The sequence below is a fragment of the Chamaea fasciata genome, unplaced genomic scaffold, assembly GCF_029207755.1.
Source record: "Chamaea fasciata isolate MVZ Bird 193981 ecotype frontalis unplaced genomic scaffold, bChaFas1.0.hap1 SCAF_1, whole genome shotgun sequence".
Taxonomy (NCBI): domain Eukaryota; kingdom Metazoa; phylum Chordata; class Aves; order Passeriformes; family Sylviidae; genus Chamaea; species Chamaea fasciata.
In genome coordinates, this window is record NW_027094086.1 from 67,060,378 (window position 1) to 67,637,093 (window position 576,716).

A 576,716-nucleotide genomic window follows, 5' to 3' on the forward strand; every position below is an offset into this window, starting at 1 on the left:
AACCCAGGCCTAGCGGTTTCTTTCGCCCAGCAGGCTGAGAATGACAGGATCGTTATGGCTGGAAGCGATCTCTGGAGATCATCCAGTCCAACCGCCCTGCAGAGGCAGGGCCAGATAGAGCAGGTTACACAGAATGTGTCCAGGTGGGTTTGGAATGTCTCCAGAAAGGGAGACTATAATCTCCTTGGGCAGCCTATTTCAGTGCTCTGTCACCCTTCGCATAAAGCAGTTCTTCCTGAGATTGGGGTGGAACTTCTTGTGTTTTGGTTTGTGGCCATTGCTCCACGTTCTGTCACTAGGTGCCACCAAAGAGTTTTGACACCATGCTATTGGTACTGCTTTTGAGATATTTGTATGTGTTGATGAGATCCCCTCTCAGTTTTCTCTTGTCCAGACTAAACATCCCCAGCTCCCTCAGTCTCACCTCCTTAGAGAGACACTCCAGACCCCAAATCATCTTTGTGGCCTTCACTGGGCGCCCTCTCCAGCTCCTCCTCTTCCTTGTGCTGAGGAGCCCAGAATTGGACACAGCACTGCAGAGGTGACCTCACTAGGGCCGAGTCGAGGGGCAGGATCACCTCCCTTGACCTGATGGCCACATTCTTCCCAATGCACCGCAGGACACCATTGGCCCTTTGGTGTCAACCTGTCACCCACCAAGACTGCCAGGTCCTTCCCAGCGGAACTGCTCTCCAGTGCTGATACTTGGGGTTGGTCCTCTCCAGACCCTTACTGTGACACTGGGTGTATGGTATTGCATATTTGCAGGTGGACACATACGCCACAAAAATGTCTGGCCTCATTTCTAAAAGCTGTCTCTTTTTGGTTTTGATTTCTGGCATTAACAGTATCATGTGACAGAATTCCACTGTTCACTGATAAGATTATGTGCAAAAATGCTTCCTCTTTGCTGTTTCAAACTATTCCCTTAAAGCTTTATTACATTCTTGCTACTTCTGCTAATTTGGAAATAGTGAATAAAAATTATCATCTGCTTACCTTTATATTCTCCCTAGATTTTCTATTGTATCATCTTCAGTCATTTTTCAAGGATCCTCCAAACAGGGAAAGTACTCTGTGCTACTTAACATGAGTAGCATTCCTAATCTTGGTGTGAGCATTTCTAGCCTTCCCTGCTGTCCTTCTGAAAAAACACTTGACATCATTTCTTACTTTAAACATTACCAACTGGCTGACAATTTCAGAGAGCTATCTGCCTTAACTCCTACAAGTCTATTCTGAAACCTGTTTCTGTAGCTAATAATTTTGACTGCAGTTGTCAGTATTTTAAATTTTTCTATAAAATTACATGTGTATTAATCAGAAAAATATGCATATGCCTTACTCTTAGGACATCCTGACAATGGCTAGCTATCCATCCTTAAAATGGAGCATTCCTATAATCTTTTACACATCCAGTTTGTCCTCATCAAAGAGCAGAATGCTAGTTATGAACAAAAAAAAATTTAATATTTAAAAGATCACAGAATTCTTGAGTACCTCCACTGAGGGAGACTCCACACCCTCTCTGAGCACCCTGTTCTAGTGCTTGGTCACCTGCACAGTAAAGAAGTTCTTCCTCATATCCAGGTGGAACTTCCTGGGCATCAGTTTCTGCCAGTTCACTCTTATCCTGTAGTTTGGCACCACTGAGCAGCGCCTGAATCTACCCTCTTGGCTCCTTTGGATACTTAGAGATATTGATGAGGTCCCCTCTCAGTCGTCTCTTCTTGAGGCTGAACAGACCAAGTTCTCTCACCTTCCCTCATAACAGTGATGTTCCAGTCCTTTAATCATCTTTGTTGTTCTCTTCTGGACCTGCTCCAAGAGCTCCATGTCTCTCTTGTACTGAGGAGCCCAGGACTGGAGACAGCACTCCAAATGTGGCCTCACCAGGATTGAGTAGAGGGGCAGTAGAGGAGCACCTCAACCTGAAGGCAATGCTCTTCCTCATGCACCCCAGGACACCATTGGCCTCTTGGCTACAAGAGCACTGCTGGCTCATGGTCATCTTGCTGTCCACCAGGGCCCCCAGGTCTTTCTCCACAGAGCTGTTTTCCAGCAGATCAGCCCCCAGCCTATGCTGGTGCCTGGGCTCATTCCTCTCCAGGTGCAGGACTTTGCATTTGCCTTTGTTGACTTTCAGGAAGGTTCTTTCTGCCCATCTCTCCACCCTGTCGAGGTCCCTCTGAAGTGCTGCACAACCCTCTGGGGTACTGGCCACTCGTCCCAGCTTTCATTTTTTAAAACTTCATAAAGGTTTATCTGTGTTTCATATCTGACATTCAGAGAAGGTGTCCCAGTGGATTGTTTTGGGGCAATTTTCCTAATATTTGTTCTCAGTGAAATCTTCCCTTTAAATGTATAACTTCGGTGAATGTGAGGTGGGAGTGTTAGGAGGTTTTAATGTGATTTCTATTTACAAAATCATCCGTAGCATGAGTGATTTGGGGGGAACTAGGAAGAATTTTGCAAAAATGCTTTTGACAGAAAAATTTAAATAAGTTGCACAGATCCCTACTGAGTTTTTTATTCACTGCCTTTTGATCGCCATGAATGAAAGAATCTGTAACATACTGCTATTTTTGCTATGTACAGCAGAGGACACTCTGACATTAAAAGAACTGACCAGTGAAGTAAAATTAAGACAGAGCTAGCAAACATGGATGAACCCATTAGAAAAATTAAATATGAATGGTAATGAATAATAATAATGGTAACCAACACCCAAATAACATTTCTTGTAGTCATATATGTTCTGATGTTAGCAGGAGAAACTTTTGAGCAACTATGGAAAAAGAACTCTTTCTCTCACATCCAAGACTAGAAAATATGCAGCAACAAACAGTAAAATTTACATGGTAAATCCAATTAAAAAAGAAAGAAAAGAAGGAAATTGGTAGAGAATTTTAGTAATGTTTGTAAAAATGTTTATTACTCCTTCCTCTGCATCCTCCATCCCAGATTATTAGAACATTTTACAAAAAAAAAAGAATAAATCATCTGAGATTGGTAATTTTTTTTGTAAATAAATATATTTGAATACCAAGAGATTTATTTTCTGTGTTATGTACTGTATAATAAACTACATTGCAAAACAGAGATTTCACTTTTCCCATAATTTTTTATTAACACATTTTAGATTTGTAGTAATAAATGTTTACATCAGTAATCTAATTTAAAAGTTATGCTTTATCCAGTCAGTGAATAGAAGTTTGCCAGGAGACTTCCTCAAAGCAAAGTGACTCTCAGAGAGGAAGCGGGCACAATGGAGGATTCATTTGTTGCAGAGCTTGGAAAACCTCAGCTTTCATTCAGATACAAGTCATATATTATTCACCTGCCTTTAAAATTTCACCCACACCCACAGGGGTGGAGCTCTCAACAGATGGTGAATTTTCTTCCACCCATTCCTGTGTTCAAGCCGTTATAGCATCTTCCCCCCTAAGAACAAAGTTCTGTACTGCTTCCTTTCTGTCTGGGTAGTCCACTGTGTTCTCCCGCTCTGGGAGAAAGGGGCCACACGCAAGTGTAAGACAATAACTGTGAATAAATTACTTGTTTGACGTTTTTGTAGAACATGGTACTGGGACACTCTAGGTAGCTCAAAGATGTTAATTAGAGTCACCAAGGGGCTGTACAGCACTCTTACTTTATGTGCAGGTTGCAGGTTTTTTTGTTTCTTAGCCTTAGTAATATTATATGCTTCACTGGAATTTTCTAGGAACACTTATTTTTCACTATTTTGTAAAGCAGTAAAACAATCTGTGTATATACTGGTTTCCCAAACATTACTCATCAGCTATGTGGGATTTGAGTTAAAACCAGTTCTTGCAACACAATAGATCTGATCTTTCTCTCTATGAGTCTGGCCTTTTCTCATTTTAAACTTTGTTTTGTATCTCTTTCTCAAATAGTCTCACCCAGAAGATGCAATAATGTTAAAGGAAAAATGACATTTCTCTAGTCCTGTTTCCTGTCTAAGAATTTATATTAGTCAGCACACCAATCACTACCTGGATCTCAAAAATACAACACTGGCAGAGCAGTTATTTTTTAATCTTAAAAGTGTCTGGTCCGTCAGATGTAACCGTTTGTGAAGTTTCATACTTAAAAACATTTTTCCATTTTTCACGATTTGTTTATGCATCTCACAGCCCAATTCTGCATAAATGATCCTACTTCCTTACCCCAATAAGAACATGAAAAATGAAGATTTGCAGCAACAAGACCCTGAAGTATAGCTTCTTGACTGAGTGATGATAATTCATCTGGGTAATTTATTCAAAAACACTAAGCCCCATTTTTTTTCCTGAATAGCAAGAGGACATATCCCTGACAGAATTTATAAATAAATAAATAAATCCATTTATTAAAAAAATCCAGAAAACATAAACCAAAAAAAGAAAAACACGAAAAACATCCCAAAACCAAACAAAAACAAACAAACAAAAACAAAACAAAAACAAACAAAAAAAACCCCAACGAAAAACCAACAGAACCACCCAAAATGAAACATTGAGAAGTCCTGCAGGAGAACAAAAGAAAGACCTCTGAAGTAACTTAAAGGAGCTGCCTGCTGGAGCCAAAAAACTCACAGTGATTAATTGTGCTTTTACATGAGTTCCTGCCACTAAGCACTTCACCTTTTAATGTAATTCATTAAAGACGGAAATTATTTGCTACTTAGGAGATTAACAAAAACCACTCTCTGAGATATGTATATATGATCCAGCAAAGCATTCCCATATATTGTGGGGAAAAGTAGATTGAACAATCTAAAAAAATATGTCCAGCATTTCTGTGATTCCTTTGACCCTCTGTGGAAATGTAAAAATATTTGTGGAAAGCTTCCCTTTTTCCCTAAGTCAGGCATTCAGCCAGACAGTTATGTACATCCGGCTTCTTCATTATTACACTGTTAAGTGAAGTCAAACTATGTAAACATCCACTGTGATTAATATATGGATGCAATCAAGTCCCAGGTTTTTGTAGTAGAGAGTGCTGTAACCAAGCAGGAAAGCACTCCAGGGTATGTATTAACTCAGGTGTGCAGAAAGGCACAAAACATTAGACTGAGTAATTTCAAACATCTGAAAAATATATTACTGGATCATTAATATGTGCCCTAGATTGCATATAGCTCTTAGTCACAGCATAAAAGTTTAAAAAAAAAAAAAAATCTTGACAATAAACAATGTTATCTTTCAAGGAAAATGCTACAATATATTTACATACTGTGTGAAGAAACAATTTGATATTTAAAAATGCAAATTTAAATTTGACTTTAAATCATAGGATTTAATCATGGTCTGATTAACCTTTGTGGTCCTATAGAGGACCTGATGTTCCAGAAGTCATTAAACTGTAGGAAGCAGATGCTGTTTTTTTGTTACTATGTATTCAACTCATGGTAGTGGAGGTGGTTGCTACCAGCATACTGAGCTGAACTACCACAAGGACAGCCAGAGGGCTGAGGAAAGCACTTATTCACCTTTATTCCACACTCATTCAACCACATCTGGAATAGTGCATTCAGTTTTGGCCTCCCCTAGTATTGGAAAAATATTTATAAGCTTTAGTAAGTTCAGCTGAAGGCCACCAAGATGGTCAGATGGTTGGAACAAAGAACCCAGATGAGGAGACAGTGCCAATTGGGCTAGTTTTAACCTAGAAAAGTGTAGGCTTTCATACAACCTAATGTCAGCTTTCATACAACCTAATGGCAGCTTTCCAGTACCTACAAGGAGGTAAACTGAGAAAATTGAGTGATTCATGGACATGCATGGTGAGAGGCTGACAAACAATGGTGAGAAACTGAAATGGATGTTTCAACTAGATAGAAGGAGAAAGTTCTTTCACCACAAGGTCTTTCACCACAAGGATAATCAGACAATAGAAAAGGTTGCCTAGAAAAGTTTTGTATCCATGACTATTTTCAAGACTAGACTGGATAAAATTCTTATCACTGTGGTCTGATCATGTGGTACGTGCTTTGAGCAGGGGGATGGTGGAGTAATGCGCCAGATTATGTCTGTCTACTACACTATTCACATTTGTGACACATTTGTTTTGTACTTGTACAAGTTCACGTTCAAGCCTGATGGGCTTCCATCAGTTGGATCCACATAGCGCAATAGGCTGTGCGGCTGCACAACATTACTGTCCTATCATGCAGAGCCTAACCACAGGTTAACTTGAATGTCAGTGTGACCCTTCAGTACAGAGGGTGCTTGTTGTCTTCTGGAAAGTGCTTACCCTCAAACTCCTATTGCTTAGTAAGCAGGCAGAGTAGGATGGGTCTGCCATTAGGATTATTACTACACAGCCTTCAGATGTATCTTTTACACGCTAGCCATCACTTATGTTGTCAAAAAAAATCAATTACTTAAGTAGACATAGTTTTCTCAAATGCACAGGGATCCATATATAAAAGCCATGTATTTTTTTCGTGCATACTTGCTCTTTTCTCTTCCTTAAACTGAAAAGACACCTGAGCATTGCCAGACTGCTGGTGGCTGTTCCTAATGGAGGTTTATTTTTTCACCCTAAAACTGTATTTTTGAGCCTAGTTTTTGAGGAAAGAACAATAAATGAAGTGAGTTTATGTAGAAAGAAAGACAGTGCAGGCAGGAGGAGCTCTTAGTTCACTCTTGCAACACCTTCAGGAAAATGATTCAAGCACAGTAATTCTTCCCGTCATTGTTAATGACATGGTACTTTGTGCCATTGTCTTGTGATATCTGACTCAAAACCAAGTCAGAGCTGGTGACGGATAAGCAGCTGTGTGCAAGGGTCAGCTGTAAATGCAATGGGAAGTCCATGTTTCTTCAGATATCTGCAGTTTATAAAGTGGTGACCAGACACACTGTCATTGTCTGGTAGTGGTCCAAGGCTACCATATGCTTTTTTTGCTAGGTGACTCTCCTAACCTGTCACATCTGGCACTGCTGCCTACTTAGAGTAAAAACCCCTCATTTCTATGAAAGTGGGATTCTTATTTTTCTTGGCAAATGGGGAGCAGGGGACAGGAAAGTTTGGAAGGTGGACAAGGATGTTGTAGCTGAGAGTACTGTAGCATTGCTGGGAAAATGTGGCTGCCCACAGTCACTGTCTGATGTTTCCCCTCTTCCAGCTGTCACATACCCACAACTGTGAGCTGTGTCACATACCTACAACTTCATGTTTCCAGAATGCATAATTTTCAAATGAACATATTTGCAAGATGTTTTCTGTTCTCCCAGAAAGGAGAATCTGATCTTTTCCTGTGCAGTCCTCCAACACTCAGAGTGGCCATTTGCTTTGGCTTTATTTTAACTTGAACTGGGCACAGTATGAGGGAAAGGAGGCTCATGGCCTTCCCAGTACTCCAGTGTCCTCAGAGTACTGTAAGCAGGTCAGGTCTCACCAGACCTGTCTCAACTGTGTCTCTGCTGCCTGTGAGCATAAAACTTACATCTGAGTAAACTCCTTTCACAAGTTCAAAGTTCCCACCTGAGGTGCCAGATGGTATCACCCCAGAGCTTTTCTGAGTGCACATCAGTATTTACAGTGTGGACAATCAGGGAATCAGTCCTCAGTGAAAAGCCAATGATGTAGCCAGACTGCACAGACACAGACATGGCAAAATGTCTGATATGTTATAGCATCACTGTCTTTCACTGAGAGTCCACACCTGCAAGCTCTGTGTCCCTTATTGAAGCACAGATTTAATGCAAATATTTTTATTGTCAAAGTCTATTTGTTTGGGGTTATGCCATGCAGAGCTTAGGAATTGCCATGCCCTAAAGTGTTGTAAGTGCAATCAAATGCATTTTTCCAAGTTGCAGTGTTAATGTAGCTCCTGGTATTTTTCTTGGAAACTAGGTGTCACTAGTGGTTTAGAAATAGCAGATAGAGTTTCATTCCTATGTGCTTATTTTTCCTGCGACTCATTTGTAACCTCTCAGCTTCTCCCTGTGCACCTCCAAAAGAGCATGGGGCTGCATTCTCTGTAACTGAAGACTGAAATTAGATCATTCTGTAGCCTTCTTTTTATGAAGCCAGAGAAAAACATGTCCCTTTTCTCTGTATCTCATCTTAATCCTCCTGGTGTATCTTTGTGAAACTCAACAGAGTTTTTTCCTTTTCTCTTGCTACTGTGGGACCCAGAGCCAGACAGTTCTCCAGGCATGATCTCACAAGTGCCAAGCAGAGGGCTCTTGCCTTGGCCTGGCCATGGTGCATTAATACTGCCGAGTATGGGATGCTCTTCCATCCTTACTGTTCATGCCTGTTCCATTGTCTGCCCCTAGAACTCAAAAAGTTCTGTCCTGCAGTGCTTCTCCTCAGCCAGTGCTCCACAGCCCCAGCAGCCCGCAGCACCTGCATTGCAGAGCACCAGGACTCTGCACTTTTTTCTCTAGAGATTCTTGATATTTCTGGCATCCAAATGGCTGCACTACCCACCAGTGCATGGAGTGCTTTCCCCCACCTCGCCATTCAGCCACCAGTGTCGTGTTAACTGTAGACTTGCTGGGGGTATGTGCTGTCTCCTTGCCCAGATCATTCACAGACATTAACCATATTGATCCTGGTATTGATCTCAACTACCTCCAGTGAGGCACAGCCAGTGAGTGAACATCAGTTGAATTTTTTACCACTGATTACAAAATTCCATTTTTTACCACCCAGTAGCCAGCTCCTCTAATCTTATATCTCACTGACTCCCTAGAAAGATACTGTGGGATGCTGTATGCTAGGTCTTCATGTTCCTGGATGCATTTTCCAGGAGTATTTGCTCCCTAAACTTCCTGGAGACTGAGATTAGGCTACTAGCAGGTACCCCATGGTTTCCCCATTCTTACCAATCTTGAAGGGATACTAATCCCTATCCTCTCATGGTAATCACAGCCAAGATTGTCATTGAATATCACATGTTAAACCACTACTATCTGTGTGTGAGGAATCCAGCAGAGGCACCTCCAGTGCTTGATTCATCCAGAAGCTGTATTAAAGCATTGCATTTAAATTCCATAAATTTCCTGAATTCTTGCATCCTACTGTGTTGACCTTACAGTGGATACCCAAAAATAACAGTACTCTACAGTGCTGAAAAGAAAAAGTATGATATAATACATTCTTATTTTCAAGATGGGTTATCAAAGATTGCATGAAAATCAGAGTGGAAGAAATCCAAGACCTGCATAGTCCTTTTAAGTAAAGAACTTTTAATGTAAGCATTATGCACCAGAATTCCTTCACTAAGTTTCATGGTATAGGTAGAAATTAATTTTTTTAAATATTCCACAAAGAAAATGCACAAATTCAGTAAGGTGTTTATAACAATGCTATGGTCTGGAGAATTCTTCTGTATGATCACGGGATGGGTGCACATGCATGATTCACACTGTAAAGATACATACAAGCTGTTTTTCTTTGCAGAAAGGAACTCCACTGCTATGAAATACCTGAAGTAAAATTCTGTACTTCACAAAAACTTCTGCTATCACCTGGCCATAGCAATACACTGTGGCTCAGGCAGAAAAAGGCAGAGGGATGTCCCCCAAGGGAAACTTTTTATCAGTGATGTAAATTTAGCAATTTAGCAGAAAGTATATATAAATAATGTAGAAGCAATTCCTCATTGTATAGTTCTTGGATACTGCCTGGTGTGTTCAATCAGACCTAGTTAGTTGTGATCAAAATCATTGTTGTTTCATGAATAAATGAATGAAACAACTCAACTGTGACCTAGGAATCACTCAAAGCATTTTAAGAAAGAAGTATGATCAGTTGTATGTTTGAGTACAGTCCTCATGGCACCAGTAGATGAGATTTCCTGCAAATAAATACATATCCTAATAACATGAAACAACACTTTAGAGTGATACTGTTTGCAAAACACAAAAATTAATGACATAAACCAAATAATTTCTTCATGTTGATACAGATATTGTTTAGCTTGTACTCAACAGACTGTCTTTTCAGCATGTCTTCCCACCTTGTATATTCCAAAAAGCTCAGGAAAGTCATCTGGGCATCATGAATATGAAAAGGAGTCAGAAGAACTTGGCAGGACAGGGAGGTATTGGTTGCCAGAACTGCCTTTAGTGCTGCTTTTATAAGGAAGGAGCTGGAGTTCTTTCAGTTCCATTGGTCTCGTAAGGTACCAGGGCTATGCCAGCAGACTTCATATGATATCATCAAGAAATTTTGCTCAGCCCAAGCAGTCACTGATTGCTTCCAATTAGTATATGATTTGTATTGAAAATTGCCCAAAATCTCACCCTCCCAATGACTGCAAATTTGTGTTTTGTTTGGTTTTAGTCTGAAGTTTGCTGTGTGCACAGCTTACCACACACCATAGAGAGCTGTCCTGAGTTAACCTCTGCTATACCTGTATGGCAGGAACCTCATTTCACTGGAGGCATTCCTCCCAAGGTTCGGTGCACGGATGCCAAATTGCCAATGTTTATTTTGATGTGTCTGTCTTTGCTTCAGCCGTCATAGCATTTACTCCTTGCCATTCTCCACCTGTCTTTACGTCTCAAGACTTAAAAAGGGCCAGCTAAAAATTCCTTGGGGTCATTTCCATTCAGGATGAAAAATAGCAGAAAATCAATCCTGCCCTCTCGTTCTCAAATTTTGACCTTATAGAGCAGAAAGTTCGCCAGCCAAAGACCTATTTGCTGCTTGGACTGGGAATCACTCAAGTACTGAAACATGACTTGAAGATCTATTTTCACCCTAACACACAGGAATCAGATAACAGTCAAAAAAGGTTGGAAATTTTACAGATCTCTGTGATATTCAGATGCATAGCCCAATGGTTTCAGTCTTAGTATGCTTTGAGGGTTGGTAAAAAATGGAAAAGGGAATTTGGCCACAAATAGCTTGTGTCAGGATGTGGAACACTCACACTGTAAGTGAAAACTTAATCCATTCCCAGCATGGCAAGGCCACACTGTGGTCTCTAGTCCTTTTTCCTCCCTTCTTTTAACTTGGAAACTCATGGTCTGAGTTTCTTGTCTAAAGCAAAGGTGTTTCTCATCTTTCTTACGCTGGTACCAGTATACCATCAGTGACCTCAGCAGAATGCCATCAGTGTAAAGCAGTCCTACAGCTGTGCTTGGAGTGCAAATCTCCAGTTTGCATGGCTGAGGCCTCTTTCATTGATATCAGTGTGCAGCCACTGGTCAGCTTAAATGCATATCCTTGCCCACTGGATTTAAGGTAAAATGCAATTCAACCAGTGTGCTGGAGCTTTCCCTACACTCAAGGTTATTATTCTGGATGTGAATAGACACGTGGTGCTGTGAACACTGCAGCACAATGAACTGCACATTCAGGTACTCTGGGTCCTGCTTTGGCTTTTGCTAATGGCAGTACTTGCCAAGGGAGTAGGACACATATTTTCAAATAGGCCCTTATTGATTTAAGTGGCTGTATTTTCTATTTTGCTATTGCACTGTGCGTAATCTAAGAGACTTTCCAGAGGTTCAAATTACATACAACTAACGTCCACTGATTTTTTACATTTACCGTTGGTCTTGATGGTAAACAAATATCAGTTTAAAATATAGCCTTAATATTACAGTATATATATATTGTCATAGTAAGATTGCTAGCAATGTATTTCTTCCAGTCTGCTGTACAAAGGTCCACTTAGCTTCATATTATCTGTATGGACTGTAAAAATTTCCTGATAGAGTACAAGAAACCAGAAGAAACAAGTCAACATGCCACAAACTGTATCAGTGCCCCAGAACAGGTTTTAAATGTCAACTTTGAAATTAAAAGTGACATAAAGGTAGCTGCTAGTGAAAGAATTTCTGGGGGAAAAGTATAATGCGAAACAAATGAAAAATGTTCACAGAACTTGATCATCTTAAAAATTAAAAGAAAGAGAGCAAAATGCAAACCAGTCAAAACAAGATTATTATTTTGCAATTGTTTTCCCAGCTGATAAGAATAAAATCTGCTTGCTTATTAGGCTTTCCACAGTCTCCAGAATATATCTTCCTGCTTCTACTCTTATTTTTTTAACACTTTTTTTGCTCTCTCTCTCTCTCTCTCTCTCTCTCTCTTTGTATAGTAAATGATAAATCTGATGATACATCTCAGCTAAATGCTTTGTGTGCTAACAAGTGTTACCCAGATAGAACCTCTGACTGCAAATACCATGTATCATTTGATAAGTTAGATGTAGCCACTGGATTTTATTTTCATTAAGGAGTGCTGGGTGGAAAGTTGATGGCTATAGCAGGACTGGTTGGTATTTAACTTTGTTCTGCAAATATTGTTTTGTAAGTAGTAATTTTAGTTTACAATTAGCCTCCAAGAGCTAAGCTAGTGAAAAGTAAAAGTTTCATTTGAAAACTCAAAGGTAAAAGCCTAATTTGAAAGCTGCATGATAAGACTGTCAGTTTATTCTTCCAAAAGGAACCACCCAGATACCATAAAACTGCAGTTAGATAGCCATGTTATCTAAGATCATGACCAGTAAATAGCAAAGTCCCTTTTCTGCCATGAATACCACGTGTCTGCAGACTTGGTGGCAAGTGACTGCTGAAAAGAACAGCAAAAATGTGATTTTTTTTTTTTTTAAGGTTTATGTTTTGGGCTAAGTGCAAATATAAAGCTAAACCTTTTATATTATTTCCACCAACCATGTGGCAACAAAGCAGACCTTCCTTGTCCCTAGCAGTGCAGCGGGGTTGTTGTGGTTCAGGATCAGAGGAGCAGGTTTACTGGCTGGGCATCGGGAGGGCACCTCAGGTCCTGCCCTGACACTTCCAGCCTTACCCTTCACACTTGTCTTAGGAGACAGCTTCACCCTTGCCAGAGGCAGATTCTCCCTGGCAGGAAGATTGACTCCTTAGACAGAACTGTGTGAAAGTTCACTTTTCTTTCCCTTCTCTTCCCAAGTGATTCACAAGGTGCAGTTGCCTACAGCGTGGTATTTGTTCTTTGTTACAGAGAGAGCCTTCGACTCCACCACTTCTCCAACCATTTTGTTCAAGACTATTTATTTCTTTCCCCAGCACAAACTTCACTGCATAGTTCACTCTGGTCTGGATAAAAGGTTTACCAGGAATTTTAATACAAAATGATTTTCAGAAGAAGAGCCATGTGCTGCATGCCAAGAGAACAATTAAGGAATCACTGTTAGACTGTAGCCGAGTTCAATGCCGTGAACACAGAGTGCGTTTGCTTTTGCATGTCTGCAGAACATCATTAATCATGGTGTTTCTGGCTCCCATAGCCCTGTTCTTGTCGTGTTACTCCTCTGCCTCTTCTGAGCAATCTGTTTACTAATGAGAGCTTCAGTGTGAGAGGTTTAAAAGCTGAGAGGCTGAGATCAGGACCCTGACAAGTTACAGGCTTTTATCATCTTTGGGCATTCTTTTCTGACAGTGTCTGTCCCTCCTCTCTTCTATCAACAACTGACTGAGTTATGATTTGGGCACCTCTCTTCCAACTGAAGTTAGGAATGGTCCTCTAGGGTTTCCCCCTGACATCAGTTCTAAAAAAAGAACCAACCCACCCCTGTTTCCTTGGTTGTGGTAGCTCTTACCCAGCTGGAATTTTTTAGGAAAACAAAACAAAACAAAACAAAACAAAACAAAGAAATTGCCAAAAAGACACTCTTAAAAAATTTAAATCAAAGCAAAACTAAGAAAGTGGGGAATAAAAAGGAAAAAAAAATCAGGAAGCAGAAATATTTTTCTCTTTACATTCACTAGCAAAAATTAACAAAAAGAAGAAAGGAAAAAAGCAGTTCCCAAAAGGCAATTTTAAGAAATGTTTTCTATTAGATGTTAGAAACCAGTTATCTCCATAAATGCATGATAAAAAATAGCAGTATCTAGTGTGAAACAATTTTAGGAACAACTACAATCTAGTCACAAATAGAAAATGTATTTTCTTTGTTAAAAGACTATGTGCTAATACCATTTCATTAACAAAATATTTCTTCTTTGAAGTCATATCATTGTGTTCAATGGGTTTTCTCCTTGATTTTTTTAAATTCCTTTCTAAATCAATTTTTATTTTGATGCTTACAATTATCCTGTAACAATGAATTCAAGAGTTTAATTCTACTCTGTTAAAACTTACTTCCTTTTTGAGTTGCTGATAAGTTAATCCCTCCTATTTTTTGTATTACAATGAAACGTAAGTAAAGACTTCCTATTCATTCTCTCTCTTTCTCCCGCGACTCACTGAATTCTGTTATCACCACTCTGTCATCACTTTTCAAGGCTGGCAAATCCTGGCATAAATGCATCTGGTACAGCAGTTTTTGTCATAAAAACTAAAACTAAAACCTAAAACTAAACTAAAAACTAAAACTAAACCTAAAACTAAACTAAAAACTAAAACTAAACCACTCTAACATAAATAATTCACATTGCACAAACCACCTGGAAGACTAATTCCCGCTCGTGTACACTTGAGACCTCAAGTAATTTTAAATGTCATTCCCTTAAAAACTGCAGTTATTTAACCCTTCAGAATATGACTTCTTCTGTTAAAAAAGTTACCTATGCCAACCTACATCAAGACCTGTACTTCATTTCTGAATAATAGCATCATTTTAGATGCTCACACTTGCTCCTCTATTGCTTCTTGTAGTACTCAGGATTGGTGTGATGTACACTCCAAGACATATCTGTCAGCTTGAATCCTGAAGAATAGATTGTACACTACTGCTGTTTCAGACTTGTCAATGTGAGACATATATTCTGTCCTTTACCCTAAGTCTTTACACACCTAAATGGATCAAAGTGTGACACAAAGACCTTTTGCAGAAGTGCCTTCTTATTCTTGGGAAACAATTTCTGCATTAGCTCTCAGCCAAAAATCTATAATTGGGTAATGATGTTGAGTAATCATTCTTGTAAGTATTCTTAGCTGCTTTTTTTGTCTAGAAAATCAGCAAGGAGAAATGTCAAGTGGAAAAAAACCACAAAATTTTAACATACTTTAAAAATCGTAGCTGTTTTAAATCACTGTGTTTTGACTGTGAGAGTTAATCTTTTCTCTCTCAATCACAAAATATTACTCCTTGTGGTGGTGTAGTCAAAATACTCTGTAATTTGCTCATGTGCAATCTTCCTACATTTCAGTGAGACTACATGGAAGTGAAAAAGAACCACCTTTCAAGGAGGAAAATTTCTATTATATGCTCTAATTTCAGGGAATACATCCCATCTTTGTCAAAGGCAGACATGTGAATAGGGGAGTTACAGAATGTGTTTTGCTGAACCACATCATTCACATACGAATTTGGTTTTACACTCATAGAAGACTGAGTGCCAGATCCTGCTAAGGTTGCTTGTGTGAATTGTCTTATTTATTTCATGCTTTACTGTACCAAGAAACCTGGATTTAGCCCACCGTATTTTTAGTATACTAAGGAATACTCACTTCTCCACTTCCTATTTGTTTTATTTCAATGTAAGAAACCACAACCAGAAAGGAATTAGTTTCCATGGTGTGAAAGAGCAGAGAGTTTTTAGAGCTATGTCTTGCAGCTAGTGTTTCTTTGATGGCAGGAAGAAAAGAAAATTCTGCACTATCTGATTCTCCCAGCACACTTAGCATTGCCTTCAGGTAGGGTCTCCCCAGGTGATAACTATGCTTCCCTGTGTTATGACCCACCCCTGCAGTGGGGTAACTGCGATTCTTTCCTGTTAATCCCTTGGGACAGAGTAGAGTGAAGCTACGCAGGATGACTCGTGGTTTTTTATACCTGTATAGGTATATATTTATAAATTTATATTTATATATTTATATATCCATAATTATATCTCTATGTTGATATATCTTTATATTTATATATGTATATATTTATATATAATTATAATTATATTTACATGTGGCTGACTCATTTTAGAAGAATTTGGTTGCAATGGAAAGGAGGTATGTAACACTTTTGGGTATTATCTATAGAAATACAACTATTTACAGTATAAGCATATCACTTAAGAAAATATATAAGGAAAAGCCAGAAAGAAAAAGAAAGGATAAGAGTAGATAGTGGAAAGAAAAGATAACACCACACATGGATCCAGTGGCAAGGCTTGACTTCTGCTATTTCCACATCTGATTGTTGAATTAATGGTCACAGAATGATCTGTAGGGGAGCCAGGGGAAAGCCCGTGAAACACAAAGTTCAGTGGGTTAATAAATGCTCAGGTTCAAGTGGATACATTCAGGGACCTCACCTGGAGGGGGCATTTAACACTGTCTTACGGAACACTGTGGATCATGCCCAGTCCTCTGGTGGAAGGGCCTAGAAATGAGTCTGGAGTCACTTAGGGAGCCTTTGATGGTTTGTGACACCCTCCAAGACATGACAACTCTCTCATGCCAGCATAATTGAGCCAGTCATGCTCCATCAGAAGGGATGAGCACCTTCAGATCTATGAGTGAATGTCCCTGTGCCTCCCCCAGGAGGAAGTTTTATGCCTGAGCCTTACCAGGATGGAGGACATTGGCATGCTAAAGAGCATTGTTCCACTTCAAAGGATCCATCTTTCCCTTTCTCTGGCTCAAACCCCAACTTTTTGGTAAACAAAAGTCAGTTTGTCGTGGTCAGCCTCTGGTGGAGGGTGCACATCCCCTTTGCACCTGGGCTGTTCTTATGGTGATCAGAGATTTTTCTACCACCCACCCAAAAACTCTCTGCCTCCTCTTCGGTTTGAGGGTGCAAACCTGCCTCAGGAAAACACTCTCTGCTTTTGCAAATGGCGAATTGTTTGAGTCATTAACCTTCAATATTTCAGTCTCTGACACCTTTTCGTATGCCAACCAGAATTGTCTAATGGGTTAGAGTCGGGATGGGGCCAGTGACACAGCTCCACTCTGTCAGAGTCAGGATTCTGACACATGCTGCTCCCAACAGCTGGAATTCACCACTGGTATTGTGGGTTGTTAGCTATTATGCTGAGCTAGGTAAATGGGATGAATCATTGTGTTCCCAAAACCTGCTCTGGCACAAGCTGTCTTGTCACAAAATGTTGTTAAATGGACACTCAGAGAGTTTGAAGCTGTCTGCCAGGTTCACTGGCTTTGACTGATTTCAAAACACCACATCAATTAGCATTTACAAAGCAATTTGCAGAAGGCATTACTCAAAATAAACAGGAATTTGTCAAAGTCACTGATCCATGTAATGTTTTTTATATAGTATACCATTTAAAAAATAAACATGCTTTCAGCTTATCTGTCTTCAAATAGCTCCAAAGAATTACAATTATTTTTGGATGGTTGGCCTATAAAGCAGGATAGGGTATTTTAAACAACTGTTCTCTTTAAAAGACTCACATTATTTTCATGCCTTGGCATGACTTCTCACATAGTGACAGAGCCAGGTATTTCCAGTGTGAAGGTCTAACCGATGATCTGACAGAATATTATCATGTCTTATTGGAGTCACACATGGCTTGCTGTTATAGCTCTGTATAAACAGGAATTCAAATCCTGCTATTGTTATAAATAGGTTTATTATTTACAAGACAGAAAGAAGATTTCAGACAAAGTTATTTGCACCAAAAGCCAGACTCAGCTTGTTTTGATTTCTAGTCTCTTTTGTTCACATTTTTCCATGGAATTTTTTTTTTTATTATACACTGTAATAATTTTTTTCCTGTGGATTGCTAACAGAAATAATGATAGATTACTGCTAATGTATTATTATAATTTATTTATATGGGGTTTGAGTTTGTCCTATTTGTTTCATCTTTATGGAATGCTACTACCTGGTGACCCTTCTGAAATGGCAGAAGTCCAAAATCATTTTGGCAATGAAAATGCAATACTAGAGGCATTCCTGCCATTGCATATACTTGTAGCTTTCTGAAATTAAGCTTGATAATCCTGGTGTTCATTCATCTAGAAAAGCCTGGGTGTAACATCTGTAGCCTACACACATATTCTTTGGATTTTAATGACAAAGTTAATAGGACTTTTCATGCTTCGTCCATTTCTCTGACTGTGGACAAATTCACAGTCATGCCCATTTATATTTTTCATGACTTTAATATAATAAAGCTCTCTGATTCCAAGTGGATCTTGTAGTGAAATCCTTTCTTCTCTCAAGCACATAATAAAACTTCCACTGATTCCTGTAATTTTCATGGACTTCACCTGTGTTTGTTTTATTAGGCTTGAACTGTGCAATTCAGATCTGCTTCTGAATTTCAAACACTGCAAAATTTGAAAAAATGTAAATCCCAGATTTAACAATTGCCCATCTTGCATGAACCTGTACTCATTAAAAACAACAACAACTACAAAACCCAACAAAAACAAACAAACAAACAAAGAAACACCAAGACATTTTGGGACTGAATACAAACAGTACTAATTTTTAATTTGTGGTTTTTTTGGGCAGGGTTTTTTTATTTTATAGGGACTATCCAGCTAACTGCTGTACCTCTGTGATTTAAAGTAAGAGTGTTTTAACACATCACCCAAATTCTAAAATCCTGATACAAATGATACTGCACCAGTTCACTGACGGTTGCCCCACCATCTTATTAACTTCTGGACACATAATGAGGTATAAATCATAGTATGACTCATACAAGTTCTCTAACCATTAAACACTGCTACAGTGGTTGACATGAGTTTTGTCCAGAATTGAACATTTATTCCTGACCTGGTTCAAGTAATGGAAAAATAATTTTGTGAAACGTATTGTCATTCTGAAGTTTCTTTGATTTTGAAGGCTTAAAAGTAGAGATTTTTTTTTTCCACCTACATGTTTGTGACCTTTCAGAAGAAACTATTCAAATTGTTGTGGTTTTTTTTTTTCCAGTTCCTACTTTTTTCCTTTGAGTGTAAAAAAAGAACAAGGTTCAAGGTTTATTTTGGGTTGCTTTTTTTTCCCCTGACTACTTTTCTTCTTTGCTATTCTACAACTCTTCAAAATTGCTCCAATTCTCAAGCAGTTATCCGATCTGCACTCAAATATTTTTTCAAAGGTATGGAACTGCTGAAAAATTCCTGGCACAAAGAAGAGCATCCAAAAATAAAGAAATAAAGGGAAGATAGTAGATAAAAATTTCTTGTATGAGCAAAAAGAGGGAATAAAACAAGAGGAAAAGAAGAGAAATTAAAACCAAGTTTAGTTCTCTGAAAATTAGGGGAAAATGTAAAAAAAATGAAACAAATTTTTGATGAAAATAAGATTTTGTAAAGAAAGGTTTGATAGCCTTGTTCTTGGTTCTGCTCGTGATGACTCAGTCTCACTAGAGAGAGCTACCAGAACCCAAACCAAAGCTGTACATCAGCTAACTGTCTTAACTAATTTACATAACCTAAAATAAATTGTAAGGGTTTAATTTTCGGGTAAGGTATTTTCCACTGTAATAAGGCAAAATTTGACACCTACTGAAAGGTAAAACATCCAGAAATGGTTGTCCTGCTAGGAATCAGAAGATTTTTAACCACACCATCTCTCCAGGATTCCTTGTTGTTTGGAAGAGAGCCAGATGCTCCTCTAGGCACACATTATTCTGATTTGATTCCTACACACAGAGGATCTGTTTCAATATTTAGTGATTGTACTGGGAATCAGGAAAACTAACATCACTTTTGAGTACAAGTTGACCTCTCTGTATGTTGGATTCACTCATTGTAAGACAAATTCAATAGGACTTACCTGTGGTTACACCCTTTACTGTGCTAAAACAAATCTATAAAATTCAAAATTACATTCTTATTGTTTTGCTGGCATTATATATATGTCATTAATTATAACAACAATTTGAATGAACAAGGAATTCTTGTTCAAATACTTTATGCATTCTTATCAGGTTGCATTAGAAGGATTAGGTAATGCAATAGTTACATTAGTCATTCCTCACACCTTTCTGTACAACCTCTTTCCAGGTGTGCCTTGTTATTACTTTTTCCAGATACACCTGGAATGTAATGAGGAATTGCAGCTTCTCATTCCTGCTTCAGAACATTATCTTGGAGGTGAGATGGAGATTGTTTATTATTTAGACAATGGTAGTAGAGAGGAATGATTTATGGCAGTCACTCAGCAGCAGTGAAGTTAGTACAGAGTAATGCACAGGTTGTCATACCCACCGAGCAAACCTATTAACTGTGTAGGATAATTGCATAATACTCCACTCACTGAATTACTTCACATTACAGTCATGATAGAAGGTGTCCCAGATGTCTGTGTTTTAAAAATTATGCTCTGAGATTTAAGAGGATTTATATTTTTATGCAAGAATAAGAGGAAGAAACAGATTATTGTAGTGACCTAAAGTATTAATTTTTGCAAGATAATCAGGCATGTGCATAGCATAAGTATAAATAGCTCTGTCAGAATCTTTGGGACTCAGGGAATCATTGCAGAATTGCTCTTACTCTGGAAAAGTGGATGCATCTTGTTGCTGTGTCATCAGAACTCAGAAAGGTGGAGGGATGAAACAAATAATATCAAAGTATAAGCCTGCTGTGCCAGTACTTGTTACTTGGGAGGAAGTATTATCAATTAATAAATAATCAGTACTACTTAGTTACCAGCAAGTAAGCTGTTTGCAAGCACACACAGATCCAAATAAGATGATTTATTGTCTCAGATGTGCTTGAGAATGTAATATGAGGTGTTAATTTGTTTTGTAGTAATGTCAGCTGTGCAATACATACATGAATGCTGTGTGACAGAATATTGATGTGTCATGCAGTTTCAGAGCCCATAAAAGAAGGAACAGAATTGGAAATTACAAATATTTTTGTTTAAGTTCGTTTATGCATGTCCTTCATAAGTAGGCTCCTCTGAATTTTATTTAAATCAGAGGTAAACTCTTTCCCCAAGATTTTAAGCAAGAATGTACAGGAATCATCTTGCTTCCCAAAAATTAGCAGCAAAATTTTCTCTTAATTGTCGTTTAAACAAGAGCACGTCCAAAAACGGCTGTTCCTGAAGTGTCTGACCAGAGAGTTCAGCTGTTTTTTAAGAGACGGGCTTGTGACACAGTATTCAGATTCTTTTCAGCCTCCCACAGAAGCTGGCACTGCATGTGAAACTGCTGTTGCAAAGCCACAATACCAGCGAAAAAGGGTGTTAAAAGGGCTTTCAAACAATCAAGGGGAGGAGCAAAAGGTAAAATCAGATATTAGTCCCAGAGAAATAAAACACAATACTATCTGGATTCTACATCTGCCCAGCATATGTAATTTCTGGCAATGAGTAACTACTGTTGGAGAAGTAAATAAAGAAGGATGACAAAAGAATCAAGCTCGACCCCACGACTGTAAAGATCAGACAGGGCCAAGTTAATAATGAAATAACACTGTTGGTCAAAGACTGTTACAGCTTTTCTGACTCCTGTTTTTTTAGAAAAAGACTTAGTCCTGCACATGCTGCAGACAGGAAAATGGTGATGTACCAATAGCAAAATTGTATTTTGGTCTAGATATGCCAAAACTACATAGGTAACAATCTCTTTCAGTGTGCTCATCAGGTTGACATTAAGTTGTTCTTTTCATTCTGCAAAAGAAAAACATGCTGTCTAGACCAAAAGGTGTATGGAAGCCAGAGAATGCCAAAAAAGTGTTTGTATTTAGCATGGAAATGCAGTTCTTTGTCCTGGGTAGATCATAAAACATTCAGTTTAAAAAGAATTGGAGTAGAGAAATGCTGTCCTCATGATTTATCTTTTTATAAAGTTCTTCTAAGGATCAGCTCAAAGATAGATATTCTCCAACAATATTTTGAGGCTCAGAAGGAGCTCTATAGGGTACTACAGAACAGTCCCATCATATTTTTCTAATGACAAAGGGTAATTTTGGCCATTCAGTACAAAGTCTTGTGGTGGGAGAATGAAGAATTGCTTCATGCCAGTGAAACAGTCTGTGTTATTGGGCCCAGTCCTGAGAGTGTACAAAGAGTGCAGCAGTGTTTTCCAAGTGTCCCAAGTGAAGTCAAATAACCAGAGTGAAGATGGCTTTTTCTTTTTTATGGGAATAAACTGCAGAAAGTAGCTTCAGCCTGCACTTTCTGCTCTATGTCACAGGACAAATGGCTTTATAATTGCAGGGGAACACACCTACCTTGGAAACTGGTATTCATACCAAGAGAAATAGCACCTGAAGTGTCTGCATTTCAGTTGATAGAAAGTTTTATGTGCTTAGGACAGACATCTTAAATATCTGGGGGCTTCAAGTGGGAGAAAGCAGTAATATGAAATTTTCCAAGCAATCTGTCCTGCTACCAAGTTGTCTGCCATATCTCATATATGGGTCTTCCTGGATTTCTATGGCTTCATAGTAACCATGAATCATTACGGCTGTTTCTGACCCCAGTAGGAGATGATGCAATGTCTGGCTCTTTTGTAAATTATCAGCATTATTTTTGCCTCTCCAGAAGACATGTTCTCATATGATATTTAAAGGAGTCCAGCAGGTCAAAAGTCTATACAATGACCATATCTAGGGACCAGAGCTGGATATAGATGAGATTTTACTTGAGACAAGTCCCTTGTTGTGATCAGCATCATCCATGAGATGTTGTATTTCATTAGCCCTAGAAGAAGCCAGAAGGCAATGATGGTCGCATTTGAAATAAAAATAGAGGTTGAGTTGTAATCTTTTCAACAGTGGACCTGCTCTGTTCCTTCTGCTTCACTGCTCTGAATCTGCACCTGTGTGGGTATAGTCAGTGCCTTGGTGTGACTCTTGGCTCCAGCTCATCTTCTCTCAACAGAGTAGGTCTGCAATGACAACCAGCCTCAGCAAAGAGTCCAAATTGCCAGGAAAGCCCATAGGGATGGGACAGCTTCGAGATCAAGCCAGAAGGTCAAGCCAGTGGGTAAGGATCAGAGCCAAAATCAGGGAAGTAAAAGGGTGGGCACTGTTGAACCCACAGTGTAGCTCAAGAGCCTGAACCATTTCACAGGTACCAGGTGAAGGAGGGGCAGGCCCCCACTGCAACTCCTCACTGGTTTAAGTCTGAACGTCTCTGTTATCAAAATTTGCCCTGAGCCCACGTTGCCAAACCCCCAGGAGGAAGGAGATGTGGTCAGGTCCATTATAGTAAAACTACTGAGAGTTTAAAAGTAACAGTTGTTGAAAAGAAAGATTAAAAAAAGAGGATGCTAACTTTTTTAAAATAACACATTTTTACTTACTTTCATTTAATTTCAGGCTGTCTTTCTGAATCTTGGGAATGCCTTGTAGACATCTGTTACAAGATTGAAGAGGATGGGCTGTATTCTTCCTATTCAATCTCACCCTAAAAAGCATTCTCATAGTAAAGGTTTTTTAAGACCCATGCCCTGGGGGTCTGAGCATTTCACTGCCAAGTGTCTGATTGCTTTTCAACTCTACACACAAGCTGCTACAAACTTTTCTTGTTATGTATCAAAGAGGCTGAGTTCTCAAATAGACTGAGTAATGAAGAGATTAATAGAAGTCTCGAAAATCTAGCGATGAAGTTCACTTACACTTGCAGTTGTTCTTCCCTTCCAGGGTCTTCTATGAGGCTCTACCCATGTTATATTCCCTACCAGACCGCTGAAGGTCAGCCAGTGAATTTGGGTGAAGCATCCAACAGTTTCATCTTCAGAATTGAGACACACAGTGCACAAAAAGGATGCCAGATAATCATCTACACTCTTCGCCTGTTTCTAGGATGTCATGGAGAATATTCTTTGATGCCTAAATGACATAACAAGAGGTGACAGTAATGTTATTAGTCCTTTTTCATCTCACCAAGCAGGGAAATCTGAAAAAAAAATCGAGCTTCGGATGGGTTTGTTATCAAATTCCCTAGCAGCCCTTTGGTTTTGAAATATGTTTTTCCCTTTATACACTCTCTTTTTCAAGACCAACAGATACGGATCACAAAAAGTCTGATGTCCTAAGCATGTAACAGCTTTCAGAAACTCGGATTTATACTTTGACATATGAAATATGTAGAATGTGTTTGTAGCCAACATTTAGTCCACGGCATCCTAGAAACCCTTTTTCTTTGTCTCACTGTACTCCTGCCTATCAGTCTGTGCTTGTTGGGTCTTTCTGAATGCCAACACCCCAGACACCTGAGAGTACAGCCAGCATAGAACATGCTTGGAAATTTGCCGCCTGTCCAACTGAGAAAAGTCTCATTAAGTGCTTGGAAATTAGGAAGGCAGATAATGCGATAGGTTTGGGTTTTTCTAAAGTCTTTTGATTTTAAACTAATCTAATGGAGTGTTTAAGTGATCTGGAGAGAAAAAGATGTTAACTATGAATTTGGGGCTAAACAGCAGGATACAGCACTTTCTATTCTAAACAAAATGAATTCTAAAGCAAAGCAAAAAACTGTTAAGCAGGTCAAAAATGCAGAACAAAGTTTGAAAATTATGCTTTAATTCCAACCCTTGTATTTATGCATTTAAGTAAAGCTATGCATTACGTGCTTTAAAATGATTTATCACATAATAAGCCCTACAGTTTACGGCAACCTGGAATTGTTTACAGAATCTCAAAAACAGCAGTTCTGTGGGCAACAGCTGTGCTCAGCTGTGAGCAAAAGCTCTTCAGTCAGAAAAAGTGACATTTTGAGAAATCTCTCCATTTACACCCCAAAGCCTGCAAAAGAAGGTGTTAAGTTAGGACAGTCTGATGGAAGATAAAATTTATAAGCTTTCCTTAAAAAAGAAAAAGTTTTCCCTTGAGAAATTGAGGAGTGGGGAAGGAAGAAGGTGTTAAGTGTGTGGAAATGTTTATGAAACAGCATATTCATTTCATTTCATTCTCTCTGTTGGAATTTCTTTCAGTCTTCATTGTACAGAGCAGCAGGAGAATAGAAGCAAGTCCAAGCTCAAAAGAAGTCAATCAACTCATCATCTATGATCCTTTCGTAGTGAACAGACAAAAGTGGAACGTCTTCCAGAGAAAGACAGCAGAGGAGAAGCTCCTTTTATGCCCTCTGGGAACCTCTCTTTCCTCATCAACTGTAGACACCCAGGAAGTCCCTAGACTACTAATTTTGGCATCTAACATCCCTGAAGCAGGGAGGTGTGATTATAGCCAAGAATGATTTATCTCTTGGAGACTGGGGAACATTAATGGGACTGGGTTTGTTTGTGGTGCCCCAGGTGGCCTCTTCCTTGCTGTGTTTCTAAGAACGGGTTTTTTGTCCTCTGGAAGGCAGCAATAAAATTTTCTCTTTTTTGAACTGATTAGTTGACACAGTCTGGGTGGGTGCCAGAGGATGAACCCTGCTGTCTGGCACCAGTAAGTGGCTCCAGTGAGAAGTCTCTCCCCATTTCCCTCCTACACCAGAGAACATGAAGGAGCTTTACCCTGCTGAACTAAGCTGTTATCCTAACTCTTATCTACAAGACCTCAAACACCAAGAAAGCAGGAGCTTGAGGTGTTTTACAGTTTCACTTTGCAGTTGGAATTTGGGAATCACTTTTCACCTCATTCCACCGAGGGCTTCTGATGAGTTTGGACATTTCCATTGTCCATGTAGTCTTCTTACAAGTTTGTAGGGGAGAGAAAAACACTTTTCATTTTGGAGAGTCTCTTTCCAATTTATTGTGGAAAAGGGGAAATGATGGGAAAGGCTCAGCAGAACATTTTCAGTATTTGTGGTTTCCTTAAAAAGCCTCGCAGCAAACTTACAGGGAGGCTGGGGAATCCAGTGCTTTCTCCCTAATATCTCCTGAACAATTTCCTAAGGCCACCGTGCAGGAGTTTTCCGTGCCGCAGTCCCTCTCTGGGAAACTCTCAAACCCTTAAAGGCTGTTTTAGCAGGTTGAACTCTAGCATGTGTTCTGTGCTGTGCTGATCACCTTCCAAGCACTGAGGTACTGTAACAATGCCAGTCAGCTGTCAGGCTTTGGGGTTTACGATGATTAGGGCCAACAGTTCTTTATGGAATTCGACCACAGAAAGCTGTGAAAGAACAGGCACAGGTGCTAAAAATATCTTGTGTGTTCAATATTTTCATGGCATTTTTTTCATTTTTGGGGAGAGCTTGGATATGCTGAAATGCTGGCGGCTCTGCCATCCTGGCAAACAAGCTAATACGGACATGAGACTAAAGGTAAATCATTCCTGACTTTTATGTCTGCCCCCTTCTTAGTTTGTAAACTTGCTTCTTGGGAGTATTTTTCCTCCAGATAAAAGCCTCATCTGAGATTCAGACGTATTTAGGTTTGAATTCCAGACACTGACTTGGAAAATTTTGCATTGCACATGGAAAAAGTGATACCTGATTCTAATGGCTCACTGTAGCTCTATCATTCTCTCATCTAGTGGCAATGTTTTCTTAGCATTCTGTGCTTAACAAAGTTCTCTTTAATGAGGTCCTGCAAATGATTTGCAAGCCCTGTGAGAAGTCTGAAGTTGAATGCTAATGTGCTGCACTATGAGAACCTACTTTTGTCCTTACACAGAGGGGAGTGCCCCTGTGAGTATGAAGACATCTCTTCCTATACTCCTGAGTATTCCCAGGTGCAGCTGCCTTTAATCCAGACTGCACCTTGTACAAGGGTAACCTTACCACCCCTGTGCCCTTTATTGCTCATCTACCCCTCTCCTGCTTCTTGCCAGTTGTTTTCCAGTCTGGTTTTGATCAAGCTTGCAGTCAGACAGCCAACTTCAGTGTGGACTAAGGATATTGGAAACCAGTGCATTTCCAGAAAATCAGTTAGCAAACTCAGTTTTGTTGCCCTGTGTAACTTTTTTTTATGTTACTCCAACAAGTTAAATGAATAGGATTGTAAAATATTCCTAAAAATTGCTTAAATATATAAGGAATGGAGGTCATTTAAAATGGCATCTGGAGTGCAGGAGAAATCATTAAATGAACCCAAGCCTAAATTTTCAAATACTAAGGCCACTTCTTCTGCAGTGCAATTTTTGGCAAATCAAATTTTCCACTGACAAATGCAAACAAATATTGTCACGATTTTACTCTTCGAGTGCTGTTTTAAAGGAGCAAACAAGTTCTGCCAATATCTTTCTCACACTGTTATGGAGATTTGGAGCAACACATTCAGTTTGGAGTATTATGCTTCTTCTTTCCACTGACTATTTCAATAGATCAAAGGGGAAATCTCTCCACAGTGCTTGGTTTGGTCCTGTTCAAAAGGAAAAATCTGTAAACTTTATTTGCAGTTTGTCACCTCGATCAATCTCTTCTGACAGAAAACAATAGCTGTTGGCTGAGGTGCCTAATGCTGAGTCCAAATAAGATTAGGGAAGGTAATATTAGCTTGCATATCCCAGAACTGTTCATGGTTTGTGGTAACCATTGAATAACCAGCATCAAATCAGTGTTTTCCTGCTAATAATTTACAAATGAGCTCCCACAAAAAGCCTGTTTCATTGAGCCTGTGGTAAGCCATGGGTTTCAGGAGACAGCATTACTGATGAGAGGAGCTAGACAAACCCACCTGTGCCTGAGTTAATACATCAGCTGAATGGGAATAATAATGCTTATTTATTTTACAAGTCTTTTGCAAATTTAAGTAGTAGATGTCCCTAAAAGGTTTACAAGAACTGTGCAGTCTATGTATTGTAACACATCTGAAAATTTTCTTGAGTTTCATGATGAATTTTCTTCCTGTCAGCAGTAATTTTGCTATAGATATTCTGAAAAGTTGTATGTGGTAAATCCAACTGTATATGTACTTTCAGCATCTATTTGAGTTTGTTGTAATTTGTTTAGGGAACCAAGTGCAACTTCAAACTGAGCAAAAACATACAATTATTCTCACTTTGGAGAGAATGTCTGCTTCTTTACTGTCCTAGCTTCAGAATGTCAGACGATAGCTGTGGCTCACCTGTTTACAATGAAGTTCCTTCAAGGTTTTATTTCCTATTTCTGGCTCTGTCTGATCTTTTCAATATGGCCTGAACATTTCTTTGAACTTCAGTTCTTCACTGTGTTTCATTTCTAAGCTGATGGTACTGAGTCATTTCTTTTCATGGATTTGAACAATGTTCCAGTTCAAAACAATTGGAATTTTTTTCTCACACCTACTAAATATTGCTCACTTACAGATCAACTCCTAGCCACGCGTTATTAATCTGAGCATGCACTAAAACCCACTAAAATGTGGCAATTATTCTTCTTTTCACCATCCTCATGTAGGCTTTTATCTGATGTTTGCAGGCAGCCAAGAGTGTCTGCAGCACATTTAGAAAACCTTTAAAAAACTGCACTTTGATCCTTGCTCCCATTGTTGTTCATGTGTATACCTAATTCACTTTGCTCTTGAAATGTCTTCATAAGGCCATGGCATACGATACAAGAGTATTCTAAAGCAGAACCTGTAGCTCAAGCTAGATGGAGGGACTCTTCACAAATTGCACAGGCTTGGGAGTTTCAGGTGAAGAAAATAATGAAACATCAATTAAAAGGCAGTTAGGCAGCAGCAAGCTTAAGTCCTTCCTTTGATGAGCTGTTCTTTTCTATTTTGGACTCTGTAATGAACTCTGGTCTCTTGAAGGCTGGAAGCCACACTTCAGAAAAATAGAGGAGAGTCCCCCTGTTTTTTCAGAGACAAGTTGTTAATTCAGCAGTTGGGCACCTGTGATGCTTTATGTCAGAAGCCTGAGCACAGACAGCACCTACTGAGGATTTTTAGAATTTGCATTTTAGACTTAAGTGTCTTAGCCAATCTTAATACATCTGAGTCCTTTGATGACCCGAACCTAAAAGGTATGTTTTGAAATTTCCTAAATCTTTGACGCTCTTAATGGTTGGTTATGTTTACCTTGGGGTAACACAAGACTTTTGCAGTTCTGGGTAGGATTGGGATGTACAAACAAATGTGGAGTTGGAGTAGGGGTGTGAACCAAAGGCCTTTCTGATCTGAGTAGTCACATATGACTACACAGCCTAGTGTTCATGAATACTAATATGTTAGTATATATGACCTCAAAAATTTGTTCCCACAAACGTAAGTGCTACTAGAACTCCATCACTTTTATGTTTCCAAAGAAGCTAATGTGAAAGGAGTGTGAGATTGACCCATGCACCATTTAAAATTTTATAGGGTTATTTACATTATAAATGTGCAGTATTTGTTGAACTGTTACCATAAATGTAGCTTTTAAAGTATCTGAGACCATGGTCTAGTTATTTATTGTTCTAGGAAATTACTTTCATGAGAGCTGCACAGTAACTAGAGACTTTTGATTCTAAGTCTAGACTAAAGCTCAGCAAATAGTCCACAGAGAGTGGCTTTCTGACATATTGGCTAATGTGGAGCAACAGCTTCAGTGACAAAAGAGGTTACCTCAGATGAGAAAGTTGGTTGTCATCACTATGAGATTTTTTCTTAGAGGCCATTCATGTACTGTCATGCCAAGTAAATTTCTCTGAGGAACTGCAACCAGTTTTCCCAATTTGTTGACCACTGCATGCAGAATAATTTGAAATGGTGCTTCTATTTCACTTTTCAGTGCTCTGAAATTTACAAAGTCAAAAAGATGCCACTGGTCCACAAACAGAAAACATTGATTGTTTCTCTAGTCTTTGAATAAAAGAGCAAAGCAGAACCCAGCATAGACGACAGAGCCTGCAACTGGTGGTACAACTTCCTTGTGCAATAAGACTCTGCTGTGGTGGGACCCATCTCTGAAGGCAGGCAATGTAACAACAGCTGTATCAGGGCAGATCAGAAATCCTTCTTTTCCAGTACCCCGGCCCTGGCATTGGCATCAAGGGCATGCCTAGAGAAAGGAACACAAGGATGAGACAACCGTGCAACAGGCCCTGCCTCTTCTGGTTTACAGCTGGCTGCCTCTTCCTTTTTATTCTATACCTTTCAAGGGATCTTCTGACACTAATTTTTTCACTTACATTTTCAAACTCATAGACCCTTTGGCAACCAGGATTTGGATTTTGAAGTCAGGGCTCTCCCAGGTTCTGTGCCTGTTGTGAAGCAGGAACATGGTATCTGCTTAGAGCGGTACCTTTCAGTGCTCTTTGATTTCCAGGTCATTATGCATTTGTTGAATAGCAAAAACAATCCTACTACTGACTGACTTATTGTTTTTAGTTACAGTTTCTGGCTTCATTACCAACAGTCTGAGGGCTGCCAGAAGCGTGCTAACCCCTGGTTTTACTCTCTAAAATCCCTATGAACACTCTTAGGAAAATACTGTTTATCTACCATACAATTTTCTCAAAGAGACCTCTTATTACACCACCAGACCTTTGCATTGGAACTATTCACGTTTCCAAAAGACATTCCAGTTATGTAATAATGTACTAATTACCATTAGCATTATGTAAGAATATTAGTTAGACTTCTTCTGTCTTAAATTGAGTTCGATTTTTTGAAGCAAAGTTGATTAAGAATACACATGAATTATGCAATCTTTAAGCATGACAAATTAAAAAATTAATTCGATGAATTTAAGAAACCTGTATTTTATTTGTGATCTGTAACACCAAAAAATTTCTATATCCCTAAATTTTATGTGGAAAGTATTTTGATATACGAATAAAAAGTGTTACATAAAGACTGAATACTGTTCTGCTACTTAGTTGGCAAAGGCACATTATATAAGTGTCTCAAAATACAGAAACATAAAAATTTCTATGGCAGGCTGAATCATACCATGAAACTAAATTCTTGAGAAGGCCCCTACCAAATACTTCGGACAGAAATAAATTTCAAATGCAGTAGGCAGAAAAGCCTGATCAATGCTCCACTGAAGTGCAGGGTAATAAAGAGTATTTTCATTCTGTCTGGTTATAATACTGTAGCCATACTGTTTCTGGAAGACTCGGTACTATCTTATGGCAGTAACTTTCAGATGTTAATCATGCATTGGGAAGAAGATGTGGTTTTTGTAAAGGTTGCTTTCCCATTCAGTGCCTTCCTTTACCTTCTCACCATGACAAAACAGAGATCTGGGGACCTCCCATGCACAGAAAGCATTCTTTATTTTCTGAATGGTTTGTAAGAATTACCTGCTGGAGCTCTTTTATCTTCATACTTTTTTTGCAAAGAGAAGCCAAAAGAAATATTCTGAATAGTAGTAATAAGTTTTCTTGTTTTCTGTAGCTGAAACCTTGTGTGGTTAAGATGTTAAACTGCCCAGATGGTGGCTGGGGCAAAGGGACCTAAACTTCATGTTGTTTACAGAACAATTCTAAGAGCTGTACCAGAAAGGGTAACTTTTTGATTTTAAATAATATGTATACTTTCCTGATATCAGTGACTGTTTAATAATTGGCTATCCATGACTTGGAAAGAGGAAAGTTATAATTCTTGAGGGGGCTAGTGTTGAGGGCAACTGTGCCCTGGTAGGTGAAAGACAGAAAGTAAAATGGAATTAAAGAAAAAATGTACCAAACAAGTGACTCAAAATCACGTCACTCATTGGAAAGTCCTCTTAATTTCAACAGGCACATACACAAGCCAGCTAAAATCTTCAGTGGAGGTCAATCAGCACATCCTTCCATTAATGTGAATGACCTAAGGATGATTTAATCTACCCGAGGATTTGGCCCTGAGCATTTAGCCACAGGTTAGAGCTGGTTTTGTCAGTTTTTCAGCCTAATTTTCCTGCCTGGACACTTGGAATGACTCTCCTCTGAGCACACAGTGTTTTCTGTGTCATCATTTCAAACTAGCCAGCAAGTTCTGTATGGCACCAAAACTAGTGCTGGAATGAGGTGCAAGCCAGAGATCCCAGCTAAGACAAGAAAACACTTCTGAACTCACGCACTCATTGTCCAGAGTGTGTGCTAAAGAAGAAGCTCAGAACACCTGCCAAAAATCATAAGATACTTGCACAGCTAGGAAGAAAAAAAAAAGGCAAAAGAAAAAAAATCTCTACACCAAAGACTCTTAAAATTACTCTGAAAACATTAAATAAATTCACATCATCTGCAGGTTGGATTTTTCTTTTCTTCCTCTAAAGCAGCTATTTAAAACATACCGATTCTTTACAAATTGCCTCTTCCATTGTGATGTCTCTCATTTTGGGGGCCAAGGAGCTTGAAAGAGAGCATCAAATCAGGCAAGGACAGGTGACTCAGGACAGAGTGGTTTGCTTCCAAAGTGAAAGCTCAAGGGTATTTCATGACTGTAAATTCTTTTCCTCTGACATACAGGCCTGGTGAGAATTTACAGGAGAATAAAACTGCCCTAATCTTGGACTACATTTTCTCATTTCAAAAACTGTCATTTCAAGTCTATTTATTTCAAAGTAGCTAGAGGATTGCTGTAGCAGTGCTTTCTTGGAGAAGCAGCAGGTACTGCAGCATCAGGTGGTGAAAGGCTGGGAGCAACCTAGGTTGTGTCTTCCCTCCCTCCATGTGCTGAGTGAGTTGCACAAGAACAACCTGGATAAAATGGGTTCACACATTGTATTTTTTTGTCTTTACAGGTCTGGGGCCTGTGCTACCCTCATTGCTTTATGGCCCTACAAGAGGTGAGGTTTGGGTGGGATGAGAGAGGCAACAAGAACTTTGATCGCTCACCACGAGCTTCAAACCCTCATCAGGTAGTTATGATCCATCAGCATTCCATCAGGAGGAACTTTATTGAGTAACAAAGCAAGCATTTCTCTACAGAGGATCCCAGGCACTGTGTCACTACAAATTGCAATGTCCGTCTGGAATTCTGATAGATTTAAATGTGCTATCCCTTTTGACTAACCTCTTTAGTTCAGTCCGTCCCAGCAGTGCCATTACTGCATGGCAGGGACAGGGGAGAAGCTCTAATTATTACCTGTTGGTGTGGGCACTCTTTTAGGTAGGAGAACTGAGAAGGGAATAATCAAGAACAATTTGCAACTCCCCAAGTAATGTAAAAGTTTACAGCCAGTAAGTAGGTGCCAGACTTGTAACTCTGGTGAACTTGTGCAGTTTACCTGTGAATGGGAATCCAATCACACCACAGCATCATCGCACACAGACAGGCAAAAGACCAAGGTGCACAAAGCTTTGTCCAGTGTAAGAAGGATGCAAACCCATGCCATGCGCAGATATACACGACATTTTGCATTGTACTGTGTTTGTGTACCTTTGAAAGCTCTCACACAAATGAAGAACTAGTTAATAAACTTCTTTTTTTTTCCAGGTTAAATACATGCAGTTCATAGTTATATAAGATATAGACTTTGAAATCTAAATCTATGGGCAACATTGGAAAAGAGTACTCTTAGGAAGGGCTGTTTGGAAGGGAGCTGTTTACAGGAGCACAGGTCCTGGGGAACAGCCATAGTGTTTTGGGCCCAAGTTTGGTGCCAGCTGAGTTGTGCTCACCTTGCTCTGGACTTGTCCCTCCATGGTGGGTGGGGTACAAGGCTGAGAAGTGGGGAAATTATGCAGAAGGGAGCAGATGAGGAGTGAATGGAAGAAGGATGGCAGAAGAAAAAGCAGCAGTATATGCAGAAATAGTGGGACAGAAAGAAGAAATCTACTGAGCAGAACTTTTGTAGCAAAGGAGACAAAATAACAGATGGGACAGAGATGAGAAGTAAATATGCTGCAGAGCTCAGCAAATAGAGCATATGATGATAATGTGGGCAGGTGGCATATAATCACATCCTATTGCAGACATGGATCCTTTTATCCATCTCCACAACACTGGAGTGCCTGCTGTGGCACTGTTTGCCACGTCTGCATTTCCATATGCCACATGCCTCCAGGTTGCCAGGAGCCTGCTGCCTATTTGTCCCGACTGAGCACCCCAACCACTTGTGTAACTACCATTAAGTGAATTCAGGCTCACTGACAGGCCATCCTGAACTGAATGGGAAGGACTGGAGTTGGGTAATGAGAACCACAAAGCATCAGGCATTTTGAAATTTATGAGACAATGAAAGTAGCATTTACTGCCATTTATTTTCAGCTATAGAAAATTTAGATAATCTACTCCTGACCTAGAGAAGACTAAGAATAGAATATAGTTGTTTTGGACCAAGAGTAGAGCTTCCTGTGGAATAGGGCTTTTACAGCATGTATTTACTTTGTAGGGAAAAAAAAAAAAAAGTTTTATTTTCTTGGTAACCTCCTTTTTCAGCTACTCATATACTAGATACCCTCATAACGAAAATGCATGTTTTTTATGAGCCACTGCCATTCTGCCTTTGAAAAGGTTCCAGGTTCATTAACTCCTCTGCTGGATTGTCTGAAAGACGACTCTTGGGGGGACCAGCCGGCATGTTAGATAGAGAGTACTGTGTACTTTTGTCTTCTTGCTCTGTCTCCCATCCTTGGTTTCTGATTAAGAGTTATCCTCTCTCCCGCTTTCTCTGGAGATAACTGTTCATTCTCTAAACTCTTGAGCCTGGCAAGCTTTATCTGCTACAATATCTTACATGCTTACCACACAGATTTTCCCAGGCTCTCTTTGCTCTAGTCAAAATATTTGCAAGAAAGCTGAATAGACATCCCTTCTGTCTCCCTTTTACCTTACATGACCTAAATTAGTGCTTAGTTACACTCTTCTTAGTGGTATAATGTGGTGAAGGCAATTTATTTGCCGTTTTCTAGCATGTTTGCTTTTTATTAGTGAAACTAAGAGATACTAAAAGACCTCAAATTGGAGACATATAATTTTACCAGGGAAAAGACCAAGAATCCTTTGAATCACATATGTACATGTGAGCTGTTGCATATGGATGTACTTAAGTTTTAAGAGGGCTAGACATTTTTTTACAGTTAAATGTTACTATAGCAACAGCAGTACTTATTCTGGTTCCATTTGACATTCAGACTTTAATAGCTGACAGCATTTTGGATAGGTTATTTGGTTTTTTTCCCTCCATTTTTCCTTGTTAATAGCAATGAAAATTAAGTGGGACAGATACTGTTCATGTTTAGAGAGGTGCCAGCTTGTTCTCAGCAAAAAAATTGCCTAATGTGATCAGTAGCAAAACTTGGCCTGTCAAAAATACATTGGGAAAATCTTCAGAGAAGATGAGCCCTTACCTTGAAAGCTTTCTGAAATGAGCAGCATCAGAGAGCTCAAAAGAAAAAGTTATTTAGTTTTTCCAGAAAGCAGGTTTCTCTCAGTAAAAGTAAAGCTTATACTCAGTCTCTCTTCCTTGTGGAATAGAAAGTAGTTTACAAATATTTGATTGAAAATACTCTTTGGTATCATGATTAGATGTTATCACATTCATTGCTTTGTGGATTAGAACTCATGGATGTTCAGAAGTCCAACTAAGAAAATTGGGAAACACCAGACAATACTTGGCAGAACTTGCTGATTAACCCAGGGAATAATAATTTCCTCCAGAAATGATGTTGATGAAAACAATTTGGCCATGATGATTGTAAGAAGCTGGTCTTCCATACTGAGAGGGCTTGGCATTCACCTAGAGCAAGGAACGGGCTATAGAGAAATTCTGTAACTTTTACCTGTGCGTATTTTCACTGTTTGTATATCACACAGATATATGCAGCTATATAACCATTCTGCTTTACCAAACAAAAAATCTCTAATAATAGCCTAGCAAAGAGAATCTGTAGATATATCAAAACAATATCTGTGTATACAATGCAACATAATTTCAAGGCCTTTTATTGATGGTACAGTAACTCTGTTCATGTTTCTGGGAGAGCTTTTAGAGTACATAACACAATATAGGAAACAGGTGGGACAGTAATTTAATATTCCTAATGACATACTTTAATATCAGAAGAGGCCACTGGGAGTCTTCAAAGAAGCCTCAGAACAAGAACCATTTACTGAGATGATGTGTAGTGTCTACCAGATTTTGCATCAAAGCATGTTTTAAAGACTGCTATAAGAGAGGAGAAAACACCACTTTTATTGGGAAATCTATCTTTACAAAGGGAAAAGGTCCATCATCATCGCATTATCTAGGCAGCAGCAAGGAAGGGTTCCAAGATCTGGGATAAGTTTAGAGAATGGTAGGTAAAAACATTTAGGCACGTAATTCACATTAACACCAATGTGTCTCTCAAGTGGTGCAGTCACCAACCAACTTATTAGAAAGTGATCTCCTCAATTCTAAAGTTATACTGAAAATCTTAAGGAAAAAAAGGTAAATTATTAAACTGATGGGTGAGGAGCTGGGTGTTAATTTCCTGTTTAAAAACAGCAGGAGTTTTAAGTTTGACACCCTGCTGTAGTAGCAATGCCATTGTAATAATGATGACTTAGGAATCTAAGTGATTTGTAGGGCAAAATAATGTATTTCTAGGCTATAAAGCATTGCTTGTAGCTTAAAAAACATAAGGACTTTCAGCCTTTCATGTGTGGCTGAATGGGACAAAAGCTACTGCTTAAGTCAAGGACGTGATCTTTTTGGCAAACTGGCAACCTTGTTTGCCTTCAAAAGACGGTGCTATTGCTGTCTTTCATGGCAGTGCATCTCCTTTTCACCAGATGGTTTGTTTTAGCTGCTGTTTATACTCCCATATCCATTCCTGCACTGAAGAAGGCCATGGCAAGGCCTTATTAAAGATTGGTGGTTTTATGAAAGAAATACACTGGATTTTTCACTTGGAAAAGAGTCTCCTTCATGTACAGTTGTACTGTGAGCAACTACCCAAATGAACGGTGTGGTGGGGTTTCTTTTTTATTGCCCTTCATTTCCTTCTGATTCAGATATTTTCCATTTGCTTACTCAAAGCTCTAACCAACCCTCTAACCATCAACCATGAAATATAGCTTCCCAGTCAACATCCCCCATTTAAAGAGGAAATAGGTCTCTCACAAACCCAGTAACAGGAGAACTATTCAGTGCCAGTTACCATCCTTTTCTCCTGACAAGCAGGCATTTTGCTTGTTTTGTCACACAGCCTGACCTCAAGCTGAGAGCTAAAACAACCTCACGATGGCCATCAAGATGATGCAGGCACAGAGCTGCACAAGCCCAGTGAAAAAGATGACATTCAAGCATCTCTATTCATCATCAACAATAAAAATTCTGTGAGCTGTTACTAACCAGTTGTTGGTGTTTCTGCTGCTGACAGGCAAAATTGTGTATATTCTAGCTCAGCATACCAAGCCTGTGTTGCTTTCTCCAAATTAAGAGGCCTTTAAGGGAATTGAATAACTTAAGATGGATAATACTTATTAAAATGTCTGTCAAGCACCATTGGTGAGTATATCTGCTCTGAGGAAGAGTGACAGGGCTGTGGGATGCTGAAGACCAGCCTGGCTGCAGCATCAGTGGGGCAAAAGTTGTGGCCATGGGGGCTGACCTGACCCTGGGCAGGATGGAGGGAGCCCTAGGGAAAAGGGGCAGTAGAGCCTGGAATGCCCTCTGGGAGCAGACAGTCTGGTCCCTATGAAGCTGCAGAGATTTCAGAATCCAGCCTGATGCACAGTTCAGCAGCACATTTGGGAAATTTCGGATTCAGACTGAAGATAAAGAGAAAATAAATTTAAAAAAAAAAAAATTCTGAGGCCAAGGTTCCTTTTCAACATGATAGCCTTTCTTGCCAGACAGGATATTCTAATGATGTTCTTCTGCTGAACACTATGAAACATCAAACAAGTTGCTTTACAATAACATGGGTGGATCTAACTGTCTCCATATGCACATTTTTACAGCATCATTGTTCAATTAATACTTTATATGGTAAAAAAAGAGTAACAAAAATATTTCATCTGGAAGTATGATCAAAGATTTGCTTCTCTCTGCTGAATATTGTGAGAGTATATAATATGGGACATAAGTCAACTTCTTTTTCCAAAAATGTCTTTTAGTGTAATATTTTGTGAGTCTTATGGCTTTTATTGCAAAGACTATATGAAATGCCTGGGGAGGAGAAAAATATATATATATGTATGTCTCAAATCATTCTAAAATGTCTCACAGGTGGAGGGGTGTGGGGAATAGAAAGTCATATTGCAGAATTGTTCTCAACTTTAGCAATGAAATAAGCATGATGTAATATTGAATAGTTGTAGGGCTACTGCAGTAAAAAAAATATTTTAATGGACAAACTCCTGGAATTCCTGACTTTCAGCTGCTGAAGCCATACCTTCTAGTAAAGAGAGGGAACATCTTATCATCACAGGAATGATAAGCCTGTATATTAGAAACATGAAATATTAATGCAAATTTTCATCTATTTCTATTTCAATGAATCAATATAGATCAGAATTACAGCAGAAAAAAAAACTCTCCATGTGACATTTCTTACTCTATGCCACATTTCATATGTACTCAGGGTGAAGTTATGGCTTCCTATGATAAAGGTTATGGCTACCTGTAATTCTCAGTGATACTGTAGCAGAGACAGCATCACCTCTGTGGTCTCCCTCCAAGCACAACAAAGAAATGTAGATTACAGGCAGCCCTGGGATTCCTGATTTCTTCATTCAAAGCTTGGCTCTATCACCAATGTGATGTGTTACAGGGAGCAAATTCACTTCGTACTTTCTAACTGTGAGTTGAAAAATAGATATTTTTCTGTACCATTATGGCAGGATATGCCACCACCAAAAAAAAAAAAAAAACCCAACAAAACAAAACAAAACAAAACAAAACAAACAACCATCAAGAAAACAAAGAGCAGAGAAACAGACAGAAAAAGTGTAACAGAATTTTCATCTGAACACAAAGGTTTTCTGTATCTTTACATGGCTGCAAACACAGATAACCTGCAGCCTTCCTGTCAACTGCAATGCTGAAGCAGATCTCTTGACATAGTGCAGGTTTGAGGGTCCTCTCCTGTGCTGATGTAGGACACAAATTTTATAGAGCCTGGAAGGTCAGAGTAGCACATTGGACCTGGCCTACCACCAACTTGCAAGTTCATCCCTTTCAGATGAGAAAGAAGAATTGCTAAAGATACTCAGTGGATTCAGGGAATGCAGGGATCTCCTATATTTTGAATCTGTTTCCTCCAGGGAGAAACAAAACCACATTTGAAATAAAGGAAAGTCAACAACTTTCCAGTTCCATTTTTGCTTCCTCTGGAAGTCCACAGAGAGAGAAATATGGTAGGCTCAAAAATGCTAAAAACAGCAATGCAAAATAAAGCTGATTGCTCCAGAAATATTATTATGGTGAAAATGAGTGAGGCAGATTAATGCTAAATGTAAAAGAACCAAACAACCTAACAACTATAAATGTCACTTGCTTCCTCATGTTAAGGTATAAGCATCTTTTAATATACATATGCACATTCTATATAAGTAATCCCTATCCCTCTGGGTGTCTGTCCCTAGGGAAAATTTATGTTTCATGGAATTTTTGTTCTGTTCTCTGCGGTTTTATAATTTTCAGTTTTGCAGTTTTGGGGGTTTCATTTATTTTGTATAAGTCACAGCTCTGAATTCCTTGTAACAAGAAGTGTTTTCTCAATATGTTATCAAAGATGCAATGGGAAAAGTTTTATGTTTTAACCATAGGCAAAGTGCCAGAATTTTGTCTGCTCTGAACAAAAAGTAAGGATCTAAACAGACCTGATGAAACATTTATTTTCTCCTCCTAGCAAGAGTATGAGTTCAACTGTATATCATTTAAGGCAATAAAGTTGAGGTACCCCAGAGAACACCCATTTAATGACAGATGCCATGTTCAGTACAAAGACTAGACCATGTGATTACAAAATCTGTTTACTACGTTCTTTTGAATCCCAGTTTTAGGCTTTGCTAACACTCAAACAAGATCAGGGTGTCTAGGAAAGGTCATCTGATAAAAAAGGTCACCTGCAGAAAAACTCCCACATCATAAGTGTAACAGTGCTCTTTCATTTCCCTCCTCAACCTAAAGCCAGCTTGAAGCTGTAGCAGAGAAAAAAAAATATTTTTTAAAAAAAACCTGAATAATTCATTTAGTATGTTAAACATTTTCTAATGCAGCACTTCTCTTGAATACTTTAGTCAAAAATTTATCATCCCCATGTGAATGACCTTGGGATGGGCAACTTACAATATGTGAGATATACAATCCTCAACACATTTCAAGATGAAGCCTATCTATCTCTTTCCTTGGCCCAAGCTTTCTGGCATCCAAATCTGTATTGCACCTGAGTAGGCATTTTCCTCCTGCAGACATCTGTCTGCATCTCTGTTGCCATGAAGCTGTTTGTGTAAATCATGTAAAGGAATGTCCTGCGTTTGATCTGCTCTTCAGCTGAGCATTCTCCTCCATGTAAAGGACTGAGAGGCCATGGGGAGGAGACTGCCAGGAAGGGTGAAACAGCTACAATATACTGTTGGCATCCTAAACTGCAGGTTAAAGCAGCCCCTTCAAAACATACCCAGGGAAGAGAGGCAGGGAGATGAAACTGAAAGCCCTACCACTGGCCTCATGCAAGCCTTTCTTCTCCTTCAGTACAGTCAGGGTTTACATACTGAACTTCAAAAGTTTGAAGACTTTTAAAATTATTAAAACGTCACTAACTCAGCTAAGGATGGAGACTTTTTCTTTATGTCATGCTAGTCTTTTCATTTCCAGGAAGGGATAATGCAAGGATAATTTAAGCTTTGCTATTTAAAAGACTTATTTTTTTAATCATGATTGAAAAAAAAATCAAGTCTGTGATAGAGACTGATGAATGTCACACCTGGTAAACAATTACTTTGGACATCTATGTCTAATGGCAGAGCTCACTTGAGCTCCTGAGACAGTCCGAATGAATGGAAATACACGGGTTATCTGTCAGGTTTTGGTGGTAGCTGCTGCTGGTTTTCACCCCTTTTTCACACAGATGAAGATTATAAAGTATTTTAAAATACACTATATAATGACAAAAGAAAACATATTTTTCAAAAGAAAATATGATCTTAAAGAAGATTGCATACTGATGCAAGAATGACAATTTCAACAAAACAGAAGTAGGATGGTTCACATCATGGCATATTTTTATTAAAGATAATGCAATGGAGTGGTGGGGAGCATCTGGGGAATCTTCTATATGGGGACAGAAGTGACCGGGGCCACTTGAGGAGCATGAGTCTTTATTGATGCTAATTTAATTGCTTATGAGACTCAACAAATACTCTCTCTTCATGTTATTCTTAACACATAAAAATCAGGATTTGCAGATGGATTTTTTAGCACTTTTAAAATGAGACACTTTACCTGCCAAGAGTAGAATGGCCCATGATGGCCTTTACCAAATGCAGGAAAGAAGTGGAGCAGTCCTATGGTCCAAAATTTGATCAACTCTGAAATGAGTTGTCTTCTGGATGAACACTTCTTGAAAATATTTCCTTTGTTATGTTTTGCTGTGCAACTGACTTTCCAAATGGGACTTGTCACAGCAACAAAAATACGTGGCTATGAACTCAAAATGTTGTCATTCTAGCTCTGCTGTTGGCAAGATGGCAGAGGAGACATTGTCTACAAACAGCTGAGTCCTCAAGCAGGCTAATGTGCTGAAAAACTTCCCTTCAGTAGAGTGAAAATATTTATCTGCTGTGCAATCTTATTTAATGCTAAGTTAAATACGAGTCTCCAAGCCCAAGCTGAAAGTCAGGAGGACCTTTCTTCTTTTTAGTCTAGTAGCCTATTAAGGTTGTTCCTAGTTCTGACCTGTATCCCCTATTTACTTTAGACAAAAGTAAAATAAAAAGAAAAATGTGGTCCATCTCAGAAAATAGTTTTGATGTTACATCCACTTGGCATTAAACATCTCATGCCATTTTTCTTCAAACCTCTTCAGCTACAGCCTCTACTACAGAACTGAAGGCTTATTTATCTATATCACTCATATATATCGACATCTCTTAATTCTCAATAATCTTTCACCAGAGAGGTAAAAGGGAATTTAAACCACTGGGAAAAAAACAAACAAACAAAACCTAGAACATTTGATGTGTAACAATGGAGTCTGATTCATATGAGAAATGAGAAAAAATGGAGGTGATACATCAGTCATTCAGCCATAGGTGTATCAAAAGAAATAGGGAAAAAATTGACTGCCATTTGGCCTTCTGTGGAAATGATCATCATTCTTCATCATGCAGTTCATACTTTAGGATGAAGGAGCTTACAACACCCTCCTGACTGAAGTACTGTCTAGAAGTTAATCAAAATGGACTGTGATTTTTGTGTGTGCATTTTTTAGTCTTTCTATTAATTCATTGTTTCTTCTGATGTCTACTTGCCTTAATTTCTTAAGGTAGCATTCAAAAGAACCAAGTTTTAAAACAACTGAATCTGAAGTTCTTTTGGCCTTGTCATCACATTGCTGCACACGGGAAGATTCAACACAAGAATCTGGCACAGTGTCAACAAAGTATTTGCAGCAGTTCCCTATCTCTGGAGGTCTGGCACATACAGAAGCATATGTACATTTTATTTCCTACTTCATAAGACAAACTCTGCCCATTTTTTTAACATATCCTAACAAAAACTACAAGAGACCTACAGATCATCTGTATATTAGGATATGAATCTGTTTAAAGAGATGTTTACATTCAGAGCCAGTACATGCCAGACTGTATGTGAAACAGAATTTACATAAGTCTTCACCTCATCAAGTGTAGCATATGGCTGATATACAGCACAAAATAGCAGGTCTTATTTTGTGAAGTATAACTTTCCAGAGCTTCCACCAACGTGGTTTCTTGTGTGTTGTTCCTTGATGGCATGGCCCAAGAGAAAATAATTGGGGTTTCTTAGTCTAAGGAGAGTAGTCTTCAAATATTTAGAGGTATGCACTGTCTACAGTAAATAAAAATATAAAAGTGTCTGGTAGTTATTGCACAACTTCACTTCCAAGGATTAAAAACTTTTATAAAGACTTGTTTGGGAGGCTGCAACATCTCTGGGAGATGTGACAACAGGCTAGACACGGTTCTGCCATGGTTTAGGAAAGATTGGTCATGCTGTGGGGTAGAGAGCTAGACAGGAAGAGCTAGACTAGTAGAGAGCTAGTTCTGGAAGTTTTTTTCCTATTTTGTAAGACTTTGTCTCATTTTTTTAAAAAAACTAATCCATTTCCTATATGGCAACATAAAAATATCTGAGTTACTTCTGCTGTGTCCTGATTTACTTCATGCCATGAGCCTGGAAAACAGGGTACACACACACACACACACACACACACACACAAAATATTGAGAAGAAACTTGACAAATTTGTTTTGTTAATCAACTGCTCATCTGGTGTCTTATTTCTACAAAACAGTTCTTCAGATGCAATTCAAACCACACCTCCATCTCTTTTTTCCCCATTTAACATTTAAACTATCCATTCAATGGAACTACTGCTGCTCTCCTATCTCTGGTAAAAGAATCAATGAGGCAAGAAGTTACCAAGTGCTCATGTCTCCTATACCAAAGTTTTCTAGAAAACAGAACTCTTGTCTGTCTTCAACGTCAGGATAAAGCACACAGGAGTTTCAAATAGGGGAGAGATCTTTTGAGAGTATTCTTCAGATTTTCATCCATTTTAAAGGGTGCAAATGACAAGTGTGCCAAGGTGTTCTTGAGCATCCTTCACCCAATGTTTTTTCCTCAGAGCTCTGAAGACATGATATGCAAGTGCTGAGCAACATTCCAGAAACAGCACGCTGCAGTGTATTTATTTCCTTCGCATGGGCTTATTACGAGTTTTGCACGTGACTTGTCATCCACTGTTTCCCTTCATGGCAAGCAACCAAAGGAAATGCAGTCCGTTAATAAGAAACAATCCATTTTGCAAATGGACCTCAGAGTAGCTTTAAGAGGCAGCAGGACTGCAAGTGCTAATGCTGTGAGAATGCCCAGGAAACATGCCCACTACATGGTTTTGGGTGCTAAGTACTTAAAAAAAAAAAAAAAAAAAACAAAAAGAAGACACGTTAGCTGTTGTTGGGTATGAGCCCTAATAAGGTTGTTTCTGCCATTTGTTGCTAGACAGAACCTAAAGCTATTCAGTGAGATTATCTGAATAAAATTGTCTTTAGAAAGCAGCTGTTCACCAGATGTTCCGCAACCCATACAGTAAAATTACAGGTAGATATGTTCCTTTCTTTTTAAGCCAGAAAAACATATTGATAGGTTTGAAATATGACTTTAACTATCCTCTTAGTATTGCCTTCTATAGAGAAACAGAAAAAATAATATTTACAGCATAATATCCATTAGCAGCCGCATAAAACAGTGTATGCATGCTAATTACTTTAAATACGTTATGAAGACTCCTTTCATAATGTCCTGGCAACTGTCAATATGGAACTGATTAATCCATGAAAACTCTCCTATGATTCCAGAAATCATTCCTGCAACATTCATTCTGCAACTATCAATAGGGGAAGACCAATGTCATCTACCTAGAATTCTGTAAGGCTTTCAGCAGTGTCCCAAACAACATCCTTACCTCCAGATGGGAGAGACATGGGTTCAAAGGGCCAACTATTGGATGGATAAGGAATTAACTGAATGGACAAAGCCAGAGATTTGTGGTTAATGGCTCTATGTTCAGGCTGATTCTGGTGACAAGTGTTGTCCCTCAGGGCTCTGTCTTGCCATCAGTGTTCAATATTTTTATCAACAACACAAGGCAGAGGGATCATGTGCACCCTCAGCAAGGATGCTGGGTGGGGCAGTTAGCACAACACAAGGATGGAATGCCATCCAGAGGGACCTGAGTGAACATGAGAAGTGGGCCCACAGGAACCTCATGAGATTCAACAAGACCAAGGGCAAGGCGCTGCACCTGGGTCAGGGTAATCCCAGGCATGAGCACAGACTGGGGGAAGAGCTCTTTGACAGTCCTTCTCTGTGAAGAAGGACTTGAGTGTTCAGGTGGATGAAGAGCTGGACATGACCCAGCCATGGTGCAAAGGCAGCCCAGAAAGCCAAACTGGGCTCCACCCAAAGCACCGTGGCCAGCAGGGTGAGGGAGAGGATTCTGCCCCTCTGCTCTGCCCTACCTGGAGTGCTGCATCCAGCTCTGGGGTCCCAGCACAGGAAAGACAGGGAACTGTTGGAGCAGGTGCAGAGGAGGGACACCAAGAAGTTCAGAGGGCTGGAGCCCCTCTCCTGTGAAGACAGCTCCCCAGAGAGAGATGTGGAAGAGAATGCTTTAGGGAATTTTCATAGCACCTTCCAGTACTCAAGGGGGCATATGCAAAAGAAGGAGAGTGACTTTTTGCACAGGCAAATAGCAACAGGATAAGGGAGGATGGCTTTAAACTGAAGAAATTCTTCACTGGGAAGAGGGTAAGACACTGGAAAAGTTTGCCCAGAGAAGTTGTGGTTGTCCCCTTCCTTGGAGTGTTCAAGGCCAGGCTGGACTGAGCTTTGAACAACCAGGTTTATTGGGACATGTCCCTGCCCATGGCAGAAAGGTTGAAACTCGGTGATTTATAAGGTCCCTTCCTATCCAAGCCTTTCTATGTTTCTATGATTTTAAGACTCTCTCAGTTCTGCAAAAACATCCTTGATATATATATTTTTACCACACAGTACAACCTATTTTTGATCAAATCCTAACAGAAAAAATACTGAAGTTACCTGATCACTGTTATATGCACTTGTTCAAAGTAAATTTTTTTTCAGTAATTACAAAAAAAACCAAACCAGAGCAATGATGCATCATATAAAATTGAGAAGGATTTTGTAGAAGATGAAAGTCTGATAGTAGTCAAAGAGAGAGAGAAATTTTCAGAAACAAAAACTGTTCACCAGACTAAGCCAAGAATACCTAAGTTTGACAATTTGTGTGTCATGGTGTGTTAGGAAAATGTATTTGTTTGCTGCAATTCTATTTTCCCTCTTATTTTAATTTATCTTTCTAAAGATTTTTGTTGTCAGTCTGATATTTCAAAGTACATCTGTAATAAGAAGAAAGATCCATAGCATCTAACAAGTCACAGAAAATGTTGAGCAGATACAAGAAATTGAAACTGAGAAATCTGCAGAGAACTAAGTCAACTGGACAGAAGTATCTTCTATGAATGAATGAAGTTGTCAGTGGGTTCAAGAGAAAGAGAAAGGTCCAAAGGATGGTGATGAGCTCAGATTTTTCAGGGACACACTAGGGACATTTCTGCACCAATTTCCAGAAACCATTCAGAGAAAGATACCGTCCTTGTGGTGGGATGATGAACAAAACGTGACCCCATTCAGTATGTCTTATAACAAGTTTCTACTGCATCTATGTTTTAAAAGTAAGGATATGGGGACTGACAACAGCAGGCAAAATTGGCCTGGCTGAAGTTTCTTGTTCACAATTTTACAAGGCAACCATGAAAACCACATACCTGATGAAACATATCTCTGCCACCAAGACGAACCTGCAGGTGGACCTAAGGGGAAAAATACATTGCAGTAGGAAATCTTAATGTAGGAATTCAAGAGGAGCTCTGAAAAACTTTGGTCTATGCAGACTTTAAAAATCTTTTGCTTCTAGGAATTCTTGGCTACCTACCTAGCATATCCTGGCATAGGCTGAAAGGGGTGACTACAGAGCCTGTTTCTCCATACTGCAGGTGTATGGATGGCAATCCTTGAGCACCATAGTCAGAATCTGTGAATGGTGTGTGTGTGTGGGTGTGTGTGATCAGCTTTTCCTAGATCTCTGCAAGACCCAGGCACTGAGTAAAATGGAAGATGTCATATTCTGGAGAGATATTTGAAGAATATGTTGATGATATGAGACATCATAAAAAAAAAAAAAAAACAAAAAAAACAAAAAACCCAAACCAAAACTATAGCAAGGCTCCGTTTCATGTAAGAAGGCTTTAGAATGAAACAAAAATATGGAAAGGCAAAATTTTGCTTCAGGTGGGGGCCTAATAAAAGAGTTAGAGGACAGGACATGATATCAGCTGTGCAGGAAAATGGGTTTATGGTTTTCCTTGGGACATCTTAAAATGCAGCAGACTAACCTTCATCTTAATAACAAGCATGATGCAATGTCTGTCTTACAGAATGTTTTTAAGGTTGGATCTGGTCATGGTAGAAATAGGAAAGAGTCCTGGCAGTAAAAATCCTATAATATTTATCTCTCTGGAACGATACTGCAGGATGATAACACTGATGTATGTGTGTGTACATCAGTGTCTACACACCTACTTTAGCACCCGCTCTAAACAAAAGTCTGTTCTCTACTCCAAATTCTGGAGCTGTTTGATTAACAGACCACCTGACTACACCCTCCTTCCAGCTGTAGGGAGTGATAAGGTTTTTCCTGAATCTCCTGTTCTTCAGGCTAAATAACACCAGCTCCCTCAATGGCTTCTCATAGGTGTTGTGTTCTAGACTCCTCAGCAGCCTCATTGCCCTTCTCTGAGAAGTTCCGGCATCTCAACATCCTTCCAAAACTGGAGGACCCAGAACTGGACACAGCACTCAAGGTGTGGCTTCACCAGTGCCAAGTACAGGGGGCAAATCATTGCCCTGATCCTGCTGGCCACACTGTTCTTGATACAGGCCAGGATGCCATTGGCCTTCTTGGCCACATGGGCACACTGCTGGCTCGTGTTCAGTGTGCCATAAATTAGTTCCCCCAGCTCCCTCTCTGCTGGGGAGATTTCTAGCTAGTCTGTCCCTAGCCTGTAGTGCTGGGGGGGGGGAGGGTGTACCCAAAGCGTACTGACACTTGGTCTTGTTATTAACTTCATTATGAACATTATTAACTTCATGTTACTGGTTTTGGCCCATCATTCCTGCCTGTCCAGGTCCCTCTGCAGAGCCCTTCCACCCTCCAGCAGATTGACACTACCCACTATTTGGTGTCATCTTCAAATTTCCAAATGGTGGACTCGGTCCCCTCATCCAGATCATCAATAAAAAGTATTAAACAGCACTGAGTCCAACACAGATCCCTGGAGGACACCAACAGGGACCAGCTGGATGCAGCACTCTTCACCACCACTCTCTGGGCCTGACCATACAGCCAGTTCTTAACCCAGCAAAGGTCCCACCTGTCCAAGAGTGGGCTCCCACCTTTTCCAGGAGAGTGCTGTGGGAGATGGTGTCAAAGGCTTTGCTGAAGTCCAGGTAGGCACATCCCCAGCCTGTCCCTCATCCACCAGGTGGGTCACCTGCTCATAAAAGAAGTTCAGGTTGGTCAGGCAGGGCCTACCTTAATCCATGCTGGCTGGGTCTACAGGAATGAGTGCACTGTAATGCAGGGAAGATCACAGATGAGAAAATTGAGACAAGTCTAGAATATGAACATGGTGTAGATCAGGGATCAGCAGCTGGGCTTTCTCCTGGCAACTGGGCAAAAGAAGCATCCAGATTTTGAGCCTGAGCAAAGCTTGTCAAAGAAGCATATGCAGCCTGTAGTTTTACCTTCAGGACCCCTCAGACATCCTCAGGAGCATGATAAGGCCTCCCCCACAGCTTGTAATGAGGTGAACACCAACGCACATGTGTAGGGGAGATTATCAGAGTCAAGGATTAATGCAAGGAGCATTAATGCAACAGAAGCCCAAAATGTCATTATACTATATATAACTGACAGCAAAAGCCTATTTAAATACTTGTGTTACTTGGGTAACTTTTGGTGGCAACTAGAGCACCCTGACAGAGGAGTTACCTTACAAAGAGAAGAACCTGCTAAAATATTTGAACTTCCAAATTTTTATCTTGTATGAAGAAATGGATTGTCTTTTATGTGGGGTTTAGCAGGAGGTCGAGGTGACAGCTTCCAGGCTGCACAGCTAAAAATGAATTGCAACAACAGAGCTTTTTCCAAACTTAAACTTGTTATGCCATTAAATGTTGATGCAAACATACACAAGAGACAAGACAGCTCAGAAACATGGTCTTCAGGGGCTAAGTTTCCTAATACTTCATAAACATGAGTTTTCAGCTGGTGTATGTGAACTATTTCGAGTTTGTATATCTATGCAATCATGAAAGAGAGGTAAAAAATTTCCCAGGAAACAATTTCTTCAGTGACAGAAGGAGTGTATCCACAAATCACCACATGGCAGTCACATCATTGTTCTGCTCTTCCAGAAACTCCTTCCATTTGCTGCTGCATTTCAGATAATATCCCCAGCAAATTCATTACATGCCAAAAATTGTTAAAGGTGGGGATTAAAAATTATATAATATTTGCTTATACGTCATTGCAATTTAGAGACCTGCGTAATGCTCCCTTAGCTATGACAGAATAAAAAGAAATCCCACAAATTGTTTTTAAACCAGCAGCAAGTGCATGTGCATTTACTTTAAACATTTCATGCCAGGTTTATGTTGACCTTACCATCTGCTTCTTTCTACATATGGGGCCTTGTGGGTCTTGAAATCAGCATGATTTCTCTTTCCAATAGCCAGCACCTCTCTGGAAAAAGGGACTCCTTTTGTTTTTGTCAGTTCTTGGGCTGCTGCCCTTCTAGACAAAACCAGTCCAATAGTCTCAGCAGGAAATCACAGCCAGGGCTGTCGGAGCCAGTTGGTCTCCTATTATCCTATTCCTGTGGAATGGCTTATCTTGAGTCATTGTTTCTTTGCAGCCTCTTTTTAGACTTAATCAATGTACTCATGCAGTGACTACCCTCTAATAAGGTCATCAGAGTTTTTATACATTTTTATGGCCCCCTCAACATTCTTCACAATAGTTAACTTGAGAGATTTCTGTCATTGTAGAGATGGGCCTTCAGCCCATAGAATCTTGGCTGAACTAAAAAAATATCTTTTAGAAAGACACCCAAAGCTTAAATAATTTTTGGAAAATATGATCAAATCCTCCATAAAAACAAATGTGTAATGAGGCAAAGAAATACAACCAGAAGAAGATGAAAGACTAGGCAACCTTTCTTTTTTTTGTCAAGAGATGGGAATGTGATATTTGAGACAATAAATAATATTAGGAAACAATTTCAACAACAAAGTAATAAAAAGGATCAGGAAGAATACCCTGGAGATCATTTTCACTGAATCTGGTTTCAACATCAATTCTTGAGTGCACTAATATTACTCACTCCTGTCCTAAAATTGCCCCTTCCAAATAAGACACAGTTCTGTGTAGCCCCATTAATCCCCCACATCCCCTCTGCTGATTAAGTGGCTTAAAGAAGTTTATTTAGTCTCTCTAGCTTTCAAGATGAAAGGCTATTTCCTTAAATACTCAAGGTTCAAGCTTCATTGTACATACTAGACTGGAATATCCTTGGCCAAGGAGCCCCTCAGAATTCATCATCAGAGCACAGTGCACTGGGAAGTGCTAAGATGAGAAGAGACAGGATGACACTACTTACAGTGACACTCTTTAGTTCAAGTCACAGTGTGTTGTTCTTGCAAGGTTTCCAAGATAACAAAGAGAAAAAGAGAGTGAGGAAGGCAAAACAGCAACCTTCTGCTTCACTTATCACTTTCATTCAGAGTAAAAGAATGAATGAGAATCCACCCTCAGCCATGGCTAAATGTACTAAGGGGGAGAGCTACTTAACTTGTCAATATTTCAGTAAAATTAAGGCAATATTCATGCAACAGCCAAAGAATATCTCAAAGTTCAGTCATAGATTGGAAACACTACTTATTCTGCACAGACATTTCTCCTGTCTTGAGCCTTCTGGAGCATCTATCTCTTCAGATGCCTAACCTATCTAAAATTGCTAGATCTCCACATCATGAGAAGAAAATTTCCAAAAGGCTTTTTAATCCCTCTTTGCAGTTTAAAATTAATGGGATTATCAATAGGAATACTAATGAGAAGTTGTATTGAAGTTACTATAAAGAACATGTGATAAAAATAAAAGCATTTTGGCTGAAATGTGAAAAATTGAAAGTTAAACTCCAGGATTTGCATCAGGTAGGTGTAGAGCTCCAACAGGAGGCCTTTAGTCTGTCTGGAGTTTCCAGAGCAGAGGAATGAGAATCTCTTTCCCTAGTACATGTCCATTTCTGCATGGACAAACCTGGGCCATACCCAGCAGGTTGGGTCCAACAAGGAGATCTCTCATTCAGTGCACAGGAGCAAAAGTTTCACCTTGGTGATGAGTGGTCTCCTCTGCAGAGGCATTTTCAAGTGAAGGGAAGAGCATGAAGCTTTCCCTGGTTGCGTGAACACATGCAGCTCTGGTACACATAGAAATAGAAACTTGCTTTTAGCATGATTTCAACCATGCCTTCTGTCACCGAGTAAGGACCAATAAAGGACCAGCTCTTCTATAAGGACAAATTGATACTCCATGCATCTTTTAAGCTAATTCATCTTCTCCCCAAGGCATTAGGGTAACAAAATACATGAATATAACTGGCAGGCTTGCAAATTTACTGAACTTAAAAAAGGGTATTTACAGTATGATACACAGTATGTATGTGGAGCCATATTCAGGAAAAGTGCACTGTGATTACTAACATTTTCACAATTTAAGTTTTGTGCAATAAATCTTATAGAGGACAAGTATGGGAATTTATTGAAGAACACTGCCATGTTCATTATTTACAGCTGCAATTTTTTTGAATGTTCACTGTAACTGAATCCCTGTTTGCCTCTATAACACTCTAGCACTTTCTAATTTTTGTTTCTAATTTTTGAAGGTTTCAATGGCAGATAAAAATATATGAAATCACTGTGATCATTACCAACTTGTATATGTAGGGAGAACACTCTATTTAAGAGTATTTTTTGGTATTTAAGTCTAAAAAATGTGGAAGAGTAATAAAGGGAAATGGAAAATTTAGAGAAAAAACTGTGAAAGAAAACTTGAAGAGGTCTGTGAGAGCTTTTGATTAGATAACTGAGTTTCCTGATTATCCAGTGAGGAAAGAAGATAACTTGGGCTAAAAGCTCATAATTTTTTTAGTGGTAAAGTGAAATCTGTAATGTGACAAATGTCAAATGAAAAATAAGATGATGGTAGAAAGAGAAATCATGTCTGGCAGAGCAATGAGTACTAAGAAAAAAAATGAATATACTGGTAATTAATTCTTGTAATAGGGAGGCTGTTCATGTAGGAATGTTGATGGAGAAAAGACAGAACTATGACACTAGTATTTCTGTTCTGCATTTGAAAAGAAACAGAAAAAGATAATTGTTAAGAGAAAAGTAAGCCTCTAACCACTTCGCTAAGCAGTATTCAGTGAGAGAGAAACTAGGAAAAATCATTAGTCCTGATTATCCTGAATGCTAAAGTTCTGAATTTTTTTTTGCAGGGGTATCTTTAGTCCTGGGGAATAAACATTTTATAATATTTTGAATACCAGCAGGAATCCAAATTGTGCAGGAGTCAGAGAGGGTAAGGGGGTTCCCAATGGACTACAGAAAGCTTCTGTTAATCTTCCAGAAACTAAATGGGAAAATTAATATGGTATTGCCCCAACTGGAGCTATTCAAGGACAGTGATATAATTAATGTGCGCTGCAAGAATTAAGTTCATTCATAGGAAATAAGTTCATTTAAACAAGACCCACATGGTTGATGCCATAAAAACAAGGGTGCTTTTATGTATGCAGATCATCTGCTGGCATATGTTAGAGGCTGAGGAGGTGGAAAGAACAATAGTCACTTTCACTAAGTGATAATTACCTGTTCTGAGCTTTTTGTGCTCTAAAGGCACTTCCTTCAGACATGTTTTCTGCTTTTCTCAGATTTTTGAGAGCTGCTCACATAAAAGCACAGCAAAATTGAGTTCCCTTCTTGTCCTGGCCAGGATATGATCTGCAGCATAGACAGAGAGAGCATCACACACTCAGTGACAGATACTTTTCAGCTTCATAAAGCCTCATCTAAGTGCTCTTGCACATCTCTCGCAGGTGCTGCTCCGGGTGATGCCTGGATGACTTGAAATGTCCTGCCACCTGTGTGAGGGGTGTCATCAGTTCTGCATTTCAGAAGCCTCCTTGATGAGAAGCTAATGAATTGTGCAGTGTACAGTATACTGCAGTGTGAAATCCCCCATGCAAAGTCCCTGGGGAAGTTTTCAGGACCACCCTCTAAAATTACTGGGTTTGGTCAGGCTGGGTTGGGTTCGGTTCTTTGTTTCGTTTTTTGGTTTCCTTTTTCCATTTCTGCTCAACAGTATGAACATCTGGGCAAACTGTCATTGGCACAATGTACTAAGATGTAGCTGGACTATAAATAAATACTAAACCCCTTGTTTACACACACAATGAAATCATGGGAGTTTCAACTACTCCACCTGACAGGTCAGCATGAATCAGTCCATCATAATGTAAAAGACACACATTTTAGATGGTGGTGATATTTTGTAGCATCTTGCAACAACTTTAAAACTTCAGAGGTGACACAGAGAGAATACTGTCATTATTTAAAAAAAAAAAAAAATCTCTCCAAGAACTTGTGGTCTATGTCAATGCCAATTACACTCTGGGCATAACTATATGCACAAGATTTATCACAGCCAGAAACTTCAGCCAAAAGTTCTTTCCAAAACTGTGGATAATGCAATTTCTGCCAAGTGTAAGTAAAGACTTCGAAAACACAAACTGCTACAAGGCAGTTATCCTGCAACCACAGCCCTCATAGTTAAGAGGCCTGCGTTTGTTGGTTGCAACATTTAAAATGTTGACAGGGCTGCTCTTAAGGCTCATGTATTTTTCAAGAAGTTATTTTCTATCATGTGCTACAAAGTCAAAACATCTCAGAAAAAGAATCTGTAGTTGAAAATCCACTTAGGAATAACACAGGCTTTACTGACAGCTGAAGTTTTTCTGACTTTGGTGCACTCAAGATTGCATTCACATTTTATAATGGGAGCAAGGAAAGATTGCCTCTACTCCCTGTGGCTGTGGCTAATTGCTGTTTCAGCCTGTAGCCGTACTGAATGCAAGCATTCTTCGGTCTGGTTCAACATCAAACTCTTGGTAAGCAACCCTGACTAAGTATTATAGAAACAATTCTGTATCTAATGGTACTACAGTCTATTCTGAAATGTATTTACAGCTCCAAGTTGCAAAGATGTCTAATGCTCAAAGTAGAAGAAGGAAGGAAGTCTCTTCTCCAGTTTGTGCTGTGAGGTCAAACTTACACTTGTAGCTCATAGAAGTAAGACAATATTATGATATCAGAACAAAGAAGTATTCAAATTCAAATTCTGTTCCTTATCTGCCAAGTCCACTGAGATGAGTAGATATAATTGCCTACAAAATTTAATCCATCACCTATTCAAAAATCATACATCCATTTACACAGTCCAAAAGCATCACATCAGAGCATTTTGTTTTAAACTCCCTTTTACTGAGTTTTTGAACTCTTACCATGAGTATTGATATCAGCAGTAGCACCTTATAATCTTTTCCAAGTACAAGTTTTTTCTATAATTCTACATATTGTCTTGATCTTTTCTACTGAATTTCAACAGCCTCACTCTAGTAAGGCTCACAGACTTACAAATTTGACTTTTATTATTCCAGCTTCAGTTTTCTAGGTCTCAAACGCCCAGTGAAGATATTACAGTAAGCAAACTGTAGATAATAAGTAATTACTCCTTTACACAAGCAAATTCTATTCTTTATGTCAAGATTGGCTTAGCTTTCCCATCTATTACCTCGGTATCTTAAAAAAGGTTGTTTGCTATTTTTTTGTTTGTTTTTTTCAAGAGGTTCACCAAGATTAATCAATATTAAAAACACTGCTGGTTTTATTTTCCTCGTCAAGAAATTCCAACTCCATTCTAGTTGCTTTGATTTTGCAGACTGGATTCTATTATGTGTCACTGTATGTGTGTCATTGTGTCCTGTCCACCACAAGAAATTTTACCTCCTTCCCTTTAACATTCTTAGTTTTCTTATAACTTTCACATTGAATTTCCCCATTTCAAAGTCTCTACATTTGTCATGTCAGTAATCAGAATAAAGTCAGAAAATTTTTGGCATGAACTAGAGGATGAGCTTATTTTTCTTCTTCCTCTTGCTGCCAGTAGCTTCTCTGCTAGATATGAAGATGACATTAGAAAATGAGTATTTCACCCTACGGTTACTTGCTTCTGGACCCCAGGAAGAAAACACCGAAAAGGAGCACAGTGATACTGGTTTGGAAATGGGGTGGGGTCAGGGTTCTGCTCTGAGGAGCCTCTTCTTACTCCTGGGTCAGCACTCTGTTGTCACAGACCACACAGGCAAATAGACAGATGACCTGCAATGAATTCCTGGAACCTAGTGCCAAACAAAAAACCAAACAAAAAACCCCAAACAAACAAACAAACAAACAAACTGACAAACGGTAACATATGACAGTGAGTAACTGGAACCTTTAAGCTGATGAAAGAGAAAGCCAACCATTTCCTACCTGATTTAGAAATATTTCTCAAGGACATTGTCTTTGTACTCTGACTTTCTGAGAAAACTACCCCTAAATACTGCAGAGATGGCAATGTTGTCAGAAACAGAATACCTTCAGTAAAGGTTTTTTAAGAGTTTCCTGCAAATTGTGGTCCTTATATGCAGAAAACATATATATTTTCTACAATCAAGCCTGCTTTCTCTCCACAATTACACCCTTTTCACTGCCAAGGAGAAAATTAGGCTGCTAACATTCTGACTGGGGAGACCACAAAGCTTTTTGACTGTCATCTTCTTATTTCCTCTGATCAGATTTGGCAGCTGGGGGATGAATTGCATTAAACTTTGCCTGTATCTGCTGAACAAAAGGTTTTACTAAGACAGAACAACTTCATCAGAGTATATAAAGAGAGACTGACATAGACAACAACCCCAGGTTTGACTGAAGGTTCTGTTAGTGATATTCCTGGCTACAGGGGGAGTGATAAACAGCACATTTCATTGAGCATCCAGAACCACTAGCATAATCCCACTCTAACCTCTGCTTGCTTAGGGGAGCTAAATTTGCTACATTTGCTAAATCGTCCTAGCTGTGTATTCAAATACTTCTTATCAAAATCTGGTCCAATTTAAAATGCACTGCAGCCATCTCCACAATATTCAGCCCTCACCTGAGCTGAGAGGGATCTCTGTGCCCTCTTGCTGGGTCCAGAACACTCTTTGGGACTTTGTCTGCAGCCTCCAACTTGTTCTCATCAATTCCAATAGAACTGTAACCTTTTTTTAGCCATACTAAGGGTAAAAAATGTTACCTGAAGGAGCCTTAAGGGTACTTGATGTAAGGAAAAGAGAAGAGCATCTGTTACTGAGGAGAATTTCTGGCTTTTCCTCTGTCCACTGCTGTGTCAATATAGATAATGACAACAGGAGTCACAGGCCACAAAGTTGATGATGCTCAGCAGCCTCTCAGAGCCTGAGGAATACAAACTCCTGACACAGACAGAGGTGCAACAGCAGCAGAACCATGGATTATCCCATATACTCCAGTCAGGATTTCATAATAATCCAACAGGAGGTGATGCCCTCACTGCCACAGATAGAATTTGTGACTGTCTAAAGGCAGGAAGGCCCAGAACAGCTCCTTTTTGTGAGTTCATTTATGTTACACTGACATTTTTGCTCACTTTAAAAAAGAAGTCTTGGACATTGTCAAATTCTTAAAACAGACTAGATAGTCTGCTTAAGGCAAATCCACCTAACAGTCAGGGTGATGCCCCCTTTCTTATCTTCTCTCTTTGTACATGCATACTGTCTTTCCTTCCTTATAGTGACAGAGGTCATAATCAATCTCCTTCTTCTTTTAGTGTAGTGTAATACAAAAGTTCTCTAAAAGTAAGCCTTTCTTCCTTTCACATTCAGCTAAATGTCCTCTTCCCAACCTTCCAACTCACTGCTGCATTTGGGCTTCATTTAGTCCAACGCTTGAAGAGTTGCTGCTAAAATTATCTTTCCACTTTTCTGTGTTGGGTTTGCCTATATATCAAAATAAGAATCTTGTCCTTGTCATTAAGGCCTTCCTTTGTTTATTTTTTACCCTATATTGCTGATTTCCTTTCTGTTACCCAAATTACCTTCTTTCCCAGTGTCCTGTCTGAAGTGGGGAGTGCTCTTTGACGGACTCTGAACTTTCATATGTGCCTTAGTGTTCCCCTTTACTGGGACTGTGATGTTTAAACACATAGGAATTTGTGATTGTAGAAGAGAACACTAAGAATGTGTAAGAAATAGGTGATGATCATTCCTCAGGAAATCTATATCCCAGTGTATTAGATCTTTGGCCTCATCACTGTTTGGAGAGTCATGCTCTGAAAGATATACAAAGAGCAGTAAACCCTGCTACTTTCTAATAGTGTCAATCCCTTTACAAAAAATACTCTCCAAAGTTAAACCACTCATACAACCATCTCATTTCCTTCCCACCTTGAAAAAATATGTTCTGAATTCAAAATAAGAAGTTACCAGATTATAGAATCCACTTGCATCATGAAAAATCCACTTGTGGTGTGACATAAGCATAAACTATATAATGCTGTATTTGAAAATATGGATATTTATCTGTTACATACCATAAGCCATGGTCCACTTTCAGACTAACTAATATGAAGTAATCACAACTTTATGAATACCCTGATTACCTCTAGAAAGATTTATAGGATATTTTCAAATAATAAGCTATTAGCTCATCATTATGTGTGCCAACTTAGTTATTCCTATCATAGAAAAGTAACAAAACCTAAAGATGGTGGAAGTTAGCTTTGCATGGAGGATGTAGATTTGGAGAAGTAACTACTTACATTAAGCAAAATTGGTTGGCAGGAAACTTCTTAGAGTTAAGACCAGCCTTAAACTTAAACTTGTTAGTTTCTATTAACCTACCAGTGTCTTTCTGTAAAGAAATCATAAAAATTTTGTAACAGTAATAGAGTTTCTACAGAAATTTTATTTTCCTATGAGGAAATTTAATGGTTGTTACATTCCATAGTTAAAAAAAAATAAAATTGCAACTAACTTCTTCAGGTTGTTTTGTTTTCAGACTTCACAGTGTTTTGGCTTCTAAAAAGATGTAGAATTTTCAGACTATATAATTTTGGATGCTAACTGTGTTTTGTCCCGCATGCTTGTAATCTGAACACATTTGAGATAATTTCTCTGGAAACAAGGATTCACTCTTGGTTTTCAGGCTACAGTGTGCTGTCCATTCTTGAAAGAGAATTCCCCAGTGTAACTGGTGAGGTTAAAATGATTTAGGGTCTTTTTTGCCAGAGAAGAAATTCCATTTTCCATCTAGTTTAACATTCTAATAATTATCTTTGGGGGCTTGATTCAGGCCTGCTGAAGTCCATCAGGCTCTTTCCTCTGCTCACGGAGCCAATATCATCAAGTTTTCATTTGGCTTTGGTCACTACTGCCTGATTTTCAATATACTTTATCATTATACTCACAGCTAGTCTTATTTAGATCAGAACTGTTGATACTGGGATTATTTAGATTTTTTTTATTAACCTGCACAGCCATTGCTCCCCATAATTAATGCAGTAAATCTGGGAGGTGTTCCAGACAGACCTATGTGAAGGTAGTCTAGTCCATGTTCAAATAGGTATCTTGCCATTTTACAAGAAGAGTTTCTTTCTTTCTTGACTGTGCTATGAGGTCAATAATTTTCCATAAGTTTATGTGAGGAAAAAGTTTGTTGAAACAATATCCAGGGCCTCTTTTTAACAATAATTTTCCTTTGCTGTATCTTGCCAAGATTATTTAAGCCTCCCAGTGCATATTTATAGGAAACCTGGACAATGATGGAAGGAGGATTCATTTCTTTGAGATCTCATTCAAGAGTCTCAGTATTTCATTGCTTTATTAAAAAGGAGAATTTTTACCCTGCTGTAGCTTTCAGATTTCTGGGAGAAATGAGTTTTCACAGGTTACTCCAAGGTCCGTAGTACACATATTAACATCCAACAGGCAGTCATGGTGCATGCCTTTAAAGTGGTGGATATACTCCAGAGGTGGATTTACTCCAGACCCTCTGTCACCTGTTGGTCCCACACCTGAGCTCTGCCAGGCTCTGGCAGAGCTTTGTGCTCCCTGTACCAGGGATAAGATTTCAAACCACTGCTGTAAAGCAAATGCAGAAGACAGGCTCTCTTCCAAGAGAGGCTTGGCTAATGCTGCCTTCAGATAGAAGGAGTAGAATGTTTACTGGAGGCTATGACATGGCTTTGACTCACCTTTGCCTTCAAGTTTGTCCAGCTTTAAGTGCCATGGATTTCACCGACAGTTAATTTCCTTTGTTGCTTGTTAACTGCTAAAGTACAGAATACAGAAAGGAAAAGACATACAAAAGTCAAGACTAGTCATTTTGTCTGTTTTCTAGGCAGAAAGATCTGAACACTCATCAAGAGAGGGCTAAAAACTTACTTGCAAAATTTTGGCAAATACTTAAAGCATTTCTGCTCATTTTAACACCAGTAACAGAGCAAGATATGCCCAGGGACGTGTCCTGGGACACTGAAAGAGTCTCACCCTCCCCAGTGCTGGCACACATCTTCTGTACAGTGACATGCTCCGTCATATTTTGCAGCTACATAATAAATTACAGGCTCTGGAATTGGCTCAAGTGAGAGGACAAGCTTGGTGGAGCAGTGGGAGAGAGGTTGGTGTCAGAGAGAACTGGACTCTGAATCTCAGAAACTGAGAATCAGTATTTTTGAGCAGAATACCTCCTCAGATGGGTGAGTCCAGCTCCTACTCAAAATTCACTCAGGAAAAGCTGTGGAGAGGCCCTCACTGGCATGACACTTCACGTAGGCTGTGCTCCCTTTGGGATTTCCCAGCAGAGGTCCATCTCACCAGGGAGATGCCAATACAGGCATCATTCTTCATTTCCTGCAAAGCAACTCACAAGAGGTGAAGCTTTGAGAACAGCCCTCTCCCTTTTCCAAACTGCATTCCCATCAGAAAACTTGGAGAAGTTATGATAGGAAAAAACTGTTTTTGTTTTTTTTTCTTCAGTTGTGTGTTCTCAAACTGTTCTGAAAGGTTTATAAACCAGGGCATGCACCTTTGCAATGGATAATCTGCATACTTACTCGTTCCCTGACTACAGGCCAGAGACTTCTCTGTGACAACATATGAGTTCTGACTGGGCACCAGGTCTGAAAAATATATGTACGCATTGTCACTGCACATCTGGAATTTAGAACTGCTAATGGATATGCTGTGATAGAAAAGAAAAGTGTCTGGCCAATAAACTTGGTTTATATATTTATTTTAAAAAGCATTACCACATTTCTGGCTGGTAGCCTTTCATCCTCTAGACTTTACACCAGTACATCTGGAATGCTAAGCAGCTCTTTCAGGGATGCAGCCATATCCCAAAAAGCACCTTTTAAATTTGAAATAACTTTAGAAACTAATTAAAAAGGAGGAAGGCCTACATACCTAGCCTTGTATATCAGCTCCTACAATCTCAGAAACCACAGGTGAAAATTCTCTCCCAGACTCTCTGTCAACCTACTTTATTTTCCAGGGTGCCGCTATGAACATGTGCAGCTGTCTTTGAATAATATATTTTGACCTCATTACATGTGCAACTCACAAGAGCAATTGTGAGCAGCTTTCTCCCAGAACTAGCAGTGGAAGCCTAAGCATTTTGAGTTCCTACATGTCACTTTGACCCCATTGTTACCATAGTCACTGAACCCATGAGCAGAGCTCAGCTCACCTTCTGTAGGGGCAGGGATGCCATGTTTGGCAACTCAATCTCTCTCAAGTGCTGGGAAATAGCAGTAAAAGAAAGCATCAGAGATAAGCAAAGAGAGAAAACGGACAGACCACTGCCTCTTCAGGCATGCTCAGTAGGCAGCCACCAGAAAAATACATTCCACCATGATGCCTGAAATGTATTTCAGCCAAGTTAAAGGTTCTGGCAGAGACAGTGTTTCACATCTTGATGCAGAGATAATGTGAAAAGCTTCTCCACATAGAGCTTGTCTTTCATTTTATTGATGTTTGCTTCTGTAAATCTCATACCTTTATGCTGTGCGCTCTGTGCACATAGTATTTTTTAGGCAGGAACCAACTCCAAGCTGATGGCAGTGCCATGTACGTTTAAGTGAGGATTTGTAGGGCTGGAGTACCAAAAACTTGGAGGACCAGATACACATTTTCACTTTCTTCACTCAAGATTGAGAATTAGGCTCAAACTGTGGAACTAGGTGTAAAAGATCAGCTTCTCATGATCAGGCCACCCAGATGGCTTAATGGCAGCTGTTTTGATGTCCACATGATGGCATTGCAGGTACGTGGAGGATATGAGGAAAAACATTTCACGATCTCCCTTCCCATCCATTTTCCACCCAAGCTCCCCTGATTGGCTTCATCAACAAAACCAGAACCAGCCCAGTCAGTGCTTTATAAAGCTTTATTGCAAGATGTGTTTACACAGTGCTGTAGAGGTGAGCTTTTTAACTACTTATATCAAGAAATTTTGGACACTGGTCTGCGGTCAGTTTTCCATATTGACCCTGCATGGCACAGAAAAAAACCAAAACAAATAGGGTGTGATTGGATCTTTCCAGACAGTAAAGTGGGAAGAGTGGGGGGAGAAGAGGCAGATTAAAATAAAATCCCCCCTATTTTGTACTAAACGTGACACAGCTTCTGAAGGATCAGTACAAATGGAAGGTGAGCTTTGTGTGTAATAAATTCTTAAAAGAGTAATTCAAGTTCTTTATGAAATAAAACAGAAACAAAAATGTATTTTCATGGACAATTAAATTTAAAATAGGATGAATTCACCTAAAATGAGAAAACAACAAACAAAACCAAAAATCCAACCAAAAGGACCTGTAGATAATATCTCTGACCATGCATGGCTTGTTTTTTAAATTACAATTCACAGAATAACACTGCTGGAGAGCCTATTTTACACTATGCTACACAGAACATAGATAAACATGAGTAGGGACATTTACACAATTTTACAGTATTTCTTCTCCTTCGTCTAAGAAACACGTCCTCTTCTACTTTACATTTTTTTACAATTTTCAGCTCACAAAAAAGGACACTATATGCGCAAAGACAGTCTTTAAAAAGGAGAAATGCATCCAATGCTACAAATGAACCTTTTCTTTCACAGAAGTATCTGTATTAGATAGTGATTAAACAAAATATATCTTTATCTGACACTCAATGTGAAATGGACTAATTTTCTTCTTTTTTTTAGCATAAGCATCAAACTGTACATCTCTGAAACTGCTTGCTATGTAGCTATTAAACTGCTTGCCAAAAACTTCTTGGGGTCACATCTGAAATGCCAATTGAACCAGTTGCTGCCTCAGTTGAAGCAAAGGAAGGTGGGCCTTACATGCTTTTCAAATGTTTGTGAATGGTTTTCAATGGTTGCCTATAACCACTTTCTCATTCAAAAACACTTCAGTTTATTTTCTTTCAGAGCCTGTAAGTACCTGGCAGTTTTTCCTCCAGAGGAACATCAACAGCTGCATCCCTTCCAGCTTAAACAAGTGTTTCTTGTGTCCTGTTGCTGGAAGCACAGAGCCACCATCCAACTGCGTCCCAGGGTCAGGCTGGCACCAGCACACACTGAGCCCACCTTGAAGGTAACGGGAGGATTGGAACATGTGCAGTGAAACTACAGGAGTGAAAAGGGGAGAGGAATATCCTCCTGCTTCTGCCTAACACCGTGTCCCCATGTATCCTTTGGAGAGAGGCAGGCAGTGCGTGCACCTGTCCATGAGCTGCAGTGAAAGGATGAAGGATGTGAAACTGGTGGGCTGGCACCTTGCTCCCAGCTCATCTCTGTGAAATCAAAGCACTGCAATAACCACAGCTGCACAGTGAAGCTGAACACAGACGACTGCTATCAGACACGCAGCCTCCAAAAGCATTTTGGACAGCCACTTGCTCTGGTCTCCAGGGAGGTTGCTGCAGGGCAGATGGCTGAAAAAAGGAACCCTTTCTGCACCTAAACTGGCATCGTGCCCCTCGGGGTTGCAGTGGTTGTTGAAGTCCTCAAATGTAACTTCTCAATAGCTTTTAGTGTTGGCCAGGGTACACTTAGAGCACAGCACACCAGGGATTTAAAGTGCTGTCCTGCAGCACCTTACAGGAGGCCCTTCCTGTTCACTCACATCAAGACTGACTCAAAATTTCTGTTATTTTGGGACAATAACTCATATCTTGATATTCACGTGTGATTATTTATTACGCTAAAGCCAAAGTCTCGTCTATCTACATAACTAATGCCTTATTTTGCTGACAGAATCAATCACTGCAGAGATTCACTAAAAAAGGGTGTCAAAAGAGAAAAAGAAATGTATTTTTAAAACCATGTTTGAAGCTGCTTCCAGTATTTAAGGGAGAAAGAAAGACTCTCATTAAACCACCATTTTTTTGTGTTGATTTTGGATTATGGAAAAGGAGCTATCAAACAGAAAGGTCATACATAGAAGCCAAGGGGCTATAAAAACATCTGGAATCCATGAGCCTGGTGCCTGGTCTGACTGAAAGGTGAAGAGTGATAAATTTAACTTTTGTGAGGGATCTTTTACTCTCAAGTGTGGCATGCAAGCATTCCCTGGGGGTTTCTTCACTGCAGCCACGCAACTGCTACTGCGCATTATCTCCACTTGGGAGTGAGATTATAGAAAGTATTTGCATGCAGTCTGCTTTTAAACATCAAGTGAGATGAAAGAAAATTAGGATAGCTTCCCTTTGGAGGTTATTTCATGTGCTGAAGTTTACCTCAGCATCCAGATCAGGAAGGCATTATGGTGTCAGTCAAACAGACACAGGGCTCTGGGCACTGCATTTGCAGCTGACTGTATCTATCAAAGGAAAGGGAACAGAGGTAGATATTATGGCTGAAAAGTGTTTAAGAACAGCCTTCATGGATATCTGAGTGAGAAATGGGAACATGTGTTACTACACTGTGTATCCAAGACTTTTATATTTGTCAGAAACCAATCCATATCTCACACAAAACTTGTCTTAAAACAAGTGTTACATCCTTATGGTGGGCTTTTCCAATGATGGAAGGGCAGGCAGCAGCTCAAAACCTGAAGGGTACCACCTCACTAGACAGAGAGAGGCATACAGATATAATAAATTCCTCCACTTCATCTGGAATCCACTAGTTAGATGAATGGGAAAAAACGTTATCCCCACAGTCAGGACATGCTGGCAGACTCTGGAGGAAATAGTACCACCTTACAGATTAGTCAGTCATTTTTATCAGGAACCAAAATGGAAATCTCTCATGTAGTCACTGTGCTACACTGTGTCTGATGATCTTGTTGCAATAAATGCTGAGGACAGTGGATTTTATCTGATTTTATGCTAGTGCATAAACAAGACCAAGTTATTTTTCAGAAAAGTTGCTATCAGTTTTACAGATAGAGAGTACAAACAGAAAAAAAAATGCCATGGAAGAACAGAAAAGGAAGAATCTGCTTCACATGTAAGACACTTACATCCAGAGAATCTGAAAGAAACCACCTTTTTTTCCACTGAACTTATTCCAACCTATATTATTCCCCATACTTAATCTTCTCCTTGATAAGGAACATATAAATTTTTGCACAATTTTTGCTCAATTTGGAAAATGCATTTGCCCAACTATTAGTAATTCTTCAGCTGTGCTATGTTTCAGAGAAAGACGCTCTACTATGCTTAAATGAAACACAAATTTGTTCCCTGTTAGAAAGTGGCCATAAACAGCCAAGTGATCACCAATTTTGCACATTCAGAATATTTTAATTAAAATTAAATTTAATTAAAATTTAATTAAAATATTAATTTAAAGATTTTTGTGATTTTCTCCCTCCAATTAAATATAGGATCCCTGACAGCATAAATGTACTTTGTTGCATTTTTGCTTTTTTTATCACTTAGCAAGTAGCACAGTTCAACATGACCATTACATTCAGGGTGTCTTCCCCTTGTTTCAGACTTTGAACACCTCCACGAACCCCCATTACCTTCAGTTCTTTGTTCTAAGCATCCTTAAGCAAGATCTTTAAAGTCCGCAGCAGTGAGCAGCACATAAAGATCCACTTTAAAATCCAGATGCTTGTAGGTCTTGCCTATTTTACAGTGAAATTAGTTAAATGCCACTTCTGTGTCCTAACCACTTCTTCCTTTCCATAGCCTTCAAATACACAACATACTGCATTGATTACCCAACTACTGCCTTCTGTCTACTTGTAAAATTGACTTTTTAACAAATGGAGGGGAAAACCACATCAAACTCACTGGTGTTCTTAAGAACCACTGCTCATTAGTGACTTTTTGTTCCATGGGAGATCCAAGGCATCGGCAGATAAAGAATGAAATGTTACAATCAAGAGGGTGGACAGCACAGGTAGGATGTTCAGCCACAGGTCTCACTGCAGTGTTGTCAGCTACCTGTCTCTGTCATCACTTGGACACTGCGCTCAATGCAATGTGATGGATGACCATGGTTTCAAAGGTTTCTTGTGTTTGGTTCAACTCTCTTGAACAATCTTCAGTGATTATCCTGTCCTTAAAGAGAGCAGAGTAGAATAACTGGACGTACTTGACCTGGCCTGGGTGTCAGAAGCAACATAGCTATGGCATTGGGACTCCAGCACAGACTATTACTTAACTCTATTTTCCAAGTGTGTTTTGCAGCCAAAATCGAACCCTGTTACCATGACTAAACTGCTGCAGTTCCTCAGTTAACCAGCTTGAAGAAAGACTCAGCTGTTACTGCTGTGTAGACATACCCTTAATCTTAGAGGCTAAGGCAATGGAAAGAGACAATCTTGTGCATCCTTGAGGACCTATTGGCCATATACAGACTTTGGCTTAAGAAGTTCCCTTTTATGTTAATGTTGTTTACAGTTCTCTTCAAAATACTTCAGCACCATCTGGGGTGACCGTTCAATTCATCTTCACACTGTATATGTCCTCCACTTAAAGGCAGATGAGTTGACTAAAGGTTCTTCAAACATGCTGAGGGCAGTTATAAAAGTCAGTTATAAAACTGTGAGATAAGGGCAAATATATTGGAGTTGTTTACTGTAGTACCCACTCCACTTGTATCAAGGATAATCACAAAAAACCAGTAAAGAACAGCAAAAACACAGCAGGCTTTTTAGCAGGGCTATTTCATATTCAGATTCATTAAACTGAAATAAAATTATCACCACCACATTATTTTGCAGCAGAGAAAAGCAGCATGAAGGGCACAGGCAAGTGAACAAAACTTCTTGATCTTAGCATCCAAATGCATTTATCGAGTGTGTAAAATTGTTGATGTAGATCTCTCTGAAACTGTACAAATGCAGAGTACAACCACAGCTCAACCAGAGGGAGGAATTGTGCTCTTTCCTCTGTGTGCATGCTGTATGAGTGTGCATTCATGCACATGAATTCATGTTCCTAAACTCTCCACTTGTATTGCAGGCCATGGCCTGCCCCACAGGGTGAATCACACTGAGCAACACTGAGTTCCTGCAAAAAAGACATTCTTTTCCTCCTGTCCAGGTGGAACAGTAAGGCCCCACAGTGAAAATCAGGGTCCAGCTGGCTTCAGCAAAAGCATGATTTCACACCATGACTGCATATGTACAGATACATGCACACATGTCCACACATTCATTCTGTACATATACAAAGGTACACATATATTTTTACATTCTTTGGTGGCAAAATAATAAAAAACCCAACAAACCACAGGGTTGCACAGACTGTGCATCTTTGCTTAATGAATCTGCTTGAGGAGAATTTGGGTTGCTGTAACAGGAGTTATTTTGCCTCTTTAAGGACTGTTCCTTGCATTGACAAAACACCATACATTTACAATGACTAAAACAGGGCACAAGGAAAGCCAACGTAAACACAGCTCATGTAATGACAGAAAACTCAGAGAGCCCCCTCCTACCCACATCAAGACACCATGAGAAGAAGAAGCCATGTGCTTTCACTTCAGAACACTCAAATGCTTCCTCGGTTACCATCTGGATGTCCTGCTGAGCTGTGGCAGACCCTTCTTCTGCCCTGGATGTGGGGTTTTGCTTTTTGTTGCTTATTAAAATTGAACTAACAGAGGATAGGACGTTGGGAGCAGCAGAGGAGGCTGGCAGTTCAATGCCACACTGAAGGGTTGTCAGCCTGTGTGCTTCAGATGAACGGCTCTTTTTGTTGGCACCTCTGGGATGTCAAACCTGCATCTCAGAAGTGCTGATGAGGCCCAGTGCTTTGGCTTCTTCTGGTGTTAGCCCACTCTTTAGTGTCCTTCTCACTGCACAGTCATGAATTCCAAAAGCAGATAAAACCAAAAAAAACCCAAACAAAACAAAACAAAAAAAGAAAAAAGAAAATGCAAACAATTAGAATCAGTAATTACACAAGACTTTCAGCTGCAAAAACCTCTGTGAACATGCAAGCTCAATCAAATCAAAAGTTGCTGTCTATTTAGGGCCTAAAGTTCAGAAACACTGAGTAATGCCCTATGGCAAATTCCTGGGAGCATCAACAGCAACTCCAAACAGGCAAAAACACATTTGTCATTTTTACATTTAGTCAACAAAAAGTTTTATGGAAAAATACCCCAGCTTTTTAAGACTTTTTTTCCCCTCTGAAATTGTATCAGTTGATTTTCAGTCCATAGAAAGTATCATCTGCTTTATTATTTTATAATGTCATAACAATTTTTTAAAAGAGTTTTGGGATCTTTATAGGGATCTATTGAATTTATCATTATTAAATCCTTTGAGACTCTTTAAATATGTAAAACCCTCTCCCTCAAAGTTAAAAGACTACAAACATGACTATAGTTGATGAAAATCATTAAAACTACTGTTTTCATACATGCTCCCCTTTCTTTTGTAATGTTCCCCCATCGTAATGCCATTTGTGACACCTTTGCTATTGGTAGTCTGCAGCATTTTAGCTGAGCTTAAATGATAAATTCAAGCCAAAATCTTGTTTCTTAGTTTTCCACAGAGTGTTCTGAATACTAGCCCTGACAAGAGTTTTAAAATTTGTGATTGCCTTTTTTATTCAGAAACGAGTGAGTGTGTGACTGCACACACTGAGCACCAGTGTCCTCCTAGTTTTACTGGTGCTATGACTTTCAGGTGGATGGGCTTTAATTCAAGACACAAGTGGGGTGTTCACACTTTAATGTTCCTCAAGTACAAAGTGCACACCGAGAAGTTCAAGTTGCATGCAAAGCATAATCAGTGACTTAATACTGAACAGAATATATTTGGAGCCTTGAAACAGTGAACTCTAGAGGAAACTAATCTTAGAGAAACCAATTGCAAAGAGTTGTCAAGGAGTTTTTGCATAATTTAGCACAATTAGGATCTCTCATTTACTGAGATATTCAGTCCATGTAACTGAAACTGGGTGGTCACACTCAAGGGTTGAGCAGGAGAAGGGATTGGCATAGAAAACAAGGGGATAAGATAAAGGAAGAATATGGTGTATCTGAACATTTGATACCATGCAGGTTGAATGAATGGGATCTATGTTTGATTATCAAACCACTTTCATCAGTTACTGAGGTTAATCAAATGAGCTGGGAATGTCACATTTCTAGTTCTTCCATTATCAAACCCTTACATGAAAATTTTTTCAAAGCTCACTCCTTTCTCCTAGATTATTAAACACCACCAGGGGTCTGCATAAAAACCTTTTAGTATACCCAGTTTTTCCTACAATACTGATCAGCAACATCTTCCAAGTTTACCAATACTTAGCTTAAGGCACTTCAAGGTTAAATTAAACTAACAAAGCTAAGCTTAAGAAAGACCAAAAAATATAACCAGAAGAGAAATAAACTTCAGAAAATGCTCTTGTCTCCTTGGTGAAGAATACCCAACAGGACTTCTGAGTCAGTTCTCATCACTGGCACTCTTTCTGGCTCCTCAGATTTGACATCCAAAATGTCCACGGTGACAAGTGTTAATTTCTAGACATATGCTGTGGAATATCTTAGGATCTTATGGTCTCAGTGAATCACCCAGTGTTTATTTCTGTATCAAAATGAACTGTATCAGGAGTGGAAGAAAAAATCCAAGAAAGCTGCAGTAGAAACATTCCTGTCATACTAAAGCCAAAGATTTCCCTGTGTATTTCACCTGCTTAGCTGCCTGCACTGCCTCTCCCCTGAATGCTTTTTTCTTTACCCTCTCTAGTATCAACATCCCAAACACGGACCATAGCTTGTTTGGCCACCAGACAGTAGTATCATGCCAAAAATACAGGGGACCAAACTTTCCCAGGGTGACTGTCTAGATGATGTTACATCTTCCCACTGATGCAAAAGTGAACTGGAAAACCAAATGTGGAATGAATTTCCACGTTTTAGATACTTCTGCAGAAGTGTTAAACCAAATGCATTCAGGACTGCTCTCACACATACCTCTGACTCTCTCAGACCACACTCACTCATATTTTCAAACTGAGCACAGTAACTACCGTAAAACAAAGCTATTTTTTCTTGTCAGACAGGAAGAGAACAAATTGTTATTCCTGTTTGTAAACATCTCACAGGAACTGATGTACTTTGCTAACACTGGTTTGGTATTGGACTAAGCTAAATTCTGCTCTTATTTATGATAAGATAAATCTAGAACAACCTTCTTTGGGTTAGTACAATTGCTACTGCACAAATAATTGAGCTGAGACTCTAACAACTGAAAGGAAAATGAGTGCCTCTGTAACTTCTACCAAGCAGAACACAGTTGTTTAAATTCCTCCACAAGCCTGAGTAAGAGAATTACTAGTTTACCAGGAAAAGCCAGATGGATCTACAATAACATATAGGTTTCTTTGAAGAAAACTACAGGAGTTTATATTCAGAAACTATAATTGGGAGTTAAAATACCATGGTAGAAACGATATTCATGGAAAAGCAAGTAGTTTTTTTTATGTCAACCAAGGTAAGCCTCTGAATCTCCAGATGCCTACCTGTCAAACATACTAAAGTATTAGATTGACATCCTTTTGCATTAACCCTTTGATGGCCGAAGAAAAGAAACCCTGTATGTAGCAGGTGGTAAAGACGAGTCCCCTGTTCTGGGTTTGCTGTATGATTCACACAAGAAGTCTGGAGACCAACCCCAGAAGTTTTTTTGTGCCACTGAAAAACAAGTAGGAATGACAATACTCAATGAATTGCTGGGATATATGCAGCTGTAATTAAACAACACATCCCTCAGTTCTAGCTTAGCTCTCCTTTAATACAGAGAATGATAACTTGGGTTTAAAATATTACAGTGACTTAAGGTATTAAGCCCGGCAGGAAAAAAGAAAAAAGAAAAAAAAGAGGGAAGAAAAGAGCTCCAAACAATGCAGAACTTTGGTGGTCATAATGAGATTGTCAAGAAAATAATGAAAAAGCAAAGATGTGAAGAATATTTTCAGTGATAGAATGATTCCCATGAAAACTGATGGCTGCTGACTTGTATAAACTAAGCATGTGGGGCCAAATACTGAAATATACTGTGGCTACTGGCAAGATAACAGCTGACAGAACCATGGTCCAGACTCAAATGAGGGAATTTTTAACCCTCTAATGCAACAGGCCAGTCTGATACAAATGAAGCCACGTAGTGTTTGAAGTATTATGTACTTAGGGAGACGAAAGTAGTTTAAAAAAGGGTCTCTTTATATAAAACTTGCATCTAATATGCACAAATTACAGTACCTTTCCTCATCTGAAGATACAGTGGATGGGTGCAGCATGCATAGTAACACAAGTCCCAGTCCCACTATTCTCTGCACTGACATGTTGAATATGGAGGCTAGTGGGTGATGAAACCAGGAGAAAGCTGAGTTATCTGCAGGAGCAAAAACTATTGTGGGAGGTGGGTGAACCTTGACTTGACATTCTGTTACACAGATGTCCTCACTCATTTGCCTATTTCCTCATAAAGCTTGGTAGGGTTCCTCTACCTTAGGTCATGAACATGTTCCATCATCAAAACTAAATGCAGCAAGATATTTTCCTTCCATGTTTTATAGACAATGCAAAATTACATTTCTCAACCTAGGTCTTCATTTTCCCTGCTTCACTGAACTTTGTCATGTCTCTAACTGGACTAGACATAATATCTTGGCTTGTAAAACTCTTGGCCTGCCGCAGATCACATTAAACTGAGTTATGGAATGTATTTTGGAGGCAGTGACAATAAAAATAAGACTTTCAAATGACCTTTTAGGCTCTTCAAGCAATTTTTAAAACATTTGCTATAGAAACATAACATAGAGTGAAAATAACTTTTACTCTTGTCACAAGCAAAGCCTGCTGAGATCCCATAACCAAGAAACTAAATGTTGTTTCTCTGGGGTTAGAGGGTTTAATATTCTTTGTTAATCATGAAATCTAGAATTCTATTTGATATCCTGGCAGAATGCAGTGTGCTTATGATGAACTCAATGAATTTGACTCTGCCTTTTGGGTCAAAATCTACAGAGATACATGGCCCTTGCACTGCGCTGGAAAAAATTTTTTAAAAAGTAATTCCTGAAGCACAGCTTTGTCAGAGAATATAATTATCTAGGGTTTGGTTGTTTTTTTAAAGAGCAAATAGCACTTCTAATTTCCTCTCTCCCTACCTTTTTTCTTTTTTTTAAGCTTCAACGAACAGTTAAGATCAGTCTGGCTGGCGCCATTTATTCTTGCATTTGCAATGCCTTTTGGCATGTGTGTCTACATTTGAGTGAATCACTTGTAAGGCAGAATAGATGTGACCATTCTCCTGCTCAGGCAGACACAGAATGAGCGCCATTCCCCCTACAAAGATGTGGCAGCCACAGAACTTTCTCTTGGTCCTGGCTGCAAAGGTAAAGCAGCTGCAAGTTGCTGATTTGAACAAAGAAAATTCCATGTGGCTGTAAATCACACAGTGAAAACAAGAGGAAGGGCAGATTGTAAGAGACAATACAGGCCAGGTCCATCATCTCATTTCATTTAATGTATCTTAGGCTTTTTTTCTCTTATCTATCCACATCCAGCTTGCAGACTTAGTCTATGTGCTTGTATATTTACATTAAACATATTGTCTTGGATTTTATTACAGTGAGTCCAGCATGGGCAATTTGCAATTCATAAGTTCAGTCCAGACAGCCTTGCTCATATTTTCTTGTTTTAATCCTTGTCATATTTTTAAGCCACTGCCTATATAAGGTATGTTTAATTATGCATATATCATTGCTTAATATGGGTAGGCCTAAATGCTTAATAGAAATATTATAACATTATGTATAGGTGTAGTGATTTTCTTACAGAGATTTGTAGGTGAATTTTTGGAGTATATCACGCACTTCTCTGAAGAAGAACAGACAACTAAAATGTGGTCTTTGTCTGGGTCAGCCACATAGAAAGCTCTCAGAACCAACACATTATTATGTATTATTATTCTGCAGCTTTGCTTTGTGTCCTGTCAACACTTCATAGATGGCACAAGTCTCTCCTAACAAGAAATTTAGTAGGTCACAACCACCTCTGGGTGTAACTTATGGTGGCTGTGAGATAAAGAGGAGTCTAGCAGTGGGAAAGGACAAACTGGCACTTAACAAGGAAAGCTAGATTTGTTTTCCATCTCCAGGTGGTTTATGTTAAAGGAAATAAAAATTAACATCGCTTTAGAGAACCTGGCCTGCATGAAAAGCATACGTGTTTTTGAAGTAATATTTAACATGTAGTTGCAACTATTAAAGTTACCAACTTTATGTATTTCACAGATCATCATTTACACAGTCCCAAAAGTAGAGCAGAAAAGAAGATTTAACTCCTTCCTTAAAAGACTTCTATGACAAAATCTCCTTAAATTTACATGAATTCCACTATGAAGAGTTACTATTAAAAGCAATCCTGCTGCCACCTCTTTCATAATTTCTCCCACTTAACTTCACCAGTCAGAAGTGATTCCACTAATAACAGGGAAAAGCATAAAAGATGTAAAGCTCACCAGCAACCGAGGCTGCATGACTTGAGTATATAGTGAGGCATGACACTGTTTTCAAGACCAGACTATGTATGAACAATGCACAGGTTGGAAAAAGGATATGGGATACAAAAAGTAAATCATCTAATGTAAGTGTTTAAGGCCTGCAGCCTTTACCTTTCATTTGGAATTTTAAAATGACCCACCAAGGGGGTTTATGAGGCTCTGAACACAGAGATGTCTCTTAGATAGTGACTTGGCAGAGAAGTGTGACCAAGCTTGAGCACCTGGGCTCTGCAGAATGCGAATTAATTATTCCCATTAGGAATCCATGTTGAGGAATAAAACAGTAAAAGGCATCCTCTCTGTGAGCCCATCAGATGAAAAAAAAAAACAGTGATTAAAACAATCTTTTAAATTCACTAATCAGATGGTGTAATTCTGCCTAGAGAAAGCCATATACATACATGTATAAAATTTCTTGGCCTTAGTTATGGGGCAAGATAAGCGTAAAATAGCTTTTTGTGAAACATTTTTGTTCATCTTCTAAGAGAGACCTCTCTAAACACTTCTGACACTCGTGTTCAAGCAAATCCCTGCCTTCCCAGCTCCTCCTGCTAATCTCCTTGGTGGCAGCAGAGGGCTCCCTCTGGCAGCTGCGACAGCGCCATGCTCTGGAAAGCCGCACAAGAGATTGTGTTTGTTTGCTGCACTTCTGAAGAAAGGCAGCGTGAAACGCCGCCCTGGACCTCTCTGCCTTCTATCGTTCCCAGAGCTGCTTTCCAGAAGAATTCAGTGATTTTGTCAGCCAGAAACTCACTGCCGCCGAGTTCTTAGTAGGATGCTGAAAGACACGATCTTTCAGGGAGGAGGGATGATGCAAATAAGGAACAAATTACTGACTGGAAAAAAAATTTGCTAGTTACTTTAATACCAAGAGAAAGCAAACAAAATACATATTCTATCAACTCTGGATTAATGGTGTGCAACTCATCTATTCCTATTTTTTTAATACTTAAAACTTAGGTATCCTACTTTTTGGAATGAATCCTGTGACAAGAATTCAAAAGCTTTTACCTTTAAAACACATCAGTTAAAACGAGATCAGAGGGCAACATCGATGAATTCACTGATGCAGTGAATGGCAAACTAGCAAAAGTGAAAACAACAATTTGTATCTCCTGTAAGATGCAAACAAATTGAGTAAAATTATTTCTTCTTCCTACAGAACCACAGTTGAAAAAGTAGCAAAACTGTGTACCATAATGTTATTTATATAGAAAATATCAATGCCATTATGCCATGATCTGGGGAGAGGAATGGCTTTTTTTTCTACATTTAATACTGATAGCACTTGCTCTTTATCAGCTGCTCATCTCCTGCCAGTTTCCCCTGCATTACCTTCAGCTTGCTCTCTCCTGAAATTAAGGAAGTGCCACTTGTCTAAGAAGGGATGGCCAGAGAGATTCCAGCACTTGTAAGTCTGGAAGACTTGTCTGGAAGGCCATGGGAAGTTGCATTTGGTTCTCCCAGTGTTGGAGATACAGCACAAGGATGGTCTGCCTATGCTGTCAGATCCTGGGGGGACACTGGCTTCACCTGGACAGGCACTTAGTCCCCTGAGGTGACAGCTACTCTAAAACCACCTGGGACCACCCATTATCATAGCAGCAGTTTTCTCCTTGCTCCTACACCACGCCCTCTGGGCTTGGGTTGTAATGTACATGAACATGTGAATGTCTGTGTAGTGTTCATAACTCTCTTCTCCCTCTGAAGTGAAATAAACAGGGATAAAAGAGATGTAGCTTTTGTAAACATTGTGTATTTAATTCTGACTGCCCACATCAATGAAATTCAAGGGACTTCTTGCCCCTTTTTCAGTCAGTTGCTGCATTGCAACAATGCTCAGTTGTAAGCAAACACTACAATCCACAAAATCTTTAATAGTGGTACAGGAATCCAACATAAAGTTAAAGAAAGTACATATTGGTGCAGGCTAGTATAATTTGTTATGTGACCTCTATTAAAAAAAAAAAAAAGAAAAAAAAAGTTGTTTCAATCAGAAAGTTTGAGGCTACGAGCCCCAAAATAAATAATTTCTATTGGAATAATGCTCATTTTAGAAATGACTCACAGATTCCTCTAAAATAGTGAGTGGAAAATGAATGCAAGCCTCTTTCACAAGCAATTTTTAAACTAGATATTTAAACCAACTACCAGCCTTTAAAAAACCATTTTGTTTTGAAGGCTACATGATGCAGAATTGTACAGGATGATTGCAAGTTCCCTCTACAGTGCTAGGACCAGGCAAATACTCCTGAACAAACCCTGAGGTATGAGAGGTATGGTCTGAAACTCATGGAGACTGCCAACAAAATATATAGGTACTTCACATTCGAACATGCAAAAAAGTAGAATGTCTACCCCTATCTGTCAAAATCAGATATCTTCAAAGAAAGCTATTAAAAAACCGTATAATACAAATTGTAAAGCAGAAACCGAAAACTTGTAAATAAATGTTAGAACTTAGAAACTTAGAAATGGCATTGCCATCAATTACAATGGACAAAACTGAAAACGTGGAACCAGCTATTCAGCCTCAAGATTTAAATAAATTTATTTCTATCAAAACTCATGGTAAGTCCTATGGGTAATCCAACTGATGGCAAATGGTTATGCAACAGGCAGGTATGGTGGTACTTAGTCAAAGTTTGGACTTGATGAACTTGGAGGCCTTTTCCAACCTGAATGATTGTATGCTTCTGTGATTCTACTTCTCCTGTTTGTTCTCCTACAGCTGTTGATGTTGGCCTCTGGCATAGATGAGATAGGAGACTACAGAGACCACAACCGGATCAGATATATCAATCTTTAGAACTTATTGTGGTCAACTGTATTCATTAAGTCATTAACTGTTATTAATAATTTAAATTCATTGGTTTTGTTTTTATTTATGGTAGGTCATGGAGTTTTATTCTCCTACTTTTGCGAAGATCTTGCCATCCTAAGGATGGAAGAATGTATTACTTAAAAGACATCCAAGACGCAGGCTATCTTGGCATCTAATGGAGATAACCTTCCAGCTGCCAGAGCTCTAAGTGCTTTATCTCTCACATTCTGTTTTCATGCAATAATTACATTTTTTAAAAACGATGTATTGACCTTTTGAAGGCTCAGTACTTTGTGTAGGGACAAACAGATCTTGATACTGAATGCCATCTGTCATAGATTTAGTTTTTCTAAACGCAAAAAGTGGTTCCTAAATATGCATCACTAACTAGATTACTCTGCCCTGTACTCTAACTCCTGATAGGATCCGGCTACTCAAATCCTAAATAATTAATTGCAAATTCAAAGTAAAGTTGTTTGCCTTTAAAGCATTTTATACAGTCTTTCTTCTTGCAAGGTTTTCATTTTTTTCAAAGTATAATTTCCATTAACTCCTGCTTTTATTCAGGCTATAAATATCAGAAGAGCAGTCTCCCTCCTGGTATTTTGGCACTTCTGTACATTTTCAAAGCCAGAAAAAGTAAGTGGAGACACTAAACTGAAAAATAATGAAAATAACAAAGAAAATATGAAGAAAAAGTTAAATAACGCACCCTATGAATGCTCAACAAAAAATATGCACCTTTGGATTCAAATAGTGTCCCATGTAGTATTTTGTTTGCTAACAACATGTTTATTCCAAAGCAGCATTACATGCGGTACTAAAACTTGTCTAAAGCTGGTCTCCATCCTTGGTCCTTTGGCAGAGCTCTTTCCTACATTTTAGCACCTGATGACACCAGGCTGATTCCTATTTCACTTTTACAGTATTAAATACCTGACTTAGGATGTTCTGTAGTTAAATTTAATCCACCAGCCCTGAGTTTACTTGTCTAGGATTCAGGTAAACTTGACTCAATTCCTATCTCCACCTACATGAGTGGTGCCTCAGACCCACTTCTGCAAGTCATTACACAAATTTTACTCCCTGCAAGACATTACACAAATAAATCAATAAATCCTAATGAGATGTTTCTGTCACAGGGTGTATTATTAGGTTAACACATGATTTCAAAGCTTGATAAAAGAACAAGGCATTATCATGTCTCTCTCTTTTTTAAACATCATGAATCAGTTTGATCAAGTTATCTCACTCAAAAATTAAATTGTGATTCAATCATTATGTGTTCCAAGTCGTCTTTTCTAACTAAAATCTAAAGCAGATTTTCCATTTTAACAAAATTTAAGAGCAATAGGAGTGTGCACACACAGACTCTGAGATAAAACAATGTGTGGGAGAACAAGCCTCTCACTCTACCCCGTCCCCTTGCAATGTCTCCAGCATCACCTGATAAAACCATCACTGTGCTACTCATCATCAAATACCAGTCACACCCAGACCCTACATTATAGTTCATCATTCAGAGTCAGATGAAGACCTAGATGCAAACAGTGCTGCACAGTCAAGCCAACGTTAAAGAGCTACTTCCTTAGAAATAAGTAGCCCTATTTGGCTATTTATTTCTAAGGAATTCACAAGTGGTGCTCACAATTTTTAAGCATTCGCAAGTGTTGCCCAGCGTACGTCAGAATCAGTGCAAATATCTTCCATATGCTTATTCATGTTTAATACACTGCAGTATGACTTTTCCTGAGGCTGACTCATAGGAATTGTATCATTATCCTGAGACAGATCAATCCAGTTCAATGAGACCAACACAGAGAGTACCTCAGCAAGAGTCTAATTCTGAGAAGATTGATTTTCTCTTAAGGGATCTATATTTAAATAGACAGCCAGGACAAGAAAACAAAAATCAGTAGCTATCTTCCTATTTGCTATTATGGAGTTTTGGGGAGGCTCTTTAATTAAATATACTTAAGTAAAAAGTTGTATCTAATGGATGAAACTGCTAGTCTTTTTGAAATTTGGAATACGAAGTAGAGTGATTTTTAAAACTTTCTTATCCCAACTTTCCCTTGCACTCATTATTTGTTATGGCACCATTTGTGAAGGCTTTCCTAAACTTACAGGAGAACCAGACAATCCTAATTATATTATCTTTATTTCATTGCTAAATTGGACATCTCCCTATAATGTTATAGAAAACCTTCTCATAGAAAGCTGCCCTTAGACTGCAAGAACAGAAACAGTATATTTTCAACTTAATTCTTATGCTTAATTTTAAACATTCAACCATTCAAAACATGCTGAATTGACATCTCTAATGGCTGGGGTCTATTTATTTACAAACAGGATATAAATATAAGAGAAAAAAAACCCCAAACAGCAGAAACTTCCCATGGCAACTTCCCTTGAAGCTGTCTTTGAACGATTACCTCGAGGGGGTAACAGAGCATTTCAGTTTATGTGGCTCATTCTGTCCTGTGGCTTTCTGATGAACAAATACAGCTGCAATGTTATTTTCTCAGATATAAATGCCACTCTAGTGTATTTGGTAGGCAGGTCACTGAACACCTGTCGTAAGGCAGTGACTTCCAGTTGATATCTGTGCTTCTAAATGATGAATTTTATCCTGAAAATCTTCCACTGTGTAAAGGTCTAGCACAGAATCTCTCCAGATCATCACAGGAAGTCAGTTGTTAAGCACTTGCCTTGTACCTTAGATTTCTGTAATTCACTTCAGCTCCCACTGAACAAATTCCTTCCTACTAGTCATATCTTGATTTATCAGTGACCCCTCCTATCCTCAACCAACAGATATAGACATTTCCATCTGTCTTTTGTTGGATGACTCCCTCCTTATTCCTCCTCCCATTTTATAGTTCTGATGATTACCCTGAGCTTTCAAACTCTTCTACATCATTATGCCCTAACCAAGCTCTCTCCATACCAGATAGTCACACTGCTCAACAACCACAAAAGGTAAAATGCTTCAAATGAACATGTCAAGATGTCTCATTTTCCCATTGCAACAATTTCCTGAATTTAACGTAACGTTTTCCATAAACCTAGTCTGCTTTCCCCTAGTCATAAATGACTTGAGTACATCAGGTGGGTGTTTTTTTTTTTTTTTTTTTTTTTTTTTTTTTTTTTTTTTCCCTTCTCTACTTCACTTATCACTGTCTTTTTTATGGGAAAAAATCCCTTGTCCATGAGAACCTTTTGCTGGAATCACAGCAAATGTTTATAGTGAAACTGCATATAAATCTTTTGGGTTTCTGATTTTACTAAAACCATGTATCTCAGTTCATGCTCACTAAAATCTTTGCTGAATGCTAAGTAAGCCTGACAAGATTTCCAGTTGTGCACTGAAAGCAATGAGACGTATGCAACATGATGCACAGGGAAAATAATTCCTTTCAAATGAGTTTCTCTTTGATGTCCATGAACAGATTGAATACCAAGCTCATGGAAAAAGCCAAAAGGTGGGTATGGGAGTCTGAAGATTGAAGGTGATGAATCAAACCTATCAGATAATAAGGTCTCTTTGCTCTACAGGTAATAAATATAATGGTGTCTGCTAATCTAAATCATTGAGATACGTCTACAAATCTACTTTCTTATATGTTTATATGCTTCCAACTGGAATATCTTCTGCTCATTGAACTCATATCATGCATTAGCAAGGGCTGATCTCTATTTCTTGAGGATGTCATATAATTAGCTGAGTGTATTTTAAAGATAAACTACTTCATTAATTCATCCTCCAGGTATATTGACTATCTATCAGAGTGAAGCATTTTAGTTAGGATATTCTCCTTTCACGCTTCTGCACATGTCAGCTAAAAGGGACATTAAACTACTGAACTTTATGTTTGTTTTGAAACTGTCTTTTAATCCACTTAAGAGTCTCATCCAGATCTTGAAGAACAAACAAGCACAAGAGCTGGATTCTATCATGATTAATTACAATAGAAATCAGTCCCAGCCTAAACATTTACTGATTGTTTAATCCCTGTTAATGATTTTACTGAGTATAAAAGACATTTCCAGTGAAAAATATATAGTATTTTTATTATCATTATCCTGTTTTGTTGTTTCTGCAGCAAGTGCTTCCTTGGGGAAACAAGTATGTGGCAAAAATTAGGAATAAGAGGTTTTGGTATATGTGTGTATGAAGACAGTGCTGCCAACAGAGGAACTACTTTAGCATGGGATAAACCATGGAAACAGGGATAAAGCATGGAAATAGATAAACATACAGGAGACTTACTTGATATGCACAAGCCAACCGCACAAGTCAGCACGTGCAGAACACCAGAACTGTGTGGGGAAGTGGGTAGCAGCAGGTGATGCCAGAAAGAGGTAAGGCACAGTATATGACAGAAAGTAAGACAGACAATCCAGTGTCAGCTCATTTTCTTTGTTTAGAGATTGGTTCATCTAATCAGAATGTCCACTTTGCTCTTGCCACATGCAGAAGTTCCTTTCTTAGCATGTTGGGGGAAGTGAATATGCTTTCAGCACATGCTAGTTTATAGCAAATACCAAATGTTTTTGATCACCCATTATGTTAGAACAACTCCACAAAAAAGAAAATCTGTGTCATTTTTCACTCACTGTTGTTGTCTCCTCTTTGTCCTAACTTCCCAGAAATGCTAAAAAAATGGATGGAAAGGTAGTCAAAAAGCCACATACGGTTAATGACATTAAACACTAAAATCTTATGTTCTTTTGGGTAGTTATCCTTCTCATAGTATTTGTACTAGTTTCTGCACATGAGGGGAAAACAAACAAACAAACAAACCCAGACAGTTCATCATCTCTTAAACACTGGATTTACTAAACCATGAAACCAAACTCCTCAAACTTGGGTGCCACAGCTCAGTCCCAAGGCCACACTACACCATTGAAAGACCACCTTATAAATGTGCTACCTTTTCTTCCCAGTGGAAGTTAAACTCCTCTATAACCACTTTGCAGCCAAGCAGCAGTAGACATTTTGTTTTCAGGACTGCGGAAAGATAGCATACAGCACGAGAGAGAAAGATTTTAAAAGGTGAAATATCTCAAACTACTTTCTGCTTTATGAATAAGTTCAGCTACAGACACAACTATTAATCTCTTTGCCAGTTCACAGTAGGCTACAGCATTTTATGCAGTCTCCATCTGAGGTCCTGATCTGAATTCTCTAGTTATGTGTAACGACTGTCATAAAGCACCATAAACCGTTCTTCTCATTCTGCTAAGGACATTTCAAGTTCTGTAAAGGACAGAGTCACCCACTGCATACAACACTGTTTAAACAATAGTAAGAGGGACACAAGCAAATCACCAGCACACACTCAAGCCACTCCCAATGCATGTCTGCCTACCAAAGGCCTGGTTCCTACTAATATACATAAATATTTGCATGTTCCCTTATTTTGAGCAATTTAATAGCCTTATACTCACATGACTTCCTATTTGCTCGTGACCGCTTCCTCTCTCTAGGCACCGCTCGCTGGCTTGGCACTTGGGTGGCGGACTTGACAATGCGATCCATGATCTCATCCGCGGCATCATCCGTTGCGTTGGGGGAATCGTCATTGCCAGCGTTCCACGAACCGATACGGCCTGGAAATGTCCAGCAAGTTAATTTGGGGAAAAGAAGAGAGGAAGTCTCCTCCGTCACTTTGGTTTTTGCAATTGGGTTTTCTGGGAAATAACAGCAGGCAGCTCAATCATCCCAACTTCAATGTGACCAAAGAAGAAGAATCTGCCTAATGGAGAATTTTGCTAAATAACAGCCTGTAGTTTTGCTGCACCAGCAGAGAGCCAAGAGTTCAAACACAATTATAATATACATACATTTATATACACACTTTCTATTCCTTTAAGCCTCTGTGTCTTGCTCTTGACCATACAACTGGCAAATGTCTGCTAGAGGCTGCCTATAAGCCAAGGATGGATAGTGTTGTGTGACCATGTTTCTCTCTGCTCCTATTACAAAGACACTAGATGACGTGGCACATCTTGGAGATTGATGCAAATCAGAAACACAGGTCCTTTTGTACTGAAAGAAAGACCTAAGAATTTCATCTGTATCATGACCTAGTGCAAAGGAGACAAGAAAAGGGTATAAAGTGTGGTTTGACATGTCTTGTCCCCTTCACAATGAATTCACCTTCTTATCACAGAGCTGTATGTTTCCTGGTGTGACTGGGTGTGCTCTGTTATGAGTGGAAGAGTTGTTGGCAAGCTGAAAAGCTGAAAGCAATTTTGGTTAAAACCACAAACAAACAAGTGAGCCATGTTTCTGAGTCCAAGGCTCTGGCACTCCTTACTCCACAGAGCATCGTGTAACTCATCTTTGGGTTCCTCCGTTACTGGCTAGTGTTCTGTGTGCGTTTTGTTTTCAAATTATTTGAAGGCTAGTGTGCAGTGTGAACACTTGACAGCGAGCTTTGCAAAAGAGTAGATGTGGTACAATTGCAAGTAGCTGAGAAATCACCAACAAGGCCATTTTATACCACATCCCTGATGTCCATAAACAGCTTTGACTCGGCCTTTACTTGGCTGCCTGGTCTCCTGGCTTTTTCAGGAGCAGTTCTATTACAACAGTGCTCCGGAAAAGCTCTTGTCTGGCTCACCCATCTTCTGCCTTTGTTGTTCTGGGGAACACAAGCTGACTCCCAGAATCAGGACACTCTCCTCATCAGCATTCAGTGCATTACTTTAGCTGTTCAGCTTGTTGCAGTGCAGCTTGAATTAATTAATCTTTGTACTTTAGTTAGCTGACTAGTTTCTTACACTGGGGCTGAGAAACTTCTGAATTAGCCAGGATCATGTTTTTGAGCCTAAGTAAACTACACACACACAGACTTAGTGTTGGATGCTGTGGATGTGCTATCAGTTGTATAAAAAAAAAAAGTATCAAGAAAGTGCAAGATATTCAGGTATGAAGGAGAAGAAATACCAGAGAAGAAAAAGAAGACTTGAATTTTGGTGCATCGTCTCTACTCCAAAACCACCTTCGATGTATTGCAAATATGGGACTGGTGAGGGGAAGACAAAAGCAAGTACTCATTTGCAGTTTAGCAGGGAGGTTGTTAAAAGACACATCGCCTTTTTCCTACCCACTTTCTCCCCAGTTGTTCATAAAATGCTGCAAGGTCTTTTCACTTGAATTTGAATTGCTACTTTCTACTTGCTTCTATTGAAAATAAAGAGAAAAAACACATCCTGGATTCTTCAGATAGCCCATTCTGCTTTCACGATGAGACCAAGAATTGGGGTGTTAGTGGGTAGTCACCATCATCATGCAGGGAGAATTGAAAATTTCTGCAGGCTTGGACTGCTGATGCCCCTACTCTGGCTGTGATCTATATGTTGAAACTTCAGAAAAATTCTTCTTCATCCCCATGCCCCAATTCACTTCTATCATGAAAACACCACTGGGATGTTCTCCTTCCGCCTCCACCTTTTCAGCTGCGAGTGCTACACAACGGGGACACGACCCACATTTGGGCCACTGCGTGGCTACCAGAAACAAGAAAAGTATCCAAGAGGAAATGCTGGTGCCTACCTCGGCTGGCGCGGCTCCGCGTGCGGACGCCAAATGCCATGGTGCTGTCCCCACCCGCAGAGCAGGTCTTCAGTACAGCCTTCATGTTCTCGTGCTCGGCAGCGTCCTCAGCGTACTGCAGGCCCTGGGGCTGGCTCTGGCAGGGCGGGGAGCTGCTGGAGAACTTGCCGGACTGTGGGAGGAAAAGGATTTGTTGTTTCAACTGAGAACAGCATGGACAATAGGCCAGGGGCTCGAATGCAAATTGCAAGGAAAGAAGTGTCCTCCCAGGCTTGGTTTGGAGTGCTGCTATTCCCAAAAGAGCCAAGCAACAGTCTCTCCTCTCCCAGAGCATTTACTCTGACCAGAAATAAACCCGAAACAGGGTGACAGCAGGGAGCAGACAGAGTCAGAGGAAAAATAGATGCATTAACTCGAGCTTTGTAATTTTGACCTTATGTCTGAGAGTAAAAGGTACAAAGCAAGAACTTGCTTTGTAACTTTTGATCCAGACTGGGCCTGATCTGGGGTCAGGCACAATGCCGAGAGGAACAGCATGAGACCCAAGAGAAAAAAGAAACTGCTTTTCCTTCTGTACAATTAACTTTCAGTAGCAAGGCAAAATGGGGACAGTGGTCTAGGAAGAGACACCTTTCCCTCTTGCCTCTCTGCCTTGCTGCCCAGAAAACTCTCAGACTGCTCTAAAACACAACTGTCTAACAACTAACTTTAATACACATTATCACTAACACCTAAAAAAGTCCCTGGTCCCAAAACACCCAGACAAATTATTTATGGCCAAACCACAGAAATTGCAGTCAGAAGAACAAACAAAACCTTACAAGAGGTGGAGGAGTTTGCCCTCTGCTTCCCTGTCACCATGACTGCATGAACAACAGCAGCTACACTGGCTGGGCATGCACACTGTGGGTATGCAGCAGCCCCACCAGCGACCAAAACAACCACCTAGGAATGGATGGGAGTAGCAGAAGTGGGTACTTTCTTAGAAGAAGGGTTTGCAATTCTGGCCTGCTCTCCCTTCCCAGACTCTGCCTCCAAAGGGCTTGGATGCTGGTATTTGCCACTATGCTCTTATCTACAGAAAGGTCAAAGCACATTGAAAATACAGCCCTGACTGCAGGAAATACCGACCCTGTTGACAGCAAACAGGCATGAACAGATAATAATAAACTTCGGTACTCTCACTCATATCAGCTCAACATCAGACACCACAATATGTTTTGTTTTTCCTTTTAATCTTTCTTACTCTAATTCAGCACAGATGAAAGGACAAGTGCTGCATTCTCTTCTTCCTCTGCATAATAAACAACATTAATTATTCACTTGGTGATATCAAGCCAGTCAGTTAAAGGGATGCAAACCTGCAAAACCCTTCTGTCAGAGAATAGTAAATCAAAAGAAAAGACTGGACTCTACTTTCAGAGCTTTGATTAAGTCCCCATGTCAAGACTGCAAATTGAAAATGTGTACTCTGGAAACCAATGATAAGATGATTCTATTTTAACACAGTGACTTTTTGGGGTAAGATAGCAAGTTAACTGAGTAGCAAAACAATAATCCCTACAAGGCACTGAGCTAAATCTATCAGTATGAGACCTATTTTTGATAGTCAGAAGTTTGTTTTCTTGTTAAAAGATTAACTTGCAACATTTTGATGTGAAAAGTATGCAAGTGCTGGAGTTTCACTTATGAAATTAAGACACAGAAAAATATTAGAGAAAAACTCCCATGAAAGGGCATGCTGTTTTTGCATTAAAGACTACTCTCTTATACAAAGTGGGTTGTCCAGCAAATCAATACAATCTCCAAAAAATTCCAAAGGATAAAGCCTTCACATAACCATTAGTTCCTGTTCACACAGGTTAGTTACATATTGGCATAAACAGGCAAATTAATGTTATTTTCTTTCCATGCCCTAAGCTATACAGCACAAACCACCACTGGGGGCGAAGCTCTAGAGCCAAAAGTTTTATTTCATTTCCTTAATTTTCAGATGTTGCCATAAATTGTTGCCCAAACCCCAGCCTGTTGAGAAAATGACCACTACTATGAAACAATGAGCATTAAAGCCACATTGTTTATGTTCAGCAAATTAAAGGAAGCTCTAATGCTGAACAAAAAAGGCATTGCAAAAAAGATGCTCCTCAAATCAATAAACTTTTATTATGAATATAGCTAGAACATCACCTTCAGGAGCACTTCATGATAGATACATGAACTACTCCATGGCTCACGTCTATGATCAATGAAGTGTCTCATTCTGTATTTATACAGCAAGGCAAACAGTTAGGATTTGCTTAATATCCCTATATCCTGATGCTTTTGAAAACTTTATAAAATAATACCATGTGGGGTTACACAGCTAAATGAGTACAGAATTATCCTCGTAATCCATAGCCCAAGGTAACTTATGATCCCCATAACGAAATCACTGACTTTTGAGTAATGGGGATACTTTGCAGTACATGACAGACAGTAAGGAAAAAAATGAGGAAACCTAAAATTATTAAGGCCTCATATAAGGATATCCTTATTCAAGAGGACAGGCATGCATATGGTTAAAGCTGACTGTAAAAATGCATTTTTATGATTGAGACAAAAAGGTTTGAGAAATATGTCATGGTTCATAGTTCCAGCTGAGCAGATGGAGCAGTCCATACTATCTGAGTTAGAAATTAGATGTCACAGCACACAGGAGACATGGGATGACATGCTTTTTCAGAGAACCGTACCTCAGCGTCCTCTTCTTCATCAGTCTGCCACTGGAAACAAAGGACAAGGTGGAGAAGGACAAACAGCAAGATTTAGGACAGACAGCACCATCAAACCATGACAGAGTAAGAGGTAACCATGGTACTGTTTATGCAATAGGAGGACATAAAAATAGAAGACATACAAGGAATTCAGTTCGTAGACAATCAGCTTTTTTTTTTTTTTTTTTTTTTTTTTTTTTTTTTTAGGTGATTGTATGTAGAGCAGACTGACATTGCCAGTAGGGTACGTAGAAATTTCCTGATTTTTCTTACAGAAATGGTGAACTGAAACTACCCCTAACCCATCCTACTTCTCTCCCTTGAGTCATGGGGTTGTTTGCTCCATGGAAACTGACAACACTAGGTAGGACTCCTCCTTCTTCCAGCTCGGTGCAGCACAGGGAGGTCCTGGCTGTTGTTTCTCCCAGTGCAGAGGTCAACCTCTTGGCAATTCCTTTTCTCTACACTTAAGTGTTTATTTTAATTCCTTTTTTAAGCTGGGGTTTTTCAACATCCAGTTCAACAGAGCACTCAAATCAAATGCTGGGAAGTCTTTCAATAAGTGCCTAAAGTTCTTCAGTAGCTGCCTGATACCCGATTTCCAAGATCAGGTATCAGGCAGCTACTGAAGAACTTTAAGGTAATTGAGAGATGCAATTATCCATTGTTATGCAGCGCTTTCACCCTCTGTGACAGCAGGCGTCTAAAACTATCTTGCACTACACTAAATGCACAGACTACAAAAATATTGTGGGATATGGAGCATTCTTAAATTTGGGGATTTACAGGGAATTAGCAAACTATTTAGATCTGTATTCCCAAATGCCTTGGGAATTCTTCACTGGGTTAGAAGATGCCCCACATGGAAGTTTCCCAAAGTGAAACATGGCTTCTCAAGGGTCTGGGCTTCTTGTTTCCATAATTTTCAGTTTGTTTATAAAGTGCAAACACAGTCCAGAAATTTTATGTGAGTTGTTTTTTTGTTTTTTTTTTTTTTTTTTTTTTTTTTTTTTTTTTAATTTGTGGGTTTTGTTTTGTTTTTAGAATAAGCATTCCACCAATAGTATTCCTCTCCCTAGTGTTACTAATACACATTTTTGACCTTATCTCCATCTCAGCTCTGATTTCTGTCTGGGATTGATACATTCTGTTCCAGAAACATTCATCATTAAAAATGAAAGCCTGATTTACTTTGGCCCTCAGTTTAGTTTCAGTACAATCTCCATAAGAAGACTAGCTGTGACTGCTGAGCAGCACATTAACATTACTTTTTAAGGGTATGTTTTATGCAAAGAGTGAGATGCTTATTCTAATTTGGACACAGTGGTACTGACAGAAACACAGGCACTGTGTTTTGCAGAGGAACCATGGCAAGTATGTTCCCTTTGCATTAAAATTACCTGTTTGTCTTTTTTTCCATACCCTGGGGGGCAGAGAGTCACTCTGTAAAGAAACTCTTCTGAAGAGGACCACTGTTCCCTTTTTGTCATGGGTAAGAAACAGAAAGAAGAATAGGAAGTACAAATAGTCTTGTATTCTAATTTCATCCATCTATCTATCTATCTATCTATCTATCTACCTACCTACCTACCTACCTACCTACCTACCTACCTACCTACCTACCTATCTATCTACCTATCTAATATTATGCATCATTCTGTACATCCAGCTAATAAGTAAAGGGCAGCAGGAGAGCAAATTAAGCTAAACAATACAAAAAGGCAGTCAGGGCAAGGGAAAATAGTAGAGGACACACGCTACAAAGACTGTGCTCCAAACAAAAGGTATTATAGTATTACTTTCTATCAAGCTAGATTTTTACAGGGTAAAGTCCCAGTTGCTGGCCTTCCAGCCCATTTAATCTAGGAGTGATTTGCTGTGGAATCACTTTAAGGGCAGTCCTCTGCTTGACTTTGCTCATCTCCAGTACCGGGGCATTATCATTTCTCTCCTTCCTGCTCCACATGGAGAGTACTCACTCCTAGAACCACTGCCCTACAGCCAAAGCTACTCCAGTACACAGGAGATACAGTTCACCACCCCCTTCATATTTCCATGTCTGAAGAGGCATTTGCCTCCAGCAAACACTAACAACAGGAGTAAAAGCAGCAGAGTAAATAAATCAACCTTATGTTTCACAAGGGAATGTGCTCTTACACCCTGCCTTGTATTTCCTTCTTCATTTCATCATTATAAAAACACTGAGAAATAGCAATAAATTAGGAATTTTTGAACATGTAATATTATCAAAAAGCACTGAAAGAATATTGCTATACTGAATACCACTTGCAGACAGTAGATATTAATTTGAAGAAAAAAAGCCCATTTGATTCTTCTGTCATTCAATATTGGATGTTGCAGGACAGCTTGAAATGTCCCTCCTCTTTTTCCTGACCTCATATTTTTCCTTTAGGCTAGCATGTCTGTGCAGTGGATTTGCTATTTCAAAATATTATGTCTATTATACAGCAATTTTGGAATTGAAATTCATAAGTATCGTGAAAGGCAAAGCTTTATAAATCTGGGAGACAGATGCTTATATTACCTACTATTATTAAAAATAATTTAAAAGCTCAGTCTTTTATCTATAATTGCGTTTCTTCCCTATTTTGCTTGCTTGTTATTTTTAGAGTTCCTGAAATGAGTGCTACCATTGGCTGAAGCCAGATATAGGGTTACAGAGGCTGGGCAATTTCCCCTGTGAAACTGTGGCAAAGCACTATTCTTCTCCTTACCTCTCTCCTCCAGACAACATTCACCAAGATTTAAACTGACAGTGCCCAGTCCACTTCAGCTATTAAAGAACATATAAACACAAAGAGATTTGTGGTAAAAGGCTGAAAGAAAGACTGGAAGTATTCCCCATTGTGCTTCTCAGCCCTACTCCATGTGAATAGTTGTTGAAGCTGATGCAAGTTCCCCATGCCAAGAGCCAGCAGATTCTCCATGCAACCAGCCAGCACCCCTCTGCCTTCCAAGACTGCAGGGGGGACAAGGTTTAAAAGATACAGGCCTTCTCCTTAAGAACTGGGTTGGTTCTGGCTTATTCCTTTCCTACTTTTGTTAAAATCTCTCTTCATCTGCCTAAAGGCAGTATACTGTGAGGTGATAAAAATGAGACCCTGAGGACACTTTCAAAAGGACAGGGAGGTAAATTTCAAATAACTGCACAATACTTTTAGGTCACCAAAAGCAGAAAGTAGAATTCCGTATCACTACTGCATATTATAATCACTTTCTACAAAGAATGTTTTCCAGTGCCACGACCTCAGCCTTCTTCTATCAGTGTTTTGTAACTCGTGAATCACTGTCAATGCATTACTGATCTATCTCCCCTTTCCAAGCCTTCAAATATAATACACTAAGAAAATCAAGACCAGATACAAACCACAGCCAAAACAAAACTACAATAAAATTCCACATTTTCATCATTCTTCACACATAAATGTCTTCCATCCTGCTGACTTGGAAACTTGTTTTGAGGTAGATATAACTTTGAAGTTGTCTGAGGAAGCCGTGACAAATAGTCTGATGCAACTTCAATTTAGTTTTACTATATACTGCAGTTCAAATAAAAGGTAAATGAGGCCATATTACTGGGTTATGGTCAAAGGGATTTAGCTGCATGGCCACATTAATAACTCCCTTAAAGAATATTCCTGTAAGGGCAGTCTTAAAGACTACTGGTTTTTATTCGTGCAGGCTTTTAGATTTCAAGCTAATAGGACTGTTCTGTAATTATAAATTAGTGATAAGCAAAATATGGTCCCTTTTTTAAGATCTGCAAGATATTTTTTGGTGTAACACTAACTGACAGATGGCATTTAATTCTTGCCAAATCTCAACACCATCTTGAACTTAACAAGAGATCTTCTTCCAATAATACTTTTGTTCTGGGAAAGGTCTTGATGCCTCCTTCCCTCCATTTTCAGGAAATGGCCACTGTCCCTAGTTCTGCCCCTTGCTGACTCACTGGCAAGCCTGAGACCTTTCCTGGTTTGAAAGGGTCCCATTTCTCTGCTTCCTGAACCCAGCTGCAAGTGACCAGAACTCCTTTCCCTCTCACATTTTCTGCAGGAACAGGTTTACCTATCAGTCTTGCTTAAACTAGCAAAAAGTGTCAAAGCTACATGAGGGAATGAAAATTTCGTTTTACGAAACTCTTTGGTTAATGCTGTCTTTTGGCTCCTTTAGAACACATCAGGAAAACCAAAAAGCAATTGCAGGAATTGATCTCAATTTTTCAGTAGTTTTGAAAATTCGTATGACTATATGATACCCTTTGTATAAAATCAGAGTCTCTACCTTTACTTGAGACTACACCAAAAGAAAAAAATCCTTTGATAATAATGCAGGTTCAACATTTTTTCTAGATGGGGCAGATTTCCAAAGAGGATATTGCCAGGAAAGATCTATAAATGATCGTGAATCAATGACTTAAACACAATCTCAAATCATGTCAGTCCCAATACATATCTACGTATTTATACTGACACGTTGCCTGAGCCATAAAACTGGATTCAGCTTTGGGCTTTTCATACCAAAGGCAGGGGTAGCTTCAAATGCAATGAAACACTTGCATTTAATTGTGACTCCAGATTTGGATTTTGAGACAGCTAGAAACTTTTATTAAGTACTGGCACTTATTAAAACTCTATTTGGATTGAGTTAAACTACATTGACTTAAAAAAAAAAGGTAGAAAAAATCAAGGGGATTTAAAAACCTATTATGCTAAGAAAACTCATCTTATTTTAATTTATTCTAGGAGTATGCAATCTTACAGTCAAAAAGTTTGCAGAGTGACATCTACTGTGGACATAAATTTGTCCATCCTTTCAGAATCCCAGAGTAGTCTGTTACCATAAAATTGGCTGGTCTGTGTTTTACTGTTAAGAAGGAAATTGCTGTGCATGCTCATTAAATATATGTATATGTGCATACATATATACACAGACACAAAAATAGATAAAATATCAAGATTCAAGACTATATTAGAATATTCAAAGATAGAGGAAAAAATCCATTAAAATTTGGCTGCAATCACTTAAATGGCTACAATGATTCATCATTTAAATTAAATTCTCAGTTAGGAGTCTAATTTCTATGTTTTCTTTCTTTTTTATATTCTTGGCTGATCTGATACACATGGTTCCTGATGTCTTCTAGATAGTCTGGACACTGTGCAGCACACAGAGAAGATTTTTTTGGATACTTAATTTCAGTTTGTTCTTGTCCTATGCATTTCTATGAAGCAGAAAATATACACAATCAAGGAGTTGCAAGTTTTGCCTTCTAATAGAAGAGAGTTCAGCACAATGACCTCTAAAAATAAAAATAGATTAACAACACTCCATATACTACATTCAATGAAAGAAAGATTTAAAAATCCATGCTATGGGAGATGTCATTTGCCACTTACATCTGTTATCATTTTCCCTCTGGTCTTGTTTCTTTCCCTGTGGTTAGCTCGTTTCTGTTTTTGCTGAAGAACTCGTTCCCTGGTGGTGCGGTATTCCAGAGCAAATTCACTAATAATTTTGCAGAACTTATTGATGTTGACTTCACGTATTGCGTAGGGAGGATGGCCCATAAATAACAAAAATGAGTGAAACCTGGAAAAAAATGAGTTTATAAATGTAAAGGGAAAAAAATCTTTATTGATGATCTCTTGGAAAAAAAACCCAAAACCCTATATTTCACTGAATCCATTTATTACTTTACTAGCTCCCATCATTTCCTTTGTGCTACAGAATTTTCATGGATGCTTTGCATAACATTGGTATGTTTTATAATTAAAACCATGAAAGTCTAGCCTATGATAACTTCATCCCAGTCTATTTTCCCAGGCTGATGGAGGAGATAAAATGTTTATGGAATTCCATCACTTTATATGACTAATTTGGCATGTGAATGACCAATTTCATTTCAGTTATAGAAAAAATATTTTTTAAGTTTCAATTTTATTTATTTGCATTAAACAACTTCAAAGAGGCTGTTAGGTTGTTGGGCAAAGTCTAGACAAGAAGAATGCAGATTTACAGGCTAGCAAACACAAGAAGGAAAGAATTTCTGCTTCACAAAACTGACCATAAAATTATATTATCTACCAAGTACGTTAGTTTGGGACGCTCTCAATTCACAGTTTTACTGCTTCTGTGGCACTCAGAGCTTTTGCATTATTTTCAATTTTTACTATTGTTTCTTATATTGCATGATTTAAAGCAGCACACAGAATGTGTAAAAATGTACGGGAATTCCTTTTAACTGCATTTACATCCCTAAGGACAAAAAGTCTTCCCAATCTTAGAAAGATGCAACTATATGAAAACATTTTTAGGAATTAAAATGCCGTTTCAGAGTATCAGAGGAGAAGGTTGCTATTTTTTTTACTTGCATAATGCATATGATAAAGACAACAGGAAACTAATCAATTCACTTCCCTTCCATTGCAATTGGGATTTCTGCTTACTTACGGCATAAACCCTGAGTCATCACAAAAACAAAAGAAGAGCTGAATCAACTTCTCAAGTGTATACCCACAAATTTCGGATCATTTAGAATCCAGTTCTTAATTTTGATCACAGCAATTTGGAAATTATCCAGAAGTCAGAAAATCTCTCACAAATTTCATTAAACCCAACTGCAAATCCTAAGGAGAGGAATCTTAATTCTGCCTTCAGCTATTATAAGATTGGTTTCAGCTTCTGCATATGATAAATTTGTCAATAAAACTTCATTTTTTGCTACAGTCTGTTCTTGTTTATCAGACAGTAAGCCAAATCTCCTTAAAAAAAATCCAGAGATAAACAAAAAATCTATCAACTTAGCTATGAAGCTGATAACTTTTGGGGACTAGGGGGCAAAAGACACAGTTATTGCATCTTGGGAATAAATGGTTACCTGGATGATTGCGTTTTTTAGTCAAAAATATAGAAATTTCTGGAGTGCGGATCTTTCTTCAGTGGGGGCTTTAACAAAATATGCACCACATACAACCTAGCAATGTTCCTTGCAGGAATAGGCATTAAACACTTTTAAACACATATTTATGATGTCATAACTTTGTCAAGTAATTTAATATCAAATTATATTTGATGTCACCAATATAATTCTGTACCTGTTAATTATTCTTCTATGAACAATCTTCAGGATTATGATTCTTTCTGCACAGTCTTTAAGGAACTCAGACATTTTTTGCTTTAAACTTGGCTTCATTTCATGCTTTGCTATAGACTTAAGGTGATCCCATGATGCTTTGCACCGTCTTTCCATCTGACACAAGTTTTCCTGGAGCTGTTCAAAGTCAACCTGAAAAAAAGAGAAAGGAAAAGAAAAGGTAACACTTGAAGTTAAAACACTGCAGTTGTATACTTGGATATTTGAACAATGCAGTCTGGGTGTATGAAAGGGTCAAGGTAGTGGCAACACAACACCAATTTGCATTATTAAAACAATATTCTTAAAACAATAAAAAATAGCTTTCTATTGCAGTATGTCAAGGCATGTAATGTTAGTAAGGAAAACTGAAAACAAAGAAATACCCATACACATACATTTGGTTTTATTCTTGGTGGCCTAACAGCTAAAGAAGGGACAAAAAAATACTGTGATGTGTTTTTTCCTTTGGTAATAACTTCACGTTTGCACCAAGCAACTGCATGACTCAGTTCTTTCTGAGGTAATACAAAACTTTCTCTTTTTCTTAATCCTTTTCTCTACTACTCAAAGCTTTTTATACCCTGTTTACTGCTCACTGTTGTACCCCGCCAACAATTCTCCATTTTAGGAAGTACTTGGATCTATTCCCTAGTCATGCACTGACTTGTTAATAGATGATCTAGTTCTAATCACAAAATTCATGGGCCAGAATTTTTTAAAGCTCTATTGAAAGTATGTGTTATTTAGTGATCTCAGCATTAACTTTCATTCCTTGATATACAATACGAATTTACTGGCTTGTAACGAGATCATGTAACGACTCTGAAAGCCTCTCAACACAGTTAAAATAAATGATTGCACCTTACAGTAACATTCATCAGGACAGACGCCAACACATTCCACAGAAGGTGAGGGAGAGCTTCTCCTTTATTCATCAACCAAAAAAGGTGTTCAAATCGCGATACTCTTACAGAAGACACTCAGGACGTGTTGCTAACAACTCAACAAAGTGCATCAATGACCCAGCTACAGCACACAACAGATGAGAAAAATAAAACCAACCAACATGTTCTGGAATTCTGAAGAATGGAAAAAAATGATTTTATGATACCACTTCACAGTTCAGATGAACTCAAGCTATAAAATACAGACTTAGCTCCCAGATACTAAACACATCAGAGCTTGGGATGTTACAGCCTCATATTCCAGTTAATTCCTTAATGCTAAATGAAAACCAGTATCAGGGGCAGGTTTTATTTCATTCTTCTTAGCTGTGTGCAGAATCCACTGCTGAGACCTATACTGAGAAAATCCATAAGAAATGCATTATTATTAAAAAGCTCCTGGTATTGATTTGATTTGTTTTTGCTGTGATTTATAAAGTGATGAATTTTTCCTCTTCACAAGGAAATAAAAACATCCTTTGATCCACTCTGCTATTCAGAAAAGCCCTGCAGGCGGAGCAGCTGTGGGGTATTTGCTTTCCTTATATCCATATCAATGCATATGTTGAAAAAATAAAGTCCTTTCCAGGTCAGTATTTTCACTGTTGATGATAAACACATTGCTGCTCTCCACAGATGGTGTATCTAAAACACACATGGGGAAAAATACTAGCATTCCTGTTAAGGAAAAAAAAAAAAAAAATCCAAGGTTTAGGTCTTCTTAGTAAGAATTATCCAACCTGGTTGAGGAAGCTTCTCAGGCTCTGTAGCTGAGAAATTTAAATTCATGACATTTTATGACAGAATGAGTTTTAATCTATCAAAATTTAATCTATCAAAATTTTTTTAATCTATCAAATCTCTGAGGTTCAGGCATGTAGGGGTTCAAGAAACATCTCTGGAGAACAACAAATCTGGGGGAATGTGGCGAATTCCTGGCCCCTTGAAGCCTGCCAACAGTCAGCACATTCACAAGAGTGGGAAGTTCCAGCAGGGACAGGGGTGGCAGGTTGGGCTAAGGGACACTCATGAGTTTTTTGAGGACAAACAAAAATTCAGTTCTCTGTGGAAATCCTAAGGAGACTGCAGTAAGAATGTCACCTGAACTCTCCTGGAACAAACCTCTTTGTGGTTTTGCTCTTGCTCTGTGGAGCACAGGTGTGTTTGAGCAGAAGTTGTAAACTCCTGGAAGGAGTAAAGTAGGAACTCCAGTATAGGATAATGTACCCGTGTACTCCCCAAAGTCAAACCGTACAGCGCCTGGAAGAATGTGCCAAACCTTCATGAAATCTCTGTCTGCTGTCTCTCTAGTGTTTGGTCATTTGCTTGTGGACAGAAAGGCATATCCTTGCAGAAAACATCCTCATGTGAAATATTAAAGTTTCAGTTTTTCTTGGATTCAATCAGGTACCCCACCTGATACTTTATGGAATGCTATTTCACCAGTGCCAAGTTTGTGTGTGACACAGAATCCATTACATTTCAGTCTGCTCCAGGTCTGTGGTTCTGCTTAGGGAGCTATATACAAAAATATAACAGTAAGAGTGATGAGCAATCCCAACTACAAGAGACCCCCAATCATGTGTCCATATGATAAGGAGAACAAAAACTTGTGAGGAATAACAGTGACAGTTATTCAATATATTATGCATAAAGAAAACATAGAAAGGCGTTTATAATACCATACTATCTTTTTACCAGTTCACACACAGCATTGCCAAGCGACCATGGATTGCACTTTCTGATTTATGTGCTTATTTCCAATAATTAATGATGTATAATAGTAGAGAAACATGATTCCTCTTTTTTGTTCTTTCCTTCTGGAAAGGAAAGATGCACCAATTCTTGCCTGCAGCTGGATGGTCATGCTGGGACTAAGAAGGAATTCAGGTGAGTTATGGCTCCAGGAAAGCTCAGGATAGGAGGTACTTAGACAAGAAATGCTGTGGCATTATTTTACAACTATGCTCCACTGAATAAAAGGAAGCAGTAGTCTAAAATAGTCATTACAGCTTTCTTGCTGGACAGTAGTGTGCAGATGATGTACCTGGCCCAAGGATTTGGAGGAAGGTACAAACATATATTCTTCTTCCTCCTCTGTGCATATATGTGCAAAATATAGCAGCTTGCTGGCCCTGCATAATTATCTTCTGCCAAAATTTTTAAAATTAATACATGTTCTTTTCTGCAGGAAAAAGAATGAGTGTTCTTAGGCTGTTATGCAAAATAGGAATGTCCTTTCTTTAAAACACTATGAAATGTTTATTTTAATTTGTAAACCAATTTAGAAAAAGCAACTTTCTAAATGCTTCTGGGATATATTTGATGTTCCTCTTTTCTCTGGCCAGGTTCCTCTCCATTCACAATCACACTAGCTAAAAAACATTCAGAACTACTGGTATCTGTGAAATCTCTTGCTAGGCCCGCTGTTCATTTCTGAGAAGTGTCTTAGTAGACACTGTTCTATCAGAGGAGAGTAGCCATAAACAGTATATGCAAATAGGATGTAAAGACAAGTTTATGTGACAAAAGCCCTGCAGAGTCAGCCACAGCAAACCACTGCCCTAAACTCACTACTGGGCAACTTTAGAATTAAAACTCTATTTTTCAATTTAACACATCACCATATTTTGTACAAATGACTCAGACTAAAGAATAAAACCTTCCAATCACATGCCAGAAACAGCACTCACTTTAATCACTTTTTATATCACTGTTTACTGCTTGCTACCATTGAAGCAGATGACTTTGCTATAAACTACAAAAATAAAGAAAATTCTACCAACTTTCTCATTCCACTGGGCTGAGAATGCAGTACATCATGACACAACTACTGCCCAAAGAGTTTCTGTTCTCACTGGTTTTCACCTGACTCAAAAACTGCCACCACCATCAAACAGCTCAGCATTTACTTCCCTGTTCATTCTGGTTCCCTGAACGTTGGTCCTTACAAGGCCTATTTTTTTCAAGTTCAACTCTATCCAATATCACATGCCATGTATAAAAGTTTAAAACTTTGTCATTAATGAAATACTAGACCATGCTCCAATCATTCAGATAGAACATGGATCAGGGAGCCTTTCTGATCTTGAGGTTGGGATGTTATTCCTCTGTGTGGCCACCGATACCTCATGGCAACACAGGAATTGCACACTTTATTATTTGTTGGGAGAGAGAGGAATGGCTGCTTTGAGGTAACATTGGGAATTAAATGCAGTAGCTCAAACCTAAAGTGCCTTCCACTATATATTCCCCAGGGCAGTATATACAATTCCAGTTATGCACTGCTGTGCACCGCAAACAACAACAGCCACTCTGAGATAAGAGGTCATTTTTCTTCAGCTTTCCCTTCGCTGGAATGTGCATTACAAACAGGTTCCCTCTTCCAGCTAAATCTCCTCTAGTCTTTGGGCTGAGCTCCCCCACTGCTGAAAGTACAAAGCCATCCTAAAGTCAAAGGTGCTGCACCTAAATACACTCATGTTTCCTGCCTCCTGTGCTTACATTCAGCTTTTCAACAGGGTCAAAGATTTCACAACTGGATTGAAGCAAAAAAACCCCAAACAAGGAAATGAACGGAAACTAATGAAGCACTTCTTTTCAAGATCACTGTATTGCAAGTTTTCTTCTGAAGTGAATAACTTATTCCATAGCCTCAGCATTCTTGTTAAAGATTTCTATTGTTTGATACTCCATTGTTTTTTGCTATAGCTTGTTTCATTTAGTGGTGAACATATAAAATCCAGTTATTTTCTACGGAAGACCTGCATCTCTGTATTTTTATCTTAGTCACAAAGTGCATTTAAGGGAAGATTGATGCTTTCACAATGACATGTTGCCTTAAATGCACAATAAAATGACAACTATTTTATTGTACTTCATAGAAAGATATACATAACTACACACAAGCTTTCTCTTTTCAAAGTTCAAGATAGTTTCTGCAGCAGACCACAGTCTAGTCTAAGCTGTTTATAATTTAGGGTCAGACCGTTCATTCTCACATTATTACAGGGATGCTTTCTGGCAGGGAACATGAAATCTTCATCTTTTCCTGAGTTGGTTCAGTGCCAAAGGAAATTCTGAGAACTGCTCCTTGCAAACACACTGTCATCTGAGAGCAGCAACCTTCTGTGGTGTATGTTCAAAACTCTGTCTCCTCTAATATTTCCAGCCTGGCTTCCTTCACCAAGCATCACAAGAATTATCCCAAGACCCTCGTTAGTCTGACTTGCACACTGTGGGCATGCATTTTAGGTGAGATGTATGCCAGCTCTCTAAAGCAACCAATATAAAAAGAAGGTTCTACCCAGACATTTCTAATTCTAGGGTAAGAGGTGGCACCCTGCAAAAATAATTTTGGAAATGAGAACACCTGAATCAACCCTCTAATGAAAAATTAAAGAACAGAGGTGGCAGAGGTGGCTTAGTGCGGTATGACCAGATGATTCTGCCCAATTACATACCTATCTCTAGTTACAAACACACCTCTACTGCATTTTGCTTCATTAAACAATACCCTAACTACGTGGGATCTTTTTGTAGATGCTGTATGGCAGTTCCCACAATCTGGGACAAAGGGGAGCCATACCACACAGTGACATAGGTGCCTTCAGATGGTGCTATGTCACCTGCAATAATTCCTACAGTCATTTCACCTGGAATGTTATTGAAACACCACAGTGCTGTCAGGCACATGTGCTAAACTTCATCTGCTCTCTTTGAGACATAACCTCAAAGTCTCTTTTGTCATGGAAGATCCTTCCCCCTTGCCCCAGTATGCCCTGCAGCCAAACAGGATCTGCCTTTCCCTTTTCTGCTTTCACCTCTGCTCCTGCTAGCCCATGACAGGATCTGGGGCAGCTGCTGGCATCACAAGGAATGACTGCAAGAAACCTTGCATTCCTGGACTTTTTTTCCATGGAAAATAATTTGACTTTTGGAATTTATTTTTGTTTGAAATAATGTAGGGAAAACATACTTGAATGATAACTGCGCACAAATACTTTTTGGCAAGAGAGACATGAGAAACCCCACTGAAAGAGTACAGGAGGCAGCATGATTTTCCCTATCTTTTTATTATTTTTTTTTAATCCTGTCTCTGCTTTCCAATGTATCAGGCAGAAGATATAGCATGCCAAATGTTTCTTCTATTCCAGACAGCTCCTTTCTCCTCATGCCTCCCTGCTAAGGTCCTCAGAGGGCAGGCAGCTGCAGGCTTCCTTCTCCCCTGTGTATGACTTTGACTCATCCAAAGTTCTTTCCTACCAGCTAACCTTGCCTCCTCCTGTGTTGCTAACATTTCCTATTTCTTACTTTTAAAAGCTGCCTGCTTCTCCCCTGCTTAGTAGCTGTGAGTGTCCTGTGCCCAAGTGTCTTGCTGCGGGGGTTAAATACCAGACAGAAGTTTGACATCTTGTAAGTAAAATCAGGGGAAGAAAATGACAATTATAGTTTACTCTATGGAGCTGGCCAGCTTTCCGATGCACAGGGGAAATATTTATGGGTTAGAGAGAGAAGATGAACATTTTTAATAAGGATACATCTTTATTCACTAACAGAGAAGATATTGGAGCTGAGGCAACCACTTCTTAAGGAAATTTCTAGCAACAAAACTTGAGCTTAAGTGCGGGAATCTGAGGGTCTGCTTCAGTATTAGGTGCATCAGTTCTGGTACAACTGCAGTGAAAAAAAAAGACTTAAAATATCAAGAAAATAAAAAGGGCAAGTGATTTTAATCGTGTGATACTAAATAATCATTGCTGTGCACGACTTCCTAAATGCTTTTATTTATCTAGAATTCTATTTTTCCTCTAATTTTTTCACTAGTGTCTGGGTTTTTTTGTGTTGTTTATGAATGCAGTCCTTCAGTAAAAAGCCACAAGTTTTGCAAGAACTATACCATTTTGTTTCTGCTCTTTCTAGCTCCTCTTTGGTGGGGCAGCCTGTTGTCTTTATGGTTTTGGGTTTTTTCATGAACTAGTGCTCAGGAAATTCTCATATGATGCGCATTTCAGGGGAAGGGGCATCTCTGTTTATCTACAGGACGGAAATTGTTTTGCCTTTGTGGTTTCTGAAAGATGTTTGTAGGGAAAACGGAGCTCAAAATACAGCGTAATCCACAGTGAAATATTAGTTCTCCTTTCCTGTCAACTTTCCTAAACCAAGACTTTGCCTTGTCTGTGAACATTCCCTTGAAGAGGGCAGCTTGGATGGCTTCCACATCCTAACCCTTTGATTTGTGGCAGCTATGATCAAATGGGAATAGAGCTTGTTACTGTAATCCATCAGTGGTTTAACACATGCAGGAACATCCCAAGGAGGGAGACCTTGGGTGACATGGGGAAGGTTAAGGCTGTAATTTCTCTTAATGTGATTTTATCTGGCCTTTTCAGATTTTTGTCCACTTTGGGCCGAGCCACTGGATCAGCAAACCACAGGCTGAAAGACTGTGCTCAATTTTGCATGCTCTTAGACCCAAATTTTTTTATAAGTGACAGCAGTAGGCTAAACTTTCTTCCACTTTCTACGACTGAAAAATAGAAGATCCACTTGGGAGAACACCATACATGGTGGTGAGAATTTTGGAAAACAAAGGCTCTTCTCTTTTGCGGTAATTTTCCTTTTAAGTGATTAACTTGATCCCAATCTAAGAAAAAAGGGAAATAAATTCTTAGCAAAGAGAAGAAGCAGGAAATGAGAAACCAATATACCTAAATGTTAGGAAAGTAAGAATCACTCAAATTAAAAACAAAAACATAAGAGAAAGTTAAAATCTTCCAAACATTAGAAACCAAACTCACTGAAGGCAATACACCAGAGCCTAAACATAGGCTCTACAAGAGGAAAACTGGGACAAAAGAGAAAAGATTTTCTCTTTTTCTCTAAAGAGAAAATATCTAAGGATATAAAACAAAAGCCACAAATTCCTTTATGGTATCAAAAAAAAAAAAATGCAGGAGGTCCTGGATCACTTGGGATGAAAGAAGCCGAGGAAGATAAAAATTAGAGAAGGGAAGCAAGATGACTTCTCTTCATCCACCTTCACCACAGAGGATGTTGGGGAAAAACCTACTCTGGTCCTCCTTTCCTTTTTCTGTATTGTATTTTTAATAGACATGAACTAATAGCAAGGTTTGAAACCTTACTAACAGAAACACATGTTGGAGAGAGATGATATCTTAGGAAGCAGTAAACAAGTAGAATACAGTAATTCTGACATCAATTAAAATAAAGAAATTGAGCCACTGGCTCAATGAGTGTGAATATATATGAAACTGTACTTGGTAACTTAGAGAATCAGAGGATAGCAAAAGTTTTGCCTATTCCTAGAAAAGCAGCAAAGTTGATGCAGAAGTCCAGGTTTTATTACTGTATCTGGTAACTTGGCTGAAAGGATGAGTGACAGGAAACTTAAGACATAAAAATAACCACTATATTCTGAATGTTTATAAAATAGGGAATAGATAAGAGTAAGTAAAGAAAATTAAATTTCAAAATCTTTTCAAGAGCCATGGGAGGCCACCTATGAATTGTGAGGTTAAGAAGGCAAAAGAAAAAAAGGAATATGCATTGATTCTCACTTGCTGACAAGGCTAACAGCCAGCATCTCAGGGTTTGTACTTTGTATTTCAAAATTATCTGGAAACAAGGAAGCACATCCAGAGGGTAAAATCTACAGATGGCAGGAAATTATTCAGATTAGTCCTGACTGAAGATTATTAGGGGTTTCAGAGATAAGCAGTAAATCTTCTTCAGCAGATGATGGTCGCTGCTGTAGACTGCAATGAAGTGCAGAGTGCATGGCAGCATCCAACTCCGTTGAGAGTTCTGAATGCTCTGTCAGTTCAGTCTGGATGTCCTTGGGAACTGCCCTGGGACAATGGGTGAACAAAGGGTAGCAGCAGTCAAAGAACACAGAGAAAACCTCAGAACATCCAACAAAAGGTAGCAGAAGGGACAAACACAATAAGATATGACACTGATAAGGAGAGGCTGGAATACTGTATTTACTATTGTTTAACACATTCTAGAAAAGTAAGATGGAGGAAAAGTGTGGAAATGGTCTCATAAGAAAAAGATTATAAAAGGATCATTTAATACTTAGACAAGGATCTGAGCAGCCTAGTTTAATTTGGCCTTGCACTGAAAAGGTTGATGGGTCGTATGACCTTCAGAGATACTTTCCACCCAAAATTATTCTGTTAATTAGAGAGAAAAAAAATATTTTGACTGTTCAGTATATTCAGATAGTAAATCCTGAAACTGGCAAATTGAACAGTAGAAAAAAAATAAGATTATGAATTCATTGTCGCAAGAACTCCACTAGGAGCCAAAATAAAATTTCATTTTTGCAGTTTTAAAACAAATATTGTATTATACAGATGTCCTGGGTCGTGGGGGAAAACAGAGTTGTTTGCCCTCACACTCTCCAGCTCCTGTCCCAACATCCAAATAAGGTGGCCTTTGGAAAAGGAATCCTTCCTCTATTTGATGCACATAATGAGAATTATGGCTCATGAAATAACATTTTTCTAGGAGAAATCTTTCATCCCCTTAGAAACTTCCTGTGCTCTTCTGTCAAGCAGCTGGTACTGGCCACAGTCTGAATCAAGACAATGGACTAGGTGGACACTATAATTATCTGCTGTGATTATTATCATTTCCAATGAGACATGATTCCTAATGAGAATTTTTATGTTTGCTATCTCCCATGTTTACTCCATTAATCAAGCAATGTGCTATTTTTAAAGGTTATTCATGAAATCTCACACTCTGAGAGATTCAAGAGTGAGTTTACAGTGTTCCTATTATGCCTGCTCACATCAGTAATAAATAATCTCCATCAAGCCATTGACCAGACCTATTCATTAACAGGGAATTACCATTTTTTGACAAGAGGTACTGCCACAAGTTTCCTTTATTTCTACTCATGCTCCCTAACTCCTAACCACGAACATTATTTTCAGAAGGGCAGAAAAGGAGTAGTATTAAAATATAGGAAACTTTACTTCAATGGTGGCAGAGTACTGGAACAGGCTGACCAGAGAGGCTGTGGAGTCTCTTCGACTGGAGATGCTCAAAACCCACCTGACTTTTCTTCTGCAACCTGCTCTAGGTGAACCTGCTTTAGCATGGGGTTGGACTAAGTCATATGCTGAGGTCCTGCCCAGCCCCAGCTGTTGTGAGTTAAACCAAGTATTTCAAGGACCCTTTAATTCTGGAAACAATTTTACTAGTAAAAATTAATTCATTCCATTGAATTTAAAATACAATCAGGCATTTGCCTTAAAAAAGGGAATCCCCCAAACCACAGAATAAATATATCTCAAGATACTGGCCAAATTAAGTTTTAACCTGAAAATAGTTCCTAATAGTTATATACATAAATAATGTACATAACATTAAAATGGCTGTCATAACCAATGGCTGCCTAAGAGTGCACTGACGAGGGAACCTTGTGACAGACAGAAATAAAGAAGAGGGAAGCACTGGCATCTTTGAAATTCAGTGCAAATGACACAATGAACACACATTCATAAATAGTGCTGCAACCAGAAAGGACCAAAAAAATCAAAGAATAGAACAAAATCTTAAATATCTCACTTCAAAGAGGTGTTATAAAAATGTACATATAATGTAAATACATGGCATACATGTAAATACAAAATGTATTTACCTACTAGACATACCTTGGCTGACCTAGTGATGGCCCCGATCTCCGAATAAAGATCAGTGCTGTCTGGGAACTTTTCTACCACCATAGTGCAGACGTGGTGCAGGAGGGACTGTTTGTGCACTGTGTCCTTGACTTCTGGAACCTTCTCGAGGTAGCTCAACTCAAAAGCTTTGGCCTGCAAAGGAAAAAAAATAAGTAAGAAATTAAAAATGCTTACTCCTACCTATGCAGATTAGTAGACAAAAATGATGACCAATAAGGGGCAGAGGGGAAAGAAGAAGAATCCTACAGGAGAGGAAAGTAATTGCTTTTATTCATTTTTAACTTGCTGAAGACTAGGTCTAAAATCAATCCATCTGCAGTTAAATGACCCACGACACAATTCTCACACTTTGAATGCAAAACATCAACACTACACTTAAGGGAGTTACATTGCTTAGCTCCACACTTCCTTCAGATTATGCTGAAAGAGACAACACACAACATAGAACACCCAAACACACAATACAAGCACGTTCTATTCCCTAAACCACTTTTCTGGTACAAAAGAAATTGTGGGTTGCAATTTTCACAATGATTTTGACTTCCGTTTTTTTGAAGGAAAAAGCTGCCAGGGAAATGCTGGGACAGCAGGCTTACGTTGGTTCCATTCAGGAAGTTCCCAATGGCTAGCAGAGTAGAAAGGATGAATCCCAAAGTTTTATTGTGCTCCAGTTGGTCCATTCCCTCCTTCAGGTCTAGCAGTGGTTCTGCAACTTCCTACCATAAGAACAGAAACAAGAAAGTGAAGGTTAGTTTTTAATTCTACGGTTTAGATTAATTACTGCAAAAAGTTCCTGAACTGGCGTCTTGCAGAGTGTAAACTGACCATGTGTGCTGGCTTTCTTCCATGTTCCAGCTAATAAATCACATGCAAGGACAGCAAAAAAAGTACATAAAATATTTTTCTACTGTTGCTCCTTTATGTATGCAATTGCCTTACTTTTCCTGGGGACTATCCTGTGATTCCAAACAGAACAATGCTGCTGCATTTCAGTTAAATGCATGAACACACCCAAGTCCCGACTGATAAAAAAGCTTCTTAAAAGTATTTTTTCTAATCTTTGAACAACAAATGAAAAAAGTTAGAAACCTTGCTGACTTTACAACTGTAGCTTGACCCTTCAGCTTTCTTTAAATGACGGCCACTTCTGTGTTTTAGATATGGTTTTTTGCTTGCGAGAATTTAAAGTGGAAAAAATAAAATCTGCTGTAAACATCAAGCCTTACAAATAGTCTCATTTTAATCTCTTAATTTAATGCATCTTCCATCCACACATGTTATCTGAGTATAGATACACATACTGGTAAGGCTTGAAATCATAAATTTTGTTCCATTACCTCAGGAAATGAACTACACCAGAGAGTTCAAAGGAAGAGAGCGAGGGTAATTGAGTTGACAAAATTTATTTCTATGTCTCTGTGTGAGGCCCAGAGTTATTTATTTTGTATGCACAGTAACTGTTCACATTGTTTCTATCTTCAAATGCCATTCTAAGCATCTGTGAGCAGCATTCTTTTCACAGAATCATAAAATGGTTTGTGTTGGAAAAGACCTGAAGATCATCTAGTTCCAACCCCTGTGCCATGGGCAGGGAGATTTTTTTCCCAACTTCCCAAATCGTTATACTCTTTATAAGCCAAGAAGCCAAAATCAAGTTGCTATTTTAGACTAAGAGGCAAAGTAACTGAGAACTTCATTTTCTTGGAGACATACAACGGTTCCTTCAACAACTATAGTGATATTTTACCACAAAAGATGAATGAAACACATTTCCAGTCACTACAGAACAATTTGTCTCTTGAAAAGAATATGGCAAATTCAAGACAAATTAAGAGATGAGATAGTGATCTAAGTAGTTTAAACATCAGAGGAGAGGTGCTAAATAATCCAAGACTTTATCGAAGTGAACTAAAATGAAACTGCTGCACAGTATTCTTTCAGTTTCTTTAAAGTCGATTTAGTTTATTTTGTTGAGTTATGGGATGACTCAAAGTGCTCTGAATCTGTGGTAAACAAGGGCTTCTGAACTATTTGATTTAGTTCAATTGTCAACCTGTCAAAAAACCATTCCCAAAAGACAAATTTAAAACATCCTCCAGGTGAATAAAAAAATGGCGTAAGAGGCTTCCAAACCAGGCCATACTGAGCCCTTCATTTATCTATTTAGACAAGTTATCTGAGCTTAGACTTTCTTGCATATAGTACACATTTATAATTACTCTTTATTTCTTATTTTATTGTAGGATTAAAAAACAATAGAGTGTGCAAGGTACGGAACAATCAGATAAATTTCTGATTTTTTCAAATTTGCCCACTCTTTCTTCCTATAAAACTCACTTTCTACCAAAAGAAGGCTTATTGATAAGGCAGAGCTACCTGATATCCTTGGATACCACATTTTATTCTTCAGGTAAAAATTAGGTTTGAATGAAATTTGAGGATTGGTCCAGAACTTCTGTCTGAAACACACCTCATAATGCCTGATAAATGTTTGATGCAATGTAAAAATGAACTCAACTCATTGTACTTTTCTCATTTCTACACCTGCTTATATTAATTATATTAATTTTGTGATCTTTTAAGTCGTCAGGAAAAATAATATATTTGTCTGCAGTGATTTTAGTAAAAAAAATTCAAAGTTTCTATTCCTTTATTTAAGAATTTTAAATTCCCCTTGAGATAATAAAATTTGACAATATCTGCATCATAAGTAGTTCCATATGAGGAATGAGTAGGAACACAGTGCAATTTTTTGAACTTCTTTTGTCTGTGCATTTAAACTAGGATACCAAAAGAAAGGTGAGAGAAATTACTGTTCCACTGATGACCTTTGGTAAGCATTAAAGTTAACATTTCAAAGCAGCATGCACATTATCAAGCAAATAATTTAGAATGGGCTTTTTCTTTTTTTCATTTTCTATAGAGAGCAAAGAGTATTTATTCACCCAGTTCAGCCCCTCACAGTCTGAGGATGCTCCCTACAAATGTAACCTGACTTGCTTTAGTTAATTAAATTCAAGCTAAGAAAGACAATCTCTTATTATGCCTGAAAATTTTTCATGAACATAAACTATGTATCACTTAACCCATTTCTTGAACAATTCATGTTCTTTTCTTCCAGGTTGCCAGAGATGAAGCTAAGACCTACTCAGGCAGAACTCTATTCTTGGCAGGTTAGTAGAACAGTCTCATGTATGGGAACCCTGGTCTTACCAATAACTCAGGTATTTCACGCTGTTGGTAACAGGGACCATCTAAAACTTCCAGCCCCATGGAAATAATAGAACTCGTATATTACATAAAATATATGTGTGACTTGGTAAATAATGAGTGCATTCTGAACTGCTATGAATTTTCCTTATTACAAAATAAGATTTAAAAAGAAAAGATCAAGCAAATGCTGGTCTAAAAAAAAAAAAAAAAAAAAAAGGAAAAAAAAGGAAAAAGCTGTGGAGCTAAGTGATTTTGCGAACTAAGTTTCATGAAGGGTTTGCCCTTTTGCAGACAGATCTTCTGCAAAAACACAGTCTCAAGAACAGAAGAATGCGAGCCGCTCAAGGGACTCTTATCATCATAACCACTAATGCAAATGACTTCATTTTTTAAACTGAATATCACAGTACCTTATTTGGTCTAAATAACATGTATGTTTACTGGTTACCTGGAACTTAAACTCGGACCTTAAACTTTTGATAATGGAGACACCCAGGTGCTCACTCTCCCTTGCACCCCTGATGTCTGTCCTGTTTCTTTTTCGTTTCTTTGCCCTCACCCAAGACCCAAGCTGTCTGTCCTAGCTATGCTTGTCTGCTAGGCTTATAATGTGCTCCTCATACTTTATCACAGTTATCATGTGTTACTTCCTCTACCACTTTATGGTAAGTACTATGCTTAATCCTATCTACCTTCAAACAGGGATAAAAATGTTGGTTTTGTCCTCACTACAGATGTTGCTTCTTTGAGTAATTTAAGTATTTAAGAAATTTTGTACTAGCATCCATTCTGCATGGATTTTAGCTGGCAATAAATTAACTAACTCCATGGCAAAAGGAAACTCTCAGAATTTCTTTAGCTTTTTGCTTTTTGATTGAGAGGACACTAAAGATTCTGGGTATATGCAGAGATTAACAGCTACAGCTAGCTCATCTTACATGAAAGTTACAATTTAGCCGTGTGGTAACTTCAAAGCAGAATAAATAGTGAAAAAAACCAAAAAAAGATACAAAACAAACTGGCAAAGAAGTATTCATGCCAGATACAAGTATTTTGTTAGACAGGTCAGAAATGTAAATGGCTAATACTAAGACATTCCAATTAAAAATCCTGAGTATTCGTGTGATTGCATGTCCTTACATCTAAGAAAATTAAGTAAAGGCTGAGTAATCTTTACAGTATCACCTGCAAACCAATCCACTGTTGCACAACTCATTAAATAACCACTGTTAGGTAAACACAAGACATTTTCACAAGCATGTCCCACTTTTTAGAATCCATATCACACAGTTATACCAACTTTTCAATAAACACCTATGTGCACAGATACACATACAAAACTAATATGTAGAGAAGAGAGCTGCTTTAATGGCAATGCCAGGGGTATGCACCAGAAGTGCAGTAAAAGGAAGCTCCTGTGCAGAGATTCCTGGAGGACCTTGTGAAAGGCAGCAAGTACCTGAAACCCCCTACACAGTTTCATTCTGTCTCATCTATGCACCAAAATTTCACCCTCATTTTAAAATTTTTGCCCAGGATTTATTGCTCTGGTCAGACACGCCAATTACAGTGTTCTTTAAATGAATGCCATCTCTGGAGAAGGTGGCAACAACTGTGGGAGATTGAGCTGAACTGTCTTATCTTTTGTATAGAATTTTGAGGGCTATAAACAATAAAACCTCAATGGAAAGTGTTTTCCTTAGTTCAAATGGTTTTAAGATCAATACTCTCATAATATAAGACTGAATACAGTAATCCTTACTAAATCTTTACCAAAGAAAAATTCTCATTGCTCTGAAGTTAGAATTTCCTGAATAACAACATCTGGAGAAGATGTTGCAGAGATTTAGCCCTCTTCTTTGTTTCAGTATCATTACTGACTAATTAAAGGAAGGAAGACATAATCTCTTAATTTTCTTTTATAGAACGAAGAGATTATGAAGGATCATTTTAGCAGTTTCCTGGTTGGCCACCGAAACAAAAGTGACCCATTTACCATTTCCTCAAAATGTTCATATAATTCCAAGGTCAGGGAAAGATTAAGCAAAGCCTCGGAATAGTCTCCACCCATCCCTGTGCTTTCCCTCACCTTTTCCACTATCTCGTAGTCCATCTTGAAAGCCCAGAGCTGGAGCCTGGCAGAGAGTTCGCTGATGGAGGAGAGGGTGAGAAGGAACTGCTCAGCGCTGCCCAGGGGGACATCGGGATTTGCCAGCTGTGCTTCCTGGATCTTCTGCTTTTCCTCCTCAGTTGGGATCATGGTCAGGATTTTCTGTACAGGGAGACAAAAGGCAAGCATCAGTGGTGGGGCTGAGAGGAGTGCGAGCTGGGTGACCCCACAGAAGCCACAGTAAAAGTCCTCAAGTCCTTGACTGTTAGATTAGGACAGCACAGTAGTATCCAAGAACTAATCCACTGCACAAGGAAGCAAAATGAGAAGTGCTATCTCACACACCTGCAGTTTGTTTAAAAATGTACCTGGAATAAAATGCCTTTTTATTTTTTTGAAATCTGTATTCAGATATGGCTAATCATGGGAAGAAACACTGAAGGAGATAAAAGGAAATTAGGACAGATCTCATCAACTTTCATACATTTAAGTTAGAACTTAATATCTTTCTGTAAATTACATATGGAAGTCAGGGTAGAAGGAGAACAGTTTTGTGGCCTGTGATTTACAACAGGTCAGACTAGATTTTAAGATCTCTTTTAGCCCCAATATCTACAAATCTTCAAGCACACTTGTATACAGGAATAACTTGAAGACTCCTGTCCCTTGCTGTTCCCATAATTTCTTATTTTTTGTTCAGTCTGTTTTGTTTTTCTTACAGAAAATGGAAACTATTGCAGCTTACTAGGTCACTCCTAAAGATTTCACCCTAACTGACAACTTCCCAAGGAACACACATTGAATTTAAAGCTGAATTATGCACTGCATAACATATGGCTTTTTTTTCTTTTTATCTGAAAAAGGATCTCAATATCTTCAGTTTCTGCTGTCAGTGTGGCTCAAAATATTTAAATTTTCTCTTCAATTCATGGATTTTACAGGTTTGTTTGAATGTGGCAGCTTTCCTTCTGAAAGTATTGCTCTCTAAGGTGTTGCCTCTTAATCAGTTTTTAACACAATAAATGCACTTCAAAATAAAAAAGAAAAGCAAAACAACATAAAGGCATCAGGCAAGTTGAGGCCTCTATCCTACTGATCACTGCCTCCTTAAAGCAAAGCAGATTTTTAACACAACTTATGTTTATTCATCCCAGGAATGACATGCTTTTGCTGTAGCCGTCTATAATGATAGAGGCTGTTTTGAAGGGGAGGAGAGAATAATAAAAATACAGCCAAAGAGTTATCAGACCCGGCAATCCAAACTACAGCCTTGTTCCAACCCTGGACATAGGCAATTCATCAAAGCAGCACAATTGCCCCCTTCCAGTACCGATAGCTCCCCTTGCTGTCTGCACAGCATCGGAGCTAAGTGTGGATAGAGAGCAAGGGACTTTTCCTGGTCAATCAGGCAATAAAAACAAGAGTTCAGCAGGAAAATAATGTTCAATTTGTTGAACTGGGACTTATTTAATTTCAGCCACAGCATTTGTATTGCTGTCCACTTTCTTCCACACACATTAGTAAAGAAGCATTTTTTTGGTTAATGTTGCCTCTCTCTCTTGCTCTTTGTTGTTATAAACAACAATGACAACAAAAAAAAAGCCTCCTTGCTTGGACACTCAAGATTCTACCTTAATAAATTAATATCTTAAATTTAAAAAATACAAACAAACAAACAAACAAACAAACAAAAAACCGGAGGAAAATCCCTCATTACACTCTGGTGCTTTTCCTTAGCTTGGAAAATATTCTGATGTACATGTGTTCCAACTGACAGCACTTGAGTATTGATTTTGAGATGTGCCTGCCATCCATCCACCCAGACATGCTGAAATCTGTAACTTGGATCATACCTAACATAAAACTAGATTTATAAATAGCAGCTTCATGGTCTCAGTGGTCAACCAATACTCACCTAAAAAAGTCTGTAAAAAAACCCAGACTGAGCCTGAAACTCATAAAGAAAGGTGTTTCACAGTGTCCCTTGGAGGAATCAGGCATCTTAGTACCTACTCCTCTCTTCCACAACTAGAGGAAGCCAACACGCCCTCAGCTGAGACAGCGCAGCTTGCAAATGGGATACATATTGAACATCCATACATGGAGAGTTTAGCAGTAGTAATGCGATGGATGTAAAAATGCTTCTGATGCATTTTTGAAGGCTAACATTGCAGTAGTATTCTCAATTGCTCCTTACAAATAACTATGACTTTTGGCAGCTACCCAGGGATCCCACAAGTATTTTGTGGTGGGGCAATGCCTTCACTCCAGATTTTGCACTGCTTTGGGGCATTTTAAAGAGAGCAAAGAAACAGTAAGCTTTATTTCCAAAGGGACTCTCCTCCTCCTTGAGCTTTATATAAACATCACAAGATAGATGGAGCTGACAAAAAGCATTCATGTCCAAGTTCTGCAAGGCTGCTGTGCTGCATACCATACTATGTGAAACAGAGAATGCCAAGCAAAAGAGCCTGTGCTTGTGGTGCCAGCTGCTGATGATCAGCCCTACTGCTGAAAGCCATGCCTTGGTGGGGCCAGAGCTACTGGCAGGTCTCACACCATCCAGGGTGCTAGTGCCCCCATAGAAACGACCTACACCAGCACTCTGGATCTGCTTGGGCAAATGATTCTGTTCCTGCTGGTCATCATCCTCGGTGTGCCCCTGAGCAAGTAGTGAAATGCTCCTCTTCTCTATTTCCACTCTGACTAATTTGAGCCATTTGTTCAGTGCTGGAAACTGATGAGTACACCATCTGCCACTTTATTATTATTTTAGTTTTTATTTCTATTATTTAAAAAAAATCTAACATTAAAAGCAGCATAAAATCACAGCAGGGCAGAAGGTTATTGGCACCTGATGTGACCATTAAATCACAAACAGCTCAGAGTCCAATCATTACTTCATATTGCTCTTCTTCATATTGCTCTCAGTACACAGAATCCCAGAGTAGGTTACATTGGAAGGGACCACAGTGGGACTACTGATCCAAACCCCCTGCTCAAGCAGGGCCATCCCAGAGCACATGGCACAGGATTGCAACCAGATGGTTTGTGAATATCTCCAGTGAGGGAGACTCCACAGCCTCTCTGGGCAACCTGTTCCAATGCTCAGTCACCTGCACAGTAAAGAAGTTCTTTCTCATATTCAGGTGGAACTTCCTGGGCATCAGGAAGCCTCTTGTCCCATTGCCTCTTGTCCTATTGCTGGGAACCACTGAGAAGGGCCTGGATGCATTCTGTTGACATCCTCCCTTCAGATACTAAATACATCTATTCTGTCAGTTTGCTCTTCTCCAGGCTGGACAGACCCAGCTCTCTTGGTCTTTTCTTGTAACTGAGATGGTCTCAGCAACTTCCTGGTCAATTAAAGAAGAACTGGTTATTAACAAACCCTATGCTCATATTCTCTAGTACATGTGACACATATATTACCCCTTCACGCATTCTCACACAACTGTTTGGGCCAGAGTCTTATGTTTCGAAGAAAACCACTTCACAAATAATGGAGGAAAATAGGCAATTTTTGCATGAGATAATGGACCCAAATTATTCTGCTGCCAGACTCAGCCACCTGCTTGAACTTTCAGCAAAGGGATCAAAGGGCTTATTTCCTGAACTCTGCCATCCTGAGGTATAATCTCCAAAAGTTCCTAAGAGGGAAGACTTACAAAAGGAACATACGGCTGAGGGTCATGGACCTTCAGTGTGGGATGCAAGGAAGCACCTAAGCAGTGATGGTGAATATCCTAGTGCCTCTGAGGAAATTAGGTGCTTAAGTGTTCTCTTTCATGAGATACTGGGGCTTCTCAGTGATGATAAGGTTGCAGAGGTGTCTCATCTTCTGTGTTTGTTTTCACCTGATTTTACCAGGTGAACAACAGCCTGAAAAGATTAGTAACTCAAATATCTGTTTGTTGTGTCCAGAGCTTTCTGTGGCTTGAGGTACACAAAGTTAGCTGCATGACCAAATACACGTTAGTGGGTATTTCACCAGATATTTGACAGGCCTCAGAAAACAATTCAACTCCTGAATGGCTTTCTCACATTTCAGCTTCCAAGGCAGCTGTTAACAAGGCCCATTGCTGGTTTGCATTACCTGTAGAAACTCTAGGAAAATGTAACAGCATATGAAGGTGAGAACTTCACCGTAAGGGAAGCCACCTGCACTAATTACATTACAATTCTTCCAAAAATGATCCAATTCTGAGAAGGAATTACATCTAAAATGCTGATTATCACCCTCTAAATCAGGAACTGAGACTCAGGAACTGATACCATTGCCTCAGTCAGACCATTCCTCTTCCTCAGCTCTCTACAGAAATACATGAACATGTTTTTGCTGGTCACAGAAACTGCAGATGGTGGTTTGGTTTGCTGCAAGGAGACAAAGTGTGGCATTTTTTCTTTAAATAAAGTCTGAAACAGATTAGGGCTGTGATACGCTGACTATGGGTGTCTGGCCAGCAAGGCACCACTGAGGCCATTCTCTCTTCTGTCTAGACTTGTGAAAAAAGGTGTTCTTTCCGGTCACATGTGCTAGCATCATTTGAGACATCCCATCACTCTCACAAAGCATTAGCTAAACAAATTGGAAACTGCAAATGTTGATGTTTTCAATCAGAATCAATGATCAGAATAAAAATGTAAATACTTTACTTGCTTGCAAAAATCAAATTTTGATTTTTGTTCATACATGTCACCATCTGGCTTTTTAACATCAAGCTCTCACTTCTTACTCCTTTTTACATCATCATCAATCAATACTTCCAATTATTTATCACGGGAATGCAGGGTAGCACACCAGGGTATGGGGGGTACAGCACACCTGGAGAGACGTTTTCATTTCAAAGATTTACTAAAAGCTGTACCTACTAATGCAATCAACATTGTGTAGCATCACAAAGCCATACGGTAAAGCAGAAAACAAACCATGCTAATTTCCTCACAGTATTACCCTAATTTTAGTCTGCTAAATTAACCATAGTCTTTGGTATTATTTCATTTTGGTCCGCATTTCCTTACTGAGTAGCCCTTTATGGAGGGATCCACTTGTTTCCTTCGCTACAGAAATGCACCAAGGACTGGTTGGTTGGACTTCATTCTTGCAGTTGCCTCTGATTTATAAAAATCAGGCGCCAGGATTTTAAGCTTGCCTCTTTTGCTTAACTCACAGCAAGACCTCATCCATGCTAAGGAAGCAGCTCTTTCTTCTTCAGTGAGCTCCAAGTTGTTTGAACACAATGAATGCCAAGCATTCAAAGAAAGGAAAACACAAACACTTTGGCAAACATAAGGCAGCAAATTTTTTTTTTAGCTGGATTGGCTCATGCTTGCAAACACACAATGTGCATTCCTCTGAAAATAAGTCTTAAACAGTGCCTGTTTTGCATTCTAAGTGGACTACATCTGCCATTCTAGTGTCATGGACACACTTTCTGCCTTTTTTCACATCTCAGGGTAACCTAACCACTTTAAGACTTAAAAACACACATCATACTTAAGGATAGAGGGCGTTAAAGTAACTGGAGTATTTTTTCCACTTATTTATATCTTTAAAGTCAAAAGGTGAAGTATGGATTACTAACAAGAGTTCAACATCAAAAGCAAAGCAGCATTCAGCAGGATGTAGGGCAGCAGTGGAGGGAGGCTCTATTGGACCTACTGCTCTAACTATGGACTGAGCAAATAAAGAATTGGGCTATTATGAATTTGGGCCTGCAGCCCACTGCATCCCGGCCTTGTTGCTAGCACTACTGCCAGCACTGCTTTAGTCCACTATCCTTAAAGGAATTGCTAAGGTCAGTTTTAAGGTACCATTTAATCCACTGAGATGCAAATCTAAAGCCACACACACACATGACAGTGGTGATACTCCTCAGCAAAGGACACAGCACAGAGCTCACTGCCAAGGCAAAGGATGGCTCAGGTGACTTTTTACACTGTTGGTACTCTGCTCAATTTGTATCTGACAAAAGCTGAAGACAGTCTTAAATTATAACTTCTCTGAAATTTCAGCAGTGAATGCTATGTTGTCACTGCACACATCTATTTTCCTACTCTCTCTTCTGCTTACTGGATGTGACATCTCTTCTAGAAAATTATTGTGCAGAAAGGCTTTTGAGTATCCACTGTGGTACAATTTTTATTAGGCAAAAATTGCATTTTCTTTCCATACCAGTCCTGCCTCAATCAACCCATAGATAAGCTATCAATTGCATTATATAGCAAATTGCTGTATTATCTGTGTATTTTTTAATAAATGAAGTTGATTGTTACACTATTACTGATTCAATCAAAGTGGCGACTAATTATTTCCCTATATTTAGATAGATATGAATCAGAAAACTTTCTAAAAATCTAGGGTGAAACAACAACCTCTCTTCCCACTGTGCTAACTTTAGGGCTAAAGCCAATGAACAGACAGAAAAAGGGAAGAGACACAGGAAACAAAGCTTGCCTATACTGTAGACCAAAGGGGCCGTATGGAAAACTGAGGCAAGGATCTGCTGAAAAGCATGGGACTCACAATAATTCATTTTTGTATCAACCTGTGTGCTACCTGGCCAGTACTGCATAGCTTAATCCAGCCCTATGTGTCACTATGAAGGTCTGACTCTGTAACATGTTGTAAGAAAAACATGTAATTTGGGACTGAAAAGAAAATCTGAATTCAGTGTGGGGTTTCACCTGACAAAATAAATATATATAGTTGAGGGAAAAAAGCTCCTGTCTCCATGGACATAATCCTTCCCAACCAATCAAGACTTCATTCCTCAAAGTGCAAAGTACCTGGGCTCTGCTGCACTTACCCTTTCTCTTGATTTCAAATACCTGAATGATCACATTAGGATTACTCACATCACATCAAGCTGTGAGGACAGACCTCAGAGACCCTTTCTTTAGCTCTGGGCAAGTATATTAAGAGCGTACAATTTCCTGGTTTCTTAAATTCTTCAAATTGAAATCCACCTTCATACATATTTTAAATGAAATTATGGGTTCTTGGCAGCTAATGGAAAGGTCACCCAAAGGAGGGTGTGGTGGTACAAAGCACAGCTGTGGACACCAGAACAGGTGGCTGGCAGATGGATAGCCCAGAGAAAAATGTTGGCAGTGAAAAGGGTGGGCTGTGCAAAGTACCTGAAACCAGGAGAAGGACACAGTTCTAAGGAGAGGATACACAGAAGTTAATGAAGATTTCTCCTTTGTCAGCCATTTTATGTTGGACTTTGTATGGAAACACTGCCTACCTACAGCACTGAGATCTAACTGGCTGTGAGTTGGGCTTGGCTGGAGGGGTACTTCTCTCCAATATTTTAAAGCTTAGTACTGCAGACTGCAGTGGTGGGTATTTGGGCTGGGTCATGAAAAATTACTGGTTTTAGAGTGATCTGCCACCTTCATAATATGAATAAAATATGCATATAGCAAAAAGTAATACAGCTTGGGGAAGAAGCAACATTCCAGGTCTTGCCTTCTAGCTAGAAGGATCTTTTGCCTTAAGCATTTCTTTTGCATCCAACTGTTGGCAACACCATTTTCAGTCCAGGAAACTTTTCTCATTTTCTTTTGTAGTCAGCGAGGTGGAGGTGGGAAGGGGGAAATCATGAAACACAGTGCCAAACCACTAAAAGGTGACTGTGAATTAATACATGACCTCTGATAGCCACTGGTTGAGATTTGTAGCTGTGCAGATTACTCTTGCTAGATGATACAGGCTTATTGGAAAAAAAAATTTGAAATTATTACGACCATAATGAAAAAAACAGTGGAGCCACAGGCTTCTTTTACACTTCATAGAAGAAAAATGTTTTGATAAAAAAAAAATAAACAGAGCTCATCTTGGATCTTGGTAAGAATATCTGCAAAGTCAAACATGTAGTGGTAAAAATTACATCATCTGTAATCTTTATACCAACTGCTTTTCTTCAAACAACAGTAACACAGAAATGCTATTCTGGGCAGAACTAGTCGCCGTATTTGTTTTCCATTAGATATACAATCTAGAATGGCTCCAACAGCTAGCTGGGCATGAAATTTATTAAACCCTGTACTAGTTGCATCAGCCCTAGTAACTCACTGCCTATTTTTGCTGCTCACAATATTTCAGTCAAGCTTCAGATACTACTCTGAAAAACCTGACAGGAATTAACACCATTGCTACTCAAACAAAGCAGATAATCCATGATCACTGAGCGTGCCCAGCCTCACGATGCTTCCTGCTTCTGAGCCCTGGTTTCACAAACTTGCACTGGTTTCACAAACTTCAACACTCAGACACGATATAATACACTCCCTTCTATTTCTTCCATGACCAGTCTGGCCTGTACCACATGCAACATGGGGAAAAAAAGTATTGCAAATGCAGACTTGAAGACATCAACTGTTCTTTCTTACCTCTATTCCTTCCTTGTTTAAGGCATATTCATCAAAGTTCAAAATAGCAGTCTTGATGGTGCGGGGAGGGGGCAACACAGTCAAGCCAATATTAATGGCATTGCTTCGCTTTGAGTCCAACACAATGATCTCCTGTCGCTTCCCATCTGCAGCAGTTTTCTTGGGAAAGATGAGAACAAGGTCATTATTCCTCTGATCTGTTTTATAAAGGAAAAGTCACTCCTTTCACTAATGACTTCCCCCACTAGAGAAAGCTGACACTGAATGAAAACCTAATTTATTTGCAGGCATCAAAACAAGCTGAATTCTTCTAGCACATCCTTATCCCATCAACATGAGGTGCCAGGATTCAGAGATCTGAGTGCTGCCGTGCAAAGCAGAGCTAGTCTGACACAGCCCTCAAAAAGGCAGTTTGGGACAGAAGCCAGTCTGAAAAACACCTGAAACTGCCTCTGCCAGACCAGAGCTCTGCGGTGCAGAAGGACTGGCCAGCACAGGACTAATGGTGCAGCAGCTGCGCAGCCAAGGGGCTCCAGGGCTCAGTTCCCTGTTAGATGCACCAATCTGAACCCTTTCTCACTTGTGGGGCTGGCTGGGAAACAGAATTGTTTCCACCTGCCTGCCAGCATTCTCCTGTGTTATAAATCCACCTCAGACACTGGCAAAGGAGGCATAGGTGCCCCTCTGGAGGCACTGGCATGGTTTTCTGACCTCTGGCTGCCAGGGAAAGTTATTCTACCATGCTGCTCATGATACGTCTGTCAAGTCCTTCAGAGATGCAGAAAAATTTCAACCCTCATGCTTTTTTCAAGGTTTTATTTGAGACTATTCATACCCCTGGATCTTACCTCCAGTACAAACAATAATAAAATCACAAAGAACTGGCAACAAATGCTTTAAATTCTATTCTATTGTAGACACAAGGAATTTCTTTCTCTTTCTCCCCATCCTTACAGTGGCAAAATGTGAACCAACTATGCTACGTGATTTGAAATCCACTTATATGGCATAAGGTAGTGTTGAATGCGGTCTTTGCTTTTACACCTCAGCATGTCTCTCCTTCTCTCTCTCATCATCCCATGCTAGGTCTCTCTTTGGAAACTACATATGTTGTGCCAGGTAGCTGAAAGGTGAGAGGACTCTGCCCCTCATACCCTTTCCCCCCTCTGCATGTATGTGAACACTGTAAACATGTTTTCTGTGGTTCCTCTTCCCTATCAGAGATGGACTGAAAAATGCTGTCAAAAACAGCAGTGTAGGGAGAAGTCCTGCATGCTGAAGTATCAGTCTTTCATCTCTTGTGGATTTGGGGAAAGCCCTGGAGAAGACTTACTGCTCAAGTCTTAATTTGCATTCAGGATTGTTTTTCAGACTACTGAGCTTTGTCCTTCACTTTCTTTGGGTCTGCTCCACAGCCACCAAGACACAAAGTACCCCACCGCCAGGCCTACGTGCTGGTTTTGAATTGGAAGTTAGTAAAGACGAATTCATCAAAGCACCTCCAGAAAAATGGGGAATGCAGCTGTATCATTAAAAAGATACATTTTTCTGGCATAGCTCAGAACCTTACTTGCACAGGAAGAGGTTTGCCCACTGCTTCCTGCAGCCTGCCCAGCACCTGTGTGATACCACAGTCGTTCATTATACCAGAACAACTAATGTATGATGCAACTTCAGGGGGCATATGGGACTGAAGGCAGGTGCAGTTCACAGGAATTGGAGAATACCCAACAATGATCTGAGAAAGTAAAAAGAGGGTTGTTTTTCTAAACTTAAAAAGAAGCAATTTTGCAGTAAACAGAATAAATTTTAGGAGAGAAAAGATAACATTTGTTTTCGAGGTTTTTATATCAGTTCTGTCAGAACTGATCTCTTAAAAGCTTAAAAGTATCCCCAAAGCCTTCCTGAACTTTCCCTTCTTTGAGTAGAGTCCTCTTTTTCTTGGGGAGCTACCTGAAGGATGTGAGATGCAGCTTCTCCTTTAATGCCGTGAGTTTTACTTCCCGAGCCGCTAATCACATTCTCAGGACCACAGTTAGTGGCCAAGACCACATTAAAACCAAACGGGGTTCACCAGAGACTGCTTCCTCTTGAGTTTGTATTGCCCTAGGCCTTTTTTAAACCACCACTTATTACCTTGTCCTTTGGAGCACAGAATTACACAGCTCCAAAGAATTAATGCGGAAGAGAAAAGGCCAGGGGATAGGAGTTAAATTTAGGCTTCCCACATGTGGTATGGGTAAGCAGGCCTCAAATCTGCAGCTCCGTTTTTAGGCTCCCAAGTTTGACAAGAGAGACATATTAATTTGGGGGTCCCAGGACACTCACGGCCGGGATCACTGAGATCTCCACAGTGCACGCGCTCCCTAACAATGAGTTATGAAGGACAGATGAGCTGTACAGGGCATGAGTGCATGGAGGCATTTTCCAGAGCTATAACTGCATATGGGATATAAAATGTTAGGGTGAGTAACCCTTTTCAAAAACAAGGGCTGAAGAGATTTTAAACCCATTCTTGGGACGACATCTGAGTTCCAAAGAAATCCTTTCCAAATAAATAAAGGGATGAAGAAAAGAGAAAGATTTTACTACTATGAACTTTACTACCTTATTGCTAGGAAAAGAATTACTTTTTGTCTGCAATGAAATTGCACAGGTGGAAGTGTCTGACTGTTAAAATAAGCTACAACTACTAATTTATACTATAATATTTGGTGACCTCAATCTATGCTTTATAAATTCATTACCAGAGAGTGACTTAAAATGCTTGAGGGAACAGTGAACTAATGCACTTGATTTTATATTTTAATATGTTAGTATGAAGTGTAATCCCTGAACTTCTGCATACTATATATACTATATAATTTTATGTAATTGCAAAAGTATCTATAAAATACAAACATACTAGGTAGTATAATCTGTGGAAAACAAACACTTCTGCAATGTATTAAAAATTATAGTGAATTTACACCTTTACAAGACCTAACTGGCCACATTCTCTTGCCTCTGTTGCAGACTGGGTAGTCTTCAGATGGATTATTTAAAACCTATTACCATCCCACAGAAAGTGATTTGTAGTCTGATCAGAACATATCCTTAAACATGCCCCTTTGCTTTAACCAATGTGAGAAGCAGGAAAAATTAAATGACTTTTCAAGTGGTCATATAAATAAATAAGTAATTATATTATGACCACCAATTCAGAAATATCTCCTGCCTTTCAAGTTGCAAAAGTCTGCATCAGTAGTACAGAAAAATCTACCTTAATAGTGAGAGGTCTTTTTTTTAAAATTTTATTTTTATCTTCATTAGTAAGCATTCAATACAAGAGATTTAAAACGAAATTGCTCAGCTGCCACTGACTTTTTCCAGGATACCTGTTTGTAATCTTTTCCTGAAATTCTGGTCCACATTTATGACTTGTCTTGGCATTTACTGAAATTGCAACAAATCCATTCAAAAGGAATATGTGTCTAAGCCTGTGTACACGAAAGCAGATTCCTTACTTTTTCTCTCCTACTAATTTTTATGTCTGTGGGCACATGATGGATCACTATGTCCCACAGGGTATACATGAATCAGCAAAATAATACTTTCATGCAAAACCAAGTGGATGGCAAAAAGGCTGAACATCAACATTTAATTCAGGAGTGTCTGCATGATTTCACTTCTCTTCACAGAAAAGTAAACACTTTGAAGTACTTTGCCAAAATACCTGCTTTGTTTGGTGGAGTGAGAAGGAAGGAAAAACTACACTGGTTTGGAGGGGATAGCTGATCACTCTTTCTATTGGCAAATATAATGTAGGGTGGTCTATTCTAAAAAAATAAACCATCTGCAACTAAAGGTGCTCCACTAAATAACATCAGTGTGCAAGTTTCTCAGTGTGGCATAAGATTTCCTAAAATCAAGAATCTCTTCTCCCAGTCCCCCAAACCCCGTATTATATCCTACAATTTTAAATCCACTTTATTTTATTACAGTCTATTGTGTTTAATGAAAAACTTCTCATGAGCCAGGAAGTAGCTGTTTATAGCTGTGTGTTGTGGAAATCACAGTGAAGGATTAGAAACTGGAGTAAAATTGGTTACAGCTGTATGAGAGAGCATAAGCACAAGAGAGAGCCAAGCCTCCCCTTTATACACCCTGACTTTGCTTCTCCTCTCATCCTTCTGGACTGTTCCTTTTCCATGCACCTACTTCCATCTCTTGCTATGAAATATAGAGATTTGACTTTTGATTTGTTGCTCTGCACTCTCTTTTTTCAGCTGAACCAACTGAGCTGTGAGTCAGACTTTACAATATTATAGAATAAACCTGTTTTGGATTGCAGCCATTGGACAGGAGAAACTAGACACAACGGGGAATGTGCTCTCTGGAAATAAACCAAGCAGTCTGGAAAAATCGAGACCTATCCTAATTTGAGTGCAATCTTTGCACCAAACCTCAAGTCTTTTAGGATTCGGTGGTCTGCCTAATTATTCCCACTCCCACTTGATCTAAGGACCATCTCGTCTCTGGAAGATTTGCTGGTGTTCACAAAAACCAGGCAAGAGTTTCAAAACCCTGCACAGAATTCTACTACAGTACTCCTCGGTCCCCATTGTCTTCTCTGCAATGAGACAAGGAGACTTCTGTGTTATGGGGCAGGGTAGAAAGAGAGCCAAAAATACAATGTCTCACGCAGAGAGCAGTTATTAGTCGCCAAGGGGAAAGCACCTAAATCATTCCTCAGACTTGCACTAATTTCAAAGAAACCTGCTCACTCATCTTCCAGCCAGAAGCCAAAAGCTGTGCCAAAGCATCAGGCAGGTTTGAGAAGCAAGTGTGAGGGAGGGAAAATAGCCAAGGGTAGTTTGGGAACATGCACCGATGATTGACTGGAAAAGTAAACAAGTCATAATTCCAACAACTTTAAATTTTATCAAAATTTTATGTGAGAATAAAAGATTAGGAATCAGCCAGAGTGCTCCATTACAATGCTGGCACTTAGCACAAAGCTAAATTTTGGAAATGGCAAATATGTTATCATTCCACATTCAATTCAAGGAATTAAATATTTTATGGATCTAAGAAAATGCTCTCATTCCTTCCATCTATGAACCATCTGTGGCAGATTTGTATTTACGGGGAGAGAGATGAGGAGTAGCATGCCACAATGTCACCAGCATTCCTTCCTCAGCAGAAAAGGAATTAGAGAGAGAAATTAATCTCAGCATTGGCCAGAAGAATAATCAGCTGAATGCATTTTTAAAGGTGCTACACTATACGTTTCAGATTTGCATGCATCTGTGTCACAAAAAAATTCAACTAAGAGCAATGATGGCAGATCTACATGAGCCATCTCTTTAGGTACCTGTTGCTTGCTAGATATTTGGGGGCTTGATTACAATTCCAGTGTTTCCACTTGGTCAAGAAGATCAAGAAGAACTATTAGAAAATTTTGAGTTAACAAACTGGACAAGTGACACAGAGAACCTTTACTGTGAGACCTCCTGATTCCCCAGAGTAGGAGCAAACAATAATATCTATAATACATAATAGATAAAATAACTTTCTCTACCTAAAGAGAAGTAAAATATTTAAGGTGCTGACCGTTTCTTATGTTACTATAAGGCATATAGGCATACAGAGAAAACACACAAGCAATTCATTTCTTTTAAGAGAGATGGACATTTTTTACTGTCACATTAACTGGAAAAAAACATTGTTTCCCTGATACCAATTACACTGCGTAGAAGAAATAGAGTTTATGTAGCCATGAAAAACAAATGTTTAGGCTAATAACTTTTTTAATGCTACTTCAAATTCCTCCTAAATGTAACTATAAAAAGCTTCCTTTTGTTGTTGATTCTAATGTTAAACAGCCATGTCACGAGCCTTTGTGAGTTTATTTTGTAACAATACTAAGGAAGAGGGAATCCTAGCTACAGAGGTATTCCTGTGCCAGCATCTATCCTAAAATTGCCACATTGCATAAATTAAAGATTTAAAATAGGCCTTTTCACCAGTATAAAACAAAATCCCAACATCCCTGCAGAGCTCAGCTGTAAACATGGTCCAGCTGATAATTCGATCCTTCAGAACAAAGCACATGTGTAGACTTTCTGCAGCAGATATTCTGATATTCTAACCTTTCCACATAATGATTAGGAAAATATTACCAAGTGAAGAACTGTCAAATACACAGATATGAATCACCATGCTGTGACCTTTTTATGAATACAACAGAAAGTATTTCAGACTCCAATATCTAGTTTGGCACTCAGCTGTGGACAATCTAATGTAAAATTTGTTGGTATTTGCCACCTGGAGTGATATCCCACAACTGGCAGACCTAAGCAGGGCAACTTGGCACATACACTACCCTAGGCTCATCTCTAGTGTCAGGCCATGGAATATCTTTCGTCATAGGCCAAGCTAGAAACACATCCAGTAATTTCCACTGGTTTGATATAAACAACATAAATCACCTAGATCTAACTCAGAATGAATACCAATACAATAGCAGAAAATAGCAAACTGAAAACAAGCTGTACCTTTGTGACAGGCAGTTCCTTGGATTTAGACTCAAAGAGATGCTCCAGTTTGGAAGTGTCCACCTTAATGGGTTCCAGTTTCGACCACAGGAATTCTCTGCAGCGTTTGTTGTTTTTACACTGCCACTCAAATGGCCGTACCTCATTCCAAAACAGACGGATGGTTTTCTTCTTCTTTATAAATGCTGGCTGACCCCTAGAAACCTGGGGTGACCCTAAACCCTGAGGAGTGCTGAAAAGTGGAGGAGGAGCCAATAAATTAGCAGAGGGTGGAGGTGGAGGCGGACATCCAAACAAGGGGGGAGGCGGTGGAGGAGGCAAACCCAGAAAAGAAGGTGGAGGTGGAGGAGGGGGAACAAGGGAGTCCCCAGGACCCATATCCATATCCAACACATCTACATCATCCTCCTCCCCCAAGTCTGTAAAATCCATGTCTTTGATTTTAAGTTCTCGAGGATTAGCCATGAGCTGATCCCAGATGTAATCAGATTCCTTCTTTGTCTGTGCTGGTGTTTTCTCGGGGACCTGTTCACTGATTTCATCTTCAGGCACTGCCGTCCCCTTAGCCAGCTCACCACTGTTAAATTTTTCTGCAAAGGCTTTCACACTGCCTTGGTTATCCAGATTTCCAAGCTCCATCTTTTTGACACTTTCATCTTTAGCCTGCTTTGTGGCCTGAAGAATAGAGATCCTGCTGGCTAGGCTAGTGAGTGCCTCCTCACTTTCTTCCGTCTCCTTCTCTTCCTCCTTCGCCTCCAGCTCCTTTTCCTCTTCATCTTTAGGCTTCTTGTTATGGGCATACAACATGTCCAGCATAAACCGCTTGTTGTTGAGGATGTTGCTGCACTGCTCATTCACATCAGCATCCTGAATGGTCTGTGACCACGGACCTGCAATCACACACACAGAGACGGGAAGAGTCAAGGGAAGGAAGTCAGAGCACCAAGAACACTCCTCAACCCACCAAAAAAACCATTCTGGGATGCATGTACAACTAGTCTGAAAGTGGGTAAGCAGTTACTGTGGAAATTTTGAAATAAGATACACTGCTGATACATGGCCTGATCTTGATGTGTTGGGAGTACATCTCAAAAAAGGAAGGGGAGTAGAGCATAAATATGTGGCTTGGGAGGGACTATATAACTTTCAGGATTTGAATGTTCAGGTCTCTCCTGAAATCTGTCAGGTTTCATTTTGTCTTGGCTACCTCAGCTTATTTTATACAGTGCATAAGTTCTCACAACCTTTCGCATTCCAGCATGGGACGTAAATATCATGACAATGACACAAAACAGGTTATCATTGTACTCTTCATCTGGCCAGGTACTGGAACAACCTCAGGAAAATTTTCATGTGAAAGAGATCTTCCCTGCCTGATGTCAAGGTCAACATGTAGCTGTTTACTCCTCCTCCTCCCACACTGCTGGCCTGGGAAGGGCAGCTTCCAGACCCCACAGAACCCCCCGCCTGGGTAACTGGGTCATCTTCACAACACAGACTATTGGAATTCCAAAGCAGGCTGCATACCCAGGGTACAGCTCTCAGGGCAATTCAGTGAGCGTAAGCATAAGAAAGATTTTAAAAGTTGTTTATAATATGAGGACCTTTATAAAATAATTTTGAACATGCTGCCCATCAACCACTGTTAACCTCCCTGTTATATGTCAGTGTTGAAAGACTGTTGGCCTTCCCACATCACATTCATTTAACATTTCACTGTAATGAAGCTTCACCTTTCTGACTACTGCTTTTCTCACCAATAATATGCAAAATATGATGTTTGAGACAGCACCATAAATAACAAATTATAGTGGTCAAACTGTAAAAATATATGATGTAAGCATCTCTATGACTCCATTTCCCTGAATTTAATACTGCTAACCAATGTGGATAATGTGTCTAAAAATTATGGTGCTCCTTTTTCCAGTGGGTGTCAGATAAAGTGATTAAACATGCAACAATGATAATTCTTCACACTTTCTGCATTTCCTGTGTGGAATTCCTTCTGTTCCCCATAGTCCTCACACATTTTATTAATACATTTTTCATAAACTCTGCTTCTTTTATTTCATCATTTTACTTTGATCACTAGCCTGACTTTTTTGGGGGTCCTTGTGGTTAAAGATTTTCTTTTATATCTGTAGGTTTCCCTTTTTCTTAAACTCCCATTTTATCTTGGTGTCGTCACTCATGCTCCCACCTTCTTCAATAGCTTGGAGTTTTAAGTAACATTTACAGCTTCCTCTGTCAATGGAGTTGTTTTCTTACCACAACATCTAGACCTGTGCTCTGCGAAGGTGTCCTCTTGGTGAGATCTAAATCCAGGGCCCCACAGCTCCCCGCCTCCCCTCCCTTAAAACAAAACTGCATTAAAATATAGGGCCTTGCAGCACAAAGTGTATGGACAGCAGTGATTACTGCCTCTACTCAGATCAAGCTCTAAACCATGTTTTAAAATCAGTCCAGAGGTTTAACCCCAGACAAAAAGAAAGACTTTCAGAAATGGCTACAACCTACTTTCCTGCAGGTAGCTTGACTGCTTCCATTATCTGCTCATTTTTCTTCAGACTTGATCCATGGGATTGCTTTCTTACCAGTACTTGTCCCCTGAGGCAGTCTCTTAGATTTCTCTCTAAGGTAGTTTCAATAGACAAGATCACTAGACAACTCCTTCCCACACAATAGATTTTACCCACCTGCGCCCTCGCAGAGGATTTCTCCCTAATTCCAGGCCTTTCCTTCAAAGATGTTCAAGATGGCTCCCAAGATCTATCCCACAAAGCCCACATGATCTAACCCCCTCACTTTCACCAGATGGGATCCTCCAGTGTTTAATCCCTTTTCAAAACTACTCATCAGAATTTGCTCAGACATGGTCTGTAATTTGCATTCCTCAGTTCCACCCCCAACTGTCCAAGCTGAACAAATATCATTTCTGTGAAGACTCTTTCTACTTTGGTGGCCCTGTTCTGCCCTCCTCTCCACAAGTAAAGCTTTGAAATACCATTGGAGAAACAAGACTTGTTGGAAGCCAAATTTGGCAAGATGGCTAATGAAGAAGCTTGCACCAAGGATTTTATTCCTTTGTCCTCAATGCACCTGGGCAGAACCAACAGGCCATCTCATAAATGGCAAAATGCTTGTTGGGAATGTCAGAACTGCTGGAGAAAGTGCTCTTGTTTGCTTTCCAAAACTCCTCACCTACCAGAGAGCAAACAATTCACTACATGAGTTCTCCTATACACCACTACAAAATAAATCTTTTTAAGATGCTGATTTTAGTAAGAGTACATTTCTTAGGTTTAAAAAAAAGTACATAGGGACTTTAAATTAGAGTGGTAACAGGTTAGTAACAGACAAGGAGAAAAAACTTGCAATTCTCCTTTATTTGCACTTGGACTATCTTGGACTATGCCACAGTGTAGCAACATCCTTCATCTGTGATCCCTCCCCAGCCTTTCCTACAGATATATCTATCTACATTCTTTAGGAGTACAATAGCATTCTAAGTAACTCAATCTTGATGCTAACTGAAAAGAAATTAGCTCTAAAATTTAGGATCTAATTAGTGTAATGCTTCTCAGGAAAAAAAAGTGACAGATTTAAACTTTAACAATTCAAAATGACAGTTTACATCTGTGAGGTAATTGCTGGGATTCAGAGCTATCACTCTTCTTTCAGGACAGAGCGGGACAATTTCACGCTGTGAAGCACATCTCATTTTCTTATCTATAATTTAGAAAATATAGGACTATGCATTTCATGGTTTAGACCAAAGAAAACTTGGGAATCAAATACCCTAATTACATTACATTCCTTTACCTCCCTATGAAAAAGAGAAAAGAGTAATCAACAAAGCCAAAATCTGCCTTTTATTCCCTCTTTTCCCGGGCTGAATGACAAACTGATTATCATTATCTCTCTGAGCAGAAACTTGGTAGTTAAAGTGTTTCTCATGCTGGGGACCTTTCCAGGCTGGTACCTGGTGGTGTACTTGACTAGAATCCCTTAGCACTGTGAAACTGGTCTTTTCCAGACAAGGTGTATTTCATGTGCCTCCTCCACATGAGCTAAAGATGGCCACAGCCCAGACCTGCGTATCTCTCTCTGCTGTCGGAAGCCTGACCAAGACAGAAGAACTGAAGGGAAGGAACAAACATCTCAGCCCTCACAGCCCTTCCTTTTTCACTATAATGATGATAAAAGGTATCTGGAACTTCATGACGAATCATGTCAGCACAGCCCTTTGTCTCACTGACTTATGTACAGAATCCTAAATAAATTCTCGAGGAGCTAGAGATGCAAGTCTTTGCAATGTGGTGATTCAGTAGTTAATATATTAATCTTAGGGAAAGAAAATTATCTCAAATCAAATGAAACTTTATTTCATCAAGGTCCTACTGTCCCTCAAACATAGTAACCCCAATACAGTCTGGATGTTCAAGCAGAGAGTAGACAAGACCTGGCCATGGTGAAGAAAGTCTTAGATGCAAAGGGTTTTTTAGCTAATTAACACAATATCAGAACTGCTAATTTAACATTTTTTTCCACCAGAAACCCACGATTATTGAAAAAGCTTCACTTTACCAGTTTCATTGTCACTGGTTAACTTGTCCTCTCTCTCTTCCCTCTCTAAAGTGCTGCTTGCTGAGGATATACTGGATGCAGAACAGTTGTCTTTTTCATTCACTTCCTCATTCTGCCTCTCCTTTTCACTGAGTATTGCACTTTCTTCTGGCTCTCTCTCTGGTCCTTGCTCCACCTCACTCTCTGGTCCCACCTCTGCAGCCTCTATTTCCTTGGGTGTCTCCGTTCCCTGCTTGGCCTCAGCCTCAGCCTCCTGCTCTGGTTCTGGTTCTGTCTCTGTCTCTGGTTCGGGTTCACTGGCACTCACTGGTGGAGAGAACAATGGGAGAAAGAGATTCACTTAACAGCAGAGCCATCTCAGGTTCACCCCTCTAAAAGAGAGTGACGTGAGAGTTGTACAAGTGCCTTATGGAAAGAAAATAAAATGCAAGTCCATGTTATGCTCAGGAACATTAGGAGCAACAGACTGATGGATGTTGTGCGACGACAGCATTGCATGTGAGAGCAGCCTGGCAAGCCCCCTCACTCGTTGCCTGGAGCCAGCCCACTATTTTTATACATACTTCCACAGCTGCAAGGTTGGACTTGCACAAGGATTTGAATGAACCAGCAGAAAATGGGCATCTCACCTGAGCATTGACAACTCAGTGCCTAGACAGAGCCAGGAAAGAAGAGATTTAAAAAAAAAACAAAAACAAAATCAAAAGCAAAAAGGAGGGTGATTGTGGCTTTTGGTTGAATTTTCTTTGAGTTCTGGAAGAGTTCTTTTTTCACCTGATGAGGAACACTTCAACAAAAAAAATACAAATATTAGTTTTAATAACACACTTGAAAGGCACAGTCTGGAAATGGCACTGTCACACATTTGGCTGACAAAAAACATATGTTGTTTCATGCACATTTACTTCAGAATAGCCACATCAAAACTGAGCAAAGTTTCCAACTGCTTGGCATATGATGAGCTTTTTTATCAGTTGGCACACAGCAAACACTGTTGATGGTACACTTGGTTTCTTCTTCCCTGCTTTCCCAGTAAAAATAATTTATTCACCTTTAGGGTTTTTAGCAGTAACAGCAGATTTTCACATGCAAATATTCTCTGCATGCTGCAAAGAAACTGAAGAGCATTCACATCAAGCAGCTCACAGTTCTCTGAAACCTGAAATGGCCATGCAAAGAGTGGCAAAAATGGACATGCACATTAGCTCTGCATACTTCCCAAATTCCCTCTGTCTAAATCTTGTGTTGGGTGACTGAACTATAATGACCAAGTCATACTTGTTTTGTCCCTTTGTTAATATTTTTCATTACAATACTGCAGAAGAGTCTACTGGACTTCTCATTTTCTTTGAATTACATGAAATACAATGAGAATTTCTTCAGGTACTACATGAACCTTTGAAGGAAAAAAAACCCCACACTAAAATACTGGAATGCAATCCAAATATTTCAGTCCTCTAGTGAGCAGGTGAGTAGATTTATCCTAAGTAAATATAAGCCAAAATAATGAAGACCACATTCTACTTCATTGAGAGCATCTAAAAGTCTAATACTAGATATGCATGCACCTCTGCCCATGACTCGTTTCTCTAAAAGTACCTTACCTATACTGTATGACACTGCCTAGGAGAGAATCAAAATTGCAGAGGGCTGTCAAGAACTTGGCAGACACTGCAAATCCCAATGATGTGTTTCTCACTGCAGCTCTCAGTGTGTAGGTATAGAATGAGAACATATTAAAGTCAAGCCAAGATTTGAATATGACTGAGATGGAAGCTTAGGAATTCTTCAGCAGTTCCTGGAAGTAATGTGGTACTTTAGCAAGGAAGATTCTCAGCTTGCCATAGTTCAGTGGTCCATATATACAAATATGACCAATTCATCCATGAATAATCATAACTTCATATGAATTTTAGATATTTCTCTCTAAAAAACCCCAAACAAACCAACTGTCATGCAATAACCAAAAACGTCAACTCCAACAGCTCAGATGAAGAAAGAAGCTCGTTAAAAAATGGTCAGGACTCCTAATGCTTATTGCAACTTTGTCATCATGGAGCTGCACTGAAGAGTCAATAGAAAAACATCAGAGGAGATGTAAGAAATGCTTGAGAAAATTTGAATTTTCAAGAGAATTCCAGATACTCTTCTAACATGAAATATTTCACACATACCAGAAACATGCGGCCAATTAGCAAAATCTAATACATAACAAAGAGGAAAGAGCAATATACTGACATGGGCTGCTCTTTTGAGTTCAAGGAGTAACAAAATCTAAGTACTGGAACAAACCAAGGATATTTGACAGCTGCTGTCTCTCTTTAGGGATAATATCAAACCATCCCCCTACACCTCAGATCACTCGAAAATAGTGAGCTAAGTACAGCAGCACTTCCCTTAAGAAGCAATGCAAAAATCAAATCTTCCAGGAAACACTGTCAAGAGAACAAAGCCAGCAAGCTAGACATGTGTCCATCACTTGCATTTCCATCATGTAATCCACTGCAGTGATACACATGAGAGTTTCTGAAGATGTTAAAAAACACAATTCTCAGTGAATGCTTGGTAGTGACCTCTTTGAAGCGAGCTTAAACTTTCAATCCCACATATACTGGGTCCATTGTCACACCAGACAAAACACTATTCTAAGTGGCAACCTTACAGATGTCAAGAGAAATAAATAACTGACCAGGCTCTGTCCCCTCTCTTCAGACTTCTGCCGGTGGAGAGTGTAAAGACTCAGAAAAGCAAGCCTGGTCAAATCAAAAAACATCAACAGCAAAGAAGGTGTGCCTGAGATGTAAAGAAGCATGATACCTTTATAAACTGATCCCTTCTGAAAAGCAAGCCTAAGAACTTATAATGCAGTAGAGGGATATGGACATTTCCTTTAACACTCAACTATAAATCAACTTTGAAGCAGACACAAGATGCTGTATCCTGCTGATAAGAACTCAACCCTCCAGTCCTATATGCCCTCAGAGAGAAGAAATATCCCTTTGGGCTCACATCTAATCCCCTGTCAGGCTAATTGATTAGCCAACCACATCCTCATCTATTTTCTCTGCCTTCCACTTGGAGGTGTGAGATACACATGCTGAGGGTCTCTTGCCGATGCATATAGTAAGTCTGAAATTGTCTATGTCTGTCCAAGACCTCTTGGTTCAATTTTTCAGGCATTGCCTAAAGTCTTGGCTGTTATCTCCCTTCAGCTATTCCCGCATAGGAATCCTCTTCCTCTGAATTGTGCAGGGACTCCTTATCTCTCCCCTCTCTCACTCCAATATTTTCCTCCCATTCTTTGTGTTGGTAAGAACAGGTGCAGACTGAACTGGCACTTTCTTCGTGCAGTCAGAAACAATCCTTTTCTGTCCTCCCACCCTAGTTCCTCCTCAAACTTTCTGCATCATGGTTCCTTTGGCTCTGCAACTGAGGCTGCACTGGTCTCACTGCATGCTCATGCTCTGGTGCTTCCCCATCTTATCAGTCATGCTTTGGGCAGCATTTGAACCCTGCTCAACTACCACTATGTTCAGAAGGTCTCCTACTGTTCACAGCGTGCATTTGGGTTGGCCTGGTTACTTTCTCAAGTGCTAAAAAAGCTGCTTCTTTCAGCAAAGGGTTCACCTGAAATTCCTTTGTAGATTGATTTCAGAGATATCTCACTTATTGTTGCTCCTTCTTTACTGCATACTTGCACTTAAAAAATATTCTCCAATGAAATTACTAAAGAGTAAGTAGCTGCTCTGAAAAAAAAAGTTCCTTTTTGCAGTTATAGGACTGCCTTCATTTCCTCTGAAACCATAATACAAGTTTTACAAGAGTAAGTCCTACAAGACTTGATTACTTCAGTGGAACCAATTGTTTTATATGAGAAAACACTTCACCTCAATAAGTTCAGATTTGTATATTGGGTAATGGTACTGACACATTTCACAGTGTGAGACAAAGTTCCAGAGACAGAATCTGTTTCCTTCTTAATACCAGTAGGTACTGGACGGCCAAAGGATATTTCAGCACAAAAAGAATAAAACAAATCTGGCTACAAAAATCCCTTATTGTTTTGCTAGTAGACGAATGCTCTTTTTGCCTTTGACCTCAGGTTCTGAATTCTGCAGATGAATATCACACATCTGTTAACACCATTCTTGCAGAGTCTTTAGAGCATCCTATGCACAGAACCAACAAAATGTTTTCCTTCTGCTGTTTCATTCCTGCTTGGGAAGATGGTGAACCCCATCCTAAAAGCAACTGCTTGGGGTGCAAGTAATCTGAGTTCTGTCCATGGCTCTGTTTCAGCTTTTCTTACAACTGGCTTGACCAAGTTAATGTTTCATTTTCTCTACCTATAAAGTGGGATTCATAACCTTTCCTAAAAACAGCAAAACTGAGATTTTAATTCAGTATGGAGCATAAGAAGTCAAGTAACACTATGGAGACCATGACACAGTGTCTACATTAAGCCTGTCCCCCGCTGGCAGACAGGCAATAATATGGGCACTTCCAGATGGTGCGTCCTGCCCACATGCTAATGACTTCCTACGACCTTTTCAACACTTTTGGTAGGTCTGAAAAAGCAGTCATTCCCCATGCCCAGATCCCACTGAAGTATATAGATTTTAGGCCCCTGTTCAGGTTCTATCCTGGCCATCTGCCCGCAGCTGCCCTAGGCTGGAAGGCTACCCTGCCCCATCCATAGATTCTCTCCTTGTGGTCCGTTTGCCAGGCTTCCAGGTGCTGCCCTCCAACACCTACTATACTGCCAGGAGTTTTAGTAGAGATGTCCTGTCTACTCACATGTTGATAGCTTTGCCATATTCTGGCTGTCTGAAGCTGCCCTGTACACCTGCTCTAAATGTATTCTCCAAATGGTTTGTGCTGCTCCATTTCACACTGCAATTTTTTTTAATGCTTCCAGGAGAAATATGTTAAAATAATCATCACAAGAGATACTTGCTCCCTACCCAGCTCTGAAATCCTAATGGTGGAAAAATCCAGCTTATTTTCTCTAAAAGCAATATAGAACTAAATAAAATGGGTGTTGGGATGTTTCTGACTATCAGTATTGGAGGAAAATACCTGTGGTTTCTAAGTTCAAATGATTCTACTGAGACTCTTAAGGTTCCAAACAAGAAAACTGGGGAATATAATTGGGAAAATATATAAAACCAAATAAAATAAACTTCACCTACTTAGTACGGTGAGGACAAACATATGCAGCATTCAGTGTCTGTAACATTTTTCTTAAATTGCCTTGCTTTATAGCATGCTACCAGCCATAACACTCCATAAAACCAAGCAGTGCAAGCTACAAATGCATTAATCACCAATAGCATGTAGCAGGAAATCAAATAAAATAAAAATGAGTGATGGTGATAATTTGCCCTTGACATGCATTCTAGTTCCCAATGTTAATGCAACATCATGTGGTGCAAATATAAATCCGTATGGCATGTGGTGTTTTGAAGACTGAAGGAGAGGTACATGATGCAAGTGGCAGAATGACACACAAACACCGACAAAAAGCAATGCTTTGTACACCAATAAATTATATGACACCAAACCAACTGTGCAAACAAAAGTTATACTTTCCTTTTTACTAATTGTCTGTGGTCTCTTTTAAGTCCTTTATGACTTGTGCTACAATTTTAAGAATTTTTCTTGGTATTAAAAATAATCAACACACTCCCCCTGCCTTCAATTCAAGACCTTTTCAGTTTTTCACATTCACCCTGTGCTCCACTGGAAGGTTATTATAATCTTGGCATTCATGTGTTGCATTTCTTTCAGAGAATCCACATACGCAAAATCTGTTGGCAGCAATACTGTTGGTCTAGTATTCAGTAACTCCTCATATATAAGGAATATGACACTAAAATTGAGACTCTCTGCATTCTCTAATTATTCCATTTGAAGAGCAACAGATAATGATAGTATAAATCATAACAACAATTATCAGTGTATCCTAATATTGAACAAATTAGGTGATATCCAAATAAATGTAAAAAAATAGGCAATTTAGGAAGACAGGATGGAACAATGTAGGACCGTTTACTTTGGCACCTAATAGTATTCTTGCATTCATGCATCAAAAATCATCACTATCCCAAGAGAAACTGATGAATCCAGCATTGTTCCCCCTGCCCTCCTTTTCACTTACCTTCTGAGGGCTGAGGAGTTCCACAAGGGATGGAAGGAGTCTTCAGCTCTTCCTGGGACTCTCTGGATGCTGGGCTGACACAATTGGGTACAGGTGAGGATGGAGCTGAAGGAGATCTCAGGTTCAAGGACAGCTCACTTCTGCCTCGGCTGACACTCCGACTTTTCAGCTCCTTCTCATACTCCTCTGCTGCCAACTTCTCCAAGTATTTGTATCTGAAAGTTAAATTCCAGAGGGTTTCCGTAAAGAAAAAGAAGCCTGTGGCTGATGCTTGTTTATGGATGAAACACCTGCAGAGAATGAGCTGACTGCCTGACACAAGGGGTACAGCACTGAACTGCCTGCTTGCTCAATCTGCCAGAAAGTGCACACCAAAGCAGACTATTGCCCTGAAAAATGTTAAATTGCTCTTTACCAAGCAAAAGCAAAAAATCAGCAGAGTTAAAGCTTTAGCTATAGTATTTTGTCTGCACAGTCCTCCTTTTTGGAAGCATTTGTCTGTCCTTCTTTTCACCCTCCTCCTTCATCTCCTCCTCCTCGTCTCAGCCCTCCCTCTCCCGAAACTAAAATGGGGAAAAAAAAAAAACCAAAACAAAAAACCAAAAGAAGAAAAACCCCCTCCAAACCCAGAGCCCCTTAATACTGATGCAAATTGCCAAAATCTGAGACTTGCTGTAAGGAGAGGAAAATGCAGCAAAAACACAAAAACAGATCTTCCTGAAAATAATACCAATAATAAACTGTTGGATTTACTATCTAAAGATTCTGAACCTGCTTCTATTTGCTCTGAGAGCAATGCACTGGAATTCACTTTGTTCTCTCCAGAGCCTACAATGGAAAGTTTCTTTTTTTTTATTCTGAAAAATTTCTCTGCCGGACTCAGACATCCAATAGCTTGTACCTGACGTCACATGTAGTTTATTCATCAAAGTCATTTTAAAAGAACAAAGATACATCTGTTTTGCATTTTAGGCAGGCAGAACTCACTAACTGTTTATTAAGACCAGCTACCAATCATATTCTTCATAGTATGCTTTATACATTTCGACCAAAATAACTTTTAAATATGTGCCTGTTCCAGATGTCTGCTAATTTTATCCACCATTATTTGCTAAGGAATAAATTCATGAATACAGCTGGATCGGGCGTTAGACTGTTTGCCTTATCCACAAGTGAGCTGTTAAACAGGTTAATCAAGACTACTGCTTATGTCACTGAAACACTCTGGTCATTCCCTATAACGCACTGCTGTAAACACTTCATAACAGTGAACACCTCTCCTCCCCCTTCTGCACCACTGACAGCACAAATTAGTAAGAGGGTGCACTAAAAGCAGGCAGGGTAAAGAAGGCAGCCATATGTGGTAACAAACATGCTTAGTACATATGGTAGCCACACACGCATGCACATTTGCAAATATCCATATAGAGCACAGAAATGTGTCTTTGAAGAGCAGTCCTTGTGTTTTCAGAGGCAATTTGCCTTATTGCAAACAGCAATAAGAAAGAACAAACTCATTTTCTTTCATTCCTCCAGAGGTATGCACAGGCTTTGAACAAATTCTGCAAGAAAAGGAACCCCTACAGACTCTGGATGAAAATATAACTAGCTACATACTTGCATGGTTATAAAATAGGAACTGTTTACAGTTCTAACATGAAGCCAGTTCTCGAGACTGAATCTTGCCTTTTCAATAGAGGGGAAAGCCTTTCTCCGGCATCAGCATGATGTTTTGTTACAGTTCATGAAGCCACTCTTTCTTTGAACATTGGTCACTTATGTACGGTGCCTTCCACCTCCTCACAAGCAGAGCAGATGGGATTCCAGACTCATAAAGAGCCATTCAAATTGATCACTTGGCACAAACAGGTACAGCCCGGCTGGCTGCTGCCAAGGGGGTTTTGCAGTTTGCCAACAGACCGCAACAAAGATCTGGATGGATCCTTCTATAATGCGGGGAGCCACAATGTTTTATTGTCCTCAGTTCTTTTTCAGGTGCTTTAACATTTTCTGTAGCTGTGTGCTGCACCGACAACCAGCAAAGCAGAGACTATCATCAAGAGGTGACTTTTCAAAATGTATCTATTATACTGAAACAAAAAAGGGAACCAGAACAGCAACTCCAATGGCAGCACATCAGCAGAACTAGTTATCAAATGGGAAGCTTAATAAATAGGTATAACTGAGAAATAAAAAACATCCAAGAATCAGCTATTAATGCTTCACACTTGATAAATGAAATTATTTAGGTTATTTTTTTGTTTCTGACAAATATCTTAATAATGAATGAATGCCTGCAGCAGATACACAAGGTCATATAGAAAAAATCTGAAGGAGTTGAAAGGATGAGCTATCATACCTCCACTACAGGACTGACAAATTGCCCTTGTGTATTCTGCCATATTCTTTTAAATCATGGAAACTTTCAGACATTATCTCAGCTATGCTGACTCTTCTCTACAAACAATGAGTTAAAAGTCTATGGCTATCCATTTGGTATTCCTTATGAACTAACACTGAATTTATCATCTTCAAGTAGATGAAATTATAATTCTGAGTTCTCTAGGTATCTGAGTAATGCTCCAAGGGCAACTTAAAATGTTAATGTCAAGAAAGTCATGGGGACGGAGAGCATTTGAACTGTACCTGACACCAGAGAGGGCTTGAGAGCTCTCCTTTCTCCATTTTATTCATTAATTACTACTGGAAAACACCCAACCCAGCAAAGGGAAAAGGCCTTAAATCATTGAGAAGCAAGAACTGATATGGGGGAAACATACAAATCAAATTTTAACTAGGATTTTAGGCATCTTGATAACAGGATTTTCTTAAAGTCTAAGCACTCTCCTAAAACAAGTTATCATGCAACTTGCTATAGGAAATAAAATTTCATTTGTGCAAAGGTGTTTGCAAAAAAGTAGTTATATAATGCCAATGTAATGGCACGACTGGTGCACGACTTCATTTGCAGAAGTTTTCTCCAATATTTATGCGCTGTAAAAGCAAACATGTCTTTCCTTTTTATGAGTAGGAACTGAGAGTTTGACAGTCAGTTCAAAAGAGCCCTGAGGATAACACAACATTACTAATGAATGGTGAAATAGTCTCAGATGGTGCAGCAGTGATGGTGAACGCTTCCCCAAAAATACTGCAGTTGGCATTTTTCCTTACAACTAGAAAGTTCTGGAGAACTCACTTCTAATTTGTTTCAAAACTTGCAGATGAGCGTGCTCGCTGAAAAAACGTTTTATTCAGCTCAAATCAGTGTATGATGCTTGTGTGCTCAGATGCATTTCATTTCAGAAAATGCTTTAAATTATTTGTAATTGTTTTGACTGGAAGCACAATGGAAAGCCCATCTTCCTTTTCTTAGTCTTAGAGATATTAAAATATTTTTTTACTATTAGCTACTTCAGCTTCAACAGATAAAACTTCAGTCTGCAGAAAAACTGTCTCCTGTATGATGATTTGGTGAAAAAACCCCCCCTAAAACACAACAGCAACAACAACAACAACAACAAAACCCCAAAAACAAAACCAAAAGATAAACAACTAAAAAACCCAACCAAGTAAAAGCACAGCAATACAATGATTTCTGTGATGTCTGCTCTCTTATTTTGATAATGTAATTTCAATTCTTGACAATCCAAAAGTATCTCCAGAGAGTAATCTCTAGAGAACTACAAAAGCAGAACTGAAGCACTCTGGATGATTTTTCATCTGTTTGTACAGAAACTTGCATATTTTCCAGGTAAAAACAAGCACTCCCTCCAGGATGCAATTACTAACAGAGGTAGAGATGAAGCTACTGAAAGGCAAAAGTCCTTAGCTGAGTATTCCTTGAAAAATATGCTTTCATAAGCACATACCTCCCAGCTTAGCCCAGAGTTTCTAAACTTGTTCATTGAATTAAAAAAGGGAAAATAAATCCCAAACCCTCAGTCCATTTAAATATGCTATTTAAATAAAACTAAAACAATGCCCCAATGATAAACACTGCTAATCTTTGTAATTTACTTGCTGATGTTTAAAGAGATTGGCAAAGAAAACTTGGCTCTGAAAGATAAAAAAAATGCTGAGAGTGGGTCAGAACCATTTTCATTAGCCTGTCACTGCAGTTTTGCAATGCTTGTGACCCTAATTTCCTTTATCCTCAGTTGCCTTTTCTGACCCTCCAGAAAGCTTGAGACCCACTGGGTGACAGACTTATTCGATTTATAACTCTACTAAATTTGGGCAAATTTCTGAGGCAAATGGGGTAAGCTTATTTCCCACACAAATAGATAAAAGATCATCAATCATTCTTAAGCACTCTCACTGCTCTTCATTTATTGCTGTGCTTACAGCTGGACTTCATTCTGCTGTTTAACAACTTCTTTCTTATAGAAGTCTTTTGGAATAAATTGTTCTGTGCAAGCAGAGTTAAAAATGTAAACATACGACAGCTCCACAGTAAAGAATATAGGAAGTGCCAACAACCAGAGGGAAGGATAGGGAAGGATAGGGAAGGATGGATGCATGACATACAAACCTCTCTTCTCTTGCTTGTCTCAGTTCTTCTCTTTTGTCTAAATAATCACGGCTAGAAAGAGAATTACAGTAAATTGCAGCAGAAACCAGAAGAAAAAGGTAAGAATAGAAGTATAAGTACAGTAGGAGAAACCGAGAGTGGTACACAAACTGACTGGAGACAATGAAGGCTGCTGTCAAAAAAACCTGGTTTTTTTTGCAAAAATTGCTGAAAAGTGTACACTTATGCATGCATACACCACCAAAAAGGTAGTTTGGAAGGTCATTAAAAGTAATCATAAAAACACCTGCAAAAAGTGAAAAACCTGACGCATGCAATGAAACCTGCTATCTGAAATGAGAATCAATGAACTGCATTTATCCACAGCAAGCAGGCACATGAGTGGCTATTAAACCATCCTTCATTTTCTCCATCTCAGAATGCCTCAGAAAGACAGTGACTGCAGCCCCTGGCAGGATAGACCGAGGCAGAGAACAAACCTATTTGCCTTCTTTCCAAGGAACCTTTCCTTATTAAGTTTTAGTTGCCACGGCTGGAAACAGGACAGCAGACTGGTTTACTGAGATGGACAATTCTGCATTTCAAGAAGGTGCATGCAGCATCACTGGACAGATAACAACTTTTCTCTTTCTTATTTTTCACCTCGAGCTTTAGATACAAAACTCCTTTTTTTTTCATGTCAGCTGCCACTCCCACAGCTTTTCAAATAACCCATATATTTAACTTTTGCCAAGTCAAGTTTGCTGGATGCTTGAGTACTATGATTTTGGACAGGCCTGCCACATCCACAAACATGGATGCAAATTTAACTTGGAGAACAGCAGAACCCAGCAAATTTCCACCCTGTTTCAATATCACGGCAAGATGGTTCCTTTCAATGTATTTTTAATATTTAGTTGAATCTGGTAGACAAAACGGATGAGACCTTCATCTTATCTGCTAGATTCTTTCACAGTGTAAGCTGTGAGTACCAGAAAGATTTTCAGAACTACTCCTTCTATTAATAATTCCTTTTTTTCTCTTTATTTTGTGTCATTATATGAATTACTTTTCATCTATTGTACCAATAGCTATCAATCATCCGCTTGAAAGTGGTCTTCAAAAGTCCTTTAACAGGGAACACATATTACTGTTTCAGGCCACCTCCACAGGCTTTGAATTCTGAACTGGTTATACTTTTACAGTATTTTAAAAGTATTCCAGGAAATCTTCAGCAGGAAAATTTTAACATTACTCTTTCCTGTCTGACAACTTTCACTCTTCCCTACAACTGAAAAACAGCCACTTTATTTTAGGACATATTGCTTTACATATGCAAAGGATGCAACAGTCCTTCTACTGAGAAAAATGTTCATTCTGCAAAGCATTCCCTTAGTTAGCAATAACTTATGAAGCTTTGTAGCTCCTCTCCTAATCCTCCAGCTCTCCTGTCCTGCAGCTCTTTCACAACTAGTGATGCTCTTCTTTAAACTATCCTCAATTTGTCAATAATGGTGCCAGATCCTAGTGCAATGTTCTTGAGGCAGACTTGGAAAGAATGAGATAACAAATGAGTCATGATGGTAAATCCAGTACGGCTCACGAGTTTAAAGACTGAATTGCAAGTGCTATTTTTAATCAAAAATACATCTTCAGAGACTGGGTTTCTAGCCAGACTGATGATATGATAATGAAATCCCAGGAACTCTTATGAAACTGTTCATGACTGCTTGCTGTGGCTTTGTCTTCCTCCTGCCAGACTGTTTAATCAACTGTGGGATGCTGTCTGTTTGTGAAGTCTGGTGGCTTTGGAGACCCTCTGCTCAAACAAAAGTTACAACTTTTGGGTAATCATAAAACTCAAATCCAAAAGTTGAAAACACTGGGCATTGAAAAATAATCTTAAATATGTAGCACAATCATGACATTTAGTGAATTACTTTCTGACTCTGAAATAAAGGGATGAAAGTGTGTATTTTGAATTTTTTTTTCTGACTTTAAGAAACCTCGTTTAGTGACAGAACAACTACTGTAGCCAGCCTCTACTGAAATGTGCAGATCTGTTATTCAAACAGGTCTATCTGCCAAATGCCCTGTTGTCATTTTCAGTCTGGGAGTTTCCTTTCTGAAAGATCATGTTGGCTGTCCATGGCAGCCTGCTGCAGCCTGATGATACCACTTAGAGGGAGGGTTTTTGGAAGAGGCTGGAAGACTGCAACCTTATTGTTTCTGTTTCAGGGGAACTTGGGCAGCTGTTGGCTGCCAAAGATCCTATTATGGTACTCTTCCACCTTCCCTCTGCCTCTCATTTCCCTCTAAACTAGCTATCTTCTGGAGCCAGGAGAATATCAATCAACCACTTTTAAGTTACTCCTCTTTCCAAATTCACAGAATCACAGCCTGTTTCCACTTCTTACTAAAGGGATGATTACAGTGAAAACAATCCTGCATACTAATAAACAAGCTAACATGAAACCCTGTGCCATCTTTTCCATAACTACCAATTCTAAGGCTACAAAACATTTATATTATCATTCTTTAAGTTATTACATTATGTATTCTAACTACTAAAAATAGGCTTGCTTTTCACTTCTGTCTGTGAGGAAACAAATTGTTTTCTTAGTGTACACTCTTCAGACTGAAAGCAAACGATTTCAGGTATAGATTCCGTATCTATCCTTGGCCCACTGCAGTCTTTGTTAATGTCTCTGCTGGGATGGACTGAAGAGGTTGAGGGGGCTTATCTCTTACTATACTCAGGCAGCACACCCTGGGATCCCAGATCACATAACATTTTCTCAGATGTGAAAATGCAAAGTCTTGCATTGAGCTATGACATTTGTCTGGCCAAGGTTTGAACAGTAATTTTGGTCATTACCTTCTGCCAGTTGTTGATTCCAGGAGGAAGAGACACGTGTTTAGAAATGCAGGGAAAAGTAGTTAAAAACCACTACCATACAGCAAGACATTTTTACTTCACATAACTTTAAAGGAAAAAAATGTTTCAGTGCTGCCCCTTCCTCCCTTCTTGATACCTTTGTCCCACTGTTTCACCTTCAAATCCTATGCCTCACTGAGATTATAATTTGGAATTTGGTGAGTATATTAGCTAATAAAATCGAGCCTCTGTACATAACCAGGCAGTATAATTGGCTGCCTTTAAAAAATTGCTTTTTTATTAAATATCAAAATTCATGATGTGTTTAATCTATCAATTTTTAAGACACCTAGATCAAGAAAAGTATCTAAGGAGACAAACTGTTCATCAATTCAATTATTTTGCAATTGAATGTCTCAATGATTGATCAATCTATCACACATTAAAGCAAGAGACTGAGAGCAAATTTGGGTCCTACTTGAATTTGTTTCTTTCTTCACGTTCTATCCTTTGCAACCTTTCTTCTCTCTCCTGACGCCGTCTTTCTCTTTCTGCTGCCAAGGACTCCTGGTGCTGCCGAAAAGATGATGTAAGGAGACCACCCAAAGCTGGCCTGCAGAAAAGGAAGATCAGATTTCTCAGTGTCACTTTTATTGACTATACTGGCAAAAAATGAGTAGCAATCATTCAGCAAGTAACATAATCCCAACCAACAGAATGACATGGCAATATTTATGTATGGATCTTTCAAAGCATTGGCTAAGTGTCTTCTTACTAAATTGATTATAGATTCTGTGATGGGCTGAAGAAAAACAATTAGGATAGGCTTCCTAAACACCCAAATTTCTGAAGCACAAATAAAGTATGTGTAAGAAATTCTTCAGTCTATTTCAACTGCAATATTGTCTAAATATTTTTTTAACTTTATAATACTTTTAATAGAAAAGCTGAATCCCGTTAAGGGTTTTTGAAGTTTTAAGGAAAAGAACTGTTATGCAACAATGTTAAAAATGGATGTCACAAACTCTTCAGAATCCTCTATACAGAAAAAAACAAAAATAAAGGAAGATGTCAGAAGTGCCCTAGAGAATTTAAATGCTCTTTTAAGTGTCATGCATATTTTTCCTTTATACATTAATACATTTGATTATCATGATTTCCCTGCTGCATGTGCTGTAAGAGCAGGGTGAATCTCATATTAGAACATATCAGTAAAACACAAAGGGACAGTCTTCTCAAATAATTTTTGAAAACTATCAGAAATGATGGCCTCTACAGTAGAGACTTTTCAAATATATAAAGCTACATTTACATTCACTTATAGTTTGGTGTTGACATAGACTTTTTTATTGGCTTTACTGTAAGTAGTACTTTGTCTGGGAGAATCGGTCCTCTCACAAAACCGTCCCCCAACCGGCTGGTATTGGTACCACCAACCTCTCACAGGGAAACAGAGTGAGCTCAGAGTAAACGTGTCTTTCTTTCTGTCTCTTAGACAGGAAAAAATCTGTGTCATACAGGGTAGCTTTGTACAGATGCACACTGATTGAATTAGACTGATAAAATCAAAAAGACATAACTCATGTAGAGCGGTTTCTGTGCATTGTTGTAACATGAGTTTTGCAATGAAAGGATTAATGAGAGAAATAGATACTGCCTTTTGTGTAAAAAGAAACTAAACCCTGCCTGCCTAGAGGAAAGTTCCTTAACCAGTAATGCAAACCTGAATAAATTTTCCTTATTTTTAAGAACTCAGATCCTTTCCCTTATTTATTTACTTGCCTATGGCTGCAGTGTAGGCATGTAGCGTAATGGCACCAGTTCACTAGTGAAAATAGATGCGAAAGAAGACAAAAATATTAATGTAAACCTATCTTCCCCAAGTGTCTATGTCTGTACAAGCAGGAACACCACAAAACATAGCCATTTCAGCCCCACAGGCAGCAGGGCAGCATGAATATAATGTCAATAATTTCAATAAATTGAATTTCAATATGTCATATCCCACCCGCATAAACATTACATAAGATGGTATAAAACTTGATATTCTGTAAGAGTCCCTGCTGGCACTTCTCCAAAGCTACAGTATCAATGCTGGATCACACTCAAACCCATAAAAATCTCTAATATGCTTCAGCACTAAGAAAAGGGGGGGGAAAATCCTCAAACCCTGACAGTCAAGTACGTGTGGAGAATTTTCCCTTGAGCATATTTTAAATTTATTTTAACTTTTGACCTCTTAGTGCATGTTGCAAGAGAAAGCTTTTAGCAGAAACAGTAGCACCACTGTACTAAAATTCAAAAGCTAGAACTCCATCCCATTAGTAGCATGAAAAACCATGGCTATATGGTTGGATATAACATCAGAAATTACTCTTGGAAGGGGAAAAATGAACAGTGCCTCCATGTGAAAATATATGGAAATTAACTGTGAGAGATGGCAAAAGAGGGTCCCTATGAAGCCTGTGTTTTCATCTGTTTTGTGTAGTCAGCTTGATATCCCATTCTGCCCAGTAGCCATGAAGTCTGCAAACTCCATATTTTGAGTCAAAGGAAGGTATGGCTTAAAAGAAGACTGAAGGAAAATCAAGGAGAAGGATGGAGTGATGCTGAGAGACCAAAAGAGTGATTGTAGATCTGTACATCATCTAGCAGGTTGGAAACCTTTAGCTCTGACTGAGCTCTTTGAGGCCCTACAAAAAATGCACATTCTTATGCAAGGGATTACAGGGAAATCACATGGAGATGCACAGCTTAGTCCTGCAAACAGGATTCTAAGCTAACCCTGGTAGTAAAATACCTCCACATACTAAAACATCTTTTTTGGAGGTTTGATCTAGCATAGTTTGGCTAGGATTGCTCACTGGATGAAAATTTGCAGATGTACGAAGAGCTGGATCACAATATAAGTAGAAGATCCACAGTCATTTGTCCAGAAGAAAAGGCAGTGTCCAAAGAACTGAAAATGTTAGCTTCCCATCTCTTCAAAATGAATCCAATCAACAATAATTAGTCAAAACTTGGAATTTCCATATTTCTCACTGGTTATGAGTGCATACTTCAGCTGAATTACAAGCTGCAGTACAATATGCACACACATACCTGGTTCAGTTCCTTTGTCCCAAACACAGCCATGTTGTGTACAGCAGTTTGTTGCATGAAATAGTCAAATCTAACCAAGCTGCCAGAAGGTTCTGTTCACAAAGGTCATAATTAAACTGACAGGAACATGGTCAGCTGTCCCCTTGTGTGACACTGACTTCTTAAAGCACTAATAGTCAAGGTTTTGGGTCTTCAGTCACATTTAGAAAAGGGCAGGCAAAGAAACAGTACTGCTATATAGTAGCTCAGTTAGTGCTCACTTAGTGGTTACACCCACTCAACCACACACATCTGCCCTCGGCGGGGACCACACCTCACACCAAATGCTGAGACCAGCTGCCTTATGAAGCCTCATAAACTCACAGCCTCACTGATGCTATCAAACACGGTAGCTCAACTGTTGTTTGGGTGCACCAATACTCTTTTTAATGTGAACTGCAACTGTAGATGCACAGTTTTAGTATTTAGTAAATTCTATTGGTAATTCTCCACATGTGAATAAACTAAACCTGGGGTAAGAGGGTTGCTTTCAGGGTGTATAAACCTGTAAAGAAGCCAGAGGAAAAGCAAGAATTAAGAGCTATTCCTCAGACATTCTAAACAATTTGAAAAGGGATTTGTTTATGTACAGTTTGTTGACAAAATCTGATTTTTGTTTCTGTATTATCCAGACAATAACACTTACAAGGTAAATGCTCCCTTTCAATGGATGCATACTTGAATTGCAAATGGCACTATGACTGGCCAAACCAGCTGGTGGGAAGGTTTGGGCTGAACCTTGGGTAATTTTGTTGCTTTGAAGGGTGTTTGAAGGGTATTTACTGTTTGAAGGGTGACAATGCCTTCAGGCCTCATGAATTTTTAGGTCTTATTGCCGCAGGCTGCATTTTAAAAATGGATAAGCAAGAAAAAGGCTAAAAAAACTTCTGGCATTGAATCAAAGGTGATACGAGATTTTAACAGAAGAGAGAGTGTGAATGCTCAGTGAAAGCATAATAGAGCGATCACTCACAAAGTGGGGTTATGGCTAATACACGCCAGCATTTTAGTGCCTGTGTTGTATGTTACCAGCTGGTAATATCAACCATTTGTTCAGCCCCACAAATACAATCCAGAAGGATGCTTACTCTGATTACTATTTTTAGTTTTGTAGAGAATGCAAGGCTATTAAGAATGGACTGTTAATTTAAAAAAAATTAAGAAAAGCTTTCCCATGCCTGCTGTTAAAACCAGTAAAAGCTAAACAAGTGATGTTATTACTTTCTCATTCCAGAAAGAAAATACACAACAAGAAAGCGTCTAGGTCTCTGGATTTGTGAATAGAGCTCCTCACCACAGCATCAGGACACAGGGCCAAAGAGGTCATTAGTAACTTACCTTACTGGAAGAAGAGATATGAAAAGGAAAAAATAGGGGGGGGGGGGGGGGGGGCTGGTAGGAAAAAAAAGGCAAAACATATACTCAGAGCATAGGATTTGAAGCCAAAATGTTGACTGTAGGCCAAAGCTCTTCTGAATAAAAATTGAGCTAGCCTGACCTACAGCATTTAACACAGCAGTGAAATAGTAATCATTATTATAAGCACAAATAATGTGTTCAGGCAGACACAAGATCTCTCACACTTTTTTTGCAAGTTCTTACAGTTTTCTCTAAATACTCCATCACGGACTATACATTGTGAAGGGGATTATGCCCTGAATTACTCTAATCGTGTCGCAAACTGAAGAAAATATTTCTGTCTTATTGAAAGTAAAACTGAGATTCTAAACTTCAAATGTTCTTGAGTCACGTAAGCTCTGAGATACTTTTTTGTGGCTGCCTTTCCCTCTGTTTAGCTGAATTTTTAAAATTTGCTAAATATAAATGGTTATAGATATATAATATATAAAGAATACAAAAACCAAATGTATAGTTCTAGGAGCTAAAAAAATTGAGAGGAAATCCCTTTAGATCATAAGGTTAATATTCAGGATTGTCTTTAATACAACGTGGGGCTGAGTCACTAATAACTTTAATAAGGAAGCACTAATTACCTAATTTTGCAAAGTGCTCCTGTTCCAGCAGCCATGGGAATGCTACAGGGAGGGTTCAACAGTAGGAAGCTCCTACTCAGGCATTAAGTAACTCTAAATGTCTCTTGGCTTTAACAAAATAAATCCGCTTTCCAGCTTAGAAAGACAAAAGGGGAGGCAAAGCTGCCAAGAGCCATATTGCTTTTCACAGTTAAAGAAACTCCCTGTGTGTTATGTCTCCCTACATGACATGGCAAATTCAAAAGCATGTTGATATAAGACTTTGCAAACAGACTAAACATTACTTAAGGAATCTTTACAAAACTTCTCTCAAAAATAAACAGAAAATTGAGAGCTAAAACTACTGACTAAATGCTTCCTTTAAGAAAGAAACTTGAGAATGACCAAGAAAAGAATCGATTAATGTTAGACTTTTAAGTGGTACAGGGGACTGACTAGGCAAATTAGAGCTACAGTAGGACAGAGCTGCACAGAGCCTGGGCAATGCACAAGGATTTTCTACATACACTTTCCTCTTCCAGCTGACCTGTGCAGCTTTTACACTGTGCTTCTGTCTCCCTGCAACCTGCAGCTTCTCATCCCCATGTGAGTTATTCCTTGCCTGGAAGTGACTCGCAGAGCCCAGGTATAGATCCAAGCTATGGTGGGTGTGCCCTGAGCATCAGCACTGCACATGGCATGTTCAGCCAGCAACACCCTGCAGTCTGAAACCACAACCAGTTCATGCTTCTGTTTAAACATATGCCCTATGATGAATTGCACAAAGCTGCAATCAAGAATATTGCTTACACAGTAGTTCAACAAGCAGCTAGGCCAGTGCAAGCCACTGCTGCCTCTCAGACTGTAAATCATCAAGTTATTCCTAAGGTCATTTTTCCTCTTAAAATCTCAGCAATAAAGTTGAGGCTTTTGCCCTGGGCCACTATTATCAGCTACCAAGCTATTCGTTCCTCGTTATGTTACCCAGAGTGAGAGATGTGCTTGGCACTTAACCACAAGGAAAAACTGTCACAGTCCCTAGTCTGAGACCCCCGAAGTACACACAGAAAGAATAGAAAGCCATGGAGAGTGAAGCAGTTCTTGGGAGAGCAGCAGCTTTGTAGGTTGTATAGCAGGTTTTGTTTCATAGGTTTCTGTTTTACCTTAGTACTTAACAACTGGAGTAAGGGAACTGCAGAGCACAAATTAGTAATAAATTGCTAACAAAAAGCAAACAAACAAACAAAAAAAAAACCCCAACCCCCCCCAAAAAAAAACCAAACCAAAAAGACAAGAAAACCTGCCAAGAAGCTTCATCCAGCAGTATGTCCCTGGTGTTGTCAAATACTGAGACCTTTAATTTTAATAGAAAATCTAACCGAAAAGCTGTTTGGCATTCTCAAGAAGTTTTTGTTTTGTTTTGCTTTAAAGAGAGAAATTTTAAAGAAAGCGCCAGATTTCCAGCAAATCACTATTTCAGGCACCTGGAAGGGAATAAAACTAAAAAGAAGAGTGTGTGCAGACTCTTGCTACACCTTATGCTTATGCTTCAGATATGGTGTTTAAGCATCAGAAGAGAAAAAAAAAAAAACACCTATTATCTAGGCATGCTAATCTCACTGTCTGTGATCTTTTTTAGAAATAAATGTTTGAAGGTACATTTCCTTTAAAAGACATAGAAGAACATGGAAATGAACACTCAACATTTCAAGGCCCTGCATCATGGGAGCCCAAGGTAACGTATTGCTGTAGAACACAAAGCAAGTGAGATGGAAAACATATTAAAGAATGTGAAATATATTTAATATTTCTTAAGCCTATTTTCTAACTCTCTGGAAAAGCTGGACATGCTTCAAACAGGAATAATCTGCAAACACCATAGCAGGCCTTTACCAGGCTTGGAGATTTGGAAGAACTTCTGAGGGACCAGACAGAGGTGGAGACTAAGTTCAAAGTGACTGGCCAAGAGCCTCAAGAAGTGAAGGTTTGCAAGCTGAACTTTCTGGCGTTTGATTTAAGAGATAGAGGTGAGATCATGAACTCTTGCTCCTTTGGCAAGCAGTGTCCCAAGAAGGCTTTCTGAGCTAGGCTGAGTGCACTACTGTTTGACTGTCAGGCCCAGGGGGAACCATCTGGCAAACTGCATCGGAAGAAACCCACCCTGGCAAACACACCAGCAGGATATTTTTCTGGTAGTGGAAAGAATTGAAGCTGGTGCTGAATATAGGAGCTTTTGCCTTTGAAGTTACAGTCCTTCATGATCTCCTCTAAGGATAGCCATGATCAACAGTGCAAACACTTCATCACCAAAAGGACACTATGAGGGGTTGTGAAGCTTTGCAAGCAACAAGTTTGATGTCCAGTGGCAGACTCCAGGCTGCAGTTTCAGTTTGAGTGACTGTCTTAGATTCAGAGTCTGACAAAGCAGTCTGGTTAGACAGAAATATCCTAGGTGTGAGCATAAGGCATGGAAATACAGACTAGTCTTACAACACCTTCTGTCCCCAGGCAAGGGGCCAACCTGGAGGGACAGAAAAATGCTTTTCTCCCTGATGTGTTTCAGTCATGCACTGCTCTTCCCCTTTGTTATTAAAATTTATGAGGTAATGAGAGTGACTTTTTTTTATTATTATTAACTGGGGAGAAAGAGTTAATTGGTGATTTAAGTTGTGAAGAGTGGGAGCAGCGTATTTATGGAGCAAAGCACTCTTTGGCATTAGAAAACAGGCAGACTGGGTTATACTTCTTATGCATAAGGAGCAACTCTCACAAGCAGAGAGATACAAGAGAACTGACACACTCCTTCTCTCCCAATGAAGGGATGAACAGAAAATGCCCTGCAATTTGCCCTCCTTCAGCAGGATTCCCATGGCTGCAATATGCAGTTCAGAAACATGGCTCTCCACAGGGGATCCAGAGAAATGAGAGAGAACAACAGCATTGCAAGAAGTTGCCAAAAGGCTTCAGCTGTATTTAGAAACAGTAAAGTAAGCCTTTTCTTCTGCTGTACAATCAGAAATATCTAGATGATGTGGATTTTAAAGACCAAAATCCAGCTGCTTTTGCACTGACTTATACTGCTCTTATGATTCCCTACTGATCTCAGCCAAAGAGGGTTTTAAAAGTATGAATGCCAAAATGTCAACCACACTGCTTCCATCCACCTAAGCTGTAGCTCTTGTTTACATAAGCAATATGCAGCCAAGGGTTTGAAAGGCCTGTCAGGGCAACTGAATGGAGCATGAATCATCGTGCTGGGCACTGCTTTAAATGCTGCTTCTTCCTTCCTCCTCATTCTCAAAGGTCAGATAAATGGTACCAGGTCCTGCATCTGAAGCTCTTCCCTGCATGATAAAAGACAGGAATCTTTCTGTGAAGGCTTTGCATAACTGTAGCATAAGCTGAAACCAGAAAACACACCTTAGAGCTAACCATAGATACGCATCTGCTTCTTATCAAATGTCTTCCTCTCCCCCTCACCCTCATCTTTTAACTTTTTTTGGGTGTTTGAATCCGTGTAAATTTTTACCATCAGGAGGTAGGAAATAGTGTTTACATAATCTGAGACAAACACCATTCGTAGAAGACTGCGAAAACCTTCACAATACTTTCCATTTACTAATTAGTGCCAAGCATTGCATCATGCACTATATGGTCTACTCTCCAATATGCAAATTCCATCTGTCAATCTTGACATGGACATTTCTTCAAAGCATATCTTTCAGGACAATGAAATTAAGGAAGGCTTCTGCCCTTCTTCAAAGCAGTCAGTTCTTTAGAGCTTGCAGAACTATACATATGCAGTGGCAGCACTCTCAAAAAGAGCAAGAGAATGCAAAATGGCATCTGAAACTGTAAACTTAATTATCTTTAAAGAAATAACTGCATCTATTCTGCAGACAACAGGCAGCTGTGGTGCACACGCATTTTTCATACTTTTTAGAGACTCATATACAGCATCAGGCTGTAATATCCCTCAAATATAAAAGTGCAGAAACCCTGGTGAGTTCATGAACTACCATGAACTGCAAGCTGCAAATTTAAACAGGAGTACAGAGATTTTTATCATGTAAGGTGGAAAGTGGTAAACATAACCCAAAGGAAAGACAGAGATGTGACTCTGAGCACTGTGTTCAGTCACTTATAACATGTAAGCGATCTGACAGTTGAAGGAAGAGCATTTTAGTTTCACAGAAAAAAGAAAGATGAAGTGTGTTGGCTCAAAGATGCTGCTAGAAAAACTGGCTTCAAAATAATAAAAAAAAATTTTTCTAGCAGTGATAATAATTACTGGAATGCTTTCAGGAGAAATCCTGTGCTGCCACTTGAAAACACGTGAGAGTACAAGAGTCTTTCATTTAGCTTCTGTGAGACCCATTATAGGTCACAACAGATGATTCCAGAGTTCCCCTCTGGCCTGACTCTCCATGAATCTGCAAATTTTACAGCTTCATCCTGTGGGGCCAAGGCATTTTGGCTCCAAACCAGCAAGGCACTTACGCACATGCTGAAATGAAAGCTGGCTTTCTTTGCTGGACTAGGGCCAGCGCCATCAGCCTCTTGCAGGACAAGCCCAACCATCTTTAGCCATCTCAGCGTTTGACCACTTTGGGGTTTCTTTGCCACAGTAGCAATCACAAGCTTACAAGAGCAGGGGCTTGAAAATCTTAAAACTTCCAAAGCAGCGTGATACTTTTAACTCTTGCTTATCTTGCATCAATTTTGCTGAGGCAAACGGGGGTGAATATGCTGGTGTAGAGTTTTTTATTATGGTTGCACTCAGCAATTATTTAATTGAAATCAGGAAAAACAAATCAAGGCAAGGTACTCCAGGAAGATGAGCAAATGAAAAACAATGCCTTTCTCCAAAGAGAAACTTAATGTAATTACTCACTTGAAAAAAAGGATTAAATCAATACCTCATGGCTAGAAATACATGCATGCTGGAAGAACCTAACTTGAACCATTCTGAGTAGCAGTCTGGAAAGGATGTGAGGCATTAGGAAGGTTCAAACATATATACATACACACACAAACACACATACATAGACAGAAATATGCCAAAGAGTCATTAACAAAAATAACTGGAATACAGAAAAAGAATCCTGTAAAAAAACCTTAAAGTTCAGAAAACAGGGTGGAAGATGCAGTTTTATGAATTAGAGGCCAGTTTGGAAACAAACAATCCAAACCCCATCTGGCCTAATTGCATATTTTTAAAATTATTGTATTAAATTTTTGAATTAAATTAATTAAAAAACTTTTACCTTTCCTTTTTAAAGTGAGTATGACATCCTTTGAAGCTGTCATTTACTCTCAGGTTGTAACAGATAGTTAATTTCTGGTGGTCCAAATCTCTTGCCAAGAATTTTTTTCATGTATCCATAACATTTTCCTATCTTTTTTCTTCCCCTAATACCTTACATAATCCAAAAGAGTATTTTGATTGATCAAAAATTTTTTTTTGCTGGTTTGGGGTTTTTTCCCCGTTTCAATTCTTTTCTTAAAGCAAGCTGATAACTGGTAGGTTATTAGGAGTTTGCTTTAGCTACAGCAAGAAATGGTTTGCTTTTGATGAAATACAATGAGATATATCACGTATTTTCAAGAAAGGAAAAAATTATGCCCTAGGAATTCTGAGCTAAGCATGTGTCCAGGATTTTGCAGTTGATTTAAGATGATAGAAGTAAAAATAGATCTATCTGAATTTATTTTTAAAAATGGAAAGAAAGAAAATGTGTTTTATTTCACGTTTTAATACTTAGAACAGCTTATGTGCAAAGCAACTCTGCTTTATCCATTTCAGTGGAAGAAAATAGAAGTGGGATGGAAATACACCCAGCATTTAACATCAAGTCTGACAGAGAAGCTTGAGAATGAGTGGGAAATGAACACATTTAGATTTTTTCCCATTTTTTTCCTCATGTTAGAAAAAATCTGGCTAGAAGCTATTTCCAGTACTTCTTCAGAACAGCTTAGATTTATCTCCATCATCCTGTCTGCAAAGGAACTGTGGTCAAAACACTGATTAATTTACAAACCTGTCAGATTTGGTCTCCTGAGGTGGTGACAGAGTTGTCCCATAACGAGTTGTGGGCGTTGTTGGGGCACTCACACCAGCGTAAGGTCGTGTAGAGGAGTAAGAGCTGCTTCCATAGCTATTGTATCTGAAGAAATGGGAAGAAAAGTAGGAGAAATGGAGAGACAGAATCCATCAGCAAACAGGCATGCAACAGTAAATCCTCTTGTTTATGGGGTGGCAGTGATCCCATACCCCAGAACTTTTCAAACATTCACCTTCTGAAAATGTTGCTCTATTTCCAAATACACAACCATTCATGTACTCTTAATATCAACCATGGCATGAACATACATGATGAAACAGTGAGCTATTGGTAACGAAAATAATGAGAGATTTGAATGGTCCTCCCAAGTGAAAACGCAGAACAGGAATACTTGAATTACTGCTTAGTTACTCAGAATTATTAGCTGTTTTGAGAGCTGATATCCAGCCATTAGAAAAGGGATCAAACCAACCCACAACAGCAGTATTCATATCTTCTAAATTCAAGGAAAACGGCATCACTCCTGAGACCTGATCTCAACATGGGCATCCATGACTTGCAAATGCTTGCATTTTAACTGGAAAAGCAACCACATTCTTTTCAATTAAAGCCAGCAGTACTTTCTTTCCCCTCCCCCAACATAAGTAATAGCTTATGTGCCATTTCTTACAATGTCTGTAAAAAATCATCACCATGGTTAAAAAGACATGTCTCCGGAAGCACGGCTTTAGAAATTTCTATCAGCCCTTCTCTCCATTAAAAAAACCCATAAACTCGCTTCACTTCAATGTGAGCTTGCTGATCAAAGAGAAATTGTTTCCAGGACTTCTGGAACAGCCACCTCCCCAGAGTCCCTTCTATCAATGTTTTCATCCTGGCTCCTGTACTGAATAGAAAAGGCAGTTGTGTTGCTTTGCTGTGCCTTTTAACCGTTGTACTTAAACAGCATGTCAGGAAAAGATTCTTGATTTGCAAAGATGTTAATATTTCTCTCTTTAATATTGTTCACAGACAATGCCACATGGAAAGCATATGGTGCTCTGAAGACCAGTACTCTGCAAGGCCAACTCATCCAAATGACAAAATTCATTTCAGGAAATAGAGCAACATCATTTTCCCTATTATAATTCCTAAGATATAATGTATCCTCCTTCACCATATCTTTTCTCTCTGCTTCTTCCCTCGCACACATCAGCACTCAGTAATTTCACTCAGCAATTTTATTGGAAAAGCCTGGTTGGTTTCCTTCAGCTCCATTTAGCACACTCATCTAGCCAGGCAAAATTTCATTCAAAGTTTCAAGCTTCATTCCTTAGGGTTCAAGAGCATTGTTGCGCACCAAGGCCCACGTTAAAATCAGAGTACATTTCAGCTAGGTTCTTTTACAATGGAAGGGATCGTGCTTTAGAGAACATGTAGTCTTGGACAGCAATTTCAGGTTAATGCTTTAGAGAGCACCCCCCTCCCTTGTCTGTTTTTGAGACACTATACTGAACAGCAACAGGGAAATAATTTTTGAAAAAAAAATTCTAACATGCGTGTTTCTGAGCCACAAAAGGAATTTTTTGGGAAATAATTGCCATTCGGGCCTTCTTGCCCCAGAAGAAAACTAACTAGAAACTGGAGACATTGGCCAGATGGAGGCTGTGTAACTGGACAGTGTGGAGCTTCCCTGGTAGCACACACCTAGCTTGGGTCTTCTCTCCATTTGGCTCAGCCCAGAAAATGTTCTGACTGTGCCGGTACTGAGTGAGCGATAACTCCCTTGTCCTGATAAGAACTCAGAGCTCATTTGGTATGTTTCTGACACAGAAACCTCTATTTCCATTTCAATCAACTGCAAGGAGACCTTCTTATCATCCATTACACGCTTTTCTTCACCTCTGCCCCATGAAAAAGCTGACACAGAGCAGAATCCTTTTTCAGACCAAGGGTTTTCAATTAGTCCAAAGATAACCCTCATGAAAATGGAGGGAACCCACCTTCTATGGAGTCAGACCTACAATGATTAAAAAAAAAAACAAATTCAGAGGGACTGGTCTGGACACAACATTGTATCAAATTTAGAGGAACACTGAGTTGCTGGAACAGCAGCAAGGCAGGACCAGGAGATCAGGGTAAGTCTGCATGCAAGTTTATCTTTCTAACCTTCCTCTGGTACTGGCTATTGCTTCCATTTTACCTTCTTGTCTCACATACCAGTGAGCACAATAGTCTTATCTAGCAGCATTCACCCTCAAGACATCTTCCTCTTTTATCGGCATATTACTGACTAAATTGTGTGGACTTTGCCCTCCTTTACCTCTAAATAAACCCAGAAGAATCCCCATCCCCACCTCCACCCTTGAACCGCTGTACTAACTGGAAGCAGGAAAGATGGTTAGAGGAAAAAAAAAATCACTGCAGTAATACTAGATATTGCAGTAACAGGAGGTATTTAGGAATCTACTCTCTAAAGTATAACAGCAGCAGCAATGGTACACCAATAAATGAGTGTGAGAGGTCTAGGGGAAAAATGCACCTATCAAGGAAAATGTAAATTTAGAGGAATTCCAGTGTTCAAGTCACAGGTAGAGGAAAAATAAGTGAACTAAGTCACTTGTCAACAACTACTTGGATTTACAGGCTTTTCAGAAAAATGAAAAAGGGACAAAACACACCCGCCTATTAGAAGAGAAAGATAAAAATTTAAAAGGATCAAAGGAATCAAAACATTTTTTCACATGCAGAAACTCAGAAGGACTGCTGGAGAGAGGAAGAAATAAACATGCATGCAATATAAATGTACGTTTTCAGCACCTAATTCAAAGAACACTGACAACCGTGAGAGACAGCAAAAAATCATCAAACTCTTTTCAAGGTTATTCTCTATCATTATTTTAGTGCTACTTACTGTCAATCTCTTTTACTTAAAAACAGATGAGACAAAACAATATATTTTTTTTTATTTTAGATGGGTGGGATGGGAAATTAAAGTTAAAAACTAAGAGAAATGCATGAGTAACAAGTAAATTCAACAGATGTTGTAGAGATGAAACTGTCTATTCTGAGTTCTGTGTTATCTTTATAGATCTCTTATTACAAGCATGAGCTGAAATTGCACATGAGATAGACATGCACTGTAATCAAACAACGAATTTAGGATTTGGCAGTTCAGCCTTTGAAGCCAGGACTTCACCCCTGAATTTCAAGTGCTGATCTGACCTCTCTTGGTTTTATATCAAAAGAGCCCCATTAATTTTCATGAAAACATGTCTGCAAATTACATTGTTGTAAATGAGAGCAAAATGGTGCTTCTTTCTGTGATCTCCCAAATCATGGGTTATTTATCCACTGCTCTACAGACGAGGCCAGGATATTTATTAACTACAGACCTGGAAGAAGAGTAATGATGTCAGCAAAGGCAAGGGGAAAATATCAAATCAAAATACAGGCTTACAGGGCTAAAATTAGTACAGTATGTTCTGGAAATAATACAGCACATAGAGTAACATTATTACTGCTCTAAAATTCTTGGAAAGTGTTATTAATTTATCTAAAAATTGTTGTCAGCTATATAAAATCTACCTGTTTTCCCTCATCATTTCTGCTTCCTTCTCTTTCACAGGTGCTGAAGACTCTTCAAAGTCATATGAGAAGAGATGAAAAGGAGTGTGTGGTACATAAGGTAATTTCTCCACTGATGGAGATGCCTTTGGAGTAATGGATGCTGAGGAATTTTGGGGAGAGCTCAGCAATGCCGTTGCAGGTGAAGATGGTGATGAAAGGACAGAATTATGATGAGAGACAGATGAGTCAGGCACAGAAGAGGAGTTGCTAGAAAAGCTCTTTGCTCTAGAGCAGGCGAGAGGCCTCTCAGCTGGAGAAATGGCACTGGAGACAGCTGAAGAGTCAGAACCCTGTGAAAAGCTTCCCTTCACGGCCTCATGCACATCTGGAACCTCACTGCAGGAGGAAAAATTCATTAGAAAGGGAGGAGGAGAGAAAAATGGGACAAAGGGACATAATAGATAGTAAAACTTGCAGGAGAATAAAAAACAAAGTAGAGTGAGATGAACAAAAACTTCCAAAATTTAGACAATCATCACATCTTTTAAAATAAAGATAACTCACATCTTTATATCCTAGTGGGATTCTTCTTGGGGTTGGAAATAGTGGGAAAAGAAGCAACCCATTCTAAAGGAAAAGAAGGGATTGAACCTATAGGCTTCAGACCTAATTTCTGTAAGCCTTTCACACCTATTTTCATAACAGTTTTTTTATATTTCAAGTTAGGTTGTAAACATCTTCCGAGCAGTACAAACCAGACTGAACACACTGGAAAATACTCCATGGAGCACCGATGCTTCGAGATACAGTCTGCAGGACTGCTTCTCCAAGTCCAGATATCTGACTATCATCCTCCCTAGGAGTCTGATCTTTTTAGTAAAAATGTTCATCCAACAAAGATGAAAATAAAAATGTACTTAATTAGCACTGTTCTGTCAAAATTCAAGTTTTGAATGATCTCAAAAGCAACACCTTACCAGATATTTGTCTTGGTGTGAAGGCACTAATTTATGATTTCTCTGAGTGTCAGCATTCCATGCTGGTCTTTCATAAGGACTTGCAGAGTTTGCATCAAAGGAAACAGAAAACACATCTGCTTTCCTCTACTGAAGGCAGATGTTGGTGAGTGACAGAAGGCACAAAGCAGGTGCAAAGCCATGGGATCTGCACTCAAGGGTGTCTGTTTTCACTAGTAACTCCAGCATAAACACTGTGCATGGGCTTTGGGCTGGATCACTTGGCAAGTGGCTGATTTCTTTCTCCCGAGACCACTTCTGCAATCCCCCAACTGGCATGGAAAGCACAGTCCTTATCCGAGGGCTGTGGGCTTGGCACAGCATAGGCAACAAACCCACAATTTATGTTAGATATGTTGGGATTTTATGCAGTTAATCATCTGGTGTACACCAAGTGATTGTTCTCACAACGGAAAATCTGGAAACCTTCATCTATTGCACCTGCTGTGCCTGACAGGAGACACTGAAGCCAGGCCAGTCCTACCTGACAGCATCTAACATGAACAGCCATGTTACAGATAATTTTTGTTATGCTACAGAGGCAGTGCAAGAAGGCACTTAGGAAAGTTGTGGGAACATGACCCAGTTATTCCAAAGAGAAAATTATCTTAAAAGGACCAATGACTTAAAATCACAATATGCTCTTCAGATGGCTCTTCCTCACTTTTTAAAGCAGTATTTTAGTCTACTCATGAGATTTAACAATAACTTGTGTCTTAGCTTTGACTTTTAAGAATCAGATTTGAGGAAATTATCACTTAATTTTGAATTTTCAGGCAGCCATTGGCAAGATTTGTAGACTGGAAGATAATAACAACAACAATACAGTATTTTCTTTGGAATTCACATGTTAAACAGTTTCCTTTCTTCCTTCTGTGCTGTACAGCATCTGCATGAATGTGGTTTATGTAAAAAAAAATCCAATCTAATTTGCTGAGTTGCAAAGCCAAATAATTTAACCTAAATCAAATGGCTGTCTGGAAAAAAGAATGTATTTTCTTGCTTTCAGTTTATTAGCATCAAGTGGCCAAATGCCAAACACATATATATACATCTCAGAAATAAGTGGAAAATTTTACACAAGAGTACTGATAGGTGATGATGAATATTGATTGATGATTTGCATATACCTGTATATACACATATGGGCAGGCATTTATAAAATTATATATATATATTATATATATACACACATATTTATCAGTTTTGCCTCAAAGTAGTTCTTTGCTACTAAAACATGAAAAAAACTTATGTGAAATCTTAGGCAGCATTCAAAAAATGTCAATTTAGAAACAGTAAATTGCTATGATATTCCTAATAAGGTAGTATTGTGAAGATAGGGATGAAAACCTAACAAACCAAGTAACACCCTCAGCTAAGCATTGTGGTGTTTCATCATAGCCTTAACTAAGAAGTTAAACCAAACCATGCTTAAAGTTATGCTTTTCACTAAAGCTTTTAGGATTCGTGCGCATTACATAGAGGGAGTAAGTGCAGACAGTTCATAGTGCACTGAACCTATATAATTAAACAATTTTGCATTACCACTGCCTCCCCCCAGCCCCTTCTCAAAAGCTTTTACATGCAAAAGTATTTCCTTAGGGAGTGGCTTTAACAGGTGATCAAGGAATGTGAGTGAAAAGGTGGATGCTGTTGCACGCTGTGCTGGTGAGTTCACGCCAGAGCCTGAAGAAAAGGTGGAGGGACAATGCTGAATCCTGGTACCTGGCTTTGACCTGTCTATTGGCCTCTTCCTCCCCCTCATCCTCAGTATTGGGCTCTGTGACTGGCTGTTCTTCTTCCTCCTCTTCATACTCATCCTCTCTGAAGTCAGACCAAGGAAAAAGGCATGCAGTGGGATGGAAGAAAAGAAGGTGGAAGAGAAAACAAAATGAGTCCCCAGAAAAAGAAATGCAATGAAGTTAGAAATGGAAGAAAGAGATTGATGAAGAGGAAGTTATAGCCTTCCTATATTAGACAAAAAGCCACCTAAAACTTTATGATAAGTATGTGTTTGCACAAGAGTAGCTACCAATATAAAACTACTATCCTCCCCCCTGTTTATATTTTTTACTATTATTTTAAGATTCAAAGCTGCCATTGATTTTTCTTGAGCTTTGTTTTCCATTTGCAGCTGCCCTACCTGCAGAGGCATTAATGGAAAACATTCATGACAATAGCAATGTTCAACTCATTAGTCATTAAGTTGTGTCTTTTTGGCCTAAAGGACAGTACAGGCTGTGCTGGCATGGGACAGCTGGCACTGCACATCATGCTTTCTAAATTAACCCAAATAAAACAATCCTGCTAAGTAACCAATAGCTCAACTGGAAACAGAACAGGGTGAAGCATTGAGCTAGAAATAACAGAGAGACCAAATCAGTTCAGGACTATTAGCAAATAGCAATATTTAAGTTGTCAGATGCCAGTACATGAATTATTTCAGTAGAGTCATTAGTACGGTCAAATCAGGCTCCAGTTCAGCAGTAATTCTGACAGAAGAGAAGTGTAAGTCATGCATAAGGCCTCCACAACCTACAAACCACATAATAGGAAAACTGTATTAAACATAATGAAAAAGGCTACACTGTCTGCCTCTTGTCCCTCGTATCTACAAAATTTCACCTTCCCAAAACAACAGACTCACGGAAGATGCATTTGCAGTTGATACAGTTCTCCACTTGATTTAATGATGTATATACCATTAGGTTATGCTCCATGCAAAAAGGAAAACATACAATCAGTAATGAAGTTTGTAAGGCACTCATATTCCTTGCATTTTCCTGAAAGCTTCTTTTCTTTCCTCTGATTCTGAAGGGATGCTCTGTGGATTTTTTTTTTTTTCCATTTAAAATTAGTTTTCATGTTATAAGAATAATGAATATTTACAGTGTGAGATCATGAACTCATTGAGTTCAATGAAAAGGGTCAATCCAAAATTTGTTGTATTTATATGGAGTTAGTTACAGAATAACCAGGAAAATGGCAGCGCCTGGAACTTCTCCAATATTCTGGCAAACATTTACAAAGTAAACACTTTCAACCATTCCTAAGGTGGCTTAGTGACATAACCATCTCAGTTGTTGTCTCTTCATCTCCCTGTCCTGCCCACAAATACATACCCTCCTTACACAGACACCTCTCAACTTTCACATATTTATTCATTTATTGGAAAAAAGAAAAGAAAGAGTTGAACTAGGCAGCATTCATTTAATTCCTTCTTACTAGATGAAGCTTTGCTATTTCCTGTGAAGGGCAACCTCTGTATCTGTTTGTCCTACAGCATTCAGATTTGGGAAATAACTCAGGAAGTTCTGTGGGATCATGATTCTCTGTTTAGAGCACTATGTACCCTATAATACTGGCAGCACAGCTATTGCTTATATGAACAAGAGTGTCCCCACTATTGCTGTGTTTAAAGCTCCCACCAGGATTCCACACCAGTGATGCCAACATTTCTCCTCTCCTCAATAGTCTCAAAATGCCATGCCAAAATGAGTGAAGTACTCATCTGATATGTTGGATCTCATAAATTTGAAAGAGTTCTTTGAGAATTTATTCCGCCTTATGAAGGCACGGCTAAAACAACAGGAGTTGACACAGCATGGAGAAAAGAGCTGAAAAAAAAAAAAATATTAGTGATTTCAGAGAGCTCATTCTTCTGTTAGGCCAATGACTCCTTCCTGAAAGGTCCTTGAGTCCTAGGTCAAAATCTTAGAAGAAGCTTTGATGAGAAAGCTCTTTTCATTTGCTAATATTAAGTGTAGGAGGGCAGCAACTATGTGGCAAGTAGTTGGAAAGGCCAGAGGAAGGATCTGTGTGACCTGGCAGCAGAGATGATCGGTGTGCACAGGGGCAGGCACACTCTCCAGTCTGGGGGAGCCAATGTGGTCAAGGGAAGCTTGCGCAAAAGAAATAAGTGTTCACATCGGGGAGACGCTCAACACTCTGAATGTCCCCTTTTAGCAACTAAACTCACAGTTTCAGAGTCAGAGTTTCAGTTTCAGAGTCCCCGAATATCCCCAGAAGGGGGTTCACATACAGATCAGAGGAGCGGGGTAAGCTCACAGGCAGGAATCATGTGAGCTCTTCTTTTAACCGAAGCAACAGTGGCAGTCATTTCAGTCTTGTTAGAGGACAGATATTCTGTCCAACAAAACAGGTAATAGCTGCTAACTCAGTCTTTCCTAAAGGGTGGAAAAGGAGAATTTCCATGTGAATATTTGTTAAAATGGGAAAACACTAACTAGAGTCAGATGCTCAAACACAAAGCAGACAGGTCTGTGAACTCATCTGAACTGTTCAGTTATGTGTTCATTTTTGTATGCAGTGGAGAAGGGATGATGTGGAAAACCTCATTGTTCCTCTCACATACAGATGCAAATTTGGAGTCAATGCAATAGTGGAATTAAATTAAGAAAAAGGACTCATAGGGACGTTTCCAATTAAATGAGATTGCAGAAGCCAGCATGGTTTTTAGTAGTGCAGAGGAATCTATCCCATTTACAAAAGGCAAATATTTATCCACGGGCAGGGAGGAAGGCCTTCAGCTAATGCTGAAGGATCAGATATATTCAGCTAACCTTAAGGCTGTTCCTGGGTTACTTCAGTTCCATGATAAAAGTAACAGGTTAGAAATATTTAAACAAAATCATTATAGCACTGAAAACAAATATCAATACAATCACTCTGTTTATTTTCATCTTTAAAATGGATTACTGCCGCAGGCTAAAAAACTCTAAACAAATAAACAAAATCCCACTCCTCCACAAATCTTTATAAAGTCTATCACTGATCATGGAAACTAACAAACATCTTCTAGGGCACAGGATTTGCTCAGTTGTTTCAACTAAAATTTGACACGAACCTATTTATAGCCCCTTAAAATAATATGCATATTAAAAAAGACTATGAAAGTGCAGTTTAGGGAGAGAGAACCACTAGGGCAGCAAAACAAAATCTTGACAAAAGGATTAGAATGAAAGGATTAACTTTTCTCCTTTTTACAATTAATAAATTTAAAAAGAAGAAATAAAAAGAATACCAGAAAAACTTGCCCTGCTGATATTAAATCACTATTTAAAGCTGCAAAAAGAAAAGCACTAATAAATACAGACTGATGAAAGGAAATGATAATAAAGGGACTCTTTTAGACGTTTAGCTGAAGGCAGGGGCAGAGTCCTTGAGACGCCGGCTTTGCACCTCACACACTGACCTAACCTAGTCACAGTTGAATGATTCTAAGACACCAGTCTGAAGACAATGGCACTTAGTCCACAAGAACTCAAAGCACCAAAACTTGCTCTCTGTCCCACTGTACCCTAGAGCTGAGCAATGTGTACAAGGTTTTGTGTAGTCTCTGTCTTCTTCAGGCTCTTTGCCATCCCCTTGCAGAGTTTTTGATGAAGGCAGCTTGAAAGAACGTAGTATTTCTTTCTACCATGTAGCCCAGAAACACAAGTTTCTCACTACCAGCCTCCAAAAAAATCCCAAAGGTAGACCTAAACCAAAAATCAAAGGCTATGCTGAAGGAACAAAAAATCCCCCAACAAACAACACCAACAAAACCAAACAAACCCCCACACCAACAAAATAAGCAAGAGCACAGAAACACATTCTGCTTTGCATGGTATCAAAGGAAATTTTGAAAGGTATGCTTCAAATCATTTTAATTCAGGATGAATTTAACCAGGCATGAACCAGAATACAGAACAATAGAAAAAAAAAAATCATCTTGCCATAATTGGGCTACCAAGGCTTTGGTCTGCACATACAATGCACGTAGAAGTTAACTCATGAGATCTAGTAGATGATCTTCAGGTCCCTTCCAACACAAACTGTTCTATGTTTTTATGACCAGAATTACAAGCCACATTCCATGAAATAAGACCACCATTACCCAATTCACAATATTATTTTAAATTGAATACTACAGCTGATCTCACAAATTTCCTTTCAAGGTTGTTTTCCACCCTCTCTCCTGCAAACCTCTGACCTGTTTTACCTCTTGCACAGCTGCATCCCTGAACTCCAAGTGAACAAAGAGAAACTGAAAATGTTCCATCAAGATATTTGTAAGTCACAATGGATGTAATTTTATTCTCTCTTGCCGTTGCTTGCCATTTTCTTCAATTCATGAAAGAATTTTACTTTTATAGCTTAGATGGCACAAATCATAGACAAATTTCTAAATCCTTGTAAAATAAACAAATGTTTTGGTATATTTCTGTTGCTTCTTCCTTTCTTCTATCCTAGCTGCCAAAACAGATTCAACCAGACCTTTAGGCGAAAGTTAAAAGTGATAATAATTTAAATTCAACACTTATAAGTCTGTATAAAGATATGGCAATACACTCTCCTCCATTAAAAATAAAACTAAAGAAATCACCTATTAACCCCACTACCTATCACTGCAGTTGGTGCAACTATGTGAAGATGAAAATAGATGAAACTATAGGGATAACAATATGTGTAAGCCTCAAAATTTAACCTGTATACAGGAAGACTAAAGTGACTAATTACAAAGGTCAAAAGGAAAATGATCCTGGTATTTCTGCCCCAGATAAAGAAAACAGTTCAGACAAAAAGTTGATGAAATGGCAAATGATGAGAAGTACATGCACTTACTATGCCTTCATATCTGCCCTTTACCTTTAGGTTCCTGTTACTTTTTTATCCCTAAAATAAGATCAGCAACAGCTTTTCACACCTAAATAATACCTAGGCAATGCCTCCACAGTTGTTTAACTGCTGCAGCTGGTTTATACAGTACACATCAAACCAGAGCAAGACAGCAGAGCATTGCTTAAGATACTGGCAAGGCTTTGCAAAGACTTCAAGAGTCACAACTCTCTGATCATTGAACAGCATTGATATTTTTTACATTTCTAAGAGCAGAGAGGTAAAGAAACCGAATAATGATGCAGACAGACTTTTGGAGCAATATATACTGAAATATATACAGAAAGAAGAAATGTTATTTTCAGAGTTTGGAAGTGCATTTTGGTTAACACTTGAAAGCCACTGTTACTGACTCTTCAGTAGGAAATGGCATCCTACCTAGCTGCTGTCCTTTTTCCCTCCCCACATCGCATCCTGTGTGTAAAAACCCTTTCCTGTTCTCAGAAGATCATGTTTACAAACACTGGGAACACACTGGAGAGGTGACCCCTCTAAGGCAAGTACACTCCAGTGTATAAGACACTATCATACAGATCCAGAGAAATGCATTCACACCCTAGTTTGGCATTGTATTTCTTCAGGTAGTTCACAAAAGCTAAACACACAGTGGAAAAAAATTAAGTAAAATAATAAGGCTAAGTCATGCTGTGATTTCATTTGCCATGGAGCTATAGTCTATTTAAACTTCAGTGCTTTCTTCACTCCTCCTGAAGTTCAAATAAGAAAATCTACCATTGCCTTTACAGCAAAGTGCACTGCTGTTAACTGGACTCTGCATGTGTACCAAGCATAAAACATTTCCTTTCAGTGAGACCTGCAGTCAGAAAAGAGTATCCCTACTAGAAAATGTAACACAACTACAGAGATGTTTTAATTTATATAAAAAGAGCTGATATCAACTTGAAACAAAAATAGGACCTGGACTTGAAAGTTGTAAATTTTAAATTTTTGTGTTATTATTGATTCATAATGGGTCAGTTTCTATCTATACATCAATGCAGTCCTTTTTAATGGTATGACTTCAAAAGAAAATTTTTCTTAACCTATCTTATGACTATTCCTCTTCTGCACTCCTTACGGGAGCTTCTAAGATATTACAAAGAGTAAGATTACAAATTTCACACTGTTAGGATTCTCCTTTAGAGTCTGCTTGGCTTCACACTTCAATTCCTACCTGCACAGGAGAAATTTATGTGTTCTCCCGCTGCAAACATAAAATAGTTTAGATTTTTGTAAGGTATTGTCAAAGACTAATAAAGATCTGATGCTACGAAGAGACACTGCCTAGACTACCTTACCAAGCCATTTCATTTCATAGATAAATCTTTCCAAAACCTATTCTTTTTTATATCCCATTTCCATTTTCACCCATACCAACCATACTATGAAAAGAGTTATTATCTCTCTCATAACCAATCATATGCCATTCAATGTCAAAGCACACCCAAATGCTAGGTAACTCAGCTCATATGTATATCTGTATGTCTATGTAAATGTATATGTATTAAAGAGATTCACATCTACAGATATGTGCCTGCATGTTCATCCTGCAGATGTTTTCTTTGTCTAATTTCATGCCTCAGTTGTTTTAAATATCCAAAACTAGGAACCAGAGACAAACATCAAGGACAAAAACCCCAATATGTTTTTCTGTTACAGCAATAAAAGAGAAATTAACTTCTTCTCTCATCTGGGCCTTTAGTAATCTATACCACAACCTGAGTCTTACATCAAATGATGATGTCGGGTCTCCCCACTTTGCTGTTTCATACCTGTCATACTACTCATCATATTTGACACAGACAGCACCTCTAAGAGATGTAGAACAAGCCATCCTAAATAAAATAAAATAAACCCCACCCACCATTATATCCTTGATCTATAGCCTTTAAGTATTTATACAATCAAATCTTCTCTTACAGTGTTGCGGAAAGTCACTAGAACTTGAAACATCATGACAAAACTAGATTTTTTCCGTAGTAAATGCTAGAGAAAAATAAAAGATTAGTTATGGTTTGGGATGTCTGAAAACATGGAAAATCACGATAATAAAAAAAGAAGTCTCAGATGTATCTTGGACAAACCAACCCTGCAGTCTTGGCTCTACATGAAGCAATTTGAACGATCACTTAATGGGGCCTAATAAGCAAACTAAGGTCTGTGCTGTTGGTTAGAAACTTGACAGGAATCCAAAGTTGAGCACAAAAAATGCTTAGCATCAGAAGCTCAGCTGTATTCATTGTTTTCTGGTAAAATCAAAATAGCATCATGATCTCTGCCTGCGTCTTGGCAATCCTCAAACATCAGAAACATGCATTTTCCAACAAACAGGTCCTTATGACTGCTCAACAGAGCTTTCCTTTATTTTGACCACTATTTCCCTGTATTTTTCTAGGACCATGAAGGGTGTGAAAGACCTTGAGCCAAGGGTGTGCTGTGCAATGGAACTGTGTCCAGCTAGCCTAGAAATCTGTGGGGAACATTGGAATTCCCTGTACTCTTTGCTCAGAAGAAGAGTCCTAACAGGCTTCTAGGCAGGACCCTAAAAAAAGCGAAGTTCATAGATACATAATTTCATGTTTGCTTCTCTGTTGTTTTTACCATATCAATATAGCTCTTCTGAAGGCCAGCTTTCTTCAGATTGAAAACCTGGCAGCCTCAGGTGGATCTGAATAGTTGGTCTTTCTTCTGTCTTTTTTAGCCTCATAGTCTACTAAGAGAAAGCTGGCTAAAGCCAGCTTTGGTCACTGATGCAGAATGCAGACTCCACTCTGGTAAGTTCTTAAGATGGCAGTCAGTTCTTTCACTTGTGAGGTGTCAAGCACAGGAATACTGACAAGAAAGTTCCAACCATGGCCAGGTTATGTCAAGATGAACACATTTAGTGTTATAATATTGATCTTAAGAGATTCTTCGGTGATTTTTGATATTATAAAATAAATCAAAGCTATGGATGTAAAAAGCAGAGAGTCTAATAAAGAGAGGCAAATACCTAATCCTAGCTATTCACAACTTCATAAACCTCAGTCTTTCACTGTAACTAATTCCAGTGATGAAGCCGTTCACTCAAATGCTGGTAAGAGGTGTGAGTGTAAATCTCCCAGAAGCTCCCTTGAATTGTTTGCTAAGATCTGGCTGACACAGCTGTGATGGGACACCCAGGGCGAGAGATGAGTATGGTCTCTGTGCAGTTCTGAAGAAAGGGAAATGCACAGCAAAATGTGAAACAATAATTTGAAAAACTGGGAGGAACATTTGTTTCTGATTTGTATGTACAGAACTCAGAGAAGCTGTGTAGTGCTCAAGACAGCACTGAGAACTTCTGAGCAGGCTGCCTTTTACTCTCTGAAACCCAGTCAGGATGAGACTGAAAGACAGAGAGACAGAAATTTTCCCTTTAATGCTTATTTAGCCATAAATGGCTGCATACGATAACGACATAAATCTAGTGAAAATTCCATGCCACTCCTTGCATTTTTCCCTGACTCTATCCATGGCCTTACTGGAAAAAGCTATCTTTACTTTAAAAAGAAAACAAACAAACAACACAACTCATGGAAGAATGTGTTTAAAAGTCTACTGCATAAGAAGCAGCATGCTAGACCACAGACTGAAAGCACTCAGTTTGGACCAGGGCAGAAAACCTTAAGAGGTACCTCCAGCACAGCATTTAAACATCATGTTAACAGGACTGAAGTTTCAGCCAGGCTTATTGCTGTTCTATGCCATCATGGTAAGAGAAAGAACTTTTAGCAAAGCCGACCTGCTGCTGGTCAGGACAAGCCTCTTACAGTATGCTGCAGTAGGTACAGACCTTTAAATCAACCTTCAGCCCTTCTCAGTTACTAGCTGTTATCAACTTCATAACTTATTTATTTAGTAACAGGCACATCAAGCTAGGCTTTGCTCTCCATGAAAACTATTTTAACACAAAGCAGATTTGGATCCTTATTTGTTTAGAACCACAGGCGAAAAAGCAATACATTTAGTTTGGAAAAAGGCTGCCAAGTGGATGAAAAAGGCCTGCAAGTTTTCCTTTTGGTCACCCTTAGCATTTACGGTCAACTTTTCCCAGCTCAAAACACAAAGTCTGCTCTCAATTAGCCTGGTGTAGATCAGACCAACTCCATTGACTTCAGACAACTTTTCTGGATACAGAGCATTGTGAGACAGAACAGAATTTGGCCAATATTGTCTTTTTTTTGTTGTTGTTTTACCAGCACCATGAATTTCTCTCGTTTTGGAAGACTTATCGGTTGACACAAAGCAGATGACTGTGGGCAACCTGTTTGATGTGGTAAACAAACGCAAAGCAACTGCCAAAACAGTTGATGAGATAGAAAGAAAAGAAACATGAGCATTGTGTGAAGTAGAATTATGGGAAAGAAATTCAACCTTCTACTGATTTTGATACAGAAGTCCAAAAATAACCTAGAATATTTCCCAAAATAAAATGTAGTACAGTGTAACAGTGCAACTTCAGTCTCTAACCGTGTCCATCAGAGGCAATTCCGCTGGCTCTAATCTACTGTAAAACCAGACATAAGACACATCTGCAGCCACACACAGTTAAGAACTTTCAGCGTGAACAACACAGTAAGATTATCATTAGTATTGTTACAATTCCTACTGGGAAAGAAAATGTAGTGAAGGAATAAAGACTGAAATCCATTTTGTAACTATTTTTTGGGAAATACAGCACTGCAAAAACTTACTGCCAATTTTTTTTTCTTTCTCAAGAGAGACCAGGGTTATGAACCAAAAGGTCATTAGCAGGAGACAGTTCTTTCATGGCCGAACAGAAGTAATTTTCGATTTATAGAGGTATTAAGTAATTTTTTTCCATTTGTATAGATTCCTCTCTACAACATTAACAATGGAAGCAGCAGGGTCATAATGAGCATTTCTTTTGACGAAATCAGGTGATGCCTGCATCATATTCTAACACAGGATTTAAAAATTTCAATACAAATTTCCACAAGATCTAAACTTACGATGCTCTATTCAAGTCCTTTAAACCAATAAATATCTTGCTTTGTGCTCAAATTTGAAAATTTTATTTCAGAGAACCTTTTTCCATTTAAGTCTAATTCAAATTCTATAAATGCGTAAAAACATTACAGGACTCATTCAACCTCAGTATTTTTCTGCCTAAACCTTAATGAGTAGAAGCCATAAAGCTTTTCCTTTTTCCTCTCAGTTTAGCTATCAGGTGTAGAGATACTGTTGTGCACATCTGGACTATTTCACTGAAAGTTGAGACTTACTGGAATACGATAAAGCAGGAAGGCTGTTTTTCCTCTTCCTACCACAACTACAGATTTGGACAGATAACAAATCTAAAAATGTGAAGGACAGAATCTGCTTATGTGAAAAGATTGTTTACCAGAAATATTTTACCAGAAAAACAAGAATTATAAAAGATCCAACAGTTGACTAACTGCTTTTTATGATAACTTAAACAATTTCACTGAGCATAGAACTTGCATCCTCAAATCCTGAACGTACTTTGTAGTCTATAATGTCCCATGGAAAAAAAAAAAATCTGATTTCCCAGCTACAATAATATTCTGTCTTTACCTGTTAAGAGGACTGGAAAATGGGGGTGGGGGCTGAGGCAGTATTTTTACTTAACTAATATGCAAAGCAAAGATCAGAATTGCACACATTCATAATTGAATGCCTATTTCCTTACAGAGCCAGGTGAGCAAGTCGGACATTCCAAATGGAATTGAAGAAAATTTAATTATTGTCCTACCGAAGATAACTGCAACTACAATGAAATTAAAACTGATTACTTGGATAAAGACTTCTTTATTGTATTTAAATTATGCTTTAATATATGTCACTGTCAAAGAGTGTGTGAAGCAGAACTGGACAATTTTTTTTTAAAAAAGTAGCATTATTATTGAAATTGTTATGTTGGTTTAAAAATATTTCAGAGCTTCTGAAACTAATCTGTTGTGCTTTTATTGCCTCCATTCTATTCCCACTAAAAATTAGCTCAAACACAAATTTATTAGAAGTTACTGAAAACTGCAAAATAAAGCTAGCAAGCATACACAGTAATAGTGAGAAGACATACTGGTAGAAGTTGTCCTGGATGGCTTCTATTTGTTTAATTAATTAACAGTAAGGGAATGAAGAATTTCTGCAGAGTTGAACCATCTCCTCATTTCCAGTCCAAATTCATCAGCTTAACAACAACAACAACAAAAAAATCATATAATAATAAATATCTGCTCCACATCCATGGCTACAGATTCACAGTGATATAGTTAAGTCCTGAAGAAGAGCCCAAGGTCGTGCACAAGGCAACCCATGCAGAGCAGCTGAAGCTCCCAGCTGTACTCACACTGAAGATGCTTTAAACTCATCCTCAAATGCACTGTCATCCTTGTTTTCAGCCTGTAAGACCGTGGGGCTCTCAGCTGTCAGCCCACTTAAGACCAGGCCACAGAAGGTGATGGAAAACAAGTAATAATGTGTTGTCAAATGCCAAAAGAAAAAAAAAAAAAGAAAATCAAGTGCTGCTTATGTGGCATACAACATGCAACTACTCTACTGTTTCTATTACCTGGAGTCTTACATTTTCATATTGTCAGAACCCATTAAACTTTAGTCAACCCAACCTTTGCAAGAAGGACTGCTTTACATGCAACATAGGATTTTAAGGCTCCAAGTTTTCATACCCTGCTAACCAAGAGAACTTCCCAAATGTTATAATTAATATAAGATATGCTCTTGTACACACCACGCTTCTGTTTTTCAAACTGTATCTTCAGCAGTGTCCAACTTTCGCTGTCTGCAGCTTATGTATCAGCTAGTCAGCCAGATTCCTTTTAGAGGCAACAAACAGCCAGTCTCAGAGCTTGATTCATCTTGGTCAAAATTTCAGGCACATAGAACACATTAGATAACTGAAGGCCCACCAGTGCTTGCTGCACTTCACTGACATCAAAGAGAGAAGAGCTGATCAGACATCTAACTTCAGTGAAATTACTTCCAGCCCTCCTGTGCAGCAGTCAGACACACTGAGGATCTGCAATTCCTTTTTCTCCTAAGCACACACAGCCTAAGCCAACCATCATAGGACAGGCAAAGACACCATCCTTGACTGACTCCATGGTTGCAGACTGCTGCTCAGCTAGCCATTACTGCTTCTCTTTTGCTAATTATGAAACATTAGATATATTCATTACTATGCTGTCACCTCAAAGGCAAATATTTATGCTGGAATGAAGAGGAGGAAAAAAAAATTAAGCGTAACATATAAAGGACAAATAGCTCTGAATTAACGTTACCATGCTCTTGTTACAATCTTCTATTACGTGGACATAGTGAATATAAAATCTGTCAATGGATGAAATTAAGCTGAGGTAGCTCCCGATTCTCTATCTCATGTGGTTTCTGTCCACTTACTTAGGATGTATGCTACCAAAGAACTTAGCTACATAGGTGAGTCACCTACAGATCCATTTGTTTTTTGTGCCAGTGTTTTAACTCTGAATATGCTTTTGTTTTTCTCATTTTTATTTCAATCCAAAGAGGAAGATAAAGAAAAGTCTATCACATTAATAAACAGAATAGTGATGAGAGAGTCCTCACCTCTCACTGAGCTCTTCCACGCGCTGCCCGTGGCTCAGCACGAAGCTCGACTGCCCGCAGGGGCTGGCAGGGGCTGACAAAGTGCTCTTGACGTTCTGTGCTGAGTGCCTGCGGCTGCGCCGGCGCTCCAGCCCTCTGCGCTCCCCAGCACCAAGGCTGGCTCTCCTCCGGTCCTTGCGCCCGCTGGGAGGGGGCTCAGCACCTTCATCTCCATCCTCATGCCTCAGTGTCACCTGAGAAAGAAAGGAAAAAGTCTGACGTGGTCGCTTCGGCTACCACAGGTCTTCACACCTAGGCTTAAAAATTTCCTGTTCTCAACATGATTAACTCCTATTAGCATCCCTGTTTCTACAGCTGTCCCTGAAAGTCGCTGGCTATCCATTAGAACAGCGTGGCAGCTCTAACGAAGGAATTATGTACTGATGCCTCGCATACAACACCACAGGACCTGTAACACCACATTTATGTATCTCCTAATCTGTTTGCTTTCTTTTTAATGTCAGACTGAATTTTCAGGGAAGCTGAGCAGGGTTGGACAACTAGTTCTCTTTATATCTTTCCAAAATACTTAGGTGAAGACTTGGTTTTAGTGAAGTCAACAGGGAAAAACTCCACGCATTGACTCATTCAACATTTCCTCACGTTCAGACATGACACTTGGAGTTATTAAGTGGAAGTTATTATCTAGAGCGTATTGGAAATTACAGAGGACTGAAGCATGGGTGCAACGCCAAATATCTCAAAATGCTGCACGCCCCTGATGTGCCAATGTGAAGCACCTCTAATAGAAACAAAGTGTTATCTTATGGTACATGAGGAGAGATATCCCTGGCAGAAACAACATAGTAACAAGTGGCTCTCATCTGAAATGCAGCTTAACATTTAAATAATCATTGTATGAGAAAGATCCACTCAAATAGGCAGAGGTACAGAAAGGGTGATGAGTGTCATCAGAAGAACACCCATTTTCTTGTTTCTATTAGTCTTGTTACTCTGGTAATTCTTACCAGTTTTTTAAAAAAACAAAGGGGGAAGTGGGATATCTTTGCTTGGGGTGTAAAATCTGCCTCCGTGAGGAAAAAGAGATTTTTCGGACAAAAAACAGGATTGGCAGAAAGAAGGAAGAACCTGCATAAACATGTTTAAATTTATTTTGGTCATCAAGAAAAAGCTGGCACCCAACTAAGCCAAGAGCCAATTCTGCAATTAAGTCTTTCAGTAGGTGCAGCATGCACAAAGAACCAATCCATCCTTTTGGGATTAATCACTATATTTTAAAAAGGGCTTTACAAGATGATGCATCTGGTGACAGAAAAAGAAAGAACATTATTGACCCCTCTAATTCTCTTGTTCTTCCTGAAAATTGCTGTATATAAAGCTTAACTCTGCTAGTTAGTGAAGTGGTGTGGGAGTAGAATTGATGGAGAAAATGGAGAATCAAATCTATTAAATCCTTTGCTGGACTTAGGCAGAGATGAAGTAATTTAATTCCGTCACATTAGAACACTAATTCACATTTATATTACAACTTCAGTCTAGCTCCTAGCTCCAACACTTCCCAAAGTCTGAAAAAAAGCTAATTATTAAGAAACTGGATATCCTACCCCAACATATAAATGCTTCAGAAGTAGTTATTTTATACCAAGGTGGTAAATGTGGAGTCACTCATTACTCCATTGCTGCAAACTGCATAGAATCTGGTCCAGTGTAAACTCTTAAACATGAGCTTGCTGGATATTCAGTTGCAGAACAAGTGGTATTTGTGAAGTTGAGCTCAGCTGAACCTTTTTGATGAGCTGAATACTTTTGCATGTGGGAAGAACTTCTACTTGCTTCAGCACGTGTAACTAGCAGTTGCAGAGAGGAGGCCAGTAAATGTGCTGGTTTCCCTTGGACTATGCCCCAGCTTTAATATGAAATGCCTCTGCATTAAAGACAGCTATGTGCCATAGCAGGTCACATATACAAATGTGTATAATACTTACAGCAACCAGATGGTTTTCTTTTAAAATAGGAGAGATAACCAAATTTCACCTAGGTTACATTCCCCCCTTCCTCTCAGCTTTGAAGTTTGCACAAGCTGTAAGATGCATAAAACAGGGCATGTTATGTTACCTCATAAATGTTAAATTGCTCAACTAAGTCCAAGTCTGTTCCTTTCTTGTTCAAGTGTCTCTGTGAAATAGCTTCAATGCCTAGCTCTTCCAGACAGTCCACCACATCGTAGAAAGAGTCTTGATCTGGCAATCCTGACAGCGTCTAAGAATCAAAGGAAAAACATTTAAATATGTTTGTTTTGAAAAGAATTAAACAAAGGATTTTAAAAGTGGGTGGCAAGTGGTGCTATGTATGATTTCAATAAAGTAAAACCCGTGATGTGGGATTAGAGACACCGATAGAAAATAAAAAACAAGTGGCACAGCTTTTAACAGACAACTCTCTACACTGTGTAGAAAAATGACTAATTGGCAAAACAAATCAATGTTGTTATTTTATACAAAAGAGTATGGAAAATTTTTAAAATACACAGTTGGATTCTTTCTTGCTGCATTCAAGTACAGACTTAAAGAACAGAGAATTTTAAACCATCAAACACAAGGATAAAAGCAATGAGGAAGGAAAAAAAAAAAAAAAACCAAAACATTTACCTAAAAAGAGTAAAGCTCAGTTCCTACTGACTCCTGTAAGTTTAGCTTTAAGAAAAAACCCAATGCACAGCTGTGTGATCTCAGGATAGCAGGAAATATCCTGCACCATGTGCCTATTGTCCTCCACACCTGCAGCAGCAGTCATGTTCCTTGAGCACAAATTGGTTTGTATCACAGAGATAGTGAATCCTCTCCTCTCTTTCACATTTAAAAAGTCTTATTAAAGGCACACTGACTCCTTAATTCCTACCCCAGATTCCTACTGATTTCTAGTCAGTTTGTGCTGATTTTTTACTGCTCCTTATGCATGATGCAAAAAAAACTAGTTTAACCCTACATGTGTTGAGCAGAAACTACTGAACACACTGTGCCACCTACCAGCAGGGCAACACAAGCCTCACCGCAGCAACCAGTCTATGCAGAGCTGGTGCTGCAAAATACCTGAGAGTGTAGGCTGAAAGCAACAGTTTTTCTGGATAAGCTCACCAGGGAGAGATTTACTGTGAAGTAGTTTCCTCTCCCATTCAATTAGCTAAGTAATTTATCTGTATTCCCAGCAGAGAAGGGAAAGAGCAAGGGAAAGAGATGCAAAACCCAGGCCCTCTCCAATGAGAGTTACATCTTTTCATGACTGGGATGGGATGAACTGTGCTCTGTGAGTGCTGTTTTTCTGGAGCCCATCTTTACCAAGGTGGCTCTGAGCAGGAGAGTGCAGAAAACAGCAGCCCCTCTGGGCTGCCTCCCTACACCAAGTAGCTTAACGTTCAGAAAAATGGGTCTGGATTACAGAGAAAGAAATTTACTAATTTCTCTCTCATTTACTAATGAGAGAGAAATGGGCAGCTGACAGAGCTGTAAGGCACTGAAATATGTGCATCAACTACATACATTTTAATTTTTTTCTAACTAAACACAACACAGCAACATTTTCTTCTTCAGTCATTGCAGGATTATTGACTGGTGAAATCCATCACAACAGGAATTCTTAGCACAAAGATCAATTAAGTGATAAGGTTATATGTTCAGGCTTTAATCAAGAATTTGTCATTTTCCAGGACAGCATTTAAGTCTCTGTTTAGAACTCACTGAAGGCTATGAAACTAAAACATCCTGAACAGTGCTGAAAACAGATACCACATTTATTTTGTTCCTTCCTAAACTGACACCTAACACTGAGTAAAAATCTAAGGATTTAGCAAATGAAGTTCTCACACTGAACATTCAGTGGAACTTTAACTTGGATGTGGAAATATTATAATAGAAAAATATTCCAACTATGAGGCTTTCAGTTACAAATGAAAGACATAGACAGCAACTATCACCCAAATGATTTCATGCACAGTGGAATGTGATGTTTTATCTGCAAAACAGTGGAGGAACAGTCAGACCTTCTGAGCATTTATTTCCAAAAATAACAGGAAATTATCTTAATGTTGATATGCAGATCACCCACCTTCAAGTACAGCTTTTTTAAAATCCAAGGCAAGGCAAGCTGTAGACTTGAAAAACAGCAGCATAAGGTAGTATTTACTTGCAACTGCTGCTGTCAGCAGCCTTTTACTGGTCATTATAATGTTAAATCACATAGCAGTGTAAATCCAATTTTCACTGCATGTTGTTGACCAGAACTGGGCAATAGAACTCCCAAATATAGAAATTAAATATTTTTCCTTTGCACTGTTTGTGATTACACAGATCCACTTTCAGAGCCTAAAGCATATCAAATTCAATTTCTAACTACCCCAGGAAGATTACAAAGGTTATACTGGAACTATGCATAACCAGAAGTATCTACACTGGGATCATTCTCATCTAAGAGATTCATTAATGACTAAATCCTCACAAATTAAGAGAGGGTTAATAAAATATTGGCATAACTTAATTGGTTAAGCATCAACAAAAGAGAGGGAGAGGATAAAAGGACTGGAGCAAGTCTTATGTCTGGGCAGATATGTTTTCTGCGCTGGAGCAGGAAGGAAAACAGTCTGTAAATGGATACATGGAGAAAGAAAAAAGAGTACAAGCATGCTTCCTTAAGACAAATCTTTCATGAGGACTCTGCTCGCACTGAAAACTTTGACATTTCCTTGTCTAGAAAAGCTGAAACCTTCTGAGCCTTCTTTGTATTCTCTGTGGGGGAAAAAATTACAACTGTTACATGCTGCTTGCTGTTTTCTCTATAATCATGAAACATATCCCATTAAAAACATCATAAAGCTGCCCATAAGCCAGATCATAATTATAAGTATGGATTTGTGGGATTCCTCTCTTCCTTGATCTTCATAACTGCCTTGCTCCTTTGACTGTGACATGCTTTTTCTTTTTGTATGTTTTTAAAGAATTACCTCCTCCTAAAAATATCTTTAAATGTACTGAAAAACTCAGACTAAAGGAATCAACTTCAGGATAATAAAAGCGTCAGCAGGGAAAATCTTTGAAGAAGGCAAACACCAGGTAGGTTATGACTGCGTAAATGATAAAGAGAACTATCTCAGATAGAAGGAACCAGTACACAAAACAAAGTGTAAAGACATTAATGACTAGTCACCTTGGCTTTAATAGCAGCTACAGACAAAAGCATATATAACTGGGGATGCTTTTCAGAAAGAGTACAGTGGTAAGGACTTTGAGGTGCTGGAGCATGTCCAGAGAAAGGCAATGAAGCTGGTAAAGGGTCTGGAGCACAAGCCGTATGAGGAGTGGCTGAAGGAGCTGGGATTCTTTAGCCTGGAGAAAAGGAGACTCAGGGGAGCCTTACTTCTCTCTACAACTCCTGAAAGGAGGCTGTAGCCAGGTGGCGGTCATCCTCTCTTCCTAGTTAACAAGGGACAGGATGAAAGAAAATTACCCTAAGTTGCATCAAGGGAGGTTTAGATTGGGTATTAGGAAGAATTTTTTTCACCAGAAGAGTTGTCAGGTTTTGGAATAGGCTGCCCAGGAAAGTGGTGAAGTAAGGTAAGGTGGTCTTTTAAACTTAAGAGGAACCTTACCACTGTGGAAGCAGGAGCAAGGGTGACTCTAAGCATAAGTACATTAAAATCAGTAATATCACCAGGAGAGATTAGTCTCTCTCAGGCATATTTGCTGGAAAATATCTGTCATTAAGAAATCATTTTATTTAAAAAAAAAAAAAAAAAAACACCAAACAAAAAAAAACAAACAAAAAAAAACACAGAAAAGAAAAGAAACCAACAAAAAAGCAACCCACAATTCCAATCATGTAGCCAAGAGCCCAATAAGCTGGCAGCTTGGTGTATAACCTTCATGAGCGAATTCAGCATCTTCAAGTGAATACAGTGAAGAATAATAATATTTCCTAATACTCTGCCCTATTAAGTATAACCATAAGCCACACAATTCTTTTGTTTGCCAAGAGTATGCTGGCTTTCTGTGCTCTTTAAAAAAAAATCTTTATTTTTAGTACCCCCCCCCCCCAATTTGTTTATGACTAGATGCTGATTTTTAAGGAACATACGCTAATTTCTAACTTTCAAAGGACTTTCCATTTTTTCCCTCCCAATAGCATAAGTCAATATTTCAGAAAATGTTTGACTTTACTGCAAAACTATGACTTGTAAATCCGGCCACCAGAAAATATAGGGAAATAAGAAAAAAAAAACACCTTACTTTTTTAAGCAGAAGCACTCTTACTAGCACTCAGACCTGTTAAATTCATCATATTTGTATCTCAGGAAAAAAAAACCAAAAAAACAAACAAACAAACAAACAAACAAACAAACACCAAAAAAACCAACAACAAAAAAAAAACAACCCCAAAAAATTAAACTACATGTACTACAAAAATGTGTACAACACGAGCTTTTGTGAGCATGTGATCTCTTCACCAACACTTGCTTTCCTTTGCCCCTTGTTAGTCTGCTGAGTTAGTTTGTCATGTTTTCCTTTAGCACTGCATTGTCAGGGCTGGGAAAGGAACCATGTCAGACCACAGTTCCATACAACATCCACCAAAATAACAATTCTGCTCTTGGCTTCTGCCTCTGGGTGGCTGCAGCACAAGCAACAGGAGTGTGCCGATCGATTACAGCTTGTCCTGCAATTTCTCTGTGATAGGTCTCTTCAGTCCTATACTCTCAACAGAGAAGTTCATTATACAACAGAAAACATTAATAATATCTGTACCAGTCATGGTAACAAAATTAACAAACCTTGTTAACCAAAGTCATTGCATAGACCAGTAGTTCTGTATCAACTCCATCCTTCTCCTCCAGTATCTCCATGATGTTGGACCATGGCTTGGCTCCTAGAAGAGAAGCAGAAACCATTGGTTACAGTTATCAAAATGGAAAGCTACAGCAAAAAACATTCATCCAGGAAATAGCACAAGTTGGAATATCTGGCCAGGTGATAGTTCAAGCAGAAAGATCCAGCTTTGTCTACAGTCTTTCCTGCTCCCAAGAGAGCAGAGTTAATGTAGACAGTGAAAACTACAGTCCAACCTATTACAGGGATAGAAAATATACTAGGTAGACTCTCTCCAAAGGTATCAACTTCTTTCCCTTGATGACAAAGGAAGCTTTATCAGCACAGTGAGATTGATACCAAAATGCTAAAAATCAGGTGACAGGAATTTTACCCAGCCTATCATAGATTCATATGGGCTTTGATAAATCTTCAGCAGAGACCTACATGCTGTGCTTTCAGTGTGTCTGATGCTCCTATTTCTACTGCTATTGCTGAGTTGTACTGCACTAAAGTAAGTCAGGTTAACAAAACATTGTGGCAGAGAAGCAGGTTTCTCAAATTACAGGCTATGTGTCTTGGATAAAAAGAAATGATCAATGAGGGGAAAAGATTTTTGCTGTGGTTCTTTCTCAAATTACTTTAATAGGAAACGTACCTACAGAACTTTCAGATATGATTCTCTCATTTTCCACCAAGAAAGGTCAAAATTAGTGCTCTTAGTTATTTGCTTGATTTGCATGTTGATTTGAATTTACATATTTCTCTGATACCCAAACTCTAATGGCTTAGTGAGTTATTGTGCTAAAAACATCAGGCAAGAAACACACCACCCAGACTCAGCCTCTTGTATGGAAGGTACCTTGTAAAACTGTTCTCACTTGACTTAACAGCAAGATGGTTACATTCACCAAATTTTATCTAGAAAAACTGAAATAAATAATGAAAGACTGCAATTCAGTGTTTTGTTTGGTGTTAAGTTAAAGGTGAAGAGGACTAAGCAGAGAGCTAACCTTAGAGATATACTCAATTCAACTACACAAACATAACTCTGACAGTCCTGCAGTTTCAGAGGGAAACATGGAGAGTATTCCAACAGTCCACATCCCCTGAACACTACACAGATGATGAGAGTTTGAGTATAATCAGGCAGCAAAATGCAAATGTGCCATCACAGCCACCTGTCACTGATTGATCAGTCACCCCAAGACATAAACTCTGTATTACCCTGTAACAGCCCTTGCTTATTAAAGATGATATCATATATGTACCCTGCTACACAGACATGAATTCTCTGCTCACCAAGGATCTGCATTTTTAAGGCAATGGCAGTGCACTGTGTGGAAAAACCTGTCTAAAAGTGAATGGGCAGACAGCAGTATTTCTCCTTTTTTTTCTCCCCCCTCAGACAGTCTCTGATCTTTACTACTGAGTCAGGGCTTTTATGTCTTAAGCAAAATCAAAGGAGAAGGGAGATTCACTCTTAGCTCTCCAGATGTATATATATGCAACAGTAATTAAATACTAATTCAAGTACATGTCTGTAATGAAAATAAACTAGACACCTCTGTAATGGTTTCTCTATATTGCCAGACATTTTGTGCAGTATATGTTCAAAGTGGAACAAATTCACTCAGCTTGCAAATGATATATGATCAGCAGGAATTATATTCTCACTACAAAACTGTTTTCCTGTGGTTTTCAGTGAAAAACTGCAAAATGGAAGGAAATAGGAAAGATAAACAAAATGGGGAAACTATGCAAGTCTGACTCACAATAATGCTTTTTGGAAAAACAGTGAGTTGATAACATAAAGCCATAATTATTTAATGCACTGAATTATTCAGTGACAGTCCTCTGTTATTGCAGGCAGGTTCTACTCTTATTGGAACAATCCTGGTTTGTTTTTTTCGGCAGCATCCATGGGGTTTATTTTTTCCCTGAATGTCTCAGTAATTCTTCATTATCATAAAATAATAATTTCATGGTCACCTTGCTATTTTCCTGCAAGGATGATATATAATTTTCTTCTAACAACACTGCTATTTTATTTTCGAATACAATTTTAAAAAATATTGTTGCTTGGGCACACTTACTTAGTAAGGTAGCCCTGTAACAGCTCATTTATCTTTCAAAGGCTTTCTTTATGCTTCTGATACTAAACTTCAAAAACCTAGGCTTAAATTCCAAATTCTTCATCTATTCCCTAACTACAGTCAAGAGGAGGTAGTACTGTCAATGACTTTGACAGAGCTATTCCAATTTGTACCAGGTTAAACCACTTTTAAAATGCTATTTCCCCCATTATGACCTCAATCTGAACAGCCAAGAAGTGAACGTGGAAACAGCTGTAAGGCCATCTACTATCCACCCAGGATAAGACAGTTCTGCTGCAGCGGTGGCTCTGTGAGCTTACTCCTTTGCTGTCCTTGGGTTAATATTCTTGCATATATATAATGAGAATCTATAGTTTCCAACCTATGATCCATACAGCATGGGACATGGGCAGATTCAGCTCAACTCCCCCTTTCAGACTCCCCCTTCCAGAGCCTGTGCAGTCCAGTACGCTTAAAGTGAAAAGAGACCTGTTCAGGTTGAGACCACAATGGGGAAAATTGCATTTGGAAAGAAAGGTTTCATCTTTTACATATTAGAGTAGCTCTGCCAAAGTCATTGATAGTACTACCTCATCTTGATTCTAGTTAGGGAATAGGTGAATTCCTTCCTTCACCAGATCCTGATGCAGAAAAATGATGATGTAGAAGAATGATGATATAGCAGTGATTTTTCTGGGAGCAAATAGGGATCTTTCCATAAGGTTATGAATTTTATGCAGGAATTGTGGCAAAATTGATGGGATTGATGAAACAGACTCAGTGAAGTGAAACAGCAGAGATTGGAGCTTTCTGTGTACTCCTGCCTTCTAATGGGTAAAATGAGAACTTCCTGACTGCCCTTTAGAGGCTTGCCACTGGGAAGAACTCTTTATCACAGCTATTCTAACAGGGAGGTTGTAGCATGCAACTCTGATGCAAGTAGCATCATTATGAGTAATCATACATGGTGTATAGACAAAGAACAATGAGGCTGCAACAATCAAGCCGATATTAAATTAATACAGTCTATTTCCTGAATAACATTGCCCATTGATTTAAGTCCCAGTAATTTCTCAGTTTCTTCTTTAAATCCATTTACATACTTATTTTAATGATTTTGTTCATGTCATAAACAAAACCTTGACACCACAACTACCAAACACCTGCACAGTTTTTATAAAGCATGAAATGTTTTGCACAAGGGCAGAACCCTGCATGAGAGCTGCCACCAGCTTAGAGAGTGCCTGTCTCCAGCAGCTGTAGGATGGAAAGGTAGTAAGACTCTTGGAAAGACCTCGACATCTTGTTCTCCTGACTATTTATATATGAACAAACTTTTCATTGTACCTACAATATGTGCATTAATTTAGTGGAATCTAGCTATGAATGAAATGGCAAGAAATGCAGACAACTGATAATGAGGGCCATTTGGCTTTAATTTCTGTCCTAAAATATGCTTGTGATAAAGAATCCCTAGACAGCAGAGTGCAATGCCAGCTCCACTTTCCAGAGCCTTTGCAGTCCGGTATGCTTAAACTGACAATAGACCAAATTCTTCTGGGGTTCTAAAACAAGAAAGCATGGGAGAAGGCAGGAGCTAAATGGAAGTCCAAGTAGAAGATAATTCCTACATGATGAGGGCCATGCAGTTATTCATTTATGGTCTGCTTGTATCTCAGAGTAAAGGCAGTACTTCCCGTGGATCTCGGTACTTCAGTTTGCATATGGACATATTCACACACAGAAATCACAGATGGGATCGCTTTGAAACCAGACTGAGTTAATATGGGGTTCTCTAAGTTAATCATGTGTGATACACATGTTGAAGAATTATGTCATATCTCATCACCTTGTATGTATATGAAACATGGAACTTTTATCAAAGCAGTGCTGAACTTAATTACATACCTATAAGATTTATGACAGTGGTTCAAGAAAAGGCATATTGCTTTTTTCTCTTTTTCTGTTTTGCTTCATCAGTCATTAAAGGCAGGTAATTCTCATTTATAAGCCACCAATTTAAAATTATAAATTAAAACATAACACATCCACATCTAAAAGTGAAGGGCTTTGACACGGTCTCCCACAGCATTCTTCTGGAGACACTGGCTGCTCATGGCTTGGGTGGGTGCACTGTTCACTGAGTAGAAAATTGACTGGATGGCTGGCCTAGAGAAAGGTAGGGCCTGGAGTTCAGTTCAGCTGGCAGATGATCACTCTCAGGGTTCCTCACGGCTCAATTTTGGGGCCAATCCTATTTAATATTGTTATCAATGATCTAGATGAGGGGAATGAGGACACCTTCAGTCAGTTCATAGGTGACACCAGGTTAGATGGGAGTGTTGATCTGCTGAGGGCAACAAATCTCTACACAGGGATCTGGACAGGGAGGAGCAATAGGATGAAGCCAATTTTATGAAGATCAACAAGGTCCTGGTACTTGGGTCACAACAGCCCCATGTGGCGCTGGGGGCAGAGCGGCTGGAAAGCTGCCCAGAGGAAAAGGACTGGGGAGTGCTGGTCAACAGCGGCTGAACATGAGCCAGTGTGTGCCCAGGTGGCCAAGAAGTCTAATGGCATCCTGGCCTGTATCAGGAATAGTGTGACCAGCAGCACCGGGGAAGTGATTGTCTGGTGCTGCTGGTGAGGCCTCATCCTGAAACCAGTATTTGGTTTAGGGCCCCTCACTGCAAGACGGACTTTGAGGTGCTGGAGCATGTCCAGAGAAAGGCAATGAAGCTGGTGAAGGGCTGGAGCACAAGCCTTATGAGGAGTGGCTGAAGGAGCTGGGATTCTTTAGCCTGGAGAAAAGGAGACTCAGGGGAACCTTACTTCTCTCTACAACTCCTGAAAGGAGGCTGTAGCCAGGTGGGGGTCATCCTCTTTCCCAGTTAACAAGGGACAGGATGAGAGGAAATTACCCCAAGATGCATCAAGGGAGGTTTAGATTGGGTATTAGGAAGAATTTTTTTCACCAAAAGGGTTGTCAGGTTTTGGAATAGGCTGCCCAGGGAAGTGGTGGAGTCACCATTTCCAGAGAAATTTAAAAGATGCAGATGTAGTACTGAGGGACATGGTTTAGTGATGAACTTGACAGTGCTGTGTTAATGGTTTGACTCAATGGTCATAAAAGTCTTTTCTAACCAAAATGACTCTGTGGCTATTACAATGATGACTTAAAAAGGGAACTAAATATAAATCCAAAAAAAAATCTCTTAAGGAGCTAAGTTCCACTGCTTAACGAAAATAATTTTGAAAAATAGGAAGAAGGAAAAACTGGGTGTTTGGGCTAAGGTATTTGTAAGAGTTCATGAAATAATTCACCAATGTACAGATATGAGAATTCCTGTAAAACCTCTCATAATGCTCTTAACATACGTTCATCTAACTACATGCATCGGTTTTTTTCAAGTCTTGTGTTGTTACTTAAGTTGTTTTACTATTTTGGGGCATGTAAATGAATGCCTAAGACTGTTCTACCGATAGAGGAGCAAATACTTTGCCTAGGGTCCTCATTTCTCCTTTCTCTTTAATGAGTTTATCAGCATATAGTAGACATATGGCAGTTTGAACTTATTGAGAAAACCAGTGAGTTCAGAAAGCTGATGAAATACTAGGAATGACCGAAAAAATGAGTCACAGTGCTCACAAGTACACGAATATTGTATTATGGCACTGTAAGGTTTCCTGGTTTTAATTCAAAACAGAAAGCCAATCTGCAGAATTCACTGTTTTGAACTGCCCCTTCCTGCTTCCCTGCTAAAAGAGATAATTCGGGGTTTTTTTTTCCTTTTCAACCCATTCTGATAACTGAAAGCAAAATCTGGCTCCTTTTTCCTATTTCTGGCACCACCTTTCTCCCCAGCCCCCACTATTTTCTTGTTTCACTTTTACCATATCAAGTCTCTCAGACAAGTTCAGTATGGAGGCAGTTGCTCCACAGAGGGAACCTTCCTTTCAACCTCCATGTTTGAGACCACAACAATGGTGGTCAAAACCTCAAAAACTCTCCTTGAGGCAAAGGAATGTTTTGCATCAAGAGAGAATGCCCCAGGAGCTTAGTGATGGCTTTGTGGGAAGAACAAGAAAGAACCATTTTTGTTCTATTTATTTGTAAAAAATACAATATACATATTCAAGTATTTTTCATGAGCCTGAAGGGTAACAGATTTCATAGTATAATATCTGCTCAAGGGCTTTATTTTAATGTAACAGCAGATGGTTTTGCTTTTACTATAAAGCCTGTACTATTACTGACCTCGTCTTTCTCTTCAAAGGGATTACACTGATTAGATATAATTTTCTCTTCTAAATCAGACTGCTGCTTCCCAGAAGGAAGTGGGAAAATGGTCTTGCCCAAAGGAGCCTCTGAAGTCGGAAGATACAGGGGGGATTTACTTAGCATAAGGGTGCAGGGAAAGGGCAATGACTGGTGCCCCAGAGCAACAGAGTTCCTCAGTTTTCACTCTTCACGTTCCCATTGTATTTATTCTTCAAACAACCTTAGATTATATGAATATTGAAAAAATGCTTTTAAGAAATGAAGGATATGTTGGACAAAGTAGGCATCAATGACAGCAACTCTAGCACCACTGAAAGCACCACTCAGCAGTGCTGGGATGTTGCACACCCCCCCCCCCCCCCCCCCCCAATTAAGGCTACTCACCTCTCTTTTCATCCACAGTAGATACTGCCTGGATCAAAAGTGGTGCGTTGGATTCTGTGTACTCCACAAAGACCAGCAGCAGCTTCAGTGCTGTCTTTACCACCAGGCGAAACTGGAAGAAAAGAGTGCGACTTGTCATACCCCAAGCCACAGCATTCCCAGAAGTGTGAAATGACACTGGGCAAGAGGCAAGCCCAGCAGTCCACATCTGGTAGTAACAAACAAACAGAAGAGATTAAGCTGTGACAGTACTGAAAAAATGAAAGGTAGTCAGCTGGATGAGAATTTCATTCACTGGACAGTGCTCTTCTAGGGAAGCCCCAGCAGTCAATGAATCCAAATGAAAGCTTAATACTGCCGCAAGTAACAAAAGGGTGAACGTCCCATCTCTGCATATCCCCAACATTGCTGCCCAAAGCTCGATGTAGGCAGAACCTACTGAGCTAACACATTTATTTCCTCCTTTTGGTCTCAGCCTTTAATCCTGTCAAAATGCTGTATGATGGGATGATTTTCTCCTATGCTTTCTTCTCTTCTTACAATGCTACTATTTAATCCCTAAATTATTAAATAGATTGATCTTCACTACTAAACACAACTTGGGAGGAAGTGTGTTTAATCTCCAGCTATCCCACCCTGTCACAAAATGTTTGATTGACCAGAACTGAGAATTCTGCCTGCAAGTTTTCACACTCAGGTTTTTGTAAATCCTTAGGAGTGAGTGTTCATCAAAGACTCAGCATTGGTAAAATGGATCTACTAGAATTCAACAGCCAAACTCTATCAATTTCACCACAGAGCTCCCATTTCCAGAGAACATAATTTGACTAAAGAAGGTAAGAATTTTTAGGGATAATCAAGAATGATTACTTGGCATGATCAGGTATGGGAAAAACCAACTCTTTACTTGAGGGAAAGATTTTTTAATAGGCAGTGCTCTACATGCTGAGAGGGCTTACTGGGGGAATTGATACTGGTGCAAGTTTGCTATACTCTCAATGTAAAGAATGTATTATTATACAGTTCCTGTCAATATTGACTAATTCCCATTTCCATTTTTTTTTAAAGTCCTCTCAACACAGGTCTCCTAAGAAGTAAGAAATCATTATTATTAATTTCATAGATGTACACATGGTCACAAGACAGTGCCTGTTCTATATTCCAAAAAATACTGCAAGTGCAACAGGCATAGACTCAAGCTACTGTGCTCACATAGCCATTCACAGTGATGTACTGGAGCTCACTTGAAGGTAATGAGCTCAAATGCAGCTTGCTGCTAGTAACACACAGTTCAGTGTCAACAGTGATCCCAGCTATTTCCCTAGCTTCTTGGGGTCTACCCACTCATGCAGAATTGAACTTAATGCATGCAATGACACTACTAGCAATGCAAAATATTCAGCTGTTGAATCTAGACTTTTCAGGTTTGATGTGTTGTCAAATTGTTGAATTTTAGGGCTCACAGCCAGGAAATCTCAATGACAAACATGACCAGGTCCCTTAGGACCCTTGGTTAGCCTAATTTTCAGCTGTAATGCTGCAGTGATACCTCATAGATACATGGGTTATTCAAATTAAAGGAAATTGAAACCTGATAACACAACAAATCACTTCCCATGATTGCACCGTACATCTGTGTATTTGCCTGTCAGGCCAATACCATGGTGTTGCTGGTCTGCAGTGACATTTCTCTTAGGAATCAAGTTCAATTGTTTATAAACATACTGAAAGAATTTCCAAAAAGTCTCCATTTTTTTTGAAAAGTTACTTTCTAAATAGGAGTGATACCAGATTACTGTAAACTATTCTAGCATAAACATACTTCCCAGACAACCATTTACATACTACCTTCTAATCTGATTAGGGTTTTTTTTTCCTTAGAAAGGAAAACCTAGATGTTACTTTTGATGGTTCTTGGAACCTCAAGTCTCGGCCATGTGGTGACAATGGGATGAATTTACATGTAAGTGCTGCATGGCACTTCCCATACATCTCCATTTGACAACAATCAGTGCAGGACACACCAGGCTTAAGTCTACTTTTAAAAATCTTTTTCTTCCAGAAAGAAGAACCTTTGGCAGTTCCTTTACTCAGATTATTGCCTGCTGGCCATGGAAGCTGCTGCAATAAGGAGCTGGTCCCTCTGCACCTGCCATGCTGCAAACCTTGTGAAGCCTGAGGGCAGCCCACTGCAGTTGCACCAGACCAAGGCTCAAGCTGGCTGATTTTGGGTGCCATCTGCAGGTATCAGCTGCCTGTGCTTAACAAGCTAACAGATGGTTTTGTAAGGAATAAATGCCACTAAGAAGCAGTCCCAGAGAAAAGGAGCGATTAGGAAAGCTATGTTTTGCTTGCCGTTTTGGTCCTAGAAGGACACTCTAAGTTCAGTTCGTCAATCTGCAAATTTTCAGGGCTTATCCAGCTCCTCAGAAAAGAATCAATCAGCCCTGGAAGTGGAGATGCTTTCCACTGAAGGAACATACCACGGCTGCTTTCTTCTTGCACCAGCACAAACACTAATTTTGAGAAAACCTGCATTTAAAACAATACCGTTTCCTGCTTAATAGAAAATGGCATTTGGGACTCCTGTGGGCACTTTTAAACCTGCCGGCTGCTTTGGACACTTTGGGCAAGGATAAAAGGAAAACACTGCAATTCTAGACTAAGCTGCACAGTGCCTAAACTGAGGACTTACCTAGCTACCCATGACCCACACAATCTTTGTGCTCATCCTCCAGTGCTTTTCAAAACTGCATTAACAGTGCTTCTTGACAGGGGCAGGCAATCACTGAGCAGCTGCACTGCCCCTAGGAAACTGAAGTCTTCAGACAGCCAAAGCCCCTTCGAGACATCTGATAGCCTGTCACACCCGGACACAAAAGCACTCCAGAGCCTGACATACTCACACTAAAATCAGCTCTAATTATCCACTGTGGCACCAAGCAGTCTCTGAAAGGTCTGTTCAGGGATATCTGGTGGCAAAACCCATGTGAAGCACACGGAATTTTTTTAATGTGGCCTCCCATATGATGTCCTATCTGTTAAATATTCATTTAAATGACTACCTGTAGGCTTGAAGTTCCCATTTGTGATTAACTATTCGATAGCCAAAGTGGGAGATCCTCACAGCTTCCTGTGTGAGTTCTAAAATGTTTTTTCAGGACATACCTATTCAATTATATAGATAGCTAGATAGCAAATAACTAAATCTCAAAATTGGGAGATAGCCGAACAGGAAAAAACAGCAGCAATTCACTGGCTTTCTTGCTTCCTTTTGTGAAGTCATGGGACGTTTTGCCAGCCATTACCATTTAATTTCACATGATTTCCTAGATGGCACAGGAATGGGAGCAATAGAAACAAAGTTCATATTTCATTCACGAGCAGGTGAATCACTAATAATCTGAATCATTGTTAAAACTTCATGAAAGCTTATAAGACTGTTGGATTTTTTTTCTGGTACTCATTTACTATTGAAGAGGGAACAACTGCTTTCTGAATCTGCTTCAATAGTCATGGTTTTGTTAAAACCCATGGGCCAGTCACACTTCTACTTCAAACAGGACAAGAAAGGCAACAAAAGAGGTAGACAAGCTAGCTCAAAAAAAGACCTGTTATCATCACTTTGCAAACATTGGTTGCTCTAATTAAATCCAAATTTCCATTATAAATATTGCTGCTTAGTTTAAAAAGAAGGTCCATTGAGGCAATATGCATCCTCACTGGCTTGGCAAAATAATTTTTAACAGTTCTGAGATTAAATCAGGATTCTTAAATATCCAAACACTGAAGCATCAAAACTTCCATTAAGCTAGAAAAGAAAGTTCATGTCATGTTTTTGTATCATGTGCAAGCCAATTTATAGAGAGGAAATGATGTTAGCATCTTCCGCTAAAGATAAGAACAAGCCAGCAACGTAAAAGGAAGAAGAAAAATTATAAACCTTTTCCCTCTGACTCGCTTTACCTTATACAGTGCAGTTTGGCAATCCCTTTCCCTTTTATCTCTTCATATTTAGACAATTACAGACTCAGACAGAGATACCACACAACAGGCTACAAAACTCATGTCTCATGGAAGGGCTTATCGTAGTTGTTAATCACTTGTCTGGAAAGGCTTTAACCTTTACAAGGAATGTTGTCATAAAGTTCATTGACTTAAAGACCAAAGCAATATTTGTAGAGTTCAGATGGAAACATTCAGGATTCAATCATTTTTCCTTTTAAAAAGGAAGAAAGTAAGGAAGGAAATTGAATGAAAATATTTTACTTGGGAAGATGTAGGTACTTTGGATTTGCACTACTCAAATTTAAAGGAGAAATAGGCATTGAATTTTAAAATAAAGATTTACTACAGCCAAATCCTCTGAAACCTAATCCAGGTGCAGAGTTGGACTTACGGTAGGTCAGGTACTCATCCTCTTGGTAGGATACAGCTAGGCAGAGCTACAACTAAAGAAACACCCAGTGCAACCAGTGTTCAGCCTGCCAGGGAGAGGTCCCCAGGGAAACTGGAACCCTTCTTTCTTGTAACGCGCAAAGATGCCCCCAACTTCAGATCTAGTGCTGCAGGAACAGCCCATTGGCATCCCACCAGCACCTGCAGTGCGGCTAATGTCATGTTTTGCAAGGCGATAAAATCACCTTCTGTTCACAAAAGGAGGGAAGATCTTCCTAGAATGAAAGGTTTTAGGTTTTATATTATACATTATATAATATATGCATTTTATATATATATACACACACATATACATTATGTATTTATAGCGTATCCATATAAAGCTACTATTTAGTATAACAAACAACAAATATATAAAATAAATATTAATACTCTATGTAAGTATTATAATATAGAATATCATAATATATTGTTTTGTTTTGTAATAATCAAGAAAAAGGAAATGTAAATATTGAGCTTGACAGAATCTCAGAGTAATAATTTAAGTTGGAATGGCCCTAATATGATTTTCCTTATGTTAGGTGAAAAAATCCAGTTCCCTTCCTCATATAGCATGTGCTCTACCCCATCTCTCCATCATGGTGAGCCCTGCTGGACTTGTTGCAGTAGATAAATGTCTATCTCATACTGAGGAGCCCAACACTGGACTCCTGAACTCCTGATGCAGTCTTATCAGCACCAAACAGGGAGAGGTACTTCCTTCAACTTGGTGGCTACGCTCCCACCACTCCAGCCTGGGATGCATTTGACCTTCATTCACACAAGGGAACACTATTAACTCCTGTTCCAGTTCATATTCTCTTATTCAGAATAAGTGGACAGAATCAAATGGTGTGATTACAGATGTTTCAAAATAAACACCTGGAATTTTCCCAGATTTTAAGAAGAATCAGGCTAATGGCTTTAAACTGAAAGAGAGCAGACTTATATGTTAGGAAGAAATTCTTCACTGTGAGGGTGGTGAGGCACTGAAACATGTTGCTCAGAGAGGTTGTGGGTTCTCCATTCCTGGAAGTTTTCAGGGCCAGGTTTGATGGGGATTTGAGTAAACTGGTCTAGTGGAAGTAAACCCGGTGGCAGAGGGGTTGGAACTACGTGATCTTTAAGGTTCCTTCCAGACCAACCCAAACCATTCTATTGTGTGATTCTATGACATCCCACTGTTTTAAAATTTATATTATTTTTCCTGAAATCTCTGGAACAATATCATTTCAGTATTTCATGCACTGTTCACCTGTATTTATGTAAAAGGATGTCTCCACTGCATCCAGCATCTTAGTGAACCTTTCCCACATCTGCACTGCAGAAAGCCAGCCAAGAGCTGCAGCACCGAGTGCAGAAACAGGAAGAGCCACCTCTGATGTGATGACTGGAGATCAGCTGTCTCAGAAGCATGCAGGGCTGGCTGAACATCAGAAAGAGCCTTAACACCTACAGCAAGAGCTTCAGAAATGTGTTGCAGACAAAATGGGGTCTTGGGGTGCCAAACAAGCAAGAGGAAAGACATTAGGGGGGTAAAACATTTGGAACTCTTTAATACCAGGATGTGCAAGTGCCTTACATAGAAACAACCCATATTCTTTCTAGTCTCTCTGTTCTCCAAAACTGACATTTGATGTCAGTTACTTCACTCCTAAAACAGGTGACAAGTCTATTTAGTAATTCAGTTCTTTTTATTCTTAGTTTCTGAAGGCAGGAATGATCACGAGAATGAGATCTTTGTCACCTAAGCCAAGTACTTCTAATCAGCCTTATTTTCCATCAGAACTTTGAAGCAGCATCTTTTAAAGATGGGAAATTTAGAAATTCAAATGACCTACAGAATACCAAACAAAACTTTGTAAATCAGAGTAATCTTCCCTTACCAGAGAGAAGAAAGAGTTCACATGTGCTAGGGCCCTAAAAGCTGCTTGATGGACAGCAATGAATACAGCCAATTCCTCTACTTTCTTTTCAGAGGCTTAGCATGTGCCCAAGTGTGCAAAGCTGGGAGGCAACAGTTAAATACACCATGCACAAAGTATGTGAACAATCCCCATTTTAGGTACTGAATATTGTGAACAGCTAGGCATTTTATATTGTAATTATAACTATTAAACAATCTATGTTTCTGTGGGCTGGTGTACCAATAGAACAAATAAGAATGTGTGTGATGCCATATCTATGTTTTAAGCAATGAGCTTTTTATAAATTTTATATTAAAACAATGCCAGATTGCATTTTAATATTCAGCCATTTTTGCTCAAATCTTCAGAGGGGTGCTTTAATATGGCAAATGAACTGAAGTTAAGGGCTTTGCAAGCTCAAGACTGAAGCTGTGAAAGGAGTTAGACTGAGATGAAAAACCCTATAAGCTTAGATGCAAGAAATCAAAATCATCAGTTAAACAACAGTATTTTAATTTTGAATGTTCCTTTAAGTTTTTTCTTCCACTGAATGTGTAATGCTAGGAATGGCAGAGAAATGCATGCATTTACTATTCTGAAAATGAAGTTTCTCAGAACTTTGCAAATGTACTGGGTAATGACTACATGTTCTGTGCACTGTTACATATGTGGTGTGTATCTGTCATTTATCTATGGTGAGGCTTCTGACATGAAGAGAAAGAAGGTCATTAAAAAGAAATTCATCTGGCCTACCAAAAAACACAGCAATGAGCAAATAGTGATTAGTGAATGGTCAACAGAAAAAAAAAAAAAAAAAAAGGCTCATGCCTGGAAATTACTATTGACACCATCAATCATGGTCCAGAAGAAGAAGGGGGAAATAAAAAAAAAATTGTCTGTACACCGAAGTAGGCAACTCAAACAACAAATCAAAGCATACTGAAGGTCAAAGTGGCTTTCAGATGAATACATGCAGTTCTGGTGGGAGCTTTGAAAGAATGTTTGGGGTAGAAATCAGCCCTTTGTTAAGTAATTTCTAATGAACTACTGATGTAGCTGTGTTTCTCTTGCAGCAATTGCCACATCAGACAGACATTGTTTGAATAAACCTAAGGTTGCAGTGCTTGGAACAAGACATGAGATGCTACAGGGGTTTTTTGATCATTCCTCTCTCCTTCTTTTGGAATATCAATGAGAATCTTGAAGAGGTGGGGAAGTGATTTTCTGCTTTCATGTCTAAAATGACTTTTTGTTGTTGTTTTATGACAGGATGAATGAAAGACCATTCACAGCTCTTCAGGACAACATACAAAGTGAGAGCAATCTCGTTCTGCTTTTCCCTGCTACAACCAGACCAATCCCCCCAGTGTCTCCCATGAGAACTGTTTACTGTGTAAAAATTACATGTAATTATTGAACTAGAAAGGAGGACAGGGTAGGACTCGGAGATTATAAGACATAAAAGGATTAAACTTCTTTACTCTCAGGGGACTCCAGAGCTGGTGTCCTTGCACGTTTGTCAGGGGCCCAACCACGGGCTTATAGGTGTTACACAGTTTTAAACGCCTTTCTATTTGGCTCTTTCAGATCTTGCTGAAACAAAGGGTTTGGTTTCAATTAAAGTTTTAGTTTTTTCCATTGCAAAACACAAACCAAAAATATTTCACTGGAAATTTGCCATCAGCCTGTGTCCAGACCAGGAATTATGCTTCGCTTGTAAAGATTTACACTCAGATTTAATTTTCTTTCTCTCTTCAAATTGTGCAGTTTCATTATATCATCTGTTGATTCTTTTATTAACTGTTCCCAAACACTGGTATCTTTCAGGACTCCAAGAAAATAAACACTATCAGTACCTCTAGAACCGCCTTCTCTGTCTGGAGAAAGATTGCGATTGAATTATCTTAAATAATGTAGAAAACGCTTAGCTTGAGAGAAACCACAGTAACATGAGAACCAATTTCTGGTTAAACTCACGCTTGTGTGTAATGTGCTATCAAACATGATAAGGAACAGACCTCTTTATTCTCTTTTTGTCTTCTACAAACATGTACCTTATTTATGTGTAGCCCCGAGTTTTCTAGCATTTTCCTGTTATAGATCATAGAGTAAGATTGTCTAATGCAGTCTGCTCCTTTCATTAGATAGCAGAATCTTGGTTGGGTACATACTAAACTAGCTTTATGCAAAACCAACAACAACAATATATTATGATAAATATAATGTCATTCTGGAAACGTATTGCCTGACTAGGCCAGTCCTCGGTAGTTTCTGCAAATTCATGACCCTAAAGTTAGTAAGTCACAGTCAAACACGACGGATCTTTAGGAATTAGTCATATGTCTATTAAATAAAATGTGTTTCTGACCAGCAGAATAAATGAAAAATAACCTTGTTTCTCTTGAACACTACCCTGATGATCTGTTCAGCAATGGATGCAACAGTGACACTTCATGTTTTGGTAACAGTAAGGTAAGTTGATAATAAGCAACAAGACCTGAAGCCATGCAGCATCAGAATTCCATATGAGAAATGAGTTTGCAAACTAAAATGGATCACAAGAATGGGGTTTGTGTGCCTACACAGTGAAAATATGATTAAAGGCCTTTTTTTTTTTTTTTTTTTTTTTTTTTTTTTTTTTTTTTTGGTTGTTGTTCTTGTGACCAAGGAGTTACACGCTGCGCTTTCCCACCAGCCCCCTAAATTGATGTATGATGTTAGCCTTGAACTACCCTGTCCTCAACAGATGGTCATTGGGCCAAACCTCTGGCAACCAGAAAGGTTTGAGACTGGCAGTTTCAGCAACTTCTTTTCCTTGGGCAGGGCCAAGTTAATATTTCCTTAGCTGCATTAGAAAAAAAAAAAATGGGAGAGGAAAAGATTTTTTATGAACTTAATTGCAGATAGGACTTTATCTTCACTCCCTGTTCTGAAATCCCTTTCAAATCACACTCTTTTAGCTTCTGTTCTACTGCTGAATGACATTTTGGATTGTGAAAACATCTAATGTAATACAAAGTCACCTTACTCAAGACAAGAAGCAATTAATTTTAAAGCGAGAAGGGATTCAATAACCTATTCCTGAGACAACTCATGCAAAGCACTTAAGGATCTGAAAGTCACTTACAATTAATCAAGTCATACAACAATTACATGATGCATGCTGTGATTGATCACATTTTATGTACAGAAAAGCTGAAGTACTGTACATTTAAAAGGCAAACAGAAGATGTAACATTGCATCTTATTTCTTTTTTAAGCCTCCAAGTAAATATTTGATTAACATGTGTTTACAGAAGTATTTTAAATTCCAAATGAAGTCCTTAGATTTAAGATCAAATTACTACTGTATCATTTTCTTGAATGATTAGAAACCATGTAAAAGGAAGTTCACTAGTTCCACATTAATTTTCCACAACAAACTACTTTCTTCCAAGACCCACTCCCAGTCATAGTCAGACTTCTGAATCTGGTGACCAGAAATTCCTCATGACAGCAGCAGAGAGTACTTCACAAGCTTCAGACCTGCAGTACGTTTGATATGGGAACTGTGTACAAAGCAGCTTATCAAAACTTTAATGTTTTCAGGATGTTAATTTTCCTCCTGGCCAAGGCACAGAGTTAGCTCAAGGCAAGCTCAGAGGTCACCCTGTCCCTGATTGTGCAAGCCATCACCAATAAAATGAATGAATTATGGTCAAAGCCAGGGGAAAACAGAGAAAAAACAAAACTATTAGAGTACCTTCTCGTGGAGCCTCTTAACAAAATTAAACCCACTGAAACACACGACAGCCGGAAGTAGCACTGCATTTTCACCCTTGTTTCCTTAGGCAGCTGTGCTGTCCCTCCCACTGCCTACTTCTGGACTCTTTCCTGTAACTATGGGATCTGTCTGCCCACTGCACTGTCGTACTTAACAGTAATGGAGCTATGTTCCTATTCAAGTTTGAAAAGGCAGTACAAAAGACCTCAAGTTGGCAATCTCATAAGAGAAAAGGAAGTATCCAGTCATTTTGAAAGGGCCACAGCTAGAAAATTAGTCCTCAGTCTTCCACTAGCCGTGCTGCAGGCTGCCATTTGCACAAAAGACAACAGGCACGGGACACACAGCAGGACTGAGCCACCAAAAGCATGTGGGATGACAAGGAAAAGGCAAGGAAGAAGGAAAACAAATATAACAAATTGCTTCATTAGTTCTACTGCTTATGAAACAACTTGCTAGAGCTAGTGGCCTTGGCAATGTCCTGTTTAAATAATATCAAGGTTGAGTTCAAGGACCCTAGGGGAAAAAGCTATTTGAGCTTGCAAGTACAGTGGAAAACTACTCTATTATTATTCTGTGGTTTTCTGCACGTGAAATTTGTTCTTTCAACAGTTTCATTAAAATCTACTCATATTAAATACCCAAACTATGCCTCTGTTTAAATAACTTCACCTGAAAACAAATGTAAGTTTAATGATATGGTTAGCAGTTCTTTCCTGCCACTGTACAATCTTATAGACAACATTTCAACAGCAAAAACACAAAATCATAACAACCTATGAATAAAGTGTGTGGAAATGGTTGAAGATAGTATGTCAACAAAGACTCCAAATTATTAAATATTACCTATTGCAACATCTTTCTTAAGCAATTCATTATTAATAGGTTATTCTTTTAAAGCATTCTAAAAAGCAAACTGACAGTGGTTTAAATACTGAAATGATAAAATCGTACAAAGAACAAATATCACATGTCAAACCATGGGACAAACCCACCACAAACTCTTCTTGAAAGAATATTTAATAAAGTAAAAGAGAAAGAAGATATATATATATATATGTATATTCCGCGTATTACTATAATGATAAAAGTACTATTATTTCACTGTGTGTATAGACTGAAGATTTTTCTCTAGTCTCAAACTTCTGAGTATTATCAGGCACAAAAAGTAATTCAGAAGCAAAGGCTTGACAGCAAAACCAGACACACTTATTTACCTTTGGACAACTTGCCAAATAAAGTTAGTGAATAAAGATACTTTCTGGGGGACATGTGAACATAACAGAAGTGGTCATGTTTCTCCAGCAATCATCTGTTTGTCTGTCCCAAATCTGGAAGAGGTTGCTATCCTCAAATCCAGTTCTCATCATTGGTCTAGTCCAGATGCTTTTTTTGTAAATTCGAAGAACTTCATGATGAAAACAAAAATGTAACAGACCAGGCACATTTCCAGCTTTCCATGTGATGGGTTTCTCAAGCGAGCGGTAGAATATTTCATGGAGCCATTTAGAAACCTGATTTATGGGGACACAAGTCACTGCGTATCAGTAAGGCACTGGTTAATTACACAGCCCTAGCACTGTCCCATTATTCTAACTCCCTCCTTTGCCAGAAGAGGACAGGGATGGAGATAATCTCAATTTTGATTTTCATAAATGCTAGGCAGTATGCAACTTCTGCATACAACTGGACAACTGCAAGAATATATTATATTCTTGTAGGCTTCTCTCAACTGTGCTCTTGTATTACAGTGATGACTATTTTTTAAGAGTTACAGAGCTCAGTGTTCAAGGAGATAACGTAATTCCTGTGTCTGAAGCTACCTCCTTCCCCTGACTTTTATCAACCAAACTCATCACATCCACCCCAAATTTTACAGCAAATCAAACAATCATACACACTCAAAATATGTATGGTTGGTTTTGAATCACAGAAAGGTGAAAGAGCTGGAAAAAGACTCCTCAGAGTCCTGCTTGGATAAGAGAAATGGAATTGTTTCCCTATAGCACTTCTGGTGATGTGGCAAACGCTTCCCAATACGGGAACTCTGATCACATCTCAAGTTCACTTGTGTTCCAAAGGTCTGCAGATTAGACAAAGTTAACTTCAGCTTCACTAACCTCCACATCCAGATCCCAACTGTAGTTTGACTAAAAGAAAATTCCTTTGTTACAACTCATAAAAAAGATCTAGCTTTTATAGTTTTCCTCAAAGTAAAAAGCAAACATATTATGGGTACCACTACAGTAGAAAAAGGAGGAGGAAATTCAGGTGATTCAACTAAGGATTGAGGTTGGAAGGGATCTCTCTGGAGGTCATCTTGTCCAACACTCTGCAAAACCACTTACACCCAGTTGTCCAGGATGGTGTCTAATTTATTCAATGTGGCTAAAAATTGACAGATATAAAAAACATGAATTAAAAAAATGTTGATTCTTAAATATATCTTTTAAACTATTCTTCATTTTTCAAAGCATGGCACTTCCAACTTATTTTCTGCCTCTCTCTCACACACTCATAGTAGCCCCCAAATACACAAATACTGAAAGGGACAAAAAAATCCATAACACTTATTTTCACCAGGTCACAGAGATTATCTAATTTCAGTATAACAAAGCAGTTCCACGTATGTTAAGATTCAAATGCCCATACATCTGCCCAAAATGTAGTTCTCAGTTCACATATCACGTGAAGACAAGACCTTTTATGCAATGAAATACAAGTAGTTCTTTGGACACCAGGTGTGGTCTGGGATTACAGTAAAAATCTGTCATATTGTATATTAAAGAAATCACATTTTCTCAAGCACTTAGGAGAATACTGAGTGGTTTGCTGCGGAACCTCCATAGACTCACAGGTATTGTCTCAGGTCCTCAGCAGCAATGCTCACTTTGGGTCCAGTTTCACAGCAGACAGAAAGGGATAGAAACATGTTTTCTATACAGCAGAATTGGAACATGGGTATGAAAAGTATTCAAGGCTTGGAAACTCAGGTTCGGAACTGACAGGTCCAGCAGGGCTTCTGAACTAACCCATCTGCATGCGTAGTCTTCCTGCAGCCTACTTTTCTGGAAATCTGGATGTGCAGCTTAAAGACAAGACTGGACTAGCTGCCTATCTCCCAAGTGAGGTTAAAAAAGCCTCAGAAGTGCATCCTCTGAAATCACCTGAGATGTGACCACAAGCCTAAAAACACCAACAGCAATGTAATAAGGTAACCGAAGTCAAGAATGTGTCTGTATATTCCTAGGAGACTGTAGCTACCAAGCTATAGGCAGGTTTGCAGCAGCAATGACCAGGACAAGGGATTAGATTCCAGAGTCCATGTTTCTGTTCATCTGACCCTTAGTGCACTGTTCTGGACCTAAAGACTAAGCACATTTGACCACGCCACTGCACAGTGGGATGTGCCTTTATTTGAGGCATTATTTCACACATATTTCAGTTTTGTTTCATAAGAATGAAACATATTTCAGATGCAGTATTTAAGAATTATTCAGCATCTGGGACTTGAATAGCTTTTAGCCAAGTAATTGCCAGGGTCATTCAAAGAGCTAAACCCACAGAAGCATAAGATCATAATCAGCAGTGATTTGACTTGCATCATAGATCAATTTTGAGCTGTTGCTTCAATTCTTTGGGAGCAGTACAGACAGAAAGAGGGATAGAGAGGAGACGGGGTGGGGGGGGGGGGGAGGAGGAACCCAACAGAAAAACCCCAACCCTTTCTTTTTCCTGAACTAACCACAACAGATTACTTCCACTTTCTTCTGAAGTCAAGAGTAACTGCAGACAAAATCAGTAAATACAGTGATGCCCTAATGAGGGGCAGCAGTTCACAAAGGCTGTAAAATAAACTGCTCCAGAACATGATCCTTTGTATCCAAGAAAGCTCAACTGAAATGCACTGCGGTAGCTGTGTAATGCCTGATGGGAATAGTTCCTATAGATTTAGCCAAAAGCTAATGTAACTGAGATTTGACCCTTTCAACACAGTGGAATACAAATTTTGAGGAGCTGACTTTATTCAGAGTACTAAAACCACACTGAACTCTTACTTTTGGTGTAATTTTGCTTGCTTTTAGAAAGCTTTTCATGGTAGGCTCTCACAACGAGCAACCATGTGAATGGCATGAAAGATATTACCATAGTACGCATGGAAACGTCAGAAAAAAACTTGGGTATTTCTGGTTATGTTTCCACCTCCCCGCACCCACCCCAGGTTACTACATGAGCACATTTCCTTTCATAAGAGCAAAATGTCTCCCAGTATTTGAAAGAATTATTTTAAGTTTCCACATAGGGATTTACAGTACAGTTCTTGAATACTATTCTTCTTAATAATAATGATAACAACAACAGTTTTGCCAATGCTACAGAGCAAATTAAGAGTCTTGATAGATTGCTTTAACCAGGAAAATAAGATCTCAGAACCTGGAAAGGACTGGATTTCAGTCTTGCTGCCAGAGATCTCTCTGTACTGCCTCTGGGTAGTACAGCAGATCAGTGTAAATGCGTAATGACAAACTAAAAATCTCTGCAAGCTGAAAGTCATACTCCTCCTCCCTAATTACTGAGTCTTTTTTTTTTTTTAACCCATATATCCACAACACAATTCATAGGAGAATTAATGCTGCCGTAGTTCAGTATAACCATGTACAACTCATGCTCTGAAATCATGTCTTTAATTGCAGCCCTGACTTTTTGCCTTGATCTTCTAGACAGCTTCCCACAAGTGGCTATTGCCAGAGCCTTTCATTTCTTCATGTTTAAGATGGCAGGATGAAGGCTAAAAAGCTGTGTAAGCTTTGCAATGACATGAAAAAAAATTAACCAAATAACAAAGCAGAGGCAATAGGCTGCTGCAGAATCACAAATAAATACTTCATATTTGCAGCTCAAAAGAAAGCTCCATGTTCTGGGCCCCCTAGAAAAACAAACATATAAAACAACTTTTACAAACAGAGACATCTAGCAGCTTCAGCTTAACTATTTTATGATACATTTTTCCCAGCCACGGCAGTGGGATGAGGATGTGCTTGCTGGCCTCTTCAGAATCTGTGCTCTGAAAGTATTCCTCAGCAGGCAGCTGGGTAATTTCTCCTTGGACTGATTGCAGACAAAACCATACAATTCCATGATAAGTAATGCCATCATTCTGATTAAGCTAGGTGTGTTAGAAATACATGGAGTTAAAGAGAAAAACTCCAGATTACAAAAAATACCCCAAAACTGAAAATGCATTAGACATGCAGAGAGATTAATTCGCAGTATGAAGCTAACGATATCCAAAACTAAAGGATACCAGTTGCCTGAGCGAAGGACAGCACAATCAGTTTATATCAACGACCTGTGCTAGGTATCAGATGGAATAGGTGTTTTAAAGCACGTAGTCCTACTCAACATTGTATTCCCCCAGGAGCATTTTGCTCCAGTCCTCTTCTCACACTGTTCATTCATATCCATCTGTGCCTGCTAGATGGTGCTGTGGGATGGCTTTTCTAAGGCAGAAAAGGCAAGTTGCTTTTTTCATTCCTCTCACAGATATTTTTTTTCCTTCTACATGAGAACAGTTGCAGTGTTTTCTGTATCCTGGCGGTACAGGATGTCTCCTGTCAGGTCTCTTGTCAAGCAGACGATGGCCACCACTGAGGATGCTGCTTCTCCAGAGCAGTCAGAGAAAATGAGTTATCAGCTTTCACCTGCATGTGTCCATGCAGGAAACCTGGAGCCTCAGATGAAGGCAGGAGGTATCAATATCTAGTCTAAAATTTTCATTTTCCTTTGGTTCTAAAGATACAGGACATTTAAACTAACTATTTTCATTGACAAAGAAGGATTTAAAATTAAATCAGACACACAAATCAAAAGCATCGTTTCAAAGAAAAGAGAAAGACTAAAATTTCCTGGAGGTCCAGTGAGTGAAATGTCTCCCTTTTCCCCTCTCAGACTGCAACTTACTTCTATGATGAAAGGCAACCTACTGCAAAAATCTTTGGAAGACAACCCTTTGAAACGGGTGATAAATGAGAAGGATGCTGACTTAGGCTTCATTTTTTTTCTATAACTAACCAGTAACTCAAGTGGCAGGATGCTACCAGTGCTGTAACATCCACAGTATCTATCATAAATGGTGCAGACTGGGATTGAACTATTCAGATCTGTAGGTAAAGTAAGTCTGGTCCATCTGTTCCACATAACTTCATGTCAGTTTAGCCAAAGATGACGAATAATCCTAACCCACCCTTCTGAGCAGGAGGGAAATAAAACAACTTCCAAGATGAGTAACGGTAGTACTACACCATATGATGACATCAGGAAAATCTTGTGCTCAGTTTTCAGATCCTGTCCCATAGCCCAATGCCTTGGGACACCCTTGGAGCCCTTGCTGTTTCTACACAAAAGCCACCCTAGTAAATGGCAATGTGTCTTTAACACAGCTTTCAATTTCTGTGTAGCAAATTGAAATTATTTGATGCTCTGCCATGAATGATCTTCCACTTCCAGCAGCTGAACTTGGGCATTCACATTTTATCTCCTCATCAGAAGGGGATATCAAGGAAACAAGAAGGGAAAATTTTGCAGGCCAGTGATGGAAGTTGAAGTATCTCACGATTCTAAGGAAGTTTGCCTCAAATCTCTCTATTGCATTCATAGCTATTACAGACATTCATCTGAGCAGTGCAGATCTGGAAGCAAATCTGCCTTCAGGTGGTCTATCATGTCTTTCTTTCTACAGCACAATCCTTAATGCAAAAGACTCTACAGTTCTAGTTGGGCCTGGAAGAGTGTCCCAAGAAACACCAAACATGAGAAGAGTGTATTTGTGGAAGCTAGACTGCAGGTGAGAAAGTGAAAAAGAAAAAAATTACCTGAACAGAAAACATTGCAAACCACACAGAGTAACAGTGACACAGAGGAGCAAAAATTATGAAGTAGAATTCTATCTTCTCTTTTTAATAAATATAGTAAAACATTTTACTAAATTTAATACACGTAAAATATATATTATATATTTAATATATTTTTAACATATTTCATATCTTCAGGAAAACACAGTGAATTACAACACAGAACCCAGGGATTAACAGTTTTGAGGCAGTTCCATGCATTAACAACTATGGGAGTGTCTTGTCCCACTTTACTCATTCTTTTCTACAAGAAAGCCTGCATCATATGCAAAGCCTAACTGGGGAAGCAGAAGCATTCAAACTGTAAGTTAGAGAAGTGTTACATTTCCCTCCAAAATCATAACAGTAAGATGCTTAGACAACCACACTGACATTTAAAGTGCAGTGGAGAAAAATGGCTTCTGAGAGGTTGCTTTAATTTTATTGCTAAGCTAAAGAAAGAAGCAGTTACACACTGCTGGAAATGAAAAAGACAAAGCATACATTTACTACAGTTGTGTGTCTTCTAATAAGAAGAGGAAATTCAAAAATAAAAGGGGCCAATCTACAAAAATTCCATGCTGGCTGAGGTATTAACAGTATTTTTTATATTGAACATCACATTCTTCTTTTTTATTAATGTGGTCTTCAAAAAGGGGAAATAGTGGAGAGATAGAGGGGGGCAAACCAGGATGCATCTGAACTCCTTGTTCAATTGCTGTGATCAAAGAGGGTCAGAACATGGGAAGAGTGTACACAGCATGCCCAGATGAGGTTCATTTCAGTGTATCATGGGAGCCAGCTAGAAAACCTGCTGGTATGCTGGAAATTATTCTGAAAAGTCTTTATGTGGTATCAACTACTCTTAGAGGACTGTGGAGAGAAGAGAAGAAAAAAAAAATCAAAGAACCTTCCTTCTGATCTTGATTTTATGAAAAGTAATTGAGGTCCACACATATTACCAGACCTCCTCTTTCCTAAGGATCCTGGTCCTAAGGACAAGTCCCATAACTGGGGAGACCAACATAAAAGGTAACCATGACGAGTCCTGGGCACTAACCTGGTGAGGGACCTGAGCTAGTCGCAACTCAGGGGTTCTTTGAGGTGCCCTACATGCTGAATATAGAGCCATCATGTGTGCTTTGGTAGTTTTCATTTTTGATACAGCATATTTTTTCTGTTGTCCAGGTATATTCAGCTAGTAGTCATTGCTTTAAAGAACAATTATATCTAAATAAAAGAATTGCAAACATTTTTGAGTGAAGCCAAAAGAACAGATATGGTAACAATTAGTATCAGGTTCAACTTTCACCTACGTATCTGTCTTCACATATAATCTGTCCTTCTACTCCCTTATGTTCTTCCTCCAGGGCTCTAAAATCCAAATACCAATTTTCCAGATGAGGGACTAAGGCAAAAAGGGATGTGAAAACTGGTTCAAGAATGTGCCTGGAAGCTGGATTCAGTCTGGGTCTCCCAATGTAAAAACCCTCCCTTATCTGGGCCATTCTTCCAGGCTAAGCTACAAGCAAAACACTGGTATATTAACTGCTGTGTTGGCTGAACTGCCTCGGATCTGGTTTACATGATGCTGCAGAAAATGTTGGATACCACCTTCTTTCCTGCAGGCAGAATTCCACTACTGCACTATATATATGGGAACGAGGACAGATACTGATTTAAGAAGAAAATTACAATGACTTTAGGAGGAAAAATAAAGGCAATGAAGTATATACTAATTCAGTTTCTCTAAAAAAGAGGACACTCAGAAAAGTAACAGAAGATTAAGCAGAACAATTCTGCAGGAAAAGATGGGTCCTTTACACCTCATAGCAGTGGCTGCAGAATACACAGCAGATTCAAGTCATACTTATGGAGGAGTAAGAGATCCTTGCACAGACAAACATTTGAAGAGGGTTCATGTGGGATTTCTGCAATTTCCATGCAAACTCTCCTGGCATTTCTTCAAAATCCTGTAGAAAGGATCCACACCAATTGTGCGGTTCTCAATAATCTTTAATAAGAATTCAATAATCATCAAAATATAGGTGAGAGGAAGGAGTAACTGGGTAAAGTTCACTACAAACAGTTTGAGAAATTAAGTGATTAACAAAAACGTCCTACCCACATCCTGTGAATTAATTGAACTTTGGTTGTCATGGAACAGATATCATAGTGTATTGGGATAAATATGTAAACTGAGCCCAAAACTCTCTTAAAGTAAGGACGGAATACCTACATTCTTCAAATCTGATGGAATAAGTAAAAAATTAACCATAATGGCCTTTCTTTTACAGTCATAAAATCCCAAAATGTTAACACCTACTCAAGAATGCAAAAGGTTGACCATCTCCTTTCTCCTATAGGAGAGGAGTCATCTCAGCACCACCACTGCAACCCTCTACCCCCATATGCTGCTTTCTACTGGCAGAATAACCAAAAGCTCTGCCTGAAATTCGACACTTAATTAAGTCTCAGCAGATCTGGACCCCAGGTTTGTTTCTAACACTGGCCTCACCACCCGGTTCAGATGAGGTACTGATACTTTGTTGAAACATATCCATTCACTATGGTGCATTTTCACAGAACCACAGAATAAGTCTGAATTGCATGGGACCCACCAGGATCATGAAGTCCATCTCTTAAATGAATGACCTGTTCAAGGATGGAAACCACAACCTTGGTGCTATTAAAACTGTGCTGTAATCAACTGAGACAATCTCAGGGCATTTTCTTATGTTTCATAGTGATCTATCTCCTATACCACACATGCCACTGACATGGTCCTGTCAGTGAAGGCAAGAAAGAATGACTGAGCACAGAGGGTATTTGCCAGCATTACAGGACATTTTACAAATGTTTATTTTAATTATTAAATAGATTAAGAAAACTGTATCACTTGATCTTCATTAAAGGTCTGAGATAACAAATTTGAGTTTAATGACATTTCAATGACTGTGCACCAGAAGAGGTTTCCCTGCTCCTCCAGCTAAACTTTCTAATAGCCAACATGCCTTCTTGCCGAGCACCACAGCCACTATCAAAAAAGGTATGTTACTATTACAACTAAGAGCAAGAAGACCAGAAAATGGGCAACCCTGGAAACTGAAGCATTATGCACCAGAATTCATGAAACAGTGTTCCCAGAAAAGGTACAGACGCAACTGCTTATTTTAATTTTAAAACACTCCTGAAAATGCAGCTTATTAAATTCCTGAAATTAATATTTCTACCCTAGAAAATGATAACACAGCTGTCCCAAAAGGTTTGGCATAATGACCACAATGTGCTTTATACTGGCCAAACTGATTGCTGCATTTAGATATGCATAAAAATCACATGTGTTTACTATACCATAATCCTGAATTATAACTAGTGTCTTTTTATCTTTAGAGCAACTCCCTTTTATTTCTTCATTCTGTTTCATCTGACAACTTTCTTTTTTCTTTTTTTTTTGGTCAGGCAATTGATTTTATTCTCAAAGACATTTCCCACTGGCGGCTTCAAGCATGCTGGAAAAAGTAGGCTCCATTTTCTTTAGTCTCAGTCCTCAATATGGACAAACTTTCCAACTGCACCTTCTCTTTTCATAGCAATGCTGGACATAATGCTTGCTAGAAAACACTAGGAGCTAATAGCAGATATAGATATTAATTTAATATACATTAATTACCTATATTAATCAATCAATCCATCCATTATCCAATTAATATAGATATGAATAGCTAGGGTGTGAAGCACAGCACTTTGCTCACAAATGTGAATGGAAACAGGCCTGCAACACTTAATTACTGTAGTGAGGGAGATCAAGGCAATTCTAAAAGCTAGCCTCGACTTTAGAGTTGTTTTTCAGTTTTTACCCCACCTAATTCTAGTATAACTCTTGCTTTTTTCTCTCTTCTTGCCTTTCCTTCACAAAAAGAAATTTGTACATCTGCATAGATGCATGGTATTTTCTGGGAATAGCTGGACATATATCACTCATGTCTAACCTGACACTTTCTTAAACAGTTTTGAACAGATGAGGCTGAGTGAAAAGTTGGGTCTGAGCATTTGCCACATTGTTGGCAGTTAATCATTACATTTTCTCATTCCCCATTTCAAATGAGTTGAAATCAGATCTCTGATGTCTTGTGAGGGAACTGTGTGTTTTCTAGTATCTCATTAATCTACAAGAGTTCACTTTGAACACAGAAAAATGTGTATTCATCCCTTCAAGATACTCAAAAGTGAATGCAACAGATGGAGCTAGAGGAATAGTTAGTGCTGCAGGACTCAACAACTTTCATGTTTGATGGAAGGACTTTGAAATCTACCTACAAATGTTTGGTAAAGAGCACCAGCAGTCACAGCAGTCTGTCTGCTGAGTTGGAAAGACCAAAGCAAGTGCTTAACACAGTCTGTGCTGGCTAGTGTATCCTATTCCAAGTTTATTGCAACATCCTGATCCTTATCTTCAAAGCACTAATTAAATACAATTCAAAATAAACTCAATTCATGCAACAGTGCTGATCCAGTTTCTGAGTGAAAGAAGAAGAAAGCTCTCTGGCAGTCCGGGTGAGCATAGGCTCAAGACCTCGAGAGGTAGGAAATAGGAAAGTTCCTGTAGGTTTCTCCCTCCCACAGCCATTTTCGTAACAACAGTTCAATGGCCAAATGCACAGTAGATTAACTGTAAAAGGCAGCTGCTAAGATGAGATGAATGTTCAGAGTTTCAGTGAACACAAAGCAGTTGTACCTGTTCAACACAGCCCAAGATCTTGAGTGCAGGGCAGCCCATGGGTGAGACTGCAATAATTTTTGGCTTTGAGGGGAAATCTCAGTTTTGCCCTGAACCCTTCCAGGAAGCAAAGGAGCCAGAAAGCCTGTAAGGCTGATACCCAGCTAACATTTCTACCCAGTCTAGATCTGAAAACAGAACAAAACTAGAGGCTTGTCAGAGCTGTGACTAGAGGTAAGAGAGCAATGACGCCATCTAAATAGCCTGTGCTTAAGTCATAGGGGGCATCTCATTTGTCAGAAGCTGCAGGAAGGTTTGTTAAACCATCAGTCAGGGCAGCAGATTGGGAAGAAAACATGTAAAATCCATCATAGCAGGCCTCCAAGCTGTCTGATTTTCCTGGACTCTTAATTCTTTTAGATAGCCAGAGTTCCTAGATCACCTTCCAAACACGTTGAGAATCGCATAGGACAGCTCTACAGCACAATCTCCTGCTCATAAAAATCAGGCATATGAATAGACCACCTACACACACAATTAGTTTTCAAAATATATGGCCAGAAAATTGAATGAGTTCCAAATACTTAGTATTTCCAAAATTCTCAGCAATAGGATATACCATCCAGGCTGGCAGTGATTTCATTCAGCATGCATTGGGGTTTGGTATTAGTAATACTACTGTTTTGATTTTATTCATAACTGTTCAGCCCCTTAGAATTTGTAACCTTCTCCATTACTACAAACCAATTTTTGATACTTATTTGAAGAATCACTTTAAAATCCAGTTGCATAGGATCGGGTGAGAAATTTCTTGAAGAAAAGTTCAGTTTATGGTATTCTCAACTTTGTTTGTCTCCAGTGTAGCACAGGCATAAATGACTTGTGAAATGGAGACTGATTTAGTCAAGCTTTTCGACTGAGTATTTATATCCACATACCTTATATGATTAATTTGTAAAAAAAAAAAAAAAAAAACTTCAAAAAATTAGAGTTTTTTGTGAATAAGAATATTATTTCTCTCAACATTCTCATGAAATGACTACCAACCACGTGCATGCTTTAACCCACCTCTGGCATCATGAAGAAAAAGCAGCCCCTAATGGACATGTTTGAAACCAGGTTGATGGGGCCCTGAGAAACCTGGTCTAGTGGAAGGTGTCCCTGCACGTGGCAGGGGGAGCCTGGAACTAAATGATCTTTACAAACACTCCCAATGCAAACCAATTCTATGGTTCTATGATTCTATGACTTTCTTTTTGCAATCAACAAATTTTCCCACTAAAACTGCATTGTTCTATCTGAATGTGTTGGGTTTTGTTTTTCCTTTTGCTTTGAAATAGGTTTTTTTGCATCTTTCTGACAGAACTACATTTTTAAACATTCAGAAAGTAATTTCTTCAATACCAAAGGAAGCAAAATGTTCACACAAGGCATAGGGAACAACTTGATAGTTAAAGTTTGTAGTTAACTTTGCAATCTAGGACTCAGACAGAAGCAAAGTAGAGAAAAAAAATTAAAACAAGATGTGAGATAGGAATCTTTAATCAACCTCGTTGTATCAGCCTGGGCCCAGCATTCCACCCTGTCTTCTGAGGTTACCCAGCACCACTTTGAAAATGGATAATTTTCCACTGAAAACAATGCCACAAAGGGGCTTTAGCTCCCCTGGGGGAAATTAGAACAGCCTGGATCATCAAATGGGAAAAAATAATCATTATCAGGAGCAGTCTGAAACAGGGGGAAAGAAAAGGTGAAGCTAAACTCAGATTTTGGACCACTTTATGCCTTAGAAGTGGCTTTGAAATGGATTGGCAAAAGCTTGTGGATTTGTGATGCAAAGAAACGTTTGCCTCTCTAGACATAAACTCCTACGTTTTTTTCCAAGATGTTTGGTCCAGAAATGTATTTTTTTTCCCCGTACACTTTCTCTTACTAGGTCAGAGGAACTATCAACAGATACAGAATTTTTTATGTATGTGTATATATATAGTTTATATCTAATTTATATATATATATATATATATGAAACCTCATACATGCCTACAGATGAGAAATACATTCCAGGGACTTAAGAAGGCTTAATACATACATGTATTTAACCTGGTGTCCCTTCTTTTGGGCAAGAGAAATTTTCCAAGAGCTATCACCATTTACCTGTTGATGACCCATCAAAGAGCTCCAGTGACAGCTGCCAGCATAAAAAAAATGCCTCAAGTCCATTTACAACCTGCCTAAATATAGCTGCAATACAACACAAAAACTTAATTCCAACTGCAGGAGTAGTAATGCATAGGTGGAAGAAACACTGAGAAAGTGGTGAAACATCATCTCCCAAGCACCGTGAAGCTGAAACACGAGTGCCACAGCAGGTGGACAGTTAAGGTATTGATGCCTTAGGCTTTAGCTGTCATATTTTCAGGCATCAGTTTCTGGCGACTCTGGTGGGACACAAACCCATAACCTTTGAATTAGAAATAGAAATTGATGCCTTGGGATGGCTGACCTGAAACAGAGACTGGACAGAGCTAGGGTATAAAATAGGTATTTATTGAAAGGCCTCCAGGATCCACCTTGGGCAGGACAGGAGCCTGACCAGGGCTACACCCAGGGTGGACTAAGAATGGTCACAAAATGGCTGACCGGTCATGAGATCTGACATTTTTATAAGTTTTGGTTCATTTGCATATTGGGTTTTAATTGTCCAATTACAGCTTCAGGTTGTGAGGTCTCATCCTTCTTGTTTTCTCTCTTCAGTCCACTGTTGTTTATGCTGTTGGGCTGAAAGTTGTCCTTGGTCCTCAGCAGGAAAAGGATTTTTGTCTACCTATCTGTGAAGAGAGCTTACTAGCACTTAATATGAGGCTCATAACTACACCTAAGCAGCACAGAATCTGAAAACATGAAAGCTAAAGCTTAAAGTATCAGCATCATCCTTGACAGGTTCGTTTAAAAAAAAAAAAAAAAAAGGATAAAAATTAAGGTGCAATTCTGAAAGCACTGTTAACTAAAATTCAATTGACTTCTATTTTTTGTCTTCTAAGAACCAAACTCTCTTGCACAAATGTCCCATGCTAGCACCAAATGCTAAAAGAAAACTTGGTTGACACCGATATTTCCTATTTATATAATTTGTAGCTTATATAAAATGGTTAGAGCCTTGGCCTTCTTTTGCATGCCTGCAGCAGATCACTGCTGACCTCAGTTATGTATTAAAGTTATCTGGAAGCCAACAGCATGTAACCATACACCCATAATTGAGGACATACTTGAATGCTTTGTCAAACAGAGAACCACTGATGAATTGCTGCCCATATAACTAATGATGAAATAGTAGTAATGTACATTTACATTGGGATTATGCTGCCAATGTTTTATGCCAGGGATGTATCAGCCACTGATGATTGGAAAGCAGTCTACAGGCAGCCTGTGAAAGGCTCCTGCCACACACTGGTGTGGTCACTTATGGTTGGACACATCTTGTGAAGGACCAGAAGTGGGCTTAAGAGTCTGGGATGTGCCAATAATGCCCTTATCTCCACATAATATCACTAAAAAATGGTACTGCTACCATCACATAACTGCAGCAGAATTAGCAATAGTAAGGAATACAATGGCAACAATCTGGGGAGGCTTTCAGTAAATTGCTTATAGTCCTTCTTTCACACTAATTTAAGTTTTTATTTCCCATGTCTTTCCCCCATCCCATTACAGAAGTATTGTTGGGTGCATAAAGTGATCTTGGAGCTGGGTACCAAAATCAGAGCTGTTGCAGTGCTGAGCATGCTAGCCCCCGAGGTGCTCTGCTGAACCTGTGTGATGCAACAATCCACTGCTCAAAGTAAGCAAGGGTGACTGAGCCAGCAGCCCCTTGCAAACAGAGCAGAGCAAGCAACAGTAAAGGGGCAAAACCAGTACAGATTTTGATAAAAACAAGAAAAAAATATCTGTGGAAGAGATACAACAGCCTCCACTGGTAAGTATATTAAACCCAGTCAGAGCTTGTGAGAAGGCAAGAAACCATGTGTCACAGCTGTGGCAGCTGAATAACTATATTCCTCCTGCATCCTATTAGAGGGATTTGTCCCAAGACTTAATTGGAAGTTTCATTATTCCTTTTTTGCTCAGCAATGTTAACATATTTATCATCATCCTTGCTGTGGAAAAGGCACCAGCATAGCAGGGCTGAAAATGAGACTGTAGGTGCATTGTGAATTCCAGGGCTTCATTTTTCACAGAAAGTCAAAACCACCTTTAAGTGAATAAAGCAGCTGTCCCACCACACTGACAGTAAGCCTGCCATACCTTCGGTTAACTTCTGGCACACAGACAGGGACTTAGATCTCCTCCAAGACAGTCAAAGAATAATGAAAAAGCAACTTTGATGCTACCTGAAACCAAACTATTCAAAGCACATTGCCTGCATTCCTCAGCTGCAGGCACTGAGCCAGGACATGGAGATAATCATTCAGGCTGGCGAAGGGGGAGGGGGAAAGGAGCTTAAGGACCCAAGAGCTGAAGTACTCAGAGTAAGAAAATCTAGAAAGAATTTAATCTGCAAGGTAGCAATACAGGCATGTTTCTCTCCCATTCCACTCCCAGTATGTGCTTTAGAGAATTAAAATAGTCACGGACATGGCAGTATTTTTGTTCCTTTTTTGCTCTTTTATCTGTTCCATAGAAAATGAGGATCTATATGAAGCAAAAAGTTTCTCTCTCATCTCATACTGCTTTTCCAGCTGTGGCAGCATCCCCTGTTTCAGAAGGACAAATGGCTCAGAGAAATGCCTAGACAACAGTGGAACTTTTTACACTGCAGAAAAGTTTCTCCTTATCTTTTCCCAATCATGAAGCCTGACATTTGATAACCATAATTACCTTACTTTTACTTATCTACCAATATAAGTATGTCAACTCAAGATAAATCAGTTCTTTCAATACTCAGCATCTGTTCTTTGAATTGACAATCTGCTGCAGCAGTGAAGTTTGCACATTGTAGAAAAAAATCTAGTTAAAAAAGGACTCCTGGGACATTGAGCTCTTTCTCCTTGTTTTATGAGAGCTATCAGAGGAAAAGGGGAGAGCAGCAGCCTCTCTATGTCACTACAATACCCAACAGCAACTATCTGTAACTCAAACACTTGAAACATTCCTGGAAATTTCTTAGTAACTATAACTGTGGATTCAGCTCCACCAATATAGCAACTTCTGAGTTGTAAACAACAGTTACCATACTCTGTTCCAGCTATTGTGCCATACATATTTATCAATGTACAGGTCTGCATGGTAAGAGCAGCAGTAGCCCCTGGCAGGCCTTAATGAGCTTCCTAAAGCTTATTAAGAGAGCCAAAAAGCTGGAGAAGGGTGTACTTGAGGGTTTACCTATCCTTTGGCCCCTCAGGATGGCATTTCAAGTAGGTTCTGTATACTGCTTGCTTTTCAAATTCCAGCAAAGACAGCCTTAAAGGTAGACTGTGCACTATATAAATCACTATTCCACTGGAGAAGACCTACCCAAGCCATATATATTCCAGCTTTCAGCTTTTGTCTCAATATGTAGGGACCAACAAAGAATACCCTGTAGGCAGGTACCAGACTTTGCCTTCTAGCACTCTGCAGGCAAAAGAAGGCTTGACATTTGGAAGCATTTCTTTGCTGAGAGGGTGGACAAACACTGGAAGAGGCTAACAGGAGAGATGGGCAAAGTCCCAAACCTGCCAATGCTTCAGAAGTATTTAGACAACGACCTCCATAAAGTGAAGCTGTCAGGCATTTGGTCTAGATGATTGTTGTAGGTAGCTTCCAAGTGAACTTGTGTATTCTAGTTTAGGAAGAAGGTCACTCTGAACTGTCCTCCCCCAGTGCCCAGCACAGGTGAGCACTGTAGAATGGTGAGTAGATAGCATCCAAAAAATGTCTAGGGAACTGCAACTACAAAACCAAAGCATTTTCTCTGTGGTCAAGTGCAATGGCAGCAGACAGTAATGAGAGCATCTTTGCTTTTAAGGGAAGAGTATGTACTGACAAAAGAGTATAAAAACAGTAGGAAAGAAGTAACAGCTCAGTGTGACCTGTTTTCCACACAGAATATTATAGAATATTTTAGAGCCTAACACACAGTCTATTTATATCTTAAAAGCATAAAAGAAATAAAATGCATTAAAAGAACACCAAAACGATATAAAATGAGAATTTTTGAGAGTCTTACCTTTGAGCCAATAAGTGTATACAGCCACTGGATGGTTTCATTATGATTTATCACTCCATTCATGCCATCGACATAAAGCATTATCTGGCCCAAAGCTATAGCAAAGAAAAGAGAGAAAATATAATCAGAGCTGGTAAACACTTTTTATAATTCTAAGCATTGCTGAAAATTTTCTCTAAGCAGGGTTTACCAGAGATGTGGGGAACTCAACTAATGAAAGATATACTGGGTGAGATTGTGCTGGATGAAATCCTGGGTAACTGCACTAACATTACTGACTTAATCTGAAAATATAAGTGTGAAATTCATCCAAAGACAAGCCCAAACAGTTGTTCCTTCCTAGAAGATGCCATATTTTATGCTCTCAAAATCTGCAAACAGTACTCTACACACTACTTACTGTCACAATGGTTCCTTCAGCTACAGCGCTTTCTATATCATGAGCCAAGACTTCCACCATTTGTTTCAGCACCATATATAATGTTTGGAATTAGTATATTTGGATTGACAGGTTCAGTGAATTCCAGTGATATGAAATTAAAGCTGGGCAATTAACATCAATAAGGACATCAACTATTCCCTACTGTACAGTGCTCTCTTGAAAATAAATTTTACATTTTAGTGAGAAAATACAAAAACCAAAGCATGGTTTTAACAAAGAAGCACCATTATTAATTTATCCCAAAGCTTTTACAACAGCATTACAAAATACACTAATAAAATATTTCATAACAGTGATTGCACAGTTTACAATCCTGATGAGACTTTTGAGAGACAATTAATCTTTTCTCACTGATAAGGACGGACATTTTTTGTAAGGATTATGAAAAGTGCATTAGTACAATTCATCTATCATCTTCAAAAGTTTCCACGGTTAGATCTTCTGCTTTATAGCAGGAGATCAAAGCACAGTGGGATGAAAAAGAAATCACGGATGTAACACTTTTTAGCACAGCCTGTTGGCATAACAACTCAATTATTTAATGCACAGCCTGATGAGCCCCTAGTACACCGCTTTATGGGGGGAAAAAGGAAAAAAAAACACCCATAGGGTGAGGAAAATTATAACACTATTAATCTTCCAAACACATTCTGAATGTTTGCTAACTTTTGCACAGGTTGAGCACAGTGCAGCGTCTTTTACCTTGAGGGCAGATTTTCAAAGACATGAATACTAGGCAACGCGTAGGTACCCCTATAGCCAAATAGCTAATAGCCATTTTAACACTGTCTCCTCCTTTTTCCTTTGGTCTAGTTGGTCATTTTACAGTTAAAAACCTGAGGTACTATTTTTACATACTTATATTCTTTATCTAATCTATGACACGAAGCTAGAAGGAAAGGCACGCTCAATGAATGCCACACAGTCAATGAAGACTGAGAAAAAGCAAGCAAGAGAGCGCTGGCACAGAGACAACAAGTCTCTTAGGCAGGCATTGCCACTGGGGTGTGCCAGGCACGCTCTGCTCTTCCTCTCCAGGAAGCAATCAGTCACCACCCTCTGAAGACATGTCTCTCAGGTGAATACAATCAGGTAGTAGGGACACAAGCCCGAGTGATATGGTAAAATAAAAGATGTAAGTCAGCCAGTATAAAGAGATACGAATTACACTGCCTGAATAAATGGCTGCTTTGAAGCATTTCATTGCAGGTAGAGGAAATGCTACTATCCCAGCAGTAATCAGAGAAAGTTCTTAATTCTTGTTTTTGCTTCCTTTCAATGATAAAAAAGATTTGGCACTGGATCAGGATGAGATCCAGACATGATAAGGTCAACAAATCCATTTTTTTCCCCTTGCAAATTCTTTGGTTGGGGGTGAGGGGCTTTACTTTGAATTTGAAACAAATGTGAAACAAATTTTACTCTTGGAACATGTTTTCCAAATTAATAAAGAAATCAAAGACAGCAAAAGTTTGCTTTAAAAAACATGTACACAATACAAAACTACTCCACTGCTTATACTTAAGACTAATTAGACAGGATGCCTAAGTGAGATCTGGCATGCATTTGTTTTCAGCCTCTTAGATGTGACTCTTCGTAAGAGTAATACGTTAAGGCATATTAGTAGACCTTAGAAAGAAGCCAAAAAACATTTTAGGGATTCTTGAAAACACAAGAAAAAAAAACCCCACTCCCATTGCTGCTTGAACTAGTGGCCAGTAAGTTTCACAGGGTAAAAAACTACAAACAACACCATGAAATGACCAAGATGAAAACAGTTATGTATCCACATCCAAGTCACATCTCCAGTAGTTATCTGCCACACATGAAGCTCTCAGCTGCTGCCAAATCTTGGTGTGGACCTTCATATTGCTTTATATTTCCTGTCTTCAGGGGTCAGAAAAATGAGACAAGATGGGTATGGTTGAGAAGAAATCTGTATTCATTAAGAGGTAGAGTAAGATAAGGAGAATCTGTATACTTTGTACAAAGCTGATGCCCCACAAATTCTTAGGAAAAGAAGGCCACAAGAAGACCTAAAAAAAGGAGAATGATGCTTTTCATACCCCATCAAGTGTGTGTGCTGAGGAAGAAAAGGTATTTCCTTTACCATAACCACATCACACAGCCAAAATGGAAGACACCACCAAAAACACCAGTGTAGGAGCAGGCTGGTGACTGGAGGTCCTTGGGGCCTCCCAGGCCTCAGGTCTGGCTGAGCAAGACACAGCAGTTTGGCACTAAATGAAGACTGACAGAAGACATTTTACATTCTTTGAAGCTTTTCTATCCAACTGCTATCTCACCTCCTAACCCATGACCGTGCTCTGCTGAAAAGGCTGTGGCTGAAGCACAAGCTACATGCACCCAGCATGCCCACACATCCACCACCAACATCCAGGACCCTGCCAGGGGAGGGCAGCCTCATCTGCAAGGCAGTTCAGAAGGCCAATCGAGTCCAAAATAATTTAAATTTACAGTTGTATGTTCCTTTAACCAAACTTTTTTTTTCTTTACCAAAAAATGAGGAGGCTATTTAATCCATTTAATCCCATCCCTCAGCTAACTGGAATTCTTTTTGGAAGTATATCAACAACCTACTTGTATTAGGAAAGTTTACTATTGTGCAACAAGAGGCTGGGAGAGGCGAGTTTAAATATGAAGCAAACCTAATTTGGAATTTCTTTGTTCCCACTACCCTTGTCAAATCCTTAATCTTTTGTGAAAGTAATGTGTGACTTTACCCATAACTATTTTCAAGCTGAAAATTGCTGAATTTCTTAGGAAGGGCTTAGGGCAGAAAGGACAGACCAACCAGAAAGCTCAGAGATTTCTGTGAAATAAGGGATTTAAGAAAGCCTCTAAAAACTTGCCAGTATTGGCACTGATACTCTCCTGGTATATAAAGTTAACAGGACGAAAGAGGAAAAGCTCTAGCACAAAACATCATCACAATGAACATCACTTTAAGTCAAAGTCTGTTTTTCCCACCCAGACTGGAAAAAGTTTCAAAGCTGTTCCTTGCCCATGCACACACACTTGCTTCTCTAGTCTGCTCAGCTTCAACTTTACCAAAAGACTGACTCAGAAAAAACAAAATCACTGAATGGGCAGAAGACTGATTTTTTTACAATTTCCAATGAGTCAAACTCATCATGTCAAGAATTACGGCAGGGATGCACCTTGTGATTGCATTTGTTTCCATCAGAATAAGCAAATGTACAGCATGAAGCAGGCCAAAGACAGACCTTGTCACTGCAAGTTTCAGCTCCCAAGAAAGCTTCTGGCCCAAGTTCATCAGGCAGTTCACACCCAGCAGCTGTGGTGCACATAATATGCTGTGTACAACTACAGGTAGATGTGCTAAACAGACAGAACGGTGATGAAACTAATGGGGAAGAACCAGCTGCTAAAATTAATCTTTTCATTGCTAGCTAAAATCTTATCAGCATCAACGAGAAATCAAGGGTCTGTGTGATTGCATTCATTCTATTTGAAAACTGATTGTTAATTTGGGTACACTATCCTGGGCACCAAAAAGACATACTCCAACAGAGCAAACATCCTGATGAAGAAAAATTCCATCTATGTCTTGTGAGGGATCCCAGGAAAGAGATAATACCGTTACCTAATATACTACTACAAAGCACTAGGTGGTAATTCTGAAGAAAACAACCACACTTAAAACTTCTTTCTTGGTGTTTCCTCATTAGACAGAGGCAAGATCCCAGCTGCCAAGGACCATCTCGAGCACAAAATCTCCAACTCAGCTCAGCCCTGATATGATGGATGTCAGGAGCTGCTACTTTTGCTTGTACCACATTCCCAACGTGCTTGCATGCACACCCTCAGATCAGAGCTTATAGTCTCTATAATATCCAAGGATATTTAATTTCCCTGATGAGAAATCATTATTAAGTACAACTTCTGTACCATCCAGATACTTGAAAATCAGCAAAATCACAGCAGAGCTCCTTCTTCTAAGAGGGGACATCAGATAAAACAGATGACCTGGACTCTCCACTGCTTCTGAAAGTGATCTTACAAAGCAACACTGTGGAAAACCTCATGACTCACACTCAATCCACAGGGCTAGAACCATCTAAAATTTGTATGTTTGGGGATTGGTGTTGTTTTTTTCATCTGTTACTATTTGTATGGGTTGGTTATAGCTTCAGTGAAAAATCTGCTATTTATAAAGCTATTTCTTTACTATTGTTGAAGCTATATGTAGTGTCATCTAGAAGTTAAAAACAATCTTGCTCCTGACCACATATGCATGAATACTTTGTTTCTTATCAAAGTTTTTTTAAATTCCAACTCTTTTCTTAATTTTACATTTTTGCCCTCTGTTCATTTGTTCTATTCTAAAACACATCACGGTTGAAACAGGCTAAGGAATCAATTTTCACAACTCCCATATTAACCACAGGCTGAACTTCTATTAAACAACTATCTCAGAAAAATCACATTGCAGAACTAATGCTATGAACCAAAGCTGCAAAAACATTCTGAACAGATGTTAATGCATTACATTACTATTATACTTCAGAAGTTCTTAAGGTCAACACTACTTTAAATTTTAGTCTTATGCACTTTGGGAACTTCTGCAAGCTAGTTTCAGACCTAATTATTCAAAGTTCAAATCTTTTGCAGAGACAGTGGGTTTCCAGCACAAACTTAATCTTTATTTTTCCCTCCATCTACTTTACAGAAAATACATAGAGACACCACAAGTCCACCACCAGAGAAACATTCTACAGAGGAATTTTCTCCTCTCCACATTTCCTCCACTGCCCTTTTCCTCTTGTGTTTTTTGCCTTTAAAACAGGATACACAGCAAAGTCAAACGGGATACAGCACCCTTAATTAGCTGGCATGTTTCATCAAAAGCTGGTCCTTTACACACACCATGAAACACCTGTGGTGGTGCACAGTCCCCACCAGAGCCAAAGCAGCTCCTCTTCCAGTATTTCTTTTATGCAATTTTAAAAAATTTACTTGAGTGCAAAGAAAGAATGGATTTTCACTTGACTCTGCCAGTAGATAACTACTGCCTTTTTATATGAACTAAAACCTGGCCTACATATATGCATTATAAAAGACTTGCATGATTAGTCATAATTGTTTTAATCATTATTTTATGTCGCAGCACTCAAGCTTTAAATGCACTATGTTCTAGCATGTTTTACAAGATTAATAACACAGCAATGTAAAATAAACTGGGTACATCTTATATAGCAATAGGTAAAAACATTTCCTCATGAAGAGGAAATATGTAATTAAAATACCTTATTAAAAAGTGAGCAAATATAGCTGACAATTGGACTGCTATTTTGCAGGCAGGCAGGCAGGCAGGCAGGAAGGCAGGAAGGCAGGCAGGCAGGAAGACAGGCAGGAAGGAAGGAAGGAAGGCAGGAAGGAAGGAAGAAGATGGGAGAAGAGGAAGAAAAGACAAAACAAAAGAAGAAAATGAAAGGTTGACTAGATGGTTTTAAAAGATGCTTGTTCATCCTCAGTGCTTCATGAAGCAAAATGCATTTAGAAAAAGAGATGCCTAGTAGCCTGTAGTTAAGATGACATATATGTTGATATAGAGCTGCTTCTTAATGGAGCTAATACTGGCTGTAACACTGAATAATTTTCATCCAATATATGAAGTTATATACTTTTCTTTAGAATTAGGATGTTTTTTGAGTTTTAAAGCACTTTCTGAGGAGACTTCCTCATTGGCCCTCAGAACTTAAATTCTGAGGGAGCAGGACATAATGACGAGATTGCCAGATTTTCTTGTGAAGGTGACCTATTCTGCAGTAGCATCAAACAGGGCAGGACATTGCCCATGCAAATACTGGAGACTTATTTCCAATGGACCTACCTCATCTCCCAGCTATGGACTCTTGCACTGAGTACTGATGCTGCAGCCAGCAAGAAGTGGTTTGGTTTCAGGGCAGAAATTAGGATCTGTTTCAGGATTAGGTACCTTTTCTTATATTTAAATGTATTTTAATGTTTTTATACTGGATTGTTCATGCTAGAGGCTGCCTAGCCCAGCCTCTTGCTCAAACTAGGGAAATCCAGAGCAGGTTGTGGATGACTGTGTACATCTGGGTATTGAATATAGCTCCAGGTAGCTGCTCAGCCTCTCTGGGCAACCTGTGCCAGTGCTCAGACACCCTCACAGGATTTTTTCTTAATTTTTTAAGTTTAAATCAAATTTCCTGTATTTTAGCTAGTGGCAGGCCTTTTGTCCTTTTATTGTGCACCTCTGAAGTCTGGGTCTGTTTTTACTCTCCCAATCATATATCCAGTCCCTTTCATAACATTGAAATTGAATTAAACTGAATTTACACTGAAGATTAATATACAGTCAAGACACAAAAGCTACACATTAAGCTAGAAGTTTCAAAAAAAAGAAAAAAAAAAGAAAAAAAAAAAAAAAAGAAAAATAACTTCAATTTAGGATTAAACTAGGGAAATTTAGTGAGCCTCCCAAGAAGTGATACCTTAGCCCTTCTATTTGGGAGTTGATTGAGTAATTTAGTCTGGCAATGTGCTAGATGTGATGGATTTCAAGGCCTTCCCCTCTCCATTAATCATTATGAACATAAGCCTTCTGTCTGTGTAAACAATACTAATCCTGACTTTGAAGGTACAAAGAGGGAAACACAAACCAACCTTTGCAGAATGGAAAAGATAATTTCTGCAGCCCCCTTTCTTGAGCTCCTCAGACACCTATTTACCCTGCACAAAGAAAGGTCCTGCAGGTGCAAGCTGTCTTTTATCAATCATTATCAATTACATACAGCACATCAGTTTGGAATTCCAGCATCTGCTTTACATGCCGAAAACCTCAGCTTTGAGAATGAACTCAGCTTTTGGACTGCGAAACACTGTAGAGTCAGAAATGGGTTCGGAAGAAAATGCAAGGACTCAGTCTCAGCAAAAAACACAGGTTATTTTCATTGTTGGACTCAGTGTGTCATTGTACCTCGGGCAAAGAAAAGTATGAGGGAATACAAAGAATTTTTTTTTCTGTTATACATCAGCAGGATCTTTGCTGACTGCAAGTAGGCTCTTTTGCCAGTGACTATGAAAAAAAGAACACTGTCTTGGGGTTCCTGCCTTCTTTGGCTAGTAAAGAAGTGTGGCACAGCTGGGCTGTTTAACAAATGGACTAACACTAGAGCAGAAAAAGGACACATGGTAGGGTAAAAATGTTCACATACCAAACATTTTTAGTCATCAACAAACAGTGTTTCTTCTTAGTAAAACTGTAAACCTTTCAAAACGAAACCTGTGGTTTTGAAGTGGGCAAGTGATAAATTCTCACTTACAGCCTTTTTCCTCTGCTTCTCTTGGTGGGGTAAGCCACATTTCCTAATATTTATTTTTTTCCTAAAAACAAAGAAGATTTTTCAGGGAAGCAAAAGGGGGGAAAACAACAATTCCAAGCATTATTTTATTCCTCTTATTATGGGAATATCTTACTACATTCCTATAATTTAATAATTTATAATTTTTATATTTCCATGCAATTCTTATTAGAGGAATCTATTATTGTGTTGTATTCTTCTTATCAAAGGAAGAGAAGAATAAAAAACAAGATAAACAACTGTGCCAATTGAAATTTCAAACACTGCCCAGCTCCATCAGCACAGTCTTTGTAAAGCATAACATTGATCAATGATTTCTTGCAGTCATGAAGCAACAAGTTGATGCTACCATGAGAGCCAGTGTTCCCCTAGATAGAATTCTTTGTTTTGTAAGCTCAACTTCATTCTCAGAGATCCAGCCCTGGGCTGGTAAACATGGGTTCAGTTTGGCATCCTGGGATAACAGCATTGCAAATAGTATAGTAGCTAAAAACACTTAAACCAGTGATGGGCAGAGAGGCTTATAGAGAGTTGCAATGATTTCCAGGGACATGTACATTTACCTCTGATACTCCCACGCCAACAGCCAGTCTCCAAAATTCATGTATTGTGGCATTCACTTAATAAGCCTGGACCTCTAAAAAATTATACAAACTATATTCCTGAAGAACAGAAAAGCAGTGAAAGAAGGATGAATGAAAACCACTGAAAACAGCAATCCTACCACTGGTGTTTTACATCACTTCTCACAGATGGATTTGCAGGAAGCAAAGCATGCTGCCAAAAGTGACCCTCAGGAAGCTATCCAATTTTGAGGTAAATTCAAATACTATTTATTCTACCCATTAGCACAAGGTATGTTTGGGGAATACCAGGGAAGAGATGCACTGAGAAGAAAAATACAAGTAAACTTCTCCAGCTATTTACTTCAATATAAAGCAGTTTTCCTAATTGTCACATAGTTCCTTCACCTGGAGATGTATTCTAAAGATAGTTCCCTCTTCTTGCAGTGTGAGATATCACACGTGAAAAGCACAATAAAAGAAAGATTATTTTAAGAAGCAATACAGAACTCTCTGATGCTGAATCACTTTTGCCATTTCTTGTTGCTTATGTGACAACAGGTACATGACTTTAGACAAGTCCAAAAGTTTCTCTAAAGAGATACATTGGCTTTCATCATCTCAGCAGACAGGAATGCAACAAGTGAACACACAGCACAGATGTATTAAGATCATTCCAGGGCACTTGAGTAGTGTTTGAAATGTTAGTGTCAAAAAAAGGTAAAGAAGCTCTGCTTCTTAAAATTATGTTTTTTAATATAAACTTGAGATTTCTTCAATGCTTTTATCGTCTTGAAACTAACTGATTTAAAGAGCACTATAGAGCAGCACAGAAAGCCATATTTTTCTTAATTGTATTCCAGACCATCAAAAATCCTTGAATAAAAGTTTCCTTCCCTGCTCAAGAAGGGCTGACTCAAGGACAGAAATCAGTAGGATAATTAAGAACTCACTATGCTTTAAATACAGCAACTAAATTTAAATAGTTCCTAAGCAAAGCAGGAGAAGAAAATGTCTGTTCAAAGCAAAGACAAGACTAGAAGTAAGGTTTTCTCACAGCATCCCAGCTTCCTCAGCATACTGTGTTGGCTAAGAATGAATCAAACCAAACAGCCTGAAAATAGAAGCTGTTTGAATCAAGAAAGATCTCTGTCTTTTATCTACTGAGGGATAGATCCCAACATCCAATGATTTTATGAAAAATAATGCATCTGTCACTTTTTATTCATTGACCTGTCTTAAAACCAATAGTGAGTATACCTTTCTAATTTTCTTTATTGTAATTATACCATGACAGATGCTGAAACTAAATTCCTGATATACTTTTCAGATATTTATTGCTCTTCAGCATGCTCAGCCTGTCTCTAATGTTTCAGATAGACTCCACCCTGCAGTAATGTGCATGCCATTAAAGAATTCACTTTCATCTCTTGAATTTATGCTTGTTCGGGCAAATTAATGAAAGACTCTATTCTTTAAGTACAGGCTAAACAAAGCCAAAGTCAGCACTAGAAAGAAAACCAATACAACACTTCATTAAATGTGCTTTTTATTTCTTTTTGTTTCAAGTATGTCCGCTGCTATGTGAAATTTAGGGTTATACAGTTTCCTTTCAAATCTCACAGTAAAGAATGTGCTCAAGCCACAAGTTCATATCTCCCATTTGAAGTGGACTTCCCATGAGAAAGGTGCAGGGAAGAGACAAAATTACAAATCCCTTTAAGTACAGAGCTCACACTCTTCCAAAATATTGACTGAAAATGCTGTTTTATGTCTCTGCTCATTCATGTCAGATAATGAGCAAAGATTCCTTCCAAATTAACTGTAATTCTCTTCTAAGCCCTCTATTCTTTTTTTCCCCACTTCAGAACGGTGATAGTGAGAACTCCTTCGAATTCTGAATCCCACCTTATTACAGCAATTTTTAAAGAGAAACATAATGAAATCATCAGTCTCATGCCCAGACTTTTCTCCTCTCTGACTCAATAGGTGGACAGCTAAGCACAGTGCACACTGGTCCTGTTTATTCACCTTCTCAAAATTCATAGTTGACATTTACAAAAATTTTTTAAATTCTAGTTTCTGATTGACAGAAAGACAGATATAGAGAATCTCTCCTCTTAACTTGATTTTCTCAGCATATAAAAATATGAATAAAATGGATTCAAAAACAAAAAGAAAATATTTAGGGGCATAAGCTTCATTTGACCAAAGAATTTAAGGTCTGTCATCACTAACTAGTTGTCATCTATGTATTGGAAGGGAGATACAATCATGTAATGGCTGAATATGAAGATTAAGGTGGTGGCTTTATTCAGGTTTGACCATCTACATTTCTTATTTATCAGTAACCCTGCAAAAGAGAAATGCAGTTGAACAATCATATTTTATTAATAGAGAATATTTTTGGCTGATTTTATTCCTTTTGCTGATTGTTCTATGATTCAGTGACCACAGCATTATTGGTAACCCTCAAATGAACCAAGCATGTTTCTATGACTGTACTATAGGTCAGCACCCCCTTAGCAGGAGGTACATAAGACTATATGGCTACAGGATCCCAGATTAACAACCCTGAAGAAGATGGTGCAGAGACAATTTGGAGACAGGAGTGTTTTACAGAGAGCTCTACTCTACAAGCAATAACATCAGGCTCCACGTGGAAGCAGCTAAATTGCTTCCAGACTCAAACCAGTCCAGGAAGTATCATGGACACTTCTGCACAACACTTCTCCAGTAAGTGATGTGGACTGAACCCAAACCATCTGTGCATAACTGGCATAGAAGGCTATGCATCTATGGAATAATTAGTCCACAAACAAGACAAATCCGTCATGGGCAATTAGCTGTTTCTGGGTACTTAGAAAGAAGTTAAAAGAACATTAGGTACACAAAATTCAAGCACTTGAAACTTCAAGAAATGCCAGAGTTAGGATTGCTGCAGAAAACTTTGTTCAGCTTACTCTGTGCACAAACTTAACTATGTCAAAATCAATTTCAAGAAACATTATTTCTGAGCTTTGGAGTACCTCCTCATTCAAAGCAAGTGCTGGAAAGTCTTGTCTAGAAAGCACTCTCTCATTGTGTGGTCCTAGGAAATTTTTAGTGCAAACCTGCTGTGAAGACAGAATATTTCATTTCCTGCAGGAAAATGTTCATCAATACAGTGAGTGCTTCATGGGTCTGAATACTTTTTTCTGCATAGCACATTAACGAGGTAAAGAAACCATGTGCTTCTGCAGAGAAGTTGGGGATTCTACTAGCTCCGGATATCACATCTGAGACAGCTGATCATCTGATTTGTATTTGAGAATACCTTTTGGTATAATAGTACTTGGAGTTTAGGTTCAGCTCTGTGCAGTACGACCTCAGATTGCCCTGCCCCCCCAGAAAACAATAAACACAACTTGACAGGGACCATAATGATACTTCCTGACGAGGTGAACTGAAATTACTTTCCTAGCAAGCATAAAACATACTAACACTTTGGCAGAGGTTCACTTAAAACCTCTCTCCCCCATGTCAAGAACCTTAAAATGTGTAGCATCACCATCCCTTTTCTCTCTTTGAACTTTGAGGACTGGCAGCCTATTTTCCAGTATCTGGAAAACTTGGCTTTATAAACATTTTAATCCTTTAAAGAGTTGGACTCAATGATCCTTGTGGGTTCCTTCCAACTCAGAACATTCTGTGTGATCTGCTTTTTTGTTAGATTGGTTTGTTTAGGTTTGGAGGAAAAAATAAAAAAAAAAAGAATGTGTGTAAAAGAATCTCTCATCATGCATGTAAGTGGAATGAAACTGCAAGGTTCATCACATTGAGTTTTGCCATTTAATTCAACAGAAAAAATACTTCTCCCATTAACTTTTTACACACCCTAAAGCAACAAACAAATCTACAAGCTATCTCTGGTTTATGATAGAAGTCACATTGGCAGAAGTTGCTTCACTGTTGGAGTCCAGGGCACGGGGAAAACCCCTCAAATTGCCCTGGGGGGTCCGAGACCCTTGCTGGGACCCCAGGAGAGCACTGCCTTTGACCTTAGTCCATGGGAAAAAACTTCCAACACTTATGGATGAACTGAAAGCAACAAAAATTTAAATTAGATAGTAGTTGAGTTTGTCACAGGGTGAAAATTTGTAGTTTTGGGCTTTTAGAATGGAAGTAGATAGGAGCAAGATGGAGAAATCTGGGCGGTGTCTTAAGTTCTTTTTCTTCGACTCCATCTTCTACTGTGAAGGTGGCATAAAGACATTGGTAGAATGTAGGTGATGTAGAAAATTGCGTATCTAGAATTGGTAGTGATTATTAGCACAAAACTGTAAATATAGTACATTTTAGGAGTTAATTGGATTAGAAACCTTTAAAAGACCTTGAATACCAAGTCCTGTGCTCTTGGCAGCAGGGTCTTTCAGCGGGCTAAGCCTGATGTTAGGCAATGCACTGACCTTCGGATAAGAAATTTAATAAACACCTTTTAAGACCGAAGCTGCAAATTCCGCTCATCTTTTAAACCCTGCTACAGGACTTTGAAACGAAAAAAAAACCCCAAACCCTAATTAGAGGGATCCTGGACTCGAAATACAAGACTTCACCAGACACGATTTAAAAAGTTCAGGACATCATTGCAACAACACTTGGAGCTTGAAGAAGGAAGAGTTGTTTCAGATGGACAGTAATTCAGGTGACATACCTAGAGGTACCTGGCAGATCAGCTTTGATATCCCTGAGCTTTCATAAAACACCACCTACCATCCATCATGCAAAGCTCTGTCATCCTCCAATCTATTCTCTGGATTTGGGACACCTTCTCTCTTTATCCATGTTTCTCAACTGATAAAATGTCACAAAATGCCAAAACTTTCTCATTACCCTACTGAACTCTAAGAGAATGGTGAGCATCCTGCTGCTCTACACAATAAATTCTGGCAAGTGCAGATTATGAGATAGGAAGAGACAACAGAGGTCTGATCTGCTCTAGGCCACTGTTCATCAAGGCTGCTGCTCTGTGGCCTCCCACTTGTCCTGGATGGGCATCTTTAGCTCCAAGCATCTATTCAAAACACATCTCACCTTCTTTTGGGGCTGGTATCCTTATGTCTGGGAGAATGCTGCTAACAATTTGATCATTGTAACCATCCAGAACAACCTCTGTTTAACAAAAGATTGTTGAACAAAATCGGGTAAATTACTTGCTTGTGAAACGAAATGGATGTATGCTGTCTTCAGCCTTCCTGCTCTTCATAAAATGATGTCTACTTTCTCTAGAATTGTTACTTTTATTTCACAGTTGCAACTGGGAATTAATTTTAATTAATCTCATCCCTTCTGACTGCTCAGGCGCAAAGGGTGATTTTTCACTTTTCATACCGTACAAATAATGGAAAAGTTAAAGAAATAAATAAAACACCTGAGTTGCTTTATGGGTGTAGAATATAAAGTGGAACTAAACCATACTCATTTTGATTCACTGCTCGATCTACAGAAATTTATGTTAGCACAAAGTGTAAAAGCAACAGAAAAGCTTGAAAGACAGTAATTCACATTTTGCAGTCAAAAAGAAAAAATAAAAGTAAACAACAGTTATCAGCTAAATGAGGACAGCTGCTTGCTACTGTGTAAGAAAATTTCAGAGCTTTACAAAATCAACACTGCAGCACTATGGCTGATATAAACCTGTAAAAATTATTTCACAACCACTGCATAATACATGGCAATAAACTGTTTCACATCTTCACAATAAAGTATTCAGACTCCAAAGTAACGCTTTGTGTGAACCTTTGAGAGCTTCATTTTTGCATATCAATTTGGGAAAATGCTTCTAAGTCTGTTACATAAATAGGTTGCCTATAATGCATCCAATCCAAGTGACCTTACAAAAAGAAATAAAATATGAAGTGGTGAGAGAAAGAATCAGCATTACTGGTACAAGCACTAAAAAAAAAAATAAAATCTATTCTTTCCCGCCTCCCTTAATTTCACTTCAAGTTTAACATACAGAAAGGCTCTGAGACAGAATGCTTATCCAAACTACATAAATCTCCAGGCAAACTCCCTGTATGGTCCTGTCCCCATAAAACCTTGCAATTCTTCCTAATGGTGCTTTTCCAGAAGAAAAATCTAGTAGACAGCTATCTTTTCTCACCAAATCTTCGATCAATCTTTTCCTACCACATCTTTCCTTAAAAGAATGAATCTCCTTCCTTTCTTGCAATATGTTTATTAAATGAAATGGAAATGGAAACAAGCCCCCAAACCCAAAGTGAACCCTAGAGCAACTGGGAACCCCACACTGCTGCTGTGGCTACCTCTGAGAAAGACCCAGTTAATTCCCTTATTCCCTTCCTGAATTCCTGAGCAAGGTCAAAGGGAGGCAACACCATTTACCACCACACAACCTATTTCAGGCAGCTGGTCCAGCTAATAATGTAAACATGGTAACACCTTGGAAAGGTCAATCAGAGGAATAGCAGCATTAGCAAAGCAATTAATTTTGGGTTGACCACATGCATATTTCCCTCTCACTTTACTCTCCTCCCTTCCTTCCCTCACCTTCTAGAAGAAAACATAAGGAGGAATATTCACTCATCTGAACAGAAATTTTCAAAAGGTGAAAGATGGGATTTGCTTGAACATTGACAACACCTTCTTTTCCTGGGATGATTTCCAGCACAATATTTTACTTATCTGTTGCCAAAAGAAACACTTTCTAGTTTTCTCATTAGTCAAAGGGCTCTAAGAGCACACTTGAGGGAAATGATCCAACTTACAAAACAAGTAAAACCCTTCCCTGCACTTCCCATGCTCCATGAGAAGTGGCCACTTCATGGAATCTGCACTTGTAGAGCTACCTGTTCAACCTGAGGTGTGTTTACTATCTCCTTAACAATCTTCATTCATAAATACACATGGAAAAGCTGTAGATCCTCTTCATCTATCTATTGTTTTTCACTAAAGAAATTCAAGGAAAAGGAAAAAAATGTTCTAAACTCATAAGATTCAATGGTCTCCTTTCATTTCTCTCAGGGTTTAATTACATGACATTTCATAAAGCTGGAGAGTAAAATGTAAACCAGAGAGAGAGCAAGGCACCAGAGTCCCAGGTGGATTTCCAAGGTCACACTGAGCTTGCCTGCCTTCAGAGCCCTTGTGAGCTATAAAGCTGAAATTAGATACTGCTGCATTTACCTCCTGTCTTCTTTCACCACCTTTTCTTAAATCTAGACTGCCAACTTTAACAAGCCTTCTCTATGTATCACACACCATACACATTCCTCATCTAATTGACAGGAAGAATATGGAGCTTATAGAAGGAAGTACTCAAAGACTAGCTATGTAATATAGTCCCTGTATGTAGAGCTGCCATGGTGCTTTTTCCTGTTGTAGCTTTTGTACTGTGTGTTTCCTTGCACAACCAGTCACAAGCACTCCAGATCTGGCAAGACCAGTCAGGACCCATGTAAAGAACTGTGCCTTCCAAACAGGGTAATATTTTTTTTTCCCCTTTAGTTTTCCAAACTCACCTACATTAGCACCTACAATTGTGAGTAAGCAAATATATTTCAGAGATCTGGAAGATTAGAAAGCATTACTGCAGTGTAAATTACTTCTTCCAGATCACTTCTACAGTCCAGAAATGCTTTTTATTCTCCCTGAACTGTGCATTAACATGCTAGGGTATTTTTGTGCACATACCCTTGCTTTTAAAAATACAACATGTTTACAGATGCATATCTGCAGATAAAAATATTTAAGTGTATCTGATGTACACTGATGTACATACACTTAAAAATATCTAAGTGTATGTATTCACATATCCCTCTCTCAAAATTCTTTCAGTATTCTAAAAAAATTGGTTACTTCATAATAAATGCTTTCAAGTGTATAATTAGTTTTTAAAAGGATTGCTGTTTATTTGTACAAAAACTTTCAAATAAGTTTTCCCCAGACCTGCATAGTGGTTTCAGAATTCTATTTTTACAATAAAATGCATGCTACAAACAACAGATGACTTGCCTTGTTTAAGGTCCAATATAATGACATACATGAAAAGAAAAGGAGATGTTTCACACCACGTTCACCACCAGTTCCTACTAGAATATTCAGTGCCTGCAGTTGGAGAACCTGAGAAGCTTAAGAAAATTCCTAAATCTAACCTCCCTTCACTGAAGTAGAAATATTTTCCTCTTTTTTCTTCACACTTCCATAAAGTTTATCAAATTAAATTTGAAATCACTCACTCCTTACAACAATTCCACAGTATTTAGTGAAAGAAGAGAGCTTCTGCTGCTTTCACTTTCAGAGTTTCCATGCAAGGTATCTCTATAGCCTGAATTTTGAACAGCAAAAAGTCAATCCAATCAAAGCCATACCTAATGTGATTCTTAGAAAGTAAACAAAAGAGAGTGAACTGCCACAAGAAGTTTCTAAAACCAAATGAAGGCATATGAAAACATGTGAGCAACACCTGTAATTTCTCACTTTAAAGAGGTCTAAATGAGATAACACAAGACACCAAGTTGGTTGTTGCAGTCCACCTGACTTATCAGCACTCAGTGCTGGAAATCAGGATTTTTTGTTATGTGACCTGTCTCATACAAAGTAGGGAGCCTGGCAGAACAGACAGCAACATGAACATAGCACTAATAATACAATTTTAATTCCATGGTAATTTAGTCTGGGGTACTTTTTTATGTGCAATAAAAAGGGCTGAGGTAGAGAATCAGCTGTCATTTTTACAAGTCACTTCTTGCTTAAGGGAACCCGAAACTGCTAGACAAGGGCTTTATTTTGAGACCAAAAATTTAGTAATTCTGACAGAGAGAACACCAAGCATGCATATAATTTGGAGAAGTTGTCCACAACTCTCCAGCCAGTACAATGCTAACTGCAGTATGCTACTAAACAAAACCAGACTGAAAAAAAGGTAGGAACCAACAGACTCTGCACTGTACTAGGAATACCCACAGGACAAAACCACCTCTGATTCTTAGGAGGCAAACTCAAAGCAGTTTAAACCTGATGGGGCAAAACGGATAACCCATAGTAATTAGAACGGCAAGAAGGACACTTTGCCTACTTTTCCAGTCAGTACAGATATTGACTGTATTGCATTAGAGAGCTTCAGTCTCCTTGGATTTTGCATCTCAAAAACCTGAGTAGAACTGGATTCAAAAGAATGGGTGTCAATTTTCTTTTGCCTTGAGCAATGAGATTCTATTTGATACCATTCGTCCTGAAAAGAGTTAGATGTCGAATAAAATGGAACCCAGCTGTAATCTGTGTCTCATAACACAAATAACCTGATAACGGAAAGCAAATCTTGAACAACCTTAATCCTGCTTCACATATGAATACTTAGAAAAAGGTATATTAATTCCTGAGGATATCTACCACCATCGTCTCTGGTGCACTTTAATAAAAATATTATGCCTATAATGCATCGTCCAATTATTTTGAAAGCATTTACAAGTTCATTGGCTCGCTTTAGATGAATTCTACACTTTCTTCCTAGCAGTCATCTCTCAAAGTATCAGCTGGCTTTAGGTACCTAAGCGATTCTCTGGCTACTCTCCTGAAACATATGAATAAAAACTGAGCTTTCCTCTTCACAGTTTTCTTGAGTAGTCTGTCTCTATCAGTCACCCAGTAGCCCTAGGGAACTTACCTTCTTCATTTAGCTGAGTTAAGTGTGCAGAGTTGAAAAGCATAAATACTTCATCTCTATTCCTTTTTCCAAAGAAGAGAAGAAAAATATTAGCTAAGAAATTCTTGCCTTTTTCTACCCAGTCTCTAGTGAAACCTGTGGATTCTTCTGAGAAACAACTCCAGGAACACAGTGACAGCCCACACAACCCTAATATGAGCACCTCCCTAAGGCAGCAGACTAGTAGAGTACTCAGCCACGTGTTGCTGCCCTGTGCTGAAAAGCACAGGCTGGGTCAGACTGTGGCAACAAAGAGACAAAGCTGAAAAGGTGGTAATCATCACTGGAAACATGTTAGAGCTGTGGCAATCAACTGCTGTTCTGCTCCATCTCTTTTGCCGCAGCTGCAAAGAGTTTTCAGGTCATTCCCAGCTGTCCTTCCAATTTGTGCCACAGCAGTTTCCTCCTCCTCATCCAGCAGCAGAAAGCCCTGGTGCTTCTGCCCTCAAGCAGCACAAACCAGTTCTGATCACAATGGAGAGAAGCCTGAAGTGTTGGAAATACTGAATGGTTTGGTTTGGAAAGAACTTTAAACATAAACATAATCTTCCAATCCCACTGGCATGGGCAGGGACACCTTCCACTGAATCATGTTACTCAAAGCCCCATTTAACCTGCCCATCAACACTTCCAGGGATAGGACATCCACAATTTCTTTGGGAAGCCCGTTCCAGTGCCTCACCATTGTTATTAAAGAATGTCTTCCTGGTACCTAATCTAAATCTACCCTCTTTCAGTTTGGAGCAATTCTCCACCTTGTCATATCACTACATGTCCTCACAAAAAATCCTTCTCCGGCTCTGTTGTAGGCCCTGTAAAAGTACTGGAAGGTGTTCTAAGGTCTCCTCAGAGCCTTCTCCAGACTGAAAAACTCGAGCTCTCTCAGTCTGTCTGCATAGCAGAGGTGTTCCAGCCCTATGAGTATCTTCACAGCCCTACTTTGAACTCACTTCATCAGGTCAACATCTTTCTGGTGTTGGGGGCTCCAGAGCTGGGTGCAGCACTCCAGGTAAGGTCTCATGAGTGCAGAGCAGAGGGGAAGAATCATTTCTGTCGACCTTTTGGCCACACTCCTTTTGATGCAGACCAGGACATGTTGGCTTACTGGGCTGTGAGCGCACATTGCCAGGTCATGTTGAGTGCATTTTCCATGCATATTTGACAGAATACTGTGAACATATAATCTTCCCTACAAACTTAAAAACCCCAAAAAATTAGAAAAAGGGAATAAAATAGCACAAGGTTTTACAGATGGTCAGATTGAAACAGCTGAAGACAGAAGTGCGTTACTCAAAATCAACCCCCAAGTAAGTAACAGCAGAAAGAAACCAAAGTTGTCTTGGTCAAGTCACCAGAGCAAGAATTCCACCTGCACTCTGAAATAGTCAGTGCCATCACAGAAAGACTATTTCCCTCTCTCACTCAAGGGAGCCATTTAAATTTGTAGTGCCACAGCTGTTTATGCATGCCCATGACTAAATGGATCAAGAACCAAAAGAATTTGAGACCCAACAAATTAATAGGAAACCAGTGCATTGAACACATTCTAGACCAGTGGATCGGATGGTGTGAAATATGGAAACAGAAGGACAGGGAGGGAATGAAACTTTGTTCAGTTTTGTTCAGCTTTTTTGGAACAGCAAACTAATGCTTTCCCTATGTTCTTCCAGCTAGAGTAGAGGCAGCAGAGGCTGTCTTTTCACTGATAGACATATATAGTAGCCTGCACTGTTGCAAAGAGGTGCCAAAGGAAAGTTTAATGCCCGTTACAGTGGAAATAATGCTTTGTAAAAGCAAAGCTGTCTCTATGATTTTGATTTGCTGGATCTTATCTGCTGGCAATAATAGTGATGTAAAGAAGATGTGAATCATCAAGAAAGGAAAATTAAAACCTGAACTTTCTTTTCTTTGACTAAAAGCTCTCTGAATTTCATTTGACTGTAAAAATAAGACCCCCCCAAAAAAAAAATTTCCAAAAATACAGCACACAATGTTCTTCATTAGCAGCAAGAAGAATATAAATTTAAAATTTTTTCAACTTATTAGCTAGCACATATAAAAAGGCCTCAAACACAATGTGGTTCTCGTCTTGAACACAAGCGTTGGGGGAAAACCAGAAATGCCAAACCAAAATAATCAATTACTCTATTTAGAGAAATCATAGTCCTATGTATTGTATATAAAGTATGTAATAAGACATCTACTGGAATTTCACTATGGCATAGTAATGTGTTTGTGCTCTCACAGGATAACCCAGAAATCTGCTGTTTTAATCTAAAGACTTTTTAAAAAAACTTATAAATAAACATGAAATAACACAATTAAAAAATGAGCTCTTCAGCTAAAGCAGCACTGCATTATCCTGATTATTTTTAACAAACTTCAGAGAATTTACATTAAAAAGCTCTTGTGTTTCACGGTTTCTTTTGAAAAGAAAAATGGCCAGTAAATATCAATACAACATGCGGGAAAAATAAAGATTACTTTTTCAATATGAACATATTTATCAATATTGCTGTGCTTTTGTTTGCTTGAACATTACAAGTAAATAAATATGGAAAACATGGAAGACTCTTCTTTTTAATTATTCAAGATTCTGTACCAAATTTGTGTTTTACCAACACGTCAAGAGTTAACTCCTATTTATATCAGTACAAATATCAAAAGCACAATCAAGCCCATCAGATCTTAATCTAGTTTGAAATAAATTTTTTAAATTACTGCCGGTAAAAACCATCCTGGTTTACAACATTTAAAGGCAGAACTGTGGGACTTAGCCATGATGCACACACCTCGCGCATGTATGCTGAAGCAGGTCTCTCAAGAGCCATTTGCAATCAGAAGAAAGAATATTCCTTGCACCATCACCTTATAAGGAGCAGTAACCTGCTTAAGTTTTAACTACAAGCTCAGGTTTGTTTGCTAATGACATCACTCCAATCTCCTCCATGCTTCCTGGTCTTTTGACAGCTGAGTAAAACTTAGAAATATTATACCTCTTCCATGCAGAGATCATTCTGAAAATGCAGAGAATCCAGCACATTTTATTTCTAACAATTCAGTGTTATGTAAGCTTATCTTACAAGTTAAAGGATTGTTGTTCACCATGCTCTCCCTCAGTTATGCAGGAAAAAAACTGATGCTGAAAACACATGCTGGGAAAACCAGCAACATAGCCATAAGTAAGTATCCCAGGAGCTTACTTTCACCCTAATTCATATATGTATTTAATTCAAAGGCCAACATCATCACTGCTGTGCCCCTCCATAGGCTTCAGGAGAAATAAAATTTTAAGGCACTGCGTCAGAGCCCATGTAGTACTTACAGTGCTGAAGCTGTGCTCAAGTATGGATCATTCTCCTGGATCCACTATGATTTGGTACATGGCTTTTCACAATGCCATGCACAAAGGCCAGAGTAGTGTCCTGTGGTGACGTTATGATTGTATTGTCTGTTCTCTTTATGCTGGATATTGAATTCTACACCTTTAAGACTGGTTCCAAGAGCCAAGGGGGGAAAGAAGAAGTGTGCATTTTTTTTTCAGAAACTGCACTCACTCCACATTCTGCTCCTGGACTGTGTTGTCTGCAGCACGGACAGGCAGCAGGACAGAGATCTCCTTTGCTTTTAGTTTGTTTTTGCTAGCTGAGGCAGAGAAGTTCCCTGGACTATTTTTTGCCTTTTTATTGGAACTGTCTGAACCTGTTCTGGACTGAAAAATCCAGAAAACACCCAGAGCTCACACCTGCAGCCCACTGGGGCCCAGGACAGCATTTTCTGGAGGAGGGAGTGATAAGAGACCGGGCCAGGTGAGCTACACCCACTGCAAGGACTTTCTCAAATCTGCCATCTCTCTTCAGATTGGCAAGAGGTTTTATTGTTTGGTATTAGCAATTTTTTATGCCGGTGAACACTTTGCTTGTTGAATAAACAGGTTTTTTCCACTTTTATCCAAGGAAATCTTTTCCCAGACTAGTTGAGGGAGGGGCCACTTCAATTTGCTTTTCAGAGGGACCCCCATTAGGAGATTTCCTCCCAAATTTTCCCTAAACCAGGACAAGTAGTCATAACATTGCTTTGTTTCCCTGACAATTGCAAGTGCAGAACGGGGGAAGAATTTATAAATCAAAGAGAGAATATGTGTTGCCTTATTCACACTGACCGCATATCAAGAAATTTCAGATTCTTGAGAGTAACCATTCATTATTCTTCAAGTACTCATGCAGTACCTGAGTGCTTGATAAATTTCACATTTATCCTTACAGCTTATTAGGAATAAGGAGCTTCAACCTCTCAAGTTCACAGTACTTTTCTGGCCCAAATATATCATACATATCTATCTATCTATCTATCTATCTATCTATCTATCTATCTATCTATCTATTTTGTACCTGTTCTTGTCTGAAAAAAAGCACAAGATGCCACATGCCAGTAGTGAAATATTTTAGGATAGAAAAAAGCTCAAACCAAAGTCCCACCATTTTTTTTTTCTGCCACAGCCTTTGCAAGGGGATGCATCTAAGAACAGCCCTCTGTGGGTAACCATAGCCAAACATCTGTCTGATTGTAACCAAGCAATATATTCTGACACTCATCTGGAAGAAGTCTGTCAATACTTCCACTACAAGTTAGCTCACATGAAGTTCTAATACCAATGGGGACAGAGGTCGCTTAAGATCAGTGGTTGATCACTGTAGCCAAATGAAGTATCATATAAAGAGTGCAGGCCATGACTTCTTGAAATTAATTCAAATAGGCATTCAAAAAGGATTTTCTCAGCACTATCTGGGAAACACTCCAAGAGGGGACTCCATGAACACCTGTAGTATTTTCACAAATCTACAGGCAGGAGAAGGTTTTTTTTATCTATCAGCATTTTAAGAGCCTTGAATAGCTCTGGACCAAGCACAATTGCACGGGAGGACTAAATCTGGAATGCCTATGAGAAAAAGCTCAAGAGAATTTAGCTGTCTTACATGCACTCAATAATAGTAGATTTGGCACCAACTGTACAGGCTTAAAAGGTGTTTTCCAACAAGACTGTTAAGCCTCTGGTCTTGAGCAGGCTGTGGCTGAGCTGCCCCTGTCCATGGTGCTCAACCAACAAGGTCTGGGCCAACACAGGTCATGTGTGCAATGCTATGGGTTTAGATGGCACATCCAGCCACTCTGGTAGACAGGTTTGGAAGACGTGCACTATGGTTTTGTTGGCAAAAAACTGGCTTTGCTGGTGTAGTCTAGTGAGTAGGATTCAGGCTTACTCTTCTGAAAGACCTATTCAGGTCTTCCTTCAACTGGGGCAATGAGGCTAAAACCCCCTTGAAATAACAATCCTGCCATCTGTGAATGTCAGTCATGGAAAGCAAGCAAGCCCAGTCTCTGACAACGCACAGCCTTGGGTATCATTCAGTTCCAGTGGAACACAGTATAGAACACAGGACTTCTTTTTACCGAGTCCGGTGGGGCAGGAAGACCCCTGTCATGACCAATCTAACAGTCCCAAGTATGCAAGAACAGTTGCATAAACTCATCAGAGATCCAGGAGATCTCTGATTTTGCAGGTGGTCCAAACGTCTTTCCCAACTTGTTTTAGATCCTTCTCAACTTGTTCTTTCAGAAAAAAAATAAAAACAAAAAACAAAAACAAACAAACGAACCAACAACAACCACCAAAACAAACAAACAAACAAAACAACAACAACAACAACAACAAACCACAAAAACACCCCAATAAAACTTCTCCACCTTCCCTGTGCCTCACCTTCTCTGTGCATTCTTCTCTGTCCCTCAACCAGCTAACCTACTCTTTTATAAAACCTATCCTCATTGTACATAGCTATGACCCATTAAGGACAAGGTTGTTCCTCCTCTTCGGTAATTAGTCTCTTTGGTAATTCAGCTGAAACTCATCAGTGGTGAGGTTGCCTGCAATCCATTCTCGTACACTCAGAAAAGTTATAACCTCATGTCAGTGAAAGAGCTCATACAGAAAACATTAAAATGTGCCCAAACTCCATGCGACTATAAGGTTTTGAAATAGCTGTTGTCTCACACTTGTAACAGCCTCTACTGAACATATGCAATCAGCTGAAACCTCTGTGTACTCCATTCTTGAAGCTCAAAATATCACCATAAAGCTCCCAGCTGGCGCCCTGCAAGGAAGGCCAAGGCATTCCAAGTAAGAGCAGCAGCTTGTGAGGGTTTTTTGTTTTGTTTTGAAGAACTGTCTTCTTATTCTTATTAGATGGTGAGAAGAGGAATTCTAATATGAATGCAGAAAGAAAAAGAATACAAACCTAGAAATGTTCAAGGAAATGAAAGAGGGAGGAACTCTGACAGAATACCTGATGAGTTCCCAAAAGTTATGAAAAGAGATGAAGTGACTGGGATAAACGAGGGAAATAATTGGAAAGACTAACAGCTATTTGGCTGGAGGAAACACATAGATTAGGGCTGCTGTGAGTGATGTTGAGGAAAGAAATGTACAGAAGATAAGATACCAATGCTTGACTACATCCTTGATAGTGGCACTGAAACACTCTCCCTTAATTGTCTCAGATTAAAAAATCAGGGTTTTACTGACACAGGAGTTTGTGTCCCACCATTAAAAAGAGGAATGAGTAACTCAACAGTATTAAAAAAGAATCTGAAACAATATTTTTCAGATGAACACATTCCTCTGCCAAATTTATTACACCATCATACGAACACAGCTGTTGTGTCAGAATCCAACAGACAGTGCAGAGGTGGGAAGATGTGATGGGAAGAAAAGGCATTTAAGACAGCTTAAACTGGTGAAGAAATTAATGTAAATGAATTTATGAATGTTGTTGACTGGATTGATGATGTAAATAAACTGGTAGACTGATGGAGGTTAATGGAAGTTGATGTGAGAAGCATGAAATAGAAACAGATCAGAGAAAGAAAACGAGGACAGACTGGACAAGAGTCTGAATAGAAAAAAAAGCCTAAAAGGAACAATTAAAAAAGGAATAAACAGAAAATACCATATTGACTTTGAAAAACCAGCCCAAGGACAAGCTCCAAACCAGAACTCAGAGTTACTGAATCTTTCTGAATTCAGAGTGTGTTTTCAAGTGCCTCATTTTCTTATCTGCCACACAAAGATAATGCTGACCTTTGCGCTCTTGGATAACATCTAGTGACAAAACACAGAAAAATCCATGAGGAAAACAAACATTTTATAACAGAGTTTGCATAGCATGAAAAAAAATAGCAAAGCCCGGGGAAGGACTGCTGATAAGAGCAGCTATTTAAAAGGTGTTCAGTAAGTGCACAGGTGGGATGGTGCTCATTGGCTGAAGCAGAGCAGCTGAGGAAAAAGCTGTAGCACTGTGCCATCAAAGGTTGGATCAACTGCCACACAAAGGGGGCAGGCCTGTCTGCAAAAAAAGTTCAGACAGGTATTTTTAATTTTCTAGAGTTTTGTTTATCAACTTTTACAGTATTCTTAGTAAATTTGTCCGTAAACATCTTAGGAAAAAAAAATAAACATTTATGAGAAGCACATATGAAAAAAATATTCTTAGCAACCAATAGATATAGTTTATACACAATACAGTCAATGTTTCCATTATTGATATGTACCTAAAATACTAAAGCAAGCTTATGGTGAGCCACTACTGAATTTTGGGAATGTGGAAACCATGTTTAGAAGCTGCAGCTTCAAAAGCAGAATTTCTGCCCAGGGAGTGGATTTTGCCTGAGTGAAAAACAGTGTCTGGTCCCAAGATTGCTCCCTGCAAGCCAGGGCAGGGTACTGAGACTGAGAACACCTGGGATGTAAGCCTGTTGATAAGGTCCCTTATCACTACAGAGACTTGATGCTCATCAGGAATAAGTGCTGTGCAACCCTGCTGTACCCAAAGCCAATTTGGAGCATAAGTTTAAAAATTACAGAGGCATCTCCAAAGAACGGAATTGCAGGGGGGAGGGGAGGGGACAGAGAAGTCAAGGGGAAGTTGAGAGCCTTGTCTAGGCTGGTGATAATATATAGAAGGAGGAAAGTTAAGTAAGAGGAAACAGGATTTTGCCCAGTATTGGCAGAAGTTCTTTAAAATCCCACCTGTCATTTAAATAAACCTACCTAAAACACACAATAGACACAGCATATCCTGAGTAGCACTTCAGTAACTCAAGCCAAAGCTATAACAGAGCCATTTGATGGCACTCCTCATAGCACACAACAGTATTTTTAGTGTTTCTCCACTTCAGGGAATGCAAAACACTTATAAGGTCAGAGGACAGAAGAATATTTGTTTTCTAACTGTAAACAAATTCAAGAGGCAAAGGAAAAAAAAGGTTTATTTTACATAGCACCTACAGTAATAAACTCTCTTCACTAAATTGACTGGAAAGAAATTTCAAAGTGATAAATTATTAAAAAACACACCCTAAACAACCAAGGTACTTTATTTATCAGCTAGTGCAGGCCAGTGATCCAGTATTGCTTGGGTGCAGGAGGTAGGCATACTCCTCTCCTGGCATGACAGCACCAGCTTTAGCGCCAAGAATTTAATGGAAAAAGCTGGAAATGCCTCACTCACTGAAAACAGAAAAAAAATCCTTATTGTCAGGCAATATGGAGAGAGAGAAATCATAAATCATGTTACAAATAATAAATAATGTATCGAGCCCCATTTTTTGTAAGATGGTAGGAATGGGATAAACCTCTGCTTCTCCCAACGCAGACAGGGAGCCCTAAGTACAACTCTTCTTCCTCTGGTTTACAAAGTAAAGACACAATATCCTGTCTGCCTTTACATGGCACCTCGAATTTGCTGCCTTACCCAGTCTGCTCAGCCCATGCCTGTGCATGCACTGACAGCCTTCACACACACGTAGGGAAATGGGGGGATGCCAGCCCCCATTCTACCCTCGTCACTCCAATGCCACCACCAGCGTCTCCAGTGCTGTGTATGGAAGGAGGTGGAGAGGGCAGAGCAGGAGGGTAGGAAGTAGTGCTGGCAGAAGGTAAGCTGGTCCTTACACTCCATTACAAAGCAGCAAAAAGAGTTTCATTCTTTTCTCATTCAATTCATGTACATAGGCACCTATTTGGTATTTCTCTTTTCCTGAGGGCCACATGCTGCTCCTGCAGTGCTTCCTTGAGCTGCACAAAAGAACAGGCAAGCAGAAACCTTCCACAACAGAAACATTAATACTCTCATGTGTTCACTAAAATTATCCTTCACTGTCATTATTCTACAGTTTTTCTTAGACACATGTATGAACACAGTATTTATGATCAGTTAATAATTAATAGGATGATAATACATGCAAGTCCTATGGCTTAGCTATTAAGTTCTTCAGTCATCTAAAATTTCTTAGAATTTGATGCAGTAGTGCTCAGAGACTTTAAAGCTGGTCACTACCTAATAGTAATGAAAGAGCCCAGTTCCTGATTGCACCTATAAGAACATGATAGAAATCCTCAAGCATGCACATTTGCAAGTATTCCAGACAGAGAGAGCTAATAGGTGACTCAAAATAATGCATCTGGATATGGAAATTGACTCCGAAGACATTTGAAGAACCTAATTTTTGTCATGTCCTTACATCACACAATAATCACCTTCATGGAATAGCAGCCAGCACCTCTCAACTATCTTACACATTTGACTCCACCTCTTTCAATTCTCATTTAAAGTCTTTAATTTTCCCTGATTATGTATCAGGATGGAGCACTCTGTGTGGTGCTCTACCAACTATCATCACAAATAGCTGTGGAAGTCTCTAATCTTGAAATGACAGTAATCAAACTCTATTTCCCAATGATATTTTAACATGCTTTATGTGCATATATTGAATGTAAATAATTTATAATGAATTTACCAGCAGCTGTATACTTTGTGAAATTATTCATGTCTGTGCTGGCTTATGAATGTCTTTACTTTTCTACACATCTTCTCTACTCTCGGGCTGCAAGATTACTACAAAAAGGCAGAAACACTCTGTAATATGCTCATAACCAGCTGGAATCAGCACATTGTTTTCAAGGCTTGTTCATGAAGTTTGAGTAGTTAAAGCATAATATATCCACAATGGCTTTAAAGGCCTCTGGAAGCACTTCCCAAATACTTAGTCTTTGCTCAGTAGTTAAGGATGTGCATTTTTCATGTTCAGTTCCTCATTTTACATAGAGTCTGCATAGCCTGAGGTGTCACATTTCATGGGAATTTCACAAAGCATAATAAAAGTACTCAGAACCTGAAGATTCATTTTCATAGAGACAGAAAGCAACTCAAAGTCTCTCAGCCTCTGTCAGCTTTAAAAACAAGGGAAATCCATAATTTTATAGTGGCGTTATTATTGAATTCCATGTAGACCCTATGTCCTCCTCACGAGCAGTCCCACCATGAAAGGCCATTTCATATAATGCACAGCACAAGGAACAATTCAGTTTTTTTGTAGATGTGTAAATTACTATAGGGTGGTTAAACTTCTGAACTCAAATTTGCTTCAATGCCAATTCCCATCTCAGACTGGGAGGACTTGTACTGTATGCTCTGTGTGAGGACTATCTGGCTTTGCTTCCAGATGGATCACGCATCACAATCACATCCAGGGAGAAGGGAGGGAAGAGGAGGACAAAAGAGAGGCAGTGATTGCTCCAACAACTAAGGGAATGCCTAAGGTTGTACTCAGTAGGGAACTCAGTGAAATGCATGAATAGAACAAGCATTTTAGTCTTAAAGAGATATTTGCTGAAGTGAGAGAGGATTCACCTACTGAGACAAGGAGGTTTGGTATTTATATTATTAATCATGCAGATAGTATAATGTGCCCTTTTCTTCTGGTATACAAAGCATCATAACATCATTATTTCTAATCTAAAGGGTTCATGAATCAGGATGTCAAATCCATTTGTATTTTTTCATTTCACAGCTTTTCAAGAAGAGGCACGTCTTGCAGTTTCTGCACATGTAACAGAAAAAGGTACTGATCCATCAGGTATATAGGTCTGATTTTACTGGGACTGCTACTTTTGATCTGAACTACAGAAATGGTACCTATAATGTTCACTGATGGAAAACTGGCTGTGTAGTTCTTTTCACAAAGGGAGATGGCATGGCTGCATCCCTGCCAGGCTGTACCTCAGCTCAGCAGTTGCAGCCCAATAACAGGTCTTCTTAGCTCAGCTACACTAATCTGCTACTAACTTGCCTACACAGCTGTGGCTTGGTTTGGTGTGTTTTATTTCAGGTTTTTTTGTTTATTTGTTTTTGTAGTGGTGGTAGGAAACCTAGGTTGTATCTCCATGTGGAGCTGCTGGTTGTATCTCCATGTAGACACAAGTTCCAGGTGGAGTTGCTGACTGTTGGTATGGTTCCACAGGAACTATAGTCTGATGTCCAGGATAAAAATGAAGGATATGAATTTTGAAATGCCCACAGGACAAATGTGCAGTTCTGATAAGCTTTCTGAAAGGTCAAAAAACTGAAATTACTGGGAGACTGTGCCAGCAAATCTCTCTCAGAAGCAACACTCCCAAGTAATCAAGCTACAGGCACCCAATTTCTTTTTAAAGTTCAGGCAGTTACTACAGGTACTTTGAGATGGAGTGATAAAGTTTACATCATTTTAAAGTACTTCACATAAGAAGGCAACTTGAATATAGAGAGATATTTACAGGAACTTCACAGTTGTATATGGACACCTTCACACTGAAGGTTAAGAGGGAAGACAGAAATACAAAGGTTAGCCTAATCAAGTGCTGTCTATTCCTATTTACTTGGGGCTGTGACACTTTTCTACAGCTGGAAAACTTTAAACAGTTCTCCAGTTCACACTAAAACAGAAATTTTGCAAAGATATGGAGTATTCAGTATTAGCTCCCTTTTCACTACTAAAGTTGCATTACTACCATCTGTCATACTGCTGCAGTACCAACCAGCAGACATGTCTATTTAGGATAGAAATAGCCTCTCACAGACTTTATTTCTATTTTTTTTTTTTTTTTTTTTTTTTTTTTTTGTTATTTACACAACCCCTGCTTCCCATATAGACATTTACTGCAGAAGAATGTGCTTCTCTATGCTAAATGCTTTGTAATGCCTAATCTTTAATGCAAAAAGCCCAAAGCCACATAATTTATCTGGCTGAGGAAGGAAAGTTCAAGAGCACTGGAAACATTCATGTCCTTGCAAATAATGAGGGGTCTTTTTGATAAAAACAGCCAGCCAATTCCTGGAAGCAGATCATCCCCATTTCAGAGAGCACACTTACAAACCCCAAGCATTCCTAGTAGCAGTTGGCTCTGTGCAGAAATGCCACCAGCTTGCTGATAATTTCATGCCTGGCTTTCAGAATGAAAGGGTTATCAGCAGCAGCTTCCATTGCCTGCTTGCAAAACCTCACCCTCACCTTCGACTTCCTCTAGCTCCTTGACATCTTTGGGCACACACAGTGTCCTGGTGACAGACAGTAACCAGATGGTCTTTTACCATCCAGCATTGAGTCGTTTCAGGAATTTAATCTGATTTCCCAGAATATGCAGCACAACCCTTGGTTCCAAATTTGGCATGCAGGTGGGACTGCATGTCTCTGGCTTTATAAATAGGCATAACTGCTCGTGGCTTTGGTACATGTCAGTGCTTGAGCTGTTAGCCTGTTAGTTTGGAAAAGCTGACCCCGTCCTGGGAATTCATCTGTAGTTCTGACTTACTCTGGTGGCTCCTGGTCCAATCACCCTGTCAAACAGCTCAGCGTCTCCTAATTCCAACTGCAAAGTCACCTTCTGCTTTATAACCAAGTAGCTCTTATGGTAATTTCTTTCCATTTTTTATTGTTGTTAGCTACACTGTAGTGCATAATTAAAAGCATATCCAAAATACAGATTTAGAATCATCTCCCTGCAGCAGGGATCTGACGTTACTAAAAGGGTCACTACCCAGATACAGCTACACTCTTTCTCTTCATCCACCCCTTTGCAAAGGTTGGCTCCCATTTACCAGCCAGACAGGTGAGGAATCAAAATATTGCCCCATTCTTATGCCTCAGTGGGGGATTGGAAAGTTTCAGGCTCCTCAGTTCTCATTGCTCTATCTTTGGAAGTCACTGCTCCTTCTGGGAACTTCTCCATCACTGGCAGTTCACATCTGTGCAAATTGCAGCTATCAGGCTTGAAGGAGATTGCTTTAATGGATCCCTTATAATTTAAGCATGTAACAATGATCAAAGAGTTATGTTTCACACGTGATTTTAGCGTTTTAGACTCTCAGTTCTTTTTTGTTTACATTTTAGGACTCATACAGAACTTTTCTGGTAAAAGTCCCTCATAAAATTACTTAAAAGTCCTGAAAGGTATTGCAAAACCTGAAAAAAAACCAAAAAACAAAAACAAGAGCATTGTTATATATACTCATTTTATCTCCATGAAGATAAAAGCATGCTCATACAAATGCAATTCCAAAACAAACTACATTTACTATTTATAAGGAAAAAAATTGTAGAGCTTAATAATAAAGATGTTCTATCAGACTGAAGATGCTGTTGACTTTGTGCATGAACTTATCAGCCTTTAATCCTCTTAAATGGTATGCCACTGTCCCTCAGAGTACTTCAGATCCCTTACCCAGGAGGGATCTTATCAATATCTTCATATAAGAGGGATCTTATCATTATATTCTACAGATACAGAGTATCTGTAGAAACACACAGGACTTAGCACTTTATCAGAAGTGCAGAGGGTCTGTGACATGAAAATGGTCTACTGGTTCCACTGCAACCTAGAGTTCTGCCCAGGTTATTGAATTAAGCATAAATTATTATTTTGACTATACTGTCCTTGGAGATGCCTAAAGGATGTGCACACATGGTGCTTAGGGCCATGGTTTCATGGTGCATTTGCCAGGTTAATGGTTGAATTCGATGATACTAAGAGCTTTCTTCAACCTAAATGCTTCTAGGATTCTACTTATCTTTAATTTTAGATTACAGTAATGGCTTGGGGTTTTACGGGAGAGGGGTTAACTTAAAGCACAAGTATTACCTCAAATCATAACTTCTAGGCTCCTCCAAGCACTTGCTTTTCTTTATTTCCTCTTTAAAAAAACCCCCTACATTAAAAATTCAAAACCGCCAAACAAAATTGAAACCATCTCTCATCCAGACTTGACGCTCAAATTCTTATTCTCCATATAAGCACACAGCTCTCACTGAATCAGAGAGCTGCATCCAAAAGCCGAATTTGACTCAAGGATAGTTTAGTATGAGCACTGACTGCTGTCCTATTTTTTCCTCAGCCTTAGTTCCTTAGACCTTGCAGCAAGGTCAAGGCCTTTGCCTGCTCGAACTGAACACTTGGCTTGTGCTTTCAGACCGCAAGAACAGTATCTAGCTTTCATCTAATTATGGACACCTCTAAATACTGTTCTGAATCCATAAGCAGCCTAATAGATTCCCAAGTACACAATTACACTCGACAAACGAGGCTGGATGACCTTTTGACAACCTTCTCCTTTGATCTGAAGGACAGACAGCACAGGACCCCACCAGGCAGAACTCACATCACAGTGCCACTAAAGTCATCCCTGAACCCTCACAGCTTACTTATTCAGTATATCTTTAAAAGAATTAAGTCTTGGTCTTCACAAGCTGCTTTTTTTTCCCCTCACCTTCCCAACAGCAATGGCTAAATTATCAGAAAACATGAAGGCTACCATGGCATTTCACATGTAGCTTTCTCATTCTATACAAGAAGAGATGATCTCAAAATTATATCCAAAGAATCTTCAAAGTTATGGTAAGATTCATATTAATCCTCATCAGTTATGGATATTTTCATTACCTTTAGCCCATTTCTATCTGGTTTTGAATACTTAGGTAACATCCACCATACCACAATCCTGTAACTGGGACAGAAAATTTTTACTTCAGTGTTATCACTGAAGTTCTTCATCCTTATGGATCCTTGTGAAAAAGAGGAAGAGGCGAGAAATAACAAAAGGAAAACAAGCTTGTTTCCATGGGGAGGGAAAAGTCCCTCAAAACACGGTTTCTTTAGATGTCCATAATAATTAAAAGGAACATTGGAGAATAAATCTAGTTTTAAGAACTGTTAAATATGGAGAATCAAAAGCTGTTTTCTAAGCTATTTTTTTTTAAGTAACCCTTGAGAGAAGCCCTGGCTACTGTTGGCTTACAGTCAATAGACTACATACTGACAAAAGGAAACACTTTGGGAAAGGTACAGTCAAACAGCCTTAGTTCAGGGGACCTGAGCAGAAATAAAGTCATTCCTTAGCACTCAATAATAAACTGTCTGGATTTTTCAGCACTGTATGTAAAAAACACACTTACCTTCTCTTCACTTGCCCATTAAAGTAACTAAAATTTTCATGACTCATATTTAATAATTTTTTGGCAGCTCAGTCTGACTTGAACCAAGTCAAAACCCCCAAGCAGAAATTCACAACCAGGAAACATTAGAGTGAAACAATGCAGACTTTCGGAAAAAGGAAAATAATATCCTCAAGAAGTAACTTGTACCTGGAACCCACTGAAGCACCTACAGCCCTTAATCATACGTGTATTTCCACCCTATTTTGCCTCCAAGGTACAAAGCTATTTCTTGATGAGTGAAGGCAAACAAGTTCATATGAAACACCGGGAAATTGCTCAGTCAAGATGACAGACAGTCTCATGTAGGTGAGTCCCCAAAGTAAGGGAGGCAATGCCATGTCTAAGGCTGCCACTTACTGTTACAAGCCCTGCAAGCTGAGTTAGAACTTCCAGAGGAAAAGAGGGAATCACACTAAAGGTGCTGGAGAAATGCCAGAATTTAGGAGAAATCCCATCCATTTACGGTTTAGGTTAAATTCAATGAAAATAAGGAGAATAAATTCCACTCCAAAAGGATCTGCAGAACAAGGACACCACAGCAGGAAGGCACAAAAATCTCTAAAAAAAGACTACTTTTTATTTCTCTTGTTTCTCAAATCTCCACTATCTAACACTAAGCTTAGAGCTTAGTGGGATCACCTCCTTACTAACTGCTAACTGCGATGTACCTTCCATGTACTTTCAGTACAATTTATTCATCTATTTACCAGTACTCTGGGTTCAGTAAAATGCAGCACTGCAATAGGTACACACAACTGCCACCAAAAAAAAAAAAAAAAAAAAAAAAAAAAAAAAAAAAAAAAAAAATCAATCCCTAACCAATCACTATGCTCTTCCAAATATAATACACCAGAAACTCTCTCACATGATGTATTTAATGCTTCTTTTCAGCACCCTCCTCAACGTATTCGGATAAGATTGTTTGGCTGTACTGTACTTCTAAATCTATCTTTATCTCATTGCACATGCAGACCTATTCAGAAAGTACATGCTGGCTCCTGGAACTGCAAACCGCCTGACATAATTTTGGAGTTGTAACAAGCTTTGAAATTCCTGTAAGACAATCAAGACCAAAACTGAAATGAAGCCCACATCACACAGAAAAATTGTATTATTGTAAAGGATGCAAGGACACACGACCCAGAGAGAAACTTCAGCATCACAGAGCAGCAATGTAGGGAAAAAAAAGACCTGATTTTAGAAGCTACCAATCCCTAAAAGCATCTTCCTAAAATCATGTTTTTACCTTTATGGTACGCGTCTACATAGTTTTTGATATTATTAATGTTGTTTCGTTATATCCACTTTGAACAAGCTGTAATTACTTGTTAGTAACAATGCAACAAGATGAGTTTGCAGTTGCATTTATATGATGCCATGAACACTGACACTAAGGCTCTGTTTTATCATTCATTGAATTCATGTGTAGATTTCTAAATTCTAAAGCCACCACAAGGAAGAGACCATTAGACCTCCTAGAATGCTGGATGCGTTAGGATATGGGAAGGGAGAGATAATGGGAAGCCTCTTAAACTGAAGGCCAGACTGTCCCATACAGCACTTCTATTTTGCTTCCAGTCTGAATGTTCTGAGCGCCTTTTCTTTCCTGGAATTAGAGATGTGCACTGTAATCTACAAGAAAAGGTGAACAACAAGGAGACTATCAAGATTCCAAATATTTCAATTCATTCAGCTCAGTGATGAGTATTAATCTTCCCTTACCTTTCTTGCATAACATGAAAGAATCATGATCAAACTTAAAAGTAAATTCAAAGACACTTTACACAGCAAGTTGCTGCAGACCTGTGAGAGCTTCCAAGCAATAAAAACAACTTTTGGATGCATTCTTTTACCTCTCAGGATGTAGTTCTGATAATTCTGGTCGGCTTCTGCTCCCACTTTGATTAAGCAAGTCAGACCTTCAGCAACAACAAACTCATGAACCAAGTCCTTGTCATCCTGTCACAGGAGAAAGGAAAAGCTGAATTAAATTTTTGAAAGACAAAGAAACAGATTATATCACAATGTAAAAACAAATGCATGCCTGCAACACTCATTTTGTTTCATGTGTTGTAATTAAGTTCATATGGAAGTTGTTATACAGAGGACCAAAAGCAGAATTTTGAGTTTTAAAATCAGAACGAGATACATCAGTGCAAAGAAAGAAAAAACAAGTTTTAACCTTTCAGTCAACTACAGAAAACTAAAATCTGCAAAATATGACTTTTCATTTTTTTTTTTATTGAAGGCTTGCAGACATTCTCCACAATACTAAATCTCATCATATCACATAAACAAATATCCTTAAAAGCCCTAAAGTGTCAGGATCAACAAGAGAATACCATCTCTATTCCATAGCATAATTCCAATTTTAGTATTTTACGTGTGCACATCAGAACTTTAAAAATGGTTTTATTGCAATGTAATATCATATTTATTACCTTAACATAATTTAGAATGGGAAAGTAAAGTGCTAAAGATAAGAGCACTAGTAGACAATATGCCCACACTGTGATGGAAACAGCAAATAGAAGAGAAAATTTCACAGGAGTTTACACTAGCTAAAGTGGCTCACTGTTTTTTCACCATCAGTTCTTTCCTCAGGGCAGAAGAATGATCCCATGTCACAGGTGGAAGCGACACCAGGGAGAGGAGGGGTTTTCTGGGCTTTACATGAATAGCTACTATGCCCAGGGACTATAGAGCACCACTTCTAAAGCCTGTCTACTCTTACAGAAGGCACATGCAGACAAACAAGAAGCTACTAAGAACTGGATTAAATAGCCCTTAATGAATTAGCCATGCAAATTAGGCACAAGACCAATTAAAGATATTAATGGGAGAGATTTACTCTGCAGACAATCCCAGTTGCCAACTCCTTTCTTTTAAATAATCTTAATTTATGCTTTTATACACAACAGTGTAACAGACATAAATTCCAGTTTTCCAATAATGCAGCCCCAAGAGCCCAAGATCTATACAGTAAATTTGCTGAGAGTGATTTTTGAATTCATGGCAAACACTTAGCAAACTGCCAAGAGAAATCAAATAATCAAGCCCCTTTTAGTAAGACATTTTCTCTTACTGTAAGTTTCTTTCAGCCAGATAATTTATTATGAATTTCTTTCTGTAATCAGAGAGAATTTAAATAATTCCTCCAGTCTGACCAAATGGAATATTAATGATTGGAAGGTGATCTAGCAGTTTGTGAGAAGTTTAGAAATTATGAGCAATAAAAAAATCCATTTCATGTTTAGCTGGTCAAATTTCTTAAAAACAATTTGAAAAATATTATACAGTCATGTACAGATACACAAAAAAATCACATGATAAAAGTGATTTACCCTTTAAGTGAAGTATAAAAAGTGGAAGCATGCAATCATACCCCACCCACATCTTGGTGAAAGCATATCATAAAAGCCCAAAATACATAACATGAAAATCACCGCTGCATATGCACCCTTGAGCTAAAAATTCTTTTTATTTCTTAATCTCAATATTTTAAGAGTGCTATTTTTTTTTTCAGTAGCTATATAAAAAAGCCTTAATAGTGGTTTCTCAAAAACTAAGAAGTTTACAAACTCAAATGCCAGACCAAGGCACTACAGATACAAGCACACAATTTTATGAAGACAAATTTCCACTAGGAATTTTCACCACCAGGTGAGTGCTCCCTCCCACGTATCCCTTTGTTATATAGGGTTTTTAACTCAAAGATACCTGAATAATTTCTTCTTCTTTAACAATTTTGAATCCTGTTTCTCCTACAACTCAAGAGAGGAAACATATCCATGGAATCTCCCAGCTAAGCTTAATGTAAAATATATTAGGGGTTCAGGTAAACTAAGGCTATGTGTCATGGTAACAAGCGGTCTAATTTAAGAGAAACAATACATAAAACAAATCTAATTATTGAGTGAAATAATCACAAATTTTTCCAGATGTTAATGTTATCCTAGTTCAAAAACATTTCCTTTTTCTTTAAATGTCTTCTCTTGATACTTGAGCATACCTTTTGATTTTGCATCAAGTGTGTTTGCATCCTCCTTCTACTGAGGAAAAGAGGAATCTATTCTGGATTGACACACAGTGAAATAAAGAACATAGGAAATACAGGAAAAATAGGCACAACTGTGATCTGCAGATTCTGACTTATATTAATAGACCTACAATGCCTGTTTGGGAAAAAAAATGACATTTGGATGATAAAAAAAAAAAAGTCCATATAGCAGAGAATTTAGCAGTAATTCAGTTTCAGAGTCTTTCATGTTGAACCCAAAAAACAAAATAAAATTTTTAATAGCATTTAGCAATTAAGGGCTGCTGACATTCAGTGAAAGAGAAAAACTGAGACACTCACTGTAACTTTAGTATCCCCATAATCTTAAATAGTGAATACATATTAGTTCATCACCTAGGGGAAAATCAGAAATTAGCATTTGATTGTCAAAATAAATCAATCTAAAAATCTGGTTTCATGTTGGTGATATATATTTATTTGTTTGTTTAGTTAATTGTTTAATTATTTGTTTTTTAACATGGACCTTTCTAAAGCAAATTTTGAGATCTGTCTTCTTGAACTTTTTCAAAGCAACCAAGTCATAGAGTCACCCTAAACAGCAAAGAGATATATTACAGGATAACAGCAGAGGAAATAGAGGGGATGAGGAACTCCAACCAGACTGCTTTTGGAAAGTACTGAATAAACAAATCAAACCTGAATTAAAAGAAAAAAAAAAATTTTAAGGTTAAAAAAAAAAAACTTTTTAAGGTTAACTTCTCCTTTCCCAAATAAAAGGGAAAAAGAAGGTGTAACGAAGTAGAGTACAAACACATCATGCCTTAGACATAAATCTCAACTCAGTACATTATCTATCCCATCATGTATATACGATGAGAGGAAAGAAGAAACATCTGGAATGTGCAGTGAAAGATGAAAGGCATTCAAGCTCATACGTTCTACATTGAAAGGAGAATGTTTACATCAATTTTGGTCTAGGATAATCTTTTCAGACCCATTAACTCACTGACTTGCCAAGTTAGGTGACCTCCAGAGTAAAGGCTACTCTCTAGCAGTGGTTAAGAAGTTCAGGTTTCCAGGAAGAGAGCATTCATTGTTCAGAATATTTGGCATGAGTGTGATAATGATACCTACAAGTAAATGCCACACGTGTGTGATAACAGCTAGAAGGAGGCAGGGAAGTGTTGCCATTTGCTACGGAAATGGACTCCTCTGCTAATATTGCAAAGATTTATGAGCCCTTAATCAGCAGGCATTAAGGCACTGATGAGAAAAGCAGCAAAACAGGCAAAGCTCTCTAAGCTTACTGCTAAGCTTCTGCAACCATAAAGATTGTGCAGTGACACAAAGGCTGGCTACTTAAAGTCTTTACAAAAAGATACCATTGGCCTCATCAGATAACTATATTTTGCTCATTTATTCACTGACTTGAATTAGATCATGTCTCTTCCCTTTTTTAGGCATCTCAAAGGAAGACAAAACAAGATAACGTATGTCTGTGCAATAGATGTCTATTTTCCTCCAATGTATAATGGAAAAGACACTAAGTATACTCAAAGTGGTGACTTGAAAACTTGCTTATGAGGTTGACAGAATGCACAAACCAACTTATTCACCTCCATAACTCAGTCCAGCAGCTAAAGAGACCCCACAAACCCTGTGATCAAGCAGTCTGTACCATAGGCTCTTGTGCCACTAGCAGAAGTAGTGAGGGCCATTGTCTTCTTTCCCACACGTTTGTACCATTTGAAGTAGTTTTGTACGGTCTTACCTGAAGATGAAGACTAAAGACATTTTTCTAAGGAATGGCACTTTGCAAGAACATGTTTTATCCGATGTGCAGCTTCCACGTGCAAAGATAAATTGTTTATGTACTGTTTAAGATAAATCTTTCTGAAGCCTGCTATTTCTGTGGGCCATATGTTTGAAAGCTTTACCCAAAGCATCATTATTTTTATGCCACAAGAAAGTTGCTTCATTTCCTAATAAGAATTGAGGTTTTGGAACATAGTTTCTCGAGGGGATTTTTTTTTTTCCTAAATCTAACAAGCACTGCTGAAAGCTTCATTCCAAGTATTTGGGGAAACTGGATTATTAAGTGAATATTCACACTTGGATATGCACATCTGTATTTCTTTCTTACGTGGCTAACAGCTGTGCAGAGTACTGTCTTTCCAAAGAATCATAAACTAAAACAAGTTGCTTGTCTATAAGATTTCCATCAAGAAGAATCTCATTTTATGTTTTGAGCTTCCTCCCCTTAATAAGTTATCCCACTGTTTCTGTCTGCTTAAGCATTCCCATATTTAATTCTATCTTGTACAATTCTCTGCTGTTACTGTTACAAAGTTAAAGACTGCACACTTTATAATGTTCATTCCGTTAAAAAAGGAAAAGCATTCATTTCCCATGGTTTCCAGGTTCCCCAGCCTGTGCTTTCCACATGACACATTATTGAGAGAGCCAGCAATCACATTCCATACCGACCAAATCTTCCAAAATGCAAAAGTTGCTGTGATCCAGCCTAAAAGCGAGAGTAGTTACAGGCACACATAGCACCAGTCACAGACAGGAGAATCTCCTCCCTAAGCTTTGCCTGTGGGTTTACCAGAGGCAATTGCATTCAAACTGAACTCCAGTGGTTGATTCATTTCACTGTCTGCTAGAGGAGGAGCTTCCCCCTCTGCTCTGTCACTCTGCAACATCCCTACTAAGAGAGATTTAAACTCTGACTATCAGGTCAGCTCGGGTTTTGTCTGTAGACCAAAAATTGTAGCTTCACAAAGATATACTGCATTCACATTCAAGACTGTGATAATTCACTGAGGCAAAAGGTAAGATGAATATTGCCAATTCACTGGGCACCATGCATATGAGGAGAAATATATACCCAACTAAAAGAGGAGGAGCAGCCTCCTCTGCTGCCTGAAATCTTTTGGGATATGATGCTGGCAGCATTATCAATAGAGGATCCTACAAGGAGAAAGGGCACAGCTCATTCAGACATTACCTGTCTTGGCTCCTGAAGTAAGCATCCCTACTTTTCGAGAGAGAGAGGGTAAAATTTTGACTCTTTGCTATGCTCATATATGAAACAGTATCATGGCAGAGTGCACTGTCCCCAGGCCACATTATTATGTCAGAACAAGGTCTCCTTGAAAAGCCCTCTTCCTCAAATTCCCCTACCAAGAGTTCACACTACACAGCAAGGAAACAGAACTGAAACAGAAACCCCAAATGATTATGCTCAATGTGAAAAAATAAAATAACAAGGAAAAATACACTGATCGATAAAATGCCAGTGTATTTTAACCCTCTGAAAGACATAAAAGATGGCTGCACTCTTTAGAAGTTAAAGCACATTTTTTCAAACAGCCCCCACCCTCCCTCTTTCTTATTTTTAATCTCCTGCAAAGTCAAGATAGGATCACAAAGTTCAGCTGGTTTTAGGAGGATTAAGGTTTAGGGATTAAGCTTCATTCATTTGGGGATGTAAATTAGCGGCAGAGGGACAGCAGCTGACTGGTGAGTAAAGGGAGGAAGGAGGAGGTAGGTCAAAGAGCAAACCATGCACGACTGCAGGCTTTTGCTGGCATAAATCTCAAATGACAATTTATCTGGCACTCTACCACAAGAAAATAAAATACAGGAATATTGTCTAGTATACTTCAAAATCTTTCTCTGTTAATGAATGCATAAAGGCAGAATGATAAAATCCAGGTTTCTATTAGCAATAGCATCAATGATGAGTAGGTCCTTGTTCCACCCTTCCTATACTTAATAGTACAATGAGAATAGAAACAGATCTTTTTTTCCTAAGCATTCCTCTGGCTCTGGCAGACCTTCACATATTTAAAAAAAAAAAAAAAAAAAAAAAAATCCCAAACCAACCCCATACTTTGCTCCTAATCTGACTGCCCTGGGCAGCAGTAGCCATGTGGCAGCACAGACCAGAAAACACTTCATGACCTGAGAGCCTTCATATCAACAGGCTCCCTGTATAATTTCAAGTGCTCATATGATTCACCATCCCAGCAGCAATGGAAAATTAACACTCAATTCCTTTCAGCTGCCTGCCTCTGAAACCTCTGTGACTACATTAGAAATATACCACAACTAAGCCTCCACAATAATATTTTTAACCATTGCTACCTGCCTTCAGTATGCATCACATCTGCTGAAGTTACCAGCAAAATAATTACTCCCATTGACAAGACTAAAATGATGTAATAATAAAACTTATGTCGTGCTCTATTAAAAACAGAAATCCCAAAGCATTTACATAGTCCAGCTTTTTTACTGGCTAAGCAACAGGTTGCATTTTACAGATCAAGATTGGCTTGCAATGTTTGCCATTAGAAAAGCTCACTCTGGCTTGAAAACTGAGTAAACATAATCAGGAAGTGATTGAAGGAGCACAGATTGCCAAGATGTAATTTATAGTTACTTTCCCACACTTCAAACTATAGTTGTGTCCTTTGGACTCCAAAATTATTGACATAATTAAAATACTGGATTGCCAATCCAGAAGTGCCTGATATTATCTAATTCAATTGTCACTGTTTATTTCAGTCCATTTTAAAAGCCAAGTCATCTATTGCAAACAAATCTGGAAAGAAATCATTCCAAAAACATACACACACGCACATATACACACACATCCATACATAAACTTAAGGCCTACGAGACTCTCGAGACTGTGTTGCCATTTCAACCTCAATTATTTACGAAACCATAAAACAATTCTATGTATGGACCAGATGAGCCAGTGTTTAGGTAGGCAAGTCTTGTACTAAAGATGAAACCTCAGCTCGATTTTGTGTCAGGGCACTATTAGAAGATGAACCAAACACAGATCTGAGTCCTCTGCTGTCACAAAGAGTCCATGTCTTTCTACTCCCTGATACCTGGTAACCCCAAGAAACAACCCCAAGATAGGTGCTTGGCAGGTTCACTTGCTGTCTTTCTTCTGTCAATCTCCCAGCAGTACACCTAGAAGTACAGCTCCTTGAGAACAAGATTGCCCTGGACTGGAACGTCCCAAAACTGCTCAGCTGCTAGAAATAAAGGAGGTAGAAGCATTTTAGTAAAAGATCTGCAAGGACCAAGCAGCTGGTTTGTATCTCAATGGAAGCTCCTTCCTTTTGCTCTAGTTGTTGATTGCAAATGCCCTTCACCCAATTTACAGACCTCACCAGCTTTGCCACGCTTCCACTCCTCTTCCCTCGAGACTTTTCCCTATGCTCTTCCATGCTGTGGCTCCACTCCTCATTTTCTTCTGTTCACCAGTCTTTACACCTTCCCAACTCATTGTATGTACATCTGTGTAGAAGCATGGCCATAACATGACACAAAGACATCAGGATTTTTACACTGTTCCCTTTTTTCCTATTCTTCCATCTATTTACATGGAGCAACATTCTACAACAGCATGCATGGAAATCACCACCCTCCCCTTACTTTCAGGGAGGCAATATACTAAGCCAGCCTGTGGTGTAAAGTCTGGCTTCTGGTGATGACAACAATAAAAAATTATCCCCAGTTCTGTTGCTGGAGGGAAGGGATGCCATCCAGAGGGACCTTGACAGGATTGAGGGGTAGGTCAGTGCAAACCTCATGGAGTTCAACAAAGTGACTGAGTCATGGCAATTGCAGACACATTTACAGGTGGGGTACAGAAGCGATTGAGAGCAGCCCTGTGGAGAAAACTTGGGGGAAAAAATGTGGGGGAAACTTGGGTTGATGAAAAATTCAACATGAGCCAGCAATGTGCACTGGCAGCCCAGAAAGCCAGTTATATCCTGGGCTGCATCCAAAGCAACAGGGCCAGCAGGGCATGGGAGGGGATTCTGCCCCTCTGTTCTGTTCTGGTGAGACCCACCTGGACTGCTGTCCACAGTTCTGGTGTCCCCACCACAAGAAGAACACAGAACTGTTGGAGCAAGTCCAGAGGAGGGCCATGAAGTGGACTAGAGGACTGGAGGACCTTTCCCACAAAACCAGGCCAAGAGAGTTGAGGCTGATCAGCCTGGACAAGAGAAGGTTGCATGGAGATCTCATAGCAACTTTCCAGTATCTGAAGAGAGCTCACAGGGAAGTCAGAGAGGGATTCTTCATCAGGAACTGTAGTGATAGGACAATGAGTAATGGGTACAAACTGAAAGAGGGGAAGTTTAGATTAGACCAAGGAGAAAAATCAGCTTACAGTCTTTCATGTTTACGTTTTTCTGATAGATAACAAGTCACTAAAACACACCTATTGATACCTAACACATAGGCAAAGAAATAGAAATTTGCACAACTAAGAAAAAAACAAAGATTGCTTCAGTGGATGTAACTGACACACACACCCCCCCCACACCCCCCCCCAATTACTGTTGTCTTAAGCTAATTAAAGACAAAATTTAGAGAGGAAAGGATCCTTAGCCTGCACAACAAAGTTGCTCCCATGTTGCACTTATGTTTTTTAAGTTTGCTTTCTTCAATTAACAAGATTGGATTATTGTGATCCTGCCTCACCTTCACCACTATCTTCTTCAGAAAGTCCTCTTTCCCCTTTACTCTGAACATGGTGCTTTCCTTCTTCTGTGACTTTGGTCATTAACTTCACTACTTTTACATGACCTGCCTGATTCCCGCATCTGTTGAGGGAGGTGCAGGTAGAAAGCCATCTTACTGTGATGATACAATGTTTACTTCTAGTGCTCCCACTGAACCTAATTTTGTAGCTAGGATGGTGCCATGTTCACCTGAGAAAAATCCCAGTTATCATCAGGTTCTACTACTGAAAACGCTGGGCTGCCTTTTTAGGTTGTACAGAACACTGAGAGGAAACTGAACTGTGCTACAATTCTTAAAACAGACTGAAAGAAAGAACACAGAAAAGTAACTGTCCTCCTATTTAACATGTTACATGTTTACAATTTTGTAAGCACATTTCTGCTTTCAATATTTCATTTAATTCAGTTAATAAGGCCCAGATAATAAGATCTTTTTTCCCCATATAACTTTTTTCCCCCCTGTGAGTGCAAGAAGTAAGCAAGCAAAAATAAGACACACCTCAGTCTCACTTTAAGCTATTCAATTATTAGGCAGAAAATCTTTGTCTGCCTTCCTGCTAGAATGGCATCTAGAGGGAAATGCACAAAAAAAAAGTCCTGTTGTACCTATCTGTTTATTACAGTCTATCTCCCTATATACACTCAACCACCAGACAAAAATAGCAGTGAAACTAAAGACATTTTATGCCACTGACATGATGGAGACAGAATTTCACTTTTTGCACCTTTTGTAGACAGCAGATACATCAACACACTGCGTGTTTGTCTTCTTAGTTAATAGCAGAATTAAAAACTCCTAGAAGAGTCACCTAGAGCAGACACTACCAGGAATATTCTTCATGGCAGATAAGCAACAGATCAAACAACATTCAGGCATTGTATTACATACCTGAGGAAGCTAAAGTAGACGGGCATCATACTAAACAACATTTCCTGACCCAATTCAAACATTCACAGTGATTAGAGAATGAATACTGGTGGCTTCCCAAGTTTTAAGCTATCTTTATGGTGTAAGCAGTTCACATTTTTTACTCTCATTAAGCACAGTTTAGATCTCAGCCTGTAACATCGTCTAGACATGAAGAAGGCACTCTACTTGCTAATCAAACTGAGAAAATCATTTTGATACTTAATGTGTCATATCTATTTTATTTATAATCTCTAAACAGTAAAGCAGGATTAAATAGGTCTGTAAACTGCTACGTAGAACTCTGGTGAATTCGATTTGGGACGGAAATGAAGGTTTCACTTTTTTATGACTTAACCAAAAACCCTTCCAAGAGGCTCTTAAAGGGGAGAGGTGGCAGGCAGCCTCCTCACAAGTGATGACAGCAGCCCCTAAATCAAGTGTCACACAGCTTCAAACCCTAAGGAGTCATCAGTCATGCTTGCAGGAGAGGAAGGAGCAGCCTCCTTCCTTGAGATCAATGAGGCAAACACAGAATACTCCTGCACTCCTAAGGATGATTGATGACTCCTTAGCAGCTGAAGTGTGTGACATTTGATTTCACTCACTGATAAGATTGTGTTTTCCAAACACCTTCTAGTTAATGTTTCCAGGGCCCCCACATAGCTGTTCTTTGTGACATTTTTTTTAACACAAAGCTCAATTGTTCAATGATTAATGAATTTCTCAACAACAGATGAAAATTCTGTAAGAGAATTTTGTAACTGTGTCCCTTGGTACTCTGATCACAACACAAAACAGGAATCTAGGCTCCTTAAGAAAACTAATGGGAGATCTCAAGCACCTGTCAAATGACACTTGTAGGCAAAACAATCTTAAAAAAGAACTGTCTTTTTTCCTGAAGACTTCAAAATACACACTTGAGGTCTGCTTTTCAGAAAACCTAATGCATTCATTCATACTGATTAGAAATATTTTCCGAAACTTTAATAAGCAGATTTCCACAAGGTTATAGATTTCAACAGACTTGAAATGTGCTTTATGGCTTTCTTATTTTGCTTACAGCACCATATTCTTATCCAGTTATTTCCTATTTTGAAATGATGCAAACAGCATGATTTGAAACTATGCTTTGTAACTACAAGGTATACTTGCTTATAGGTTCTAAAGCATGACTGCTTCTTATTACATCCAGTTGTATCACAGGCCATGTTAAATAAACTTTAATATCACTTAAACCTCACAGCACTATTTGCATTTATTTTTGTGGTTTTGCTCAATTTTTTTTTGCTTTTAAGATTGATATTGAATTAAATGCTTTAAGCAGATGTATTTTTAACTCTTTTATGAAATGAGGAACGTTTTTTGAGCCTGATTTTTAAGTGACATGTTTGGCTGGATTCTGCTCAATGTCTTTGGAAGTTTTAGCACTTTGCCCAAAAATCATGAGGTTTTGATAAATACAAGAACCAGGCAATTCAGAAGACTGTCAGAAAATCCATTCAAAAGGAGAGAAACTGTACTGGTTGTCAATCATATATTACTCTGTAAGTTTGTCAAAAAGCGTACTGGTAAACAGAGGAAGAAAACTGCAGTACAATCCAGAAAAAGATGACTCTGGCTCTCTCACCCCTTCAGAATGAATGACTGGAACAGAATGGCAGTTCTGTCAAAGAAAGACACTCCACATAACCTTTATCATTTTGCCAAAACCAGCCCACCAGAAGAAATCAAAGAGAAATTCCAAGTGTGGACTTGCCAAACAAATCTTTCATCTAAATTTTGAAACAAAGACATTGCTCTTGCCAAACACTGCTAAGCTTTGTTGAGGCCTCACGTGAAAAATCAAGAGCTCCGACAATTTGGAATTCAAATTCAATGTAAAACTTGGGCTTATTCCCAATTAATGCAAATGAGAGACTGCATACTACCTTGAAGGTCTTCCAATTAAAAATGATCCCGACATAGGACTGTGCCAAATTAAGTCAGCAATGATGAAATTATAAAAAAATGGTGTTATGAGCTGTCCTGGCACTTAAATACATGATGAAGTCTCCATAACACTCTGAAAACTTGTTATTATGAAGACACTCCTTTTAAGTCAATATTTTATTTCCAAAATCTTACATTCTCAAGGAATTTAAAATACTATCTATAATGGCATAGAAAATCAAAAAATATATTTATGTTGAAAAACACATTTTAAAACTTAAAAAAACCTTTTATCATAATGAAAAATTTCCAATGTGACATACTTTCATGTCATATGCAAAAAAAAGAAAACCAAAAAAAAACAAAAGAGAGAAAGATTTTGGAAAATAATGTTTTGTTTATAATATAACCTTACTATATTTACTTGTATTTTTCTTCAGTAAAAAACTGAAGCAGCTTTTCTTTCTAAAACTATTACAAAAATTACCTTACATTCTCTCTCGTGGTTCATTATGAGATAAACTAAAATCACAATCAAAGGATGCCCTTAGCAGTGCTGTTAAGGACAGCAAAGATGGCAGGTAAACCCAGGTTAACAGGGGCTTGTTTTCCAATAGAAAGTGTACCACCTCAAATACTTGAGCATAATCTAATGAATACTCTCCAGCCCGAGGAACACTTTTCAAGTATCCCCTAAGAGAACCTGTATTTTAAGAGTATATGTAGATTTCTTTAGGGGTATGTCTGCTTGACAATTATCCACAATTCCACCAGAAAGAGCTTCCTTATGCGGTAATTCCCAAATTCCTTTCCATACCACATACATTAGAAAACAAGAAAGTTAGATTCTTCAAGGAAAATTATGTCCTGAAACAGTCAGGCAGGTTTCACTTAAAACTAAATTCATACACAGATAGGGGTTGTGTGCATCATTTTTCCCTTCTCTGTCACTACTCTTCAATACAGTCAACCCCTAAATTAACTAGGATAAATATTTAAACAACATTTTCATTAGAACAACTGATCAGCTGGAAGAGAGATATCTTACTGGTCTGTTCTCTGAAAGAACTGAGCACTTGTGCTCAGTAATACCTACTAGAGTTCAAAAAACCTGTAGGGAAGAGGACATTTATGAACACCCAAACTGGGAGAATTCATGATGGAAGGACATGGGAGGTGCAGGATGGGTGGGAAGAGAGGCTCAGCACTCATTGCTAAATATATGTGAGTGCCCAGATTATCTGTGTAACGCACAAATGCAGAGAAACACAAATATTTCCCAGAAACAGCTGAGGTACACAAAAAGCAGAAACCAGAGAAGACTCTTGGAAACCTGCCTGATTTCCTGGGAGCACACAGTCCACATGCTTGGCAAGCTCACAGGGAAACCCAACTTGCATCCTTGTGACTCTCAAGCAGTCTCTCTCTGGGAATGAGGCACAATGTTTCTTGGAGAGACAATGGTTTTCCCAATCTGCACTCATGAGATGACCAGACTGTTTTGAATTGGAACTCCTCCTTTGTCTAAAAATTTCAAAATTCAGGGACATTTTTCTGACCCAGAACACATCTTCAACTACTAAGATTTAACATTAAATGGTCTACTCTTCACCACTCACTCCTATTGTTTAGAAAATTTTAATTCTGGCATTTTCTAAATTCTAAGTGCTTAACTTTGAAACCTATAAAAAGGATTATGTGTTCAGAAAATTTGCAATCCTGCAGTCTTGTGGATTTCATAAATGTTTTTATTCTTCTTAGAACAAATGTCTATTTAAAAGAAAAGAAAGCAAAAATGTTAAATTAAGATTTTGGAATCTTTCCACCTACACCAATCGTAGCTAAAGAAAGGATTCTAGGTTGTCATCCTCCATTTGGATCCATTAGTAAAGGAGGAGAAGTGCTCCCCTTATTGTTCTCACTTATATTTACTGAAAATGGAATGTCTCAAATAAATTCTGTTTTAGAATCACATTGAGAGTATGCTCTAATTCTCACAGATTTTTTTTTTTTCCTTTTCCTGACCTCTTCTCTCCAACAAGTTTCTTTGCAGTCCTGCAGTTTCCCCAAGTCCTTCTCCTTTATCCAGTAAAACCAATCTGAAATCCAATACTTTAAATCAAGCAAATTCCTTATCAACCACCACACTTGTCTATCACATTGCCTACTTCCCCACGGGACCCAAAGTCCTCCAGATTTCAGATTTTCTCCATAATGAACATTCACATTCAAATCCATGCCTTTCCTTAAAATGATCATTCACGATCATATTCTCCTCAGCTCTATGAAGTATCTTTATGACTTATCAGTAAATATTTTCCTCTAAACTCAGTCTACATTCAAACACATTCAGATTCACAGAATAGAAAGCTATTATTTGCTCACCTGAAATATTTGTTTCAAGGAAAAAAGTGCCCGTCTCAGCTCCCGTCCATTGGAATTGTAAAGTTTTTCTGGGAAAACAAAATAAGACAACAGAAAAAACTTCAGCATAAACAAAACTGACAACACATCAAGAATGTAGTACAGCTTTTGAAACAATCATGGCACCCACTTCCCATTAGGCAAACTTCTCTTAAAAAAGTTAGCTTTTTTTAATATAGATGTAGGACTTACTCATTAAATGTGCATGTAAACCAGGATTTAGTTGTCTGTAACTTAAGATGGCATCTCCCAGGTAAATTCATAATAGCTTCAACAAGCTCAGTGAGAAAGAATTCTCTCTGCAGTTTTTGAAAATGCTTAGAAATACTGTTCTCTCTGCACTAAGGTAAATTTAGGGTTTACTGAAAGTACCAGATTAATGTCAAAAGACTCGGCTGAGACCACTCTTTGCCTTTGTTATCAAAGCTAGAGCCACTGAATCCCAACCTTGACTGCCTTCCCTCTAGACATTCTTTTCTCATGTTCTCATCTTTCTATTGTTAAATCCTTTCTCCAATAGCAATGAACGTTAATACCAGAAATAGTCGGACAGTCTGTTCTTAGCATAATTCAAAACAGTGTTTTATTCTCCTGAAAACTGATCTTGACCTTTTTCTAAATGAAGCAGAAGCCTTCTTTTCATCATCCAATACTGAAATGTATTACTTCATTTATTCCCCTACTAATGCATTCTCACAGAAATAATTTAAAGACAAAAGCCACTCTGCTATCTTTCTGAACCCTGCTACAATGTTTGAGCCTGCGGAAGAAGTCTTGGACTGTGCATCTCAAGTCTGCTATTGCAAATTTGTGACTGTGCAGGGATAGAGCTGAAGGTGAGCTCTTCAGATCTTCCTGGTCTACTATGCTTAACGTGTCTCCTAGAAAGAGACTTCATACAACACTTCTACAGTCCTAAATTTAATTTTATTACACTACTGCAATCTAAGGGCAATGACAAAGGAAAATCCAATCTTCATGGTCACCTCAGATGACACACTTTGCCTCACCCAGAAATCTTCATGAAAGCACCCTCTCTGCAATGGACAGTGGCCAACAGGTCCTGAGATCAAAGCTGGAATGCTCATGGAATGATAATATTCTTAGGAGAAAATTAAGTATCAAATCCCAACATTTTATTTCTTACTTTCCCTTGTCTATTTCTCTTTCAATTACCACTTTATATTACAAAACCAAATTAAATTTTATTTTCCTCTGTCAGGAAGTAGCAAACAAGGGACCAGCATTTAAGGATTCAATGATTTCTAACTTAGTGATCATTTTTTACTTCAATCAAGGAAGGTGGGGTTTAATTTTACAAAAAAACACATTTCTTATTCCCAACAGTCATCTTCAACCAAAGGAAAAATATGAAGTAAAATGTCAGCAGAACTAACACTTTCTTTTTTTTTTTTAACTTTGACAATTGTTTTGTTCATCCCTAATTGCCTCTGATTTCAAAGGCAGAAAGTACAGAACTGGCAAAACTATTGTTTTTATAAGTTGTCTCCTTTCTTGCACTTTTTATAGATTCCTGACAACCCATTGGAGGAACAAATTTCACTTCAAGCTATAAACTTAGAGGCACACTTTAATTAGTCTCACTTAAAAACACACTGGCATGTAGGACCACATTTCTTGGCAGGATAAAGAGTAATTTCGTCAGGAAAGCCTAAAGAATAATAAAGATCTTCTAAGACCCAGTCTGTCAACTTTACATGCCACATTACACAAAATATTCCTTTTTGAAAGTTACCTCCATCTGGCATTTGTTATTACTAATTTCCCTCTATTCATAATTCACCAGCATCATTATGAGCAGAATGTCTCCAAACAAGGCAGTGCATTATCATCTTAATTAAGAGAGGCACCATTTCTTAAAGTCCTGGCAACTTTGTACATAAATATCAATGTCCTAACAAATGCCATCTGTTGGTCTTGGTCTTAAACAGAAATCATCATCCCAGCCCGGGGTGAAGTCCTAACAAACCATTGTTATGATACCATAACACTGGCTGTTTCATTGGTGCATGAAGATTTTTGGTACATCTCAGAGGAACAATGCTGAACATTTTTTCTCCTTGGTCTTTTCACAGAGCATAACCTCATCCTTGGCAGTCAGCACAAACAATGCTCTCCCTGCTTGTCTGTAGCAAAGAGCACGGAGGTTACTGACTGCAGCTCAAAAAGGGGTTCTATGGTTAGAGCTAAGAATCAACAAATACTGCAAGCATCGAGTTTGACAACAGTTGTGGCACGTGTCACAAATGTTTGAGGTGGGTTGAAAATCTGTCTGAGGAGTGACAGTCCAGGTAAGTATTCTCATTTCTGACAACTTCTTCCAGAGATAATGTACACTCACAGGTACGTCCTCACGCAGAGCTGATCTTGTTCAATCAGCTCAAAGATACAAGCCCACAGCATCTTCACCTGTTACTCTCACACACCGGTAACACACTCTGCCTAAGCCTTGACACCCACTTCTTACAGTGCTGGCAGCCACCAGAAACATTCACTGACCATAACCCAAAGAGGAAAGTGCTGTGCCCTTGCTACATCAGAAGATGTTTTGGTTTAGAAAATCTTAGTCCAGGATGAACCTCACCCAGGGCAGGAAAGCCTGAATAAGACAAGGTACTGCATGGACCCTTGAAAATGCTTGTACTTCTATTGTGTTGGCTGTTTTTCAGATTACAGCCGGGGGACACTTGCTAAGATGCCCTCAAGGCCTTGGAGAATTCCCAATTGTTAACAGTGACTTTATCACGCCAGGGACCTCAGGCTCATCCTGAAAGCTTTAGACTGCAACTGAGGCTACGAAAATGCATCAGCAGAAACTGAAAGGCAGAAAACAGTTCTGAGCTCTTTTCCTATGGTAGGAAAACAAAATAAATAAAATAAAATAAAATAAAATAAAATAAAATAAAATAAAATAAAATAAAATAAAATAAAATAAAATAAAATAAAATAAAATAAAATAAAATAAAATAAAATAAAATAAAATAAAATAAAATAAAATAAAATAAAATAAAATAAAAAGAGAGAGAAGAAAAGACACATTTGCTTACAATGTTTTCACACTGCAGATAATTCAGAAACTAGATAGCAAATGCTTTTTAATGCTTGTTTTACATAAGCAGTACAAAGTGTTGCCCTATGAAGCAGACAGAGAAGTAACTTTCCATGTTAAAGCAGAGAGGTGACTAATTGCCATAGTACCTCCCTGGGAGAGCTGTCTGTAACTGAAACAAATGATGCCTACAGCTTTGAAACAGGAGTCAAGCCTGCTACTATCACCAAACCCAGAAAAGTCTGAGGTGCTCCAAGGACAGTCCAAAAGACTCACGTGTTCACTGCTTCGCTATAAGGTGTCAGATAAGCTTGAATATGTACACCAAGACTGCTTCATGCCAGAAAACAAATCTCTGGATTTCAACATGCAGGAATGTGTGCTGCTACACCTCTCCCTGAATCTTCCATGGTCCTTTGGTAAAATACATTTCCTGTCCTTCACAAGACCAGGTGTAGGCTGGAGACATTCTACATTCATACACTTCAAGGTAAGATAAAATAAGTCAGTGAGTTTGTAGGTTAGGGAGTTTGTGATATCTGACACATAGACTTAATCTACCTATTAATGATGGTGACTTTGACAGCCGTGTCCTGGTAAGTGATGCTATTGCAGCCACTTTTACGACTTTTCTTCAAGAAATAAAGAGCTGCATCCACAGCTGTGAAATAGTTTTAATTACATATACACAGACAACAGAAAATTCTCCTTGTGGTTCCCTCTGATATTAACTAACACTAGAGGGCACTGCTTATTTCCTTATCTTATGAAAGAAAGGCACTCCATCCCTCCATGGGCTTCCCCCGACGGACCAACACTGTTTGGGATGCAGACTTGGTATTCCATTAACCTTGAAACCCTGTTTTCAATCTGTAGACTGTAAGATATCTCACAAAATTGAAAAGTATCAGCACTGCCAATCTCAAACATTCAAAATCAGAGTCAACTCTTTTGAAACTGATAGAAAACCAGGTATTGGTATGGGCCTGCGTTTCATTTACCTTTCGGTAAGAACCAAGAGTCACATGTATTAAATTATCCTTCACACATAGCAGGGAGGTGTATATCCTCATATATATCGACAGACAGATTCCCTTAGCTCAGCACTTGTTTCTAGCGGCAGAGAATCATAGACAACCAGACTTGTGGTAGAGACAGGCACCTGCCTCTACAGGTAGCAACATGCAAGTGGCTATTTACCTGCAATAGCAGAACTTTGGTTAAGAGAAGCCTTTATGCTCTAAAAGAAAAGTATTATTTATTACTCTACATTTTTGCTTGTTTTTACTTTTGTGAAAAACAACTCAGACTAAGTGAAAAGGGATTCCTATAGGCGAATTTGGTACAAATGTAGCAGCGGAGGGAAGGCAGTTTGGTTTGAAATCAACATTTTTTCAAAAAGGAAGAGAGGTCTTAAGAGGTATTTTATCAGACAACTTGCAACTTTCAAATAGATTCCATATTTTCAAAGATAATTGTAAGAGGCTCAAATTTCATTGGGTTTTCACCTCTTTTACTGTGTGGGGAAAGGGACTCATAAAGAAAATAATAATTCGTCCTTATATTCTTAATTAAAGTACTGACTTCTGCCTTCTATCAGAAAAAATTAGTGTTTTCAATCCACAGTAGTGAAAGAAAAAGTGGAACTGGCTGAAGATTGCTTGGTTCAGTCCCACGTGTTACATCTGACCTCTGACCGACAGGGTACCTACCATCCTCCTCCCTTCCTCTTCCATCACACCCATTGAATTAGTCCCTGGGATATAGTAATTTATCCAGCATCAGCCTTTTGAGCTGTTGGCAAAAGCTTGTGAACATCTGGCTGAGCACAAATGGGAGTTGCTCTGCTTCACTTGCTGCTGCCTGAATGACCTCCATGTCTCCCGTCCATGCCTCTTTTCTTTAAACTATAATTTCAAGATGAAGGTCCTTTCCTTACAAAAACATAAAAGGGAGATTAACTCCACATTTGATTACATTAGCAGGATACCTGGTGCAGATCCACTTAAATGACATTTGAAACATTTCCTGCCATTCATTTATACCTTGCATGGGACAGAAGCAGCAATATTCTCCGGCTTCCAGTAGCCACTTGCAAATTAGCCAGTACTTAGAAACTAAAAAAATTAACTCCTCTCTCTGCAACAAGGAGTAAAATATTATTTTAAATGCTCACTAGGAAGAAATATTAGTGATAAAATTAAAAGACTTTCAAAATTTAAATGAACTGCCTACTTTTCCAGTAGCACTGATGGGGGGAAAAAAAAAAAAAAAAAAAAAAAAAACCTTGAAAGAACAAAGAAAAGTATTTATAATGGTAGGAAATTCTGGCATTCATTCCTTTCTGTGAATGCCCACGCCACACTTCTAAATTTATTATTGCACTATTCTATATTTAAACGCATGTTATTTTATCTGAATGAATGTATACAACTGTAAAACTAAAAATTCGAGTAATACAGCAAGAAGTCAGGCAAATGGGTCCACTCCTGCGAACAGGCATCAGGAACCAGCCTGGTAGACTTCACTCAAGTAGGCCCACGGGTACATGTAGTGCTGCAGATCTATAAAACAACTGTATATAAAACTAATTAGCGTAGTGTGCCAGTCTTTCACTGTGTGTCAAACAAATTAAAGCAGTTCTCTAAGAAAAGACCTGGTCCTGTGCCAAGAATAGGCTCTTTTCTTAGTTTAGCTTTTGTCCACGAAAGTTAGTCATAAATGTGTTGGCCAGACAAGAAACTCTCCTTTTCTTCCCAGACCCCCTAGAAAATGTATGAAGAAGGGATTCATTCACAGGCATATTGCCCACTATTGCATTAACACAACTGCTGTTTCTGCTGAGATTACTTCGCTTTGCATGTTACAAATTTCTTTTTTTTTCCTCTGAATCTGATCTTATTTTGTCTGGATAAATGGTTATGCATTAATTAGTGGAACGTGTCACGTGAACTCAAGCTACATATTCTCCCACTGATCCAGGGATAAATGATTAGCACTTAGTGCAGGAAAGGAGCTTTCTCACAACGAAGGACCTTAAACCAAACAAGTGACTGCGTACAAATTTCGGGAAGCTGAGCCCACATCACTGTCAGCACTGACTGCTTTGGAGGAATGTGCAGGCTGCCTCCAAGGAATGCTGCCCCAGCTCCCCGGCAGAGAAAAAACCTCCCTACTCTCCTTTTCATTCAGACACTCAGCAGCTGCTTAGCTAATTATCTGGGACAGGGGGTCCCCTCAGCGAGCAGGGTCCTTTGCCCCCACTGGGAGAGGGGGATCCTTTGTCGGGAAGGGATCCTATTACGCCTGCATATGAGAAGAGCTCAGCTTCAAGCCTGCATCCTTATTCCCTTTCTCTGTAAAGGACCTGCAGGTGGGGAGTGGGAGGAGGGAAAGACAAAATAGCCTTGGACACCCTTTCCTATCCTATACCCTAAAGCCACGCTGGCAGAGGCTCAAAGTAAAGAGTGCAAAGAGCCACCTGCAAACCCCAGGGAGCCTGTGGGTTTGGACTGACAAGGAGGGAGAAGTTCAGGGCAGGATCTCCCCTGGGAATGAAAATTACCCAATTCGGCCAGCACTTCTACACACTCATACATGGGATTTTCTGCCTCTTTGAAAGCAGAAGTCTGTTTTCCTGACACTGCAAAAAGTACCCAGCAGAAACAGCCCCTGGATTCCCACAGGGAGAATACACATGGCAAAACCCCCACTCTGGGAAGATGGGTTGGAGCTAATATTTTTTGAATATTTCTCTGAAATGCCAAATGTCTTAACTTCTATCACAAGGGAATTAACATAAAACTGTCAGCACAAGAATGATTATATGTTTAAATCCACTGAAAAAAGTATCTGCTCCTGCAGGTGTCCTCCCTCAGTTCTTGCTCCTGTGTTTCTAAGAGATACGAAATGAGACTCAATCAATTGTGGGAAATGAGTAATATATAAGAAAAGTCCAGAGGATGAAGAAGAAAGATGATGACCCTGAGGATGAGGAATCGGAGGCATGCAACAACAGGTCCTTTTCATTCTGAACACATCATTCCTGAAAGTCCTGGTGACTCCCCTGCCCTTGGTTCTAGGCACTAGTCAGTGCTAGAGATTCAGTATAAACTACAGTACCATCAAAATAGTTCCATGAGATTTAAAAGAGGGAGGTTTTATGCAGATATCTGGTAGAAGGTACTTTCCAGTCTTTAGCCTACTCCACTGTCATAGCTCAACCCCAGCTGGCAGCCAAGCCCCAGGCAGCCACTTGCTTACTCTCCCACTAGTGGGCTGAGGGAGAGAATGGAAAAGTGTAACAGTGAAAAAACCTGTGGGCGAGATAAAGACAGTTTAATAGTAAAAGAAAAAGCCACCCACACAAGAAGAGCCAAACAAAGAATTTATTCACCACTTCTGATGGGCAGGCAGGTGTTCAGCCATCTCCAGGAAAACAGAGCTCCATCATGCCTAACACTGACTTGGGAAGAAAAACACCTTCATTCCCAACGTTCCTCCCTTCCTCCTTCTTTCCCCAGCTTTATATGCGGAGCATGACACCATATGACATGGAATGTCCCTTTTTGGTATGCTGGGGTCAGCTTTTGTGCACTCCCAGTCCCCTGGCTGATGGGGTCGTAAAAGAAGCAGAAAAGGCCTTGACTCTACATGAGTGCAGCTCAGCAGTAACAAACACATCCCTGGATTACCAACAGTGTCTTCAACAGAAATCTAAAACAGTCCAAAAGTCTGTCCCAAACTAGGTACTATGAAGAAAATCAACTCTATCCCAGCCAAAACTCCTCTGGAAGCATTACAGGACTACAGTGATCTCTTCTCAATCATTTCTATCAAACTTCTGCATATTCTGATTGGTTTCAAGCAAACCATGCGTCATGGATAAACCATTAACCAGAGTTTTCCCTTTACAGTGTTCTAAATTACTATCCTTTTACTTCTGTAGAACCATACACATGGAACTAGAAAGAACATTTGTGGTGCTATCTGCACACATTATGGCAAACAAATGCCAATGATTTACACTAACTGGAGACGTTAAAATGCAGCAAGTGTTTATATAGTTAAGTGCAAAAGGAAACTTCAGTTGTCATTTACTGGATCCAGCCATTTACAGCTGTGGAAGATGGGGCTCTCTCTGTATGTTGCACTGCATTATGTTAAGATCCTAAAAACTGATGGTGTCAGAACTTCCTCTTACTGTTTCCACTTCTCGGCCCTGCTTGCTCATAAGCAAAGGAAAGGACATACAAGGTGATGTGGGCTGAGAGCAGGGTGAAGCTGCCTGACAAAAAGGGCTTGTACTTTTTCTCTTAGTTTTATACATCTCTGCTCACTACTGTTTTCCCAGTTCTCTACTGCAGAAACCTGTGGCAGTTGTCTTTGACTGCTGCAGTAGAAAAAAGGAAATAAGCAGTAAGAAAGCCCAACAACAGGAGAGCACAACAGCAGCTTCTACCTAATGTATGAAGCAAAAATCAGAGTGGGACATTAAAACTCAGTGTCAATAATGAATCACTTGACTTAACAGAAAGCAACAGCAACAATCACAAGAAATTTGAATAGTTTTGAATAGTGAATTTCCATGATTATATCCCCCAGGCTTTTAAAATCAGTTGTATCTGGAGAGATAAAGAAAATGAATGGGGTGTTCATTTCCAAAAGATCTTTTTCAGAACTGGCTTTCAGGGTCTGGCTGGGGAAAACATTGCAGGCCAGTGCCACAAAAATTTTTCCTGCCCTCTATGAGCCAAAACCTGTGACTGGAACAGAATCCACTTCCCATCTGGTTATCACCACAGCTTTTATTTCCAGTTCCAAATTACTTCTCTCATATATCCTTTCTGATTTTGTAACCTAGAAAACAGAATTCCTCTTTACAGTTACAGTTACATTTCCCAGTGAGTCTGATGCTTACTGATAACTTTGAACCCATGGGATCACTGTGTAGGTCTATGCACACAGAACAAACTGCTCAATCAGCTCAGTCTTCCTTCCTTCCTTGAAATAAAAAGCCATATTCAAAAGTTACAGCCTTTCCAACATATTTACAAAATAAAGAGCCTCTGCCCCTTCAGCCTACTTATTTCAGCTATGGAACAGGCACCATAGTGTACTTCCCTACAATGATTTATTTATATAGGTCCTCTCCACTTGAATGCAAAAGGCACTAATATGCTCTTTAGTTCTGAAGAGCAGGAAACAGTATGAAACAGTACTTTGGGTTGACAGCTTCAAAGGAGGGCACTTCTGCATGTCCCAAAAATGCTATGACTGCTCTTTTGTAAAAGTCAAAGGGTTACAAAAGGGAAAAGGCTGCGTAACAGGGTCAAATATTACGACACTGTATTAGAGGAAGTGGTGATGGAAAAGACTTGAGAGGTGATCTTGTTCATCCCCCTGCTAATGCAAAATTGTTCCCTAGAGAGTAATACAGCAGGAAAATAGTTCTTATGCTAAAATATAGGTTACATAATTCAGGAGAATGGGGCTGGTGAAAATTGCTAGAAAAGAAAATAATATAGAAAAACCTACTGCTTCTTTAGAGATTACTGCAGCAAAACTGAGGCTAAACCATAATTTTAAAAAGTATGTGGAGAGCAACCTTTAATGTTTGTTTCAGTTTACAACTCGGTCTCTGAGTTGCTGACCTGTGTGCTTGTGCTTGAACAAGCACTATTAGCCATTGCGTCCTGGAATTAGAGATATTTAATAAGAACATGCTAGTCATGATCTGAGTTTTCTGGTTTTATTCTATTTTAAACACAGTGCCTACATGTTGCTCTGTTCAATCAGTATTAGTAAATAAAGACCAACAAGAAAACTATAGCAACTCATCACCACAAAAAGACAAAAAATTTAGGCACACCCTCACTATACCTTGAATTATGGATGCCTTATCTGTGTTGACAGCTTGGCAGAAGGCAAAACGTCTGAGCGCAAAGACATCACAGCTTTGTGCCAAGAACCTGAATGAGCTCCTGAGCTTAAAGCTCGTATCAAGTTCTTCTGTTGCATAATACATGACAAAACACGTCAGATGCTATCTCCAAGACCAAGTTGTTGCAGTGATCCTAAGTCCAGCCTCAACTAGTGCATCAGAACTTAACTACTCCTTTCACTTCAGAGGATGCAGCCTCCTAATTAATGCACTGAAGCATCAATTTGTTCAAAACTTTGGAAAGGAAGGAGGAAACCATTCATCTGATAGCAAGGCAACAGACAAAACAGGAGCAGCAGTTCATGTTGAAAACCTGATAAAGCTGCTTCTCCTCAGATTGCTGCTAGCAATTAAAATGATGTGTGCATTTTTAAGTACCTGAACCTGAATTGACTACGTGCATGTGAGACTACCCAGTCTCAGAGCCATGCTTGCTGGAGGCAACTGGTTCCAACTCAGTGTTAGGGGTTTGTTTTTGACCATTTGAAGTGGCCAAGACGAAGAATCTACCACAAAATCCTCAGACAGTAGATGTGCCTGTGATTGCAACATACTTTCAATATTAGAGGTTAATATTTAATTGTACTTCAGCACCCCCCAGAAATTCTCACAATCATGAAGAAGACTTCTGGAAAGCTTCTAGAGGTGGCACCTGAATCCAGTGGGGCTTCATCTTTAGGATTTTCTATTCCAAAATTAATTTAAAAAGAGAATAAGCAAAGAATTCTAATGTAAATGCCATAGCATCTTCAGGATATTAATTTCAAATTTTCATTACGTCTAGTGATGATAATATTGATTTTTTTAAAATATTATTTAAATTCAATATTTAGACCTCCTCAGTCTGAATCTCTTGCAGTATCTTGATATAACAGCCTCTTCCTTATGTTAAGAACTTTACTTGTAGCTCATCTTTTCTACACCTCCCTGTTCTTGTGTACATCCTCTAATCAATTCACATCTTTAAATGTGTAAATCCAGACACACCAACACAACTAAGGCTTTACTGATTTTAAGTAGTAGGGGAAAGAGCATTTCAAGAGACAAGGATTTGGTTTTGCTTTAGTGTTACAGTCGCGCAACAAAGAACAATCCCTTAAGTAACAGTCTCAGTTCCTAGCAGACGTGATCTCAGTTAAAAACAATAAGCTAGTTAACCAGCTTTGTTCTAATAACTTTAACTGCCTTTCCCATGTGTCTTGACACATTTTAGAGTTTTTTGGAAGGATGCTTCTTTAGAATACTTGAAGGATATAGTTAAATTAACAGAAATTAAATTTACAGAGATGGATTTGCAACAGAGGGAGAATGAAGAAATATCAGATGTGCAGAAGGAAAAGACTGCGACACAAATACTTTTAGCAGATGTCAAAGTAATTCAGGGTCAGCAAGTTTCTCATCATTCTGAAATTGCTGGGACATATGAAAAACACACCATTTTGGCAACTGAAAATCAAACCCCACAAATAAACTAGAACAGAATCATGAAGATCTCAGGCTAAATCCATGCCAATGCATGACTCTCATCTGATGCAGATGTCAGATCAAGCATATGGCCAGTCCTCCTGCATTAGGCTAGGGAGGCTTGGAGATCCCTGTTATCTGCTGGACGACTCACTTCCCAGAATTCCTACTGCGGCTGCACCCTGTGCCTAGTTGTCTCCAGGGTCACACTGGCACACAGGGAGTGCAGGTGGCTGGCACATCAATGCTCCATCTGCTGTCCTGTGTCTTACAGCAGGAGGGACAAGAACAGGCATCCCAGGAACGTGGCACAGGCACCTTGAGCAGCTTAACACAGGAGGAAGGAAGGTGACACCCTGGGGCAGCCAACAGCCTCGAGCTTCACATGCTGCACACAGCAGCCCAGCAAGAGAGAGCTGCTGCTGTCCTGTACTCCAGAGCAATCTCTTTGTCCTTCAGTTGCTATCTTTTATTACCACTCAGACTGTTGGGAATACAAAGGCTTTTTAAGAAGTGGAGACACCTTTGTACTCCCTTAAGGACCTGTACATCAGACTACAAAGATTTAATAGCAGAAGTACTTTGGTGTTTGACATCCATATAAAAACTGTGTAAAAGTAGAGTATGTCTCCACTTTCCAAGTACCGTGATTAGGGTGAAGAGAGGTGTCCAAAGCTACATGTATTCAACTCAGGAAATTACTGATAATTCTACTGATACATCAGGTAAAAAGATCCCTTTTGGAAATTCTCCCACATTTTCATAGCTGAAAAATATCCTAGATTTTCCAGAAACAAGATGTATGATGCTTGTAGGGTCTAGAACACTATGGCTGGATCTTTGAGAGGGAATACAAAACCAATATTGGAACAATCATTTCATCCCCATTAACAAACACAAAAACTGTACACCTCTGTGCCAGATGCTTCTCTGAGTTCTGTTTGGAAATCAGTGAGTTCAGTTAAGTGCATTTGCAGCTGGAGAGAAGCTGGAAAATGAATCCACCCACTGCTCTGGCAACACATTCCCCCTTTTGAAACAAAAGCTGGCTGATGCCTCTTCAAGCAATGGTGTGCTGCCCATTGGGGCACCAGTTCTTCACCTCTCTCTCTCTCTGCAGAGACAGGTAATAGAGACCTTGGAGCATTCCTAGACTCACTTGGAATGATTTCCTGCCCAACTTTCCCCCTCAACATCTCCTCATCAACAGTTTTTACAACAAATAATTTAAATGAAAAGTCACTCAGGCTATGGGGTTCCTTTCCATATGGCCCCATCCTCTGCTGGATCAGGGCAGCTTTCAGTAAGTTTGCAAGTTTCCAGAGTAAAAACAAAGGCTATCCTCACAGTCCTCCAACCATATCACCCTACCAGACATTTACATTTTCAAACATTCCTCAAGCACAATTTCTGTTTACCATACCATGCAGAACCCGGCCTGAACTTGTTTAACACATGTTTACGTTATTTATCCAAACTCATTCATCACCGTTGTAAAACATCTGACAGACGATGGAGGTTTTCCAGTGTGTATCAGGCCTCTCGCTTAATTCAACCGCTGATTATTTCCACCTCTAAGTAATTTCACCAAAGCCACAGGAAAGCATTCAGCTACACTAAATCTTTCTCTGTTTGTTATTAACTTGGTCACTGGCTGTAAAGAGCTCTACCTCTCTCTCTACTTATCTAATTCATCAGAAGAATATCTATATAGACATGGATACAATATATATTAACACACAATGTATACACACATTAGTTATATAAATTATATGTTCTTTTATATACAATATACATATTCTACACATATAAATACAACCATTTCTTTTTAGGAGGCTCCATGTGATAAGAAAAGCTTAATTGCTACATATTGAATTGTCACTTGTACCATAAACACAGCCAGCTGCTGTGCAAAGTGCTCCCCCACTCAAAATGCACACAGTACAGCACATATTACACACATTCAGCTACTTAATGTGATTTTTTTTTTAAGTTTCCAGTTATAGGAAAAAACATAGTAGCATAAAATCCATGAATTCACAAATTCACTTACTATAGGCATACCAAGTCAATGGAGTTTTGAATGAGATCCTGAAACTGGAAAGCAAAGGCTGTTCTTTCTGTGATCACTGAGCACAAGCACTGTATTTATCACCTTTTTACTTCTTGTCTCTTGCAGAAGAAAGATCTTTTACTGTTCCTCTTTTTTTTTGCATACTTTCCATTGCCCATTAATCACATTGACACAAGTCTGTAGCTATGAAACTAGAACCAAGTTAACAGCTAAGGCCTGCATGAAGATTAAAAGGACCAAATCCTGTCTTCTATCTAGGCCTCCTAGGTTCAAAAAGTGTCATTTGTGCTGCAGGAATTGAAGATCTTTTCATTTTTCCTGACAAACCCTCAGCTGTTTGCTGCATATTTTGGCTGTCTTGTATGTTACTTTTTATTCCCTTTGGAAAATGGTATAAAAAACCATTATGAACTACATCATCATTCTTTCACTTGACAGGACAGGCTGGTTGGTGCAGACCTCAGAGTAAATAAGTAAGTCCCTGTCCTTTCTCTGTTCAGGAATCAGATGTGCCCTGGGAGTGTGAGGCCAAGGTTAAAGCTGGAAAAATCTCTGCTTCTCCTAGGTCAATGGTGTCATGCCATTGCCATTAAGAATCAGTATGTTCCAAGGGCTAGTATGGGCCTGACCCCTTTGTCTCCCTCACTTCCCACCCTATTATTTCAAAAGCCTATACAGACACACTGGGAAATAAGGATGATGATAAGGGATGAGTACAGAAGACAGCTCCAGCAAGAAAACAATAGGGTTTGCACATCTGATTATATTCTATTACATTCAGAAAACAGGAAAATGTGGCTTCTTAGAAAAAATGCAGGATATATTATTACTGTCAGCAACAGAAGGAAAACCATGAATAACCAGTTGCTCAAGGTTGCCTCAGTGATGTTCCCAGTCTGCAACCACTACTAATCTTTCATACAGAAAGCAGGCAATGAAGCTGAAGGGACAAAAGACTTAAAGAAAAAAAACCCAACAATATCCTTATTCTTTTGACTGAGGAACACTTTCTTACTGTATACTTCTTTTTTATTGCTCTTGGCAAGGCTTTTTATGCAAATAAGTGCCCTATGGCCTACTGTCATATGCTGTATGTAAGACAACCTCTCAAGTGTGTACAGAAAACTTAGCTGATGTAGAATTTGGCAACTTATTTGTTAAGTGGCACTTTAGTTCGTGAGCACATTAAATCCCTGATGCATAATCTGCTTGGGCAGCCTGCTAGTTTTAAGATGTTAGTCTAGACCTATAAAGCCCTAAATGTCTTGGGACCTACTTATCCAAACATTGAGCTTTTTTGGAGGCTTTCTGATGAAACAAAAGTTATTATCAGAAAATGTAAGTCACTAAATTGGGAACACTGCATTCAAAGTCTCTTGCAGCCAACAAACTTTCTCAAGATCCAAGACAGGGTCCCAAAGAAGTTTGCCATATTCATTATAACTGAGGACCCAGGAAGGATATGATCTTCAGCCCTAAGATTGGTGCTGTGAGAAACAGTGGGGCTGCACCATGATGAGGCAAATCAGAGGAGAACAAAACTGCAGGTCCCAAAAAGCTGAGAGCTCTCAGAGGCTTAGCTGCACTGCAGACAACCCAGAGGGCCCAATCCTGAGCACAAATGCCAAAAACCAGTCACAGACTTCAGAAAAGAAAAACTCATTTGTAGTCAAGACTTGTTCACTTCAATATCAATTTTCTGCAGAGGTATTAGGATGGTATTTCCTGAGTAGTTTCCGAGTCGTGCCACAGAATATTGGGTGTGTTTGTGAAAGCTCTGTCACTCCTCACTCCCTGCAACTTCAGGGTTTTGCATGTCTGGAACAATCTTATTTTTTTCCGGTGTTTCATTAGCAGCCCCTTTCTGAGAAATGCCAGGTGGCACCATGCCCAGAATCGCTTGCCAGCTAATCTCAGAGGATTGGGCATTATGCCATTTGAATTAAAAGAGCTCAGCTCTAACCCACTGATAACATTTAGGAATCAAACCAATAAAAATGGGAAAACAAAACGAATACAAATAACCTCTGAATGCACACAGATGATAGCTTTTAACCGAAAATGTATACAGTCGTGGAGAAAAAAAAAAAAAAAAAAAAAAAAAAAAGGCAGCAGAGGTCTTTTTCCAAAACTTAAACCAGGGGTCAAGTGAGAAAAATCAGCTATGATTTCAATGGTTTCTGAAAACAGCAACAAGAAAAAGAAGGAATTTGCACATTTAAGTACAAAGTTAATGTCATAGGGTTCCCTGCAACAGGGAGTTCAAACTTCAGGCAATCTGTGCTATGCCAATCAGCCCATGAAGTGCAGAGGAGACAGAGGAAGAAAAGAATTTGCATTTGAAGGGAACAATGAAGTTTCTCCCTCAATCCCTTCATTCTGGCATTTTGACACGTCCTTCCTAAAATAAAAGCGGCATTTAATTTATGAAGACCAATAAAATCATAAATAGCCAGTTAAAAAGTCTGCATAATCCTAAATGTTGAGCACATCAACAGTAAAACATGGGATACTCCAGCATGTGCACGTAGACAAGCAGGCAAGAACAGACTAATGATTCTGTAAGTTATAAACTCTTTTTCTATCATGAGTTTTTAAGTTTTACAGGCCAGAAATTCCCACGTACAACACACTCCACAGGAGGGGTAAGGGAAGGAAAAACACAAGGCTAATAAGGATGTGACTATTAGGAAATAAAACAATTCAAAACCATTTCCTATAACACAGTTAAAGAAAAATATGGGAGGCAACTTTGGCTTACTCTGACTGCTGTCTTTATAAAAGCATATCTGTGTTATTTACATCTTCTCTATTCTTTCAGAGACCATGAGTCAGTACAGGACAGCTATTTTTCCTTTCACTTCATCATATGCCTTGGAGGGTCAGAAAGCACTGGTCTTGTAGTATGTCATAGCTAATTAATGGAGATAACAGCTTATCAAATTAAATAAATCATATAGAGAAACTGCTTTTTTCCTGTGGCATAACAGCATCCAGGAAATTTTTATAGGAGAAACAACTGAGATGAGAGTTAGCAGGTCTTTCCCCATCTTACTGGCAAGGACAAAGCAGTTTTAACTTTGGTCGGAACAATTCCCCAACAGTTCAGATGGATGAAAGCTCGCAAAAGCCGCTTGCTTTTCTGGCTCTGTTTGCAAAGCATGGACATGAGCCATGGGCAGACACTTCAGCACCCTTCACACAGAGGCAGATATTTCAGAGGACGTGATCCTGTGTGGGATGCCTGCCCTCTCCCTGCCTTTGCCCCTCATGTGCCCTGCTGTCCGTGGGGGGCTGCAGGGACCTGCTCACCTCATGCACCCAAGGGAGGAGGGGAAGCCAAGTGTCCACTGGGGCTGTGAGAGTCAAAAAGGAGCTCACACACAGGCAACTTTGCCCCTACCCAGCACACTGCATTCACGGTCTGCCCTGAGCAGCCCTCACTACTCCAGGAGAACCCAGCTCCACAAGCCTCGCCCGGAGGTGCCCACACCGGCACTGACGGAGCAGAGACGGCATGCAGGGCTTGCTGCAAACACCCATCGCCATCCTGATATCCACAGGTTGCCCTGCAGACACAGCCTGACAGCCCATGCCAGTGGAGCACAGCAAGTAGAGGAGTCTAGAATAGAGAGCCCTGCAGAACTCCTTAGTCCTTTCTCCTAGAATGGCTTGCAGAAATGACCACATTAGAAACAAGTAAAAAAGCAGATCATTACTCAAACATTGAATTAATTTGTAATATCTTAATTTACAAAATACACATTTCTTCCAGTGAGAATCACGCCTGACTTGCCACTGATCCAGGCAGAAATTCAGAGGGAAAGGGACTAGCTTCTGAGGTGCTATCCTTAAAAATGACTGCTATTGAATCTGTTAGCTACTAATCATTCTAGGGCTTCTGGGGTGCCTTATCAATCTTCAGCAAAGCTTGCTTGTGACAAGACATGCAACAAAGCAAAACCAGAAACAAACCCTGCTCCAATGAGAGCAGAGCAGATCAAACCTTGCAATCAATGAAGGACAAGAGTAGAATTACAGATTACATTCATACAAGGTCACTTCCACACCCCAGCAGCGTGTTATACAGATCTTTTAGCTGCTGTGGGGCTGGATTAATTAACAGTACTTACACTGACAAAGATAGTCAGATTTTTAAATAATTCCATACATTCCATTGCTTTCAAGGACATTAACACACCTTACAGAAGTCCTCAAGACATCAAATGCTATGGATAGCCAGAAACTACCCAGATTTGTCCTCTGTTATATCAAGTCCATTGTCAATGCTAAGGAGTCATACAAGATGAATTTGCAAGAAACATGTGCACGCATACAAATGCATACATATAATCAAAGTATATTGTGCTATTTGCATTTTTTGGTACCTTGTTCTAGTCACGCTTTCGATCAAAATGCACTGTTGTTTTCCTCTACCAATAATATAGCTGGTAATTTATCAAATACTTGAATACTAAAAGAGACATTTCACTGAAAAATTATCTGCCCTGAAAGATGTAAAGCAATGCCCACCTCAACTGCTTTTGCTTTGGCATGCTGGCCTTCCCTGCATCATGAACTGTGACAACAGACAGATTATAGTTTACAGATTGTAAGTAAAGTACCCTGGATAAAGAAGATCTCTCACTATAAGCAATCAGAAAACCATCTCACTTTAAAATCTCTGACACTAGAAAACAGTAATGAAAAAAAATAATAAAGAAATTAAGGTTTCTGTGAGAAGCAACCAAGGATCAAAACTTCAGATTCGATTACTCCCTAAGCCCTGGATTCATAGATGAGCCTGAACATAGCAAACATACTCTTCTAAAGACTATCAAAACAAATGAGACTATATGATGCAAATAAAATCAGGCATAATTTTTCTATCATTACATCAGAATTTGCCTAAAGAAACCAACATTCCCAAAGCTGGAGCGCTCTAAACATGCTACACATGCTGTCGGAGGCAGGTTAAATCAGCTGGGAATCCTAAATGCCTAGTATCTGCCTTCAGTTTTCCCTAGCAGTTACTCCCCTAGGACTAAACTGCATTGAATCAGTACACCGCTGGGCATGTTTCCTTTTCCTTCTCTTTTTGAGATACTGTCCTATGAAAATCCTAACTAAAAGAAATCTTTTGCATGGATGGAAATTACTTTGCAGGCTACAGCCTTCAAAACATCACAGCACTACCTACCCACCAAAGACTTATACCACTAGATAAATATGTTTGCATGTCCCTTGGTCACGTTTTCCTTTTCTCTCAGACTGCTTTCTGAAGGACAAAAAAAAAAGACTGTCAACAGATTTGTGTAAGTGCTTTGGCATGGGAATGACTTCACATGGCAGCATTTCTAAACCACCCTGATGGGGTAGGACAGTGCTGGTCCAGCAGCACAAGCCGATGTCACACCAGTTTGTTCTGTCTGGAGACAAACTGTTCCCCCTCCCAACAGACCAAACCTGCAGAATCCACAGAAACAGTTTCACCTAAATCGGAAGACCTTAAGTGACAGCAAAAATGAACTTTTTTATTTTTTACCTACAAGCCCAAAAAATATCACCAAAAAGCTACAGAGATATGGTATGCACACATTTGGTTTGCGTTTTCCTCCCTTTTGATAAACTTTTTAGTTTAAGTCAAAAGTAGCTTTCATGACAAGTCCTTGGTCGAAATCCTTGAAACTTTTACTCATTTAGCTCACTTAGATGAAAGCCCAAAACACAAAAACTTTTGTTTTCATGCCATCCCCAGCAAGCGGAACCAAAGCAGAAACTTGACGGCTATTTTATGTTTGAAATATTGGCTTCAAAGCAATGGGGACAGCACGGTGTGGGTGGGCCTGACGCTACAGCTGCCCTTAAACAAAGAGCCTATATATCAAAAAAAGCTTACAAGAGACAGGATTTACCCAGAGAGAATTACATCCAACAGAAATGAAGATGAAGAAGAGGACATGCATGCACACATGTTCAGGGAAAGCAGGGGGAAAAGGGTAATGGTGCAGTTAAAAAACAAACAACATAAAGATACTGAGGAATGTTGTATCCACTTGCAGCTGTAACCATTTCCATGAAAAGTATTTTTAAAGAGCTTTCTGACTCCATTATACTACCAGTACAGTATCACAAAAATGACAAAAATTACTTGAGCTAGTAATGGGGCAAAAACACTCAAAAAGGGTCTGTATTAAAAAGAGGTATCCCATGCATCTATAAAATAACTTAGAGTAACAAGATCTATAAGGTAAGTGAATAAAAATGTTGATGAAGTGGTTAAAGCTTAGATCATTCTTTTCATTTCCGTACTCCATTGCAATGGATTCAGAGTGATTTTGCTGTTTAAGCAACAGGAAGCAGCAAACATTAAAACATCACACCCACAAAATTCTTGTCAGCATGTATTATCAAAATAATAGAAGGCCTAATTTTAAACAAAAGTGAAATACATGAAGATTACAGGGACAAACCATTGCCACAATTGTGCCTCTGTGTCTGACTTTGCCAATGGAGCTTTTGACAGGTGAATATTTTGACTGCAGCATCAGTTTAAAACATTTGACAGGCTTCCAGGCAACAGGAACTGTTAGTTCCCAGAGCCTAGATTCTCTTCTCTTACTGTTCTAACTGCTGAAGCCAGTGTGTTCACACACAGCAGCAGTGTCTTCCTATGCCTGTCCCAACAAAAAGGCTATCAGGAAGTAAATCAACATGGGCTCATTTCTGTCCCTCCCTCCTGGGACTGCATGGGACAATACAACACAGCTAGACAGAGCTGCCTCACTTCTGAAAGATCTACTTTGCAAATGAAGAGCGATGAAAATGTCACCTGCTGTTTTGGAAAGGACATCATGGTACCACAGCACACACACTGTGCTTGAAAATGGCATTTCATCAAATCTCAGAGGTAAGCTGGTTCACCTTTGGGACACAGGCATTGCAGACTTGAGATGAAAAGTGAGAACTGTAAAGACATACATCTGATGTTGACATGTTGAAATCAATACCCTGACACCTCCCTCTGGGAAAAGACAGTGTTCTGGGTTATGCTGCAACATGTCAAAAAACATGAGAAGCCTCTCCCTTGGAGCTGGAATCTTGATGATCCTCACCACATGTACCCACCACACTCAACAGCCTAACAGAGCTGTTTTTTTGGGCCAGCAATAAAGAACATCATCAGAAGGAGCAGAAGCATTAGTTTTGTGATAGATAAGAATTGTTATGGAGTTATAAGTTGTTGGTTATAGAGTTGTAATGTTTCGTTAAATTTAGTTCAAGAGTTATAATGCTGTTTGGCAGTTTTGTCCACTCTGTATCCCTTACCCCAAAATCCCACTTACCTGATTCCGTCGCCTTTCCGTCGAGTCAAGCCGTTGCTGCTCCCTGGCATCACTGCTCTCCATTTCTGCCTGCAGCTTTGCCTGCCTGCACCCTGCCTGCACCCAGCCTGTCCCATCGGCTTGTTCCCTGCTTGCTCCACTTCCTGTCAGATCCTCTTCCTCCTTCCTGCTGACAACCCACCCATCAGTCAGGCTGCTGCTGCCCCCCTTATGGGAATTAAAAGAGCCCTGCTGCATGATGGGACCATATCAACACCAAGAGCCCCTGGCCGAAACGAGCCAACTCAAAGTTTAAATCTGCCAAGGACAGCACTGGACTGACCATACACAAGGGTATTCATGCCGAGGGTATTCATAGACAAGCTTTTGTATCTCACCATAACTTACAAAGTACTTAAAGAGCAAGACACCCCTGGACTCTGTGAGCCAAGAAGAGTTCTTTGGAACCCCTGCGAGGTGAGAACTCCCACTCTGCAGCACGGGCAGCAAAGTGGATTGCACCTCCTCCTCTGCGGTGTGGACGAAAGGGAGCAGCAGCGGTGTAGGCCACCCCTCGAGACCCCTGCTTATTAATAAAGGAATTTAAAGGAGGAAACTGTGTCTCCTGCCATTTGTAACAGTTTAAAGCAAGCCAATATTGCTTCATATTGTAATTCTGTCCTCTCTCACACACACATGCACAAAATATTGCTATTCACTGGCTGTTCAACAAAATTATTTCTGTGTAAAAGCTGGGACCCTTCAACTAAGAATAACAATTTTGGTGTGGGCAGAGGGATGTCCTTGGTACCTAGAGGGAGAAGATGTCCATAGCTCCATTTACTCCCAAAAGGGCCCTTCACTTCAGGGGCCCCCACACAGATGAAAGCTGAAAGTCTCTTTGGCAAACCTCTCTTTGTTTTGTTTTTCCCCTTTGCCAACTATGATGACTCCAGAGTCATTGATAACAAAAGCAGATGTTTACAGCCACATGGGAGGCTTCCCTGTACACAGTGGCTACTGCATTACACTGCATTAATCACTCCATGACATCTAACATATGTATCACATTGATTAGTAGGCATTTTAAATTCCATTGACAGTGGTGGGATTAAATATGCACAAATATTAAAATGTAGACTCCTTCCCCATATGGTGATCATAAAAATGATTCTCTAAAACATGGGCTTTTTTCAGGATTCTCATTTACCCAACTGAAAAGTGTGTGGATGGTTATATGTCTTGCTAAGAAACAAATATGAGGCTTTCTTAGCACTTAAATGCAATTGCAGGATCTAAGATGAAGCCTTCACACTGTCTTCCTGTATTTTTAATATATTTTAGAAAGCAGAATTTTCCTTTTATTTTGCATATTTCTGGAGACAGTACAAATATCTCTGGCATTCAACACAAATGATAACCTTGGTAGATCTCTCTACTTTAGATATCTAAAAGGGCTTCTGAAAGAAGAAATAAATATCCTGAAAATGACTCACGGATATATTCAGATATAACTAGCCCTGGCTGGCAAAGCTCTACCTTTGAATTGCTTCCTGCCATCTACTTAGTTTTGTTTGTCTTCCTCTGGTTCAGTACAGATCACTGACTGAATCACTGACTGCCTTTCATCTTACACCAAATCCCTCCATTTTGACCATCACTCTTGCTTTCATCTGTGCTGAACCCAGTGATGGGGTGTCTGATCTTATATCAGCTCCATCCATAATCACTATTACAACTAAGGCCTGTTAGTGCCAGTGTAAGTGTTAGGTCATTGGAAAATTATGGGTACAACTTACAGACTAAGCATTTCCTTGAAGTTGCAAGTATGGATTTAAATTAGTAACTCACACAAACATCAGTGCATTAAACAGAATGGAATTACTCATCAGCTGAGACCAAGACATCCTCAATAAACTTGTATTAGACATCCATGCACATCAGAATTTGATTATCCTATGCTGATGGAGGCACAGATTTCATCTATCAGATGAGGATGGGTATAACACGGGAAACTTTTCTGGTGATGCAATTTACAAAGAAGACTTGGTATATTATGCTGTCTGGGAGCTGGCATTGTTACAACAAAATTTTGAGGAGATTACTTCCAAGAAAATACATTCTATAAACATCACCTATTACTGCAACCTCTGTGGTGCTGACTTCCAATTGCACATTTATTTTCTATGCCAAGCAGAAATGTGAAATCTTGTATTATTATCTGAATATAACTTCAGGGGATGCTGGGATTCAGCTGTTGTAACTAACGAAGCCCATTTTTAGCGTTCATATACTGTCATAATGGGAACAAGCTGTTTTCTTTGCAAGGCTGATTTCACACTCGGCATGGCCTACTGCAGTATATTCATGAGAAACAATAAAAGTAGATAAAATTATCAGATAAAATCCCTGATCTTTCCTACAAATACGTAAAGTGTAACAAAATCAGATTAAAAAAGGGTTTTTTTGTTTTAAATTAAACACCAGGTAACAAACTAGACAGCCTGGTCTATTTTCTGGTACTGAAGTATGCACAGCCTGCTGGGTCTCCTGTCCATCTGCCTTGGGATCCACGCTCTAATGTGAGACACAAAGAGGACAGTCCCTGCTCAGCCACCCCTAAAGATTAGGGTGTTTCGGGATCTGCATGTTGGCAGGAGGCAGCACACTGGGGATCTGGTGAGAGCAAACACCTATGTTAAGTTTCAAAATCCCCCTGGCACAGGGTAACAGGTAACATGCAGGGGCATCTCTCTACCTTCTGTCTATGTCCTTCCCAGCCCAAATGGACAAGAAAAGGCAACTTTACAAATGACTGTGTATAGGGATAACTTTTTCTTAGCCGACTTCCTCAAAAGATGTGAGTTTTTCTGAAGATGAACGGTGAACGATCTTAAGGGAAACTCAAGTCTTTTGGTAGGCTGAGTTCACTGGCACTGACTGCCTAAGACTGACAAGCAGCATCAAAGGTCTATCTCCTCCAGTGCCTCCTTCTCCTCATGTCATGCAAAGACTGTTGGGGCTACAAACTCAATGCTGTGTTTCATATCATAGTGCTGGTAGTAAATTTAATCACAGCTCCCTAGACAGCACTCCTTGTGCTGGGAAAAATGGGAGAACAGAGCATTTACATTTGGGAACATTTTTCTCCATTCTGGCACAATTTGTGCTTCGCATGACAAAACAATGCTGAATGAAACACAGCAGCTGTGGCTGTGCCAACTCTGAAGCATGCCAGTGAAGTCTGGATAAGTTTTAATTTCAGACTAAAGAGCTTCTTAAGTCTCAATGGGACCTTCCTATTAAGCATTCCAACTGATAGCTGCAAGCTAATCCCATCGAGGTAAGCCCGTGCTGCAGCTCTCAAGTGAGAGAAGTAGGAGATGCATCTGGCTGCACACTCACATTTCTCCTTACACATCAGCTACTGCCTCACTGGCTCTTATATTTATAACCACATGCATCTTCACAATCCTTTCCCCTTGACAAGAATTACAAAAAAAGTGATCTGGAAGGTGAAGAACTGAGGTATACTTGGACACCCCCAACATAATCATGGTCAGGCTATGACAGGCTATGCCTTGACTACTAAATTCCTCAGCACTTGTAATTGTGAGTGAATCCCCAAAGCAAAAAAATACCATTTGCATGCAAAGATTAGGTATTAGTATTTGCTCAGCTATTTTTTTTTTATTATTTTCTCATATTTAAAATGGGTAGAACAGTACTTTCATACTTAACAGAAATTCAGATATGGCTTTGGAGCAGGCTACTTTAAGTTGTTTTATGATAGATTTATTTGTAAGGACGAGTCAAACATAAATAGATTTCTAAATGAATGCAGGATGGCACCAAACACTTGTTACATTCAGAACAGATTAGTTTTACTTTAAAGGGAGCAGAGGCAAAGCTGACACATCACACAGAGCTACATAAAATGCTAATCTCCAGCCCAAGAAGTATGAGATTTGCTGCTATGCATCTCTTACACCTGGGTTCTCAAATAGCTGGGTAGTGAAGCCAAATGCCTTCACAAATTTTGTTGCACTTGGAACTTCACTTAGCTGCATGGCCAGCAATTTGCTCACTGTTCAGACCCTCATAAGAGAGCTGAATGGCATCTTGCGTTATTACTCAGCAGATTTTAGAGTTGAAAATAATTTTAAAATAGCAAGGAGGGTGCAGAGGGGGTTGTCAAGATGCTTTAGCTCCGATGGCTATGATCTAGGATTTCAATCTGCTTTTGAAACAGCATGATTCCCACGCAAGTCCAGCATGAGAAGTCGAGCTCTGTTGTTCAGTGGCACCGCTCCTTCCCTAGCAGCAGACGCTTGGAAACGGCAGAAGGTGCAAAACCCAACTGACTCCAAGTTCTCCAAAACATTAGAAAAACACGAATCTGAAGCTTGCAGCTGCATTTTATCAGATGTATCCATATAAATAGACCAAACCCAAAGTGGATCCAGACCTGAACTTTTCACCTTGTGTCCCTCTGTGACGAAAATGTATCTCATTTTGTTACTCAGACTAGAAATTCTTTAAAGACTTATATTATATTTCTAGCTAAGGAATGACGGTCTCACCAAAACCCTACTGTGCTATGGTGCCTAAAATAGTTAGCTCACTAATACTGTCCAGGTTTGGAGGTTACATTCTGAACAACATGTTATGACTGAATAAGGATTTTTTAATAATCTTTTCAGTTTTCTCCCATCATTTATCTTCTTGGAGCATAAGCGTTCTGAGCCTGGACTGGTTACAAATACCAGTGAAGAGAACACTGCTCTCCTGTGGGCGCTACCAGAATATCATTAAGAGAGGAAGAGATGTTCAGGAGGATATCACAAGACTTTTGTCTGGTCTTCAGTGTATCATATGCCTTGGAATGTCTCATTAACTCTTGGATAAATGTTTCCCATAACACATAATAAAATTACTGATGACTGATCAACCATGCTTCTTTATCAAGCCCTGTAATTCATCAAAACCAGACACTTTCAAAGTGATTCTGCAGTGTTTCTTTCCCCAAACTTAAACCCAAAACACCCCTCTTTCAAATCCACAAATTGCTAAATTTCAGACACCATTTAAAAAAAAAAAAAAGTACAAATTGCATGGAAATCACATGCACTTAATGCGTATATTATTAGCATATAGGTTTTGGAGGGATTTTAGAACTCAGAAGTTAGGAGTTTGGGTTTAATTAACACATATTGCTGGAGCCAACTCTCCTTTAATTGTCCTAGCATCAAATGAGGGAGATGCTGATTTTCTTGTTAAAAAACAAGTATGGCTAATATTACTGCTTTCCAAGTTCTATCCCAGAGAGTCAAACTCAGACAGGCTTCATGCTGCAGTCACCACTGCACTCAGCATCAAGGTGACAAGAAAAGACAGCAGTGTCTGGTGCCTGAGGTACTGTGTCCCACTTGACAGAAGCCAGCCTGCACAAGCAGTAATACAATCTGGTTAGTTTCGTTATAGCAAAGCCAAGGTGATTCTTTTTCATAACAAATATTTATAGGCAGATGTCAGCTTTTTAGACTTATTCAGATACCTAATTAAGTTGAAAGCATCTCCAGGCAACTTCCAAATACTGAAGGACCTACCTTCTTGACAACTGAAAGGGCCAGATAGCTCAATACAAAGGTACTGCAAACATAGAGTACTGCAAAACCAGAGCTTGCTATAGCCACAACTGGCTACTGTGCTGTATTTGAATGGAGGATGGGCCATGCTGCACAATCACTCTAAGAGGCACAACTTTCTTTAAAATTAGTGGAAGTTGTGAGTGGACAATACATTGTTTAAGGTTTTTTTCTTCTAGGTCTGTTTGAAAATCCATGCAATTTAAAGCTGAATGTTCATTGTTTAGTTTTGTGGAGACAGATTACTGAGCTTCATAAAAAGCAACAGTCTTGACTCGTAGGAGGTGCTTGAGCAGATTACTTTTAAATGAAGTAACAGCTTTCTAAATCAGTTCTGGAGAGCATCCGCTGTGCCACTCATTCACTTGTTCTCTGATGAATCTTTTTCCTCAACTTAAATTCACCACTAGCATATTTTTCTTGCTTTGGCAGTGACGGGAGTCAATCCTACCAAGACATAGTTTTTATTTATTACCAACCTTACAACTCTTGACAGCAGTGAACTTATGTTTGTGTAAAACGCACTTACAAATAGCCAGTGTTCTGCTCTACAGCCACACAAAAACAGAGGAAGCCCAAAATACAAAAAAGAATAAGCAAATCCTCAAATTATCTGCTGTATGTATCTACAGGGTACAATCACTGGAAAGGAGAAAGTGTAAAGGAATTAATTTTTCCATCAATGAATCAAAACAATTCAGATTTCCCAATTCCTTCAATTACTTAAGATATCTGCCCCCCACCCCTCTTACCACGGCTTCACTGCTGCAGCTGTGTTCCCCAAACAGATTCTTACAGCTCCCAAATTTACAGTATCTACACAGGAGGTGTGGAAGTCAGGTGTACAAAACACTGCATTTGGCATATAAAAAGAAGAGTCCTGCTCCTTGATCTAACCCTGTTGCAAACTGATCAAGAGCAACACTGGCTAGACTGCTGTGCAGGATGCTCACAGGTCTTAGTTTAGAGAACCTACTCTCATGTTAGCCCATGAATATGCAACGTGAAGGACATAGAATTAAAACAACTCCGACATTAGTCTGGGTTTGTAAAAGTCACAAAACGACTTTAAGCTAGCTACCTGCTCTGAGAGCCAGGAAACCAGAGCTCAGTCCTTCTCAGGGGTCTCTCTTGCATTTGCTCCTGTGCTGCTGTTGAGGCAAAAGCAGCACATCCTGCTGAAGAGTGAAGGAAAACACGGGAGCAGGAGATCTCCATTTATGCTACACAGAGAGGAGTGGACTTTCTCTCTTAACAACAGATCAATGACTGTGTCAAGCAAGAGCTCCTCTCATCATCACCATGGCATCATCTGCCTCTGGTGGAAATCATGCCATGGTTTCAGTTTGCCATACCTGCTAAGAGCAATCAAGGTGCAAACATGCTTCTGCACCCAACTCAGAAAAAAAAAAAAAAAAAAAAAAAAAAGTATGAAGTTAGAGAGTCAAAAATAATTTAGGCTGCAAGTGAAGACAAGGACACCTGGTCCAACCACCCAGTCAAAGCAGGGCTCCAAAAACCTAGGTGTGAACTACCTGTTGCACTGCATGCAATAAAACCAGAAAATGTTGAGACACCCACTTCCAGCTTTCCCTTTAGTGGGACCATAGTTGGCTACATCTAGTTATGAAGTCTCCATTATCCTAAATAAAACTATTTGATCCTTTTTCTTCCACTGAATGTTCTCAAATGCAAGGGACATATCATTTAAATGGCTGTTTTTTCTAACCAAAGACACCAATTACACCCAAGAATCTGCAGCTGTTAAAATTGCTTAGGCTCCTAAACTGAAATAGCTGTCTGGCTACTCAGAAGCAAAGGGTGAGACTCTACAGGGTGGTTAAAAGGGAGCCCAAATTTAAACACGAGAGATAAAATAATACCTACACTTGAGCTGAAAGAGAACTGACCAGAAAGGATTTAGAAATAATTTTTAGCAAATTAGACAATTAATGTAGATAGTGATCAAATTATGAGTGAAAAGAAAAAAAGAAGAAAAAGAGCAAAATATCATTAATGATTGTAATTTTCTTGCTTCCAGACTTTGAAAGCATTTGAATAAACACGAAAAGACAGGAGTGCTTTAGAGATAAATGACTTGTCCCATCTCTCTGTCTCCCTCACTGCACGAGTTTAAAATGGCAGCACTTCTCAGTACTATATATAAAAGGCACGGACTTCAGGGACTTGCTCACATTGCTGTGTCAAGTGAGAATCTCCAACAGTTTGCAAAGCTTGTTCAATTCACATTTGAAGTTCTCCATGCAGGCCTTCTGAAAGCATGTCATGTGTGAGCAAGCAGCAGAACAAGTGGTATAACTCTACTTTTACTAAAAAGCAATGGATAGCTTCCTGTTTGCTCCAAGAGGCTGCATGTGGCCATGAATATCTGGTTCCTTTATGGGCCTGCCTATCTGATTTACTGAAAACATTGTTTTTGCTTTAACAGTTTCCTCCCTGTGTCCTCTAAGAGTATTTGAGTTCTGCCTGAAAATGGTAGTTATTTCATTACTGTACTGCCAATCAATGCATTAAGCATACAGCTTTTTGTATATCAAAACAGCTTTAAAGAAATGAATCTATACTCCCTAATTAGACCTATCAGACATTGTGATTTCCCGTTACAGCTGCTTTCCTAAGGTATCCTTCAGTTAAACTGTGCAATTACATTAGTTTTGTACTCTCCCACAGCCTAGACTTATTTTCTGATGTCTTTCTTACCGTTCAAATGTTTGCCCTAATGAAGCAAAAGACCTTCAGCTAAGGGCTGCTTTGCCACAGGGAAAATATATCCTGGCATGAAGGGGGGGTGACTTCCAACCAGAGGTGACATGGGCTGGAACCAAAACAGAAATGCCCACGGTCCACCTGTTCTGCTTATGGACCCTGTGGTCTCCAGCCAGAAGGGCAGGATATTTCACACATAAACGCAAAATGCCAATTGTGTGATTCCTTACAGAAAATAAGCCTCTGGCCACTCAGATTTAGCCTCTTCAAACAGCTGCCACTGCAGCAAAAATAACCCAGCAATCCTGGAGAGAATGAATGTTATCACATCCCACTGGAACCTCAGCACCAACAGATGAAGAGAAACCACAAATACTTCAGCAACACCTTTGGTGAAAGTGTACATTCAGCCATAATTAAGCATTGAAACAGAATGCCACTATTTAGGTATTGTTCAAAATGTCAAACATTTAAAACGCCCACTTTTAAAAGGTCTCCTCAGGGCATACGAGGAGATCAAGTGTCTCACAATGAGATTGCAGTTTGGACAGACAAGAGAAGAAATGTGACTGTCTGCAGTTGGATTTTTATAAATAACCATCAGTGCCATCGTGCAGCTGATACTTCCCCTTTTCAGTAAAAAATGATGTAATCTAACTGAGAGCAATCCATGAAGAAAATTTCTGATTCCTCTGAGAAACTCTCAGGGTAGGCACGTCTGGATCCATGTCAGAGGTTAAAAAAATACTCAAAAGTCATGCTGAAGTAAAACATTTGAGTTTAGAACCTTGCAAGTATCATGACCTGTTACATTTATGACATCTTTGCTCTTTAAGCAGTTAAGATTTAATGTCATAAAACAAACATCTCATATCAGGACTTATCCATAATCAAGCTTTTACAAAGACAAACTGATAAATACCTCTTACGTACCAATTTCAGATCAAACCACTATTTAAACTCTATTGACAAAAATTTGTCTATGAAATTCTCATGTTTCCTGAGAATCTGAAATCCTTCAAAGGAATTTTTTTTAATTCAGACAAATTAAAAACAAATTTTTAACTGGGTAATCAAGATTAATGAACAATGGTTTACCATGACAACACTTTGATTCCAGTTCTTAATACAAAGTTATAATTACTGCCATAAATGCAACACAGTTTGGGATTACAAATTTCCTAACTCTGAAATTGCTTGTGCATGCTCAACAGTTGAAGTTGTTTAATACATTTTCTAATCCTGCATAAAATCCTACAATTACAGAAGCCTTTGGATTTTTCCTGTAGCTGAATTCTCTATCCAGTACATTTGAATTATTTCAAATTCTCCCACCCTGTCCTGAGTCCTTTCAGCTTCTATAGCAATGATGCATAAATACACAGTTAAGACAAAGAAATCAGAAGCAATTTTGAAAAATAAGTTCTAAAGTCTCAGCAATTAGAACAATGATTCAAAAAGGTGTAGCTCCCCAAACCCAAGTTATCACAAATGTTTAAACTTCCTCGTTGCCCCAGTTCTTCCCTTGGAAACCAGAGAGGTGCTGCTGCAGCATGGGCATCTTATAGCTGGGGAGATAAACAGCGTCTCCTTAGCAAGCTGTGAATGTCACAGAAAAACTTCAGATGTTTCAGCTCTTGTCAACAACGCTGAGACACCCAGTGCATCTGCCCCAGCATTTCTGCTGATATGAGTAACTGTGTGTGTATGTGGGCGAGGCTGTGTGCAATTTTCACGCCTGAAGCTCTGCTAATGCTGGTCAGCATTCGGCACACACCCCTAATGGCATATTTTTAGGACTGTTGAGAGCCTTAATGCAAACCTGCTTTCCCTCTGCTAGCCATAACACGGTACCACAAATAGCTTAGCAGTTGGCAGCACTTTCTATGTCTCATAAAAAGTTACTTCTGATCACAGACTAGGCTTTTCTGCACGTACTATTCTGTCCAAACAGGCAAAATATATTGTGGGTGTAACGCTATCTTTTTGGGCAAATATCCTAGACAGAATTTAACTTTTTTATTATTATTTTTAATAGTTTGATTTAGTTTTCAGATCTATTCTAAAGAATTGCAGCCTGTAGACTCAATATGAAGTTGCATCAAACATTTTTGTGTTACTTCTTTCATCTTGGCTTATTGTATATTTAAAGAAATTGCACAGCAGCAGGGCTAAGCAACACATTTGTTCTCATCACCTTTAAGCTGCAAGAGTTATCTGTTGCATCAGATCCAGTTTTTATTTATAGTCTTCTCTAAAATCACCATATATCTGTAAGTGGCCTTAGGTTTGAAACCGGGTCTGAAAGCTCACTCAGATGCAAGACACTGACAGAAAAATACTGGGAAACTACCCAAGCACAAATCTGTACTGGAAGATCATCAATCTTCCCCTTGTTCCTGACTTGTTCCTTTAAGCCTTCAATTGCACACCACCTTTTGTCTACTCCATTGCCCGCAGCAGAACAAAACCCTTGCACAGTTCAGCTGCCTTTCCTAGAAGAGGGCTGGGGAAAGCTGCTCCTATAATTGGCTCACTGTTGGAAGAAACCTGTCTTCCAGCCACCACTAAAACAGAACATCTGAAAAAGAGCAAAAGCCATCAGCCTGAAACATTCACAGGAATACGTGTACAAGTAAAGTGGCTGGGCATCTCAAGACATGATCTATGTGATCATATTTCTGTGTTCTTCAGGTATGGAAATAAAAAACAGGCATCTGTCTTATTTAGTAAAATATGAGAATACACTGAGAAGTTTTACCTCAAGGCCATAAATTACGAAAAGAGGTTTTGCACAGCCTGAGAAAACACTTCAAACTGGCAGCTGAAGTGCTGTTCCTCCAGCTCCTCCAGTGTTGTGAAAACCTGAATGGAGAACACAGCCAATGCAGGGTCTGAGGGTGGGGGATTTAGAAAAATACAAATATTTTCAACTCAGCATTTCCACACCTTCTTCAGCACTGAGATTAACAATACATTGAGCTAAACTTAAGAGAAAAGAACAAGGAGTTGAGTTATCCAGAAGGCCACAAGGTAAAAGAGTTATCTGTGTAAACTCCAGCACAAACCGTGATGGACAGAGGGGGGGGAAAGGCTGTTTTAGAAATCTAACATGTACCAACCAAACAACTGCCACAAGTGACAAGAAGTACCCACCTGGTTAGTGCTCTCAGAGCCTAGGTCAAGGAAGTTTGCAGTGCCCATGGAGCATGAGAAGCCACATACCAAGGGCCAGCAGTCACCTCTTCAGCTGAAAGCTGGCCATTGAATCCTGCTGCCAGGATGTCCTGAGGAATCCTGATTCCCTCTGACAAGAGGGATTCAATATTCTGGAGACAAGCACTTCATTCACTTGAGCCAACAAATCCATGAATATTACAAGTGACTCCAATTTTCAAACAGATCTTCCTTTATAAATTTTCTATAAACCGATCAGTTTTTGTCAAGAAAAGAGTAAGAAGCTCAAACAGGTATAAACATCTTAACCATGTACTTACCAAACTCCTCCTTGTTTTTATCACATAATAAAAGCAAAACTGACAGCGGACCTGCAATTTCCAGGATTTACCAAAGCCAAGTGGTATAATAAAAACTGGCTGTAGGCTTTAGGATGACTTTCAAAAGCAGTGAAGTGACTTAACAGCCAGGGTCAAATGCTGAAAAAGTGATCTAAGATACGGATCATAAATGTTTAAGTGGCAGTATGAAAGAGGTATTTTTTCTTTTCCAAACCAGTGGCAAAGCATGCTGATAGGAACTCAGCAGAAGCTGAGTCAGTTCCTGGAGCTGACACCTTTCTCCAGGTGCTATGCCCTGCTCCCAGGGCAGCATCGGACCTCCTGAGCCATGCAGCATTGACTCACACACCACTGCCCATGCCCAGCTTTGGGCACATCTGAAAGGGGAATTGGAGACTCTTGGATTCATGGAACTTTACTGCTTTCAGAAGGAATCTGTCACAATTCATTAATGCTTTGATTGAGTTGTGAGAGGTGAGAGAAAAACACGTACATCCAAACACCTCCTTTGATCAAATTAGGCATCTCTAAATCTGGACCAAGCCTCTGTAATAAGCTCCCACATTCCCTCCTGCTGGACATGAGACCTCCAGTACAATCATGCTGTGCTCCAGAGACACCATCAGGCCCCATGACTTGACAGTACTCTTTCCAAACTCATGCTTTTGTGCATTCCTGGTTTAAAAAGTGCTTCTTCAGTGACACTACACAGCTGAAACAAACAATAACAAGTTTTTCAGGGAGTTTACCTGAAACATTTATGCATTACCTTCCACAGGTGATTATGCAGCACAAATGGAGATAAAACAATCAGTGATTAAAAACAAAACAAACAAACAAAAAACCAACAAACAAAACAAAACAAAACAAAACAAACACTCACCAAAAAACCTCAAATCTTTATGTCAGATTAGTAAGAAGGGAGCCATGGTAGCCACAGCCCTACCCAGAAGCTATACAGGTCCATATACAAGACTCAGGGTGGAGACAGAAAGGCACATTGCAATCAAGGGGGAAAAAAAAGGGATACCATACAGAAAAAAATGCAGTTTATAAAGGTTACTACTATGTGAAAAGTGGAAATGACAAACAAAAACCCTCCCAAAATACAATACATAACATTCTAATTTGGGGGCGTGTAATTTTAACTAAAATAATCATTATTTCAGTTATGTTTTGAGCATATGATCCATTCGCTAAAATGATGTGAACATACAGCCTCAAAGACTATTGAGTAATATAAAAATATTCTTGAATAACAAGTTTTATAGGTTTCTCTTTTTCTTGTTTTTCTCTAGAGGATTAAGTCAAGGTAGTTTTCAAACAAACACTGAAGAAAGCAAGGAACGTGCCTAAAACTCCTGCACTTCAAAATTCAAGAAAAGATGTCCTTCCAAAGTCAAGTTATGAATAACAATCCTTACATCTCATCTTTTTCACTCTACCCACAAACGTACACTGGGTTGCTGGAGCAGCAGCCCCTCAGCTAAGACAGGACTTCTCAGTCCTCATCTTGATGTAGAGACCCAGGCTGCTCCATTCACACAGGAAACACCAACTTGAGGAGATTGCACGTGTAGTTCATTCCAGTTAGGAAATTATTTTCTAACAACACTAACACTTGAAAATAACTGTTACTCTGAAAAAGCCAAAGCTACAATACATGTAAATACAAGAACCTGAAGATTTTGAGTTTAAGAAGAGAAGCTAAGCTGCACGAAAACCAGTATTTTGCCAAAAAAGCATCAATAATAATGATGAGAAAACAGAGAGTATGGGACATATCTGTAATTTCTACCTCTGGAACTCACAAAACACTTGTTTCCAATATTCCTTAGAAAGACTCAGCCCACTGACTTACAGCTAGTGTTAAAAAAAAAAATCATTTTGCTTCCATGCCAAGTAAGATGAGCACAGATGTCCTGCAAAAAGACCATACAAGGAAGTAAAGAGGTGAAGAACATGTCAGTGTATTTTTAAATTGTGTTTCAGCTATTGTTAAACTAATTTTATGGCACTTGAATTTTTAAAGAAAAATAATACTTACAGAAAATTGTGGAGAACTGAACTTGTTCAAGGAATGCTGCTCAGCTTACAAATCAGATTTTTCTTTGTACTGCTAGAATATCCACTGACTTGCAAACAGGAGCAGTAAGGGTGACATCTCTTGATCTCAACTCAGGTCTTCACCTTACAGAGTGGGAAATTCTCACTTGCAAAGAAAATTAAGCCAAGGAGGATAGTCTTACTGTGGTATGTTGTCTACCTCAAAGATTTTCTTTTACCACAGTATTCAATAAACTCTTCTACTAAATAAGAACAGGGAGTTTATTTCCTCACCTCCTTTCTCCACTGTTGCTTCACATTAACAGAAATATTTTCATTTAATAATACTTCTCTTTAGAGAAGAACATGGTAAAAATCTCTTTTCCCTTTTGCACAGTGTTGTCATATTTGCTTTGAGACACATAACAGACAGACTCACAGACCTCAGTGTGGAACAAAAACATAACATCAACGTTACTTTTATATTTCAAAAGCTGGTTAAATTCCTTGGATGAAAGTTATGTGAAATTTTAATCAAGACTGAGCTGACTTACAGCAGCAGAGCTCATGATGGCACTTCGGCAGGCCACGCTTGGTAAATGTAATCTCTAAAATCTATTTCAGCCACCAAAAGGAGATGAGCATGAAGCTCCTTGTATTTCCCACTTTGCATTACATGTTCATGGCTTGGTTTCTCAGGTTATGATGAAGGGGTAGCTATGCTGACACCAGCATTTTCCAGATACACCTCCAAAATACTCGTCATATTTAAGGATGGCTTCAGCACTGATACCACATGGGAAAACTAAAAAACACTGAACCCTTGTGTGGCCCAGGACTGTAAGGACAGAAACCAGTATTTTGAGCTGTAACATGAAGAGGCTGATAACTGCATAGCATTTGGAGGAATGATGGAAATCAATTCCAGAAAGTCATGGAATACATGAAGAATAATTAGTCTCCACTAGCCAGGCTATTTTCAGTGACAGGATAAGAGGCAATGGGCACAAAGGGGCTCTGTCTGAACATCAGGAACCTCTGAGTATAACCAAGCATTGGCACAGATTGCCCAGAGAGGCTGTGGCATCCCCATCCCTGGAGATGCTCAAAGGCCATTTGGACAGAATCCTGGAGAACAGACTCTAGGTGCCCCTGCTTAAGCAAGGGGTGAGACCAGGTGACCTACAGTGATCCCTTCCAATCCTACCCATTCTGTAATTCTACCACTTGTGTTTCCCTGTGTATTTTATGTATATCCTTCCAGACACATTGATGGTTAGCTTCCTGCCAAAATTAAGACAATAGCACATGAAGACTAAGCACCAGAAATGCATTTACTGAGTGCAATTTCATTCTAAGACTGAGACTGTGAATACAGGGATGAAAACAGAAGCAAGCACTGATACTTTGGTACAAGGCTTCATTTCTCAAGCTTGGACTGGGGCCCAGGCCAAAGTTAATATAATTCCCTTACAAAGTAAAAAATAATGCAATAGACCACTGTTGTTCTCATGTGAAAGACGATATAAGGCAGACTTTGTGAAACAGGAAAAAAGATGACCTAAAATGTATAAAAATTAATGCTGTGATTCAGACTAAGGGCACTCCAGCTAAGAACTTACTGATGTGAGGCTGACAGACCAAGTGGTGAGTGGGGGCTGAGACATGAGCAGAGTAATGAGAAATTCTGAAAGTTTGAGTTTACAAGACTTACTAAAAGCACACCACAGAAGTTGTGTGAATGTACACTTACTGCAAAAACCTGGTGCACAAACTATCCTCTTGTGCTGTAAAAGATGCTTGTTGGGCAATTCTATTTCAACGACCAAGAAATACAGGATAGGAATCACTGACCCAAAGCCCAGCTTGTTGAAGCAATTACACAGAATTGCAGGGCTCTGCAGCTGAACAGCCACGGTCCATTAGCAAAGAGCTGAAGGATCCATCCCTTAAGGTGACCAAAAGCTCAGCATAAAAACAATGTCCCAACCAGCCAAGACAACAGTTAACTTAGGAAGTTGAAGGATAATGCTCTCTCAATTGCAAACCCTGTTGCACATGCTGTATCAGGTAAATTCCCCAAAGGCTGTAGGCAGCAATGAAGCTGTGGCTTCAGCACAGCGAGGCTCCCACCCATGGCACACAGCGCACAGAAGATTACAGAATCACAGAATATGCTGAGTTGGAAGGGACCCATTAGGATCATCGAGTCCAAGTCCGGGCCCTGTGCAAGACATGCTGTCATCTCCTCTAGGGGGTTCAAGAGCAAACCAGGATCAAAAGTTTTCTTGCAAACCTTCTCAGTAGGAGTTGAATGATTTTCTGCTGTGTCTATACAATTCTTTGAAGATGAACCACTGACAAGTCACTACCAAAGAAAGAATTCAACTATAGCCTTGCTGTAAGGTATCTTGAGGCAAGGAGGAACAGAAGGGAAAAGAAAAGCAAAAACCTTAAAGAAATAAAGACTGCAATCACTCAAGGTTTATTCTTTCCAAAAAAAAAAAATATTCAAGACTGTATTTGCAATGGCAATAAACACTTTAGTTATATGCTTACTCTATTTCAGATTAGCAGATATGTTAGCAGTCTGTCATACAATAGCTTTAGGGGCCAAATAGTTTGCCCAATTCGAGTATCTACTCTGAGACCCACAGGAGAATAAGTAAAACAATTTGAGCCAAGTATTTGTGTAAAATACTTATTTTGCCAGCACCCTAAAGAAAATAAGCAGAAAAATCTCAAATTGCAACTTAAACATGAACATCTATTACCGTTTCCTTGTGGTCTATAAATCTAATCCTACTGCCTATACATCAGACTTAGCCATGCCTTCTGCAACTTCTCAAGTGTCCTCTCTTTTAGGAAGTCTTCATCTGTATTAGTTTTTCCTCTATGTGTGCATTTAAGGTGCAAAACTGCACCTTGCTTCCCAATTTTGTCTTTGAAAGATCTTGAAATGACTTTTAGTTTTCTCTTTTTCCTAATGTAATATATTAACATAAATCTAATCAAAGAAGCAGTGTGGGAGCCGTCCTGTGACAGATTCTGATGATCAGCAAATTTATCACAAAGCCAAAACCAGAGAAGTTCAGTGAGAGCAATTTCAAGGCAAAAAGGGCCATCATCCTTTCTGAAAGCACTTCTATTCTGCCAATGTCAAATTACCAAAAGATGAAAATTGGTTTTGGTGGTAAAATTGTCCTTGATTTTAATTTGTTTTCTGCAATGTTAGCTTTTTAAAGCCATTTTTTTGTTAAAAGAGATAGGTCTCTGCAATTCCTAGACTACCACTCAGAAAAATGCTTAAACAGTCCCTTCTGGGGAACATAAATAATGGGGTTTTTTTAAATGGTTAAATCATTCATCTAATATAACAATGTTCTGTACTCATCTTTATGAATTTATACATCTTATGCCCATATAAGTGCAAATCTCTGATTTGAAACATTTGTGAAAATTATACCACAGCCTAGTAATAAAAAACCCAGACTACTTAGCATCATTCTTAGATAAATAATTAATAATGAAAAAATAACCTATCAATTATGAAAATAGTATCAACATAACCACTTACTGTATCCTTAGCTGTATCCTAAGCCTACAATTAGCAAATAATAAAATTCCTTTTTTCCCTTTATTTCCAGGCAATGTTTCCCTGTGGTCAACAAACAGTACAGAAGGAAGGATTAAAAAGCCTTCCCACTGAAAGCAGCATGAATGCTTATTAACCTCAAAAGACTGACTCAGAGGAAACTAAATTCCAAAACTTGACACATCCTACTTCTTATATCCCAACCAGCTTTGTGGTTTCCACCATGATTTCTCCATTCTCCAGCAAAAACATACAACTATTTGGAACCAGATGCAGTTCAGACAGTAATGGAGATCCCAAAACACAGTTTTTCTAAGCCATGGACAGACATCATTGCTCAAGACTGGGCTTATGCAGAGAAGCATGGTTAAATGCAGATGTTATTCTACTGGAGATGCAATGGCTTTGAAGTTTTCCAACTTGTTTAAGAAAGTTGCTGCACCGTAAAAATGTTGTCAGAATTCTGTCAGATGCAACAGTGACAGAGTTGCTCACAAAACATCCAAAACCACACCTTCAAACTTGTCTGCCTGCCCTTTGTCAGCAGGACCCAATGAGGCATCCATTTTTCTAAACAAAGGACTATATCTTACAATGAGTTGAATAATGAGAGTGATTTTTAAATCTTTCCTATGATGCTACAATGCAAACTCCTGATCTGGTGAGATAATTTTGGGGCTTCCTGCTTACCACATCTAAAGCATTAAACACAGTATATTTTCTATTTAAAAAAAAAGGTTAAGTCATGAACAAAAAGTTTATAAGAAAACAATTAGTGCATCATTTAACAAACACTAGCATGACAAAACTTGTCAGACAGGAAGTCAATATAAATATCCTTTAAACACAAGTACTTCAAAAGTGCTGAACAACAAAAATCCTGAGAAGATAACTGTATGCTAAAATATATTAATATTCTACCATCTGTTCAGCAGCTGCTTGCAAAAAAAAAATTCTCAAAACCTTCTAACAATTAAAATAATTTCATATTTCCAAAGAATGAATGGAGAATACATCTTAAACAGATTCAGCTTCCATTATCTCTGTAGTAGGAGCAGAAGACAGTGAAGAATAGAATTAGAGATGGTTTTTCATGGCCATGAACACACAAAGTTCACCATGTTCTAGAATGTGCCACCATCTTTTGCCTGAAAAACATACATCAAAGGCTAACAAAGGATGGCAACACTTAGGAGGTCAAATCACGAAATAATCACAGAGTTTCATGAGATGGCTCATCAGGTTATAAGATTTCCAGCTACATAAAAAATGGAATAATGAAATCATACAATGGAACCTTAAAGATCATCCAGTTTCAATCCCCCCACCATGGGCAGGGACACCTTCCACTAGACCAGATTGCTCAGAATGCCATCCAATCTGCCCTTCAACACTTCCAGGGATGGTGCATCCACAGCTTCTCTGGGCAACCTGTTCTAGGTGCCTCACCACCCTCCCACTAAAGAATTTCTTCCTAACATGTAATCTAAATCTTGCCTCTTTTAGTTTAAAACCATTCCCTTCTGCTCTGTCATTATCTGCCTGTGTAAAAAGTCACTGCTTCTTTTTAAAAAGCTCCGTTTAGGTACTGCAAGGCTTCAGTGAGGTCTCCCCAGAGCCTTCTCTTCCCCAGGCTGAATCCCAGCTTTCTCAGTCTGTCTTCACAGGAGAGGTGCTCCAGCCCTCTGACCATTTTGGTGTCCCTCCTCTGCACCTGCTCCGACAGATCTGTGTCCTTCCTGTGCTGGGACCCCAGAGCTGGATGCAGCACTGCTGGTGGGTCTCACCAGAGCAGAGGGGAAGAATCCTCCCCCTCACTCTGCTGCCCACGGTGCTTTGGATGCAGTCCAGGACATGTTTGGCTTTCTGGGCTGTGAGTGCACATGGCTGGGTCATGTCCAGCTCTTCATCCACGTGAACACCCAAGTCCTTCTTCACAGAGAAGGACTGTCAAAGAGTTCTTTCCCCAGTCTGTGCTCATGTCTGGAATTACCCCGACCCAGGTGTAGCACCTTGCCCTTGGAATCTCATGAAGTTCCTGTGGGCCCACTTCTCATGTTTGCTCAGGTCCCTCTGGATGGCATGCCATCCTTATGTTGTGCCAACTGCCCCACTCAGCTTCCTGCTGTCTGCAAACTTGTTGGCAGTGCACTCAATCCCTCTGTCTGGGCCATTGATAAAGATACTGAAGAGCAAAGATCTCAAGACAGAGCCCTGAGGGACAATGCTCATCACCAGCCCCTGCCTCAGCCTGGACATAGAGCCACTGACCACAGCTGTCCAGCTGTGTCCATCCAACCAAATCCTTATGAACTAAGTAATCCACCCTTCAAATCTATGTCTCTCCAATTTGGAGATAGGGATGCCATGTGGGAAATGGAAGATCATCCTCATCCACTTAAGACCAGATTTAAAAGTGAATTCTCCCAAGTATTATCTTGGGCTTCTAAGTTCAGAATTTAGAAAGTTACTGACATGGTCAGAATTTTTATGTTTGTGGTAGCAATGTGTAGTGGTTTGAAAGCAAAACAAATGAGAGGCTCCAAGTCAGAGATACAATTTAATAGGAAAAAAGGAAAGAAAGTAAACTAAAATAGATGCAATAATACAAAAGACCACTGACAGAGTCAGAATACAACCTGAGCGGAGTGATGGAAGCAGTCCAGATGAGGTGGTCTTCCTGAAGCAGTGATCCTGTAGAAAGGTCTGGTAGCTCGGGTCCTCTGGGAATCCAGTGGGTAAGCGCCCCTCTGGTGTTCAGAGTCTCAGCTTATATCCAGGCTGGAATGCTTGGTTCCTCCCTCTGGGCGGAGCATCTCACAATGGGATGGTGAGTCATGTGATAAGGCCTGATGGGCCCATTAACAGGAGATAGTCCAGGAGGGGGTTATCTGTGAGCTGTGTAGCAAAGGTGCTGATGGGCCCATTAACAGAAGATAAGCCAGAGTGGAGGAGGCAGGGAGCACTGCCTCACCTGGTTTCAACAGTTCATGAAGATGGTGATAGAATATACTTCAACCCAGGACACAATGACTACCTTTTTTACAGTAAACATTTTCCACAACCTCCCATGGCATCTAAGCCATTCTATTAACCACAGACATATGTTGCGTATTACTATCTGTGGTAACAATCTGTTTGCATTCACAGTCTTTTATTCTGGTTTATCAGTGAACCTCTGTCACACAATGCATATTCCCATCAGTGGTTTTGGTTTTTAAACTTTTTTGTCTTGTATTTGTTAGCTTGATTCTTCCAAATTTTTGAAGTTGACAATAAAAAAAAAAAATCCTCAAACATTCAATGACATAAAATTTTAAGTAGAAACAAAAGAATGCTATTGTGAAATTTCAAATAAATATAATCAAACAGTTCTAGTCTCACTTTTATGCTCTCAGGTCCCTGATATTACAGAAAATAGTTCATTATAGGTCTCATATTTTATCTGCACACACTAATAATACCACACTTTTTTAATGAACATGATAATTTTAAACAATATTTTTTAAAATACAAGGAAAAGGAGAAATAATTAATTCAGCAACAGTTTAATGAATCCAGTACATCCCTTTTCATCCTTCTAATGAATTGGCAATTCACTGAGGCAAACAGAGCTTGCTGTCCTCTTTTCTGCTTTTCCAAAGAGATCTGGCAGAACCAGACTTCTGCTTTGCTGTGGTCAGCCAGACTTGATTTTTTCTGACAGCAAAATTCCTGATGAGTGAATTAAACACTTCTAAATGAAAGCCATCCAGATGATTAAAGCTGCTTCTGTTAAAACAGTAAGAAATACTTAATTTGCCTAAATCAGTACCCACGTGCCAGCCACAGAGTCCATCAGCAGCTCACACAAAGAAATGAGATGCAGCATCATCTACTTGAATGCAAGCAAGTAGGTATCAGGTGGGTGTGATGGGGTAGGGAGCAGATGTGATAAAAGGGAGATGGCAATTTATGTAGAACAGGCATCAACCCTCAGTTTTAGTTCCCAATTCTGTCAGGCAAAGGCCTTTGAGGGGGCAAAGAAAGCCAGAAAAACCATTCAGCTTTATGGTCACTGTCTATTCTGCTGCTGCTTTGAGCATAAAGAATTTGTATTACCATGTGTGCTAAAAGTAAACAAAGCAAATTTTTTTGCAATATATTTTTATTTTTGGGTTTAATCAATTTTTACACATTCCCACTGTCCTTTTCCAGTTCACAGAGATTGCTTCCCTCAGCTTTTCTAACAGGATTGCTTTTGGAAGCAGCACAAGGTAACCTGGATGCTGTCCTGTTTGGCCTGCTGTGCTCTTGCAGTAAATTTTGAGAAAAAACCCTACATCAGCACAATTTCAGAACTCAGGTTCCTTTGCAAATCACAGGAAGCAAAGAATTTTGCAAGTTGGCAAAGCATCAGAAGGACATCATCATAGTCAGGAGTGCAGCAGTTACAGATCACAGAGAAAAGCCTGAGGACATTGAGGGATGCATTTCCAAGGGCATGGGTTTTACCACAACCAGATAGCGAGCAGACTTTTTAAATGGTGCTATCCAAATGAGGGCCAATGGGATTTTTCCACCCTGTCACTCAATATGATAGAGTTAGCAAACATTTTTAATTGATCTATCTGGTTGTTCCCATCCTTCAAATAACCTCCGTTGACCTATCACTCTAGGCTATATACTGTAAACTTTGCGCCTCTGCAGAGCTCCACACTAAAACACTGCTGGTTTCCTCTGCAAATTAAACAAAAACTTCTAACTGCACTTTAGGCAATACAGCACCAACACACATGAAGTCTTTTAGTCAACAGCCTTTCAAAACACACACTTTTTTCTTTCTCAGAAAGTGTTATTTAAATCTGAAATACTATATCTCTTCTTAAATCCTGGAAAGCATTCAGCTTCCCCTCACCATCGCAGTTAATTTATCTTGCAAGAAGTTTCTGAGGGCCTGCTACTGAGAAGAAATTTTTCAAAGGCACAGAGAGACAGAAAATGTCATGGTGCCTGACACTGAATTCTGGACCTGACTCACCCAGGCTGCACCTTGGAGAAGGCTGCACTCAGACCCATACTGGAGCCGTCATTTCAGATGGTCACTACTTTCACACTTGAAGTTGTGAAAATGTAAACAGAGGTACCACAAAACTATATGTACATTTTATTCATGATTCAACAAGTCTTTCTCCGGAGAACAGTTTTGTTTCTTTCTGACCTCTACCCCAACATACAGAAACTTTCAAGAAAGCATCTAGATACAAAATACCTTGTAAGCCAAAGTTATTCACAATGCAGAGAGCACAAACAGACCCCTGTAGTGATTTTTTTTCAGTTTCTCTCATAGTAACCTTAGTCCTATTTTTGAAAAGAGAAATCCTTGTGTTGAGTACCTCCTCCTGATTCTTTCCTCCCACTGTGAAAAAAAAAAAAAAAAAAGGAAAAGCATGCATTGGGATGTCTGGCATAGTCATGGTTGAGACACAGCTAAGGGGCTTTTAGGTAGCCAAGACAGAAAACTGTAAACTTTAAAAAAGTATGAGCTGCCCAGTCCTTCCTCTGAGACAGAATGGGAACACAACCTAGAACTTTCTGTGCCCTTGCAAGTAAAATGCAAAAAAAGAAAAGTATCTGTTTTAGCAGTAAATATTTAGTGTGGCCACTAACTTTTTTTTTTTTTAATGAAAAGAAACTTTCACCTTCTGTGAAGCTGAAAATATTCAACTTCAGCCTTTATGTCAGTTTTCAAAAACCTTCAGTACTCTGGCAACAAAAAAATACAGAACCTTGTATGAATACGGCCAAGTGAAGAAAATGCATGCAGCTCTAAGGCCTGAGTCACACTGATATGTCTTAAATGTAACAGATTACCACTTAAATTTAAAAGGACTAGAGAGCAACATAGGAAATTAATCAATTTGAGGTGAATGCTCAAAATGCACACATTTGGGTGTGAGAGCCACGAAGGCGGAGGTGGGATTTGTTTTTGAGAGGATCAACTTCTAGCACTGGAAGGTAATGGAAAAGAAAAGCTATCATCTGAAAGTTCATTGAACTTATTTTCTGCTCCACTGACTGAGTTTTTCTTCTCCAAACCCGTTCTGGCCAAATACAGATATTTACATAGATGTCATTTTGTTGCATGATAATAAAAGAAAGTCTTTACGCACACAAGTTATTTGGTCACTGATTCCATGACTCTTTTTTTCTTCACTTAACAGTAATTTCATTTTTCACCATCTAGCCAGCCACATCATCCTGTGAATTGTAATTCACTCATCACCAAACAAAAGCAATCTAATCCTTATCTTGTGAGTCAGTACTGTTCCTCAGCTTCATTTATTATTTGTTCTGTCTGAAATACTTAAGATGATGGATAGAACAAGGAATTAATATGGGGGATTTTCACAGATGCATATAAACATTTAATACGGCCAAGTGACATGAAGACTGTGGACTGGGTCCAGTTAATTAGGGCCAAGGCATTGGCTTCTGCAAACTCTCAGTGTGAGTGTTTGCTGGAGGAAAGGGGTCTGTAACACCTGTGAAACACATTCATTTTCAGAAAACCTAAAGATACTTCAAGCTGGTATGGCCAAAATCATTTTTTAGCCTGATGTGAAAGGAACTGAGTAGTTTTCTGTCCTAGTCCTAGAAAGCCTTTCTTGTAGTGCCTCCTTTCCTCTTGAGACAAAACCAGCCACAGCTGATGCAGTGACAGAGAGGCAGGGGCAAGGGAAGCTGGCATGTGCTCAGGTCCTGACTCCACACCAGCATCCATCTGATGGATCATCTCACTCTGGGGCTAACTGGGAATGAACCTGACCCACCAAGCCTACTAACTTCCTACACAGTCATTCTTTATTTCCCTTGCTATTGATGGGCACAACAGTTTCCAGCAGGGATCCCCAGTGAGCTGACAACATGAATGTACCTAACTGACAAAGGGTGAGGAAAAAGCAACAACACCAGCACCCAATTCTTAAATCACCAAAGAAATTGAGGAGCAGTTGGCAGCGCTGGAGCTTCTGCTTGGCACCCAGTTCTCCTGCTTCAAGTGGCTGTATTCCATGCGTCTGTTGCCACATGGGAAGGATAGAAGGCAACTGAGATGGGAACACCTCGGTTGTTCAGAATTATTTCTGTCTTTCTAACATTTGTCTTTACATCAAAGGAGAGAGCGGGGCGGGGGGGCGGGTGTTTGTTCGTTTTCTTGTTTATTTTTTTAGTGCAAGGACAAATTTTACCAATTTGGCCAAGGACTGGAGCAGCCTCCAGAAAGACCATGGAAGATGGTGGATACCTACTGACAATATGTATAAGGGCCTCAGAAGGCACAGAAATTGGGACACTGCATTTTTTTTAGAAGATTTTTGCCGGGGCAAAAGCCACCTTGAATGAAATTACTTCAAAATTACTGTGGCAACAACCCTCAAGAGGAATTTCAATTTCTAGTGAGGAGGCAAAGAAAATAAAAGGAGGAAAAAAGCATTACCATTTGGAAAAGTAAATTTAAGATGCATTAACTTGTATTCTCACTCAGAATTTGCACTCAGAATTTACAAAAATAAACTTCATTTTTTAGGACCCTAGCTGGTGTCTCCCATTCACGTAAGTTAAAGTTGCACAAGATTTTATCTCATAATGACAGAAAACTAAATCTTCTGAGATTTTATCTCTCAGTAGATAACCTAATGATAATAGGAACTTGAAAAAAAATTATTAAAATATGTCACAGGATTTAGCTGCATCTTAAATGTCATCCTCATTTAGAGTACATGCTTAAATCACCAAAACAAGATCTGAACCATCCAGCTAGAATTATTTAGGAATTATAATTTAATCAAATTATCTACTGAATACACAACCTGGTCATTCTAATGGACAAGGTTGCAAAATCAGCTGATTATTTCAACATGTTTTCTCCTGTTTTTAATTGCTACAAGGGTTACTATGCCACTGACTTTGTATTATCATTTAGTTTTCACAACTAAAGAAAATACATTGTGCTATAGCACACTATAATATTTTAATGTACTATAAAGCATACTATGGTATAGTATAGTTTTGAAACTACTACTCTTCTTTTAAAAGACATTTCTTACCATCCTTCTTCAAGTTTTGGGTTGTGTCAGACAGTTTAAAGGTTTATTAAAGCATAAAAATAAATTATAAGAAAAAGTTTCTCAGTTCTACAGTAAGAAAATGACTGTAAAAACCCTATTAAAAACAACAGCAAAGAAACAAAGAGTTTTAATGTTTAACACCCTGTTTGGGCTTTTCAAGAGAAAAACTCTCACTGAAGAAGGCAGGGATTGTGCGTCACCAGCTGAACTTGAGACTGGGTCCAGGAAAAGCCACTGTGCAAGTGTGGAGAAAAAATAAAAAGAGCACAGAAAGAAGATTAAAAGCTTCTCAAAAAAACTACATAGTAAGCTGCAGAACAGAATGTCATTTCCAGAAAAGATAAGAAGCTATTTCTTTTTGGTTACAACCAAAGCTTAGTTTAAGATTTCAATCTAGCACACAGCTGCAAAAGAGCCATCTAAGGCGAAAGCAGGATATGGGCAAAATGCTTTGCTAAATGCATTTCTAAGTGTTTCATGAACAAAGGGTAATTTCAGAAAAACTGAACACTCCACATTTGAAGAGGCTTTTCCATCATGACACCATACATAAATAAGATAAGATTTTGAAAACTGGATTTAACCTTGCAATTCTGCTAATGGAGTTTCATACACTGACAAGGTGCCCTGGCAGGGAGTGCACACAGGCTGCATTCCCCTGGGCATCTCCAGCTTTGGCTTCTATGGAAAAGTAAGTAACATTTGTTAATTCAGCTGTTATTGCTTTGACTGCTTCTGTTTTCTCAAGTACAAATTTTGACTTGCTAAAAAGAAAAACAATTGTTACCCAGGAAGGAAAGCAGCATATATTTAAACACTTCTCAGGCAAAGACATTGTTCCTGTATGGTCTGAAATGAGACCCAGTGAGGGAACTATTTCATGAATGTTAATCCAGGTCCACTGAGTCTCAGTCCAATACCCACAGGTTTGCATACATCAGTTCCACTAAATTACACTTCTATGCCTGTCTATCTGAGGTAATAAAAATAATTTTCTCTTCACCATTATTCTGCTCTGGTGAAAGTTATGCTAATTTGTGTATGTTTATTTTACGTACAAGTTCTTTCCATCTTTTGTCTAATAAAATATAAATTAAAAATATTCTGCAGAACATAGATGCAAAATAAAAGAACAACTCAGTGTAATTTCCACACAAAACTTGACAAACCACACTAGGAACACTAGAATCAGAGATGGCAATGCAAGACTAATTTTCACTCCCCTTTGTCTTTTCTTATTGAAAAGAAACCTGAGGATGAGAGCCTTTAACTTCACTTTCATATTAAAGGCTCTTCTAAAGACCCTGTGCAAATGGGCTTACTAAATATGATTTCAAGGACCTTACTTAATTTTTTAATACCTGCTGCAACTTGAAACCGGAGTATGTATTTATCCCGGAGCTGTAAGACAAAGTGCACTAATGCCTGATAAAATGTAAGGAATGCTGCTGTCTGCATAGTTTACGTATGAATGGGGGCACACCAGCTCCTACCTGGAAAGCAAACTCTGCAGAGCCCATGCCTTGGCATGTATCTCAGTGTTTGACCCCGAGACACATGGAAACCTCAGCAAGTACTGGAGCAGCCGGCAATGGCTGTGGTTTCAAGTGCTCCAAATCCAATGGGCAGCAGTCACTGAACCAGAGCCAGCTCAGATCCTTTGAGAAGGTATCCATGTGGTCCAGCTCTGAGCAGTACTGGAAGAATGAGTTCCAAGAGACAGCGCTGCAAGGAGTTGTTTGTCAACTGTGACAACTGAGCTATTATCCTGAGACACTCTGGTCAGCAGGCATTTTATCTCACCTTGTAGCGGTTGTCCTTTACTTTCAAAATAACCCAGCAACACCTGCTGTACTAGTTAGACATCATAGAAGAGTTCTCTGCTTTAAAAAAACCCACATTATCTGAATTGGAAAAAAAAACTTGGAAAAGTCAGCTACCTGCTGTCCTCTGTAATATGGTAGAAATGCTGAAAGAAATAACTGAGCAGTAATGACTGGGCAGGAGTGCGGTTGAAAATGTTCTTCAGCTCTGTGTCAAGAATATCACATAGACTGTGAAGCTGGAAAAACTTGTGAATTTTCATGTGAAACATGAAAATCTAGGATGCAAATGCATGAATTAAACCATAATTTTAAGACACCAAGCTAGAAGGTCACCATTTCCAGGCACAGGACCAGGGCTGTCCTGCAGAGGTGGCCAGCAGTGTGCCAGCTGCTGTCAGGCAGGGCAGCAAGCAGCTTCTTCCATGAGAGGCCTCAGGGCTTGAGGAGCAGGTTCACTGTGAGAAAATTCAGACTCACTGTGAAAAAATTCAGACTCACTGTGAAAGTAACCTAAAACTCACCATCTCCTAATCACGCCGCCTTGTCCCTTCAACACTCACAAAGCTTTGTCTTTACTTCCATGGTGCTACAGTATGCAAGTGAAAACCTGCCTTCCTGCTATCAATATATCCACATCAACAAGTGATTGAGCCCAACAGATTTCTTCTGGAGGAAAATGAGAAATGGAAAAAAGGGATCTGTTGATTCAATAACTGAAACAGGTTATGTTATTCCAGAAAGGCCTGATGGATTTCACTTTTTCACCTTTGTATTTCTTTCACCTATTTTATTTGAAGGATACAAGTTAATGCATCTTAAAAAACCCAAAAACTCAAAGCAGGTATCTACTTGCCATAGCCCAGTAAAAACTAGGTTGAAATAAAATTTATAACTGAAATAAGATATTAAGATTTTTACTATGAAATTTTGATTGAAGAGTGGACTTTAATCTCATAGTTCCCTGTGATGCTACGCACAGTTGCTGTCTGCTTGTTTGTTAAGAAGAGCAGTTACATTTTCAAGAATTATTGCTTGCTTTCCTGGAAAACCTGCGCATATTTCCTTGAAGGGAAAACACCAACTTCTGAAGGGCAGCCTCACATAGCCCCAGGACTGTAATGCAAAGTATCCTTTTTCAGAAGCAAGTGTAACACAACAAAACACATTTTGAGAAATAATATTTGTGTAGCAGTCTGTAACATTTTAAAATGTTCTGCTACAGGGGAAAAAAAAAAAAAAAAAAAAAAAAAAAACACCAAAAAAACCCACAACAAAACAACAAACCTCCAACTTTTGACTTGCAATGCAGCAGATATTTCAGCTCCTCAAAGTATCATATTATCTTACTCTCAGACAATCCAACCACCCAGCCTGTCATGTTAAATATGGTAGTAATTTACAGGCCAGACTTTAAGTCTAGTTCTACAAACGCAGTCCCTCAGCAGAGGGATGTCAGACTCATTGACCTGGGCACTGAGTGACAACCTTCTCCACGAAACAGAAGAAGGGAAAGAGAGAGAACTAGAGAGAAAAATATGAAAAATTATGTAATCCAGTATTCATAAATGCTTGTCCTCATTTTCAAAATACACCTACATTAAACTTTTTATTTTTCCCCTGTGGTTGTATGCAACACACTCAGCAGAGGAAAAATTATGCTGTTACATATTTTGCATGTTTTGAATCTCTGGGAGGATTTGAATAGAAATGTTAGATACTGGTACTATATTCTTTCCAGTTCACACCTCTCTTCCTCACACACAGAAAAATCCTGTAGATTGTTTAAAGATACTCGCTCATCACAGACATCCCAGCCATCTCCCAGGGAGAAGGGTGCTAGACTCAAGCTCTGCTAACACTTCAGAGGGCACATGGGGTCAGGTACATTTGTGCAGCTGGAGAGCCTTGGCAGGGGTCAGTGCTGTACACAGATCTGTGGGCACAAACGTGTTCCCTGGACATCCATTAGGTCAAGTACTGCTTAGTGGGACTTAGCACAGTCAGTCATGTCTAGCCAATTCTGAGCCATCCACTTCTGCTCTCACATCTGCTAAGGGGCAGGTAACAGGTTTAGCTGAACATGGATTTTCTGGATTAATTTTAAATCAACTTGATTTCCTGGTCTAGCTTACCATGTGGCTGGACAAATACTGCTTTTCTATTACACTGAAGCAATTCTGGATCCAACACCATGTTACCAGGATTCAGCTGTGCCTGCAGTTCAAGGAAAGCCAGGCATGTATTTTAACTCCTCTCAGTGAACCAAGGCCATATAAAGTTCTGGTATATTAGAAATTGATTTCAGGTTACCAAATTTAGCTGTAAGCAAATATTTGATACAAAAAAAGGGAGGTATTTTCACAGTACATGATAATTAAAAAAAAATAAAATATTGTTTCAACTGCTATAGAAATTAAGAAACCGGTGGAAAGAAAGGGTGGGGAAGATGAGGGCTGCCTACAGTGAGAACACAATGGGCTGTCTTAGAAGTTCCTCTGAGGAAACCACACTGAAACAGTAAACCTCCAACATGGTGAGCAGGATCTCTGCTAATGTACAGAGCTGGAGGACCAAATTAATTCCTTGTGTAACCCCCAGTGACTTCAAAGGAGTTAGCCCAGAGATGAGTTTGGCTTAAGGAATTTTGAAATGGACTCTAACCAATTCTCCCTAAGTAGATCTCAGATCTGTGGCTTCTTGTGTTACAAAACTGCCTTGGCTCTGCACTGTTTCTGTGTCCTTTATCAGCATTTTTATTCACACAGAATGACTAATACCTCCAAACCAGTAGTACCACCTGATTAATATCAACCACTCTTCAAAGCATTTGTCTTAACACCAGGAGTTGTTGTTTTTTCAAGCTGGTGGGTCTCAGCACTGATGACTTCATTGTGTGGTCTGTCTGGTCAAATTTGCTCCTGAAATCCAGTCTTTTTTGCAGCTGAAGGGTAGTATTTTAAGTTAGTCATGAGCAGAGATTGAATGCTAAACTTGACCTCTCCACCTTTTCCAGTGTGTGTATTTCTGTGCTTCCTCTGCAGCCTCTGGATGCCCATGTGCCGTCTGCTTCTTCTGGCTCCCAGAGAGAAACAAGATTAATATTGCCTTGTCACATATCGATAGCCAGCAGCGAAACATAAACAGCCAAAAAGCTGTAATGAGTCCTACTTACTGTCTTTATATAAAACAGGATTTATGGTGACAGATTACATTTCCAGCAGCCAAAAGATGTGTAAGGAGGGATTAAACAGTCTATTCTGACTGCTCGTCTCTGCTTCAGCTCTAACTACGCTTTTGGGTGGCTTGGACTAAGTGCACCATTTTTACACATCATTCCCCAAATTGTTCAGAAAGTGGCATGTCTGCCAAAAACCACCTCTGCAGCCAAAATTACAACTTTAATACTCATAAACGCATTCAGGTGCGCTGCATTGGTGAAGCAGTACCAGTAACTTAAGAGGGGAGAAAGGAACTACTCAGCACAGGTAAGGCCATCACTGTTGGGCCCACAGGCATCTATACAGCCCTCAAAATATAACTTTTTTTTTTTTTCCACAGTCTGAGCAAAACTGCATTCGATCCAGAACATCTTTCCATTCAGAAGCTTTTGTGTGACAGTGTGGGTGGCTGGAAGAATTGTTTGAATCTGCTTTTTCCTCCACGTTGCTTCTTTCATTGCAATTTTTGTACATCTTACAGGATATTCTGTTTTTCATCAAACAAGGACAGACTTTCAGACTGCATTGCTAAAGCCTGAGCAGCCAAACTTTAGAAGAAAATATATATCAAAAAGTAGTGTGAAGGTAAAATGCCTGTTAACAACATATATTCATGGCTCAATTCCAACTTTTATCATGTGCCTTTTACCACTTTTATATGAAGACTCATATAAACTCATTCAAATTCACAGCAAAAATCAGTGACTATCAGCAAAACAAATAATTTAACAGGGAGCAAAATACATTCAAAATACTCAGCTTCCATGCTGGAAGTGCATGGCAAGTAGGTAATTTGTGTTGTGAAAGACCTATTTTCTATTTTGTTACCAAATTCATTATGTCTGGCTCATTGCTTTCATTAAGTAAGTACATCTGGCTGCATTAAGGAAAGCATGATGAATATTTTATATATTATTTTGCTCATCATTTCAGAAATAAGTGAAAATCAATTCACAATAGAAGTCAAAATTGAAACTGAGGAAGACAGGAATTGCCACATTAAATCAGAATGGAGGCACTAGCTCTTGACAGCTGTACAGCCCAGCTGCTGGAGAGACAGCTGCAAGACCTCCATCACAGACAGATGTGGGATAGTCAGCCAGCATCCTGAGGCACATCTTGATCTCCAACAGATAAGAAATTGGATTATGACACATAATGGTTTACTATATCTTCATGAACAGTAACCAGACACACATTTACAGGCAAATGAGGAGGATTCACAGAGAGGGGAGAGCTCTAATCCCATTCCTTTGGTATTTTTCTATGTCCAAAAGCTTAGGAAAAGCATGAAGAAAAGTCAGGCATTTCCTTTCCCCTCCCCTCCAATTCAGATCTAGATGGAGCATAAGAAAAGAAAGCATCCCATAAATATGAGAATGTCTGGAAACTCACTACAGATTAAGAAGTGAGTATGCACTACTATCTTACGCAGAGACATATCTGTAGGACCTGTAAAGTTTTCCTCTTCTCTCCATATGCTCTGAAAAACTGAAGGAAAATGAAGGATGTCTCAGCATTGAGCTGAAAGAAACATTCTTCCCTTCCTGTCTTGCTAAATCCTTTATATGAAATCATTGTCTACACTACACGCCTGCATAAACAAAAATTAAATGCAATTCTCACATACCTAACTAGGAAAACACACATGTGCCTCATTTGATGACTTAAGCTAATCATTTATCAGTCACTGCAGTGCTGTTATCTACTATCTAAATGACATGGAAAATTACCACTATCAGTGTCCTAATGCTGATATATTATCCCTATCAGGAGTAATTATTTGGTTTCACATGCAGAGTTTCAGTCAGTATCTGGGGTCTATGCCAATAAGAATCAACATCAAATAAAAGGGCAGTCATGATACAAGCAGAATTTCACTATTTTGTGATAACTATCAGTAAATCTCTAAGAAATCTGTTGCTCTTCTTTAGGGCTTTTAGCAGAAAATTCTTTAGAAAATACAGAGTGACAAAAAAAAAAAATACTTTCCAATGGTTATGAATTCCTGAAGAAACCTGAAGCTTCTCTTTTCAGCAAGGTATCTAATAATTATCTTAGCAACCAAATGTATAGTAATCTATTTCAAAACACTGAAGTGCATTAGAGTACTTTCTAGTGTCCAAAATTAACAAATATACTATCAAAGTAAACCATAATACTATAAAATAAAGAGGAATTTCTTATATGAGATGCTAATTGGAATGCCTCTGAGTTCTTCAATTTAACTAGCTTAACCTTCCGAAATTTCTAAATCAGAGATATTTAGAGCTGTTTTACTGCAAATTCACTATTTTCTCTAAGGGATCCTACGGAAAAAAGCAAAATTTGGTTCAATGAAATAAAACTTGACAGCTATAATTCTGCCTTTAAACATCACAGGAAATTCACTGAATGCGACTAAATTACACAAGGTGTTTTGGTTGGTTGTGGTTTTTTGTTGGTTGGTTTGTGGGTTTTGCACATAAACCTTTTACTACTGAACCTCTCCTCCAAAACAAAGCTGTAAAGCCTCTCTAGGTCGGCTAAAGGAACAGAACTGTTACTGGATAAAGAAATCTGAATAACTGAGGTGTATCCTTCATCTGTGAAAAAAGATCTCCGGTGATTCAGCATGTTACTGGCCTGAATTTCAACTTTTTAGCCAAATTTATCTTGATGATTCTTAGGACAGGAATAAGCCAAACCCATTCCCCTTGTTCCTCCTGTCTGGGACCAAGCACCAGAACAAAAATTAATTCTCATATACAGAATCATTTTATTCAGGCTAGTAAAAAAGTGGACAAAATCAAGTGAATTCTCATACTGAAGGCATTGAAACAAAGCCTACTGCAAAATGAAACTTCTTTTTCTCTGCCTGAAAAGATCTGCAGGATATCTTCAGTCATCCTAAACAGAAAAATGAAACATCCCAATTTTGGCCCAAGTACCAGACTCCAGGAAGGCCATCCAGTCTATGCACAAAATACAAGTCTCAAGAGCATGCTATTTGTCTTTTTTTATGTATTCAGCCCTCTGAGAGACAAGCAATATGTAATTCTTTCTCCAAGTCTGAAATTCTATCTACAAGTTACATATATCAGTCCAAAGAGATAAAAAATAAATCCTTTTCCTAAGCATGTAATATAGTGAAATTTTCGTATCTTAGTTTAAAAAAGACATAAGTACTAGAGATTATGCATTGTATCTTAATCATTATCAATCCCCTCCCCACCATTTATGTTACAGGACCTCAATGGAAGAACTTAATGATTCCTTGAATTAGTAATTAAGGACTGCATTCCTACACCAAGGTCTTCTCCTTAGCACCACCAAGGCAAGTGTCCCAGTTTTGCATCTCTATTCTGCAGTACTACATGTTGATGTTTCAGCTAGTAGCATTTACACTGCTAGAAATCTTCTGTCAGCTCCCACAAGAGTCAGAAGATCAAATATGCACTCATTCGTTGCACATAAACATGGTATAAATAAATGTTTGAGACACAAGTTTTATTAGTTACTTCCTCTGAATCCTCACCAATATCATGAGAGCACTGTATACAAAAATTGAAAGTTAAGAGCTTAGTGACACGTAAGTAGGGGACTCAGAAGAGAGAGATTAGCTGGAAGAAGACAGAAAAGTTATGTACAGCTTATATGACATACAATTTACAAATACATTTTGCTTCCAGCCAAATGGTCCTCCACTCTGGAAAGTTTTATTAATACCAGCTTTCCAGAGGGGCATTAGATTTTAACATTGCAAAATACATGACAGCGCTCTAAAATACATGAATCCTTATTTTTGGGTTCCTACTTGTTAATAAAAGTGATAAATTTAACGTTATACCAAGCTCTGAGAATGCTGTAAGGTTAAGGTTTAGAAGGTGTTATGGAAACAGTTTTATTTGAGCCATCTCCTATCCACAAGTTCAATCTTTCAAGTAACATATGTCAAAAGACCACAAAGGTAAGGGTGTATGTTTGTGTTACAAGTAACAATAGTTTCACTTACCAAGTGGTAGGTTCTTCAATGATACCTACCAAACAGCTCCAGAAATCAGACAAACAGAGAGTGGCTGCTACTAAAACATAATTTATAGACAGGATTTTCCTAAGTGCAATTGGTTCATGTGCTATGAATGCAAGTGCTTCCCTGCACATGTATTGCAATAATGTATGGTGTTGTCTACTCATGCATATACATGCATGCACACACATCTTGTTAGGATCACGTACAAATCATATGTATTCTAGAGTAAAAGAAATTTAAATGTGTGTGCCTGTGGGGATGCTGGTTTGATGCTTTTAAAGGGAGCTGGTTGGTTGCTTCTGATTTTTAAATGAGATAGCAGCATATTGCACACAGTCATGATGGGAATACCCAGAAATGAAATACCTCATACAGAATAAACCACATAAAACACCGGCAAATGCTTTCACAATATAAAAAGTAATCTCCAAAAACTCTGTATAATATATGCTGAACTTAACCACAAAAAAAAGAGATCCCTTAATGGGACATAAACTCTCCCTTCTTCTCAGCTGAAGAGCTTTAAGGCAAATATTGTTGCCAGATACTCATTATTTCACTGTTTATTTTTTCCTGAACTGTAAGCACGATGTTTAAGCAGCAGAAAGGTGATGTAAGAATACTAGGTACATATATGTAAATCTGTGGACAAGAAAGATGATCTTATCAGCCTATAACAAAAAGGGAAAAAAATCCTGAATTTCTAGGAACTGTATCACCTGGTCAACCATGGAACAAAAGACAAAAATAAATTACAATATTTTAAATATTGTCTTTAGGAAAGTCCTTATTTTGCAGGTCTTGTAATATATCTCATTATGGTACCAGATTCAGTCTCTCTTTCTGAGAAATTATTTCAATTCAGTAAAATTTCTGATGGCCTAAAGACAAAATTGATGTTATTCATCTTTTTTACACCAACCTATATGGCCTTAAAGCACATTTTGATGGCCACTTATAATTTTTCTATGATTATATAATATAAATATTGTAACATATATAATATTATATAATTTTGCTATCCCTGCAAAAGGAATCTTTGCTGTGCAATCGGTGGTCTATGTCTAAACTGCATCTTATTCTCTAGCCCTTTATTCAAAAACCCCTTTTTTCCAGATACAGGAGTTAATGAATCATGTTTTGGTTTTGTTTTGTTTTTTTTCTTTTTTAATGCCTAGGGTAGTAAGCAGGATTCAGATTTTGGTAAAGACTGCACATGTGACTACACTTGCTTACAACACTTAAATATCAATACATAAATAATTAGCCAGGCTAATTGTGCTTTGGGGGATTTCCACAGGCAGTAAAATTCAATGTCTGTCATTCAATGCAGAGATGCTTTTTGGAGCTTGTGGTGGTTCTTTCAGTTTTAGCCTGAATTTCTCATTTGTGTGACACTGCAGGCATAATCTACACATAGAAATCTATTACTTACAAAAATTAATATCCATGACTTTTAAGTGTAGAGAAAGTACAAAGAAAGGTCAAACACAGGAAAACTCCAGAACAACAAAAATGAAACAAAATGAATCTGTAGAGTACAAGTCTAAGATCCCTCTCACCAAATTTAAAACAGAAAACTTGACCAAAACAAAGTGAACCAACACCACCATGCTGCCCAAAAGTGACAGATGCAAGAAATCCCTCCATTTTCTGAATTAACTGCTGTACTATGTATGGAAAAAGATGGTGTTTGTTTGACCCTCTACAAGGCACGTAACATTACAAGTAGAAAGTAGTCTTCACATGCCAAACACAGCAGGTATGGGTACTGATGTGAGAGACCTGCACAAGCAGCATCTACTGTAGCCTAAAACCAGGTGGGTGCTCCACTTCAGAAGGACTTAAACAAACATGGGAATTAATGGATTTTTTTTGTTGTTGCTGTTGTTGAACAATTCCTAAGTTTGGCTTTGTGTTGTAGTATAATTATTTACAGAGTAGCAGCAAAATTAAATACATCTATTTACCAAATGAAAGTCAAATAGAATAGAAAAAGCTCTTGTGTAATATCAGACCATTTACTCCAACTACTCTTAAAAAGCTTATTCATCTGCTACCAGACCCTTAGGCCACCATACACTAAAAATCAATGACAAGTAAGAGGAGTTTGGCTACACTCAAGAACTGAGTTCACTCAGAAGGAACTGAAGTGGAAAGTTGTAATGATTAACAAAATGAATGAAACCTACACCAGTTTCTGCAAGCGTACTTATAACTTAAAACACAGACATTGATACAAAGCATCAAAAAAAGGAACAAGAATCATTTCATATTCATTACCTGCCAACACAGACGTTATTCCTTTATTCAGACACAAGATATTACATCCAGTTCCACTGCAATTCTAGCAGTAAAGATTTGGCTTTATTTTTAGAAAACCTTACATACGTTCTTCAATAAAATGTGCTTTCTTTTATTGCTTGTATTTCAAAGTCCTCATCACATAAAATGCATTCAAGCAGCAGAACTGGTAGTTTGTGGTCAGAACACTAGCACACGTTTTGATAACTTGTTAGTTTGGCAATTCTGTTTCTTTTCTTATTTCTTAATGATAATACCACGACTATGAAAATTGAAAGTACTGTGATTTCCAGACACTTTTCTCTATCTAACCAAACTTTTCAGGAGGGACTTAAACTGACTAACAGCAAGTTATTTTAAAAAGAGGTTAGTTTTGAATGTATCTAGATAAAGTAATTAAAAAAAAAAAAAAAAACAAAACAAAAAAAACCAACTTGTTAACTTGCTTGAAAATCATTGTAAGGAATAAAATCATTAGAGTCTAAAGATAAAATCAGTGGAAAATCCTAACAAAAAGTTCGCCAGGAAACCTACCCAGCACAGGTGCACTACCATAATCAGTGTGTTATTGTGCCACTGGTGTGCAGTTGGTTGTGGTCAGGAGAAAACCGAGGAATGTGGATTAAGGCAATTGCAGATCAGAATTCCACTCTGCATTAAGTAAACTTTTGTTAGTGCTACTGGACAAATATCTCAGTCACCTCGCCCCTCACATGGTGATGAATAAATATTTCTCCAGCTTCTCTGTTTGACACTGGAGCTGTAAAGGATCCTTGGTCTGAGAAAACGCAATGGTCAAGGTCAATCTTGCAGTATCAATGACATCTGTGACACCTGGATAAGTCTAGTTAGCTCCACAACATTTTTCTACCCTGCAAACCCAACAGACATGGGGGAATCAATATGGTTTTGGCTGCTGGAATACCACTAACAGAAATTTGATCTAGACTTGACACTCAGTGATGTTCCAACAACCCAAATTTCTTTCCCCTTACATTACCTAAGAAAAATTAACTTGTGATGCCTGGGATAAAGGTCATCTTTAAAACCCCCATGGCTGCAACTGGGGAGTTGGAGGATCGGTGCTTCCCACCCAGCCCAACACCTGGGTTTGGCTTTACTTTTGCTCTTTTAAAGGACTCAGCAACATTTAGGAGATTTACAGAGTTTGTTTTCCAGGTTTAGACCAGAAAAGGTCAATGAAATGGCTGAAGCACGTCACCTATACATGCTCAAATGGAAAGAGCAGCTCCAAGACAGGTTTCTGCGTAGGTCTTTATCTGCAGGTTGGATACTTGACTAGAAACTTGGATTCAGTCCTAGGCTAATTTAAAAAAATTAAAAATGAAAACTAATCTGAGACCCCTGTAAGGCTTCCCCAAACTCACAGACCTCCAATATTTCCTTCTGTCTCTTGTCACTCTCCTGGCCCCTGCCAAAATGCCTGGCAGCCTTCTCTCACATTGCCAACAACCTCAGACTCCCCTGGATTGTTCACCTAGTCTGCTTGTGCACTTCTCAAAGACTAAACCTGAATTTAAAATCTCTTTTTCCTTCAATTTTCTATTCCAGCCAGCTACTTCTCCCTCCATGCCTAAAAGGAACTGGATTTTTTTTATCCATCTGACTCAGAAGAGGAATTGCATGAAATTTCTAAGGGGAACTGGTAGTTACTTTATTCCTTCATCAGACCCTTATAATTCACCAGCATTACACAGCTTTATATGTTCATTTTCTTTTTATTTCTTTACTGCATTTCCCTTTATACGCAGTTGGATTGCAAAACCAGTTGGTTTTCGATAGCCGAGTGGCAACATCACTCCCAGCACTTTTTCATATGCTCCTGCCTCGGGAGACTTAGTGGAAATGTTAAGCATCCTACACAAAACAACAGAAGATGCTCCCAGTGTGCTGGAAACATCGCCAATACTAAACAGATATGGGATATTTTTTTATACTTTCTGGCATCTATATGAGCCTTTGATATGTTTGCCTTCCTTATTTTCTAAGACTACATTAAATCCCGATAGGCAGCAAGTCCAAGAGAAAACATGCATCATTGGACAGTATTTCTGCCACTTAGGAAATTCAAGTATATTTGTTTCAGAAAACAATATCTGGACACAAATGAAACTGAACCAAGAAACAGGCTTGAAGGCAAACTCAGAGATAAATTTAAGTTTTATTGCAGTCAAAATTCAATAAGATGTTGAATGGCAGGAATGAAGAAGGGACTGTCTTGGCTGGATCTCAGGCATGGAAGCAGGGGAAAATGACAACTCTGAAATGTAGTTAGAAAGAAATAGTAGGGATTGGTTCAACCCCTGGAAGTTTAATCATATTTTTTGCTTTGAAATATGAGAAATAACAGATTCACTTTAAGTTGATTGCAACAGCAGAAGAAAAGAGTCTGACAAAGTTGTAACATAAATCTGAGAGTGACAAAGAACACTCGTCTCTTTTCCATCTTTGTCTTCATGAGCATCAAATGCAGAGGAACACCAACAGCTGCAGCAGTGAGTGATTAACTTCAGCAGAAGAATAATGCTGCCCCCCAAACCTACATTGTACAGTTGAGAGCTTTCTGCCTGTCTGGACTCAAGGGAACATAAGATTTATCACAGATTAATAAAGCTGCTGTTAGATCTGACATTGCTGTGGTTCAGCCACACAACACCAAATTGTCAGAAGAACATTCCCACATAAACAGACCCTGGTTTCTCTCCGGTTGTGTGCTCTGAGACGTGCTATGGGCTGCAGCCTCTTACTCTTGTTTTCGCTACAAATACATGAAGTGAAAGTATTTGCCATTTTCAAATCTTGCCAGTGCCTAATGCTGTCAAACTGTGTTGCTTAGAAATCTTTAGATTTTTTTTAAAGACTGAATCTTCATAAAATCATTAAATTTGAGATTATTTTACTTCTCACTTAATTGCAAGTTTTAGGAGATATATACAAACATTTTCACATGACCTTCCAAGACTCTGACAGTCAAAGATTTTCTTCTAATAAAAATTTACCCCCAATTTTACCAATTTTCTTGTGAGACTGATTTTATAAAATAATAAAAGGATTCAGGTACCATCCAGATCCCAGGCATGCCTGGTCTCACACACCCTACCCTCAGATTGGGAGCAGCAGCAGCTCCAGAGGCCAAGGGGCAAGGTCTGTGGCACTCGTGGAACACTTGGGATTCTATCTACCACCACTTGGTTTTAATGAACAACGGGTTGATTTAGGGTCTCAAGTACAGAGTTTAACTACTTTATTGATCATTAAAAAAGCTTCCACTAGTGAAAGGGCAACAAGTCTTAGGAAATTGCAATCAAGTGTGAAAGAGCTTATTTAATTAGAAGTACAGAATGCTCCTGAGACTTCACATCAAGTTGAGCAGCTTTAGTGGTGAGTTTTGCACTGCTCTTCAATATTTTAGTAGCATTTTTGTTCCTTAGAAATAAGCTTCCCCCACAGAGCATAGCCTGAAGGGAGAAAACAATAATAATAATAATAAAAAAGGAATGCAAAACAGAAGGGCAAAAAGTGCCAAAAAGTGAGTTGGTTGTCCCTGATAATGTCTTATTTTCCATATATTATGCTAAGTATTATTCAGCACATTTCCAAGCTGCTTAGAAAGAGAGAAATCATCTATAGCAGAAAGTACTTTTTATCAGCATTACATAGTCTATATTATATAAAGCTATTTGCATTCCAGGGAATGAAAGGCAGTCCCTACTCACTGTGGTGGTGCAACCACAGCTCCGTGTCTTCTCCAAAGTAGAAGACTTCTATCACCTGTTCCTGGACCATGGCAAATGAACTGGGGCAATCCCAGGTACACACAAATGCTCCTGAGCCAAGGCAAGGACTCTATCCTGATTTTCTCCTGTCATTAATACCTCAACCCAGGAACAGTTCCTAAAACCAAGTCAGATAATCATGATATCAGTTTGAAGAGTTCAAATCAATAAGCTCTGTGAAGTTACTCATTCTGTTTATTGGGATTTCCAGAAAAGTCAGAAAGTTTAAAAGATGAGATAGACTCACATTTCACTCACTCCCTTGAAAGTCTGGTGTAAATGAAGTAATTACAAATCCTGGTTAATTACTCCAGAAGAAATGGCAGCAAATCTTACTCTAGGTGTTTTCGCTACTTAGCCAATGACATAAGAGACTACTGAATGCAAAACTGAGTTTTAAACAGCAGCACAAAATTATCCACCTTTAGCAGCTGGTCGAGATGCAGAGAGCACCCAGTACAGTGAACACTGAGAGTGAAAACCAGGTACCACCCAGAGAAAAGTAAGCTTCAGCACATCCCAAAACAAATCACCGCATGTGAAGAATATACACACACAACACAAAGAAAACCAAGCCGACAACCAGGAACAGAAACCACAATATACCGACGCACAGCAGCCACAAAATTACTGTATGTAAGGAAAGTCTTCCCAAGTGGATGAACAGCCTGATTAACAGCTGCCATTGGGCTTCTGGCTCTACCAGCCACTGCTCAGAAGTGGCAGTTAAGCTCTCCTTCACACATTTTTCCATATAACAAGAAAACAACACTTATGCTCAAATGAAACAGGAGTATGACAAGAAGGCTGTCAGACAGCAGCAGACAGTGGAAGTTGAAAGACAGGGATGATTTTTACAATTTAAGGGGGAAGAATATGGAAACAAACACTGAGCTACATGACACAGAGCTTACAAATACCACAAAATAATAAGCCCATAAATACCATAAAACATGTTTGCAAGTAAATATTCAGGGAGGAATAAAGAAGTAATCTCTATCAAAAAACTGCAAAAATAAAACAATGCACTATGAATACCACCAGTTTTGTCTTCAAGGAAAAAGTATTGCAAATTTATCTGACTTCAGTAAAAAAGCAGTTTTCTTCAGGTTTAAATATGCTGTGTTCTCTTTGCTTCTTTTGTTCCCATTCTTTCTCACTGACCTCCATGCCAGAGTGGGAAACAGGCCAATGGTGACCACTGATAAATCTGCTTTGGCTGAGACGTCAATGTATTCCACTAAAAGTCAGCTTGACACAAACAGTTACTTCTCTGTAATCTATGCTAATTTAATGTACACTAGTTCTACCAACAGAAAACTAAAAAAAGGTCAAAGAAATATCTGCTTTATATTATTTAAATGAAAAGCAAAATCTGTTAGGAAAACAACTTTTTATACACTATGACAGCTTTATATATATACTACAAGCCCCCACAAAAACAAACAAAACCATAACCTCAAAAAGAACCCCTAAACAACCACCAAACACTGAGGATTTTCATTAAACGGCATTCTGACACACATGACCTCATTCCAGGGAGAGAAAAATCTTTTGCAAGGAAATTTCAAGTAAAATATTTATTAGCCTTCTCCAGATTGCAAATTTCCCAATCTCCAACATTTTGCAATGCCAGGAAATGGCTACTATAAACAGCCTAAATCTGCCAAAAAATTAATGTAATTGGGGCCAACTAAAGGTTTCTCATCCTTCATTTCCCATCCCTTGGGAGGTTCCTGCCTTGGAGATACAATGAGCACAGGTGCTGCCTTGACACAAGTGGAGCCAGGGGCTGCAGAGAGCTCACCTCCCCCTGCCTCTCAGCCCAGGAGAGCTGCAAGGAGATGGCACAGGCAGCAGCTGTAGGCTGGAGCAGGGTGGGAGCCTTGGGAGCTGACTGGAGCCTCCAGCTAGGCAGGGTTGGAGGCCAGGGGCTTGTGAGCCTGGAGCCTGTTGCTCACCTGAAAGGCCAAGCTTCCCAAGTACTTTACAGCTTTTTATCTGCCCTTACACAAGCTTTGGCTCTTAAATGTCAGATGCAACGTTATTTTTTTTTTTCTTATCTTAAAGACAAGATTAAAAAAGATTCTGTTATAAATGATTAGAGCCAATTTCCAAAATCAAAGATTTATTTCACAAATTTGAAAAGCAATTTCGGGAAACGCCACAATAAATCAGGACGACATCGATCAAATGTTGGGTGGACAATCCGGGAGCAGCAAAGGGTGCTTCTCCGGAGAACTGCCCACAAATTCGGGGTCTCAGGGTAGGTGTTTCATACCATTTTTCTACCCTGAGGCGAAAACAAGACGGTAACAAAGAAACCGAAGAACATGACATCATGTACATAACATAATCATGGAAATGTCTGGTGTCCGCAAGGGATATCTGAAAGAGTTTCCTGAGAAATTGAAAAGACGTCTGAATGAAAAGTCTCCGAATCTTCTGTCAGAAGGTTTCTGCCGCCGTCCGCCCAGATTGGTATCAGATCTCTTGGTGAACTGTGAAGATGTGGTCAGCCCATGCTTAATGGGCCGTTTCCCAGTTATCTCTCTGGCAGATGTCGAGGTAACACCTTTGGACTAAGAAAAGACTGTGATATGCAAAGACACGCCCTGGAACTGTTTTCAGGAATCCAGGGTTTTTTACGTTCCACTGCAAAGTTTAATACACACAATTTTCATCCACAAATTTAATACTATGTATCTATTACAATTCTGATTTTTTTAAGTCGCTCCACTAAGACACAAGAACAAGTCGACCATTTCACAGTGGCTTCTTCAAGATTTCAAATCACATACGTTCAGTGGTTTTATTTACTCAATAGTTCAAAGTTTCCTTTCATATCAACACTGCCCAAGACAATCCCTTTCATTATTTTAAGGAAAGCTAAAAATGGAAACTTTTCATGTAGCCCCCACTCAGGTTATTGTGGCAAGGCATGGCATTTCCACCACCCCGCCAACACAGGCGCTTTGTTAAAATGTGGCCAGACAAAGGGAGGGCAACAGAGCACTTATTGACTCCTTGCTGGAGCTATTTGGGCTGGCAGCAGCCCCTGACTGACTGGGCAGAGCCTCTCCAAAGACGAGATGCTTGCAGAGGCTCCAAGGGCCTCCCACACGAAAGATGCTACTTTGCAATGCCAATCAGAACTCAACTTTCTTCTTCCTCAAGGCACCTAAGTCAGGCCAACGTTTACACTTACCAGAGAAGACCAAAGACTATTCGTTTCTTTTGGAGGGAATTGCCCTAAAATACGTTCTCCAAAATAAATTTGCTGTAAGGCAGACTGGAAAGGTCCCAGGGAGCTGGCTGTGCTACCATCCACAAGGGACTGCCAAAGCTGATACCAAAGATCAGAGCAGAGACAGGGACCCAAAACAACATCTATGCCACGATACATATTTTTTCAAGAGCTCAGTCATCACTCATGGAAACTGAAAACAATCTTGAATCAGATATTTTACAAAACTTTCCCTCAAACTAAAATCCGATGGGAGGGGGCATAAAGCTTCTTTCTCATCCTCACCTTGCAAACACAGTAATAGTTATTTCTCTTAATGGAATAAAATAATTATCAATAATACATAGTATTCATTGGAATTGCTTCATCCATATATCTAGCTATTTCTTTTTCAGGTATTTTGCTGGATACCTTATTTTCCCTTAGAGAATCCTGAACTACCTGTGTTTTGCAGGTTGGCACCGCATCCCAGATGGTGATTTCTTGTCTCAAAGAAGCATGTGACTCCCCCAAACTAAGCAAAAAGTATTTTTGGATTCTATACCAACCTTGAAAGTTATTTATTCCTACAATTTTATAAACAATTCAGAAAGTCTGCCACTGCGTGCAGTTCTGGATCTAATGTCCATTGGATCCATCTCTTTTATTTTCAACCTTAACCTCACACTTTGCCAAATGTCATGCAGAAATTGAACATAACAGATATTTCTTTTAGTACTTTTATTGGGGAAGGTTACTTACACAAGCACATTATTTCAACTGAGTATGACTGAAAGAAAGAAGATCAGATAAAATGGTCTTTGAGTGAAATTATTTTAATACTTCTTACTTATAAATATGCCAGAGGTGATGATTTATTTAAACATAAGGAGCAACTCTATTGCAGTCACCTCATTTGCTCCTGCCTTGAGCTTTGCCTGGAATGATCACATCAATACATCTCAGGAAATTCATTTCTCCTCTTCAAATGCTTTTACAAACAGTATCCAGATCCTTCTAACAAACTCGGAAAGCCAACATCAACATGTGGAAATGCATGACAACTCAGCAACAACAGCACAGTGCAGTGCTTTAGCATTTACTAATGCTTTTTCTTTGGCTATTCTGTATTTGCTGCCCCTTGCCTGCTTTATTCCCAATCTCCTCCCGGCTATGGGGTTTCCTGCTGCTGGCACTGCTCAAGCACTGACTGAAGTGCCTGAGAGGCATTGAGAGCCAGACCATGGCAAGGTGTGCAGCCAATTGGCAACAGAGTTTTGGCTTCCTGACATGGGCAACCCCACCACCACACAGTCCTTACAGCTCTAACTGTTCCTTGTTTTACCTCATCTTCATCCATGCAACATTCAGCACCCTCCTGCCACCATTCCCTCAAACTCTGATTTAAAAGTTTCTTGAGTCCCTAAACCCAGCACATACTGGTATCAGTGATTTAGAGGCTCAACTATGCTTTCAAACAGGAACATATTTGCAAGTTTTAGAAATCACTCTAAACCCACTGTGTACTCATTTACACTGCACCTTTCAAGCTCTTGATAACTATGTTTACATTCCTCTGCCCCAACCTCTATCCTCATTCTGCAGAGGCTGCCATGAACAAGCTCTGTATGAAACAGAAACGGACCACCTCAACTGCAGTGCCCTATGCTATATCAGAAAGCAGAAAAATCTTCATCGACAATGGAACTAGCTGCAGGGACTTATACAGAAAAGGAAAATAAGAGCAGATTCACAGAGGAAGATGCAAAAGAAAGTCAAACAATGTGCAAGAGCAACCCAAAAACAGGTAGTTGCACACAGTATGCAGTTGCAGGCGCAACAGGATCATCTTCGAGAAATTTCTCTAGGAAACAAACTCAGCAAAAATTATCTGTGGTTTAATAAGGCACACAATGAAAAACAAAATTTAAAAATGTATTCTATTTCCATGGAGAAAAAACAAACAAACAAACAAAAAACCACCCCAAAAAACCTGGCCACAATACCCCCAAAAGAACAAAGAGTTTTATTAAATCACAAATGCCTGCCAAGTAATAAGCTTTCAAAAAAGAGCAGGATTTTTAAAAAGTTTCAAAATAAGAAGAGGCGGCAATTTGTTTTGAAACATGAATCCAGCTGGCTTAGCATCTGAATGAAAGAAAATTACAGATCACAGTAAATATCATGTGTAAAAATAAAGAGTAATCAAAGCCCCTCTTAAAAGGAAAAGAAGTCAGACCAAACAAGCTATCAATACAACCAATAATTCTGAGCCACTTTCATGCCAGCTGTAATTGCCACATTGCAAAATACATTTTTCTTAATGATACCCAACTTCTTTGTGAAGTTCGCCAAGTAACTATTGGAAAGCAGAAAGAGTAGCATGGGATTCACATGAAAATAAGTTAAAAGTATAATTGTAAAAAGAAGTATTATCTTGTGGAATTTAAAATACATGCCACATGAATGTTAAATGTTACAGCAAAAAAATGAAAGGGGACTGTATGCTTTTTTTTCAATGCAGGAAACATAAAAATGCCTTAAGTCAAACTTACAGCAAAAACAATGATAATATTCAATGACAATATGTCAACCTGAATATGATTCATTTGCTTTTAGCATAGACAGGTCTTCACAAAGTCCAAAATTCAGTCATCTGAAGGTGGAGAACCAAATCTATATGGCACAAACTAACTCTACAGTTCCCTCTCCGGCTTGTTCCAATCCAGCATCCTCAATTACATCAGAAACACAGAAATCAATACAAACATTAAGAAGTATTCTTTCTTTGTAGAAAGCAGTTTATGGTGCAGAACCGGGCTGAAAGGACAAACAGTGCACTGGATATTTTAGCTGTGTACTGTAAGAGTCATACAGCACTGAGTTAAACTTTGAACCAAATTAAGATAGAACATAAATTAAACAGACAGAAGCCAGAACTTCTTAGGATACAGACAGTCTACAGCTTACTTTCATATGACCAATGGCTGATTTTCTGTACCCTATCACCAAATACTACAAAGATATGCCTTAATACATGGCCTGCAGAAGGGTGTCCAAAAGGCTTCACTGGCCCCTTGCAAAGGAGCGGGTTCCCCACTTCTGGCCTACAGCACATGACAGTAACCCATGCAAATACCAAACACTACCTGCCAGCAAGGCTGCAGAAAGATTTTCATGCTCTAAGCAACATACATATGCCACAAAAATTTCCAGAATACAAATTATGAAAAACCGCCAAAGAAAAACACATAAATAGATATATCCCAGTAGATCCAATCTAGATTGGACAGGCTTTGCTATTATAAAAATACTTGTTGGACATTTAATCCTCTTTCCTCTGCCCCTAATCTGCCTCCTCTATTCTGACCTTCCCATAGTAACAAGTTTTCAAACCAATTTCAGTGCACTCTTCAGAGTCCATTACCCTTCTGGGAAAGGATATGTAAAATATGTCAGATTTCCCTAGAAAGACGGCCTGCTCATAACAGTTTCTGAAAAATCACTCCTACAGTCAAGATTTTGTTCCTTCTTTACAAACTGGTCACAGATTCTTTTAGGAAATAGTGGGATGAGACGGAGTAAAATTAGAAGGGGCAGAAATAAAGGGGAGCAGAAGGGGAAAATGGCCCTGGTGCAAAATTATCCAGTAAAATCTTCCATTCAAGTCTTGTATCTAAAGTCTGATATCAGCCACTTGTTCAGCAACCATCTATATATATTCTCAGACCTCCGGCTGCATAGCCCTTGCTTTTTTTCAAAACCTGCAGCAAACAGTTTACTACTGAGCGTTATAATGGCTTAATAAACCTTACAAAGATTAGGTACAGAACACAGATTAGGTAACACAGATTCAGAAGACCGAATCTCAAGATTAAGATCTAGATTTACCATCTCTATGTCTAGGGTCTTGGAAAAGCCTACTGAAGGGAAACAGTTTCAGGTCTTTGAACTGGGCACTGGTTCTCCTGGTGACAAATGTCTCTAGTGTTTCAGCAGGGACCTGTGCTCAGCTGCAAATAAAACAGCTGGCATTAATCAGTGTCTCTTCATACACAAGCCTTCATCCCCACGGAGGAGAATTAAAAAACATGCAGGAAATCCAGCCTTTGTGTTTGTTTGCAAGGCAGATAAAATGAGCTGCCATCCTTTCTCACAGCAGGAAAGAGTAAGGACAGCTCAGATGAAAGTGCTGACAGGCCTGGCGGCGGGTGCTGGGTGATGGGACTTTGAAAGCATCGTGTGTTCATAGAAGACCACCAGCTACCAAAATAAATCACTGTTTAACACCAGGTACATTTACAATGATTAAATACAACCAGTTTACCCAATGTTGCTCAGTTCCAGAGAATTAGTTTGTTCCTTCACTTTACAGGCTACCCCAAAAGAATAACCATAAAAACAACAAAATAAAAACCACTGTGTTTTACCAACGTATTCTCGCATTCTTTATATTATCTCCTATTTGAGTGACCAGGAACCAGTTAAAGGCTGAATTGCCCTTTTGAGTCACCATCAAAAATTATCCACGTCGCACTAGTCCATACATAGAGATCTTGCACTGCAGTGCCAACACAGTACAAAACATAACCAAAAACGAAAACAAACCAAGTGAAAACATCCTGTAGCATTAGCTCACAAGTGCAACATTTTATGAGCCAGCTGGACTTCAGCTGGAATTTTTAGTCAGTCATCCGAAGAAGTTTAGTTTCTATTGCTAAAAAGCTCTGAGGAGAATATTCATCATGGATTCATCACTGATGGGTTGGGTACAGGTGCCAGAAGTCTGCAAAAGTTAAAAGACTTTTTACCTTATGACATGAGATGAGAAAGAAGAATTGATGCTCCAGAAAGTACTGAAAAGTAATTCATAGTTGGGGGAAATATGAGTCAGCACCTATGTCTGCATACAAAATTAAAAAATCAGTAAGGTTCTATGCAAAAAAAAACAAAGTCACATTAAAACTCAAGCTAAATTACTAACAATTTTCACACTAGATAAGCAGCACTGTAGATTATTTCAGTTCTTCTTTGAGATACTTGCTCAGTTTAGGTAGATCGAAACTTGAAATTGCTTAGTTAAAAAAGCAAACAAAAGCAATATATGAACTTATGTTCCCACCCAAATCTGAGATCTCCAATAGGAACCTACAATTCCACGAGCTGAGGTTTTAGAAACTTCAGTTCCTCAAAATTTCTGACTGAATGACAAGAAAAAGGAGAATAGAAGCTTTTAAAGTTAAAAAAAAAAAATCAGAAAACAAAAAGAAAAACTGCAACCAAATGAGTCAGGAAATTAGAGGAACTGAGTTTTCAAAATGCAAGAGTGCTTGACTGACCTGGGTCACAAATTACTATTCCTATTCTTTCCTTTTCAAACTGAACGATGCCTTCATAAACAAAAGATAACCTGTAATTTCAAGTGGTTTAAAAGAGAAACTAAACCACATGTTTTGTGAGGTTATTTTTAAAGCAAAGAGAAAGAAAATCATGATACATAGGATGAAATATATGACTGCTAATCTCCTTTGCCATCCAGACTGGATTCACCTCCACTCTACAAAGCAAGGACCTTTTACAAAGAAATATACAGAGCAACAATAAGAGAAGTTCCACACACAAAACCTCTTCCCATTGTTTTTGATATATTAAAAACCCAAAAGGCTGCAATGCTGAGATACCTATTGCCATTGACCTCCTCTGGCAGACAAATAAATCACCAGAGACTACGGATGACCATTCATTCTCCTTCCTGTCCAGCAAAGCTGAGGCATAGCAGTGTTCAACAAAACTCCAGGTATGGATGCTTTTTAGGCCTTACAGCTTTCTGCTTTGCTCCAAACATGGGCCCAGTTACTGAAATGCTACCAAAAGACATGGTATCACTCAATTGTAAGCTCCCTATCAGCATCACTTAAAGATATAACTTACCAAATCCATATCTGGTAGCAATCCAGTGCGCTATTTTGACTGGCAACATGAAAGACTGTAAGTCATTTTTGATCCAAAATGTATATAACCAGACTGTATAAAAACTCACAAGACCAGAATAAAGTAACTACCCACAACTGTAATTTTTTATCTTATTACAAATCATAAACTTAAGACATTGATCCTCAGAAGAGCTTTTCTCTTAAGACACAATCACATCTTTGCTTGACAGCATCTACACAAGACTACATGGAAGGACCATGCTTTCTGAATAAAGGCAGAAATCAGTCACTTCAAGGTTTATTCTGTGGAGCCCTCAACAGAATACCAGCATTTGCAATCTTGAGTGTTATCCACGTGTATTTAAAATACAATCATGTCCTTTTTAGATGCCTCACTGTAACTGCTGGTGTATAAACACTGCAAGCAGTCTCTCTTGGGAATGCTTAGCAGAGTGTCAGAGCCAAACACCATCACCCTTGACCTCCGGACTGCAGCAGCAGTTAGAAAGCAGATACAAAAAATGGCTTCAAAACCCATTTGAAAATCCTGACCTTTCCTCTGCAGGCTGGGGATAATTGGGCAAGGGCAGCTGCTGCCACCTCTAAGCTAGACATTGCATAGGACCAGGGCTGTTCTCAGTGGAGGCAGATGACACTCACTGCCCTGACACTGCTCCACCCCTCCCAGCGCAGAGCATGACCAGGTGAGATGGGTAGAAAAACTGCTCTGTTTCAATCCCACCCATCTCATCATCTTTCAATCCCATATGAAAATCTGAAGCAGAGAGCTCTCCATATCTTGGGGCAAACATGGTTTTCAGAGCAGAGATCAAACATACAGGATGCTATTTTATTTCTGTGCTGCCTCTTCACACCTTGTCCTGACAGTGTGAACACTGATTAAATCAGTAAGTTGAAAGGGTGTGGTAAAGGTGTAAAAGTCAACAATTTGACCTTTTAAGTTAGATGGTAGTACCTTAAATATTTCACCTATTTTTTTACATGTTCTCAGTAAGATGATCTAATATTTGCTTACAAACTTTCTAGTGTGTATTTGTTTATTTCTCCTAGGAAGCTCACAACCAGCACTCCTGATATTATGATTCTGTCTGTATTTCATAAGAAACCTACTTCCCTATCCTTCTTTACTGCTTCCAAGAATTTTCTGCCTTCTGATCCTAATAAAAGCAAGAAATTATCAGTAATTTTATCAGCAGCTTGCTTTTGAGAGGATGATGAAACGTTCTGCATGCTGCACATAAAAGAATTGCAAGCTGTTCTCACCGCTCAAGCCAGCCAAACAGAGGGCAGCTCTCTGCACACACTTAGTTGCAGCAAACAAGAAGTACATATGATTCAGGTGGTGACCGCAGAGTATGATTTGAAACCTATCTCCAGTTATGTGATTTCCACGTATTTCAATGAAGAAATCAAAAGTTTGATGTGTATGTGTAAAGGCTGCCATTGCTTTCAGAAGCAGTAGACTGCACAGGCTTGCCTTGCTTTCTCTTTCCCTGGAGTTTACACAGAACTTCCGAACGGCATTAGGGACAGAACGTAGTGAATTAATCTACCAGAACTATTTCCAATGTTTATTCAGTTTTAATGTTTTCTTTTGAGGTTTCTCTAGCTGGCTGACCTGAGACCTGTTTCCCCCTGGAGCCTGTGTTGTGGTGCCAGCCCTTTTATTACAGCAGGTTCACATCTAGCGGTGAGAGCAGAGGAGGAGGAACTGCAAGCTCCCTGCTGCTGCGTTTGGTTAGCAGCCTCCTCCCACTCTTCAGCAGATGTTTCTGCTGTTTTACCACAACGGGATCTTTTCATACCCTCACAATTTCTAAAGCAAACAGCAGACAAAATCAGAGACCCATCTCCAAAGAGCCACAACAAAAGCACTGACCCAAACTACCACCACAATACAACTAGAATAAAACTTGGCCCTTGGGAGAAGAGGAGGTTGTACACAATGTCACCAGGACAGTGACTAATCTTTGGCAGATCATGTGAGAAAGTCCTGAAGTAGCTGCAGTGACAGAGAACAGCATGAAAACAAATGGATGATTCAGATGTGCATAATATTCCTTAGAAGTGATTTTATCAGAAGCTCACATAAAACATTATCCAATCTTTTTACCATTCAGAAAAGCCAATGGCATTTACAGCCGTCTCCCAGATGTTGTGTATTTTCAGTTACATGTGTCTGTGCACATGTGCATGAAGTCAGTGGGTTCAAAACAGGTGGGATTTCTAGAATCTCCATTTTAAAACAAATTCCTAGATACCCCTAAAAGTACATCCCATAGAGTACGTAAAATCAGCTTTCAGACTCTGTGCCAGGCTCTTGCAGCTGATGTCAAGTCCATGCTTGGAATTTTCTCACAACAATGGAACCAGACTGTGGGAATATGAAACAGTTATTCTTGGGATCCTCAGGTCTCAGTGGCTGGCATGGAAGAAAAAAGGTCCATTCAGATTTAAGTATAGCTATGTATGCCAACTAGTTAAGCTACACTGCCTTTAGACTGCTGTGCTGTACACACAAAAGGCTCTATATCAAGGTTCTCTGAAAGGTGCTTAAACTAGTTTCCCCCTATTCCCTGTCCTCCTTCCCCAATATCATCTTAATTAAGCCTGATTTCCAGTAGTAAGTAAAATTACTCCTATTTGTACTTGCAGAAATAGACTCCATATTGCCTTGTCTTTTAGACGTGTCAGATGTAAGTCATTTGCGGCACTGCTGTGGCAAACACAGCAAATCCTACATAGTGTGTCACTGTCATGTACTTACTGACAGAAGGCATCTGCACCATCCAGTTCAGGTAACAATCAAAGCTATGGCTGTGGCTAAGTTTTTGCCTGCACTGCACTGCTGCTATTGCTTGCTTTGAAGAAGCCACATGTGAATTGCTGTGAGGTGATGTGAACATTACCCAGACCTTCCATCTGGTTTCAAACACTCCTCAGGGCTAAACGCAAGCACATTTGTGCCCATGCACAGATGTCCAAAGAAACTGCACAGCATCAGTCTTGGGCTTGGCCTTGGAGCACATCCTGCTGCCATGATCTTCACTTAACACATGAATGGCAGCAATGCTCTGCTGCCATTTCACTCCCTCAAAACCAAAAGCCACTTGCTCTCAGCCAAGCACCTATGCTCACTGCTGCTTATCCACACAGGGTTCCTTAGATAGCTGGGTTTCCTTATTCTTCCTTAAGCATCTGCTTCTCTTTGATGTTCAGGTTTTCATCTATCATAACAATGAGGAATCATCTGTTCAAAGAAGAAAAGCACAGTTCAAGATATTCTTAGGAGAGAGACTTGAATGTCAACAGCATCTAAGGTGGAGGATGACTGCAGGTCAACTACTATTTTCCTCCTAAACTTTAGCCTGGAGGTGGTTAAAGAGAAACTGAATGAATTATTTCCTTGTTCTAGCAACATTTGTAAATCCTGTGTAAATGAAGCTATCTTTGACAAAATCTTGGTGAGCCTTAAGTTAAAATAACAGTGGTGATGTCATTGACCGGGCAGTTGTACTGAATGCTTCCTCCAGCTTCTGTTGCACTGTTCCATGAACACCACACTGGAAAACGCCCCATGTTTCAGGCATCTTTCAAAGTCTGCAATTTGGTTTCATCAAGTAAAAATACCTGATTTTTTTTTTTAATGAGCTGTTCTTTAGAAGATGATTAAACCCAGAACCAATAATTTTTGAAGCATCAAACATTTAAAATAATACAGAAAACAGGTATGCAGAGTTTAAAATCCTAAGTGATTATGGTGAAGGAGGTTTATTCAGACAATTTTAACAAAGATAAGCTTTCATCAGTTGTGTTGCATAGAGCTGCTAGTTAAGATTTTGGTGGGATTTTCTGAAAAAATGCACATTAAGTATTATTTTGAGAGCTTCTGCAGGGAGATTTTTGAGAACAAATACAAATATTTACACTATAAATGCACTTTAATCTTGTCGCTCTTACTTTGGGGAACAGATCAGAGTACCACCTAATCCATGGGCTTTATAATAGAGGTCAACAACACAGCTTGGGATTTCAAATACTGCTCTTCACAACAGATTTCTCACAAACAAGCTAGAGAATAAGCACTACCTGCAAGAATTATGCAGACCCTTCTCACAGTAAATTACTGAAGATTGATACAATTTTAAAAATTGTCGATTTCTTGCAGAGTGAACTGTTTTCTTATTAAATAAATTCTTGCAGAAGATTAGTGTACTAAGAGAACACTGGCAGAAAAGCATGTTCAGCACCAATAAAAGATAAAAAATAATTAGAAAGCTCAAAACTGAGTTAAGGACTCATTAACACAGAGAAATGGAAACTGAACTGCTAGATGACAATGAAGACAGTCATTTGTATCCAAGCTATAAGATACCACTTAGGAATTCTTCAGGCCTCTTTGGTTTTTGTTACTTAAAAATTAAAGCTCAACCATTATTCAGAGGATTAGAATGACATTCAAAGCCTCTTGTCTGAAATTTAAATTTTTATATCCAATGTATACCCCAAGAATGGGTGGTGTACGTAGACTGTTTGTTTCAGTTTTTGTCTTAAATCAGTAAAAAGCTCTTTTGATACAGCTCTCACATCATGGGTACAGTCACATTAGTGCCACAGAGACTGAGGCTCGTCTGCTTCATTCTGTTTCAGTAAGGAGTGATTACTGGTATAGGATGGTAATATTGCAATAAAACTGTAGCTACATTTGGAAAACTTTTACCACAGTTAGGAACTTCCATGGGCATACTATAGGAGTCTTTAAATTCCTGACTCAAATATTTGTCCTTATATATCCTACATACATACTGGGCAAGGCAGGTACATCCAGGTTACTTGAGAGCAATCACCTTAGATGTCTAAAGCTAGACTGGTGTTCACTTTGCACAAAAGTATTTTATTTTATGTTTTACAGCTTTTTTCAACTGGCCTAGACCTCACAGAGATGGAAGATAAAGTGAAACTTTAGGCACCTCAGTTTTAAGGATAAATCTCATTGGACCTAGCTTTCAAAAACAAAATATTTAGATTTTCTTAAAATTAAATATCTATTATTTTGAGACACTTCTGATGCACTCAGGTATTAGTGGTTTTGCTATTAGTTTTCCGTTAAATGAAGTATATTGTTGAAATGAAAGTTTATAGAGTACGATAGCACAGCAATGGACTCAATTAGGAGATGGAAGGAAACACAAAGGAAATTCAAATGTTTTTTCAGGCCTAAAATAGAAGTAACAAACTTCCAAGATAAACAGCTTAAGAGTAACTGCTTCAATTTTAATTTGATAAACAACATTACAAAATTACTTTATAATACTCACCAGTTTGATGACACTGGAGATATCTGGAAACAAGAAAAATCTGAACCTTTCATGAGAAACCTTCCTGCTGTTTAAGATTTTAAATGGTGAAGTAAAAGCAAGGCAAGAGTCCCTAATACTACACTCTGCATTGTCTTAGATCCTCTACACATCACTGCAGCAATAATCAGCAAAATGTGATCAGTTGAATACGCGGCAATGACTTTACAGATACAGAACTGCATAAAGTGCAGTATGTATTAATAAAACTCTTTGCATTTGTCGCACACAGTGAACTTTTGAGTATTAAGTTTTGTGTATCCACTGCTGCAGGCTAGTGAAGTCAACTTTCTTCACACTTTCTTCACTAGAAGTTACTGCAGCCTGCAGCCTATGTGTCAGCCCTGGCATAAAGTTATTAACCAAGTTAATCACTTGGTGATTGCTAAAAGTTCCTCTACCATGTGTTTTACTTCTTACAATTATATCCCTACTTCTTAAAATCCCATTATTCTATTGCGTGTTTTTCTTAATACATCAAAACTCAGTTAACCACAGGTGAGTTCAGTTGATATTGTTAAACTTTAAACTATTGACTACCAATTACAGAATCTCTATTTCCTTCAGACCTGAACCAGACAAAAACTTGGCATATGTTCAGTAAATTAAAAAGAAAACATTTCAAGGTGACCAGCTCAGCTATGGTTGACTCAAACTAGCTGCCTGCTAATAACTCCTGTAACAGAAGATTTGAGAAAGCCCCTTCCCCATTCCAGACCAACACCAGTACCAATGACAGCACTGACATCGAGAGTGAACATTTACACTGTGTCTTCTCTGTTTCTCAAAAAAACCATGATTTCTTGGGGTTTGTGACTATCTGAAAGTATCTCAAGTACAGAGATTCAAGACGTACAATCAGGTTTTCAGCATTCTCAGCTAGAAACAGACCTCAGACACAAGACAGAGGAGCACAAAATTTCATTAAAATTTCATTATATAGAGATAAGTTCATCATTATGAACTTATGAAAATAACTACAGCCCAGCCCCAAAGAGGCTGGCACAAAGCTGCAGTAGGATTTGGATACTGTTTAGGCATGCAAGAGTTTGGACACTTTTATTTAAATATCACTTTAAAAAATTGTGCCATCAGAGTTCTATGTATTTATCACTGAACACCCAAAAACTCATCATGGCAAATTTTACCAAAGAAGAACCAAAGTACATCATCATTTCTTTAATTGGGCATCTTTCTTTGTTGCCTGGACTTCAGAAGACAAATAAGTGAAAGTACAAAGAATAAACAGAAGTAGAAATAGCACTGTCACAAAGAATTAAGGCACTCCCAGTACCCTATTCTGTATGATGACTGATGCAAGTAACATGTGAAATACACCCAGAGAAAATTAAAACTGACAATAGCAAGCCTGAATTTTTTGAGCCATCCAGCAACTTAAGACGTTAATCAATTTCTTTGGGATGTCTCTGCTGTTCATTATTCAGCTTATTCTTCTTCATGCCTTACAACTATTCACTGAGCAGCAAAGAAATACAATAGCACACAGGAAACAGCAAACAAAAGTCCTTTTAACACTTGCTCACACTATTTGCTGCACATGTCAGGGGTGCCCAGAGGCTACTGGTTTACACCCAAACCCCGTTTTCTTAAACACACAGAAGAACAGTATCTCACTTTGGAAGTCAAGAAAATTTGCTTTCTTAAAACTTGAGGGAGCAGGGTAGAAAAAGACAAAATCACAGTGCTGACACAACTAGTTTCTTTTATGTTTTCTTTATTAAAATGTTCTGAATATTCCATTGAATTCTAACAAATAGTTTCAGTGGAGGCATTTAGCATGTGTTTGCTCTATACTCACTTGCTCCTCTGCTAATACTGACATTTGTTAGTGTTAAATCATTCTCACAGTTGAAGACACATCACAGACTGCCTGTTTGCTTTCTAGGCTGAGCTCAGGGAAAACTCAGAAACCAGCCACACAAAGTACTCCTCTTCTGTTCGTATGAACAAGAAATGAACTGATAGGTGTGTTTAGCAAAGCCACAGCATGATCTAGATGTCCATTCTGCAATTATTTTCAGAAATTTGGCTTAAGTACTTACAAAAAATATTTCTTTAGGAAATATTACTGAGGTTTTATAGTGGTAAAAAGGTTAGAATTTATTTTCTCAGTTTTTTTCCAAGTGGCAGCATGATCCATCAATACTGCACAGACTCCCAAAGGAAACTCTCAGACCTCATAAAAAAAGTCCATGAAAGCACAAATTTCAATAAGTATGATATGATAGAATTTATCACTTTGAAACCAACCCATCACAGAAATTTCTCTTGCAGCCTATACCCAGAAGCAGCATTACTGAGGGCAGTTAATATAGCAGGCATCTAATTTACACTGCTGTCCTGAGCCAAATGCTTTACCGCGTCAAGTTCAAGCTGCACAAGCTGTCCTGCCTCTCATAGGAGAAAATGTCAGTCAGGGACACACACTGTCCTGGTTTTGTTTGGTGAAGTCACAAAGAGAAAAAGGCATTTCTGTACTAGTTTCTTAAAAGTTGTTATAATGCCTTTTTGAAAGGGAGGGGAAAAGGGGAGGTTAAACAGAAAAAAAACCAAGTTCTTTTATTTTAAAATTTTTGTTTTGGATCAACATGTTTTTTCTTTTTGTTGTAAATTAACACCATGGATACAATAATGAAACATGTATCAGTGGCCTGCGATTTGGTTTAATTTTTTTTGCTCTACTCTGCCGGCAATAGCTAAGCACCAGCAGCACACACCTCACCCTTACTTTGGAGTAGTTACATTCTTTTGCAAAACCATGGAATTTTTTTGGCAAAGAAGAAAATTAAAGAAATTAAAATGGTGATGCAGTCCAGGACCATTAAAGTAAGGAAAATCAAGGAAAAAATCATTCAGAATTCCAACACAGGACATTATGTTAAAAACAAGATCCAAGCAGAAAGACTAATCTCAGTAAACAGTCCCACCACCTTCCCATTTCAAGATGCTGTTGAAGCCAAGTAGCTCTGAACATATTCCATAATGTGCCACCAACAGAATAAGAAAATTTTAAAAGTTTCAGGCTGTTTTGGTTCCTCTGGGTTTTGTTTTTTCTTTTCTTAATTCGGTAGCACACTTTTATCATTTTAAGGCTCTTAAAAATAATTTTAATCACCAATGAATTGGACAAAGCTATAAACCCATAATATCAAAAAAAAATTTAAAAATGGCACAAATGTTCCAATTTTACCACATTGTATTACTGTTTGGTTTTAGCAGAAATGATTTTTCACATTTAACCCCTAATGTCTTGGCACTTGCGTGAAGGAGAAATCAGACAGAAGAAATACATGTCCCCAAGGGGGGGGGGGGGGGGGGGGGGGGAATAAATCAACAAACCAAATCTCTCTCTCATCAGTATAAAAAAGAAAAAAGAAGGAAAAAAGAGAAGGGCTCAGTATATCATAGGAATAGTAAAGCATAAAACACTTTATGAAAGCAAATTCTGGCTCTGTAAGACCACCTCAATTCAAGCAAGCATCAGGGGAAGGGAGGAAACAATTAGGAGAAAAGAAATACTAGTCTTATCCTAGGAACATGAACAGCTTTGGGGCAAGGCACATAACTCACCTTCAGTTTATAGAAATACATCTCTATTCACAGCAGGCACTCAGCCAATAAACCCCCTAAACCCCTTGTTATTTTTCAAGGTTATCTAACAAAGTAGGCAAAAATATATTCCACCTGCTCTCTTTGTGCCTCATTTCCTCCCCTTCAATCCCATCTCTCTTGCCCCTTACCTTTCCCGGTTTTATATAGATCCAAAAGTCATGTTTCAAACCAGTACATTTATGTTAGCATAAGAGGCATGGAAAGTGCTACCACAAAGTCTTTAACTGAATTATAGTCATGTGTTTCAAATAACAAAGAACAAGAGCAAAATACATGGTTAGGCCCTGAGCCTCTTTCCATAAACATGAGCAGAGCCAAAGGTAGGCATATATGTTTCTTTAGGGCCCTACACAAACATTTGGAAGGAGAGGTACAGACAGGCTGTCCAGCAGGGGTGTGTGGACCTGGCACAAGTGGGAACCTCCTGGCAGACCCACTTTGTCATTCTGATACCAACATAAGGGTCAGGCTAAGGGTTCCTTTGTCAACCTCACACAGTCTCATGGAAAACCAACATGATTATTTGTCTTCTCAGCAAAAGGAAGACATATGAAGGATTTGTTGCAGATGGCTAAGACATTTCTGAGACCATGGGAAAGCCAGCTGCACCAGGAGCACCTTGAATCCACAGAAAGTTGAAGCAAAGTTGGCTAATGTGGAACAGTTAAAGACTTTTTCAAGAAACACAAAAAGGATTCTGGAAAAGAAACTCCATGAATCCAGCAAAATTCACATGGTTCCCTAAGAAGGGTGGCTTCAAATGCATCAGCAGGAAAGGCGAGCTCGTCCAAAGGAAGTGTTTTGAAAGCATTATGACTTGCTCAATAAATTAGTCTCTTCAAGTTACTGCCGAATTGATGTCAGCCCATGATTCTCAAAACAATCATGGCAACAAGTCACCCTGCACACAAAGCTAGACCTGAGCTGGGCCACCCCACCTAAATGCTGCCACACCAGCACATCTTTAACTGAGATGAGTGAACATCCAGTTTGTGTACAGCAGCTCTTTCCTTCTCCTTATAAGTATCTGCCGTTAGAGAAACAATAGGGAGAAACACAAAATATTACCCAATTTCTTACATACACTGCAACAGATGCTAAACTCAGACAAGAGCTCGTTCTCTCTCTCTTATACTCGTTTTAGTGAGTAACACGAGTTACTCACTAAAAATCTGTGGATGAGTTAGTGCTTTTGTTTTGTCCTCTAGTCTCTAGAAATATGTTAGAGCACTACAGTATAGCAGAGCGGCTGTTTGAAAAATGTCATTTCAGGAGTGGTTCATCTGTAATGGATTATAAATTCCAACTACGCATACGGTTTTTCAGAGGACAATTTTTTTTCTGATCAGTTCTTCTTAAGCAATAGCAGATTCACCAGAAGCATGATTTCTCAATACACCTTTCTTTATAGTGAAAAGAGAGGTGCAAACACTCATCAGCCTCCTTGATATGCAACCATGCAGAGGGGAAAGAACACACCAGCAATGTTGCTGAATTCTCTCCCTAAATTCCCTTTCTTCTCTCTGCTTTCACAGTATTTCTCATCAGCTGTATGGCAGGTTAATCACATTATCCCATTTTATTCCTCTCCTTGCCAGTGAGGGAGAACAATAGTGGCAGAGTTATGATGTGTCAAACCTTGGCACATACTATTTCATTTTCCAAAACTGTTTGAAATTGTAAAACACCCCTATTGTTCCTATTGTTTTATCTTAGTAAGGATTTGCATCTTTCTTTCTGCATGACAAGCAGACACTACAATTTCTACAAGTCCAGTTGGATGAGCATTCTTAAAACTGTTCCTGTTCCCACATGGAATTACTGCAGGCAGGAAGATGCCATGATCAGCTAACAAAGTGGGTATTCTAAGTTTCTGGCACCACAGAAATAAAGGGAAGAAAGACTTCCAAGCTTTGGCTAAGGCACTGCATGTGAACAAACTGACTTTTTATTATTAGACCATAAACCCCTTCCTCTTTTCAAAAATGCACTTACAAAATGTGAGAAGCCAAGTGGATAAAACTGCACTCGAGGCCCATTGAAGGTTCAAGACAATCACTGCAGGATCATTACTGACTAGTCTCTGCCTCTAACCACCCTTGGAATTTTGACTAACATAAGGGACCTCCTGATAAATAGGAGGCAGAAAAATGTGGGAACATTAGGAATAAAGTCACACAACTGAAAACAGAAGATATTTTTCCCCAGGAATGTGAAGTTTCAGTGCTTTCCACATAATTTCTAGCAGCTAACAACACATTCAAAAGAAAATACAAATTGATCAAGGCAATTTCTCTTTCAACTAAAGTAGAATTAAAAGGACACCTGAAGCAGCAACTTTTAACTATTTTCCCAGAAATCTTCTTGTAAACCAAAGGATAACTGTTCCTGGCATTCACACTAAATAAATAAATAAAATAAAGTCTGAAAACAAACAAGCAAACAAAAAATTCCATCAAAATACTTTGCACAACTGAGCCTTAAGCACCACATTTCAGAAGTCCTTTAGGCAATCGTTTGCTATCTGTAAACAGACCAAGAAAAGAAATGGCCACTTAAATGTTCCATGTGCTATCTTACTAAAAGGTTACACAGCCCATTCAAAGGTTTAACAAGCACTTCCCCAACATTTTGTTTATCCTGCAGATGGTAAAATTACACACACACAGAGCAATTGACAGACTGCCAGCTTGCAGAACATTTTAAACTGCATTTTGAAGAAGAGTTTTTAAGTAAATGTTCATAGAATCATAGAATATCCTCTATGGATAGGTGAAAGGAATCCAAGGAATATCGAAAATACAGGTCCTATTACAACAAACACATAATTGCAGTAATTGCAATTAACATAACCGGGAAGAGAGATGGTATACATCTAAGTGTCTCTAAGGAGACAAAAATCTTTACCCATATTGTCACATTCTCTTCCTGGATATTCAAGATCACACAACTTCTGCTTCTTCATGCAAATATTCAGAAATATATTTTGAAAATCTTTGAAAGGCATTTAAAGAATAATGCAATTATCAGGCGTAGTCAGCATGAGTTCACAAAGGGCTAGTCTCTTTCAACTGAAATATTCTATTATATTCAAATATTCTTAATTTACTTAGCATTTTATGACCTCCAAAAGAGGCGCAATCCAAATGCAAACCAGCACAAAAGTATTATTAACATTTTAAAATAACATCTTCATAACAGAAAAGCCCAGACTACAGAAAATTAGATCAAAGTTGGGTTGTACTCATAGAACACCCACCCATCACACAGAGAGGTTTCTCATTCACAGGCTGGTTATGGCTCCAGCTCTCAATGTGACCAAGTGAAGTCAGGCACATGTATAAACAGGAGCTGGGCAAGAGATGCTCTCTGAAACAACACTGTGATCCTTGAATTGAAAAAAGGGTTAGAGCTTTGAACCAGTTCCAAGGTGAAGAAACATGACCTACCTCACTGTTCAGTGCAAAATCTCATCAACAATTATCACTTGGGAAATATCACGTGCCAGAGGATGCCATCACAATGCAGCTTCCTGCAAGTCAAGACAGTCTTCAACCCACGAACTTCTCTTTATAGAAGTTCATGAGGCACTGCAGAACCTACCCCTGGCATCATAGCTAACACCTCCGGAGCACACTACAAGGACACCCTTCTGATTAGGCTGGCTGGACACTGAAGGTCCATTAACAACGTGAATAAATGTTCTGTGACAAAACGGTCATTACCCACTTAAAATTCACCTTTAAAAATGTTAAAGGCATGGATACAGAGAAGGCTATATGAGATGTGTAATTTTCAAAGCTAAAGGAAAGTACAGACAAGCCACGTATTTACTTGTCCTGGGTTAAAGTATATTCTTTCACCATCTTCAAGAACTGTTGAAACCAGGTGAGGCAGTGCTCCCTGCCTCCTCCACTCTGGCTTATCTTCTGTTAATGGGCCCATCAGCACCTTTGCCACATGACTCACAGATAACCCCCTCCTGGACTATCTCCTGTTAATGGGCCCATCAGGCCTTATCACATGACTCACCATCCCATTGTGAGATGCTCCGCCCAGAGGGAGGAAACAAGCATTCCAGCCTGGATATAAGCTGAGACTCTGAACACCAAAGGAGCGCTTACGTACTGGATTCCCAGAGGACCCGAGCTACCAGACCTTTTTACAGGATCACTGCTTCAGGAAGACCACCTCATCTGGACTGCTTCCATCACTCTGCTCAGGTTGTATTCTGACTCTGTCAGCGGTCTTTTGTATTATTGCATCTATGTTATTTTACTTTCTTTCCTTTTTTCCTATTAAATTGTATCTCTGACTTAGAGCCTCTCATTTGTTTTGCTTTCAAACCACTACATTACTAGAATGTAACAAACATATAACCATGGGCCTCTGTCAGGGTCTGACTTGATCCAACACTACGAAAAATGGGGAGATGGATTTTTCTCAGTTTGTTTGAAAAGGCTTTTCTTGTGTCAGACTAAGATTTTAAATATTAAATTTCACCCTGGCAAGCACTGTGTTACTGTGGAGGTAGAATAGCCTCTGAAGCAGGATTCTACTGTGGAAGTGCCTTACATGTGCAGTACTACCAAGGACGATTAATCCCCAAGAAAGTCTGCTTGGAATCACTCCAGTCATCATTTTGCAAGAACATGCATACATGATGCTGACCCAGAAGCCGAACGTGCTCTGTAAAGGGCTCCAATCTATGCAAAGCAGGAATAAATGAAATGAGATATCCACAAGCTACTTACAGACAACCTGAAACTTGCACGCCATGGCTGTCATGGCAGATGAGTAGGGACACTTTCTTTCTTTGTCAACACAAGCACTGCTGCATGGGTTACTGGAACAAGTCAGCACTGACAAAACCCCACGCTTGTGCACAAGGCTTTACAAATACTCCTACCACTAATGTTTATTACAAATAATTATACAAAAACTTCCCAGGTTTGGGCTGTTTCTTTATGGTTGCTGTAGTGGGATTTTTTTTAAGCAAAAATGATAGGAGGAAGGTAGAAAGATGCATACAGAACCAAAGACTTGAGTGATGCTTTTCATACATGAAAAATGACTGCAATATGCAGTCTGTGTTCCACCAGCTAATGGAACCATGAAAAGAGATGCTTTTTTTTTCCCATGAAGCATCCATGCAACTTCAGAGCCTCTTTGTATAAAACCCCTTGCAAGACTAGAAAGTCTGAAGACACAGACTTGATCATGCATTTATGAAAGGGAAAACAAACTAGGATACAGAAACTGATCTAAAATTACTTATTTCAATACCTTTCCCACCCTATGAACACAAACTACATCCTATGCTTCATCATTGACCTTGTGTCTCCACTGAAACCTTCTCTCACAAGCTCACACTGAACTAAAAACACAAACAGCATCTGCATTTTTCTAAGAAGAATTTATTACATGGAAACTTTGGTTGGTGATATGTCCAAGATCTTAATTAAAGAGAGACCAATCCGGTCAAAAGCGTGACCATTCCCAGAGGAATGAGAAGAAATCCTAATTGAAATAAGAGCAGAAAAATAAAATGGAATTCATTCTTGTTTCTGGCAAGGAAGGCATTTTCAAATCCCATTTGGTGTTGTAATTCTAATAGTTTCTTCTTTCAACACTACACTGGAATACATGTTTAATCTTTCCAAGACTCTGGCTTTTTCATTGTTTTTAACAGATTTATACACACGTTAAACACAAATACATCCACCCATACACATATCCCTTCCTTTTTTGGTACATCCTACATAAGTTTGTCAAATAAAAGAACTGAACTGAGTAACACACTGATCTGGGAATTCTTAAACTGTGAATTCAAACCTGCTCCTACTCAATCAAATAATGCTCATGACCTAACATTTCAATCCCCACCCTTATCTGACTGATGCTAATTTTACACTGGCATCCAAACAGGTCATTATTTCAGCTGAAAAAGCTGAAGGAGATTTTATTTTTTTCTGAGAACTAAAGACATTTAACTCCTTTCTGACTAAGACATACAACTTGACACATTCCTACCTTTAGCTTCACCATAACTTCCGCTCCACAGTCAACTTAAATGACCATTACTGGTCAGCACACAAAGATCATTCAGCACAAATAATGATTTTCATTGTTCCCGAACTTTGGGACAAATGGAAAAATCTTTGCAAAGTGAAGCTCAAAAAAAAAATTGGGAATTAAAAGCAGCAAGTAATATTCCAGGGCTAACACCTACAAACTTTTGCAACTATTTATTTTCTTTTTAATTACCAATTAATCATGTAATGGAAATAAAGTGGACGTGTGATTTAATTTTCTTCCATTTTTCCCCTCCAAATATACTATGGTGTCATGATACTTATCAATGAAACAAGACTACTAAGAAAACAGAGAGAACATTTTTATCTAAAGCTGACTTCAACTGGTTACAATACGAGCTTACAGAACAATTTCCAGCCCACATGTTTTTGTCATGTCAACGGTTTCCAAAGATAATAAATGCTCTTCAGTATCATGCCTGGCATAACTAAGCCTGTGAGCAGGCTGCTAAAATTATATAGAGAATGTACAAGTGAACTCTTCAAGCAGTTCTCTAATGACTTCAGCCCAAGAGCAGCACTCCAACGAAACAGAGGGATTTGGGCAGGAATGCAGACTATACAATAGGCAGCCATAAACAGAAACCAAACTTCGTCAGCAGCAGCATCCGCATCGCATCTCCATGTTACACTGCACCACGCTGGCTCCACCTCACCCAGCTCCGGCAAGCGCTCGCTGGGGCTGGCACAGCTCTGCTACACTCCCTTGTATCTACAGCCCACTGCAAGGGCTCTCAGGTGGAGATACAGATAGATACATACAGGCTCTTTAATACTTTTTCCTACATTTTACTGGCAATTTTCAAGCCTTGGTCCATGGACCATTTGAAAAGGGAGCACCAACAACCAATAAGAAAAGCAAGGCTACTGATAAGCTTTAAGTCATCATGCAGATTGGTGCCCTGGGCTCCACAGCATCCACCCCTGTGCACAGCGTTGTGGCATGGCCAGTTCCACATTAGGAAAGATGCAATGTGCTTTGCAGTCAATCATGCTAAAATTAGACTATATACATATATACACTAACTATGAAATAAAATAAATGTATGAGTTTAGCATAAGATAACACAGAGGCATGAAAAAAAAAAAACATGTTGGGAACCCACGTTCACCTAAAGTAAAAAAAATCTGGAATCAAAAAATAGATAAGCTTTTCCATACAAACAACTGCAGCCTCTAGGAAAGACTGCAATGTAGCTAAAACTTACATCACAACATTAAAATCCATTTCAACAGTACTTCACTTTAGAGAGGATATTATTTCCTTGAAGTTCCAGTTCCTGCAATCAAGAAACTGCATACGAATTTTAGCATTATAAATTAATTAGAGGAAATAAAATAAATAAAATCACCTCAATCCCTGAAGCTCAGAGACTGAAGATGTGTTACCTACTTCTGATTACATGCAAAACACCAATCATCCAGTTCCTGTGAAAAATGCCTGAGCAGGCTTATGTACATTTTATACACAATTTACTGTGAAGTCTTAAACTGGGCATCCAAGGGTCACTCCAGACCCACATGAGATCTCATCTCAGGGCTGAATTTGACCCACTGCTGACAAAGAGTTCAAGAAAAGGCTTTCTCCCCTGACAGCATGGTCTCCTTGACAATTTCTTAAAGTACTCAGAAATGCAACTTCTTGAATTTCAAAGCTTTCTCATGTTTAGTTTTCCTGAAAGCTGATTTTCAAGGGTCTGATCCAATGCTCAGGGAAGCAAGTGGAAAGACTCCAACTAACTTCAGTAGCCTGTGGATTGGGCTCTGAAGCTGGAAGAACTATTCTTCATTAGGTTTTACATTAAATACAACACATGCCATAAGAAGCATGTATAATCTTACTGATCAAAATGACACAATCTAAGAAGACCTTAAGATAAAATTCCTACTCAATTATATCCTTCGACTTTTAAAACATTCAAAAATACAAAATATATTCTTTTTTCCTTTACTCCTTTCCTTTTCTTCTTTGGCAACCATCTCCTCTGACTACTATTTCTTAAAAAAATACAACCGACCCCTCCACAAAAAAATATTAATTTAAATGAGTATTATGCAGAACTCAATGCTGTACTTTCTAAAACTCATATTAATTGAAGGCATGGTAAGGTCTTAAAACACAGAGAGGGCAATATTTGAAACCACTGACAGAGTTAAATTTCTTCCACCTTTTCTGAAGAATTGCAAACTGCGCTCTTAAGCATCAAATGGTCAAAAGCAACCTGTCAGAAATATATTTGTACAAGACAGCAGTATTGCCAAAACCTCATTTAAGTTGCCACAGCCTACAGAAGCATTCCTCTTAAGGACTTTTCCAACTGCAGCTAAGAAAAATACTCTTTAAAAAAGCATGGGCTAAACTGGTCTTTGCCTCCATCCAAAGAAATCAAGGGATGTAATGCTTAGACTTTATCCCACCACACACAACTGTAAATATGACACCATTGATCCCCTTCCTTCATGCAAAAAATTTAGACAAAAATAATCAAGCAGACCACCAGCAGGAACTTTAGTCCCAAGAAACATCATCTTACTACATCTTTTATCAGAGAGAGTTATGAGTACTTGTTCATCTTTATTCATTTTTGTTCGCTTCTAACACCAAAGCAATGAACAAGGAAGACATATGAAATTGCCTGTTGTCATTGCCTGTTGTTTTTCTGTCTCCATTTCAAAATAACTGAAGCATTAATGGGCTTGTCTGTACAACATCCACAGGTAGGCTCACAAAAGAGCAATAGTCTACTTGCAAACAGAAATTATTATAAAACTCACCATTAATAAACCATATGAACTTCAATGAAGCATTTATACTATTTTACTTTCAACCAATTTTACATTCCTGTGTTTCCAGTGCTGGTATAACTTCAGCATGAAAAATACAGCCTGCATGCTGATCCAAGTGCAGTATTTCTCAGGTTGCTGCCTTTTGTCCGTGGTGCAGTTAGGTGACTGCTCAGGGGGCTTGGGCTTGAACAAAGCCAGCAGCACAAAGCCCTGACTGCTCTTGCCGCTTTCCCACAGCCCCCTGTGCCAGGGGTGGCAAAGGCCTTTCAGGGGGTGTCCTGGGACTCCCACTGCCATTTGACATGCAAATGGCATCAAAGGTCTTTCAGTCCCACCTCAAGGAGGGAAGATAAAGGCAGCAGTTCCCAGAGGAGCTTTGCTCCCAGAGTAGCAACCCTGCATCTCTTCAGGGTGCTGGCACTGCTGCGAACAAAGAAATCATCCTTGAGGTTATGTGAAGGACTTAAGAAAGCAATTGAGAGAAAGGTACTTCAGGCTACAATTCTTCTCCTCAAGAGTAACAGAGTATCTTAAAAACTTCACTTTTATCTTATATCAAATACACATTCAATAATTCCAGTATTTCCCTTTTATTTAGAGACCTGAGACAAATAGTAAAATTCACATCTGAATTACAGGCTCCAATTGCTTCTTGCATAAGTCCTCCTCCACGTGCTAGTATTTTCCAGCCAGTTTCAGTGGAAATCAAGCTCTGTAAAGCTATGCAACTTCACAGACCCCTAAAGTCATCCCATAGGTAGCTTACAAGGTTTTTAGAGTTTCTATTCTTATCTTCAACACAAAAAATTATTATATCACTTTTATTATAAACACACCCAAAATCAAAACACATTTTTCCCCTCCAGTTTAATGTGATCATCCAAATCCAACTCTTTTAAACTGGAGGCTGACAATTTAACCATTTTATAAAGTTGAGTAAAATTAAATAAAAGTTGAGTAATTTTCAGACACCCTCAAAATACAGAAACGTGTTCCCACGACTTTAACCAGAAGAGCACCAGCTGATCCTTGTTTGTAAATTAAAGCTCTTCTGATTAGGTTGCTAAATAATGTTAGATAATTATTAAATATTACGATTACTGCTACTTTCAGAAATACAGGAATATGTAGGAAAGAATCTAAGTTAACTAAACCCTGAAAGTTGGAAAAACTTGTGGAAAATATGAGTATGAAAGAGAAAAATGGTGGGAGCAGAAATAGCATGCATGAACAGATCCTACCATAGTATCTAATAGAAAAAGGGCTTTCAACTATTCTCATTTTCCATACTTTAAAGTAAATATGTTTTTTTTTAAAAAGTGCCTTATTTTTAAATTCATTTATTACTTTCATATCCTCTTTATTGTTTTTCAACCACTGAACAGAACATAACATGCTACTAAGTAACATTAATGTCAAAATCAGATGGCAGTATGTGACCAATTTCTTGGGATCAAACACTAAAGAGCTTTCAAATAACACATTTTTTCCTTGCTTCCTGCACATCTTGAGAGAAAAACTGCTATCTTCATCTCAGTGGTACTGGTAAGAATAAAGATACGTAGATGGCTAAGGAGAATTTGAACACATTAGAGACATATACAGAACTATATATGAAGTGACTGATAAGACCTCACCACAGAATTGATCCAATGGCCTCCAATCTTCTCATAAGAAATACATTAGTCAAACAAATAAATCTGATATTTTTACTTTACAAAACTCATGAAAAGGGCTAACAAGTAGCTTGCCTAGATTCTCCCTTACCAGCTAATCTTGCCTCCTTACAAACCGCACCCCATGTCTGCATTTCTAAATATTTATTGCAAAATCACAAAAGGATCTGTACTGATTTGGTGAACAGCTTGATATCTTCCCAAAAGTAATTTTCACAATCCAGATGATAGTTATGGATAGTAACTGAAGGCATTGTAAGAAGAATGCACAAAGGATTTCTATCTTAAATTCATAAGTTAGCCATGAACTTAGGTGGTTTGTTTTTCCCTCACCCTGAATTTTGGTATGGTTATGGACTGTATTTAAGTTTCCTCGGCCAAGACATTGAAGAGACCACTATGGAACTTGTATCATTTATTCAGCTTGAATGAAGAAAATGTAGGTTGGCTAAGGGTTTTCTGTTTATCTTTGTTTTGCATCACATTTCAGCTTCCATCTTTCCAAAGGTTTCTAGATTGCTGGACTTGGTAATCATATTGGCACTGTCATGGCAATACTTAAAAATAGTATTTTAAGGCTTCAAGTAAACTTGTACATTTTACTTCAAGCAAAAATGAGAATTTCAAAGACCCTGACATTCTGCCTAGACATCACAGTTTGTGTATATTCCTGAAAGGAATACTCAATGTGAATCTGAATTCACTCTATATTTTTAGTCACCCAAAATCCCAAACACAATCCAGAAAAAAAAACAAACATCAAGTCACGCACCCCATCCTGGTAAAATTGAAATGAAAATGTGCAAGAACAAAGCAGGTCCAGAATTTAGGGGTGTAGTCCTTTTAATTATGACACCTAACTCATTTCAATACAATTTAGTTGCACATCTACAGACAGTGCAAACCACACAACCTAAAAAATAAGACACTGAAGAGATGCGATAGTGGTATTTTTCAGAATAAAAGACACAATAGTTGTGAAATAGCTGGTACATGCTTTTCCCACATGACAGACTCCAACTCCACATTATACATACTCACTTGAAATTACAGGAGTGCTTAACTCAACAAAGCCCCAAACCTCTGTTTGTATTATTGCACTCTGCATAAAGAGAAATTCCACGGAGTCAAATACAAACCCTTCATTCTCTCAAGTTTGTCAAGACAAAGAGCCACAGCATAATGAAGAGTTGAATGGGTAGTGCAGTAAGCATTCTCATGCACAAACGGGAAATATTTAATAAACACACACAAATTACTAGCAAAAGAAGGAAGAAAACTGAGAAGTATGAAGACTGCCTTCTTATTTATGAAGAAGTATGCTACACACCATTCAGGTTTAGGCATTTGTCAATACTACAATACAACAATTCTCCCTTGCAAGGTGCAAAGTGATTGCAGTTTGGTAGCATATCAACTCCACGGAGACCCTCGTCCAAGGAACAGCGATTACAGTACAAGAGTGCACTGAGCACAACTGCTGAAGTCTGTTCACATGCTTAGGGTTATTTATATACACCAGCACCCTGGGGATTAGACTCACAACACAGACCACTTGCAATCTCTCTGGGTAATTATATAGTGAAATGACAACAACTAGCTCACTTGGAACACAGAAATTTTTGGGCATGTTCACTATAATTAACCAACATCCACTTCTGTCTTCTGACGTTAAACTGAAAAGTATCCTGCATCTTGCTCCAATTTTTTAATGCTTTAATAATGAACCTGATGTGAAAATAAAAAGATGTAAAATAAATTTAGTGTGCTATTTTGAGAGATTTTTGTGGCAACTATCATGTTAATACAGATAAATATACATAATTATATATACTCTATTGAACACATGATTTTTTTTTTAAAAAAAAAAAATGGGGTTGAAAATCTGCCTATAAAGGGTGAGTGATTATACACACCCAGGTTGCTATTACACAGCGCATTTCACATTCAGGAAACACCAGTTCTGAAATAACACTCCAGTTCATGTACTTGCATTTCCAGTCATGCTGCCTAACCAGCAAATACAGCCCACTGCCACAACAACTAGAAATAACAGCCTGCCGTGGAAAGGTGTAGGATCTCCCTTTGGCCCAGAGCCTGACAACAGCCGCAGCCAGAAATGTAAATGAGCAAGATTTCTCTGTTTCGCTGAGCCAATGGTACCACCTTGAAAACAGCGATAGAACATTTTCTGGCTGATAGTAAATCATTACCATACCCCCGGAAAGAAAGACATCAATGGCAGTACTTTGTTCAACAGCATTTATTTTTAATTTGTTGTACAAGTAACACTGCTAGATGTGACAGGCTAGATGGAAAACTACAGCAAAGCATTTCCATCAGTTGAATTTCTGGAACTTCTCTTGACAGCTAAGTTTGCCTTTGATAGCAGCTGGAGTTGTTTTGAAAGAAAAAATCTCCAGCTTGCTCCCACTAATCATTCGTTGCTTTGGCTTACAGTGCAGTTTTGGTGTATGCTAACATATTCCTTTTTTTGGAGATAAATTAAACCAGAAGTCATGATCCAAACACACAACAAATATGTTCTAACTCCTAAAGACAAAGTGGAAGTCCATATCAATGGCTAGTCTTTTATACAGCTGGGAGTGACACATACACTAGGGTGAGTCCGGAGGCCAACTAAATGCAATTTGAAGACTCTGAGTTGCATATATGGTATAGAATTAGAGGCCTACAACACCAATCATATCAGTGTCCACATTTGATCATACCTCACCAAATTACTCATTGATTTGCATATAACTAGAATCTTGACTCTAGAGATCCATTTATGATCAAGTAGGAGTCAGGACTTAAAAAATCCAGCTTTTTAAAATTACATCTTAAGGCATGTCACATACATACTGTAAATAAAATCTCCTGCTTAGATACTCTCCAGAATTATTGACAGATCTCAAAATACAGTAGGCCAAACTGCCTCAAAGTTTACAAAATCATGAACTTACATTTTAAATAAATCTAACAAAAAACTAGTACCATCTGAATCAAAGAAAGAATCTATGCTCATACCAGTTACATGACAAATCAAAACTAATTCTACTGCAGTATGCAGAAAAAGAAATCCACTGTCCAAACTCTGCTATCATTTTATGAATATGACAGTTTCCTACATAGTAAAATTAGCAACTGATGAAACAGTCATTACAAACAATGATCAGGGATAGTATTAGTGTTTAAATATAAGTGTTTCAACAATGTGTACAACCTCAATAATCTCTAAACAACAGAGGATTATGAAGTTGCACTACAGAAAGCCTACAGATGCCTTTTTTTGCCCAAACTTCTCTGGGACTCGGAAGTAAAGCAGCATGGACAATGCGTTTCCCCATACCACAGAATGCTATGCCTGTTCCCATTTTCAGCAGTGCAACCAGAGAAGACCGTCAGAGAAAACATACCTCAGCAAGGCCAATTTTGTACTATATACTACTGAGAGCTGTAATGCCAATGCCACCCCTCTGGAAAACTCGAGCATTCAGTAATAGCTTAAAATTTAAGTCACATCTTATTACTTCCTTACCAACATAAAGACAAAAATCAAAATATGTATTTTGGAATAAGCAATGTAATTAAGTGCAATGCTGACACTACAGGAAATAAATATTCTCAACACTTCAATACAGAATTAACAACTGAAGGACATAGCTCAACATACTGACTTAAAGACAACTACATGAAAAAAAACTCCTGTTGTTGAGGGCCACCCATATACCCCTGCTGTGCTCAGCCAGAAGATACTGGTAGACAAGTGCTTGTCAGCCCACCAGGAGTGGGACCTTACCCTGTCACTGCCCCACTGTGCATCAGAAAACAAGAATCATCTCTGCTTCTTCCTTGAAAAAAGTCTTTCAGACCTTCTGACCTCACTTCACCCCCACAGACAGATTTCAGCCTGCACACATCCTGCACATGATCTGAGCCACAGGACAGAGGGAGATTTAGGGATGCAGGCTGTCCCCACAACTCCCAATAGCCAATACACAGTCTCAGCCAGTCTTCATCCATCACTGGCAACACCTGAAGGTCTCTTTGCCCCAAAGGATGACGTGACATTCAAAACTGAAATTTGGGCAGAGCTCTGCTCCTGAAAATGAAGCACTGGGACACCACAGGGCTGATTTCAGCTCAGGAAGGCAAGGACAGACGTTGATGCTGGGCTTTAAATCTTCTATCTTTACTCAATTCTTTTAGATACAACTGCTAAGTACAAGCTCTCTTATCAGATATTACAAATCTTTTTGAGCTTTGAGAACAGTCTGGTGGGTTTCAGGGACTGTTAACACCAAGAAAGAAAACAATTTCCTTTTGTATTCCCTGACCACCTGTACAATCTGTTAACCCTCATGGCAGCTGTTCTATGTATAGGCTTGTGAGTGGTCACAAAGAACAAGCTTATCAGAAAAGATACAAAACAACATCACTGCTGCATCCAACTTTACTGTACTTGAACTTCTCTCCATCTTAACCTGGTTCTATTTACACAAAGATCTGATTTCCTTTGACAGACACATCAGCCCACTGGAACCCATCTAATTGCTTCAGCAAGGAACAAAATCTGATTACCTACATTTGCTATCCAAACCCTTCCCTGAGAAAGTAAAAGGATTTCAAAGGAAAAAAAAACCTATTAATTTAAATATTTATTTCTGCTCACTCTAATCCAGGATGTATTTCACTAATCTGAAAAGCTAGTAAGGGAAGAAGCAATTTAGCTGTAACAGGACTCTGTTGAACTTCAGTAATGTAATTAGCAGATAATTAGGGTGCCTGATGTGTGGATCAACAAAAAGAAGTATTTCCACAAAACTTGAGATAACTTTTACCTGTTGAATATTTACAGAACTGTTGTATTGCTGTGGCACACCAGAATATAGCCACTGCAAATTCAAAAACTCTTTGATTTTGAATGAGCAACAAGCTCTTTGGTCTCTATAAAAAACAGACAAACTCTTTCAGAAAATGAAGATAAATCTTCACCTGGCATAAGAGTCTAGCGATCTATCATAAACTTTGTGAAAGTTATGAAACAAAATAATCAACTGATTTATAAAATATGATGTACAAGATAATCAGAGTTGATAAGTAGCAACACAAATTTTAGAACATAAAAGTTACTTATTCCTTAGTTTTAGCTATCAGATTATCTTAAAGTAAAAAAATTTAGGTTTTTTAAATTTATACACATTAAGCTTTTAAAAATAAACAACCTAAACAAACAGAGCAGTAAAATCAGACAGTAATGTTGCTGCCTTTCTCTTTCTTTTAGAATCTCTCAAGAAGCTGAATGTGCTCATCTCAAGAGAAAAACCTCAAGTGTCCCTTGCTTTTAGAGAATGACAAACAAAAGGAGGCAAGGACCCATTCTCCTTCAAATACTGAGATTTAATTGACGTCCCCACTTCTTTCATTGCTGTCCCCTTCTGCCAACAGGTGTACAGTACTCTTCACAATGCTGAACATGGATGTACACATTACTGTGTATGAACACAAACCTACAGGTCTCCCTTTTTAACAGGTGATCTCTTTTAAAGTATCACAATCCTTCCTGGAGGTGGATAAACAAAAACACTACCTGAATGACTTTGTATTTTCTATCTGATCCCCAAAACATGATCTACCACCATTGTATCCTACAGCCGAAGGAAGTGAATTTATAATACCGTAATCTAAGTGTGTTTAGCATAGCAGCTTCACTATGCAGCTGACACTGCAATGTGAAGTTGAGTAAGAGGCTTTTATAAATAGAGCTTGGGGATCCTCTGTCCTGTGGAGCTTAATTTTTTTATTTGTTTTTCTTTCACATGTCAAGACAGAAATAACATGGGCAGGGAAACACGGCTGCTTGGAGATAAGAGCAGAAACTTGCATGCCAGGTACTTGTGCTGTTGAGGTGGTCCAAGAGGACACTGAGTAGTGTGGTGTAACACACTCTGCCTCTGGGACAGGGACTCTAAGGAGTAGAGCAAGTGGCAGCTCAGCACACAGCAGTACACACACTGCCTGCCACACACAAAAGCAGTGTCCTACAGGTTACCACTCTGGTCACGGAATGTTTCAAAGCTCCAGTCCAGCTCTTTAAAAAGCTTTACTCACCCCAGCCCCTGGAGGATGACTGCTCTACCAGAGCATTTTCCATAGAAATGCAGCCCATGGCAGAAGCAAGGAGCAAGCCTAAAGGGGACTGCAAAACACAGAATTGGCAGGAGAGCCTTAATAGTGAAAATCAAGCTTTGGAGAAGTAAACAGTCCTTGCAATGTCTAACCATCAGTTTACAATGCACTATCTGGCATTTCTCTCAGCCTCTTATTGAAGACTTCCACAGAAACCGGTTCTTTAAAAGGCTCTAAAAGGCATTCAATTAAAATAGAATACACATGGCTGTGTACACCTCCTGACCGGGGTAATCATGAAAAGATACAATGAGATACAATGACTCAGTGATTTGCTAATATCTGAATATGTAAAGTCCTCATGTGACAAAAAAATTTAAAGCAATACAACTAGATAAAATTTAGACTGCAAAATCCTTAGCTATATTATCCATTTACATTTAATTCTAGGATCACATACACAATTTCAGTAATTTTTATTTCAAGTAATAATAAAGCATCTCACCTTCCAAATGTTGTTATAGCCATGTCTAGAAAAGCTCATGAAGAAACACACAAATTATAGTTTAAATATAGTGTATCTCCACTCCTGGCTCATTTGCTATACCAAAGACAACATATTTATTTATTCATTCATTTATTTTGACTGAACTGTAGAGTATTTTGACTGCCAATTTTTTTGTGTTTCAATACAAAGAAGAAACAGATTTCTGCACTCCTGCAGATTGTGAATCTAACAGGCAGGAAGTGATGTGGGATGGAGAAGGTAAAGAAAATAAACTAGGCTAACCTGAATTGAACCTCTGGGGTAACACAACCTATGCAATGGCCACTTAGACCTGCAAACAGAACAAGAAAGTTCACAATCCAGTGCTTGGCAATTCAGGGACTTATGTTTTGATGTGACACTTTTCCTGCAATAAATTGCCTGCTGGAGGTACTGGCAGTCATACATGATTTACCTCCACAAGAAGTCCTTGGCAATAACCTCCTTTTGGAAAGATATTCAGTTGGATATGGTCTTACACATCGACTCAGAAAAACCTCAAAAGCGTATGCTCATGCTAAAGCTTTTCTTGCACAGTCTTCATATTCAGTGGGATAATTTACCATTTTTGGTAACTACCATCCTAAAAATAAAGGACAGGAGGGGAAGGGCAAAACAGTGCACTGTGCCATCCATCTTTTCAGTTACAGAAATGTAAGAAAGCTAAAATTATACTTGCTAAGTTTTTATTTAATGACAATTTTCTCCCTTGCCCTACATGGTGATGGAAGAAGCAGCTGTTTTATCAGTAATCCTTAGCATCCTCTGAGTGACACTTCTGTCACAGAACATCATCATCAGGTTAGCTACAAGTCAGTCTGGTAAGCTTTGCCTCTTGTTAGTATCACCTAATGTTTGTTTTTGTAAGACCCTACTTTTCACTGTTTATTTTTTTTTAGCCAAACTTTAGCCATCTGGTCTGCCTCCCTGGAGGCAAAGAGGCAGTCAGGGAAAGATAAAGGGAAAAATGGTTCAGCCATGGAAGAAAGAAACTTTACTTTGTTCCTTTTCTCCTCTAGCAGCAGCCAGAAAAGTTAGCTATCAAAATAAAAAAAAAAAACTTGGTGGTTTCTAACACATGTTCCCTGAAGCACCTGAAGTTAAATCTGAGTTTGTCAATGTCAACATACTTTTAATGCCACCAAATAACTGAGAAAACCACTGGCAAAATCTGAGTCCCCATAGACAACCTTAAGCTTCCCACACCATCCGTTAGGGCCGTTCCAGATGTGCCAAGAAGTCCATGACACAGATTCACCTAAGTCTCCCCAGAAACCCTGCACTCAGCCCTGGATGCAGCACTGCAGAATTTGACAAGAGCCTTTTTGCAAGCTGAACACAACTCTTAAGACTTCTTTGCCATGCTTAATTAAGGAACATATCATATCAAAGAAATGAACTGTCCACCATCAATTCTAGGCTGTGATTATAGCTGTCAGTACTTCACTCTGCCCTTTAATTGCTTGTAGGATGGTGAGAAGTGTGCCATGACATGGTATTTCTTGCACGGGTCCTTCTCACCCAACATTTAATGCACACAGTTGTCTGACATAGCAGGAGCTAAACTCCATAAGCAATTATCCACATTCAGCCTTTTCTTCTTCTACAGTATGCATGGCCAAGAAAAGATACACAGATAAAAAGATCTGAAATATAACACAATAAAAGCTTTGAAGTCTACTGTAATTCCACAGTTCCTAACTTTTAAAAGTTTAACTCTTAACCTTAACTGTTGTAAGTATTTTCTGGATGGGCAATTAGGCATTTAAACTACATGTACGTTTCTACAGTTCTGTAGTCAAAAAATCAATGCTTTGAAGCAGATATTATCCTTTTCAAGTATTTGGAAAGTACCTTGCATGTAAGAATATAAAAAAAATAATAGAAATAATGCTTTGTTTCCACTTTTATACTCCTCCCTTTTGGTGTTGCAGCCAAAGACCTCCAGGAAGGCTGCTGTTGATTCTAGCCCTAGTCATGTACATAGTGTCATGCAGTACATTTGTCTCCTGCCCTAATTACCTTACTCTGTTTCAATCTCTTTCCCATGCAGCTGTCTGTCTGTTGCAGCAGTATTTTACCTCTGCTCAACTGACCTGTCCTCTAGGAGTGCACCAGTATTGAATTAACTCAGCTTAATTTCAACCCAGGTATCTGCTCACAGCAGCACTGAAAGCTTTCCCAGTAATGTTATCATTTTTTTTTCCTAAAGCAATGAGGAAATTCAGGTGTTCCATTTGGATATGAAGGTGACTAAGACCACTGTAACATACATAAACACCACTTAGACATTCCTCATCCTCAGAAGCTGGCATTCCCTCAGGAAGGGAGGGAAGGGCAAGTTGGTCGGGTTTTATCCCCTTGAGTTAGCTTAGTAGCCTCAACAGTATTTCTATATTCTCAAATTTCCTTTTTGGTGCCAAACAACCTACTGTAATCCCAGGGAAAGTCTTCAATTTAAATGCCTTCACAGCTGCTCCTTTGGAAATCTGCAGGGTATGCAACACAGCAGCATTCAGCACCAATCCTTGTCATAATTTGTTCAAGATAAATTGTTTGGATTAAGAAATTCAAGTCTCATGGACAAACCTGTAGTCCCTTCCTTCCCACCACTCTAGGTATTTGTCCAGTGCTTCTAAGTTGTCAATATCCATTGACACTTGCCACATACAACACTCTGTTGATTAAAATCAATGCAATGAAAATATACTGAGCATAAAACTAATTCTACAGAACCCCTAAAGGAGAACTGCTGCTGAACAGAAATGTTCAATCTGAAATTTGAGCATGAGACCTTAATTAATCTTTGACTGCTGATCTCTACCCAAACTGTGTTTATCTTAATTTTATTCCACTCTCAGATTCCACCTTGGAAGCTCCTTGGTGCTTTGAACCCAAAATCTACAGAGCAACAACTTATGCATCAGCATAAGTATTTCACATCTATACATGACAGAAATGACATATAGGCTGTACCAGCTTCTCAGCTGACTTACAAAAGAATTAGTTTGCACAGGCCGAAGATCTGATTCAGCACACTCAGCTGTTCCCAAACTTTGGATGCCAAGTCAGATCAGCAGTAATTAAATTTTCGGCTGTAGGCCCAGCAGAAATTCAATTTTATCCCAGATTTACAGGGTGAACTTAGAAATTTGTGGATGTAACTGACAGCAAAAGGAGTGGTTGTTGCAATATCCATGTATATTAAGTAGGAATTTTAGAGGTGAGATTATGAAATACAGGATAGCAGAGGACTCCTCTCAGAGGATGCCCTTGCCAGTCTTAAATCCTTTCATACAGACTAGCAGAAAATAAATACTTCCCCCTAAAGTGATTTTTACTAGATGTGATATAGTAAACCAACTTTAATACAGAACAGCGCAGAATAGCACTGATTTCCCAGAGCACATTCTTTAAAGCACACAGTTTTGAAAGCATGCACAAATTTTCAAATTAACATCCATAAACACCCATGTGCATAACAACTAAACCTGCACAGGATTCTTCTTTTCCTTGTGGAAAGCAATGCTTATACCTCATGAGTCACTTTATATTTCAGGTATATGTAGTAGATTTGCAGAGACATTTTTTGAATTTCCATGGTAAACTGATCTCCTCTGTACACAGGGTGTATCAGCTGCCCTCCCTCTCAGCAGTAATCGCCCTCAGAACCCTCATACTTTGCCACTGTGGGTCAGATTTACACGTGCAAACAGACTGTGAAGCTTTAGTATTTTCAACCCATATCAAAGGGGAATTCACAATGACTGAGCAACCAAATAATAGAATTCATCAGCACATTTCCTGCTGGTGAACAAGTACCAGTGACTGAAGTGCACAAGGCATGACATTAGTGGCTGGGACAACACACCAACCCTTCTTAATTATTAGAAGTCATTAATAGGCTCAACAAATTGCAACAGATGTTTGCAGAAAATTCTTGCATTCAAGTCTTATGAAAGTACCATCATGAAGGATAAGAGAAAAACACCCATACAAGCACTGTATCTTTGGCAGTTCAACAAGTAGAAGGGAAACTGCAGTGACAGAGAAGTGGTGTTATTTCTGATAAGGTAATGAGCTCATAAAGCAAAAACCTGTTTTCTGTCAAATTATAGTCATTATTCTTACTTAATAACATTCATTGAAATTTACTGGTGATATTCAAGTAATTTTACTCAAGTGATCTCAAATTTCAGCCAAACACAGCAAACCTTTTTCTTGAGTCTGTTATAGATTCATGAAAAATCAGTGATGAGCAAGCAATAAGAGGTATTAGTTACATTTTGATTAGAATGAAGAACAGATGTGTGGTGATTAATCACATTCAAGTTGAGACAAGCCCATCCTGGAACAATGAACACAAGGGTTAGTTCTGGCTCCTTCAATACACCCTAACATGCATCAGGGTACACCGTCATTTTCACATCAGAAGAGATGTATTAGGGCAAGCTCAGATCTTCATTAACTCCTCAAAGTCCAGAGCTAAAATCATATCCAAGTTATACTTACAAAACTTTAATACAGGGTCTAATGAACTGATCTGATGAATAGGCCCTGTGCTGATCACCACAATCAAAGAATGAGAATAAAAATGTTACAGGGAATGGGAGAAACATTTGAGCAGAATGAACAAAAGAGGTAAGTGTTTCAGCTGTGAAGAAATGACAAAGGAACACCCAATACTTACTGGGTAATAGAAGAGAGATTAAATTCAAAGCAGAGCAGTATTACATATTTGGTGCGGGGGTTTTTTTTTGTTGTTGTTGTTGTTTTTGTTTCGTTTTGGGTTGTTTCATTGGGGATTTTGTGGGTATTTTGGTGGGGTTTTAAAATCCTACAAACCCTCCATATATTGATGGTCTTGAATTGAATTTTGCTGAATTGAATTGAAGCTGCTCAGATGATACAGTTCTGTAGCAACTGCTACTTTTTAGCTGCTCCAGAGCAAAATGATCCTTGAATTATTTAAAAAAGAACACAAAGAAGAAAGAATCATTAAAGTACTGTTTAAAAAAATTTTGTACCCACATTTTCAATAGCAATTATAAGTGAGACCCTGAGTCTTGAACATTATACATAATGCTCTAGCTCTTTCAGTTTTGCCATTAGTCAACTTTGTCACAGCAGGTGACTGTTGAAGTATTTTAAGGAAGCATAACACAGCGAAGACAGTCCAGTTTGCACTGGAGCCTATTGCACTGACACCCAGGCCATTCCTAAAGACTTTACAGGCATTTCCCATCTATTCCAGGGATTTCCACTCCTTAAAGAGATGATCTGGTGAGACTGTGGGAGAGTAGCTGAGAGAGATGGCTACTGAGCTTTCAGCAGAAGGCTGAAGATGAACAGGAAACTCCTTTTCCAATACAGCTACAGGGAACAAAATTAAAGTTTCACATAAAAAATAATGAAAAAACCAAAACAAACAAACAAACAACCTAAAACAAACAAAAAACAAGAGAAAACAAAAAACCCAAAAAACCCCCCCCCACACACAAAAAAAAACCCCAAGGCAAACCAAATTAAAAAACAAACAAACCAACAAACACAACAAACCACAACCAATCAACTAAGCCAGAAAACCCCAATAAAACCAGCATGTCTCCCTCACTCAGATGCAGTTCAATCGTTTGAACTCATGGTTGTGATATTTTCTTAACTCTAAAAGTTTGAAGGGTGTCTCAACTATAGCTGGGCAGGTTTCCAGAAGAAAAATCTACAGAGGATGACAAACTGCAAAGACACCATCTTGAAGACACCACCTTTGAGTCCCTGGAGCACAAAATATCCAGAGGATGGAGAACACTATGGTGAAACACTGTCACTCTTCTTCATATTCTTCACTTCAACAATTCAAACTATCTGCTGCAAAGAGACGCAGAAGGACTGGGGGACTGGCCTAGACGAACCTTTGATCTTTGAGTCCAGCAAAGACCATTTTCTTACGCAGCCCATTTGTGAATCACTTCATGCTTGCCCACTCTTTTTAAGTGAGAAGATGAAAATCAGTCAGAAGTTATCCACTGGGAATCACCTAATTAATGTATGCAAAATAATTTTTTATTGTTTACAAAATAAAAAAAAAATCACCTTCATAGTTTCTTTTGATCATTCAGTATAACATCAGTCAGTTGTGCACTTACTTGCGCTGCACCTGTACACTGTATGTGCTTGCAAGCCTATTTTATTTCGGCAAAGCACAACAGCAAGACCATGTGTTCACAACTTTCCTACAAATAACTGCTTCCTGAGGATGCTGGAGTTATTTACCACTACATTACTACCTTCTTAGTTTTCCAAATACGCAAACCCATGTTGAAAGGGGTGGACACAGTACTACTCCTTCTTGGTTCCTAGGGACCACAAAGTGGTTCCTCTTTAGAAAACAGAATAGGCTTTTATGCTTTTACCTCACTTTCGAGCAAGGAAAGCTCCCACAGATCCTGCCTGTCAGCTGTTTTCTACCTGCACAGTTGTTCCCAGACAAGAGACAGTAAATTTTTCCTACTGCACATGTGACTCAGCTGCAAAAAGGGAACAGTATTCAGGTTTCAGGAGATGTTCAGAGAGAAAGTATATTTAAAGAAAGGCAGCACCTAACATCAACACCAACCAAAAAAAAAAAAAAAAAACAAAAAAAAAAACCAAAACTAGGCTGGAATTTTCCAGCGCTGAAAGCAGAGAACCAAGTGTCTCTAACCAGCATTTGTTTTGCAGCTGTCCAGAGATGTTCATTCATTTTCTGTGAACATAACCAGCACAGTATGGCCTTCCTACTCATGCAGTTCAGAGCACTTAAAGTACCAGGCAGCTACAAAAATTAAGAGAACATGGAACAAAATAAAGCTAAGATTGAGAAAACTGCTATTCTCTAGCACATCTTTAATGAAAGTCTTATGAATCAAAATGGAAAAGAAATATCCATTCTCAAGGAAACCCATTTGTCCAAGAAATTTAATCTCCTTATATTAGACCAGGACTGTTAAAGAAGTGAGCCTGAGAAACATAATCCTAATTACCTCATAAGGGAAAAACTAATCCAGTCACTTGGGGCACATGTGAGAAATCCACAGAACACGAACATCACCTTGTTCCCCAGCATGTGTTTTGTTCAGTTTGATTAAAACCTCTGAAAGCTACAAGCAAGCTGCCTGCTTTGTCAGGCATGAGGCAGTGCTTCTGGAGCCTCAGGTTCAGGGGAAGATGCCAAGTTCTTATTTGCACACACACTTCCTGCTGCCCCATGAAGACCACGGGATTACTGAAAAAGCACTAGACCAACAGAAAGAGATGGACCTGACTGCTCAGGCAACCGCTTTAGACAGACAAAGGAAGGGGTGAATGCTGAAGGTGGGGATCCACCCCAATTTACACTGGCCAAGAAACTTCCTTGTAACATTATAACACTCAACTTCCAATTCGGATATGATGCTCAAAATGACAAACACAAACATCTGCAAGCAAATGCTCCATCCATAACAGCTACTTTTATTCTGAAATGAGAAGTTGATGAAAGTAAATATAAGAGTTTCCCTGCATAATTCTGATGTTACTTAACCCCAGAGTATTCATGAAAAGAAATGGTGGGCAGATAGGAATTTGGGTTCTTCGCCCAAACTCTGCTACTGTTTTTCTTCCTGAAGAAAACAAGCTAACCCTGATAAGAAGTAATGGGGTAGTAATACATTTCATGCACTACCAATGAGGTAAGAAAAAAAGAAAAATTAAAAGCAACGTTGCCTTGCAAATGCAAGCACATAAACAGCAGCTGTACAGACAGACCTGAAGAGGTCACCGGGACATAGCTGGCTGTCATATCAAGAAGGCAAAATTGACAGGTGTAAGTCACAGTTTCACTATCTACTAATAAGACAGGGTAAAAGGGATGAATGCTGACTTGTGCCACAGCCACCTCTGATAAGGTATCTTATTTAGATGCCCAGGACATTCAGCTGCCCTGAAAACAGATCCCTTGTTTTTTCAGTGGGGAGAAGGCTGGTACAGATACAGCCCCCAAAGTGAATCTTTCCTTCTTTTCCTTATTATTCTTTGGAAACACAGGAAAGATCTTTCCAGGTGGGTGCTGAATGCTGAAGGAGAGCTGAGTCGCCCCTCAAAGGCAAGACAGGCAGCAGGCCATGTGTGCAGCTCCGGGGCAGCCTGACCACCTGACACTGACCCACCTGTCAGCAGGAGGCACAGGCAGGCAGCAGCCACCTCCAGGAACTGCCAGCTGCAGGGCATCAGGCTCAGAAGGGAGCAGGCAATGCCAGAGAGTAACTCTTTGGCACCAATAGGATAGACACAAAATGAAAATAAATCCCCTTTTTAAGAGTTTGCAGCTTGGCATATAACATGGCAGGCTCTGAGGGCAGTCATGTCAAAAAAGACCAGAGTAAAACTCAACTTTCCTCTTCTCCTGGGAAGGCATGTACTTGCACATCTGATCACTGAGAAACTGGCTGGTACAAGTTAACCAAAAGCATCATCACTTGAGTGCAGGACTGGTTTTTCATAAGGATAAAGTGAACCAACTCTCACACCAAACCACCTTTTGGGGCAAGGGTTTGCCCAGAAAGTCTTGTGCTCCAATGTTGATAATTTATATCTAAGTCTTAGCAAAGCTTTCAGTACGTGTGCAGAGCAGAGTCCATCTTCATTTGAGTCCATATGATGGGCCTTAGAGCCAATGAAAGTAGCTCACAGCCTGAATTCCTGAATCTTACTCACTCTTAACAAACTTCTTTCCAGCAGAACTTCAGAGGAGTTATTCCGGCAAGTAAATTTACATACACAAATTATGTATTAGATCCTGACGGGAACTAGTTAGAAGAAATCAGTTCAACTATACTCACACAATTTGGCGAGGAACCAAACTTCAATAAAAGGCTGCTGTCATTAGAGAATGACTATCAGGACTCTGAAGACAGAAACCAGAAATGGGCAACAGACTGTATGCATACCTCTCAACCAGGAAATTCCTCTCCCAAATCTGTTCCCTGTATGGTCAGTGGAGCAAGAGCAATTCAGGGCAGGACCATGACTGAGATGCTCGGATGTGCCCTCTGGGCTGGCTCTGCCCCCATGGCCAGAGGAGGCCCAGTGGCTGATGTAGCAGCTGAGTAGTGTTCTTGGCATCACTGGGAGGCTGACAACAAGAAAAACCCTGGCAGTGGTACAGCAGTAAACCTTCACCTAGAAACAGGTTTTTCCTACATAGCTGAAAGCAATTTCAGCAATATGAGAAAGAATAACTCTGCCTGACTTGAAGCAACCTGGCAGCTGAAAAAAGGCTTGAAAGGGTCTTACTGCTTACCTGCCTCAAAGAAATGAGGGAAAAACTAAATCCATGCTGTTTCCTTTTGCACTTGGAGGGGTTTTTGCACTGGAGGGTTCTCTTGAGGCCTGGGTGACCTCTTTTTTCTGTAGGTTTTTATTTGTTTTTTTAAGAGTAAGACTAACGGTTCTCAGTCTTCACAAAACAGATACAATTGCAAAAATGCTTTTCCTGCATAGCACCTGCAGTTTTCCTGCTTAGCTTTTTGTTTTGTCTTTTCCTACTGAGAAATTTAGAAACTGGGAATTTAATTTCTGTGTTTAAATTGCTCCCACTTCCTGCCTTCCTGACAAGCAATCCCAGGGGCCAGCTGGAAACAGTATCCAGCACCGCAAGGTAATGGGTAGCTAGACAAACCGGTACTGCTAACTCACAGATGGTCCTTTAGGTCCTGCTAGTTGGTACCAAATTATATACATTTTAGTGGCTTTAAAACAAAAAGATTCAATCTCACAGCTGTTGGGTTAGAAAAACTCCTCCCAAAGTCCTAGTAAAGATCAGCAAATGACTGAATGTCAGTCTGAAACATGCACTGTACAGAAGGGAAGACCATACACAACAGCTGCAGTACACGATATAAAACAGGAAGACCATGGTGACAGCAATGTGCAGACCACTAACTTCAGGGTGAAAATCCAGGAGACTCAGTCACTGCTACCAGAGTGCCCCAGAGTGTGTTGTCTAGGGTAGCTATAGGGGCATGTTATTCACCACTTCTACTCACCTTGCGTCAAAAGCACAGCATGGGCTTTAAGAAGCCGTTCAGAGTATCCTTGTGCCCTGTTCCCTGAGAACACTGCAGGAGTACCTGGCTATTCCAGCAAATATGCAGGGGCAGATTTTATTTGCTCACCCACTCGTTTTAGTTCAAAAGCATTTTTAATGAACTGTGAATTTTAACATATTGGTATTAATAAAAATTAGTAAGTTTTAATATATTGTTCTTGAAGAGAATAATATGGCAGAACTCCCTTGTAAGGGATTTGATAAAGGTTTTCCGGTTATTTATGGTGTTAGACCTTTCATGCAAAAACACCCACATTTTCTACAGCAAGTTTTCCCTAAGTGCAACACAAAGCATTTCAGCATAAGAGCATGGGAGGAAAAAACGTAAGAAAGCCTCCTGATGTATTTCTGATGCAGATACAAGGAACCACACATGCATGCTCTGAGCAGCAAGAAGCAGAAAGGCAGTCACAGCTGGCTGCTGACCTGCCAGAATCATCACCATCCTCTCTGCCCGGAACAGCCCATGCAGCCCCCATGTATCACAGAATAAGCTCTACTGTTGAAAGGGCTGAGGAAAGCCCCAGCCCATGGGCACAGGTGAGATCAGACCCAGGCCTCCTCCCGTGCCCAACCTGACAAGAAGCTTTCCACACTCTCAGCTTTCTCTATTTCACACAAAGTGAAGGAGAAAGCAAATGTCTCCACAGGCATTTGATTCTGATTAGGCTTTTAAGTATCTGTTGAACCTGAATTTAGGATTATGGGAAGAAGGAAGACATCCAACATTTATATTTCACTCCCCAGTACAGAAACAATTTAACTGGATATGCCAGTTTTTAGACATCCTGGCCCTTAAACCTGATGCATAAACCTTGTGGACAGCCACAGGGAGAAATAAACCTGCAGAAACAGGGCCTTTTTTAAGCAAAGTTTACCAACATACTCCTCTTCATGTTTTAATAGAAAGACCAAAGCTAACTATTTAATGTCTGAAAGGTTAAAAGAAACCTGATCTATAACTTCATATATAACAGACTTATCTCAAACTGCTAAATATGAAATGACATAGTTTATGACATCCTAAATCTTACAATAGCATGCTGCTCAGCCACAGTAACTGCTGGGGTTCTAAATAAAGAGGTTGTAACTTTACCTCTTTGGTAGCCTAAAATTTTATGGCCCTGGTTGAGCCATAAGAAGGAAAAGAAAGCCTTAAAGAAGCTGTTATCATTATTAAAATACAGATGCTGCACATAAAAAATACCACAAGAAAACCAATCAATCCAGCCAACCAAAAATATAACACCAAAACCAAACAAACTCTCTCCTCCCCTCCAAACAAAACCCCCATGCCCAGAGAAGGAGAGCTCATACTTAAAAACACTTGAAGACATGAAAAGTTGTGAAATAAAGCAAATTTTCTGCATTGCATAATATTCCAAATTAAACATTGCCATTTCTCTCCTTCCCTTTTCCAGACAGATATCATGATTTCCTCAATTTCATCAAGCTCATACAAGTACAAAACCATAATGAAAATCAGTGGTGCTTTTTCCACCACTCATGACCACATCTGACCATGGCATGTTCTGAGCCCAAAATGAGAATTTCATCTAAATGCTTCCAGAGGTACTGTCACAATAATTTTTCATGATAGTAAGCATTTTATTCTTGAAACTGTGTCAATTTGGTGTATCTCACTTGACAGTCTTAGAGAAAACAACATGTATTACATCAGGGTGCTCTGCCACCTATTTATTTAAAGCTCTTCAGTCTCTGAAGTATTTCTTCCATGAAAGTAATAAATTGAGAAGAACAAAATTTCCAAATTAAAACATCTTAATTTCTACAGAAATAAAAGCAGCTGCACATGAAAAAGATGAAAAGGATATAAATGAAAGAGGAATAGAATAGCTGAAGGCAAGAAAAGAACAGTACACACTATTTGAATGCCATAATGAAAATCAACAACAGAGAGCAACTATTTCTTGACTGCTGAATAATGAGAGAGTGCATTTATCATTAATATATCATAGTGGGGAAAAAAAGTTTTTAAACCATATGAAAAATCAGTTGAACAGCATTATGGAACCACATGTATTTATATCACCTTTCACAGTGAGATCTTCAAACGGTAACAAAATTCAACTTTCCTTCCAGTAAGTATAAGGACTGAAAGAACATAAGCCCAGGCTGAAATATGATACTCATATACCTGACTTGCATCAAGTTCACAAAAGTGGCAAGTGCTGTTTGTTTGCAGCATCATCGACCATAAGTTTGTACATTTTGCCTACACCATTTTTAAAGATAATCAGTCTGACAGTATTCAAATATGCATCTTTTGAGCTTTCATCTCAGTGACAGATATACATTTCCTCTTTTACCTAATATGAAATAAACCATCATAATGCATAAAAAGCTTACATATAATGCTTAATTTTGAAGAGGAGAGAAGCTTCCATTCCATACTAGCATGATTCCTTTTTTTATGGACTAACACCCCTTCTTCCCCTGTATTACACTACATGTACAAGTCATGCATCTCAGAACACACCTCAGAGAGGATGGAATTATATTTAGCCTAATCCCACTTCAGCAAAATCAGCAAACATGTGCCTTAATTACAAACAAAGCTAAATCAGAAGTTGGGGTGAAAACAACATCACATGGAAATACCAATATTTCCTATTCCAAACCCACAGCTTTTAAGTAATAACTTCTAATTTCTCTTCCATAGTTTATGTCCTTAATTTCATTTTACTGTTCTGCAGGGTAAAGATTAAAACATGAGAATGTGCTGGACTGTTTCAAGAGAACAAATCTGAATCCAAATCACTTGTTTGGTTTATATCTTTTGTATAGAGCAGGTTTACATGGAGGCAGGAAACAAATAATTCTGTTCTTTTCCAAGTATAATGCTAATTTATTTGAAGATATTTAATATGAACTTCTTCCCCTCTAATTAGGGTTTAAACATGCTGTACTTCAGTCTACAGCAAAACAACTTCAACAGTCTGAATACTGACCATAAGAGGAAGAACTACTTTGTCAATACAAATATCTATAATGTATGAGGGAAATAGCCAAAAAGGGAAACTATATGAAAACTATCAACAGCTATTGATGTGCTATCAATAGCACTGACCTCATTGACATAGATACAACTGTTGTTACCAGTTATTTTCAAAGGAGTCCATTAGAAGCATTTATAAACAGTTTAAATTTTTGTACAGAATTACTTTTCTTCAAGAAGACATATTAAGATTGTAGGGGGAAAATATCAACTTACAAAAATTCCACATATCAACAATATCATACTTTATAGATACTCTAGGAAAAAAAAAATCTGAAACAAGTCTAAATGGACTTCTGTTGGGCAGTGGGAAGCAAAGTATCATATTAATTTCTCTTCCTGGCTTTAAGAGGAGATGGTTTCCTTTATGGTACCTTTGAAGGCGATTGAGGAAATTTTATTGTTGTTTTTATTTTGCTTAGAAATAGTGAGATTTGTTTAAAATCTCACTATTCAGAGTCAAAAGTAGATTCCATCTTCCTTGTAGATTTCTACATATTAAAAAAAAAAAGAAAAAAGGAAGCTGTCTGGAGAAAAAAGTCAGAAAGAAGATATCCGAATTCAAATACATTTCACTCAATTTCTGCAGCACTTCCCAGTGCAAGTTGAGTCAGCTAAGCTTTCACATTTTAAAACAATGCTTCCCAAGACAAGAGAAGCATCCCACCAGCATGCCCCACAGATGTCCTTTCAAATCTGGAACAAGCCCATCTAATGCAAGAATCTACCACTTTAATATGAAAATGGTGCTGCTAATGGAGGCATTAGCTGCTCTGCAGCCTCTTGGTTCTTCTTGCTACAGAGTCCATTTTAAGTGTAATAATTTATATCAAATATGCAGGGCAAACCTTGGAAGTCTACCCTTGCCTCAAACAGCTTCTGAGATCCTACAGGACTGGCCCAGAGCTTTCTCAGTGTGATAACAGAAGGAAAATCACAAGTTATGGGGAGGTACCATGGTTCATGCCCATAAAGGAGGCTGACTAAACGTGCATGAGGAGTACAACAGAAATCTAACATTTCGATTTAAAGAGGTGTACATTTTTAAAGCAAAACCACAAGTTATTTACATGGATAGATTTTTCACAAAGTAATCTGATCTGGGAACCAGGGAATTTTACTTAGACCATCTGTGTTCCACATTCTCAGGAAAGAAAATTTAAATAATCCTAAAAGCTGAAAAAGGTATTTTTATCACAGCCTTTGCAGCCATTTCACATTTCACTCAAAGAGAGCTGAACCAGATATCTCCAATCACATCTGGATGCAGGCCCCAGTAAGTACTGTGTGCACTGCCCTAACTAGAACTCAAATTATTCTATTAAAAAAAGCCTAGCCCTTAAAAAACTCCCCCCCAAGTTCTGGCATTCCTTCTCAGGTTTTTTCAATTAGTGTGATGTCAGTTTACATCTAATAAGCATGTTGTTTATTATCTTCATTTAAGTCAGGACTTTTACCAAGTTACAGCAAGAGTCATAGGAAGCATATCATGATTACAAATCCATAATGCATGCAAGATCCCTGTGTAGCACCGTTAAATCCATTAATCACAGTCTTTTTGGTCCCAATTATGCTAAAAAGATATTCGATAAAGCAATTTCAACTCACCTCTCTCTCTCTCTCCTGTTACCATCAGTGCAAAGAAGGCAAAACCACAGCGCTTCCGACAAATTCTCAAGGCACCTCTTTTGTTCCCTTTAAATTAAATCCGAATTGGTTGCACGTTTTACTGAACTGCTAATGCTCTCCACATGTTCCCTCTCTCAAACTGAAAATGTTTTCTATTAGGAATGCCTAGCACTGAACATAAAACTGTAAAATGTCCTTCAAACAACCCAAAGTTCCTCTCTTTCTTTGGAATGTATCACTAGTTGCCCAAATGAAGAGCTCACAGTCCCACAGTTAAGCTTTCTCTAGGAAAGCTTTTTAATGAGACTCCTTTTCTTAGTGTGTTCAGAAACCCTCTTATCAAAAGAAAGTTGTTTATTTTAAAATCTATATGTTATTTCCTTTTAAAAAAACAAAGCAACAAGGTTTTAAAGCATGAGCTAGAGAAACTTCACATTGCCCATGTCCATGAAAACTCTACTACAGCAGTCAGCACATGCACAAATTCCAGAAAGATGAAATGGGGTAATGATATTTGCAGGGAGAAGCATCTCATGTGAGACAGTACCAAGAACATGGGTTGTAGGCACACACTTAGAGAATGTGTTTTTGCCTTTAGAGAATAAAATGCAACATGGTTTCACATTTTCTTAACCATAACAGCACTGACTTTTCAACACTTCAATGCTATACTCTTAAAAGGAAAAACCACTTATTTTCCCCCTTTTGGTCCATGTATCTCAACTTCTCTGCAACAAAGGGCCAGGTACAGTTACAGACACAAGACAAGACTTTGTCTTTGTGAAAGCACTGTGGCTCCACTGGGGCGGAACTTGTCCCTCCACATGCTTCAGGTGCAAGTCCTACCAGAAGGTTCAATAGATGCAGAAATAGTTGCAGAATCTAATCATATCTGCTCTAACACATGCAACTAGTCCACATAACGGATAACAGGAGGGAAATGCGTACATGGAAAAAAGGACTAGTTGCATAGTTCAGCTATTACAGGACAAATAAAAACAGCTGGCTTCTACTAGCCCCCTTGGTTACAACCAGCTTACAGCTTCCCTCAGGTACTCCAGAACAATACAGGCTCAAGAAAATATTTATGGCTACATTTTGTAAATGATATTAAGAGCAAGGGGATATCCAAAAGATAATCCCAAGAACTCTATGGAAAGGCTGGGTTATTGGTGCTAACACTGCTGGTTAACACAGATGCCCTGACAGTAGGGGCTAGAAAGAGCCACTGTGCAGCACGGCAGCACTAATATCCCAGAGCTGGGACTAATCCACTGCGGAGGTAACTCTGCATCTCCTCACATGAAAGAGCCAACAGAACGGGATTATAAAATGGATAAAACAACTAATACCAAAGCTATATTATATATTTTTGCAAGACTCTTGCAATAATATACTTGCACTCTGTTGAGAGGCCTCACTGGATCAACCTATGATATGTAATATGCAAAAATATCTATGCAAATTATTTTTAATCTATTGGCAAATAAAACTTGGCACAAATATCGGAGAGGGATATAATCATACAAAAAAATCTAATTTTATAGTGCAAAAGCATTTTAAAAACCAACTGGGGGTCCTGGGTCTGTGTTTTGGTTGGTTATGTTGGTTTATTTGGTTTGGGGTTTTGGGGGGTTTTTTAATAATAAACTGACACTAAAAGGTAGTAAAATTTTAAAAAACTCCTTGCAGCATTTGCTGACCTTCCAAGCCACAGTACTCTAAGTAATCCCAGGTCAATACATGCACTCAGAATCACATCAACCTTTGTTATTTGCATTCTTCTTGTATTACATTGTATTAACAACTGAAGCTTATACCAAACTTCTTTTGGCAGAATCACTCTAAGTCATTGTCACGGATCCCTGTCCAAACATCATTCTCAGCATTGATTGCAACACTCCTGATTTAACATCACAGGCATAAGCATTTTAGAAGAGGACATGGGGCTCTCTTGGGCTAAATACAGTGTCCAGATATGTAAGAGCAAATGGTGCCTTTTGTCTCAGAGATTGCACCAGATTTTGAGAAAAAAAAAAAAAAATAAAACAACATGAAGCAATGAACAAACAAAGCAGAAGCTGCAAACAGAGCTGGCCAACCAAGGACTCAATGGTTAAACCGAGTCCTCCTGCAGGAAAAGTGAATCTGGTAAAGATCTTTAAAACATCACTGTCACAATGCTGCTCTGATTAAAATGTTCCATTTAGTTTCATGGGTCAAACCTTTTGACATTGTTATTGCTCACTCTCTATAGTTACATTCTCATTTACATTAGACTTGGTCAAGGGTTCAGCTGAGCCCTGTAATTGTTAAATATATACAAACTAAAATAATGTTAAGACACAACTAAATGCAAAGTCATATGGTTGCCAAAAATACACAAAAGACTTTTCCCACAAGGGTAGTAACTTTTAATAAATGTGATTTGAATAAAAGGTCAGATTTGAAAGCTTGTGGGAAAAAAAATCCTACAATTGACACTATCTGATTTAAGGAGCACTCCGAGCCCAGAAGGCCAACCATGTTCTGGGTTGCATCAAAAACATGGCTAGAAGGGTGAGTGAGGGGATTCTGCCCCTCTACTCTGCCCTTGTGAGACCCTACCTGGAGCACTGCATCCAGCTCTGGGGTCCTCAGCACAGGAAGGACATGGACATGGTAGAACAGTCTGGCAGCACAAAGATGTTCCACCCCTCCAGTCACCTCTCAGTCTCCTGAAGACGGAGAGAACTGGGACTCTTCAGCCTGGACAAGGCAAGGCTTCAAGGAGACCTTATAGCAGCTATGCAGTAATCAAAGCAGCCTTTTAAAAGAGAAGAGCAGCTAGTGATAGGACAAGAGGCAATGCTTCTTAACTGAGAAAACACAGGTTTAAATTAGAAGTTAAGAAGAAATTCTTTACTCTGAGGGTGGTGAGGCACTGGAACAGAGAAGTTGTAGATGCCTGATCACTGAAAGCCTCGAAGGCCAGCTTGGAAGAGGTCCTGAGCAACCAGTTCTAGTGGGTGGCATCACTCCCCATAGCAGCAGGTTAGAACTAGATGACTTTTAAGGTTCCTTCCAACCATCTCAATTCTATGACTCCTCCACTAAGGCCTTCAGATATCAACAAGTACAAAAATACATCTATAATTTTCAATTAGTTATGTTCTCTGAACAGAACTGGTTTCAGCAATGCTCTTTTGATATAAAGAAACATTCTATATATTGAAGTTTGTATTAAAGCCAGTTAAAATTATTAGCTATTAATTAATCCTGATAATGTATTCAGGATTAAGTCAAAATGGGAGAACAGAATAATATTTAAAAGAAAATTTGTTCCTCCATGCTGAAAGTCCTTAGTATGTACATAGGAAAAGAACTCAAATTGAGAGTTAAAAAGAGAAAGTATTAATGCATAAAATTAAGGTACTTAAGAGGGACTCGTATTTAACAGGGTAGAAAATACCACAACATCTGCACCTAAGTTATTGAACATTATTTCTTCCCTGTTCTGCTTAAAACCAAAAAACTCCACCCCACTTGACATTGGACTTGTTAAGTCTTCCCAGGTCTCAAAAATATTGGCCTGTTGTCAATACATCCTCTGACACTGAAGCCAAATGAATTCTCCAGAGATTTGAAGTCACTAATGATGGAAAACTCTATCTGGGCATCTGAATATAAACACTTCTGTTATTTCCCACAATTTAAAAGTACAATGAGTTAGAAAGAAGTAAAAAAATATTGATGCAACTTCAAAATGGGAGAGTTTATGGCAGGAGAGCTATTTCTTTATACCTATTAGCTCTTAAGAAGAAAGCAAAACACTGAATACAAATATGACAGGAGGCTCAGCAGAAAAGTCACTACATAACAAACCACACCTTCTCAGAAAGCAGCCCCAGCTACCTGTTGGGGACTTTGCAGAGTCAGTAACATTGCTAACCACAATGCTTTCCATGGAGACTGTGAAGACTGAAAGAAAACACCCAAAGCACGACAGTTTTACTCCACGTAACACTGTCTCAGATTCCTCTAGCTCCTGGCTTCTACTCCAAATATGTAACATATCTTTTAACATCTAAACATAATGCTTGCATTTTAAAAGAAGTTAACAGGCTGCTGATGTGCACACATATACAAGCAGTAGCCACTGTGCCAGTGAAATAACCCTCTTACCCTGTGTCAGGTTTGACTGCCAGGCACAGCTCTGCAAACAGTACCAGTAGTAAGAAGCACAGAATGTTCCCTGACTCTTTCAAACTATTCCATATCAAAAAATAAGACAAGCTTGATATGCAAAAAAGAAAAAGAAAATAAGAGAAAAGAAACTACATTACATCAAGCTAGGGGCTGAAACAAAAACTAACCCCAAAAATCTAAACTTCAGCAGGGGGGATGGAAATTAGAACCAGAACTTGCATTTGGCTTTTCTGACTATAATGCACCAAGCCAAAAGTCCATATCCAAACACACCTCTTTCTATAGGAGTTTGAAATCTGGACGCAAGTTTTGCAGCCTGGCTTCCTCTGTACTTAGTGCTAAATGCATCACTGCTGCCAGAGAGCAACAGCACCTGACAAGGGACTACACTTTCATACAGGAACAATTAAGATACATGCATAGTAATATGGCTAATTGCCCACAGTAAGCTTGAATGAGAACAGATAACAACAATGCAACCACACGTTGAAGCTCAGAACCTTATGTGCTCCAATTCCTCGACGGCTGCACTCTGGAGAAAAAAAAAATTACATGAAAATTCTTTTTATAAAACCTCAATCCGGGAAACTTATCAAATCTTGTCTTGCTGCACTGGTCTGTTTTGCCAAATATACTTCCAGACCTAACAAGAACAATCTTCTCCAAGCTGTTCTTAATTTCACTCACATTTATAAAATCAGTTTAGACTTTGCATCATCTCTGTTCCTTTTCTAACACTTAACATGTATGCTTGCTCTACTGTTCTTCTTCAACTCAATGGTAGTAGAGAAACTGTTCCTGCAAGGCAGCCTAGAGATCTTTCTCAATGAGAGGTATTTGTGGAATTCTGTAGGTTGCTTATACTCAGTTCAAACTCACAGAAAAGCCACTTCATAACATACCCTGGGGGCAGGGGGAAAAGTTTAGCTGTATTTAAAGCCTGAATCCTCCAAAAGTCACTGTAAAAATGACACAAAACTTTGACTTTCTACTCCTCCTTTTAAGGACAATATCTTTTCTCAAGGCTTAAACTATGATTTCTTGAAGCAAGACCAACAACATGTTAAACATATACGACTGTTGAATCTACAGTGGAGAAGCTGAAAACAACAGTGGCACAGACACACAGGATTTTAATTTTTTTTTTATTTTTTTTTTTTTTTTTTAAACTAGCCTCTCATAGAAAGTGCCATACTGTCACCAGGACACAAGCATTAACTTTGCCACTGACACTCAGTGAAACATTCTGCTCTGTAGAATGCTGGAGAACATAACGCCATCCCAGACCACAGCCTCCATTCATACAACCTTAAAGCTCTTTTGTCACGCACATTATGACTTCCATAGACTTTTCCTTGTGATAGCATTGTTTTAACCAGGGTTTTTAAGACATTGACACTGTGATAACAACAAATATGCAGCCAAGGTCTGCAAGATGTAGATTACTTCTGCAGGAAGTAATACACTTCATATGCCATTAAAATGGCATATGAATATAGCAGTTAGCTGTCAGCCAACAATTCTTCAGATCCCATTCCTAATCCAGAACAGTCTTTTTCAGGTGCACACAAAGGCTGTGACAAGACAGATAACTGAAGATTTTTCAAAGCACCACCCAACAATCTGACTTCACTCTCAAACACTATACTTCCCTGTGATGTTTAACATGCTTTAAGGGTAGTGTAGCTAATACAACCTAATTTCAGCATGCAACAAACGAAATAATAAAATCAATTTATTGGTCATAATTGTCAATTTGGAACACAGCCAGGTCTGATTGACACTCCCCAGATTTGCTTCTTGGAAATCAATTCTGTTTATTTGTCCTCATTCAGACATGTGGAACTTAACTTACCAATGCAGGCATGGACTCTCACTGACAGTTGGGTCCTCAAAATTATGCTGTGCTTCTTGCCCCTCCTAAAAAGAGAAGAAAAGAATGTTAAAGGTATAGTGAGGAAGAGGAACTGGAAATAAACAAGTCAAGTTGAGCCTAGGAAAAAAAGGGTGGGAGGGAAGGGAAGACACTAGAAATTTTTGTCTTTGTTTTTCATAATTCACTTCCATTTTAATTTGCAATTAATTAATTTTCTTCCTCAAGACTGTTTTGTCTATGATAGCAACGGTTAAGTGATCTCTCCATCTTGATCTCAAACAAGATTTTTTACTTTATTTCCCCTCCCTTCTGCTGAGACAGGGAGTAAGAGAGCAGCTAGGTGGGCATCTGGACACTCAGCAAGGACAGCCCACCACAATGAAAACTGTATTAGAGAAGTATCAAGTGATGACTGCACATTTTAGTTTTCACAGAAATACTGTAATGTTAGGCAAAAATAAGCATTAAAAGAAAATCCAAGGTTAAACAAGAGGTTGTTGCCACTTTCACAGATCTGCCTGCTTATGTAGCCTACTGGATTTTTAAAGCAGAAAAGTAGCTGTGTTTTTCATGCAAAGAGGCAAAACTGAAGTTCTTCATTCTCTCAGTTCCGTATTGGGCTTAAATGGAATGACTTTTGTAATTAGCTGCTAAATACTTCATTTGATTTCCAGTCAAATTACCATTAGTTATATTTTTTCAATCTGAACAAGAGCACAGTTCTTGATTTCTAAGTACTACACCTGCAAACTGGCATGAGGGCACTGACACCATCTTGTCTCTGCACCCAAACCTGCTCACCTGATGGAAGGTGGGAAGGTGAGAAAAGCCAAACGTCTTTTAGGCTTATACAGCAGCGTATTTTACCTCTTTTCTCTAAAACTAAAAATGCAATTCCTGGACAAGTGCCTCTAGGTGGCCTAGATGACCTCCAGAGGTCCTTTCCTACCTCAGTCATTCTGTGATTCAGTGAATTTATTGTGGGAAAACACCCCTGAAGCCCCAGAAATTAAAAAGGTGAAGACTCGCTTATGATAGCGCATTCCCCCCTTCCCCCAGGCCACACCACGATCATCACTACAGAGGCATTTTGTGGGTTTTCGGAATATTAGATTTATCATACAGCAACTAATTATAATAAAACTAGTCACACATAAAATATCTGAAATTACAAAATTTCCTGATGAATACTTTTGACTATCATGCAATGTGAATAACACTTTTGCAAAATGAAGACCTCTGCAAATTACTACATCCATGATTCTACACATACCAATTTCCTGGAAAGTATGTTACAATAATAAATGGGGGGGGGAAAAAAAAAAAAAAAGTAATTTGAAATGCATCCATGATTTCACAGACTCACGAACTACTGGCCAAATGGTATTAAAAAGCACACCTGTAAGCAAGCTTGCCATGATATCAGGGCAGGGAAGTGGGGGGTACCATGGGATAAACAGGCCATTTGCATTATAAACAAAGTAGCAGAAAATACTATTTCCAACAAAAGAGATTCATTTGTTAAAAACAAAACCTAGACATGTAACAAAGTTTGTAATCTACTCTTAACAAAGGCTTATATTTTTATTAATAAGACTTTTTTAAAAGAATATGTTTCAGTGAGTACAACTGGCTACTATTTACTTAAAAAAAAATCCAAGAGTATTTAACAGAGTTAATTTAGTAGCTCAAATTTAGCAGTAGAAGAGTAGGAAAATTCATATGTTGTGCTGACATAGCATTCTGTTGATCTGTGTTGGGATCAGATTCTTTATTGCTATAAGATTAACTTCTAGTCTTTGGAGTTACCAAGACACAAAACTTTTTCTATATTCAATTTCTCTAATAAATTAAAGTAAATAAGCACAGGTCAACAGTTCACTGAGTGCCGGTCTTACGGACTATAAATGTTATATTTTTTCATTGTTTATGTACCACATTACAAATAGTTTCACTCAATTATACATTTGCAAGTCTTGATTTAAATGCCATTTTGAAAATAGTACCTCAATTGACTGTCTCAGACAGTTACGTGTTTTGAAGTAAAGCCTTTGTCTGAGCCAAGCAATTCCTTGACCAGAAGGAAAATACCAAGAATGTTGTTAAGGGTACAGAGGGGAAAAAAGCATTAATAAACAAAATAATAACCATCTAACCCCAAAAGCACACATTAAAAGAAACCAACACACAGTCTTCCTCTTAATGTTTCAAGGAAACTTTGAAATGAAATTTTAAGAGAATCTATTTCATTAAGACATGACATCCTTCTTCTGAGACCTATACTAAAGAACTGTTAGTATCAAAAATGGGATTTTTAATGTAAATATCCAACAAAGATTCACTGGCATCATTAGCAAGACAGACCACAATCATTTCCTTGACAAAGCTCATCTTTGTAAAATAGGAGAATGCATCAATTAACATACATTTTCTACTTCAACGTTTTTTTTTTCCTTTCAAGAGGCAACCATTCAGACTTCCTACTATTCTTCTGAAGGGCTAGATATTTCAATTCAATAAATTTAGCCTCTTTTAAAACAATCTCCTGATTCTGAAAACACATTATTTTATCCTTTAAAACCAAAGTAGAAAACCACTTTTCAAACTTTCCCAGTGACTGCTTAATAACTCAATAAAGAAAATTCATTAGATTAAAGGTGTTAACTCTACAAAAGGCCATGCTATGTCCTTCTGGGCTCCTCCTGTTCTGCTTTCTACACAATAATTGACAACCATGGAAAAAGCTATAGTTTTATACCACAGCAGCAGACAAATTGTAGCAGTTTTAATAACACTCTATGGCTGCACAGACAAGCAAACTTACTATTTTTAATTGTATTTGCTCAAATAATAAAATCTGCCACAGACATAAGAATCATAAAAAGGCCATCAGAAGGAGAAGCTGAGTCCAATGCCATCACAAGTCATGATTTTAGCTCACAAACAATTTGGATCTTTTCAGTTAATGTAGGTAAGAGAGTGTCTAAGCTCTGCTCTTAGCTAGGTTCTGTACACTCTCCTATTTCTGAAATACTTAAAGTACATTAAAAAACATTACCCCATAAAGGCAAACTTGGATCTGAACCTTTCATGCAGCACTACACACATTCATTTGGCAACACAGCAACTAAGAGTAATGCATCTTGTTGGGGTGACTCTGGTTTTGTTGTTTTTTGTTTTTTGTTTTTTTTTTTAATAATCGATTGTAATAGGCAATCATATCCTACCCTCAAAGCAGTTTTCAAGTAGCATATTCCCATGGCTCTCATTTTACTCTGTTCCAAGCAGGGACTTCATCTATTAAGATTAGTATTATCAGTCAGTTGTAGACAGAGATAATTCTTGGGGATAACTTGGAGACAAAAATCATTTGCTGTGCTAGAAAGTATGATTATGCAAAACCTTTTAAAACGACAAAGTAGTTTGTTTGTGCACAAAGAAGTTTGGGTATTTAAATTAATAAGTATCCTTTCCCTCAGATCCCAGCCAAGATTCTGGAAAGATAGCCTAGATGTGAAAATGAATACTAGAAGTTTCAATTCAAACTGGCAATAGCAGTAAAGGGATTGCAAGAATGTCAGTCCAGAGGATGGACCTTAACTTCCCCCTGCAGAGGGCTAAAAGCACGGCAGATGCCCTTCCTCATTCTACTTTAGAGGAGTGCTGTAAAGAGCAAGTGGCTCCCAGCTTCAGTCTGCTTTTAACTTGTGAAACTATATAAAAACCTACAGGTTACATAAGGTTTGCCCTCTAAAGTTTCACCAAATCAAGGAAAAGAAAGGAAAATAAAATCATATACTGGCAAATAGTAAAGGTATCTTGTATTTTCATTATTTAGCTGTTATTAGATGGGAAGGTTTGCTGCTCCCCCACCCTCCAGTTTGCCCCATATTAAGTTTTCCACACTGCTATGAAGTGCAGTATCAATCACTCACAGCAAGGCCAACTCTGAACCAGAGGGAATCAGATGTGCCAGGCATACATTTACCTGACACCATGCCTCTCTTGAAATAATCAGATGATTTTTCATAATCCTTCAGAACCGCTGAAAGCAATGGAAAACAAAGCAAACAATGGGTTACTGAACCCATTTAAACTAACACCATGAGCTGTTGCCTGTTTATCCCAAAGAGGGCAGAGGTTGGATGAAAACTAACCTCAACCTGAAAACACTGAAACTATTTCCAGACTTGGACAGCATTTAACATCAGCCTAACCTGACAACTGGCCCTATACAATTCTGCAGCTAATTCTGCCTGATGTAACAACCTAACCATTATGAAAACCTATCTACCACAGATGCTGCTTTCAAAATACACATGGACAACACATGCTTCACATTTTTTTACAGCTTCTCATAGCACTCAGGTTTCTTTGTGGACCATTAACCATCTCCAATAATCACATCCAGATTTTCCAACAGAAGTAGCCTAATGAGAACAGCATCCATCAACTCCTGAGCTCAAGAAAGAATCACTGACTCCCACGAAAGAAACCTAGACTACAGTATGCCACCAGAAGCAAACACATGGCAACAGACTTAGTACAGAGTTCATTACTTTTGCAAACACCTTTTGCTTTTATGTTTCAGAACCCATCCGTTTCCATCTCCACTTCCACACACCTTTTAGGGAGTGGCAAATGCTTCCACAATGGGGTATCACCTCACAGTTGCTTCATACTTTAAGGTACACCACAGCAGCAATGGAAAACAAACTGTTCCTTGTTGAATGCATAAGGATGAATTTTTTGCCAGAGTTCAAGCACTTGAGTCTATCAGGTTTTCCCTGAAAAAGATCTGCAGGCCAGCACACACAAAATAAGGAAAGTGTTTTTTAACCTGCTATTAATCAGCCAGCATAAATCCTGGGCTTTGATTTCAAAGCTGTTGAGATACGATTTGACTGCCGTTTCACTATGATATGCTTCTCCATTCAACTACAGATTCAAGAGATTGAAAAAAATTCTGACACTTTCAAAAAAATGTCGTATAAAAGCCAAGTCTTTTGAAAGTGAGCGAGTGCACATGTGCAGGGAGAGTGGAATTAAGAATCTCCCTGAAATTCATCTGAAAATCTTATCCAAACAAGTGACCTTTTTGAAGCTCTTAGGTGATTATTCTCCAAAGATCCAACTGTCATGTTCAAGCTCATGTTATTGCCATTGAATAATGGAAGCAGAAGAGCTCAGGAAATAATATCAATAGTTAAAAAGAAGTTTTTTAGAGGCTAATACTCTTCAAATGGATGACAGCACTGGCAACCTATTCTGGTACGTGACAGGCTGTACAAGGCAAACACACACACTCATCCTCATAGGAAGTCAGTGGGCTTTTCTTTCTTACCTCATTTTTTCCATCTAAAAAATTAGTGTGAAGTCAGAATGTATCTGCATCCTGTTAATGTAATACACTTACAAGTCATCTAATTATTTTGCAGAGTGGTTTTATTCAGAGCATTCCTAGCTCATGATGCATTTACTAAAGTAACAATCATTTGACAAGCGTGGACAAAAATAAGTAAACCGATAAAACTATTCATGTCTGTTCACTCTGCATTAAAAAAAAAAAACAAAATATGAAAATAATTAAAGTTTTACTAATCCAAGTAGAAATAATTCCAGCATATTCCCTAAGCAAAAACTTGGCAGGAAAAATCTTGCCAAGTATTAGAGCAAGCAACACAATGCAAAAGAAAAAAGTATGCATAGATTTTGTACGTTTTTTTCCCTGCTCTAGAATAGAGCACAATACTGTGCTCTATGTTTGTCAACATGATTCTAAGAAATAACTGCCTCATTCCCACTAAAAATCTATAAACCACCAAAAAAATTGCATCGGAATGCCAGCAAGTAAAAGAACATCTTGTCTGACACACCATTGTCTGTACAACTGTGCAAATAGGAACTACCTATAGATTTTCATTAAGAGATGCTGGGGTTTTAAATCCCCCTAACTCTTCACAAGTACATTTACTAAGCAGGGTTGTCTTTTTTTCCCCCCCTCTTTTTAAATGGTAACAAAATGGGATAGAAGGAGAAGGGGGAAGAAAATGGGAAACTCAAAAGTGTCGAGTGAAACAATCAAGGGATTCACCAAGTATCCATTATAAGCCACATGAATAGCACCCAATTATTTATTACTAATGTATTCTGAGTGTATGTCAGTAAAAGGCAGAGTATTCTGCATACCTCACCACAAGGCAATGATTTTTGCCAGAAGATAATTAATCACTTTCACACTCTCTAAAATGCAATGAGTTCAAAATGGGGGAAACATTTGTTCCATTTGTCCTTCTTAGTAGTTTACGTGCAAGCAAACTTCAGAAGATGGAAAGTGAGAATCCCCTCCCCACTTCCTCCCTGTACTTTCTGAATCATCATGCTGGCTCCTTCCCAGTTGTTAATAGCTCAATTTCCACACATGAAAACAAAAACCTTCCAAAAGCCCCTCAAATATTTGATGGTTGACTGCTGCCTTCACAGTCATAAAATGATGATTTTTCAAGAGCTGTCATTCATGAAAAAAAAACAACTATGTCCCTCCCCAACCCAAAAGCTCAACCCATATATAATTGTTTTCAGTGGGATTTTTATTCTCTCATTTGGTGAAACATTGATAGCATGATCAATTAAATCTCCATCTTGTATTTTTGTATTAGGAAAACAAACTTTATGAGTTCGAAAATGGTGAAGAGAATTGCATTAGAAGAGCTATTTAGACAATAACATTGTTTCTGGGTAAAACACAAAACCAAAAGCATTGTTTCCACACTTCTTGTCAGCCTCACATCATGTTCTTCTTCAGAGATGACACATCACTTGACCAATGCTTACCAGTTCTTAGGTTATATATTTCCCACTGCTGTCAGTAACTGTCATACTCTGGCTGCACATTCCTCCCAGGAATCTTTACATCAGGTAATTTCTGGTCACATGGTTTTCCTATCATGTGTACTTTGAAGTTAATGTTACATAAAGGGTTTTAATTTAAAACCTCTTCACACCTGGAGACACAGATGCCTTAAATACCTGGATTTCTGAGGGGAAAAAATGTTAGAAGAACTGGAAACCCACAGGACAAGGAGGAAAGTAAATCTCCAACAGCTGAGTCACTTGATGTTTCCACATCTTCAGGCAAAGGGTCCCTCCAGCACTTTGGGACCCCTAGTTTTGGTTCTTAATGCACCCAGACCACTGTGACCAACTTCATTAGAAGTTCCACAGTTCCAAGGCAGAATTGAACAGCACCTGAATAATAATTTTCTTTCTCACAAAAGCCCCGATACCTGACCTTAATCTGACTTACAGTTCCAAGAGAGGCACCTAATTTTTCCTATATTAAAAAAAGAAAAAAATTGACTCAGTTTGTAAAAAATAGTTTTAAGAACTTTTTATAAACATTTCTCTTTTATTAGAAATCATTCTCTACTACCTTAAGAGAAAAAATCCTAATCTTCTATGGTTTTCCAATTTAATTGATGATACTAAAAAGATAACAAGTGAAGAAGATTTTATCCAAAGCAGCACAACACATTTCAGAGCAATGCCCTACTCTCTTAATTGGTTATTTATGCTTTATCAGAATGTGACCATTTTAACCAGACCCAGCAAGAACTATTTTAAAGCTGTCCTACCTTGCAGTAGAACATGCATATGTTTATGTAAGTAAGTACGTAAAAATAAAGTTTACTTTGCACTGATCAACGTATTACTTTGTATCTCTTTCTGCTTTTGGAAGTTTCCCATTAGCATCATATGTGGCAAGGGCTTCTTCCTAACTTGACATAGAAATTCTTAAATATAAAACACTGTTCTCAGGCCACTTATTTCTCCATATTAATTCCACTTCAGAAACGGGCTTTATATTTACTGCTGGGCCATCAATGCTTTTACTACTAAGCACAATTACTGAGCAGTAAATGTGAAATAAACTACTATTTTGCTGTACTGCTGTGGTCTTAACCCCAGCAGCATTCATTAATTTTCATGGCTTCATTACTGGAGATCCTGGGCTAGTCACAGATTTGCAGCGGTTTAAGCGTTAGCTCACAATTGGAGGTTAAATTTGAGACACTTATTTTTATCAGAAGCAGATTACCACCTTAGTTTAGTCAGGGGTAAACCAAACAAACACACCACACACCAAGCCCATAGACAAATGGATTCCCATGGGGTAAAAGCAAGCATGAGCTTGCTTACACAAACTTCAGCATTCACTGCCGGGCAGGAGCACACACAGGAACAGTTGCCATGGAATAGGAAGGGTAGCTAATTGACAGCTCTAGTTAATTACCCAGCACAAACTCTCTTGGCTGCCCACATGCTCTGGGCAATACTACACTGGTTACCCCAGCAGATGGTGAGTGCCCACAGGGCTGGTGGTGTTCCAGGTTTGGATTCCCCAGTCAGTGGTTCTACTCACAACAGGAGCTGAGTTCAGAGCAGCCCTGCAGCACTTTCTGGCAGCCCTACCTGAAGCCCCGCAGATGATCTGTTTATGGAGAGAGGAAGGGATTTCCTCCTCACAAATTGAAGGGAAACACATTTCCAAGCCTCGAGAGCCACTCACTTAACTTACAGCCTCGTCATCTTGGAGGAGGGCAGAGTGCAAACACAGCTATTAAGCAGCTTCAATGTTAATAAAGTTAAATGGTTTTAAATAGAACATCTGGCATCAGCTGTTTCCATAAGCTGTTTTTATTTAAGTTTCCACCATAAAATACTGGACTTCTCAGCTATTTTCACATGTAAACCTGAATGCCAAATTTGGCTATCTTTAAAAAAAGTTGTCCTAGGAAAAACTGTAAGAATTATTCACACGCTTTCTGGTTTGGCACTTTATTTGGTACGTAACAGGCTGGGAGAGAGCTAAGCACAACAATATTTTTGCAACACATTTTGCAGTGGAAATTATTTTTTAATAAAAGCACTCTTATTGCAGTCATTTGCCAGTAGTAATCACTAAATTCAAAAATAGCAAATCTTCAAATGTTTCCACAGGTACCTTGGTACAGACGTAGATTTTTCCCTTTACAATGGTGCAAACTCTGAGGCAAAGTGGGAGAGAAAGAGACACAGCTGCTGCAGTATTGACAAATAAAAGCTGTAAAACCATGGGTCAAGCTCTTAAAAAACCCAACACTTAAACACCCGCACCAAAAACACTCACAAAAAAACCCCCAAAAAACATAGGGCAAAACCAGACCACAGAACACTTCAGAACTTGGTATTTGCAATGCCATCTCACACCCCAAAAGCCACCATGAGCTTTTGACACTACTCTCAGGCACACAGATTAAGAGCACTGTGCGTCTTCAAATTCCTAAGTGTCAACTCCAAAAGGCAGCTCTGACCTGCCCCAGTCATGTCTACCAAGTCCAGGCCCCTGCCCACTCCAAATCAAAATCACACAGAGGGGTAAAGAGCTCATGAAGCCTCCTTGTCTAAGGCAAGGGAGCCACTGCTATGGATGTTGGCTCTTTCTCAACTGGAAGGAGTGTCGGTACAGTTTCCAAGACAGGGGCACATGAAGAGCAAAACTCTTCTTCCCTTTGATGGACATTTTCAGCACATCTGTGAAAGTTAACACTATCCAGTATTGCAACCTTTTTTTGTAGGCTACTTACCTGAAGGATCTCCATCTAGACTGGAATGAAGCTGTAAGGTGCACAGACTGCAACCCCCACTTCAACTAGACACAGTAAATTGTGATCGCTCGAATTTCTGTGCTTACTGTCACACTCCAGAGCCCTCCTAGACAGCACACACCAAAACAGGGCACCACAGGTGTTTTCAAAAGCTCACATACACCTTGCATTTTGTGTCTTTTGGTGCAAGCAAAGCAGCTTGCAGTCTCTGACCTCAATGTATGCAGAAGAGATTTACTTCTATACCATCAAGCCAGCTTTAAAGCTGAAACTCTGTAAGAAAACAAGCCTTAGCCTGCAGTAAAACTTGCTAAGTTTGCTATTATTTGAAGATTTATTTTCTAAATACATTTTATATTCACAAATCAGTATTCATTTTTTAACTACGAAAGTAGTAGCATTTTACCATTAGTAGGAACTTAATTTGTCAAACATCTCTTCATAAGATACAGTGTCAAGGAGATCCACTGACAAGAAACTCTTATCTCATAACTGGTGAATATTTTTCATGGTGGAACTTTCAACTGTTAATTGCCTCCATCCTGCTTTCAGAACACATCCCTCAAAGTCACATGTCTCATTTGTCAAGCCTACAAAATATACACACATTTGTGTAATTATTTTGATTACACACTCTGGAAGCAGGAATGCTCAGAGATGCCTTGCCAATTGTTCTGTGTAGGGAAACCATATGGGACCAGTAATTTTATTTCATTTTGCTGTCAATGGTTATTGCAAGATAAGTATGAAAATGAATTACTACAGTTCCACATAAAGATTAATTTCAATATTTTACCTAATCATTTCTTTATAAAAACATCAAAATTATATCAGGATTAAAAAAGCTGCATAAAGTTTTGAAAATATAGGTAGTAATAGTTATGGCACTCAAACTTTGTGAGGCAATTAAGAACAGCATCAACTTACTCATCCATAAAAACCAATGTATTTCTTCAGAAATCACCATTTATTCTTCAACAGTAAAGTTTTAGCTAAATATCTACTTCAAAATGTGGTTCAACATCTCAATCTGATACATTTTAGACTGGAATACTGCTACCCTGTAGAAATTCTTACACCTTCCAAAAATTACCATAACCTCTCAGCCCAGGTTTTTTAGTTTGATGTTTCTAGGGAGCTGTTTTACTTGTGTTTTTGTAGGGTTTTTCTTGCTTTGTTGCATGTTTTTTATTGTGACCATCAGTTGCATTTTTCAGATTCAGCATTTCATCAGACCTAATAGCTAAATATCACAGAAACCAAAATATTTGGGTGGACTAATATATTCTTCAATATTTATTCTTTATGAATAAATAATGTCAATAATGTCCTGTTTGTAGCAACACAGTGACAATCTTTCCCCGGTACCTCCTTTATTTTTCTTGTTGCTGGCACTGAGAAACATAGAAATGACACCAAGATAAAACACAAAGAGAAAGCTATGAGAAGTCAAGAACATTTTCCAGCCATGAACAAACACAAATACATTCTTTTTAAACTAATATAAAATCAACATAGAATATGCTACATTTTAGTACTGCTTCAAGAAATAAGCCATACTACTTTTGTAAGACAAAAACTAAATTAATTTTCAAATGCCTCCTCAACTTCCTTATGTAAACAAGTGACAAAAATTTTTCATTCTCACAATTGTGCTATTTGAAAAGTCTAAGAGGGAAACAGTACATAAGCAGGAAAAGAATGTTAGAAATCCTTGCCAGACTCCATTGCCTCCAATAGATTCTGAATCAAGCCCAGAATGAACAGCACCATCAAGAGGGAAAAGGTCTGTCAGGGGGCTCACCCAGCCAAAATGGCTTGAGATTGAGTGTCTAGAAGGAATGCAAAAACATTAGTGCTGAAGCCATTTATCAGAAGTACTTTAAAAGAATCTGTCCTGAACGGAAGTCTTGAAAACATATTCCCTGAAGAAATTGTCACTGCTCCTGGCATGCTGTCCAAAGAAACTCATGTTCTGCAATTTAGGACTGTGTTACCTTGTGGGCTACCATGCGGTCCTGTTAAGACACATACACAAAGAGAGCTTGAGCAATTATATGGCAATTTAAACACACCAGCTTCTTGACTATTCTTGCTTTCTCTGTAAAACCTCAAGGAAGCCAAGGAAAAGGAGCTTGACCTGCCACTAATACCTTAAAGCAGCCAGCCCACCTAAGCAACCTCCACTGTGTACTATGCCACACAATTCAGCATCCACAAAGTAACTTGTGTTGGAAGCAAGAAAAAAAAACAAACAGCTAGGGAACACAACAAGCAAGTGAGCCATGAGCACAACCCTGACTTGAAAAGAAAAGTTGTTTCCCTACATTCTCCTATTGACCCTTTTGCTAGTTGCAGCACCTTCTGCAGGGGCAACCTCATTATTTGGCCAGATGTTCATCCTGGCTCTTCCAAAACAGCCCCCATATAAAAACAACCTGACTTTTCTGAATCTCACAGCTGTTCTCAAAGGTGCAAATGGCAGCAGGTAAATTGCAGACCGCAGAGCAGTCCAATCCCATGTTTCAGTTATAGCTCCAGGGTACAAGAGCGTGTGTGTTGGCCTTTATCCTTCACTAGATAGAAGTTTTGATTCTGCTGGAGTGGACAACAACTACTAAAAGCCTTTTTTCACTATATTCAGTAACAGATAAGTTTCTTATACAGGTTACACATACACATTATAAATCTCCAGCAACTGCACCATTCTCTTCTTTCCTTTTGAAGAAAAATTCTTCATGTTTTCTGCTGTGCTCATCCAATTCATCCCAGAGAAAACAAGCACCTATAGCCTTTCAAACCAATCAAAATTTTTAAGACTTTGCTTCCTGCTTGTTTTGTTTTATTTACAAGTCTCCTTTCAACAGTGTTTAAAAAGAAAACCTTCATTATTTTTCTGGGATGAACAGGAAGTTTTGGCAAAAACGCTGCAAACAGGCAGCTTACAGGACATTCTAGCCACTTTGAGTAGGAGTTTCCACAGCTAAGGTTCTAAAATTTTAAAAATGCCATGAATACCCAGCTACTAAAGCCTTCATTCAGAGTTCAGCAAGCTTCAGTGACCCTGATGAGCACAGCAGCTTTGGCACGGCAGAAAGGCAGGTCCTAAAGTAGCCTAATCTCAGAAAATTAAAAGCTTTGAAGATTAAGAGCAGGACCTTGAAATGACCCAGACAGAAAAAGAGAGAGACTAAATCGTTTCTGCATCCAGTCCCTCCCAGACAGCAGACTGCTGTTAAACTCCCAAGGTCTGCTGCCAGAAGCTCCAGCTCAGTGTTTTGGTCTCAGAACTGCAAGGCCCAAAATGGAGTTTGATTTGCTAGAAATACAGGACAGAAGAAGCCATTACTGACTGTATTTGCCACCCCATGTGTAGAATATTCCGTTTTTCTGAATAAAATCACATAAGCTGTATTTACCATCAAGTAACAACGTTAAGTCCAACAGAGAAGCTTATCCCACATGCTTCCAAAGCTCTGATGGTTCTTATATCTCCTTCTCTAACAAAACGTGGACAAAAATGAGATGCAGAAATCCATCCGAATCCTCACCACTACAAAACTTCAAGCAGCAGTCCCATGTTTTTTGCTTTTTTGTTGTTTTTTTTTCTTCCTCAGGATAGCCATCACAGAGAAAATTATAATTATGTTTCAGGAACAATTCATATCATTGATTTTACATGATGAAAAGAAGCATAAAAATAGAACAAGGTGGCGAGTAGCTTGCCATTTCAAAAGAAAAGTCTGGCAGGAAAAGAACCAAGTGGTCTAACTTGCCAGATTGCCTGGCAGTGTCAATTTGCTACAGTGGGGTGTTAAAAGCAGTGAAGCTAAAATTACCAGAATTATCACAGACACACCAATGGAACTGAAAAAATTGTGACAAATTCAAAATGCATTGCTACAAAAAAACCCCCCTTTATAATTACCTGCTTTCAAATCATTATAAAGTTAGGTGGAAATACGAACCTGTTCATTCTAGTGATTTTTATCACCTACGCAAAAAGCTGAAAATTATATCAACTTCTACACTCAATACTCCTATTGCATAGGAAATGAGGCACAGTTCAGCTTGTATTGGCTACTCAGTCTATCATGGAACTCTCTTCTTTCTAACTGGTTTCTAACAGAATAGATTTTATCTTGTAATGATTATAAAACATGCTCCAAACTGGTATGTGTGAATGAGACATACACAAATGCACACAAGAATATCTGGAAAATACTGTTTAAAATTTTTCTTCACATAAAATAATCTTCAGAGGCACACTTCAAATTTATAAGGCATATTCATCAAAGGCAAGACTGTAATCAGAAGAAGTGGAGAAGTATAAGCAAAAGGGCTGTATCTCCTGCTCTTAAACTCTGACTAACTGAAAATTCAGTTAAACACACCCATAAAATAATCACAACTATCCAGTCCAATACAGTAAGCAGAAAGACAAAAATAGACTTAGACTTTCTGTTCAGTTTACATGGTAAGTAGGACTATCACCTGGAAGGTTCAGAATAGGAAAATTCTTCAAAAGAGCCTATCTGCTATGTGCATTTACACAAACACACACTGATGCTAACTTTTGCTCTCACTTTCAGTTCTCAAAACAGATTATGGAAAGCTGTGTCATAGCAATCTGTGTGTACCAGCGATAACTAAATAAGAAAAAAAAAAGCAAGAGGAGACTATTCAAAAAACAACCTGCACCCAAATCCCTTGGGCTGGGATTCAATTCCAGGAATAAAAAAGAAACCAATACAGGTCTCCAAAAATCTAAATGGAGGACCAAACTATCGAGGCAAAATAAATCTAGTTTATAACTTCAGGAACACCACCCCAATATAATCCTCCACATGACCAATATCATAAGAAAGATCTCAGAATTCTCCAAACAAACCATCTACATTTATCAAATTTCAAAGAACTATAACATCTTATTAGACAAATCAAGATATTAATATTCACAGATTTCTTTACAATGTCATATTTTAGAGGAACTGTAAGTGTGAACGTAGAGAGGAGTCATAAAATTCTTAATCATACAAAGGGACATATATACAGGCATACAAGGGAAAGATTTTTATCTTTTCTGTTCCTATGCTCACCTGAATATATGAAGTTAACCACATGCTTATTTATAAAAATTTAGTAAACCTTTACTTACCCAGAATCCTCCTGGAAGCCTTCTAATTCATCTCTTTGCTCTGCTAGGGTGGATTCTAGATCCAGATAGGTACCATTATGAGACAATTGCAGGGTGCAGTCATCAAGCTGCAGAACAAAATTCAGACCGTTAGATTAGAGCAGTCTTTCTCTCTAACATTGCCTTCCCATTTTCCAGGTCCCCAGACAAGATTTCCCTAAAACAAACATGTTGGGAGCAAGTAAGAAAAGTTTTTGGCAATTTATGCAATCCCAAACCCATGTTCCCGAGGCCATGCTTGCTCACAACAATATCAACAAAACTACAAACACAGTGAAATTTGTTAGAACATAGAAAAGAAGATTAGATGGCTTTAGCAAATGCAATACAGAAACACAAGTTAATTTCAATGTGTGTCTAGGATATAAAATACTGCTCTCTGTTCTTACAGTACAGATGTAAGTAGAGCTTCTGAGCCTCTGGATAAAGATAGTAGGAAGAAAGAGCTGTTTTGTGAGCTACTGAATGGCTCCTATGAGGATAGATATAGCCAAGGGACAGTGTAAAACATGGCAGCCAAGAGTTGGGGTCCTGCAGTGAGAGGGAGTACAGTCAACCAAGTCCCAGATCTTTCTGTCATTCTGCTTTTAGGGCCAGGCACTAACCAGCCTCAGAGGGTGCAGATACAACATTTCTAGGCACTGGGTGGGGGGAGGACTGGAAACATGTGCCAACTTCCGACTAAGGTACTGAGGTAATCAAGGACCAGACCTCAAAGCAGAAATCTGCCTACTATGGTGCTCAAGAGGGAGGGAGGGAGAAATTAATAAACAGTCTTTATTTATTTTCTGTCTTCCCTCATCTTCCCCATCATTAATTGTTGCAGTTAAAAAGAGACAGATTTGACCCAAGTTAGAAAAGAAATTTTCTGGGGTTTTATTTGCAGGGTGCTCATCACAGTAGAAGATCTAGGATAAATCATCCCAAAACTCTGGCTAACTCATTGACCAGGAATACAAAGAAATGACTGATCAAGAGGAAAAACTAAAGAAGCTGGAAGAAGAGCTAGAAAGGTACATGAGCTCCTCTCTCACCATGACATAACTCAGTGTCAAATAACAAATGATGAGGGAAAAAAAGCCTTCCAGGGCAGGAGAACAAGACAACATTTACCAAGGGGCAAGTGAATGTACAGGGTTGTCCTGCCTCACCACTAGGGAGGTAAGTGACCATCTGCTCAGAGAATCCAGCCCAGAAGCATAAAAATGGACATCAGTGAGCCCAGTTGAACATGCTGCTGGGGACCTTCATGTGCAGCACTGCACCGCAGGTCCTTTTGTAACTGCTTCCAAGCTCACAAATATAGTAATATCTAATATATTTGTAGATATCTACACAAATATCTACTCTAGATGTGTTGTGCTACTAGATATAAAATCCAGTCTGACAGCCAAACAGAACAGAGAACCATTAAGGTTGGAGAAGGCCTCTATGATCATCAAGTCGTATTGTCAAGACAGCACCAGCATGTTAACCACCAAAGCATGCTCCTCCATGCCACATCCAGGTTTTTTGAACACTGCAGGGATAGCAATTCCACCACATCCCTGGAAAGCCCGTTCCAACACCTGGCCACTCATTCAGTGAAGAATTTTTTTCTAATATCCAATCTAAACCTCTGCAGGTGCAACTTGAGGCCATTTCCTCTTGTCACAGAATCATAGAATGGTTGGGATGGAAGGAACCTTAAACACCACCTACTTCCAGCCCCCTATGCCATAGTATTCCAGCTGCACAATGGGTTCTAGCTCCTCCTGTTTGTTGCTCATGCTGTGTGCATATGTGTAGAAGCACTTCATCTGGGTGATCAATCTGGCTGCCTTTTCAGGGGAAGAAGGTCCAATTCCTGTTTCCAATTCCCAGGTGGTTCTGCAGTTTCTAGCACATCAATAACCCTTGCTGCTGCACAGATCTCTGCCCTCTACCACTAACAAGACAGCAGACCAAAGGACCTCATTAGCACAGTCTCTCAAACAGTGGCATGTTGCCTCCAGGTCTGCCTTCAGTGATCGTGATTTTGTCCCCTCACCCCTCCAAAGCTTGTTTCAAGTTCTCTCACTGAATGAGACCTGCTAACTCCTGTGCAAACACCCTTTCCCCCTTTGAGAGACATATACCGTCCCCTGCCAGCAGGCCCAGCATCATGATCAAAGAACTCAAAATGAAGATGTTTCATTCCTCTGGATTTAGCAAAAACCAAATCGACAGATTCTTTGCAGGCCTCCGTCTACCAAAAGGCAACCATGGGAATGGTGGTACAACCATACATCCCTGCTGCAAAGGCCACTTTGAGAAGAGTCAAATATTTAACACCATACTTCATGCCAATCTTATCTACTCTCTGAAGGGGTAAGGAAAGGTCTGAAACAAGCTCGAGAAAAGGAAATTACCACCTTTTATCACTATCATGTATCTTTCTTTCTGCTCTTTATAATACTTAGAAAGAAAATCAATTAAAATCTATCATTGATGAATTACCTCTTTTAATTTTCCCATCCAAGTTTTGATTCTTGGTACTGTTCAGGAAGAGCATAATAAGCAGCCACTAGTCTTATCTGGCAGTCAATACCTAAACTTAGTCACCCAATTTCCTGCTACTGATTTATGTACAAGAAAGGAAGACTAATAGTGTATTCTGGAATAGCTGCATTGGAAATACTGTAGAAAAGCTCATTTACAGTTAGTGATAGAGTGCAACTTTTGCAATTTGAAAGAAAAGTTCAGCCTCTGGAGAAAGGGTAGAGAAAGGAGGTCAAGTTGTATTTCAAACTTGTTCCATTTTTTTGCTTTTCTTTTTTAGACTTTTTCCTGGTGAAGGAGTAAACCATTAAATAAGGTGACATAAGATTTTACTCTGATTCCTAGGGTTTAAAGAAAGCAAAGAACCTGCAAGAAATTAAAAATACGACAGTGTTGCTACTCTGTCTCTTTCCAGTTACAAAGGATATTATTAACCTGTGCTAATTCAAAATACACTCTTCAGAGAAGAAAGACTAAATACTACTCTGGGAAACTTTTTTCAAGTAGTTCAGGGTATGTAATGAAATGCTAATTTATTCAAAGTAATGCCAAAAGGCAAACTACTAATTAGATAAATGTTGTGCTGTCTCTATGGAGATTAGGAGATTTGCCCACAATTTCCATTTATACTGCATAATTAAAGAAAAAAAAAAAAGTTGTGCTTTACTAATATCTTGTGACTTTAGTGTACAAAAAGCACTATGGGAACAGGAAGTCCTCTATGGACAAAATAAATAATGGTACATTGTACCTATGTTCATCTCATTTTCATAGTTTCAGATGAACATAGTATTCATTCGCGCTTTAAGGCACTGTACAAAGCATGTTGTATTTGTTTACAGGAATTATGGTTATTGGAGAAATGGCAAGATCTTATATTTTCATTACTTAACGACGAGTCTTGCCAAAAAACTGGGATTTTTTTTATTCTGTTTCATGTGTACACACAAAGATGGAAGTGATCAAAATAACACTTTAAAAGTTAAGGTAAGTATTAAGGCAATGTACTCTTGAAATCCTCCTAATATAGGATTACTTTGATACTCTGCCCCCAGCTTCACTTGTACACATACATTACAGGCAGAATACAAAAAGAGAAGCCACTTCATTATTATTTTTAATTAGTAAATTGCCTGCATTTTTCAACACAAAGGATGGTTGATGCTCTCCCATTAGTGCTTATTAGTAACAATTCAGGATGTTGGTCCCTCCCCTCAGCTCAACGTTAATCCCATGTTTATCTGCTATACATCACTTCTGTCTCTGGAGACTGTCAGAAATAGCCCCATCTAGTTCATTCATTACATCCTTCTCCCACAGATCATAATTCACATTGAAATCCTTATTAAAAACCTCTTAGGAAAATCAAAAGGCTGAATTCATACAAACAATCTTTTAAAGAATACTTAACTGAGCTGTTTTACACCATCATAAATTAGACTTCTATTCAGCTTTTTAGAAATTATTTTATTTAACCTTTTTCTTCATAATTTTCTTTAACCATTCAGTATTCCTTACTGGTCCCAAAATTCTGATCTGCATTTTGTTGTTACTAAACTGCATAATTCATTTATACTATTGCCAAAAGGTAAGATCCTCCAAGACTTTTTCAAAATCTTACAAAACTCTTTGTTCTAAAAAATCTCTAACCCATCCCTTCAAATCATTTATCATTTTTTGCATCACACTCTGCTATATTTCCAAGAAGACCTAAAAGGTTGATACAACACATTTAAGCGGAACTCATCCTGTAGGGTTTTCCATACTTTCCTGTAATCACATTAAAGAATACTACCAGTATCATGGAACGATAAACAGAAATAAGCACCATCAAATGGGACAAAAGTAATGCTACTTCTCCAAGTCAAACACAGGGTTACTCCATCATCAGTCTTCTGCAAGATCTCAAGGTTTTTTATTTTAGTGTGTATAAGCTTTAAATGGTATCATAAAGATATTAAAAAACCCTATGTGGACATTACAATTACATTCTCATCTTCGCAAATGAACAGTTTATTTGGAAAACATCCATGGTGTATTTTTGAATCCCTATGGAAATTCCTGAAATCTCTTGTCTCTACAAAGAGTGGGACTACATAGGAGTAGTCTCATTCAAAAAAGTGAAGAAAAAAAACCCAGAAAAACACATGTAACAGTCAACAAAATAAGTGCTATAGTCAGAATCATCAGCTGTGGATAGTCAGACCTGTCCACTGGGTTTACAGGAAAGAAGCAAAAAAATTAGGACTGTCTTTATGCAGGTCTTCCTCACTAAAAATGTAACTGATGTACTAATTATCATCTTCAGTTTCATACTGAAATGGTAAGATATGTACTCTGTCATGACAAGATCAGTATCAAGAAGTAGTAGTTGCTTAGGTGCTGATTCACTAATTTATAGCTGTCTTTTTGGACAAGAGGAGAACTCGGAAAAGGCTTCTTAAGCAGCACTGACCTCACTAGCTACTCAATGGTTTTTCCAAAACTGACCAGAAACATAGAAACAGTGAGACAACCAGATACTTGTGTACAACAGCCTGAAATGCAAGTAGAGCTACTAAATTAAACCACTCTTTCTGTAATAAAAGTTCTAGAAAAACAGAGAGATGTTTGAACTTTTTCAGATTGTAGCTGGTGTCCACACAGTGCTAACGGATCCACACCACCCAAACACTACAGTACCTATGCTGCAACCAAAACTGGCACAAATGGAAAACCACGAAAGCAGCATGGACACAAACCAAAACACTACCATCCAAACAGTTCCATATATATATATATATATATATATATATATATATATATATGGATGTAAATTATGCATGCATTTTAGATATTTTTCCCTGCAGTTTTTTAAAAAGTAACAATTGCCTAAATTTGACAGACACATCAAAAACAGCTGAAGAGGAAGTACATAAAAAGATCATAAGATCACAAACAATATTTAGACTGTCTTATATTTATGCCTACACTGGTAAAGTTTCACTTAGAGAAGTTGAGCACAATTCATTATACAAAAGCAAATGAACATTTGATTAAAAAGTGAAAATGCAATAATATTTAAAAGCAGAGCTTCCTACTCCATCTTTTGCCATTTCCTCCATTACAGAGTGAAATTGTACCACACAAAAGGATAGAAGTATCCTGGCTTCAGTTATTACCAGGAACAAGCATAAAAAGGTCAGAGCTGCAGAACTGGATCCTGGCCGTGATTCAAGGGTCACCCCCACCACATCAGCATATGTTGCTGCTGACAGCCCTCAGCAGCAACACACCCATTTGCAAAGGGAACATACACCGGTTGGAGGAAGCTAAGCAACCCACTCATGCAAGTGTTCCTTATAGGCTACCAGTAAATCAAGAACACAGGGCAGAAGCTCAGTTTATCATCTTCTGTCTCAGATAACCATACCTGGCCAGTAGTGGCTAGTCCCTCATTCTGTGGGGCCAAAATAGTTCATATTACAAGACTATCAAGGTTAAGGAGACTCAAAATAGATAAATAGTAGTACACCAGTGATGATTTTTTTTTTCTCATTTGAAGCACTGACCCACAGAAAGAGGTAACACTCATTTTTCTTCATAAGAAAGCCCTTATTGCTGTGCAACAGGAAACCTTTTTTTTTTTTTTTTTTTTTTTTTAATTACGTCATCAAAAGGAGAAAAAAGCTGCCAGGTAAAAAAGAAGAGCAGCAAGAAAAGGTGTAGATCAGCCAGTTAACTGGTGCCGCTTACAGAAACTAGTTGAAGTAACAGAAATAAAAGTAAATAAATAAAAAAATCCCAGTGCATTCAATCACTGTTTTCATCTACTGCCTTTAGCTTCTTACAATCCAAGAGAAATACAAAGAAACTAAGCACAAAGGGTGTGAGGAGAGAATAGAACAACTCCTATGTCCACACACACTGAGGACTGTTGTGTGATCCTCCTCACACACCCTTGAGAGGCTCCATGCACACACCAATCTCCTCACTCAAGAAGCCCACTGGGCACATAATTCAATGCAAAGTCAACATAGATTTATTTTACTGGGCCAAAAAACCCTCCCACAAATCCGTTCTCTTCCTCCAGAGGGCTTTGGTGCACCAGTATACATCCAAAGTGGACATTCCTTGGGTTTAATGTCTCTGTCCCATGGCAGCAGTAGATTGGCAGAGGTTAAGGCAGGGAAGTAGCAGATGCACCCTCCTGTCTTTTCGAAAAGGCACAGCAGACCCACAAGCAATTCTCCTCTTCCCTGCTTGTTCAAAGACCACAGTGTTAAATTTTTTCAACAAACAATCATAAGAAATGCTATTCTCTCACCTCCAACTCCCTGCCCTGAAAATCCATTCAGAAGAACATATTTTGAACAAATCTCTTTAAATGGCGAGACCAGCAGATTGAGTGGTGATTCTCCACCTGTGCCTATCTGAGACCTCAGCTGGAGTACTGCATCCAGTTCTGTGGTATTCTGCCTAAGAAAGATGTGGACCTATCGGAAGATTCCAGAGGAAGGCCATGAAGATGGTCAGAGGGTTGGAGCACCTCAGCCTGGAGAAGGCTTCAGGGAGACCTCATTGAGGCCTCCCAGTACTTGAAGAGTGCTTCTGAAAAAAAGGGAGAGCAGCTTTTTTATGAGTATAGTAAAAGGACAAGGGGGAACAGTTCTAAACATGAGGAAAGATTTAAATTAGATATCAGAAAGAAATTCTTTACTCAGAAGAGTAAGGCACTCTAAAAAGTTTCCCAGAGAAGCTGTAGATGGGCCGTAAGTCAAAATGCTCAAGGTTGGATAGCCTCAAGCAACCTAATCTAGTGAGTGGCTTTGCTGCCTATGTCAAGGGGTTGGAGCTAAAGGATCTTTAAGACCCCTTCTAACCCAAACAAATCTATGATAAATGCAAACAAAGTGTTACCAAGTTGGTAGCCAGTGTGTGCCAAGATAGAGCCAAGTATCTTCTTTTTATTAGCTTCTATTTAAATAAAAGTAGGCACCCTTCAAAAACGCAGTTCAGACAGTGATCAAGGATTCCATTAATAGGAAAAACAGCTCTACAGTATGAGATGAGAGGAGGATACACTTGTTTACTGGTGTTAGTACAAATCACCAAAACCATTCAACTTTGCAGTCACTTGCTGGAATCACAGCCAGCTTTCACCAGATTTCCAGTAATTTGAGCTAGACCTACGGGACAGATTACTTTGTTCATTTGGTTGTTTCCAAAATTACAGAGAAAGAGAATAAGAGAAGGAAAGATTAGAGTAATCCAGTATGAAACTGCAGGAATACAAGTCCCTCTTCAATTTGAGCCTTCGGCACAGCCTCTGAAAAATCCTTATCTTACTCAAACGTCTTAGCTCATCTTTCATTTAAACATAATTGGGTTACAATTGTTCTTATTAGCAGTGATGTGTTCCTTATTCACCTACAGCATGCTCTGCAGAGTGAGGTTGACGAAAAACAAAGTTTCTTTACTCTCAGTTTTCCCTTTTTAAATCCAAAGCCTTGTTTGGCTTTACACATCACGAGTCTGACACATTCACACACTCGAGCTACACAGTTCTTAAACACTCTCCCTTCTGGTTCAGCTGCTTCAAACACAATGGGAATCCTGTAACCAGGGCCAACAAGTCTCAGTTTTCCCTTTGCATTTCCCTATCCTCCCTTCTTTAATAAAACCAATTACTCCTCAGGAAAAAGCAGAAAAAATAGCTCTTCCTACTCACCAGCCCAAAAGTATTCCATATTTCTAAGCAAAGTAGTACAAACTGATTGGCAGAAATGAATATTTAATAACTGAGTCATCCAAGGCTAAGCTCACCATGAGAATGACTACGCTCTACGTAAAATACGTACCATATTTTAATGGTTTTCAAATTTTATTACAGATCAGCAGATTCAGGTTTTCTGTACCTGCACACAGTCAGAGGTCCTTTGGTAACCCTTTAAGTCGTAACAGGGTTGCTGTCACTGTTAGTTGTCACAGACTAATTAAAAAATAAGAAGGGTCTAGTTGTATCCTACAGATCACAGCAAAACCAACAGTTATTTATCTGGCTTCAGTTATTGCCGCAGCAGCCCTCTTTTTAGGGGGTAGAAATGAGCCAAGACACAGACGTTTATCACAGGATGAACAGGATCCTGGTTTATTCCTCTTTGCAGCTTAGCCATCCTGACTCCAACCATTCACTGACTGTGGCTGCAGCAAGCTCCTACTTTAGGTTTCCCTTGCAACCTCTGACTGTTGGTTATTTCCTACTAAACTATGACTACACATATTAGTTTGCAGACTCTGAATGCAGGCTTTTACCTAGCTCGACTGTGACTGCAGGTTCCAAGAGCAGGCTCTAACTGCAGACCCAGACTGACCGCACTGCAGTGATGCTCACTCCCCAGGATCCTTCTTCTTCATGATCCTCTCCTTCCTTCTACCTCAAAAATCCTCCTCCCTCATGATCCTTCTAACCAGCTAAGCCACTCCCTTTTATCACACTCATCTTTATTTGATGTAGCTGTGACTCAACAGGGTCGAGGCTGTATTGAGTAATTAACACAGCTGTTACTTATCAGGGGCAAGGCCACCTGTATTCTCTTCTCCTACAAGTTACAACCAACTGTTCTTGTGTCCTTCTCTTCTCACGTGAGTAGGTGCTACCTGGTCTGTGTCACGTCATCATCGCTTTGGGCAATATGATGGAGAAAGAACAAAGCACCTAGGCCAGGACTGATGCCACACAACTCATCTTGGGTAAAAAGCTTGACATTCATGAGGTAAAAGGAAAACAAATAATCTGTATGCAAGCCATATGTTAGTGCCCAAAACAAGTGGACACTAAAAATTACTCTCATTTTCAAGTATTAGAGCAACCCCACACACCATCATTATCTTGATCTAAAATCCCTGTGTACCAAGTAGCTCCACTCTAATTACCTGAAACAAAGCTATACTCCTTCCTCCATTCCTTTCTCCTTGTAAAAACTAATTTTGTAACTCGAAGTATTTTCTAAAAAATACCCCAAAACCTATCCTTTAAAATTCCAACTAAATCAACAGTTCTGTGCGGTCAGAGTTTTAAAAGTAAGATCAGGCACAGGGGCTGTAAGGTCATTTTTGGTGATGGCAATTGTGCCACATTCAATCATCCATGCTCATAAGTCACTAGGTTGCCAAACTCTAGCAAACTTGCTCTTCCATAGTCATTTAGAGGTTGATGGAAAGACCCCTAATAACTTCCTAGATCTTAAACTTTATATTATAAGAAGTAATCCAGCATGTACAACAGTATTCCTGAATTTTTCAGCCCTTTAGGAGTGATTAGCATACCTTGTAAGAGTAGTTATTAATGCTAATGCACATGTGATTTATTTTTAGCACAGTAATTGCCATTGTCAAAATACTTCATAAACTACACTCACTTTGCAGAGCTTATGTGCAGTCACATTGACCAAGCCATGCCTCCACAGAAAGGATAATCCAAAGGTTTGCACAACTGGGCGTAGGGACACAGGAGCACAATCACTTTAAAAGGAACTGCTACTCTGTTATAGAAATGGTGGTATTTCGAACACAGCCTGCACTCCTAGTCTGAAACAGCAGCTTTTATCTCTGGTCTGGTAGACGCCACAAAATACTCCTGGGGTCAGGTAATACAGGGCATGAAGTGAAACATAAATGCCACATCAGATCCTCAAGAGCCACTGGAAAAATACATTGCCAATAAAAATATTCTGCTGAAATAACAAAGACATTGAAAACAAACACAGAAAGCTGTTATATTAATATTATGGGTTTGACTTAAGAATAACAAAAGGAAGTTCAGAGTTCAAAATTCTGAAACTGTTATTTCAGGGGTCTCAAATACAGACAACACCACAGCGAATACCTAATGAGTGGATGCCTACCTGTTGCTATTCTTGGGCAGCTTTGTCACCAACTCTCAGACCTCTTGCTTTGTGATACCCTTTAACACAGTGCTCCCCAGGGAGCAATTTAGAACTTATTACCGTATCTGCGTCCAAGTGTGACACTGTGATTTCCAACAGCAGCCACATAGGCATTGTTAGAAAGCGTGTGATTGCTCAAAATGTCAATAGCCATGGAACAAGATAGCCAAATTCATTTAGTGTTACTGCAATGTTTAATATTAGCTAAAAAAAGCTAACTGAAAAAATTAAAAATAATTGCACTTCTGCATACAAAAAACCTGAAAATAGCATGTGGGATGGGGAACTAACACACCTAATTCTACCATTTTAAATTACTTAAATTGGAGATGACACACAAACCAAACAGGCAACAGAATTCAGCAAAGTCAAATTTAGACCAAAAAACTCCATCTCTTTAACTCAAAAAACCACATTTTTCTCACACTAAATGTAACAAACCTATAGCATGAGAATAGCCTAACCTCTGCATCCATTCAAACTTTTAGCATGTAGATTTTTCAAATCCCTTTCCCCATCTGCGTTCAGCTTTTCCTAACTAAGAAGATAAAGAGCTAGCTTCCTCACCTTCGTGATTAAGGACATCTTCAGCTGAACAGAAAGGAGAGAGGCCATAAAAACAGGATTCTTTATTTGAAAGTATTTACAGCTTTTTGGCTGATACACAGGGGATGCCTACAGCTGACAAGCTCTCATTAACATTCGGCTGGAATTACTGTGTAGGTATCCAAAGAAATGGAAATTATCTCAAAGAAGGAGATAGGTCAAGAAAAGTGAGAGGAGGAGAGAGAGGATTAGATTCAATGAAGTTTGTCATCTGAGGAATCTTTTGTTCAGAGTGTGTGTATCTGTGTGTAGGAGAAGCACTGAGTTAAAATCTCAAAAATAATTCTTTTAAAGGTAAGTAGTAGTCCAGGAAGGCAAAAATGATAACTACTTCATGACAATTCCATCTGCCTTTCGTACATCTCTTACTAAACTGAAAACTGAAGTATTTCATATTTGAAAAAGGATTTTTGAAGTCATATACGAGAATGAATATATAAATTGCAGCCTTTTGTCCTTAACACATAATCGTGAGAAAAAACTTTCTATTGATATCCTCCACCTCGCACACAAGGACTATACCATTGCTATTCTAACTGCATTTGGGACACCACAGTTTGCTCACTATCCTATCACTAAAATAGTGGACTGCATCAGAACCACACACACAATTTACAGATATGCAGGAATCATACATAAGTAAGCACAGCATCACAAACAGTAAGCAATTACCCATCTTTTGCTGTGGTGGTTTCATTGCCATAAGTGGCTGAACACCTAGTAGAAAATATGCCACCAAAAAAAAGATACCAAGCAATAACACAGTGCACAGATGGCATTTCCATCTCCATGACCCACATTGGCACTGTTTTAGAAATGGTACAGCTGAAATATCAGTCCTGCAATAAGATGTACTTAAAATCAGTATTTGATAAAAGAGGTTATTTGCATCCATGAGCACTTCTCTATGAAAAATCAAAACTAAGGAAAAATGAGAAAGTAGGGAGAAGATACCAGGCATTTGAAAACCTAGAGCAGGAAGGTCCTGAGGGAAAGAAGACAGCTTCAGAGAAAGAGGAGTAGGGAACCATTCCAGAACAACAGCAGTTCTAGTAAAATTCACAAACCTTTGAGGGCCAAAAGATATGGAGAGTTAATGAGTCAAAGACTGAGCCAGTAAAAGATATAAGAAGCCCAGTATAAAGCGTCTTGTTATAATCAAACTTTGACTCAGAAGCTTCTGATCAGGTGTCTGAAAGCTAAAAAACCCAACAACAATAATAAAAAAACCTAAAATCTAGCACAAACCCGTAAGTTTAGATAGAAAATACACTGAACATATTCACACAAAGCATTTGCATAAAATACTAAAGGAAAGAAAATATGGCAGCACTCTCAAAAAACATCATACATTTGTCAACAGAATCATTTTTCACTCATAGCCTGAACCTTGGAGGTTTCAGTGAAAGATCTCCTCTACTAACAATATTATAATGAGTACAGTCATCAACTCTTCCTAATACTTAGACTGCCTCTTAAAGACTTTGTGGTTTCTAAACCAAACATCAATTGGGATGTCATTAAAAGAGCAAGATTAAAGTTTGTGAGAATGAAACTCAATATAAGAACACTGAAAAAATGGGGAAAAATACATGTACCCTGCAGACTCTCTTCTTAACATCAAGATTTTATAAAAGACAAAGGATTTCAAGTCACATTTTCTACCCTTAAGCAGAATTTATTTGGCACTTTTGCTTCTTTTTTTTTTTTTTTTTTTTTTTAATCAGTCATTTCTTCCTTGTTTGATTAGCTGCCAAGAGGTTTCAACCCTCAGCTTTAAAACAGTTGTCTGGACTAGAACAGGCAAAGAAAAAAAAAAAAAAAAACTCTCTGAATTAATTAGGATAACATCTGAACAACGCTTAAAAAAAAAAAAAAAAACACAAAAAAAACAAACCCAGAAAAAAACACTCTTCAATGCAGTTACAAGTGAAATAATAAGGTTTTGGGGAAAGAATGAATGCAACACTACCAGCCATATCTCAACAATACTCATTCCTTGCTTACACTCTGATCACCCAGTTTCCAAGTTCATCAAGAAAATAAGTAGAAACAAAAGACTTTAATAATAAATTCCAGATTTTCCTTTGTAGTGGACAGACTCTAAAACATACCGCGGAGGACTAGCTGATGCCCTAAGAGGAAAAAAAAGACTGAAATAGTTTGGGGAAATAGCAAGTGGGGATCATGGTACTCAAGAACACCAACAAAAAGAAAGCTAATTATGCTTCTAGCCTGAAAGAAATGCAGAACTGTTTAAAAGTGAGCATTCAAAACAGTACATAATGGGCCAATAAAGCTCGTAATTAGAGCAAAACTTAGAGATCAAATCTAGTTAAATACTTTCCGGAATAGGAAGATTAATTTTTTGTACTTAAAAGCAAGTAAAACACATATGTTTCAAGACATCAGCCATCCAATATCTATTATTTAAATTGGTTCATCAGCCATCCAATATCTGTTATTTAAATTGGTTCATTAGGGTGGTATTCAGTATAGGTTATAGACTCATAGGATGGTTTGCATTGAAAAAGACCTTAAACCTCATCTAGATCCACTCCCCTGCCATGGGCAGGGACACATTCCACTGCACAAGACTGCCCAAATCCCCATCCAATCTTGCTTTAAACACTTCCAGGGATAGCACATCCACAGCTTCTCTGGGCAACCTATCACACTGCCTTACCACCTTCACTGTAAAGAATTTCTTCCTAATATCAAATTTAAACTTACTCTCTTTCAGTTTAAAGCCATTCTCCCTTGTCCTATCACTACAGGATCTTGGAGAAAGTCCCTGTGCAGGTCTTTTACACCCCTTAGAGGTACTGGCAGGTGCTATAAGGTCTCCCTGCAGGCCTTTCTTCCCCAGCCTGAACAACCGTAACTCTCATAGCCTGTCTAAAAAGGCTCCAGCCCTCCTAAGCAACCTTGTGGCCCTCCTTTGGACTCCCTCTAACACATCCATGTCTTTCTTATGCTGGGGGGCCCACAGCTGGATGCAGTACTCCCGGTGGGTTGTCACGGGATCAGGGTCCCTCTGGATGGCATCCCTTCTCTCCACATGACACAGCTGGGTGTCATCAGTGAACCTGCTGAGGGTGCACTCAATCCCACTGTCCATGCCACCAACAAAGATGTTGAACAGTGCTAGTCCCATTACCGACATTAGAGGAACACCGCTCATCACTGGTCTCCACTTGGGCACTGAACCATGAACTGCAACTCTTTGAGCAAGAGCCAATTTCTTAACCACTTAGCCTGTCCACCAAATCCATGTCTGTAGAGGTTAGAGGACGGGACTTTGTATGTGACTTTGCTAAATGCTTTGCATAAGTATGGGTAGATGATGCCAACTGCTCTTCCCTCACCCACCAACACTAGAACCCCATCACAGAAGGAGGCTACCAAATTTGTCAGGCACAATTTGCCCTTAGTGAAGCCACATCGGTTGTCATCAATGCCCTCATGATTTTCCATGTGCCTCCGCATAATTTCCAGGAAGATGTGCTCCATGATCTTGCTGGGCACCAAGGTAAGACTGACCGATATGTAGTTCCCTGGGTTGTTTCCCCTATCAAACAGTGAACCTTCACCAAAATGCCACAGCTTCTCAGATACAATGGACAGTGGTTTAGCAACATCATCGCCAGTTCCATCATGACTCATTCATATATCTCATTAGGTCCTGTGGATTTGTGCACTTTCTGGCTCTTTAGATGGTCTCAAACCTGATCTCCTACAATAGGCAGTTCTTTATTTTCTCAGTACCTGCCTTTTCCCTCTGCATCCCGAGTGGCATGGCTAGAGCACTTGTCATTTAAGACCAAGGTAAAGAACTCATTGAGTACCTCAGTCTTTTCTATATCTTGGGTCTCCAGGTCTCCTGTTTCTTTCCACAGAAGGACAACATTTTCCCTAATCTTCCTTTCATCACTCATGTGCCTGCTAAAGCTTTTGCTATCTTTGACAGATTTAATTCTGTCAGGGCTTTAGTTTTCCTAACCCAATTTCTGGCTGCTTGGACAATTTCCTTGTATTCTTCCAAGTCTACCTGTCCTTGCTTCCACCTTCTGTATGCTTCTTTTTCGAATTTGAATTTGTCCAGATGCTTCTTGTTCATCCATGAAGACGTCTTGGTGTTTTTGCCTGACATCCTTTTTTTAGGGACACATTGCTCCTGAGCTTGAAGAAGGTGAACCTTCAGTATTAACCAGCTTCTCTGGGCTCCTCTTCCCTCCAAGGCTTCATTCCATGGTAGTCTACTGAGCAGCTCCTGAAGAGGCCAGACTCTGCTCTTCTGAAGTCTAGGGCAGAGAACTTGCTGTGCAACCTCTTGGTTGCCCCAAGGATCTTGAACTCCACCAGTTCCTGGCCACTGCAGCTGAGCTTGAGCTTCACATTCCCCACCAGCCTCTCCTTGTTGGTGAGAACAAAGTTCATCATAGCACTTCTCAACAGCTCCTCCAACACCTGGAGAAGGAACTTATCATCAACACATTCCAGGAACCTTCTGGAATGCTTCTGCCCCACTGAGTGATCCTTCCAACAGATAATGGGATGGTTGAATTCCCCTTTGAGAACCAGGGATTGTGAACATGAGGCTTCTCCTATCTGTCTATAGAGAGCCTCAGCTACTTGGTCTTCCCACTTAGGCAGCCTGTAGTAGACCCCCACTACAAAGTCCTTCCTTTAATCCTGACCCATGAACTCTGTGTTGTGTCCTCACCCAACCCCAGCCTGCACTCCAGCTGGTCATTGACTAGAAGGCAACACCCACTTCTTGTGTCCCCTGCCTGTCTTTTATAAGGAGCCTGTATCCATCCATTCTAGTCATAGGACCCATCCCACCATGTCTTGTGCAAGTGGCCAGCTCCTGGCAGGAGTTGGCACTTCCCTAGGATTCCCCCATCTCAGGAAACCCTCCTGTATGCTTTCATCTCCCAATCTGCTGTGGAATGTGCCTGCATCACCTCTGTAATCCCTCTAAACCACCTGGCATTAGCTACTGTAGATCAATGACATAACTTTCTTCTGTGTACAAAAGAACTACCAAGTACCTGTATTTTGCTATAAGCATAAAAGTTCCTATAAACCAACACACTTGGGGCCCTTGTTTTCAGTGCTTGCTGCCGATATTAAAAAAAAAAAAAAAAAAACAAAACAAAACCAAAACAAAACCAAAACAAAACCAAAAAAATCCCCCAAACAAATCTGAATGACCAAAACAAAGCATAAAGAGCAGTTCTGACAGGCTAAATGAGTCAAACCCACTTTCTCAGGGTTTTCAAGTACTGCTTTCTGCAGTACTTGACTGGACTTACAGAAGTCTAATTGATTCTACATGTATTTTCCTGCAAAAAAAGATACTGGAAATGATCACAGACCTACATATGTACATGACACCTTTATGTGACTATGTGTCATCGTCATGCAAACTGGAATTTTGTCAGCTTCAGAGCAAATGATCGCACGTGCATACTCCAGCCCCTGCCCAGCGGTTGCGACTTGTAACATAGATCATTTTTGCAATCTACCTCACAACAAAGGGTTGGGTTTCCTTGCAATGCAACTGGGCATCAAGCTCTCAAAATAGCCCAGGACCAGCTGTTTGGAAGTGTCTGATGCAGACTTGCCACTGAACCTATGCATCATGGAAGAACTCTCCTCTAAATAGCTAAGAACAAGCAAGGAAGAGGAAGATGCTATGTTGAAGATTAAGCTGTCAAAATTATTTTACAGATGTCCAAGGCTACTGTGCAGATCTGGTCCTTAGGGGTGTGCTCATACAAACTGGACTAAACCACACACAGTTCTCCATTCCCAAATTAATAGATGTAATATTTTGTATCACAGATGAGCCTTCACACCCATGTGGTTGAGTTCACATGCTCCTTGCTACCGCCTGTAACAAAGTAACTTGGAAAACCAGATTACATCCAGAGTCAGCCCTGAGGCTGTATGGATTATCTGGTCTAATATTTCACAGAAGGTGCAGGAACACCATACTTGCACTTTATAAACTAGGGACTTCCCAACTTTGTGGGGCAGGACTGCCCTTAACAAAAAAAGAAAAGATAAATAATTTTTTAAAAAAATCCTCAATAAGCATACTGATTACATTGATTTATGATTTTGAGTTAAATGGGAGTGTGGAAGTGGTTCATGAAGGGAGCACAGCTGCATGTAGACACCTTTAATACTAGAAGTTGAAAAGAGTTTTAATGTTTTCACATGGAGAAACATGCCCAATACTTGCAGTCTGGAGCAAAGCTAGGAGCAAATTTAAAACAGTGGGAAGAATCACACCTCCCACAGCAGAGGCAACCCTAAGATGGTTAACCCACAGTCACACAGCAAGCTTCTGGCACATTCAGAAAGAGCAAATGTTCTCCCAAGCCTTAGATCAAGGCATTCATCACAAGCTCATCCCTTCTTTCCAAGCATGGCCTTTTGATACTCGTTTTGAGACCCAAAAGTCTCAAAACAAAAGTATATGCTTTCTTCTGGCACAAGAATTAATTATATACTACCTTAGACTAAAAAAAGTATCATGTTAACTAGTAATGATGAATAAAATACGTTTCCCTTCCATAAAGCAGCTTTAACCTCATTACAAAGTATCTGGCTCAAGCAAAATGGCAAACTCTCCCCTCTGATAAAAACAGCACTAATTTTGAGCAACTAGTGTGAAGACATCCCTGTCTCTCACTTCATATATTCCCTTCGCTGACTTAAAAAAAACAGTAGTACAGCAATAAAACAAAAAAACCAAGTAAACAACACATTCAAGAAAAAAACCCCAGTCATTAGTCTCTCTTCAGAATTGTTTTTACTATGATTACAACAAGAACTAATTTATTTTCAGAGTGAGCTTAACCACCATTATACCACAATGACATAACAGAACTTTACCTTGGAGCTGTTGCTATTCATCCTTCCAGTTGCATTCACTACAGGCAAATGTCTCACATAGCTCACACTCTCTAGTGGGAGCTAGCTACAATCAAAAACTCTGAAATACGAAGCACAAAGCTGTTTTATTCATGGTGCTTTTGTTTGCCAATTAATTTGAAAGCAATTTTTACAGTGGGAAGAGAAGCATGACTTGGTTAAGCTGCCCTATTGGACTACACAGTAAAAGGAAAGAGGCACAACCCCTATATAATTTTAAAAATTAACATATAAACAACTGCAGTTTGCAAAGCATCAAAGCCTTTGGTGCCATTCTACACTCAAAATGTATACACCCGTGTAACTTTATCAGCTCTGCAGGGATGATGTCATCTTCTCCAAGAGCTTGTAAGTGAAATAAGAAACTGGTTCTTTCAACAAGCAAGAAGACCCAATCCTTTTGTTTGGCTTTCATAGAACCATAAAATCATTTAGCTTGGAAAAGACCTTTAATCAAGCCTAACTATTAACTGTAGCACTGCCAAGTGAACCCCTAAACTGTTCCCAGTGTCCCCAGTGCCACATTTACACACCTTTTAAATATGTCCAGGAACCATGACTCTATCACTTCCCTGGGCAGTTTGTTCCAGTGCCTGAGCACCCTTTCCATAAATAACGTTTTTCTTAATATCCAGTTTAAACCTCCTTGATGCAACTTGTGGCCATTTCCTCTTGTCCTGTTACCTGGGAGAAGAGACTGATTCCCACCTCGCTATAGTCTCCTTTCAGGCAGTTGTAGAGAGTGATGAGGTCTCCCCTGAGCCTCCTCCAGGCTAAACACTCCCAGCTCCCTCACCTGTTCCTCATCAGACTTGTGCTCCAGACCCTTCACCCGCTCCACTGCCCTTCTCTGGACACACTCCAGTACCTCAATGTCTTTTTTGCAGTGAGGGGCCCAGAAATGGACACAGAGGGTCAGTGTGGCTTCACCAGAGCCTAGTACAGGGGGACAATCACTGCCCTGGTCCTGTTGGCCACACTGTTACTGATGCAACCAGGTGCCATTGCCATTCTTGGCCACCTGGCCACACACTGGCTCATGATCAGCTGCTGTCAACCAGCACACACAGGTCCTTTTCCACTGGATAGTTTTCCAGCCTCTCTGTCCCCAGCCTGCAGTGCTGCCTGGGGTTGTTGTGACTCAGGAGCAGGACCCGGCATTTGGCCTTGTTGAACCTCATGAAGTTGGCCTTTGGCCCCTCGATTCAACCAGTCAGAGCCTTCCCACCCTCCAGCAGATCAACAGTCCTGCCCAGCTTGGTGCTGTCTTTGAACTTACTTAGGGTACACACGACCACTCATCCAGATCACCTAAAAAGATGTTAAGCAGGACTGGCCCAAATAATGAGCCCTGAGGAACTCTGCTTGTAACTGGCTCTGGACTGGTTTGTAACTCCATTCACCACCACTTCCTGGACTTGACCACCCACACCGTTTACCCATTATTTTTTCAGTGCACACACAAGTCCCCTCTTGAAACACTAGTCCTTTTCTATTTATAAGGGGCAGAACAAGGACTGAATATTGGGGATGCATTCAAAAGGCAGTCCATGAAAAAGGAGACAGTTTTGAAATTCTCCACAGGTGCTTTGCTGTTGTTGGTTGGTACACAGCCACAGAAACCCTGGGCACCCAGGAGCATTCCTGTGGCCATGGATACTCACTCTTCTCCTGCCTCCAGTGCCTCTGGATGACCTTTCACTTCCAAAGCAAAAAATAAATATAAAAAGAAAAAAAAAAGAAGGCAAGAGGCAACATTCAAGCCCATCCTGGCAGTGGTCCAATGGAAAAAAATCCAAACAAAACACAAGCCAACAAACAAAGATCCAAAGATTGGAAAAATGCTGACAACCTAAGTAGCAGGAAGTTTTTGATGATCCAAAAGCCATTTGTGAAGCCAAATTAAAAAGAAAACAGCATCTACGGTTGCTCAGTTTGGTCAGGCATGGAATAGCTGACTCAATCATCCTAAAACAGGAGTGAACCCTTTAGTCAGGCATGATGAAGATTCAAAGTGAGAAATTAAAAATACAGTTTTTCCTTCCATAAAAAACAAACAAAAAATAGCCAAAACCAACCCCAACCAAAAAACTCATTAGAAAACATTTTCACTAAGTGTCAGCTCAGTGCAAAAAGCAACTGTGAACGCAAGACCTCCCTACTCTTCCTTTATTTTGAAGATTATAATTTAATTTCTGCAGCAGAGGCATTTCAGGTTGGGCTTTTTGTGTCCTTTTTTTCTGAAGCATTTCATTGCTCTTCGTGGGCTGAGCAAATATCCTGCTAGTTATTATGTTTAAATACATGCTTCAAACAGTTTTCAGGTTATTTGGTTTTAGACAGAGAAATAAGCCCCAGATGTTTCACTGAGAAGGTTTTCCTCCAGGAAATTCATGGCCCTTCCAGATGTCTCAGATATCAAAACTCGAAACTTATTTTTTCTTCGTGACAGGCATGAATATGTTCTTTCCAACAAGCTGCATTTGAGATTATTATAAATGTATCTATAGGCTATAGGTGCAGACTGCACCAGATAGATTTGGGATTATTTGAAAGAGTGAGCAGCAATTAAATCTTCCTAGTCCTTGCCTCTTAGAAGTGTTTTGCATACCTGTATCCTTGTTTGGCATACTATGGCAAGCAAAATTTGACAGAAATAATCTAATTAAAAAATACATGATCTATTTATAATTACATTAAGTAGGTTGAAATGAGGGTTGGTTTTCACTTCTGTAAACCTTGGACACTCTTGTAGCTTTAATGATGTGCAGCCCTATCTTTTACATAGTAAGATGCAGAACCCTTGATGATCATGTTATTTCAGTAGCCAAAATTCACATCTCTCTCTGCTTTTCTTCATTGATAGGTAACTTTTGGATGTCTTGCAGGCAGCAACTGCTGACATTTCTCCCCACTTTTGCTGACATTGTCTCTGTACCCCAGTAATCAGCCACCTTCCCTCTCAAATTGTTTGTCATGTTAACATGATTCAGCTAAGCTATCACAGAGAGTTCTCACATTCAGGCTTCAGAGTTCCTACTTCTATTTCAGACCTGAGGAAAGGCTCCCATCTAAGAAAAGAATCCTACTTCTCTTTGCAGCTTTTTTCCCTGAGATGGAAGAAAAATTAATAAAACTTTTTTTTTTTTTTTTTTTTTAACAGGAAATATGTCAGCTGCCTTCTTGGGAAGCACTACACAAGACCAGGTTTGCAGGTTTATTTAATGTACTCTTGTTGGATTTTTCTGGCAGCAGCACCTCCTATTCTTCACAGATATACAGGCACAATTCCCAAAGAAGATACTCAGACTCTACATGTCTACCTGTAGGAACAGAGAGATTTTGCATACAGATTTCTCCGACAGTCACAAAAATATATTGAGAGATATCAAGCAGGAAGAGACGAAGGTCCTGATATTTCAGGAGCAAACGAAAAAGTGTTCCCCTCAGTGGAACAGGAGTGGTTCCTATCATACTCATGGTTATACACCAACTTTTCATTCACATCATAAGTGCAGTTCTTCCATAAATCTCCATGGAATCAGCTTCAATACCTCCTGACTCTCAGAGCAAAGAAGCAAGCTCTGGCAACACAGTTTACAAGGATTTGCCTAAAGTATCTCCAGAGCTAGAGCTCTGAAGGCAATCTTTTCTTGTCTCAATTAGCTGTTCTTCCTGAACACAGAGAGTGAAGATCATATTTAATCTGATTTATATTTTTATAAGACCAAATGTACAAAGTTTTATCCTGAGTTGCGCTAGCAAAAATTTTTAAATCTTGATTTTACATTCATTGGGGCACAAAACACTTCTAGTGAGAGAATTAAACCTATGAGATTTCTCTTTTTCTCTCTCCTTTTCCAATTAGAACCAGTGTTTATGATATGAAATTGCACTATGCTTATTAAAAGAAATTGCACTGATGAGTAACTGGATGAGGAAGTGCAAGCCCTATGAACCAATAGAAAAGTTAATAGACACAATTCATTTGTCCTGACTGCCCTTCCAGGCCCACATGAAAATATTGATTACTAGTGAATAAATAGTCCGTCTTTAGAAACCACTTACTAAATAATCGAGGTGGGGGGTTGTAAACAGCATAGAGTATAGATCTGCAGTCAATTTCTTCTATACTTTGCAATTATTATGTAAGTGGTAACGTTGTCATTATGCTGGAGGCGAACCACAGCTCAAAGTCCATCACTGAAAACAAAAGCCAAGAACTCTGCAAATACATGATAGACAGAAATCCTGCAAGTGAAGTTTTGCAATTTAAGCTTATGTCGGATCTCTCAATCCAACATAAGCATTAGGCTCGTCTCATTAGCTTTGACAAAGTGGATTAAAGATTTCATCTGTTGGGCATATGCAGTAACTTTTTCATCAGTACTTTTTCAGTACTGAGATGGTCTAAACTGCAAAGATACTTGTATACCTTAATGACCCTGTGAGATGTGGGGGTAGTAGGGTTCCCTGCTAAGCAAAGGCAACCATTCAAGCACAGTGACAGCAATAGCTCTTAGTCACACAGTTTTGTGAGACACCAAACCAGAAAACTGATTCCATAAAACAACAAGGCCTCCACAGCACAGAGGGTCCTACTGCAGAAATGCACAAAAGGAAACCTTTGTATATAAAAGCGTAACATGCCAAAGGCCTCCCTCCCACTACAGCCTTGGTTGGAATTTAGCTTCAGGTGACACAAGTCAACTTGAGAACAGTGATATATTTCGCATAAAACATTTAAGAGATTCTTTTCCCTGGACATAGACCTTTACCTAAAACGTAATGATCATCTTTCAAAGAGCGTAATCAAGTCATTCAGCAATTTCTACTCCAGAAAGATCAGCCCTGATTGCTAAACAACAGTGTCATGAAGACAAGCTGACCCCTGTATTGGGCTGAATAGACATAGTGGTTGCTGAAATCTCAACAGGATGTTCATTACTAGCTATGGTTGATTTTCTGTTGGGAGGATTTTTGGTTGACAAACCATTCTGCTGAGTTACTCTTAAACATGTCCAGCTTCACTTACTTCTGTATTCTTTGGTAATATTTCATTTGTTTGCAAACCTAAAAAATATTAAAAAATGCAACAGATTTCATGTAAAGCCTATAGCAGTTGTTGGATGACCGTTTTATAAGCCTAAATGGTGGCCTGCGACAAAACAATAATTGCAATACCAAAAAAGGGTTTTTACTTTTTCCGGGAAAAAGAAGAAGCAGAAGAACTATGAGGTTCAATAGACAAGTACAAATCAGAAGCTGATTATTCTTATATTATGAATACTGAATAATTTGACAGCCTGATGAAAAACCACTAACAAAGGGGTAGCAGACAACAGAAGTACATAATCATAAGAAAAAGCAGAATAAAGCATGCATACAGGCACTAAATGTTCATTCAGTAGCCAAATAACATCTACAATATATTTGAAAAAGTACCTTGGGTCTGGATAGTAAAACAATTATTGTAATTTACACAAGGACAGTACACAGAAACTTACTGTTTAAGCCATTATTTCACTATAAAGAGCTCTTTGAAAAATAACATTTGAGAATCCAGCTGAGCTGCATATTAAGGTCATACTCATGGCCTACAACTCCACCACATCCAATTCAGGATGATTCAAACTTGCAAGAAAAATGTCTCCTCTGACCCATATCTAAAAAACCTCAGTGGAGATAGCTAAACAAGTAGGAGAATGGCTTTCAAGTACCAGTCATTCACCCCTGTGCTATGGAGACACACCGGAAAACACCAAAAGTACTTATTGTAAGATCTGGAGTCAAAGTTTTAGCCAGCACTGTGTCATCAAGTGCCCGGAGAAAATATGCCCACCTTTGACAACAGTCCTGCTACAATCCTTTAACTAAGATTAAAATTAATTAAAATATATTTGTACAGAGAGCAACTTACATATCTAGAGTATTTCACCACATATGCCAACATGGTGTGTTCCTTCAACAGCAAGTATTTTGCAAACAACTATTTTCCCATCATTCATTTTCTATGTGTCTCCCAAAAATGAAGGTAGCTCAAAAAATCCTGTTCTCAAATCGAAAGTTTAGTTTTATATGATATTTTTATTTAGGTTCCCATTTATAAATTCCTTCTTTACTTTCTTCACTTTAAATGACATGAATTGAATAGCAAAAATATATTCTACCTTTTAAACAGAGTTCTTACTCATTAATATGATTTCAAATATCAATAACATTCTCATAGGAAACACGACAGTTAGAAGACTCTTAAGCCCATTAAAAGAAGTACATCCCAAAGGGAAGTCTCATTAACATCTTTTCTGTGTGAATGATAGGATTCAATATGCCAAAACTAGGGTGATTGCAGACTGCAGCATGGGTCATATTGTTAAACATCACCACTGTCTTGTATGTTGAATTTCTATTTTTAATACAAATGTGGAATGATCCACATTTAACATTGTCAGACTTCTCCTTAGAGGTGAGAAATGGATATATATCTCTTCTGGCAAAGGAAATTGAATGCTGATAAGAGCCCTGTTCAAAAATCAAACACTTAAGCAGGTACTGATATGGCTATCCTGACAAATTCTGTAAAACTTTTCATCCCAAAAATTTTTCCAACAAGCATTCGACTAACTACTTTTAAAGACATGAGGTTTACACTTGAGACCAAATAGGTCATCTAGATACAGTTTTCTTGCACTAACTGGGCATTTTAGTACATTGGACTAGCACATTAAAAACATGGCTTAAACATGTTCCACCCAATATACAGTAAAAAGCCAGTTTTCCTCACAGCAACTTGCTGCTCTGACACTGATGAGACCATGATGTAAATGTAATTTTTCCTCTGGGCAAATAAAACAACTGGATACCAACTCATAAGTGAAATTAGTTGTCAAAGTTTTCTCAGGGGCTGGCTGAAGTATAACAGTTAGTTCAGGGAATTTGGATAGACTTCATATTTTTTTCCCTGGCAAAAGACATATTTCTTAAGCCTATTTTCACTTTAAAATGTTTGAACAATTTAAAGACAACAAAATAATTCCCCTGCCTCCAAATCATAAAACAATAGATTATGTACAAACTTTTTTTTCTGCTGAACCAGAACAAAACAAGGTGCCAATAAAAGATGGATCATCAGCTTAGTACTTTGTTTTTTACTTTAGGAGACTATGCTAAGGTCGTAATAAAACACTCAAAGGAAAACTGCATAAACAAAACATTAACTCGATAATCTGCAGCAGCAATCTTGCTATTTAAACATCATGCCAATTTTGCCATTAGGAGACATTCAGCTGAAATGCTTCTCCTGGAATCCCAATCACTGCTCTCCTCTACCAACCCACTCACTCCTGCACCCAGAGAGATAATGGTCCATGCTCCAAAATCTTTTGTGTCTCTGGGAAGATGAAATGGCTGTTTCCAAAGACTTGATACAGGAAAAAAATTTTGGTTTGCATTCTTCATTTGCATTCTTCACAAATGTACATGTGCATCCAGGCGCGAGGTAGACTTTCTCTGTATTACAAGGATTTTTTTTGGTTCTTCCTTTTGGTCTAGCATAGCAGCTCTACCAGTTCTGCCCTTCTATACTGATGTCTTTCAAAGCTTCAACTCTTCTCTACTTCAAACAGAAGCTCTTCACTTAGTGGCCTCAAAAAATTAAAAAATCATCTTTATGTGACCCACTGCAAGCACATCTGCAACTAAAAGTAAGCATTTCCCAAAGGTAACTCAGGAATATGGGCAGGAGTACAAGGCTTTCAATATTTGGTTGTACTGCACAGTTGAAATGTAATTTCCTTACTTGCTTATCCTTTTGTTAGCATTGGAGGTTACAGCTACACTCCTTTCATAGACAGGCCTCCAGAAATTGCTTCTGAGAATCAAGCAATTACAATGCTATTTCTGGCTTTTAAATAACCCTTTTCTTAAAAAAAAAAACAAAACAGACTTTCCTTCCTCTGTTACCTGTAGTTCAAGAAAGGAGCAAACCCTGGTTACTCAAGACAGTTGTCCCATTGGCCAAATGCCCATCACCATGGTGTAACTCATGAAGAATAACAAAGCAGTCATCATCAATCGCCAAAATCTGTCTCCTTGAGGAGACTGACTCACATCGATCCACATCAGCCCTAAGCTGAGCCTGTGCCTTCTAATATAGCACAGGCAGCAATACTGAAAAGCAAAAAGGTGATGGGTTTGAAGAGTGAGACATGGCACAAACCACAGAGCCTGCTTTGCTACACAGGCCTTTGTAATTGCCCAAACACCTCCATGTGTTTGTATAAACATTCTGTGGTTGGGGATTTGCACTCACCTCCCTTCTCCAGAAGACAAACAAACTAAATACAGTAATTAGCTTCAAAAGCATCTGATTAAGTAAATTGGGTTTTCCGTTTCCATTAGTAGCTCATAAAGGCAGATACTAATATGAGCACCACTCAGGTCATTGCCCAGCAGTGACAGCTTTACAGTCAAGCCAAAACAGGTTCCACTGCAACAGGGAAGGAGCCAAATTCCCTGGTAGAACAGGCACAAGTTCACACAACTATGCTGTTACAGGCTATGGTAAGAACATTCAAGCCAAAACACTCAAGACTTGCCCAAGCAGCTAATTAGAACTTCTCACAACAAATCCCATCAATACTAAACAGAGATATCCAAAAAAAAGGGGGTTGGTTTGCTACAATAGATTCTCCTTGAATCTTGACATAACACCTGTTCAAGTTACAAGTGACAAAGTGCAGTCTACAAGAGATGCTAAATTTGGCCAGCAACCTGCTCATGATTGTTTTCTTGATTCAGGGCCAGGAAAACTTTATAGACTTTCTTTTCTTTCTTATCATGTACCCTCACCCTACTCCATCAGTCTTTGGTTGTGTCAAAAAACTACCTTCAGAAATAACTTGAACCATACAACTTATTAGTAGCCACATGGAAATACAGCATGAAATCAGTCACTTTATTTAAACTGTCAAACATCTAGCTGGTTAAAAAGCACCACAGAAGCATGGCTTCAGTAATAACCTCCTATGACTCACCTACAGAACACACTTCAGCCTTGACTTATTTTGAAGAAATGGACAAATAATCAACATGAGAAAACAAAGGTATGATTAATATTACTTTGATTGCATTTACATATACACACAAATGCCCAAGAAACTAATCCTTTTACAGTAATTATTTGTAGCTTCCTTTCCCTTCCCTGATTTTAACAACTAAACACAGAGACTGAATACCTGTCAGCTTCATCCCATGGTAGCTCCTTCAGTGGAATTCACTGAGGAAATAGGTTGGGCTTTATTTCCTTTTGAGTATTTCTTCAAACCATATTTTATGAGTTGATGCTTAATTATCTCAGACATCTAGATTACTGTTTTTATTTCAAGAAATCTAATTTGGTGAAGAACATGAAAGCATAATTTTAATCAATCTCCCTTGAAACTTCTTAAAATAACACTAGCTGATGATTACTCACAAGATAGTAAGCTATTTCCCTCTTCTCAGCTGCATATATCTTCCTGAAAAATTTGTTGGAATATCAGTGACAAACTGTAATAACATAAAGGAAGTAAATATAGCTCAACTTACACTGCACTGAAAAATATTTCTAATCCCCTTTTTGTCACTCAAACCACACCTAGCCGTAATGACTTCCAAATGCTATGGTCTATTACCAGTGGCTTTCCCACAGAAGCAACATCAATCTAAAGATTGGGTTTAAGGCAAGGACATTCTTTCAACAGCCTACCAGAACTATCGAAGAATACTACGGTAGGTCATTTATTTGAGCTGTAACCACGCGAGCCAAATTCATCAAGTTAAGAAAATTCCTTCTTCAAGCATTAAATCCTAGAAATCATGGGACAGCATTCTGCCTACGGCCTTTGTCAACTTTTAATTATGTCATGTTACCAACAGACTGCCAAAGCAGAGTGCAACTGATAGCACACGACATGTCTGAGTACAGCCTATTTTTAGCCTGCAATTCAATCAGCACTCTTACAGTGGCAAGGATTAAAGTCCAAGACAGCCACATTGCTGTATATAGGCCAGTGCAGTTACATGTTAAAACATGTTGAGAGAACATGGTGGCAAACAGGAGTCAATGCTGGGAGGAGCAGCATCAGACAGGCAGCTGCTCCGTGGTAGCCGATATCTCTACTGGCAGAGCATACACTCCCGTCTCACTCATCTTTGTTAACAGACCACAAATGAAAACATTAAAACCAATGACAGTTTTACCCCAATTCCTTTCAATATGATTTACCGCTTATGAAAGACAGAGAACATTTTGGCAATCTTGAAAATCAATACCCTTCTACCTTAATTGGCAGGTGTTCAGATGCCTTTAGCTTTGCCAGCTCTTAGCAGCCCTCATTCTGGCTCTCCTGAACTCTCGTGCTGAGGCAGCAGTTGCAACATTTGCAAGGATGCTTTTAAATACCTGTCTTACATAACACCAAAAAAAAAAAATTCAGGCCAATATATTTTTACACAAATATTCAAGTGCTAACCCTTAATTAAAAATGTTAGGCTCTTGCCGTGTTTTTTAATCTTCAGGAGTCACATTTTTGGGCTTTTCCCATCCAACTATACAGACATTTTTACAAAAAAAAAATTAAAAAAGAACCTTGCTATGTAACAGACAGGATCAGACTTAGGACCTACAAGACTTAATGCTTTGAGACTATCAAAACAAAAAATAAGTGACACCACAATGCAATCATTTATTCCCTAGGATATAGTTAAATGATTCATCAAATAGAAAAGACTTTCATACACTAAAACTATGGCTGAATACTAATCAGTGATGTGAGGAAGCTTACGACTGTGTTCCATTACCGGTATCCTGGGACCATTAATCTTTTTTGATACAACCTCTGAAAAGTAGCCTAAACAGTATGCTCTTCCTCTTCATCTTTATACAAATGACCATTAGGAAACACTTCCTTCAAACCCTTTGATGAGAGAGAGAAAAAGACTAAAAGGAACACATACATATTCTGAGGACTTTCAAGCTAAAAACATATATAAATTATGGTCACATCTAATTAGCAGAGAAAGAATTCTGAATCTTGAGATAATTCTCTCCATTATAACAAGCTCCCAGATTTTAAACTTACTACAGGTGGTCATTTCTCCAAAGGGCTCATTTTTGAGTGCTGATCACTTCTCTTTAGCAAGATGAAATGAAGGCACCAAAAAAACCAGATTCAGAGTCTCTGAATAATAAGTTCAGAAACTCAAAGATGTGGGCACACTCTAGGCTTAACATAAATTTACATTAATAACTGGTGATATTTTCATCCACATTTCAAAATTAAGCAAAAAACATTAAGAAGACACAAAACCTAAAAGCATAATTCAGCAGCATCTGAACTGAGACACGGATTTTAAGTCTCAGAAACTATACTTCTTTTACTTCTAAAAGATGCCGATTTTCTTCCACCACTTTCCCCCGCAACTCTCAGCTTTGTCAGAAAAATGACTCATTTTTCATCCTTGGCAAAGCTCAGTCTAGAAAAAGCATAACTACAGTAATGCACACATAAGGCAGAATAACATCCAGTAACCTCACCATACAGTAGCTGAAACAATAGTTTTGAAAAATATAGGCAGACTTTTTAATTAGGCTAAAAAAAGCAACAATTGAAATCAGCATCTAAACAAGAACACATTATTGTCTACAAGGCAAGTACAACAAATCTAAGTGCATTAATTGCAGTTATTTAAGCTCATTTCTGTGCAAAAATAAAGGGGACATAACCAAGTAAAATAATGACCAATACTACAGTATAAAGTGAAGGCTGCATATGAGACACTACAGGAATGCTCGGGTCACAGGCAAATACAAGTGTGGATACTAAACCCAGAAGAAGTGCATTTCTTTCTGCCTTGTGTAGTCACAGAAAAAAACACCTCATGTATTATAATCAAACCAGAACAAAAAAATTCACAGTGAGATGACAGTCCTTCAGCTGTGACCAGCTATTATCACATTAATCATTTAGAATGCTCATACAGGATAAATCAGTCACGTCGGTCTGAAATAAAATACACTGCTTTTCCACTTGTGAATGAAGCCTGCCTGCCTTACTCGTAGTCACTAGGGTTACAGGTCGCTTGCATTTATAACTGAAGCTCAAATCAACTAGTAGAATGGTAGAGTATTTGAAAAGGAATCATGAAAACACTAAAATATCATATGTAGAGACTGCTAAGCACAAAGAGTGTAATTTAGCAGCACTTTTTCTTCCTCAGTAACAGAGTTTTTTTAAAAAACACCTATTTTCAAATCACATTACAATTTCCTATAAAAATGCCTAAAGGAAGGAGTGTGATGTAATGTGCCTCATGAGGGGGACTTCTGAAATTCAGAAAGCCTTAGGACCAGCAGATTTTCATAATGAGACAAATGTGAATCTGCATCTCCTTGGCACTCACCATATAAAGCTTCCCAGTCCTTTCACCCTTTTGACAAAAATAAGTAAACCCAAACCAAAACACAAAATTCTTCAAATTCATTTTCTTTTTAAAGACAATAAGCAGATGAGGTCCTTCCTCCTGTGAGGCAAGGGCAGCACAGAAAAATCTTACAATTTCCACAATCTGAAACAGGTATTCCTAATTCTCTGCCTGGCAAATCTGGAAGGGTCTTCCATGACAGAGACACCAAGACCTCCTATAAAGAGGGCAGAGGACTCAAGATTTTCACAAGCCAAGTCCCTCACAATGCCAGAGCTGAAGGAGAAAATAACAACCCTTTGTGTGTGGAGTCAAAGGTCATGCTCCAGGGCCAGCAGCAGTATGGTAATAAACAGAGCGTAGATATGTGGGGTTTTTTCAATTTTTTTCACTACCCGTAAAATGCCAAGTCCTTCCAAGTACTAGAAGTCTATTAATGTCTACCCCATAGCTAGAATGGGTTCATCACTGGCACTTGGAGAAAACTCAGAGAAAAGAGAAAACTTTTTATTTCACACAGATAAAAAACAGGCCCAAGTCCCCATTTGGCATTTCAGTAGCACAGATGAGATTCCTATTGGTTTCCTGACTGCACACTCCACTATTACATTCTTTCCTTGGAATCCTTGCCGTAATGAAGTAAGAAAGCAGAAATAATGTGCTTTTTCAACTAACTTTACCGGGCATATGATACTCAGACGCAACCTGGCTGGCACAGCTATGAGAGCTACAAGTGTCTTTTTTGCCAGCCCCCGAATCATGCCAGGTGGTTCACACTGAACATGCAGAATAACCCCACCAGACAGACTCCAGGGACTTCATCTTCTCCTTGTCAATAACAAAGTCATCAAAAAAAAAAAAAAACCAACAAAACAAAACAAAACAAAAAAACCTAAACAGAAAATCCACAGGCATCTCACCAGCAACTGGAGCAGCTACTTTACCTCTGATGCTGCTACTTGTGGCTGTAATAGTGTATTCACAATTCTAAAGAAAATATTTATTTTCTCAATTTCACTTATAAAGGTTGAAGGGCTTATTAGCAAATTCAAAGCAACTAGCTTCAAGAAGCAGCACTGAAATGTCCCTCATTTTTATTTTTTAACCAATATCAAAGTTACTTAAAATTATCTTTTTAACTGGCATAGTCTGTAGTTTCTAGAAGAGAAGACAACACAGAAACGAAGATGAAAGTAAACTTACTTTCTTTCCTAAATAGGGAACTACAGGCTATCTGTAAGTGCATTTTACTCCAATATAATCATGCATGCTGTGTACAAGAGGAAAAGCACATTGCCTTATCTGTATCACTACAGTTAAAGCAATACAACTGCACAAGATACAGCTTACTACTTTTGTGGCTGATGAACATAATGCTTCAAGCCATACACAACCCTCCACTACTGCATGTAACCACACATACCTGACTTAACTTTGTATTACAACTTGTTTATTTATGCAGCTTCCTCTTATCATCCCCATGCTAAGAGTTGAATTGTTAGAAACACAAGAGTTTAATTGTTAGTAAACACAAGACAACGCAGTCTGTTTCATTTTTTCAAGTATATATCCTTTGTCATAAAAACCCCTGTAGAACTACAACTAAAAGAAGACAAAACTGCTTTTCCAGTCACCCCATCCTTTCTGTTCAGCCTAACGATGTAAAATGATGACCGTTATGACCAAAAGATTAATAATAATGCATTGCCCATATTTAACCATGGCAATTAGGCATGCAGGACCAAGATTAGCAATTTTCCAGGATTTTTTCAAATAAAATAAATAAATATCCTCCTCACAAAACAGATAGAGGGTCAGTTGAGAAGTGTAACTACTAAAGTCAAGTAGCCATACTGAAAGTAAAGGAAGAGGTCTAAGCCTTTTTTATAAAGCATCCTTAAAATGCCGGGAATGACAGAATTACTTCTTTTTAGCTGTTTGGAATTGGAAACCGCAATGCATTTTTGTGGTACATATGTGTTAAGCTGATGACGTGGACAGTGAACTTCCAAGTCTTCAGTAGTTTCATATGCCAGATAGTTGCAGATGTTTCTAGGTAGCTGGGCCGACTAGAGAGCTCACTGCTACTATTGTCCCAACTTGTTCCACTGCTAAAAATATGTAACAACATTCCTTGCTGTCTTATTAATAACTATAATACAATATAAAGTTAATATTAATATAACACAATCCATGTTGTGTGGAAAGTGATGACAGAGGTGTAAGTAGCTGGCACTCTTTCCTCTGAGCTGGTAATGAAGTAATATCTTAGCACATGGATATGGCCTACTGAAGCAGCATTTACCAAAGGAGCTGTATAGCCCCAGCCCAGACCTCTTCAGGTCACTCAAAAATACGAAACACCTTTTGAAAGAGTAGAGGTACCAACCTGTCCTGGCTGAATTCCAGCCAGAGAAATGGACTGTAAAACCAAGTAGGGTTGTCATCAGTGATAATGTGATGGATGGGTGGGTTTCAGCCCGGCTGCCTTGCATACACTTCCACAAAGGTTGTAATGCTCATCGTCACAATCCAGTTAGTGAGATCAGACAGAAAGAAAAGGGATTCTCATTTACACCCTAATTAATGGCAAGGTAGGATGGCTGTGGATGCACTAGGGAGTGAAAATTCTTCTAAAACATTGTGAGAACTTTCGTTCTTATTTAGAACAACACAGGAAGAAGAGGAGATTGCAACATGCCAAGTCCCACTTCTCTGACTGTTCCTTTACCAATATAGATATGAACTGCAGTCGTCTTAGTTTCTTGCTCAGTTAATTCACTGGTAACCTTCACACAAGATGAATTTGGATGAAATGAGGTATCGACAAACTGGTTTTGAGAGAAAGCATCAAAATTTGGAACAACAAGTATGGGATTTGTAGTAGGATGGCATCAAGGTCAGACTTCTTCCTAATGATCTCCTTTCTTTGACTAAGAATCTCCATGAAACACAGGGTGATGCAAATTCTCAGAGGCTGCATCTGAACAATCTGTGATTTAAAAATGTAGTGGAATCCTGAGAACTACCAGTACACTTGCTCCTATCATTCTTGACACAGAGCTCTATGAAGGCTCTTGAGCTATGATCAGCCAAACTCAGTGACTTGCAAGAGAGGTGTCCAAGTCAGAAACTGAATCTCTGGGATAGATCTGTGTCCCTACTTTTACAACACAGCTTTTAAGCCTAGATAAAACAACAGAACTGAACTACAGCTTGTCCAAACTGTAACTTGTCAGAAGAATCTTGCAAGAACTTCAAAGTCGTCTTACCTTAAAGTGCTAGGGGTAAAGCCAAGCATTTGACAGTTACTTTGTATCTATTCTACAGGTATTTCTTCTCCTTTGAAGACCCACACCGCAGAAGACAGTAAACTGTTGGAGACTGAGTTTTTCACAGTTGTGCTTTAGGGTGGGTGTTTATACTCCCCCAGAAAAGTCTGCTTCACACAGGACTCTGATGCAGTTTGTGCTGTCAAGTCAGGAGACAGAGCAGTATCCTACGCCCAACTCTGCCCTCGTAAATAATTCCCTATAAAATTCAAGCGCACGAGACTTCTACAGGGTCAATCTCATGAAGCACAGGAATTTGTCAGCTCCAGAAATATTTGACTAAAGTCAGAATACTTTAGAAACTTTTTGGAAACAACGTTTGTGTTAAATCTCGAAGGATGAAAAAAGACTGACATCCACCTGCCTCAGGAAGAATATGAAAGACCTATGTGTCTTGACAGCCCACACACCTAAAATATGTCCCAGTCTGCAGCAGTGACATTCACAGAAGATATCAGCCAGTTTCCCTTAAGTGTGGGTTCATTTCCCTGGGAAAAATGACAATATTCCAATTTTCATCTTCTATTCTTCAGCTCCCATAAATGACAATGACTAACTCAAAAATGCTCTCTTCAGAGAACAGCTGCTCTGTTTACCAGTACCTCCATCAGGATCAGGATTCCAACCATACTTGCCTTCTTTTTCTGCCTAGCCTCTATGGATCAACACATTATTACTTAATGCCAAGGAAACCCAGGGAAGAGGAGCCAGCTGGTAGGTTTACACTCTCAGAAAACCTGAGGCTGCTGCCAGGGTATAGCCTGGCACAGAGTTTAATGCCAGAGCTGAGCTCCATGGCAGGACACAACCAGGGAAACTCCTTCTGCTATCAGTTTACATCACACCATGCCTCAGAGTGAGCTCTGGCTTTAATGTAGGGCTAAATCACAGCAGCTGAAGACGGAAATGTGGATGGCTTCTTTATGAATGAAACTCCCGAATCCCTCTAGCGCTCACTGGATTTACTTGCTTATATCACTGTTTTCTGAATGACACTGTTCCTAATTACAAATTCTTGGAAGGGATTTAAACACAGGAGTTGTCTTCAGTTTTCTCAGCAGGAACAGGAGGTCAAAACAATTACCCTTATGACACTATAACTCTCCTTTACACCTCTCCTTTATCTCCACCAGTACACCATACACATGGAAAGATTTTTTTGTTGTTGTTTTCTATTGTTACACAAATATTTCCACGTTACACAAATATTTCAATTACATTTTCTTGATAAATTAGGCAGCGTGATGTCCTGTATTATTGCAAAGATGTCTTTCTTACAGAGCTGACCCAACACTGAACACTAGTGTGGCACATGAAAACAGACTACGGCAACATACTCAGCATGCTGTAATTACGTGAATAAGTTATAATGAAGAAGATCTCTAAAAAAAGCACACCATTTGACATTGGCCATGTATATATAGCTACTCTCCTGAGCGACCCAATGTCAGCAAGTTCTAAGTATCAAGTAACTCAAAGCAATTCAAAACCAACAAACCCAATGTACCGAATTAGATTCAAAGAGCATTACTGGCACAGCGCCTGAGCCACAAATTTAGACCCAGTTCTGAATTTTCCCAAGGTTCACAGAAATGGGCAAAAGGGACATCTGAAATCAGTGTCCGAACTAGATCCAGTTCTACATCATGCAACAGACAGTAAGAAAGCCCTAAAATCCTCATAAACAATAAAAGCCAAATTCAAAATGGCACCTTAGGCAGCCAAATCAATATAGGCAAACCACAAAAACTCTGCAACGTGGCGTAGTTACTCAGCAAGAATTTGTAGATGTGGCTGAAAATACTGTAACAGAATTTGTGGTACTTCATTGCATCGTCAACTAGGATGGTGTGTTATCATCTAGGACCAAATCACTCATAACCATGGGGGACAGCTGAAACAAGGATTCCTGATGGCAGTGCCCTGCCCCATGAGGCTCAGTGTGCATGTCAGACAGAACTGAGCACAACCCAATGAACAGCAAGCCGCTTTATCCAGAGATATAGAGAAAAGTATGTGCACTGAGAGAAGCAGGGAACAAAAGAGGGAGGAAGATACAATCAGGCACCCAATTCCAAGTGAAAGAAAGATTGCAGAGACTCTTCTTATCAGTTTTCCCTATCAACCTGCTTAGGTGCTCCACATTATTCAGGGTAGCAAAAACCATCCCAGACATTACTCTCAGAACTCAGTTTCTTAACTTCCCAGTGAACCTACATAAGGATCTAAAACTATTGCTGCTCAGAAGACAGTGTGTAGATCTAGACTTGCATCCAAACTCAAGTAAAATTTTAAGTTTAAATAAAAGAAGCAGTAAAACCAACATGTGAAATTGAGCTGTACTTTCAAAGAACTAGAGTGAAGAAATCCTGCCCTTTGGAGTCAAGCTAGAACATCTGTTGGTTACAAAAAATATACTAATGACATACTATGACAAGTCCGAATGTCAAAGCATTTTTCATTTACTTTTTAAATGGTTTTCTTAATAATTGTTTATAACGTTTAGCTTACAATGAATTGAAATATACAAGTTGTTTTACTAACTACAAAAATACCACCACCACTACACTGTCGTCATTACTAATTTCAAGACAGCAATGGCGAAATCTGACCCCACTGAAGGGAGCTGGATTCCTGCTACTGACTTCATCGTATCAAGTACATCCCACAGTAGTACATCATCTACAAGATGTGCAAATCATCCAGTGGTGTGAAGGCAACAAGCTGGCAGCTCTGTTCAGAGAGTAAGTGAATGTCCACCCAAGTCAAGAGATGGGAACTTAAAACTCACTGGAAAAAAGCCCAGCATTGATCATTCAAACCTGCTGGCAAAAAGTCCACCAGTTTATAAAGCTTCAGAAATTATTTAGACATTGGTGTCCCTATGCATTTCATCATCATCATTGAAAGGCTTGGGTTGAAAAAGACGTTAAAGTTCCAACTCTCCTGCCATGGGCTGGGACACCATTTGAGCTAGAAACTCCTAGGTCAGTTTCAAGATATTTTGCTCTAGACACTGTGACGATACTAAATGGACCATCAATCCATTCGCTCACTAATTTTCAAAGTAATTAATCTATCAAACCTCAGATGTGACAATGTGAACCGACATCTGAATTTCTACCTATGCTCTGCTTTGACAGCTGCATTCCTCTAGGATCAGAATCTGCCTTTATCTCTGGAGAAAACTGAGCAAAATTCTTCTTAGTCAAATAATGTGGTGATCTTCTACACCCAGTGAATACGGTCTTGAGGAAAAGCTGCAGAAAGAATATGCCCACCTCCAAAAAAGAAAACAGAAGAAAGCAACACAAATCAGTTATTCTACAGAATTACAGGCACAAAGATGCAATGCCAAACACAGAAATGCTGCCCTGTAAATACAGAACTATGCTTTCATTATAATGAATAAAGGTAAACAAGTCGAATCAACCAACACCTTTTTTTTTTTAACCTCATAGAAGCCAAGAGACATAATTAAGGCACTCTAGAAACAGGCAGTGACTCTGCAAACACAAAGGTAACAGTAACCATGTAAGCAGATTTCAATGGGCCTGCCTACACCCTCACAACGGAAAGAAAGTATTTGGACAAGCCAGGACCTCAGATTAACAAGTCACTGGGCCAGGACTTGCCTCTAGCAGAGCAGCTATCTGTCAACAGCCGGGTTTACAGCACCTCTAGGGACATAGGCCATCCCTCACCCAAAGTCTGCAAGTCCACTTTCCAAACATTCATTAAACTTGAGAAATCCTGCACGCAGAAGGACTGGGCAGGAGTTGAGCACATACAAGTGGCTATGGATTTTGGCTGGCTCCTAAGACACTAAACCAGGGTGGTGGTGGTGGTGTTAGTATAAAAAGTTGTAAAAATTGCCCAGAAAGTATTCAAACGAAAGCAGAACATAACACAGTGAAATACTCCTGAAAATGAGGTTGAATTAACTCTAAATCCAGATTTAAAAGTATCTCTTTATTTACTTCATTAGGTGTCAGAATCCATTTCGCCTTTCTTTTAATTAGCTCTAACTCCAAAAAAAAAAAAAAAAAACCACAAAAAAGCGCCTCCCATGAAAACAATGGGACCACTCTCTGAATTGGGGACGACTGAGCACATGAAAACAGAATTGACCCAGCACACCAAGAGCTTCCAAAGTTTTTGTGCTTTAGGCAGAGCTCTGTTCACTGGATGCTGTATCCTTGGCAACTATTATGCGAGGAAACCGTTCTGCAAATGCAAAACTTCTGTCTGCTCCGTGAGCTTTTCTCTGAAATACTTTTATGGGGGTTTGGATATCCTTAAATCTAAGGGGACACACAGCCCTTTGTCATCTTTCCGCAGGCTCCCATGAGAATAATACAACAAGTGATGTTAAGAGAGTATTTTCCTCCCACTTCATCACAGAGCAAATAAAAGTTTTACAACTTTTACTTCGTAGGAAAAAAAAAAAAAAAAAAAAAAAAAAAGAAAAAGTGGGCATTTTTTCCTTTCTTCTTCAGTGCACTCTGCAGGACTAATGTGCAGATATAATAATAAAACGACATTATTATTGTTAATCAATGGCATTGCTTTGAAAACTAAAAATTCAAGGATTATGCTTGGGTTCCTGGTTTCAAGGGCAGAGCTACAGATGCCAGCACATGTATTAGAAGCGGCATGCAAGCAGAGATAGGTAAGACTTGACAAGGGCCATGCTGCAGTTCTTCGCAAGAGGGACTAGCAGAACCGATTGTTTCAAGGGCAGCAGACGCTGCTATTTTTACCAAAGCCCCGGCTGGAACTGCCTGGCTCATTAAACCTCACCACGGCTAAGCCCGGGTCCCGCCGGCGCAACCGTGCTGGCCCGACACACCACCTTATCCCGCAGTATCCCAGATACCCAGACAACGCTAGCGAAGGACGAGCACTGAGTAGTTGATACCCAACTTGGGCTTTGCTTTGATGAGGCTTTTCTTCTGGGGAAAACGTGAGGCAACTACAGCTAAAGCAGAGGCGGTAGCTGCCCTTGCGGGCGTTTGAGAACGCAGGAGAGCAGTAGAGGGAACCCCTCCGCCGTCCCCCGGGGCCTCTCCCCAGGACTTCGGGAGATGCTGATACTGCCGGGGCGGGGGATAGCGCCGGCGGAGGCACGGGAGCCGGCGGGGCAGCCCCGCCGCCGGGCGCGGAGCCGGGCTGCCGCCACGCAGGGGCCGGGGGCCGCCCGCCGGCCTCTGTTCCCCGCTGCCGGGCTCTTGCGGAGAGGCCGCTGCCCTCCGCCCGGTACCTTCTGCGGGGCGCGGAGTGCTCCCCCACTCACATCCCCCGGCCCTCCCCCGGTACCTTCTGCGGGGCGCGGAGGAGGCGGTGCACCCCGGCCAGCTGGGTGGCGAGCGGGATGTCCTCCCGGAAGGTGTACAGCGGCGGCCGGGTGGGCTCGGGGAAGTTGGTGCTGTTGAAGGGGTCCGTGTCATCCAGCAGCTGCACCCGGCACACCAGCGTGGCCATGGCGCATCCATCCACCGCCGCGGCCAGGCGCGGGCGGGGAGCGGCACCCCCGAGTCACCGGCACCGAGGTGCTGCCTGCGCGCCCGTCGCCGCCTGCGAGCGGCGCTCCCCTCCCCGGCGCAGCCTGGCCGGCAGCCGGCAGCCTCTCCCCCGGCTCCGCGAGCGAGCGCCGGCCGCCTCACAGCCGCCGCACCTCGGGGAGGCGGCCCATGGCCCCTTCCCCGCCGGGATCCACGAGTACGAGCGCGCTTCAGGCCGAGCAAGGAGGAGGCGGCGCCGGAGCCGCGGGGCGCGGGCAGAGCGGCGGCGGCAGCAGCAGCTCCCCCATTCCCGGCCGCTGCGCGCCGAGCGGGCAGCGGGAATGCCGCGGCCGGCGGGGACAGCCGCCAGCGCCGCGCGCGGGGCCCGCAGCGCCCCCGCGCGGCCGCACGCCGCCGCCCCGCCTCCCCCGGCCCGACGAGACCTCCCCGCGCCCGGGCGGGAAGAGAGACCGGCCGGGATCTCCCCCGCCTCCGCTGGCAGGGCCCGCGGGCACCGACACACGCACGGAGAGGGCGAGAGAGAAACAGCGAGAGGGGCGAGCGGGGCCGCCAGACGCGCCCGCTGCGTCAGCCTTGGCTCCCGGCAAAAGGGTGCGTGTACTGGGCTCGGTCTTGCTGTGACAACATCCCAGATGTCCTGAATCTTCAGTGTAATATTTATTCCGTTCCAAATAGAAGCTTTAAAAAAAAAAAAAGAAATTAAAAGAAGTTTAAGGAACTGATCTCAAACGTGGGTGTTCGACACAAGATGGTTTTTCCGTACTTGTACAAAACCCTTTCTGCCATTAGGGTTGTGCATACCCGGGCCCTTTGGCTTCCCAGAGCTTCGGGCCTGGGCAGACTTCCCATCCCGGACAGGAGACTGCCTGTCTTTGCATCTCGGCTCTCTCTTGCTTTATGCCTGCTCTTTCTTTCTTTCTTTCTTGGGAAAATGTGGACAAAGTGCCAAGCCCCTGGGTGGGCACAGGGCAGAGCACTGCACTCTTCGAGGTGAGCCTGCCTTCTGTTACCTTGTCTGCAACCTCATCCCTGGGGATTCAGGATGCACACCCTGACCTTCGCTCTTGGGAGCGCGGGGTGCAGGAAAAGAGCCATGAAATAAGTCGCAGGTGAAATACAGAGAACGAAGAGTCTCACCCGTGGGAGTGGCTGCATTTGCACAGGCTGAGCATCTGCTGAAGGGGGTGCACAATGCTTTAAAGCCGTGGTTTACAACCTCTCATCCTTCACAGAGCTGTGGAACAAGAACTGTAGCACTGTGAGAACTGGGGGATTTACCACAGAAATGTGTCTTAGGCAAGAAAGTGTGACCTCTAGATCATAGTGTTTGCATGAAGCAACAGTTTCCTCCCAAAATGATTACTGACTTGGGAGTATTTGTCAGAACTGAGACAAAAGGGGATTTCTGTCCATACATGATCTGTCCTTCTTTTTCTGTTATTTTTGGGATTAACTTGTCATGGTTCAGCTTTGCCAGCAGTTATGCTTATTTTCAGAAGAGAAAAGTTGTGTATGGTTGTGATTTTTGCATCTAATTAATTTAAAATTCCTATTTTACAAAGAAATCTGTTTTTACATCTCCTTTAGTAACAGGAAGTAAGTTTCTAGAGAAAACAGTACTCCTGTATATCTGTCTGCTTATTTCTGTAATATATTTTTGTCACCATGTGAAGCAAAGGTTAAACAGGGTATTTTGGTTTTCTAAATCATAATTTACTAAATTGCCATTCAACTTCCATTTTTGTAAGGCAAATTTCTACATTTACTGCTAATCAATGGTTAATGTGAGGTGGCTTAAGATTGCCATCCTTGCTATTCATTGGATTAACCCAAATTTTTGTAAATTATTATATGGCACTTGGCCTCATTGCAGAGGCATTAATACTTGGAGGGCAGTTTTAAATAAATCATGGAAGCCAAGATTTTGAATAGAATCTATGTGACAGCATCAGCTTCTCTTTCGGCCAATACTGTAAAATGAAAACAAAGAATGACTGCAATCCTTGGAGCTAACAGAGATCGGATAGCTCTGAGGCTCAACATCTAGCCACAGACTCTAAACCCCATAAAGAAGAATTAGACCTTCTATGTTACGGTCTTCAACTGGATTTCCAAATGCAAGGTGGCCAGTGGAGATACATTTTATGACCAGGAAGGAAGGAAAATAGAGCAATACAACCATGAAAGTGTTCTGAGTTAGCCAGAGGGTTTACTTTACAAAGCTTTTCTTTTTACATTTCTTAATTTTAAACACCTCCAAACCACTACAAACCTATGAATTTCAAAATCTGGGTTTTACTTGAATTTTAATTCAGTTTATACAGGTAGAAAGAGAAAAAAATCTGCTGGATAAAACAGAATAACTTTACAAGGTCAGTAAGTGTGAGTGTAGAGGGAGAGATACACACCTAAATTCTATATTTGAATGTTTTCCCACCTTTCTAGATATTCTTCAGAAGCCTTCTGAATGTGTAGTCTCTCTTCATCAGCCTGAGCCAGGGCTTTACATAGTTTGCTCCCTCCTCTTCCAGTTACCAGTTTACGTTTCTGCTGCAAAGCTGTACCTTTGAAAAGTCCTTTCCTCAGACACTGCCTGCTTTTGCAGACTGCAGGAAAATGCCCTCTCTCCTCTCTCCTCTCTCCTCTCTCCTCTCTCCTCTCTCCTCTCTCCTCTCTCCTCTCTCCTCTCTCCTCTCTCCTCTCTCCTCTCTCCTCTCTCCTCTCTCCTCTCTCTTCTCTCTCCAGGTTTTATTTATTCACTCCCGCAACTAAGCCAAGGCAAGCAGCCTAACTTTCCTTCTCACTGTTCCACTACAGCCTTTTAAATGAATGTGAGATGGCTTTTAAAACACCTTAACACACAGTCAAATGCAAACACTCTGATACTGCCTGTTAAAAGTACATGCCATGAGGCATCGTGGGCATTGCATCTGGAAAGACAGAGACATGACAAGAACAGCGTCAGTGGTTGCCTCAACCTATTCCCCATCATGGAACGTAAGGACTTCTCAGAGAGAGAGAATTTCCTTCAGCTGTGCTCAAAAAAAGTCAGTGCTCAGGAGCTCTGAGGAATTGTCAGCAAAGTTCAGGCTGTGTTCCTTGTGCCTTCAGTGGTATCATGGTTTAGTCAGCCCCATTCCTGGAGAAGGCAACTGAGATGGGCTGTGTTACTTACTGACCTTGGGGTCCCTGAGGGGCATCTCACATACCCTTTCCATGAAAACAAAGCTTGCACTTTTTGTTGTTGTTGTTATTTGTTGTGGGGGTTTTTTGTTTGGTTGGTTGGTTTGGTTTGGGTTTTTTCACAAAATCATAAGGAAAAATCCTTCATGTGCATGTATTTCTCAGGAATGAAACACAACTTAAAAGTTTTCATTTAGGGCTGATTTATTCATCTTAACTCATCCCATTACTGGCATTTCTTAGAAAATACATTGTTGAATCAGTTAGGATGGTGTGTCAAGCTTAAATTTGAATTTCATTATTGTTGAAACCTCAATGTTAAAATAACATAGGTTTTTTTGTGTTTAATTTCCTCTTTTTTATTAAAAATAAAATATATATATTTGAGGGAAAGTTATTGAAAGCATATTTTTTTAACCCAAAGACCACCCAGACACAATGTAAATGTGTATTTAAGCAGTTTAAAAAAATTATACTAGGCATCACAGCAATTGGGAGAGCCCCACAGGAGTAATTTTTTTTTCCCGGTATACCATCGTATCAATACAGATCTAGATGCATGATGGTAAGATTGAATTCTAAGTATGTGAAGTGGCCAGTTCTTTGACTTTATCTCTTTCTTTTGGAAAAATTGAATTGCTTTGCAAAATTCATTTGAACTTCAAGCCAGTTTTAGTTATGGGAGAACAAAAGCAATTTTAACTTCCATGATTTATTCACCTAACATTAATAAAGCTGAAAAATAGCAGTCTATTTGGTAATGGTAATCAAAATGGGCTTGCAAACCACTGGAAATAAAGTATGGTAATGGAAGTGCTGACAGATCCTCTACTGTAGGGATGGGAACAGTATTTCTGCCTTATCCACATTATAATCTGTAAATAGCGCTTCGTTCTCTCAGTGAAGTGTGGAGAATGATTTATTGTCATTGTTAGCATGGACAGGCAAATAACCTAACACACTTATCAAAATAATGGTGTGTAAGTGAAATCCAGTCTGTCACAAGACCAAAAAAAATACTGTGGATATTGGGCTTCATCATCCAAGGATCTCAAAGCACTCAGCTACCCTTATAATGTTCCCTGCTTATTGCCACCCTGCAGATGAGGAAATTGGGAAACTTACAGATCAAGGATACAATACTAATATGATTGATTTTTTTTTTCTTTTTAACTGATTGCAATGGAACCTGAACTGGATGTCATATCCCTGGATCACAGAAAATATCCGCAGAAAAGCCCATGGTAACAAAAACTTTTTCCTTGGTAGCTAAGGACTTGTAATAGTCCCAAAGTTTATCAGTGGTCTTCATCAAGCTTGAATTGCAGAATCACACATTCCAATTCTGTTGAGTCATACTGAAAATTATTTTTCTGTGGTGGCTGGCTAATACTTTATATGAAGTAATACTGTATGCTATTAACACTGTCTAATACTTCAGTCTGGTGATGAAGCTCAAGGTTCACTATTTCAAAATTACTCAATATTCAGAGATAATGCACAGATCTGTAAAAACCAAACCCTGGATCCATGGATCATGCGACTCCAGGAAATAATCTGTTAGATGTTCTGGTGGTGATCCTACAGATCACCTTCTGTGCAATGTCTGTACCTAAGGCAGCCGAGTCTTAAAGATGTAACCATTGTTGAAAGGGCTGAAATTTGAGGTTTTTATGATGTGCACACTTCTCAGTGCCATTTAATACAGTCTTTGGTTACACAAGCACACTTGTGGACTCCTAAAGGAGTCCTCCAAAAGGACTCCTGCCTCTTTTGGCACAACGACCAGGGGGCTTAATTCATGCATGGAGGTATTTTACTTCACCTTCACCGTTTGATGCTCAAGGCCTCCTGCCATATCCATTGCACGCTACCTAAACCCTGTTCTGATGACCGAACTAATTTCCTCAAGAGTTTTGCTCCAGTGCTCAGTCCTAAAATAGACAGTTGTTTTGCAATTATTTATTAATTTCTTTTCATTGCACTCCTCAGCAGAGAGAAGGTCATTTTGCCCCCCTTTGGTGGTTGGAGTGTTACCAGACAAAATGGAGATGAAGTCAAAAGTAACGACTGCTGTTGGCTCTTCAGTTCTGGGCTGCCTACAACCACATTTCAAAACTTCTAGAAACATTATGTTTTGGAATTGCAGCTGGGAGTGACTCGGCTACACAGAGGAGGAGGAAACACATGCAGTGAGGCTCTGAAAAAGTTACTGGGAGTGATTTTAACTATGCACTGGAATTTTACCATGGCAGCATTTATGGGGCTTAATTGTAGCATACCCTTACCTGAGTCCAAGCCTCTGGATTCATTCACTATAAGTGCCTCAACAAGTGAGGTGGTAAGCTTGCAGAAACCAATCTTCTCTGCCACTCAGCCATGATTCTTTCTCAGAAAGAAAACATGTATGAAGTTGTAAAGTAAAATTTATTCTGAAAACACTTTATTCTGCACCTGTGTAAGCCTGTATATCCATGCACAGAAATGTTATTTCAGATTCCAAAGAAAGTGCTCACTACTGTTTACTCTTAATAACTGTACATCAAACCTCCAGTCAAGGACCATCCATGCTTTACCAAATTCCAGATAACTGTGATTGTTCAAGTTCTCAAGCCCCATGGATATCAGTGAGATCACAGACATGCCTAAGGTGTATAAGGACAAAAGTGTGAAACAATGAGAAAAAACAAGCATCACTTAAGACCTACTTCTACTTACGGGGTCTTTTACCATTCATAATGTTGCAGGGCTGTAACCAAACATGATTTTTGAAATGGTGACTAATTGTCTAGAGCTGACTATCAAAATCAGACAAAACCACGGTCTTCAAATCAAAGTACTCATTTTGTCACCTAGTTATGTCTTTTATAGATTTTCTGGCCATTCTTCATTATCCTTTAAAAAATCAGAGGCTGTGTAGATTCTTCCAGGTGACATTAATGTTGCTCCTTTCTGGGAATTGGCTAATTAGGATGAAGAGGAGGAAGTTGCGCAGCTTAAAAGGTATGGCAAGATGGAGTGTGAGGGCCCCAGGAGAGACCTCAGAGCCTGTAGATCATGCTCAGATGGAGTGGTTGCTGATTTGGGCCACGAAAGAACTGGAAAGAAAACCTGCTAGGGAGCAGAGGGGAAGCCACAGAGTTTGCTGCTACTTAGAAAGTTAGTGAAATGACTGAAAACTGGAAGCCAGCTCTGATTTAACCCTGCCAGCACATTGCAAGAAGAATTGGCTACAAGCATTTTCTATTTCTGCTCTGGGTTCTTCACTTTGGGTTTACTGGAAATATACTGGCCTATAATCTAACACAGTCTGGCTTTGGAATGGAAAAGCCATTTGATCCAGTTTGGAAAGTTCACTTTTGGGAAGGGGGTTGACAGAGCTTGCCTCACTTCATCTCTCTCCTCTTTCTGTGACACATGCTGTACACTAAGGGAGAACAGCAGAGTGGTGACAAGGGTTTCTGAGCTTTGCCTTCAGAGAGAATATGAGGCAAAGGCTGTTTTCAGAAGCAAGGTGAAACTGTGATGGACCAGTTAACCGTCCTAATATGGCAAATTCTTTAAGGACCCCCAAAACTTTCAGTAATTTCCTGCTCAGTAGTTAGTTGAAAATTTTTTTTTTTTTTTTTTGCTCAGCAATGGATATTGATTATTTTTTTTCAGTGGGATAAAGAATGAAGCACAGTCCTTTTTCTCCATTAAAAAAGAGTACCTGAACTGAAACCCCACATGCAGCAATGAGAATTGTTGTTAATGTGGTTCTTATTCTTAGACACATGAATTCTAGAATAAGCTGACTTCGGTTTTATCAAACATAATGTCATCTTGCTAGTATAAGATCTTACCATTAAATTCAGTCAGTCTTTCTTGGAAAATGGGAAGATACTGCCATAGATTATATTACTTAGCAAGTGAATTATATTTTCATGTGTAATTTGTGTTACTGCTCTTTTATTTTTTTCTTGAAGCAGAAAAGCTCACGTTTCATGTACATTTGTACAGAAAGCCTCTATCATTATTGGACTAAACAGAAAAAGGAAACAGGGATAAAGTAACCTGCTTACAGACGTGCTGTAGCTATGGTGGTCTTTTTTGCATTTGCAGCTCAATAGAAACAAGTACCAGACAAAAGCAGTGCAGACATTTAACAGATAGCAGCCAGGAATGCAGTGGCCATTTGCTGGCACATGACCATAACTGAGCACTACTGAAAAACTGTAAAGACCCAGTCCATTTTTAAAAGTATTCTCTTAGATAAGAATAGCATCTCCTTGAGTAAAACAGTACAGTTTGGTTTGAAATCTGAGCATCTGAAATTTGTTTTAATTTGTCTGTTGTCATCAGCATTAACCCAATGATTAATTATTATCACATTACTTTTATCTTATAAAGTAATGCTGTTTTGCCTTAGAGACTTGTATAAACTAAACTTTGGACATTTTATATTTTGGATTTCCGCTTTGTATTCTGGATGTTCATTTGATGCAAATTGATCTAGAAAATGGGAAGGTTAAAATGAACAGATTTTAAAGAGAAAACCACAAGTACTTGGTGTGCTTGACAGTTTATCTGTCCTTTTGTCAACAAAATTACCTTCTGCAGCTTTAAAACTTGTCTTCATAGTCGAACATTTGTACCTTATGTTAGTTAGCTGCTAATTAAGCTACTACTTAAAATATATTTTCCCCAGTCAGTGTGTACGCGTACAACAAGTGTATTAACAGGATTGGACCAAGAATAAATATTTGTGGCTTGATGAAAACACAGGGGAGTGTTCCTATCAACTTTTATAAACAAGTGAAATGACTGTAGATAATCCAGCATTATTTATTTTGACGTAAAGGGTCCTATGCTGATATAAACATCCTCAATGCAAAATTACTTGTGACTGGTTTTGTAAACACAAGACCATAAACAAATTTCTGGGGACAGTTATAACAGGAGAATATTAGTCTTAGTGACCAATATCACCTCCCCCAGGATGAAGAGCAGGAGACTTCATCTTAAGAAATTGCAAGATAATTTGTACATACTTTTTAATGATAAACACTGTTTGGCAGATGATTTTGTAATATTCCACAACAGTTTCGGTATCAAATATTCTGCTTTCATATACTTTTCTAGGTTCATGCATTCTTATAACTATAACCAATCCCTCCTTTCTTGAATGCAGCCATATATTTGACCTCGTTGCAGTTTTACATTAAGAAGTTCCACAGGCTAAATATGGAAATTTTTTTTAAGTCCCTCCTCTTCATAATTTTGGAATTCCCCTATTTTCAATTTTCTTTAAAGCTTGCGTTATTAGAAGACAGCTGCTTAGATACTAATACTTTTCCTTTTACAGTATTCATTGTTTCAAATAGTTTTTTCACTTTTTTTTTAAATTCAATTCCTTTGTAAAATAAACATGTCTAATATTTTCTTCCTCTCTTCAAATGAAAAATTTACATTCTTGTGCTATTCTTTAGTCTGTCTCTGAGCATGCTGTATGTTTGGCTTGTATTTCAGGGAGTGGGAATAGAAAATTGGACAGAGAATTTTAAGAGTAAAAAGAACTATCTTCATAAAGCCGTTGTAATGTTTTTGGTATTAGTTTTCATCCCATTCTTTATGCATCCAAATAGTTTTATTTATTAAATTTTTAGCTTTCCAGCCCCTGGTGTACATAGGGCAGAAGTTTCATCTATCTTTTCAGAGTAAAGCAATGCTATTTTCCTGGAATGGGCACAGTTACTATAGAAACTTTTAAGACTTTGTATCAGACACATACTGTTTCTTCCAATGTATGGCAGAAACATATTGCATATTTTAAGTTTTCTGAATAATTTGTTGTAATGACTTGTCTTACCTCATGTCTCTTGTGCACATCAATCTGCTTGTAAATTTGATTATAAATATTTGTATGCATAGGCAAACAGAGAACTCCTGCATTACCCATACTTATGGGAGCAATTAAACATCCTTCTTGAGTTGCAGGTGGCCAATTTGAACATGGGCTTTTTGAAGACTTGCAAGATAATTCCATACTAGGACTCTTATTTAGAATCTTCTGCTTGAAGGCTGAATGGCACAAGAATCCTGATGCCTCTGGGCCGGTGAGCTATTTTCTCTTTTGCTACTCTGAAATGTCTTCTACCTTGGCTGTAGCCTGAGGTTGTGACTTGCAACTCAGTCCATTTTCCTTTCCCTTGAACAAACATGAAGGGATCCCTATGTATTCCAGATGGATAGAAACCTGTTCTTCTGGTTAAAGCTTGCAGGCCCAATCCTTGGACCTGTGCCACTTGACAGCTAAGCTAAGGAGTTTGCCTTTTTGGATATTACTTTTGAAATCAGTCCTCTGGACTTCTGCTAAGGAAAAGTCCAACAAACCTGCAGAGAGATTGCTTGTCTGTCTCCTTGAACTGCATTTGGTTAAGAGGGAAAACAGTTACACTTCTTTTATCATTTCCTTGGAGGCATTGGCAGTGCCAGGTAGTCACAACCACCCAGCTCCTCTCCAACAGACTCTTCACTCTTCAGTCTGCATGTTGGACATGTGGCTTGGGCAAAGGACTAGATGTTAGAAAGCTCTTGATGTGCTCTGAGCCCAAAACTTGGAACTAGTCTAGTCATTTGAGAAATTTTTCATCCTGGTGGACTAGTCAGGCTGAGTAAAACACAGAGGGAAAGTTTGTAGGTTTAGCCGAATGTTTGTAGGATACCAAAATTCATCCCCTAAAAGAAAGAGTGATAGCAAAATTTTCTGTCAGCACTTCATATACACAGACAAAGATTTCACCTTTTGAAAATATCATTCAGTTTTTGTCAGTTTTTTTAATGGAGAGAAAGGAAGTCCTTGAAGGAGCTTTTTATTTTGTTTAGTTTGTGCTATCCTTAAAACTCTGGGTACCAGCACATCTTGCTTACTACTTGAACTGTTAAATCAGAAGGCACTACACCCCATATTTTAATGTGACACCCTTTCCCCCTTTACATCTTCAGATAGTACCCCCACACCAAACCCACACTGTGTAATTCTGGTGGTCTAGTCCTCACCCCATATCTGCCATCTGCCAGCATCTGAGGCAAGGAGCAGAAATGACACGCAATGATTTTGAAGGACAGAGGGCATTTCCTTTTTTTATCATGAAACATAAATTTTACAAAATAATTTTAGTAGTATTGAAAATGTCCTCTGAAAACTCATTTGCATCAGCATGCTGCCCTCTCGTTATTCTTTCTACTGCAGAAAGGTACTTCTCAATTTTATCTTTATGAAAAGCTATGTGATTTACTTCCTTTAGTTTGTAGGATTTTTTCCCCCTTAACTGCTGAATAGTGCAAATAACCTGTAGATCTCTGCTGAGATAAGGAGTAGTGAACGGAATTTTTGCTCAAGGCCACTGTGTTCAAGCACAGCAGTTTGGGCGCCTCCTACAAGACCCTGTAATCAAGATTCAAAAAATGACCTTGTTCTACCTCTCCCTTCAAGCCCCGAAGTGGGTGCATGTGAGACTGTGGATACTGAAAGTTAATGAGGCTGCAGCTAGAATAAGTCACATGTAAGACTGTGGTTGAAGCACAGATGGCTGAGGAGGATCACAGACATCTTTCCTGCTGGAGAGAAGGACAGGAGACTGCAATGAAGTTCAGCCAGGACTTCAGTAAAGGTGGTGAGAGTCCTGATTCCCAGTGGGATACAGGAATTGGGTTGATGGGCTCAGTCAGTCAGCATGAAGCAGCTCATTTTCAGCACTGCATTAGCCATAACAACTACCCCAACATCTGCCCTCTCAGTGCCTCAAGCTTCTGCAGTTGTACCATCCTCGGATATACCTGGATGAAGTACGTGCACAAGGCACGGATTTAATATGAATTTATTATGAATGTTGCCTTGGAGGAAAGTATTGGGTCAGCCAAGTGACTGATCATGGACTCTGGAATTCAGGACAGTGACATTTTTTTTTGCTTTTGGTGCGGAATCTTGGTATTTACTTAATACTGATTTTCTTTGATTAAAAAATATGTTGAGCTATCACAGACATCCTTCCTGTCTTTCTGTCCTCATCTTAATTTTAACTGGCTATGTAGCAAAGATGAAAACAACAGTCAAAACCCATGAAGAACAATACTGTAAAAGATCTGTGGGGTAAAAAAGTTATAAACTCCTAATAATATACAGTTTGTTTCCTTCTTGATTTTGAGACTAATTTTCATACCTGAAACATGAACCACTGGTTTGTTTTTGGTTTTTTTTTTCCTGTGGTATTCAATTTAGTAGGTAGTCCATCTTTTGCGTCTCAGTGGTCAAAACCAGTTTGGAATACCTTCCCTTGATGTGGTCACATTTCTTCCAAAAAAGAACAAACTAAACTAGAATATGATTTTGTAGTGTTGAAAAGGTAGTAGATTTGTCTTCCTTTCTTAGGGCGTAATATCTTCTTCATGTTCAGATGAGATCTGCAGTCAGATTCCATGACAGCGGATCTGGTTCAGTAACCACAAAAAAAATAGGACCTTCCAAAATTCTGCTGAGAGTAACCTTTTACAAAGCGCAAGCAAAGCAAAGAACAAAAGCTTAAATATTCGTGTTAAAGTGATGCAACATCAAGAATAATAACAGCATAGGGATATAATTTCTTCCTCTGAAACTGGAAATTATAATTTATAATTGATAATTTTTTTCACATGCCCTATCTGATGTTTCTAAAAGTAAAGCAAGGTTAAATGCAGCTGATAACTCTGAAAGCCAAGAGCCAATATGTCAACTGAATTCAGTAGGATGACAAAGCAAGGGCATCATATTAAAACAATTAGAAGATCCATGGCAATTAATTATAAAGGATGTCCTTACAGCTGAGCTCAAGAACAGAGAGTATTGTTGTAGTATTGTACAGTCATACAACAAGCAATATATCCTAATTGGCTTTATAGCTAATGAAGAATGACACAGAATGCAAATCTCTTATTAATCTGGATTAAGCAGAGAAAACAAACTTGTTTTAAACCTAGCCTTATAAACAGAAGGTCTAATCCTGAGCCTGCTTATATAGGGGTGTTAAACTAAATACAGTAGGAATGGTGTGTTTGCTCAGTGGTGGAGAACAAAGCAGGAGGCAGCCCTACACACTGCCAGTGAGGGGGTTAGTCTTTGCAGTGAAATATGAGTCACGGGATCACACACACAATTAATAAGCCAAAATCAACACAGGCAGGAACATTAGGCTCATTTGTTTAATTATTCACTACAGGCAAAGTCTGTTGTTCATTTGGTTTCAGAATTTGGGCAGCACCGTTTTGCGCTGGATCGGTCCCCATTCAGATCTGCCTCTAGACCAAACAAGGGAGTTTCTGATCCAAGCAATGGCCACATCTAAGAACCTTGGATAAAGTACTATTTAACTTTTGTCTAGGAGTTACAAACTGTCTGCAAGGTATAATGGCTTAAATTGACACATGCCAAAAGATCACTAAGCTTTCAACAGCTGTATTATGTATCAAGAAGCATTTTTATATATAACATTCACAAGAAAAACAATAACAGTCTAAAATCAGATTCATTCAAACACTCAGGAATTCTGTGAGAATCTTGATTATTGTTTTTTGAAGAATATTTATGTCATTAAAATACACCATTTCTGCTACAATAAAATATTTAATGCAGAAGTGTCATTGATAACAACAGTTTAAATGGAGTATTTTAACACATCTATAGGAAGGTTTTGAAAAGATAAAGATTATTGGTTTTCATCATCAGAATTTGTGTGGCTGGAGCCAATTTTATTCTGTGACATTGTTCCAAAGGCTTGTGTTCAGCTCACTGTGAGGAGAAAGATGCTCACACTTCATAATTTGTCAGGAAACTGAGCAGTGATCTGTAACTCATCCCTGCAGGGCAGTAATTATTTTGCACAAAGGGAAACAAAGGTATCACTTCTCTTTTGACCATTAAACACTGCCTGATAAGAAGCCAACATTGACTTTTACTATTCATTTATTTTCTAAAGGAAAGATGAAACAAGCTAGTGTCCCTTAGGTATTAGTAGGATCTGGCCACCAAACTAACTCAATGCTTGTATGAGAGAACTGATGGTGAATGTCAGGCATCAGCTTTTCTGCAACAATGAAGAAAATAATGATTACCTAGATAAAGCTGTTACTAGCTCAATATATACACTAAGCTGAGTTAAAAGCAAACACTCTGCACTATGTTCCTGTGAACGTATTCAGGCACTTAGTGCACGTCTGGATGTTCAGGAGTCCTGACCTCTCTCAGCTGGTCTGTGGATTTCAGTATTTAAGTGGCTGAGCAGGAGCTTGCAGGCTCAGCACTTCTGTGTGTTAGGCCACCTGTTGAAGTGCCTAAATATAGTCCTCTGAGCTTAACCTCAGGCTTGAAAACCTTGGCTATCACAAACTGCTGTTGCACCTCTAGCAGTTATTCAAGAAGCAGTTCAAGGATCCTGTGGGTCAGAAAATTAGCAAGAAGACAGCCACAGCTCTCTCCTTGTGGAGAGAAAGGCAAAGCTGAATGAATTAGCAAATAATATAATGAGATTTGGCAAATAGCTGAAGCGTGAGGAACCACCGTGTTACCACTTAACACTAAAGCTGATGCCTGGCTGAAGCTTGCCACTAGAGAGCAAAATGAGCTGTACACACTTCTTTTAGTGGCTGTATCATCTTTAGGCTACCAAAGGATAAAAATCTAACTGTTGTACATAGCTCAAAAGTGAAAACTCATAGAATTTCTTCGGTACTGGATGTATGTCTTGGTCTCTCCTGATAAACATTGATTTGGTTAGGGAGCTGAAAAAGTTACTGAAGAACAGATTTTCGTGATTAAAATAAATCAGGTAGTCTCTGAGCTCTAAAGATGGAATTATTATGCACAGGAATGCTTTTATGTGACCATTTGGTTTTTACAAAAGATAATTGCAGCAGCATAAGTAGATAGGTCTGTGTAAACAACTGTAGTGTTATGGAGGAGACTCACACTAGCCTACTGATTCCTCTTCTGCTGAAATGACCACTGGCAATCCTGAAAAAAAATCCTTTTATAGTGCTAGGTCTGCAGAGATGTTACATTTGTGTACATTTTGGGGTATATTATGTAAACAGTGCCACTGCCCTTAAAGTGAACACAGCCCTTGGATTAGCAGTTTTCAGAAGATCATCAGGCAGATCTTGTCGATAGGATTAGCTCACCTCATTTTCAGAGTAAGAGAGAAAACAAAAATCTGGTGTCTCAGCATATTTGATAAGGAAAAAACAAAAATACCATTGCAGTACAGTCACTTCTCAGTTGGAAAATAATACTGTTTATCTGTCCTGAATGCCAGAGGACCCACTCAAGAACATGTGACAAAACACCAGAAAGGAATACAGCGTTACAAAAGGAAAAGCCGGTGCAGTTACGGTAATGGATGTGCTGCTCTGCTGGGGGTCTTGCTCAGAGACCTCGCGTTCTGGAGAACGCTTTCAGCTGATCTTGATTAAACAAAGACTGGCAGCACAAGTACTGAGATCTATTTCCAGTGAGCTCTTTGAACCTTGTTTATGGCTAGCTGCCCCCAACAGCAACCACCTGAGAGCGGGTGATGTTTCCCTCTTGACTGCCGAGCATGCCGGGTACTCCCATACCACGCAGCCGGGAAGCACAGCCTTCGGCCAGGGCCCCAAACATCACTGCCAGCATCAAGCACTGTATCCCATCCCATGTGCTCCCATACAGCTATGCCCATATAAATCTCTGCCACACTCTGCTTTCATACCCTGGAGATCTTTATAGCTGCAGAAAGTTGCTCCTCAGAGACACTTCGCATTCAGAGACAACTTGCTGGACTGCTATGCAAATAACTTCTTAGCTACTAACTTTCATATGCAAATATTTTTCAATGACTCTTACATTAAATTGAAGTGATGAAGATCACGCAGCGTCAGGCTGCAGGACTTGTCAGATGGGTTGCAATATCCTCAGAATAGAGGTTCTGGTCCTATTTTACCTCCAGTTAATTTATTACTAATTAACTTGAGTTAACCGAATTCAACACTAAGTGCTGGTCTAGACATGCCACAAATGTTTGTTCCAGAACATTCAGAAGAAAAACCACAAGTATTTGAATCCTGAAAGAAAAAATGTGTGGAATATCCAGACTAGCATTTGTAATTGTGCTATTAGGTCAAGTTAGCATTGCAATTATTTACTGTGGAGTAGAGGGTACTAAAAATGCTGGCACTAACGTTACCTAATAAATTTGGTGTTCCAGATTGCCACTGACAGAAAATTAATTCTTTCATGTAATTTGTAGCTGGTCAGTAGACACGTGAGAATTCACTGATCTCAGAGCATGTGGTTGTAGTAAATATGTAAATGTTTCAGGTAAAAAATAAACTTAGTTACAAAAACATTAGCGACTTTCTTGTTTGTAATTTCTATGTGTTACCTAAAGTTCTAACAATGTATTTACATTACATCTTTGCTTAGGTATGTTAATGAACTTAAGCTTAACAGTCATAAACCACCAGGAATGTAATGAAGAAAACTAGTATTTGCTTTACTACCTTTTTTCCATACTTTAAAATATTGATGTAAGCTCAGTTTTTACATTCTGATGCTTTTCTCATCTTTTAAGTCTCCTCCCTTTGTCTTCTTAAATCTTTGTTCCTCATGGGTGGGAGCAAGCAGTTTCACATCTCAACCTTTTCCAATTAAAGTAATATAAAAAAAATCATTGTAATATTTTCTTTGACTGACATCTTCCAGAAATAAGTGTTATGATTAAATGATAAGCCAGTTCCTGCCCAATGCACTGCACATTTATGTTCTTAGTTGCAGCCTCCCACAGCCCTGCTTCCAGCCAAGTGGGATATCTCACGGTATTTGCAGTTAGCACCTAACATTTTATCCCCTGCCTTTCCACAGGCAAACCTCCTCGTTTCTTTGTGTTATGTGAAAAAGCAGTGGCAGATGTCTGGCCTTTGGCTCTTCCACAGTCATGTAAATCCCAGAGTGTCACAGAGGAGTAATTAGCATTATGCTGCTCTCTGGGGAGTGGGCCTTTCAGAAAGTCCCTTTGAGCAGAGGGCTCAAAGAATCCCCTCAGCACCCACAGTGAAGGGGCGCAGTACACATTCCACACAGTGCTTGTAGGATGGGAGCCAACCTCATACTTAGAGTGCCTGTCCTGATGAGTTTGGGGGAAGAGGCTATCAGAGAACTTGCCTCACATCCAGGCTGATCTACCATGGACTAACTCGTGCTTGGAAAATCCCACCCACACTGCCGGATTCCATAATTGCTTTCTGTCTCTGTCCTGTGCATGAGGCAAACTCTCTCAGAAAATTCCCTGTTCCCACAACCCCACGTGTAAGTCAGATGGTGAAAAAAGGCCTGGCAGCAGCCTTCCAGTACTTGAAGAGGACTTGTAAAAAAGAGAGAGGGATTTTTTACACAGGCACATAGTGATACAACAAGGGAGAAGGGTTTTAAAGTGAAAGAGGGAAGGTTTTGATTAGCTTTTAGGAATAAATTCTTTATTCAGATGGCTGTGATCCACAAGCACATGTTGCCCGGAGTAGTTCTGGATATCTCATCCTTGGAAATGTTCAAGGCCAGGTTAGATGGAGCAACCTGCTCTACTGGAATATGTCCCTACCCATGACAGGTGGTTTGGGACTAGATGATCTTGAAGGTTCCTTCCAACCCAAACTATTCTGGGATACTCTGATATAGAATGGGATGCATCCACCAGCAGTAAGAGCAAGGTTGCTCCACAAGGAAGAACAAGCTGGGAGATGAAGATGACCACAACACTGACAAGAGTCTCACCCAGAAAATACAGCCCTTGAGCAGAGGCAGTCATAGAACAGGAGATTTACAGACTTCACCAGGACTCCACTGAGTACTAGGAGGTGAAATAAAATGTGAGGTCCAAGACCAGCTCAGGAAAACCAGCAGCAATTTGGAAGGACCAGGAGTTGGAAAAAGGCTTGCTGTAAAAGATGGTACTGGTCAAATCTTCAGCCCTGATGGCTGATGAAGCAACAGAGCTTCTGCTGTAATAAGTTAGAGTGAAAAACCCTCTTGTATTTAATACCCTGGCTGCTTATACCTAAGATTTTGGAGTGTGTGATCTGGGCTGGTGATGGAAAAGTTCTGGATGATATGACTTTAGCAGGGAAACCTGGAAAAACTAGATAGATTTGCAAGGACTATGGGTGCTCAAGGAAGTTTGTTACTGGATTGATGTGACCAGCAGTGGAAAACAGCTCCATCTAAAAATGACCTGGTTTGATGTGTTTTCTAGAAAGCTAGACCTGGCTACCTTTGATAGCAAATGTCTGGCAATGTGTCCCTGCTGGCCTTCACAAATTCTTCTGATGTTATTTATGAGAAGAATATGAGCCTGGTGAAATTGGGCAAGCAGGTTACAGGAATGTGGAAAGGGGCTGAAATATTTGGTAGTAGAAACCGAAATATACAAAGGATGGAGCTTGTGGTGTGGGTATGTGGATATTATTGTCATAGGCAAAACTCTGACTTGTTGAGGGGAGGTCACCCAGCCATCTAGGAGAAAGCTCATGTTATGCTAGAGCTTACAGGATTGTTACAGGATTTCATTCACTCTCTTTGTCAGTGATGCAGAAATGGGGTAGAAATCAGTCTGCCTGACTGCTGGTTTTGTAAACCAATAGAACAGCTGAGATTGAAAGGGACCTTTGGCAGTCATCTTGTCAAACCCCCTTGCTCAGGAGCATAGACCCATGTCCCAGGGGCATTTCAATATCTTCAAGGGGGAACACAGTTTGGGGATGGTGAAATGAGGACAGGGGAGTTTACACTGGGAGAAGACCCTTGAGTTTCTTTCAGTATTTGTCTTTGTCTTGGGCCTTACCAATCCTTAATGATGGGGTAGTTTTTGCTTATTAGGACCTTTGGGGGGCTAGTAAGATTCTGGGCTTTCCCAGGGTAGAAGAATAGTTACAAAGGAAAACTAAACTATGCTGATGGCTTTTCTTTTTTCTGAAAATCAATTGAAAAAACATTACCTGATGCTGTTCTTTAAAGCTGTCATGCAGAGACTGTGTGCTTATTCTGGGAAATTCTTCCACACCTCTGCTTTTGAGTCCATTGCTCAGGGAGATCAGCTCCCTTGCATTTTTTTATTTTTTTTTTTTGTACTGTCCAAATCAGGTTACCTGTTTGATAATATTTTCATCATATCAAACTAGTAGCTGCAAAAGCCTTCACATCTTTCCCTAGAACATATTTGCTGTTAGGCATTGTTAATTGCATAGCTTTTTTTTCATGGAAATGTGCCTCTTTCAGAAAGGGAAAAGGGACTTCATGCCTTTGGGTTTAGCTGATAAACTTGTTAATTCCTAACCAATGTACTTATTCAGCATCTGTGTTTGTGTCATCAGATAGCTGTAGGCCCTGTATCCATATAAACACACTTACTGCTTATTTTCTATGTGACCTTTTCAGATCAGCTGTATTCTGAATCACAGGTTATATGAATGATATCTCTTTTATCTTGATTTTGATTCTCAGATTTCCTTTTACCTATGGAATGGTAACTTAGAGCTTCAGATGGACTCCATTATTAATCTTTGAGAAAAGCAAGAACAAAGCAAATCTATGGAAACATCTTCTTTCCCAGTTTTGTTGCTATTGGTAAGTTTTCATGCTTGGTTTCATAATAATTCCAAGATGCCAGTGAGAAATGGGGTTCTACTGATTTAGGGCTCTTTCTAGATATATATGAGAGTGTCTCCAATTAAGTGATTACATTATAAAAGCTAAAATAGACACAAAATCGATTAAAAAATTAAGCATATGCTCTTTCTGGAGCTCAGCAAACATGGGAAGATATGGAAAATGGAGTAATGGGAAGCTGTTGCACCCTCAGGTAACAGCTGTACGATGCAATAGTCTGTCCACCCACGACCCCTCCCAAGCAGCCTCATTCAAACTGCTTGTGCCTTTGCCTTCCAAACATAGAGAAGAATATATTAAAGAACTGGATATATATGAAGATTTTGGTGCCTTCAAAGCTTCAAGTCCTAAGTATGGAAGTTACAGCTTTCTTAACCTGGAGAAAAGAGGTGTATAACACCAAGTGTTGATTTTCATACATGTTACTTCAGATCAGTAAAATGCACAGAGTAGCAGTGCATGCAAGATGGCTGTGATAACTTCTTTTTAGATAAGGATCATTATTTTCTACTTAATGGATCAAACACAAGCTTTATGCCGCTACTGTGTTTGGAAGAAAGGGAACTAGTGAGGCCTTACGATGTTGGAGGTGACCGATTTCTTTACTAGGTCTAGAGTGCCACCTGCAGCACAAAGTTTGAAGCTGAAAATGAGGTAAATAAAGCCATAGACATAACTGAAGTGAATGTAATATTATTATTATTTATGTAGTAGTATAAGGGAAAACTTCACGGGACTGAAATTGAAAAACATGTAAAAAAACCCCAAAAGCATATCAAGGTGACTCTTATTTGTCTTTAAAATGACATAAGGAAATTAGTGAATAATCAAGATGAGTAAATGAATTGATAAAGTCTGTACATCATTTGGTAAGAAAATATTTTGTTAATTTTTAGGTGGGATATATCCAGAAATATATGTGAAAAGACAAAATGAATGTCATATATTGCAAATGTCATATTTGCAAATGTGCTGAATGTCATATATGCAAATATATATTGCAATTGCATTTGCTTCAAGGAGTCCTTAATAATCTTTTAGGATTCCTTAAGACTTTGAAACTTACACTTTGATTACTGTTAATTTAAAAAGTGTATTTGAAAATATACTGTTAGCATCCATCACTGAAATGGATGGAAACTCCTTAATTCCTAAGTAACTAGATGGGATCTGAGCTTTTAAACAGATTTCACAGTTGTTTGTGTCTGTATGTAGACAAACTACCATCCCATATTTCCACACACTTGAAATCTGAAGAAAGTGAAGCCTATTACAGATCCAAGCTTTAAAGCTTGCTTTAAAAATATTTACAAATTAATTTGGAAACATGTCAAACATATTTTACGCTTTAGCAAAATAGTGCACGCAGTCATTAAGTAAGCTGCAGATGGAAGGTGATCTTTAAAGAACTCAGGAGTACAAGAAATCTGCAAAGGAAAAGGCAAATGGTGGTGGAAGCTCTGGCATCTTTTCACTGATGCCTTGAACCCATCCTATCTCTGGCTTTGAATGTAAAAAAGAAAGCAAAAAAAGGCGTTTATGTAGTAAATATGCACTGAGCTGGAGCCATGGCTTCCACATGCTGAGAGCACTTTGCTAAGGATTTACTCAGAGCAGTACAAGGAAACTACCATGCTAACCCTCAAAAACCCTGGTGGCCTTGGGATTTCCTCTAAGAATTTTGTTTTCATTACCACCAACCTGACTTTGAGATAATGCCATTTAGAGACCTGTAGTAAAGCATCTCCCACACACCCAGCAGGTACTTCCAAATAAGAAAAAAAGTTTCAGTTTACTATTAGACATGTTAGGAAGTTTAGCTAGAAAGTTCTGTAGATTTCTCATTGTAATTGGCTCTGAGCCAGCACAGAAGTGTGGATTGGACTCCGAGAATGTAACTCAAAGTCTGCTGTTCATCTCGTTAGGCCAAAGGCCAAAAAGCCCACCTAAGATGTTAAGTACTAAAGAGAGAGAACAAAGAAACTCCACACTTTTTGAGGTGCTGTAGCAAGCAAGAGATTTGTCTCTGTGCTGTGCTCGACTTTGTTTTCGGGTTTTGTATTATTTTCCTTCTTTATTAAAACCTTTTTGATTTTTCAAGACACACTCGATCATGCTGTCTTGCTAATTTATATTAGCCATGTTTCAGCGAGACTAGCCCTCAGAAGTGTGTGTAAAACCCATAGAGGCCAGTGGTAATTTTATTGTCAAGATACAAGGACAAAGGAATTGGCCTGTATTTTTAGGGCTGAATGGAATCAGATACTGTTTTTTTTTAGCAAAACAACCACTTTGCTGCTGTAGTCAAAGGAAAAAAAAAATAAATTGGAAAGCAAGGTATGATACCAAAACACTCAGAAGTACTCTATTTCAGAGACAAATTGCAGCTTAGAGATTCAACAATGTTTGTAAAAGTACTTGGTTTGATCTACTAGTCTGAGTGACACTTTGTACAAGTTTCCATTTTTATGAAATACCTTATGCAGGACTTTAAAAGAAAACAATACTTCCATTCCCTGCCAATATTTCTGCTGGCTTCTGAGCTAAACAAAAAAAAACCCCAAAACCAAAACCAAAACAAAACAAAAAAAAACAACAAACACCCCCCAAGCCAAAACAAACAAACAAAACCAAAAATCCCACAAACAAACAAACAAGACACCCCAAAATCTAAGCTGAGAAAAACACCATCATTAAAATCACCTTTGGAACTAGGTGTTGTGAATGAGTCAAGAGGACACTGGAGACATCGGTGTTCTTTTGACTAGGGATTTCCTTTTTCAAATTGAGAAAAAAAAGCTGAAAACTCTGATGGAAAATTTAAATGGAAGTATAACCAACTTCTGACATATGGATTGTTTCTAAAAATGTCATCTATTTCTTAACTTCATTAGGCACAGCCAGTTTAATCAAAATGAGCCTGTCACAGTTAACATGGCTAACAAGACTGGAAACACATTTTATAAGTTCAATTACTTAAAGGACAGAATGAAGCCTTCTAGGTTCTTAATGAAGGAGGGATCTGAAGAGGTGATGTCGTATTTCTCAAAGAGTAGGAAAAAACTCTATCACTCATTCTGAAAAAAGCTTTGAAACTGTAAGAGTGGATTTTCAGTGAATACAAAATATTCAGCAAATAAAACCTGTGGCAGCTTGCATTTCTGTCCCCTTATTAGTGGTTTTCAAATGTGAAAATTCCCACTTTGCGGTAAAGGTAGAATTGCAGTGGAAGATTGAAACACTTACTGATTTTCTCTTTCTATACTTTCAATTTTAGCATAATGCTGATTTTTTTTTTTAATATATACATTCTTGCATTATGTTGGGTAATATTTAAGGAACCTGGAACTACAAAATGTGAAGGTCTAAGATAAAATATTCAAATCTAAATAGCTCGTAGTAGTGTTATAGCTCTCTCTCTTATACTGCTGGTGGAAAAGGAGGCGGGGCCCTTTTATCCCATGGGACCTTAGAGAGAAAAACCCAAATTTGTGATAAGGATGTTTCACTTATATCTGACTGTGGTGTGGTTTGTACACTTGTCCCAAATTCCAGTTTACTCGGTGGAAAGGCCATTAGTGTGAGATAGGCTACAATCCCAGCAGACTTTTCTGTTTCTTTTATCTGAAGAGACACAGTTTAAAGCTGTGCAAGGTAGGCTTGGGTAGCTTAAGCTACTTAGGTCCATGCACCACAGATGGGGAATAATTGACCTTTATGCCACGTGCCCTTTCTAAACCCACAACTCATCAGCAGTGGTGTCCCCATCTCTTCCCTTTTACCTACTTGAGGTACAAGGTGTCCCCTGGAGCGTAGGAGAGAAAGCCAGGCAGAGCTGCTGCAGGGAATTTTAGATGGGTCTCTAGTAAAAAAAAGACCCATCCCTGTGAGAACAGCTGATTTTGACTAAGCCTTAAAATAAGAAAATCTAGTATTAGAATCGCCACAAGAGGGCATTATTAAATATTAAAAGGGCATTAGTTTCCGGAGCCTGTGCGTGGAGGTACTGGTGACAATATGATTCATCAGATGCAATTTATTTTCACTCAGATATGCATGGGGTTACCCGAGTTCTGAGATTAAAAATTCCTAAGACTGAGATAAAGGCAATAAGAGGCAGCAAATATCAGTCCTCCATGTTATTTGTAATACAGATTATGCATGCACTATTGCTGGCTCCCATCATCCTGGTGGGACAGAAAAAAGATTATGAAAAGAGATCCTGGGGGTCAATGCTCCACAAAAAATAACCCCCGCCTGGTCAGTAACATGAGGCTGTGCTTAATACTAGTTACCTGTTAGAAGATAATGGATTTACTTGGAGATACAGGTATATGATTACTTTGCTTGTTGGACTCACATTCGATCGGAAGACAGCAGGGGAATTTGATCTTGTGGTAGAAAAGGTAGGAAAAACAAGGTAAATGGAAGGAATAATTAGGAAAAATAGGTCACACCACAGATGTCTGGGAGGCAGTTGTGCCGAATCCTGAATGAACAATACAAAGAGGGACAAAAAACACTGAAGAAAGGTTGAGAGAAAAATACAATGAAAAATGCATGAAAAGGTGTCCTTGGTGTTTTAGTTTTTGCCAGGTACAGAGAAATGCCCGTGTCCTCGACTGTGCTTGCTCCAGGTGGTGTTCAATGATAAGTACACCCATCTAGTCATTCTAGGTCGTCAGAGCCCTGTGTCCTTCCATCCCACATGGTCCTGTTTATTTGCCAGGACTGTGTATGTGATTCCTAGCCCTGATAGTTCAGCCATGTCAGAGGGTGTGAATTCAGAATTATAGGGAGAAGAAATGAACAGAAGTGTTTATAAAAAAGAAGAAGAGATCCAAGGGACTTGTGTTTATAAAGACTTTACAATTCAACCATATGGTGCATTCTGCTTGTACCAAATGCTTTTTTTCCATGGAATAAATGTTGCCTCTAACCACTGAGATTCAACCTGATATCTGCCACAAGAGTTCTCTAAATTGCAATATCTTTTTCTCTTGAGAGAATTCATCCAGATTAAGCAAAGACTTGAAGCCGAATTATTTTCCCCTGCCAAAGAATACATATACACAGAGCAGCACTGTGCTGTATATCTTATTGATCCGGTGTTTTCTTCTTTAGAGTACAGTTAAAGCCACTAACACTCACAGAACCTGAGGAAAATGTTCCCCAGGTCCCATATTACCAAATAGTTATATTCAATTGTGCAGAAACAGCTCCCTACCACACTTTGCTATTGGGTCTTTGTTAAAATACTTCTATTTTTATTGCTCCTTCTCCCATCTGATTTATTTGTTTATGTATTATTTTGTTAACTTGGAGGATTTAACAGCTTCTGGTGAATATACAGGACTGACTGAACTTGAAGTAATTATTTTTCAAATGAGTTTTCATGCTTGAATGATTCCCTCTTGTGAAGAACTTCCTTTGGCTCTGAACTTTTTTTACATAAAACATATTTGAAAAACAACTTGCAAGAAATGATCACACCCTTCAAAACTTCTAAAAATGCTTTTAGTAAATTTGCTGTAAAGAAAATTATTAATATTCTTCTGAAAGAATTAAAGTGTATAAACCAAACAGGACCTGTTTTTTAATGGGAGGGGAAGGATAACACTTAGAAACCTTGTGTCCTAAAGGACTGAACATGGGAGAGGGGATATTTTCAGCACCTGTAAGGAAAAGATGAGGCTGGATCCAGCCAGACAAGTAATCATCACCTTGGTTTTAGCAACCAAGAATGGATCAGGAAAAAATTAAATCATCTTAATTTTAGAAGAGTAACAGAAAGAAGAAGCACCTGGGCTTTCTCCCTCAAGATAAACCTGAAGCATCTGGTGATCTCTGACCACAGCTTGTGATGGCCTGAAGAAAGTCACCAAGAACCCACTGGGCTGCCCTGAGAAAAGGATTACAGCCCTGCTCATCACTGATATCCTTCCCCAGGGGTACTTGAAAGTACCTTAAAAGGCAAATGTATTCTACTTACATTTGCCGGTTTTGCAAAATTTCTGGTGCCGAACATACCACCTCCATCTCCACAGAATCTCTAAAGCATCCATAATTTAAAAAGAAAATCAAGTAAATTTTCCTCTTTTGCCTTTCAAAATATGCATGTTCTCTCAGTTCATCTCTTTTGAAATCAAATGCTGAAACTTTACATTTGTGTATTAGAGGGATTTTACTACATGTAAAATGTTGCAAAGATTAAAACAATTCTGCAAGGTTTCTAGTATTGTAGCTAGGAGCATCTTAACTTTGAGAAAGAAAATTCTAGCATAGTGCAGGGATTTGCTACTTGTTTCTTCTTGTGGCAGCAGTCATATGAAACTCACTTTTAATATAGAAATACTTCCATTTTAATCTACATTTATTTGTGATCATTTTGCCATCTCTAAGCACCATTCCATGTAGTATTACCTAGGCACCAAAAGTAACTGAAGAAAGTAAGAAGTGGTTCTACATAGCAATAGCTATAGCATAGCTTACACATAGCATTATTAATATTTTGCCTTCAATTTAGAATTACTCGTGTTTAAATTTAAGTTAATGTGCAAATATTTTCAGAGCAGAAATATGCAAGGTGTTGGCTGCATGAGCATTCTTCTGCTAGCTTTTCTAAGGAAGCCAGTCTTTGGGAGAGAAATGATGTACAGTTTTACTGAAAGTGTCTGTATATGGGCCCATTTGGTGTGTTTTCTGGGCCTATCCTAAAAGTCATGATCTGAACATATAGTGTGTGTGAATATGTGCAAGGATATTGACAAAAACATTGGGATTGGATTTTAAGAGGAAACTGTTATTTTTTCACTGTGCAAGCTAGAAATTGGAAAGGATGGGAATCACCAAATGAAAAAGAAGAGTTGTCTAAGTTGCATGATGTAGACGGAGAAATGAGCTTACTCTCTATCTTGTTTGTTGTAGCCAGGAAGGCCAGAAACAAAATCCTAAGTTGTTTCTAAGATATATCTTCAGCAGAAGATGAGAGCTGGGGTTAATTCAAACAGTTTTTGTTTGAGGAAGAAGGGGAAAGGTTTGGTTTTGACCAGATATTTGATGGACAGTAAAATGCTTAATTAAAAAGAGAGAAAACATAGCAGTGACAATAGGTGGCAGTGTCGTCTCAGAAAACCCGATTTTTTATATTTTTGCCTTTGCCTGGATTTGCTCTTTTAAGGGGAAGGGAGGGAATAATAACCCTCTTTTGCGTGGAGAGCAGCAGGAGTCAGGAGTAAAGATTATTACTAGCTTTCATCTGAGGTTAATTTTTCTTCCCCTTTTTTTTTTTTTTTTTTGGTCAGCATCTTGAAGATTTGTGTGAAAATCTCCTATTTGGAATTGACCTTGAATCCTACAGTTACAAATGCAGAACAAAGGGTAGTTTTTAATACTTGGTCTGTATTGTGGGATTTGAAAGCTGACAGGTCTTACTTAATCAGCTGGAAAGCAATTTGCTTGATTAAGGGATGAGTTGAAGTTGTTTAGGATGCTTTGCCTGCCAGTCAGCTCTTCTGGTGATTCCAGAAGGTTTCATATTTCCTGCCTTTGCTAGTAGCAGCGTCTTCTCCCCTGCTGCAGTGTGAGGCCTTGCATGCAGCAGCAGTGGGAAATGTCATTAGGCAGACGAACAGAACTATTCACAAAATTGGTAATAGCTGAGAAAAAACCTGCCTTCCAGGCTCACAGAAGTAAAGCTTTCCCTGTACTTTTAGTTACAGGCTAAAGGAAGTGATGGTCTGCAGCTCTGAACAGGGTTGAAGGCATCTCAGCTTTTCACGCTATCCCAGATATTTTCTCCTGCGACCTCTGGCAACTTGCCTAATCTCCCCCTCTGCTGCTTAGCCTGTACAATGGAGATAGCACTTTAATTTTCCTGACTTCAGGGTAATGCTTGTCTCTGACTCTGCTGTCCTCTGCTAGAGGAGTTCTGATACTGAGTTAGACTTTCAGTTGTGTAACATGAATAAAATTAGCTGTATGTGCTTAAGGGTTTCCAGGTTTGAGGGGAGCCATAGAAGCAGAGTAAAGGTGGCACATGGGTGAAATCACCTAATATGAACCAAGACCAGACTGGAAACCAGCAGCTAGACCACTGACCTAGAATAAGGAAAGATCTAGATTAAGTTTTCTCCTCTGCCAAAAAACATTTAAAGTTTCCAAATTACCTGAAAGAGCATTGATTTGTAGGAAATGGGATATTTATGGGAAAACAAGGCTTGGAATCTTCTCATATTAATTTTGTGCACAAAAGAGTGAAAATCATCATGTACTTATATACTTAGATCACTCAGATGAGTAATAAGAATTGTGGCACAGGTCTTACCTGCACAGGCTGAAATAAGGAGTGCTGCTTGTGTATAGGTAGGAAAAGCACCTAGACCTGATTGAAACTGCATTGGTTGCCTTCCCCTACCAGTTTACTGCAGAAGGCTGTATTGGGTAACCTCCCCTCTCTCTCTCTCTCTCTCTCTTTTTTTTTTTTTTTTTTTTTTTTTTTTTTTTTTTTTTTTTCTTTTTTCCCTCTATATTACCACTACAGTCTTTTTTTCTAGCCACCTCCTGGGTTTGGGCTAGAGTCAAGGTGCAGTCTCCAACACTGCATACAGAGGTTCTGTATTCACTTCTTACCTCCACAGAGGGTGCAGAAAGCCCAGGTATCATGCTGCTGTGATGGCTGATGCTCAGCAGCAAACATTGCACATGTTTGGGCTCTGAATCCTCTGGTGAATTTAGGTAAAAGTGTTCTTGCTTCACTGACTGACCTGAAAGCTGTAAACTCCCACTCTGCTCTTGCTGTGAGGAGCTGCTGATCCATGTGGCTAAAAATTAGGCTTCTCATATGTTTCCCTGTCAGAGTCTTGAAGCTGATTGGTGTGCAGTGGGAATTAAGTCTCACTGTTGGCATAATCGTTTTGAATATCACCCTGTTAAACTAATTTGCTATGCAGTTAGATGAATTTTGGAAAATAATTGAGCTTTTCTCTGGCTGTAGATATGTGCACTGGCTACTGCCATGATTACAGCTAATCTTGGAAGTGCTTGGCTCAGGGAACTGGTGTGCACTGGTGGAGAGAGCTGACACTGGTATCATCCTCAGGTTCTATCCTCTGGATCCTTTATCAGTTGTGCCCTGCTCTGTAGAAAAGAAGTGTGAAGGTAAATGCCTTTATGATTCTATGAAAATAACTCTTCAGAAGGTCACTGCTGCAGAGGAGGGAATTCCTGTGTGCTAGGTCCCTGCCAGATGACCTAGGACAATAAACTCATAATAAATATGGAAAACAGAGTTATTCTAGATACTCAGAACAGCACTGATTAGTGCACTCTAACAGCACTCTGAAATGTGGGATGCTGTTAGAAGAAAAGAATCACCTCTTAGCTTACAGATTTTGGGCAGCTGTGCTATTTTAGATATAATACAATTATTTTCCAGATTAACAATCTTTTGGCACGCCTGATGCTTATGAAAAGTGTTTCTCCTACTGGAAGAACTCCTGAATATTTGCTTTCTTTATTTCTGCCTTCCCTGAAGTGTGTAGGGATTCATTGGGTAATGACTGTTTTCAAGAGCCTCTGAAATATGAGACTGCTTAAATCCCACACTACTTTCAAGAAGAATTAAGTACCTAAACATATGTGGGTATCTGGGTTCTCAGAATAGTATTTTTAATTAAAAATCCCAGATATAAATATTCAGTTTTGAATTAATATGAAACTAAGAGGAAATATATGGGTATTGTCTGAATTATTATAATATCTAGCACATTGTACATTAATCTGCTTGCTATAATTCATGTTTTATTGTAATTGCATATGAATTATGAATATGGTATGGTATGAATTAATATGAAATCTATGGTTTAATTTGCACCAACCTCCACTAAGTTAGATAGCTGTAGAAGAAAGAGATGTCTTTGCCCTATTCTAAGCAGCAATGAGGTAGCAGAAGATAAACCATGAAAACCGATATTCTCGGGTTCTTATTCCCTCATCCACTGCTATTTAGTTTGTGCTGCTGCATTTTTCACCATGGAGCGGCTCTTTGCTGAGGATGAGCTGCTTTCCTGAGCTGTTTCTCCTGTAAAGCACTTCCCAAAGTAAATGGAGCTGGAGAAGGCTCTCCCACATGGAGCCTTCTACAAAAATACTGTCACTATTGATATGAGTTAGATACTTGAGCCAGCTATGGGAACTTGGATGTGTACTGTATATTCAAGTTGCAGAACAGATATGAAAAATTTTATAGGGTATTTTTGCAGTAGAAGAACGGGAGAAAGATGGCAAAAAGGTGAACTTGCTAAAAACTCCCACCTCATAGCCTTCAAAAATATTATTCCAAATAATTAAAATGATCGATCGTCAGCGCCAAACAAGTTCATGTTTAGTTCATCAGTGTTTATGTCAGCCTATTGTGTCTGCATTCTTTTGCATTATTTTTAAGGAACATACTATTCTGCTTTCTGTTTTTGTATGAAGTCTGAAATTGTGTTTACCATATCTGTCAGAGCTGGCCTGGAGCTCTTCCAGTCCTGTCTGAAATCTCAATATATAAAGGAGAATGTAACTTTATTATACTTTTCTCAGTAGAGACAAACACTATTATTGGTTTTCTTATATGTTCCTTTTGGTTTTTTAAGCTGAGGAGTGGGGAAAAAAGAAAAACCAAACCTCTAATAGCAGACTACGTTATGATGTGTATTAAGGCCATATCATTCGTGTGCTAATATCTGTTTTATTCCTAAAATCAAGTCTTTCAAGATCTAAATAAAGGATTCATAATATTTCCTTGTCCTAATGCTTAGAAATGTTGGTAAATGGTAGAAATATTCCCTTGTGTAGATCATACTGCTAGCTGCTAAAGCCTGAAAATCTCCTAAATCTTTACTCTAAAGAAAAGTAGTATTGTACTTAAAGCAGTGAACCTTTAACTGTAATCTTCCCTCACTTATCCCTCACATGGGCCCAAGTTATACAATGACAATATACAATGACAACTTAACTGTATTTGGGAAAAGTGAAATAAGTAAGTTAGCATACTTCTGTCTATGTACAATTACTATTTTGAAGCAATTGTCAGCAAAAAATACCAACAGAGGGGAAATCTTTAACTGATCTATCTGTGAGTAAAACTTGTGGCAGATTTGGAAAAACACATTTGTAGGTGTCTGTATTTCAAGAAGCTAAGAAGAAAAAGAGAAATATTATTACAAACTAAGTGAATTTTTCTGAACTTGTCTTCTAAAGTTTTATCTTAGGTCCAAGCAAAACAAAACTAAATATTTGGTCTGTACTAGCCTGTCTCAAGTGCAAATACTGATTCTTTCAAATCTCCATCTTTCCCCTTGTTCCCGATCTAATGTGCAAACACATTTCCTGCCAAATTACTTTCTGCTTAGCATCTGATTACCAATGGTTCTTTCTCTATCAAATTGATTACTGATCAGAGGTATAGGTTGGCAAAATTCTGTAGAAATCTACCTAGGAAACCTTGCTGTGAGCATTCAGGTGGGAAGCCTGGGAGCTGGAATAGCTATTTCTTTCATTAATATTTAAGTACTGTCTTAGAGGCTGTTACAGCTATACAAAGTAAGTAGCTAAAGCTGTAATTTCAAGTCTAAAGTAGATCAAAACACATTTTCAGAAGAAACTCCTATTAAACCTGAAGTGTGTGTACAAGCCAGGTTATGTTGCCTGTCTTTTGCAAATACAACCTTTTTCCTTTTCTTGCTGTTTCCAGTCCCTATTTCTCCTGTTTGCTTATGACTTGGGAGTGTAATTTCAATCCAGTAAGCATTTCCTATAAAATAATCTTCAACATTCTGTTGAAGCAGAGTTGGTGACACTGAAACTGAGCTCGCCTGCCTCTAAAAGATAAAGTTTAAATGAAAGAAGTACTGGCTTCTAGTAATTGCCAGGTCAGGCCAAAAGTACCAGGAAGTTGTTTCAATTGTTAAATGCTGTATGTATAAGTACAGATGGGGAAGATTGTTTTTTTGTTCCTTTAGACAGTCTTAACAAGCTACCTATTTTCCTACATTCCAGACCTTACTCTTCTGAATGCTTTTGAAGAAGTATGAGACTGTTGCTTTCATGTTTCATTTCCCCCTCCTGCCCTGTATTGGCTGAGATGAAAAATGGATTTCCTAAATGGATAAAGTGAGAAGGAAAAGGGAAAATATGATTCAGGAACCAATCTTGCTGTCTGTCAAACTTAGTAAAATCATTTGAAGTGGCCTCATGTATGGATGCATGCAGATACCAAATTACTGTTTTGCTCAGTGCTTGCTTTTTTGGGTCACCAGGTTTGGAACACTGTAGATTTTATCCTTGAAATGAGTCTCTAAGCCAAATGCAGAAGTTGTGTTCTAAGTGTAATGGAGCTGGTAATTTTACTGTAGCGCAGTATAATTAATAACACAGAGTTATTTAAGTTCCTCATGTGACCATGAGGTGAGGTACTGAAAATGAGCATTTTATTTTGCAGGATTATTTTTATTTCCTTGTTGTAAATACAGCCCTGGATCCATCAAGAAAGATGCTCACAGTAGGGTTCTCCCATGTTTTCAAAGTCTGCTCTCTCTCACTGTTTCCTAAACAGCTATTCTTTGAGGTCTTTCTTGAGCACCTGTGCAAGGAAAAGGAAAAGCTGGTTTGGGATTTAGTTTCCTCTTCAGTGGGGAATGGGAATGACAGGATGGGAGGAGGAAAGAGGGATTAGTCTTTCTCACTATGGCACTAATGAAAGTGTGCTTTTCCATGAAAGAAATTTGTTCTGCTTTGAAGTCAGTGGAAGGACTAATGATATGGAGGAGCTGACTAGCGATGTGTAACACCATGCAAATGTCTGTATTTTAATCTTTATACTGAAAACAATTAGTGCCTTCTGTCTTGTCTTCCAAGGAGGCATTTTTCTGCCACCTGCTGTGGATATTGTTCCCAACATATCCCAAGTACACATAGTACTTCATCCTAACATAAAGACCTTTGGTCTGAGCATGGTCCCTGCAGGCATAAATTCCAGTATGCCCAACTTTACCCTACAGAAAAGGGTGTGAACAGGACTAACAATGTTCTGAAGGAAGCAAATTTTGAAAGGAGTTAGCTTTCAGTCTTTCAGGTGTTTATTTTCTGTTTTGTGGAGATAGCTTGTGCCAGTCAGATGGTTTAAAGTTTTCTGGGACCACTAGACCCAGGAAAGAAACTCTTTCATACCAGTTTTGAGGAAAATAATCTGAAGTAAAAGACTGTAAGAGGCACTACAATGCAAAGTGTACTAGTGGTGCTTCTGGCACACTGTGCTGCTTTAGCCGAATAGATGGATGCTTGCTGATTGCCTCTTGTTTAGTGACAATCCCTCTGTTCCCTCCATCCCTTCCTTTCCAGTTGGAATGATTGTGGAATTACTTCATTTTTATTTTGCTTTTTGAAAAAGGTTCCAGGAACAGTTCATTCTGAACCTCTTTTAAAACAATTCTACTACATATCTGTGTCTAGGGGGGATAGAGAGTGATTTTACCTATGTATAGATATTCTACTTCTGGTTTTCTTAAAAAGTGAACTTCTGCAGTGAAGAAGGCTTCCTCTGAAAGCCTTCCTTCCTTTTTTTCTAGTACAAATTCCAAATAATTCTATATTGAATTTAGGCTCTCAGCTGGGCCTAAGTTCAAGCCGGTTTATGAAACTGTCTTTGTCATATAAAAAGCTTTAGGCAAGATTTTACAGTGTTTAAACTTCCCCCACAATGGAGAAAGAAGAAGGAATTCAGAAAATCTAATTGCCTTAGCAAAAACTGAGCAGCCAAGGAGTATTTTGGAGTTAAAGCAATCAAAGAAAGATAACCCTTTTTCTCAAAGAACCATAGACCCTGTGCTGATGGGAACTATTGAAAAGTTTCATATAGTTTTTGCTGGTATTTCTGCTTAGAGCGGATTTCAGCCATCTTCATCCTTTTCCTGCCTTTTCTGTAGTGGACACATGATTCAGCTGTTTTCATGACTTTTTTTTGGAATACTACTGTCAATCAGATCTTTTTCAGCCTTCTGATGTTTGAATTTTTGTAGTGGAGTTTCTCACAGATTGTCATATAAACAAAGTGATGTTTACTTTCCTCTCTGGAGGAGGGACAATTGATGGACTTCCAGTTTGACCAGTGTGGTTGGAAAGGTGACAGCCTGCATCCTCCAATCCCTGGTCATTGTCCAAAATCTATATAAATAGACATAGAAAAATAAACATCTCTCTTTTTGCCCTGACAACCTGACTGCGTAAGTGTCATTCTTTTCATGTCCTATAGCGACATACTACTTTCTCATGCTTTTCAATATATATTTTAAATACATACTACATTTGTAATATTTGAACTGGGAGTGTGAGTGTCAATTTGTGCATGGAAAACATGCTTGTCCCAGGCTATGAAACATTTGTTTTTCTTTCAACCTGTAAATTTTTCCGCTTGATATTTTACTGGGAGTAGTTTGCCAGTGTTTAGACATTATGTATATTTGTCTAGGACTCCTAGCAAGCTCTGTGTCAGAGAAATCACTCATTCCTGGAAGCTTCCAGGAGCCTCAAAGGAACAGGGAGCAGAGTTCACGTGTTTAAGGTCAGGAAAGCAAGGTCAGAAAGGAAGCAAACAAACCTTAGCTTAGTTTGCAATTGCTACTTATGTGAACATAGTGTGGTGCTGGGGAAAGGTAGTACACTTATAGAAGAGGCATCTTGCAGGTATCTGTCAGCTCATTGTTCCTGCCTGTAGTGCCCAGCCCAGTGGAATACAGAAAAGGAGCTATCCTTCCCAGCACAACAGAGAAACACACGAGTTGCTCTTAAAAATGTCAGCTGGGTTGTTGCACTTAAGGATGCACCCATCAGTGTCCATGATAGTGGTGTGTTGTAGGCCATTATTCTCCATCTGGCAAGGAAGACGAGTGACTGCCTAAAGCCTTTCCTACACCCAGACACTGGGAAGCTGGAAAGCAGATGGGAGTCTGCCCATCTGCAGCCCCACTAGGCCATATGCTGTTATTGGGGTCTTCAGCTCCTGTGAGAATAATGACTTCAGCCTCTTGCTGCCACCTGACAAATCACTGCTGTAGGTTATTCTCCGTGAACTTGGCTTGCTGGCCACCATGGACGCTACTTTCCTTCTGCAGAAGGGGCAGGGAGCACTGACACCTCATGCAGTCTTAGTTACGCCATGTTTCCCTTCAGGTTCTGTACCACTTTTTTATTGAAATTTTACTCCAAGCTCTTGATCATGGCTGGGAGCGTTACCAACTGTACCAGCACTCCTATGTTATGTGCTCTGAGGTCTCCGTCTGGGCATCTTGCAGGAGCTCCTCCAGGCCTGGAACCAGGTGTGTGTGCTCAGCAGTGGGTGTATGGCCATCCCACTGTACTCCAGGAGCTTGCATTAGCTGGGAGCACTGCTGTGCTGCTGGCTGGTACACACACAGTCCAGAGAGTGAGACTGTAACTCTTCTGCCTCTGGGGCTCTTCAATTAGTAGAAGTGATACAGAGATGATGCAATCAGTTTTCCCAATTAAAACTATTTGGAAACCATTGTAACAAGTTCTGCAAAAAAAAATCCTGATTGCTCTACAGGATGTAAATGAGTGCCCTGTTTTCCAGGAAGGTCACTAAATTGAGACCATTAATCTAAGGTCTCTTTGTTTCTCTGACCATTGATTTAATAACTCATTTCCCCTCTGAGCATCATCTATGGGTACAAGTTTCATACTGCTCTCTTGGAGATGACTGTTTGCCACCTGTTTTTCAAATCAGACAGCAGAGAGATTGTGGTTTTGCCTTACAGAACTAGAGCTAAAATTTCAACCTGCTTCCAGTGGCATAGCAAAACAAGTCATCATGTGTGCCGTATTCCCTTTTGTTGTGGCTGAAACCAGGACACACAACCTATCTTTCCACAACTCAGCTGCATTGTTGGCACCCCTGCACTAACAATGGCTTTTGAGAGGAGCTGTCATGTATGGGCCCCGCCCCCCCCGCCCAGTTCTCTGCGGCCCTGCCTGTTTCCATGTGTACCAGACTGAGCTCATTTGGTTTGCCATGAATTCTTAGCACTGGGAACAGGCACATGTGATGATGCATGATGCATAGCTTAGATTATATGCAGAAATGTAAACTCCTGCTGCTGTCATGATTTCTCAGATTAAATGTTCAGCAATCCAATTAAAGCATATGTCCACACAGCTTTCAATTTCAAGATTACAACTTCTGTTCACAGATAGAGAAACCTAATGCACATCCACTCCTCTAAATGTTAAACATCTGAAAATATTTGTGTAGCTGTCTAACACAATTGTAAATCTCCTGAATTTCCCAGATTTCAATCTAGCTGCCAGTAAGTAATTTATTGTGAATGTGAGACTGAATTCTGATCCTGCTTATGACTGGTGTGAAGGCAGGGGTGATAAAAGGGGAGATTCCACTGCTGTCTTGAGAACACCGGGTGCTGCTAGAAGCAGTGATAAATGTGTGCATTTCAGAAAGCAAACCTTGCTGTACAGTGCATACCTGCTGAGCATCACTGAAGGAACAGAGCTGTCCATCTGCAGGCTGGTTCTTTTCCACTCTCCTGGTTGCTGAGTGTGACAGTCTTGTATCTCCTCCACTCCCAAACTTTATGATAAAGGCACTGCAGTAGCTTTTGTGGGTTGCAAGGTGCCAAGTGGGAGATAGAATGCAAATTTTATCAAGGCTCACTATAAGTCATCACTATCAAATGCTGAAAAATCTGAATATGTTATTTCCTGCTCTTATTAGAAACAGCATGGCAAAACTGATGTAAACAAAAAATTTCATTTCAGCTTGATGAGAATCCCAGTTTAGCAAATCCATGAGTCTCAATTCTCCATCACCTTTATGCCTTTGCAGAGGTATCATCTGTGTAGATACCTCACTAGTTCCTTGTTGCTGTATTTACCCTGTGGTGCAGCCTCATGGGACTACCTCCACGCTGTCTGTGGGTGCTGGATTTCTGACACAGCAGCATCACAGACCTGCTGGCTGTAGTACTGACTTGATTGCCTGCCTTCCCTCTAAGGAGAAAGTTTATAGCCTGCTACCTATTTGTAACATGGCAGTTTAGAAATGCCAGAGACTGGAAATTGGACCAAATGTGCCATTCATAGAGTTACAAATGGGAATCATTTAACACTAAAAAAATCTCCTGCTTTTCCTTCACTCTCTCTTTTCTAAAGGTCAAGGTATTTGTATAGAAACATAAAGCCAGCTGTAGAGAGGTTGCAAGACCATTCCAGCTACCCTTTGATGTGATTTTTATCTCCCACCCTAACACAGAATGTCAGTCATAATTAGTGTTACACATAAATTTCTCACTGGGATTCAGGTTTCACATGATTAGGAACTAAACTATGTAAAGTGCTGCTCTTCTGACTCTGTAGTTTCAATTAACAGATTCAGCAATGAAAAACCACAGTGAGAGATAATGGCTGAGGTCAGAGAGGTTATCTTTTTTTAATAGCAGTTGTCATCTTAAATGACAAAACACAAACAAAGGAGGGTTTCATTAACCTGACTAAGGAAATGGCTGCCACAGGTAGTGTGTCAGCAGGAAAAGTGGGATCAGGACAAAATCCTTCTTATGGCCTTGATCACTGCTATAATCACCCTAATCCCCAGTGGGTATGGTGATGATGTGCAGTACAAGCCTGCTGTAGCCTCGCTCTGTTTCACTGATGAAGCATGTAATCAGATTATTACTGGTCTGATCAGTGCTCCTGCTGATCAAGAAACCCTCGATACTATAGAGCAAAGTATAAGAAAGCCAGAAGGTGAAATAAATACTGCACAGTGCTGGGCAGAGACAGAAATCCACCACTGTAGTCCAGGGAAATGACTCTGGATTTCTTCCTTTTCTTTCAAGAGGCCTTAGAGCTCCAGAATCCCATCCTAAGAAGTATTCTTAGGGATGGAGTATTGAAAGGAGTGAAAAAACAAACAAACAAACAAACAAAACCCCACCACCAAAAAAATCACTTCCATTATAGGGTTGGCATTAGCATTGGAAAAGTAGATCTGCCTGGGGCAGGAGACTATCAGCAGTGGCAAGGCACATGAAAATGCTCCATGCTTGATCTGTGTGGATTTTGGGGAGCTGTGTGGGGTGACTGCCTCAAAGAGATATTATTATGAAACTGACTCACTGTTGGAAATGTTGAAAGTGGTGAAATGATAGGAAAAAATCTATCTAAAAAGGCCTTATCTTATGAAGGAACAAATGCATTCTACTTCTCATGGCTGTTTTCACAGTATGGGGCTCTATAAGGGGTCAGGAATACCTGCCTGCCATTTCTGCTTCTCTCTTTTCCTTCAGGCAACCAGGATTGTGCTGGCTGGAGGGAAGGGATATTCATATCTTCCAGGAGTTGCTTAATCTAAGCACATGAGTTAAAAGGCTATGCAAGTATGTCAGATGTATACAGATGGTGTCTATTTGTAAGGTCTTAGACCAGCAGGGAAGAATTGGGAGTAGTTTCTGGTTCAATAGACTCCTGACTACACACACAATATCCAAGGCTTTGGATATCTCTGCCTTGAAAAATCACTTGTAGGTTGAATGTTAGAATGAGGAGGGGCATAAGAGTAATAAACAATCCCATTTTCTCTCAACTTTTTAGTCACTGATACACAGTGATCTTCAGAAATGTCACCTAGTACTGGCACAGAGTGACCCTTGTGTATGCAGATAGCTCAGAACTTTGGCTGTTCACATCTTTCAGTATTAGAGCTTATTTGCATCTATAACTGTTCACCTTGATGACTGCTGTCTGTCACATGCTTGGAGTGGTCTGCAGTTCCCAGTCTGCATCACCTGGCTCCTCTGGTTGATGTTCAGGCTATCTCCAAGCAGATTGCCTATGAAATAAGGTTATAAAATGAAAGATCTCTCTGTTTTCAACAAGGGTATGCAAGAGTTGTGTTGAGAAGACAGATTAGTTTTGATTTTACTTTTGATTTTTAATGACAATGAATAATTGAATAAGAAAAATTATTTTAAAAACCCATAATTGCTTACAGTTTAAGGCAAGGACTGAACTGCTGTCTTCCAGCTTGTCTCTGGTTGTACCGGTCCTTACTGGATGGTTGAATCTGGTTACCAGCTGTTTTTGAAACACTGTCAGCTCTCAAAGCAGACTCCTAGCACTTCTTTCCCTTCTTTCAATGGAAATTAACCAGATATCTCTGGGGATAGTGGAAGCTGAATGGATTTTCTTCCTAAATCTGAGCTTTTTGTATGGTAATGCAGGGAGAGTGGAGAGTGTTAAAGCAGAATTACTTAATCACAGCCTTCCTGATTGGTATGAAGGGTCAACCATAATATGGGAGAGCAGATCTGAAGTTACAGGTAGAGAGGGGCTTTCATTTGAAAGTAGCATCATTGAAAGAAAAAAGAAGAAAAAAAAAAAAAGGAAAAAAAGCATTAAACATCTTAAATACATTTTAGGAAGACAGAGGCAAATGTGAGTTCTAGTACTTTTACAAGGAGTTGTATCAAATAAACCCTTTCAAGCAGACAGCATAATGGCCTATTAGAGAAACACAATGTCACTTGTAGGTGGCTAGAAGTACAAAGTAGGAAGATGATAGCGTCACTAAATGCTTTTTCCAAATTGCAAGGATGGGTATTCACTGAAATATTTGCTGGCTGAGTAAAGATACAAGTGCAGATAGATGGGGGCAGGAGGAGACAAACAGTCTTTTCCCCAAAAGGCTGTCTCCTGTCCCTTCATCTTTATTCTGACTCAAGTATCCAAAATTTGTGGCTTCTTTACTGAGGCTTTAACATCATTCAGCTATGAATAGATACCCAGTAATGATGGAGAAGTGTCTGTGTTTGTTTCTCTCTCCCTTTAAAGCAGCGTCCACAATGCTGTAATATTGCTGTCACGTTGTGGGAGGAAAAGAAAATCGGCAACAAATTCTATTTTCTGGACTATGGGGGAATTTTTTAGCTGTTTTATTTTGGTGGCACTATAGAAAATTAGGCATATCTATAAGGTGTGCTGCAAAATGCAGTGTAGGTTGGGGATGTCTATGCTAATTTTAAAGGACTCAGCTTGAAAAATCAGGAGTTATCTAGCTGTCACTGTACAGTGCTCTGCACTGACTCATATTGTCATGTTATTCAGGCAAACTACTCGTCAAGAGTTAACTCAGTAAGTACATCACCTTAGCAACCAGAATATTAACACACTACAGCAGCAAAGTATAGCCAGTTTATACTTTGATTTCAGGCACAGGAGTTTGACGTGGTGATATATGTGCTATAGTGCTGTGCAGGATTGGGATAAAAAAAGTAATGGCAAAGCTAAAGAAGCACCAAATGTAATATTTATTGTGTATCTAATGCTTAGGCAGTTCCTGTTACTGGAGTGATTTCAAAGGAAAAAAAAAAAAGTGAAAATAATGCATGAGCCAGAATATATGGGCAGATCACTCCATATTCTCTTTCCACTTCTTTGACTAACCTTCTTTAATTTTACATTTTATTCCTTCATGGGAAAAAGCTATCATGAGCTTTTTAGTGCCCCTTATTTTTTTCCTGTCATTCACACATTTCATCCAATATGTAAAACATATTGCCTAAATGGAAAATACTTTTAAAGCAGCAAAATTGTAGCAAGTGGCAGATACCTGGGAGAGCATCATCTAAGAGAATAAACTGAGCCCTTACTATGACTGAAAGAAATGGAACTAGATGTGGCATGTTCTAGTTGCTCTATTAAAATAATCTCATCCCTAGGCACTAAATTTCCTACAATAAGGTCTCTACAGGGGTTAAAATGGAAAAAAAACAACAAAAAACCCAACAAAAAACCAAGAAACTGAAACAAACCTAACCAAGTCTAAATTCTGTACCTTTTTTCTTTGTAAAATTTTGTCCCCTGCCACATTCTTTAACTTTTCCTCAAATATGACTTGCCACTTTTCTCTTGTGGGTAACACTAAATGTGCAACCCAGAGCGACTCACATCTGGGAGGCTGAAGTTAGAATAAGAAAGTCCTTGTGGTGGGTTAGAGAAGCAGTTTGATGGAGGAAGAAATTACTGCCCCTACCGGCATAAAATGTCTGGAGGTGCAAGCAGCTGGGTCATAAGCTAAGAGTAAAAATATGTTTTTTTGAAGTTTTTCCAGCTCACCTGATTTTATGTCTTAGATAAGGCATCTGTTACAACAAACACTGCATTCTAAAATAACATAGGCAGATCCTGAAAAAACAGTTGACTTCTTCTGTTTTACTTTCTGTGTAGCTCTTTCCAGGAAGGAGGAGAGGGTAAGGAAACTCCTCTCATGCCTCACTAACTAGTCAGGATCCAAACTTTCATTATTTTCTCTCTCAAAAACCTCTTTGCCTCATTTCTGCATCTTCAGAGAGAAAAGAAGGTGACACTGCTTTCTCAATTCCTGCAAGTGCATATGGTGTACATGTCTATTTTACTGTGTAGGGCAAAGTAGTATTTGGCAGGTGTTGATGGCCAGCATCTGTGTTTGTGAAGCAAAATACTGCCTTGTGTGACTCCTGCCAGGTATCCCGTTTTCATTCAAGTGAAAATAAAGGCTGGGGAGAAAAGATTGGGGATGGGGAGAAATGAGTGGGAGGAGGGTGTAGAGGAATAAATTGAATTTACTTGGTTGTCAGGGCAGGGGGAAGGAATAGAAATTTGAAGGAGTGGTGCTTCAGATTTCAAGCTTTCTCATCTATAACTTTGGAAGCAGTATGAGCCTTCAACTAGCTGGGATGCTTTGTCTTATGACATTCAGACCACAAATTCAATAGAAATGCTCTGCTTTATACTAATTCTGTAAAAACCTGGCTAAGACTAATTGAACTTTTTATTTTGGGTTCAGCAGAAAGGAAATACCCAGACATTTTAGACTTAGCATAAAGATGAATAATGCTGCATTGTTGAATAAACGAGATAGTTCCTTCAAGCATGATGCTGTTAAATTTTTTTTTTTTTTTTTTTTTTTGTTTGTTTGGATATTTTTTAGAAAATAATTTCATTGATGTGAATAGCCTATTTTTTCTCCTTTCTCAGCCAGAGGTCATTGCATGGCTACAGGAGACCTGTTCCACCATTCATGGAAAAGATAGGAATCTTAATTCTGGGGTTCTAAACAGCAGTTCTGCCCATGACCTGGAAACAAGGGTCAGATTATGGACCAGCATAGCTGTGATTTTATTAGTTTCAGTTCTACAGAAGTATTAAAATTGAATGCTTTGTAGACTATCTACTTAACACGAGTGCTAAATTTGCTGAAATTACTGCCTGTTTCTGTTCCCTCTTATGACTTCCACAACTTGATACATGTTCCTACTATGACATCTTTTCCTAACATGAATGTCTGGCTTGCAATGAACTCTGAAGGTTCGGGTTCCATACATTAGCCCACATTCTGAGAGCAATGGCTCTTTCTGAAAGATCTCAAAGCCAACCACATGGCTAATTAGTAATAAAGAACATCATATAGTCCTGTAGGTGTCTCTTAGATCCTTTTACAAAGACATATGATAGCTGTCAGAAACCCTTTAGAAAGTAGTATTAATTTAGTAAACAATGCCATTGGTTATGTCAAACAGTTTCAGTATTAGAAAGCCTTGGTAAGTCCCTCCCACTCACAGATCAAGTATGTTCTTTTCCATGAGGTTAGTTTGCTTTAAAAAGAAATTGCATGAAGAAGCGTAAAATGCTAAGTCTGCTTGAAATTAGTGCATCCTGATAAATATTATCCTGATGTCCCTTGATTGTGGAGTAAAAGAAATGATGGGTCTATGTCTAGTTAACTCTGCTGCTGATAACTGTCTGTAAGAACTGTAAGATTCTCTGTGGGGAAATGCCATGGAAAGGTGCAGAAAACCTCTTTCATTTTTAAGGGATTTCATTATTTTTTCTAGCAAGATATGAGGAACCTACTTTCTGCAGAAATAGGTGTTAAATAAATACTTATTCAAAACTGAAAAGTGCTTATAGTGGAAAAAAACCCCACTAGACCAGCTAAGTTGCATAGAAAAATTGGTTATGGGTAATCAGAATTAACAGGGCATTTTAGTTGTGCTTCCTAGGTTTGTTTTTTGTTTGTTTGTTTTTGTTTGGTTTTGTTTGTTTTGTTTCTGTTGTTTTGTTTTGTTTGTTTTTTTCAGGGATAGATCTACTCTGAAACTGTGGGTGTATATGACAAAACTTCGTTTAAAAAGCATACCCCACTGAAATTCATAGCTCTAAGCTGAATCATGGATTACCAGTGGCATGGATTTATGAATTCATTATCTTCATTTAATCATACAGAAAAAAGCCTCCTAATCTGTGTGGTTCACAACTTCAGCTTTTCATCACAAACTAAGACTGATACAAAGTGCAGAGGGCTAAAATTCTTGAAATAATAATCTTTGAGGGTTTGCCAATGAGAATGGTTTCCACTCAGATTATCAGCTTTGCCAAACATGCTAATATGTTAACTTAATATTTAATAAGAAGAAAATGCTTCTGTGCATATTCTTTTATTAGAAAATTAGTTGCTTTAAAACATGATTTTGCTTGATACTTGTTCTTTTTGCAACATTTCTGCCAGTTTTATTAAAAAATATCAAGATACTCCATCTAATCAAGTGGCTGTTTCTAGCTATGCTTTTGGAAAAAAACTGTTTTCACATCTATTTCTTCTTTTATCTCTGAAAACATGCAGTTGCTGTCTAAAGTTCTCATGCATGCTACATGGAATGTGTGTATCTAGAAGCTATATTAATAGTCCCAATAGGACACATTTGGAACCCAATAACTTTCAGAATTTCCCTGGCAAAAATTATGTGGTTTACATACAGCTTTTATGTTTACCATTGCTCTGATTCTCTTTTCTATAGCATTAGGGAGATGTCTGTAGCTCCTCACTGCATGGAAGAACAGAAACACTTAATCTTTTCTACAGTCCATCTGTGTAGCATGAGATATCTGTCCAGGCTGTGGGGACCTCTGCACAGCACAGCAGAGAGCCAGCCTGAGCTAGATCAAAGATTTGTTTGGTCCAGCATCCTGCCTCTGACAGTGCTAAAATACCACAGAGCAAGAGCAGAACAAACTCAGCCTTCAAGGGCTTTACAAGCGGAAACACTGAATAGAGAGGGATGATCACATCTTTTGACTGGCTGGTCCTGCTGTGTTTGATGCAGCCCAGGGTGGGATTTGGTCTTTGAGCTGCCAGGGCACACACACAGCTCACTCAAACTAAGCCTGCTGCTAGTCCCTTTCTGGGCCCCACGATTTAAGAAGGATGTGAAAGTCCATGAATACATCCAGAGGAGCGCAAAAAAGGTGGTGAAAGGGATGGAAGGAATGTCCTGTGTGGAGCACCTGTGACCTTTGGTCTTGTTTGGTTTGGAAAAAGGAGCCTGATGGTCAACCTCATTGCTCTCTGCAGCAATCTGAGGAGGGGAAGTGGAGAGGGAGATGCTGAACTCTTCTCCCTGGATTCCAGTGGAGCATGCACAGGAATGAATCAAAGCTGTGCCAAGAAAAGGCTTAGACTGGATATTATTGAACATTTCTCTACTAACCAGGAGATATAACAGTGGAAAAGGCTTCCCAGAGAGGTGATTGATATCCCAAGCCTGTCAGTGTTTAAGAGCAATTCAGACAATGCCCCTAACAATATGCTTTGAGCCCTGATCAGCCCTCAACTGTTCAGGCAGCTGGATTACGTGATCACTGTAGGTCCCTTCCAAGTGAAACAGTCTATTCTAACCTAGTCTAGTCTAGCATTTTTAGCATCGGGGTTCTAGGCATTTGTACTGTCTCAGTGGATTTACCCATGAACTTACCCAGTCATTTTCTCATATTTGGTTTTAAAATTTTAATTTATCACATACCATAGCATATTCTATATCTTCACTACCTGGTATGTGAAGAATCAGGCCCTTATGAATAGTCTAAATTGTGCAACTGGTAACTTTATTGAAGGCCTGCAGTGCTCACATTGGCAGGAGAAGGGAGCAATCGATTTCTGTCTATCTATTCCTATCATTAACACAGATTTTATAGACATCTGCCATATCCTAATTTGTTTGGATTTTTTTGCTTGTTATTTTTTTTTTTCTTTTAGAAGCCATTGCATATTTTAAAACCGTCTCTGAACTCCTTCTGGAGGGAAAAAGAAGGCCAGTGTTGCATATGGTGTTCAGCCACAATCATGCACAATTTGAGAAAGTTGGCATCCATTTTGTTATTTAGTCCTTTCTTAGTAATTTTTTTTTTTTGCTTTTTTGACCACTACTGAGCAGTGAGTTGATAGTAACCTCAAGAGCACATTCTAATGGCTGGAAACCCATTGTTCTATATCTGAATACAGGACTGTTTTCCCCATGTTGCTTTAACTGTCATAAAGATACTTCATTTCTCAGCAACTTCATGAGAAATCTCAGATGTGGTTCCTTTTGTTCTAAGGGCTGAAAGTCAACTGTAGGAGAAAATCAGAGAGGAATCCTTAAGGGCACAAGACCTGAGTTTAAGCTGGTTTTATATTCTGTAACCTCCAAGGGGCATCATATTATAAAGTCTGTACTTTATATTTTTTTTTCCCCCCTCTCAAAACTCTAAACTTCTGTTATGCATCCATGACACTAAATGGTGCCTTAGGGGCAGCTGTCAATCTTTTGCTGCACGTTCATGCATTAAATTTTATGTACTGTTCGAGGTGAAATGGTGCCAGTAAGAGTAAGAAGTCTTCCTCTCTGGTATAATGGATACAAAACTCTGAAAAACAAGGAACGAAAGTGAATTTTTGAAAGAGACACAGGATTTAGGTTGTGCTAGCAAAACCTCTGCTGTACATTCAGTCATGCCAACCTATATCTAGGCTCTTTTTAATTGCTAGGCCTTCTGAAATTGGGTCTGTTTTGCCCTGAGCCTTGCTCTGGAGCACAGCTCTTGTGTAATTGATAGATTTTGTGCCCGTAATGTCAACAAATCTGGAAAATAAGCTATCATTTTGAGGAAGACAGACACACCAAGTTGCCAGGTGTGTTACTAGGACTATTCCTACACTCATAAAAGTTTGGCTGCTTTATCAAAGCACTATCCATGTTACAGGTGTGAATGTTTAAAGTGATGGGGAAGAAGGGAAAAAGATAAAGGGAGACAAAGTGTTTTATTGGCTTCTGGAAGCAGACAGATTTTTGTAAAATCAAATAAATAGCTCTGTTCCCAGTGTATGGACTTACAGAAAGATTTTTTTTTTCTATTTCTGCTTTCAGACATCTGTTCACATTTTCTGGTGGGAATTCTGAGATTTAAACAGCCATCTGCTTCCTACTGTAGCAGCTCAACAACAAAGGGCATTTTCTCAACTAACAAATAAGAATCTTTGACTAATATAAAGGCACAGTTAGGAACATATGCTACTTTTTCCTTTTAACCTTAGTCAATATATTTTTCAGTCTATTTAGATTACACCAATTTACCAGAACAAACTGAATAAAGCATTCAACATTTCACGCAGGGAGTCGGAACTTTAAATAAAGCTGCAGGTGTGCAGCTATTGTATGCCTCTGCATGAGCATGTTGCTGAATTCTGCAGCTTTGTAAAGATGGAGAAATTCACTGGGGTGTTACTACAAGCTTGTTTCAACAAGACAGGGAAAATGGCTACATGGCTTGTAGACTAGAAAGAAAACCAGACCACACATGCCTAGGAAGCAGAAGGCACCTGGGAGCTTTATAACTGTCTCTGTCCTGTTTCCCTGAAGCCTAACTGGTAGCATCCAGTATGAGGCTTGTAGGGCTAGACAGTTTCTGACATGTGAGCTTGTCTCTGCAATAATCAGACTAGACAGCATTTATTGCAGGTTTATGGGCAATATGTTGTGTATTAACTTCCTATAAGTGACACACATTAAATATAATATTCAAAAGGTCAGCCTTCCCACCTTCCCCTTCCCCCTGTGAGGGCATTCCAAGTATTATTGACAGTGCTTTGTATTATGTGAATAATCATATTACACTTCCAAGATATAACCTATCCCCGAGCCATAAAGAAGACCTTCAAAAATTAATTCTGGGACAGATCTCCATTCAAAGTAAGTAGCATGTGCATTATATATACTTAATGAATTGAAATGAAGCTGTGAGTTACTGTCAGTACAGGGGAGATTAAAACAGAGAAGAGCAAAAATGACCCAGTAGGACTTACAGTGATGAAAAGAGGATAAAATACAAGGTCACGAAGAAGAATTTCTGCCAAACAGCAGGCATTTATTAAATAGAAGCTATGTCTGTACTCATTAAATCATTCTGATTCTGGGATGCAATTTTAAGTTTTACTCAGACGTGTTTTTCCACTGGTCACATACAGGACATCTGTGAATCTTGTGATGTACTGTATGTTGATTTTGTTTCTGCACTTGGGAAAGATATATTCCAAAAAGACTAGAGATAAAGAGATAAAAGCCTGGTCAGAAGAGCCAACACTCTTACCACAGGCAAGACTTAAAATTATGTTATCCCTGGCTAACAGGATGTTAAGAAGACATGACCATACTCTCAATACATTCAGTGGGGAACAGGCAGTAGGAAGAGTAAACTGTGAAGTAAGCTGATGTTGGCAGGGAAGCAATAGGTGTAAACTAGCTATGAAAGTAATTTTTAAAGGATATTTCCTTCTGGAATAATTTTTTAGTGAGAGCGGTATAAACAAGGAACAACAACCTTCAGAGAGACTTCAATCAGTTTATGAATGGGATTAAATAATATATTTTATTTCAATGACCCACAGTGGTTCCTCATCAGAATTTGGGGGAGGTGTGACTCCTATTCTACTGTGATCTGGAGAAAGACGGAGAAATTCTTTTTGATGGACTTGCTTTCAGAACATCAAGATACACGTGTTGTCTGTTGTGATGTTCTCTACCATAGTTTTCAACCTTTCTCTCTGCATCTTTGCTTTCCATCTTTTCCTTTTTTTTTTTTTTTTTTAACCTTTTTGTAGGCTTCATTTGCAGTTACAGCTCTTCTCTCCAACAAACAATTCAAGGTTTTTTGGAATGTATATCCTCTCCTCCCTGCACCTTATCCAACAATGCAAAGCTAGATTCCTACACCATTATATCTTATACTTGTGGTGCTGTCAGTAAGTTTCTGTGATAAAGATTCATTCTTCAACTATACTTAGTTTGTGTTCAAAAAAATGAAATGAAGCCTATGTTAGTACACCAAATTTTAAAATGCATAAATTTGTGATGTTACTGAGGACAAAACCTCCACAGTCCACCCATTTTCTGGACTTCACCTTGGCAAACCAAGTCCAATACAGAATCTTGAAGGGGTTTTCATTACAAATTTCAGTAAGTATGCTTTTAGGGACTGACTACTAGTGTGGCACAAAGATTAAAAACCATAACCAGCCTTATGTGAAAGGTGAATGGAAGAAAAAATATTTTCTTTGCTATCAAAATACCCATAGAGAGGTCATAGAACTGAGCTTTGTGTTGTCACCCAAAAGCATCCCATTGCTGGAAATTTCTATATTTTTCCAGATTTACTACAGTTATGAATGACATCAGTTCTACCACAATTAGAGGACCACCCAAGAGATGAGATATGCCTATTCTGCTTGGAAATGGGCACATAACCTGGAGTTCTGGAAGCTATTGGCTTCTAAGAAATTAGCTGGGATTTTATAAAAGTACTGCACCCTTCAAAGACCTGCTGTTTTCTTACCGAAAAGACCACCTAGAAATAATAATTAATTTTTAGCTCTTGGCCTCTGTTATTCAAAAATTATCTTTCTCTCTGTCCACTCAAAACTTTATGAAGGTACTGTATTATGGCAAGTGGAACAGCTTGTCAGTCAGAAGACTTTACTCTGGAGTCACTTAAAATCAGTGGATGTTGGCCAGAGAGTCTTGAGACCCCCCCTCCCACTGGTATTAGAGCTAGAAGATTCAGTATATCTCCTGTCTAGGTACATCTCTTTGGTGCTGGACTCAGGGAGAGGAAATGGGAAAAGTGACCTTTTTACTGCACATACAATAAACAAAAATATTTAAGAGGGAAATGGCATGCATCTGTTTCAATAAGCAAAACAAGACAATTAAAAAGGGAAAAAAAAAGGGCCCAAAAGAATTAAAAGCACTATCAGATGAGACTAGTTAAAGATGCTACTGGGATCCATGTACATGCACACAGACTCTTGCACTGAATTCTGAGAGGTTACTTGAGATTTACTGTCATTTCAAAACCAATAAAGTTGTCCATGCAAATCCACATTTAATATCCTACTGAGATGCATTTAAAACCCATTAGCAAGATAATATTCATAAGCCTCATAGAAAGGACATGAAAAGAATCGATTTTTAAAGAGATGAATCTTCACCAATTTTACTGGGAGCTTGTCTAAGGAAGGACAGAAAAATCATTTCACCATCTCTGTCAACGCTGGCAAATGGAGCCAAGGGGCCAATCAGTTTTGGCAACCAGGTCTTGGCAAAGAGGCAAGCCTTTGATTTCCTTCCTCTCAAGGAATTCCTGTCAAGCTGCTGCCCCTACCCAGTTAAACAGTCTTTTTTCAGTGGAAGCCCATTTACTCAGCTTTCCAGTGCTGGAACAGACTATTCAAGGTCTCGGGAGCAGTTCAGAGTATGAGGTCACATTTCTTCATTTGGTTGTATGTGAATGCTTCCTAATACATCCTGCTGAAATGTTTCAGGCCTGATGCCTTGCTGGTGACCAGAATCTTTTCATTAGTCTAAGCAAGGAAGTTGGGTTATTTCTTATTGGATTATCTTTGATGCATCAAATCAAGAGAGGAGGAAGAGTCTCTTACACTTTTTACTGCAACTTTTTGCTGTCACAAGAAGGTTTACTTATCTCCCTAAACCCAAAGACTGCATTTTTCAGTATATCACTTGCTATCCTCTGTTTCTAACTGCAGCAGTCAAATTCTATGTGGAACAGGTTTTTGTAACTGCTTTCCCTATTATGTTCTTTGACTACTTTTAATTGTGGTAGTCTCTCAATGTTATGATCTCATTTGCTTTATATAAGCAGCATTCTTGCCCCACCACTCTTTTAAACACTACTCTGAGACAGACTTATTTTTATTTGTTTGGATTCATCTCTTCCAATTGTTCCTGCTCTTGTGAGTTTTTGACATATGAAGTAAACCAACATACCTTCAACTGTACTAAAACCAACTTCAGAAACAATCTGAATGAAAGTGCAAAGAGAAAATTTAGTGCTATAACTTTAGACTGAAAAATATAGCTGGGTTTCTACAGGAATGAAAAACATGCCCTCTACACCAGAGCTGCACGAAAAATGGTTTATATGGTTGTTTTCCTCTTTGACCGTTCAAATCCAAAAATGGAATCCTACAAAACAAAACTGAAATTATGTTTGGAAATGTATCATTCCAATCCTGAGAACTGAAAGGAAAACAAGAGAAACAGAGCTAACTCCTTGAAATCTGGAGTGGGGAGGAAGTTCTCTCCCCACTTTTTTCCTGTAGCCCAGAACTATGGGAATTGTTCAGAGGGATGAGTGCCATTGCTGTGGGTGAGATAGTCTTTATTTCAGGAATTTCACTTTAATGCCAATTAACAAACTTCAATTGACTGATCTGGGTACTGAAAAAAACCAAGAGACTAAACAATTAAACATTTACTGAAACATCTTCCTTCTCACTTCCCCAGGCTCTGTTTCAGTCCGGTACCTCTCCTCCTCCCTTTCTAGTCTCAATTCTGCTTGTTTTTACTGTGAGTTATGTTCAGTTCCCTCTCAATTCTCTCTGTGAGGCAACAACTGGTGCTGGAGGCTGAAATCAGTGCATAATGGTTTCTATCAGCTGCTTCTTGCTCCTTACTTTATTTCACCTCCATTACTCCATGCATCTTACTTAAAAAACACAGAACCTATGAGGTCACAACAGTTTGAATAAATATCCATTGCAAACTCCATCTTTTATTTCTACACACTAGAATACGTAATAATACAGATTTGCATTACAAACTTATGGCCTTCTCTGAGCAACACTCTCAGCCAAGAACACTACAGCAGTTTCATTACACATGCATTACAAATTCCACACTTTATCACTGCAACGGGATATCTCCTTTGCAGGAACAAGAGGATTTGGCCATCACTGATGACAAGGTCATCCTCTTCTGCAGGGCAGCTTTTATGAGGGGAACAGGCCCCAAGTTATGCAGGTCAATGCTTTCTTAAAAACGTCATCTCTATCCCAGCAGCATCACTTTGGTTGTGTCCAGGAGAAATGTAGATCTCTTATGCCAACTAACAAGGAATAGAAAAAGAAGAAACGGCCTCAAGTTTTGCCAGGGAAGGTTGAGATTTAATATTTGGGAAAGGGACAGCCCTAGGTCCATTGTGTGTGGGCTGTGGCCCCTCATGGCTGTCCTGGCCTTAGTGCATGGTCCTTCTCTCCTCATGATCCTGTCCATATGCCTTTGCTGGCCCCTCTGACTGGTGGGGGTTCTGAAGAGGGTTTGATCAGTCAAAGAACCATCTACAGCTGACTGCAAGAGGAGCAAGGCAGCAAACAGCCACCCCCTGCCCCAGTGTACCCCATTGGGACTGGGGAGAGCCAAACTCAAACATCTGGAGGGTATTCTGTGGTCCATGGAAAGGGCTGTTCTCTAGCAGGGCTCTGGATGGAAGCAGTGTTCTACTGGCAGCAAACATTGGCCAACTCATCACTGGAGGGGGATGGTGAGCCCAATGGGGTGTTCTTGGTCACTACAGCTGGAGGAGTCTCTCCCATGGTCCAGAGAACATTGCTGTCATATGACAGAAACTGAGGGAATGACCAGGGAAGCTGTGGGAGCCCTTGGTCCGCAGTGGTGCAGTCTGAGGCACAGAAGATAAACTCTGAGGCACAGTTCTCTCACAATGTGGAGAACTGTGCATGCAGCCATTTCAGTTCAAAGGTCTGGTGGAATGAAAAGGAAACAGCCAGCAATAAAAGGATTGGGGGAACATGAATCTTTTCCTCAAATCTATACTTGTGTTTTCCTTCTGCAGTTTCATAAAATATTTTTTGTTATAGTTTTTAGATGGCAAGATACTTTTTCTCACTAGGTCTATTTGTTATTGGTAGCTCCTAAGTGATTCCCAATCTGAGTGCTCCTTGCAGACAGCAGCACAGGCTGCAGAGTAGTCCTGTGCAATTTCATTCTCTGCCCTGACTCTTTGGGAGGCAATGAATGTCGCCAGTAGGGACACGAAAGAACTACACTCACCTGACAGGTTGAAGTGAGGAAAGAAAACGGACGCTTATTGTCGTTTTGGGTTTAAATAGGATTTGGAGTTTGGTCCAGGATTGGAGGACAAAGGGGACACCCCTCTGACCCCAATGGTCATCTTAGAAGTCCATCGCACATTGGTATGTGAAAACAATCTACTTGTTTATGTTACATCCATGAGAAACTCCACTAGAAATATGTAAACAGTCATCAGAAGGCTGAAAATCAGGGCCACAAATGACAAACTATTATCTTGACTTGGCTGTCAGCAAAATTGGATCCTTACTTACCAAGAGTGATGTTGTCTTTTAGGCTGCACTCTTATTGATCCTATTAGCTTTCTTAGCAATTCATGAATATTTATGGCAACATATCAGATGCACAGTTTACTGGTTCTCTTAGAGAGAAAGTTGTATTAAATTGGACATAGTTCAGTGACTTAAAGGCATCAAATATTCTCCAAGCTCCTGAGCGATGCATCCCAACAAAGTCAGGCAAAAATGCCAGGAGGAACAAGGAGCTCTTGAAGCAGTTCTATCTCTAAAAAGGAAACCTACAAGGGCTGCCTACATAGAAATTGTCCGAGTGGCCAGGGATCAGGTTAGTTAAGCTAAAACACTGATGGAATTTTATCTGGTCAGGGACATCAAGGACAACAATAAAAACTTTTATATTGATAAAATGAAGTTTAGGGAAAATGTTGGCCATCTCTGGAAGGAAATGGGAGACCTGGTTGCCCAGGACATGGAAAAGGCTGAAGTACTCTATGATTTTTTTACCAGTCTTCACTGGAAAGTGCTTCAGCCACACTGTCCTCCTACTTTCTGAAGACAAAGGCAGGGACATGGAGAATGAACTAGCTGATGTAGGAAGAAATTTGATTTGAGACCATCTAAGGAACCTGAAGGTGCACAAGGCACCTGATGAAATAAATTCATGGATCCTGAGGAAAGTAGTGAAAAAAGTGGCTAAGCCACTATGCACCATATTCAGTGAAGTTCCCACTGACTAGGAAAACGAAAAAACCCTCATGTTTAAAAAGGGAGCTACAGGCCAGTTAGTTTCATCTTGAGGCCTGGCAAGATCAGATTCTTCTGGAAATTGTGCTGAGGCACATGGAAAATCGGGAGGTGATTGGTGACCACTAGCATGGCCTCACTAAGCAAATGGTGTCTGAAAAATTTTGTGGCCTTCTATTGTGGGGTTACAGGGAAGTTGTTGCTGCCCCATACCTCCAAGTGTTCAAGGCCAGGGGTGCTGCACAACCTGGTTTAGTGCAAAAGCTCTAAGGTCCCTTCCAACCTAAATCAACCTATGATTATGATCCTATGTTTTTAAACTCATGTATTTATGCTGAATTTGTCTCCAAGTAAATATACAAATCATATGCTTTAGTATCTCCCCCTTTCTTTTTTCAGTTGAGTAGGTTGTCTAGAAATGGAAATGTTCTGATCTCAACCTTAGTCAAATTCTGATTTGTTTAGTGAAAAAAATTTATGCTGTTCTATAGGGACTCTCCAAGGTTTGGAAATGCAATGCATTTTAGGCCTGCTACAGGTTTTTGCTACTGTGAGTATAGATCTTAAATCCTGTTATTTTTTTCCTTAGAAGTTCAGTTGTTTCAAGTCTCATGGCAATTACCAAAGTGAGGACTATATCCTTAAACAGATGAGAAAGTGCCACATGTAGCTGACTGAGGGTAAGGATTGTGAATGCAACTCAAAACCATTCCTGAACACTCCTGATCCTTGTGCCTTTTAGAGTTTGAATCATTAGCACTAAACTGAAGGGTTCCCCATGCATGCAGCACTTGGATTAATATGCCCTTCTCAATAGCTTGCTTGATTTGCACGCAGCTTTAGAAAATAATGTAACTTCTAATAGATGTAAGCTGCAGACTGAAGACATATAATTCACAAAAGAAAAGGGTGTCAAACACACTTCAAGCGGCATTACAGATGTCCTTTCTGGTACTGAAGATATCACTCCACATACACACTGCAAAGATAGCAACAGCAGTTCCCATTATCTGCACTGTAGTGGCTTTCTGTAGCCCTTGTGGCTACCTGAACACCCCGTGCCATCAGTAATTTTTTGCTGGGGTGTCTCTTGCAGACAAGCTTCTGCCACAGACTGTGCTGAGGCACTGCTTTACAAATCTTACTTAGGCAATTTTTGTTTGCTGTCAGAATCTTCTGGATAACTACTGGGGCTGAGCTGAAATGATTAAAACTGAGCAATTAAAAAGAAGGGATAGCAGGGAATGCAGCCCACAGAAACAAGCCTGCTGCTGCAGTGGTTTCACAGTTGATTGCATAAGTGGATATCTGACACAACAAATGTTGCTTTGAGCTCTGTTCTCTGCTGAGCCATGGCAGTGATTCCATGGAGGCTTTCTTGTGGATTATTATTATTAAGGACTTCTGATTAGAAAATTAAACCAGTGATGTTCTGACTACTCAGAATGTGTCTTTGCAGAAAGGAAGGAAATAACAAGGTGAAGACCAACAGGGAGGGGTTAGATTCTTGGGACTGCTGTGGTGATAGTTTCTGAGCAAGCTCATGAAATCTGTCATTCTCCTGCCCCATAAGAGGGCTGAAATCCTAAAAGGCAGAGAATTTTGAGAGTTTTGAATGTTTGTCAAGTCTATATTTCATTAATTGAAAGTGGAAAAAAGAAAAGGAGGGAAAACCAAAACAAAAATAAGAAGAAATGGACACACCTCTTTCTGGGAAACCAAGCTTTCAGTCTCTGGCTGGTAAATATGCCAAACTCTATCAATTAAAATGAAGTTTTTCAAAATTCCTGTATAACTATACAAAATGTTAGCAGGCTAACAGAAGAGAATTCAGCACAGAGGCTGGAGGAAATATTAGTCAGGGAAGATGAGAGAGCTAAAGGTGATGGTGTATGTTGGTGCTCTGAAAGAACATTAAAGAAAAAAACCAATCAGTTCAAAATGAAAGAGAAAAACATAAAAAATCAATATATTCTATTTTTTAATTTTATTTTACTTACTTCAGGATTGCGAAAAAATACATTTTAATTTCACCTTTCTGAGGTCACAGCGTATTATAAATTTTGATGAGAGTATGGGCCCAGGCATGGACATGTTTATGCTTATCCTATGTTAACAGATGTTATAGGATGAGTTCTCTGCGGACTGCTGCAGACTGTAGTGATGCCAGTCACAATCTCCTACTGTATCACCACAGATGAAAACGCCAGAATACTTTCTAACCCTAATGGGTAGCAGCTTATAGGCACTATTGTATGAGATACTGCAGCAGTGTTTTGATATTAAGATGAAATAATGAGGAATAATGGAGGTATAAACTTGACAAAAGACTTTTTGTCAGCCTAGTGCAGAAAAGCACATTATAGACAGAACAAAAGCTGTCATTTTACAGGGGAAACAATGCAATGTTACTTTTATTTCTTTTGTAGTGAAGTAGATGGTGGTAATCAGTTTGCCCTGTTTTAAGTCATTACTGCCTTTACACCTACCCTTAATTATGTATTTGGAATCTCTCTGAATCTATCTGAAACTGTCCCTTTTATTAGTGGTGGCTGGAACTTGTACCTCTTTCACAGTAAGCCTACTTCAATATTAATTCAAAAAGGATTTTGGGCTTTTAGCAGGGGAGATATGGATGAATTTGTCTGAAGGCAGAAAGTTAGTAATTTAGAGTGTCTGTCTTGTCAGATGGTGGCTTGCTCCTAACCTGAGCACAGTACAGTGAGTGCCTGAAAGCGTAATGTAGTTGTGTCTTCTGTCACACACACATGTAATTCACAGAAGGACATATGGGCAAAATGGTGTGAGGAGAAATATAGAAAGCTGTTTCAAAGTAATACCACAGACAATCCATCAGTTGCTAGAGTTATTTAAGGAAGTGATGACATAAATGCTGCAGCCGGCCTCTGATCTCTTAATGCAAGCTCCTTTAGACAGACTTTAACCTTCCTTTTCACTGTGTGTATTTATGTGTGTTTTACCCTTCTTCTATGGTGACTTGGAGAGGTTTTTTCCTCATAGGAATGACAGTCACTATTTCATTCCAAAAAACCTAAAGGGAAGTTACATTGCCATGAGTTTTTGGACCCAGATACATGACAGCAGAAACATTAGATTGCAGAAGGGCAGAAAGGGCTCAGAACTAATCACCTTTCTTAAGAAAGTATCTTCCAGGGATTCTTAAACTAGATGTGCAAAATGATCCATTTTATGAAAAAGTAGGCTCCATTTGGGAAACCTTGCCAGATGGAGAGTGGAAGTCCCTCTTTTCCTGTATTGGGAAATAGACTGAGGCAGCAGAGATGAGCTCTTTGCCTACACAGAGACCTGTGGCACTGTACTTAAGGTAGCTATTTTCTTTTAATTTTCCTGACAAAACTGAAGAAAGAGAGCCCTAAGGAATTAAATCATGGAGGATGATGCAGACTGTCACAAGCCCAGACTGCCTTAGTGACCTGCAGACCTTGGTTGTGCCACCCTCTGTGGAACAGGAAGGATGTGATGTGCCTCCTGACAAACATTCAAGTCTGTCCTATGTGATTGTGATTTTAATTTGGAAGATACTGGAATGCCAGCTAATGTTGTCTATTTTGGAAGCACTCTTGTGAAAATAGGTGCCTGATGTTTTTTCTTTTAGGGTTTTTGTTCTCTCAAATCCCCTATAATTTTCAGACAGTTTTGATTATGCAGTCTGGATAGGGGTTCTCTTGCTGACTGCAGCAGCCCAGAGATGTGAGTCTGACCAAAACACTTTAAAATGGCAAGCAGTTCTGTGGGTCTTTGAGGGGATTTGAGGTCCTTTTGCTTCTCTTGGGAGGATTTAACATCTCCTCTCAATTGTACTAGAAGCCACAGTTGTCCTAGTAAGGGCTGTCTTTGATGGCATAACCAGCTGGTGGATATCCTTGTCAATTCAGCATGTCCTTAGGGCTCTCTCTGTGTGAGAACACAGCCTGTTGAAAAACAATTAGCCAAAGTAGCTCATCCAGATAACATTCTGTGTGTGGACAAAACCAGAATCTAGTGGAGATTTGAGTTTTGCTCTTGGGAAGCATCTTGGGGAAAGGTAAACCATTCTTTCCTAAGGAAGCTTATGCTTTCACCTGACTTCTGCTGGGGATAATTAAGATAATGGTCAATTGCACCTTAGTGGCAGCCATAGATGTCATAATGCATTGCCCTCAGACACCTTTAGTGTATTTTGTAATTGCTTCTTTTTTTCTCCTTTTGAAGCAATTTATTACACCCGTCACAACATGACCATCTCACTGTGGAGTTTAGTCATTATTGCATAATGTGAGATATTAATAGGGTGACACAATTAATGTGTAGTTCCTTCACTGTTTTGTTAGCATAAACCCTGGAAAATGTGGATTTTCTTTTAAGGCCAGCACACTGTTTTGCCCAGACTAAGTTTTAGAGTGTTAAAATGCTTTTAAGTGCTTCAGAATACACAGGTGATTGTAGCAACAAGGCTGGGTAGGTAGCTAATAAAGGGTAGCTTTTTCATTGTGATCCTCCTTTCCTCCATCCCTTCCTTCACATCAGCCTTTAATATATAGAGTTTGTGTACATTTTTATAGGCATCTTCTGTTCTAGGGAAGTACTTTTTCAATAAATATGAGCTGGAGTAGCAATATTTTTAGACAGCAATCATTAGCTAATGGATGGAGCAGTAGACTGAAATTCAAGAAACGGAAAGTGGTTTAAAGTAAAACTTTACAAGGGAAGTGGTGAAAAAAGATCGCACTTTTCTTATTTATTGTGTTTGATTTTAAACAAAGTGTGCTCAGTTTTAAAACAGAGAGAAAGGGAATGTGTGAATCTGTCATCCCAAGTACTCCTTTTGGGACCCAGAGGCCAAACTGGTGCATTAATTTATGAACTATTATCAGCACCAGAAATTTCCACCAGCAAAGTTATATAGCTATCCTGTGCCTTCCACCTATACAGCCCTAATTATACAAATGTAAACTGAACCTGTGTGATATAAGTGTCTATAAATAGACATCCATGATGTCTATTTATTCTGTGTACTATCCCTTGATATTTTAAAGAATTAGCTGCCTATAGATAGCCCTAGGCAAAGGACATGATCAAAGAGGAGGCACATTGTATTCCTGGGCTGGGACTTCTGATTACTTAAGTAGCTGCTGCAGGTACTTATCAGGTGTAAATTATTGCTGAAAGGCTATCTTGAATGCAATTAGTGGGTTGTTAATATGTGCTACTAGCTTATGGTTTTCAGTGTGGGGCACCAAGGTGGATGACTTCAGTTCCCATGTCCCACACTATGTCCTATGCAGGTGCAGAGAAAGCAGAAGGAATTTTTAACATAATTTATTTGAGCTAAAGCTTAAGCTAAGGTCTTAAAAGTACCTCAGTGGTCTCTGTCTGTAAAAGATGCCCTGGGAAGGGCATCTGCTAGCTGTTCACACACAGGGAAGGCCTGGTAGGCTGGAATAACCTGTTTTCGTATTGTGCCCTGTTGCACCTGTGACCATGACTGTGAGTCTGCACTGATGGACTTAATTGTTTTCAGTGGGGCTGGGGCTTATGGAGAGTAGTTTGGCCCAGCAGGTGAAACCAAGGCAATGCGTTAATGTGTCAGACTTTATAGATTCAAACAAGCAAGCCGTACTTTCCTTACCTGTGGCTGTATTGGTTTTACAGTGTGTTTGGGAGTAGGAAACTCCAGAGAGTCAATTCACAGAAGATGACTCTGAATGCTTGTGGAAAGTGAGTGTGCACAATGAGCAGGTGCCATCTTTACAAGGTAGTATTGTTTTGCATGAGGACTGGAGGGTGAGTGTGCTGAAACGGAAGGTACAGCTGAATTGTCAGACTGCTTCAGTGTTTGTATCTGTGCTGTGCTTTGCAGCTGCAGGCACGGGAATATGCAGCCTGCTGGCTCTTGGAGAGGGTGAGAGTTCCTATCTGCTCAACACTAAATTCTCTCCATCTTGCTGCTTGCATATGTAACATTAGATTAGTTCAGAGTAAAAGTGTATGAGTGGTGTTGGCTGTTGTGACTGCAAAAGGGCAGGTAATGTATTTATGCTGAATTTGTTGAAAATAGGGATTGTTTTGGATGGAGCTCTGACATGAGTTTAGAATGAAGCCTGGCTGGAAGGGCTGTCTGTGAGCTTACTTGGGAGAAGGCAGGAGGGTGATGTCTTTAACCTGTTTTCATGAGGAAGACATTAAATGAAGGCTAAAAGATGGTTTAATGTAGAAAGTAAATAACTTCCTGCTGTAACAAAGTCTTCAAACTACTCTATTTGGAAATGTATGTGTAATCAAGTAATTGTTGGGGGGGTTTTATTTGTTAATAAGGGAATTTCATTTGAGAAAGGACTTTAGAAAGAGAGGTCAAAAAAAAAGACAATTAGCCGGCTTGATGCAGAATCCATTTTACTATAACTCTCTATGTTGCCATTTCTTGAAAGCTATCTTTATAGCAGGAAAAACTATTCTCTGCTGGAGATAACACTTGATGGCTGTAGACATGAGAGGATGTGGTCTGCTAACAGTGATTTCTATAGTATACTCAGTGGTATTTTGAGGGAAAAATAGAATAGGGACAGAGAGTTCTTTGCCTTTCTTTTTCAAAATAAAGTTATTTCACAAATACTCTATGAATGTACTGTTCATTCGAGCCCACTCTGGAAACATTACAACTGAAATAATGATTCCTTTTTTCCTTTCCTCAGTTAAATAATAAACCTCAGACTGAGAAACCCCTATGGGAGCAGGGTAATGGGGCTTACCAGATAGATCTGACACCAGGAATAGTAATCACTTTGTGAATGGACCCAGTGGATTAAAGAAGAAATGATAGAAACTCTTTTCCAATCATCAAAGCATGTCTGGATAGGAGATTCCTTCTGCTCTGTAGAGTGGCCTGGCTAGTTGGAATTGGAAAAGAAGGATCATAATGGTTTGGGATGCATAGCTCTTCAAGTTGCTGATGGTGAGTCATATTTGGTAGCCTAATACTTGGGGCATTCACTAGGAAGAGCAAAAATGAGTGTCTGATATTTAAAAGCCTGAGAGATTGCCTTGTTCAAATGTCACAGATTAGAGTCTGTGGAGTATATTGACTCTTCCCAGTCTCATAATTAACTGTACTGACTATTTCTTGTATTAAAGGAACATAGATTTGGCTAATTCTACGTAACGTACTGAGGAAAGCAGATTTGCTGTGGTTAAGCTTCAGATTTGCTATTGAGTCATAGGTCTGTAAACTAGATAAAGTATTTTTTAAACTACTGCTGATAATTTCTGTGTATTTTTAAAAAATTAGTCTGTAGCTTTCTCCTCCCAGTCCATGGTGAAGATCACTTACTTTCCTTTGCACAGAAACAGCAGTGCTCAGGCAAGCACAGAGCAATTCACTCAGCAGGTTGCCAAAGTACCTGTACAGTTTACAGCTCTTGCTGCTCAAAGCCAACCTGACACAACCTCTATATTCTGGTCAAAGAAGGTTTTCAGGTATTGCAGGAAGAGTACAGAAGCTCTGGAAAGGCTGGGACAAATGTTCTGAAAACTAAGGCTCAGATTCTAGCTTAAATGGTAATTTGTCTTGCACAGTGAATATGCCTCATGTTAGTTAATTCAGAGTCCTGCTGCATGTCTGGAATGTGGAGTTCAGTGTAAATGAATAATAAATGAATGTAAGAATGTTAAATTCAGAAGTTAATTTTAACAGCATCACATGCATTAGTGACAGCAGAAAAAAATGCATGTGAGTTTATATTCTGCAATGCTGTGACAGACATTTTATGTGAATCCTCAGCACTTGTGAATGTTTAACTTAGATGGTGCTCCTGCATAGTCTAGTCCCTAATTTTGATGTTCTGGGCCTGAGTTAGTATGAGTTTGACATGGGTTTTTTCTAACTCTAATACTCTAATAGATATGTGATGTATGTGTGTGATAGATTTAAAATAACAAGTCTGCATATGGCTAACAATTTAGCTATGAGATTATGAGTACTTTACATGTTTGAGTAAATGAATTTGTGGATTGCTTTTGTGAAATTCAATAGGGTTGTTATTCCTGTGCTCTTTGCCTAACCTGGTTTATCAAATTTCACATTCAAGAATCTGGTTAAATGTCTAAGACTTAAGGATGATAACATTATATAGCCTAAATTTTGTAAGGAGAGGTCTCTTCATGTCTGTAGCCTCTCAGTTCCCCCGGCCCCAACATCTGGTTGATACTCCTAGAACTCTGCCCGTTGTTTCTTAAAACAAAGAAGACTAAAGCAGGGAGATTTTCTTTTGCAATTACATCCTTGGTTCATTCTTCATCATGAATAATTCTTGGCCATTTATAAGCTATATATAGAGAGTACAAAAGCACTATGGAAAAGCCTTTTTGAACAGACCTCTATAAGCAAAGAGCACTTTGTTGTTGGGTCTGTGGCAGCTGTGTATGAGTACCTCTCCAAGGCACTGTTTGGCTCTGGAAAGTGCTTGCTTCAATGACTTTTCATGAAATGTAGATTACAAAGACAAAGGGGAAATTAAAGGCAGGAGAGGGATCGTCTTCCAGGTTAGGAGCTATTTATTATCCTGTTTTTGTAACTCTGTGAGCAGTCCTAGAGCCTTTAGGCTGCAGCAAAAACATCACTGTTACCCTCAAACCAGACTTGGTGTGTGGATGTGATTTGCAAATTGATTGTTCGCTGCTTTCAAAGTTGCCTCTTTGCTGTAATTCAGACATCCTGCTTTTTAGAAAAACAGAAGAAACCAGTTTTGATTCTTTCTGTGCTTCATACATTTTTATTTATGCTAACCAGCTGCACTTGAAGCAATCAAATGTATCTTATGACTTGCATTTTGTATCAATTACCATTGAAAGAATGATGGTTTACAAAATCTGTGGATTTCACCAAACACAATAGATGTTTACTCTTTTCTGATATTCAGAATCTATGGCCTTGTATATTATGATATATATACACAGTAATGATGCTGCGTTTTTTCAGTAACATAAATGGAACAAGTTTGTTCCCAAGATGGTCCTCTTGTAAGAGAGAAAGTTTGCATATTCAATAGATACATAGGACTTCTTTATCAAACTCACAACACCTCTGTAGAAGCTGGAAATAAAAATTTAAAAGTGGTGACATATATAAATCTCAGATCATCACTAGTTTTATTCTACTATTATGAAAAGTAGGAATGGAGTGATCAAATGATAATTTAAAACATTAAAAGAAAATTGTCTCACTCATTTGTATACTGAAGCAGCATACTTTGCTTGGAGATTGCCTGTGTAGAGCAAACTTTGAGTTCAGCAGTACAGCGGACAGGAAATCTGTGATGTCGCTGAACAAAACTTATAAAAAGGCCTCAAGAGATACTAATGAACAAAGCAGTGAATACCATAAACTACTAAAAAGGGATCTTCATGACAGCCTCTGTGGACCATGAATGATAATATCAAAAGCTTCTGTCTAGACTTTTTTTCCTTTTTATTCTATTCTGTGAATGTTTTTCAAGGGTGTGACTGTCAAATTTTCAGTTATTGCTTGTAATAAGAGGATTTTAGATCCCATTCAAATGTTATTCTATTTACTAACTGAGCAAGCAAGTTTCTCACTTCTCGGGCTTGATGGCTGTATGTTTCTGCTGTTAGTGTGTATTCTGTTTAATGGTGTTTGGATGATATAGGCAGTTGTAGCTCTGAGACCTTACTCTCATTATTCTGTGGAGCAGGTGACCTGGGTTGTATAAAGGCTTGAGGTACTGTAAGGACCTAAAGGGCACAATTGCCTGTTACAAACACTTTTAAAGGTCACAGAAGGACTTTTCCACAAGATAAGCACAGAAGGGAGCAATAGGATGACATCAACTCCAGGCCTGGCAGAGGCAAGATCTAGTTAGCACATTCTGGGTAATGCATCCAAACAAAAATTTCCGCTGTGGTACGCTGTAAAGAAGCAAGTGCCTGTAGTCATATCACTGGTCCAAAGAAAAGTAATTAAAAAAAATGTAAAAAAGATAAATTTGCAGTTACAATCCCCTTCAGGCGTGAAGTAGGTATATTGGGTGGTATGTTATTCAACTATTAAAAAAATACAGTATGGCATCTTGTTTTGAGAGAAACGTATTAGTTGTCTGCACTGCAAAATAAGGCATGTGCACTCCAGAGTGTGTGCAAGATGGGGTGTGGGAGGAAATACTGGAGCTTCCATTTATGCATACTTTTTAGATTAAAAAAAGCCCAAAATAAGTTTACTAATATTTAATATACAGCTTGACACTGGTGCTCTCACTTGGTCCACATGTCAGATGACCACAGTCAGGTCACAAGGTCTACTAAGAGAAGAATGGATGCTCCAAAATGTAGACAGATTCACAATGGCACCTCAACTTGTTCATTCCCTTGAAGTATTTTGTGATGTATAACAGTTTACATGTGTCTGGTTAAGTGGATTTAAACATTAGATGGTCTACTATTAGCTAGACTAACCCTCCCAAAATAGACAAGTATCTTAAAAAGATCCCTGCAAAGAAACTTGTTTGTCAAATGTAAGAATAATAATGTGAGAACAATTGAACAAAAAGGAAATGGCAGAGCTGACACTTCTAGTTATAGGAGAAGCTGTCAGCTGCATTATGAGGTGAAAGCAATGATGTCCTTACCAGATCTGACAAGAACTTGAAAAAAAAAAATGATTATCATTATAGAAATAACCTGAACTTTGAACCAGACTTGTGAATTGCTGCATCACAAGGTGTTGAACCAAATTGTCGAAAATAATGTACCATATTTGATCACTTACCTCTCCCTGAAAAAATTGAAAAAATTAGTTTTATTTTTGGGGAAAGCAAAAAGGGTTTTTTTTAAAGCTGTTAATACGTAAAATGATAAATAAAATACTGATTATTTAAATCTTATTTTAATTTGTGTGTTATGTTTGTGTTTTAAAAATATGCATAATGTATTAAAAGAGTAGTACATGTGCATCATTTTTAAAGAAAAAACTATGCATGCATTGGGAGTGCATGCTTAAATTTATTTACCAATAGGCATATATGAGAAAAAGAATTGGAAACTGCTGAACTAGAGAATAGACTCTCAAAGACTAAATAGCGATTAGATAATTTACCTTCACTCCTACAGCACTCTAGACTGTTGATGTTGTGGGGAATGTAAATTTTCCTGTGGTTTGCCTCAGTTGCTTCACATGGGATGTCTCAGAGGTGAATCAGTTGTGTTATGTACAGAATGCAGTGTCCTGTGTTGCTGCTGTTACTCTGAGACACATGTTGTGCAATGCCTGAGTAATGAATTCAGCTAAAGAGTCTACATATTAACTGCTGGTATTTTTTTGAGTTCATTAGCATCCTTTTTTATGGTTTTAGCTTTTTAAAGTGAGTGACTTTGACTGGAGTGATCAGCGCTAACCTTGGTGCCAGTGACAAGGTTAAAATGACATAAAATATTTTGGAACACAAACTTTGTCATGGTCCTCATTATGTGAAATGCTGCTATATAAGCTGGCCAAGGACACCTTGATTGTCTGTAACATCCTTTGATTAACATTTTCTTTTTCCCCCAATGACAGATATTTATTAATACAGGCTATATAATGAAGATTTATTTCTTCTACAGAACTATATACACGTTCTTGTATTTCTGATTATATAGCAATTTTTGAATTAATGGTAAAAGACTAATGACCTGAGGAAAGACCTGTGGAGATGCAAAACTTTTCCAACTCTGACTGTATAGCATGGTGCCTTTTATGTTGGTTCTACATGAATGAATGTATAATCATGTATTTAATGTGAATATTGGACATTACTCTGTGGTAATGAATTAGCACATTATATTGCCCAGGAATTGCCCAGGGAAATGCAATCAATGACATTTCATGTTCGTTTCAGCTAATGTCACTATTTTTATAGTCTCATTTCAGTCTTTTCTTTCACTTCAAACGCCTAGTGCTATTTTTTTTGTGTATGTGAAGCAACTCTAAATCCACATTTATTAAGGGCACAACTTTGCATACATCCATACTAATTCTAGAATTTAAACTATAGGTGTGCAAGTTAGGGCCTGAGATAAGACTTTCTTTTTGCAATTATAATTTCTGGACAATGAATCCCTTTGCCATGAATATGACAAGATGAGAAGATACTGTTTTAAGTGATTTTTTTTTCTTAAATGCTTTTCCTAGTAGTTTTTAGTCATACTTGGTATATTCTATTCAGAGGAATATACATAACTCAAACTTGGGCATAACTCAAATCCATAGCCAACCAATTAATTACTTGGATTTTCATCTTTCTGTGGTCTTCCTGTGCATTTTCCATCTGATTCACTGTAAAGGCAGTCCCTTTCCACTGGGTTAGATATAAACCTGGGATATCTTTCCCTATATCCCATTTCTCTGCACCTGTGCACCGTTTTTCTATGCTCAGGCAATTACTTTGCCCTGTAAAGCAAACCATAAGGGTCAAACAGGCCAAGTCTCTCCTCTGCATCCACCACCCCCTGCACTGATGAAAAATGTTGTTCTGGTGCTAATCACCAAACAGGACTATCAGAGTGGGCTATTTCTACCATGCAGGTGACCTATCTAGAGCTGTTGTCCAATGATGGAGGGTGGTGGTGGTGTGTGTGTGTCTAGAAAATGTTGCATTTCTGGACTCGCTCAGCTTCTCCTAAAAAGAATTCATGTATTCTTTTCAAAAAAGCAGAAGCAGGTCAGAGGACTAATTGTTACTGCAGTTTGCTTACGTATTGTGTTGGCAACTGGTGGGCCATCACTGATTCTGTTTTCTAGAAAATGTACTGCCAAAATATTCACAAAGGTCTACTGAGGGGTGGAAGGAGAGCAGGAATGAATCTTAGAGGATGTAGTTCAACAGAAACCTGGAAGGTTACTTACTTGCCACTCAATATTAGGAAGTTTTTCTACCTTCTTGTTTTAAAAGCCACAGCTTCCAGGTTTTTAAAATAGTTGTGTACTTTTCAAAGCTCTACTGTACTTTAATTTTTTCCCCTGTTGTTTATGGAAGACATTGGATCCATTCTTTATTTTGAGACTCATTTGAACTTAAAATGATTAGTTTTATTAAGAAGGATTGGCTCTGCTTACATGTGAGGGAACTTTCCAACAAGTTTTTTGCACTTGCATTTTTTCTTCTATTTTCCTTCAGTTCGAGATTCCCCTGTACTTTAAATTTTATTTCAGTTCTGAGACGGGTTCTTCCTACTTTAGTTTGTCAAATATTTATATCAAACGAAGAGAAATAGTGGAAGAAATAGATGGAGTTGGGATGAAGTTATTGTTATCAAATATTACCATGGAAATGCAATGATTAAGTCAGATGTTTAATATGAAAGAGTGATCAGTTTAATTACTGCATTTTTCACATCTCTGTGTAATCATGTGATTTATCAGTAGTTAGCACAAAATGTCACTGGTGACAATGTTATAAACAGATTTTAATTTACAGATAAATATTACAATACTGAATATTGAGGAAGGAAATTGAACTCCTTTTTCCCTCTGCTTATGTGAATTCCCACACGTGTTAGGAGTGCAGCAGCATGGATATAAATTATGAGTAAAATATGTTTATTATTTAAGTAACACATAGTGCTCAGCTTTTAAGAGAGCACATCTCGTTCTGCTTTTCAGTTTAATATACAGTTTTTAAAAGCATGGAGACTTAACTTCGGGGTTCAAAGTAAAACAAATCTAGGGTCTGTCTTGTATTTCTTCTTAATCTCATGAGCCCTTATTTTTATTCGGAATAAAGCACCAGTGAACAATAATACCATGTCCTTCACTCTTGGGTTTCTCTCAGCCTTAATTTCTCCCATCCTCTCTTGTGTTCTATTGCACCTGTGTGAGGGGTTTTTTAAAAGTTTTTCAAGTTGAAACAGTAGAATAAGTGCAGATTATCATTCTTTCCTTAGGCTCTACTTTGCTGTTGTGATTCTTGAACTGAAATAATATGAACACTTAAATGAGAACAGAGATGCTACCATGTGAAAAGAATACAATCTGTTTTCTATAGACTTTGGCCTCATGAAACAAGGCTTTGACAGCAATGGCAAAATAGCATAAAAATGGACAGGAAACCATCTTGACACAGATCTTTGGGGTTCTAGTTGTAGTAAATCCCATCTTCCACTGTATTTCCATCTTGCCTAGTCAAACAGGAGGAGGTTCTGTCTCAAGATCGATATTCCGACATTTCAGTTGATTTCTACTCCCTGAAACTCTCCTCAACAGTCAAGATTCCACAGTGCTTCTCAATAAGGTTCTTGATTAAGATTTTTCTGAAGAACTAGTTAAATATTACACATAAATATGTCTGAATCAGACAAAAAAATCAGAATTTGTGGGTAGCTATAGACAGCTCCATGTGTCAAGATTTTCAACTGACCTTGATTAGCTCTGAAGGAAAAAAAATCTCCTGCAAACTACATTCCAGATTTCTGCCTCTAGGACATTCCTCCTGCTCTGATGACAGAGTTTGAACATTGTTATAACTGAGTAGCTGTAAGCAATGTCTTTGCCATTGTTCTTTACTTTTTCCTTGGCTTATGGAAAAAAAAAAGTCCCTATTTTTGCATTTTTAGGTTGGGTTTTTTTAATGTTTTAACATATCTAAGTGTAGACTGTGAGTCAACTAGACCAAGTCCTTTGAAAATGGCCTTGCAGAGTGGTGAGAGTGTATTTCTGGACTGTCATGGTTCATAAATTTTATGTGCTTAATGAATTACATGGTAGATAACTACCTCATACTTTGTATTTCCTGCTGTGGATAGAGAAACCTCCTGAGCTTTCTATGGCAGAGAGGGACAAATAATTCATTGGCTTTTCTCACTTCTGGGTTTTTTGGCAAAGGACCAATATTACTTCTTGCTGTATGACAGGAAACCCAGACTTTTTCCTAAGTCTATATTATTCAGTAATCTGGGAAATGATGTTTGTTCTACCACAGAAAAAAGAAATGCTATTTAATTTCAATGTAGTCGAGCAAACTTGAAGTCAGGTTTTCTTTTTTTAATGTCATTATAAGAAGCATCTCTCCTATAGTGCAAGCTAGCTTCTAACATCTAAGTGCTGTGGCTAGGAAGTATCCTTGTACTTCATGCCTTCAAAATGATCTTACCTTAATTTAAATTATGGGATACTGTAGATTTACTACCTTTGGCCACAGCCAAGAGTATCTGGCAGCAGTATGCTCTTGGGACAGCTGAGTGCCTGTGGCACTGCCCCTGCATCCATCACTCCCATGCTCCCTGTGCTGCTCTCTCAGAGGACACTGCTCAGGCCCAGAGAGTTGTCTCCAGGTCCTCTTCCCACATCCCATGGGACAGCTCCTTGTGAAGCTGGATTCTCTCCTGTTGCCTCCATGCCCTCTGCATCTTCCTGTTGAAACCGCTCCTTGCCCTCGTGGTCTTCCAGTGAGGGGAAACACCTGGCTTTTGCTTTAGTCTTCCCACTTCTCCAAGCCTGAGAAACTTGCAGGTTATTGAAATTCTAAACACCAGAAGTGTTGGAGTAGACTTGATGGGAATGAGTTTTAAAGGATGTTTCAGAAATAAACTGAATATTGATATCTTTGAAGTAATTAAATTTCTTTGTGGTGACTGCTTGTGTTTGGTTACAGGTATCTGAACAGATGCACAGAAATGAGTTCTGAACTGCTCTGACTGACTTTGTATGCATTTTGGAATGGATATGCAAAAAACACAGTGCTCTTAAGCTGTTTGAGGTAACAGTGAAGATAGAATAGAACAGAAGTGGAACATAAACCTAGTTGTCCATGTACATTTTAACTTCTGACTTTAAAACTTTCACTATATGTGAAAAGCATAGCTTCCTGAACAGTAATTTTCTTTAAAATGGTATACTTTTGCAGTCTGAGTTAGCTGGGGTGTGTCTATATCTGTATACTTTGTATCTCTATCTGTTTATATATATTGCCTCGAGAGCAAGTAGTTCAAGTATAGTTTGGAGCCTCACCGCAATGACAGTAATGATAAACCCCAGGATAATGTTTTCAGGCTTAGCAGAAACAGGAGAGAGCTCAGAACAGTAGGTATTGCCAGCAGCTCTGCTTGACTGGGTGGCTAGGAATGATGGACAGGTTTATCACAGGTGAGTTCATAAAGATCTTTATGATTCTGACAGCAGTGCAAATATAGTGGTTGTAGGTGCTGTATTTCAGAGGCATAAAGTCAAAGAAAGGCTCTGTTCCCAGAAGGGATTAAAGAGCCATAATGTCATATGTCCAGAGTGACTGTCATTTGCAAACAACCTAGACATGTGTCTTTCTAATGGACTCAGACTGAGCAAAACATTACTGCAGACAACATGTGAACCACAGCTGATTGTGTTAGCAGTTTCAGTGATCATTAGAGCTGAAGGAAAAACAGAAACTTCCAGGTGCATGTTTGGAGAAGTGATGTGCAAGTTAAATTCCATTAATTTGAGGTGAAGTGAGCAGGAACTTTTGGGATACTGTCTTAGAGAAAAGCCTTTCTCAGGCACTTGTTTATTGGATTACTTGAGAATATTAACTGTGCTCTTAAAGCAGTAGAAAACAGTGCTTTTTAAACTGTGAATTGCAGTGCCACTATTTATTTTAAAATATCAGATTTTACTGGCTAGTGTCTTTACTATCCAAGAGCTGATTCTGGTGTGTAGAAGCCTAATTATTAGCTAATACAAAGGTATGAGTTATTTGAACCAGCCAATTACAAGGAAATAAAATTTTTCCATGCTTAGAGCCCTGAAAAAAACTGCACTTCAGTAGCATATCTACTCAGTCAAACCAAGTCATTGTGCATTCTTATCCTATCTCTGATAAATGACTGGGAGGTATAAACAAGCTAAGACTAAAAGAACAGGGCAATTAGCATTACAAAGAATAATAGAATACAGTAAGTGTCTAGAATACATATTCCCGATTCTTGTCTAATTTTTACTGGTCATTTCCAAGAAATTTCAGAGCTACCTGTGATTTCTCCACAATTAGGTCACCCGTGTGGTTTTTTTTATGATTATGTCCATTCTCTTCTTGAACTTGTGTAAATTTTTAATGTAGTCATATCCTTGTCAAGGAATTCTATGATCTGTCTCCAATTTAAGAAGTAGCTGAATGGGGCTGTGAAGATGGATGCTTACTAGTGGTGTCCATTTTACTGAAAGCTTGAAAACCACAAAAGTTCAATGGAAAAACATTTGCTTTGTCTTCTGCATGGTGTTGACATGCATTTTATGTCCAATATTGTCCCTACATGACACACTTAAGCATACTGATTTCAACTCTTACTTAAATAGAGTGGAAAAGGAGTGAGAGAGTAGAAATAAAAGAAAAAATACATGGTATATATTGATTAATCTGTTGAAATTTGGGGTATGTCAGCCTGTTCCAATCAGTGTGATGGCTGTGACTCTCAGGAATCACACCTTTGAACTGATGTGTTGTGACTTGTGAGCCAGAAGTTTTGAGGAGTTTGTTGTGGGAGCTGTGACAGAAAATTAATGCCATGGACAGGAGGCTGAAAGGGACTGAACAGCCCCACAGATAATTTTTTCTGGGATGGGATCAGTTTTCTCCATCCCTGAATGGGGGATAGGATGGATCTGGAATGTGCAGGAATGGGACATGCTAAGCCTTGAACCCATTCCTTTTGTGGACAATACTTTGCCTTATCCTTGTCTTCCTAGGTGAAGGGTGTCTTATGTGTTGTGCTGATGGAGCCTGAAAGAACAAAACAATTTATGACTCTTTATCAAAATGTATAGATAAAGTGCAAAATTAGAGAGACAAATTTCTACAAAATCTGTCTGCCACTTTACAAAAACATTCACAAGTTTTGGTTGACTTTTTACAAAAACATTCATGACATTTGGTTGTCTCTTTACAGAAATGTTCAAATTGGGAGAAAAATGAAAGGGCAAAATTGGAATCTCTGCTGCACGTAGAAAGGGGCCTTGTCCAATAGCTGCACATTGTGCCCTCTGTGGCTGCAGAATGGGAGAAATTACTGACGGAGGTGTTGGATGCTGGGATAGGAATGAGATATTGGCTTTGGGAATATTTATTTTGTTATTGCACCATGACTGAATTATTTTAAGGATCAAAATGAAAAAGACTCTGCTATGGGAAATCTGGGGCTAAGCCTGTGAGGGAGCCTGGTCAGGTTATGTGAGTGTGGGGTGTGAAACTGCAAAGAGCCCTTGGTTTCAGCTCAGGTGGTGTGGATGTGGCTGCCAGAGTAGCTCCTGGATGGCTGGAAAGGGAGGTGTCCTTAACAACTGTACAATAAAACATACAAGTTCCCTGGCACATGGTCTGGTGTCTTTGTACAACCTGAATGTCTCTTGTCCCATTGATGGGTTGTGACACTGCTCCCTGCTTTGCAGAAATAGTCAATTTTGTTGTTCACTCTTTTCCCTACTGGAGGTGATTCACGTCACCAACTTAAGGCAGGTCTGATTTCTGAGAATGAAGGGTAGGCCTGAACATGTATCTTAAATGGACTTCTTGGGGCATTACATAACCTGCATTTCTTCCGGCGCTCAGAGATCTGCAGGAGTGTGAAGGACAAACAAGAATTCATCTTTTGTATTTGTGTAGAAGTAAATTTGAGTAAGTCTCCTAGGTTTTTATCACCCTCACCCCATATTTTTAAATAAGGAAAGATATCTCTGCTGTCAAGTTAACAATGATGAGGATTCCTCTGCTTTGGATTTCTTTGCTCTGTGCAGCAACAGGAGCATATCACACCACTGAAATCACAGTTGAAGCTATGATTATGGATAGTGCAGGCAGTTGTGTTTGACACAAGTCTAAACTAACTAGGAAAGCACACCTCTTTTGTTGTCTTGTTACGGTGAGAGCATTCACCTTGATTTTTTAGTAGTCTCTCTAGTTCGGTGAAACAGGTGGTATTTTATTGTGGTTATAAAATCATAATTTAAAGCTGAAATGTCCTGGAATATAATTTTTTTCCTTGTAAGTAATGGACCATGATTATACCTGAAAATACACACAGATGTAAATGTCTGAAGCTTTTCTCTGTGACAAAAGCAGACTGTTAATTCAAAATGGGGATGGACTGCTAAGTACTGCATGTCTAATAACATTGAAAAAGCCTCTTTAAACTGTTCTGTGTCATTCAACAATAGCACTTCTATGGGAGTGTTATTTTAGGAAAAATTACTTGAAAACATGCTGAACTATGCATTGGAACTGAATACTTAGTATTGCAGTAGGAATTGACATTCAACTCTGCAGCTCGTTTTTCTGCAGACTTGAAGTAACTTTATGGTGATGTCTCCTTCCCAGTGAATGCATTGTGAATGCATGTGTGTGGTGTCTTGTTTAATATATTAGAAATTCTGAATTTTATGAGGTCTCTTCATAAAGAGCTAAGGAAGTGCTGTCAAATTAATGTGCATGCCTTCAGTTGAACCTAAGACTGTAGTGCAGGATAATATGAACTCTCAGAAATTTCCAAGTTGCTTTTGTACCCGTACTAAGGCAGCAAGTAATAAAAAATTAATATGATCTCCACTGGTATTTCAGCATGTTTCTCTTTTGGTGTCTCAAAGCACAGTACAAGACCTGTGACACACTGGTCTAGATGATGTTAAAGGTTCCTCCCAACCCAAACTGTTGTATGTTTCTATAACATAATTTTATTTGGGAACAAATGATCAAAGCATATTCCTTTATGGACACAAATAAACTTTTGTTCTTTTTCTTTCTTGGATATGTGTGAAATGAGGAAAAATCCTGGTCCCACTATATTCCTTCACACACATCCTCTTCTCTCTTGCTAGCAGTTTTTAGTAGTTGTCTCAAAAGGTATTTTACTGAGAAATCACTTGGAATGCAATTTGAGCCATATATTTTAAACTGAACAATCCATATGTATATCCTAGTTTATGTTTTATATCCACTGTTTAGGTGATTAAATTGAAGTGTCTTCTCTATGCACAGCTGATAGAAAACCTTTCATTATGGAGAATCTTTCACACAAGAGACTGTTTCCAAGCAGAATAATATTGTGCTTCAGCTATATGTGTTTTCTGCATGGTTACATACTGGGTTTTGTTTGTTTGTTTTGTTTTGTTTTTCTTTTCTTTTGTTTTTCTAAACTCTTTCTCTCTTACTCTAAAATTATTTGTGGAAAGATTTTTTTTTTTTGGCCCTTTTTCAAGGACAAAAAAGTGGTGTTTTTCCAGTGTCCCCAGGTCAATGCTTGGTATTTTTGGTGCCGTAAGAAATGGAACAAAGTATTTCCTTCAAATCACTTTTCTTTAGTTGGAATTGGCTTCTATGGGGCTTTTAGAATTCTTTTCACCTCCAGAGATTTGTTCTTACTGCTGTAAAGGGTCATGAAGAACCAGATAACTGATGGATTTGTGATCTGCAGTCACTTGAGGAGCTGCACTTCCTAGCCCTGTGTTATGATGCTAGAGAGAAGGATTTCCTCACCTTTCCCAATGCAGCTGTCAGATCACATGGTGCATCTTCCAGATAATATTCCAGAAAATAATAACTCTTCTAATTTTAGTTTAGGTCATCCTAGATGCTTAATCCCGAATTTCCAGGGCAGAAAATGACCATCAATGTTGAAACACAGTCATATGACACTATTCGGTGAAATGATTAGCTAGATTGCTCTGCATTATAAAAAGTGAACAGCATTGCTTCATGTTGGGCTAATAAGTACAAGCTGCACTATGGGTCTTGGAGTTTGGTGTTACTGACAGAATGGGCAGTTGAAGCTGCTCTTCTCTGAGTGCTCAGAGTTTGTTGTATTCTTAAACTGTGAAAAGCATTTATTATGCTGGGAGCGTTGACCTAGAAAACGTATTTTTTCTGTCAAGTCTGTTGCTACTATTTCTCTAATATGAGAGCATCTAACTTTATTTTCAAGATAATTCACAGACCTGCACAAGTACAAGACCCTAGGGTTCCAGGAGGCAGTGAAATCCTCTAACAGGTATTCCTGGCTTTGCTCTGGGGCAGTAGCTGGTAAAATAAATTACTATCATGCTTAGAGTTATAGCCCTTCAAAATGCTGTAGTTGTGAATAATTAATATGCAAGGTAAGTGTAAATTTATTAGAAGTATTTCAGAATTCATTAGATGTGGAGAACAAGGTCTCTGAATGCAAAACTAAGTGTTCAGCAGAGTTCCTCTGGTGATCAAAGGCATTACTAACCTATAAAGGCTGGTGCTGCAAATTCTGGTTTCATGGAGTTCTGCATTCCTGTGGTGTTTTCTGGGCTGGAAAGTTGCTCTGTGTCCTCGGGGCTTTTCTGGATATTGGAGAAAATTCTTATGAAAGACCATAATTTTGTGAGAAAGGGGGCACAGGGGAGTAGCTAAAGAGCAACCTCATGTTCAGGGTGTGAAGCTGATATGTTTGTATGTGGTAGTGTAACAGGGATAAGGACAAGATGTTCACCAGCACCTCTTTGCCAGAAGAACATCCCTAACCAAATTGCCTTTTCCAACACAAGAAATTTTCCTGATTCCAAAGCAGATGTTGTGGGCTTATCTAGAACACTTAGACTTATTTTAGGAACAATGAAGTAGTAGCATAGTTGAAGGTATGAATATGACACTTTTAATACTTGTTGAACTGCATCTTGAGTAATACAGACTGATTGTGAAGCTCTACAGAGAAGTAATAAAGGCGGTAGAAAGATATCTGAGGGGGACATGAGGGAGAACAAGGTAAAGATACTTAAGATGGAGAAGACTCAAAATTCAAATCAGGTAAAAACACTGTGAGATAGATTATTTCATCATATAGCACTGCAAAGGAAATGGAACACTCTGATCCTGCTAATCTGGAGGCAACAAAATTTATTTAGAACAGGTAAAAATTAAAATGTTCTAAGTCATATCAGCTGTCCTTGTGGCAACATTGATCTATCTGAATGACATTACATTCTTTACTACTGGAAAGTGAACTAAATTCCCACAACAGAAATACATTTAGATTTTATAGGTTAGGATTTTAGAAGTTCTATCAAACTTTTTTTTCCATCCAAAACTGAATTTAAGAAATGTTTCATAACCTTAGGATTTTGACAGCTAAACACTCTTGAGACCTGCTTACACTGAAAATACTTAGTGTTTTGAGTTTGTTTGTCTGTGGTTATGTTGCCTGCAGCACTTTGCTATCATCATCTGCTACTGTTGCTGTGAAAAGGTTAAGATAATTCTAAAAGTATTTTCACTGGGAAGAAAAACTCAGTAACAGAAGAGTCTATCAATAAGCTCTGGGAAGTATAACAAGTATCAGTGTATCAAAACTGAAGCTATAAAAAAAATCAGGCAAAACCCAAATAAACAACACTAGATGTAATGTTTTGGCATCTTTCACACACATTAAAATGGATTTCATATTTGGTGTACTTAGTGGCAAGGGTTGCTATTTTTGCACCTCTTTTTGCTGTACTGTCTTCGACTTGCTCTCCACTAAGCTTCTGTTGACTCATTCCTATACAATCCTGGGCCGTTCCATTTACATTACATTGAAACGAAACCTGATGTTTTTGTTTGCTACTCCTAGTTTTAGCGGGTTTAACTGTTACTAGTTGTTCCTTTTTTCTATACAAGTTAAAAGCAACCCTGTGCTTTGAATTTATTTTTCTTTAACAAGAATATCTGAATTTAATTAACTTATATCTTGGTAAGAATGCAAGTGGGACTAAAACACCTGAACTGTTTTGCGAGCTTTACAAGTAAGGAGCCTGACTTGATAGTTAACTGAGAAACACCTAACCCTACCCCTTTTGAAGACCAAGGTGCTTACTACTTTTCCCCTTTTCTTTTGGTTCTCTCTAACCCTGTTGCTTCACATTTCCCCCCAGTTGTTACTGAGTAACAGCCAGCAAATTGACCTTGTCTTTAACAGGAGAATACTTGGGTATTGTTTGGCTGAAGATGTTTCTTGCTACTTGACTCCCTTGAAGACGGCAGTAATGTCTACTTATTTCTGCTAGGAATTTCAAATATGCTGGAAGGACTGTTTGCTTCACTGTGCAGGTGGTTTCTTTAATTAACCATTAACCTGGGTTGCAATCAGCCTTTTCTCATCTCCTCACTTGGTATGGCATTCAGTTTCTGGAGACTGCTTTGAAGTTTTCTTTTCTGCTTGTGGATTTTTTGTTTATTAAATTAGCAGTTCCTCCTCACTGATTCTTTACACTGACACATACTCTGGGCTCTGTTGCATCTGCAACACTCAGTGTGGGTGTGGTTGTGTTGGAAAGTGGTATAACTCGCTTTTTAGTCTTTGCTTTCTTTTTTCTCCTGTTTTTCCTGTGAGGGGCATGATGCCAGTGTTCCAAATCCTTAAACATAAAACCTCCAAAGCCAATCCTCCCACTGTGTTGTACAGTTTTCTCTTTTCCTGAAGAAGTTTCATCTGCTGTAATGCAAGGGGTATTTAAAACCCTTCCTTAAAACAACTATTACCATATTGTTAGAAGTCCTAGTCTTCTACCTGCCCATCAACCCTTCTTACCAACAAAGCCTTTAAAGTTTAGGTATCTTATTTTGGTACCCCAGGAAACTATGCCAACTTCTAAAATGAATTTTAAAAGCTCTTTCTAGAGCAACCTTTTCAATTATAGTATTGCAATGCCGGTATATCCTACTTTGCATCATCACCGTGCTGATCTTGTGAAGAGATTGACATGGCAACACAGCCTGCTGGCTAGAGGGACCATGTCTGGAAAGTGGTAATACATCAGTTCAATAGCCACAAATGGGATTATGTCTCAATGAATGCTGTGGAAGTGATAAAACCTGTGGCATCTTAGGAAACTTTTTCCATTTTCAACAAAATATCTTTATCTTTGAAGGAGAGTCTGTTTCAATAAACTGCACTTAATTTGTGCAGTTTGTGAGTACTCAGATACATGCACATAAATGTATACTCTGAGGAATATTTAGTGGGTTGTACCAGGTAAAAATTCAGACCAAGACAAAATTAGTGACTAGAGAGAGATGCTTTCATGGACAGGTCTGTTTCAGACATCTTTTTCTTAGGAGCAGTAAGAAAGAGTGTCCTGCCTTTACCTCTGAAATAATGAGTGAACTCTGCTGAATTGAGTGGTATCTTTGCCACTGTTCTGAATGTTTTGACAGGAAGATCTATGTTTTGACTAAGCTTGAGTGATCTTTCACTGTTGTATAAAAAAAAATTCTTTCCTTATCTATCTTTCTGATACTTAGTTGTCTCAGACTATTTAAGTGATGTGGTTCCGTTGTTTGTGGCTGGGATAAAGTTAATTTTCTTCAGAACAGTTTGTGTGGTGCTGTTTGGATGTGCTTACACAGTCATTTCTGTTTATCAAACTGTCCCACCAGCAGTGGAGGAGGCTGGGAGTGCAGAAGTTGAGAGAGGACGCAACCAAGAGACTAGACCCCAAATGACCCATACTGTACAATGTTGTTACCAAGGAGCCAAAGGGGAAGAAGTAAGGGGGGGAATTAGGAGGAATAGGTGATCTTGGGAGTGATGGTGTTTGTATTCCCAAATTGCTGTTAAATGTGATGGAGCCCTGCTTTTCAGGGAATGGCTGAACAGCTGCCTGACCTTGGGAAGTGGTGAACAGATGACTTGTTTTTCTTTGCTTGCGTGCATGGTTCTTTTGTACCTTTTAAACTGTCTTTATATCAACCCATGTGTTCTTGTATTTTATCCTTCTGATTCTCTCTGCTCACCCCACAGTGAGGGAGTTAGCAAGGGATTAGGTAGTGTTTTGCTGGCTGCTGGGGTTAAACCGTGACAGAGGCAAATTCTTTAAATGAGTGTGACTGATTTGCACTGCCGGTTCTTTAAATGCTGTTTCCCATGGACTTCTGTCCAACAAAGCCAACCAGGACCCCAACATGAGCCAATGCATTCTTGAAGGTTTCACCGTCTTCTCACATATAAATTCCTTTCAAGAGAGCAGGTGATAAGGTCTAGCACAAGTATTATTTTTTTAATTTCACCCTTTATTCTAAAATAGTGGATATAGTATACCCCAGCAATGGATGAAAAGGGAGCAAAATTTTTGGGTGTGGACTTAAGTGTCTATGCTAAAGCATACATGAAATAATGAGCCTGTTTTCTTACTGCCCTTCATATCAGTTTCATAGGCAAAAAAGCTGTATACTGTCTGCTGACATTTTTATGGGACTTTATATTGGATGACTATGGGAACTATATTATGCCATTGTATTATCTTCTGAAAGTGGTACTATTACTTGTGTCAAGGTAGCTTACTTTGTAGTCTGTACACATTCCCTAGTGGCCAGAAAGCTAATGATTTAAAGATCATTTTATGTTTTAAAAGAGACTTCTTTGGATGCCTTCAGGATTATAGGATTATAGCCTTTTTGTCATTTGAACTTGTCCTGGACCTTTGTTGAAAGGCCTTAGACACTAAATCGTGTTTATGTCAAAGGAACTGAGTACTTAACCTTATTTGTTTGAGGTCTTGTTTGAAAATGGTTCATTTTTAATGATTTGAAAAAGGAGGCATGTGAATCTGTAGTTAAAATGTACTACAGAGTGGCCCACTCTGAATGTTGTAGGATGCTGTTAGTTGTAGAATGCAGTTTGTAACTACCCATCTACAAGCATCAGTCTAAACATAAAGTGTTCCAGCTACTGCTAGTTCTGGAACATTCTCAGTAGGCACCCTGAAAGTTTTTATTAGAAATCACTTTGTCTTTGATCTGCTAATCTTCGTGTGTTCGGAATAACTGCACTAAAAGCATACAACAGGCATTGTATTAAGACCTGATGATGGTTGTTTTTCTTGCTTTTGTCCCCGTCTTGATGCCTTGAGAAGGCTGACCCGGAACAGGGACTAGATGGAGCTAAGAGAATAAAATAGGTACTTATTAAAAGGCCTTAAAGGATACAGCTTGGGCAGTACAAGAGCCTGGCCAGGGCTACACCCAAGATGGACCGAAAATATTCACAAAATGACCATTTGAAACTGGTCACCACGAGGTTTCAGACTTCTATAAGTTTTCGATCATTTGCATATTGGGGTTAATTGTCTAATTATAGCTTCAGGTTATGAATTTCCATCCTCCTTGTTCTCCCCCCTCAGCCCTCTGTTTATGCTTTTTCTGGGCCTGAAACTTGTGACAATTGTCCTTGGTCTCAAACTGAAAAAGGATTGTTTTGTCTACCTACCCTGTGAGGAGAGCTGACTAACACTTATAATGAGCTCAAAGCTACATACCTAAGCAACACAGAATCTGAAAAATATGAAAACTAAAACTTAAGGCATCAATCTGTACTAACCTCTGCTTTCAGTTTTTGGGGAGCCTGAGAGTATTTCACCTGTGTGTGGAAAAGTATCCCACAAAACCCCCATGCTATAATCAGATTTTTATGCAACCGTGTGAGTACCTTCTGATTGGGTTCATTCCAAGGTGCAGAAGTATCGTTTGATGTGTTTGATAGTACCTGGGAAGGGAAAGAAGGTGAAAAATTTCATCCGCTGTGAGTATGAAAAATAAGGTGTAAGAATATGGCAAACCCACATATGCATGTTCTTCCGATTCATGTCTGCCACCTGGAAAATTGTAAACCTGGTCATGACATTTGCTTGAGAGATGATCTGAGGTCTATAGGAAGATTGTGATGACATTTCTTGGCACAAGAGACAGAACTGAGTTTTGGCTTAGAACAGCATGAGCACTGTCCTCTGTTTTCCAAAGCACGATGGTATGGCTGAAATGAGGTGGGGATGTTGCTGCTCCCCTTTCTGTTTGAAGTTGTTTGGCAGCATCTTGAGAGTCCAGCTGGCTGTAGAGATGGGCAGAACTCACAGGCATTACTTGGCTACTAGTTTACCCTGTCTTTTCCTATTCTATCTTCTTCCCCTGATGCAGTAAGTTTACCTCTAGTGGCTCCAAAGATTGAAATTCTACTCCCATAACTTTCTAACTTGTGTAGTAAAAGTTTTGAAGGCTTAGCCTGGAAATGTCACTTTTCTGCATGAGAAACCTTGTTTTTGGAATATCCAATTCTGGTGTGTAGTAGGAGGATTTATGCTTGCTGACAGAGGTAACTGCTGAGGCATGGCAAAACACATTTACTTAAAATTTCAGCATTTTTTTCCAGGTAAAGAAAAGAAATAGTATGAGTAAATGAAGTGAGGAATGTTTATGAATTAGATATGATATAAAGAAATGAATTTCTTACTCAGCAGCCTGAATTGCTTCAAATGTTGCTATATTAGAAATTAATGTCATGGATGCCCTTGTCAGTATTAAATCTTTGGTATAAATATTATTTCTTGCATATATGCTAGGAGCATGGTGGACTCTTCAAAGGAATTGAACTAATCTGTAAGCAAGCATGGTCTTTAAAGACTGCATGTGGTAGTGTAGGCTATTCTTCTTAAAGGGAATTAAGCAAATAACAGTTATCTTCTTCTAGAATTTTAAGTGTGAACTAGTCTTTTCTTATTAATTTGCTTTCTGCTTCATGAATACTTATGCAGTCTTTGCCACATGTCTGTGATATATTGACTCCATTAATCTTCCCAGTTAACTCAAAAGGCATCAACACTTGCAGTCTTAGCCAACCTTCTTACAGGGGAAAGCCCTGGGAAGGTTATACACCATGTTGTCCAGTTCTAGCAGGTTATGTTTTGGATAGAGCATGTCACTTCTTTAATGGTTATCTAAACTCTGGGTGCACCACCATTGCTGCAGCAACGTCATTTGGTGCTTTTCAGAAGTCCTTTGTACTGCAAGTAAATCAGTAATAGCAGTTCTCGCTGTCCTTGGAAGGGATTTGGACAAAGGGCTTCACAATACATGCACTAATGGTGAAGTTTAGTTGGTTCTCTAAAATCTATTTGTCACTTAAAATTGCAAGGGAAGGAAGAAGTAAATTTTCAGTGGGAGATTTAAAAGGGACACAATGTTTTCCATTTAATTTACTGTTTAATTCTATTGTGTCTAAATGTCAGAAAATGGAGACTTGATCAGTTCTGTTCGGTTTTTTTGTTCATTTGTTTTTTTTTTTAAGTAAAATGTTTAGCTGTAAAAATGTAATACCACTTATCTCAACATTTTTTTATCCTCAAACTTGTTTCTGTGCATTCTCAGTTTCTGAGTTCCCATTCCCCAAATTCAGGGTTACTGCTAAAATTGTTGGTCCTGTTTCTTGGGATCAATAACTCATTACGCTTTTCTTTTAGTCCATCTATGTCTTGCTGAGAGATCAATTTTTCAAATATGAAATCCAAGTAGTAATGATAATTGGTGTGTTAAACGTCTCAGGTTGGTGGGAAAGATTTTGAGAAGAAAAAGATAATTTCCAGTGTGTAAATATGCTTAGACAGAGTCATTCCTGAATGATTAAAGATAAATTTATTTATTGAACTGATTATGATCAAGCATAAGAAATCCTCTGCTGTCCTATTGTTTTTCTTTTGAAGTGGATCCCACTGGAACTTGATTGTGAGTGAAAAATGAGCTAAACTCATTCTTCAGGAGTTAAAAAGACTGTCTCAAGTTTTCTTACTTATTGCTACAGTATATTGATGCTGTCTTCCATTTATGTAAATTTGTTGGCAAGATGATGTATGAACACTTAAATAAACCCAGCTTGGAAAATCTTCATTGAAATAATAGCTTGATTCAGGAAGGAGAGTGGAATAATCAACCAATCCAAGAAAATTTATATTTAACTGGCACCTCTGTAGCTAAGTTTTTTGAAACCTGTGGAACTCTGGTTTTCAGCTTCTCCTAATTTGTGACCCCTTATGTGCTTTTTTTTTTTGATGAGGATGATCAAGTTGATGAGTCTGAAAGCAGTTTTTCGGTGTATAACTCTCTCTAAATTCACCCTGAATGGCTATATGCTGGGAAGTGGTTAGGGAGGAAGGAATGTTGTGAAAGCACATCCTTGCAGTTGTGATTTACATTCCTCTGAAAGTACATGACCAGTGGTGTTAGGACAATAAAAGTCATGTATGGTTGATCAGCTTTTAAGAGAAAGCAAATGAACAGGAAAAATAAAAATCAGAATATTATTAAGTGAGGCTTTAAAAATAATTAAATATGTATTCCAAATTTGAGATTAGAGGCAGCAATAGTGGTTTACCTGTTATTCCAGTGGTGATTTTACTACCCTTTTGGGAAAGATCAATACTTAGGAATAAAATTATGTGGATGAATTGGAGAGAGAATGTAAATAGCTTGTAGGTAGTGTTTGTGAATTTTACCTTTTTTTCAGACTCAGTTGTATTCATAAGTATAACTGTTTGAGACTTTTCTGTCAATTGGCAAAATTATTTAAACAAAATATCCTCCTTTTTTTTCTTCCTGTTTTCTGCATTATTATGTACCATTATTTCTTTGACTTCTGTAGGAGGAAAATGCAGTATTTAAGTAAGGTGGCTCCATGGAAAGCTTGGATATGTTTCTTGCCTTCTGAATATGCGGTATGAAATAATTTACTGGCACTTCAGTATCTTATTACTCTGCTCTATCTCCTCCAAAGAACAAATCTTGTCTTGCTTTCTTACTAGAAAGAGAGGTTTGTATCTTAGGACTTTAACCGAAAAGACTTAAGACTGTACAACACTTGGGGATTAATTAGAAGCATTGTCTTGAGTCAATGGTCCTTTGAGATGTAATTGTCATTGAATATCCAGAATCTGAATTTAAAGTTGGGGGGTTTTGTTTGTTGTTCACTGCCTAGGCTGTTTCCCCGAAGTCAGTTAAATTATTATCTTTTGTGTGTATATCCAAGTTGTTTGTAGGGTGTGCTTTATATTTTCTGTATAGTTTAGCTGAGAAGGTACTTTAAAGGAGTGGCTTGTATGACATTTTACAACTGATCACTGTTTCTGTGTTCTGTGAAGACAGATTGGGATTAATTCAATAATTTTACTCAGTGAATAATCCTATGTCATGTTACAGATAGTCTTTCTAACAGCCACACCTTGATTTCAGTCTGTACAGTTACTGGTTGATACCTCCAACAAAATCTGCACGAGTCACTATCAGGCTCTGGTTTACTTAGTGTTGGGGTTATTTTTTTGTGATTCTCTGTGCTATTTTTGTTCTTATGTTGTCATCTTGTCTCTTGCAGAAAAGAGGAATGCTACACTGTCTTACTAATGAGAATGAGCAAACATTCATTCTATAAATTCAAAAGGCATTTGGGATTTCTAAGTGTTGTTTTTACACAACTTGCTGCTATAGTTCTCCTAAATAACAAACAAACAGCTCTGTGAATTACACAATAAAAATGCCAGGTAATGTTTTGTTGCTTGGAACTCGATTCCAAGGTCCATAGCGTTGTTGGATGGTTTGCATTGACTCTTCCAAACAGTTGTAATTTAGTTGTCTTCTGCAAGGACAAGTATTGAAAGATCTTAAGGGAAAGTGGCTGTTTACTTATAATATGTGTTTCTGGCAGTGCTTCCAGGCAATGGTTTTTTTTTTTTTTTCTCCCCCCCATTCACCAGTGTTTCTCTATTCCTTTATATCCATGGATTTTTTTAGAACAGCAGATGCTTGTATTGTACCAGAGCTGCCAAAAGTCTCAGTTAAACACTCCAGTGTAACACAGAAATTTCAAGAAAGCTTATTCAGAAGTGCTGTAACCTATTCCAACCAACAACCTGAATATCTTTTTATCCTTGCACTAGTCCATTATTGAATACATTTAGAGTATGTAATCTGTGAGTAATCTGTGTAATCTGAAACCTTGAAGGTTTCAGACAGCTTCTTCTTTCCCTCATTTCAATGTTCTCTACTTACCCTAAATATTTCAACCCAAGGACATGATTCTGAGTCCTGTTTTAACATCACACATTTTACCATCTTGAACAGTCTTCCAAAACATCAAAAATACTTGGATTTGTAACTCTGTGGCTAGAAATGGAGAGTAGAGCAGTTCTCCATTATGAATTTTGTTTGTATCTGAGAGCTGGGGTACATGAGGAATAAGTGAGCTCATGCTAGGGAGGGCACTGGCCATTATGGTGGAGAGGAAGAAGAAATTTCTTTCTTTCTTTGGGGAAAGCTTGTTGCAGAATTGTCTGTGGGAAACACTGTTCTCTGTCACCCTGCAATATTGGTATCAGTACGGCATTGGAAAAAAATCTCTCCTCAAGGTAATAATTGACTACAAACATGACACTGCTCCAACTACCCCTGTGACAGGCACAGAAAATAAATTGTATCCCCTTGTCAGTGGCAGTAAGTGAACGCTTTACGATCATGAAAGAATTTGACAGAAAGAAGATTTCTCCTTTTTCTCTGCAGGTTATAATTGTTCCAAACAGATGTAAGCATTGGCCCCCACTCTAAAGCAGACCACAGTCCAGATTAGGGTGAAGCTGGTAACCAAGGATAAAATTCATGCCAGAGCATTTAAAGAGGGTTAATTTGCTCTCCCAGCTCAACTGAGTCCCAGTGGCTGCCTTAGTGCCCTGCCCTGATATGCAGTAGAGCTTCAGGGCGTCACTGCTACCCGCAAGTGCAGTTGTAAGCTCAGTTTAGAATGAAACTCTCACACCAGGATGGTTCATGATTGTCCAGGAGAAGTGAACAGAAATTCTGGGAGAATTTTTCATTCTGCACAGCCCAAGAACAGGACTTGTTCTCTTTGGTAAGTCTTGCATTGAGCATTTTAAATTTAGCTGTCAAAGTAGAATGCTTTTTTAGGGTGCGTTTTAAGGAATAAATTTTAAGTTCAATGAGAGCCTGGCAAACACAGAAACTGCAACCTTCTCTGAAATTTTATGATGTTTGCAGTAATGTATAAGTGTTTCCTATAATTTAGAGACAACATGCGCCTTGCTTTTCTTTGGGTGTAGCAGTCTGTTTGGTTTGTTGTTTTTCTTCCTATGGTTTTTTTTTTTTTTTTTCCTTCTTCAAGAAATAAAATTGCCATGATGGTGAAAAATCATAGACTCATAGGTTGGGTTGGAAGGGACTTAGTTCAAACACCCCTGCTGTGGACAGAGCTACCCCCTACTAGATCAAGTTATTCAGGGCCCTTTCCAACTTGGCTTTGAACACTTCCAGGGATGAGGTATCCATGACTTCTCTTGGCAACCTGTGCCAGTACCATCACTGCCGCTTGAGTGATGATTCTGAACTAAACTGGACTACTCCTTGGGTAATAATAATTTTTATAGTTTTGAATTTATTACCCTATGTTCATAAGTTCAACTTAAGTTCTAACTACTTGTATGATTTTTTTAAAAGTACTTTTCCCAGTGCCAGAGCCGCATTTAAAAACCTCTAAAGAGCATTCAAAGCAGCCTTGTAAATAACTGTAACAGACTGTATTTGATCACTTTTTTCTCCTGAGACATTATTCTGAGAAATGAAGAAGTAGTTTTTCCAGGTAGCTCTCTTGAGGGGCCTGTCCTGTGTCATGCTGTTTTAGGCTGTTTGACCAATGGTTTTTCTGTATTGCAGGTATTCTACGTTTAGGCAAACAGAAAATACATGTGTATTCACTCTTTAAATTCACAAATTTTCCTCTTAAATGTTTAAACAAATTTAATGGAACTTTGCCATCTCAAAAAGAATGGAGTAGTTTCTCTACTTGGTAATGGAACAACTCAATTTTTTGAATTTAGAGGTTTTTTTTTTTTTTCCCCTTTTGTAGTAAACCAGAAGTATTTGTTTAAACATGGTGTTTGCTTTAACCAATTTGTTTTGTAAGCTGGGCAAAGGTGTGGTGAGAAAGGGGAGAACAGAACATAATATGTAAATGTGCTGAAGCCCACTATTTCTTAAGGGTTAGAACAGCACCACTGTGTTTATATGACCAAAATTGTTTCTGAAAATTTATAACTGTTCCACCAATAGTTGAGAAAATCTTGGATAGTTCACTGAACACTTGAAAGCATAGGGCTCAGCTTATACTTTATAAGTTTGCACTTCAACTTGATGAAGTCTGGAGCCAAGAAAGCAAAGTGTGTTGACATTTCCATTATTACTCTGTAATTTTTTAATCCCTGCAAAAGATTGACTGTCCAATTTAGGCTCTTTGAGATACTTCTGAAGAGAAGTGTGTCAGTTTTCAAAAGATGTGATTGCTCAGATCTCAAATATTTAAAAACCCAGTGCCTCTGGAAATGAAATTCCTTTTGGATAAAAGAAATGGATTATCAGGGAGTATTATCAACATGCTGTGTTTATTTTTAGAGAACATGATGTTTGTTTCCAGCAATGTGCAGTTATGGGCTCAGTGCTAATAAATCTTTCCTGTTATATATAAGGAAGGTTATTCGGTTTAGTGAAAAATAGATTTCATCAGACTCTTGCCTTTTGCTTTTGTCAGATCTGTGCTATCCAAGGGGAAGGCATTGGGGATGCACTTGCCAAAACATGACTGCAGATGCTTCTGCAAATTAGGTTTTCCCAAAGTAATGTAACAGCATGAACCTGCTCATAAAAGTATTGCAGAAATAAAAGTAGAACTTTATTCAAGTATGGTTACCAATAACATGTGCCATAAAAGATGATAATTTTGACTTTATATTGACATAAATCACTTACTGGTGAGCAGTACTTTTTGTGAAAGTGGCATCATAAGAGTAGGCAATAACCGATTGGAAAGGTCATTTGATAAACCAAGAACTTCAGGCATCTGTTTATTATCAACATTCTTCTTTCCTGTCTCAAAAGGAAAACAGTTTTCTTTCTGTCACTCTCAAATCTCCATATAAATTGTTAAGAGTAGCCAAATACGTTGGCTTCAGGACCTGAGGGTATTCCTCCCCTTTTTCTCTGTAGTTTCCAGATCCTGTAAGGCAGATCATGTGCTTCCAGTTACTGCACCCACAAAATACAAACACAAGTTTTGGTACAGAGATTAAAACACTCAGGGAAAAAGCACTTTTGGGAACATCCCCAGAAACCATGGACAAATCTACTGGCCTCCTCTGATTCTTCACTTTAGGTAGTTTGGTGTAATGTGTGCTCATGAAACACACATGCAACGCATGTTCTCACTCAGCTCCTAACACCGGCATTATTAATGGGGTTATTTGGGCACTGCTGATCTTGGAAGAACTATCTCTGAAAAGATCTCCTACTTTCCCCTCAGTTAGCAACTGACTTTTGGGCATCCTTTGCACAGCTTCTTCTCTGACCATCTGTGAAAGCCATCTGTCTCTTAATGTGCTTTCAGGAACATGTAAGCAGCTTGATGTTATCCATTTATGTCCACCAATTCCTTATGCCACCTCAAGTAGTTTTCCATATTAGGTAACTAAGTTACCTAACTTAGTTGGCTCTGTTAGGTAACACTTGAGAGAGGGACTAGTATTTTGCCTCCAACCTTAACAAGTTTTTTCCCTTTCTTTTTGTGCCCACTTCTATGTATGATACTAAAGTTTTTGGCTTAATTCCAGGCAGCTGTTGAAGAACATCTCCCATGTGAAGCTCTCTGATCTGAACTTTAATGTACCAAGTAAATACCACCTGCATGTTGTGGTTTAGGAATGATACTTCTAAATCCAGTGCTCCCACCGAAGGTGTCCCAAATCACACACTGCTCTCTCATGCCACCTCATCCCAGCCTTCCCCTTCTCTTTCCCACTGCAGCAGGATGGACTTGAGAATTGGAGGCACAAAAGGTGAAGATTACAGTTTGAGAGAACACTTTACTGGAAACAGCAATGAGATAAGGGAAGGAACAGAAACAGCCACAATATGAATAAAAAATGTGTATTAAAGAGAGGGTAATTCACATGCAAAAATGCTCACCATGGACCCCAAGACAATGAACAATGGTAGACAGCTTCACCACTACCCTGTGTTTCCAGGCATGAGGCGTCCACAGCTTTCTCTGGGCAAACTGTTCCGGTGTCTCACCATTCTCATAGTAAAGAATTTTTTTCCCACTCTCTAATCTAAACCTACTCTTTTCCAGTTTGAAAACAGGTCCCCTTGTCCTGTCACTACATACTCTTGTAAACAGTCCCTCTTCGTCTCGGAGGATCAGTTTAGGTACTGGAAGGCTGCCATTAGGTCACCTCAAAGCCTTCTCTTCTCCAGGCTGAGCCAAATTCTCTCAGCTTTTCCTTGTAGGACAGGTAATTCATTCCTCTAAACAACTTGGTGGCCTTCTCTGGACTTGCCCCAACAGGTCTATGTCCTTTCTGTTCTGGGGATCCCAGAGCTGGATGCAGCACTGTAGGTGGGATGTCACCAGAGCAGAAGGGCAGAATCCCCTCCCTCCCCTGCTGGCCATGCTGCTTTGGATGCAGCCCAGAACACGTTTGGATTTCTGGGCTGTGAGTGCTAATGGCTGGGTCATGTCCAGCCTCTCATCCCCAAGTCCTTCTGGGCAGGACTGCTCTGGATCTGCTCAATCTCCAGCCTGTGTTGATACCAGGAGTTGCACTGACCCAGCTGCAGCACCTTGCACTTTGTCTTGTTAACCACAGTTAAACTACTGGTCCACTTTTTGAGCTTGTCCGGATCCCTCTGGATGGGACCCATCCTACGGTGTGACAACCATACCCATCACCTTCCTGTCATGTGCAGATTTTCTGGGGGCGCACTCAAGCTCTTTGTCTATGTCATCAATGAAGTTATTAAATAATATTGGTCACAGTTACAGACCCCTGAGGGACACCATTTGTCACTGTTATCCATTGGGACTCTGAGCCATTGAGCGCTACCCTCTGGATGTGACTGTCCAGCCACTTCCTTCTCCATCTAAAAGTCCAGCCATCAAACCCATTTCTCATTAGTTTACAGAGGGAGATGTTGTGAGGCACCATGTCAAATGGTCTTTACAGAAGATCAGATAAATGATGTCTGTCACTCTTCCCTAGTCCATGGATGCAGTTGCTGTTATAGAAAACAACTGGACCTCTCAGGCAGGACTAGCCCTTGGTGAAGCTGTGCTGGCCTTCAAATAACAGCATTGGAACAGGAGTTTACTTTAGGAAGTCTAGATTTCAGGAGGAGAATTATTTATTATGCTAAGAAATCCAGGTGATTCTAAGCCAAGTGCCATTTAGGCCCTAATATTGTTCTTTTTCATGTATCACAAAGTTTGACTAAGCAGAACATAAACTAAGAAAATCAGTATCAGAGGAAATTATGGAGTTTCTGATAAGTCTCTTTTGGTTGTGAAGGGAAGGCTGAGGAAGGAAGATTGAGAGAGAACAATTGGAGTAAATAGTCAAAAAATCAGTATTTTGCTTAAAAATAGTACATAATTATGTATTTATTCTAAAAATATGAAAAATCTACATGGCATTTAGTAAGTAAGCAAATTTCTTTCAACAGATGTGAGGATGCTCTTCATCTTAATTGTGTAGCATTGTATGATACTGCTTGGCATTCAGTATCTTCCTGCAATTATTATTGAGATTTGTACTTCCTTGCTTGTTTAGAGAAATTTTGTAGTTTATTTGTAAAACTTATATTATCAAGTTCTTACATATCTTCATGTAAGCTTTTTTGTACCAAATGACAGAAACTGCTTTTGAAGATCCAATTTTCATTTCTTTTTTTTTTTAAAAAAATATTTTTAAATTCTGGATCTTGAAAATCCCCACTGATATATTAGTGGGCACATGAATATATTGCACAAAAAAAGTGTGATGTGGAAATGTTAGCCTGATGGAGAATACACCACTCCCTCAGATTTTAAAAAGAGCATTTATTTTTCAGTATGACTATGCATTTCCACAGATATCTATTCAGGAGCAGGTGCTTTCTGTCTCTATCATCTACTTCCCTATACTCATGTGTCTGAAACTACCAGAGAGATAAAGATAATACTGTTTCAAATATATTTCAAGCAGCAAAGAGGGATGAGTCAAAACGTTCTCTGAGTTGGCTTTAATCCAGAGTTGCTTAACTTCCTTTAGCTAGTTTTTGTTGAGGTTGGAGGTAGAATGATTATGCAACTATTGCCAATGAACTTAAGTTATACTTGACTCAGTTTCTTGCACATATAGCTCCTTCATAGGCCATTTCCTTTCAGATTATTCATTTACAGAAAAACAACAATCAGTATGGGTTTTTTTCACTCTTAATGAGGTAAATAAAAATATGTGCATACATTTTGTCACTAATTATATGTTTCTAGAGCTTTAGTTTTCAACATTTTAATTGCTTCAATTCCAATGTAACGGTTCTCTTAAGGATTTACTTCTGCTTTGTGATCTTTGAAATATTGTTAACTCGGGAATGTTTGGTACACGATGCAATAATGAAAATTCTTTAAATATCAAATAAATATATATGTTAAACATTAGTACTCATTTCATGTATCTTTGACTGTCTACTTCTAAGCTGTAAAATACAACATGAAACTGTAGATTCACTGAAGATTTTTTTTTCTAGTATGTAAGTACAGGTTAGTTTCGGCATTGATTAAACAGATTATCTAGAAACTCTAAACTACTTTTTTTTTAAAACACTCCATATCTATGTGCTTATGTTACAGGAGATTATGGAAGATCCAGAAATAAAGAACATGTGTTTTACAGAAATATGTCACTTTTCATAACATGAACAAGACTTTATTTTTATAGGCTGGAGAAAAATTCTGCAACTAGAGGGGTAAATAATTAATTTAAATGGCTCTGAGAATATTTAGATGCAGGGATCCAGCACACAACCTCTGATCTCCATCAAGTCAATGCAAACTGACCACTAAAAAGTGCCAGGTTCCTATGGGACAGAGACAAAATGCTGCAATATGAACATGGTATTTCATTCAGTGGGAAAATTTCCATCTTCCTCATTCCAGAGGGACCACTCTACTTCTCAGTGGTCATGAATGTATAATACATGGGAATATTCATTATTTAGGAAAAGGATGTTCATTGCATTATGGAGAAATCTGAGTTATATCTGTTTGTGGATCAAAATAGGCATATTCTTGATAATTTTTTTGGGGACATATATTTTTGAGAGAGCAACCCATTAAAGCAACCTTTCTGTAGTTCTGCAGAATGTAAGTGTATTTGTGGAAATACAGACATTAATAAATTAAGATTTCCATTTGCACTTTTAAGTAGGTGTGGTGGGTTGTCCCTGGCTGGATACAGGTGCCCACCAAAGCTGCTTTCTCCCTCCCTTTCTCAGCTGGGCAGGAGAGAGAAAATATGATCGAAGACCCATGAGTTGAGACAAGGGCCAGGAGACAACAATCACCTGTTACTGTCATGAGCGAAACAGACTTGACTTGGGCAGATTAGTTTAATTTATTGCAAATCTAATTAGAGTAGGGTAATGAGAAATAAACACCTTCACCCCACCCCTTCCTTCTTCTGAGCTAAGCTTCACTCTTGATTTTCTCCACCTCCTCCCCCTCAGTGATGCAGAGGGTCAGGGAATGGGGTCTGTGGTCAGTGCATGATGTGTTGTCTCCAGGTCCTAGTGGACAAGAAGCTGATCCCATAACACTCCCTCGTGGCAATGAAGGCCAGAAGCAGGTCAAGGGAGGTGATCCTTCCCATCTCTTCAGCCTGAGAAGGCTCAGGCAGAATTTAGTGTGTATGAATGGGAGGGAATGAAGATGGAGGGAGTCTCTTTTCAGCAATGCCAGTGGCAGGACAAGAGGTAATGGGCAAAAATTCACATATACAGAGTTTCATCTGAGCATAACAGAACATTGTTCTGCTGTGAGGGAAGCCAAGTGGAGTAACAGCTCATACAGAAATGTTGTGGGATCTCCATCTTGGACACACTCAGGAGTCAGCTGGACAAAGATTAGGACAGTGCTCCCCAGCTGACTCCCCTTGAGCAGGGGGTTAGGACTATACAGTTTTCAGAGGTTATCTTCTGGCTTCAGCGATTCAGTGATTTTGATATCCCTGATCATAGCCATCACAATTATTTTTATTTATTTTTTACCTTGTGTATCTTGAATTAGTTCAATTGACCCATGCATTTAAAAACTTTTTTTTTAATACTTGATGAGAAATGTTATTATTAAGCAATAGAACTCATCTGGATTGTGCTGACCAATTCACAAGAGAGAGGCTTATTTTTTTTTTCTGTTACATGCAGAGTTCTGAAATTGTAGATGATTTCTACAGTCTTTTCTTTGTAGGATTTGAGTAGAAATGTTTTATCTCCTAGAGTAAGCTATCTAGAAAAATGAACGTGCATTCATTCTCTGAATTTATTACAATATTTACATGTCAGAATGCAGATTGGGTACCTACATGCAAAATACATGCAGTAGCTTGAACATTTTCCTGGTTTTCATGCTTTCTTGAATGAAAAAAATAAAAAAAGAAATGAGATACCAATATCTCATAATCCTTTTTAAGAAGGAACAACATTAAGAAAAAAATTTGCAAAGATGGGGAGTTGATCTTACTTCTTCTTCATTCTGAAGTCATAGGTTTGATTTATTGGGATGCATAGGATGGGCTAGAGAAGTGGATTTAAGCCAAAATTTCGAAATTTTGGTTAATCATAGCTTAGCATTTCAAAAGATCCTGAAGACTTCCACATTTTCATTGTGTAGATTTGTGCCAAAGAGGTAATTCCAAGTTATCAGAACTTTGAAAGGAGATGTCATCAGTAACCTCCTGGTTCTTTAAGATGTGTCATTCTCTTGTTAAAAGTGGCATTCAAAATCAACAGATATGGCCACTTTGGAATATAAGAGGGGCTGATGAAATAGTGAAACTGTAGGTGTAAGCTTTAAGAATAGCATCAGTCATTTACAGCCTCCAGATCTGCCAGTGAGGAAGAGATAAAAGTTTTATTTTTCCTTTTTGAGTACAGAGACTTACATTTTCATATCCTTATTCCTAGCAGCCCAGAACTTCTTGTGGGGCAGCGACAAAATACCTTTCACTTGAGATTACTCAAAAATCTTGATGGTAGTTTTCAAGGTGGCAGATATTTTAAATGCTGAAGAGAGAGTACATGTTCTTAGAGGAGAAACATAAATCACAGGAATACTATTGTTTTAAAAGGACAAAAAGAAACTGGAATATTTCCTGAGAAATCCATTGGTCAAGAAGGACTTACTGGTCAAGCATCCACCTTATTTTCTAAGACAGCCTAATTAACATGAACATAGAGCAATTAAAACTTTTCTAGTTGTGTTTTAGTTTTAGATCACTGTATTCTAGGTATGTGAGTCATAAGCAGTATGTCTTAGACCCAATTACCAATTAATTGGCAATAAAAGTAGCTACAGGGTGACAGAGAATTTCTGAGGGGACAGGAGGCTTCTCTGGAAAAATAAGCACCTAGTGAGAAACACATGAAGAATGTGGTACTCATTACTGTTACTGCACTTTATATTGATGTTTTAATTGCTTGTATTAATAGCTAAAGTGTATGGCACTTATTACAGGGTTGGATTTTACTTACAGTTATGAATAAGAGAGTTGTTAAAAATGATTTTTAGCTGAAGGCTTCAAAGTAGACACTTGTAAGTTGATCAACAGGACAATCACTGCATAGAGTTTAGCACTGAGTCCCTTCTCTCCATCTATGTGAAATGAATCATTATACAATAGTGTTTGGCTGCTCTCTCTAAATGGAAAAGGGTTTCTGTATTTGCATGGTTTAAGCAAAATTATGAAAATAAATTTTGCATACAGCTCATACCTTTTCAGAGGTAAAATGAAAACCGAAGAAAACAAAAGAAAAACAGAAGTGGATAGAAAAGCAAAGCCTCAGGGAAATAATATTTCACTAGCAGATAATCTGCCTGAAATTTTCACAAAAGTTTTCAAGGTAAAATGCATTTACCATCAAGAAGGTAATTTTTTTTCTTCTTGTACTTTATAGATACAATAGGTCAAAATCCATTAGTATTAATTGTTGGTTTTTTTGCTTGAAGTATGTAATGACTGTCTTACTGTTGATTTGTGAATATATGACCGTACAGGTCTTGTCTGGCAAATGAATTTAGGATTACCTTAGTTGGTTGGATCATGGTGCTAATAACATCAAAGTTGTGGGTTTGATCCCTGTGTGGGCCATTCACTTGTGAGCTGGGCTCGATGATCCTTGTGGTGAGCCCCTTCCAGCTCAGAAGAGTCTGTGACAATTGTTTTGGCATGACTATTCTTTATATGTTTTATCTTTCAGGATAGTGTTTGCATATTTGTAAGAAGCTTTACTGATGGATGTAGTTTACTTTCTTTTTTGCAAAATGTCTTGCCCATCCAAATCAGATGTGTGCATGTGGATGTGTGCATATTGTGCATATGCAAAAATACTATTTTGTATAGTAAATATACATGAGTATCCATTGTTAGACCCTCAGAATTTCAGGCTTTTATATTTGAGCAGCCTGCTTTTCATGACAAGTCTTTGGTATCCTGAAATAAGGTATTCTTTGTTCATAATGGCACTTGTTCCAAATCTGTTCTCAGAAAAAGCTTTAGAATTTGGGAAACCATGACATTGCCTCACATGACTTAGATGCTCCTTCTTTCTACTCTGACATGATGCCGGCTTTTCTTGTGGTTTGCTGTCTTAAAAAAAACTGTATTTTGTCCTTTAAAATTACTGTGATGGTGCAGGTACAGAATTCCTAGAAGTATGTAGTGATGGTTGCAATTTAATGTCTTTAGCCTGATTCACCTTAACTTTTGTAATCCTGCCTAAAAACGTGATATTAGTACTTGGTTGCATTTTGATTTTGAAACATTAAAGGAAATGGAAATGAAAGGTCATTTTAATACACAGCTCTCGAATTGGAGACATTGCAATCATTAGAGATAAAGCTCAGTATTCTCTGTGTAATGTCAGTAGGAAGAGATAATAGTGAGAAGACGTTTCTCCACAAAGCCAAACTAGATGCTCACATTGCCTGTGAACCTTGATATTTCAAGAAAATGTTTCTTTTAAAAAAATTGCTTTTTTATCAGAAGTATTGAATCAATTGTTAGCATATTGCTTACATTATTATGTGCTCAATGCTATTAATGTTGGACCTTTCTGCATGATTGTGGTAAAACTGAGATATAATTGTGAAGAAGTAAGAAAACCCCTCATTTTTAAAACAAAAAAAAAAAAAAACAATTGAAAAATTGCAAAAAGAAAAAGCTTCTGACATAGCAGAGAAATTTAAATACAGTGCACCAGTGTGGTTTTGCACTAACAGTGTAAAACTTTCAAATTTGAGCCTGAAATGCAGAAATTGTTTGTCCTCTGTTCCTCCACAAGGTGTTCTATGGATTGAATGAATGTTGTTACTGAATTTCCTTTGTAGTTCTTACTTCGTTTAGCTGTAAGAAACATTATGTGCAATCTGGGCAGCATACATACTTTAGTGTCTTAATTTAAGCCATAATAGGATAGAATCTCTTTAATCCTTACCAAGGAGGTCAACAACATGCAAACGGACCTAAGGACGTTTTATTCGTTTATTCATAGAAGAAGGTTTTATGGATGTTTAGGCTGTGTAGAGGTTTCAGAAACTTGTCAGTTACCAATTAGCAATTGGTGTTACTTGTTGAGATGATTTCTTGATAGAGAATGTGGTGAAGCATTAAGTCCATTGGATTCAAACACCTTTGACTTTGTCTTGCAATCTCCAGGAATCCAGACATTTCTAACTGTGTGAAATCTGCTTCAGTAATGCAGAATTTATTCTATTAACTAAGACACCTGAAAGTCAGATTTGATATTACTGCTTTCAAGATAAGGTGTTTTGTCTTGTGTCTTGTCTTCAAACAGACTGTCAGTCAAGGGGAGAGGTGGTGTGGTATGTAATGGTAGAAAGGCCAGGTACATGACTTGATCCTCATGAAGAGGGAGTGCTAGACTAAAGGTACTGAATCTCAAAGTACAATCCACAGGTAGACTACAGTGTGAAATCTGGAACTGCCATCTAGGGGATTTTTCTAGTTGCTTTCAGAAAATCTGTGAAGAGACAGGATGGTGTGTCATGGTTTGTTGTGAAATGGCCTCTCAGGTTTAATGTAGCTTTGTAGATGTGCACCAAATTACAGGTGTAAACAGCAGTGGTTTCCATATCTGTCTGTAACAGGATATAGATATAAAGAATGTAGGGCAGTCAATAGTTAGCATCAAGCTATGCGAGAGTGAAGGAAAAATGTATTTTAGGATCCGAGTGTTTTAGCAGTCACTGAACAGGCACATGACCTTGAGTTAATGCTACAGAAGGCGGCCAGCCATTTCCATATTCCATAGGCATGTTGCTGTCTTCCATATCACTCTCTTGTTAGCAACATAAGTAAGGCTAACACGTTAAAAAATCTGATATGGAAACAATAAAATTGACAATAGAAAAAATGAATTATTTCTTTCTATTACATTATTCAGTTTATTTTAATTTGTTGTCATTTGAAAACAAAACATCTCAACTAAAAGCAAAGAATTGCATTTACATATCTGTGTCCCGGATTTAAATCACTTTTCAAGGAACAGGGAAGATTTAGGATTTACAACAGACAGTTATTAGAAGCGGATGTAGAGAGAGAAATTATCAGGTCAGATCAGAAGAAATTCTGCAGAAGGGAACTTGGTGCAGGTGAGCAGTGAAGTTGCCTCTTTACAGCCCCAAACTGTTTTTTATGGGTACCTCAGTCATACCTTTGGGGTTAGGCAGCTATTTTTTCTCTGCCTTGTGAAGCCTATTGGAAGGATGAAGAGGTATGCAGCTGGCTCTGGCTCTCCATTCTTTAGTGCGTGGAGCACTAGTTCAAGATGCAGGAGTCTAAGCTTTGGTTGTTTTTTTTACTTCTGCCCGCATTAAAAATGAATTGGTAGTCTGTGCTCTCTAGCCCTTGGGCTTTAGTCTAAATAAAATGCTGGAAAACATAAATTAGTTTGGGGAAGAATCTGCGTCTCCTGCCAAAGCTGTGCTGTTTTTCAGCCATGACTTCAAGGCTTTATGGACCAGAGTCAACATGAGATAGGGAACTTTACTTTTAGCCTGCTCATGAGGGCACCAAGTGCTAGAACAAAACTAAGGGTACCAACGTGGCTTCTGTGGCTTTTTTTTTTTTTTTTTTTTGGTGGCAAAAGCAAAGACTTCTTGAAATACAGCACCCATTTTTACCATCTTCCTCCCTCTGTCACCCCCCTGCCCGAGATCTCAATATCACAAAACAACTCACATTCTGCCAGCTATTGGAAGGAGGAAAAAACCAGTATAATTTTGTGAAGCTGTTGGTAAATACAAGTATATATTTTTGATGCATTCCATACAGTTTCCATGGTATCAGTAAGTCAAGTTATTCACATTCCCATGGAAGGCAAAAGGAAGGTAGCAGCCTTAGACATGGATGTGGGGAACTGCTGAAACAGTGGATTAGAGCTGTCTTTTCTGTTGAGGCAGTACCATACACATGCCTAACCAAGAGTTTAAGAGTTTAAAATTAAGAATGTGCTGCCCTTGTGAAGGGGATGCCTTCTTGAAAAATGAGTGTTCTTATTGATGACAAGTCGTGTTGCTTAATGCTACCTTTTACTAATTCCAAATGTAACTTTTTTTTTTTTTTTAAAACTTTGCTTGTAAGCTGTATTTCTAAATAACAGCTCTAAAAAACGTGAAGATGCAAGTATTTGGAAAAGTAGGGAAGGCTTATATCTGTGTGGTGCTGTTGTACATAATTTAGGCTTCAAGTAAAGTACCAAGCTGGATTTCCAGTTTAAAATCAGTTCTACTGGTTAATAACACCATCAAGCCTCATTTTATCCCTGAGTATGGGAATGGCTCTTCAGAGCTGTTTCTCTTTTCTTAAGTTTTCAGTAATAATTTTTAAACGAACTTCTGACTACTCTGTTTGAACTGAAAGCTTCCAAGAAACTCTGCGATGTATAGTATTACTTAATTTACATTTTCCTTTCTCTTTTCTTCCATGCTTCTTTTCTTTCCTCCACCTCTTCCTCCCTTTACAGTCTCTACCAACCTTTAAGTTGCAGACTAGTCACAAAATTAAAATGCAATTTTGTGATTAGGGCACCTCTTCTTATTAGCACAGTGGAGATTAATACCTGCCTGTTTCTTCAAGAGTACACGTCACGTACACTGAGGCAATTTGGAGGCATAGGACTTTTCCCAGCTGCTGAAGGTAATGGTAACATCTTACTTGTGTCTTACTGTGACTGCTACAGAGGGTATATTCAGCATTTCCTACTGCAATATCATTCATAAATTGAATTGTCAATTCAATATCAATCATCCCCTTTTATTCTTTCAAAGTCTAGGATGTGTGTGGACATTTTTCCTAAGTAATTCCAATTTGTTTGGGTTTGAACTGCAAATATTTCTACTGGGGACATTGGATGGCATTTATCTCTGTCCTTATAACTTTTTTCTTCACACATGTTGTATGTTTCCCCTGTGCATTGCCCATACCTAACACAAATCCACTGATTTTTAGAGTGGTGTAAGAGTGAAACAAAAAGTATGTGCCATAAATGTTTAAAGGTTAATATTGATTGGAGCAAACTATTTTAAACAAGCTCAATCACAACAATTAATTAATTTGAAGGAATGAGCTTTCCTAAAGACATGGTCTAAAAATAAAGCAGTAGGTCAATAGGGTTCCTAAAATTCAAGAAATACACTGAAACATCTAAATCACAATGATTTCTACTGTGTGTGCAGAACAGATTGGAAGTGATTGCTGATGATGAGTAAAAGCCTGCCTCCAAAACCTGATGAGAATTTTGCCTGTGGCATCAAAAGTGGTTGGGATTTTACTGTTTTATGAGCTTATTGAACACCAAGAAGTTCATGACTTCTTTGTCCAGGGAACAGAGGATAGGACACAACTATTCTCCATCCTAGTGTCTGTCATAAAAACATTCTTCCTTAATATTTGCAAATTCTATCCTCCTCCTGTTGCATCTTATAAAAAAAGAGATATTTCAGTCTGAGAGCACTGCATAAATGACTATTTTGTAGTCTCCTCCTTTAAGACCACTGAAGAGATGTGTTGTATGAAGAGGAAAGGAGGACAATTTCTGAGCAGTTTGGCTGGGATGAAAGTGAGTGTAGAGAAATTAAAAAGTAACCATTATCCCAGTTTTCTTTGGCTGTTCCGCACAGATGTTGCAGCAGTTGTTTCCCAGAAACCTCTTTGGACAATTTTTTCCACAGATATGAGGCAGCTATAAAGCTGGCCCTATTTCCTGACACTGAAATTGGCAAATGGAATCAAGTTATTAATGCTTTTTGTTTCTTTAAAAAAAGGTGGAAAAAAAGAAAAAGGGGTAGGCAGCAGAAAATGGCAAAACCCAATTGTACATTTCTTGCTGTTCTTTAGAGTGTTATATGATGTTAAGCAATATCCCCTGATAGAGTTTGAACAGAGGCTGAGATTGTTATTAGTGGTCAGTACAGGATATTTGAATGTTTAGCAATTGATGCTGAATATCAATTTTGTTCAAATTGCACCAAGAATGTTTTTCTTCTTTTCATTCCCAAAATGATTTGTACATCTTTTGTTATCCTGGCAATAAATAATTTTGCTACACATTGGGTTGTAATTTGATAGTCGCTCCAATGTAATTTCTTTACTTTTTAGGATGGCACCTTTCCTGGGGATGTAATTGAGTCATTTGTTTTGAATAAGTGAAATTTATTTTCAGCCATGTCTCAGTAGAATATATGTATTCCGGGAGATAAAGACCTCTAACATAAAGCTTGCCATGTTAAAAAAAAAAAAAAAAATCATATTCAGTCTCTGTGCTCCTGTAGAATTCTGCTATCATAGTTCTGCTGTACAGTGTAAGTTGTAAGACATTGTCTAGTTCTCTGTATACACCTGGATAGGCAAATGACATTAAATGAGCTCCATTTACCAAAGGGAAGAAATACAATGATGATCCTCCCTAATAAATAGAAATTCACTTAACTCCCAGTCATATAAATTCACAGCAATTAGGGAGAATGATTTTTTAGAACTAGGTCCCAGACTGGTCTGTTAAAATAATATATACTATAATAAAATAAATTCCAAATGTTCATTAAGGTAGTTGAGTATTCTTATGTCTCAGTACTACCAAAGGTGAAGGAAAAAATGAATGTAGAAGCATATAAAGAATGAAACAGAAAGATATTCTTGGAATGCCACAGTGTGCATTGACAAACGCTGGCCAACAAAGATATACAGAAAACCTCACAGAGTTATCTCTGAGATCTTTTAAACTGTTGTGGAACAGCTTTAACAAATGCCTGTTCAACATTTGGCAAATTAAATATTTTTGTCAGGTGTGAGCAGAGGTGATTCTGTTAAGATTGTCACTTTAAAATAAATACATTTTATTCCTTCCGTGACTACTTTCATTTGCAGCATCTATTTACAGAAAAGAAATTACAGATGGAGAACTTCATCATTTAGGCCAGTCAGGTGCTATTTAGGGATAGTTGCTTACACAGCCTGGAAATGCAAACTCGTTGGTATTCTAGATGTTCTAGTACTGGGCTGCTTCATGATGGATACCTAACCTGAAAATGTCCTTCTTAATAATGCCTATTTATGAGGAGTTAGCATCTGGGGTATATTCCTAGATTGCCAACAGTCTTGAGCATAGAATCTGTCAGCATATAATTTCTATTTTTTTTTTTTTTGTGTTTACTTGAATCAATATTGTCAGGAATTACAGAAGATCTACAACCGACTAAAAGCAGTTCTATTCAGATATCCTAATTTTCTAGTCTCATGCTTCAGATCTGGTTGATTAATGCCTGTAGCTATTGTGTAACTTTACTCTTTCACCCGAAACTAAGTCATAGCTACACATTCAGCTTTTGTAAACTATGTTAGGAACAGTCACGGTCTTGTAGTGAAGTAGGATGTGCTGAGTAATACATCTCTGGTGATTAAACTGTGCTGGAAGCAAATTATCATCTCTCTGAAAGTCTCCTGTGAAAAAAAGGTATCATGCTGACAATATGAACAGAGACAGCCCCCCCGCCCACCCCAAGAGTGTTGTTTGGCTTACTAGCAGGATATTTCAGTGACTGGAGTGGAATGAATTTTCCTACCTTTCTTATTGGTAGGAAGGAGGGGAGGTACCTTCCAAAATTGTATTTACTGCAAACCTACAGCAGCAGCTGCGTCTGGCTTTGAAAAACAATCTGACATTTTGAGGTAACAATGATGTTTGGTCCCATTTAAAATTGTTTAAAGCTTGTTTTTCTCCTCGGGGAAAGTGGGAAAATATCTTATTATATTTTCACCTAAAAGATTGCACTTTCTTGTTGTGTATATGTTTGTACATGTGTTTAATTAGAAGTACTTCAATAGAAGTACAGGGAAATTGTAACTTCTGGTGTCAGAAGGAAGTATATCTTACTGTACTGGCTCTAGGTAGTAAGGTTTTGGTAGTAGGGGGGTGGGAGCTGCAGGGATGGCCTCTGGAGGAAGATACCATGGTCTGCTCTGAGCTGAACACAGCTGGTTCCAGCTCTTTCTGTAGTGGACTCACTGGAGAACACAGGGAGCCCATCAGCCACTGTAGGCACTTCTGGGAAAACTTATGTAAGACAGGTCAGAGAAAACAGAAGATCTGAGGGTGGAGCTAAGATAAAACTTGTGTGCTGAGAATTATCTTAACATGGCAGTTTGGGAGGGTAGAAGACTCTAAATGCCTGTTTACGAAAAGATTTTTAAAATTAAATCGATTTATCAATTATCAAGAATATATCAGCTCTTCTCCTCTTAGATGTTGCTGTATTTCTTTTGTGAGGACTTAACATAACCTTGTACAGACTGCAAATAAAGATAATTAGAGTGGTGGTTTGTTTATTTATTTATTTATTTTAATGCTTACTTTTCTACCAAAGAGAGTAAACTCATTTACTACAGTCCAGGAAGGCATATGGATGCTTTACAGGTTTGGTTTTTTTTTCTTTTCCCCCTCCTTTCTCAATGTATTATCTTGCCTTCATCAGTATTTTGAGTAACATTTCTGTGACACCTCTGCTTCAACACCTCCACATCCACATAATAAACCAGTAAACAAAATCACTATGAGACCACAGGGCAAGAAAGCACCTTGGTAAGTACATATTTACTTTACAATTATGAGCTAACTACATAGAGATACTGAAGTATTTCATGCTAATTTTACTAAATTATCATATGATTACGCAGGTAAATTGACATCTGCAAAGTTGTCTGAATGCTAGGCAAGCCCAGCAGCAACATATTGTATAAATTCACATTTTAACAGCATGAAGCTCAGTCCCACAGGTCTGCTATTCTGTTATTGTTCCCAATCAAGCTGTCAGTATTATCTGGTGTGATTCAGGTGCTTATTAGTACTAACATTGCTATATTGTCTCATTCTGAAAGCAAAAAAGATTAGTATACACCTAAATATGTAAAATAGGTTTATCAATTCAAGTAATTATATGCTAGTATACATCGCCAATAAAACATTTAACTCAAATTTCCTTCTTCATGTTTACCTCCTAATTGACTTTTATTTGTCCCTTCTAGGTCCCATTACTTATCACTTTCCCTTTGTGAATTAAAGCAATATAATTTTACATATAATATTTTACATGTTATGAAAATTATGCATAACAGCTTTTATCTGTGATATATTTAATCACAATATTTTGTACGCAGTATAAGAAAATTGGTTCCTGAGTCTCAGGGAATTTTGATACATCAACAGTGATTTTTAGCCTTTTTCTCCTCACTAAGCAGGAATGGAATACTAAAAGTTAAAAATTATTCTGTCAGACATTGGTCCTGCCTGAGGGCCCATCAGCTATGACTGTTCAGATGCACATGGAATTCAAAGTTGCCTTCTGCAAGAGCAAGATGTAATACCATAAGATGAAGTAAATAGGGTTTCCAACAGGGATAAGGAAGACAGTCATGCTCATTATTCAATCATTGTCCTAGAAGGCCATAAACTCTTCATGCTTAGGCCTTTTTCCTTTCAGTGAAGACTCTCCTTGCCAGCTAAGGGCTGTTGGGCTCAGTTCTTCAGTTTACTATTAAGGGGAGGCAGCCCATGTACTTGAAGAGGGCCAGTCATAGGTCTAGTGTTAAGAGCTCAGTTTATATAAACTATAGGCCTGTCCCATGAGTGGCCTTTTTTTGTATGGGGGTGTTGATCTGCCAGAGGGTAGGAAGGCTCTGCAGAGGGACCTGGACTGGCTGGAACAACGGGCAGAGGCTAACCCTATGAGGTTCATATAAGCTGTACACGGCAAAGTGCTGGTCCTGCACTTGGGTCAGAACCAGCCCCTTGCAGTGCTCTAGATTTGGGTCAGAGTGGCTGGAGAGCAGACCAGCGGAAGAGGATGCTGGTGTGCTGCTTGGCAGCAGGTGGAACATGACCCAGCAGTGTGGCCAAGGAGGCCAATGGCATCCTGGTTTTGAATCAAAATTAGTAGGGCCAGCAGGAGCAGGGAAGTCATCATGCCCCTGTACAAGACGCAACTGAGGCTGCACTTCAAGTCTATTGTTTAGTTTTGGGCCCCTCACTACACAAAAAACATTGAGGTACCGGAATGTGTCCAGAGAAGGGCAATGAAGTTGGGGAAGAGGACAAGTCTCATGAGAAGTGGCCGAGGGAGCTGGGGTTGTTTACCTTATTGCTCTCTAAAACTACCTGACAGGAAGCTGTAGTGAGGTGGATTTCAGTCTCTTCTCCCACCTAATAAGTGATAGGTCGAGTGGAAGTGCCCTCAAGTTATGTCAGGGAAGGTTTAGTTAGGTATTAGGAAAAATTTCTTCATGGGTACACTGACCAAGTGTTAGAACAGGCTTCCCAGGGAAATGGTGGCATCACCATCCTGGAAGTGTTCAGAACATGTGTGGATATGGCATCTGAGGTCATCGTTTAGAGGTGAACATGGTAGTGGTACTAGCTGATGGTTGGTCTTGATCGTAGAGATCTTTTCCAACCGTAATGACTCTGTGATTTTATTGAAATACGGATGAGTGACAACTGCAAACTCTTTTCCTTCCCATGTGCATTGCCACGGGGAACATAGGCTATTTCTTCTAAATAAATCCTCTTTCATTATTGTGCTGGGCAGACAGGGAATCAGTTAAAGCACCAGCTCTCAAACAGGACTCACAGAGAGACGGTTTGTCTTTCTTTGAAAAAATGGCTATGTTGGTGCATTCAGTAACTGCATGTGCAGAAGCAGTGAAGAATAAGGCTCTGTTGGGATGAGTGATGTCCAAAATCATTGACAAGTCTGTGAACAAAGAGCCTGCCAAATGGCATTCTGGCCTCAAGTCTGATACCCACTACTCTTTTTTGTTCCTTGTTTATGGTTCTTCTCTCTATGAGATCACAACTTTGTGATTGCCAATTTGATGCATCTGGTTCTCACTCAGGATAAAATTGTTTTTCCCAAACTTGCTGGTCTGGAGAACATTTTACCTGTACATAATATCTTCTCTGTATGGAAATGCCTCAGATGATTTCAGTATTTATATCAGAGATAAAGAAGGCTAAGATAAGAAGGAGGTTTTGACCAGTGGAAGAACAATGGTACTGTTTCCAGTGAATCCGGCCGAGAGCATCTGGTGGACCCAGCTGGATTACTGAGTTGGGCTCAGATGGAGTAGCTTAAACTTTGGCACAATCTTCTGCAGTGTTTATTCAGTGTGGCGTGTCATCATAAAACCATAGTTTGATAAAACCATAGGAAGGAACCTTTAAAGATCATCCAGTTCCAACCCCCCTTGCTGTGGACAAGGGTGCATTCCACTAGACCAGGTTGCAGGAGACATCCACAACTTCTCTGGGCAATCTGCATTCTACTATTGACACTGATAAGCTGGAGAGTTTTCATGTACAGATATGACACATGCCTTTAGAGTCACATCAGTCTTCGAGATCAATATATAAACTGATCCGACATGTGCAAAAGGGGGAGAAAAGGGGATTGAAATGTATTCCTGAAACAAAAGTGCAGTTTTTGCTAAAAGCTTCTACACAATTGAAAAGTCAACCAAGTTTTTGTTTATTTTCATGATAATTTTGGATTCTGTAATAAAGCACAGCAGGTGCACAGATTTCAAAAGAAAATGTTCATCTGTACAATAGAGCATATTTTTAGGAAATGGTGCTTTGTATAATGTGATTACTTTCATAAATAAAACTTCTAAGTGTCTATTTTGGAAGTCATTCAACTTTGAAAGAGGTTGAACAAGATATACTTATCAATTAATAGCACTTTTGGAGAAGAGGATAGATAGCAAGAGGGCATATGTGTAAATTCCCAAAAGGTCTAAATATTAATATTTAAAGGAGCTTGTAAGATGAAATGAAACAATAGAGAAATCTGTGCAGCAGTACTTGTCTCTAGAATTATTATGGTCTGTTTGTTGACTCTTCTGGATATTTGAATAATGTTTCATAGTTGCAGTAGGCAACTTGTTTTTTTATGACTTCAGACATTTTTTCTGATATGGGGGCTGAATGTCATCTGCAGTTCTAGTTCCTCTGGACCTTGTCCTGCAACTTATCTTCAGAATACTGTATCTCTTGCTATACTAAATTAGGAAGAGTCTTTTAGCACAAGAGAAAGAGCTGCTATTCCAGGATATGTAAGTTGTTGGGTTTTTCCTGCATATCAGTTAAATATCTTGGTACTTTACTGTTATCTTAGCAAAGTATGCATGCAATAATTTAAGAAGCAGTTTTAAATTAATTTTAATTAGGAGGATCTGTGCTGTATACTAAATGTGAAAGAAAGGGAAAGACTGGAAAGGAGGAATTACCTCAATGTGCAACATTCTGCTCCTAGTTCTACAGTTTATATCTATCACTTGAAAAAATAAAGACCAGCTTCTGTAAAGAAATTTTGTCTCAAATTGTATATATTTAATAAAATATTTATAAAATTTAATGTATTTAATCGACAATGTAGAAATTAAAGAAAACTACAGATCTAAGTCCTACTTACGTAGCTACCTATTTCCACTTCTGCCTTGTTCTGCACTGGATCTCGGCCATCCTATCCCAGCTGTCCGCTTTTCCTGCTCCCACACTGAATGCCTTCTCTGCTCCCAGTGGGTTCTTGGTTGGCTGTCCTTCTATTTGTTTTGTCCTTACTGTAATGTCATGACTGACTGTTTAATTTTTGGGTGCAATTTTCTTCAATATCCACTGAGTTGTGTCAGTATAGCAATTTTCAGTGATCCTCTTGCCAATGTTATTCTTTGCTAGTCCTCTAATTTGCAGTAGAACATTTTTGCCTTATCTTGTCCAAAGTACTGTGGTCTTTCTCCGATGGTTGCTTTTCTGACTTGACATTTGGAATACTCCTCTGACTCTAATTTTACTTTTCCTGCACAGATTTCATCAGCTTTCATCATTTCTCATGGTTCTTGACTTCCATCTCCATTTTTCATTCCTTTTGTGATATTTAGTTAGTAACAAAGCTCAAGTGTCAATGTTGTTTGACATTGAAGGTGTAGAGGTATGTCCCTAGGATACTGCAACTCTGTGTCATATCTTTGTATGCCTCATTCATTAAGTAAATTAAAGAAGCCCTATAGAAGTGAGATGAGTTGTCTGAGAAGTCACTCCCTATTTCCCATTTTTCACTCAAAAAAGTTTCCTTTGGGAAAGATGTGGAGTGCCTAAGTTTTTTTCTCCTTTTCTAGTTGAGCAGCAGTGTATAGAATTGAAAAAGTCAGTGTTGATTCTGGTGTCAATGTTTACAGCACAGTGAACAGAAGTCATTGGTCACATCACCTGCCATAGCAATGTAAAATCACACTTTTTAAAACTCATCTGTCCAGCCACAGTAGCCAATCTATGGTTACTTGAAATCCCTTTCTCTTAGTTTGTGATTGTCATCGGTGTTTATCCACAGATTTTGGTATTTGGCCAAAGATTTCTTTTTGTCTTCTCTCCATTTTTTTCACTATTTGCTTCCTTTTGAAGTCTGTAAGTGTAGAAACTTCCTACCATAAAGCATAAAATGTAAACAGAAGAGTGAGCATAGCATTAAGAACTAGATGACTAGATGAATTTATCATCTGTGAATTGCACGTTAAATCTTTTCAGTGAGAGAAACTAGCAAGATGCTTTGCTTTTCACCTAGGTGTTTTTCATGTACACATGAACATACTTTTTTGAGAGAGTGCAGGAGAGTAGAGAAAACATAAGGAGGGTGAAGAGGTTCAGCACACAGATACTAGCACCTTACACATGGTGCTAGGGCTTAGTCAGTCTTGGTCAAAGTCCCAAATGTTTTTAATAATATAACACGTGTAAAAGTAAAAAAGTCATGCCATTTTTGTTAAATGCCATAAACCCAGGCAGCACCTAGCTGCCACGTCCTTTCTCTCTAATTGCATTTCATTAGTGAATGCATGAACAAGGTTAATACCTTTTCTAATAGTGATCTCATGATACATCGTGAGTTTCAGAACTCTGAAACTGCAACTGCTCAAGCCCATGCAGAGTGAATGGTGTCTTGCACCTGGAATATTATCCTGCCATGAGTACAACATCAGACAGTTCAAAGAATGGATAACAGGAGATGTTAGATCTGCTTTTAGGCAGAACAGCTGTGAAATATTGCACCAGTTGCATCCAAGAGTGTAAAAACCCAGTTTTGTTTTATTGTTTCTTGTCAACAGAGCAAGTGCTATGTATCTAATTATTTCTTACCTCTTTAATTGTCTCTATCTACAAAGTGAACATGTTTTCTGCATAGATAATATGAATATAAATTAAACCCATACAAATAGATTTATTTTTAAGAATTACAGAGCCAGTATTTCATCAAATGAAAGAACTGTATTATTGAGGTTTGTAACATTGGAGCTGAGCACACAGATTAATACGTTCCACTCTTGACGGAAAAGATGTAGGCTCAAAATCTGGGGTAAAATGGCACTATTGAAATGTGAGTATTTGGGCTTTCTGGATTCAAGAAGCTCAAAAGACAGCTGAAGTGTATAGTTAAAGATAAGTCTCATTTGTGCTCCTGCTTTTTTAAAACATCTGAGACTTATGCTGGGCTGCAGTGGGATTTCACAGAGAGATACCCAAAGAATGTATACCCCATTAAGTGTTCTAGGGCACAAAGCCACATTACCCAGGAACACCTCTGTAGTCATGTTGATCTTGCACCAAAGCCAAGAAAATCACTCTGAGGATATAATTAGCTGAGGTGCATTGTGATAGAGGTAGAGCTATACTGCTCCTGGCTCTGCAGGTACGTTGATTTTTCCCTCCATTTGCCCTGTCTTCACTGCAATCAATAAACTTTCCACCTTTTTTTTTTTTTTTTTTTTTCTTTTTTTTTTTTTTTTTTTTTTCCTTTAAGTGAAATTTTGGTGAATTGGCTGGTCACATTTCTCAAGGAGAGCTTTAGATTTGTGCCTTTAGGTGGAGCTCCATACTCATCTTCTGCTGAGGCACCCTCTCACTGGTGTGAAAGAACAAGCAAACCAAAAAGGCAAACCTTAAAAGACCACTTCTAAGTACAATATCCAATTTGTAAAATTTTACAGAAGAGCATGCTTAAAATTTTATAACAGAATGTTTCCAGTTTTCAAAATAATGAGAACTGATAGCAGTTTTATGGTTAAAAAAATGTTGTTTGTTTCCTTTACTTGCTCAATCATCTGAGTGGAAGCAATTTCTTCCTGTTTAGGCACCTTACTTAGCCTTATAAAATTTTAAATCTTAGTCAGGAAAAGGTAGTAAAAGTCCCTTTATTTTTCATTCTTTTAATGTCTTCTCTAATAATAACGTTTAAACACGAGGCCATGACTTGTTTTCTGATTTAAGGACATGTCAGCAGCCCGGTTTTGTCCATGGTTTTCTTCTGTGAAGCTTATAGCTGTAGCAGATATCAAACTCTGGATCAGTCCTTTGCATTATAAGTTCCTGTTTAGCAAAAAGTAGTTTCAGAGTCACCTCTGTCCCAGTGAGCACTGTATGTGAACTCCCTCAGGTTTAATGGAGGGATTTGAATTCTGTCATGAGAAGAACCAGTGCAACCATGCTATAGAATGACTACTCTCAGTAATTTTTGTAATTAGTTTTGCTCTCTGTGGGGACTAGGAGAGATAACTGAATTTGCGTCATGATGTGGGAGTTTTCAGACGATTTTTCACCAATGTGAGTTCCAGATCTTCACTGAACAACCTTTTTTGTTTGTTTTCTTACTATTTAATCAGAAGAAATAAGAAAGAAATATCTGTTCCTAATGGGTGTTATTGTAAGAACTTTGTTTTTGCCTTGTTGACTTTTCAGGGACATATTTTTTTCCATTCAAATATCAAGATACAAATGCTGCAGTCAATAGAAATCTTTTCTCCATAGTGGTTTTGTCCATTGTTCACCAGAAGAGTAATAGTGATTAGCTTTTAATGTGCTTGGAAAAATGGATGTGAGTAAATCACTGGTATTTGGAACTAACAGACCCCCCCCGGTATATGCTGAGTGCTCCTACTGTGCAGGGAGATGCATATTGACTCCCTTAATGTACTGTTAGTCCACTTACAAGTTATAATATGAAACAAAACAAGTTCTTCTGGGACAAATGATTTTTTAAGAAGTGTCTTGTATAGTATGTTGATATTGTCCATTGACTGCATTGTGCTGTCAAAACAATGTATTCTTCTCAGAATATGGTTTGTTTAATTCCTTACAGTAATACTCCTGCAGTATATGGGACTACATTTATGTGGATTGTAGGATTACTTATGTGCCTGTGATAAAGATTTGTTGGAAGAAAAGGAAAGATGGCTAAGATTTCAGATGATACACAAACATTCCCCTACTCTCTCTAGCATTACAGCTTTACTGACAGTGGTTATTCCAGTTTTTGAACACCTGAAATAGAACCTATAACCTTGTTTACAAATAGCTCTTGCTGTTTAAATATTTAAGAACACTAAGATAAGATTTCCTGAATTTCAATGACATAAATGGTAGTATAGTGAACAAAAATTAGAATCAAGAATAAAAACCCCCACATTCTTCTGAAAATAGCGACTGGCCTAATTTTGAGAAAAGGAGGGAAAATATGAGACAGTAATGGTAGGTGGGGGCAGCTTTTGCTGACTAAAAAGTGACAGCTTGAAAACATATCTATAATGCAGTGTGATATTTGTTTTCACAGGTAAGCAGATTTGTTACTGACATGGTTTTGACGTGAAAGAATTTTTTTTTTTTTTTTTGTAACTTGATATATATATTAAATGTACAAAATATTTCATGTTGAACTGACAAGGCAAAATCTTCCTATGGTGTTTCTCTGACCAGGGCTATAATGTTAGGGAAGGTTTTGTTTGAAACTGTTCTGGTACTGGTTTATAGACTAGGGGTAAGACTTGACATCTCAGCTCTATTTTATTTTCTTTACCCTTACTTTCTTATCTTCTTTCTGTCTTTACAGAGTTCTTTTTACAAAGCTTCCCTTCAGTACTGAAACTTGGTAAAGAAGTAAAAAACAAGGCTGCATGTATTTCAAGAAGACACAATATATTTCTTTTTGCCATCTCTGGATTATGGGTTAGCTGATTCTACTTTCACTTTCCGCTAGTCTAAAGTTCAGGCTGCAAAGGCTTGTGATTGATGTCATAAACATTCTGCCCTCTAGATATAGATTTGCCTGGTCTTTCATCCCCACCAAATTCTTAGTTTTGGCTTGTATCTTACATTAAAGGTGTGTATATAAGGAATTTGTGACTTGCTTTAAAATCCTAGAGACTGATCAGCTCTGTAGATGTTCATTTGTAGCTTTTCTAAAGGGCTGGGACAGGCAAATAGATCATGCCAGTGTGTTTCATGCTGATAGTGCCTGGAAGCAAGTGAATGCTCTGGGTGCAAAGCTATGTCAAATCTTTCTTATTTGACTATCAGAATGCCAATTTTACTCTTCCCCTGCAGAATGGATGTTTCTGACGCACCTTGGGGAATGGATGTATTGATATATGGATTACTTGTGGGAAAAGAACAGGAGCTCTGGAACTGACATAAAATCAAAAAGGAAGCAAAAAAAGAGTGGGGCGATCCTGGAAACTGAGTATACAAATATGGGGAAAAAATGAATGGAGATGCATTTAGAGCAGATTGGACATTTTCTTGCTAGCAAGTAAGTGTTCCTTTAGTTTTAGATTTTGTGTTGGATTAGTAATAGGAATTTTCATTCTGAATGTTTGTCTCTAAAAATAGTTATGTACCCCAAGGTTATGCAGTATAACCATTTTTTCTTTTTCAATCACTTTTTTTTATCAAATTCAACTGTGGTGGCAGTCTGCAGGCTTACTGTAAGAGCAAGCCTAAAATAAGAGTAAGCCTGTGTGGTTTTGGTGATACAGTGTTTATCATGTTGCAGAAACAGAAATTGTAGGGCTTTTTCCTTTCTGTCTCTAATTATTGGGTGTGGTATTTTGTCAGTACTGTTTTTTGAGAAGCTGGGATTCTGTTATTGACTTGACAAACTCTGAATTCAACCCTTAACTGGGGTTATTGTTTGTGTCCATTTGCATTGTGGTGTAATTCCATTTATACATTCTTAATGTGTTTGGCCCATAGCAGTGGTATATAGGATAAAAATCAAAATGACGACAGCAATAGAGTTAAAGATCTATTCCAAAGTCCATAGAAGTCACCCAAAAGAGTCTCATTCAGCACAGCTGCCCCACTGCATTATGTACCACCAAAACAACAACAACAAAACATTGCTAAAATCATTTCCCTTCAGAAGTCCTTATTCTATAATACAGTGTTCTGATTATGACAATGGCATTTCCTTTAAGAAATTTTATGAACCAGTCTTTAAAATTCTGTAGGTTATTTGTTATAAGTTTATAAAATCGTTCCTAGTATCCTGTTGTGGATATCCTGTGAAATTCTGTGAAATATTTCAATTTTTTGTGTGCTTAATACAAGATCAGAGTAATTTTTGCTGATGTCTTCCTGTTAAAATTTGTAGCCATGGATCATTGTTTTCTAATGACAAAAATAATTAACAGTAAGACATATTAATGACTGTGTTATCAGGTAATGATGTCTTCATTAATGCATGGCTCTAATCTCTGAAAGAACTTTGTCAGTAGCTGCCTATGGAAGGAATGCTTAGAGAGGAGGGAATGCTTTCATGTACCCACTGTCCAAATTCATTAACTGCGTAAAACTCAATCCTGTCTACTGAATGGTGAGGCTATACCTCAGGCTTTTAAGGCCAGATTTGAAATCCCTTGAATTCATAATGGAAACTCTCAGTGATATCTGTTTTGGTTTTGTATGTGCATGCGTTTCTTGAATTCAAATGCTATATATCTGATCAGTGAGAGTTCATTTTAGGATCTAAGGATTCTAGAATCTAAGGATTATGAAGACCAATGTGATAAAAGAAATCTTTGTTTGGATTTTGAACTGAATTTTGCATCACTACCTTTTTTCTACTGTGGACTGAATCGAACTGTTATACCCTGGACCCTAGAGACATGAAGAAATGAAATTTGTTTATGGATTCCAATCAGTTTGGAACAGTTTCTTTTTTGCTTTTAACAAAACATACTTTTCCAGGATTATCATGGAGACTGATATCAGAACTTGGAGGGATTTAGTAAAATGACTAATGCTGTCAATATAACAGTAGCTTTGAGCAAGGTGATATTGTTTACAACTTTTGCAAATACATTATATGTTAATTTTGTAGTTGATAGAGGGAAACAAAACAGGGAAATCTTAGTGTAATTTTTTTTCTGTTCTTTATTTAATAACTTCTATTTAGGACACTTCTGTGTTTATGTTTCTTTTCATATTTAACTTCCAGCTCTTTGACATTCTCCTACAAACTCTAATTGTGTTTTAATTATTAAAATAAGAGTAAGTTTTTGTTTGCAGTTGCCTTTATAGCAGGTATTTACAAAGCTGGAGTTACATGACAGAATTTCTAAAACTTTTCTCAAGCTGTGAGTTAACAAACTGAATAGGCTTCCATTCTAAATACCTTTTTGATTGCAAAGGGCAAACCATGTAGTGGGTCCTAATATGTCTATACTTTTTCAGAATTTCCTTGGAGGTGTAAAATTCTAAATAAATTATTTGATGTGAAAACAACATTTTTTCTTTTAACTTCATGTTTTTTTAGGTTTGTTTGTTTGTTTGTTTGTTTTTAATGTTAACCTACAGCCTCCCTGTTTTATGTAAGAAAATGGTTGGCTATTGAACAATTCTCTCCTTTTACCCTCTGCGCCCAAATGCATTTCCTTCAATCTGAGAAGAAAACCCAACCTGAAAACCTAGGATCCAAGGCCAAAAAGTAGAAGCAGTATGACAGGTAACAGATGTAGGTGTGAAAATTTGTTGTGCACTTTTTCCTAGTAGTAACATCTGTCTTGGCTAGTTTCCCCATAGTTATGCAGAAGACTGGTGATCTGTCACTGTTTTTGTTCATGGAAGTGAATACTACCACTTACTCCTGTGAATTCTAGACTGTTGTTTTTCTTTTATATTATCAAGTGGAGCGTAACTCACTTTAAAAACTACTCTGTTATATTTGATGTAAATCTGTTGTCACTATTACGAGATTGGAGTGTTCTAAGACTATTCACCTGTGGATACCTATAAAAATATTTATGGGTTTGCAAAAAAAATTTCACTAACTCTTGAAAATGTACTGGTCTCCTGTTCAGAAATGTAGATTTATGGAGGGTTCTGGAAATGTAAACAGTGTTTTAGTAGAGATGATTATTGATTTTGCCATCTGACTGTAGTAGAACTCTCAGTTTTCTGAAAAGTGGGGCAAGGGTCTATTGTTTCTTTTTAGCAGGAATTTCATCATTTCAATACGTCTCTGAAGACAAAGAAAAAAGAGGACTCTCATATATCAGCAATTCCATGTCTAATGATGACAAAGAAATAGCATCCTATGTTTTCTTTCCTGTACCTTGTATAGGAGGTATTTACAGAAGTAGTCTTGTGGTCATTTCTGTTCTTCAAACTTAGGGGTTTCACTTGTGGTTGACCAAGTAAACACAGGAAATTGATATTTTTTTGATAGCTGAAATAATTCCCTGCGAAAGTAATGAAGGCTGACAGCTTCACCAATGTTATATTGGATTAGGAGGGTTTTTTTTTCTCTCTGATTTGTTAACTTCTTTTCCTTATAAAAAGGATGGTACTTGAGCCACTATGGAGGTGGATACTTAAGCCACTGTGGAGGTGAGACACTGAGGCATCCCATTTTAAGACAAATATTGAGTCACACTGGTGTGAGAGACTGGAAAGACTGATGTCTCGAGACATTTTGGGGTGCATGTGTGTGGGGCCAGGGGCTGGTCCTGTGGTGAGGTGGTGCACCACCCTATACACAACACCCCCTAAAGCCGGTATCCCTGACAATCCTTGACACACCAAGGCAATGCTTAACACTCACCTCTGGAGCCCTTAATCCAGCTCCTGAGTGGCCAAATGACCAGGATTCCCAACTGTGGGAAAGGCCCAGGAAGGCCAATGAGGTATTTAGGGCCAAACATACGCAAGCACATCTTGACTCTACCTCCTCTTGGAATTTCTATCTGAATACTGCTGGACTCCAGGAATTGGTAACTATAAGTGTGCTTTTCTACACATTTTCTGTCTTTCTCTCTTTCTCATCTTCTTCTAATTCCCACTTCTAGGAATTTTTGAGTAACTTAAAATTGAATGGGCTTAGAGTTCACTAAATTGGATGGGCCAAGGTGAGGCTTTGGGAAGCGTTTTGTGTTGATTGAATGCTGCACTAAACCTTTTGCCAAAGTTCTTTGGTTTTCAAAAGTTGCCAGTAAAATATTTTTTTGTTGTTTTGACCTCTACAGAATATCTTGTCGGCATTTCTCCTGTGTGTCTAAGTCAGAGTGAATGAACAACAGTAAGCCCTTTAAAAACCTCATTAACTGGTTGGTGTTTTTTTTTTTTTTTTTTTTTTTTTTTTTTTTTTTTTTTTTTTTTTTTTTTGTTTAAATTGGGAGTCCTTATAGCTGGAATTTAGAGAGTCCAGTTTTACAGTTGTCTTCCTGGCTGGCAAATAGTGTGAGTACAAGAATAATTAAAAGTGGGTTGTGGTGAAAATGGTGTGTAATAAGTCATGTCTGTTCATTTCCTGTGAAGGGAGTGAGAATAGGCACAAAGATGAGAGAGGGCAGAGTAGACACCCAGACTGAAAGAATAATTACACCAGGTCTGTGTTTCAGTGAAGCACCTCTGACGCTTTCTGGGTTTCCTTAAAAAATATGATTTTAAGGGTTGAAAGTAGCTTGTTTCTGGTTTGTTCACTCTCATAAAGTTTAAATTGTGTAGTCCCTTGAAACACCTGAAGCTGGAGGTTGGGGTTTAATGTCATGCAAAACTCACTAAAGAAGATGTTTATTTGCATGTAGCCTTCTGAGAATCATTTCATCAATTTCTTTATGTTCTAGCTTATAAAACAGATTTCTTTATGTTGTGTTGACTAATTCATAGTTGAGAGAGACTCCTTAAAATACAGTTTCCAGGCTCATTAGATCATGTATGGACTGTAGTTTCCTTCATTGCAATCAGTGGGAAAAATCATGCTGTTCTACACAGCTCAATTTATCCAGTGGAACAGGCTTTTGTAACATAAAATAGTTATGGTGTAAAACAACAGAGAAAATCTGCATTACATATTCAGTACGTAAATTGTGCTTCTTTTCCTGGAAACTGATCATTATTAATAAAAAAAGAAGAGTGAAAAAGGAAAAAAGATTTTCTTTTGAAAAATGAGGCAAATAATTCAGTGACTTAATAGTGTAATGACATTTAATCATCTGCCATCAATCCCTGACTCAAACATAGGGTTTTTTTAAGCCTTTGTTTTGCTTAAAAAATGTATTGTGTTTGACTGGCAAACAAAGAACATGTTCTTTTAAAAGAACTGGCTTTTTTTGTCATTTGAAAGCTTTTTACCTTTAGAGAGAAACAAAACTCTCCATAAAACTCCACTTGTTTTGTGTGTTGTGCTATATATTTTTTTTTAAGTTCTGCCTTATGATACAGATTAACCAAATGTTCCATGAAAAGATGTTTTTCTTTCAGAAAGCTTTTCACTTGTATTTTATTAATAATTTGCAGGGTCTTAGACAACACCTTGTTGTACTGTTGCATATGAATTTTGCAGTTCTCTGAAGATAACCAAATTTATTTTTACAAGGTATTATTCACCAAAAGTAGGCAAACACTTAGTGATATGTACATCTTTCTCATGCTTTGTCATCTTAAATGTATTTTGTTTAGGGCCCAGGTGGAGCCTTGTATATAATTACCTTCATAAGCATCTTGCTGAAAAATGTTGACTTTTTCAAGAGCTAAATCTGCAGGTTTTCACTGAGTTACTCTTGCTTCTTTCTAAAACTGTAAATTCTGCAGAGTAATAACTGAATGCTACATGCTTTGGGTATACAATGTATTGGGGAAGTATTATTCCTCATAAAATCCTGTCAACAAACTTTGTGGAAATAAAAATGTTTGCACACATATTTTGGACAAGGAAACAGGGATACGAGTGTACAGAGCCTAACTTGCTACATGGAAATGCTAAATTTTTGTGGGAGACTAATCCATCATCCTGATAGAGATGAAGCTGCCCTGTATCCTCAGGTCCAAGAAAAAGCAAGCCTGAGAATGTGTTGCAGACACACAAACGTAAGTAGACATTATACACATGCGTGTAATGCTCTTCATCTATGTTTTTAAAATATATTCTCTGTCCTTAAACAGCGACCCCCTCAGACCAAAAGGTGCTCCAGAGAGCTATCTCCTGTTAGTTCATCTTGAGTTTCACACCTGGGTTATGGGGCTGATGGCTCTTCTGGGACAGCCCTGGGGCAGGCTAGGTACCCTAGAGATGATATACACTGGGTCCCTGACTGTGCTTGTTCTTCTGTGCATATCTGGATTTGCGGAGATGGACCACTGATGGGAGTGGGAGGAGCTGGGACAGGGTGTTTATTATTCAGGTTTCTGCTTCTGCTGTTGTCTCTCTGTGCTTCTCTTTCTGTGTACAGATGAGCTTTTTATCACATGACATTAAACTAAGAGGCTCAGGAAAGGTATCTTTGCCATAGATCACCAATATTCATCTAGAACATACTTGACATAAAACTTCTGATGACAATTTAGCTATGCTGTCCACTGCCAAATTATTTTATCCTGTTACCATCATGCCGATATGAGCCTGTCTATTGTTTAGCTGAAAGCTGGGCATTGGTGTCAGCAGTTTGTTAACTAACAGAATAAAGAGAGCTGACCTTCAGCTCAGCTATTGGAAAACCTACTTTTCCATAAGGGATATAATCCACAGGCTTTTGACATCAGTGGAAATAATCCTATTGACCTATTGCACAATTATTTTGTGTACAGGAACCCTTGAAACTTGATTTTTCAAACTGCCCCCTTGCTTGACTGATTATTTAAATGTATGTTATCAATTTTTGTATGGAGTTGTGTTGTTGATTTTTTTTTAACCTGCAATAGCCTTGAGTGTGCTAACTTTTAGGTCTTTATTCTATAGAGAATCTGGTGGCATTCTCAATTAAGGATGTGTAGTTGGTGGACCTGTGAGTGAGGGTTGCCTGGTTTCTTTGGTCAGCTTGCATTTATTATCTCATGTCAAACTGCTCAATTCACCCTAGGATGCTCAAGTTTCTTTTCTTTTTCTTGGCCTACTTCCTTTCTTTAGCTTGAAAGGTTCTTGGGAATTTAGGCTGTTATGAGTTTGTATAGCAAGACGAAAATGTTGCTGGTATCAACTGTGAAGGGTTAGTTTAATATAAACAATAAAAATAATAACTAGACAATTACCTTCCTACAAATGCCTGTATCTCTGAATGTACACTATTACTGCATTTTTGTAGTCTTAGCTTGTCTTTTTCCTGTATTGTTATATGTGCCTTTTTAAAAGTGCCGCTCTTAGGGACACGAAAGAATGAAGCATGCAGCAGCAGGTCAGCAGAAAAGTCCTATTTTTATTTTTCTGACTCCATCTTATATACACTTTGATCAGAAGGCAAAAGATTCGCTACACAGGTTGCCACCTCTTTGACCTCATTGGTGAACATCACCATCAATCACATTTCTCCTCCCAGAGGAGAAATATGTAAACAAAATAGATAAGTTCTAAAAATATACATAGTTTTCTTGAAGCTGCGTGAGAATAAAATGCAAATGCTGAAAAGCAGGCAAACTTAGGGCGACAATTTTTTTTTAACACATTTTTTTAACACAGGAAAGTTGATAATGTAAGTGGTTGTGTATCTTCAATGCATGCATAACACATAATTTTTCCATTGGTCAGTTGAGCACAGGCTCCTCTACTTCTAATTTAAGGCACATGAATGAAAAGAAAGTGACAAAAATTTTCTTTAAAAAGCTGTTTGGAGACACCAAGACATTACATAGATGATATGCTCCTCCCTGAGTGCCCAACATAATTGCTGCTAAAGTGGCCATAGGTATCCTTGGACCAGGTAAAATATTATTGTTTAGTTCCACAGCTGAGTCAGCATCTCTGCCAGCTTCATCCATTCCTGTGAATAAGATGGACAAATGTCTGAGTGAACCTCCAGGATAAGCTGATAATGTACAGAAAAGGGAAGTTTGTACTATAAATCTCACTAAACTGTCATAAAATCAACAGTAGAAACATGGCAATTTTAAGATGAGAAACTGTTGTAGCAGCAGATAAATACTTGGAGTTAATCCTTTAATGGACAGGATGACAGGAAAGCTACATAAAGGCTTTGTCTGTGTACAGTCTCTGTGCTAACCAAATTCCACATCTTATTCTTTATAGCTATGCCACATGTAACACAGCAGTGCTGTTGTTCATCTAAAATGTGGGAGTCACTGGAGATTTACTTCCATCCTGATATTTCAATGTTATTAGGTATCTTTTCAAGCCTTTTCTAGTTTCCAAATTCTCAAAATTGTTTATTTCAGTATGTATGTGCAACTATATAGTTGTATTTGTTGGTTCCGCTGGCATTTTAGAAAATAGTATCTACTTTTCTTGGTGATTTTTTTAAATTATGTTTTTTTCCTTGCTGCTTTATACTAAAAGAGATTATTAATGCTTCATTAATCAACTGTTCAAAGTGTGATTGCTCCTGAATAGCTCTCAAAAGCTGGCTTTTTACCACTTACTTTCATTAGTGTTTAATTAACAGAGGAGATGAAAACTAAAATCTTCAGCCCACTCAAGAATGAGATATTGCTTTTCAGAAGAGGGATTCAGAAAAAGTCTGTGTTTTGCAAAAGTGTTACAAAAATGCTGTAAATTTAGACCAACATTTTCTGTACAGAATAGAAATATCCCTGCTTTGTGCCAAGAGGAAAAGTGGTAATATTGTACTATCACCTTAAACTGTAGTGTATAGCTTTGCTGGCTGCATAAGCAATGGCTGAGAAAACATTACTAGATTTGGAAGCAATAATTGCCCCATTATAATATTCTCTCTGTGCCCAGTCTTCTCAACTAATATAGTACTGATCCACTTGGTGTGTCCTGGTCTGCCTAATGCAATGGCAGAAAAGGATGAAAATACTTGTGGTGAAAAAGAATCTTGGGTGTGAAACAGTTTCCAGAGCATCTTGTTTTGTTGGTGCTGTTTGTTGGCAGGTAGCTCAAGAGGGCCAGGTTTGAGTGACAAATGTAGTAGCCTCAAATAACACACATCATTTTATGGTTCCCCTTATTTGTCTTCTCTTTCGTTATGACTCAGTGTTTGACACCTAATCCGATTTCCTATAATAGATTTAAAAGAATTTAAGTAAAAAGCGAGTACATAAGATGCATGTCCTATGAAGGAATTGGCTGTCACACTTAATGATTTAAAAGGACTAGGATTTGATTTCCTGCTTCAGGATTATTGATTATTTTGGAGGCTGATCCAAATTTGGTCAGTATCACTGACATGTGCTTATCCAATTAAGTGACTGGACATCTTGGCCTTAGTTGCAAATAAAATAATAGATGGCCTCAATGTTTCATGGCAACAAAAATGTTATGGATTGAAGTGAGTTTATGTAACAGCCTAATGTAATAAAGAAAATTAAAAGTACTGTATTTTAAAATATTACCCGACATTAGAGTATGCATTGGTGTTTAGGGCTGAGTTTCATGTTCTTATTTCAGACCTTCACTGAATATTCACTCAGGTTTCAAGTACTTGAACCTTTGCTTGTAGGTATACTTGAAACTTTGTTTGTAGGTGCAAATTAAGGAGCATTCTTAAAAGTGTCGCTTTATTTTATAAGAATTTGTTTTCAATGTTTCTATTCCTCTGTAGGTGCACATACAGATATATTACTTTCTCCTTCTTGTACTGTTCCATGGTTTACTGTAACAAGTTCTGCAGCAGGATGCTGACAGTCAAAGATTTTTTTTGTCTTGTTCTAATTGCTATTATTTGATATATTCTTGCTTAAGATGTGCACTTACAAGAGAATGTATGTGAGAAACTCTAAGATATCAGACTATATTAAAATTTATAATAAACATACAATAGCCTGACTGCAAATACCTCCATCATCTTTTAGAAGGAAGTTGAGTACAATGCTTTAACTTATCTAAAAATGTCAGAACTGTTTAGGGTCTCAGATGACTGAATCTGTACATGTTTATCTTCCTTGAAAACTGTGATGATTGGTTGTGAAAACATTTAAAGATTTAGCCTGAAATTTGGAAGAACACATTCTTCAAAGGTAGCTTGGCTCATGCATTTGCTACATTCATGTGTATGCGTGGCCTGCCCTGGTGTTCTGTTTCGTGGGCATTTCTGATCTAAGAAACAAGAAATCCCCAGGCCAGGGTAATTATTGAGAAGTGATGACAGATTAGGGAAGTGGGCTGACAGGAACCCCATGAGGTTCATCAAGGAGAAGTATCAAGTTCCACACTTGTGGGGGAGCAACCCTGGGCACTCAGTTTTGCAGGTAAGGCCCTGGGGGCCTTAGTGGACATAAGCGAGCAATGTGCCCTTGGTGCAAAGGTGGCTGATGATATTCTGGGCTGCCACTGGCAAAGCTCTGGCAGCAGGTCAAGGAAACTGATCCCTCCACTTTGTTCAGCACTGGTGAATCCACACCTGGAGTGCTCGATTCAGTTTTGGATGCTTCAGTACAAGGGAGAGATGGACATATTAGAGGTACAGAGAAGGTGCTTGAGGAGATAGAAGATCTCACTGGCACAGGTTGCTCAGGGCTGTTATGAAGTCTCTATCCTTGTAGATATATTCCAAAGCCATTCGAATGTGGTCTCGAGAAATTGGCTTTAGGAGACTGTGCTTGAGCAGGAGTATGGAGCTCATGACCCAGCTTCAACCCATCTGTGATTTCATAAAAATTCTTGTAGAAGCCATTTGCTGTTTCTTCTTGAGAGATTAGTTGCCTCTTTATAAATCCTTCAGTCTGACTTGTGGTGCTACGGGTCAGATGCTCTTTGTGACTTTCTGGTGTGATTTTTCTTTCCTGAAATTTTTATGATTTAAAGCTGCATAGCTGTTGGAAAGGATTGACATGCATAAGGCAACCATATGTCATGGCTGCAAAAGAAACAAATGTTTTTAATGTTACTGGAGGTCAGGTGACACAGCACACTTAGACTAGTCCTTTCTCATTCTAAATTACTTGAGCATATTTTTCTCTACTTAATTGATACTGGGAGGTTTTATGGGAAATTTAATCAGTTGGGCTTTGTCAATTCTCAAAAACAACCCTATGGAACAATATTTATATGATATTAAACCACTAGGAGTTACTGCTAATTAAAACAGAGTTATTTGCTAGTTTAAAGCTATATTACACTTTCATACTTCATTCATGTCTGAGTTTTTAACAATATGTATGGAGGAACATCAAAACAACAACTTCTATGTGTGTGCATATAGTTTGTATATTTAACATGTATCATGAACCAGAATTAATTTATCTGTGGAATTTTTTTGTTGCTTTTTACATAAAGGATTAAGTATGTGCATCCTGAAGGATCACAGGTAGTCAAGCAGTACTGTTTGGCTTGTTTATCCTCCATGCCAGAAATTGTTTCATATCAGCTAATCAAGGTTGGAGTATGGTTCATTACGTATTTTCATTCCCAACCAATACTTTAAAATGCAAAATAATTTTTACATTGTTCAGCAATATTAATGCTCTTGTTACAGAATGGGAGTATTTACTTTGCAAGAGATGTCAAAGAGCTAATATAATTTACTGCTTTAAAGTATGGCTTCAATCCTCACAATTTTTTTTTTTGTTCTTTTACAGGAAGGGAAGTTTTAGAGACCTAGCAATAGGAAGATCAATCTCTACACTGTGGACAGAAGTAGAAATGGTGATAGATGGTCTGGCAAGATGCATTTGGCTTTTCAGGGTAAATATGCCTATAACTGCTAAATAATTCCTTTCTTCATGCTCTTGATATGTCATTCAGTAAACCATGTATTTCCATCAAACATTCTCATTTTGCTGCAGACTAAAAGCTTAGTGTTTGATGAAGAAAAGTGAACTTAAATATCTTCCTCATAATCAATGACAGAGTTGTAAACATAATATAAATATAAAGATGTCTGTAATACATTTTTATTTATGTGTAGCTTTTTAAAAGATAGAATCCAAAAAATTGCATTGCTACAAGGGAATGCTCAGGTGACTAGTGGTGAATTTATACGCCTACAAATCTGAAAAGCTGGTGAATTCTTCGCTGACCAAAAAATGAACTTTCTGATGGAAAATCTTATATGTTTTTGTATTAAGAATACAAATATGAAGTAAAAAGGAAGTCACAACTCACCTGGTAATTATGGGATTTGTATCTTTTTCTATCAGAATACATGCTGATATCATGTTTTCTTGGAGGCATCATAAGTAAGGCAAGCACTGTATATAGTAGTCATCCTTTTATTGAAGTAAAGCCTGTATGGCTAATGTAGGCTCACTTGAAAATGGAATTGCTATTGATATAATCATCCTATTGTTTTTGACATTTTAAAAATGGTACAGCAGGTATTTCTCAAATATTCACATTTAAAGTGAAGACATATGCTGCAGAAAATACAGAAAAATACCCCAGACTTTATTAACCACAAAGCCTCAGGTAGTCTTGAACTGGTTTCCTTATCTAGCTTGAGTTTTTTCAGTGTCAGTGTTACATGTCATGGTTTTAGGTGAGAATTCATGAAATTGTTTAGCTTAATGGAGAAGAAACTCTAAAGATTATAGGTAGTGTTATGCCCCAATTATTCCAAAACTTGATGTCTTTCTGCTGACTTTGTCACAGCAGTAGTTTGTAACATTTACAGTAGACAGCTGTGCAGATCAGGTGTCTGCTAAAGGAAACACTTGCATTTTTATTCCAAATCTGTGCCAGGGTGTTAAAGGAAAATGTATAACAAAAAATACTGATAAATTATTTTTTAGTGTTTTTTAGACTGATATTTAAATTAAGTCCTACAGCTTTGATCTCTGGAAAAAATCCCACATTCTCTCAATTTGAAAATGTGGACTAAACATGGCTGGCAGCTGAGCTCTTATCCAGTAATGTGCTCATTCCCCCACAGCAGGATGGGCAAGCAGAAAAAAAATTGTGGGTTGAGATAAAGGCAGTTTAATCAGTGAAAGGGAAAACCAAAAAACCAAATTATGTGAAGGCTGTCACTCATCACCTCCCACTGGCAGACCAATGTCCAGTCCATCTCTGAGCAATGGCCGTGCTGGGAAAACTGCCACCAGACAGTTTATAGCTGATGTTATGTGGTAGGGAATGTGTCTTTGGTGGATTTGAGTCAGATGTCCTGGCTGTGTCCCCTCACAACCTCTTGATAATGTTACTCCCCCCATATGGCTTCCACTCCAGCTGTGGTTTTGGGAGGCATCACTCTGATGTGCCATGCAAAGGTGGGCAGTCCCTCTGCTCCAGGCCCTCTCTTCTCCATTGATGGTTGGCATCCGAGGGCCTCAAAGCTCAGCAAATTGCAAGCCAGCTACTGCAATCCCGGTCTTTATAGGGCCTGGAAGAGAAGGCAGCGAGGTGGCTTATGGCATCAGGAGGCCACTGTGATGACACCTTCCAGATGTTGTCAGGACTAGTTCCCTTGTTTTTTGCGCACCACAGTGACTGTGTACAGCCTGCATGGCACAAAGCCCACACACCAGGGGCTACTGCACCATCAGATTGCTGCAGGTGTCAGGGAGAGGTGGTTAGCTAAAAGTACTCTAATCCCCTTGGATGAAACCATTCTGTGGTGACAGGTCTTTTAGCATAAGGAGAGAGCCCTCCACAACCATCCTGGCTACCAGGTCACTTGCATGCTGTCTTATCTAGGCCTGTGCAATTACATGGATTTCCTTCCCATCTTCCATGCTAGCCCCTGCCTTTATTTTCTCCTGCCATCTGTTTCCACAGCCCTTGGTTTGCTCTTGTTCTATTCTAGTTTTAAGGACAAACCTTCTCACCACTCTTTCAGGTTTCTTGCCTAACCAGTTCAGAGAACAAATTTTCTGGGTGTCTGAAGAACTGCAAACAGCTTCTGAATTGGAACCTGCAAGCAGCTTTCCAGGGTGAAGCTGCTGCTCTTCCACGACTTTGGGTACACAGAAGTTGGGGAAAGATGAGAGAAACAACATTATTTTTTCTGTCAGTATCTTCTTAAGGGAGAGTAGGAGCAAGGAATTAGAAAAGTGAGTAATGAGATCAGTTGAGAAATGTGTAGAGACACTAATTATTTAAGGTTTATCTTTGCTTAATTAGGAGGTTTTTTCAGGATCAGATTCAGTTCTTGACATAGTCAAGATTTTCCTTCCTATTTGACACTGGATGTTTGGCAGCATTCTTTATCAAGATTGTAGTAGTATTTTTCTAGTTTAGTGGATAACCTGTACCATTTCCCTTCCTTTCTTCATTCCTTGATGTTCAGTCTGGTGATACATATATATGAAAAAAGATGGTAATAAAGCAAAAAGATAAACCAACCCTTAAAACTTAATGGTGTGTTATTTTGGTACATATCCTGAGAGATGTGGGAGATTTGATCAACAATAGAAGGTTAAATATGATGTCATAATGAATACCAAGGAAAAAAAAATAAATAGATACTACCTCAAATTTTTTTAAAATGTGTAGTATACCTTATGCATGTGCACATATAATTAATATTCTTGGCTTGCCTTTACTATACATGTACTAATTTTGAACTTTAAGCAGCTGAAATGAGTTCTCAGTGGTTTAGTTTTACAATTTTCTGCCCTGACAAGAAATATTTCCTCCTTTGTGTTCTCTTATTTATCTAAATAAATACATTTATCCTAGAATCTTTTTTTGGAACTTGTGGTGCCATGGATTTGGCCCTCAGAAGGCAAATACTCAAGTCTTTTCATCAAATGATTTCTGTAAGTTCTTTCTTCCTATTTCTGGTTAGTGTTTCCATGATTAAGGAAAGCAAACAAACAAATCCTCACATGAAAACAAACCCTTTATTTTAAAAATATTCAATAAACAGGAAAGAGGTATAGTTTTGCAGAAATGTAAAAATTCATATTACTGAACTTTAACTTCTTCTGATGCAACTTCAGCATGGAGTTCCAAAAATGGATTATCACACACTTCTAAAAAATGCTTTCTTTATGTTAACTTTGATCTTCCAGTTGCTTTTAAAGTCATAACCTTGTTCCAGATTTGTTGAATGATGCTCAAGTAGTCTATCACAAAATAAAGTACAGAACAGATGGAATGGCAAACCCATTTCATCCTGATTCATAGTATTGGTCTTCTTCTATTGCAAATTCATTGAGAAGTTGAAGGAAAATTCTCACTTCCTCTGTGTAGGTTGCAAAGTCTTTTCTAACACAAAGAGGCAAAATCTGTGTATTTTTATTTAAACTTGTCTCTTTTTGTCCAGGAAATTTAAGGAGGTTTGCATAATTTAGATACTCCTTGTACTTTCCAGTATCTTCAGTTTGCTGTGATGCTTCTTCTATTAGATCTTTTAAAGCCTCCTATCTAGGAGTTATAAAACTATATTTAAACTCCAAACTATGTAAAATATTTATTCAATGCAGTCATAACCATTTTCCTAAATTTCTTCTATGGTTATTTTTCCTTCCTCATTTTTTAAAAGTAGTCACTAAAATGTTTGTCTTCTCTTCCTGGAAGAACCAGTGGGTTTTTGTATATTGTAGTAAGAGAGAATAAAAGTTTTGGCAAAATTTTGACAGAAAACTGCTGGATTTTCTAGTAGGTCTGCTCTCCATTGGCTTTTTACACTGAGGTATGTAGACAGCTCTTTGATAAAAAACCAATTTCCATTGTTCCTGAGAATTTGTTTTCAAAAATGCCCTTGCATGGTTTTTTTCTAAGTTTCTGTATGACTAACCAAACTAGTCTTTGGGTTTGAAGATTACAAATTCAAGCACTTTTAATCACAACTTGTGGACTAGAGAAGACTTTTGCTAGTCATGCTGCCATCATGAAAAGAAATTGTTGCATTGAGTTTTAACAGCAAGTCCTTGGCAGGGAATAACTGGACCAAAGAAGTACAGTTGACAGAATCTCAGAGTAAGGAGCAAAAGCAGTCAGCAATCACTAAACCAGCATTTATTAAGTGTGTAGCAATAAAAGTTCTGCAACAACAAAAAACATTGTTTGACTTGTGATTAATTCTAGAATGATTTATTTGCCTATGTTTCTTGTTTCAGAAGAAGAATTTTGTTCCGCAAATAGTAGTTTGGGGTTTTTTTCTGAGGAAGGGCTGCAAAATTCAGTTTTCTTGGATTGATAAGCTCATGTTATTTTCCCATGCTTACTGTTCCCTGGCATTAACAAAGTCTTTGGTGTTCTCAATAAAGATGGCAATGCAAAATCAGTGTGCATCATTGCTGTCTGTTAGAACTTAATAACTAACTTGTGGAGACTTTTTTGCCTTTCTTTGCTAGTCATGTATCTCTGCTCTTGGGTTTGTTTTTCATTCTGGCATCAAAAAGGGTAAGCAACTGGTTGGTTTTTTGATTGAAACTGCCAAAAAACCCCCTGAAGGCTATACACTGAAACACCTGTATTACTGCCACCTGTTTCACTGTTCTAGCAATGCCAGAACATATGGTCTCATTCAACTTCGGAGTTGCAGTTCTTTGTTATTTTTCAAGGCTGTACCTTAATTTTTGCAACTGAGGTTTATCAACAGGAATAGGTCCCTTATCCATGCCAGCTTTCCATCTGATTACTGGAAGGTTTGGGTCTTTCTTTTTCTATTTTTGTGAGTTCAAATCTTCTATGTCTGAACATGCAAAGTGAAGTGTGCCAGTTACAGCCTGCCAACGAAGTAGTGGAAGTCTCTCAAGTCAAGGAGGCTTTGACTTGGTTGTTTTTGACAATATAACAGGAGCTCTGTGTTTTTAAAGAGAAAATTCACCAAGGCTTTTTGAATCCTAACTGTAACATCTGTGTTCTGTGTCCATATCCATTTGTAAATTAGAGAAGTCAGCATTTAACTGGAAGATATAAAAACACTAACATGTCTATCTTTTGTTAGAATTGCTCTGCTTTTCTGGAGATATAGGAATGTTTAATAGGCTATGTACTGAAACATTGCATCCGCTCACACTGCATTTTGTACACTTTGCCCTTCATTGTGTTGTGGTCTCAGTGGATAATCCTAAACATGATCTCATTCCTGTTCATTTTATTCTCTCTGCAGAGTGCTTTGCTTCAGTGTGAGATCTGCTGTGATTCATTTCCATCAGATTACATCCTGTCACTTAAATAAAAAGTGATTTCTTTTTAGTGAGACTTTAGTAACATGATTTGGTTCCAAACAGAACGTATTTGACGAAATATTTTTAGCTGTGTTTTCCATGAGACTCACAAACATATCCTCATTTACTTTATCAAAAACCAATTATAGCATCAGCTTAGCAGGCAGTTAGCAGTAACTTGTATTTTGTTGTGGTTTGTTTTGTTTGGGTTTTTTTTCCATTAGGGGAGTTTTGGTGGCTGAAAATTAATATATTCCTTTTGGTAAAAAATCTGATGCATGGGTAGTTTCATCCTATATTTCCTTTCTTCCATAGAGCTTAATTTCAAGGAGATGTTCTATGCCTTCAGAGCGGGACTGTATAATTTTAGGCATGTGGTAGATATTATATGTGGCTTTTTGGGTATGATCAACACAGGTGTTGTAGGATGCGTTGCTCTCAATTTCTGTAGGCAGTACTTTTTACTGTTGGTGGTATTTAGTTTGTCCATGCAGAGTGAACCAGCAGGCTTTGCAGGGTAAGAACAAAGCTATTAGCACTGCTGTTGCTATTTCTGGCAGTTTTGTTAATCCAAAATCTGGTTTTCATTGACTTTTCCTACAAATTCCTGAGAATGAAAGTTTTCAGCTTTCTTACAGTGCACTGTTTCTTTTACTTCCCCCAATGTAGTGTGTTTCAAGCTTGATTTTGTCTCTTTTTGCACCAAAATGAATGCAAACGTCTTGGAGAAACAAAAGGAAACAGTTGTCAAGATCTATGTTTAGGTTCAGGAGGTAAACCAAAATGCAAATTTCCTTTTCTGCCCTTAGTCATATATGTTTCCAAAATAGTAAGAAAAAGAAATTGTTTGTCTGTTTCTTTCTTTCTTTCTTTTCTATGACCTATAATTTGAGATTTATATGCTACTTTACTAACACTGGAAGATTTTCATCACAAAAGTGGTAGGTTCAGTAGGAGGTACAGTGTAAAGTGGGAATTGACTTCCATAGAAGGCCACAGAGCTCTGAATTGATACTTTTGTTGAAAATGTAAGAACTGTGCCCTGAGGATTATACTGTCCTCATGCTTGCATTGTAAGTGTTCATTTGGTTTGTATTGAATATAGGATGAGTGACTGGGTAATGCTTTTTTCCTTCCTGAATGACTCTGACTTCTGAAAATATTGTGGGAAGTATTCAACCTGCTGACATATCCTTAGAAAAGTTGAAGTACTTTATCTAGAAAATATCAAAACTTTTTATCAAAAGTAATTTTGAATTTTCAGAATGAAGTGTCCTGTTTTGAAAATGTTGCTGTAAAATGTGCCAATATTATCAAATTCTCCCTTTCATTAAGGCTAATCTACTTCGCCCAATTTGACTTGCATATGTGATCAGATTTTCTCTAAGGGCATCTGATAAATTTTCTATTCTCTGATGTGTTCTTTTGAGCTCTAAAGAAAAAGTCTGTTATGTTTTTCCATTTTTTTTAAAGTTTTATGACATATGTAATTTAATTTGGTCTCCTTTCTTTTAGCAATTAAGGACTGCTGGCAATTGTAGCCTATACTTATGCATATATAATATGTGGAAGTAGTCTGCTATTTTGAACTGCTTTGAACAGATCATTTACATGTTTAAAAGGTTTCCCTCCAATTAATTAAACTTAATATGTTTTTCTTCTTAAAAATAAAACAAAGAAAAACAAAACCAACTTACGTTACTTATATTGTGTTATAGTCTATCGGTAGCTTCCCTTTTAACATGAAAAATTAAATCTGTTAAATAGAGCAAAGTATGATGAATATGATAATGCCTGTCCTCTTTTAATTGCAGGAAGAACAGGGTGGCCTCCAAAGACCAATGAAACCAAGGAAAGAAGGAAAATTTTCTACTAGACAATGTATCTCTCTGATCAAAAAGGTGTAATGCTTATATAACACTTATTCTGGTATACTCCTTCAGTGTCTTTACGGACAGGTGTTGATTGTTAAATAAAGAAGGAACAACTAAAATTTCTTCCGGATGTTGCATCAAGTATAGCAGCAATAATTCTCCAACAGATCTCTCAGCCAGTCCTCATAGGAGAGGTGTCCTATCCGTGTCATGGACTTGGTGTCCTTCCTTTGGAATGCCTTTCCTTTAGTCCCCAGAGCTGGATGCAGCACTGCAGTGGGATCTCACCACAGCAGAGGAGAGGGGCAGAATCCCTTCCTCACTCTGCTGCCTACGGTGCTTTGGATGCAGTCCAGGACATGTTTGGCTTTCTGGGCTGGGAGTGCACATCGCTGGCTCGTGTTGAACTTCTCATACACCTACACTCCCAAGTCCTTCTCCTCAGGGCTATTCTCAATCCATTCTTTGCCAAGTCTGTATTTGTACTTTGAGCCACCACAACCCAAGTGCAGGACATTGCACTTGGCTTTGCTGAACTTCAAGTTTCACATGAAGCCACCTCTCAGGCCTGAGGTGTTACACTTTACAAATCAGTGTAACAGATACGTCTGTCTCCTTGCTAACTGCTTCATTATTATCAAAGAATTATTTTTTTCCTTAGATATGAGTAATCCCTACTGAATATTCCACCTGTAAGAAAGGAGACAGATAAACAGGTCATTCATGATGCTTTTCTCTGTTGAGCTGTATTGTACATCAGAATCAGCTCATTTTGTAAAATTTTAGAAATTTTTATAGAATCTGAACATTTTAAAAAATATGCTTGACTCCTTTTTCTTCTCATTAAGCAATATACATGATTCAATAAGCTGAGAAAAAACATAATTTTGAGAATGTTTTACTTTTAAACCAGGAAATAATGAAGAGATCATAAATATTAATAAATTATTGGAAAGGCTGAGAAAAGTTGGTTGTTTTTCCTTATTCTTCACATTAAACTGGAAATTTAATTAAAGAGTTTGCTGTTCAGTACATTTTAGTTTAGAAGTAAGATTTGCCATTTAGTACTGTGTGCTTTAATTGGAAGAGTATGAAACTTCTAAATTAAATTGTTAAGCTTATTCAAAATACTGTACATAGCAATGCAAAAGACAGCTTGTCTAAACCAGAATGGGAAAATTTGTGTCCAAATGTTGTATTGCATATAATGTTTTTACTGCAATTAACGTTGTACTAAAATGTATGCTTTATGTATTTTACTTGAAACAAAAAATTCACACTTTAATCTTCTTGTAAGTGCTACAAATTCCAAGCCTTTGGTGAGTTTGAATCAGATCTCCTATATTTATATTTTATTTATAGTGTAAACATAAAGCAGTCCCTAGTTAATTTTTAATCATAATTAGTGAAGTCATGCTTGTCCTTTCATTTGTCTTTGAGGGAAACGGAGGTATAAAAATGAAAGGAATTTGGTGGGACATACATCTTTCATTGATTAGCTTGAAAGAAAGATTGCTGTTGTGGTATGGCAAAATTAATTTCGCTTGCAATATGGATTCAACATGTCTTTTAAGTATAATTTTTGTGGCTGCTCCTTGGGTTACATTCTACCATGTATGAATGTAACCTCAGTTAAAATCTCAGTGCAGTTTAACAGGGTTGGATTGTACAACTGACTCCAGAACTATGTACCTAATGTAAATCCCGTGGAAGGAATTTGGATTTCAGTAACCTTCAATTGTGTCTTCGGAACGCCAACTTTGCATAGAGTGGAAAGCAAGATGTTTTCCTCTTACTTGTACAGTTCTTCCGTTGTCAGTGCCAAATTAATTGCTGCAAGATGAAGAGACCATCATTAACATGCAGACCACCTTTCATTTGAGAAAAGGTGTTTCTTACAGGATAATTAGGATTTTTTTTTCTCCATTTTCATGGTGGGTCACTCCTTATTTCTTACCTCAAACCTCTCTGCTGACAGAAATATCTTTTCCAGGTAAGAACAGCTCTAGGGAAAGGCAAGTGAGAAAGCAGACTTCTTGTTAACTTCAAGGCTTTTATATGAAATAATCATGAATGCTGCTGATTCTTTTCTTCTTTGTGAAAAGAAGGTCAATGATATTTATATATCAAGTACCATAGTGATCAGAGGACATGCTATTGGATAGAATTACTCCTTATTGACAGAGGTCCCAGCTGATGACAGGAACATGTAAGAAATATCCTCCTAGCTCAGTGGCTGTCTGTCAGTCCTCATACTGCATCTCCAGTGGTGACACTGGGAGATGTGGGTTAGAGAAGGCTTTGTGCACTTGTACATGTTCTCTGATCCTTTGTCCATGTGTTTTTCCAGGATCTACTGCTTTATCAGGTATGTGAGAGGGTGCATCCTTGCCCAGTCCTTTTAGTACATGCCATGCAGTGTTCCTGATTTTGGCTAATCTGTCATTGAGCCTTCTGATACTGTCTGCCTTCCCAGCCTTCTGTGGCAGCAAAGTCTCTGTTTGCTGTCCAAAGAAACACTTCTATCTGCTTTGGGCTATCTCTCTCCCACTGTTTCTATGAAGTGGCCACTCCATTCCTGTGCTGCAGGATTTACTGAATCACGGTTTATCTATTGCTTTTGTGACTTTATAAACTGCAGTGCTACCTTCTCTCATGCAGCTTCTGTATAAAATTGGGGCCCCACTTTTTTTTTTTTTTTTTTTTTTTTTTTTTTTTTCAATTCCTGAGCTCTGGATGTGCAGCCAGCTTGGGTACCTGTGCTCTGTTTGTGAACACAGTGTGTATAGGAGTAGCCCAGCCCTACAGTGTTGGATGCTCTTGGGGTTACAGGACTGCTGGTACTGAATTTCAAATATGATTTCTGTGGTACTACCAAAGTCTGCCACTTCTTAGCTAAGTGAAACAATAATGTTGTTTTCCACCTCTGTAGAAGTTTTCATACGAATTATGAAATGTTTATATACATATTAAGGAGATCTTCTTTAAATGAGAGTTGCAGTAAGAAATAAAAAGAAACACAGTATGTTTCTATGTAGAAACTCCTAAAATATACTGTACATTAAATGATACTCTGTACTGTCTCATTCTTTTTATATAAACCATTAAATCTGATTTTATTACATTAGAAATTAAAATTGCTTCAATCAAGACATAACTTGGGATGTTTTGGGATTTGAAGGCTTTTTAAGTATGATTTTTTGATTATACTCTTAAAATCTGCAGAGAAGGAGTGATTAAAATGTTATGTTCTGTATATGTCCCCAAAGTACACAGAGTTTTTACTGCTAAATTAGGAAAGTGATGACATTATTATGAGAGAGCCTATATATAACCTCTGTATAACCCATTTAATATAAAATGATACTCAGCAAATGGAATTTAGGTCAGAGAGCACACTGATTCCTGTATTCTGAGTATTTTTAGAATTTCTGTTATGAATAGGGTGTTACCCATGTTGTAGTTCTTGAGGTACAATAACTAAATTTTCCAGCTGACCACCGAAATGTTTTGAGAATTTCTTTTTGAAGTTTGACTAAATTATTGTGTCAAATTCAGGGATTGTCCGTATTTAAACATAATCCTCAAATTTAGTTGAAATTATTCTTAAGAATGTTTTTACTGTAGAATAATAATGGAATCTTGATCCTAGAATTATTCCTATTATCCAGTGTCATGACATTCTAAAAGAGGTTATATGAAAAAGAAAGGTACACTCTGCTTACAGTGTTACAACAAACTAACCTGAGTTCAGTTTCTGAGAAAATAGGTTTCTCTAACTCCAGGAATGTTCATAGTCAAGGATGAGAAATATACTGTGTTTTTTTTTTTTTTTTTTTCCCTCTTAGCATGACAGAGCCAACAGGAATAGGCCGATATAGGAAGGACACCAAGATACCACTGTAGTACTGCAATTCAAAATAGATCTGATAATAAAATTACTTTCTGCTGTTGAGAGATCCTACCTCATGATATTGTAGTATTGCGATATGTTTTCTTATTTAGTGTTTTTTGGAGTGTACATTTTCTTCTGTAGTGAAGGTATTCATATTCTATGACTCTAGATATTCTATAGTTCTAAGTCTTAAAGAGGCTTTCAGCCTTTCAACTGTGTTCTTAAATTTCTGTTGACTAATCCATTTTCAGCTGGCTCTGTGGACATGTGAAACTGTACATGCATCTGCATTACGCAATTGTTCATGGAGCAGAAAGCAAAGGTTATTTCAAGAAGAAAGAACTGTTTCTTAGGGGGCATCTATGTTGCCCACAGATGCTGCGGGCTTCCCTGTCTCCACTTGTTTGATGACTGCTTATGCACTGCAATTTTATTTGTTGATCTTCTCCAAATACAGCTTTGTTCTTGGTAGCTTTTTTCTTTACCGACTTCCTGAAGAATCTTTGTACCTGTGATTTCAGACTCTGGACTGGACTAAGTACAAACCACTTGTCTGCACTTTGGTTTATGCGAAAACACTTGTTTGTTACAAGAAGAACTTTCTGTATAAATGTAAGTATTGAAGAGATGACTCACAAATTTGCAGGGAAACCCTTTGGGCTTAGGGGAGAGGAAGGATGGAGTAGGGCAGAAAGGAGTCAACTAAACTTTAAAACATCTACTGCTTTTAAACTTCCCTACTGGCTCACTGCATTAGTTGGCATGTCACACCACATTTTCTGAGCTTCTTTGTATTATCTCACACAATGTGACAGAGATAATCTTTGTGACAAACCAAAGAAGCCAGTGTGTCAGTGGGGAAATAGGAAACTGACAGTTTTCTGAATAGTCCCATAAAAACTCTCAATATATTTATGTAAAAATCAGCTTTTCAGAAATTTAGAATTTAGAAATGCTCTTGCTTGAAGCCTTTTCTTCCAGCAGATGAAGGAGTATTAATTTAAAAAAATTAAAAAAAAGATGAAAAAAAGCATACATGGCAGGGGCTCTGGATTATGTTTGGAAAAAGCCTAGACTGGAATGGGGAAAAGGGGATCCAACCCCAGTTTTCCCTTTTGCCCCCATAGCACAGTTGTCTGAGATGTTCATTCCTTGTTCGTGCCCTGCAGATTTACAGTGTTAAAGCTTCCCACTGGAAAATACACTGACTCCTGGGTAACTCAGGAGCAGCTTCTGTATGAGGAGAGCCACTGGGCATTTTGCCAGCTATACTAAAATAAATACCTGATATTTTCCCTGAAGCAGAGGCAATCTAGATCAGTAGATCCTCTCTCCCACCCTCTTTCTGTTTCTGCACTAAATAGTAATGAGATATTTAGGCCTTCTTTCCTGGTAAAATGCTGATGTTGCTTGTGTATTTGTACTCATTATTTGTATTCATCATGGTTTGCAGTTTCTATTTCAAAGACTCACCTTTTGCCTTCCGAGTTTTCTATTTAGAAAGTGTCTCTATAACAACAGAAATGTCTTTGGTTCTTGGGTAACACAACCCTGCAGCTGTTACGAAAAGAGAAAGGTATTAGAGGTGAACTTCCACATTTTGAAAAACATTTGCCGTATATTGTACCTGGTTTCTCTTTTGTCTTCTTTTTTTGTTTGTTTTGTGTGTGTGGTGCATACTTACAAACTAACCGAAAGAACACATATCTCTGCTCAGTCTGTGCAAACCTAGCTACAGCATTCTCACTTATGTTACATGGGCAGCCTGCAAATTTAGAAGTTTGGGGGGAACCTTTGTCCTGAAATATAAAAAGGAACTTATTTATATAAGTTATATATAGTAACTGGAGTTGGTAAATATTTAAATATGTAGTAGGCTCTTCCTACTATTTTCAGTGGTTCTTTCCAAACAATAGAAAACAAACACATGGTTGGTGCTAAAATTATTACATACAAACGTAAAACCTAGAACCACTGATACACCATTGCTCTTATTGGTTTGTTGTAATTTTAAAATTTAAAGGAAGTTGAGTGATTGATAAAGCCCTCAGACTGTTTAAAATATGCTCTTTGCTACAAAGGCATGTTCTCTGCTACAATTGCTTCTAACAGTTTCTGTTTTCCGTGTTCCTGGATAGCTGAACCAGTAGCATTGCTTAGGGGGCTTTATGAGGAATTTAAAAAACTCACCTGTGGGTGGCATATTCCCCCTTGTTTTCCATTATTGTTTAACATAAATAAAGAATATTATAGTATCTCCATCTCTCTGGACTGTGATTTACATTCCCTAAAATAAAAATATTACAGTAGTTTGGGATGCTACAGCAGCAGTGACGGCTAGCCTAGTCTTAAAAGTTATGATTCCCAGGTTAGCCAGCACTTCCATCTCTCCTATTACAGGGCAATTATTGCTGGCAGAGGGGTCATCTCTGGTCAGTTGGAAGGGATATCTTAAACTCTTGCAGATATAGAGATTTATATATATATATTTATATATATATATATACACACACACACACACATGCACATATATATATTTATATCCCAGTGTCTCTGCAGAGTTCAGTTCATTTTTATGGGTAAGCGAAATCTGCACTCTGTTTTCATACTGTAGCTTGAGAGGATGAATAGTCGTAGAATGTTTGTTTTTGTAGAACTTCTGTATGTGAATAGCATCTGCATTCTCATTCTGCACTGTGAGGAGGTGGGGGATGAGAGGGAGAGAGAAATGCTGCAGGGTTCTTTTGAAACTCGGTAAAAAAGACCTGAAAACAAATGGAGCAATAAAGTAGCTGGTTAAATAAGATAGAATAGGAAGAGGAACACAGATGGCAAGTAAATCTTGTGTCTATTCAGATGCTGGGAACTGCATTTTCATGGACCATCAGATGGATCCTGAATGGACTTTCCCATAGCATGCTGCAGAGAACATTTTCATGAGGAGCTTCCTCCTCTTTCAAATGCCCTTGTGCCTTCTTCATGAACCTGCTTCCGAGAGTCTGAATGTTATCTTTCCATAATATCCACCAGTCTGCCACACAGACTGCCACAGGGCACCCTGAACAGTTACCTTACAGCAGTTACATATGCCAACACACAGATTTCTCCCAAGATATAAGAACAGGTCGAGCTGGCATTGCCTATTCAAGACTCTAAAACCTTCTGCAGGATTCTTAGTACAATCTCTAGTGGATGTTAGTTACTGGTTTTCAAGACAATATTTTTGATTAGGGCTAGGTTGAACATGCATGGGGAGGAGGGGCTGGAACTGTAGAGAAAAGAAGAAAATTATGCTTTTCCTGGATTCTTCATGAGTGGTCACTTATGAACGTGAAAAGCTATAGTTTTGTGTTTTGCCTCATAGTTATGTAATTTGCCTGCTGAAGTAAATCTTGATGACTACAAAGTAGTCTCTGATGGAAACAGCTCAGGGATATATCTTTGATCAGTTAACTGCGAACAGTGAGTCAGAGACATATTTCTCTGCTCCCAGACTTGTTTTCTGTGATAATAGAATCAATTGCATTTACTCATACTGATTCTGAAACTGGAAAATAATTTGTTGAATGATTCTTGCTGATTCCATCAATATTTAAGTGTTCCTACAAACTTGTAAAATAAGCTTTGTTCTTTTAGGAAGATATTGCAATCTCTAACACAACCAAATCAAATTTTGCACTTTTACAGAGGGGAAATTCAAGAAGGTGTATGTGCAACACAGACTATATAGGAGTTTGACATATTTTGGGGAAGAAGGATAATTCAGTGTAATGTCCTGTGGATCTCTAGTTGTTAAACTTTGGTTATCTCTGTTTTGAACCCAGCAACTTGATTTAAGTACATCCATCAGACTAGGGTCTGATATTAACTTCCTAGCTGTCATTGGTAATCCCACATATGTCATCTGTAAGAGGAAAAATTAGTATCTGAAATCACAATTTCCTGCATTCCTGTCATTTGTTGTGCCACTTACGTAAAATGGTTTCAGCAATGTATTATCCTCCCTCCAAGCCATCACAATCTTGGGTTTTGCTTGTTTATATAAATTGCTCTCCATAAAAAGATTTCTTACAGTAGTTTATGTGTGGTGCTTGCCTTAGTAAAGAGAGCCCTATTTTTTTTTTACATTTTTGTTACTTAATATTTAAGAGCACTGCAAGCCATTATGTATCTGCAGCTGTTATGGGAAGGCATAATAGTCATGTCTTTCCTCCTATTGTTCAGTGAGGATCTGTTAGGATTCACTTCTAGTACAAAAGCTGTTTCTTTACCTCTTGTGTTTCCCCTTAGCAGTCCAAGTCTATGCAATTCTTTGGACTTCAGCTGAACTAGGATTTTTCCAAGCCAATTTCAAAGCCTGTGACAGTACCAGGCATTTGAAATTTATGTACTCACTTTCAGCAATGGTGTTACATTCCCTCACTGTTAACCATCAAGTTAACCCCTCTTCCATGTAAACAGTAGTTGGCATTGTGCTTTGAAAGCTTCTAGCTGAGCTGTTTCAGGGTACTTCGGGATATTTATGCAGCACTGTACAGAGGTGTATAATTGGTCCAAGAGTGGTATGTCCACACAGTTCTGTGATATGCTGTTATAAATAACTCTTTTCTGATTTGATTTTCATGACTTTTCTATGCGTTTTTATAAAATCTTTGATACAATAAATTTCTCCCAAAAGTGAAATTTTGCATATTAATCCCTATTTATTTTTAATACTCATTGTCTTTCCCACTTCATGACTGCTTTCATTTTCTTAGCCTTACACTGTAACCTTAAATGGGATAGGTTTACCACAACTATACCCAATAGTAACATATAGTGAATATTTTGTTGAATTCACCCTTCTTTTTTTTCCTTTGGAGTAGGACAGCTTTTCTGGTGGTGATGCAGTGAAAGAAAAGCATTAATAAATATCTCCTGTTTTACTAAACACACAAATATTACAAAATCAGTGTGCTTTTTTGTATTATGAGATTCCATGAAAGCTTTGGTGAAGGATATTTGGCTGAAAAATTTATAAAAATAATAGTCAAACTTAGCTAAAATCTTAATAGAGTTTTGGGGCTTTGAGACAAGGACCAATTGGTTATGACTGCTCATAAAGGAAGTTTGTATCTTTTCACTTTTCAAAGTGCTTCTGTCAGTTCTCAGTATCTCTGCCATCAGGGAGGACAGTTCAGTGTTTACCTATGTGGCGTGTTGGTTGTGTATCTGTGGTATGTATTCCTGACCTCCAGAATGTCCCAAAGGAGGTGTTGTTGAGATCTCACATGTATATGTTGTTTGAAATAGTAGTGTACTTCAGATAAGAAGTACTGTTAGATGTGAATCTTGTTTAGGAAGCATCTTCCTACAATGTATTTCTTTCCCTCCCTTTCTCTTGTTTTGATGAAATCCTGATTGACATTATGTCAGGGATAATTTTGCTGACTTTTACTTCTTCAAGGGTATTAAACCCACAGGATCTGACTGACTTAGCAGTTCATTCTGCATTTGGCTTGGTCTTTCTGCCTTCTGTTTAAAATTCTGTTCTTTTCAGACAAGTATGTGTACCTTACTTGCACTTTGCCAATTTCTGTTTTATTCGCCTTTTAACTTTGACAACTGTATTCATGAAGTGAGATTTCTTGTTCATTCTCTTTTTAATGATCATGAATAATTGAACACACCCTTTGAATTTTTCTGATTCCCCCTACCAAAATATGTGAGGAAAAAATATTTTGCTGGATTTATTTTGTTTTAACAAAGTTATATTTAAAGTCAGAATTGAAGAGATTTCTTCTCTGTTTGTTCACTTGCAGACTTGTTTTCCAAACTGTACAAAAGTCTAACTTTTAAATATTGCATGACAGTTGAGGCTGAATGTAGTGGATTACACTTGTTTTTATGTAGCTGCAATATTAAATGTCATTGGTAGGAACATCCGTGGATGGCAGGGAGAAGGAACTCTGCTGACCTGAGATATTCTAGAATACGTGGTTTTATTGCAAAGGTCATGGGTAAAAAGGGCCTTGCCTTCAACCACCAGCCTCGACTGAAGGGAAGTCCCAAAGAGAGAGGGAGAAAGAACAAGAGGATAAGAGTTAAGAGAGAAGGGAGCGAGGGAGCAAGGTGGCAGGGGTCAGAGAGCAGGGGGAAGAGGTAAGAGCGAAGAGAAGAGGAGGTAAAAGCAGAACTAAAAAGAGTTAAGAGAGAGAGGTCGTTTTTACAATGTATTATATCTTCTTTTGTGAAGAATATTCTATTACAGTGACCAACCAATACAAGACACAAAATCCTATAGAATCTACGTATAGCCTATAAGAACTACTACATTACCATACTATGTTATATTTTAAACTCTAAAAACTACTCTTTAGACTTTTCTGTTTGGCTACATTGACCTTTGGACCCCTTAGCCAGCAGAAAGGTATTGTTCACTCAAAAAGGGATTCTCCTTCAGCTGGCTAGGCTATTGTTTCCAGGTTATATAGTAACTAAGACTCGGTATCCTACAGCTCAAAGTAAGCTTCCATTTCTATTTTGATTATAGGTTTCATATTTTCAGAATCTTTTGCTAAGCAATCATATTTATAAGGTTTCCCTGATTCGTCTTCCCCAACAGTCATGGAAGTTTAGCACATAGGAAATTCAGTGCAAGTCTGTTTTCTATCATTTTGAGTTATCATAAACTTTTTGTTGTTAGTGATTTGAAAGGTTTTGGTAATTTAATGCATTAGGAAATTTCAGTGTCTATGGACATGTGTGTAACAAATGTCAGAATAGTCCCACTGATCCTGGTTGGTTATGCCAAGTTGAATTCCTCTCATTTGCATAGGATTTTTTTTTTTTTATTTCCATGTTTGCAGAGAACACTCTGTTTCACTCTGTTCCAGATATATCAGCAAAATAACAGGAGTGTCACTGTCAGCTGGATGGTGGTGCTGTACTGCTTGGTGAAAACCGACATCAGAGCTAGCTGGAAAAATGGCACTGTTGTGACATATTTGAGGATTTTGAAATTTTTAATGTCAGCAATGGAAAAAAACCCTAAAGTCTGAATAGTTTTATGTATATAAGATGATAAAAAATACTGGAATCTGAACCATTTCTTTCCCACCCAGATATTTCACTCATGTGCTTTGAGCTTGAAAAGCTCTCTTAATGTGTATTAAACCTGTTTTTGTCAAAGTTTTTCTGAAGCTCCCAGCAGTTATACTGGAAAACTACTAATTAAGTATAAGTTTTGATTTGTTTTTCAGAAACCGTAACTGATCAGTGCAGCTTCGAAAGCTGGAGAGATTAATGGTGTTCTATCTTTCATCCCAATGGCAAAACCAGCTAGAGTGGTGTTGCAGTGATGAATGAGTCTATACGGATGATTGCCAGGTGTGATGCTACATCTTTTTCCTTCTGCAGCTTTACTTAATACTTTTGTTTCAAAGAATTTTTCTAGCATGTCAAAGACTTTGGAGCCATTTTCTGAAACCATTCATTTTAAAGATTGACAGTCTGGGCACAGGGGCATATTCCTTGCAAATGGCTTCCTTACTCTGACTGTAATGCCTTCTTGCCTGAAATCATACTCTGTGCAGGTTTTATTTTTGAGATGTATACATATACAAGACATTTCTATCACACTTTCAAACTGCAGATTTTAAGGGCAATACAAAAAGCAAGGGAACCATCAGGTACAGAGTTTAAAAATAGTCTAATTGGTCAGTTGGCAAAAAGAAACAGCGGGAAATATTGGAAGGATGGGATTATACCAAGACAATAAAGATATCTGTCTTGAGGTGTCACATCTTGGAGATATGAAGGAAAGGGCATCAAAGTTTTAGGCTCTTTTGTTTTAATTTTCTTTTTCTCAGTCCTTTGTTACACTAAAGGCTGCTTTTTCCTGGCACTGGCTTCACAAATTCTTGAGCACCTGAGTTCTGAGCTGGGAAACAAAGTCCAGTTATAAATATGACAACAAATAAAGGCTTTGGCTACCCTACCCCTCAGTCACATGAGAGGAGGTTCAAGTGAAAAAATCTTTGTTGGATTTCAAGTAAAAATTTTTTTTCAGAAAGTTGATAATGCTTTGGAGTAAAAGAGGGAAACTTTCCTACATTTATTTACTAAAATAACGTTAAATAAAATACCCTGTTAGATGCTTTTGCTACTCTTTATTGTTTTTCTTCTCATAACTTCTACATTGTTTGTATTTGATTAATTAGAAATTATGCTTTATTGGAGATAATTATCAAAGAGGACATTTGAAAGAAGTTTTGTGTGAGACAATGATGAAGTTATTTTGGTTGTTGTTGTTTTGGTTTTTTGATTTGTTGTTTGTTGGTTGTTTTTTTTTTTTGTGTAATATAAGAAGTTTTACTCATTTTCCTTCCCTGACTCAGATATGTGCAAAAGAAGCTTTTTTAGAAAGACTTGCAAGACCAGCCTTCAACAAGGAAGTGTTTTGTAGAGGTGCATGATGGTATGTAGTGGTTTGAAAGCAAAACAAGTGAGAGGCTCCAAGTCAGAAATACAATTTAATAGGAAGAAAGGAAATAATAAAAAAAAAGTAAAATAAAACAAATGCAATAATACAAAAACCAATGACAGAGTCAGAATACAACTTGAGCAGGGTGATGGAAGCAGTCCAGATGAGGTGGTCTTCCTGAAGCACTGATCCCGTAGAAAAGTCTGGTAGCTCTCATCCTCTGGGAATCCAGTGGGTAAGGGCCTCTTGTACTGTCCAAATCCCAGATTATATCCAGGTGGGAATTCTTGGTTCCTCCCTCTGGGTGGAGCATCTCACAATGGAGTGATGAGTCATACAGTGGGTCCTTGATGGCCCATCAAACAGAGATAGCTCCCAGAGGGGGTCATGGGCAAGGCATTTGATGGGCCAATAACAGAAGATAGCCCTGAGGGAGGGAGCCTGGGAAGAGCACTGCCCCACCTGGATTCAACAGTTCATTAAGATGGTGATAGAATACTTTGTGCACATCCTACACTACAACCAAGGACATGGTAGCATGTTGCAATCTAGTCTTCAAATCATAAAACTGGTACCTAGGAAGAGAAATTTCAAGATGATTTAGT

General features: G+C 38.8%; 1 protein-coding gene and 2 long non-coding RNA genes across 11 annotated transcripts; 2 read left to right on the forward strand and 1 right to left on the reverse strand.

Annotated features, from left to right (window-relative positions):
* Nucleotides 1-23,345: 23,345 nt before the first annotated feature.
* Nucleotides 23,346-25,174, forward strand: LOC136302375 (uncharacterized). The gene is made up of 2 exons (XR_010724047.1): nt 23,346-23,689; nt 24,774-25,174. It is a non-coding gene; the product is annotated as an uncharacterized lncRNA (long non-coding RNA).
* Nucleotides 25,175-61,023: 35,849 nt separating this feature from the next.
* Nucleotides 61,024-435,134, reverse strand: FHOD3 (formin homology 2 domain containing 3). Of its 6 annotated transcripts, XM_066185497.1 has the most exons (31): nt 434,739-435,134; nt 395,579-395,685; nt 380,753-380,817; nt 262,815-262,882; nt 248,863-248,968; nt 213,557-213,651; nt 185,635-185,746; nt 178,839-178,933; nt 174,137-174,280; nt 172,022-172,254; nt 170,769-170,855; nt 159,458-159,556; nt 156,735-157,112; nt 153,144-153,269; nt 142,467-142,601; nt 139,132-139,182; nt 134,601-134,815; nt 128,441-128,746; nt 123,854-124,743; nt 117,315-117,473; nt 108,897-109,079; nt 104,191-104,310; nt 103,565-103,726; nt 92,891-93,081; nt 91,193-91,385; nt 85,752-85,781; nt 83,020-83,191; nt 80,907-81,068; nt 80,390-80,466; nt 80,073-80,110; nt 61,024-66,903 (listed from the first exon to the last, which is right to left on the reverse strand). In XM_066185497.1, the coding sequence occupies exons 1-31, from the start codon at nt 434,901-434,903 to the stop codon at nt 66,834-66,836; spliced, it is 5,034 nt and encodes a 1,677-aa protein (XP_066041594.1). In that variant the 5' UTR covers nt 434,904-435,134; the 3' UTR covers nt 61,024-66,833. The 6 variants fall into 6 exon arrangements, with proteins under 6 accessions (XP_066041594.1, XP_066041553.1, XP_066041575.1 ...); XM_066185456.1 differs by lacking the exons at nt 80,073-80,110; nt 80,390-80,466; nt 85,752-85,781; nt 156,735-157,112; nt 170,769-170,855 and having other exon boundaries at nt 434,739-435,133; XM_066185478.1 differs by lacking the exons at nt 80,073-80,110; nt 80,390-80,466; nt 85,752-85,781; ... (1 more) ...; nt 159,458-159,556; nt 170,769-170,855 and having other exon boundaries at nt 434,739-435,133.
* A 57,652-nt stretch (nt 435,135-492,786) lies between these two features.
* Nucleotides 492,787-565,104, forward strand: LOC136302380 (uncharacterized). Of its 4 annotated transcripts, none has more exons than XR_010724048.1 (5): nt 492,787-492,925; nt 544,522-544,637; nt 545,016-545,220; nt 556,398-556,503; nt 563,693-565,104. It is a non-coding gene; the product is annotated as an uncharacterized lncRNA (long non-coding RNA). The 4 variants fall into 4 exon arrangements; XR_010724051.1 differs by having other exon boundaries at nt 492,787-492,888; XR_010724049.1 differs by lacking the exons at nt 544,522-544,637; nt 545,016-545,220 and having other exon boundaries at nt 492,787-492,888.
* The last annotated feature ends 11,612 nt before the right edge of the window (nt 565,105-576,716 follow it).

Excerpts from the sequence above, each read along its gene's own strand:
- FHOD3 (XM_066185497.1), bottom strand. The coding sequence starts at position 434,903 with ATGGCCACGCTGGTGTGCCGGGTGCAGCTGCTGGATGACACGGACCCC. Across the intron at positions 170,856-172,021 it reads GTGGAAGAGCTCAGTGAGAG|TGGGCTGACAGCTGAGAGCC; the intron begins GTGAGGACTCTC and ends CCTGGTCTTAAG. Across the intron at positions 81,069-83,019 it reads GCGGAGCCGCGCCAGCCGAG|GCCGTATCGGTTCGTGGAAC; the intron begins GTAGGCACCAGC and ends GGACATTTCCAG.